The following is a 541,307-nucleotide window of genomic DNA, read 5'->3' on the forward strand; positions in this document are numbered from 1 at the left end:
TCTGACATCTCTCCATTTAATACATGTATAGGTCCTGTTTGTGCATGTGCGTATTTCAGGCCTGTGTGTATATGACAGAGTGAAAACAATTGAATTTCTCCTCAGGGATTGATAAAGTATGTCTTCTTCTAAATGTTTTTGTCTCTTTTCTGATTTTGGTCTCCACTTTTACAAAGTATTTGCCTGTATTTTATTGTGTTGTATTATTGTTGTGTATTACTACATCTCAGTAATCCTTCACCTCTTGTTTAATTTCTAAAAGCCTAATAACCAAGGACAGGGGCTGCAAATTAGCCACGGCTAGAGACTTGTATGCATTGCATCTACTTTGCATTTTATTTTGTATTTTATATAAGAATCAGTGTTTTATGCATTTGTCCCTGTCAAATAAACAACAAATAAATAAATAGATAAATAAATTTAATAATTAATTTAATAAACTTTTTTTGGAGGTGAATTAAATCAAATGTCAGAATCTAAGACTTTATAACATTTTCAGTCTTTAAAGAGAATCAGTTTTACATGATTAATGAATTAATGGATTAAGTCATTAAACTCAAATTGACAGCACATCTCATTAGCCTGTAATCGACATCATTGACTTTAATAATGTCATAATGAAAAAGACTGCATAGGATAAAGCTGTCTGTTAATATGCTGCAGACTGAAGTGCACATCATTCAGTGTGATTGTGCTTTTTATTGTATTGTATTGGCAGTGCATATATTGAAGGTACGTATAATGTGTTACTGAAAAGGCAGTAACACCGTGGTATTTAACTGTAAAGAAAAAAACAGTTTCTCTAAAGCAAATCTATTAGGAGAGACCAGGAAGTACTACAAATACACAAAGGAAGTGATGGAAAGACATGATTGGTCCAGACAGTCCGACCACTTCCGCCGCTTTGGGCTAGCGATACACTTATCTCCCCGTCCTGTGTCAAGTAAACCTGGACTGTGTGAACTCTGTCTCCCTCAGACCAGCGACCAGACCCGGTTCTGCCTAGAGACCCAAAGGCTGAGAGGTAGGCTGAGACAGAGACCCTGAACACCACACTGTGAGGACGCCCAGATAATGTGGACATGCTAACAGAGCCTCACAGAGCTGTGCATGAAAGCAGGTGTTGTGTCGATTTGTGCCGAGATTTACATGCAGCCCGCGGGAGCGCGCACAGCATGACACCAAAACTACCGGACATTATAATGATTTCTACGGCAAATGAATGTTTAAAATAATATAATCCTCTTTTGTTGTTTGTTTGGTTGTGATAAATAATCTGAAAGCTATAGTGTACAAACGTTTGGAATCATTAGTGTTTTATCAGACTCAGTAGAAGAAGCATTTCCTTGATTATTGGTCTGAAGTGTGCAATATTTCCTTGATTAATGTCTCGTATTTCTGAGGGTGAAATCTTTGGTGTTCATTTTCGGCACGTATTTAAGCATTTCAGACAGTTATACTATTAAACTAAACTGTTCAGCCAAAATGGACCCATACATGTGCTGACAGACGCATTTGATTCATAGATCTCCAGATATAAAGTTACAATGCACATTAATTATTCGGCAGATGTATTATTTATTACCTGCTGACATTTACATCCCCACCTTTCTCAGGTCAGGTGAGTGCTCTATGTAAATCACACTGTCTAGCCTAAACAGCCCAAGATATAGACAGTACAGGCAGTGTGGTTGCACTGGGGCCCATGAGGAGGGGGCCCCATAGAGAGAGTGGGCCCTCTGACAATGCATTGGATGGAGAATGGGCTTTAATGAGTGACTGCCACTTTGAAAATATGCCTGTGTTCGGGAAAGAGCTCTCATCAAATTGAAAACCATGTCATTTGCTATGTATTGTATGCCCGTGAAAAAGGCATTCCCATCTCTGTCATGTTTATTTTACAGATGACCAATGTCAAGAAGGGGCCAATGAAAAGGTCTATGGTTGACCCTTAAATGGGATCAAGTACAACAATTAACTTGCTGACAGTACAAGTATATATGTATATATATATATATATATATATATATATATGTATATGTATTTACATGATAAACAATTTCATAATTAAAACACATTTCAATGTGCCATCTGAGGGAAGTGAACTCCTGACCTTTTGATTGACACCTCACTTGAGCCAATAGAAACTTCCAGTGCTGTTGCTATGGCCTTGATAGCCAATACGAGGCACTTTTTTTTTTTTTTTTTTTTTAAAGCACCAGGACAAAACCTTGAAAATGTGTTAAATGTTTATTTTTCTGTGATATTATTATCTACTTTGAATTTGGACTAGGTGAGGCTTCGTGATATGGCCCCATTGTGTTTTCAAGGCAAATCTTCAGGCAAAGATTTAAAAAAAAAAAATCCCTACTATTTAAGCTACCTTAAACTTAAATAACTCAATGACAGAAGCACTTACAGTGATTCTGACTGTTGGGGGAAAAACCTCAGTGTTACCTGTCAGATGAGACCATGCATGTACATGTACTAAAAATGAAACAAGAACAGCTTATTATTTACTATGCATATACCCTTTATAGGTGTTTGAGGTGAATGTAGGTGACTCTTAAAGGACCACAAAGATATTTTAAAATAACTACATTGACCAAAATCTGAGGAACTATAAAAAGACATTGCTCCATAATTCCAGACAATGACTGATGCATTTGAGTTTGAGGAGTTTAGGACATCTCTGACTACAAACATACTGAAAATCAAACATTTTTATTGTATGTCTTGACAATAATTTTGTACACATTTCCAGGGAATGCAGCCAGTGGTGTTTGGTATATTTGGAAAACTTAAAAAATAAAGAAGTTCAGTTAAAGTACAGGTCTACCTGACTTTTTTTGTCTCCCTTTACAGCTCCAATGCCCAGTTGTGTCCCGGTCAGTCCCAGGACGTCTGTGGTAATGCACTATGTCTATGTTAAACAATTCAAAATTAGGTTTTGGACCAAGCTGCATACAGCGACTGGACCCTTTCTCAAATATGTCAAGTCTCTCTCTTTATGTTTCAGGGTGGAGATGGCTCATAGAGGTAAGCCTCAGAGTTGCTAATCTAGAAGCATCAGCCTGGTGTGTATGAGAAAGATGGTATGGCACGCAAAATCCACACTCCCCTCTTTTTTATTACTGACTTGCTCTTTATTTGTTTGTTGTCACTCAACAAGAGAGAACAGAGATTCGAACGGAGCAAAGGGAAACTTTGAAATCGTTTTTTAAGGAGGGAATGACACGTGTTGGTTCACCCTTAATACCAAGAGCCGCATCAGCTACTGGTTTGGAAACCTGTGTCATAGAGGTGAGGTTGACTCTCATGCTACATATCAAAGTTTCTTACATCATTTTGCTGATTATAAATTTGTTAAAATGCACTTTAATTGATGTAAAACCATTTAAATATTTTTGTTTTCTCTTCCAGAACTGGATTGGAAACTACAGAAGGTCCTTTAAAGCTCCTTCTGAGCCGCGGCCCTCAAAGCCGAAGCTTCACACACGAGAGCTGTCGCCATACAATCTTTTTTGTAGGGACCTCCTTAGAAACAAAGGTAATAGACAGAATTTAACAGATGCTTTTAAGTCTTATATTGAAAGGTTTGTTGTTGTACATACTGGCCCTGTTTACATTAGGGCTTACAGGAGTCTTGAGAAAGATTTTCAGGATATTGTTTTTCACTCCCATGCATTCTGCTCAGAGTAATGGCAGTCTCTGGCTCTTCCACCAACAGCACGGGGTCTCTCCCTCTCCTCTTGTGCTGTGTTTATTGATATATTATGTATTTATCTCATTTTTACAGTTATTTTGTATGTTTTTAGTTGAAATATATTTGTGTTAAAAAAAATCCACTGTAAAAAGTCCAATAAATGCATGGGGTTTTCCAAAGTCAATGAGTAATCCTGTAAAATAATGGTGATCCCTGTATTGATCAAAATAGTCATGATTATTAGTTTTACCATAATCGAGCAGCCCCAGTATGAATGTTCTCTAAAGTGTTAAGCTTTCTCTCTCTCCTCTCCTTTTTCCTCAGGCACATTAAACGATATTAAGGGCAGGTGGTCGACATTAGGGGAAGACGAGAAGCAGAAATACTATCGAGAAGCAGCAGCACTGAGGTCACAAGGCCTGGCAGAGGACCTCAGCCCCGAGATGAGGGAGCTCAAAATTAAAAAGCACCTGAAGCAGTTGAAGTTTGAGGTTTGGAAAGAAGCTTAATTTGTCATTATAGTATTAGATGTAAAGATGATTAAACTGTGATGTGAGCAGTGCACTGTGACAAACAAGTGTTTAAGTGTTTATATTTAGATTCTTTTATCATTTCAAATTATGTCATCCCAAACGTTTTTTAACACATAGGGTTTACTTAATTGTAGTCATCCGATGATCTGCATACTCAAAGCATGTAATCCACATGTATGTAATGAGCAATTACACATGAGAAGACAAGCATGAGAGGTGCATAATTTCAACATCAGCCCCACATGAAAAAAGTAGTTGGTTCAAGTTAGGGCTGGGCAATATATCGATATCGATATATCGATTGATATTGTGATATGAGATTAGATATCGTCAGTAAACACAGCTAAGGTTTAGTTAATATAATCTCCCTCAGCAACTGTTTCTCATAATATTTTCACCTGTGACATCACTGATTTCACAGAGACTACCTAGAACTGTTATGAGTTGTTTCTTCAGTGTGTGTGTTGAAAGTAAATGTTGTTTTTGTCTATTTTGTGTATAATCCCTTATTTACTGTTTTTGTGGTCATCTTGTTTGACTAAATATTGTGAAGGTGTCCAAACTTGAGGCTTTGGGTGTGGAAACGGCCATTTTGTCATTTGACCGCCATAAATCCAGCTTAGAGGTGTACCAGCTGAGCAGCAAAGGAGCAAAGGACACAGTCAACAACTTTGCACTCTACTTTAAAGGTGATTTTGGTTACATTAAAATCCACAAATAGACGTCTGTAGTAGTGCAAAGATACATAATACAGTTTTAGGAAATGAAATGTTGCCTGTTGTTTAATTTGCAGCCAGCTTCTCAGCCCCAACAGCTCCTCAGCCACAACGCCAACACCAAAGATCAAGCCGCAAAACCAAAGATCAAGTAGATGTGCTGGTTAAAAAAGTGCAGGATGTGTTCAACCAAAAATATAGTAAGCATGTTTTCTTTTTATAACAGTGTAAAGAAACTGCCTAGACTTATGTCTTGATAAGTTAATACGCCTCCATGAATCAGTGGCGTTACTGTCAAACTAATAAATGATTCATCTCATGTGTCCATCGACCATAAGATTATGACACTTTAACAAAATGACAGGTCTACGGCCTGTGCACTGGATATCAACAGGAGGGGAAAGTCAGTTCTTTACATGCATGTGTGTGCCCATGTTTTTCAGAGGAGGCTGGAGGTATTGGGAGGCTCCCCTATCAGTCCTTGATGAATCAAAGCTTGAACATAAAAGTTGCCGGACTGCCCAACGGCCTCACGCTCAAGAAGCCATCCTTTTATGGAAGGAACCAATTGGAAGCCATTTTGAAAGATGCTAAGCACATTTCATTCAAAATATGTAAGTGATATTAACAGTGTCTCATGTTTGTGTGTGTCTTTTGACTCGATGCACAGTGGGTTAAATCAGAAACTAAAAATCAATACAGGCATACACGTGAGACCTTGTATGCTGCTGGGCCACTGCAAACATTTAGAACAGCTTTATTGCATTTTGTCATAGAGTCTGTATGTGTCTTTAACACTTTGTTAGGGGTGTGACATTCAGTTGGACTTTTCATGATTATAGTGGAGCACATTTTCTAAAGTCAGGCTCAGTCTACAGGGGTTTTAAAATCCTAACTGATTTTGAAGTGACACAAGGAAAAACACAGATGTTCTCTCTAATCCCAAACATGCACTCACTACAAGATTTGGAAATAATGGCTCATCACACTGCAGGATATTATTAACATCATCCTTCCAGAGGGAGCATAAATGCACTGCCTCACATGATCTCATGAGGAAGCAGATGCAAACAAAATGGAGACTAACGTGGTGCGACAACTTGCTGTAATGTTAACAATGCTTTGCAGCGAGAAAAAACAAAAGCAGAAGGCTAAATGAGTCCAGATGACAAAAGGGTCAACACTGGTTGTTTATTCTTCAGCAAGATGGAGGTGAGATTTAGGAATGGATCTGTGTAAACCTATCATTTTATTAGATAATCTGGGCTGAACATCATTAATGACCAAGGTCCCAGACCAGATTTCTCCTCAGATTGTCAGGAGGGGCTAGGAGACCTCTTAAGACCATCCTATAATTGTTGAGTTGAATGTAACTGTAGTGACTAGGGGTGTAAGAAAATATTGATACACTCGAGTATTGCGATATTATGTTTTATAATACTTTGCTGATTCTACAAAACATTGCACTGATTTTTAAATCTTGCATTTTTTTTAAATTTCTTTAACTAAACAATCCTGCAAGCCCATATATTATTTTCATTTTTTACTGATATAGTCAAATGTTAATTTCTTTGCTCAGTTTGCACAAAAAATAGTGCTACGATGTTGAAGGTAAGTGACTGTGATAAATACAAAAGCAGATCCCACTGTTCTGACTGCATAAAAAAAGTAAACTTCTAATGCATACAATTTTATGTTATTTATGCAATGACAGTTTTCCTAAAATGAGATAAAATGATTACAATATAGTGCCTTGCTTTCAGTACCAGAATATATCGCAATGTATTTTATCTTAACTCCTGTATCATGATACTTATTGTATCACTAGGTTCTCGCAGATCACAGCCTCAGGAGTCACTGTGATGGCCTGTGGCAATGGCTTTCATTGATATGACTGTGTGATTATTTTTTCCCCAGCAATGCAGGAATAGACTCACAAGTCAGTCTTTAGACGCTTTGCTTAACTAAAGATCAGAAGATCTCTGATTGTCTGGTGGCGAGACTAATGCAGGAATAATACCAGTTATTTTTTATGCTCAACTATAACTGTTCCTTTTTTGCCTCAACATATGAACCAGATGCAACACGATGCCACTGCACTGACACAGCAGAGGAGCTTTCAGAGGACATGGACGCAGAAGGTGTGCTGAGTTGTTTTTATTTTATCTCTAAATAAATATTTAACATTACACATTATTCTTTTCTAGATATGTGGCTGTGGTAATTCGACCTTATTACACAACACATTTGACCACAGTACACATTATTGTATGATGCAAATAATGTGACCATATCGTCACCTCTGTGTCACAGTTTAATGTCTTCATATCAACAGACACAGCAGACGGCATCCAGACGAAGTCATTGGAGAAGATATTAAAGGCCATGTGTAGAAATGGTATTTCTTTTTGTAAATTTAACACATTTTGAATATCTGTCACTATTACGCAGTTTTTTGGTTTATTGCTTAAAGGAGCCATATGTAACATTCAGAGCATCATACAATTTTAAGTCTGAGCCAGGATTGTCTGCACACAGTTCTCAACATGATGTTGGCTGAGCCAGCAGCGAGCAGCTATGCTAACTCAATAAACAGTGCTAACAGAAACTGGAATCTCATTACCTGTTACTGAATGTTTCTTGTTTTTACTTTGAAGATCCTCTGAAAAAAATTAAGGCCAAGTCGAAGAGAAGAGAGAAGGGAGTTCAGTCGCCAAGGTCAAGGTGAGGCATCATGTACAGGCTATATTACAAAGAGGAACTAAATATATATTTAATATATACTTTTAATAGAAAATTTTAATCAGCATGTCAGACTCTTGGATAAAGTCATCTGTGGATCAAGGAAAATATGGAAACCAATGAAATTACTCAAGTGACATACAAATTTGAAATGGAAAACTCACTTTGAACGGGCGTGTGGAGCTTAAAAGAAGTGGGCAGTGCGGCCCTAATTACCAGCAATTCATTTTTAATGAAAAATATAGATTAGTTTAGCTTTAAATGTAAATCAGTTGGATATCAGTTATAGAGAGACAGGTTTGATTTGATGAAACTGACAGAAAACCAATATTGTTGAAGAATAAATAATTGGCTTTACTGGATTAACGTCTTACTCACACCTAGTGATGGAGTATGAGGTCACAGTTTTCCAGGAAGTGTATGTGAGCATTTATAAATGAATAAATTAACAAAAGCAAGATGATGTCACACCTGCGCTGAGATGACTCAGTTTGGGGAAAAAAAGCAAACATTAAGTTGTTTCAGTTTTTCCCAGTGAAGATGTCCCAACCTGCTCCGTGTGTCAGTGAACAGGCTCCGCCTTCAACCTGTTTTCATTCATCAACCCTTAAGTCCTCAATGTTTCCATTGACAGTCAGCAGTCAACATCGATGAAGAGAGACTCATTTATGAGGTTGAGAAGTGGCATGTCTATGATCTATGATCCACATTGCATAGATCACAAAATGAACCATTCTAGCAGAGAAAACAATAAAAACTTAATTTTATATTAGTTATGAATACGTAAGTTAGACACTTGTGCGTTTGCAGAGGGAGAAATTGCAATGGTGTCAAAAAAAAAATCTCACCCCCTCAAAGATTAAAGGGAAAATAATAAAAAAATAACCACCAATTATTTAATTTCATCTACTAAAATGAAGGACATCTGTGATCCAAGCCCCTGGGATGAGGAGAGGATGGCTTCCAGTGAAGCCACAAGGTCTGCTTTAACTTTTGACAAGACCCCTGTATCTGGTATTACTCCAAACAGTGCTGTTGATGCAACCAGAACAAAGAGCACCTGAAGTGTCCCTTATAACATTTTAGAAATATTGAACAATAGTTATAAAGAGATGGGGAGGACTATAACATATAAATTAGTGAGGCAGGATCTTGTCAACAACCCTGAGATAATCCATCAAGTCTTTCAAAAAGATGATTATGGGATAAAGATGTGAATGTAAATAGGATGGTAAATTTAGGCTAGAATAGCTTCAAATTAGAATATACATTTATCCAAATTAATTCGACCAGCCAGAGATAAAGGGATTTAGTATTGACCTTTTTGAGAATTTAGATTTCAGTAGGTTTATATGTCTGTCAGTACTTTATCGACTCTTGTCTTATTTAGTGCCCTCTCTGTAATTTCAGTTTTGAGGAGATGGAGGTCACCATTGAGGACGATGATGAATGCAACAGTGTGAAGAACAGACTGTAATTTTTTTCTTTATTATACGCGATATATGTTGTATCTTTATATGTGCTTCTTTGGCACATTCGATTCAAGTATCTTTTCTTTTCTAACAGATCTGACTTGGAGAGTGATATGGAAAACGCCACAGAAACAGCTGAGCTGAGTGCTCCAGGAGCTGATAACAACTGTGATGGAGACGTCTACGTACCAGTAATTCCTCAGAGGTACCTGTTTGTCTCTGATAAAGCCTCATTTTCAAGAATCATGATCTTTGAATTACTCCTGTTTACTGTGAATAAATTGAATATAACAAACCTCCTCTTCCTCTTCATCTTCATCTTTAGATGATATCTTTATATTGGAGTTATAAAGCTTTTATACTTTTATAAAGCTTTTATAGTTGGAAGCGATTTATGTTTCCAGTATTTCCTCCCATCTTTCATTTATTTTTGCGCAAACCTCATTGTATAGAAGAAAATTAGAGCAGCAGTACAGTGGAAACTTTACAGATACACCCCTTATAGTGGAGACACAGGTTAATTTGGGCTGCACTGTCCAGAGCAACCTGTCTAATTAGGCCACACCTACATTAATGTTTTCTCACTATTTGGTTCCCAACTAGTGGGTCGCGATCCAAAAGTAGGTTGCGGGTCCATTCTGAATAAACCACGCGTGACACAAATATGTCAAGTTTGCTGTAGTGTGGGTGACTAACGGACAGCCACTTAACAGAGACAGCATGGCCAAATGCAGGACGCTGAATATATAAACCTGTGTGGACCATGAACTAATGACTAAGGAGAAATCTGGACCCTGTGTCTTGACTAGTTGGGAACCACTGTTTTGAACAGAATTTGGTGGTCTAGTCGGTCTTTTGGGCAGAAACTTGAGCCATCCTTGTTGAAACCACAAAAATCACACATAATGTGCTGAACCTTATTCCTTCACCCTCCATTACTTGTCTTTAACGTACACATATACTTAAACTGATTGGAATAACTATGATGCAAAAATGCTGAAGGTTACAAAGAGTACAAATTGGATTTTGTATATTACATAAACCAGATGTGTCAGTCTGTTGTCTTCTGTTACAGTTACAAAACATCTGAACTTAAACTGGAGTGTGAAGAAGAGGAGCTGGAGCCATGGCAGAAACACACTTTACATGTTCGCTTGAAAGAAGAGCATGATGTTGGAGAGTTGAGTATGTCACACCAAATTACTAAGAGCATGCTTGCGTTGAGGTTTTTAAACATCCAAGGACTGTACTCCTCTGAGACGGCTCAGCTGAAACATGTCATTGTATACGCATTTCAAAAAAAACTGCAATTGTTGGTTGAATAGTGATAGTTTATCATAATATTGATATTTGAGTGATATTTAGTAATATAAGAGATATTTAATTGATGGATTGAGCAAGACTACTTGACTGTCTGCATGCTGTTACACATACTCTCACCCAAAATGTTCATTTGTAAAAACGAGCTCACATCCTGTTGAAATGTGTGATTTGTCATTTTTGTATGTTCTTACAGGTGATGACCAAACAGATTGTAAACCAGATCCTTCATCTCTTCAGAGCTGGGCAGCTGGTCAGCCCACTGTGACACCTGAAGCCTGTGGCGCTGTCCACACTTCTGAGGGACATCAAATCAGCAACAACCCCGTGTCCTTATCCACTGTCCAGAGTCCTGAAGTATATGCGACATCATCTGACAAACTGCAGTCAGACCAGTCCAACTCACAGACCCTCTCTGTACCTTTTCCTCCACCGTCCTTTACTGTAATTAAACTCGAACCAAATGGAACATGAAACAATACATAATAAACGTTAATATACCAAAAGCTGTAATGGGTAAGTTCACAACTTGTTATAAGATCACACAATTTGTTGTCAAACAGAATTGTCTAATATCCAATGCACAGACTCTGGTAGCTCCTTCCACATGACGACAGTCTGGGAAACCCTGGTCACAACACCTGTTACCTCATTTTCCAAGTCCAAATAAAAAACTCCATTAACTTAAATCTTTGGTAGCAGCCAGTCACTTCCATTCCACGTCAAATATACAGGTTTTATTGTAATATATTGTACAGTGAAATAAATTCTTTAATCAAAACCCACCTTCAAGTGCTTCATTGTTTCATTATTTAAGTGAATACTGTTGCTTCACAGTTTATCAATAATATATTAAGATGTGGTAGGATCAAGTGTTTAATCTGGTAAAAGGTTTCAGGTCTCACTGTGAAGCAGCACAGAATGTGTGTGTACTGAGGGTTAACCACACTGTTCTACAAACTATTGGCTTAAATAGTGGTTCCCAAATTTTCATTTCCCCCGGCCCAACATTGTGTAACCCAATAACAATTTTTATGAACCAGTAACAATACTCTAGGAGACTAGTAATAAAATGAGCCAGATTTAAAAAAAAAAAATAATAATAATAATAATAATAATCACACCCCAGCCACCCCCTCCTGTGATAATTTAAGAACAGTCCCTAATGTAATGATAGGAAAGTTCAGGCTGAAGTGCATGTACCACTCAGTGTCATTGTGCTGTATATAGTCTTCTCAATGCATATACTGAAGATAAATGAAATATGAAATCTGTTTCTTTGCAAATGAAAATAGATAATCTAGAGAAAACATGTGGGAGAGACCGGGAAGTACTAAAAGTACACAAAGGAAGTGATGGAGAGAAATGCTCCCTGGACTCTGATTGGTCCAGACAGTGTGAGCATTTCCGCTGCCTCGGGCTAGCTATGCACTCTTCCCCCCCGTCCTGTGTGAAGTAGACCCGCACTATCTGAACTCTATCGTGTCCAGACCACCGACTAGTGCTGAAGTTGGTATCTAAACACGGTTCTGCCCTTTGACCCAGAGGCTGCGTGTAAGAGAGGTAGGCTCCAACACAAACCCCGTGCGCCAAAGTCTGGTGCAGTCTTTGTCCCAGCATCCACCTCCCAGATAATGTGGACATGCTAACAGAGCCTAGCTAATGTTGTGGTGCGGTGATCGATAATCGATAACGATTGCAGTGTGCACTGTGATACATTGGTGGTAGAAATGCGTTGACATTTTACAAATTCGATTTTTTTACTTAACACTTTGACCATGTCGCAGGCTGCATCAGTCAGTAGCACTGGGAATCCTAAATGTTAGCTAGTTAGCATTAGCTTCCAGGCTGTTGAAAAGGACCGAGATGCTAACAGCATTATACATCGCAGGTAAACGTGAGCTAGCTAAGCTAACATAACATCTGCTAATGCTAGCTTGTTGTAAATAGCAACGTTTTTATTAAGTTTATTTCAATTTTAGTAAACGTAGAGATTTATTTGGAAGGCAAAAATGTCAGCACAAAACTAAAACATCTTTCACGTTGACGCTACATTCTCGAATCATTTCCCCAAATTTTTCTTCATTGCTAGAAAACGGTTCATGCTTAAGTTTATATCCTGTCACACATTTGCAAAAAAATACAAGTAAATAATCATAGCATATGCAATTTTAAAGTGTTTTACAATTGATCTTGTGTCCTCATTTTCTGGCTTTTTTAAATCCACCAAATCTGACGCCATCTTGGTAGGAAAAGCTTTTTTTCCCCAATAAATGGACCCAATTATTTCTGATCTAATTTACTCAGAATAACCACTATACATCTCCCAGCTCCCCTTCACCTTTCAGCACATTGTTTTGGTTTCGCACACCTTTACTGCTCTACTCTCAACATTTTTTTCAGTCGCCGCAGACAGCTGTTTTCAAGGAAAAAACACTGACTGTACACTACTTGCCCACCACCAAATGACAGACCGACAAAGTCAGTGATTAGCTGGTGGGCACAGTGGTGTATTTAGCAGCTAAAGAGCCGGATGTTTGCCTCAGAAATGGATTTTGGACTTGAAACAAGTGCCAGATTGACAGAAACATGACTCATATTGAATGGAAATAGTGCTCTGTGTCTGCTTTAGGTGTAAATAGGCAACTGTTTGCCCAAATTTTGGCTGTAACAGCTCTATAAGGTGGTGTTGTCATGTCAGTGTTATGTTTGTAGCTTGATGCATTGCTCCAAGGTGGCTAAAGAGTCAACTTTGACAGGTCGAAATGTCCACTTATATTTCTTTTATTGACATTGGAGATGAATGAGAACATGTGATGTGAAAGTTGTTGCTTGTCATGATAAAACCACAGAGATCACCCAACTGTGCAGTGTTCCTCAGCTCTTTGGAGCATTTTGTGTCTCTCAGCTCATTGTTTTGGGAGTTTCGTTCTCAAATACCAGCAATTGGTAGCTTTTTTCAGAAAGTGCTGACAAACTCACTACCTGGGGCCTGTATCACGAAGCAGGATTAATGTCTTAGCGAGGTAACTTCAGGGTAAACCCTGGGTTTTCGGTCTCACGAAGCCGGTTCAGCTCTTATCGGGGTAGATCACCATGGTAACTTACTCTGAACGGCTATCCTGCTCCGGAGCAGGGTAAGTTCAGGGTTGAATCTGATCCTATAAAAAGCACCACCCACTGGCCAATCAGCTGTTCGGAAAAAAATGACTCCGCTGACAGAAATGCAGCCCAGTCATGACGGGAAGTTTAATTCATTTGATTGAGTTTGATTTGAAAGTTTATTTTGAACATTAAAAAAGAAAAGAAAGCAACAACAACAGACAATGAAAAGATTGTTCAAAAAGGAGTGGAGAGAAGTTGAAATTTCATCCCACCCCTTCATAAGAAAGAAACTGATCATTTGCAGACACTTAATAGCACCATTAATTAGTGCCAACATTTCTTTTGTTGGAGGAAATGATCCCTGTTAAAGATAATGGACCTAATTGACAGCTTTGCTGCTGGAAGTGTGGAAAGTAGCCTATCATGTCTACACTTCATGGTGTTTGAGGGATTTTCCTTTTTGTTTTTTAAAGAGGGAGACTAGGTATATTTTTGTGCAGCTGTTAATTTCTAACACAACTCAATATCAGGATGATTTTATTCAGACTATCAATTTGGTGTTGATATGATTTAATTGTGGCGTCAGCTTTAAGCTTTATTGTAGCATATATAACGTTATGACAAAGAAGACCAATTTATCAGACGCAGTGATGTTAGACGATAATTGTAATACACGCAATTCATCTGTGCAGCATTGATTTCATGGGATTCAAGGGTGTGATCAGTGTCAGATGTACAGGTACAGGTACTGTAGCTACTTGAACCAGTGGTGAGCAATTTAACCTACACATAATTTTATTTGCTACCTTGTTTTGTCTTGATTTTTCCCTCTCTCCTCCTCTATTTCTTCTTTCCTCACCCGTTTTTTTTCTTCTCTATTATGTGATTCCATTGATGTTTTGACAGGGGAGTTTCTTTGGTAAGCTTTTAGTGGCTTCTAACCTCTCCGGCACTTTTCTTTTTTTAATCTTGTAAATTTTATACTGTCTGTTTTCAACATTATGTGCAAATAAACTAATCTAAACTAAAACTAAACATTATTCATCCCGTTATGTGTTGCCACGCATGTTTCCTCCTCCTGCAGCTGCCATGGTGTTGGCCTTTTCTCTAATGTTGCTTTCCTCCTCCTCATATTTTAGTAGAATTAATCTCTGATCCTCACATGAGAAATACTTTTTTTTCCCCTTACGTATGGCGCTCTGTGAGGACGCTCAGTGATGCTGCGCTTCTCTCATGATTGTGATTGGTCTGCTGCATGCACGTTCACGGCTCTTGATAAAGCAACCCTGGGTTGAGTTACCAAGTTGATATCCAGCGTCGTGATACCGATTATCCTGATTGCCACTGTTAGGGTTAGTCAACCCAGGATAGGTCTGGGTAACCCAGGAAAGGTTGATCTCACTTCGTGATACAGGACCCTGGTTAGCACCAGACAATGGAGAATTAAGATAAGTCTATGATATTCGTGTCTTGAGTTGTTCAGGACCAAAGCAGAGCTGGAATGGGATTGAAAAGAGGACTTACCTTTATCAGGTGGCCAGAAACAACACTATGGACGAATGCTGATATAACTGTGTTTTGTGGATGTGTCAGAATCATATTTTATTGGCCAAGTATATGTACGTCTACAGGGAATTAACTACAGTTTTTTGTTGCTCTCAGTGTGCTTACAGGGTTACACAAAACATACATGTTGTGTATCAGTACTGTGGGAAGTGAGCATTGAAACAGTTTCAAATATTCACAATAGATAGGTATCAATAAATCGATATTTTCAACACTCATTGATACCCCGTTACCAGCTGCTATTTCTTGCTCTCTCGTATTGTTAATGTTTAACATACATATATGTAAACACTGTGAATATACTGTGTATTTTGTAATATTTATATATCAAACTATTTCTGTCAGTTGAAAGCTAGAATAGAGCAAGGAGTGCTGGTGGAATAAAAATAGGATGTATACATGTCTATATACAATGCATACAGTGTGTTGTTGTTTTTTGACAGTGATGACATGTACATGTTTGCATTGAAACTTTAAAATATATAATGTGTCATTTTTAGGTACAATGAATTCTTTTTTTCTGGTAGTTTTGGTATAAATAGGCTGTTTTCTAACATGTTATCCAGAACAAAAATAAGAAATCAGATTGACCAATCCAAGATCCAAGATGCAGTCTTTTCCACAGCAGATACTATGACCTGTTGTAGTAAGAAAAGCACAGGTGTTTCTGATAACTTTGATTATGTGCCAGTGTGCCAGCATCCTGAAACCAACACAGCTATCTGTTGTGTCTCCTTGCCATGTGTAGTGCTTAGGCCTACAATGTTGAAGCTTAAAGTGTCGAGTAAGATGGTAAAAACATTGCGTTTTCTGATTGTAAATGTATAAAAAAAATTATATAAAACAAGATCATTGCTACTGTTTCATTATAGAGTCAGTTAAATAGACAGACCTACTTTTTTACCCTGCTTGAGATTTTTGGTTTAGTTTTTTTTTTTGCTGTATTAGTAAAAGATGCTGCATGAAGTAGCGCTCAGGTTGGCTGAATATTATGTTTTTCCGTTGCAGGTCCACGATGTCTGAACTTTTTATGGAGTGTGTCGAGGAGGAACTGGAGCCGTGGCAGAAACAAGCTCCTGAAGTTCATTTGATAGATGATGATGATGATGACGATGAACCCATCTTCGTAGGAGTGCTCTGTATGTCGAAGCACATTTTAAATATATTAATGTGAAGCTTGTCGACACTTAATTTTGTTGATGTCTTCGCTCCACGAGCAAAAGTCATTGTGTTATTATAATACGATGTATACGTAGTTCAGAATCACCCTCTGCTATTTAGAAATACATAATATAATATTGGCTCAGTATTAATAGTCTATAATCAAATTAACATTCGTTTGAATGAATATTTAATCTTTTTTTGTTTGCCTGTCCTCCAGCTTGTTGCACATTTTCTCTGTTAAGGCCCAGACACACCAAACCAACACCAAAGAACTAGGGTGGATGAAGGCCAACTGTTGCGTTCCCTTACGTTGCCTGTCTCTCAGCCAAAAAGTTGCACTTGAATACACTGCAAAGACTACATTCCAGCCTTTAATGGATAGGACAGACAAGCGTGAAGGGGGGAGAGAGAGGGGGAGTGACCTGTAGCAAAGGGCCACAGGCTGGAGTCGAACCCGGGCCGCTGCGGCAACAGCCTTGTACATGGGGCACCTGCTCTACCACTAAGCCAACGACACCCCACTTGACTTTAGTTTTGTTTGCTTTTCTCACTTCTATTTCTCCACTAGTGCACTGAGCTGAACTTCTTATCAGAGTGCTTTCTCTCACCAACGGGCTCCGCCGATTCAACATATTGAATCAGCTGACAAAAAGCTGACTAGGGCCCACTAGTACCAACAGTGTGGGACACACTCTCACCAACGTTCCGACATTGACCAATAGCTGACTGTTAGCTCGGTGTGTCAGGGCAGTTTGTTTTAGGTGTACTCACATATAAACACAAAATATCCTGTTAAAGTCCTTTTTGTCCCTTTTGTATTTCCTTACAGCTAATAACCAGAAAGATGCCAAGCCTAAACCTTCACCTCCTCAGAGTGCAGAGAAACAAGACATAAAGCGTCCTGCTCCCAAGTCTGCCATTGGTGCCTCACCAATAATGCTGCCCTTGAGTGTGGCTGGAAATGCAGTGAATACTGTGGTACCCAGTCTGACAACAGTGACCCCCCAGCCTGTTATTGTCAATAACCAGGTATTTATGGTGTTAAAATTATTTTTGCAAATAATGTGCAGTAAGAACAGATACCTGTTAAATGTGGATTTATTCCTTTTTTGCAGGGCTTCATAGTCACTTCTCCGCAATTGGCAAACAGCAGTGAGTTTATTGCCTCTCTTGGGAGCCAGTACCCTCCTGGGACTTCATTTACAATTGTACCAGGTAAACCTGCGTATAATATACCTCTGAGGAGTAAACCTTCTTTCCCCTCTCAGCGGTGCTTTAATTATGTAATAGAAAAGCATCTATCTGAAGAGTTTGTCTGTTCTGTCTTTCAGCTGGTCAGCAGCAGCTTTTTCAGCAGGTCTCCCCAGCCACGGTAATACCTGGTGTTGTCCACCGGCCTCAGGTGCAACAAATCAGCAACAACGTTGTGACGTTGTCTAACGTCCAAAGTCCTGCTGTGTATTCGGCACAGTCTCACCAACTGCAGCTCAACCGTTCCAATCCACAACCTCTTCAGACCTTCTCTGCGCCTGCAAAGGCCAATAACAATAACAAAGGTAATTATCTTTTCTGATGTAATATTTTAGGCTTACTTCACCACACAGATCAATCAGCTGGAAAAAAATTATCGTATTGTCTTGGATTTCATCCAGATCCAGTCCTAGTCAAACGAGGATTACCACCACAGCCAGTAGACAACGCAGCAAAAAGAGCCAAGCTTGATATAGGTACGTTTCTGTTACTAGAGTAAGTTAATGATGAAGTTTTGTAATCCCATTACTTTAAGCAAAGCGTCAACCTAATCTTAGTTCCTCTTGTGTTTTAATGGCTTGTCAGTCATAACATCCAATTGTTTTTTTGTAGTGCCAACAAAAGTAATTCTCCCTTTGGATAATGGGTATATGAAGAAAAAGTGCCCAAAGTGTCAAGAAGAATTCCTTACACAGGAGGCCCTGAAATTTCATGTTGTGGTGAGTAAAAATGCCTGGGGAATAATGTGTTAGAGGGGAAATTAACATTAAGATTTGAAAGATTAGTATCCACAAAAAAACACACAATGGCATATCACACTGTTTGATCATTAACACTGTCAAAATTATTTAGTCGTCAGGTTTGTTTGCTTTCCACAAGCCTGTAATGACATCAGATCTTCAGTTTAGTGCCAAGCACTCAGGCATCCGTTCTTTTTGCTGTGTTTGCCCCATATCAAACATTAACATGGCTTATTTATGTAATATATCTCTTAATTTCAGAGCTGCTGCGCAGTCGTGGAATGTACATCTCCATCAGCCCTGAACGCTGCAAACAAGCGCATCATGCTGGTCTCAGATTTCTACTACGGCCGGTTTATGGGAGATGGGATGAAGAAGGAACAGAAGACCAACACCACGTTCAAGTGCCAGAGCTGTTTAAAAGTTCTCAAGAACAATATCAGGTATGAATGATCATGTGTTTTCTTTCGTTTATTCATTTTTTCCGTAACCACTTATCCTGTTAGGGGTCGCAGTGGGGCTGGAGCCTATCCCAGCTGACATTGGGCGAGAGGCAGGGTACACCCTGGACAGGTCACCAGACTATCACAGGGCTGACACATAGAGACAGACAACCATTCACACTCACATTCACACCTATGGCCAAAATACAGTCAACAGTTAAACTGCATGTCCTTGGACTGTGGGAGGAAGCCGGAGTACCCGAAGAAAACCCACTTTTATTTGCTTGTTAGACACAGCACTGGACCGGTTTTCATAAAGTAGGTTGGAAAACGATAGACAACACTACAACTATATAGATTTTAAAAAATGGTGAAGTTTCACTTTGACAGCGCTTGGCACTCTGCTGCTCCATCTGTGCTCAGAGTACGCTCTGGCACAAGAGAGGGAGAGAGAAAACGCAGCTCCAAAAAAATCTAAATGTTGCAGCGAATGCTGATATTGGGGCAGTGCGCCATAAATAAATGTGTGGAAAACCGTGCTGTTGAGACCTCTTTGAGACCAAGCTTGTCTGAAACTACATACAGTCGTTAATATGCTCTCAAAACACAGACTGGGACTTGAAGGACTTGGTGAAGAGAGATCTGTCCAGTGCCAGTAAAGACAGCACGGACGTCTTCCTTGACCCTCAGTGCAGTTTTCCTCTCAGATGGATGACAGTATCGGACCGTTTTCCCTCATGGGCCTAAAGATGAAAAATGACTGCTAGTTTAGGTGGCGTAACAACTGCTCCTTTGATTAAATAACTTTGCCTCAGAACATTGCAAAAAAAAGCTTCTGTAAGCTGCTTTTAATGGGGAAACACATTTGTACTGCAGCCGCACTCTCACAGCGGAGGTCATAGTTCATCCACATAAAAATTTCTATTAGGGGAGCTGAGACAGCAGAATGTGCCGGCTGAAAAATGGGCTGTGCCTCGTCAGGGCAGCAATGGCAGGTAGCTGTGGAGGTGCTAGGTGCAGACGTGGAGCACTACATCATTAGGCAAAACAAAAATCTGTGTGTAATTGCTGATATTATAACGGCCATTATACATGCTTAGAAAGTGAGGTGCAAGGAGAATACTTCATTTATCTTTAAAACCTTTGGGACCTGGACCATAACCACTGCATGCACACATGAGTATTAATTTCTCCCCCACTGCTTGACATTGGTTTTGTTTTAATGCTTCTATTTTCTCTTTTAAAAATGGAAATATCCCTCAAATTACTGTAGCCTCCTGCATAAATAGATAATGCGCTCACCTTTGTTGTGTGTGTGTGTGTGTGTGTGTGTGTTCAAGGATAATGTTACAATCTGTTAATGAGGTTTTGTGATTTTAGACATGCAGTGTTTGTTCGCCGCTAATTTTCTCAATTAATTGGCAATTGTTTTGTCTATGAAATTTTTAAAAGAAGTGCTGACAAAATGGCCATTACAAGTCTAGACAGCCTAATGTGACCTCTTCATATTGCTTGCTTTGTCTGACAGTCCAAAACCCTAAGACATACAATTCTCGATCTTACATGATAAAGAAAAGCAGAAAATAATAAGATTTTAGTCACTGAAGCCAGCAAATGTTGTTGATTTTTACATTAAAAATGATTGAAATGAGTAATAAAACATCCACATTTTTGCAGATTAATTTTATGTTGATTGACTTGATCGTTTTTGCTTTATTTGAATTAATCCTGTTAATGACATCACTATTTAATATCTTCAATGTACAGGAACAGCTTTTTGGAAGGTGTTGGCACCGATTCCATGACAACTCAGATTAGAATTGAGCGATATATTGATTATAGTCAGTGTATCGCTTTCTGTTTCATGTGGGATGTATAGAATGACCATATAGTAAATGTCAAGTATAAATTGTCTTGTCACGTTTTTAAACTACTGGCATGAGACTGGATGTTTCAGTTCTCTCGCTGTCTCCTATGGCTCTCTCCTTCTCACCAGCACAAAAAGAAAACAAAAAGACTCTTAAACATGATGTGTCACACGCATTCCACAACCAGACAGACCACTCTTAGGTCTTAGGCAACAGTGTGTGAGCAGGCAGTATGTAGTTCAGAGGAGGTTTCAAAATCTTGAGATATATCACGTATCTCGACATGGTCTTCAAATATCACAACATTATTTGTAGGCCATATCATCTGTCCCTAACATTCAAATGAAAATCACTACAGTAACAAACAGGCTCAATCATGGGTTCCTTATTTAACATTTAAGTGACTTTTCTGTGCCCTGTGTGTGTCCGTGTGTTCTATCTTGCAGGTTCATGAATCATATGAAGCACCACCTGGAGCTTGAAAAGCAGAACAGCGAGAGCTGGGAAAGCCACACAACTTGCCAGCATTGCTACCGACAGTACCTGACTCCATTCCAGCTGCAGTGCCACATCGAGAGCGCCCACAGCCCAATCGAATCCTCAAGTATAACATAATTGTCTATACGGCTCAATGTCACATGACAGTTTCCTCAAACACTGAGTGGCCATTTGTAATTTTTTGTCTTTCCTTTTTAAGCCAACTGCAAGATATGTGAGCTGGCGTTTGAGTCAGAGCAAGTTCTTCTGGAACACATGAAGGACAATCATAAGCCCGGGGAAATGCCCTACGTCTGCCAGGTCTGTCACCTAAAGTTGAGCTGTGTTGTGGTTTTAATGTTGGAAAACATTCACTCACACTGACATTCTGTTTTAATGATTCCACAGGTCTGCAACTACCGGTCCTCCTTCTTCTCAGATGTGGAGACACATTTCCGAAGTGTCCATGAAAACACGAAAGACCTGCTCTGTCCCTTCTGTCTCAAAGTTCTCAGAAGTAGTCATATGTACATGCAACACTACATGAAACATCAGGTACAACACTGCATCTTATCAAGTCTATGTAAAGCTGTTACAGTGTCATTTAGAAAAAAACGTAGATGAGGAGTCATGGCTGACACAGAGCAATGTGTGTTTGACAGTTTACCGTAAATTCTTCTGATTGTAAGAAATGTCTTTGCAAGAGATTGAACTCACTATTAGTTTGCACCATTAGCTCTAACTCTAAGGTTGGATTGATTTGGTTGTCTGCCCTGCACCTCACTGTAATACATAAAAGGCTGACAATAAAACCAGCTTCTCTTCACCTGCCCTGAAGGAGCAATAAATACGGTGGAGTTAGAACCAAACAAAATTAATTGCTGCTCTATTAATAGTAATGAAAGTATTTTCTTTCACACCAGTTAAATTCTTTCAGTGATTTCAAATGAAACATTTCAGCAATTAGCCTCTGGTCGCATCACTTATTAATCACGTTTTTGTGTTTCTACACTGCAATGTTTTTTCTTTTTCAGAAAAAAGGGATCCATCGCTGTGGAAAATGCCGACTGAACTTTCTCACCTACAAGGAGAAACTGGAGCACAAGACTCACGTCCACAAGACTTTCAGAAAGCCTCAAGCCCTGGAAGGCCTTCCTCCAGGAACAAAGGTCTGACCTGGTCATAGCAAGATCTGGACGACATTTGTTTTAGACCTTTTTAATGATTCTTAGATTGATACAAGTTTAATTCAGTGCATATTGTGTTTTCTTGCCAGGTGACCATTCGAGCATCCCTCACGGGAAAGACACCCTCATTGCCGACCTCCCCTGATCGTCCGAGCTTTACTGTCACTCCAGAAAGTTTCAACCAGCAAACCAAACCTCCAGTCAGTGCGTCCAAGTCTAAGTCAAACTACTCTGCAGCAGGAAAAGCCAAGGCGACTCAGAGCAGCAAGAAGCAGAATTGCCGGACCAGCAAGCACAACCTGGCACTCAGGAATCTCAGGTTGTAATCTGAGCGTTTTCACACTGTCAAAGACTCTACAGCAATAACTTGATTGATTTTTATAAAACCACAGAATTATTTGCTAATAGACCGAATTACGGTGACGTTGTGCTGATAACAGATATGAAAAATTGGCACACTTGTTGTTGTCATTTTCAGCTGTACGTCTGCTCAGCGCTGTTTGATTTTGATGTACAGTATGTAACGCTAAGGCAAGGATTTTCTACCCGGAGGTTATTGTAAATAAACACTGTGACTCATTATACAGATGTTTAGTACGTATTAGTGTGTATAGGTTGGTAACTACTTTCTGTATGGTAAATGACCTCAAGTGATGTCACTTGAGTCAGCATTGGTTTGGTCTGAGGATTACAAATTTGAAGATGGAAAAAAAGTATGGAGAGCGTGGAGCTGGGAAGAAGTGAGCTTATCAGACCTCTGTATCCTGCTCCTCATGTTGAGACTTTATGAATGGAATGAAACAGAATAAGAGTAGAGCTGACATTCCCATTCAGATCAACATAGCAGGATTGTCAGAGCAGCAGCCATTTTTATATGTACTGTTGCCATTGCAATGGTTGTAGCGGGCTAACTTCTGTATAAACAAACCAACTTGCGGCAAGTCTTGAACTCCCTGAGGTGAGGTTTAGCAGCAAAAACTAAGCAATCCCTTATTTTCAAAAAATCACTGTAACTGTTATTTCCCTGTTTATTTTGTTGCAATTAATTGCATGTTTGTTAGAACGTGATGTTACTGTAGCTGCCTCCGAAGAATGAGTGCCACTGCTCAGAGGACAGCTCAGAGGCACAGATAGAAGTGATAAAAGGCGTGTAGATCAGCATGTTTTCACTTCTTCAAACTTAGTGAATTAAGGATTTGTTTTGACCAAACTGGGGTTGGTGATTTTGGGAACAGTGGACTAGCAAACTAGACGACAAACGAGACTAACTAAGACAGTGTTGGTGAGTTTTATCTCGTTTCTGTCGATGTTGAATGAATTGTTTTTCACGAGTTATCAATGCAATTGAGCTGAAGATAGCCTTCATCTGGTAAAGGAGAGAAACTTGTATTGGTGTACTTTTTTTTTTTTTTAAGATTTTTTTGGGGCATTTTTTTAAGCTTTTAATCGATAGGACAGACAAGTGTGAAAGGGGGAGAGAGAGGGAGTGACATGCAGCAAAGGGCCGCTGCGGCAACAGCCTTGTACATGGGGTGCCTGCTCTACCACTAAGCCACCGACGCCCCGTATTGGTGTACTCTATTGTATTCTTCTGTTTGATAAGGAAAACAGGTGAAAGAATAGGCCTTAACACAGCTCTCAAACTAGTGAATGTGACTTTACGGTCCCAGTAATGTGTGTTGTCACCATAACCACTAACAACAATCACAGTTTTCTTTTGTACTACTCAAACTACCTTTCTATTTATTCTGTTTCTATGTCTCAAAAAATTGTTTGAACTCTTGAACATGCATGTGGCTCAAAAAACTTGGATCTTCCCCCCTTCAAAAAATAAATAATCTATAATCTCTAGCCTGTCCAGCTTTGGGCCCCCTGAATCATTCAGGGCCCCATCCCACCCCACCACTAATGTTGAGCCCCACCCCCTGGGTATTTATGACAGGGTGGGATCAGATTAATAGACGTTATTAAAGCCTCGCAGGACACAAAGTAGCTAATTGCATTTTCAATTAATTTTCCAGACAGTCCTCATTAGGCTGGCTAAAAATAATATGGTGTAGAGTAGATAGAGAGGGATTTCTTTCTTTAACAAACTAATGAGTGTGATATTTGGTTAATTGGGCTCAGCAATCAAAAACAATATGCTGGAGTCAGTCACGTGATACGGGCCTTTAGGAAGATAATGCAGTGGTGTAGTGAGGAACCTGCTGGCCTCTCATTGCACAATTAAGAAAAGTAATTATATACAGTTAAAATAAATGACAACAAATTTCTAATAATTCTTTCTTTTCAATGTCTTAAAATCTGACTTGAGCCATGAAAAGAAATGATTTTCAATGTTTAAATATCTTTGTGTTTTGTGCTCTGTTTTATTTCCAAATATCAGAGTCAATGGAGGGCGGTACACGTGCATCGAGTGCAACGGACAAGTTGACGACTTCTTTTCTCATTTCCCAATGGCTTCAAATTGTGGTGCGTGCAGATATCGGACAAGTTGCAAAGTCTCCATTGGTAACCACATGATCAAGTGAGTACAAATTTGAATTGAATTAATATTTGTGGCACTTTATTTTAGGCCCACTGTATTTATCTAATTATTCTTTTGTTGGTCTTCGTTAGGTTTCATAGCACCATAACCAAAAACAGATTTTTGAAAATGGATTACAAGAGGAATTCATCTGCATTAAAGTAAGTGTGCTTCATAAAGTCTATCAAACATTCAGCCTTAAATACAAAGTGTTTCCTGTTTGAAATTGGACATGACAGACAATTTTGTTTTTCCCCAGATTGACGCTGGTCTGTCTCAACTGTGACCTCCTTGTGGATGCATCAGGCGGTGACCTGATGACCAAACACTTAACTGATAGGCCCCATCACATATGCAAAGTCATTCAGGAGAGAGGTATGTTTTTTCTTAGTACGACCACCTGATTAATAGCTGGTATTTAGTGTGACAAGTTTCTTGAAAAGGTTTGTCTCTTGTTTTTAATCCAGCAGATATCAAAGCCAAAGATCGATTGTGAGTAGAAACTACTTGTCCTGATTTATCAGACAATCTTTAATCTGTAGGAATCACTTGACAGTGTCAAAGACCACAGAACATTTACTGAATTAAAGTCCACCTGAAATTAAATTGCATGTTTTATTCTGCTTCAGCATACAAATCAGGTCTGTAAATCCAATTTCCTGTGTTCTCCTTTAAGAAAAAACTCTAAAAGAAAAGGGGTTGGTTTCACAGTGGCGCCCCCTGTCCATGCATTAACCAGTTGGGCCCCATCTACATCCTTACCTATGTAGGTGAAGAACTTGTTTTCATACAGCCAGTCAAACTGTTTCATTCTGACCATATATGCAGGGAGCGTTAATGTTGATGCTCTAGCAGTCGTCACATTGACAAACAGCCAGGCAGCGGTGTGCACAAATTTCTGCAACAACACAAAGTTTCAGTAACAAATGTCAAGGACTGCTGTTTAATATTGATAATAGCTTATTGCTAAAGGCTGCATGTAAATCTAAAGGATGTTTTTGTTTCATGCAGGAGTCTCCTGTCCAGGCAGCCAGCAAAAGTCATGTTTGTCTTGACACCACCGTCCGATCAAAAACCAAAGGAAATGGACTTAAAACCAGCTGAAAGCATCACATCTGAAAGCGTCATCTCTGAAAGCGCCACATCTGAAAGTGTTACTCCCGCCGCCGTTGAGCCACCAGAACCAGAGCCAATGTTGCCAGCAGATGATAAGGAAAAGGAAAAGGAATCCGCAGAGATGAGTGTCAGTGAAGGTACCTCTGAAGGAGAAAAGCAGGCGTCACTTCCCGCTTTGTCATCTTCCTGTACATCAGAGGACGTTTTAGACCCCTGTGAAGAGTCAGTGGGTAACTCAGAGAGCGCAGTTGTCAAAGAGGAGCTCCCTGAACCCGAGGCTGAGGAACAACAAACTAAAACAGAATGAACCTGTACATTGACTGAACAATGCATATGACACGAGAAGACTGCACAGTTATAGATTTAAGAACAACTGCTTCATCTGTCATACCTCAGCATTGTTTCTTTGTCTTTGTTTGGCGAGTCCATTTTAAAAACCATGAAAAATATTTTATCAGATTTTTTTTTTTTTACTCTTCTGTCGAACTTTATTGCCTGAATAGATTAAAAGTATCTTTGTATTTATGAACAAAAATACGTCACCTAAAGTCGTCATAGCTGCCCTATAACCTATATAGTGAAAGAATTTGCATAGTCATACTTTTAAACATCAGAAATTAAACTTAAATGACTGTGGCTCATTTTATATTTCTTAAAGATTTCACAAAGTGGTTGATGTTGGCTGTAAGGAAACTCCATCTGCCATAAAGAGGACAGTTTTTGGCTTCCTGATTGTCGATGTCAGCTCAGATCATGTTTGATTTGCTTAACTGAGAAAGATGAACCCGTTTTTGAATTTAAAAAATCAACACGGTGGCACAGCAAATAAATGCTCATGTTCTCTGGTGATTTATTGATGCAGTTTAAAAGGTAACTTCAGTGCTTTAACCTGGACCCTGTTTTATCAGATCTTTGTGTACAAGTGACTAATGGAGACAACAGCTTCATTAAACTGGTCCAGTATTTAGCGAGAGTGTTGCAGCCAGCAGCGCCAAAACAGGCTGCAGTGTAACCACTTGGGTCGCTTGGTACGGTCAATTTACATCCACTAAAGGTGGTTGTTTCTGCCACTTACATGCTGAGGTTATTATTTTAAATGTCTGATAATATCATGTAAAGAATCCTACAGAGATAGACATTTTTGTTAAAGAATAGGATCATTTTTGTAAATCCAGAAAAAGCCCCCAAATCCCTATCAGCAAACTCCCCAGACTCCATTTAAATAAACAGTAATTTAGTGTGTGTAGAGCCGGCATATTTTCACATCTAACTCAGTTAATTTGGGGTTTATTTAAACCAAACCAGAGCTGGTGATTGTTGGAATAGTGGAAAGTCAACCCAAGATGGTTTTTATGAATTTTATTTTGTTTTTGTCAACTTTGAATGAAGTGTGTTGTACAATGATAAAATGACTGTTTATGTAAATGGAGTCTGGTGGGTTCTGGTGATAGCGATATTGGGGCTGTTTCTAGTTAAAGAAAAAGGATGGAGCAAGGGCCCGTTGATGTTACATTGCAGCTTATTTTCAGCGGTCTAGCTCAATCCTGGACCTGTTTCATTGGAAAAGAGGGGTCCAGGTTGAAAGATGACGAAGTTACTGTTTAAATTCCCTTTGCAGTCCGCTTAAAAGTCAAAATACAAAAACACACTTCCTACTTCCATCAGATTAAATTCACACTGGTATCTTGATTTAAGATGTTTTTAAGTCATCATCAGGTCCTCGGTTTTTACCTTCCCTTAATCTGTGGTTTGCTGTCATTCTATAACCTTTAAATTATGTTTTATATGCTCTGTTATATTGGATTGAGGTTGCTATAGCAACAACATATATTATCACTGAGATGTTTACGTTGCTAGCAGAAAATTCCTGGTTTGTGGCAGAAATAATGATCCATAATTGATGTGGTGCAGGTACATTATATTGTTACCAGCTGCCTTTGAACATCCCAAAGTAACGTGTATCTCAACACTCAGAAAGTTCCTTTGAACTGTTAAATATATAGTGCATGTAAAGAAAATGCTAGCATAAAAAAGAGAAAAATTAAGCAGTGATGGGATATTAGGTGGAAAATAACCACAACTATTTGAGGAGTGAGCAGAATAATATACCGTTGTACTCAAATAGATTTTATTGTTTAAATTTTGTTGTACGTGCCAGCTTGTAAAAGAAATATATACGGTTCTGGTGGAGGTACTCAGCACGACATGATAAAATAACTTGATAAATCTGTCCACAGTTTTTTACATCCCAGCTGCAGGTTGATAAAGTTGCCTTTTATTTTGCATCTATGGTTTGAAAAAAAAAAAAAAAAAGGCTAATTCCCTGTAGCTCTGTGAATATTTTATACTGTATGATTTGTTTACTTTGTGTGACTTAATATCTCAAAAGTCATTCTTTTTTTAAAAAAAGGGTTTTCACTTGTATATACAGTATCTGTAGAGCAAGTCTGTAAATGCATCTATGTCTGTGATGGCACCATACATGTAACCCCGAGTCTGTTTTGAATACATTCCTCTTCAGATATTGTGCTCTCCTTCGGACACATTTTCCTCAGAGATCTATAAACTGGGTTTGGGTCAGTGTTTTCCTGTAGTTTGTTATGTAAATAAATCTTTAATACAAGAGGTTTGAGTCTTTGGGTGTTGTTTTTCTGAATGTTGCTTTAAACTGTAGGGTCCTGTCTGTCAATGTTTCCAGAGAGTGCAGATGTTTGGATGTTATTTTTATTTATACCTAAGACATGTGTGACCTGTATTGTAAGCCTTTTTACCATGCATGTGAATAAATGCATTGTAGTTCAGCAGAGCAGGGAGCTTATGTGTTATATAACAGATTTTTCTTTTTAGAATTTCTGGATTTCATTATTTCAAATTTTATGATACCATTACCATAGACTATAAAACATAAGCCACTGTATGAAAGACCAGTTCAACATTAACTACACTTGCAACTAAACAAGGAAAGGAGAAACTAAAAGGTATCTTTCAGAAGTCAGTTTCACAGCGCACTGCTATACAAGTAAGCCTCATTAAAGTTTAAATAATCAATAATGAAACATACATATAAAATTAATTTTTAAATAACGGTAAAATATACAACAACAGGTTTAAAAAGAAAACTAACATTTCAGATGCATTTGGGAATTTATTAATATATGTTTGTACATCAAAATGTCCTAAGGTTTAGCTTAATATTATCCTTATATTTAATTATTTTTTGTGTGAGTGTATTTGTTTGTTTTTTAAAATGTTTTTGTAGTTGTTTTTGCCTCTCATGTTATTGGATAAGTATATTTGTCCTTTTTATTTTACTTTCTTTTTAAAATAATATTTTCAAATGCACCAATGGGAAGCTGACAGTTTTGGAACTTCTGCACTGTAATTTGAGCATCTGTTTATAAAAACAAATATTTACAAAAAAAAAATTAAAAAATAGAAAGAAGAAAAGAAAACAAAATATATAAACTAAAACAAAGGGAAAAAAAGAGGAAAAGGCAGTTAACAACAATTTAGGTGCTGTGGTTAGTCCTACGGAAAACTTGAGTTGAAACGCTCTTATTATTTGTTTTTACTTGTATTTTTAATTTACAAATAGCCACAAAAACGGGCATAGATAGATAGATAGATAAACGCGTTTTGATTTTCCCGGACCTGACGTCAGTATCAACGCTCCTTTTTATTGGTTGAGCGTACGGAGACGCGGCGTTTCCAGGACAACATTGAGCCAAACAACCGAGGAGACCCAGCGACACTTTAGTTTACCAACGGCTCACTGATCTCTCATGACGCTAACACACCGAAACTCGTTTAAGGTTAAATAATTCAAACGCGTTTACGAATCAGAGAAACAAGAGGAGATAAGTTAAGAGGCAGGAATCGACAAAAAACGCCGCAAACATGGTAAATATGGTAAATCCTCGTTGCCAAACCGAGGTTAGAGTTAACATTAGCTTGACTGCTACAAACTGCTAAGTTACCACACTGCTAACACAGCACCTGTTACTGTTTTTCAGTGTTTTCTTATGTGTCTTATTTAACAACTTTTTCAGAGTCGTAACTGGGCGTCCAACCAGCAGCAGAGGTTAATGTTTCAGCGGCAGAAGCAGGAGCAGCACAGGCAGCAGGAGGCTCAGCGTGTATCCAGAGACAGGCAGCTGCAGGCCTGTCTGCAGGACGAGGAGAGCTTTGAGAGGAGGAGGTACCTGAGGCAGGTGCAGGAGGAGATCAGGGAGAGGCAAATGGAGAGCGCTATGCTTAAGGTATGGGATTATGTTGTGCATTTAATGTTTGACAAGTTGCCAGGGTTAAATGAACATGAACTTTATGGTCCAAGGATTGGCCTTGTTGTGATTATACAGGGCCGAATAGTGAATTTTAGTTGTAGGTTACTTCATGCTACACACATAGAAATTGTATGAATAAGACAAAAATAAATTAGATTATGATACAAAATAAGTACAATAACATGAGTTAACAAGTGTATATTTAAAAAAACACCCCAATAGTATTATTAAAGAAAAATATATACAGATATTTATGTTTAGAAACACACACATAATTTTGTACAATATGACTGAATAATTGTTGCACAGAGAAGTAGGGTAGTGGTTGAAATGGTGTCAGGTTTTCTTTGAATGTTCTACTGTGGTGTGATGACCAAATTAAAGGGGTCATACAAATATTATTTAAGAGGAAATTAAATTTAATTGTTAAAAAGACTTATGTGCACTTATATTTAAGGTTCGATCCTGGGATATTACTTTTTACTGAACTTTTTATTAGCGCGAATGTGTTTTGATTAGGGATGCACGATAATATCGCCATGTCATCGGTATCGGCCAGTATAATATCAGAACCATCACAGGAAGAGTATTTATGCATAATTTGATGTTAGTTACAGTACAGAGGAGACTTGATGATCAATAAAATTAAGTGGGGGAAAAGTGTCTATATCGGTATGGGTTATCGACCAAATTAGTTGTTACATATCGGATATCTGCAAAAAAATCCAATATTGTGCGTCCTTAATTTTGATTTGATTTGATTTGACTTTATAGCCAGAATAGAAATCCTAAATGTTTGTCTTGCATCCCAGGACAACAACTGTTTCACATAAATTCACATACATACAAAAACACAAAACAACATTTAACCATACAACAGAGGCTACAAATCACAACAGACATTATGAAAAGTGGATGCAGTGCAACATATTACTCATTACTTTTTACATTCAGCGTTTGACCCGGGCTACTTAGAAGCCACACTTTGATTTAATGTACTATGTAGAGATTAATCGTTTACTGGTGACATTGAATGATTCTTTCACATATACTAGAACTTTTGAATTCTGATAATCAGACTGAAATGGCCCTTCTTTTTTTTTTCATCGCTGGAAAAAATAAATAAACCACAAAATGAAATGTGAAATAAGGGGGAGATGTAAATTAATGTTTTTTCAGGAGGCTTATTTTGTGGGTAACAGGGAGGGATTGTGAGCAATAGTCTAGATTTACCAGTAGCTGGTTGATTTAAGTTTTATTGGTAACTGCCATTATTAAAACAGGTTTTTACCTGAAATCCAAACACGTTGCTTTATCATCATCAAGATATTAACTCTCATTTATCCAAACTCAGATGTAGATAATCATAATAAAATCTGACTTGCAGGCAGAGGAGGAGAGAACAAACAGAGAGAAGCAACTTGAACAAGAGGAGAGAATTGCTAAGGAGCTGGCACGCATCAACTATGAGACACAGAGAGAAGAGAAAATGAGACAGTACATTAAAGAAAACAGGTATGAACATTTAAGTCATTACCTTGACTTACTGTATATCTGGGCAGGGCCGTCGCAACCGGACAGGCAAACTAGGCAATTGCCTAGGGCTCTGAGCTGGAAGGGGGGCCCCCAGAGACGGCTGACATTGGTCCATATCAATAACAATATGAAGGAACCCCTATAGACACTGCAACAATGACAACACGGTGGAATCCCCCCTAATGGGGCCCCCTACTAGCTGCTGCTTGCAAGTGGCAGTGGAAGTAGGGTGACCAGACGTCCCGCATCGTGCGGGACTGCACAGCATTTCTGTCTCTTTTCACGTGTCACACAAATTGAGACCATGTCCCGCATGATTGGTTGCCACCCGCGCTAGCATTGTTGGAGTACTGTAGTACTACGGTACCTCACGGTACCACTACTATGGGATAAGTTCAAAGTCCAATTGCAAGAGGGTGAGTCTCCATGCACCGTCCAATAACGGCGCGCGCTGGCCACCTGGCACTCAATATGCTGCTACGGTGGTTTGTATCCAGTGACATTTCAGGTATTAGCTGAGCTATTGAGTATCTTTAAGCAGTGAAAGTTATTATTTATTTCTTTTTACTTGTAGGTGCCTCTTGCCTGGGGCCCCCAGAGTGTCTTGAAACAGCCCTGTATCTGGGTCAACATACAAATGCAACATTTTGCTTTTGTGTGCTTTTCTCTGCTTTGGTCTCTTCATACTGTTGATTTTTAAAGTTTTCAAATACTTTTCAGCATGGAGCTTCGAGAGCTGGAGTCAAAGCTGAAGTCTGCATATCTGAATAAGGAACGAGCTGCACAGATTGCTGAGCAGGAGGCTACAAGGCTTGGGACAATGGTGAGCACCAACCTCACTGAAGTGCTGGTTGCAAAAGATGGATTTTGTTTTTCAAAATATCTTCCTTTAAATAACTCCAGATGCTTTTCTTTGTGTAATAGCCACTGGGCAGTGATCCAGTGATATTAAATTCAGGAAATGTTGTTAAAGACTATTCATAATGTACAGTTGGACGTTATGCACCAAGGCTCATTATCAAAGTTCTTGGAAAAATAATTCAGGAGTGAAAAATGGTCGTATTCCTCCTGATAAGGAGCTTTTAACTTTATGAAACTTTGATTTCAAGTGGAAATTTGAAATACAGAATATTTTTTACACCGTGTATGTCTTCTCTCTGACATTAGCGTGAGGAGGCAGACTTTGCTCGCAGGATGAAGAGTGAACATGAGCAAGCGGCCGCTGAGAAGCAGAAGCTGGAGCAGAAGCGCCAAGAGGAGCTGGCGCAGTATCAGAGAGAGCTGGAGCAGCAGCTCGTGGAGAGGGAGCGCAAGAGACAAGAGGCGTACGAGGAGTTCCTCAAAGAGAAGCTCATGGTTGATGAGATTGTCAGGAAGATTTATGAGGAGGATCAGATGTAAGTACTTAATTGCCAAGTCTTACAGTCTGTATCATGAGTGCACAATGCAACAGTATTTATCTTGCTAAACACAGTAGTCAAGGGTAAGATATTTGTGTGAGAAGAAACTTGAATTCCATGGATTTAATTTGGACTTGCTTATACTGGTCTGTTGAATCCAAGAAAGTAGATATGTTAAGTCAAATCATATAATATCCAGCGCACAAGGGCCATTGCATTCAATTAAAACATAAAAACTTAAATTAAAGGTCCAGTGTGTAGGATTTAGGGGGATATATTGGCAGAAATGATATACAATATAGTGAATAACTATCCATGCAGATAAATACCATACATATTTTCTATTCATTGGTTCAGTATGAGTATACATTCCAAATTAAGTGTCCACTAGCATCTGTCTTCTTCCAGAGAAAATGTCAAGTTTTCCGTAGAATGATGGATTTTTAAAAAAAAAATTTCTTGAAGGGAGAGACAGCTGAAACTGGAGAAGGTCAGAGCCACTCAGCAGCACATTGAGGAATTCAAGAGACAGCAGGCCGAATGGAGACGCATGGAGCAAGAGAAAATGGAGGCTGAGAACAGACGCATCATGGAGCTTGCGAGCCAACAGCAGCAGATGGAAGAGAGCAGAATAGCTAAGATCAAAGAGAGAGAAGAAGCAAAGGAGCAGCTTCATAAAATGGTTGAGACATATTTTTTATTTAATGTTGACACTTTTATTCATTCATCAGTGACACCTGTGTTTGGCACCAAACATCACTCCTTTATTTCCTTCTCTAGCTGTCTGAGAAGATTGAAGAGGAGAGGCAGCAGCGTGAAGAGATGGAGCGAGTCCGTGAGGAACTTTATTTAGAAGAACAAGAGGAGGCTAACAGGCAGAGAGACATTGTAAGTATCACATTACTGTCTCACTTTATAAGCATCCATGCTCAACAGTTCATACTGTAATGAAGTTGACAGTTGAGACAAATTTATGACCAATATATTGGATACTAGGGATGCATGCAATGATTACAAGTAGTTGATTATTAATTAATGATTAATGTGTCAGTCTTTTTTTTATGAATTGTTTGGCTTATAAAGTATCTTTAAACAAGGAAAAATGGCCGCTATTAGATGAGAGACATGCACAGACTCCTGTGTGCGCCTGTGAATTATCTTAATGTTTTTTAAAACTTTCCTCCAACAGGAAGAGATGGAGAAGAAAATCAGACAGAGGCTGATGATGCAGCAGACCTGCCAGGAGCAGATGGCTTTCAAAGAGATGCGGAGGCAGGCGGAGAAAGAGGAGGAGGAGGCCTTCAAGAAAATGATGATGGCTAAGTTCGCAGAGGACGATCGGTTGGAGCAGATGAACGCTCAGAAACGACGCATGAAACAACTCGAGCACAAACGCGAAGTGGAAAAACTGATAGAGGACAGAAGACGGCAGCGTGAGGCCTACATGGTACGCACCAAGCTCTCTGTGTGCATGATCAAACCAAGAATAAGGTCTGATTCTTGATAGTAGTTTTGTTGTCAGAGGTTATGCTGCTAGCGTTAAACCCTGGAAGGAACAGTTAGCAGCAACCTCAATGATATTTGATATTGAGCACTTGCAAAGTCTTAAGATGTATTAAGCTGCAGCGTATCATCTTTGACTCTAATGTCAGTTTTAAATGACCTGCTGTGACACTGCAATTGATCTCTCCCTTAAAGGAACATGAGGCTAAAGAAAGAGCACTTGAGCAAGAGAGGGAGGCGCTGCGCAGACAGATCATTGAAGAAGAGAGGCAGCGACTTCTTAAACGTCACGCAACTAAACTCCTTGGATACCTACCAAAGGTATGATGCAGTGTATGAATCATAAATAAAATTACACAAGTTCATATCACTCATGTATGACCATGAGTTAAACATTTTCAGGGTTTGCTCCGTGAAGAAGACCTGGAGCACTTTGATGAAGACTTCAGAAGAAACTTTAGAACACGTCAGGCAGATATCTTCTCTGACGATGGCTGGGAAGACGACGAGTGAACTCTGTCCCTGTCATTGCATACTCAGCCACTAGATGGCAGTTTGAGGTTACAGTTAACTGAGTAGCACTTTATCAGTGACCACAAAAATTAATTTCTCAGTTTATATGATAGAACTTGTTTAGTATTCAGTAACAACAACATGATTTAGTGACATGTTTTTATTAGGTTTGTGCAGACAAGGTCAGACAAACCTCTGAATCTAAATTTCTTAAATCTCTTCTATATGTCTGAAGCTCTGAGTGTTTACGACTTCCCCCAGTCCAAAGCTTTCATGAACTCGTCCTCTGTGAATGACAGCAGCTTGGCAGCTTCAAAATGCATCTGTACAGAAAAACAAAACAAAAAGTTAGTCCGTGAACATTTTGATTGGATTATGAGCAGTGTGTGTATTAACAGGGTGAATGAGATAGAGACACGTACCTTTTGTCTTTTGAGAATGTCAATCAGCTTGAGCTGCTTCTTGAAACCCACGATGAGTTCTGCTTTCTGCTTCTTTAGCATTTTGTTTTCAGCAAGTAGATTTTCTTTACTCTGATGTTCCTCACTTATCTTGTCCTATTTAAAATAATTTGAAAGACTGAAGTTAGTAGAAGTTAAGCAGATTCAAACATGCACAACCTGAGGTTACAACTATTACAACATGTTGAAATTCAGTTATAGCTGCTGCTTTATGAAGCTCTAAAGAGTTAAATGAACTCTGTCCATCTTTAAATATCATATTCCATGTTGTCCACTGTGCAGCTTAATATTCAGCTACTATTCATGAAAGACTCCTGATTTCCCTGCATGCTTCAGTTTAATTCTTTGTTTATGCAGTTTTTCACTGTGTGAAGTTACAGAGCTCCCTGTTTTCAGTTTCATTTGTAGGGGATCTTTAATCTACTGAAATGATGCATTATCTTTTTGACCTTACTTCACTTTTTAAAACTACAACAATACTAAAACATTCAACAAATATATGAAATAAACCCTGTAACAGGACATTTTGCTGATATGCCCTCTACAAATGGAATACATTTTTAATATATTGAAATAAAGATTAAATTATTTGTGATTGTTATAAATATGCTCTTTTTTTAGTTTTAATGTTTCAATCATTCCATGTTTGACTGATGTTTTTATTTCTCTCTGTATCATTTCATACTATTTTAAAAGCACACAGGATTCTATATAAATTGCAGTTATTCCTGCAATAAAAGTCTGCTCATTAAATAGTACATTAAAAATTGTTAATGTCAAACGCAAAAGATAAAACCATGTTGAAAGGAAAATTCTGGTCCCATCTCTAAGTGAAGTCAAGCACCAAAGAATGAAATCTTAACCAAAAAATAAACAGTTTGTTTTTATCAGCACTGTAATTAGCCTACCTTGTTCATCTGTTTCATCTTGTTGAGTTGAGTCTTTAACCTCTCCACCTCCTCCAAGGCTCTGTTCAGACGAACCTCCACAGTGCTGTGGACTGCTGCTGCTTGTTTGTGGGATCTGTTCATATTTTCTATTTCCTGCAGAACCAGGACGTGATCACACATGAGTATTGGAAGGCAGTGTCATATTTTACAGGTTATTAAGAGTCCATATATTGTCAGTCTCTTACAGACCTTGTGTAAAGCAGACACTTGCAGCTGAAGACCATCACATTTTTTGTCGGACTCCTCTGCCAAAGCTCTGTGCTTCTCGATCTGCGTCTGCTGGATGTTTGTTGTTTTTTGCAGTCTGGCTCGATCCTCCTCCAGCTCTTTAATTTTTGCACTAAGTTCAGCGTTTTCATCATCCTGCAACAGCAGAAACTTAATTGTTATCTACAAACAATGTCAGTATTTGAGTTTCCATCATCCAATGGTTCAGAGCTGTTCAGGTGATGCTCTGCCCCCCTCTGCTGATTAGCAGGAGCAATAACAGCTCTTGTTGAATCAATGTTTATCAAAAAAATGTTATACCTTCTTATAATATTCACATGACAGCTGATCCAGTTCCTCTTGCATGATCCGCAGTTTTGCCTTCAGAACTCGTATCTGAGCATCTGAAACACCTTAAAACAAAACAGAACTCAATCACTTAGAAGCTCATAAAAATGGCTTTCACTCCCTCCCCCCACAAATACATAAAAAATGTATGAAAAGTATCACAGGCTCTGACAAACTTCAGGCTACTATTCAATGGTAAAGCTCCATTTTTATATTTATTTAAGATTCCTAAAGGTCCAGTGTGTAGGATTGAGAGGGATATTTTGGCAGAAATTTAATATAATAAGTATATCTACATAGAGAGCGGGTCCTCGTCAGTCTCTACAATAGCCCAGAACCTTAACGATCTTAATCAGAGACAAACGATGAGCACATATTCACAGGTGCTGGGCTAGTGGCCAACCTGCGACATGTCAAAAAGCTTCAGAGAAACATTGATTTGTAGCATGAAACTGCTTTATTCAGAATTTTTTACAGATTGTATTACCTGGTTCATGTGTTTTGGAAAGGAAGAGACCTCTGCAGATAATTTGGCTCCTGACTCCTGAACAATAAACACTAGAGGAATCCTGAAGTTTCAAGTGGTTGCAGTCCTCACAGCTAGATGCCATTAAATCCCCCTAAATCTTGCGCACTGTTTCTTTAAGTGGCAAGATTTTCTCATGGTAGGAAATTTCTCAGTAACTTTCAGATCCTTCATGGACCCCAAAACACAGGTAATCTTTGTTATAAATGTAAGAAATAATGTGAATGTATCATTTATTGTTGTAAAATAAAATTACAGCTCACATATAAGTATTTACAAAAAGAGGTAACACAGACTAAGACAAAGGAATAAAATGTCTTATGTGGAGTTTTTTGGTAATTCTCAGACAAATAAAAAAAAAAAAAATTAAATAAATATTTGCATACATAATTCATCACTATAAATAAATAAAACTGTGGTTTACATTTCACAAAGTGACATAAATACCTGATCCTAGATTTTCTCCAGCGTCAGCCCCATCATCCAAACCATTTTCATGAACCACAGTGTTGTTGTTCATCTTCTCCTCCATGCTACTTATCGTCTTCGCCAGAAAACAATCAGCTGAGTCTTCTACAGCTGCTAAATCATCCACCTGAGACACACTTGGGGTTCTGAAATAAAGCAAACAATGTGAAAACATTTCGTGGCCTTATGAGAAATGTTCAAGTATAATGTGTTTAACAAGATGTATGACATACTGTGATAAAAAATGTTGTAAATGGCTCTAAAGTTATTTACAATCAAACTCACGCTGTTTTACGATGAGGCCCTTTCCCTTGTTTTTCAGGACACATGTTGTGTGATGTTGATGTGGCTCTTTTTTTGGTCACCGCCTAAGAAAACAGATGGCGAAAACAGAAGCAGTGTAATGTTGTGTATGCCTACAGCGTTAATAAACTATACTTGTAGACTGTAAACTCGTGTCTGTTGAGGAAAGTGTCTGCAGGTTTCTGAAATACAGACACCTTACTATATAATCTGAACTCATACCTTCACACCAGGCTCCTGCACGGCAGCCTGTTGATGCTTCATTATCCTGTAGGTGAACAGATAGATATAAACAGAGACAGGTAGTAAGATACGTACACACACTTACATAAATAAAGAAACTGATGATTTTGCTGATCAAAGCTGGGGTAGGCTGTTTAATGTTGGTATCATAGGGCCAAAATCCCATAATACATTTTGACCATACTAATGTTCAAATGGTCTGAGCACCAGACTTCTGCACCTTCTCTTAGCTCTGTTTTCAGGCTTTAGAAAATCTGGGCCATGACGGATGACTTTGGACAATACCAGGGGCCTCATTTATAAAAGAGTGCTTAGGATTCATACTAAAAGTTGACGTGCGCCCAAAAGCTGAAAATGGCGTGCGCCAAAAAATAATCTGATTTATAAAACCGTGCGCACGCACACTTGCACGCAATGTTCTCTTTATAAATCACAGACCTCCTGGAGTTGTGCGCACCCAGATCCGCCTCATATTCCGCCCTCTACACGCCCTAGTTCAACCATAAATGGTCATGCAAATCACCTCATGAATGCGATCTGCATATAAATAAGCCGGCATGCGAGTGTTCTCTCGTTGTGTGAGTCACGGCGACAGGTGTGAGAAACGAACCAAAAAACGGAATTTCTCCGAGACTGAGCTAGAGACCCTTTAACGGGAGGTGGAGGACTGAAGAAAAATTTTATTTGGTGGCCACAGCAGCAGGATCACTAATACAAGAAAGCGAAATAAAGTGGCAGCACATCAGCGCTGCTGAAGCTGTCAGCTGTGTCTGTGGGACTGCACGGACAGTGCCATCTTGCGCAATTACGCACGAGGGTCACCGCAATTTATATGTTTATGGCAATTAGTCTGATCAGACTCCCGGCCTGAATTACAGCATGAACCAGTGGTATCCCTGTCCCAAAATACAACGTGTAATTTGAAATACAATTCAAAGATGAAAGTGTAATAAGCGAACATGTTTCTTAATGCCGGTTTTGTCATGAACAGCACATGTTTAAGTAGGGCTGATGAAGTGAGTGTAACGGTTGTGCTTAATGGCTGTATTTCGAGACATGATAAATGCACTGGAAATATTTAGCTAAATAAGTAAATATATTCCATGCAGTCGCGCCATCCTCTCCCCCTCCTGCGCTCACAGAGTGGACAATGAGACGTTAGAGGCAGTGCGGATTAAATAAGTATTTAGAAAGAATTTCAGTTCAGGATTTGAGTTGGATTTTACAACGTTTTTATGAAACAATTAAAACTCACTCCAAACGCAAAATTAGGCTGCTGGATTTAATTTCAATGATAACGTGGATCTAAGGTGGATATAGCGTGACATTAAATTTGTGTGAGACATCAATAAAAATCCGACTACACTTCTCCACCTCGCCGTGTGCGTCGCCACTTCCCAGTGTCTCCAAAATGTGCGCACGCATGACTCAGAGTTTGCTTACAGGTGCGCACATTCTCCCGCCAAGTTTATTTTTATAAATCACAACCTTTGCGTGGTAAGTGGCATACGCCACTTTCAAGCCCCGTTTTGTGCGTAAGCAAGCTTTATAAATGAGGCCCCTGGTCATTTCAGAGGGAGGGAGTTCCTATTGGCTGTTCTACAACTACAGTTCTACAACTACAGTTCACGTCCCCTCAGATGGTGACAGTCTGATTCAATGGCGAAGAATCCTGCAGAAAAGTTGTTATTCCAGGAAGTTTTATTTTCAAATTCTGCTGTTTTTTTGCTTTTCTATAATGTCTGCCTTCCAAAGCTTTAAGTTGTTTCTCTTACACTGTGGCTTTAATTAACTTGAATATTTGAATGGTCTGTGTGGAGGCTGGAGTGGTGCACTGAAATAAATGTAGACTTTTAGAGAAAATGAGCAACAAAAATATCAATGGTTATTCTTGTGGCATGAGCCTCAAATATTTATTACCTTGATTCGTCTTCATCCTCGATGTCCGTGAGCAGGAGGGTGGATAAGGGTTTTGACAGAACTTCACTCTGTTCTCTCTAAAATTCGATAAACACCAAGAGCCAGATTCACATTTTAATTTTACAGCAAGTCTTTACTCAACAATACAAAACAGAAAAGGAGCACAAATAATTGATGTGAACATGTTGATAACTTACCATAAGTTGTTCTGCCTGTCTTACTATATCTGCAGTTTTGGCTTCCAGCTCTGCATTTAAGAGTCTGAAGAAAATAAAATGGAGGATGATGACATCATATGGCTAATTTTATACAGTTTTGCAGGACTGTAAGAAATGCAATACAATAATGTAAACACAGCTTGGTGCCTTGTGGCGTCTGTGATGGAGAGAATTTTTTTTGTGTTCATTTTAGCATAATGACTCTCGTACTTGTGGTAGGCTACTTAGGTGATGACAGGCTTTTATTAAAAAGCTAATGTAAAGTCAGTCATGGTTATTAATGTACTTTAACACAAGAGGGATTTCTCTTCAGGTTTGATGAAGGAATGAAGTGAAGCTAAAGGAATCTTAAAGAGTCCAACCAGAGTGAAGAGGAATTGCCCCAAAAATGAACTAACCTTCTACATTAAAATAAATCAGAAGGGTCCACCTGAAGACGTTTTACATATTTCATTCAAACTGAATCAAAAACAAGCCAGCAGATATTGTAATGGGTAGTCTTACTTGTATTGTTCTTCCTTGAATAAAAGATCATCTGTGTGCTTCTTTGTTGGAGCAGAGGCAGATTTGGCCTGAGGTCTCACCTCAGCCCTCTTGGACTTCTCAGCGTTACTGCTGGAGGACGGACGTTTCTTGGGCTAGACAAGACAAAGCACTTAGACTTAGTAAAATTATCTCACAGAGGTAAAATTTCACATCATGAGATTGGATTATAATATAAATCAATTTACAACTTACCTTGTTTTTTATCTAAACCTGACTGATGAATTGGCAAACATGGCTGATAAGTAACAAGAAACTGCAGCACAGAAATGGCATGTAGTTTGTCCACAGGGAGCCCTGACAAGTTTCTTTTACAACCATGAAATGTCCTGCTCAGGACGAATATTGGTCACAATTCTTTAAAAATCAAATTTAAGGGATGTCTGTTTATGATACAAAAAATTATATCATAATCTGATTTTTTTTACTCTCAAATAATGTAATTCTTACTGGCTTTTAAGACCCAGAATCAGTCAGGCAGTACACACTTTTCAGGTAAGCAGTCAAACACGGAGTAGGGGTTTGAACAGATCTTTCTGATTGACTGAAAGGCTTATAAACCCTTTTATAGAGAATCCTTCAATAGAAGAATAGCACATTGTGACATGTTAGTACACTCAGGCTGAAGTGATCAGGTGACTGATGGTGTCTATTGATAAACTGAATAAAAATACTATATAATATCACCTGTCAGATTAGAGGATATGATTATGGTTTTGCACTTTCTATATAATAGGCAAAGCGTTTTAAATTTAAAGGTAAAATAAGCAAGGCAGTTTGTTTTTAGCATTGTGAAAACTGAATGAAAGCAATTTGTGACAGATGTTTGTGGACAAAATCACAACTGCATGGGATTAGTTTGGCGTTCCGCGTATTCTTCAACCACCCACACACTTTAGCACTGTTATACCTTATAATATAAATATTCATATGGGCTATTTTGTCATCCTCTGGCAGCATTAGTGTCCATTTATTTCGAAAGAGACAACACTAATGAGCCGTATATTAAGCGTCATGTCCACCATACGGTTACAGGAAGTAGTTAACGTTAGCTTGTGTTTGTTGACTTCACCTGTTGTAAACTAATTATAAGCTTATAACCCTTTATTGTTGGCCCACAAACTATTTTATTAAACCTTTGACGGGTAAACGTGAAAAAACTACGCTACAAACCTGAGAGACGACGGACCGAGACGGAGGAGGCTTTTTATCACAACTTCTTTCAGCCATTGTAACAGAGGGATTCGATGCAGTCCTGGTTGCATAGCAACTACAGGTTCAGTGAGCGCGCTGTACGGTAGCCCATTATGGACATTTAAAGATGAAATTTCAACAGCCTACACAAAAGTTGCATTTCAGCAGGTTGTGCTAACAGCTGAAACAAAAAGGTGAATGTATTTTCTTAAGGTTTTTAAAGCAAAATACTATTACTTAGTTACAAAAGTTAACAATAAAGTTCAACATAAAAACATATTTGTGTAGGCTAATTAAATGTTCACTTTTGCCCAATAAACTAATCAAAACGGTACTCCAGCAATTCGACTTTTAATTTAGTTAATTCAAAAGTATCTTCTATTAGCCCTTCCCCGCCTGATAAAACACACACGTCTTTCAAACTTCACACCTTCATTTTAAAAAATGGAATTCTCAAATCCGAGCTGTGGACAATATCAGGGCTATTTTTAAATATTATATTAGGATTTTATGTAGAAATAATCATACAGAAATCTGTGTGGGGAAGGTTACTTTTGAAATGATATAGGTCATAGATTAGAAATTACATTATTTTTATTACTAAATCAAAGTAATGTACCTTATTACATTTGATCACTTTTTACTTTTCTAACAATGTTTTAGACTGGGCAATAAAGCTGAAAGCAATCCAGATATAAACTATGATAAAAGAAGCTGTGCATTCCTGCATGGTTCAAGGATGTGGCTACACATTTTGACGAATAAAGGCCTGTCTCGATTAAACGCCTGGCCTGGTTGCCAAGCAGTTCCTTTTTTTCTTTATAGAAGTTCTTCAGATGTATAAAACTGGGTTTTGGCTATCTTAAAATTAAGTTTTCATTGCTTGATGACCCTTTAAGTTAGCCTACTCATATTCCTTAAGTCCGTAAGTGTCCTGAGATCAAAAGAATCGAAAGGGTTTTTCTTAAAAAAATAATCCAAGTTGGGAGTATTGTTTTAACACGATAAAGTGTTGTGTTGGTATGCCGGGTGCTGTAATCATCAAGTACCATTTCACATCTCTGATGTGCTGTCTGTGGGAGCCAGATCAAATGAATGATTCATGATTAATATATTATCTGAAGCCTAATTTTTAATATACATAATAGTTTAAATAAACTTTGCATTGTATTTCCCATCTTTGCTGAGCAACAGTTTTGTGTGAAAGGAATTAAAGGCCTGTCCCAAATATAGGCCTGCTGATTTAATTGATTTAAGCAATTAATAGCCTAGGCTACTAATTGAAGTTTTATGGTAAGTGTTGCATACTCCCAAATGAAGTTATATCTTAACAAACCACCCTCAAATTGTCAAGCCTACATTGTGCTGATGGTCATACAGCCAACTAATCATTAAAAATGCATATAATAATAATTATGATAATAATCTATGTTTGTTTTATTGCTGGGTCAAAGTTAACTAAATAAATTAATAGTATCCAAATTTACATTGATGGACATTCATAGTAACGTGCTCAGTAACGTCTTCAGCTTACATGTTGTTTTTAATTCTGGGGGTCTCAGTGCGCATGCGTCTGCCCAACAGCTACTACTCACCATGCACATGCAGAGAAATCCCATAACGTGAGAGGCACAGCACACCGGAGGGACCAGCTAGTTGTTTTGCAACTGTCCGTGTACTGTTTACACCCCGCCTGTATTTATATCGATGCACCAGGTCGCGTTGGACAGCGACGCGTAGTTTTGCTGCACGGCGTCTTTAATTCACCAAGTGTGGGGACTTGGAGCGAGCGATGTCGGAGGAGGACTGGGTGGCAACGACAACAACAACAGGGCGCGCTGCTGTCCCGTTAGCATCGCAACGTCCTTCGGTCCATGTTGTTTAACCCGAGTGCACCTGTCCACGCCTCCTGTCCAGTCCAGTCCAGTCCAGACTCGTCCCGACCGCCATGGCCGAGGAGGACCCCCAGCAGCAGGCGGACCGCGGGGCGAGGAGCCTGCCCGGCCTGCTCACCGGGCTGCAGGGTGCTGAGGCCAGTGCTCTGCAGCTCAGGATCAAGAACTCCATCTGGTGAGGAGGTGTTCACACACGGGGCACACTTTGATGCATGAAGGGAAAATAATCAAATATAAAACTCATACTGAGTCCCTTTTATTAGTTGTGGTCATGAAGTCAGTACTTCTACATATAAGTACTCCTGCATGCAAAATGTTACCTCAGTAAAAGTACACAAGTATTATCAGCAAAATGTACTACCATAACAACTAAACAGTACTCCCTGTGCAGCTTGAGAGTATACAATTATTATATATTATTTTACTGGATTACTGTTGCATTAACATGTAAGTTGCATACTGTTATAGTTTAGCTGTGTACCCTTATTAATCCACAACTGTGCATCATATTCTATGAGCTGTGTTATATGTAAAATATTAGGGCAGTATTTCCCTCTGAAATCAACTAATAAATTAAAAACTATCGGAAAATACTGAGTAAATGAGTCACATTACACCACTTAGTCTACTTAAGCAAAATTAGCAGTACCTAAGAGTAAAAACACGTCCTTCATATTAAATGTTAAATTACTCATGCAGGGCTTAATGGTTTATCATAGCTATAAGTGCATTATTATTACTCATCTAGCAGATTAGAACTTTTCTCGTGCTGTCAAATAGTTCTATCAGTAACAGTGTTATGTATTTTATTCACCAATGATATGTTTTTTTTTAATGTAAAATATGAATCTGTAAGTGTCTGTAGCTGTCAGAGAAGTGTAGTTGGGTAAAACGTACAATATTTTTCTCTGAAATGCAGTGAAGTATCAGCAGCATTAAACTGAACAACTCAAGTAAAGTTCAAAGGTGAGGTGTTTGGGCTGGTTGTTATTGCTGACAGACTAAACTATGAATATTGTCTTGGAATCAATAAGTACCCTTATTCATTAGGGTCAGGTGTTAACATGGACAGTGGTGGAATGTAACTAAGTGCATAAATGTACTCAGGTGCATTACACTGTTGAAGCACCTGTACTTAACTCCACTGCACCTCACCAGAAAATACTGTATTTTCTACTCCTCTGCATCTCTAATATAATAACTAAAAAACATATGGCCAGCTTATAAAACATGATGACACATTGCTATATATAAACTACCAGACAGTATAACATATAGTAGCTGAAATTAGCTCCACCTCAAACAGCTGCAACATTAAAATGTTGCATACACTTAAATGCACCTGTAATAATAATCTTATGTTGTAATACATGATAATATAAATCTGACAGGGTCACTCAATTTGTATAATTCTCTGTCATTTAACTTAATAAACATTTTGACTGCAGGACTTTGTAAAGTATTGACACATTTAATCTGGCTCTAGTTAACCCCTTCCTTCACTTCACTCCCGCCTCCTCATCTCTTGCCTGTATACTGATTTGTTAAAGGTGTTGTCACAGTAGTATCCATCGACAGTCTCTCAGTTCCCTCTGTTTCCATCATCACTGTCCTCACGTGCTGAAACCAACACCTCCAGTATGTAGTTCCTATTGCAGTGGGTGAATTGACTTAACATAACTCAGTTTCACATTATGCAGCACAAATATAACGGCATGTGTTTATTTCCAAGACCTGTTTTGGAAAGCTGCTCAAACACATACCAGACGTGGCCATGATATTATCCAAATTATTTTTACACCGGTTTATATAAAAGAGCTCTCCAAACTCAGACGTCTTTGCCTGGTTTAAGCTACAAATACAGTAACTGTTTCCCCTCCCAAAAAAACCTAAACCACACAGAATCACATGAGTATAAGTCATAGTGAAGTATTAAATTACCAGCTTTAAATAAAGAAAACTGACGCCTGTGTTTGTTCACATAACAAAATCAGAAACACCGAAGCAGAGCCTCATGTAAAGTAAAACGTTTTAACACAAAATCAGTTCAAGGTTTCAAGGAGCTGCCAATCAGTTTAAAGACTGTTGGAGACATAGTCTTGAATAAAACTGGGCTGGGCTGTGTTAGTGCAGTAGAAAGATGCTAATATGTTTTGAAATTGGTGCTACATGACTAGAGAAAATAGAGAAAAAAGAGCTGTGGCATTTTGCTTTCTCAAGAGGTGGAAAAACTACAACTACCAGAATGCACTGTGCCACACCAGACCAATAAACGCCCCCGCTGGTGGTGATGTAATGTGAGCTTTGAAATTTAGGGTGAGAAATTGGCAATACAGTTAAGGAATCTTGGTTTAAATTTGATCAGCTCTGCCTAGTTTTACCATTTGGTCTGAGTTTGAGACAGAAAGAGGGGCAAGGCTCTCTCTCAATCCACTTCTGCACTCTTTCTGTATCCGTTATGGCGAGCATACATAAACACAGAAGAACAATATGCAGTTTGAGCAACAGCCCTGCAGCAGATCCCTAGGAAGTGCACTGGGCTTTAAAGCCAATTTTCGTAGTGGCCAATCAGTAGAATTACAACTTCTGATTCTGTCATGTCTTACATTTTTTTAGCATCTCAGCCTTAGTAAAATGACTTGTTTTACCATCAGAAATTGATCAGTTTGGTCCAATAACATTTGGAAAGTCTAGAGGAGTTGCACAGTAGAGTTATTTTGTCCTCATTCCGTTAAGTGGAGTGCTAAACAGGAAGTAGCCAGCTCAGGCGGTGAATGTCTCTAGTGTGCCTGCTCTATGGGCACAATGACGCAGAGGTAGTGCCAATCATACAGGTAATTTAATGCGTGGCAGTTGAAATATGTTGGCTTCATGCGCTCCTTAGCAATGTTTATATGATCCAGCATCCAGTTCTCTTTATACATCCATACCCTAGAGCCAGGGAAAATCTGCTTTTGTGTCATCCTGAGGATTTGAGCTGACAGATGAGCAGGGAGATCTGGGCGCTGGTAAGATGGAGGGAGGTCTACCATAGTTCATTTACACACACTACTCATATTGTTATGAAACAAAGCTGGTGGAAAATCAGCAAAGTATCCTTTTAAAAACTGATGGTGTATACTGTCTGTGGTTGGTGTTATTTAAGGCCGTGTTCTGACTGGAACACCATTTTATTCCTGAATGTGAATGAACTAAAGTAGGCCTATTATCGTTTAAATGTCAAACAGCCATAAAATGTCAAAAGGCTGAACGACCATTAAGCACGACAGTTCAGAGGTGAAACGTCCACAGGAAAACCTCAACAGGAACATGTCACTGCTTACATATTGGGATATTGAATATTTGTCCTGCTCATTAAATCTTTAACCCTAAAATGAACTTAAGACCTGACCCTAAAAGGATTAGAGCATAAATATTGACGTTCACTTGAGCAGCTGAGTGGTTCATGGTAGAGTGAGACCATCTAAGTTGAGGTCAGCAAGTTCATTTACAACTATGCCATCACTCTGTCCTCATGTAGAGCGACAGTCCACAGTGAAGAGCTTCTGTCATTCACTCTAGCCACCTACCTGGATGTTATACACACCGTGATCCGAACAATCTCTTGCATCAGTTCAGTGTCTCAGGTGTCATTCAGCACGTCTGCCAAATCTGCCTAACAATCACCTCAACGACGGCTATTCAGCACAGAGAAATCCTCGGCTCCCTAGTAACAGTGAATTAAAGTGAACTGTTCTTGTCATGGCTTAGAGCGTCTCCTTATTCTGACCTGCCTGGTGATGCCGGGTCTTTAAGTGACACCTGCCTTCTGCCTCACAGTCAACAACAACCTGACCTGTCTCAGATTAAGCACTAGAACAGAAGAAGTTGTACACATGCATCTGGTTTGACTCTGAGCAGTGTTTCACTTGTGTAAATCTGTCTTCTAATGCTGGCTTTTGGCGTAGTAAGAGCTCTTGCATAAGGCCATGTAGTTTATTTTGTCAATTTTTGCTATTTCTTGCTCCCAAAAAAAGTAAATGGCAAAAGTTCATTTGCTCCACATCATTTGTCTGAGCGTTGTATGTGTACAGTATGGAGGTAGCTGGCCTCCATGTATTTAGAATATACAGTATATACAGTCTATGTACGATATCAGGAATCACAGTAAAACATTTGAGAACTCTCTTCGCTTTTCCCTGACATATGATTTAATATAATAGCCAAATATTTAAAGTCCCTCTCCACTCAAAATGTGTTTTTCTTATTATGTTTGTCACTACAGAGGTGTTTTCACAACCCTTTCCTGTCTGTGCACTACCCTAAAGTCTGAGATTCCTACGTATGCTAGACTCACAAGTCAGTCTTTAGACGCTTTGCTTAACTAAAGACTGATGTCTTTCTCCCTGATTTTGTGTTTAGATGGGCGGGTACAATTTCAGAGTTTAAAAAAACTCCCTACGTTGCAGAACCAATAGTAAATCCGCAGTCCGCAATCCTTGGTGGCTCGCTGAACTCTTGTGCTCGTAAACACAGTCCGACTAGAAACACGTGTAGTGGTACAAAATGGCTCAAGTCGCTGTAAGTCCTTCATTTCCACAATCTTGTGGACTGAGCACACGTTTGATAAAACGTAGTTAAATCTCTCGGCATCCATTTTCAAGCTCTCTGTGTGTTTGTTTCCTTGCGGATGAGAAAAGGGCGAGCACACATTTCCGGGAGGGCGTGTCCTTTTCAAAAATGCAAGAGGTTGCTTTGTTGCCGGCCGTTTTTGCCTGTGTGTTAAACACACTTTAGAAAGAAGTGTCTCCAGACTATCAGAAGGCAGAGATCTCTGATTGTCTGGTGGCGAGACAATACGTATGCTGGACCAGTTATATTTGGTACGTCACTAATACGGAAGACCTTTGCTGTCTAATACGAGGAACACATATCAACAGGGAACAGACTTTAATGCAACAACGGCAAAGAAACCTGAAATCTGCAGCACAGAGAGGACTTAAAGAAAGTGAGAGTTCGCATTAACATAGTGAAAGTTTTGACGGCAAACTTTGTAGAATGGGCAGTTTTTGGATGTAAACCAGATGCACATCACCTAGGAAAGGGAAGGCACGAGCGACCTTACTCTGCCTCAGAGTGGCTGACCCTGACATTCCTACCCTAACCATAACCAGTGTGACGACTCTTACTTGAGCCTAACCAATCCAACCAACGAAGTCAACGAGAACTAGCCAGTCAGAGGCAGAGTAGAGCAGATTGTGCCTTTTCAAATTGGCAAACCGAACCCCTCAGATTCCTTTCACCATCTACCAAACCTGTAGTAGCAGATATTATTGCATGTTTCACATATGCTAATGCAGTGTAAGCCACTGCCAGTTAGCCTACAAACAAACATAAATAAAAAATGCTAACTACACTTACCATCCTGACGTGTGCTGGTCACTGGTTTGGTGCACAACATACTCCTCTGAGGCTCAAGCATGTGTGGCTGAATCTGTCAGATGTATCATCTAATGCTGGCTATCTTGATGGGCGTTGATCTTTCACCAGTCAACCTAGCACAAGCAGCGCTGGAGAAGGGGGAAACAGGAGTGCGAAGAAACTTTTCTTAAGCAATCTTAAGTGCTATATTGTAGGCAACTGGACTTGCTTGAGTTTCTTGAAGACATTTCACCTTCCCTCCAAGAGGCTTTTTCAATAAGAAGTTTCTTGGATGAGAAGTGAAATGTCTTCAAGAAACTCAAGCAAATCCAGTTGCCTATGATATAGCACTTAAGATTACCATGACATGGATGACTGAGAATCTTCACAGATATCTTTTCATAAGCAAATTTCTTTATTAGGGAGAAAGACTAGATGTGCTGTCAGCCCCTTGTCAGAATTTACCATTAACCATTATGTGGGAAAACCATGTTAAACAATATATTAGTATCATTAAAAGTATTTTTTTTGTACATACTTTAAAATGTGTCTGGAGAGGACCTTTAAACTCATTATAGGGTGAAAGTCTTTATTTATATCAAATTCCTCCTTCAAGATTAAATCAAACAGGATAAAACAGACGTATAGTACATTTTGTCAGTGACTGAAAATGAATTACAGTGTATAAAAAGCTTTCTGTCAGAGACAATGTTACCACAAGTCTGTCTCTTTTTACATATGACAACATATGTTCCTGGTGGTGGGATACATGACCTGAGAGATGCTGAAGGGAGGGTCGTCTCATACCAATCATTCCTCTGCTTTATAAATAAATACACTTTAGACACAAGTGCTCATGTTACACAAGCTTCATACTAATTTATACTTTGTCTCTGTTTTGCAGCAAATCTGTTCAATCAAAAGTGGAAAACATCCTGGTGAGTATCTCTGACGTGTTTTTAACCTACAAATTACATTTTAAATTAAACCTCATTATTTAACTGTTAAAATATTCATTGTCACTCATTTGTGGTTTTAACACAGAGCTGAAACACTCTGGCTTCCTGATGGATTTATCGACCTCAGGCATAAATAAAACAAAAGAACAACAGCAGATCTGTCCGCAAAACGGGAAAATATTGGACAGAATATATTATTACAGACTAATTCTGTTCCTGGGGTCTTACTCTTCCTGAGTTGAAGGTGGCGCTAGTGCCAACAAGCAGGAAAAGTCCAGCTCTGGGAGGAAACACTGAGCTCTAGAGCTCCGACAAACAGTTGTCATTTCAGATTAACCTGCGGATTATTTTCTTGATTAATCGATTTATCCCTGTAGTCCATAAAACATCAAAGAGAAGTGAAAAACACCTTTATGACTCCGCAGGGCTCAAAGTGATGTCAATTTCTCATTTTATCCAACCAAATAAATGTACACTGGTTATCATATATGAGAAAACAACCAACAAATCATCACAATAGGAGAAGCTTTTGATCGACGACAGGGTGGTTGCAGGTCCTTAAAAAGTCTTAAAATGTCTCAAATACACACGAATTTACCAATAAGAGGCCTTAAAAAGTATTTAATTGTCTAAAATTCAGGTTGGACGAGTGTTAAATGTTCATAGTCATAGCACTGTGAGAATATCCACTGTAGGGGCTGCAGGAAACATAATTTAAACAAGAAGGAATCACTATTTGATGGGTTTACCCGTGCAGAGAAGTAAGCACAGAGTATCATCAGTGTCATTTGGTGTGCATTTTCATAGCAAGTTCGGTCTTTAATTCGATGTGAAGTGGTATTAAAAAGGTCTGAAAAAGTCCTTAAATTTAACTTGATTAAACCTGTAGACACTCTAGAGACTAATCAATTAAACAAATAAGCATCGCAGATTTACTGAGCTCTATCACTAGCTTGGCAATCAGCCTGTTACATTTTAACATTTCTGGTCGTGTACACATTGAAGCACACCAGAATCATTAGTAATCCTCTGGGGACCATGAATATCTGTAACTGAGAAACTATTATGGGAAATCTGGCAATCGTTGGTAAAAATCTGCCTCAAGCAGCCCTGCTGTTTGTGGAGCAAAAAATATATATTTCATGCTGAGCTGTCTGAGAAAAGGTCTGTTGTTAACACAGGCTTGAGAGACTTTCTCGCTTTTGTTCTCCAACATAAAATATGTAAGTAAATACCCCACTTGTGAACTTTGAAGCTTCTGTGTGTCCTAGAAAGGGCGGTTGCTAACAAGTGGTTGAATTAGACTGTAGAACGTTACGATGAGCCACGCCGAACACAGCTTTACAGTCTTGTTACGGTGACGTTAGGTCATGTAACTGCAGTCTAGTTTGTTTATAGCCTAACATTGGCTTTTTGCTTCTGGTGATTGCATTTAGGCTTCAATAATCATGAAAGTGGCATTTATCATGCTCAACCACACATGTCGGTACCATAAACGATTGTAGCCACAGAGGTTATTTTCAGCAATAATCCAAAGTCCAATGGAAAAATTTCATGGACTTTTTGATGAGGGAACCAGTGCGATGCTAACTTTAGTGTTGGCCTACAGGAAAACATCATCCCTGGAGCACTCTATTGTGCAGCTGTCAGTACATTTAACTTATAGAATATTCCAGAATCACATTCAGCTTTTAAAGGACCAATATACGAACATCTATGACTCAGAGTATGAGCGGGGATGGTCTGGATATGGCTCCTAACATGGAGGTGGCTGATCTAGCAGCTAGCAGCTAACAGCGCAAACAGCATGAACAGTGCTATAGACAGAATCAGTGGTAACAGAGCTAACGGTGTTAACTTGGGGGGAACTGGAGGGTGGGCGCTGCACTTCCATGATAGCACTGTCACAATATCAGCGGTAACTGCTGTATGAGCGTATTGTGGTGGCGATTAGCTAGGCAGCAGGACACTCACATCAGCACTCACATGCACGTGCGGCCAGACCAGCTACCACACACATTACCTCTGTGTGTCCCTGTCCGTTACTCCACTATATATTTGAAAGCAAATAGTTTTCTGCTGCTGTATTAATGCTCTGAATGTCGTATATTGCCCCTTCAATAAAAGAAACCCTCAATGCAAAGAATTCATTGTGAAGTCAAGGCTAGTAGAAGTTGGCTGGGACTTTGGTTGTCCTTATATAATCGCCTACTCTATATATACTGTGTGATGTCATGTAGCTGTTAATACAGATTGGTTCATCTACCCTCATCCCTGTCATGCCTTTCAAAAAAAGAAAGACAAAAATCTCTTTTAACCTTGTGTAACCCTGTGTTGTCACTCTCACTCTTCCTCCTGATCTCTCCTTGCTCTTGCGTTAGATGACAGACCCACAGCATCTTGTGTTGGGCATTTCTGATTTATCACGTACAAAGCTGCACAAAATAAGTGTGAACAGCGCAAATTAACTATCAACTCCTAAAATACACACTGCACATGTGTTTGTTCTTTGTTTCAAGTTAAAGGGAGAAAGGAGTTCACTGGGCAGATCTGATGACACAATAACATACAGACACTGACAGTCCAAGTCAGCAGAGCAGGAAGTGAGTCACACTTAAAAAGCCAAAGATGTCCTGATACACAAGGTTTTAGCAGGATTGCATCTGAAATGCAGCTCACAGATAAACTGCTCAGCGCTTATGCCTAGTTTAAAAATGACAGTGATTTTTTAAGAGGAATATGTGCATTTATTCCAAGTGGCTGCTCAGTGTTTTTTTTACCCTCAGCCATGGGAGAGCTGTGGTTCCCTAACTACTAAGAGGTTAATCAGAAGAGACAGAGGAGCCAGTTAGGGGGGTGAATGAGTGTGTTGGCAGTGTGTGGATGTGAGTCTGTACGCTCAACCACGCAGCGAGCTGTCCAGTCAAGGGTTAACAGCAGAGGATTCAAGTTCACCTTACAAGCTCCCCTGCTCTGCAGAAGCCAGTCTGTCTCTGTGTGTCTGTCTGCAGCCATTTAGACCGTCTGTGCGCACATGCCTGCGTGTCTCAACTGTGCAGCTGTACAACTGTAGCGTATTTATGCCGTGTGTCTCAACAATGCTGGGTTTAAAGTCAGAGTAAACTTCATGATTTGCAGTGTGTGACATACACCAAACATTGCATTTAGTCTGATGGACAAAAAAATGGTTTCATCAGAGGTTTCGTCCATCTGACCGACACTTGTATGCACTGTCTCTCCAATCTCAGCCTCCGAAGTTTTTTTTTGGGGGGGGGGGTTGGGAGGGCGGTGGGCATTTTATGCCATTATTTGATAGGGGTGAGAGACAGGAAAGACATGCAACAAATGGTATGGCCAACCAGGAATTGAGCCAGTGACCTGCGGCTCAGGGCATTTGCGCTCATGTGGTATGTGCCCTCACCTTTTGGCTATCGGGTCACCCAATCTCTGATACTTTGAACTCTCTCAAAGGTCTTTTGGTATCTTCCCTATAAACTGAATAATAATGGACATAGATACAATGATGTCACCCATTTGGACTGCCGTTTTAAAGCCTCGAGTTCAGCATTTTGGCTGTCGCCATCTTGATTTTTGGAACCAGAAGTTACTGTATTCAGGCAAGGGGTGGATCTGACTCACAGGCAGTGATGTCACTCCACAGACAGCCTGTCACTCAATTGTCCACACCCTTAGATATGCAAACCTTTGGGCCTTGATAAGATATAAATGGGTGAGTTACAACAGAAATTCACCCCCTGTACAGTTGTCACAAATGTTGAAATTAACTATAGAGACCAAAAACTTTTTGTTATGTTTATTTCTGCTGTAAAGTTGAGCATTTTAACATGGGTGTCTATGGGGATTTACTCTGTTTTGGAGCCAGCCTCAAGTGGCCATTCAAGGAACTGCAGTTTTTGGCACTTTGGCATTGGCTTCATTTTTCAGCCTCGCAGGTTGCAGCTTGGTTTTCAATTTCCCCTTTAACATTGTTAAACTCGAGATGGACATTAAAAAAAAAAATCAAAATCACACTCTCTTCTTCCTTCTCATAACCTGAGCCTACATTACCCACAGTGCAATGTGTCTGCCACACTTTAGTTAGAGATTTAGGTGTGTTAGGCTAGTATGGCAGCTAATGTAGCCTCTAGCAGTAAGAGCTCTTCATTCGACATCCACACTGCCAGATTTTTGTCACATGTCTTGTAGCTCCAACTGACGCTGACTCAGGTGACATCACTTGATGCAAATCATCTGATTTCACACTGCACTCTCTGGAGCCAAGAAAAGCTTTATACAACTTTATTCACACACAAAGTAGCACTTCTCATTCACCTTTAATTAAGTTGCTTGGTGTGTTCCTTGTCTTCATGATGAAGGTTTTGTCCATTGAAGTAGAATAAATAGAAGGGACATTGAACAGTTTGCTGCGATCAAAAGAAAAATGCTGATTGTTTTTAGTTGCTATGGTGTCAACACATGTCAGTGTAAAACCATAAAACTGAATAATCATAAGTGAATAATTTTTACAGTTGTTGAAATACTCCCACAGTTAGATAGAGTACCACTTGGTGTTCAACTCTGTTGTCCGCTGCCATTTAAACAGCAGAATCCAAACAGCGCCTTCTTCACTCTCTCATGTTTCATCCTCCCTTTGAAGAACGTAGTTAGAAGTGTTGAAGAGTGTTTGAAGCTGCGGGCTGTGCTGAGGAGGTTCAGTTAGCACACATCTTAGATTCCGAGGCTAACAGGACACCCAATATGCTTTCTTAAAGCTGATAATTAATTTTAGTTTGTAGAGGGAAGGCTGATCTGAAGAGCAGCATCCAAGACGCCAACAAAGGAAATGAAAATGGTTCCTCTGTGCTGCTGAAGGTCAACAAAACAAGATGTTGCCCACTTTATTCATAAATTATATTTACAGCAGAGTGCAGTATATTATAAAAGAGCCGGGCTTTGATTGATGATGATTGATATCCATCCCCCAAAGCACCTTGACGAAGGCAGTGGGCCGGAATATCGTGTGTGCATTAAAAGTTGATCCGTTGACTGTGCTCTTTTTAAATTAATTATTTGTCTGTATTTTAACAGCCTCTTTTTCTGTTGCTTCAAAGTTAAGTTCACTGTGTTGGATGAGCCTGTGTATTTGTTACTACTGTCATATTGGACATAGGGGCTAATGGGGGCACCCACTAGCTCACCTGGTAGAGCAGGCACCCTGTGCACAAAGGCTTTGTCCTTGCTGCAGGTTTGATTCTAAGCGACGGTCATTTGCTGCATGTCATCCACTCTCTCTGCTCCCCTCAATTAAAGGCAAAAAGCCCTAAAATATCTTTAAAAAAGAATAGACCAGGATAAAAGTTTATTCTTTTCGTGTCATAAAGGCAGGTGCACTGCTGAGCTGTATCACTATTAGAACAAATTATTAAACAAGACTAACAGTTCACAGCCTGTAAGCTAAATGCCAACATCAGCATGCTAACATGCTCGAAATGGCAACATTAACATGCAGAAATTTAGCAGGTTAAATGTTCACCATCTTAGTTTGACTAAACACAAAGTACAGCTGAGCTAAAACCACAGTTATTGCTGTTCATCTGGAGGGTATGATGAATGTGTATGCCAGGTCTCATGGTAATCTATCGAATAGCTGTTGAGACTTTTTGAGGTTTACTATGCAGGATTGTCGGCTACTGTTTGTGAAATGCTCACCAGCAAAAGTGAAAGTATAAAGCCACCAGAAATTATCTACAGAAAAATGCACCCCCACACACCTCCAGTGGGTCATAAGTGATGATTGAGTGGAATTACTTCTGTATGAGTCTATAACAATGTTTTTTGGGAGGATCCTGCATTGTATACTTTTTAAACCACAAATGTGAACCTGCTGGTGGAGCTATAGGGAGATTAATAGACCCACAAAAATCAGTAGGGTTCATCCTCTGGACATCATGAATATCTGTACAAACTCTCTTGGCAATCCATCAAATATTGGTTGACTTTTTAAAGTCTGGACTAAAGTGATGGACTGAACGAACTGTCTGCTCTGCAGGTGTAACAGGACTACCCATTAAAACTATTGTTTTGTCCCCTTTTTATTTCTACAGCAAGATGTGGAGAAGTTCTCAGACATCGAAAAACTCTACCTCTACCTTAAGTTGCCTTCTGGTCCAAGCAGCAGCACTGATAAAAGGTAAGAATACACCTGCTGTCTGACTGTATGTATGATAATAAAGGAAAGCCGATGAAGTATTTACGAGACAGGAGACAAGTAATCATTGAGAGTGGCTTTTCTGTTTATTATTCTCTTAAAAAGTTTTATTATGTGAATGATTCAGAATGGTAAAATAACAATGAACCTGGTGTCGCTCTTTTGCTTTGTCATTTGTGAATCAATCAATCAATCAATCATCCACATCTTTCTCAGTGACCAGAGCGCCCTGTCATCAAGCCGCACACAGCAGATGCATGCGTTCAACTGGATCCACCATCATTTAGAAGAATACCCAGAGACGTCTCTTCCCAAACAGGAGGTCTATGATGAATACAAGTAGGTACAAACAGACAGTGGAGCCTTAACATTAAACACTTAAGAATATAAGTCACTGACTCACTTATAACTCACTTTACTTCACTGTGTATTTGAACGTGTATCATTGGTGGTCACCTTTTGAATAGATAACAGCTACTAATGTTCGAGATTCTTTCTCCTCTAAATTACTGGCGGCTGAAGCGACAGTATAAATAGCCGCAGCAGGCATGGGAATCACAGAGAGCAGCATGTGTTGGTAATATTAGAATGGAAAGTCTGAGACAGCCATTGAAATGCTCTGGCAGTGTTATGTAACTGTCTTTTTAACTCTACTAGATCAGAAATACAGTGCCCTCCAGAAATATTGGCGCCTTTAGGATAGACAGGTGAAAAGGCTTTAAAGAGACACTATGTGCTCGTGTTGAAACGCAATAAAAGCATTTTGTTTTGTACAGTGAAACAACAAACAGCAACACACAGAAGTCTTTCTTAGGAGAAATGTTTCATTTGCATTCATTAGCTGATATGCACATATTTTCCCAGGCTCTTGATTAAATTAAAAACATCCAGCTTTTGGGTTTAAACAGCAAAGAAGACATTTAAAGGTGACGCTGTGAAGGATTTACTGGCATCTAGCAGTGAGGATTGCAGATTGCAACAACCTGAAACTTCTCCCATGTGCCAAGTGCAATTTCCCAGTTAGGATTCCTTCAGTGTTCATTGTTCAGGAGGTTTTAAGCGGGAGCCAAATTATCCACAGAGGTCTCTCCAAAACAAACAGACCAGGTTCCACTCATTGCAGAGGGGCTGCTAACTACGATGACAGACACAAAAACTTGAATGGCCCTATCTCTGAGCCAGTGTTGGATTTGTCTGTTCTGGGCTACTGTAAAAAAGAGGCAGTGCAACATTGCAGACGCTGTAAAAGAGGACCCGCTCCCTTTGTAGATATAAATGGCTCATTCTAAGGTTACAAAGACACGATGATTCTTATTTTCAGGTGATTATACACTTAAGAAATCATACTTATTATGCTACATTCAATTTCTGCCAATATATCCCCCTAAGTCCTACACACTGGACCTTTAAAGATTATCAGGACTTCAGTTAACTCTGCAGTCAATGGACTACATGTATGATACACACATACATGTATCGGTATGGTACTGTATAACTATATATAAGTAATAAGGGACCTTTATGTTAAATGGGAATGGGGGTAAAGCAGAATCAACCACAGTTCTGAGAATATCAGAACTGGACGTCACTTTGAGTTTAGTCTGCATGGTTCTCATTTTACTAATGTGGCTAACTGAGTCACTATTATAACTCTTCTGATGCAGCTCTACACACTTAACTTATGCAGTACTTTAAAACCTGGGAAACCAGGGAAACACACTTCCTTTGTGCCGTGAGTCCAGCCTGCTTTTTCCCATGAGATCAGATCGTACCCGGTGACAGACAGAATTGCTTAGTGAAAGTTAGGTTTAGGGAACCAACCATAAATGCTGATGGTGTCATTATACTCCAGCCATTACATTGTGCAATCAATCAAAATTTACTTTGTAATAATAAACTGGAGCAAAAAATGTGTCTATTTGCTCTTTAAGTTTTAAAATAGAAAAAGAGTTTTAACTTTTTAGACTTTAATCACCTCACATTCACAGGTATGTAAACATGAGAACAAGGCTCAGAAAATCATCTGCTGCGTCAACAGGATTGTAATTTATGATTCAAGGTCATGTTGTCGCAATATTGATTTATGGACACGTATTGATTCTGAACATCTGAAACAATCATTTTCCCCAGTATCAATACTATCGATACTGTCTCACTATCTCTTCTTTCCAACAGCAAGTTGACACAAACACACCGCTGCAGCACCCCGCCTCCTCTCATTCACTCACAGTGCTGACTTCTCATCATTCCTCTCATGCTGTCCAGTTATATAGCGGCGTTCGCAGCACAATTTTTTTTTTTTACTTGCACTTTATTGTATTTAAAATGTGTGACAGTCTCAGAGGCTTTTGGACTACTGCAAAAATATTGTTTTAATTAATGTAAAGAAGTGTTTGTTTTTAATGTTTACTACAGTCCAGTTGTTGTTGTCATGTTAGAGCCTTGTTATATATTTATCTTTTATTAAAAAATTTCACATTGCATGCCCTCAATGGCAATTTTTCGATGGTATCTATTATCAGTAATTTTTTAGGCATTGTACTGAGGTACAGGTGATGGTTTAGTTCAAAGCTGACATGGATTGTTTTGTGAATCATATTTTCTTAATTACATTTATTCCTGTCTTTTGTGTCTTCCAGGAGCTTCTGTGACAACCTAAACTACCACCCACTGAGTGCTGCCGACTTTGGAAAAATGATGAAAAATGTCTTCCCGAACATGAAGGCGCGTCGGCTTGGCATGAGAGGAAAATCAAAATATCCTTGACTGGAATGGATTGTAACAGTCTGGCCTCTGTCTCTGGTCACAGACCATCTGCTGTCGCAGTTCATAAGCTCTCTAAATATAGATGTGAAATAAAATAAAGTCCCCCTCTGCCTCGGAAGCAGAAGCATAATACAGAGCCCCTCGAGGGAGTTACCGTGATCTTGACCTTCATGACGCAATTGCGATTTTTTTCTGTTTTACAGATGACCTCAAATTGCAAAACTTGATTTATACTCATGACCTTCAGTCACTCAGGTTAATGGAATTAAGTATGTGTAAGGTGAGATCACAAGTCATTAATTTAATGGGTTTGGATGTGGAAAAACTTTTGGCTGATGAAGGGAGTTTGCTTTAAGCTCATGTTAGCGAACAGCTAGTGTCCAAGGATTTCTTTTTCGGTAATAATATGTTTCCACTATAAGCACCAATTAAAATAATCTGTAAAAGAACAGGCTCTAGATGAACACCGTTAAACACATTTTAAGAGTAGTAGTATCAGAGTAGTTTAAGTCAAAAAAGTGACATTAGTCTAAACCCTTGAAGTTCAAGTTTGTTTATTGTAATTTTCAGAAATATATTTTGTTAATCCAACAGGCCTCGCAAAGGAAATTAATTAATTTCTAAAATCTTAATCATACATTGATCTGACAAATGAAAATTACAGTTTTGAAAACTTGCATTTATTTTCCATAATAGATAGTTCACTGTATATTGCCAGTGTATTTTTACTCTCTGGAATCATGTGTTTTGGTCTTAACATCAGTGTACATACTGCTACAGTGGGCTGAGGAAGAGGCCCTTTGTTCACATGCCATCTTTACCCACTCTGGATCTCCATAAATCAGGGGATGGAGTAAGCACATTTACATTTTCCCTATGAATATTTCACAGTTTCTGTCACTGTCCTGTCATGCAGCGTGCCACACACATACATATATATAACCATATATCTATATATATATGTTGTGTGTAGCTCCAGTGTGATGTCCTGGAGTCACCGGGCCAGCTGAGCAGCATAAAGGAAGACGTGCGATTTGCAGCCTGTGATCTGGTGTGTGAGTGGGCCCAAAAGGTGCTGAAACGCCAGTTCGATACCGTGGAAGACCTGGCTCGCTTCCTAATCGACAGCCATTACATCAGCAACAAGTCTCTGGCAGCTCTCACCATAATGACCGGCACAACAACAGGTCAGACACAGTGAACTTCGGCTTTATGCCCCCTGTTGAAAAACTGGTCAACAGTGGCATCTGGTGGCAACTGCCTGTTATTGCCCCTCTACTCCAGTCTGCTTGGTTTTTATTTGTTTGTTTATTTTTTTATGAGGACAGCTGTATTTTTAAATTATATGACACTTTTACAGCTTTATTGAAGCAGTCTGGTCAAACACATACATATAAAACAGTGTTATTCCTGGAACCAGTCTTCATCTTTTAAAACCTCTAGTTAATGTTTAAAAAAGGCTTCAGTGTAAGAGAATCAACAAGTGCTCGCACATTTAAGAAACAAATGCATTTGCACCTAAATCAGATGTTGAGACTGAATTTTATTTACAGATATGAATGTTCCTGTTTGGTGTTACAGCCGGGCATATTCTTGTGATTATTAGTTCTCATCTAGGGTTCCTATGGATCCTTAAAAAGTCTTGAAAGGCATTAAATTCATGAATCTAAAAGTAAGGCTTGAATTGGCATTAAATTAGTCTTAAATCAATCTTCTGAAAGACAAAGGAAGTAGTATGTCCTGTTTTGTTTTCTGATGTTGCTTTGTAAAATCTCAAAATAACTGACAACATCCATTTTTCTTAAATAATTTACAGAATGCTTCTCGCATTAACGTCACAAAGATCAGTATGGTAGAACCAACACAACCAATGCTTGTTTGTCGCACCCTTTTTCTTTGTTTCTTATATGTGGTCATTTGAAATAACTATTGATATGACAAACAAGTGTGCATTGTCATTAATTTGATAGTGTTGTATCAGGATCAGCTGAGTTTTTAATCTTTTTTTTTTTTTTAATCTACTTTACTTTTGAACATTGTGTTCATTATTGTATAAATGTTTAACTTGGACATTTTTAAATGTGTGGACCCTCAGTTAAAGCCACTGCAGAAGCTAGGGAATCAAGTTAAAAAAAAAAAAAAAGTGAAGTGAAGGTGTTGTTTGATGAAGTATTATCTTAGTATTATTGTCTTATACATTTATATATTCATATAGTATGATGAGGTTATTATTTTATACTACTAACAGTAGCATGTAGGGTGTCTGCAGATCCTTAAAACGTCTTAAAATGTCTTAAATTCATTTTTTTTTAAATATCAAGCCTTAAAAGTCAGTCAAATTGAGTCAAGCTTGAGCATGAAATTCAAAATTTCTGTTGTTACAAATCTTTAAACATACCACTAAACCTAATACTTTACTTTATACTTATCTATTGCAGCAGCAAGTGTAGATTAACCTAACTCACCCCAGTAACCATATTTCTATATAAAAGCTACCAGTGCACGAGACCACAAATGTATACAACTTACTTTTGTACTTACCTGCAGTGCTTGAATAAGAAAAAGACAATAACCCCAAAAATCTGTCTTTAATTTGGTTAAAAAATGATCCTGGAAAAGGTCTTAAAAGGCATTAAATTTAAGTGTCTGATACCTGTAACCACACTGGTAGCATGTATCCAATTTCCCTTGTTTTCTTTTTATAGAGGTCAAGCCTCCACAGACGGTCTCAGCGTTCATCCCCACAACTGAGGCGCACTCCTTCCAGCCTCAGGTGACAACCCTGTCCTCTCCGTCTGTCGATGCAAAGCAGCAGCTCCAGAGGAAGATCCAGAGGAAGCAGCAGGAACAGAAGATGCACTCTCCTTCACCTGGAGAGGCACAAACCAAGAGGGCAGATGACAGTGTGCCTTGTGCCAGCCCCGCCCCTCCGTCACCTCAGCCAACCATAGGCATCATGGTCGCTGCTGTCCCGAGCCCCATCACGGTGAGAAAGCACAACTCAATGCACAGACGTATGGAAAAAATAAAATATAGAGTCATTGGAAATTTGTCTTAAAATGGTAAAATCTGGTGAACACAGTTTGTGTCCAAAATCCTCAGTTTTTTTAGTCTGCCTACACAGTGAATTAATTAATTAGTAAAGACGAGTGCTGTCTGACCGCACGGGATTCCTTCGATGTTAAATCAGAGAGTGCTCAGGCTGGGTCAGGATCAAATTGGGTTTTAAATATCTCACTAAAAGCTTAAAGATATTAATCCAGAAGGTGGAGAGATTCGGACATAACCAGAACATATGCATTAAGTCTGCTGACTGGCCTCTCCATCGAGGGCATAACGGCTCAACATTCACACAAATCTTTGCCAGTCAGCATGAGTAAAATGAGCTCTGTGTAACACCTTCAGTTGTATTAGCTATGTTTAGTGGACATGGACAACTACTTCGAGACCAGAGTCCAAGGCCATTTTTAAATTATCACAGCAGTGTGGCTTACTGCTTAGAAACTTTGATGTAGTTTAAATCTCAGATTTTTTCCAAGTTAGTTGCATCCTATATGTGTAGTACCTGTCATATGACGAGGATGATATTCCTAAGTAGCCATGCCTGTCTTGAAAATAATACATGGCCCGCCTCGCTGATGGCCTGTTGACAGTTTTATGAGCCTGACACTAAAAGGCTTTAGTTTCACAGTTTTATTTATGGCAACAAATCTGCGTAACAGCAAACAGTACGCTCCACGTAGGTAATGAGAGTTCAAGTTAGATGCAACTCTTGGGATTATCATCTAGACTTCAGTTGTTCCACTTTCTGACTGAGTTTTGCTCTCCGCAGGTTCAGAGAAGCCGGCAGCTGATGTCCCCCAGTCCAATGGGAACAGTAGAGAGCAAAATGCTGCCCATCAACTTCCAAATGTTGACCCAGCCAGTTCAGGCAGTGAAACAGAGCCCCAAGACCCCGCAAAATATCCTAGCCAGCCCTCTGGGGGAACGCACTGCTCGGCAGCGTTATGCGCAAATCCTGCCCAAGCCTGCGGCCACCACTTCTATCACTTTGCGCTCGCCCTCCACCATGATCATCGGCAACAGCCCTGTTAAGACCATGATGACTACATGTCACGTCAGCCCGGTCAGTTTGGTCAAGATGACAGCCATATCGCTTGCACCCAACAGCAGCAATACCACCACTTCCCTCTCAAACACCACTCTGCGGCCGGCATCTGCAGGCAATAGTAGCTCTGCAGGTGCAGAAGACATCAGCTCTTGTCAAAGCACGAGGAGTACCTCTGCAGTCCCCATTCTGGCCCCGGTGGTCAGACCCAGCGACACTACTAACACTCATACCATCGATGTTGAAATGGAAGTTGAAGCTATACATAAAAACAGCCAAATGCAAAATCCTGGTGGTCAAGTATTGACTCAAGAAGCAATGGCAAATAGGGCTGGAGGGGCTTCACAGAGGGCTGCCAGTGTGCCCATACCCCAGTCTAAAGGCTTCCTGGGTCTGGAGGACACATCCAGCACTGACTGCAACGAGAAGTCCTCCTTAAGCACTAACACTGTGGCAGCAGTCGACGGCAGCAATAATGGCGTTAATAACACCAGCACTTTGCACTTAACTCCCTCAACTCAGAATACCAGCGCTGCGTCTTTACTGAACACCAGCAGACCACCTTCGTTTGGGGAAAGCAGCAATGCAACATCAGCAAAAGAAGGTTTCTTATCCACTAAGGGCCTCAGGAAACGTTCAGGCCTCAGCCCTGACCTTTCTCCAGTCAAAAGGGTTTTTATGCCCCAGCAGCCAGAGCTAGAGGGCGCTGCTTGTCTTGGATATGGGATTAGAAATGTGACCGGTAACATCCTCAGGCCAGGACCTCCAACTAGGCCTGAGAGCGCACCTGCTACCAGAGAGGTAGAGACGAAAATGAACTCTGTCCCATCCAGTCAAGTACACGCACTCTGCACTTCCTCTTTCAGAGCCAGTGGCTTTTACTCTGTTGCCAAAACACAGAGCTCAATGCAGAGGAAAAACACTCCCACTGTTATGGAAACTAGCACCTCAGTCAGTCACGCATTAATACAGCAACAGTCGGGGCATACAGTGGCCAACGTGCATGCCATACCTAATAACCCTGGTCTCCAAACACAGTCAGGTGTGAGTGATGTTAACAGTTCAGCCACAGGGAGCATGGAAGGAGCTCAACAACACACTTACGCTCAGGCCAACCCTGCTGACTGTTTGCATCAAGGTTCATCGTCAAGCCAGCTTCCTATGCAGACAGATATGGACTACTTTCCCTTTGATGATGATGTGACTCAGGACAGCATTGTGGAGGAGCTGGTGCAGATGGAGGAGCAGATGAAACTTAACAACCTGCAGGAGTTTAGAGACTGTGTCACGCTGCAGGGCCAACAGGCTGTGATGCAGGACAACACAATGTCTACCAATCAAACCATGACTGCTTTCTATCATTCTGCTAACAGCCGCAGCAACCCCATCCAAACTCCAACACCCACACCCACACCCACGTCAGAAATGATGGGAGGAGCCCAAGGCCTCACCGGAGAAAGCCCCTTCTCCCGCATCGCCTCCACAACCCCAGTGGACAGCGCACTGGGAAGCAGCCGTCACACCCCAGTAGGTACTCCACACTCCAACTGCAGCAGCACTGTGCCTCCCAGCCCAGTGGAGTGCAGGAACCCGTTTGCATTCACACCCATCAACTCCAGCATCACTGGTTTCCATGAAGGCAGCACAGTCTCCAGCAGCCCTGTCAAGCCTATGCAGAGACCGATGGCCACCCACCCAGACAAGACCAGACTCGAGTGGATGAATAACAGTTACAACAGCAGCAGCGGGAGCTTAAACAAGTCAAACAGTGGAATGGGAATCCTCCCCAGCTACCAAGGCCTGATAGGTGACCAGTTTCAAAAACCTCATGCCTTCGCCGTCCCTCATGCACGGCACCATGACAGCCATTTCGGCCGCCTGACTCCCATCTCGCCGGTGCAGCAGCAGGTAGCCAACATGGCCAAGCAGGAGGGCTTTGCTGTGCCTGCCCCTCTGGACAACAAAGCCACCAGCTCACCTGCTACAACTTTTCGATGTCGCAGTGTGAGCCCAGCTGTGCATCAGAGGAACATGAGTGGAAACACAGGAAACCTTCCACATGTCCCTCGTTCAGTAGTATCCCCTTATAACTCTCCTGTGACGCCTGAGATGTTGAACATCTTTGCAAACAGCCAGACAAATCTTGGGGTGAGCAGCATGGCTCAGAGGAGCCATTCTGTGCCGCTTAACATCATGATGCAAACCGAGGTCCTGCCCACGCCGGGCCAACAATGCAACAGCAAAAACATCACCAATGTCCTTCTAAACAAGCTGGATGGAGACCATGACGATACAGTTCGGGGTCTGGGCATCAATAATTTACCCTCCAGCTACACTGCACGCATGAACCTCACTCAGCTCCTCGAGTCCGACCCCAACCTCACCTGCAGTGACAACCACCTCAGCCTGATGACCTCTGACTCCACCAGCACATGCAAGTTGCGGAGGCCCAATTACCTCATCGAAAATGCTATTAATGAACAAATGAGTCTCTCAGCAGGTGACAGCCGAGGAAAATCAGCCTCTGGAGAGCAGCGTCGACAACAGGCCCAGTCTATGTTGTTAACTTTGAGCTCACAGCAGCAGCAGCAGCAGCAGCATCAAGACGATCTACAGCAGCAGTTGGATTTCAGCAGCACTGTGAAAGACCTCCTGACAGACAGCAGCCTTACTGCTGGCAGTCAGCTCATGGAGCAGGTGTCAGAGCTAACTACAGGCACGGCAGATTTCCCTTGTGAAATCAGAATGACATCGGAGCTCTCCAGCAGCATCAATGACCTTAACTCATTGGACACGGACCTTCTGTTTGACCCCAACCAGCAGCAAGGGCAATATCAAAATGCTGCTGTGGAGGAGGAGTTGGTGAATGATGCGCTGTTTCAGCAAATCACCAGCGAGGCGACGCATTCAAGTGGACTTGACTGGCTCGAGAGCAAAGATCATCCCACTGTCGGGCTGATGGGTTGATGGGTTGAGCTTTAACATGTTGAACATGTTAACCTGTGTTCGCTGTTTGTTTTATTTATTTTTAGGCATTTACACTTTATGATGCAACACTGGACATGTTGAGGTTTGTCCAGTTTAAGTGCCAGGCTGAACTGCAACGATGCTGCAACACTCTGATTAAAATGCTGGTCATTTCTCTTTATTCAGAGGACATCGCCTCATGTTGTTTGATCAAGAGCATTTCCAACAAGTAAACAGAAGTTACTGTACAAAAAAAACTGTTTTTAATGATGTGTGTCATGTTTCACTGAACAGTCAGTGAAGAAATCATAACAGAATCATGCATTTCTTAGTGTAAAGGAAGTGGAAATGAATGAAACAAGATTAGCATTAACAAGCCTTTTCCAAGTATTTCTATATATCATGGTGTCTAAATCTATGAAGTGCAGGCATTATCTAACTAAAGCATAAGGTACAGGATGACTGAATATACTTACTGCTGAACTAATAACATGTCATAATTGAAGCCTATTTGTGTGATGAAATGAAAAAAAAATTTGAAGTATCTCAGACACCTTGCATTTTCTTTAGCTGAAAAAGATACTAACAAGATAACAAATGTGCACTCTGTTTATAGAAAAATAATTCAATGACAGAAACACAGAACCAAATTCATCCATCTAATATATTTTATGATCTGCTAGAATGGAGCATATAACAGGATGTGTATGAATTTAAGATAAGAAATGTACTTGCTAATCATATAATCATAAGCGCAGTAGTGTTAACTCCTTTACTAATGGTTGACTTGGATGGAATACATAAAGAATATCTGTTAATATTTAAGTCAGTGTTTCTGAAATGGGGGTACGTGTACACCTAGGGGTACTTTGGAGAACTGCAAGGGAATGTGAAATATTTAAAAAATGTTATGCTGCATTCATGTGCTCCTCAGATGGTCCCATTTCCAGAGTAAAGAAGTTGTTCTTCTGACTTTGGTGTGTTCATGAGCTTTAAGTCGTAATGTGGAAACAACATGAACACTACAAAGATGATGTGTTGTACTTCATTGCTCAGAGCCTTTAAAAAACATGTTGATAACAGTTTGAAGCTTTATATTACAAAGTGATGCTGTCCCTGACTGGTTGCTGCACCAGTTATACCAGTTATTATAATATTGCTTTACCTGACTAATGCTTATTAGTAACTTTTCTAACTAATTTAGGTCACTCTACGTGGACAGTTACTAACAGTTACAGCCTAATACCACATTACAAATTACATGTGACAAGTTACAAAATTGACACACAATATGTGAATTGACAAAAAGTCTAATCGTCAACCAAATATTTTATCTGTCTGCCATGTTTCTGGATATATGACATCAACTCAGCAACTCATATGCTAAAATCTTCACCAACTTTCTAAGTTGTTGTACTTGAGGGGGCGTACATGTGAATTTTCCCAGTCAAAAACTTTCCAATAATTCCCACATTACATGAACGCAGGGTTAATTTGAGCTGAGTCCATGCCACTGAGAATGACAAAGATCCTGACGCACAAGCCCGTGTCTCACAAAACTGAAAGTGCAAATTGATTTGCTATGAATTTAGTAGTAATGGATTCTTCACATTTTAAATGTAGTGTTTCAGTACTCTTCAGTTACAAGGTTGTAGTTTAGTAAATCAGACAATGATGTACCTCTTTATCTAGGCACGTCTTATACCAAAAATGTTTTGCACGGGTCAGAGGCTACTGAAAAAATTTTTTAAAGGGGCTACTCTACTGAAAAGAGTTGAGAACCACTGCTTTAAGTTTACCAAAACCATAAAAGAAGGTGATAAATGTCTACACTGTCAAATCATCTGGTTTTCATATTCACATTTTCAAGCTTTTATAAAAGGCCTTCCTGACAATCATCACAGACTTTGTGCCTCTCAGAATGAGCCAGTCAATTTAAAGATTTAAAGAGCCAAGTCAACCTCTCATCTCTCGATCATCACCAGAATCAAACATCTGCTCAATGTAGAGCTTTGAGAACTTGAAGATGATGATATCAGCACTAGATTGAGGCCTCTTTTGTACTTAATTTGTTTTTCAAGCCACATTTTAGGAAAGTTTAAAACAATTAATATTCTTGCTCCAGTAAAGCCTTTTAGTTTACATGCACAGTATTTATTTGTCCATTGTTAAACCCACAGATATATTAAGAAAACAAGCAGTGAAAGATAAGACTACAACTCCTAACCATGTGTAGGTAAAAAGGGAAATTATTTATAACAGTAACCATTTATGTAAGAATTAAATAACCCTCATGAATGTGGGTTTTTGCACTTTTAAAGTATGATTCTTGTATGAAAGAAAAATTATGGGACATAACGCCATTATCCTTAGCACTCAGAAAATGCATTATCTGCATAGTGTGCACATTACTTCGAAGGTGAAGGTTCTTGTCTGAAAATGACAAAATGGACTAAGTGGATGAAATCGAGCAGAAATTAACACTTTATTTCTAAAGAACTGGAACGAGTCCGGTGCCTAATGTAGCACTCGTCATACTGCACTGACAATCTCTTGTGCTTCTTTACGTAAATGCACTGTGTTTGGTTTGGATGATGGTTGAACACTGCATGGCCTGAGGATTTCAATCAAAAAGTCTAACCGCTAATCACTGATCAAACTGTGGAAGTTTTGTTTTGCACTGATTATGAGCTGCGTGCAAAGACGTCAAGCAACCACACATGAGATAAGATTCACAGGGCTCCCTGAGGGGTTTGGTTTCTGAGCCTTATGTCTGAACCAAAGAGTAACTTTTAAATATAACCTGCAATAACATGCACAGAGCTCATGGGTGATATACTGAGATAACAGCCATAACTGATATATTCTGTAATGAGAAGGGTAAAATGGGAAACATTTGCAGCACTGGAAAACATGTCTTTATAAAAAACAATCTGTACAATGTGCGGGATTTCTTTGTTTACTGTTGTTGATGCTTTTGTAAACCCAACAGGTAAACAATCTCTTTCTGGAGGCAAAAACCACTGTAATTTATTGTGTTTCTGTGTATTAGCAGTAGATCTGTGAGTGTGTTGGTACTGTTGGTCACACTGACTGTATTGTGGTACAGACAGGAGGTGTGCCCGTCGATCTGTGTGCTTTTGTTGTCACTATTTATTTAGAGTGTGATGTTTGTACAGAACCTTGCAAACCATATAATCTTGTGAACTCACAATAATATGACTTGCACCGTTATGATGTTTTGTAGCATATGTTTTTAACATAACATATTACCACCAGGTATCATATACAGTGTTTTGTTTGTTTTTGTTTTGTTTTTTTAGTCCACTGTGATGAATGATGAAAAAATTTACCAAAACTCTCAGATTCAAAACCTGTCAGAACTGGATTTGGGCAGAAAATTATCCCGTAAAATGTTTGCACACTTTTTAAAATGTGGAAATGAGGCTATCCATAATTATATGGTAAAATATTAACATCCTGATCGACTGCAAACGCAACACGTTGAATCTGTGTCAGTTGTTTTATACATGTTAGCAAATCTTTAATTTCTGTTAAAGATTACATCATTGTAATATATGATCTCATTTAAAGTCTAATTTGATTTTGAGCAAGTTAGACAGACTTTTCTTTTTTATGTTTTAGTTTCTCTTTACTGTGTCTGTGAAAACAAACAAAACATTTATTTGGTTAGCACTGATGTTTGTGTTTTAAGAAGACGTGACCCTTCCTCTTGTTCAAAGTGGTTCAGAGCTGTAGAACTGCCATCTACTGTTTCGTTGCTGTGGTCAGTGTACTGGGAATTTTCTTTTTTTTTTTGCAATTTAGCAAGAGCTTTTATAAGGGGAAGTGCTTGTTGATACTGGTTTATAAAGACTTTTTAGAACTAATAAACATTTTTAAGTACATCGGTACACTGGAGTGAGTGTTTCTTTAATGCAGTATCTGCAAAGGTGAGGTGGAAAAGAGACTGTGGAGCTGCCTGTAAAGGGAACCATAGGTGTAGATTTCATGTCCCCCTTAATATTTAGAGCATGCACATTTGGCCCCCCTCCAAAACAATATGCAAATAGTGGAGGACTTTTATTTTGACAAAATTAGAGATATTCATTAATTTATTTTCCATAACTGCTTATTCTGTTGGGTGTCACGGGGGGCTGGAGCCCATCCCAGCTGACACTGGCCGAGAGGCGGGGTACACCCTGGACAGGTCACCAGACTATGACAGGGCTGACACCATAGAGACAGACAACCATTCACACTCACATTCACACCTATGGGCAATTTAGAGTCATGAATTAACCTGCATTTCTTTGAACTGTTGGAGGAAGCCTGAGTACCTGGAGAAAACCCACGCAGACACAGGGAGAACATGCAAACTTTGCACAGCAGGGCTCTCACACCCTGGGTTAGAACACCCCACCCTGGGCTCTCTTGCTGTGAGGTGACAGTGCTAACCACTGCATCACCGTGCCACCGAGATATTTCTATATCAAATTGATGCAGAAAAGACAGAAGCTGATGCATAAAAATTTCCTAAAATGTAGGAGTATTTGGCCCTCAAAATATCCTGAGGGAGGACCCCAAACACCCTGTTTCATACGTGCCCCCCCCCCCAATGTTGAAACGTGACCTACGCCTCTGCAGGGAGCACATGCTTCACCTTTGAAATTTCACACAAAACGCCACCTCAGTGAGTAGAAGTCTTGTTTGCAATAGACTACAACATTTAATGAGGGGAAAAGCACACTTAATTTTGTATGCACTGATATTTCTGAGTGTTTGCCTTGTACTTTGTACAAAACCTCTTCCCTATTCATTCATTCACTTACACACTACACTTCTTCAAGAAGCTCTGTTATCCAGAAACGTTTACACTGTACAGCTGGTCCTTGTTTTAACCACCGCTCCTCTGGACTTATATTGTTGTCCTTTGAGCAAAGATGTCCGTAACTGAATTAAACTTTAAATTCCTGCTCAGTGAGCCACTTTCACTCCTCTCTGACCTTTATCATGCAGTTTGTTGGTTCATTCCTCCCTTCCCCCAGCTCACAGGCATGTCTAATTATCTCCTCTCACTCTCCACCTTATTCTTCTGTCAGGATTGGAAAGGGCTGTTCTGTCCTTTTTCTTTGCGATTTCAGTATATAATATAATGTAGATAGTGTGCTTCTTTCCGCTCAAATCTCAGTTTAATGCTTTGTAAACTCAATTTACTCCATAAAAAGTTTACTGTAGTAGTTTGTAGGGAATAGTGTAACAGAAATGGGGTGGATGCTGCATTTCTTTTCCCATGGTAGGATTTTTTATGGCATTATATTGAGCATAATTTTCCCACTGAGAATTTCGGCACTCAAGTTAAAATGTGTAAAATAAAAAATAATGCACTGAGTAACAAGCAATTTGGACATGGCATCAGTGTTCTGTTCTCTGCTCACAAATATATTTTAGACTAGTCTGTAGTGTTCGGTCCATCTTAATTATGCTCTTAAGTTAGTCTAATGTAAGGTAGCAGTGTCACAAAAATACAGACTGATTTATTAAAAGCCTAAAAAGTTAGCCACCCTGCCCTGAGGTGGAGAGCCACGTTTCCATGGCAACCATCAGTGGCACTCATTGTCCAGTGGTATCAACTGACAGAGAGAAATACAGCTTTTAGAGAAAGAGGGGAAAGAGTTTTTAGAGGACTTTTTTTCCTGTTTCTCTGAGAAAATTGTTTCTGAGCTTCACTGGCGAGTTCACAGACGTGCCAAGACCTGTCACATTAGGGAGCCACAGGGTCTCAGCAATGATAGCTACACGTCTGCACTAGCTGTGTTGAGATTTTTCGCAGCTGGACATTGTTGTCTCTCTGGAGTTTAGACAGGAAAATGAAAATAAAAACATTAAAGTAGCAGAGGGCTTTTATTGTGATAATTGTTTTAGACTTTTCCCCCAATAACTGATGCAGAAAAGGAACAAAATGGTGCATAGAAATTCACCAGAATGCAGAAAATTAACTGTTTGTCACACTGAATCTAAACCAGTGGTGTAATGGTAGTTGATGAGGTGGGTTTACAACTAGATGGGTAGGTTACCCAGGTGGAAGTGGGTATATGCTCCTATGTATACCTGCGTATACCCTCTACCACACCACTGTCCCCAGCCCCAAACCTGTGCCTTTGTCAGTCAACCATGTTTTTTGTTTTAAAAGAGGGTCTTCTTTATCCAGAAATCATAGTATCTTAGTGCAACTGCTCTAAACAGTGAAGACCTGGGCTGCTTTGAAATTACTCGTCTGTATTGTGTCTGACAAAAATAGTCAAAGTCTATATTTATGAAATTGGCCCCATGACTTGAGTAGTCGTGGGACTGATATCAAATTTTTCCTTACACAATCAATGACATGTAACTTTATCACTGATTACTATCAGTATGCTGAACTCCTTCACTCAATGACACCTCAGAAGCACGTGCTCAGATAATGGTGACTTACTCACTTCCTGGTTCATTTTCTTACTTCTGGTTCATGGAAAGGTGCCAGCATTCATTAACTCATGCCACTGTCCCCCTAATTATACCCATTTAAACAGATAAAACTAAGACAGATATTACTGCCTACACAGGTGTTTTCACAGACCATGCGTGATTGACTTATACTGACTTTTGCTTTGTTGCAGCTGTAAGAGCTAGATGACCTTTGTCACTCTTATTAGTTTATGAAGTCTGGTGACTGAACGTAATAAACTGTTTTCATATGTCATAGCAGGAAAAGACAGTGAGAAATAAATAACAGTAACTTTCCATTTAGGTGTACAACGTCCTTGTGTTTTGCGTGCTTGTTAACAGTCTTACTGAAACACTTTGATATAACAGAGCCATCATTGATGTTATCAGTTACACATGTGATTCTCCTGCTATGATATGACAAAATGTCTGCTGTGGAAAAAAGCTCTATTCCCAGCAGTGCTCCACTCAACTGCAACCTGTGCAGGAGTTTAATTAGCCGGAATAATTTAAAACACCTGCGTGGTTGTGTAAGATCTTTAGAGATCACATGCTATTTCAAAGAAGTGTCCATTCATGTTCATATCAAAAAGCAACATTTAAACTTGCTCTGCAAACCAGCTCCAGCGTCTATATGTGACACTTACAGTAACTGAAACTCTCTTGTTGTTCGTGCACCAGTACAAAACAGCAGCGCCCTGCTCTGGCTGAGCAAAACTGACTGTTTGACTGATGACAGCCCAAAGCGACTCTGCCTTCTCTCTAAGCATCCACTGTTTATATTCCTCCAGACCTCCTGTGTTTGAGCCAGAAGTATGGCTGCACATGATTAGTTACAGTAGCAGCTTGCCAGACATGGTGGGACCATTAGTGAGACTCATTTTTATTCCAAGATTTCCTAACTTTCAGGAAGCCATTGCTTGTAGTTTCACTTCAGTAAATCCAGTTACAGTGATGAATCAACTTTTTAGGAACAAGCATTTTAATATTTTATTAATTTGGAGTCAGTCACTGTATTGTATCCGTTAACTATGTTTCCAGGGAATCTAACCTGTGATACAAACACAGAAGCAGGGGAAAGTATAATCTATATTTGGTAGCTTCTTGGATCTTCCTGATATGTCATTTAAAGTCCTTTAAAAAAAAAAAAAAATTTGCTCCTAAAATTTGATGTTTGTATCAGCCTACAAAAATCCTGTCATTGAGCTATAGTTGTCATATGGCACATGCAATGTTTAACCTTCAGACTGAAATTTCACCTCAAAAATTAGTTCAAATTTAGAGCACACAATTGTATTTGATGACATGTATTGTTTATGATACAAAGAATCCTTGAATTCAAAACTAGATGATGTCACAACTCTTACACTATACTTAGCTGCAGTCTGATACAGTCAGTATCACTGGTGAAATTTAACTAACACATTTTCTTGTATTTAAGTACAATTTTGAGGTACTTTAAATGTGTATTTTAATTTTGTGCTACTTAATATTTCTACCTCGTTACATTTCAGAGGAAAGTCTTGTACTTTTTAATTGTATGACAGATATAGTTACCTTACAGGTTATTGTTTTCTGCTCATCGCAATCTGTATCATCATCTCATAGGCTGAACAACAGCATACAAACTAATAACTAATGATAATAAAATATAATGACATGTATCAATGTTACTGATGGGTACGGAAAATTCTTTAACTATTTGCCAATGGTGGAAGAAGTACTGAGATGTTTTTAAAAGTGCCAAATTCTTAAAATACAAGTATTGGCAGAAATAAATTCTTTGTTTTCATGAAAAATGGCACTCAGTCTCTAGGTGTGATAGCAGCTGATGTTTGTGGATGTTGGAACACTGGGCTAGGAGTTGTTTATCTGCTTTAGTCCATCTATGTCTTGGTCCAGTAGCCCATTTCTTATCAGGTCACCCTGGTCCCCTTAATACCTGACAACCTGTCTGGTATTTTAAGAATGAATTTGGGAATTAAATTTAAGGAAATTGCTGAACAACGTTGGTAAACTAAAAGGTCAGAACATAAACACGTATATCTGATAAATATTAATATCATATACTGAAAGAAGGTTCAGGTTCAATTACTAATCAAAGAGTTAGTGATAACGGGGCGTCGGTGGCTTAGTGGATAGAGCAGGCGCCCCATATACAAGGCTGTTGCGCAGTGGCCCGGGCTCGAGTCCAGTGCCCTTTGTGGCCCTCTGCTGCATGTCATCCCTCTCTCTCTCTCTCTCTCTCTCTCTCTCCCCCTTTCACAACTGGCTGTCCTATCCATTAAAGGCAAAATGCCCAAAAACATATCTTAAAAAAAAAGAAAAAAGTTAGTGATAACAAAGGGGTCACATCCAAATATATTCTTTTCAGTAAAAGTTTATACTTAGAATTAGGGCTGCTACAATTAGTAGACTAATCAATGACTAATCGACTATTAAAATAATCGGTGAGTATTTTAGTAGTCGACTAATCAATGACTAATCGACTATTAAAATAATCGGTGACTAATCTGTTTGAGTCATTTTTCATAGAAAAGTACTATAAAAGTACCGCAAAATACTCTTATTGCAACTTCTTAAATTCATATATTGGCAGCTTTACACACTCTCCCATGATGGTGAACAAAAACCCTTTGGCGTGAGTGCGAAACAAGACATTAGATGACATAATTTTGGGAGAGACAGACCAACATTTTTCAACATTTTAACACATTTTTCGATAAAATGATTAGTCGACTAATCAACAGATTAGTCGACAATGAAAATAATCATTAGTTGCAGCCCTACTTAGATTATTTATTCTGCCCATTTCATGACATTTTTCAACTTTATTGCCCAGTTTAAAACATCTGTTAGACAACTAATAAAAAAGTAATCAAATGTAAAAGTTATATTACTTTTAAGTAGATAAAATAGTTTCATTACTCATTATCTTTTTTCAAGGGTAACTAGAAATCTGTTATCTATTACATTTCCAGTGTAGCCTTTCCAACACTGAGTGTAAGGTACAAAATCTATAGAGTCAAGGAAAGCAAAGGTATCTCAAATATGTAGGCCTACTGAAGTACAGCATTTGAATTAACGTTAAATTCCACTGCCTTTTGTAGATCTTTTGTTATGTGACAAGTTTTAAATATACAACTTTCACTTGTAATTGAGTCTGTGTTTTAATTGTGGTACTTTTCCTCCAGCAAATGATCTGAATACTTCCCCCACTTCTCTGGGCATTTAGTGAGAGACTGATGATGCGTTCACGTGTCCTCTCGGATGTTTTCTCCTGGGTTTTCTCAAGCTGTGGCTGTGACAGGAAGAGGGAAACAAGAGGAGGAGGAAGGAAGGAGGAAGAAACAGAGTAGGAGGAGGAAAAGGAGGAGGAGGAGGATGGATACAGCGAGTGACGACGGTGTCACAGCTAGCCACTAGGTCAGGTTCACGATATCTACCAGCGTAAACACACAGAGGGCATAATAGAGGCGTAGAGTAGTAACTGAACACCACTTGAGTCTAACGCACTGTTGAGCGGGACCACTGTCTGCTTTTCTTCTGCTTGTCGTCGCTCTCTGGGAGGAAGAAGGGCAAGGATAGTATGGCTGCACTTTCTCCACAGATCCGAGGACTTCAGACAGATGAGGTAAACTAACGTTTGCCAGCCGTTAATGAGGCTATTCATGTGATCACGTCGTTAGCCAACTAGCTAACTAGTTAGTTAGCGCTAACTCAACACTGGGGTTTAATTAGCGAGCTAACTAAACTCACGAGCGGGTTAACTTGATAGATAAGGAGTTTTGTGTTCACCTAAATGTGTTACTTAGTGGTAGAAAAATCGATGTAATTGATCAGCTACACTTCCCAGCTAATGCTAATCAAATTAAAGCTGTAGCTGTTCACTTTTTCAGCCAGGAAACACAACAGGCTCCCCGGGCTGGTAACGCCTCTCTGCTGGCCCGCGGCTGCTTCCCGTCCTTAACGCACACGCACACGCACACACACACACACACCAAACTTACACCGACCAAACTCTGACTTATTTTGCCTTAAAACCTTTTTGTCAGAGCTCTAACTCCAGCTAACAATGTAAGGGCCCTATACTTGTGTCTTGAAGCCAGTGTGATTGATTGCGAAATCTGATGATGATTCACTAACTTGACAGTAACTGCATTATGAGGGTTGTGGTAGATTATGATGGGAAATGTGCAGCAGTGCCAAGTATTGTCAGGATGTTACATCATCTCACAGTGTAAACCCTGATTGTACTGGGGGGATGTGAGCTGCATGCATGTGATAGTGAGTTATATCAACATAAGTTGTGCGTACTGTTATCATGATCCAATACATTGCTATAGATTCATATTGTAAACTTGCCTGTATGTTGGATACACCTTGTCACACTAACACAAGACAATATACAGTAAATACTGGACCAGCATATGTACACAATGTTACCAGCCACTTATATTTAGTTGGAGTTAGAGTGGTCCCACTTTTTAGTTTCAGTTCGGCTTTGCGAAGGGAGTATTTCACACACGAAATGACCATTTGTACATGTGGTTGCTGCTTGTGAGTGGAATTTGTGTTTATAAAAGTGTTGGGGGGAAATCTTATGTGTCTTTTAAGTGTTTGGAGGTGCAAAGAATGTGTAAGAGAAAATGGTTGAATGTGTTTTACTCAGCAGGCCTTCTTATTCCTCATATTGGAGCTTATTTGAAGATATTTACACAAATTGAATTCATATCTTGCTTTAAATGTATCGATATATCGTACATAGTAGGTGTATCACCCAGCCGTAATTTCTTCTAACCTTGCCTTGATTTAGTGAAAAAAAACTCAAATACCTCCATGGAAAATGGCAAACAAATCGATTTGTTGATTGATTGGGTATCAAATTTAACTGCAAATTACATCAAAACATCAGTTTACAATCTCTCAAACAACTCATGCAGTATAATCCAAGTCTCATTTATACAGTTGTAGCAGTTCTTCCCAAACAAAGAAAAAAGTCCTTAGTATTGGAGTCTGACTTTAAAGAGAGCAAAGATATGTATATAAAATGCTTGTGAAGTACCGATAGGACTGGATGAATGAGACTTGGATAATGCTGCAACGAATTGTGTGAGTTTGTTAATGCATGTTTTGATATAGTTTTGCTGTTGTTAAACATGTTCCCCAATCAATCAAGAAATCAATATGTTAGCTGTTTTCTGTGGATGCATGCGAGTAAAACAAAGTTTTTATCACTAAATCAAGATAACACAGCATCACTATTTGATTTACAAATGGTCATTTTATAAGTGAAATATACCTTTAAGATACTAATTTATGTTTTTGATATTTTCTTATCTTCCTCTTTGAGTGTCCTTGCGTACCCCAAGTACTCTTAACATATTTATATATAGTAAACTCATTAGTATATCTTTTAATTTCAGGATGATTCCAGAATCCTAAAGGTGAAAGTCGTTGCTGGAATTGGCCTGGCCAAAAAAGATATACTTGGAGCAAGGTAAGCTGTAGACAGGTAACATTATATATGCTGATGGTTGCAATTAACGTTCTAGTGTTTGATTAATGATTAAACTGCCAGTTATTTTCTTGATTAGGCAATTCTGATATCATCAGATATCTATTTTTTTTTTACAGTCAGCAGTCCTAAAATCAAAGATAGTCTGTTTACTGTCACACAAGACATAAAAAGCAGCAAATTTTCACAATTGAGAAGCTAGAGCCATCAATGTATCACTAAATTACTAATTATTTTGGTCCTACATGAATTTAAAGTTATTTTTGAATTAATGGATAAATAGTTTTCTTTTGAAATTACCAGAGAATAGTGAAAAATATCTGTCAGAATTTCCCAGACCCCAAGATGACGTCTCATAATAGCTTCTTTTATTCAACCAACTTGTGTTTGATTTTCTGTAGAATCAAAGTCGTCATCTTCCTGTGTATCTGTATTGTCCATTTCCTGTCAGTGTCCCCAAATTATCATCAGTAAAGCTGGACATTCTGAGGAACTCGCTGAAATTGCATCCTCTAAACTGTTGTGTTGACTGACAGGAAGGTGATGACATTATGTTTTCCATGGACAAACTGTACGTCAGAGACATCTGTTAGTGAACCATGAATCATCTTGCATTTCATGATTCTGATTGAGTCTGCTATTCTCTCCAAAATCCTATTCAGACCCAAAGTAATGTGTTGTATATTTTTAGCAAGCAAGATTCAATTCAGCTTCAGGTTATGATAGTTTACTTATTTGGCAAAAGGGGTGGGGGGGGTGGGGGGGGTGTAAAGGCGAAGAATAACATTCTTGTTGTTTTCACATCTGATATTAAAAAAAGAGAGAAAATCCTTAATTTAGAAAAAAGAGTATTTAAAGCATTCAGATAAAAAAAAGTTGTCTTGTATTATCTGTGCAAAGAGCCCTGAGTTTTGCAATGCTGGTACTCTCTAATCATGTGCGTCATAACCAAAGTTGCTGTATTAACATCACTCTGATGTAAAACCAATTACTTGATACACTACTAATAACACAGAGTTGCTGCAGGCCTGAAGTTGCAGTCATAGATAATGTGATTAATGGATGTCACAGTGCCCTAAACCATCATAAAACAACAATTACAGCCAATTTTGCATCAAGCATGGAGAAGCTGGAACCATCATTTTAATGTTTTCTAAGATTGGATCAGACAATGCCAGAAAGTGTTTTCCTTTAGAAAGAAAGTAGAGACTCATGAGCCGCACAAAGCACTAACAGCAAAGGAGCAGAACGTAGATCATAACTGTTTAAATCTTTCTGGATGGATGTTTATATGAATCTGAATGTGTCTTCCTTTGTCCTGCAGCGATCCTTATACAAGACTGTCCCTCTACGACCCCGTCAATGGAGAGATCACAAGTCTTCAGACTAAAACAATAAAAAAGGTAAGTACGGTAGACGTTCACTGTTGCAGTTACACTTGTTTTGTTTGTCGACACCTATTTTATTTTGATTCTATATTTCCTTCCTATCTCGTGTTACATGAAGACACTGGACCCAAAATGGAACGAGGAATTCTTTTTCAGAGTAAGTTAAACTTAAGATAAATTAAATATTTAAAATGAAGCTCATGTGCTGCATTTTATGACAGGAAACTGGATTACTTTACTATGTATTTTATCATACAAGGCTAAAAGTCATGCTGTTGCTTTTGTCGACCAAGGCTGATTATTGAACCCAGACTTCACAGTCTATATTATGTTTCAGGTTAATCCCAGGAAGCATCGTCTGCTGTTAGAGGTGTTTGATGAGAACCGTCTGGTAAGTTTTTTTAAGCTGTGTTCAACATTTCTGTGGAAAACTTTGATTGTGCAAAACAAGTTACATCATGACTTGCTATGTTAGACACATTTTTCTTTTGAATTGCTCAGTTCTGGGTGGTTTTCTCTACAAAGTATATTTAATGATTTACTACACAAGAATTTCCTTTTAAAAAAAAATGCGTCAGCTCATACAGAAATAATCCCTCTCAGTTATCACTTATGACCCACTTGAAGTGTGTGGAGATGTGTTTATCTGCAGACACTCTGCTTTTTATTCTTCTTATTTTCTGTGTTTGGGACGTTTATGGGTGTCTACCCCCACAGTGCTCAAGTGAGGTCGGGCCTTTATAAAAAAAAGTAGCGACCAGATGCCAGACTATAAGCAACAGGCAACAAGAGACGCAACAGTGAAAAAATTGAAAATATAGCCAGGTGAAATGCTAAACGAGTGATTCAGGGATTGGTCTTTACCTTTACTTTTATAGGTGAGCGCGGTTACAATCAGTAACTGACAAATCTTGCATAGTATACCTTTAAGTACATCTCTATGTTCACTGAAAGAAAGATAAAGAAGTGTGGAAGGCTTGGATCACTAAAGGGCTGCAACTAATGCTAATTTTCCTTATGAATTAATCTGCTTACTATTTTTTTTTTTTTTTAATCACTAGTGGTGTGTCTCAAATCACATACTTCCGTAAGTATACTTCTATGTTCTATACTATGTGCACTATGTACTCATTGGCGTAGTGCGCAAATTTCAACAGGGTAGTGTTGTCTCAACCCAAACACGGCCGTTGTGCACTCACTGGAAATGACAACCGCAAATCAGCTCGTTAGCAAACTAGCATTAGCATTCGCGTTATCGTTCGCGGTACCAAATCATTACAGACTGCTAAATTAACCCAAGAAACATACTGCTGCCTTATATCCAACAACAGTATAGTGGTGCTTAGTGCAAAAAACACATGTATTTGTACAATGCAGCGACGTTCACGGTCGCACAGTCCTCAGCCACCATTTTCAGTTTGAAAAGCGGTCCTTCCCCTTCTGCTACGTAGCCAAGATGGCGACCATTGAGTGCGAGAAGTGTCCATAGTTCCACACTCAACTACTTGACTGTTTTGAGTGCACCATCCGGGTACTCATAGTGCCCTGCATTTTTCCATACTTCTCAGTGTGAACGCACTTATGCACTCAAAATATTAAGTGTAAGTACAGAAGTACGCGATTTGAGACACAGCATTGGTCTATAAAATGTCAAAAAAGAGAAAGAAAGAATGAATGAATGAATGCCTGTAAGCCCAAGAAAATGGCTTTAAATTGTTGGCATTGTGTAACCAATTGCATAAGACATAAAAACACTGCAGATCTTTACATTGGTGGATAAAAGTACAAGGGGATATTGTTTTAATCAACTACCAAAATAGTTGCCAATTAATTTTATGTATTGAGTAACTGTCGCAGCTCAAGTTCACCTACAAATAGTGTTCATGTCTGTTTCCTGATGTGACAAACAAAATATATGTTGTAACCTTCCGCCAAAGTTTACTCTTAATGCTCATCGCTTTTGTACTTTTAGCACAGAGTACACAGAAAAAAAGCCATGCTGTCCAACCTGCTGTACATGACAGGTGTCAGTTTGTTATGGGGCCAAGTGTTTTGTTAACTTCATTGTGTCTAAAAGCCGTGGGCAGGCTCTCCATTGAAAGGATGACTGGCTGTGTAAACTGACCTGAAAAAATCTTAGATAAATTTAAACCCGATAGCTTTGCAAAAGAGCTAGGGTTGGTTAGGGTTGTAAACAAATACTTCTCGTAACCAACTATGTGTATAAAGCGCTGTGAATGCCAAACACAACATTGTGTCATATTTCTGTGGATGAGGGTATCCTCCAGCAAGTGCAAGGTTAACTTTGGTGTGTTTGCCTGATACAGTCGCCCTTGTTTTGCCACGACACGTGAGATATTGTCAGACAACTTGCATCCCTTATTATTCAGTGATGTAAATATGGGTAAATCTGGCTGCCTTAAGGGCATCCTAACACCTGTCCCTTACAAGTGTGGATGGAGATTCAAAGAGTCGGATATCAGGTTGAGTGTTGATTATCACGTAGATGGTGAAGACATTATGTTTAGTGGTTCTTATGTGCAGCAGCAGCTTGGTAACATCTGAGGTTTGGGTTGTTGTGTGATTGAGTTTTGAGTTAGAATGCTGCAGTGAATGTACTGGATCACAGTGTCCAGTGTTCTTGTATTGATTACATGGTTAGTGCACAGCAATGTTAAAGCTTTTGGGAATTCCAGGTTGTAGCGTGATATGAGGCACTGTCCTTTCATGCTGGTCAGATGCACAGCAGGTAAATAACACACTGGAGTACAGGGTTCCTACACAGTATGGAAATGTATGGAATTTGATTTGATGTTAATACTACATACTATTGCCCCTATTCTGTTTTCTAAGTTATAAAATTCTGAATTTCTAAAAATTTATTGGTCGTACAATCCGACTGTTTTTCACGTTGTTTGGAGCAGGCAGCCAGCGCTACCAAATTGTTTACCACTGTATGAAAGACTGCAGGCCAGTGCGAGCTTGATGTCGTCGAAAGCAAGGCAACGTATGGTATGGCATGAGGACTGTTTAGGACAGTCCTAAACAGAATAAGCATAAAAGCTCTGCCCCAGGTGTCTTATAACTTTACCGAATCTGCTCATCTGCAACCAAATTAACAAATTTATTCACAATACCAGACAAAGAAAAAGTACATGTACAATTGATAAGAAATAATGGAGATGTGAAAGGGAAGCAAATTGTATTTACCAGATCAAATTAGTGTGAAAGAAAATGCAAATCTTTGAATTGTTTAGCATCACAAATAATCAAATATTAAGCTTATTTAAATGTTTATGAGTAATGCAGTGATGTAGTTATCAGAAAAGAAAACTGACTGTCTTTTCTGCATATGGAGAGCAAACGTTTGTGGCTGCGTTTATCTCATTTCCATGGACACAGTGAATGAACAAGGCTGCACAGACACCATGAAAATTAAATTATTTAACTATTTACAACTGATTGATTCTAGCGATTTGTACTCAGATGTTAAACATGGTCTGAAAAATCTACCAAGAAATTGCAGTCTGGAAATTTTGAAATGGAAAACGTGTAGGAACCCTTGGTGTCGTCTATCCTTACGCTCCACACTACAGAAACCCTTTTTTGGAGATTATAAAAACTACCTGACTTGCATTTTACCCCTACTCTAAGCTGTTTTTCACCGCTCTGTAGCAAACATTGAGAGTTATAGTGCTTAATTATATCTTGCAGTTTTCTTTCTTAGTTGCAGTTCTCATGAGTTTGGACATATCTCTACCTGCCCTGTCCTCCCCACTGCTTCATCAACTTGTCCAAACTGGTACAGTCTACTGTGTAGATTGACAGAAGAATCAAGTGTTTAAGAGGCTTTACAAATAGCTAACATTGCTGTGCTGTGAAAATGAAATCACGTGATTGTTTTTCTCCCACTTGACTCTCTTGTGGTGCTTTGTTTCCTTTCTTTGTGATTCTGTATCCTTGTTGGTTGTTTATAAAGGAGCCCATACAACATGGAACAGTGTTTGCAGTTTGATGTGTTGCACAAGATTTGGCTTAGATTAGTTTTTTTAATCTACAGCCCCTCAGCAGCTCACAATGAGCACACAGTCCACACATACTTCAACACATGCACATGCACATGAATGTTTCTACATAAACTCAGCTCCATTTTCACGCAGTTATTTTGTTTGGAGTTTGACTGAATGTTTCGAGAACGTGTCATTATGTCAAACAAACCTGGGCGTGACTCGTTGAAGGCTGCCTTGTCATGTTGCAGGTAGATCTAGAACAAATTTGGAGGGTGTGTCAGTGCTGTGAATATCTGTGTGTGTGTGTGTGTGTGTGCACTGCTGCTGCTCTGACACACAGAGGAACAGGCAAGAAATGTGGGAAACTTTTTCATTTTTGTCTTGCTAGCAGCAAATTCTGGGAATGAAACTGGGAGTGTTGGCCTGTCCCTTACAAAATATGAAATGTGGTGTTCATTGTGTAATACCTCAGTGATGGAGCCAAATAATTTTCGCGACCCACAGTTTGAACTCTCACCTAGTGACATTATTATTAGTCAGAAAACATATCACAGAAATCTAATGGGTAGATTGCCATTAGAGGCTGAAATAACACAACGTGACACTGGTAGTTCACACGGGAGTGTGATGAACATTGCAGCTTTGGATCAGTCATTTTGTAAATGCTAAAAGTCAAATTTGTACATTTCATTCATGCTGAGCTCAGCTCTTCTGCAGCCTGCTGAGCAGGTTAGGCAGTTTTGTGAAGGAGGAAAGTGACGGTGTGCTTCAGACCCCAACAGTGTAGTCCTTCATGGAGACACTCACACACTCACATATTCAACATATTCAGCATCAGACACGTACAAATCTAAATAGGATACGTCCTAATGTTTCGTTTCTGGCATCTCTTGCTGGCTTGGAGATGTCCGTGTTGCTGGCCTTGTCTCACTTCCAGAGACAGCATGAATAGAAGGTATGCACATGACAACACCGTATGCAGAAGTTGCCATGGTTACTTCCCTTTGAATGAATGGCCATCATGAATTCACATGGAAAACATTGATAAAATGGTAAAGAGCCATTGTGCAACCAACTGCACAAACAGATTCAGGAGGAAGTTTTTACAGACAGCTGAAGGCTAAAGAGAAGAGAAGAAACCATACGTTTCAAACACACTGTTTTCTGGAAGAAAAAAACTGGTCCAGACCTGTCCTGGTGCTGAGATCTGTCCACAGAAAACCAGAATATCCTCTGAAGTCCAGGTGATTTTAACTGTCAGGTCCTGCTTTAAGGCATCTACATGTCTGCAGGCTTTGTTCAGTGTAATTACACTTGGGGGTATTCATCTGCCCTCACTGTGTGCATAGTAGCAAGCTAAACACACTTAAAATAAAGGCTGAAGATTGCACTGAAATGCATTGGAAGTTTTTACTGGAAGAAAACTTATTTTTTATTTTATTAACGTGCACACAAGAATGAAAATGTGAAAAGCCTTTGGCGATTAGACCCCATCGAGATGGTATTATTTAAGGAGGGTGATGGATCCATTGTCGAATAGGTAACACAGCCCCCACCCCACCCCCCGCGGTCTTGATGCTGGTGGTAGTAGAGGTGGTGAAGATGAGATGAGAGGAAGGTGGAGAAGTGCTGATGATCTGGATGAGTAGAAGAATGAGCCTTTGTTAAACTTGTCCTGAACTCTGGATATGATGGCTGGACGAGAACGGGGTGGAGGAGGGAGCGACAATTCTGCCTAACGTGACGGCTGACAGCAGCAGAGGAGAGAGCAGATTTAAAATTTTGTAGTGGCAACCTGATTGGCTGATAGAGATCGTGGCGAAGTTTGATTGGATAACTAGAATTGTGAACAGCCGTAGTCAGCTGATTGGAGGAAGCAGTGGAAGGGAGAGAACTGTGAATGGATTACCAGAAAGAAAGTCTTCCTGACTGAACTTTCGCTGAGCTTCATAACAATAGCTGTGGTTACATGGACAATATTTCTTCAATCCAGTTGAAATCATTCTGATAAGACGCTCCAACTTTACTGTTGACACAGACGCTAAAGTGAGCTGTTAAGATGTGCGTTCACATGCCTCAGAGCATTCAGTCAGAACATAACTTTTCGACTTGTGCAGAGTGGTTCCACTTGCTGTAAACCATCTAATTTGATGGAAATATAATTTTTTTCCCAAGTTTATTGAGAAAATTCAATTCATTCAGTACACAGAGTATAAAAAGAGAAGCAGTTTGACCAGGTGATACAATTTAGTAGTAAATAACGCAGTGTAACCGAGGTTTATCTTTGTAGCTACAAATTACAGATGTGCCCTAAACACCTCACACAGCCTATCAGTAGACACTACAATTTACCCATATTTATCTCCTCATATGCAGATACTGCTACTGGTAGCGGTTAGGGGTGGGGGAAAAAATCGATACAGCATAGTATCGCAATATTTTTGTGTGGCTTTATCGTATTGTCACACACACACTGCCTAGTATTGATTTTTTTATTATACAAACTATTAATATTACTGCAAAAATATTTGCTGCAAAAAAATGAGATGATTAGACTGGAAACTTTATCTTATTAGAGAAAACAGATGTTGACAAAGTTTTCCTTTGGGGACATAATTTAAAGTTGAAAAAAGACAATACATTGCAATATATTATATTGCAATACTCAGCATATCACAACATTTTTAAAATCGCAATTATATTGTATCGTGATATAAGTATTCTGAAGCAACTCCACAATCGGCCTGTAGCAACAACGCTACATAAAGCTACTGTTTCAAAATTAAAGAATAGTGACATTTATTAACCAGAGCACACACATATGGATGTAGCAAAGCAAATAAAAAAAATATTTTTTGAATTTATGAATGACTCTGTGTCAAAATCAGTAGAGAGAAGTGTGAAGAAAAATAATATTGAAGAAAAAATATATTCATTCCAACCAGAGAGAGACAATCGTATCAAGTATTTACATGGTTAGTTGATGATATTTCCCTATTTAACAGGTTATCAAAGGTTTACACCACCTCTCTCAACCCATTTGAAAATTCCTTTCGATCGGGCTGGATTGGGCCAGTTTTTACTGATTAAGGTGGTTACAGGAGATATTTTTATTCTGGTTGAGTTATTTATATTAGGAATAAACGTGTAAAGAAAAAAACCACATATATTGTGGCTACGTACCGCACACAAGACTGGACTAAGAAAGAGGATCGAGAATTTAATACAGCAACGCTCTGTATTAGGCTTCATGTAAATCCACCTATTGTGCCTCATACTAAGAAGAAATTAAGTATTACCAGCAGATTACCATTACTTGTAAGCCCCCATAGGAAGCACAACACATAATTAATCCAGTGAACATACACATAGAGTAAACAAGTGAAAGTAAAAAGGACCAGATGGCTGTTTACTTTTTCAAGATGTTTTTTTGTTTTCCTCCAGACATCGTGAACCGCCCCACTCACAGCAGACAGAGCAGATTTGCCACTCAGTGGTGGTGAAGAAGGGTTGGAGAACGTGATGTTAACACACACAGTTTAACAACTCGTTAGCCTAACTCATTACAGCAGCACCTGCTGATTGACAGAACTCTTCCCTGTCTGTCATGTCCGGCCTCTACTGTAACCACACCCCACTGACACAGTGTGTGATGACACTCAGACACGTTCTCCAAAGAGTTTATTAAATATAGCCTGTCCTTCAGTGTTTCTTTGAGGCACAATGTCTTTATGGAGCCACGTTCACTTTGTGTGATACAGCTTTGCTTTATTATTGGTCTTTTACACCATACTGTATGACTTGGCAGAAATAGTGTAGTGGGTGTCGACAGTCTTATCTTATGGCCTACACACCGCTATCAATTAAATCTGTTTTTGGCTGGATGAGTGATTGATAGTCGATCACATGATTTCCTGGTAGTTTGTCACGTCGGTTAAAAAAAAAAAGACAGGCAGCTGCAGCAGTGAAGTGTCCTCTGATGAATCATGTCTTTATCCTGGCTGTGGCTCTTACTATTACACCTTATACTGAAACTGATTTGGATGCAGGGTAATGCTCTGAAATAGGTCAGCCTGGCTCACAATAGGCTGCCATTAATAAATAGTACTGTCAACAGCCATGGAGAGGAAATCAGACCAGCACTGACTGTTACATGAGGTGTCATATAACAGGTGTCGTGTCACAGTCGAAGCACATCCTTATCTTCCTGTGTTTTCCGTAGGCAGGCAGATAATATGTCACAGCTTACTTTATCTCTGCGTGTCTGTTAAAAACATTTTCTGTTGCTCCTCAAGCAAAAAACATGTTCTGAAATATATCTCTTCTTTAGTTTAACCTTTGTATGACATACATTTGATGGATTTGCAGTTTAAAATCACCTACCTACATATTCTCACAGGCTATGATGGTTTTATTGTGTGCTATGTGAATTTGTAACCCAGTCCTCAGTTTGATGCAGAATTATGTTGAAAGCCATTCCCTTTTGATTTCCTGTAATTCAATAGCAGTGGGTAAAAATATTTGTTGGGGCACAGAGCAGCAGAAACATTAGAAGCATAGCTGCAGCAGGAAGTAGAGTCTTGAGTGGGTGGCCTGAGGCAGTAAGACAGTTTACCAGAGCTTCAGTCTAAGATGCAACGTAGAGGGCTACCATGTTGTTGTTTTCTCCAGAGGGGTGAACAGGAGTGGGGCGACTGGAGCAGACATGGGGTGTTAGGTATTAATCTGGCTGGAACTCAGGAGGTGCAGTAAACTAGCAGCTAAGCTAAGCTAAGGTTATAAAGCAGGTCAGTGGCAGAAGCTCTGTCCTTTAAGTTTTAGTGTAACTTTGTTTTCTCTACAGAGTTTAATCCTCCTAAAGGGGCTAACCTCTGGGATTGCTCTTGTTTCAAAGGTCGTATGTTTGGGTCATGTCTCCAAACAGAACCACTGACCTCCTCTGACTAAAAGCTGAGATCAGCCTGGACAGGAATGTAGGTTGTCACCAGAGCTATTTTGGCAATGTACAGCCGCTAATGATTGTGATCACAGAGCAGAGCTTGGAGCAGTTGCTTTGCTTTCCTTTTTTCCTTCCAGCAAGTTTGATCATGCAGCTCTCACCGACGCAGCAGGGATTAGAGAGTTAAACGGATGGCACGTCGGCTGCGCTTGCATTTTGCGTCAAGGAGAAGCAACACGGACCCTCTGTCAGAAAGCCTCAGCAGCCATGGTGAGGAGAGTGGAGTCAGTGTGTCAGCTCGTAGCCCCGCAGAGAGTCTGGCGCACAGTTCTGTCCACTTGAAGGTGACTCCTCTGTCACCAGACTATGCTAATTTACAGCGGTACTCTTCAGTATTCATACCCAGGGTTAACACTGGAGGATTTAATAAGAAGAGCATTCTCCAGATCGCACTGCAGCCCTGTGGAAAGCTCAGTGGAGAGCTGGATGGCAGTATAGACGATGGAGACCCGGGGGCCAGTGAAGGAGGAGCAGGCAGTGGCTCTGACGGGGGCTCGTGCAGCAGCAGCATGGCCAGCGATGCCGGGTACTGTAGCAGCAACAGCATCTTTGAGCCAGAGGCTTCCGAAAAACACAGGACCACCCAGGAGAGGAGCCAACTCTGCTGCAAGTCCAAGGTCCCGCTGAGACGGTGCTCCTCCTTGGTTATATTCCCAAAGAGCCCCTGCAACACCCCACCTGCTTCTCCAGTCAGTCCAGTGGCTCTACCTGTTCTCCCACCAGCGCGGGGGTCTCATCAGTCATCTCTTCAGACGTCTTCCGGTGAATTCTCACAAGATGATGAGGAAGTGACTTGCAAAGGGTCCACCAACACGGCAGTAAGCGGCCATCGCCTCCTAAAAGGAAACTGTTCAGCCGAGTTGAGGGACACCAAACACATGGTGCAATTTAATATTCCTTTACAGGACGAACCAAAAAGCAAAATGGAGGACAGGAGTAAAATAAGGGAACTGTCATCAACTCTAGACAGATCGAATCGTCACTCGAGCAGCGTTTTGCTGCACTTTGCCCACCAGAGACCAATGATATCCGGGAAGGGAGCTACAACCACTGCTACTGTCAATTTGGAATATCCTGAGGCTCCTAACCCGGCCGCACACCCTGAGGGTGAACACAACCCTCACAAAAAACTGTATCGTAGTACCTCTGCTTGTTTATTCTCCTCAACTAAAGCGTCAGATAAAAACCATAAGGTCTGTTCCTCAGGAACAGGCCAGGAAAGGCCTGAGGAAAAACACTGTCACCGCGCCATACAAAGGAGCTTTTCCCTGGAGGTGCCCTACGCTAACACTGGGATTTCATGTCACGTTTCAAATCCAAAACTCAGTAGCCCTCACTGTCCGCATGTGCACATTCATTTGTCTCCTTTCTGCCCAGCTAAGATGCCTAGCTCTGATGTAAACACAAGCCACAAAGGGAATAATACACCAAAGAGCCCGGTTGAAAACACCAAGGTGAGTGTTACGTTTCTTCATTGGACCCAGCTGATGCCTGAAACTTAACAGTGACGTGTTGAGCAAACAGCTTCCAAAAAAGCATTTACATGACACATAAATGCCCTCTGGAGGGACAATGTGGAGTCGCCTATAATGTTGTTTAACTGGTTGAAGTAGATTCCATAGTGCTTTGCTTTGACTGCTCAGGTGACGCCACTTTGACGTCTGCTTTCATGGACAGAGTGAAATTAAAGTTGGACTGTCCTGAATACTGCAGATAACCAAATACATTAGCATGCTGGCTTTATGTTAAATCTTTGGCTTATGGTTGCTGAAGAAAAGTTTAAAGTTCAAGAGATCACTTTTCTGACACTAGATATTTTTCAATATGGAATATATATACTGTGATAATGGCGCTCTCCTTCGCCACTATCGCCATTCAAATCCTTAAAACTCTGTTTACTCAGGGTCAGCCATTAGGCTCACCACAAGCTAGGGCGACATTCAGTAACTGAGAAGATCGCTACAGCTAAGTCACGCAATTAACAAGCCCAATGTGGACAAACATTCAGAGGTATTCAGTTACATTACAGTAAATCCATTTTCATATTGGTTTCCAAGAAAAGTGTGAATAAGAAGGAAAAGTTGCCCATCTTTCATCTTGTGAGTCTGTCCGCCTGTTGGTGTGTGTGTGAGGACATTTTAGAATAGTTCTCCATTTTTACAATTCTGTTAGCGCTGTGAGTAATCGACTTAAGTATTTACCCGGGCTAATTTTAGTAGTGGGAAAAGCAGTGCCCCTTGCTGATATAAATAAAGTGCCTCTGAAATATTCCCCCTGACTCCAGATAGTCTGGTGGTCTGTAGCACTGCCCAGTCCCGTGGATTCAAATTTAACAGCATGATACTAGAGCAGCGCACAGTCATGCCAGCCATCTGTGGACATGGTGTGTGTGCGTGTGTGTGTGTGTGGTGGTGGTGGTGGGGGTAATGTAATGTAGGCAGGATGGGAGCGTGAGCCTTTCCCAGTAAAAGGTTGGTGCGTTCCCTTCCCTATGGGTCCCCCTGCCAGGCAGTGTTTGTGAAGTATCAGGTGTCACCCCCACCACCTCCTCACCCTTCTCCCCCTCTACCCCCTTGCATTTAGCAGGTTGTCAAGTACGAAGGTCTCCTCTTTACCTAATTAACCAGAGCATTTACTTTTAACGGTCTAAATTTGCCTTTGTAAATCCAGATTTTATTTTCTCACTTTAAAATACCTGCATCAAGTATCTTAATTTCACTTGAGCTTTGATATTCTTAGTCCTTCATGGATATTTAGTCACGTATGACACATCTCCTCCTTATAAGTCTGCGTCAAATACTGCACACCTTTTGTTTACAGTCTGACTGTGTGTGCCCACAATGTAGCTGCAACACTGTCATTCACACTCAGGAAGTATAGCATACAACAAGGAAGCACACGTAGAAATATTTAAACATAAATGTAATGATCCTGAAAGTTCCTGTAATTCCAGAATTATTTTTCAAAGTGGTTCTGTGATTTTCCTGACTGAATATGGCTAAATGAGCTTTGTACTCACAAAAGACCTCCTTTTACTGCAGCAGTAAAAAGGATCACCTCTTGCCTACAAACAGTCCAACAACAGTGTTCAAAGGAAAACTTCACCCACAAAAATACCATTTGTGTATCAGTCATGCCGTGTTACTTTGAATTTGTGAAGAAGTCTTTGTTTCTCTGGCATGCCTCGTTGAAAAACAGTGAACACACTGATTTATTTATTTATTGAGGACTGCAACAGCAACACTTTATCCAAATATCCATTTTAAAGCTCTCACACAACTCCTGCAGCATTACCCAAATCTCATTTATCCAGTTGTGTGATCAGTACTTCCCAAACACATGCATTTTCTCCATAACCTTATGGTGTAAAACTGAGCTGAAAGTGAAACTTATCTATGGTCTCTTCAAAACCTGATCCCAGTACTGAAGTTTCTTAGTGGTCCCCAACAGATCAATAAATCAATATGTTCACTATTTTCTGTGGAGGCATGCGAGAAAAATAAATATAAATTCAAGGTATTGCAGCATCAATAATTGATTTTGTGCATGAAGTATTCCTTTAATATATCTCAGGGTGTCTACAGGTCCTTAAAAGTCTTTAAATGTCTTAAATGCAATGTTAAAACAGTAAGGCCTTAAAAGTCATTAGATAGTCTTAAATTTGAATTTGTGAAGTCTTAACTACTACAAACATTTGATCTAATTAAATTTATCCATTTTTTATTTATTCTTGTGAAAATGAGCGTAGCCTTTCTACGTAAAAGTCCACAATTCTAATGTTAGAAATATTTTTTTAAAAATATAATACTATAATTTTACTTTATACTTGCACTTAACTGTTGGCAAATTGTCGATTGACTTAACTCTAATAACCATATTCCTACATAACACTTACCTCTGCATAAGTAAAACATGATTTGTCCAAAAATTTGTCCTAAATTTGGTTAAAAGTACCTATAGACACCCTGTATCTTTTACAAAAAAAAACAAGAGAAAACTAAATGGCTAGAATTTTTGCAATTTAATAATTCAGTATATTTGCCAATACAAAATATTACAAAACCGAACTCTATCAGTCCCCAGACCCACAGAGATAAAATGTGATATAATTAGTGACATAACTAGCCTGACCTAGTTTTAGTTGTTTTTTCAAATACTACTACAGAAACAAGGAAGGATTGCTAAATTATGTAGTTGATGTGTCAGTTGTGATGCAACTGGGTGTGGCTATAAAAAAATTCCACTATGGAAATTTTTTATGAAAATTCAGCTCTGCTGCTCTTATCTGCATTGCCCTCATAACCCTGTAATGCCTCATCTCATGAGTTAATGAACAACCAGTAGTGACCACATTACACAAGGAAGCTGATAAACATAAATCAGGAATCTCTCTGCTGTATTTTGATCAGCTTTAAGAACAAAGATGTCATACAAATGGCCTAAATTTACCTGTACTTTGATTTTCAGGGGTATCAAGTTTAACATTATCCACATGTCATTATTCACCGAGCAGATTTAAAAGTCTCAGCTTGTTTTGTGCAGCTGCCACAGTGTTTGTAGTGGGGGGTTCTTGGCATTCTTGGTTCAAGCTGGATCTCTTTTGGATTCCTTCAGAAGTGATAACATGTGGTTTAGATAAGTCACTCACCCATTAAGAAAAAATCCCAGCAACAACTTTTAGGCTTTGCACTGTTTAAAAACTGAAATATATATGACACAGCCAGGAGAAATGTGAACTTATTTATCCTTTAAGAGTTCAAATAAATAGTTTTTTGTTTTATTCTCCGTATCAACGTAAGACATGAACATGCAGGCCATCAGACTTGGTGTTGCTGCCTCCTGCTGTGACAGCAAATGGTTTCAGGTGTGGAGAACATGGGCTCATTTTACAGCATTTACTTAACTTTGTCGTGATGTTCTAAAGTAGTCTCTGCAGCTCAAAACGTCTCATGAGTCAGCCTTTCATTTCCTCCCATTGTCTTCAACACAATCTAACTTTTTACGACTTATTTTTTGGAATAGTTTCTCAGAATTATATCAGAGTTCCTGATCAGGATGGATCCTCGTGAGACACTTTGTTTGCAGGCTCCAATAGCTGCAGAAGTTTAGGTTTCACGAGCTGCCGTCCACCTGTTAAAAGTAGTTTGTCGTTGCGGAGCTAAGATGGATATCACTGAGCTTGCTCCACAGATGCCCAAACATGTGTCTGGAGCTGTTTGCCACAACCTCATACAGTACGTGGTCAGCACTGCTTAATGCCACATGCTAAACTGAGTTGCATTTCGTGTCACATGAACCTTCAGGGATGCTCTGAACAGACATTCATCTCCAGCTATCTTTTTATCTCAGGCAGTCTTGTCATGTGTCCAAAGCATACACTTCCTCTTTGTTGAGCTTGGCCTCACCTCACCCTTTATCCACAAAGCTTGATAGAAAACTCTGGTACTGATATAGAAGTGACCTACTTGACTTTTAAAACCAACAGGGACAGTCATTGCCATTAGCCTGCGATTGTTTATACATTTCTGTTTATGAATTACTGGCTTTTAAAAGTTTGACAGAGGGATCAGTTGTCCAATTAGTCTGTGTATGTAGTTTCTCATCGTCTAGGCAGACTGTTAACAGCTATGAAGGGCACAGAGTATTGATAAATATTGTTGTTAAGATTTCTTAGAGCTACATTAGTAGTGGGTGACTGTTACATGGGCTCTGAGGTTAAGTGTAGGATCAAATATACTGTGGTTTAAGTGAAAGTGGAGTTCAGATGACAGGGGATCTGCTGATCAGTGCCGACAACTGATGTGAATGTGACACTAAAATGTTATCATTCTAGATTCTCTACTCGATCTAATGACATAAATGAGATTTGGAACAATGCTATAACACGAGATTTACTCATACAGACATAGTGTGGCACAGGACACTGAAGTTTAGACATTTTTCAGTCAGTAAACATGAGGCTTTTTCATTTCCTTTTACATTTCAGAAACTCTTAATGTTCCTCTCTACTCACACTAACATAAACAGTGCATGACAATGTTCTATATGAAACTACACTATTGTGTTTCCTGTATACACTCATACTATTCCAGTAAATTTCCAGTACACTGGCTGTTCGTAAATATGAACAAGAAACAAAACACAAGACAATTTCTAACTTTATTAAAGGAGCAGTGTGTAGGATTTACTGGCTTTGCTGCAAGCCCAGCACTTGCTAATGTGTGCTCACCCTTTTTTCTCTGATAATTTAAGATCCAGACATTTAGGAGGTTTTTACCGGGAGCAGGATTATCCACAGAAGTGTCGTCTTCTTCTCCAAAACAAACTAACCCAGTGATTAAAACTGGTAAAAACACTGAAAAAAGCAGTTCATGTTTAAGAGTTGATGTTTTTGCAATGTTGCTTGTTGCAGAGGGGCGTCTATAACTATGGTGGCTGACATGAAAAAGAGAAAGGCTCTTTCTAGAGCCAGTGTCTGGTTTGTCTGTTCTGGGCAACTAGAAACCTGGTAGTGCAACATGGCGGGATCCTTGGATGAGGACCAGCTCCCTATAAAGACATAAACAGCTAATTTTAAAGAAATTCTTATTTTCAGGTGATTATACACTAAAAAAAACTTACTTATTATAGTATATTCCATTTATTTCAATATATCCTCTAAATCGTACACACTGGGCCTCTAATATCCTGTAGTGTGTCAATAAATATAAGCAAAATAAATGCCACAAATACTGAGACCTCCTCAATGCCAGTATTTTAGAAGACCTCATTGTTAAGGAAACTGTGCAAAGTGCTTTCTCAAAATGCACTGCTACCAAAAAAGAAGCTGCTTACTAAAAATGGAAAGCAGCTTGCAGAATAGTCATGATGACAAATGCAGTCGGCTTACCTGAGCATTTTTCAAGGATTTGCTGCCTTACTTGATGATAAACTGGATATTTTTTAGCTTATTTGTACTGTTGTTCAGACAAAATAAGAGATATAATTACATGACCAGATGTTTTTTCTAATTTTTCACTATTTTCTGGCACTGTATACATCAAATGATTAATTGATTAGTTAAGAAATAAATCTCCACATTAATCAATAAGGAAAAAAACTTGTGATTTCCATTTTAGCTGGCAGGTTATGTTACAGTAAATGCTGCTACTGAGTTCCTAGATCATCAAAATTGCAAGCAATCTGTAGTGAGACATCAGCATCTTTACTTGTTAACTTGTGTCTTTTCATGCGTTCATTTGAGCTATACTATGCAGGATTGTCAGTCACTGTGTGGAAACACGTTCACGAGCCATAGTGAAAGTAAAAACCAACCCCGTGTTTTGCATAGCTGTATTTGCATTTTTTCCGCTGTGTATCTTGTATTGTACTTATGGTCTGGCAACTGGTCGCTACCTTTTTATAGAGCCCCGACCTCACCTGAGGGCTCTGGGGATACACATCCATAACTGTTGCAAAAACAAAAAATAAGAGGAAAATAAGAAACTACAGGCAGAGTCTGTGTCGAAAAATGCACTGCCACACAATTCTAGTGGGTCATAAGTGAGGATTGAGAGGGACAACATTGCACATAATATAAAAGAGTTACCCAGAAAGTGCCAGAATCAGCAAATGTAGCATGTATCTTCTAACCTGGACTTAACTGCTCCTCTGGGCTGCACCATTACGTGCAACGGCAGGATGAAAGAGGCCTCCATCTATATTTGTTCACGTAAACACTCTATACTGCTGTCAGACAGTTTGACCCACAGCGGGTGTTAATTTGGTCTCAGAGCTGACTCCTTCACTGCAACGTGTGCTCGCCTTCAGCCCTCTGCCTCCGAGACTGTAGCGGCTGTGATGGAGGCATGCAGTAAATGTGTCAACGGAAAAGTTTATCTGACAAATGCTACATTATTTTGGTCCCGGTCTCGCCAGCAGTAACACAGAGCAGCCATTCATTGTGGACTGATAAACACATTCCTATCAAGGCTGCTTACTAAGAACACAGATCAGGTCAAATGACTGTTTAATCTTATGATTAAAGATAGTTAAGAGAGGAACTGATTTGTGGGGAAATAAATGTGGCAGAAAGGAAAAGGTTGATGAAGATATGATAGGAGATAGAATGCCACTAATAATGTATGTAAGTGACAGATGCACTGCATGATCTTACAGGGATATTACAGTGGTTCCCATTACTGCAAAGATGGCTGAGTAGCTCAACATGTCTAGGCCAGTCCTCTGTGTGTGTGTGTGTGTGTGTGTGTGTGTGTGTGTGTGTGTGTGTGTGTGGGGCTGGGTAATATTGTCGTGATCCTGACATCTGTGTGACTCCCTCTCTCTCTCTCCCTGTCAGACACGTGATGACTTTCTGGGACAGGTGGACGTCCCTTTAAATCAGATACCGGTGAGTCCTTGGTTGCAGGAAATCCTTCTTCTTTGTATACTGATATCTGTGACTTGTTTAAGTTCATGAAAGTTAGAATTTATGCTGTTTAACTGTGGCTTTAGTTGCACAAGCTCTCGACCTCAGTCTCACCCATGTCACCATGTAAATATAAACACGCGCACCCTCATTCTAGTGTCTGTTCCACATCGTTGTCCATAGTTTTGGAAACACAGTCCGTCATGTTTATGTTACGTTCCTGCTTTTGTTTCATTATAAATATAACACCCACAAATTAGCCCTCATGGTTCACTGTCACCATCGTCATTAATATCTTTAATTATACTGTGTTGCGTTTATTTACACGACTGTAAAAATGTTTTGAGAATTAAAGATTTCCTTTTTATTTTATTTTTTCTCAGACAGAAAATCCTAACACAGAAAGGCCATACACATTCAAGGATTTTCTGCTTCACCCAAGAAGGTTGGCATGATTTCATGGTTGTTTAATCCTTTGTCTTTTCTTGTTTTACATTCCATGTTTACACGTATTTATTGGCAGAAGAAATTACAGGCCTCACTTCATACTTTCTTTTGAAACATTCCTGATCGTGTTTATTTCTTCCTCGTTCAAAAAATGAATGTGTCTGTTTGTCATGCAGCCACAAGTCCAGAGTCAAAGGTCACCTGCGTCTCAAAATGACCTACCTGCCAAAGAATACAGGTTCGGAGGAGGAAACAGCAGAACAGACTGAGGACATGGATGTAAGTGTGCGTAGTGTTTATACAGGAAGAATATATCCCAGAATCTTCCAAAATATCACAGAGCCTCTTGTGTTTACTGTTTATTCTTCTTACCTGGTCATAACAAATCAGCTGCAGCTTCACATTAACTTCTTAGAGCATTGATTAAAATAGTTAAAATAGTAATAGTTCTTACAAGCCCAAAAAGTCCCCCAGATTCTTCCCAATATAAAATTGAAGGTGAATTTGTGTAAAAGCCACTTAAGCACATATTAATATTTTGAAAGAATTTGATGATGATGTTGATATGGCATATCATTTAGGTTCTGACGATATTTGAGTTTGCACAACAGTTTCTGTATATTTTGAAGAGTGTATGGTAGTGGGCTATCCTGAGGTTATGTTTATATTAGGCACAAGTTATTTCCGCCAGGTGGGGTGATGTAAGGCAGTCTACTGCACATGATACAAGGAACGTGTGGACAATGTCAACTGTGTTATGCAGTGTTAAAGCATAATAACGGGAATACGATGAGAATATATAGAAATCAGACATTGAGTCAGTAGTGGACCGTACAAGATGTAATTTTGGAAGGACTTAGCCTGTTTTGCTTAAATTGTATTCTCAATAGATCTTGTTAAACTTTTTTCCTGCCTCATGCGATTACTGTCGACCTCCAGAAAAGGAACAGAAACACAAGTCAAAACCGAGACACCTCACAAACTAAGTGGCCGAGAATTTGTGATGTGTTGAAACGGCCACTACAATCTGCGAAATCAGTTACAGCAGTTAAAATGATCATGTGTCATCACAGATGGAAATCAGTGTTACTGGACATTTAGATTTTAGTTTGATGTATGTGAAAATAAATTTTAAATATAAAAACACAGATAAAGACAATATATGAGGAAGAAAACAAAACAGAAAAACCCAGCAAACATATTCAGTAAACAACTTAAGTATTACATGTCAGAGATGGAGTAGGAAGAATAGTAGTCATAGGGTACAAGATATGTAGGTTGTTTTTATTGTGTTTGTTTGTTTGTTTGTTTGTATGTTTTAGTGACTCAACATTGAATATTACCACAAATCATAAAGAACAGAAATTAATCTTAACCTAATTCATTTTAAAAAGTGAAATCTTAAGGAGCTTTGTACAGAAGCATTTCTTTCATGCTTATTAAACTGTGACCTCTGGTTATTTGGATAACGAATGTCACACTGAAAAGCAAATATTATCTTAGTATTGTTTCCACCATAAACAGTTTAAACAAAGGTCATATAAGTAATAGGAATCCTCACGAACACTTCTCCTTAATGTAAGCCTTGTCTTTGAGTCCATCTTATATTTGTCCCACTGTGTGTCCATGGCCTTTGTAAAATATGCTGATTTCTTCAACTTTAAGCAAACATAGAGCTCCAGCCTTCATCCTAGCCACTGAATTTTCTCCTTGTAGCCAACTAGTCTTACTTGGCTTGTGGAGTTAATCAGATCGTTGGGGGGGGGGTTTGTCTCCTTCCTGCTTGTGCCGCCCTTTAAAACTTTCTGTTTATGTCGTGCAGCCAAGTTGGGAGTTTCTGGAGGCTCAGGACATGTCAGGACCCAGACAGAGCCAGCTGCTGCCTGCTCTGCCCCCTGGCTGGGAGGAGCGGCAGGACAACCTGGGAAGAACCTACTTTGTCAATCATGAGTGCAGAACCACACAGTGGCAACGACCCACACTCCAGTGAGGCTGCTTCCCTCTCCTCGACAGAGTTACATCACTTTCCTTGTTGGTGCAGTACTGACAGTGTGTGTGTGTGTGTGTGTGTGTGTGTGTGTGTGTCCTAAACAGGGACGGTGATGTGGAGATACAAAGACAGAACAATAACATGGACGCAGGGCATGCTTTTATTACACGCAGACAGATCTCAGACCCCGTTGAGAACACCACACGAGAGTCTCCTGAGGTAATTTTAACACCTTTTTTTTTAAATGCTTTTTAGGTGAATGGGGGAATTGTTTTCTGACAGCTATGCAGATGCCATGTTGAATCCAGGTGTTGCTGTGGTGGTGGTAGCGCTGTTGTTCTTGTTTGTCCCCTGAGGACTTTAAAATGAACACTTTCATAACTGTGAAAAAGGTTTAGTTTGGGGTTTAACGTAAAACAGAACTCTGAGTCTCTTCTGTCTCACCTTTTAGAGCTGGGAGATCATTACAGAGGACGAGTCCACCTTGTACCACAGCAACAACCAGGTCACATCACCTCCACCGCCACACTCAGCCACAGAGTTCCACCCTTTCCGCGACGAGCTGAGAAACACTGTTTCTGGGGCCACAGCTGGCGAGCTGCGCACCTCCCAGACGGTGAGCCATTTTCTGTGCAGCATACGGTTTTGGTTACCGGAAAGCCAGAGGAAGAGAAAGCCATAATGAGATTAATATGAACCACACTCTCTCAATGAGAGAGGGGGAGAGGTGGAGAGTATATAGCACATTAATGGCTGAGTGATTATTGTTATCTTTGACCTCCTTCCTCTGTCCTGCAGGATCATGCTAGTAATTCAAGCCATTCCAGTCTCAGAGGAAGTGCCCAGACCTCATCAGGGGAGGAACATCCTGTTAATCCTGTGGTGAGTATTTCACTCCCTGTCAAAATCGCTCCTTCCCACTTTTTACTCAACCAGTCATGCATCAGCATGCTGCCGTTTGAGTGGAGAGACGTCAGCACTAAGGATTCACAGGTGTTTTCTTTAATCCATCAGTTTTTTGTGGTGTGGAAGTTAGGAAATAGTCTCAGTGAGGTTATATGTTTCTTTGCTGCTATCATGTTACTCAATGAGCTTGAGGTTTTCAGTACTGATCAGTGTATTTAATTTTTCTGTAATTCAATAGCTGCTTCCAACCTCAGCTGGGCTTCCTGCAGGCTGGGAGGAGAAGCGAGACACTAAAGGAAGACGCTACTATGTCAACCACAACACTCGAACCACTTCATGGACACGACCCCTCGTTCAGGTACAAAGCAGGCTTTCATATCGATATTGATAGGGGAAAACATATCTACACTTTAAATTTCTTAAAATTGACAACAGAAGTTAGAGTATGCTTATCTTCTGTACTCGGACATATTTCTAAGTAATACTGAATATTTGAGCAGTTTAGAGATTTAAATCAAATTCTTCACATTTGATTGGACTGCTAAAGAGTAGGCATAGAGTTTAGCACAATATGAAGCTACAACCCTGCTAAGCAGTCTGATGGCTACACTCACACCTCCCTCTGTGTTATATTCAGAGGAGGACGAGGGAGAGATGAATGAATTAGACCTCAGTCACATTTTTTTTAAATGAAAACCAAGGTTTTGCCCACTGGTACCCAAGCACACATCTCTTCCTATCTCCCTCCATATTGCTCTGTCAGCTACTGCGACCCAAATATGGCAAAATACATTTTTTTATGACCTGTGTAGCTATCTAGTCGCCCAAAGTCTCATTTGATTGGATGAACTTTTGTCAAGTCAAGTCAACTTTCTTTATATAGCACTTTACACACAAACACAGTTGATCCAAAGTGCTCTGTAGCGCACATGGTGAAAAACAAAAACAAAAGGAAGAAAATGAACACAAACATTTGAGTGATAATAGCAGTAATAATCCTTAGTTTTGCACCTATAACAATAGCAAAATCTGTATCCTTGTTTTTATGATGTCACCACTTTGTGACAGTAACAGCAACAGTGACAATCACATTATGCTATACACAGTAACAACTAGTGAGAAGTGTGTTTTAAGATGACTCTTGAAAATCTGGGGAAGGATCGGATGGTGGGAGGAGGAGAATTCCAGAGTTTTTGGGCAGCAATAGAGAAGGCCCTGTCCCCATAACACTTAGTCCTGAATCTCAGGACAGACGTCAGAAGTCTGGTCAGATGGTCTCACTTCTCTCACAGTGTGATATTGGAGAGGAGTTCTGTGGTGTAAGAGGGGGCAAGGCCAGTTTAGTAAACGCTCCTGAGTGCAGCAAGAGTCATCAAACATTTGAAACTCTTGCCTGGATTTGCAAAAAGAGAAAAAAAACTCTGATAATGATTGTTTTTTTTTTGTTGTTTTTTTTTAAACATATATTTGGCATACAACGAGAGATAAATGATCAGTTAACACCAGTTAACACAGGGACACAGGATTAAAACTGGGACAATTTATTTTTAAATTCATAGATGCTGTCTGTACACTGGCACGTTTCTATTCAAGTGTTAAGAAACAAGATCAAAAACAAGTGAAATGTATTTATTATTATTTATTCATCTATGTGTTAACACCTATACCTCTTCGTATAATGTTTTTTGTTGGACAGAAAACCCCAGAGGCCTCAGCACCAGCGGCACCAGCACCTGCAGCACCTGCAGCACCTGCAGCAGCAGCATCACAAAGGGGTGCAGGTGTTCCCCAGAGCCTGACTCCACCCTTGCCAGCCATGTCCCCCGAGGAGTCTCCTCAGCACACCCCGAGCCCAGAGGCCACACATGACTCTGGGTTCCTGCCGGCTGGTTGGGAGGTTCGCTGTGCTCCCAGTGGAAGACCCTTTTTCATAGACCACAACACAAAGACTACTACCTGGGTGAGAAAGCAGCAGACTTCAGATATTCTTCACCTCTAATTATAAGTGGTGATGATTGGGCACTACTGGCTGGCTCCAAGAAAGCTTATAGAAGCAGAAATACCAGCAAGACAACAACAAGAAAGAGTGCTAAGTTAACTTTTTTCTAAATGTGTGTCAAGGGCACAACTTTGTGAATATTATCTCCTAACACAATTTCTTGTGTTTCCTGTTTGACTGAAACACATCCTGTTTGTTTTCCTCTGAACAGGAAGATCCCAGGCTCAAGATTCCTGTGCAAATGAGGAGGAGACCCTCACTAGACCCGTCTGATCTCGGCCCTCTGCCGGTAAGTTCATCACTTACAGATGATCAGTAACAAATTAGTTGAAAGACATTTATCAACAAGATCTCAGGCAAAATTCTATATGGTGCATTAACTGCTCTGTGTTATAATATTTAATCCGAGCTGATGCTGTAGTAAAGACTGTGATATTTTCTTAATCCTAGCCTGGCTGGGAAGAGAGGGTCCACACTGATGGGAGGATATTCTACATAGATCACAGTACGTATGACCTTTTATTCTAAAAATACATCGCGGACTGAATGACGAATAGGTTGATGAATGGCCTCTGATGTATTACATTTCACAGACACCAGGACCACACAATGGGATGACCCCAGACTACAGAACTCAGCCATAACTGGACCAGTGAGTATATATAGATTATATTTGAAAGATTATTCTTCAGTGACATCATACTAGGACACTGCAAACAGTTATCTATTTATAACTTACAGGTTTCCTGTAAGTATGTGTCACTGACCACTGTGCGTAGGTCACATAGTTAAGATAGATTCATAATCACTGAACACTGTTCTTTGTTTATTTTAGGCAGTGCCTTATTCCAGAGATTATAAACAGAAGTACGACTACTTCCGGAAGAAACTGAAGAAACCAGTGAGTGTCCTTACATTACGGCTGTGACCTCTACCTTGATAAAACTACGCTAAAAAAGACTGGTGTTGCATATACCTTTGTTATCAATTCTTCACAAATGGTGTATTTATTCACCCTGCACGTGATCATAAACATTCTTCTTAATGAGCTCATTACATTCTTCATAGGCTGACATCCCTAACCGTTTTGAGATGAAGATGAGAAGAAATGCGGTGCTGGAGGACTCATACCGTCGCATCCTATCAGTGAAGAGGGCAGACCTGCTGAAGGCACGACTGTGGGTGGAGTTTGAGGGAGAAAAAGGCCTGGACTACGGTGGCTTGGCCAGGGAGTGGTTCTTCCTCATGTCCAGGGAGATGTTCAACCCGTACTATGGACTGTTCGAGTACTCTGCCACGTGAGTCCAAACACTGTCTCTTTGTAAACCTTTTCTAATGGTTATATGCATCATTATGGTGTTTTAAAGGGTATCTAATGTGCTTTTTCATACTTTGTGTCTTATATATAGTGTTACAATGAAGGATGTTCATATTAAACATGGCAAAAATTTCAAACAATGATGTTAACGTATGTAGAACTAATCCCTTTGACCAAAAGCCTCAGGTTTTGCTGTACACTGTTTTTACTACTCTGGCTGCATTATGACATCATAGTGTGCCAGATTTCTGCTTCAGGCATACTACTGCAAGTGTTTACATGACATAACCTACACTGCTACATAAATCTACAAGCTCACATCAGGGAAAGCAGCTTTTATTGGTGATTTTTAAAAATAAATAAATATAAAGGCATCCCCCAAGGTGCAGTGACGTGTAGAGACACAGAGATATAAAAGACCTGTAAACACTGACCAATCAGAGCATACTGGGCTTTATCAGGTGCAGGCTTAAAGAGACAGGCACTGAAATGAAGGATCTCAGACAGCACACCGCACAGACAGTGAGGAAAATGAAGTTGTTGTTTTTTTTACTATTAAAATATGTAAATCTGTTCTAGTAGAAACCTTAAATATAAGTACGAACATGAAAATGAGCATAACAGGTCCTCTTAAGACGAGCACAGACATCCAGAACAGTCTCATCTTGCACAGCCTGTTTACATTTTGAGGGACATGGAATGACGTTCTGACTTATATGAAGGAACAGTAAATGAAAGACATCCATGACAGATGTTCTGCTTCTGGGTCTGAAAACTCTAAAGGAATACATGAAAATACGGACTCAAAGACATACAGGTAATGTCAGGGTCTTCAGCAGCAGCTCTACAACCCCTAGGGAGTCCTTAGAGTTGTTGCAGGGGGAGCAGCAAATTACCTCTTGGTTATTTGCGTTAAGCTTTAATTTAAATGTTTTTTTTTTTTTTCCTTTTTGAAATCACACATTAACATGGATCTAACATATAATTAGCAATGACAAACTGGCCTTTACATAAAATCTTTTTATTTTAGTTTACACAATATTAATGATAATCTAACTGTTAGCCATGAATTATTGTGCAATCATGTGAGCTAGCTGACGCTAAATCACCATTCAGCACCTTGTGACACCTTGTGAACGTTCTTGTGAGCCACAGTGAATCGTTCTGTAACTTTTTTAAGCAAGAGACTGACACACCGTCTATCTCAGAGACCACTGCCAAAAGTGCAGAGGTGGTGGCTAACACACCTAGCCATGCTCAAATTGCTGCTGACTTAGCAGCTACAGACAAGTCCAAACAAGAGAAGACCTGAAAATATTGAGAGAATTATCTCTAGTTCAACAGCAAAGGGGTGTTTGGCCTGACAAACATTAAGGACCTCTGACATAATGTATCACTGCTTATTTTATACAGTCATCAGCTCTATGTGTGTGGTTTTTGTTGTTGGGAAGATGCACTTTTGTTTGCACAGTGTCGAGCTACTACAAGATTGAAATTGCTCGTCTTGTGTCACTGTCAAAATCTACAAAATGTGGTCTGGAAAACTGAAATGGAAAAAGAGTTAGGGGCATGAAGCAGTTAGTTCTGTTTAGACAACTCAGGATGAGCATCAGTGAAAGTACAAACTTTCAAAATTCCCATACAGTCACAGGATTATATTTCTTATAATAGTGGCAACATAAAAATACACATACAGGAGCTGTAATTATCTGTGGGCAGGAACCAGGAGAGCTGATTCAGGAAAATATTTGACATTTAAAGTCCCCCTGCCATGTGTTTTTTCTTATGTTTATGTGCCCTAAAATGTCTGACCTTAGCTGTACTGACTTGTAACTGTGCAAAGTTTGTCACTGGAGAGGTGTTTTCACATTTGTATACTGAAGGGAGCAACGTCTGTGCACTTCCCTCAAATGTACACCTGCAAAAAAACCTGAAACCTCCAGTACAGAGCAGACTTGACAGTACAGAAAGTTTTGACAGCAAACATGGCAGAATGTGCTGTTTTTGGATGTAAACCCTGGAGCTTCCTTCTACTATCTACCAAAAACTTCATCATAGCAGATATTATTGTGTGATTCACAACCACTTAAAGCTGTGTCAGCCACTGCCAGTTAGCCTACAAGGTAACAAACTACATAAGAAAGATGCTATCACGCTTACTGTTCTGATATGCCCTCTAGTTGCTGATTTTGGTGCACAACAGACTCCTCATCTGAGTCTGGGTCTGACTAAGTCTCAAACATGTATGGCTGAATCTCGCCCATGTTTCCTCTAACACTATCACTACCTATTTTGATGTGCACTTCTCTTTCACTGGTCAACCTAAAGCAAGCAGCGCTGGAAGTGAAACTTACACCGCAAGCAAATTCCTCAATGAAGGAGAAAGAGTAGATGTGCTTCCAGCCCCTTTTTATGTAGAAAGACCAATTTGAATAAAAATTTAAATTATTTACTTTAGTAAAGTAAATTAGTTCCTATTTTGTGATTTGTGTTCCAGGGACAACTACACACTGCAGATTAACCCCAACTCAGGTTTATGTAATGAGGACCACCTGTCCTACTTCAAGTTCATCGGCCGTGTGGCAGGCATGGCTGTGTATCACGGCAAACTGCTCGATGGTGAGTCCTACCTGAGTGTCTCAAGGTTGTTTCAACATTATCAAAGGGCAGAGGGAATATCAAATTTAGTGATTTTCTTTTTAAGATCCTGACATTTTTGTTTGTTTCCTCCAAAGCTTTCTTCATTCGGCCCTTCTACAAGATGATGCTGCAGAAGCCGATCACTCTGCAGGACATGGAGTCTGTTGTGAGTGTCACATTTTCCATTGCACATTGTTAACTTAGCACCTTATTTCAGCACATCAGGATCTTCTAATTACAATCTGGAAGACTTTAATTTTGTTTGTTTTTGTTTCTAGGACAGTGAATATTTCAACTCCTTGATGTGGATTTTGGAGAACGACCCGACAGACTTGGATCTGAGGTTCACCATTGACGAGGAGCTGTTTGGACAGGTGTGTTCAAGCATGCCATCTTTTGTCTCTAAGACCCTGATCACACAGGTTGCAAAATGCTGTCTGTGTGATCAGGGTCTAAATCTTGCATATGTGATAAGATGTTTTTGTGTAATTTACATGATATGTCTCTTTCTTCCTCTTAAGACTCACCAGCATGAACTGAAGCCGGGTGGCTCAGACATTGTCATCACCAATGATAACAAGAAGGAATACATCCAGTAAGCGTAAAGCACTTTTCATCCTCTTTAAAGTGTTGAAACTTTGGTTTTATGTTAACCTGCTGTTTTGTGTTTGACAGTCTGGTGATGCAGTTTAGGTTTGTGAACAGGATACAGAAGCAGATGACTGCCTTCAAAGATGTAATGCTTTATTTTATACATATTATGTAACATAGTAAACATCATTCAACAGTATAAAGTACAATTAAAGTCATATTTTTGTGTTTCAGGGGTTCTTTGAGTTGATACCACAGGATCTGATCAAGATCTTTGATGAGAACGAGCTGGAGGTGAGTTTTCAGTCAGCCCGCTGTGCTGAAATGAACCAGATTTATTCCAGAAAGATGAATAACGGTGTGTGTACCTGCTTTCTTGTCCCCCACAGCTGCTCATGTGTGGTCTTGGAGACGTGGATGTGAATGACTGGAGAGAGAACACTAAGTACAAGAATAACTACTGTGCCAACCATGTCGTTATCCAGTGGTTTTGGAAAGTAAGACAACTTTCCATGCCTGGAGCCATCATGCAGAGCTGTGGACCTTTTTCTCCTTGTGCAAAGAGCTGTGTATAAGGCATTTATTTATGTATCTGTTTGTGTTGCTACAGACAGTGCTGCTGATGGATGCAGAAAAGCGAATCAGGCTCCTACAGTTTGTGACAGGAACATCGAGGGTCCCAATGAATGGCTTTGCTGAACTCTATGGTGAGAGATGAGTTTTTATTACTGCGTACTGCATTGTTGTTAGAAAGTGAGTCTTTTTTTAAGTATGGATTTAAATTAAATCCAGTTAAAATCAAGTTGTACATTGCCTGATGTTTGATGGTTTTATTTTCCAGGGTCTAACGGACCACAGCTGTTCACCATCGAGCAGTGGGGAACACGTGATAAACTCCCCCGAGCCCACACATGGTGAGCACTTCACTCAGATTTTTTCGTTAATAATTTTTCCGACATTTAAAAAGGCTGAAGCAAGCTGTGCCAAAAAAACAAAATTGCTTACATAGCTTTCTGCTTTCCTTGATAGTAATTTGTTGGTTATGTTTAGCAGTGATGTTTAGGGCAGAGTTCAGCTGTGAGGAACACTGACAAATAATCTCATTTTACTGGAATGTGACCAGACTGTCTCTGAATATGACAGTTTTCTATCTTCTGTGCACAAGATCCATTCTTGCAAGATCTAAAAAGATATTTTTGGGCTTTAGGGGCTCCACAAGGGTGTCCTATTGGGCTCAGAATGATAATATGGCATCATTACATTACAGTTGTACATAAGCCCTGATTGACACACGACAGTGTACATTATGATTTCTTCTTCGCATCTTACACTGAGCTTTTGTGCGGCTGTGATAATGAATAAATGAATGAATAAATAATAAAAAGAGACTATTACAAAATATGTAACAGGGCATGTAGTGGGTCAAAGCCCTCTAGTGGCTGGATACAGTCATAGCTCTCACTCTGCAGCTTGAAAACTGAATGCAGTCATGTGACTCAGTGAGACGCCTCAGAATGTGAAGGAACAGTTCACCACAAAATCAGAATTACATATTTTTTCCTTCTTACTTGTACTGCTATTTATCAGTGTAGATTATTTTGGTATCAGTTGCTGAGTGTTGGAGATATCAGCCATAGAGGTGTCAGCCTTCTCTCCAGTACAATAGAACTAGACGGCACTTGTCTTGTGGCGCTCAAGGAAGCGTGCATCTACTGCTAGCTCACCTAGCTCCACTGAGTTAGCTAACATTACAGCTCAGCCTAAGAGGACACCATTAATGTTTAGGTCTCAGGCTGTCACAAGCCTCTTGTCAGTGAATAGATGCATGCTTCCTTCTGCGTAGGGATATATTTGGCGGGTGTAGTTTGGTAAAAAGAAAATAGTTCCTACATGAAACTGCTCACAACAATGTCTTGAGTAATCGGGTCATGATTTCTATTTGAGAGAAGGCAGACATCTCTACAGCCAATATCTCCAACACTCAGCAACTCACACCAAAACAAGCTAAACTAATATATATATCATCAGGTAAGAGGAATTTTGTACCTTTGATTTTAAGGTGAACTGTCCCTTTAAGGGAGAACTCCACTGATGTTACCTGTCAAAGAAAATATTCTAGTCACAGAGAATGCAAACGTTGAGATTGAGTTGCATTGTAGGAAGTGTTGGATGCAGGGTTTTTGGAGCTTGGCTCATACCAGGGACTTAAAGTCAGGGTATTTCTGCCTCTGCTGCACCACATTTGACCATTCCCTTGTTAATCTGTGGAAAGTCCCTCAGATTTTATGGAGGTACTGAATCGCTTGTCTGTCCCTTAAGAATTACAAATGACCCAACAGCAGCTGAAATTGGTTCCTGCAAATGTTTATTTTTTATTTCCCCTCTTTGTCTTTTCCCTTTCGCCTCGTAAAGCTTCAATCGACTGGACCTGCCTCCGTATGAGTCTTTTGAGGAGCTGAGGGAGAAACTTCACATCGCCATCGAGAATGCACAAGGCTTCGACGGGGTGGATTAGAGCTTGTGCTGTAACTGAGCTGTACTGATTATTACTGCATGATGTGGTCAAGAAGTTGATGAGAGACACAAGCCGTGCGTCAGATTCGGGTGTTAACCTGCCAGCTGTGTGACAGATGAAGGACAGTCACACAGCCCTCACTTTGGTCCTCTGTTGAGGCACACATGGAGAAAGGACTTTAAATCTGGAGTGACGGAGGTATTTAATCACTCGACGTGTTCTAAAGTTTACAAAGCAAAAATGCAAAGCTGTATACTGTATAACAAAAACATCTAACCTTAAAAAAACATTAGTTTTATTTGGGCTGAATTGCCTCGGATAAACTTTATGCTCAGATTCTCACATCAGGTACTTGTGAGATTTTGTCTTCACATTGTTGTTGATGGGGAATTGGTTTAGTTGTGCTTTTGTTTTTTTCTTCAGCAATTGCTTAACTTGTCCCTTCATCACATGTTAGTGCTGGAAAGAGTGGACCATGGGTCAGAATACTCACTAGGCTATGTTATACACAAAGATAGCATCAACTCTTGACATTTAAATGAAAAAAGTACAGCTCACTCAACCATGTTTCCTGTCCCATACAATTCAACGTTTAAAGTAAAGTGAACATGAAATTCCTGTAAACATGACATTGGCCCAACTGGAACAATATTACAAAGAAAATGTTGTCCAAAAGATTTAGGCAGCAAAGTGCCAGAGGTTATCAACATCAAAACCTTAAATATAAATTGGCAGTTCAACCTAAATAGAACAGATGTGAAGATATTTTTTTCTATCATTTAAATTCTATACATTATAATTACACATTTTTCATTCCATCACACTAGAATCACTGATGCAAATCCCAAACACATGCACCTCAGAAGCATTGGTAGCAGAAAATGTACAAGTTATATTCAAGTCTGAGCGACTACACTTAGAAAAGTGTATCATTTAATCATTTTAGTAGCGATGTACCAATACCAGGACCAGTAACAGGCTAAACTAATTATACAGTAGTTTGTATCCGACTACATGCAGTGTTAGATTGTGCTGAAATACTATGCATAATTGTACATATTGCATTACATTAATATACTGTACATGTAAAATCAACTTCTACAACACGATGAACCATTTATTGTTTAAACTGTTCACTTAAAGTTGTGAAATTAGCAGATAATGGTCATTGGTGCACCTCTACATTAAAGGTCCAGTGTGTAAGATTTAGGGGGACATAGTGGCAGAGATGGACTATAGAATAATAAGTTTGTTTTCACTAGTTTAAAATCACCTGAAAAAAAGGTGAGCACATATGAGGTGCTAGGCTAGCAGCCATTTCTGATATGCCAAACAGTTTTGGAAAAACACTGATTTTTAATGTGAAACTGTTATTCAGTGTTTTTACCAGTTTAAATCACCCAGTCTGTTAATTTTAGGGAGGAAAAGACCTCTGGATATTTCAGCTCAATGTAAAAACCTCCCAAACAATGAACACTGAAGGAAGTTCAGACAGGAGTTCACACTCGGCACAAGGGAGACATTTCAGCAAGTTGCAATTTGCAATCATCACCACTAGATGCCACTAAATCCTACACACAGTTCCTTTAATACATGATTTTCTTTGATGATCAGTACCCGCTCATACTGAAGTTCAACACTGACAGTTTGTATAAGAGGAATAAACAAACGTGCACGCTAATATCTCCCGGGCCAGTAGCTTACAGAAACATTATCCAACAGACTGACCGTATCACACACTTTGCATAAAGTATGTTAGAAATCATGTTTTGTTGCCTTATGTCAATGAGTGATATCATTTTGTTTTCCTCAACTCATCATGGGTGTCTAATTGCAGCACGGTGCTCGATTTTTAAGAGTACAAATATAAAAAATTGTTTTCTTGGTTGTCAAAAATGTGTACAGTTTATTGTCTGTTTTCAAAATGAGTAATCACTTGTTTATACCTTTGTAGGAAAGTAACTGTACTTCAGCAGTAGATTTATCGTTTTCTGAATGGTAAAACATGTGTTTACACTACCTGCCATGTTTACAGGTCTATGATAAAAGAAGATATCATGGTCGGTTCTTGTCTCTGACAACACAATTTTATACTTTATGCTTTTATAAAGTGAAGCACTTTGTTAATATCGATGAGTCTTACTTCTGAACTGTCTTTGCCAATCTGTCACCTGCAGACTGCTTAAATCGCTCTTTAAGTAAATGATCCTATGCTTCAAGTGCACATGTGTTTAAATGTTTACATGTGAACATTGCTGAAAATAAGCACATTCTCTTCTTTCACTTATATTTAAAGTTCAATACAGAGGCCTTCGTTTGTAATGTATTGTAGAATCTGATTGTTTATTAATGTTTTAATCTCTAAATGGAAGTACTGTTATATATCTATTGTCTATTGAATAATAATGAATAGATCAATACTTAATTTCTTATATATCAAATGTTCTTATTATACAATTTGATTATAACACCTGTAAGTGCATTACAATTACATACATGCAACATATATACAGCAGTTTAAAGGGTGGAATGAACTGTAGCTGTTAATTCCCAATTTGATGACCTATAGCACACCAAATTAAATATAAATATATTTGAGAAATAAAGAAATATAAAAACAATTATCTGGTGTCTTTGTGTCTGACTTTACCACTTGTACTTTTTTAGTCTTACTGCAGTTTCTCTCCACTGATTTGACAAACTTCTGCCGACCGTATGCAGTGATATCAACTTAAAATGTGTTCACGTAACTTTTAATGAGTTCTGCTTCTTTTTGCACAGAATGTTTTAACTCTGTGTATTCATTATTTATAAGCTGCATACACATTTTAAATGCATACAGTGGTTCCCAACTGGTGGATTGCAGGCACATTCTGAATGGACCGTAAGTGACTTGTCAAGTTTGTAAGAAAAACACACTTTATTTTAAATACAGTAAATTTCAAGCAGAGCTTTTATCATGAAGTGTCAGTTTCTGCTGTAGAGTGACTGACTAACGGACAGCTACTTGACAGAGACAGAAAAACTAGCTCAAGGACATGGCCAAACGCAAGTATGACACTGACTGTATCAAACTGTGTGGACCTCCAAGTGTGCATTTTCTGTTATTATTGTGGGTCTAATAACCGTCTGTCAAGTTATTCTAAGACACTGGAAGACAACAAAGGCTCTGGAGTTGAAAGAATGGGTTAATGCAATGGTGGAAATAGCATCTTATGAGTGCATGTGCAGTAGGAAAAAAATGGTTGTCAAGAAAAAGGAGTATCTCCTTGGGACCAGTTATGAACTCATATCAAAATGGAAGATAAGTCTACATAATTATGAGCTTGCTCTGTGATTATGTGATCCTGTAGAGAGATGTATGAGGACATATGTATGTGTGACGTGTTTTCATTTGTCAGTTTGTTTTCTTCTCTTTCCTCCTAGAGTTATTTGTTAATTTTTTTATATGTATTGTAGTCTGCCTCCATATTATAAAAAATGCATGCCTTTTATTCTTGTATACCCAGAAAATAATATATGTATGCCATATACCGAAACTTTCAAACCAATATAAACTTGAATTATAAAAAACAAAACAAAAAACAACTGTGGAATGTCAAACTAATGACTTACCACTATCCACTGGTTTATAACATGCAATAATGTAGTTGTAACCAGGTATAAATGTTTATGTATTTATCAATAGTATAACTCCTCCTGTGGCACCCATAAGTGGAAGCTATTATAAACAGTTTTAATACAGCTATGCCTCAATATGTGATGTTTTAATTGTTGGCTAATACTGTGCATTAATAAACACTTAAAAATGTACTTATCCCTGGGTACAGCTAATGAAATTAATGAAATAACTGTTCATTAAATGTTGATGAATCCTTATACATGCTAAGTAGTGTTGCCTGGTTTACTTTTTCTTTACTTTTACTTTCTACTTTTCACACAACTATCACATAGAAAACCTGATCTACAGAACATTTAACTCAAGCACTCACAATTCATTTAAGTCATCCCACAATCTTACTTCTAACAGAAGACACCTCTTTCTGTTGTGTTCTCCAATTTAAAGCATGAGAATACTCCAACACATATATATAGCTTACTTTTTAGGCACCGGTATGTTGTATAAAGACTTTTGAGGACATCTCTTGGAGTGGGTATTTACTTTTTTCAAACTGAATTTAATTCTTTTACCCTTAAATCATTTAATTTTTATCCTTTAAGTTCTTAGTTTGAAGAAAGATCACACATCCAACTGTCTCAGATGCAGGCACATTGGAAAATATTACTTGAGTCTGAGACAGAAAATCCCACACACTGCTCTTGCTGAGCTTCACAATTTATTAGTAACACTGACATTTCCTTTTAACCCTTTAAATTCTTAAATTCAGTCCAGAGATGTTAGTTTGGGTGGAAATGTGTTGTACAGATGTAGGTGTTTGTAGTACTGATTTATTCCAGCTGGGGGTGATAAAGCACAATTTTATTCTCACTGAATGGCATCACCCAATTTCAAAACATTTAAACTTACATCCATCAAACAGAATTGGTTTCTTTAAAATCATATTGCAAAGGGTGACATTGAATTGTCTCTTTTTATTCTGCTTTATTATGTCCAACTGGTGTCTCCAACAGTATGGGGCTCTGATTCAGAGGCAGTGTTTAACAGGAGCATGTTTTAACTAGTTTATAATCACCTGAAAATAAGAATGGTTGTGATTTCATTAAGTCAGAATGAGCCGTTCATATCTACTTAGGGAGCAGGACCTCATGTACAGAGATTACCATTTGCTCTGCCATGTTTCTACAGCAGCTCAGAATGGACAAATAACTGGCTCTAGATAGGACCATTTGTGTTCTCCTGTCAGCCCTCTAAACCACTTGGAGGACAGTCTGACTGTTTATCCCAAGTTAATTTAGCTACAGTCAGATATGAGTGTGTGATCTTTCCTGTGTGCTTGTTGACCTACAGTACGGGGCACTGATTCAGAAGTGGCGTTTAACAGGAGCAGGGTCTGTGGAGAGGACTCATCGATATCTCTGTGGTCAGAGCCTTTTGTGTGACTCAGCTCAAAAGCCACAGTTCTATGTTTTCCACAACCCCCCTGTTGTGGCACTAAAAGTCCCCTCCCCTCCACAGGGGTCAGTGGAAAGGTCGCACACCATTCAAGCTGGCCTTTTGGACACTTCTGGGGGTCAGTGGGGATGGTCATGTGTGGCAGCAGGAAGACACAGGCCTCGGCCAATGGCAGCAGGCCCTGGGAAATCTGGCTCCCCTCTACCCACAGCCTCACCAACATTCATAAGCTGATAATGACTTTTTCGTCCATTGATCCGGCCACAGAGCTTGACCTGAGTTCACATGCAGGCTGGCCATCACTCCACCCACAAACTGTGCCGCATTGGCAGGTGCCGAAACTGAATTCTTGATTAATTAAACACCCTGGGGAGAGCATCGCTGACCATGGATGAGGCCAGGTTCTCACTTTCTCACGTTATGTAAGAGGAGCTCATGATCTGCACTGAGGCTGAGGACTGTTATTGGTTACATAACACAGTACAAGTGCTTTACAGAGAAATGTAATGAGCTAATAGATTATTAAGTGTGTGTAAGAAGTTACTGTGGCAGATATCATCTTAATGTGCTGGAAGAGGGCTTTTTTTATTAACTGGATAATATCTTGAAGCTATTCCTGGAATTAATGTGGATTTTTTTTTAACCTGTAACTATTAGATTTACATTTATATTAATATATTTTATACATATGAAAAAACATGGAGGACACTTGGAACAGATTTGTTTTTTTTAGCACTATTTATTTTAATTCAAATTTTACATATTTTCCTCACATACAAATTCACATACTTCATGTGTTAAATAAAATAAAATGCATTAAAATAAAACAAAAGACACCTCAAATAAGAAAAGCTATGCAAAACAAAACAGTAACATCATAGAAACACTCAGCAACACACAGCAATTTCAAAGTGACTGTGTCTGTCCCATTCTCCTGCCCTTCATCTGGTTACATAACTGTCCACAGTACAATACAAGATGCTTTCTTTTTTTTCTTTTTTTTTACTTTTTTTTTTTTAGATTTTTGTTATAAAGGAACATAAATCCAACAGACAGGTCACCATGGATAATACAATACAGTTCTTGTGTTATCAGTAGTCAAATATGTTAAGGGTTACTTTTCTCAGTAGTCCTGTAAAGATGGAAAGATGTACAAAGAAATCATGGACCCCGCATCAATTTGGTGGGGATTGAGTCCAAAACATCCCAATCTCAGTCATTGTTGGCATTCACAGAAATTTAAAATGTCCAATGTCTTGTCACCTTTTTCTTACAGATCTGCTTGCAACTCTAGTGTAAGCCCTTTGAGCAACTCAGTCCAGGGTACAACAAAAAAATAAATAAATATAAAATAAAATACAATTATATATTCACTGGGTATATAGCATATATAAAAACAATTTAAATATGGTAGTACAATTAGACCACGTGTAAAGACAAGGATGAAAATAGAGGCAATACCCTGTTACATGTATAATGACCATTTTGACCAATACCTACAGAATTTCTCTTTGTTAAGTCTTAAAGAAAAGGTTAGTTTCTCCATGTCATACATTCCCTGTACTACTGCTCTCCACTCTCCTATTGTTGGTGGGTCCTTATCTAGCCATTTCTTAGTCAATGCTTTTTTACTAGCTACAAGCAATATCTTAAGAAGATACTTGTCCTGAGCACTTAATTCGGGTGGTATATTACCTAAATATATAGTGCCAAAACTATGATCGATCTCAAGACCCAGTATTAATTTTATTTGTAATACTATCTCTAGCCAATAGGTTTGTATCGCTGGGCAATTCCAAAATATGTGGAAATGATCAGCCATTAAGTTGTTACATTGTCTCCAGCAAATCCCACATTCTGGTCTACCATTCTGTAAATATTTTATTCTTGGAGTAATAAAGAATCTAATAATGTTCTTCCAAGCAAACTCTCGCCATTGGCCAGAGCTGGAGGTGGAGGATTGTATTTTGCATATATTTAACCATTTTTCCTCTGTTAGAGTTATGTTTGATTCCTTCTCCCATTTGGTTTTAACATCTAAGGTTGAATGGTTCTTTGCGGATTGTAAACATGAATATATTCTTGATACCAGTCTTTTGTGAGTGTTACCCTTATAAGCATCTCTAAAGATGTTAATAATACTCGATGAAAATGATGCCTAAGCTGCAAATATCTGTAATAATCCCGTTTGGCCCAGTCGTAAGTGTCTTTAAAATATTGAAAACTTTCCAAGCCTCTGTTGTTTGAGATTACACAGTATGATGTTATGCCTTTCCAAACCCATTGCTTAAATTTTGAATCTAGCTTCGCTGGCATAAAATCTTTATCGTATGCCACCCATCTTAACAAACGAGTATTTCCCTCCAGTTTTAGATTTTTACATTCTTTAAACCAAATATTGAGGGGGACCATGGTCCGATAGCTTAACTTATCTGAATGTATGGATTTAGACATTTTATCTCCCAGTATGGATTGAAGGGGGGTATCCAACTGACTTAATTCTATGTCTTTCCATTTTGCATCATATTTATTATTACACCAGCAGACTAGGTATCTTAATTGTGCTGCTTTGAAGTAATCTTCTAAGCAGGGAAGAGACATTCCCCCTCTTCTTTTGCTAATACAAGATGCTTTCACCTTCACCTATACATGTAATGAAGGTAAAGCTGCTGTCAGTGGTGTAATGGTACTTCATGAAGTGGGTGTACTGCTACGTAGAATGGGAGGTTACCAAGGAGGAAGTGGGTACACTCTTCTTTATATTCCAGTAGCTTTTTGTTGATGGGTGGATATACTGTAAACACATCAAAAAAAAGGTGGGTATACCCCGTACACTTGCATATACCCCCTATTGCACCTCTGTCTGCTCTCATCCTCCTGCCTGCAGAAGTCTAAATTCAATTAACTATTCTGAGTTAACAGTAAAGTTATTTGGATAAATACCCAGTATATACATATCTTTGCTACTCCAACAATCTCAGATAACAGATCTGTTTTCAGGTAACTTGTCATCTAACTAAAGTTACACCTGAGTTAGTAGATCAATTTCTGCCTCTGTTTCAAATTCAGGAAAAAGCCTTCACGCCAGCTGAGAAGAAAGTGAAGAAATTGCAATGGTGGCAATGATTTCTTTCTCCCTTTCAATACTTTACCATTTAAAGAAGCACAGGAATACAACAAACATAATTTTATAAGCATTTGTTCAACTATGCACCCATACAAATATTATACTGATAGACACATATGGTAGTTCCCTCAATAAAGGATCATTAATCATCTCATGAGTTTACAAGTGCAATATATTTCCAGAATTGCTTGAATTGATCAACCCGTGGATTGAGTGAAAGAGTCTCCATACTTTAAACATTTATCACAATATCTATTCAGTCAGTCTTTGTTTGAAGTTCAGTCTGTAACCATTCTTGTGTTACAGCTGTCTTGCAATTTCTTCCCATTTTTATTTCCTGTTTACTGACTTTGTTTTGGGTAAACAAACACCTGACTATAATTTACTTCATTGCAGCAGTTCAACCCTTTAAACATGGGAGCCTTCATATTTTGAAATGTCTTTCCCCAGCACACAAAGAGCATTTTAATGTACTGTGAACATATATTGTAAAAGCCTTTGCAGCAGTGACCCATTTAATCAGCACCAGTAATATTTCTGTTGCATTTATGAGCATAAGTCGTCACTGAAGTGCAGTTTTCTGGACTGAATCAGCACTGAGTGTGTTTTTCTGACTGACCGTCATCACAGCTGGGCTGCGGTCCTGCTGCTGAATAAAGGTTCACAGAGGGAGGAGGGGAGGACCGTGGGAGGAAGGGGGTTTGATCTCTCTGCACAATAAGTGATGGACATTGGATCAATATCGACATTGACACAGCAGCTGTCCTGCCCCTATCAATGCTTCCTCTTAATTGCAGGGACCCAGTTTTAAAGGACAAACTCATTTCCATTAACATTTTTTTTTTCAGTCTGCAGAGACCATTTGGTGTGCAGTTGGTCTCTGATACTGAGCGATCTGCTCTCATCAATACCGCTTGTACTGATAAGGGGGAGGTGAAAAGGTGCTGGAGAAGCAAGTGAGACCACAATATCAGTGCAGAAGTCCCATTGTTACAAAATATACAAAATATTCATCATGAGTCAGTCTGTTTTTTTTGTCATGTCCACACTATGCAGAAAAACAGTGACCTGATCTTAAAGTTACTGATACAAAGCATGCAGTATTAATGTATTTTTCCTATGAATGAAAGAAGGCTCAAATCAATGCATTACATAAAATACATCATCAAAAAATCAACTTCAGTCAAAGGAGAATAATTGATTTAGGATGAGCTAACACATGTTCACATATACAAGAAAGCTATTTTACTACATCCTTGTATTTACGTGCACTTTCAAATACACACACAAATACACCCTGTACTTTTTTCATCCATCAGATGGCACCTGAGCTGCTGTTAGAGACCTCAGGACATGCAGCAGCTCTCATCTAACTGCCTAAACTGCTGTTAGTCATTTAGTAACTGGGTGACCCCTAAACGTGAGGGGAATCTTCTTCTAGCCGATTAAAGGGTAACTTCAGTGTTTTTTAGCCTGGACCCCATTTTCCCATGTTTTGGAGGGAGCTGCTGGTCTATTGCTGTGTCGATCAGTGTATTTGTTTTTGTTATCGTGTGATTTTGGTGTTTAAAATGGTTAGTTCAGATTCACCTAAGTCACACAATAACACAAACTGGCTAACAGATTGAGGTAGTGATAGTCCAGCAGCTCCCATGTTCAGCAAGCTAAAATTACCTTCTCTCAATGGAGTCTGGTGGCTTTGACGAGAGCATAGATGGGGAACTGAAGCTTTTAACAGCTTCTCTGTTGAAACAGGATGTCTGACAGAAAGGAAATGTGGTGAAAATGCTCTCAATATAGTGTACATTTAAACTGATATTAACTGTTTAGGGCTCTAAAATACATTTTGTTGCTGACTCCTCCACAGCATTACATTGCTTGGCTTCCATGTTGGACTCCAGCCTGCTTCTCCAAACTTGGGGCATGCCAGCTGACATCTACTCTAAGTGATGCACTGACTATGGAAAAAACCCTGCTTCAAAACATCTGAACTATCCCTTTATCTACATTTAATTAGATTATTTTGCAGTATTTGGGTCGAAGTTAACTACATCTAAATTTCAGTAGCTGTTCCAGCAGTTAACTACTTTGGGTAATGTAATTTATAGAATTAATCACAAACTATATATTTGAAGTATTCTCATGACATTCTTTGCCAGACAATATGACACAACACCACAACTCATTTAATGACAATCACCTGCTAACTGACTAAAACCACCCCAACATTTGCTCCCTACCCTCTCCTTGATACACACCCTCAGGCTGCCTTGGTGAGGACTGGCTTGCCCCGGCCCCTAAACCAAACACACCTACAGTTTACTCAGTGACAGTTCAGTTGTACCTCCAAGTAAACAATATGAGATTCCAGACTCAGATTGTGATCATTTCCTGTGATGTAGTTTGGATGTTGCTGAACTACTGTTTGAAACTAGATTTACTAAAGCTAAGCTAAAATGTTTTGACAGTTAAGATGTAGTTTATTTGCATTGTGAAGCAGCTGGTAGGATGGTAATCTACAGTTTGCAGATTCTCCAACACTGCAAACAGGTAACCCCATTACAGTTGAATCATGTGTGGCTGCAGAGGTGGATCCACAGAGTTTCAGAGGTCTGATGTGAACTGTGCCCTCTGTGACCTACACCTAACGCTAGGTGGCGCTGGACTAAAAGCTTCACTCAACACCCACAGACTTGATTAATTGACTGATGTCCATCCCAGAGGAGGGAAACTCCACTCCTGCAGCTCCCAGCGCGGGTCTTCCTCCTCAGTAGAAGCTCAGTTCATGTGGAGGAAACAACTATGAGAGAGGAGGTAGCATGCACAGACAATTAATGTAAATGGCGCCTGTCAAAGGGAAATTATATCAGCGGCTGCTGTTCTGTGTGGTTTTTCTTCCAATCTCAGGTAAGGAGCGTTTTCATTTATGTTCTGTGAGCGCGTTTAAACTTAAGGAGGCTGTGATGAAGTATTTAGTTACGGTGTGACTCTGTGAAGCAGGATCATCCGATTACAGAGCTGAAATGAGAGATCAGCAGTGTCAGTCCAACAGAGAACTATCTGCTTATACAAAATCAATCATCTCAAACTAAGAGCTGGTGTTGGTGATATATGGCGCAGCAAAGGCGCATACTGGAGCTATGCGTTATGAATGAATGTGATCTGAGAGATTCTGCAGGTTGTGTTATTGCTTTGAATGGGAGGTAAAGAACCCGTAATGAGGAACTATAACATTTAAGGAAAGGCTCAGTGTCTCTGTTTGGTCCACTAAGGTCACATAGATGAAACAGTACAGTAAGGTCATACTGAGAGTTCAGTAATGGGTTTCTGTGTAAACTAAAGGGACATATGGATCGACTGTCTCACCTTCAGCTGGTGACTTGGAGAGATACGATGTGATCACTGAACACAGGGGCGTAGGTTAAGTTTCAACATTGTGGGGACACATGTGAAAGGAGGTTTGGGGGTCCTCAGCCAGAGAATTTTGAGCATCTCACACGTAATTTCATGCATTCTGGTGATGTTTCTGCACCAAGGTGGGCTTTTTCGTGCCAATTTATGGTGTAAAGGTCTTTTATCTTGCCAAAATAAAAGTCCTCTGCTACTTTTATGTTTTTATAGGGAAGGACAAATGCACATGTCCTAAACCCAGCTGGCCACCAGTGTTATAGACCTTGATGTTTGGTTTAATTTGGTTTGTGATGACGGGTGACTAAATTCAAAGTCTAATGCCGATGTAAATTTGATGTAGAATACTGACGACAGATGATGTTTATATTTTGTTGGTTTTAAATTGTGTTGTTAAGTAACCAAAATCCAGCGTCTTCCAGTTGTCTCATGCCAACGTCATCCTGATGTAGAATAATGACATTTAGTCGTAAGATAATGGAGATCAAAACCCAACATCATAATGGTAACGTCTACGCAACCTCATCCATCATTCAGCATTTAAAATAACCCAATTTTCATTACAACCAAATTTTGACGTCTGTCCTAGATAAGAGTCCAACATCTTTCTGACATCATATTGATATCGGTGCTGGGAAATATTGAGGGGGACATGTCCCTAGTGTCCCCCCTCATAATCAAGACCTGTGCCTCCAAGCCTTTCAAACATGATATTTCATCTTGATAGGCATTTTAATAAGTGTCACACTTGTATCTATCTGAGAATATAATCAATGATACCCATCCAGAGGATACTGAGCAGCAGCCTCCAGTAATCATGGTTGCTGACTCCAGAGGCCAGTAGTTAGATCACAGTGTAAATGCTTTAAATGTTCTACTGGACGTCTGTTAGTGCTGAGGCCCCGTGTTGATCACCACCTTCACTCCTCACATGCTTTTCTTTTCTCTTCTCTTCTTGCAGGTGTTTTATGTTTTAGTGAGTTATTTTTCATCAAGGAGCCCCATGATGTCACTGTCATGCGGAAAGAAGCCGTTATTTTGGACTGTCAGGCGCATGGAGAGTCACCCATTGACGTCCGATGGCTCAAGAACGGAGTAAAAGTGGTGGAGAACGAGCGGGTGTACCTGCTCTCCAATGGATCCCTTTATATTTCAGAGGTGGAGAGCAGAAGAGGAGACAAATCAGATGAAGGGCTCTATCAGTGCCTTGCTCAGAACAAGTATGGCGCAATCCTGAGCCAGAAAGCCCGTCTTACAATCGCAAGTGAGTATCATGCTGCAGTCACATTAGAAACATGATGGTGTTGAGAACTTGAGATGGGATGTAGGTGATGGAAAACTCTTATCATGTTGTATTCTGGCTGTTTGCCAACAGCAGTCAGTGGTTGAGATTCAGATCTCCCTGCATGAATCATTCAAGAAGATTTGTTACCGTTTATTTTATTTATTTGTTTCTTTGCTGCTTGGTGTTGCATTCAAGGCAGCTTTGGTGGTAGAGGTGCAGGAAGAGGGACAAAGTCTTCAAAGTTAGAGCCCAAAAAAGATTCTGATTGGAAGGAAAATATGCCCCATTGGTGTGTTAATGAAGGAGCAGCAGATCTGAAAGGTTAGGAGCTATCCAGGATACCGGCTCTCCAATGCTAAAGAGCAGATGACCCCTATTCACAAGCTGTGGCTTTCATGTTATTGCACCCTGATTGCTTGAGGAATTGTTCTTTTGGAATGCTTTCTCCTCCAGCGCTGCACGAGTTGGCCTCGTATTTTAAGGGGGGAGTAGAGAAGCTTCAGGCAGAGTTGGTCTTTTGGGACCTTATATCCCCTCCTCCCACACCACAGGCCATGCATCTTGCTGACCACTTTTGCACAATGTGTGTTAACCCTTTTACCCCACCTGCAATGCGTTCCTATCTGTACTAAAATATGCATTTTTAACAATGCTGAAATTGTATTATTTTATTGACTTTAATGAGGGAGAAAAAAGATGTTCTGCATGTCCTGTCCTGGGATTGTTTCCATGTAATTCCATAATGGAAGATTGTTTTATATTGAAGTTTATTCGTCTTCCAATGTGATCCTGATTTGTAGAAAATCCAAGTAGTGTGGAAACATTATTGTTGAGTAGGCAAAGATTAACTTTGATGGTTTTCTTAAACAAATAAAAAAGTAATAGAAAAGTCTGTGGTCATGTAAAAAAAGGTTTCCTCCAGGATCATTTAGATCACCTCTGGATGGAAATTAATAGGAGCTTGATAACATTGCCACATTACCAGCACTTTTGGAATAATCGTTAAAGAGCTCTGGTTTAAAGGTCTAGTGTGTAGGATTTAGTGGCATCTAGCGGTGAAGTTGCAGATTGCAAGCAACTGAAATGTCTCTTGTGTGCCAATCGTATAGGAGAACTATAGTGGGTGAAGCAAAAATGTGAAAATGCAGATGGCTACAGCAAGTGTTTGGTTTGTCCGTTCTGGACTACTGTAGAAACATGGCGGTGCAACATAGCTGCCTCGGGTCCTGAGGAACACTGTTTAGCCTTGCTTTCAGTTTTTCCCAGTGGCCACTCGTGGTGTTGCAGTGGAAGATATCTCCTGCTGCCCAAAAAGCATTTTCCCAATATGCAAAACTGTTGACACCTCAAACTGCAAACAGGATGAATTATGACTCCTTCCATTATGCATTTTTTATCTATGAAGGTTTCACATTTGTTAAGCTTTCCTCAAGTTGGGTAAAGTGATTTAAAATCCATGACGTCATCACAATGTTAAGTCTATGAGCTGAGCGGGAACTTGCAGGTCAGGTCAGCAGGAGAAACACTACTGCGAATTGTGCACATACTGCGGAAGTTAAAAAAAATTCTGCTGTATGCACCAGTTGAGCAATTCCAAGAAACTATATATAGTTCATTAATTAATTGAGTGTTTTACCTGCTTTATAGTCTGAAGTTAAGAGGTGATAAAAGCTGCCTGTTAGCTTCACCAGTTTGTTTTAAACTGGGACTTAGACCTGCTCGAGGGTCTATCTGGAAGCTCATAAAATTTGCACATACCTGAGAAATGCTCAGTTGAAGGACAGAGAGGTAGCAGTGGGGGTTGTTGCGAGCGGTGTGCCCACACACATACACACACACACACAAATGTGAATTGCCGTTTCCCAGTACCACAGCCTTACCCTGAGTGTCTAAATGACCAAACTTTATTGCAGGTCTCACCAGGTCAGTGTGGGCTGGAGGCTTTGCTCACAATTGTTTTCTGCCTCACTACTCTGGTGAAAGAGTGAAAAGCTTTTCACTCTGACCGTTTTTGTCCACATTGCCCCCCTGCGCTCGCAAAAGAAAAAGGTTTCTCTGGGGGCCATTGTTTGTCCTGATATCAGTGGACAGAACAGCTGGACCTGTCCACCACTGAAAGGCTAATTACATTAATTGTAAAAGTTTAAACATCACAGATCGAGTTTGAGTTACATGTTGATTGAAAAGTCAGGGTGGCAGTTCTCATTAAACAGCATGGCTCTCTTCTATGACCTGCCTGTTGCATTAGACGTGTGCTCAGAGATTTTATGGTCATTTGTAAAATGACATGTGTATTATAAACATTTTGATCCAAGTGTCCTGAGGTCTTTTTACATGCTGAAAGATGGATAGTGTAACATGTGGGGAGCCTTCTCTCTCTCAGATATCTCTATGTATCAGTCATGCTACATTTCCTTTCCTATAACTCACATCCTCATAAGATGTGGTGAGACTGACAATGTTTTATGTGAAGGAATGACACCTCTGTTGATCTCTTTAATCCCACGCTCATATGTGGAAGCTGTGGACCTGCCAGTTGTTCTTGAAGGAATGTAATGATAATGGAGGGTAACTTTAAACACTGGGTTTGCTAAAGCACAAAGGTGAGGAGGGATTTGGGCTTGATGAAAAGGAATGTGACACATGAGCCTCACCATGTGACTTTTGTCAATAGACTTCAGATTGATGGGGATTTCAGAAGAGAGATTGCCTCCTGAGATAGCTCCTTTTTTGGCTTCTTGTGCCATGTGGTCGCAAGTAAATAAGGCATGAAAAAGAAAGGCTTCTCATCAACTGTTACAGGTCAAATTTTTCTGGATAGTTTCAGACATGTTGATAGTTTCGGAAATTATTTACCAGTCTGTAATGATCATTGATGCCAGCATATGACAGAGCCTAAGCATGACGATACAAACTGGGTAAAAACCAGGCCTGTTACCATGACTACCTATGGTGGATGATATATTGTCCCAGAAATAATTGCAAGAAACATAATATTGTCATTTTGAGACCATTTTATGCCACTGACATCATGATAACACCGCCACAATCACCCCTATTTCCCTACTCACTCTGCTATTTGATACATACTGACATTTACAAATATACAACCATACACACATAACAAAACAAAATCTTGCTGTTTCTTACAATGGTAGGCAAAACCCTGCTGTTTGTTCTGGCATCATTTTAAGGGCCATATCATACAGTATATACATGACCTTGGGGATTTTTGCTAACCCCCACTAGCTGATAACGTAATTATTGTGACAGGCCTGCACAAAACACCACTTCCAGGAATACTTGAAACTGAGCATGTCAGGTCAACCTTTGTTGGAGGAGAGCCTGCTGTTCGCTTTATTTACAGCCCAGCTGTTACATAACATGTGCTGCATTCCCACTGATGGAGTGTATTTATTTATGATTACTGTGCTGACCTTGCTGCATCCGTTGCAAACATGAAATAACGTTAAGCTGAAGGTGTGTGTTGTTGCTGGTTGATGAATGAAAGCAGTTCATAAACAGATACTGTGGAGGATTGTCGGTTACTGTGTGTTACTGTGTTCGTCAGAGAGAGTGAAAGTAAAAGCCAGCCCTGTCGTTTCACCACACTATATTTGCATTTTTTCAGAGCTGTGTCTCTTGGATGCCTGATGCTTATGCTCTGGCACCTGGTCTCTACCTTTTTAGAAAGCCCCGACTTCACCTGAGCACTGTGGGTTACATGCCCATAAACATGCCAAACACACAAAATAAGATGAAAATGCAGAAAAATACACTGCCACACACCTCTAGTTCGTCATAAGTGATGATTGAGAGGGATTACTTCTGTATGCGTGTTGTTTTTTAGGAAAATCCTGCAAAGTATGTCTTTAAGGTGCACATTATTGCTGCTTGATGAATGAAAAGTAATTAACTTAAGTGGTTGTTTTGTGGTGACCACTTAATGTACAACTGTTATCCAGCGCATCTGTTTCAGGGATGCACCGATCCAACCGTTTCTCTCAAGCAGAATAAGAGTCAGTGCATTGTAACGGCATCCAAGATTAAACTTTTGGTGTGATTGTAGGTCTGGTCGGGAGTTGTTCTTGTTTAAAGCTGAGATCTGAGTGAGTTTTATTTGAAGGAGCTGCTGCTGTTCATACACAAAGTTTATTTTAGCAGCCAGGCCAGGACCACAGCTTTACTTTAAGTTGCTAAGAAATACATCTGCGTGGCACTGGCTCGGTACAATTAGAAACTCCAATAAGACGAAAGCAAACCTTTCCCAGTGTGAGCTGCGCTGTGAATGAATGAAATGGCCTGAAGTGAGACAACTCAGATCCTGGAATCTTGTTTTTCTCCTCTGCTGGACACGAAAGGTTACCATGGTTCCCCTGAACGGCAGGCCCAGAGGTCAAAGGTTTCTTTAAATTGTTCAATAGACGGAGGGCAGTGAGACAGAGCACAGGACTTAAATCTTTCCTACAATAATGGGGGATGCTCATCTAGTTTTATCAGTTGCTGCAGGAGTCATCATCAGAGGGTCTGTGTTTGTTTTCTGCCTCCTCTCTGTCTTATTATAACTTTTATTTTGTGATCTGCCATCAACATATTTTTCTAATCCGCCATAAGAAAGGACAAACCTGTTGTTGTAAATAGAGTGTAGCTATATACAGACTGACTTCTTCAGCTCCATGTTATGATTCGGAGATTAAAGACAATGAAGCCTCTGTGTGTGGTGAGTGGAGGGTTGCTGTTGAGTGATTGGAAAACTTTGCAGCAGAGATAAGGGGTTGGAGGAGGGGATGAATGCTCCTTCCAACACTGCTCCCCCACCGTCCGCTCGGTGTTTTCAGAGGTCACACTGCTCATGGGAATAGGTCTTTGTTTAGCCAGGCCAGTGGTCACTTGACTGTCCTGCAGCCTGTGTGTAGCAGCGGCACATCTGCCAGCCTGCTAGTGATTGATTCGTGGGCTTTGCATTCTTCTCCTTCTTACTTATCAGCCCTCTTTTTTTTTCCGAGAGCCTTTTATTAAAGTTTAGTGGGGTCACTGAACATCGTAAAGGACTCATCACTCAGTTAACTAACTGTTTTTTTCAGTAGGAGTTGTTAAATGAATGTAGGATAAACTTATTTTGGTGTAACCATGTGGTGCACTCCAGTTCTCAGGAATAAGAAGAATAAATGTAAAACTTTTCAGGGTTGTTTCAGTGATTCAGTGACGGTTTTTCATGGGCCTCCTGATGCTGAAAGCCATTAATTTAATATGCAGCCGGTAGGATCACGAGAAGATGATCAATTTTAATGTCTCCCCTAAAAGATTGGACCCTGGGGGTTGGGATGGGGATGGTTGGAAGCCATCAAAGCCATCCACATCTGAACCCGCTGACCATAACTGAACCTAAACTGCTTCTGTCATCTGCAGTGTTAAAACCAGATTGAGGCGACTGTTGATGACAACTTTTCCATTTATTATAAAGTTGAAGAATGACTTTGGATGTGGCTGTTTTTTCAGTGGGAAATAATTTGGTTTGTTGCACAGTAATTTCTGCATTTGGATTTATCCAAACAGCACTCCCCTTGCTTGACAATTACATGATGACATCATGTCACTGCATTTGAAACAGAGTGTGTTCCCGTACCTGAAAGAGAATTATATGGATATAGAGAGTGCACTGTTTAATATGAGATGTGTAAAATGTGCTTTGGTGTTTATCACTGTGACAGTGCTGTCAGTGTTTGAAGATGGAGCTGATGTGTTTGTGTAGGATCACGGCCGAAAGAGATGTGTGTTTAAGTGTGTTGTTGGTGGCCCCCTTTGAGTTGGAAATGAATAAATGTGCATACATTTTGGTTAAGATGAAAAGCTAAACGGACTTTCAAGATTAATAAATAAATCTAAAAATATTACGCAGATAATTTGTCGAGTAGTCAATTAAACACTTCTACCCTCGCTGGTGAGCACCAGAGATATTAGTCAGTTTAACTTATTATTAAAATTGTTATTATATGCGATTGTTATCACCCATTAAAAAAATGCTGTTGTAATTATCAGGCGTGTTTCCTAAAGATTTATTTTCCTAAAGAATACTTTTTTTCAATAAATGCTATTTGTTAACTTTTATTTAGTGAGTCATTGTCATGTTTTGTCTGATAATGTGCCACACATGTCAATTTGGTAATTGAAAATGTGATTAACGATTAGATTGTGCTTAATTTTGATTGTTTTCTGACTTTTTTCTTCCTTTAAGATGAGTTGACCAGTCTAAGTTTAAACTTATGTTTAAACATCAGGGAAATTAGTCACTAGGAACGTCCCTAATTTATATCAAAAGCAGGAGATCACAGCTCACATGCAGGTCAACTATGCTATGCTCTGCCCTTGCTGAGAAACTGACCATAGTAACCAGAGGAGAGAGGGCTGAACTAATTCCTGGTATTTGTGAGGGAACCTTTGTTTGGGCCTGACCTGTCCACTGACCTTCAGTTTGTTGAGCTGCTGGCTTCAGCAGGCCCATCTGTTGCAGGCTGAAGTGAAGCAAATGCATCTTCAGGTTTGGACTGTAGGGAGAACGGACTGTAACACACAGTGAAGGCATGTTGTAAATCTTTTGCTTTGAATTTTTGAACTCTGGACGTTGCTGCCCCTTTACATCAAGTATGCAGAAAGTTTTGACATTATGATTCAACATGCAACAGCTGGACCTGCATGTATTATTTGTTGTTGAAGCTGCAACTAGCAGATGTCATCCATACAGCAGGAAAGGATATTATTACAAAACAGTGAGTGATTAGTAGGCAGTTTGCAGGGCAGCAGTAGTGTTGGTTTGGGTGGTCATGTTTGGCTCTGAGTTTGGTGCTACCCAGGATTTGTTGAGGTCAAAGGTGAGAGGTGGGATGGATGTGAAGTCAACTGTTTCTTCATGCTTTTGGGTAAAAGGCTGAGGAATTTACTCTGTCTTCTAATTAACTAAAATGTTACAACAAACAAGACCAAAGGTTTTATTTTAATTTTTTGAAATGGAATAAAGGAAATGATGCACACAAACTCACAGTAAAACTAAAACACTTTAGTCTTTAGTGACACACAAATAATAGATGGCTGAATGCACGTAGTTAATCACAAACAGCTTGACATGTTTGCTTTGATAATTTCATCTGCACATTAGACGCCCCTCGGCAAACATTGCTCAAACAGAAGGTCAGCCTCCTATTTTCAGACGAGAGTGCTCTGGCCAATGCTCGACAAACCCTAGCAGTTATAGATTTTCCTCCTTGTCTTAGTACTTTATCAATAATCAATGATCATCCCGCTGTTTGTCAATCCAGCATCATTTGACTGAATGGAAAGGCAAAGTAGTGAGGCAGAGGATCAGAGCAGCTCATCTCTCATGCCCTGCAGTCATACCACTTCAGCACATTAATGGTATTTTTGTAAGAGCCTGCGTTAACACTGGGGGGTGGGAGAGGGTGTGCGTGTGAAGGAAGGGGGGTTTGAATGCCTCTCCGTGCTTCTGTCCTCACATCAAACAACCGCAGTGGAGTTAAGAGGGGCAGCAGCTCAGGACTAATTTGATTAAATGTGTCCAAAGCGAAAGGATCTGATTGTGACGACAGTTTTCCTGTTGTCTGACAAGAGTGAAACCAGGCGTGTACTCCACATGTTCCCACACAGAACTGCATTCATTTAATAAACAGACTCATTCTGATTCTTATGTTTATCAAATATCAGGTGCGATGACGGCACTGTGACATCGGAAAAATAGACCCAGCAGCCATCATAAATACATCTCTGCAGCTAACTAATCATTAAATTAATGTAATGGTAATCTAGTAATCAGAAATACAAATTATTCTTCATAATTTTATCTCAGCAACCCAAACTATCACTCATCCTTTGGCCTAAACGAGGTGCTCTTTCCTCCACAAATGTCAGCGTGATTTAAAGGGAAGGCGCTGTCAGTTGTGTAAAAGTCATAACTCACTGAATGTTTTTTTTGGCAGTCAGAGCTCTCCTGCTGTTTAGCACCACAACACCTGGCAGCACCGCTTACACGCAGCCATCCATCATGGCCCTCATGGACACTACAGCGAGTTTATGGCAGTGGAGGGATTCCCTGTAGACTTTTCTCGAATGTACAGGTTACCTCGGCCATGTGCTGCATGTCTCTGTAGGGAAATATACTGATAAGAAAGACGTTGGATATCGAGCTCAATACAGAGAATTATTGCTGGTGATGAGTGAGTCAGACGTTTATGCATTTTCACTGTTTATGATGTTTTCCCCTTTGGTTTCAAGAGGTTTTTTAGGGGTGGTAATCATCAGAGGTCAGGGGTGAGGGATTAAACTTAAGGTAGCCTACTTGAATTATAAAATCAATTGCTTTCTCAGTTTACTAGTACATACATCTAAAATGGTTGAAGTGAGATGAACAGCCTGAAGACTTTATCTTATTAGATAGAAGATGTTGACAGAGTTTTCCTTCAGGGACATAATTTACAGTTGACAAAAGGTTATGAATCACAATATATCACAATATATTTTATTGCAATACTCAGCATATCACATGTTTAAAACCCCAGTAATATTGGATCGTGACTTAAGTATCGTGATAATATTGTACTATGCCTCCTACCAGAGGCACCATGATATGATATCATCCCAGCAGTTAAGTCATGATACAGTATCATTAGGATTTTAACATTATGTGATATACTGAGTATGCAAAAACACAAAACACATAATGTGATATTTTTGTGATTTGTTTTTTTGTTGATCTTTTTCAGCTGCAAAATGTCCCCAAAGGAAACCTTTGTCAACATCTGTTTTTAAAAAAATAAGTTTTCAGTCCATTCATCTCACTTCAGTCATTTTTATTGCAGTAAAACTTTTCTGGTCAATCAAGCAACTGATTTTATTATTTTCATAAGATACCAAAAGTTGAATTTGTATTTGCAATATTAATAATATCTAAAATGAAAAAAGATACTTGTCGATGTATTGATACAATATTGTGGTGCAAAATATCATGATGTGCTGTACTGATTTTTTCCCTCGCATAGTTTTCTTTAAATATTTCATTTAGTTACACCATTGTTGTGAAACAAAGTGTTTTGTTTGTTTCATGTTCAGTCACTAACCTAGGAAATATTTAACTAGCTTGACATTCATGCATATTAAGGTTATCCATATATTTGTATCAGGGCTGCACAATACATATTTTTTTTATCGTCATCGCAATGTCAAGTTGCACAATAGATACATTGTGAAACAAGTAGTAGTTGTAGTATCAACTGTTTGTAGGTGCTTTTCTGTCTGATATGTGCCATGCTGTTAACTCTCTGGCCAATCAGAGAGACCTTTAGTAGTGCTGCTGTACTAATCTAGGTGGTTAAGGGAGGAAAGCGTGAATGGTGCAGAGGAAAGCGTGAATGCCAGAGAAGAACTGGTGCCTAAAAAAATAGCACGTCAGCCATCTGGCAGTATTTTGGATCACATATCCTCATACAACGATTTGTATGACATTCAACAAATTAGTGCCCCACAGATGACTTTACCTACATACTGTGAAGTTACATTAGTTAAGTTTAGGAAAAGAAACACAATGACGACGTACCTTAAAATAATTCAAAGTTCACTTTGTTTCTCATGGGCCTGGACACTGTTCTCCTGGGGGAAAGTCCTGTGTGTGTTTGACTCATCCACCTCCCCCACCTGCCTCCTCACACAGACTTTTGGTCTTTATACTACTTCCTTCCTACATGGGTTATACGCAAATAACTGGCTTATGATTACATTTGTTATGTATGAATTGTGGTGCATTACTTTTCATAGGTTTACATACAAACAGTGCATGAGATCAGTCTGTTTGGATACAGAGCAGTCACTGTGGCACAAGCACAGGTACAGTGCAAGTCTGAGTCAAGAACTGAGAACACGTTAAAATCTGTGTATTTATCACAAGTAATATCTTTATTATGATATTCAACAACGATATTGCATGTCATAATTTCCTCGTATAGTTTCTGTGTGTATCTGTGGGTTCCATTTAGCATCTTCAAAAGGTTACAGCACAATAAAACCATGTTGTATATCTTTTTGGGTTGTTTTTGGCAGTGAATACCTGACAGGTGTGTTTTTCTATGCTCCCTGCTCCTCTCTGTTTCTTCTTTGCTGAGTGCTGATCGCTCACTGCAGCAGAAGAAGCTTTGGATGTGTGCACGGAGGCCACAGAGCACCACAGTGTGTTTGTTTATCTGTTACTTGAGAGGTGATAGTTTCATCCTGAATGCAGGCATCTTGAAACGGACCCTGTGATATTATGAATCATGTAATTTGGAGCTTTATTTTGGTCTGGTCTGTTGTAAAAATCTTTTACAGTCTACTGATTTGTCCGTCTCTAGTCTGTACCATAGATTATTTGATGTATATCTACATGCTCTCTATCACAAACAGCAGTGCAATTGATTCCTTTTAACAAATGATTGACCTCAGGCTTCTGCTGCTTTTCGAGCACAGAGGGGGGACGGTACAGCAGTGAGTGACCTTAATGGCTTTTAGGACTTTTATGGCCCAGGAGGATCTACTGTCAAAGAGAGCATTCATTAACAAAAAAGACTAAAACAACTTAAATCATTATATGTTGGCCGTTCGGTTCACCATAAAAGGCCTTATTGTAATTCGTGTTGGGCCTCATTTGCTCTCTGCTCAGCTGGTGGCTGACAACAGCTCAGTTTCAGGGAAACCCTATCCACGCAGGATGTAGCTGTTCCACTCCAGTCATCACCTTCCTGCAGCTCTCAGCAGCTCTGTAGCTTTAGGTAATGGGCATCTCTGTTTTCTGACGTCCACTGGATCTGACAGAGACATCTGAAATACAGCTATAAGTTTGGAAGGGGAAGAAAAAAATAATAAGATAATCATCCTTTGGACTGATCTGAACTTTGAAGGTGTATTAATAGTGATTTAACTTCCCCTTGTATCAAGTTTCCCCTCTGATTGGGGAGTTTATCTCTCACACTGTGTAGAGCCTTTGACTGATTTCATGTCTCGGCTTAGGCTTCTTATGTGCTTTAGTTTTATGTCAAAGCAAGGTTTGTGGCAATGCAAGGAGTGAAATACAACACCAGCTTTTACAACAAAGAAACACCTCAAGGGAAGGAGTTTCCTTTGACTTTTCCTAAAAAGACCACATGTAAGAGATAAAAACATGAATGCTCTCTTGGTTTCACTGTCCGAGATTACAGTGAGTTTAGTGTGTTAGTAGAAACTGTACATCTGGGCCACTTCTCTCCTTATTGCCTTTTGGCAAATGTTCAACCTCAATATGTGGCTCAAGAGAAGCTCATAAATGTAGCTGTGTTATATTACAGGAGATAGTGTAGAGATGCCCTGATACCCTTTTCCTAAACAGAGTCTGATACCTGAACTTGTGAATCGACTGATAAAGAGTACTGATTTGATCCATTAAGCAGTGAAATTCCGTGGTTTGTTTTTTAACTTTTAACTTAATTTTTATTTAGTTTTCATCAACAATACAGTGTATACATTTCCATTTTCAGCTGTATATAATACACATTATATTCGAGAATGACCTTAATGTAAAAAGAAAACAGCATAGACATCCACTCTGAAGCGTACATAGTCAAACCCATTGGTTAGAAAAAGCAAAAGCCTTTTTACTGGTGGGATTTTCCTGTGTTACGTATTGCCTCGTTGCTTACATTTTGTTGAAGGCTAACGTTTCACTATTTACTTGAAATTAATTCTCCCTGCTCACTCAAGAACAATAGTTGCTGGTGGCTGCACAGTGCAACTTGCTGTGGTGACGAAGAACTGATTTCCAGGAAACTGCTGTTTTATCTGGATGTGAAACTACTTTAAAGTTTCTGAATAAATTACGCAATACTGGATCAGTGCATAGACGTTTGTACTCACTGATACCTGATCCAACATTTCTAATACTGGTATTGGTATCAGAACAATTCAAAGATAGAGTATGTACCATCTCATTCTGACACACTATAAGATAAAGGGAAACAAACATTTAATCTGTCTCTTCTTGTGATTTGCCACAGGTATCTCTGCTTTTGCAATGCAGCCGACATCCATAGTGGTGACTGAGGGCTCAGTCGCCAGGTTTTCCTGCAAAATCACTGCACACCCTCCTCCCATCATCACTTGGGAGTTCAATCGGGTCACATTACCCCTTGCCACTGAAAGGTATGCACTGTTTTCAGTTCAACGTCATTGTCAGTTTTCACATATTTACTGGACATGAGATATTTTTGAAACAGGATATAAAATATAATCTGTGACCACTGTTGTCCATTATCAGTTATAAATATCCGATATGTAATTGTTCCATGTGCTTTAAGTGATAAATGCTGTGTCATACCTCTGTCATACAGAATCACAGTCCTGCCCAGTGGTGTTCTCCAGATCTACGGGGTGCAGCGGGCAGATGCTGGAAATTACCGCTGCATCGCCACCAACATTGCCAGCCGCCGCCGAAGCATAGAGGCCACCCTCACCGTCACCCCAGGTGTGTAAGCCAGATTTCTTTCAGCAAATGTACTGTGAAAAAGGCATCGATACACAGTTTACACAGCACAAACACATCACACACATTCTGTTACCCATCCAGACCAGTCTCTCCTGGGCCACAGTACTGTAATGTAACAGTACTAACAATATTAATTTAACTTTATTATAACAATACTTTATTCAATTTTATTATAACAGTACTTTATTTAACTTTATTATAACAATACTAAACAGTACTGTTATTTAACCTCATAACAATACTTTAATTAACTTTATAGCCGCACTTTATTTAACTTTATTAAAACGGTACTTTAACTTTATAACTGTACTTTATTTAATTTTATTATAACAGTGCTTTATTGAACTTTATTGTTTTAAGTTTATAACTTTAGTATGTTAGCAGTCTACAGTTGTTTAAAGAAGATCTCAAAATATTGAGATATAAATCGTGTGTCGCAATATAGCCTAAAAATATTGCAATATTATGTGAAGGTCATATCCCCCAGCCCTGTGTGATGGATGTTTATAATTTATTTTCATGAGAGAAACTGTGAAAAGTATTAACATATTAAAACCAATACTGCAGTATCACAGCAAGGTAACTGGTTTGTGTCTCTCAAACAGGTCTAAACTTGTCAATAGTTTGTGAAATGGCTTGTTCATTCACTAAAGTGACAAAGATAACACTTCCACTTGAATCTACATTGTCCATCACATCACACCACATGTACTAAAGCTGTCTTCATCCCTGCAGCTCCCAGGCCCCAGCTCCCCCAGAGGCCGCGCATCATCGCCGGGCCACAGAACATCTCAGTGTCGCTGCACCAGAATGCCATCCTTGAGTGCATGGCCACAGGCAACCCACGACCCATCATCTCCTGGAGCCGAGCAGACAGCAAGTCCATTGATGTTTACAACACCAAAGTGTTGGGAAACGGCAACCTCCTCATCACAGACATCAAGCCCCAGCATGGAGGAGTCTACATGTGCCGAGCCACCACCCCCGGCACGCGAAACTACACAGTCACTTCAGCCAACATCACGGTGTTAGGTACAGATATGCTGTAGTGTGGCTGAACATGTCTAGATTTTTTATTTATAAGTCACAATTCAAACTTTGTTTGTGCATTGATGTTCTTTTTTTTTAAAGCACCACCTTCCTTGGTGGAGTGGCCGGAGAGTCTGACCCGTCCACGTGCAGGCACCGCCCGCTTTGTGTGTCAAGCTGAAGGAGTTCCAACGCCTCAAATCACCTGGCTCAAAAATGGAGAGAAAGTTCACTCCAACGGTCGAATCAAGATGTACAACAGGTATGTTCCTCCGTCCATGTAAGGGATAATTCCTGAGATCCATAAATCCCTTTTCTGACCAGTCACATGTATTTGCATCTGTATGCACAGAGAAGACGAAAACAGGAACCCTAACTCCTTTAACTGAACCATGAAACACTCGTTTAACAGTCTTTGTTTGCCAATTTAAAACAAGCTAAATAAATAATTCACTGATGTCCCTACAGTCGAAAGGAAACTGAATAATTTACAGCATTGCAAATGGGGTTTTAGTTGGTTTCCCTATAATTTGCTCCCGCTTCTTACTCAAACGCCCTTGTTAAAGGTAATTATAGAATGATTACACGCTGCTAAACGAGTCTCAGGATGAAGCCGTCTGTGTGTGCACAATCTGACTCCATCTGTATGTGTCTGTGTCACATAGCAAACTGGTCATCAACCAGATCATCCCCGAGGACGATGCCATCTATCAGTGCCAGGCAGAAAACGAGCAGGGTTCGGTCCTCTCCATGGCAAGGCTCATCGTAGTGATGTCTGAGGATCGGCCGAGCGCTCCCAGGAATATCCGAGCTGACACCGTGTCGAGCTCCGCCATCCTTCTGGCTTGGGAGAGGCCTCAGTTCAACTCTGATAAAGTTATTGCTTACTCAGTGCACTACATGAAGGCTGAAGGTGAGTGGTGTGTAAACAAACAAGAGAGAACAGGGTTCAGATTTTCGGTATTGTCTCTAGTGGAAAGTTACTGTTAATATATTTGGATATTTCATGTTAATGGCCTTTATAAGTGAACTATAGCACTTGAGCACTGTACTCCTCACAGTGTTGGATGTATGATGGACAGCTTAAAACAACAGGGATCAAAACTGATACAGCAGAACCAGAGTTATCGTCTTTTTTATTCCATGTTGTCCATGATGCTGCTTTTCACTTACCTCGGATGTCAGAGGTCAGAGATAGGAATGACGTCACACGTAAAGATGCTGTTAGCAGTACCAGTTCTAGCCAGGTTAGCCGTTGTAAGCAATACCACTTGATAATAAATAAAAACACAACATGTCCACAGAAAGAAGTTGGTCAGTGTTGTGTGTACAACTATTTTAATGAGACACAAATAAGACAGAAGTGCTAATAAACTGTAAATGACTACAGCTTTGACTATTGCTAATATGCAGGGCAGCCATCTTGGATTTTAAAGTTGGTGTTTGTGAGGTTCTACTGACTATGCAAGTCGGAAATCCAACTTCAAAGGCTGTTCCCACTGGGAACTTGGAAATTCTGACTTTCTACTGCAAATAGAACGCACCATTATTACTCTTTAGCAAAACCCGGTGTCTACATTATCCACAATGCAACAAGACTACTCAGTCTGCTCAGAGATTCGGCTGTGTTTTGTTAGTAGCTGCAAATATAACTCCAAGCCGTTAGCCTCAAGCAGAGATGCAGATGCAGAGTGGGAAACAGTCTTCAGTTCTCTCTTCTCTTCTCCAGATGTTTTTTAAATTTTCAAACTTGTTGTCTTTAATCTGTCAGATTTCACACAGCTCCATCTGGAGCAACAAAAAGCTTCATACAACTCTTTTTCATATATGCAGTAGTATTCCCCTGTAAACAGACTTTGATGCATAAATTGGGTGGAGTACCCCCTTTACATCTTGTTTCCACATAGTTCTGTGTACGTTTGTGAGTCAACCAGAAGCATATGAGAACCTCCGTGATGTGTTTGCAGAACGCCTTCTGTTCTTTTTCAGAATTGAAAAATTGAACTTTTGTGGCAGATTTGAGACAACCCGAGTGCACTGTGCCACAGGAAGTGAGCATTAAAACGAATCAGCTACCAAATTATACATATTTTCTCAGAGAAAAGTTCAATGGCATGTTAAGTGAGGTACCATTGGCAGCGTGCTTGCTGCGTAACATTAGAGAACATGCATAGCGGATTATATGTCTTTTGATATAATATTTGACAAACTGTTTCAGACCTGACAGGTCGACCTCCTTACTTATTTTACCATGAATTGTTAGTCTTATTTTGTAGTGCTCATTGTGCATGTTCAACAAGACTGGATGGCAAAAAACTTTCAAATTTAACTTTTTTTGCCATTTATATGGAGGCATTTTTACTCATTTGTAGAGAGAGGCATTTCCTTGCCTTGGAAATGCCTAGGGGCATACTTTAAACACTATACGGAAATACCAGGCCTCCAGGAACTACGCCTAGCCTTGCTGACTATTTTTCCCAGTGGCCACTCGTGGTATTGCAGTAAAAAAAAATCCCCTGCGGCCCAAAAAGCGTTTTCCCCATAGACCACCATTATAAAAGAGACGTCTGTAACACTGTTGATGGGACATCTCGAACTGCAAACAAGGCCAATTATGACTCTTTCTATTATGAATATTTGACCCATGGAGGTTTTATGATTTTAAGACTTTTCTTGAGCTGAGAATCCGTGACGTCATCACTATGTAATGTCGAGGTGAGCAGGAACACTGCTGTGCATTTTAAGTGGGCTGCATATCATAAAAGTAAAGCCGCAAGCCAGAATATTTTTTTTTTTTTTTGGTGCATGCACTAGGCGAGCAACTCCATTTTAAAAAGGTGCCCTCTTAGGGTCTGGTGTCTAGGTATTATTATACATCAATGGGAAATACAGACACAAAATAAAACTGTGGAAATGAGACATTAAAGCTTCAGAAAATAGAAGTTTAGGAACTTAAATTTTGACGATGTGTTGTTAACGTCAAGTTGGTGGGCAGAGGTCAAGGGAAGAAGAAGAAATGCCTCTCCAAAATAAAGAACAACAGCTTTCCCATGACAAAAAGGAATAGTCTTCTAAAGACCTGTGGAATTTAAAGATGCAGGGTTCCTTCCTTTTGACTGATAAAATGCAGGATACACACCAAACCATTCACATGAAGCACAACGGCTGTAGTGTGGCAGCAGAAAAGCCTCAAAGCCTTTCAGCCTTCCTGGGAACTCTTGCTGTTGACAACAAGAGTCACATTCAGACAATGCAACATTCGAGAAAAAAATTCAGCTTGTTCATTCAAGCACTGCACTTAATCATAATGCCACTGACTTCCATTGTGGAGGTGAAATGTACAGAATTCAACCAGAGAGAAAGGAACACCTGCTGGATTTCATTTGGGATAAGGAGGTCAACATAAAAAGAACAAGTTGAACAAATTCTCTGTTTTGTTCTTGAATAACTGGCATCTGTCAGGGATTTTCTGCACTTGATTTAGATTTAGTGACACAATCTCCTCGGTCCCAGTCACAGAGAATGGCTGTTCTTGACATTGACAGAGTATCGGACAGTACGCACTGCACCTGAGGTTACAGAGAGGGAAGCTCGCCACTAAATGGAGCCTCTAATGAAAGGAGGAACTAATTAGCCTGTGTGATGGAGTGTCCGAAAGTGTGTACTCCGTGAGGGCGGGAGGGAGACTGTGAATTGGACAGGAAGGCAGACTTTGTTGCACATTTTTCAGAGGCTTACCGAGGTATTCAGACGACAGAGAAAGCTTTTTTTGTTTACTCCTCAAGTACCTTGTTTACCAAGTCAGAAATCAGACCAGGTATTTTTATTCTGCCAGGACACAAATATATTGTGTGTCTTTACTAATCTGCTCCATAAAATGACTGTTACACAATTGAGTGGTGCAGCGATTATGTTATTTGGAGGTCAACTTGGAAGTTAGCATCGGTATTTTTCCATTGGGTTTTGGATTATTGCAGTAAATAACTTCTGTGGCAAACAAAACTTTATACATTTTGTACGGTGGGATTATCTCCACAAATGAACACCACTCAAATGATTTTTGAAGCATAAATGTAATCACCAGAGGTACAAAGCTCATGCTATAAATAAGCTACACCACAGTCGCATGACTTAACTGTCGCCACCACTCATCAACTGAACTGCAACTGGAAAATATTATAAGGACTATAAGTATAAGTTGGAGAGTTTGAGTCAGGATAGTTTGCAAGAGTGTGAGTATGAATACCGCAAGGCTGTAAAGGCCATGGTAGAAGCAGACTACTGATGAGTTTCCATGTTTGGCATGATGTCGTTTAATGTCCCCAAAAACCTCTGGAGTCTCATTTAGCCACTTTTTAGCAACCAGCTTTTTTGAGACATGTAAAAGCTTCAAAATTCACAAGTGGGGTATCTACTAACATATTTTATGTGGTAAAACAAAATGGGAAAGTCTCTTAAGCTTGTGTTAACCACAGACCTTATTTCAAGCGTCTAACCAAAAACCCATTCAAAAAACCCACTAAGTTCCAGACGAGGTAAACCGGCGTGCAAACATGCTAACTCATTCCCAAGTTGTAGGACTCATTCCTGCAGCAATCCATAGGACATAAAAAAAACTAGTGTAAGTGACATTGAAATGAATGTTATAAAACCTGCTTCAGGAAGTGAAGAATATTTTGTAATGACATGATGCATGACAAAAGTTGGGACTCTCGGCAAAATTGTACTTGACCAGTGGTGGTTGTGTGGAGTTTTATCACAAAATACTAATGTCATATTTAGTTTTCCAGCTTGGTGAGAATGTCAGGTGATTAAACCATGCACATATTCAATTATGAAGACATACACACATAAGGTGTCATAAGGTTTTGTTCGATAGCAACAACATAGAATTTTACCATATTTTTATACCTTTATTGGACAGGATAATGGGTAGGATTTTGATTTCCTGTTTTGAATATATGCTATATCTTAAAATCTTAAGTATATTATCCAAACAAATCAACAAATGTGAGAACAGAAGTAGATAAAAGAATTTCTTTGTCACAAGACATGGCAGATATCTTCCAGAAAAATAAGAACTTCTTATGCAGATATTGATTTGGTTTATTGTGGTATAAAAATCTGTTTTGCGATGTTGTCATTTGTTCAGGATTAAACAACGAGGAATATCAAGTTGTCATTGGAAACGACACAACCCGCTACATTATTGATGACCTGGAGCCGGCTCGAAACTACACCTTCTACGTGGTGGCCTACATGCCCATGGGAGCCAGTCGAATGTCTGACAACGTGTTCCAGCACACGCTCGAGGACGGTGAGGCACACACTTAGTGAAGGTCACAAACAACATAATCCTTCCCACAGTTGATACAAAATCAGAAGTGAGTCATATGTAAGAGTGAGACGAGCAGATAAGGGACAGACTGCTCGGATTGATTTTTAAAGAGACTCTGATATTCAAGTAGGAGCTCAGAGGATGTTTGTTTACAGAATATTTTAACTGCAGTGAGCTTTGTTGCTGATGTCAGAGACAATCAATTTATTTGTACACACTGTGCATGTATGTGTGTCCCTCGTGAACACAAACTCATGTGTTTCTGTGTTTCTGTCCCATGCCCTGTGAGTATTTTTGAATTCTAGTCAAACCTTATTTGCTCATGGCCCGAGGGTCAGAGGCTGCTGTGTGTCTGTTCTGTATGACCGGAGTTATTAAATGATATTACACATAGCTTGCAGGGCAAGCTTGAGGTCATCTTAAATAGGTGCTCTGGTAAAGACAGTTTAAGCAACTTCTAGCTATACATAAATACAATGTCTTTTGATTAGTATTAAACACACAAGAGTTGTGTCAGAATTTCATCTGAAAATATTACTTAAAAGCAGAACATGTAGCTTTATCATGTACTGAGTTATTTCATCACAAACTGTAGCCACCATGATTTGCCTCCAATTTTAGGGTTAGTATATATCAGGGTGCTCAATATGGATAGAACACTATATTGTTGTATGTATTTAAGTCACTAATTATTGTCATATGGTCCATTTTTGGAAAAATGTTTTGGTAAAAAATAAAATTTTAACAGCCCTTGACTTGCAACATTGCCCACAGTGGCCTGATACAACTAGATAGTAACTGGATCACTACGATATAAATGGTAGACAACATTATGTTGTCCCAGGGTATATACAGTATCTTGTTATTGCCCAACACTAGTTTGTGACTAAACTCTTGTCCCCTGGACTGGTGCAAAAGGTTACCAATTTAAACGCAGGTGATATCTTTTATGTCAAGGCCCAGATTAATCAAAGAACTACTGGCGACAAAGGATGCTGTTGAGTCGCCTCACATTGTCTCTGTCTCGGACAAAAAGTTGCACATGAACACACCACAAAGACTACAGCCAACTGACAACTAGAATGTACGTTCTGCCCCTGCATGAGAGGAAATATCTCCTGATACCAGCAGGCAGCAGTAGCATAAATGTATGCTGTGTTTCATTTACCTCGGAAGTCGGAGGTCAGATGGCACAGTGGAGTTGACTGCATTCCAGTCTGAAAACCAAGATATTGTTAGCAATACCAGTTGATAACAACGGATTACGCTGTATTTTGCACATACAAACACCATAGCAGCATGTCCACAGATAGAAGTTGGACAGGACTGTTTGAGGTTGACAGGACTTTTGAGGTTGAGGTTGGTCAGGGTACCCCGACTTTCTGAGTCAGGAATCTGACTTCAGGGGGCGTTCCAGACGAAATTTCCCACTGGGAACTCAGAAATTCCAACTTTTTGGACTACATGAGAAAAAGAAGCCAACCACATTATGAAGGGTTCCCTTATTCCTTTTTAGGAAAGGCAAACCTTCAGAAGGAACAGCTATTCAAAGGTTAAGGGTTGACTCTTCTGTTTTTGGCTCTCAGGATTTCTTTTGGTCTTAACCTTCCTCTCTTGTTGGTCCACAGTTCCCCTCCGCGCCCCAGAGCTCAGCCTCACCAGCCGCAGCCCCATGGACATCCAGGTATCTTGGCAGCCCCTTCCAGATAAGCTGAGTCGTGGCAGAGTCTCCGCCTACCGTTTGTCCTATCGCACCAGTGCTGAGAATACAGTCTCACAGATAGAGCTACCTGGAGAGAAGACCCAGCATCTCCTGGAAAACCTGCAGCCTGACACCATCTACCTCCTGCGCATTGCTGCTGCCACCAGCATTGGGTGGGGGGAGCAGTCTGCCTGGACATCCCACCGCACACCGAAGGCATCCAGTGCTCAAGGTACAACATTTGGGCCAATTGTCCTTATAATTTATTATAGATGAATTAAAGATTTTGTAAACATGCAGTCACAAAATACTAACATCTCAACATAGAGGACCTAAAAAGTTGAATTATCACAGAACTCTTTTCTTCTTCTTAAACCATGGGAGTGGAGAGAGGAGCTTGCTCTTATAATCTTGTTAAGGCATTGCGTTTGTTACTCTGCGACCCTTGCCCTGCACTGTCAGTAACATTGGAGGGGTTTCAGTCATGGGTCATAAAGGCAGCGACTCAGGCCTCTGGGTGGGAAAGAGTATATGGCTGTTTAGAGCCACATCTGAAGCTTTGAGGTGGGGGAGGGGAGGATTTGTTTTTCCTGCCCATCTCTATTGCCCTCTGTCTCCAGTTTAAACTCAGGCAGGAGTCTTCTATCGCTAAACTTCATTCTCCTCATTCCTAAAATAAAAATGTGTGAAATGGCTCCCCTGGCTGCTCGCGTGGTTGCCTCTGGTCTGCATTGAGTGTGAAACAGCTGGTAAGGCATCAGATGGTAGTTTCACTTTTCAAAGAGCAGGCACCTCCTCTGTCCCTCACATAAACACTGGAAACAGCTTCCAGTTTTCCAAGAACAAATTCCTCTTTTCTGAAAAGTCATAGATACACACAGCAGGAGTATTTTGGTTACCACGAACCTGAAAAGACTGTTTATGAACACTTCCTTGTGTTAGTGTACGATTGTAATCCATCTGGGAATATCATCACCTACATATAAATGTTTTCCTGACTCCTCTCCCTGTAGTTCCTATGGCCCCCGAGATACATTTGGAGCCTTTGAACTGCACCACTATCTTGGCGCGCTGGCAGCTTGCACCCAGGAACTCAGCCGGTGTTCAAGGCTTCAGACTCTTCTACCACGAGGAGAGCCAGTCAGAGAGGGCCCCGGTTCAGCTGCGTGCCTCGGATTATAAGTACACCATCGGAGGCCTTGGTGAGTTTTGTTTCACATCATTTGCTGCCACTGTGTTACCCAATATGAAGGATGTCATGCGGTGTTTTCATGGTTCTCTCGTAAACAAGAACACTCAACAACATGACAGAGACTTCATTTTAGTATCTTAAGTTTATACATAAGATCTGATAAAATTTTAAAGCATCTTGCTGAAAAAAGTATTTTTCTTAAAACTTGTTTGGCTTGTTAGTGGTTTTAAAGGTTCAGGTTGTAATATGAAAAACAAAAGGTGTGTTTTTGTTATCTATTCACTAAATTAGCATAATTATTGGCCTTATTCATCACATTTAATATGTGTAAGTGATTATGGTGGGTCATTAATAGAACTGGGCACTCAATACCTTTGAGGTATTGACCAAAATAACTCAGTACCAAACAGTACTGGCACGTCTCCAGTCAAATGATACCTGTATTTGACCCTTTTTGCCCGGGATCTGATGCCAGACCATCTTGATCCCCTGCATGATCAGCAAACTTTCTGTTGCTGCCGTCACTGGACTCAGAGCTGCTCTCTTCCCTGTAAACAGTTCTAAAATCCAATACCAAGGCATGAAATGGTCCCAACTTGCTCACACCAACACCAAAATGACTTGACTTGTGAAACCTGTACTGTACTGTTAACCCTGTGATGCTAACGGTTAGCGCTGTCACTGTGTATGTGCGGGCGGACTCTTGCCAATTGTCCCCGGTGCAGAGCTCACACTCCTGCAGCAGCAGCTACGACCCACGCAGTCTGTGTTGTGGTGAAGTAGAGCGTAGTGCTCTGTTGGTACCTGTCACCTCAAGGGTACTGATGTCGTAATTTTTTTAAAGGATACCCAGCCCTAGTCATCAAGCAGCTCAAGTATGGTTGTTAACATATTAGAGTATATGAAGCCAAGCCAAAAAAGAAACATGGGCCTGCACCCACATATTTCTACAAATGGATGTAAGACTCTCCCATCGACTAAAATTAAAAAAAACTTGCATATCTTAACGGTTAATTGAAGGTCACAGAAGTTTTTGTGAAATAGTTTGTGGTGGTTCTAACCAGCAGCATCTATTGACAGCAAAGCTTATGAGTGATTAATTAGCTTAAGCCTCGTCACATGTCAAGCAGAGCCGTGAAACAGAACAGCGCCACATCCCACTTCCATGACCTCCCAACCTCTGTGCAGTGTGTGTGTCTTTGCAGCAGCTGCCGGATGGTGTTTGGGACATATCGCAGCTCTTCTGGCCTTTAGGTCAGATTCATTTTGGCCTTTTTTTGTTTGAGAGAGGAGAGGGGGCTCAGGCCACTGCAGTGGACAACTGACCATCTGTGGCCAGAGGGGGTCAACCAGGTGGCCAGCAGCTGACTTGTAAATCAGGAAGCTTGGTGCTTGGATGGGATAAGAAAGAAAGGATGATGAGGAGGCACTATAAATTACTATAGGTGTTAACTTCAACTGCTGCAGGCGTTGAGTTAGTTAGATATTTAGTTCAGTGGGTTAAACAGCATTTACCATTCATGCTACAATACATCCACTGTGAAACTAACAGCGACTGCTCCTGCCGGTGACGAAAATCAGTTTAATTTGTGTTTTATTAATTAAATGTCTTCCATATTACTTTATGTTTTTGTGCACATGTTATTGTGTAGTAATAGGCAGAGTATTTCCTGAGTGCTCTGTATATAGTATTAATGTTCTGCGAGGAAGAGGACGCTGTAGTCACATAAAGATTAAGTTTAAGCCAATCACAAAAAATTAGCAGCATCCAAAACAGAGCCACATCCGAATAAATAGAATCATCTTTTTGTTCCTCTTTGATAAAGGAGCTTTGCAGGGCTGTGTTTTGAAGAGAGGGAAGCTGTTGTGTGGAGGCTGATTTATTATGTGTTTTATGACTGCTTTGAGCAGCGTTGCTGGAAGAGCATTGACATCAAAGACTCTCATTGTGTTTGGCTTGGAGAGCCACAAAGATAGTTTATTAGCCAGGACTTTAAGGAAATGCAGCCTCTCACCAACTGAGCTGCAGGCCAAACAATGAGCGTGTCTTGTGAGCTCACTATCTTGCAATCCGGAGATTTCTTTCTCATGAAGGAGGGAGGTGTAAAATGCAGCATCTGACCTCCTGTGTGGCAAAACATCCTGCATCAGAGGGAACCCTGCTATGCTCAGAGGAATCTAACTAAATGACTTATTACTTATTAAAACTTCATTCTTCAAGACATTACTTTTAGCTATTATTTTAGCTGCACCATTAATTAAACACAACTGATCAGAGATGGGACTGAGACATTGTTTTGCAAGTCTTTGCACTTTAGTCTCAAGTCAGGTCCCAAGTCCTACATGTGCTCTTCAACAAATGTAATGCCATTTTAATAACAGCTTAATAGTAGATTAATTTTTTAAAACTGCTTCGTAAAAAGATTTGTTGTTGCGTGTCCGTCAGTAAATTTTAACCTGCATGTTTTGCATACTGCATTTTGTTTTTTGTTGGCCACCACATTGTTTTTGTACTCGAAGAAAAGTATTTGTAGTATGATTTTTTTCTAATTGGTGCTCACTTATGTAACGTTAGTTTGTCCTAGTTCTCTCCTGCAACTTGACTGGAAGCTGTCAGGTTGGTTCAAACAAACTGGATCATCTGGGGACTTAAGTGGCAACTCGCTGGGAATTTAGAGTTCTAAGATCAGTAGGTTCAGGACATAAAGGAAAATGAATTGATTCGTGGCACACTTTTTAAATTACATATTTTTTATTCTTCGGGCTCAGGGGGAGGTATCAAGAATTTTCAAGTCAAAAGACTCAAGTCCCAGTGAAGTCACGAGTCATTGGTATAAACATCAAAGTCGAGTCAAAAGCCTTTTATTATTTTTTCAAGTCGAGTCAAAAGTCATCAAATTTGTGACTCTAGTCTGACTCAAGTTGAAGTCATGTGTCTCGAGTCCACACCTCTGCTATTGATAGAGCATAACTCAAACAACAGCTTTGAAAGCAAACTTTAATAAACCTAACACAAGAAAATGTTAACAGGTGAAAACCTCTAAATGCTGAAATCTTGTTTGACAATAGCACGAATGAAGAAAAGTCAGTCATGTCAGATATAAAGCATCACAAACTGTGTCTAAAGTTTGCCAGTATTACCCACCATAAGCTGCTGGTCCTACCAGTCAAAGTCAGGCTGTGGAAGGAAAACCTCTGAGTGTAATGAACTGAACCAGACTTCATTTTATGGCTAATGAGTTTAACTTTTCATGTGCAAGAGAAAGAGTATGTTATTTTGTTACCTCTGTTATTTATTTATGTCATTAGTTGGGGTCACACATTAGATCCTGTGCTGCACAAGGGTTAAGCACTGTAATGATTCTGTATCCACACTGATAACACATGCGGGAATATTCATTTCAGGAGGTGTTAGATTGATTATTGGACCACTTAAATATGAATACCGTGACTCTGCTACATGTTACTTACAGTAAGCCGGTCACGTCAAATAAAGTATTGATCTCATGTTAATAATTCACTTCACATTCAAAGTAATCCAGCACCTCTTAAATGATTTCCATTTCTTTCTGTTCTCACGTTGTCTCCCTTTCCACCTCCCTCCACATTTATTTTGAGTGTGATTCAAGAGACCAAAAACACAATAAACAAAGCTAAAGCTGAATTTGATTGATAACATTATTCTTACTATTATTTAGAATTTTCTACAGCTATAGTGATAGCTATAGTGCTATTGGCCACGAAAATTGTGAAGTGAAAATCTGGTACCGTGTCAACCCCTGTTGATGTTTACTGACAACTCACCTGAATGGAGATAGAGCGGACATGAATGATCAGGAACTAGTTCATCATGCTATTATTAACGTGCATGTTATTGAAGTAGTCTCTAAAGGTTTAAGGCTACAGATGCTCCACATTTAGTGTCCTGGAGACTACTAAAGGCTGACTGTAGGGTTTCCTCAGCAGGTGATTTGTTTTGCAAATTAAATCTACTTGTACTGTAAATGGTATTTTCTATAATCCAGCAGCAGCCATCTCTCTCTCTTTTATGCCAATAAAATGGATTTTTGAACTGTCAGCTGTGGCAAAACTGGGTGCTGCTGATTCAGCTCTGTGTGTGGCTGCAGAAGGACATGCTCTGAGCTGACTGTTAAATTATCACTTATGACCGATCCAGATGATTGAAAGCGCACCCTGAGAGACAGGAATGTGTTTGAGAGGCTCCAGTTGGGTATAAATGACACGGTGATGTGACCTTTCCTCGCATGTGTATTCTCTGCTCGGCCCATGAGCAGAACATGTAGCTGTAGTCGAGGCTTAAATACCTCTCATACCTGTTGGCACCAGGCAGCGCTGTGTGCACAACTGTAGATTTATCTCATAGCTACGGGCCATCTATCTTCTCTGCTCCTTTTATTAAACACAAGGCAGAGTGTGCTTAGTGTGAAAACTGGGTTTGTGCTCTGACCATCATTTTAAAAGGTCATTTTGTGCTTAACTTGTGTGTGTGTGTCAGTATGTGTCCATGTGTTGATTTGTGAGAGTAAGGGCAAAAGAGAGCGGGGGAGGAGAGAGGGAGAGAGATGATAGATGCTGGTGTGAGGGTTCATGCGGGAGTTGACATTTATGGCCCCTGTTCAGGCCTGGCTTGCTGCGGCCTGGGGGGCCTTTCGCAGGGCAGAACAAAAACCTCGGGGGCCAACAGGATCTGCATTTTGGCTGTAAAAAAAGGAGGGGTGACCACAAATGGCTCAAATATGCCCTTTAATACAAACAGCATAATTTATGGGTGTAAGGCCATGTGAGATTTATCCCAGTGGGAAGGACAGGAACAAGCTCATGGAATGGCATCTCGAGCAGCACTCTAAGAATATAATGTGGAGTAATGCAGCCGTATTTGGAACTCTACTTCTGCATCCACTGGAAGTGCTGGAGCAATTTGTAGATTAATTGAAAATCATTGAAGAGTAAATGTTGATGGTGGCTTATTATTTCAGTTGTTGATTAAGCAAAAAAAACTGTTTTAAAATGTGACAATTTTCTGCTTCTCTGTGTTTCTTGTCACTGTAAACTTATTATCATTAGGTTTGGGACTGTTGGTTGGATAGCACAAGAATTTTTAAAACATTAGATTTGGCTCTGATACACACTTTTTAAACCAAACCAATTTAGGGGAGACACCCCAGGTATAGTGTGTAAAATTTTTAACCTATAGATACCAGGGGTGGGAATCATCAGAGGCTCCACGACATGATATCATCACGTTATATAAGTCACGATACAGTGTTACTGCGATTTTAAATATGTTGCAATATGCTCAGTATTGCTATAAAATATATTTTGATATATTGCAATTCATTATCTTTTTTCAATTGTAAATTGTGATTTCACAAGAAAACTTTGTCAACATCAGTTTTATCTAATGAGATAAAGTTTTCAGTCTGTTCATTTCACTGCATCCATTTTTGTTTTTGCAGCAAAATCTATGTAGTGGACTGAAAAGCAATTGATTTTATTATTCTAATAGGCTACCTAAAGTTTAACTTGTATTTGTAATATTAATAATTTATATGATAACAAAATCGATACTACTACTACACTACTGTGTGATGATTCGATATTGCCACACAAAAATATTGTGATACTGTCCTGTATCGATTCCCCACACCTCTAATCGATACCACCATGAAACTTCCCCATTGATTACTTAGATCAAGAGAGTTACTTTCTGTGTTACAGGTTTTCTGAAATTTTATGTTTAAATTTGCAAATATGGCATTATCTAGTTTAATATACGCCTTTTGCATAAACTTCCAGAACTGAAATCTGAACTAAAACAAACACTGACATGTGTATTTTGGACGTTTTCTTTCCTCTAGTCTGAAAGAAGACATGCAAAATAGCCCCAAATCTCAGGATTGACCAGTGCATGAAGAAACTGTGTTTTCACCTGAGGTGTCTCACCTTAACCAAAATGATATTCAACAGATTAATCAATAACAGCACTGAACATTAGTTGCAGGTTTAATATGAGCATCTTGTAGAAAAGCAGATGAATAGTGACAGCTATTTTGTTATCTGTGGCAGAGGGCAGATTTCTTGGGTTGGTGCATGGTTACATAATGAGCCTCAGGTGTCAGGTCCACTGTGAGTAAAGAACAAACCTGTCCTCTGAGTTGTCTCTTATCAGGATGCTGTGTCATCACCTATTAAGTGGCATTTTATTTTGACTCTTCCCTGTTTTTCCACTCACTTCCACTGCTTGACCCTCCCCCCTCAGAGAGAGCCCTATCACCCCTCCTTTTGCAGGATTTAGCCTGCCTAGATTCCATGTCAAAGGTCGTGGCCCAGATGTCACAGCTTCCCCCCTTGCAGAGCTGCTCTCTCGCATAATTACGGCAGGCCCATTGTATTGTGGGGCTGGGTGGAGGTGCAGATATGTGCCTGCTCCTCTTTAGTGGTGGACACTGAGGCAAAACAAACTGGGCAGAAACTCTTGACAACAAAGTGGACTTTGTGCAAAAAGTACAGGCCTGATGGTTATATTTACCTCGTGCAACAAGTAAAAGAAATATATCCAGAGAACTTATTTTCCTTCAGATCAGTCTTGGCATGAGAGACGTTTATCTTTCCTGTGCTGAGAGTTCATAAGTTCATATTGGTGATTTGTATGTTCCTACTTTTCTCTTACCCCTAATTGTCATGGCACATACCCATATAATTTCCTGCAAGGAGAATCTCCAAGCAGGAAAAAAAAACAGGCTCATCTCATATTCCACACCCGTGACCTCAGATTCTTTCAGAGTTTAATCTCGGCCTGACCTGCTGGCCCTGGTCTGGCTCCAGTGAAACTCCTCAGGGCTGCAGGGGGGTGCAAGAAGCTTGACTCCACCCCTCCTAAACTTCTCCAACCTCCATGGACACAAATTCATCTCCAGTGGTTTTGGCTATTTTCAAGAGCCCCTGAATGTCTCATACAGCATTAGAGGTTTGTTTTCTGCAGGACAGACGGGGACAGTAATAGAGTCAAAATTGTTTTAGTGTCAAGTTGAGCAAAATGTGCATGTTTGTTTTTTAGTTATACATTTCTTTATGTGCTTCTGTAACCAACCTGTCTGCAAGCATTTATTTTTATAGAGTGCCATCTATTTCAGCATACTTAACAGTCAATATTTAGTGACTAGTGAGTGCAAGCAGTTTAGAGGTAGCACTCATTGAAATGTGAATTTCTAATGAACAAAACATACCATGATGTGTCACAACATAACATTAAAAATAAATCACTGTGGTGCTACAGAGATGCCCCCTACCTACAAATCATAATCCAGATGTAAGGGGACGTGCTTGTTGGTACCGACCCCAGCAAAAACCACAGTCATCATTTTTACATACTTTTAAAGTAAACATTAAATGCAAAAATTACCATTCTCATTAAAATCACAATGGCAATATTTGTTACAATTGCAACAGGATTTTTTTTGCACATTGTGCAGCCCTACATCAACTTCAACTTCAATTTTATTTTTGGCAGGAGGCACGAGCGAACACCCAGGAATATACATACGTAACAATCGGGGGGAGGTGGGGGAGCCAAATACAGTGAGCTGAAACACAGTGGACAATGAATGATTAGCAGCAACTGAAGTGAATAAGGGTAAAGTGCAAAGTGACCCTGCAAGATTAAGATAGATTACAAGATCAACATCTCTCAGTCATGACACTGTTTCTAACATGAAACAATTTAGGTATCTATAGACATCTATAAAAACATAATTCTTATAACACGGTGTCAACATTGATATGTGGTCCCACTCCATTTAAAACTTCCTAACACACCTCAAAGATCTCAGATTAGAAAAAGCTTTGATCGTATTTTGTCAAGCGTAAATAGTATTATAGAAGTGATATTCATTTTCCCACCAAACCATGACCAAGCATTTCAGAAACATTAATGAAGGAAGAGTTGACGGATCCGACTCATAGTATCAATATTGTATGCAACATTCAAATTAGACCCTCATTGTTATTCTCTTTGGGGTAAAAGGGACATTTGGTCAGATGGCTTTTGTTCAGCGCAGGGTCTTCAGGGTCACTGAGGCCTGCAACTGATGTTGACCGGCAGCAATGTCCTTCCCAGGGGATTGTGTCCGTCGATTTAACCCCCAGATTCTGAACCTGAATAGGAGTGGCCACTGACCACTGACCAGCAGGCCTGACCCAGGCCGGAGAAAGGGCCGTCTTATTTTATCAAAAGACACAGGATGACAGGGTGATGGATAGTGGAGCTCCTCTGTCCTGCTGCACTGAGTGCTGCAGAAACTGACCAAGGGACTTACGGCATGTAGCATCTGTCGCTCTGCCTCACCTCTGGTTCCCACCACACCTCACTGACCCAACACCAACTGACCCCAACACCCACACACTCCTCGTCTCTTTTATGTTTCACCCCTGCTTCCTGCTGGCTGTAGGAATCATGTAGTCATCTGTCTTGGTGTTGTGGTGAATAATTGAGTGTTGAGGAGAATAAATCTGTGGATCTTAATCTGAGACTGCACACAGACCTTTGCAGTGAGAAATTTGGGTGTTTTGACATTTTGTTTCATTCTTTTTCCAGACCCAAGGAAGAAGTACCACGTTAAGCTTCTGGCTTATAATTTTATCGGAGATGGCTACCAAGCAGACCAGACTATCAGCACCCCTGGATGTGTCTGTAAGTCCCACAGTGTACTTGAAAAAATAGTTCAAGTGTGTCTGAAGCATGATGTGTCCCTTGTATTTGGGCATTAAACAACATTACTCTTAATGTGTCTCTCAGCTGTTAGAGATCGCCTGGTGCCTCCTCCACCTCCTCCACACAATGTGTACGCCAAGACCAACAGTTCAAACACCGTGTTTCTGCATTGGGGTCGACCAGCCTTCACCTCGAGCCATGCAGTCAACTACACTGTCCGCTGCAACCCAGTGGGCCTGCAGAACGCCTCCCTGGTGCTGTACCTGCAGACGTAAGAAACCATTATGATGCAGCTTTTCATTGACGGCAGTTTTAATCATTACATTTCTTGTCCCTCAACAAACTGCAACATTGATTAGTGCAGCTTTAATAAAGCTGTGGGGACTGTGCTATGATGCTTTCCAGTTTGGAGAGGCAGGTTTCATGGACTGTAAGCCAGATGTAAAACACGTCTTATGTCACAGTTCAGCTTTTGTCTTAGTACCATGTTATGTTACTGACAATAATTTGACATATCACAACCTCAGCTGCTACTTTACAAAACTCTACACTTAACAACATAAATAGTTTCCTCACACTTGTTGGGGAAAGTTTACTGGTCACCAGAAGGTCTCAGTTGTTCCCCCCAACTGCCAGCACAGCTCCATATCACCCTCTGCTGGGCAAGATTCTTTATTAAAGGAGCAGTTCTCAAACACAAAAACACTTGATAAAATATATGTGGATCAATATGGCCAACTGCATCACGTAAGAAACATAGCTGTTCAAGTTATTAAATGTTTTTTTTCATTCTGTGGCACACAAATATCATTTAATCAAGTCAACTAAAATCTCCAAACCTCAGCTATATACACTTGGTCAGATTTACCGAAGTGTTTTTTCTTAAGTTTGTTCTTAAGAAAACTCTACGTAAGATTCACAACATGTTCTTAAAGCACAGAATAGTTTGCATATATGTTCTTGTAACGGTGAATCCCATCAATCGTGTAAGTTGAAAGCGCATGTCAGTTGAGGCTAATTAGCATAGATAAACACCCCTCAAAACCCCACAAAAGGCACACGACTGCAGGGCCAGGTGCACACACAGAAACTGAAGAAGAAAAGGAAGAAAAGTTGAGAGAATTAAGTGAAGAATGTCTAAATGAAAGTCTAAAGAGGGGGGAGCACCGGACTCCAGACCTTTAAAAAAAGACTAAAGTAGTTCTGAAGTGGACATACTTCTGCAGGAAGTGAATGCCAGAGAAGCTTACATATGGAGTAGTGTTAGTAGTGGATATAAAATAACACAAAAAGATGAATGGGATGCCAAAAATATGCGTTAATAAGCCACTTGGCCCACATTAAAGCAGCACAATTATCAGGACTGAGGATAGAGACAACACAGTGCTCTCCTAGGTGAGAGTGTGTTTGTGTTTGCAAGACAGAGTGACAGAGAGGGGGACAGAGAAGATGGAAGGTGGACTATTTCACACAGTGTTTCTTTAAGTAATTAATAACTACATAACTCTGAACTCTATTTTGGCACAATTTGTGCCGCCCACCTGAACCACATGTGATATTTTCTAGCATGATCTATCAGTAATCATCAGACTGCATCATACCTATAAACATTACTGTTGTGAATTGAAGTGTAAGTGTAGTGTTTATTGTAAAAGACAATAATGCCTTTTGTAAACTAATGAAGATAGTTATGAAAAAAATATTCTACATAATAAATATATTATTGTAGTTTTAAATCCTATTTTATCAAACAGCTGTAGAATTAGAGAAAATGCAATGCAGGAAAATGAAAAAACGAAATAAAGGAGATGTGTTATGTTTTCAGTGAACTTGCCCTTTAAAAGACTGTCATGTCTGTGTTTTGTAGGAATGAACAGAGTCTCCTGGTGCGAGATCTTGAGCCCAACACTAAGTATGAATTTGCCATTCGCCTCCACATTGACCAGCTGTCCAGCCCCTGGAGCCCTGTGGTCTATCAGACCACTTTACCTGACGGTGAGTGCAAAATTATCAAACATTTTAATCTTATTAATTATATATATCAAGTGTACCAGAAGTTTGTTATTGCTGCTGCATGGCATTTTTATTTGACCTTTCTTTTTATCTGCCCCCATACAGCTCCCACTCTGCCCCCCTCCAGTGTGAAAGTGACTCTGATCGAAGAGGACACAGCACTGGTTTCATGGAAACCCCCAGATGAACCCAACGTAGCTGTGACACATTACACCATCCTGTACGCCTCCAGGAAAGCCTGGATCGCTGGGGAATGGCAAGTGCTGCAAAGAGAAGGTAAGAAGGAGTGTGGAAAGAGGTTATACAGGTGTGCAGGGAGGGAGAAACCACAATGACTTCCTCCTGTCCCACATAAATGGCCAATTGGAAATCAGTAACTAATTTAATCCTGTAATCTATGACTCTTCATTGTGATCCCTGAATGGTCCCAGGACAGGTTGAGCTCACTGCTTTGTTTTACTGATAACAGACCAGTTTGGAGGTTTAATGTGGTTATAACAAAGACTTTAATTTACCATCTTATTGACATTCTCACACAAAGGCTATTTTGAACCACTATAGACCATATCTGTCCCAGTGAGTCACAGTTTCCTATGAAGACGCATTGCAATGGCTCATAAACTATCTGGGACAGGCTGTTCACAAACATTTTTTATATGTACACCTACAAAAACTTATGCACCAGAATTCGTATACAACATATGTAATTGGGAAGGCTGCAATCACGTGACCAGTACACTGACAGGAGTGAAGAAGGAAGTAGTTTAAAGATTAAAACTCTGTGAACGGAGGTAGGTTGGGGTGGTGGATGGGTCAAACAAACACAGGACTTTCCCCAAAGGAGTGCGGTGTTTGTGTCCTGTGAGAAACTGTAAGGAAAATGCTCAACTTCAGCAAACACTGAAATGAAGAGACTCGGAGAACCACGGAGAAAAGTTACAGCCAGCGGGATCACTTTAATTGCAGAACTCAGTATACAAGTTGTAGGTACAACAGTACACCAGTAGAAACAGCAAAACAGCGAAACAGCCCTGAACAATCACCCTTCAAATGCTTTTATAATGGGCGTCTGCTTGTTCATGTGTGTGTGTGTGTGTGTGTGTGTGTGTGGGTATGTGTGTGTGAACACGCTTGGGTCGTATTCCTGGAAATCTAAAGTTCTCCTGGTTTCCTACTTATTCCTAGAGCTGGACTTATTGCGCCAATATTTCCTGTCTTCCTTGTCTCTCTGGCAAAAACAACCGTTCCTATTGCGAAACTTGGCACATCTGTTCCAATGGTCAGGTCACCCTAACCCAGAACGTTCTACTTCATTTGACCTCCCAAGGCTTGACTTACGCACAAACTACTCAAATGATCAAAACACCTCTTATGGGTCCTTTTTGCTACCAAATCTGATATTTGACCAGCTGCTTCCTAAACCTTGTGTAACTGGCCTTATTTTTCACCTTTGGTATAAAATGATACATTATCTGCCTCTACAAAACCAAGTGAACTTTGAGTTATTTTATGATATGTCGTCACCATGTTTCTTTTCCTAACCCTAACCTACGTAACTTTCCTTCCCTAACCCTAACCTACATAACTTTCCTTTCCTTAAACTAACCTACGTAACTTTCCTTTCCTTAAACTAACCTACGTAACTTTACTTTCTTTAACCTAACCGAAGTGAGTTTTCGTTAAGGCCATAACTTTATCTCTGGTACTTAATGTGAAAATGCCCAACCATGTGTCTTTTCTAAATTCTAAGCAACATAACTTTACTTTCCTAAATCTAACCAGGGTAACTTTATGTTCAGTAACGAGAGTTAACAAGACAACGCCTAATGTGGGGTGCTTATTAGTTAGCTATGTTACGAACCAATGTACATGCATTTTCGCAAGATATCATATAAACCGTGACACTGTATAAAGATATATTGTTTAAGAGCCACTGTTTCCTGAGACTTATACAGTTTGTGTTATCAGTGGGAACTGTGTCAAACACAAAGTGATTCTTAAGTGGACAGGCTCACAGAGATATAAATTTTAGAGAGGTATTATCTGTTCATAGAAAATTATTTATGTCCAGATTAAGATTAAGGCAGAAAAAAATAAAGTGAATGTGGCGCGTTTAGAAAATCAACACAAATACTAAATTATTCATACAATATTTTTGCCCCTCAAAGTGAGAAATCATTGCAAAGGAACAATTTCCACTCAGTCACAGTTATCATGTAGTTGTGTCTTGTTTGTGAGGCTGCGTAGGTGTTTTTCAGAGCAGATGACCTCAGGAAACGCACAAAAAGGACACACACAATTACCCTTTGGCCATGGTGAAAGGGTCAAAAGTGAAGCCATTTACAAAGCCCCTCCAGCTCAGCCCAGCCCCCCCCTCCATCACCTCAAACAGAACACCCACCCCCCTTCAGTCCTTGATGGGAGCCTGGTGGTGTGTAGACTGGGTGGTATTGGATAAGGGAATGTGTATGGTCCTGATCCCCTGACCCTCTGCTCTACTCTCACATAGCACCTCTTTATAGTGATAAGGATTGTTTGTATCTTTGTCTTTCACTGCATCACAAAGTCCTTTTCTTCAAGGGTCAGCTGACTGAAAAAGTCAGAGGTGTACATGCATCTCGACAGTGACAGATAATGCTCAAGTCATGAACATGTGTTTATTCAAGATGTGGACATTAAAGGAAGAATTGGACATGTTGAGAAATTCTAAACTTTTCTGCAGTTAAACAAACAAACAAACAAACAAACAAGTGTTATTTAATGTGCTTGAAGCTCCTTTCCCACTGCACAGAAAAACACTAACACTGGCTAACATCTGACTTTTGTATTTAATGAGAATCAACATTCACTCCTGGGAAAAATTACTCTGCATTTATCCCCTCTGATCGGTAGTAATGGAAATAAGACACCTGAGTGGACGTGCAAATATACGCCCCTTTTCTGGCGTCATACAGTGCTGCACTCTGCACAAAATACCATCACCATCTCTGTCCAAGCAGCGCTTAGACATTGTTCAAAATTAGTCAGCACAGAGTTTAAGAGAGACTGAATAAGTAAGAGAAATAAAAAGGAGCAACCATCGTAACATTTTCACTGGTCTCTATGCACTTTCTGGTGTTTATGAAACTGTTTTTTGCACTTCACTTCCTCAGAGTGGAGCCATGAAATATCTGAACATGAATAATCATTCAAAATATTTTTGGTTGTTACTGTTTGTAAACTTGTTCACCAGCGAAAGTGAAAGTAAAAGCCAACCACAGATTAACTGTTATTTGGTGTTCGGCCTTGCTATGTGTTGTTTTTGGTTGTTTTGGTGAGGTACAGCCCTGACCTCACCTGAGGGCTGTGGGGGTTCACGCCCATAAACTTCCTGAACACAAAAAAATGAGAAGAAAATAAGAAAATACAGGCAGAGAGCAGAATCTCTGTGAATAAATAAAATGCCAAACACCTCCAGTGGGTTATAAGTGATGACTGAAAGGGATTACTTCTGTATTTTTAGGGAAACCCTGCATAGTGTATCTTTTAACACCAGTGAATAAGGTTAAAAAGACTAAAACCCTTTTCAACAGTGTACTTGTGTACATATTTTCACAGTTAAACACTGAGTTAAATCTCATCAACAGGAACCATCACCATGGCACTGCTGGAGAACCTGAAGCCTGGCCAGGTCTACATAGTGAAAGTTTCTGCATCCAACAGCATGGGTGATGGGCCATTTTCTCATACAGTGGAGCTGACAGTCAGAGCAGATCCCTCCTCTGGTCATGACCCCAGGCTCTCTCATGGCTCCACACACTCCACAAGTCAGTAACGTCAACATCATCCTGACAAAATAACTTCATATTTCATGATTGGGGTCTGAAGCTTTTTTCAGACTGCACTGTGGTAAATGTTAAAAAATCTGATGTCGTCTTCACCCTTCACAGCCTTTTCTGATGGCTTCTACCACCTGGACCAGAAGTCAATGACGGGGATCACTGTGGGAGTCTGCATCGCTCTCATCTGCATCATCATCTGTGCTTTCATCATCGTCTGCAGGGGAAAAAACAGGTACTTCATATGTCTGAACACTTACAAACACATCCAGTACATAGATTCAACAAGAAAGCCCAGTTTCCTTCAGTATCCTCTGTTTGTAGTGACGTCATCATGTTTGTTCCCTACCAGGAAATTTTCAGCTGTGAAAGTGTACAGAGAAGGAGTGTCCACATCTGCATCGGCTGCAGGACATCTGAGCTCTGAGGGGCAGGTTGAGAACGCTGACGTGAGCATGCCAATGATGAGTCAAAACCATTTCATTGATGCCAAGGTACCCAGCACTTCGTTGTTTGCAGCTTTTAGCATGATCACTACAGTACAGGAAAAATGTAGGAATGAAAAATGTTTAGGACTTTTGTTGAATATCACTACGTTTTTGAAAAACATTAAATTGTATGTAAGGAAACTGTAGAGTGAGGACTCCACATAATTACTTTCAACCAGATTCTTTTTACAGTACAATATGAATATGGCTCTAACCTTTTAATAATTTAAAAATATAATATATATGTTTTTCTCCTGTAGGGTGGAACAAATCTCATGATCAACTGTCTTGGCCCTATTCAGCCCAGTACTGAGAAGAAAGAGAAATGGTTTTCCTTCAGCAGTAATGTGAAAAAGGACAGTAAAGCAGCACAGGTAAGATTAAGAAAGTCCTGCTTGTTAAACTGTCATCAACAGCTTATAAACAGACAGGTAAAAAATCCCAACAATTTATTGCGCTCTCTTGTCTTGAGTTGAGCCTCAGACTGCAGGTAAATCTAGCTTAACAAAACAAAACAGACATAAAAATTGCAGACCTAAACCTCAGCCTAAAAATTAAACAGACCTATCTGATTGGTGGTGTTTGTTGGAGGCATGGGTGGATCACTGAATGGTACGGAATGAAAAGAGCTGTATGTAAGCTCTTTGTCATTTGGATTCATTCAAAAGCAAAATAAAAACTGCTCCTGCAGGTTTGTTTTTGACAGGTTGCAGCTATCTGCAACTACACAGCCGAGTCAAAAACTAACTGAAGCAACATTTTCTCTGTGCTACAGAATATGAAACACAGCACCACCTCCTACGAGCCCTGCACCACAGTGTTGACCTATGAAGAAGAGCTATCTCCAGACCACCCCACCGCCCTGCAGGCTCTGCTCTGGCGTCCCGGTGACTCAGAGGGCTCCTCCAACAGCGAGGGCAGCCACGCGACCGGTGATTCGGGGCGTTATTCTCATGACGAGACAGAGATGACCAACCTGTCGTCTGGTAACAGCAGCCGCCCTCCGTCTCTGACAGCAGAGGACAGTGGAGGCTCGGAGGACAGCGGAGGCTCAGAGAACAGCGGACCCCCTGAAGAGTCAGGCGAGCTGATGGAGGAAAGTCAGACTGACCTGAAGTTAACAGAGTCTGTTGAGAACGGCTGCTGTAATCATGAAGCGCAGAGCAGTTCTCAGTCTGCACTTTCTCTCCAAGCGTGTGTGCCTGAGTGTGTGTGAGACTGAGTGTGTGTGTGTGCACGTGTGTGTGTTTGAAGGCAGTGGTACACTTGCAAAAAGTCAAACTGCAGTGAAGTAGGAAAACAGCCGAGTAGATCACATCATAGAAATGTCTGAGTAGTCACTGCAACTTCATCTTTGTTGTTAAATTACACTCACTTATTCATCTCCTGGTGCAGAGTGAGATAAGAAGATTGACCACTCTCAAATCAGTTTGTCAACTATGATGCTACAGCCCACAGCCGATTAGCTTAGCTTAGCACAAAGACTGGAAACAAGGGGACACAGCTAGCCTGACTCTGTATACAGTGAACAAAATCCACCTTCCAGCACCTCTAAATATCTAATTAACACTTTACATCTTGTTTGTTTAATCCGTACAAATCATAAGTGTAAAAAAAAATCAAGTTTTGGTTTAATGGGAGCTTGTGTGCTGGACTGTTTCTTGGATGGCACCAGTAACTTCCTGCAGTGCCTGCTGGTTACCTGCGGTCTCATTTATAAAACAATACTTAAGATCCATACTAAAAATGTACATATGGACAAAAGCCAAAAAATATTCAACAATTTCTACAATCAGGCTTCCACCTCACCATCTGTGTCACATGTTCATGTTCTTTTAACACCTCTGTTTTTGCAAAGATTAAACAAACAAGCTAGTAGTGAGCTTTAGAGGTGCTGGTAGATGGATTTTGTGAGCTTTGAGCTGGGCTAGCTGTTTCTACTGTTTGCAGTCTTTGTGCTAAGCTAAGCTAACTGGATGCAGGCTGTAACTTTAATTGCAACAGAGAAGGGGAAATATTTCTACCCTCAGACTCAATAACTGACTAAAATTCATCCACATAACCCTCCTGCAGTTATTTTCCATTGCAAGTGTACAGCAGGCCTGAATGTAAGTGTGAAAGAGAGGTGAAAAGAAACAAGGAGAGAGACCTTTTTTCAACCTTTATTCTCTTTTGGTCCAACACATAATGAACAGAAAGCCAACACATGCCTTTTACAGTACAACATGTTGGCAAGGAGGGGTCGTTTGGTTTCCTTTACTTATTTCTTTTTCATTCAATGAATGTCTTTTTTTTTACCTTATTATTTTTGTGTGTATATGTGTTCGAAAAAGAAAATCTCACCCACCATGAATGTTTAAAAAGACTGTCAAAAATGTGACAAAAGGGACATTTCTGACATTATTTAAGAGTTTATCACTGGAGCGAAAGGGAAGCGTGAGTCCTTTTCACTGATTATCTACCTCGGTTTACCTCCGGGTAAATCTCCACTGTATATTTAATAACTACTTATACCTATGTTATGTGATGGGCTGCTTCAGTTACATTACATTTGATACTTCCTGATGACCTTCCCTCTGATCGTCATCCCGTTTTGTCTTTTCCTCTTACTTTGTTCTAATTTTACTGGATGGTAAGGGCGCTGCAGCTCTTTCCTCTCGCTCCACCTGTCACGTGGACTGAAGGATGGAAAACACACATACAGTTTATTTATCTCCTCAGATGTTGCTGCGGCACTGAGCCAGTATTAATAGTATTTTTGTGTTTGTTTCATTTTGTCCATTATTGACTAATGGTATGAAAAGATAATGAATGTCTGCTGTTTTTTTTTATGTCAGTGTGCAGCTGCCCTTGCTATTCCTGTTTTATACTACCTCGATTAAGACTTTATTTTATACTGTTTTCCTAAACTCAGGGAACAAAGTTTAGTACATTTGAAAAGTCATGTAGTGTTACATGCTGAACTGACAGGGTATCTTCTCAGTACTAAACTGTTGTAGTGCATACTAATAGAATATGCTATGAATGTATCTCCGACATTGTGTGCCAGTAGCTCAGGTGTTTGTGCTGCCCTCCCCGCAGATGGAAACCCCCTCTGTAGTTTCTCCTCAGGTCCTGTGACGTCTGTTTTCTTTTACAACAGAACAGACTCTTTTGTTTATTGACTTCTTCCTTTTTATTAGTGTAAAGATTCACACCAGAAGTGCTTGCAGCGGCGTGTCGGTACAGAAAAGCTTTATAATTGGCCTTAACGTGGGGAAGCGTCCCTCAGATGCTGAAACCAAAGCCTAATCTCTCTGAGGGAGAAGCCCCACTTGAGGATGCAACACGTGAAGAATGATTGTAGTAAAAAGCAATGGAAGTGTCTAATCAGAGATGAAAGTGAAGAATTGAATGAACACCATGAAACTATATTTTTGTTAGAATATAATGTACTACTGAGTACACATTGTAGTTACTTTTGTTCCAGGTAGTTTTTTTGTTTTGCCATAGAGTAGATAAAGATTAGCACTTGTCTGCCAAGTAGTTTTGTATTATCGGCCAATGTGCAGCGGTGACTGTGACGCTATGACCCAAAGAGATGTTTGCTACCTGAGTTTATTTTAGTCTCTCAACTAATCTCTGGCAGAAGGTTACTGGGGAATGAGAAATAATCGTAACAGACCAAAGATTAAACGCGGCCTTGAGATCAGTTGAGCTCCTCAAACGAAGCCTTGCACATGAGTGGCCTTGACACGCGACAAAAAGAGTGAAGAGAGTTGCGGGTTAAAACTCTGAAGAGGTGCCAGCAGGATATGCAGGCACTCACAGATGATAGAGTGACAATTAATAATCAATTATATGCACACGAACCAAATTATCCTGTCGCAGAGGTTCTTGAAAACTGTTGCAAGCAGCTGTCTGTACATTGTAGGTGAAAATTATTAAATACAGTATATTATATTGAGTAGGGTGTGATGCAACAGTGCAGTCGTGTGTGAATATGCACCCACTGATTTGAAATTTTACAAAGTGATTTCAAAGTTTGTATTTGGGAGATTTTCTCATATAGGACATATATAAAGTACTTTGTAAAGGATTGTTTCACACCTAAATGACCATTTGTATATCAATAATTCACTCCATGTTATATTGATTTAGTGAAGAAAACGTTTTTCTTGCATGTCTCTGATGAACGAAGAATCCAAAAACAGCATATGTTGATGAATTGAAGTCATAGGGGACCATGTTTAACAGCAGCAAAACTACTTTGGATTCTTCGTACACTGGAGGCATGCCAAAAAAAAAGATTCTTGACGAATTCAATGTGACACAGGATGAGATATCGATAAACAAATGGTCAATTGGGAGGTGAAGTATTCCTTTAAGTACTCACATTTCATGCCTTTATATAGATAATTTAAAAATGTGACAAAGGTCAGTGGGTGCACAATTATTTTCACACGTCTGTATTTTTAATCAGAGGACTCTGCAGAGGATTCAATCATGGGAAACTTTTGGGATGAAAAGTGACACAATCAGTTTAACTTTATTTTGAAAAGCAAACAGAGTAAACCAAAGATTTTTTTTAAAGGTCACCGTTGCATATTGGCATATTGAGAGAAATCCGTTTAACAGCATCCTATCTTTGTGTGAAATGTTGTGATTTTATAACTGTATAATGTATTGTACTACGAGAGAGCAGGATGAAAACTGTCTTTCTGAATCATCATTTATTTCCACTAAATCAACTTCTCTTTTTTTAATGTTGTTTTTCAAGATAAAATGGAGTGGAGTCATGTTTATCCTGCTTTGCAAAGTAAAAGAAGGATGCACAGCTCCATTTGAACCATAATGTATACATATATCTTGTATTATGAGAGCTTCAAGGGCTCAATCCAGAATCTGAAAAAAGCACTCGAGCTAATTATCTGAACCCAAACTTTTCCAATTAAAGCTGTGATGTGAAGATACTGACCTTCTGCTTCACAACAAAACTGCAGCTATTAATGTTTTCAAGTCATGATAACTACACAAACACACAACTGCTGGAGTCATTCAGGTTCTGAATTAAGCCTTTAGTAGCTCATACAGATACACAAGTGCTACCTCAGGTTTTTATTTTTTCATATTCGTGTGAAAGGTGCAGATGCAATTGACTTGGGTCATTAGTTTTGGTAAGATTGAGGTCAAGATCATCAAGCAAACGATCCAAGATGTTGGTCTGTTGTCTTTCATGTAATGAATGGTATTAAGCTGGAATTATGTTCCTGTCCGAGCTTGTGAATTTAAAGGGATAAAACACTGAGTCTTGTTTTCCCCTTTTTGCAGTAATGTTGTGTTTTAATAATGTGAGGTGGAGCGCTGCGGGTCATTTACAGTCAAACTCAGGGGAACCCTCAGCTGCTCCACCTCAAAGAGAAAGCAGGTTTCAAATCTTAAAAATTGAATGTACCTTTTTGTAATTATGTTTCCTGATACTTTCTGTTAATATTTTTTGTTATATTTTGTCAGTTTGTCTTTGTCAGCAAAATCACTTGCAAGTTGGTGTTTGCCAAAAATGCCTAGTTAGGAGATTTTAGACAGCAATTAATTATGAAAAAGTCTGATTCTCAATTTAAATAAAATTATAAAAATTGCAAATTGTCTACAGTTGTTTTCACTGAGCATGCCGTTATATGTTTTTTTTTTTTTGCTTTGATTAATTAGGTGCAAAACCACTCCAGAGTCTCCTAATTCTTCCTGCTGGTCGTTTGTAGTCAAACAGGGATTTTGATTTCAGTTAAATTCAGTTTAATTTTTTAGAGTTTTATATATCCCAAAGGAAATTCTTGTGTCAGAGAATGCTTTAAATTACAGTAACCACAATTTAAAATTCACAGCCAGTAACAGCCAGCCCAACCAGTGGGATCCCTGGGTCAGGGTCACCCACTGGGCCCAGTTTTAGAAACAATAGAGTATTTAATATCTGGCAAAATATACAAATATATGAGATAAGAAGTGTTTTCAAGAAGCAAAAGCAAACCCAGTGCCTAATTGTGTAATAACAGGAGTAAGATAAGTACAAGAGTTACTAAAATTGATCTAAAATGGTGGAGAAAGCAGACTGTGCCTGATTTGCCTTTCTAACAAGCCTATGAGCAGCTCTCTAAGAAGGTTTTCTTGGTTGTCCAGACCTTAACTTGACCTTCACAGTTCCTGTTTACTGCCATTTCTAAATTACATAACACACTGAGGAAACAACTACCTAAAAACACTATCTAATTATAGTCTTTTCTTGCTTTGTGGGCATCAGTTATTTTTGTTTTCAGAGTGCTAGGCAGCTGTTCAGAGGAGCCCATGGTTGCTTATTGTTGGGACGAGGTTTCAGGGGTCAGAGTATTTATAAAGTTTTGAAATTTTGCATCACCTGGCCTTTACTAATGATTACTGTGAACAAGACATAGTCCTTACAAGCATTTTAAGGTCTGAGACCCTGGTAAAAGTTGTCTGAGAGCTCAAATGTCTTGGGGTGCCCAAACTTTTGCATGGTGCTTCTTTCCTTTTTTCACTCTAAAATTGCACAAAACAAAAACAATACTTTAATATTACTTAAAATGTTGAAAAGCATGTTTCATCTTTAACTTAATGGCTTTTGAAGATCACTTCATATTCTACTTACTTAACTATTCACAGTGAATGAAATTTTGACCAGGGGTGTCCAGACTTTTGCATGCCACTTTACACTGTTCGGTGTTTTATTTTGTTGACAAAGTACAATATTTATAAGCTCCTTATATGTTCTTGTATTTTGTATTTGTACTTGGGTATAAAACACTTAATGAAATCTACTTTGCTCCACCACTGTTTCTACTTTACCTTAAAGGGGAAATGTACTTTTTGCTCCTCTACATTTAAGGGGTTGTTCAGCACACTGTATACTTTAACTTTGCATTTTGCATTTTTGTGGTATATTTTTGTAATCTTAGATAATATTTATGATGCAGGACTTGCAATGGAGTAGGTATTTTAACTGTGTAATACTTCAACTTTTACTTAAAGAAAGACCATAATACTGCATTATACATTTACAACAGTCCTCTCAAAAATAAATCACACCTTAATTGGAACATATAATGGGAGATATGATACCTAGAAACTGAATACATTTTGAAATGGGACATTTAAAGTTTTGATTTATTTTATATTTATTTTGAACTTGTAAAAAAAACCATGAACATACAAACAGGCAGACAGACAGAAAAAAGTAATATTTACATTTAATGAAAAGCATAATGAAAAGCAATTGTCGGTCTATAGTTACTTTGATTTACACATTTGAAAAGGAACGTTTTAATTTACATCCACATTTGCATTTCTAAGTATGTTATATAGGCTACACATTTGCATGCTGATACAAGTAAGTCTTATTTTATCATTATCCACAACAGTAAGTCACACTGGTGCTGAAGATTTTGTTATATACAGTATTACACACAGTCTTCATCACTTCCCTGTGCGTTAATCGGTCTAAAATTAAATTTCCCTTATTGGTGCATGCATATAAGTTTAAACTCATTTTGCTTTTATGTAATATAATGACCAAAGTATGTACACAAAAGGACAAATAACACATTTTATCCTTGACAACAGTGACCTCTCCTGGTATGGTATTTAACAGCAGGTCAAAGGGTTGCTGATATCTTTCAGTAATTACACAACAAACAAAGACTACAATAAATAATTCTTCATGTATAATATAAAATTATTTATAATTTTATAGGGTTATTTCCATTGAGCTTGGAAGCTTCATTTTAACACAATGTTTGCACTTCTAGTGTGTGTGTGTGTGTGTGTGTGTGTGTGTGTGTGTGTGTTGTAATGTCAGTATTTCGCAGTGTTGGTTAATTCTTGCTTCAGACTTAAGGACATGTTATTACATGGGTGTTTTGGTGATAGGTGAGTCTCCACAGTCACAGTACAAGCAGTATTTATAGTGACTGAACACAACCTACCAGTCGCGCAACTTTTCATCAACAAAGTATTCTATTGGCTGGGAGCCAAGAGACACGCGCCACAGCCCATAACAACGGCGAGCACGTGCTCTCTGATGGACAGCAAAACTTTTTAGCATTAGCGAAATTAGTTTTAAAAACTTCCGCTAAAGCTTCAACACAGTTAAAATACATTCATGTCTTCGTTTCCTTGTCCTTTCGTCTTGATAATTTATATTGACAGACTGCTTTGTCACGCTTCCTTGTTGATGTTGTTTCGGAGCCGCAAGATTTGTTTCCACCCTCGTTGAGCTTGTTTGACCACCGCGTTGACCTATGGGAAATGTAGTTCTAAGGGTTTGGTGAAGCAGTTGCTCTGCGGTTTCAGCCATTCCAATTTAGAACTACATTTCCCGTCTCCAGTCGGCTTTGCAGTGTTGTTAACAGATAACCAGGGGCTGGGGCGCACTGCAATAACTCTGGAGCTCACTGTAAACAGCTGCCTCGTCGTTGGGCTCAAAACACCGGTGAGTTAAGTCGTTTTTTGTATTTTATTAAGAAGCTAGCGATATTAAAAGGCTGCTAACGCTAAGTTACGTTGTCGGTACGGCGCTAATTATATGTTACGACGATGCTCAGAGAGGTGACGTTAATAACTAGCCTATTAAGTTAGTTAACTAGCAGCGAGTCAACTATCAAACGTCATTTTTTGATGCTAGCAGGTGAAGCTAATGTTAGCTACAGTTAATGGCTGCAGTGTAAACCGCTGCTATCTCCGTTGTTGTGGGAAACATTGGCTGTTTTCATCGTCAGGCCGCAGGAGCTGGCATCATCTGTTAGCTGCTAGTGTGGTCTGTCGCCCACAGAGGCTGCTGTTTCGTCATAACATCTTATTCCATAACAATCAGATGTGATCCCTAGTCAATGTAAGTGAAGTGTCTCTATACATTGGTGGCACTTCAAAAACAAAACTAAGGTTGAATGGCTTTCTTTATTTCTGTACTCTTACCCGGAATACATTTATTCAAAGCAGACTGACTATTTGAGATTCTGCGGGAACAAAGATGCAAATCACTTTCATATATTTGTTGTTGTCTCTCTGAGGCTTCATTAGACTAAACTTTGTGACGTCCTGGAAACTGTCTTTTTAACCCAAATCATCTCTAGTCTTGAGCTGGAGCAACCTGTTGACTGGAGCAGCTTGAATGGAGGAAGAAAGATAAATATTTGTTGGGAATAGTAGTAATGGCCTGGAAGTAATCCCTATCCAAGTAATGGCGGGAAAAAGACATACCTCATGTTAATGAATGATAGACTTTGTACACACTATTTATGTAATGGAGAGAATGTCTTTTAATGTGAGAGGTAAAGCTGCAACAATTAATTGATTAGTTGTCAACCATTAAATGTATCGCCAACTAATTTGGTAACTTAATAGTCAGTATTTTTATATAAGATTATAGCTGTTATCAGATTAAAATTTATCTGATAACAGCTTACTAAATATGATCATTTTATGGTTTCTTTGCTCCTTTATGACATTAAACTTAATGTATTTGGGTTGTGGACAAAATAAAATATTTGAAGAAGTCATCTCAGGCTTTGGAAAATGCTGATTGACATTTTTGCACCATTTTCTGACATTTTAATAGACCAAACAACTAATCGATCAATACTGAAAATAAGTGACATTTTAATCAACAATGAAAATAGTTGTTAGATGCTGCCCTACTGAGAACCCAGCAGGATACATTCATTGAGAACTGGATCAAATGGATAGTGTGCGTCTCAAAACTTTGACCTTTTGTTTGTATTTTGATTCATTTTTTAATTTTATCCCCAATTTTAATCGTAAATGTTAATGTGGTGTCAGTTTTGTTTTTGTAGTATTTGTTCATTCTCTCTCTAAAAATCAATAAATAGAGATTTACAAGATGAAACCAAAAGTTATCTCCAGTGAAGGGTGTTTTCCAGTACTCCACATAATGAAAACGCTACAGGCTGTTTGGGATCAGGTGCTCTTGATAATTAGATAAGTCACCAACAGTCTGTTGGTGTACACCCAGGGTTTGAAATTAACTTTTTTGTCCACCTGCTGCTGTGGTAGGTGGATTCCTAAATCTAACAGCCACTCAACAGATTATCCTTGTGTATCCTTTTTTGGCTGTTGTGTAAAGACAGTCTGGGAGCTACTTGCATATTTTATCAGTATTTGGCTAGTGGCTGCTGCTAATGTCCATCCCTGTGATTCAGAATTAGGTGTTACTATCTTTATTTGTTGTTAGTGTGACACCACACCAACAGACAGGGTCGTCAACTTATTAATTTTTCATCAAATCAGTAAAGTAGCAGATGCTTTTATCAGGTTCCTGCTTTAAAATAGCTTAATAGCATTTAATTAACATTTTTGACACATCCCTATACAGGTTTATTTGTGAAACACACTTTGACATTTATTTTTGTATTTCATATCTTGATCATTAATAATAATAATCTAATTTATGACTGTTTAAACTGAAGATTCATGACACATTTTATTCAGCTCGTGACACACTGGCCTACCTTATCTTTTTCACTGTTACATGTTGTCTGCAGAGTTTAATGTCCTTATCCCCTCTAGATCCCTGTTTATTGCTGACCGCTGACAGAAATGTCAGAGACGTCAAGTGATGCAGAGTCGTCCTGTGGCTGGACCATTATCAGTAATGAGGTATAAATCCTTTTATTGTAGTTCTTAATGCCAGCTATTTTAATTTGTTGTATGGTTGCTGACATTTTAAGGTGGCAGCAAGGAGATACAGGTTTATTGACATTTAAAATGAAAAAAAAAAAAAAAATGTGAGTAATGTGTGTAAAGGAAAATTAATATGTGATTACCAGATCACAACATCTCAAATAGACGAGTTGATCACATGTTGGCAGTTTCTTCTCAACTTATCTAAGAAACTGTTGTGACAACATTTACAGAGCTTTATATGCTAAACTCTTCATTTGATTGTAATCAAATATGTTGAGACATAGTACACTAATGTGACAGCACAAATTGGAAATAAACATAGCCATATTAAGAAAAAATCCCGTAAAAGGGGAAAATTGGCAATTCCTCAGAATGACTTGCAGCAGCTTGTATGCAAAAATACTCTTTTTTTTTTTTTACTAAAATCTAAGCTGCAGGTTTAGTAATAAAAGAGTATTTTTGCACACAAAACAAGCAGAGGTTGTGAAATCAAGACTAATTTTGATTATAATTTGTTGTAGTTGCCATTTTTCCTTTTTATGGGATCTTTTTTAAAATACTTTTTTCTTCTTAACTTTTTTTTTAGCTACTGAGATTTCATTTCTTCAGCTGCACAGAGATTTGTGAAATTGCTACCAGGTGTGAGAACAGAGGATCTACCTTTTTTTTTGTTGCACTGATGAAACCTTTACACAGAAATTCCTGTAACATCATGATGGTCAACAGTTGTTTATTCTGTCACAGTTGTAAATATGTATTATTTGTAATAAAACCGTGCCTACTAATGCCACAAGTCATCTTGCATACATACTGTATGTCTGCATTGTGCCTGCACATATGCCTGTTCTCTTCATCAAATTATGTAACAGCTATGAATCTGAAAATGCAAACGTATTTTTTCCGTCATGCCCAGTTTTAATGTCTGATTATTGTGATTACAGGGTTCAGATATCGAGACGTTGGGATCGGAGGCTGCTGTGGAATATGGAGCCGAGTTGTTAGAGCGCCCTCCAGTGGAGGAACCAGAGCTGCGGGAACAACAGGCTTCTGCATCTAACGGTAAAAATCCTCATTTTATATAGCTTTTCCTATCTGAGTTTAACAATATCTAAGATATCAGTGATATTAACTATTAATTATTTAATCAATATGACATTATAACAAATGAGAAATAGCAAATCTCATTCAGCCGAATGCCAGATAGCAACGTTGACTTTGTAAAACATCTTTAGGTCACATAGTAACCTAATTCATCGTAACTAAAACTTTTTTTTTTTTAATCAACTAGCTTTTCCAATTGTTGTTTCCTTCTAATGAGATGCCCTCATTTTACATTTTGTGCCTTGTTTTATTGTGTTTGTTGAGCTGTGTATATCCTTTAAAAACGTGGTTTGAAAAGAAATGTAAATTATGATCAGAGTTGAAATGATTAGTCACTGGTTTTTAGGCTGTTGTTTGAACAAAAGAGGCAATTTGAATATGTCATCTTGGACTTAAGGATATTGTGATGGGCATTTTTAATTCTTTTTTTAATAGACCAACCAGTTATTCAAGAAAAGTACTTAATAGATTTATCAATAATAAAAAAATACTTGACTTGTAGTTCTAAATATATGTTATTGCTATAACATATATTTTTGCTGCATGATTTGCTGTGTTTTACTTTATAATCATAATCATTTTTCACACATTTATCTGAATGTGTATTTGTTATTATGATTTCAGCTCAGTGTGTTGAAGAAAAGGTTGCTGAGTCCCTTGATAAAACTGTGGAAGAGCAAACCATAGATGAGACACTGTGTGCCACAGAGGTGAGAAGACTGTAGAAATAAATAATCCAGATTTTGCCCTCTTTGTCCTCCATCTTTAATACATCGTTTCTTCTTCAGGCCGTAGATGACACCAGTGGGAAACAGCATGTGACTCTGCTGTCCTCCAGCGATCACTCGGACATTGTGACCCTTGGAGACTTGAAGGAGGATGAGCACGTTGAGGTGGAGGAGGAGGCGGCAGCCAGTGAGGAGTTCTACATGGGCACCTCCTGCAGCAGCCAGTACGCCTTCACTGCTGCAGAGACAGGTACGGCTGCAGCACCACACACACTGAACCACCTTCATGTTTTTCTTTTGCCAGCTGATTTAAAATCATAGCCATCACAGAGTCAACCAAGACAAATTAGACATATCAACACAAAAACTGTCTTCCTGTTTTTCTACGTAGCCAAAGCAGGTTTGAAGTTGAGTCACTGGAAACTTCCACAGAGTCTCATGAACTTAGGCTCCCATCTGAGAAGTCAGCTCACTGGAGGCCGCTCTTTACCAGGTGTCCTGATTGAAACTGGAGTGAATCTAGTGTGATGCTAAGCTTGCTCAGCAATGCACAGAACTAATCCTGATCAGATGCTGAGAAGAACACACGCTGGGCTTCTTTTAAAAAGCATGATCAAACACAACATGGCGTCCTTCACTGTTTCTCCACCTGTGTGCATGTGCTACCTTAGAATAGAAGTGTAATTAATATTATAATGGAGTGATAGTAAAAACAGGGTGAAACCCAGTCAGTCAGAGAATGATGTAGCCATACACTGTGACTTCTTTATTTAATGTATGTGTGCATACATACATTAAATACATAGCAGAATTAAGGTGTGAATTTCTTTGGTGATTTTTTGCATTTTGTCTTTTTGTTAAACCGAGATAACAAACAACACATTATGCAGAAATTAGGAGCGTTTCTGTTTTACATTAGTATCTATACATTTTGTTTTAGCTGTCCCCTGTTTAAAGGGATGGTCCTTTTGGGAAGTTCTTGCTTTTTCTTGCTGTGACTTAGACGAGAATATTGATGTCACTCTTCGACATAAAAGACAAGTGTTTTGAACTGAAAATGTTGAGCTGTTCCTTTAATCAGGGCTCCTGCAGATCCTAAAATTTCTTAAAAGGCATTGAACTCATTTATCAAAAAAATAGGCCTTAAGTGATACTAAAATGTTTAAAATCAGACTTTGAAAAGTCCTAAAAATGCTAAGTTGTGGGAAGTATGATTTTTTTTTTTTCTTTTCTTCTGAAATCTCAGTATAATCGGTAACATCTGTTATTTTAAATAATTTACTGAATGCCTCTCCTATTAATGTGATGTAGATTAGGATAGTGGAACCAACAACACTTGTATATATTTACCACATTCAATCAAATGACAAAAGAACAAAGCTTTTTTCAACGTAAACCAATTTTTTTTGTCATTGTTTGAAGAAGAACATTTGGGCACAATTGTGGTTACTGTAAAATTGGTCTTTAATTTCATTTCTAGTGGCATTAAAAAATCTTTTAAGTCTTAAAATGGCCTGAAGCTGTAGGAACCCTTAAATTATTCAAAAACATTTCTCAAACACAAAAATGGATCAAGAACTTTGAACAGTAGTGTTCAGCATTTTTGAATCAGTTGATCTTAATCTACTGTATTTCTTATCTGCATGATTAACCTCACACGCTTTGTGAGCCTGTTATTTTTGTATCTTTTTTTTCTTGCTAATTTTCCCATATAATCACTTCAGCCATTATTTTGTGTATTTTTACTGCAGTCTTTCCAGTGCAGCAGCCTGCAGTGACAAACTCAAGCAGCAGTGAGGATGAGGCAGGACGTAGCCCCAGCACTGTTGTCCGAAGACGAAGGTTGAGAAGGAATACCGCAAGCATCGTGACAGAGCCTGAGGAGGAGGAGGAGGTGCAGGAGTCTGGCCATAGTGATGACGAGGAGGATGAAGAGGCCAAAAAGCAGAGGCAGGAGCAGGAGGAGGCAGAAGTTAAAAGTCTGGACGTCCGAATGCAAGGCCAGGGCAGCAGCATCCTCAACAGGTGTATCCTGATTGCCCTCGTCATTGCCATCAGTATGGGCTTTGGCCACTTCTATGGTGAGAAGTTCACTGCACGGCGGGAAAATTTTACTGACGTTATTGAAAATGCAGAAGATACACTTTCCAGTTAGCTGTAATTAATGTACATATTTTATAACAGTACAGCACATTCATATGTAAAATATCACGTAATCTAGCTGGTTTTAAAAAAGATATAAGTCTGAGTTTTGTTTGTGGCCTCTCTGTCTTTCAGATGTGCTGATGTGCTTGCTCACTGTTAGAGATATTTGAAAGTGATTTGTTTAAGTATTGCACTAATTACCTCTTAATCAGTCTCACGCTGCGTCATTAGAAATGTACTTTGTGTCTGAGTTTTTTTTACACGGCTCCTTAGTTTGTTTGCAAGACTCAGTGCAAGAGAGCGGTCCTTATCTTGGGTTGAACTACAGTGTTTGTGAACTCTTAACTGTTTGTAGATTATATACCTGTCCTACTTTTTGTTCCTCACTTTAGACTGCTGCTTTATCATATGTACACTTGTCCCAACAATGCCTCTCTAGTGTTGCGTGTAATAAGTAAGTTTGTTTGTGTTACAGGTACCATCCAGATTCAGGAAAGACAGAAAACAGATAAAGTCAGAGTGAATGAACTGGATGTTGTGAGGGATCTGATTCAGCGACATGTTAGAGAACAACCTTTTGCTAAACAGGTCAGTGACAACACAGGTCACAACTTAAGAAACAACAAGCTTATTGAGCTCAAGCTCAAGAATGTACATAACAACACTCATTAACTCATTCTGTGCCATGCTTTTGTGACCTCTTTCATGCATAATACTTATTTTTGTATTTATTGTTAAATATGTGCATTCTAATGCAACAGTCCCATAATAAATTAATAATATTTTTATGTTTAATTTTTATTTGAAACTGTCATAGAAGTGATGGTTCAACTCTGGTCATTCTTGACACTGTAGTTTATAGTGTTGCATTGGATCATCTGTCTGTTTATGTTAGTAAAGTGGACAGAATACGTAGAATTAACTTTATATAGTGCAGTCACCACAAAGCCTTAAAATCTACCACTGCATTGAATCAACACATAAAGAACTAAAGCACAATTCTCAAGGTAAAGTAGTATTTTATGCAGGGCTCTTTTATTTCATTGCAGTGCACCTGACAGGAGTGTAATAGGTGTAATAAAGATTCTAATGAACCACATTTTGTTTCTTCCTTTTCTCTCTCAGGTCCAGAAGAGCGACTTTGCCTTGGGTGACCTGGATGAGCAAAAAGTTATTTCCCTGCTCACAGAGGTGATTGAGAAGATGAAGAAAGAGAACCAGGAGCTCAACATCAAACAGGCACACATTCAGGTAACTTGAGCCCCGTTTCCACTAAACCCTTTTGGTATGGTACCTTTGGAAACAAAAGTAACCCTTCTGACATTGCACTTAGTCCCTAGTGTTTCCACTGCAAACTGCAGTACTCTTAAATGTGGGCGGGGTTGTTGTCACTCACAACTCCATCCAGCACTCACTGTAATTCCTGGCTCTTCACCAGTGACACAGATGGAAGTCTGCACCTTGTTTATCATCCACAGAACGAGGCTACACGCTGAGATTTTCAGAACAAAATATAACAGGCTGCAGTAGGAGTCTCTCTCCATGGGATATTTAGAAACAGCAGGTTTGTGCATTGAGTCCTTCAAAGGGAGTTAGTTAGTGTTAGTGTTGTCTTAGCCCACAGGAGCGACGCTCCTCAATGCTTTTTTTTTCCAAGGGAGGATTAGAAGATATGCAGTTCACATAATCCCATAGAAATTAGTATATATTTTTAAACGCTTGAAGATCCACTAAAAGTCTGTCATCCAAGAGAGACAATAAAAACTAAATCAATGGTCAGAGTTGTCATACTTAAATTTAAGGTGTGCTGATGGACTCACGTGGTCAGCTCATACACTGAGTAACATTACAAGTTAACGTTTCACCTTAAAAGTCACCGGCAGTTGGCCCAGTGAATTAGGTTATTTTTTCCTCAAACTACAGCTGCTGTGAGAGGCAGCAAAACATCCTTTCATTTTATAGTTACAGTTTTTAAAAAAAAAACTGAAGAAAAGAAAATTAATTTCTCATCCTGTATTTTGTTTTACTGCTCAAATGCTGAAAAATCCTTCAATTCAATGATTACTTGTGTAAACACCATTTTAAAAGCAATAACTTTGCCTCTTTTGTTCTGTCTTTTCCATGAAGGCTCAGAGGGATGACCTGGAAACGTTGCTGAAACAGAAGGCTGAGGAGAGGACTAACATCATGTCTCAGCAGCAGAAGTTGACCACTGAGAACCAGCTGCTGAAAACCTCCCTACAACGTGAAGAGAAGTCCCTCTCCACCTTACAGGAGGAGCTGAGAAACCTGCGCTCTAAGATTAGAGATCGGGAGGCGATGGGAGTCGGTGCTGACTTGTTGCTATCAGAAAACCAGAGGCTGAAAGACCAGCTGGAGGAAGAGAAACAGCTGAGCCAAAGCTTCCACAGCCAGCAGGAAGACATGATGGCTGAAGCACAGACACTGAGGAAGAAGCTCAACAAGGAGAGAACGGTTACAGATGAGCTGAAGAGGCAGTTAAATGAGCTGAGAAGTCAAATCTCCAGAGCTGGAAAGGAGGCTGGTTCAGAGGCAGGAGAGCTCCAGTCACGTCTGGCGGAACTGGAGAAGAGACTGAGCTTTGAGCAGCAGCGCTCAGATCTGTGGGAGAGACTGTATGTGGAAACCAAAGAGGACAGAGCTAAAGGAGACACATCGTCCAAAGTGAAAAGACCAAAAGAGGGCATGGCAGGTAAAGTGAAAGAGACATTCGATGCTGTGAAGAACTCCACCAAAGAGTTTGTCCATCACCACAAAGAGCAGATAAAGAAAGCAAAGGAAGCTGTGAAGGAGAACCTGAGGAAGTTTTCAGATTCTGTCAAATTAACTTTCCGACACTTCAAGGATTCAGCTTCAACCTTCATCAACAAAGCCAGAGGCTTTTACGATAAGAGACGTGATGAGAAGAACACAAAAGAGTCGTGGCAGCACAGATCCCACAAGACTCATCACAGACACCAGCGCAAATTTGAAGAGTCCTTTCAGGGCAACCACAACACTCGAAAATCAGGAAATAAAGTTCACGACGATCGAGGTCAAGATGCCCACAAGGCTAACTTGAAAGGATGCTCTGGCGTTTTTGACTGCGCCTACCAGGAGTCCATGAGTCTCTTCAACAAAGCCATGGAGCCAATCAGAGCAGACGAATTTTACCAGCTGCTGCAGAGCTACCTGCATCAAGAAGTCGACCATTTCCACCACTGGAAAGAGCTGGAGAAGTTCATCAACAATTTCTTCCATAACGGAGTGTTTATCCATGACCAGATGCTGTTCACAGACTTTGTCAGCGGCGTGGAGAACTATCTGACTGACATGCGCGGCCTTGATGACGACGTGTTCAGAGATCTTGATGACTTCGTCTATCGGCACTTCTTTGGAGAGGCTTACAGAAAAAGCTACGGCCCAAAGTAAGTTATAAAGTAGGAGTCCATCTAAATGATGCTAAGAGTTTTTTTTACTGTGTAAAAAATTAAAGGCTTAAAGACTAGACTGCTGTGTTCACCTGGAATCAGGCCCATCTCCTGGGCAGTGGACGGCACGAGATAAACAAACGTTCTGATAGAATGAATGATGATATGTTGCGGTGATGATGGTGTATTGTTTACAACAAATAAAGCAAATTAAATTAAGTTGTTTTCATTATTTTGTTATGTTTCCAGCTATTTCCAAAAATTGTTGAGATCGCCCTCGTGTGAAGGAGCTACGTAACATTCGGTTAATTTCATCTCAGAGGACAAATAAAGTTAAAGTATTTTAACTCTGAGCAGCAGTACCATCTACTGCTAACATTGCCAGTATTATCTGGCAGTATCACCTCATTTTACCGTCCTGCTCCCCTCTAATAAAATGATACCCGGTTTGCAATCTGCTGTCTCCTTGATTCCATGTGAACACAGCATTAATCTGAGACTGAGAGAAAACAGACTGTGTTGAAAAGGTACACTTCAAATTTATAAACTCCAGTAATAGCTAAATTATGAGTGTTTTAGTCAGTGGTCAGCTGAACATGCAAAAATGCGACAGACAAACACTTCAGCATATAAAGAGAAAAAAAGTTCTCAATAATAAATAATAATACAGGTTTCTTTTATTGAAATTCATATTTTCCCTAACATTTCTCCTAATTAATGAGTTTCCCCATTAGATGCATCATGTTGAGCGAGTTTGCCGTCTCTGTTAAGTAGCTGTCCGTTAGTCACTCATACTACAGCAGGAAGTGACATGTTGGTTAGTCACTTGCGGTCCATTCAGAATGGACTTGTGACCCACTTTTGGACCCAGCAGTTGGGAACCACAGTTTTACTAGATAAGTTAGTATCATCTTTACTTCGTCCGTCAGGGATGTGAACGCTGTACAAACACTAAAACCCAAAGTTTTTTAAATAATTGTTGCTACTTCCTTCCAGAAAGACTTAATAGAAGGACAAGACCAAGAAATATGGGCATTGTCGATTCTTTTCTAACTTCTTGCCAACTTAGAAGATATTTTTAGTTACTTTTAGACTAAAAACTTTAAATTCATGCTGATATTTCCCTTATTTCATATGCTTCTCCTAACTTGGTCATTTAGTGGAAACTTAGTGGTTTTGTGAATACAGCCTCTGCTTTCTTCTATTACCTTGCTGCACCTTGTACATATTTATCAGTGCAAACTTATAGTCATGCCATGTGTTTTGTGTTTGACCCACACAGCGGGCCGTTTGAAAGACCCGACACAGACTCAAAGGAGTCGAGGGCGAAGCATCATCAGCGAAAGCAGCAGAGAGCCCGATCTCGTCAGCACAGTGAACGCAAGTGGAGCCGATCGGGGAGAAACGCAGACAGACACATGGCTGACGTCAAAATAGAACTGGGCCCGATGCCGTTTGATCCCAAATACTGAAATCATCTCAGCTGGTTTAATATCATAGTTGCCATTTCTGTTTTGGGTTTTATTCAGATGCAGAGTTTCCTCTTTTTTTTTTTTTTTTGTAAGTTTGCACAATGTTAACTTTTTCAATGCTACTGAAGGTCTTCGAGTTGTTTTGTGTTTAGTGAAGTAATCGTTCCGTTTGAGTGAAAGATGTGGCATATCTGGTGTAACATGAGATGTCTGAGTTAATTTCCAGTTCTACCTGAAACACCACTGATCTTCAACCACAGCACTTATGTTTAAAAATACACAATCAAAAATGTTTATTTAAACGAAAAGAAAAGACATGCCACATTTTTGGATGTTTCTGTGTAGAGCCATGTAGTTGTTTTAATTTGCTGCTACAAAGACAGGTTTGTGTGACGAGGTTGTAGTTTGCTTTTGGAGTTAAGATTTCTAACATTCCACCTCAAGCTTTACTGAACTGGACCTGGCAGATTTATTTGTTTTATTTACATGTTGTGGAAAAAAATGACTGGAAAAATACTGTCACACAATCTGAAAATAATTATAATAATTTGGTGTTACACATTTTACACGTCTGACAATTGATATTTCAAAATAACATTTGAGTTTAAAATATTTATTTCAGCAGCAACACCATGTGACACTCTCATTTAAGGTAAAAAAAAAAAGAAAAAAAGTTGCCATTGTTCCAGTGTTTGTCAGTGCCTTTCATAAATAAAGATGCTTCCTCCAACTCTTCCCTCGGGGACATGAGTGTGAAATATCTCTGCTGTCCTCACAAAGTTGTTCCCATCCAAAAACACGGAGATGTCCTACAACAACAAAACACACACACAAATATATCACGCGTATATTTTGTTAAAAAAATGGAGAAATATTATTTGTGAAAATATTACCTTCTCCAAAACGTCAAACAAAACCAGATGGGTCGGTAGAGAAGATTTGTATGGAAATGAAGTCCTGAGCCAGTGAAGAGGGTCATTGTAGAACCTGTCTGCCTCATCGACATAACCCTCCTCCCCAAGATCTGGGGGACACTCGAGAAACCTCATCTTCACTGGGCAGTGGACATGGCTACAAAGAGAGAGTACACTCAGAATATTTTGAAAATTCAAGACCAGAGCATCAAAATAAAAAAGACTGAATCAGAGTTGTTGATACCTGTAAAAAGGCGTTGAGTGGCAGGGCATGAGGAACAGGACATCTGGCGGTGGAGTGGTGGAGACGCTGCTGACGTTACACAGTGTCTGGAGGTGGCTCATGACGTCCAGAGTGCCACGCTGGTGGATCAGACCGGTGTACAGAGCTCCACCCAGGTTGCTCACTAACAGGAGGAATGCAGCAGTTCGCCGCCAAGCTTTCAAATTAGCCAAAGACGTCCCTGTAGTAGGATAAGTATTAAAACACACATCTGGCTGTTTGTGACACGGCACAGACACCTTAGATGACAAAGTGACAACTTACCACAAAAGATCATACAGAAAGGCAGCACAGGGTAGATGAATCTGAACTCCTTGTGAGGAAGTAAGCTGAAGGGAAGGATTTAAACATGTCAGTTTGTGTGTCGCGCACCGCACCACTAGATGCCACTGAATCTTACACACTGGACCTTTAATTATTATTAGTCTGTAAATCTTTTAATCTGGAAAACACTTTGTGGTAATATGAAAATAATTATTATTATTAATTTAATAAATCAATTATATCACCTATATATTATTTAATAAATTAAATTATAAATAAATTCGTATCATTATCATCATCATCATCATCATATACTGCTTTCTTCTAAGCAGTTATCTGCAGATTCATATTTGATATGATGTAAGACCATTTACCATCCATTATCTTATTCCTATTAGGATGTTTATTTCAGACATTTATTGCCACTGGAGATATTTTTTTTTTTAAATTTACACAATAAAAATCAACTAAAGAAACATAAATGCTTTGGCAGACCAACATCTCACTGAGAAAATGTGAGAATTTCTTTTGAAATAATGAAAAATGGCACCTGTGTGGTGAATCCTTTTCCTTTAAATTGATGTGATTAATCATGTGATCACTTGACAGTGGCTCTTAAATATTACTAATTACTAAATATTACAACACTGTACTGTAATAACAAGTGAGTAACTCTTCTTTGCAGTTTGATAAATAAGGGCACATGAATGTGAACGCAGACATTTTACCTGTACACCGCGATTGTCCAGACGACCGCTGCCAACAGAATTTTGTATCTTTTGAAGGCGAGGCTGCACCCATGAAGAAGGAGCGGAAGATGAGGGCCGATCACAACAGGAAACCCCTGAGTGAAGTACCAGTGCCAGGGGTGGGAGCCATAGAAATCGGCCACACTGTGGAGGACGTTAAACTTCAGGAAGTTGAATTGCACCATGGTCCACTGAGAAACAGAGACAGTGTGTGTTGCATTTGACTTCACAAGCAGCTCTTATTTTAATCTAATGATCACTTGGATTTTATGTTTTACCTTTTCATAAAACATACAGTCGATCACTGTCGAAATCACAACAGCCAAAGCTCTGCAAAAGAGGAGAACAAAAGATGACACAATAAAGACACGAGGATGAAACACTGATTCAGTTGACATGAGATAAGAGTACAAACCCTATGGGAATGACGTAATGAGTAATGAGCCTCAGTTTGTTATCTTCCTGCCAGAAATGGTACAGCAGCAGAGGAAACCAGACAATCAGGGCTGTCGGTCGAATAATGACAGCCAAGGCCACCAGGGTCAGATATATTTTGCTGTAAGAACATCAACAGTGTGTCGGTGAATAACGTAGTTTTAGAGACAGGATGAATTACATAAAAGAGAGATGTAAGAAGCCCAGACCTGCTGTGTGTTTTGGACCCAGGCAGGGGGAAGTAAAACAGAGCCAGGCAGGTGATGGTAGTCTCCATGCTGTTGGTCAGAGTCCTGGTGCAGCAGTACCACGAGAACCACGAGCACATGTGGCAGAAGAACTGGAGACCAAAACAGGAAGACAAGCCGTGTATGTTAGGTGACTAGAGAACTGAGACAGCTTGAAACCTTGGGGATATAAAGGCCTGTCTGGAGAATGAACTGGAAACTCCTTACAGTCCATTTTGCAACGTCACGACTTTCCAACGTTCGGATGAGGAAGAAGAATTTCACATCTGCAGCTGCAGCCAGGAGCGCTTGAGTTATACGTGGAAGCCATATCTGCAGAACCAACGAGACCAGGATTAGAGAAACAAAGTGACGATAGGAAATGTATGTGGTCAAAGTCGTGCCAATATGAAAGTTATCTGAATATAAAATACGTAAACTTGCCAGGAGATAGACTGAGTCGTAGTTTATGAAGTATAATATCTTGTATATGAATGCAAAGAAGAGCGGATAGGTGAATCCTCTTATTCCTGCCTTCCATTCCCAGGTCAGGTACCCATAGGTCTCACTGTTAAGGTTGGAACAGCACAGAATAATAGAGTAACAATTTTATGGCCACTGATTATTATTTATCAGAAATTTAGAATTACCGTAGAACTTTAATTTAAAGCCTAGCCCAAATTAAATGACCAGTCCCTTTTACCCACCAGGTGTGGCTGCACATTTTGATAAATAAACACCTGTTTCAATTAGAGGCCTGGTCAAGCATTTCATTTTTTTATAGAAATTCTTTGGATGTATAAAAGCCAGCTGGTGGCTACCTCAAATTATGTGTCCATTCCTAGATTAGATTATTAGATTAATCATATTCCTTTGGTCCGTAAGGGTCCTCAGATCAAAAGAATCAAAAGGGCTTTTCATAAAAATCAATTTTAGTTGTAAGTATTGTTTTAACAGGATAAAGTGGCGTTCTGTCCGTATGCCAGGTGCCGTAATCCTCGAGTGCTGTACCTCACTCTCTCTCTGATGCTCTGTCTGTCGGAGCTAGATTAAATGAATGATTCATATCTGAAATATCTGAAGCCTCATTTTTAAACAAGTAATATTCATACTGGTTTAAATGAAACAAGTTGATTGCATTTCCTATTTTGCTGAGCAACAGTTTTGTGTGTAAAGAATTAAAGGCCTGTCCCATATTGAAGCCTGTCCCAGATATAGTTCTGTTGATTTCAGTAATTTAATCAAATAATTGTCTGGGTTATTAATTGAAGTTTACGGTGGTTAGAATAAATTATTGAGAAAAAAAATCACATTAACCCACAATAAAGTTTCTCCTTATAGCAACCTTACCAAACTGTAACTGTCTGTTGCTGATTATGATAATAATAATAATAATAATAATAATAATAATAACAACAACAATAATAATACTACACTGTAGCTGAGTCACACAGTTGCAGATGATAATGTATGTCAAAGGATATTTGAAGACCATACGATGGGAGACCTCCAGAGACTGCCAGTACTCATCAGGGACAAAGCTGGTCTGAACCAGGAAGCAGTTAATCAGTCTGAACACCACAGCAAACACTGCAACTCTGGTCCTCAGCACACCTGGGAAATAAAAACCACTTCATATCAATTATGTTACTGATTTATTGTCATCATCGCAGTTGTTTGGTCCCCATTATTTTAAATCTCACACATAAGGACCTCACCGTCATTGAGAGGACTGTTATCTTCCTTTGAGTACAGTTGGGATCTTCGTTTCCTCAGTTTCACATCTTCGACTTTATTCCCAAATTTCAGACGTGGTCGGATGTTCTCCATCAGGACATGTTGTCTGTCTGCTGCCAGCACAGTACACCTGTTGGGATGTAACTGTGGTCTGATCAGTCTGAAGCTGATTCAACTCTTCAACACATCAACTTCAAATATACGAAATTAACGTGAGCTAAAGGTTTTGGGTCACGTGCTACAACCTGCACAATCTTTCCGTTCAAATAACCAGCACTGGTAAACTTTTAAATTTTAAACTAAATGACAGTTAATTTATTTTAATATCAGTTAGCACAGATTAAACTGTGCTCACTCGTTTTGACTGCACTTCCGCACTCATACCTACTTCCGGTGGAGTGTTGTTTACGATTTCAGAGTAAAAGCTCTACAACACGTATTAAGTATGTGGTTGATTTTCTGCCTATATTAGACATATAAGAAGGCCCATTTAACACAGTGAAAAATAAATTAATGATAAATTGATAAAGACAACAGGTCCTGGGCACAGACATGTAGTTGCTACGCATCTCTCTGTGATTTTTGCCTCTTTGTTGTCATTGTGTGTCTCTTTGTAGCTGCTTTCTGTCCCTTCGTTGTAATTGTCTGTCTCAGTGGTAATTTCATGTGTCTTTGTAGTTTGTTTGTCCCCTTTAATAGTTGTTATGAATCTCTTTGTGTCGCTGGTTTGTGTCTCTTTGGGTGATATTTTGCAGGTGGATGCCAGTGGGGCCCCTGATACTTTGGGCCCCTGAGCCTGTCCCAGTTAAGTCCATTCAGTAATCCATCCATGACTTAAATACATTTACTGTATTCCTGTTTACATTCAGTATATTCTTCTGCAATACCATCTCCACAAATTTATACTACCTTGTTTGTATTTCATCTTTATATTCTAGAACTACATTTAAAGGTAACTTGGACTATTTTATGTCTTAAATTCAGATTATTTTATTCTTTGAAAAGAAACTGAAATGAAAATAATTAAAAGAATACATAATTTTAACTTGATTGTACTGAATTCTTACCCATGCTGTGAGCAAGAACATTTTCTTGCAGCTCATTAATGAAAAAGTACCAACTGTTAAGGCCGACAGACAGCGCTTGTTGATTTAGTGCCTTACTTGTATATTACATTAAATAACAGACTAGTATTACAAAATTTGGGAACCCCTCCTGAAGTATGTAGAGCCTGGTGTCTTTACTGTCATGCTGTAGGGATTTTCTTGAATGATCATTTTGCACATTGGATGTTAGATTTCGGGGTGGTTAGTTTTGGTTAGTTTTTTCTATTGTTTTGTCTCTACCTTTCTCTACCTTTGGATTTCTTTATGTATCTATCTTCTACTTGTTTAAAAGTGAAAATGAATAAGTATATTGACAAAAGAACTGTAGATACAAAAAGTCACCACTTCATTCACTTTAAACCACCACTATTCATGAGACAGTATAAATTAATTATGGCTGTCTGGGTAAGAATTAAAGCATTCTGAGGTCAGAGTATTTGACTAAGTCACAATTGTGATACTGAATGAATATTGAGATAGTCGTCCATATTTTACAAAAGTTACAAAACGACTAAATAAAGGATTTAAAAAGGGCATTTCATAATGATGACTTTGTAAATGTAGTCATTTTATCTTACCACTGGTATTTTAGTTTATATCTTTCATCCGTAGTCAATTACCCAAGTCTTTCTAATGTCGTTCAGGTAAATGTGCTCATTGCAGGTTACCACACACTCCGCTAGGTGGCGGACTGAAGCTTTTTCCTGTTTGTCCGGATTTTAGAGTAGAAGAAGAATGCTTGGCAGCTTCTGCACTGCACATTACACCACCATGTCCTTGTAGTTGTATCCTGTGTTTACACGTCTGTGTCTTTCTGCCTGTCTGTGTTTGGTGTTTGAAGACACATCGAATAAACCGCTTCATCGGTGAGTTATTAATGTTCCAGAGAATCTTCTCAAAACCAGCTAATATGTCATGGTTGAGTTGTGTTTAGCTAACGGCTAGGAAACCGTCAAGCTAGCAGACACTGTGTCCGATATCCGCCCGGTCTGGGTTTTTCAAAATAAGACTCGTTAAAATGTCTTGAAAATTTTCAGTGCCAATAGTTTTAATGTCACGGAAAATATCACTTTTGTATTGCGCAGTAGTTTAAATTACCATAAAACACAATGCTTTGGCAGTCTAATTGCTCTATCGAGTAAATTCTGATTAAACTATCTGAATCTCTGAGGATGATGTTACATGAAAATCAACCTCCACTCACACAATGTATACAGAAATACCAAGTGGTGGCTCTGAATATGTTATTAGGGCACTAACATTGGCCCAGCACACCCAGCAACACAGCAGTTAGCTTGCACTGTACACACTGGGTAGCAAACAACATCCACGCTGGAAGTTATGCTTAAAATTTTGCAAGAACATGTAACATTCAACAGAGCTGATAAAAAAAGGGGAGATAATTCAAAATGTCCAGACAAAGAGTCTTGAGATGACACCACTTTGCTCTTCTTCCAGAATCATCTTGTGTCTTAACAACAGTAGGATTCCTTATTACAAGAAGTCATGTTTCGAAGAAGACTTCCCTTCACACAGATTGCCTTTGCAACACTGCTCGGAGTCGTTGGTGGTATTTATATCTACAGACCTGTTTTTGAGCCTCAGCTGAACACGTCTGAACAAAACCAGGATGTGCCAAAGAAACAGAATGAAACAGACTAACATAGTTCATCACTCCCAGGAAACACGTCACAGATGGAAGCCAGGAGAACTACGACAGAGGCTGCTGGACTGTCACAGCTGGGGGCTGATGTAAAGACAAGACCAGCATGGATACATTCAGGCCTTTTGTGTTCTTTGTGTGATTGTTAATGTACAAAATAAAGTATTTAACAGTTTGACCTCCTGAATAATCATCTGTTTCTAAATGATGTGTGTCAAAGTTTCATTATACATCTGTTTTAATTTCCAAAGCTTACAAAGGGAAGAAATTGCTCAAGTCTTTTTGCCTTACAGCTACCCTTAATGCTGTATGTTGAATGTACTTTATTAAATAAATGAAGTAATTCATTTTGCTGCATATTGGCTTTGTGAATCAAACAAGCATAATCAGAATAGCTTCAAGCCCAAATGTATCATCAAACATGACTAAAAGTGCTGTCAAATTAATCAGAAAGGTTACACTCCGCATTCATTTCAGGTCAAATGACTCTGCAGTAGTCACAGGTATTAATTGGATCCAGCACTGATCACCATTGATTGAAACACAACACCTGGGTGAATGCGCTAACTTAAGCCCAAATACCTGTGAGCTGCAATAACATGCCACCACAGAATACAGTCTGTCTTTTTTAAAAGAGCCTAAATAATTAAAAGATATATAAAATAAGTAACCCCTGTAACATTTTTACTGGTCTCTATGCTGCTTTCTATTGTTTACTAACCTATTTTCCAACCAGCTGTGATGTGAAACGTGACAAAAAGGAAAAACAAAAACAGAAAGGTGTACTCATTTGCTGCAGGACCATGTACACAGCCACTTCTACAAAATTATAGAAGGCCAGGGACCAGACGCAGCAGCCCTGCACTGGTCAGGTGTGCACTGGGGTGTTTCTAGGAACTGAGGACACTTGGGCATACACCAAATCTCTGTTGGGGAGTCCGGGGGATGCTCATCTAACACTTTTTCTGACTAACAAGCTCTATTTTTATGCTGTTTTATTGACTCTGGCACTGTATACATATTAAACATTAAAAAAAATCCCAGGGTGAATCAATTTATTTTCATCGTCAAATAGAAAATGGTTGGGGGAGTTCAAGATTGGGCCAGTAACCATACAGGGTAATTTCCATCAATCCCTGAAAAGCAGCATCTAGATATCCTGTTTCCAAAACCTCCATGTCTCAAAGGCATATCATCTGTTATGTATTTGAAACTCGCATCTTTACAAACAACTCTTGATGCATTGAGAGAGGTGTGGCAGAGTGATCTGAATTTACAATTTACAGATGCTGAATGGTCAGATATGTTCTCTAGAATCTCAAAGATGTACCCCACAGTTAATGATTCTTGTAGTAGATGAATACATTCACCTGCAACAATACATTTTTATCTTGCTCAGGTCTCTTGGGTTACTGGTTCTCCATTTTTGAAGGCCTTTCAAAACTACTTGGAAGAATAATTCATCCAAATTCTCTTACAGCCATTTTTGGTATTCAGTGTGAAGACAATAATCTCCCTAAGGTACAGTCAAATTGGATTGCATATGTCACCCTTATAGCCAGAACTCTAAAATTACATGGATTGGTGTGTTGTGCTCTTACTTTCACTAGATGGCACAAAAAGTGTCCACGAACGAGGACAACAAGTCTAATAAAGTAAAGTATAAAGTGCAGTAAACCCAAAATGTGCTGTCCTCATATGAGGACACAGGGTTTCAGGAGGATATAGAAAAAAGAAAATGGTTGGGGGGCCACCCAGCACTCTATCAGGAGCCAGATTTGGCCAGTGGGCCATAAGTTGAGTATTGCTGGTCTATAGCTTTGAGTGGGACTAATTTTGGAGGAAAAGGGGTATAAGAAAAGGGGTACTCGGGAACTACTGATCACTTTCTACACAGCCATAATCTAGTCCGTTCTCTGCACATCCATCACCGTCTGGTTTGGATCTGCCACCAAACTGGACAGGAACAGACTGAAACGGACAATCAGGTGTGCAGAGAGGATTATTGGGACTGATCTTCCCTCCAGCCAGGACCTGTACCAGTCAAGGGTCAGGAAACGGGCAGGAAACATCACTGTAGACCCCAGACACAAACTGTTTAAACTCCTCCCCTCCGGTAGGCGCTACAGAACACTTTTCACCAAAACTACCCATCACAAAGACAGTTTCTTCCCCCAGGACCGCTCTGACCACTCCTAACTGTATGTTCAAACCAGAAGCTTCCAAAGAGGCAAAGTCTCTTGCGGACGCCCAAGAAGCATGACTGTCAAAAATATTTGTGGCAGCTTTGGTGCTCTAGTTGCTCATCACATGAATCATTGGAGTGTTCGATCGTGCTTGTCAATTTAAAGGAGCCGCAAAGCAAACTACTGGCTTGAAAGCAGCGTAGTTGCTGCTTGCTGTTGTCCAGTCAAAAAGCCCATAGTTGGGATACAAAAAGTTATGTTTGGTCAATGAAAACAGATAGCGTCATCCCAGTCAAACCAAGCAAGGAAGACTTGCATGCTATGTCACAACATTAGCCTGCAATTCTCTCCTCCATTACTAACATTACACACTTTAAAACTCACCAGACCAACCAAGTACCTCCGCGACATGGTCCCAAGCCTCATTCTCTTTATTTTGGTCTCTGTAACCGAGCAGCGACACATTATAAAGGACTGAGTGGGCGCGAACGCAAGTAATAAACTTCTTGATATCCATTGTCAGAACAAGTGTGCTGTAGGAACCAAAGTTACATGGCTTGTTCTCTGGGACCCGCTTCATCAAAGCATGTCAGCATTCTGATTGGTTGTCGCCAAACCGCATCAGAGCTTATTACCATAAAGTTAAACAAGTTTTAACTCCCCTCCGGACTGGTACAGTTGCTTTGGACGCCCAAGATGCGCGGCTGATGACAAGGTCGCCCAATTCACCAGGCTCTCATTGAAAATGAATGACTTCCGCCATTTTGGAAGCTCTGGTCAGTGTTGGTGTGAATGTACAGTAACAGTCACAGAGTGGCAGGACAAACAACACTTGCATCCTTGTATATTTGTATATTTTTTGTATTTTGTATATTTCTGTATATTCCACATCTTGACTAAATTTTGAGTACTTATGTCAATTCTGGTACACTGAGAGCAAGTCTACCGGAGTCAAATTCCTTGTATGTACACATGTACTTGGCAAATAAAGCTGATTCTGAAAAGAAAAAACCCACAAAGAGACACAAAACCACCAAAAGATGCATAACAACTAAAAGAGGCATGAAACCACCACATTTACTCTGTGTGTGTGTGTGTGTGTGTGTGTCCTCTGTAAGAGAGGTGGTGGAGCCCTTTACATATCTGTGCCCAGGGACTCACTGTCTCTAAATTCGCCCATGCTGGTGATAACGAGCTGTCGAGTAAATGTAGTATATATTTCCATTTAAAATCTCGTATTGGAGTAGAGGTATGCAGCATGAAGTGGAAAAAAGTGAGTATAGTCAGTCTACCCTGAGCAGCCTCCGTGTTCCGCCTCCGGGGGTGTAACGTTAACGGCTGGTGTTTCCTCTTCAGTTAGCTAACTGTTAGCTGTGAATCATGAAACGGCCGCTGGTTCCGTGAGGAGGAGCTGTTTCTCTACAACCACGGAGACTACAGGAGGTGTTCACTGTTAATGAAGCTCATGTCAACTAATGGCCCACAGAAAGTAACGTTATCCTTTATTCACCTCTCGGTAAAGTCTTCACCGGTGACTTTTAAACACTTTCACTAACACCAGGACTCAGTGCGCAGCAGCAACGCCCCGGGGCTGGTGAGTATGTGAACATTTGAGGGTTTTCAGGAAATGTCAGTCGAACAAATCCGTCTGTAGCATCTGTCAGCAGTTAGCGAGGGGCTGGAAAGTTTTATTTTAACTTTGATTCACTCGGTTATCTGCGTTAGTTACAGGCTTTCTGCCTGCTGAGGAACTTGTTAAATGTACCTCCACACAAGAGAGAGCTGGCTTTGGGACACATTTTGACACCTGCCTCCTCTCACAGTTGTTAGCTTCTTCAACACTTGCTCAATAACCATACATGCAAGAAAACATGTCCTCCAAAAAGGTCGTGTTATTAATATTTATCACAGTGTTTAGACAAGTTTGGATCCATATGTTGGCTGACAGAGGACGCTGGAAAGTTGGCATCCTATTTAGTCTCCTAAGTAAAACAAAAGGGGTTATATTTGCCCAACAGGCCTCCTGACCACCACTGACGGCCACATGAGGACCAGCTGAGGGTCATTATATTGTTGTATTTGTGTCGGTTAATCGATTTGATAAAGTTTTATGTGCCTCACACTGCCTGCTGCAGATAACTCCCCACAAGCTATTTTAATGACCAGATAGTCCCCAGCTCTGGCAGCCAGGAGTCTTAAAGAAACATGGTGTCTATATCTAATCATTTGATTTTATTCTGAGCTGTACATCACAATAGTGCTGCACCCTTTCAAGTTTATGGTATGTGCATATCCGGATTTTCCTAAGGAGCTGGCCTGTGTGTTGGACAGCTGCCCAGGGTGGGTCTTCCACTTCTCTCTGACAAATGATTAAAGCAGCATTTTGTTTGCTGGTATGCATGGGTGGTAGTATTTGGTCTGACAAACACAGCTACTGGGTTAACTCCCAGTGCAGGAGAAAATTCCAGCAGATACTGATGTAGATAAAAGTTTATTTAAACTTTATCTAAATAGGAAGGCGTTCATTGAGATTAAGAAGCTCTTTAAAGAGAGTCCTGGCCTAAGAATGTAAAAATAACAACACAAGACAGAAGACAAACATGCCGCAAAATCAGAATTTAACAGTAATGCAATTATTAAATCATAAAGAGTTTCTAAAACAATCATGTAACAGATCTAATCAACTTAAATAGTGACTTAAGTCCTGTCAAAATGTCTGAAAATAAATTAGACCAGTCCTGTTATTGTGATTAAGACAATACAACACTGTGTAGTCCTACGTCCCCATAAAAAGACAATTTTTTGAAGACAACACGGCATCCAGTATTTTCTCACACTTGTATCAGACCCAGATTTTATTCATGAAGTAGTGCATATGCAGGTGCAACACAGGTTAACGTTTTCAGACATCCACATACTAAAGTAATTAAGATGCTTGAAAAAACAAGACCATTTTACTTTTATTCAGTTTGTAATAGTGATGCACTCAGGGCCAGATCAAGCCACAATGGTGCCTCAGGGCAAAAATGCAATGTGGGTACCTTTTGATCCAGTTTTTCCCACTTTTAACACACTGTAAATGCATTAGTTGGTAATTAGTTTGTGGTAAAATAAGGAGGCACACATTTTTAAAATAAAATGGACCATGTAACCACATTATATACTGAAATAATAAAGGTCTTGTAACTAGATTTTAACTAAGGGCCCCTCTACAACAGGGGGGCTCAACATTGTGTAATAGTGCAGCTGTTTAAGGCTCCTACTGTAACAGTTTATCTTAAATGGCACATACAGTAGCGGCAAACAGTTATTTTTGGTAAAGGGACTTGTACTTGTGTAGCACCTTTTTAGTCTTGCAACCACTGAAAGTGCTTTTACACCACAGTCACATACACTCATTCACACACACATTCACACACCAGTGGTTGAAGCTACCATACGAGGCGCCACCTGCAAAACAGTTTTTAACCTAGACACCTGCAGATGCATGCAGTCACACAGCGATGGCACAGCTATAAAGAGCAATTTGGGGTTCAGTGTCTTGCCCAATGATACTTCAACGAGCAGACTGGAGGAGCCAGGTATCAAACCACCAATCTTCTGATCAGGAGTCGACCCGCTCACATCCTGAGCCACAGCAGCCCACAATAATTTAATTGCCTGATCTGATTGCCATTTGGTGAGTGTGAAGCTTTTTCCCGGTCGTATGGCAGTTGACTGCTTTGATCGGTTACAGCCTTGGATGCACTAATCTGATACACGGATTGATCATCGGCACTGATACTGACCTTAATAAGTGGATCTGGTATCAGTCAGACGTGACCAACCCACATTAAATACAGTTTCTTTTTCAATATTATCGTCAAATTCACGTGCTTCCACCAGTTACATTAACTCAATCACTGTGCGCTGTCAAATAAATTCTGAGGATACTACTGCCGTCATAGATAGTTTCTCTGTCAGCTAACAGACTGTGTTTGTCAAATGATTCCCATTAATGAGAAAACTCAAAAAATATTGGTTCCACCAAGGGCACTAAAAAAATACAAGATACTGATTTTTCTTAGTAAAGCTGATAAAGTGTGATGGGGGAATGAGTCCTAAAATGCAGAAATGAGTGGGCATTTTTGTACTCCAAGTCAATGGGTTATTTGAATGGTTTTTGGTTAGATGCCTGAAATAAGGTCTGTGGTTAACACATGTTTAAGAGAGTTCGTCATAAAATACCCCACTAATTAAATTTGAAGCTTTTACATGTCTTAAAAAAGGCGGACACTAACAAGTGGCTACATGAGACTACAGGACGACATCGCACCTTTACAGCCTTGTTGTGTTGGCGATGTTGAAGTCATGCGACTGTAGTGTGGTTCGTTTATATTCTAACATTAGCTTTTCACCTCTGGCGATTGCATTTAAGCTTCAAAAATCATAAAAGTGTTGTTCATTTGTGAAGATTATCTTGGTGAGCAAAATGTGTGCACCATAAATTTTTGTTGTAGAGCTTATTTTCTGCAGTCATCCCAAAATTTTATTGGCTTCTTATTAAGGGAACCAGTGCAGTGCTAACTTCCAGGCCAGCCTACAAAAAAACATCATCCCTGCAGAACTCTATTGACTGATAGACTCAATATGCCCATATATTGGTGTATCTCTTATCAATTAAGAATGATAAACACATCTCCAATCCATCCTCCCAGAGCATATGTCAGAATAATTGATAACCCATCACCACTAAATTTGGTTAAGTTAAGCGTCACACTCAGTGTAAGACTGCCATTTATCTGCTGCTTGTGAGGCCCTCTCTTATTAAGGGGGTAATGTATTACGAGATGTCGTAATGTGGTAGTACAACAGGGCCTTGTTTGTTTGCTGTTAAAAGGTTTTGGGAAACATGACACTGACTGTCCACTGTTATTTCCTCTTAACCCGAATTAGCTTAACTTAGATTACTTCTAAGGCATAAAAGATAGTTACAGAAAGCTGATGCATTAAGATGGTAATTGGGAGACCACTCAACCACAGGCAGCGATGGAATCTTAGAAAGGTCTTCTTCTTCTTGCTTTCTTAATGTCAGCCCTTTGATGTCAAACCAGCGTCATTATGTTTCATTAGGAGACATCCAGTAGAAGACGCCTGTTAGGGACATGGTTGTTTCAGAAAGGTTTATGTAAGGCGGCAATTAAGATAAGACTTCTTGTTCTTTCTATTTGTTTACTGCACTCGCTGTTTTCTTGCCTGACACAACGGAAGATCGTACTCTGCCATCTGAGCTCACTTCCTTTTCATGGTTTTGATAGGACTGGCAAACATGGCTGGGGAATGGCCTTAAACGTTTCGTTTTTTGCACAGCTTTGTGCACTAGACATAATATGCATGAACATTTGCTTTCTTTACATTATAACAGTCGCTTGTCAACGTGAGATTATACCATTTCGTGTTTGCATTTGGGGCTCAGTGAGAAGTCATCTGATGAGCCTGATAATAGTCTGCAGAAATTTGCTGACATAATCTGTAGGCCATCTCTAGCAGTGTGGTTTTGCTTGTCATGCTGTGACCTGTTTTCATTGAAACAGAAATCCAATACTGACTCAAGTTTTGTGAAGGGTATTCAATAATAATGTCAGTGAGTTGAGTAGTAAAAGAAATTACAAGCAGTCAGAATAATTGTTTCCACAGCAGACGCTTTGACTTTCTATGACATGACAGATGTTACTAGTAACATAAATGATGAATCAGTTCCATTAATGAGTTGCCATTCCTTTGATGCATGCATAATACCAGGACCCTCACCTAAACCTGTGATGATTATAGCTAGTTGTACCTAACAACCAGATGTAAGTGCATCAGTGGGCCTTCTGAGTGCACGATAAGAGGAAGGTGGTGTCATGAAAGATAAGATGCCTTAGGAAGTTGTAAGTTTTTAGCGAATTAACCATCTGGCTCATTTGAAAATGTAAAGGTGGGAATGTTGTGATCTGAAAAACCTGATTTTTACAGACCAAAATGAAGCAAGTTACAGTTCTCTGTGGGTTTCACCACTCAATAATAGCTACATCTTATTTATTTTTATTGATAACAGAGTGGTGTAGGAATCTGAACTGCGTGTGTTTGATGGTTGCCTTGCCTTGTAGAGGGAGATAAAAATAGATATGTAAAGCATTTTTGAAAACTGTTATAAAGTGCTTTACAACAGAGTAAACCATACGATGAAGACTCACCAGTAAAGACTAAACTAAAACCTAATTTATAACTTTTAACCTACCTGAGTAAATACAGGCCCACATGCAGGAATGTACACTTCAGAGTTCAGGGGCTCGGCGGTGTTTGCTCACCATTTATAGCCCCATCAGTGCTCGTGGTTACCATCTCCACAGTGCATTCATCATGGATCCTGACTTTGCACGAGACCTTAAGCTGCTTATGGCTCCAGATGAAGGGTTCAGCGGGGGTTACAGTGAAAGAATGTAAAACTCGTCTGAAGACTTTTGTACGAGCTGGTCATATGATACATCCTTGCTTTCTTTTAAATGTTTGGACTGGAATTAGTCGACCGTGTCAAGTGAAAATGTTTCATCCAGCAGATATTATGGTGCGCTTCTATTTCTCATTGTGTAGGAAAATATGTACCGCTATAGTCTTAGTCGAGGGATACTCAGCTTTTACAAAGAGACAGGGATGAGTTATTAAACAAATATTAGTAATATTTATCAGGATGGAAAATAAATGAATTGCCTGTTTTCAACCTTTTGGCGTGTATTGTTCTCACACATCTTTGCCAAGAGGCAAATCAAGGCATAGCAGCCTTGTGCAGGTCAGGTATGCGCAGGGGCGTTTAGGATTTGAGGACATCCGGAGCTTAGGCCGCACCTCTGTGGGAGGGTGTGGGGGATCTCCCTTGGCACTTTTTTCTGATAAACAAGCTCTATTTTATGCTGTCTTTGTGCACATAAGCATATTATTTACACTTGAAGTCCAAAAAAAAAAAAAACAATCTCAGGGAGAATCATTTTATTTTCCTTCACCTCAGGGTGCATTCATGAGATCAAGCACATGACTTTACATCACTTTACTGACCATACAACTTATATGTATGTACATGGTAAAAAAAATGTTTTGTTATTTTTAAAGCACATTTTAAATTTGTCATCTGAAACCCCACCCGCTGCAGTTATTGCGAAAGTTACATGTGCAGAACACACAAGTGCTGCTAATGTAAAGATATAAAACAAACTGCAGCGTGACTAACTTAGGAACGCCTCACCAAAAATCAGGGGCTCAAAAAAGAATGACGACAATCAAAGCTGAACGTTGCAAAGATGAGGAGCCAGGCAGGCTCAGTTTTAAAGCTACATTGAAGATATTAGTATCATATAAAATGAGACGACTTAAGTTATCCATTGGTACCAACGCCCCAGATTAAAAGGGAAAAAGTGCATTGCCATTTTTCAAAATGGTGTGAGCAATTTCCAGTTTTTGTAGTGTTGTGGTTACATAAAATATTAGGAAATGGTGTTCTTGTGCAACTGTACATCAGAAAACTAGCAGACAGATGTGTTTTAGCAATGGTTTTTTGGCTGTTAGCAGGAACTAGAGTGGCGACAGAATTCATGTAGAGGTGATAGTAGCCGTAGTAGTAGTCTCATTCAATTTAATTTGCATCCTGTTGAATTAACCAGTTGGACTGGAAAGACGACAGACAAAACCCCCGTGCGGGGTTGACATAATGGCATAAGCAGACTGAGGGAATAAGTCCCTCCGATGTGCATCACCTTCACTCTGTGGAAGAACTCAAAATTATATTGTTTATCGAACATAGTATTAGATGTTTTGCCTAAATGATCTCTACCAACTTGAGAGACAGATCTTAAAGCCCTGACGCTATCATCCACCCACACAGATGTTTCCACACCTGATTAGACCTCCTCTCAGGATGGTGTGGTTACATACTGTACAAACTGGACTTGCACGACATCGTCTTGCCTCTCCTGTTAGTTTTGTTGCACCTGTTAGGGCAGGACGACTCAGCCTGCTATCACTCTCATTGGTTAGTTGAGTTTTGAGACATGACATTATGTCATATAGTGCTTTCAAAAGTTCCTCGATGTACGTCATTGCTCTTTAGAAAACGTTTATGTAACACACTGATATTTTTTTTACTCTTACCTAGACAAAAGGATGAGTCTGGTGTTTTTTATTGTCAACAAATCCCATGAAAATACTAAAACCAACATTTTTTAGACTTTCCAACTTCCCATCTCTGTCTGAAGGCTTAAAAATTGGCCAAAAAAATATAATTTAACTGTCAAAAAAGGCTCACTAATTTTCTTAAACAGCTGGGGTTTGGGTTTTTTAGCAAATGTTGCTCAAACAAGAGTAAATAGTGCATTTGTTGGGGACTATTTTTAGTGGTGGATGAATACACATTTGGCATGCTAGTGAGTGTGTACAGCAGCAAAAACGTGTATGGAGGATTGAGTTAAAATAAACTACAGTGCCTGTGTACTTTGTGATGAGGGATTTTGTCACCCCATATGACAGTGTGGCTCAATTATGTGTTTTGAAGTGCTTTGGGCATTTTAAGCATCCTTGATGTTTGTATGATTTGGGTGAAGTAGACTAGTGTGTGAGTTTTTGTCACCATGGACGTGATCCTTCTGTCATAGCTTCACAATGTCGCCGTCTTCACTGTGTCATTGAGGGGGCAAAAACAAATACCACTTTAATTTTGTCATTTATGTCTTTGCCAAATAGTGTGATTGTTGTCTGACTGAGTTGTTTTGCATGTTTCAGAAATTAGGCACTCACTATGTCTGATGGGGACTATGATTACCTCATCAAATTCCTAGCCCTCGGTGACTCCGGCGTGGGAAAAACGAGCTTCCTCTACCAATACACAGACTGCAAGTTTAACTCCAAGTTCATCACTACAGTTGGGATAGACTTCAGAGAAAAAAGAGTGGTAAGTTCAGTCGACTTTGAACGAAGGCCTGCACCAGAATTGTATGGATTTCTTTCATTCAGTAAAAAGACACGTGGATTTTACGCTCTGCACCTCTAACTTAACATTTCCTTGTGTCCATGTGTGCTGCATGTATTTCTAGCTACCTAATTAGGGGTTTAAGTGCATTCCCACACCATTAAGTAACTCTCTTGTAACAAAGGCTTCTTATGAATGTCGCAACAGAAATCCGAGTAATGACTAATGTTGGTGAACGGCAGGCAGCACCCTCCTCAAGAATAAACACTTCATACCATTGGCAAACAGCTGAGCAGTGTTCATATTTACTCAATGTTTAATGCTACTGACCTAAAGCTCCAGGGATATAATCTGATAACAGTTTTATCACAGCTACACTGGAGGTTTAGTCAGTCCAGGATGATTTATATTAAGTCACTGAATATCACCATTGACAGTCTTTTATTAGAAGTATTTCCACCATCTCTGATAAAAGATAAATATACAGCAAGTGAATATTCTCAGAAAACATTTAAAATGTTTGACAGCTGTGATTTAAAAAGTTGCACTTACAGAAAAGCTTTTGTAAATATCCTAATTAGCTGTCAACAGCACAACAAGTAGTTATAGTGCGTCCTCAGACAACCCAGAGCTGTGCTTCCTGCCTCTGACTGTAGAAATCCATTTAGTGTAAAAATTAATCACCAGTCAGTCGCTGTTTCCTGGTCCATGAAATGACCATGACGTTATATTAAATGTATAATGAGATGGATACACCACTAACACTGCGGCTGCCTGTCCAGTGGTCACAGTCACACATCTGCTAGCAACAGCATGCACCAAGACTCAATGCTACGCTAAACACCACTTTTAATCTATAATGGGTTTCAGTTGCTTCCTGTGCTGGTGAAGTGTTTACTGCAACCACCAGAAGTAATGCACTGTTGAATAGATCAGAGAAAAGATGTGGATAATATTTCAATTAATTAATATCTGCAGTTTAGTCTGTGTGACCTCAAGTTACTTCCTAGACTGTCAGATGAAAATCCTATAACACAGATGTGTCTTAATTTCTACAAGCAGCTGCCATCCATCTTACCATGAAACACCACATTGATGCTGCTAATCTTTTATGATTAATTCAAATCAGTGGAAACTCTTTCATGTATGGATTAGAAATGTTTTTAAAATGAGATCAAACAAAGTTGTTTAACAGGAAGGAGCTCATCAGTTATGCTGCGACTGAAGCTCAAAATTAAATAACAAGCTGCCTAGTTAAATCTTTTAAACCACTGATGTAATGTGAGATTATCAACAGAATACAATTCAAGTTTTGATTCGGATGTTTTGATGTCAGCTTTGTCAGATGCTGGCATACAAATAGACAATACGCTATGAAAGCTGTCATTTTCAGTGACTATGTTTCAGTATGTGATCACAGAACGTGACTCAAAATTAAAGGTCCCATATTGTAAAAGTCACATTTCAATGTCTTTTTAGCATAAAGCAGGTATAGATGATATATAAATACTAAAAGAGTATCAAAATGCTCAATCCATAGAGAAATGTTCACAGTCTGTATTCAGAAATGGCCTTTAAATGAGCCATTGATGTCACAACTTTGCTATACATATCGTCTCAAACTTGAAAACATAAACACTCTAAATGAATCTCTTTGTATTTGCTATTTGAATGTTTTGTTTGGTATGTGAAGGACATGAGCTGACAGGAAGTAAACAGGGACTTGAGCTGTTGCCTGGCAATGCAGTTCCAGTGAAACAGTCTATTCACACCAGGACAGTCTGGGGGACTCGGTTCGATTGGGCGGGGAATGCCGAGAAATTTCACACCTTCATTTGGTTCGGTTCACTTTCACACTGCACTTTTTAAAGTGGACCAAACCATCTGGACAACATCACGCAGTTACAACAGCTGCTCGTTTGCGGGCAGTATTGCCCGAAACGACCACTGACCAGAAAAAAAAAAAAAACATGAGGAAGAAGAAAACCTGGCTCATCGATTGGCCAGGACTGAAAAAATCCCCTTCAGCCAGCTTGATAACTGCAATTTATAGTCCTCTGACCATATATCAGTAAGCGCCTGCACCTCCTCACTACTCCACATCTGCCCACGAGACATTTTCCAACCTCTGATTCTCCCTATTCGCACTGTTGGCTTTGTTTTGTTTCACTGGATAGTCCGTTTGCATTTCCCACTGTAAGCGAACTGCACCAGGGTTCACTTGCAAGTGAGCCGAGACCTCCAGTTTTCAAGCGGACCAGGGTTCGCTTGTTTGGTCCGCACCAGAGTTCGAATGAGCGTTCACACCACTCCAAACGAACCGAACTATCCATGGAAGCAGACCAGGGTTTTCTTAAAGCAGACCAAATAGCGCCAGTATGAATGCGTCCTACAAGGATAGAAAGAGCCATTACAATCATTCCCCCTGCTGTGATGACGGTGCAGAGGCACAGACAGTGCAGATGCCAATGACCCAGACACACCGACAGAGGGTGAATACAGGTATATTCAGGCTGACAGTTTGAGAAAAACATGTTTACATTCAAGCATGTAAACAGTGCTCCCCATTTCTCTAGATGGCTCAGGGAACTAGTCTCTGGGATTATTTGGGGCCCAATAGTTGGGCACCTTAATTCACCATCTATTAGCTGATGTCCACACTGCACCATGTTTTGTTATTCTTGGCCATTTTTCCTGTCTGTTTATGTAATAGGCTTAATTTTGTATTTATTTCAGTCAAGTCTGGCTTTTATGTATGTTTGTTAGTCTGTTTGTAAAGTAAACATGTTGTAGGAGAAACCCAAAACATGACTATGGACCTAAAAATGAGCATATAATATGGGACCTTTAAATATAAAAACCCACACTGACAGTGGCTGTACATTTAAAGTTTATTGCTCTTTTATTAAGTCAAGTCAGCCTTAAATCCATTTTTATTTTGTGTTTATTTTGTCATTGTTTTATGGCATATATTTCTCTTTACCACAACGGCACCTCTAAAGTGAACTAAGCAAATACACTATCAGTACAAGCTACTGTAAAAAGCCAGAGCGCAAAAACATTCTTCCTCTTAAGATAGCTTATTTAGTTAGTTAACACGAGCAGCTGGATGGATGTTGCCAAGTATGCCTCGTCTTTCCTGTTTTATTTTTTGTTTATTTATGTGCAGCCCTGCTAAACGACACTCAGTCAGTAACCACAAGCCTTTTTCCCACAACACAACCGACTTTGTTTTATAGCTGTTTAAGATAATATTTAAAAGCAGGTATATTTAGTGTAGAGAATATTCAGCTAGTTTGACCTCACCTGTCTCTGTTTCACTCAGGTGTACAAATCAACAGGTCCAGATGGATCTTCAGGTAGAGCACAGAAGATCCACATGCAGCTGTGGGACACTGCAGGACAGGAGAGGTACATGAAGGACTTCTACCAGTGCTTTCTTACCTAACTCCAGCCCGCTCTTGTTTCAAATGTACCTTTTCACTATTTATAATATTTCTCATGTCTGAATGGTGCCAGGTTTCGGAGTTTGACGACTGCCTTCTTCAGAGATGCAATGGGTTTCCTCCTCCTGTTCGACCTCACAAATGAACAAAGTTTCCTCAATGTCAGAAACTGGATGAGTATGTCTTCTGATACATCACTCTGAACGTACACTTTTATCCTATTAAATTATTTTACCTAAGACAAATTCAAGTGCACAGCAGACTTGACAGTAATAAATTCCTTTTTGAACATACTTTCAGTCGATGATGACCCAAAATATTGTGTGATTAAACTCATAATCTTCTAGTTATGAATAAGTCTCTCTCTCTGTGTTATTGTGAGCTGAACTACTGCTGCTACTCCGCTCAACTTTCCTATTTCATGTGAATATAATACATTAAAGATGGCTTTATATCTTTCTCAAAAGCAAACTTATCACACATTAAAACAGGACTTTATGCTTTTAAAATTTCTGAATGTGTCTTCCAGGTCAGTTACAGATTCATGCATACTGCGAGAGTCCAGATGTCGTTTTGTGTGGCAACAAATGTGACCTGTCAGACCAGAGAGCAGTGAGTGAAGAGGAGGCCCGTGAGCTGGCAGAGAAATATGGGTATGTCTCAGTTTTGATCCATCTGCACATGGACCTCTCCCTCAGTTATTTGTCAAGAAGGCAGTGCCTGCATTGTTTGCCAAAGTCTGTGCAGGAGAATGTCAGACTAAATTGGTCCTCCTGGAAAAGCAAATATTTGTGCACACGTGTGAAATATCCTGCTCTGACCCTGGTAGACACACCTTTACTAAAAACACATACATTATAGTGGAAATGCCCTGTGTGAAGTCTTTTACATACCTTAGGGAGAGGAATAAACCTCATAGATAGTCTTACTACAAAAACGAGCCATACATAATGTCACTTTGATCGCACTAATGCACTGTATTTAAATTCCTAAAACACGATTTTGTATATTATCAATCAATCAATCAATCAATTTTATTTATAAAGCCCAATATCACAAATCACAATTTGCCTCACAGGGCTTTACAGCATACAACAACCCTCTGTCCTTATGACCCTCGCAGCGGATAAGGAAAAACTCCCCAAAAAAAAACCCTTTACCGGGGAAAAAAAAACGGTAGAAACCTCAGGAAGAGCAACTGAGGAGGGATCCCTCTTCCAGGACGGACAGACGTGCAATAGATGTCGTACAGAACAGATCAGCATAATAAATTAACAGTAATCCGCATGACACAATGAGACAGAGAGAGAGACAGAGAGAGAGATGCAGGTAATGACAGTAGCTTACAACAACATTATTGAAAGTAATAATATTATAGTTCTGGCTACTGTGGTACAATATGTTGAAAGTATGTATTAATATCTGGCAGTATACATGTGTGACAATAGTCATGTGTATAATAACAGTAGAAGTATGACTAATGACTAATGATGGCAGCAGCAGCAGGAGGCATCTGGCAGGACCACGGGGCAGCAGCACAACCACACACGTCACACTGTCCAGGCACCGCTGCGATATGAGTTAATCTGAGAGACAGTGGAGCACAAAGGCTCCGGAGAAGAAGCCAAGTTAGTGACATCCAGAATGGCCGAGTTAGCAAGATGCAGTAATAGAATACGAGAGAGAAGGAGAGAAGGTGCCCGGTGTATTATAGGGGGGTCCTCCGGCAGACTAGGCCTAAGTCAGCCTAACTAGGGGCTGGTACAGGGCAAGCCTGAGCCAGCCCTAACTATAAGCTTTATCAAAGAGGAAAGTCTTAAGTCTAGTCTTAAATGTGGAGACGGTGTCTGCCTCCCGGACCGTTATAATTATATTATGAAATAATGCAAATAGGTTTTCAGAAGAATGGTCCAGAAAGGTATTTTTGAGAATGACAAGTCTGAATGATTTATTTTTATTTTATTCTTGGGGGGTAGCTGAAATTGATATGACTGTAGGACAGGCATATATAAGCTTTTGCTTCTGCCTGAGCCTTTTCAGTCACTACTTAATATATAGGTTGTTGATTTTGTTTATACTTAAAGTATTATGTGTGATGACTCAATAAAAACACTACTACTAGTAACATATCACCCCGAGCTGATTCTGCTGCACATTACACATTGTCTCTGATTATCTTGAAATGTTCAGCCATTAGCCTGTATGATGACGTCTCCACAAATATATTTGGTTTTGGCTGATTTTGTGAAAACATACAAATTTATAAAATAAACTTTCACCTGTATTTCAGTGCTTTGATACTTATGGGAGCACCATGTTGTATGATCTATGTGTTTGAAGTTTTAAAAATAAGACTGACGATGTTCTATATTTTTATGACTCTGCGCCAGTGACAGCACTGGCCAGAAACATTATGTTTCGGGCTTGTCCGTCAGTCTGACTGTCCTATTCTTGTGAACGCCAAATTTTAGGAGCGCCTTTCGGGAATTCATTACACTAAGCACAAATGTCCACTTGGACTCAAGGATTAACTGGTTAGATTTTGGTGGTCGAAGGTCAAGGGGACTGTGACCTCACAAAACATGTTTTTGGCCACAACTCAAGAACTCAAACGCTAATTAAGACAAAAAATTCACACAGTATATGACAGCATTTGTATTTTAGTAAAAAGCTGAGCCTTAAAAGAAATAAGAAAGAAACCATATATTTGGTGACGTGTTTTTATAGATTTACATCCTCAGTAGGAATAAATGAGTTTGACAGCGACACAGAAGGCAGAGGAAGTTGAAAGTATTGAGAAATTGACTTAAGTTCATTGCATTTTTTGTCTTTTTATAGGACTAAAGATGAAAACATAGAATAACTCCAGCCTTGGTTTGTGCCACGTTGTAACCGGTAGCAGTACTCTTTTATCCTGTGTTTAATGTCACCAATATTTCCTTCCATGCAGAATCCCATACTTTGAGACAAGTGCTGCAAATGGGCAGAACGTCAACCAGGCTGTGGACGTCCTGCTGGATCTTATCATGAAGAGGATGGAACGATGTGTCGACAAGTCCTGGATCCCTGACGGGACCGTTCGAGTTAATGGACCCACCAACCCCGACATCTCAGAGGGCTCTGAGAGGAGCAAATGTGCATGTTAGAATCAATGATGATGGTTACGTATCTGTGCCCATAATACTGCAGGAAAATAGGAAGACGTCCAAGTTTAACAGTGGGAGTATATACAGTATATATACACATATATATTGTGTTAGGTGAAACTTGACATATTTGCGTCCATTGCCCCTAAAGCAGTGCAGCATTACTGATATACTGTCATTGACGTGCTGTATTATTTGTCAGTGGAGAGATAAGTGCCTTTTGAATGTGGGCATTTCATTTGAATTCATACGATGGGTCTTTTGAATAATTGATTCATATTGGAGTGTGGGATATTTATTTCTTATGACGCCTGGCTGAAATGTCCAACTTTATTGATCAGTCAGACCTGCTGATCATAGTTTCAGGTGTCCTGCCAGATGTGCTATAAATACACTGTTAATACTCTTTACTTTCTGTAAGATTAGCGTAGATTCACACTGCAGTTAACTCAAAGGAAGAAGTGCCTTCTGTTTCTCTTTGTACAGTCAGATAAATGTTGACTGTCACACCTGCAGTCACGGTTTATTTGGGGAGAGAAATTTGCTATGGATGTACTTTTAATTGTATACTACTGATGCTTTTCTGAATGTCCAGCTGAATACTGCTGTCCCACAGTGCCACTGCCAGAAAACATTGCTTGCATTGACCATCTAACATTAGCCAGATGGACAATTAACACTCATGTATTTCCTTCTCTAAATCAATCTGTGCTTGTTTGTTGCCATAGCATGAATTATAGAATACAGTTTGACCAAGTCAACAACACTTCATAATGTACAGTGACAGGTTTGGACAATTATTGAGTGAGCTCAGTGGTTTGATAAGAGGAATAAATATGTCAAAGTAAAAACTGAGCAGTAACTCAGGAAGGCAGGTGATTCAAGTCGATCATCCTACTGTTTAAGAAGACCCGTGCAAAAGTAAATAATATACTTTCAAATTCTCTTATTATATTTTAAAGAAAGAGGTTTTGTGAACATGCCAGTTAAAGTACAGCTGATCTTCAGTCTTCTTTATTGCTCATTTTTATCATTATTCACCTGTAACAATGCCGACAGTTTTAAATCAGGCGAGATCCTGGATACTCAAACCTTTGACCTAGGCCCCAGGATGATAACATATGAATATTAGTCATATTTATATCATTAGAACAATGACTATTGCTGCTGGCATTATAAAAAAATAAATTAATTTGTATCAAATAAAACATCCGACTTCAGGGAAAATAAGTAATGGTGCTATTTTACATAGCAAATGCCATGTTTTTCGTGAGTGTGGCTGTTGTTTGGGCCGTCAGCCACTAATTAAATGTATCGTGACAAGATGCATCAGGATCTGAGTGGCTTATGGCCTCAGCTAAACCCATTTTCTATAAAAACCCTGGATGTAACAAATAATTTCCCCCCGGGGATCAATAAAGTATTTCTGATTCTGATGCCATGAAAAGAGCTGCCCCGTTACATGATTGGATGGAGATTGTTTTGTTTCAGGTGTTAATGTGACCATGCTAACATGTAGGCTGTTGAATTTGTTAATTTTGAGAAAAATGCCAAGCCCAGACTTTTTTTTATTGGCAATATTTATATAGTAAGACAGTGAAACCAGTTTATAATACCACTGATGTTTTATAAAATGAAGAGTATTTAGGTTTAATAAAACACATATATTTTTGTGAGAACATTTATCCCTACTGTATTTGATAGTTTCACACACATTCATTGTATTACACTGTCAGGCTTTGCTGTATCAAAGGGTGAATGTGATGTTTTAGTTTAGACAAATGAGTATGTTTTTTCCAATAACTTGTTCAACCACAGATCTGAAAATGCCACTAAAATTTATTGAAATTTGATTATATTAATAAGACTATGCTGAAATATTTCATATTTTCAATTGTGCCATACATTCTCATATGCAAAATATGTAAATTATGTCCAGAAATAAACATTTTTATTTATGTATTCCTTGAAGCAGTGTCTCATTTTATATAGTCAACCATGACAATGTTGACTGAGAGCTGTGTACAAGTACAACTGATACCAGCTCCTATTTATAGATAGTATTATTCTGTTGTGTGTGCCATTAATAAGACAACACAGAATATCATCATCACCATATTGTATTAAATATTCAACACCCTCATGTTTGTTTTTTATGTTACTGCAGCCTAAATTTGAAGTGCATAGATTGGTTTGCTCTCCTTCTTTTTACAGTAAATTTACAACTTAAAACAGTGACACGCATTTCTTCAGGTCATCTTGAAATTGTCTACAGTTTGTCTGGAGACCTTTTGCTGCCAGTTTAAAGACTGGATGTAATTTGTAATGTGCTGTAGATAAAGGCACATGGAAGTCTCTCATGATAACATGTTATAATTGTTGACAAAACTTTATGAATCCATTCTGTATTCAGACTACATCCTCATCACATCATCAGCTGTGGAAAAGTTTTCTGAGAGCAAAGTTTCACCTCTTTGAATATGGGTCAACAGCCTGGCTGTAACTGTCTTTACCTCCTGCAGGGGGCAGCACCTCCCCTGTACGTCATATGCACGGCTCAAACAACAACAGAAGAAGAAGAAGCACCACCAACGACAGGCTGATCGTTGCGGGAGTGTTTAGAGGTACCTGACATACTTTTAAATTGTTTTTGAACTTTATAATCATAAAGTGCAAACATGTATTTTATTCAGGCGCCAGTTTTACCAAAAGCCAAAACCAGGAAGTGGCCACAAGACGATACTTCCGCTAAAACTCACCATTCAAATTTTTATTTTGCATTAGTTTCGTTTCTGTATTAGCTAGCTACCGTCGAGCTGTTGAGTCATTGGATTGTTTCCTGTCAACATTCAAGCTCAGATAACTTAATGTAGAAAACACACACGACCTTTAGCTCAAATTGATTTCTTTAAGTGCAGAGTTGCGACTCTTTTATCCATCATATTGCCACTGAAGTGCTAATGGTAACGTTACCTGACTAAACTAACGTTAGTTAGCTAATTCGTTTTTTAGTTCAGGAACTGTTAACCGTTTTTGACTGAAATAAAAAAAAAAACATTTCTTCACATTTAGTGTAGTTAAATTAGTTGGATTTGGATGTGTTTATGAGAAGCCAAGTCTTGCCTTGTTCTGATATTGGTAAACCATTATCAGAACATTTATCTCTATGGCAACGGACATCATGTCTCTGCGTGACTGAGGAATAAACAGCTGTCGATACACAGAGTAACTCTTGGGCCTATGTAATCAAGTCCAGTTAGTATTCAATGCTAATGACTGTTCATAAGTCACATTTGTCTTGGTTGTGATAGTTAAATTCACACAGAGACTGTAATCATCCATGTTGACCAGTCTGGGTAAGACATCTACTCTGGATGATATGGTTTTAGGTGATTTATCCAGTTGTTGTCTGACAAAGCATCAGGCACTGTACAATAATAGCTTGTATGTGTGTGTATTTGTGTGGTTCATCTACAAGCATGCACACACACACACACAGAATACTTACACTTGAGGTGGTGAGAACAGTTTAATGATAATGTGTGTGTGTTTACTCTTGCAGAATGCCTTTCCATTTCTGCCCTCAGTGTGGGACAAAGTTGAAGCCTGATTTCAAATTTTGTCCATCATGTGGGGAGAAGCTTCCCTGTCTTGTCGATGAATCTGGACCTGTGAGCTCGACAGCGTCTCTAAGTCTCTCTCCACCCAGAAGGGAGGAAACAGCAGTATCATTAGTTAAATCAAGTCTTGCTTCAAGCACAAGCTACGAACCCACAGGAAGCACGGGTAAATATCTTGACAATATTTTACTTAGAGTTACTTAGTGCTAAATATAGACTTTAGACTTTGGAACCTTTGGAAATGTAAACTCTCTTGCATGTAACACCTCAACTCCAGTTACACCTCGTCCTGCGCTGAAAAAGACCAGAAACTCCCTCCGTCTTGACAGGGAAGTTGAAATCAACATTAAAGATGCCACTTCACCCATGGTGCCCTACTCCACTAGTCCTGTCAAAGATGACAGGATCAAAGGTAATACAGTAAAATGGTCTGGAAGCAGCTGCTCTGCTTTGCTGTTCTGGAAGATAAGTTTTTATTTACGTTGCTGTAGTATAACCCATCAGTGCGACATGTAGTTTTAACCTTCAGGAAACACTTACTGGTGGTACAGGTGCAAGTAGAATAACAGCTGATGGCTTTCTTTGTAACAAAAAGTCTATGATTTGTGTTAACAGATAATGGTGTTGGATTCGGTGGAACTCCACAGAAGCAGCCCACAGTCACTTTTAAACTCAACACAGGGAAAGAGCCAGCTCTAAAGTCTTCTCCTGTCCAGAAATCCCCTCGCACTGGTGAGCTGGAACACAATACAATCCTCATGAAAAATGCAGTGTCTCTCTCTTCTTTTCTGTCTTTTTTTTTTCCTTCTCTAATTTATATTTATCGTGGCTGGATCCATATACAGTGAGGGGAAAAGCAAAACTCTCCAGCCCTGCCAAGCAGATAGAGGAGAGACAGAGGCTGACTGATAAAACATGTGGGAAAGCAGAGGAGTCAAAGGTAGACAGCTCTCATGTGGTCATCCCTTCCCCTCATTCCTCACCAAACTCCAAGTCCCCTTCAAAAGGTGAGCAAATGTTTCTGACTGCAACACCATCTTTCTCCTTTCTCCCTATGTTTTCTGTCTCTCTATGCTGACTGCTGTGAGAAGAAAACACCTGAATGCCATAAAAAGGCATCTTAAAATGAGCCCAAAATCAACTGTGTCTGTGACATGAGGATGTCAAATTAAGTTCAGAGAGACAAACCGTACAGTTGTGCAACAGTTTTCTCTTGTGAGTGTAGAAAATAAATTTGTCTCTCGTCATACAAACAACGTAATTGGTTGTGTTTGTTTGCATGAACAGCGTTAGGAAAGGGCAGAGCCAAGAAGGCAAAGCATGCGCCCGCTGTGGAGCCGCTACAAGAGGGTGAAGAGGTGACTGACACGACAGGCAAGAAGTGGAAGCTGGGAACACTGCTCAGTCAGAGCACGTCAGAGCTCATCTATGAAGGTGAGATGGTGCACATGACATCAGAGGAAAGACTGGAAAGTGTACAAAGTACAATTAAACAGTCTGTTACTCTGGGAGAGATGAATTGCATATTAGTGTTGATAAAATCAGAGTCACATTCATTGTATATGTTCACAAATGTGGCCGTTAAAGCTGATTCTGATTCTAATGATAATATCATTTTTACTGTTAAATACCTTAAAGCAGATACAAAGCCAAAGATTAAAACACAACAGATTACAGCAAACCACAAATAAAGATATGTAACCTACTAGTGAACTTGTCATGTTTCATTTGTCATTTACAAAATAGCTGGTGTACCAAAACCTTAAAAAAAACACCAAGGCAAATTGTTTTGTTTTAGTGGTATTTTTATGAAACTCTGTTTTTGTTTTCAGTATTTTGACTGAGTCATGAGTTAAATTGTATCCAACAGTCTCTTGTTTCCAGTTAAGTTCATTAAAGCAGCATCAGTCATACACAAAGAGACAGCTGACCTTGCTTAGTGGACAGAGCTGCAGTCGTCTCCAGCAGGATATCACAATTGACTCTTACAAAAAATAAAAATGAATGGAAGAACCTTCATTATCACAATTAAATGATATTGTCTCATCTTTTTTTCAGTTTTGCAAACAACTTCACGATCCAGTGCCATGGAATCAAATCACATCCTCAAACTGGTAAGACACACTTCAACACTTACAGTAGATTTTTTGTAGTAGTCTTCTGTGCACTCCGTCCAGAAAGTGATAAATTCACTGTGTGTGACTGAGGTGCCATAATATAAGGAATAATAGATTTCTCTGCTTATGCATTCATCAACAAGTTGTTTTTATTTGTTCTCCATTCTCCGTAGACTTCCCTGAGTGGGATCAATAAAGTTTATCTTGCCTGTCTTCGTTTTAGGGAGCCAAAGATGGAAGAATCTTCAATGAGCAGAACTTTCTGCAGAGAGCTGCAAAACCTGCGTCTGGTGAGGATTTAGTGTGTTTCACCTCCAAAACAACACTTATTTTACTTCCAAAAAAACTGGTGTAATGTCCCTGATGAAAGAGTGATGGTTTTCTGGCTGCAGTCGTACCATGACTGTAATTGTTCTGATCATAACTTTATGGTTCTGTGTGTAGGATATAGTGGCATCTAGCAGTGAGGTTGCAAAACAGAAACTTCTTCCATGTGCCAAGCGTGTAGGAGAACAAAGGTGGCCGACGCAAAAACGCTAATGGCTCTATCAACAGCCAGAGTTTGATTTGTCTGGTCTACTGTAAAAACAATATGACGGAGTTTGTGGAAGAGGATCCGCTTTGTATGTAGATATAAAAGGCTCATTCTAAGATAACAAAACCTTAAGGACTGTTATTGTCAAGTTATTGTACACCACTGAAAACATAGTGAATATTATATATAATTTCTGCCAATATATGTCCCTAAATCCTCCACACGAGACCTTTAAGAGAAGTACATTTTGTTAAAACAAAGATAGTAGCAGCATTTTGTCTCACTCATTCACTTCAGTGTTTATGTTGGCTGTTTAAACAGGTGATGAACAGAAACCAGTCAGAGGCAGAACAAGTAGACAGTGAGAAGTGTTCTGGCAGTTTGTCATGTGATCTAATTTCACAATATCACATAAAATATCTTTCATAATCCGTTCAGAGGAAAGCAGAAGTGGACAACATTGTATTCAACAGAAGTATTGACATGCACTCTGGGAGTAAATTAAAGGTGGAGTTAGCAGTTTTAGAGTTTTTTTAATCTTTAAACTCAGCACCCAAACAAATACACCCCTCCTATCAGTGTTCCTTCAGAAGCTCTGTTTGACATTCATGGTCTTTCCCCTGTCCTGTGTACGACCACCAACACCTCCCATCGCTGATTGGCTGGAAAAGTTTTGTGAAGCTCAGTCCGAGCCACTTTAAATGTGTCTCATTTACAGAGGCAGGGCTGTGTGATTAGAATCGCTGACTGCACCTTTAAACTTATAATCCTTCCTAGATGCAACCCTGGTTTATCAGGAGTGTAACGTTACACATGTACCACATACGATAATTGAATCATATTGTGTCTTTCTAGTGGAAAAGTGGATCAAACAAAACAAGATGGATTTTCTTGGGATTCCGTCCTGTGTTGGCTTCGGTCTCCATGCAGAGTCCTACAGGTGTGAATATTTACATGGTATATGAAAGACATTAACATTAACTTTGGGTTCTTCTTTAAGGTTTTTTTTTTTTTTTTTGGTAGATTTCTGATTTTCCCCAACATGGGCCAGTCTCTTCAGTCCATCATGGAGGAAGAAAATGAGCTTCTGTCGGAGAAAGCTGTCCTTCAGCTCGCCTGTAGAATAGTGAGTGTAAACTCATAGATGTTTTTTCAGACAATATTTTTAATTTTAATCAGGATCCAGAACTCTTAAAGAGCTGCGATTCCCCCTCAGTTCATAAATGGCAACATTCCTTCTCCTTGCAGTTGGATGTGCTGCAGTATATCCATTCAAACGAGTATGTTCATGCTGATATTAATGCAGAAAACATTTACATCCAACCAGGACAGAAATCTCAGGTGAGCAATATTAATATTAATAAGTTCAGACTAATCTGTCGGTGTCCATGATTCAGATGTGTTTTACATTCACAGCTCTTTGCTTGTGTGTGTGTCTGTGTGGGTAGGTATACCTAGTAGGATACTGCCATGCCTTCAGGTACTGTCCTGGGGGACAACATGTAGAGTACCGTGAAGCCAGCAGAACACCACACGAGGGCACCGTGGAGTTCATCAGCCTGGATGCACATAAGGGAGCAGGTGAGTCACTCCTGTGGTTCACTGATTCCTTTTTCCCACTAACGTCAGCAAATCAGACGCCATTTCGCTCTATAAGCTCTCATAAACCAAACAGTACCACATTTATTTTTGTCTTTCCATGAGGAGCACCTGCACTCCTCCCACACTCCATCTGTCTGCACATACAGGCTTTACATAACAACACTGATCGGGTTTTTTTTATTGATTGTGACATCTTTAGTGTAAAAAGTGTGGATTGTCTTGTGGTGTTGATGTATCAGGGTAAAAGTAGGAGAGAGAACAGATGTTGTCATCACTCTGTGTGTTCTCCTCTCAGCTCCGTCTCGACGCAGTGACCTGCAGTCGCTGGGTTACTGCATGCTGCGTTGGCACACGGGGATGCTACCATGGTCTCCTCTCACTCAACCAGACCAGGTGGCCAAGGAGAAACAGAGGTGAGAAAAAGGTTATCATCAGTGGGATACTGAATCACCACAGGAAGAGTGAATTGTGTCGACATGCCTGCATGACATAAACCTGTATGATTAAAGCAGCTACAAAGAATTTTTAACTCGTCATGAAACACTTTCAATTTATTACTGATGCCTCTGTATGACATGACATCTGGGTCTGATTCTTTGCAAAATCAGACAAAACACTTTATGGCACGCAGACAGGAAGAGCGTATGTTTATATTTTTTGGGCAAAGTTTTGCAGTGAGTAGTATGTTAGCCAGTTAAAAGGGAGCAGGAGGAGATTTTTCCTCGGAGAATTGAATTTTTAACATTATATTTGAGGTTATTGGTGAGACTTGGGCAGAATCAGGAGAGATAAAAAGAGTACAGGTGGTCGGTCATTAAACAGATGGAGAGAATTGTGTGATTTTAAAGGATTCAGCACCGATCCTGAATTTGCCCTTTTCTTCAGAGACAGAAAAATGTCTCTTTATGAATTCCATTGCGAGATGGGATTTTACATCAATAAATGAATTATGTTGGTGGCTAAAACAAACTTTACTCTGTTTCACCATCGTCATATTATAGATATTAATCTCCAGCGTGATCTTGTCTGATGCAGGGGGGCGGATAGATCATGATGCAGAAGGGTCGGCTCTAAGGGTGGTTAGGTTTGGGCAGCAAAACTACTTGGTCAGGTTTAGGAAAACATTGTGATTGATGTTAGTCACGTCAGTCGACTTGTGATTAACAACTGACGTGTGACAAAACAACTAAACGTTGACTTTTAGTCTCACACAGGACATGAACACTGATCTCCTGGGTTGAAGTCCTGTGCTTGTTGGAGCCCGAATAAGTTGCATCCTTCTTTTACCCGCCGCCAAAACAAACACGTGTTAGCCTGATCAAGATCTTTACGACAAGAGGCAGTGGTGCTCATGCAAACGCTTTTCTCCACAGGGGCTGCAAAAGTCAACACACAATGAAACCTTGTTGTGGTTGCTTTAAATCAGTAGTACAATACCAAGAAAATGCAAATTACTCAGTGAAGTTCTCATTGTAGATACATGGAGGACGTCCCTGCACTGTTGAGTCACTGCTTTGGGAAGAGGAGAGTCTCCAGTGAGTTAAAATGTTCGTTGCATAACACATTAACAAGTGTGTGATTATGAGCCCTCTGCTGATATAAGTCTGTGTGTGTAATGGTGCAGGTGCCTTTCAAACGTACCTGACTGAAGTGATGACTCTGCAGTACTCTGAGCAGCCGGACTACTCAGCGCTGAAGGCCAGACTCAGTGCTGCTCTACTGAAGCTGGGGGCGTCACTGGAGCAGCCGCTAAGTTTTTAGGTGAGGACAGGACTTTGCAAAGTGAGGGATAAATATGCCTCTGATCTCCAGTGAAAGTGACCTGAACCTAAACATCAGACTGGGTTTATTGTTAGTTACATTGAAACCTTGTGTTTTCTGTGTGATAATAATATTCAGATACTCTGTTTTTTTTCTAGAGAAATGGAAGTAAAAGACAAAACTCTGGAAGATTTTTAACTTGTTTTTATCATTGCTGTGTTTTATGTGATGTTTTAATGCACTGACAGCAAATGTCTTCACTGTGTTCAAATGACACTCGTTCCGTTAATGGATCTTGATGGGGAGCATTATTTTAACAATTTGTGGTGCTGTTGTAGTTTCTCACATTGACTGCACGGTGTTTTTAGTGTTACAAGGGCAACATTTCCTAAACACATACATACTTATTTGTAAGCATAGTTTATTTTCTTGGATAAAAAGCATTATTTCTTTTTTTTAAATGCTGCCTTAGTGTCCTTTAACTGTCAGACAAAACACCCCATCATTAATTTATGCTCATAAGAATCAATCTTCAGTTTAAGAGGTGTATATAAATAAATCTTTTTGAGGAAATGGTTTTTGCAGTCTTGTTGTTGTGATGTTTTCTGTGCTTAAGTCTTTACAGTCCTAATTACACAGGATGTCTGCAGGTCCTTAAAAAGACTTAAATTCAATTTTAATAAATTTTAGGCCTTAAAAGTCACTAAATTATGCTATCAATCTTTAAACATACCTTAACCTAATTCTGTCTTTTTATCTTATACCTGTCACCTGTTGCTAAAATGTAGATTAACCCAACTCACTATTACTTACCTTTATACATACCTGTTGTGCTTGAATAGGAAAAAGATTTATCTAAAAATCAGTCTTAAATTTAATTAAAAATTATCTCAAAAAAGCAAATTAAAGTGTCTGCCACCCTGATACAGGTCACAAATGCTGATTCATTCAATCCAACAAAAGCCGTGTTCATTTTAAAGAAACCTTTATAAAGTTTAAACATTTCTGAACATAAACATTTTAACATTTCAAGACATATACAATTCTTTATATGAAACAGTAAATATCTCTTATTGTGCACACTCTTAAAGTAATTCAGAAAATAAACACTGTTATCTTTTGCCTGATCTCTCCTGTCGTGGCATTTTAAAACCTTACATCTCTGTCACTTGAGGCACTTTCTGAATGACGAGGCTTTTGTAGAACAACATAAAGCATGACGCTGAGAGACTATAGCGCCCCTGTGAGGCGGCTTTTGTACACAGCTACAGACCCGATGGCTTCCTTGCACTGAAGCCTAGCTTACACACTTAAAAACTGATCAGTTGAGCTTTTTATACAGACATGCTGGCAGTGTGAGGCAGCTACACATGCAGGTTTAAATATAGTTTTACACTGCAGATTGTTTTCATGTCGGACCAAAATGAGCTTTGAGGAGACATTCGAGACTCCTAAAGTGTTTGCTCAGTCCTAATAATACTAATGTTCCTGGTGTTGAGTTGTAACTTCTGCACTCCATGTGTATTTCTGAGTAATTAACTGTCTCTAATGCCTAAAATGAAAAGATCCTGTTGGTTTTCAGGGTACATTCCTGGTTTGGGAATGACTCCATATCCACAGCACGTCGATGAAAATCTTCAGACAAACATCACATGCTCAGTCTTTTTTCCTCTCTCACGGACAAAGAAAAGAGCTCTGGGCTGTACACTGATTTAACACTGAAAAACATAACCTTGATAGTTTTTTTTATATATATATCCACAAATACTGGTAGTTTTGAGAACTCAGTTAGTGATTGTATGCTTCTCTGTAGACTGAAGAAATCCATCAACTCAAACTTATAAAACCATTTAAAAATTATTAGATTACTTAAAAAAAATGCACTGTAATAAAGCCAAAACAAGGCCGCTTTTAGCTGTTCCTGAAATGTTTTGGACACTGAGTTTTCACATGACCGGAACAGTTTATGAGAGTGTAAACTAAGTGGTGACCCACTTAAACCCAGGCAACGTGATGGTGGAGTGTGTGTTGAAAGAATGAGGGAAGGGGGGCTTTCAGTCACGACTGAGGTGCGGAAACCTCGAGGTTTATCGTTCTTGGTCAGAACAAGGCAAATATGTGCACAAACTCTGCCGTTAATGGGAGAGCTTGTTTGTCTGAGCAGTAAGTGGAACATCCTCAAGGCCTCCGATGCCGCGGTGTACGAGGGGGATGGCATGAGTGGATGGCAGAGTGGGAGAAATGGTTTTAAGTACGGTGCCCCTGGTCTCATTAGAAGACAGCAGTGGCCAAGTGGGTGGGAGTAGAGGGACGCTCCTCCTGAGCTTGTGATGTGTCCTCTCCTGAAAGATCAAAAACAGGGATAATTAGCGTCAAATCTCATCACGCCTGCAGTTCTGTGGTCACATGAATGAAAACTCCTCTCACCTTGTGGTTCGTCTCCCTTTTCCTCGCTGTGCTCCTCCTTCTCATCGGCCAGCTCCATCTGACACACATCCTGCCCGTCCTCCACGCTGGACTCCTTTTGAAAATATTTTTAATTTATATTAACACCAATTTAGGCAACATAATAAAACTTATTTAATCAGGTAAGTCCCACTGAGATTGAGATCTCATTTTCAAAACAGACCTGAGTACATAAATAAAAGACATAAATGTACAATATCAACTGTAGTAAATACAATAATACAAAATATTTTAAAAAACAATCCATCAATTAAAAGTAATACAACACAATAATAAGTCTATTAAAATAAGTTAAAAGTCAGTTAAAATCAGTCTGGAGCTTGGAGGTACAATGCAGTTTGTTCCAAGTGTACAGTGCAAAGAATCTAAAAGTCTGTCCCAAATCAGTGTTAGCTCTAGGAATCTGCAGCACTAACCAGTCCTGTGTGCGTTTGTTATGTGTTCCACCTCTCCAGCGAATCAGTGACGTCAAATACAAGAGCAACTTTTGAAGAAGTCCTTTATAATTCAAAACAAGTGCTGGGGGCTGTACCACAGAGACAGTTCCCTTCTTCTGAGCTGGCTCGACAAACCCTAACGCCTCAGTCAGACATAACGGGTACCACGAAGGTGGTTATTGACTGTCTCTGTTAACCCAGGTTTTCTGCTTCAGACTCTGTGCGTGCTCACATAAAACACGTCAAGTGATGTGTCCAGTGCATCATCTGACACTTAAAATTGACTGATGGCATGCAGCCCACTTTTGCCCTTGAAGAAAATTGAAAGGTATCACAGTAAAAAGCAACACTGTTGCTTCAATTGAGGCGAGAGGGGAGTGCTTGTGTAGTGGGGGCTGGAGCCTATCCCAGCTGACACTAGGCGAGAGGCAGGGTACACCCTGGACAGGTCACCAGACTATCACAGGGCCGACACATAGAGACAGCCAATTTAAAGTAATCGATTAAGCTGCATGTCTTTGGACTGTAGGAGGAAGCTGGAGAACCTGGAGAAAACCCACGCTGACACGGGGAGATCATGCAAACTCCATACAGAAGGTCTCCTCCTACCCTGGGTTCGAAACCAGGAACCCTCTTGCTGTGAGGCAACAATGCTAATCACTGCACCACCGTGCGGCCAATAGACTAATCAGCTGTCTATCAGTGTCCTATCAGCTGTAATATACCAGCAGTGTAAAACAGACTTCAGCACGATGATTCAAGGGCTTTAGACAGACAAGACCGTTTTGAGACAGGACAGTTGTCGTTTAGGTCATCTATGGAAAGGTAGAACATTAGCCGACTTCCATACTTCAGGAGAATACACACACTCACATAACTGCTGCCTTAAAAAATACAACAACAAAAAAAAACAATCGGATACTTTGATTACCTGAGATTCAGAGAATCTATCTTCATCTGAGTTTCTGAAACCTTCCGGGGCCTCCATAAGGATCTGTAGACCGTCTGCCTCCTCATCATCACTGCAGAGTGTCACAAAAAGTAGAGCAACAGTTACATACATGGTGCGTCAGATGTAAACACTTAAGCTAAAACCTCTTAACATCCATCCATACATACATGCAGAACATACATACATAGGTATACTGGGTTAAATATTTACTCCCAAGACTCCATGTTTATAAGGAAACATTCAGATGATTTGAACATCATTTTGATATGTTTGGAAGTTTTGCAATCACATTCTTGTTGTCCCTGATAAACAAATGATTGAGGTTAAGTTGGTCATTCATTTATGAAAATAACTTAAATGCTGAAACTGCTTCTATATTCTGAAAGCAGTACATGAGACAGTCTGTGAGAAAATCCATGCCCTCATCCCGTCCTACTGCTTCTAATGGCATTTGCTAGAATCTACCGTAGCACACCAAATACAACCAATCAGAGCTCAATCATGTCAATCACTGCTTGTGAACTGCCATCAAACTGTCGAACTAGGCAGCACTGATCAAATATGAATCAAGATTATTCTGGAGCATTGCCTATTTCTTACCTTAAATGTTTTCAGAAACGTATTTTAGTGTACTGTTTAGTTGTAACATGAGAGTTTTTCCAGCTGATGGGCAGTGCTTGGTACTGTTTAACTGTTTTCAAATTGGCCCCCTGGTCACAAATGTTCTCATTTTACAGCTAAACAGTACACTTAAATATGTTCCCGAGAACATTTGAGGCGAGAAACAGGCAGTGCAGTTACAAAATCTTGATTTATATTTGATTAGCGCTGCCTACTTAGAGTGTGACCGCAGTTCACAGGCAGTAATTGACAGCTACATTTGAGTCTCCTTGCCTTGGATTTGTTGTATTCGTTCATGTGTGACAAAGCCATGAGAAGTGCTACAAGGCAGTAGAGTAGGCAGAGGAGTATGATTTTTTCCCCAAAGATTATCTGTCTCATTTCACCAAATATGACAGAAGTTATTTTTTATAAGTTACCAACTACAGCTTTAAGTCGTGTAAGAAACCATGAGACTTGTTTATGTGATCTATTGCAGCGTCAACATCATGTCATTCAGATTGTTAATACGAACAGCCAAGCTATGTTATCTCCCAGAGACCACGAAGCCTCCATCACTAGCAGTCACATCTAAATAAAAATACATTTTAGCACTAATATAGTTGACACTGCTAATTTTGAAAGAGCTGGTACGGTTTCATGTGTCAGCGACTCACTACAATAAGGCTTTTCAGTGGTGTGACTGCAGCGTGGAGCGCACAGTAATGTGTGAAAATGACCAAATCAGAATAATGGGAGGTTTTCCTGTTTGTACAGAAAGTTTTGTTAAGTTAATCCGTCATGTGAGTGGAAATAACAAAACATTTGTTCATATGAAGCACAAAAGGCACTGACGACCATTCAAAGCTCAACAATGACCAGTAATACTGACCTTCCTCCAGAGTAAAAGTTCTCTTCATCCTTTTCTTCTTCCTCCACCTTCTCCTCCTCCACTTTCTCTTCCACCACTTTCTCTTCCACCACTTTCTCCTCCGCCACTGTCTCTTCCGCCACTGTCTCTTCCGCCACTGTCTCTTCCTCCTCTTTGTTTTGGTTCTCTTCATGTTGCCCATCATCATCCTCCTCCTCCTCCTTCTTCTTTACTTCATCTTCCTGTTGTTCCTGTTGTTCCTCTTCCTCCTCATCTTCATCAAGGTCAGAGCAGTTGAGAAAGTCAAAACTTTCAAGTGCTGTCTCGACCTCCAAAGTGAAACTAGAAGAAGTGGGAAAAGGGGCCTGTGTAGAAGACAAATGCAGATGTATAAATATGAACGTCAACATATTAGACTTTACACAGACAGAGAAGTGAGTGAAGCTCACCGTCAGAGTGTCCTGCGGTTGTTTTGACTCCTGGATGGACTGAAGTGGTTGACTGTGTTTCTCTGTGGCTTCTACCTGGTGTCCCTCTGCTGCTTCAGTGGTGCTGTCCTCTATTTCTACTTCAGTCTGTCCAGCCTGTACTGACGAGTCCTCAGACGCTTCCTCTTTTACCTCCTCCGCTGAAATACACACCTGTGGGACGCCACTTTCAGATATGTCCTGTGTCTCTGTCAGCGATACAGGAGGCACAGAGGAAACATCGGGGCATGAGCAGCTCAGGTCTCCTGAGGTTTCGGAGAGCTCGGCTGATTTGACAGACGCTCTGCCAGTCACAGTACAGTCTGGTGTATGAGAGCAGGAAGTCTGCAGATGGCCGTTGGGCACGGCGTCCGACTGAGAGAAAACCTCCCCGGCTTCTGTCTCATCCTCCTCCTGGTTGGATGAGAGTGACGGCGTTGATGCGCTGGACTTGTGCTGCGAGAGCGACAGCTGATTGGTGAGAGTGGTTTGCAGCATGTTGGAGGCCGTCAGCCTCTGAGCATGGTGAGCCAAGGCCGGACTGGAGGAGTCGTCGGAGGACTCGGAGGAGTTGGACCACACGGTCCCGTTCTCCATTTCTCCTTGACGCTTCAGCAGAGACTAGATGGGGAACAAGACACAGAGAGACAACAGGTGAGACACAGAGAACATTAACGAGACTATATTATCACTGTTAAGTCTACAGACAGACAGATTACAGGTTCTGTGTACATGTGGGTCATCAAATCAAAAAATAATAAGCACATGATAAAAACAACTGAGAAATAGGGTGATTATTTTCAGTGGTGAGTAATCTGTTGATTATTTTCTCGAATTAATTAATCAGTTGTTTGGTATGTTAGAAAATGCTGAAAATATGTTGCTCAGCCAAAGATGATGTCCTCAAGTGTAGTTTGTCCACAACTCATAGATATTCAGTTTATTGTCATTTACTTCTGAACACTGCAGTTATTTTGTTTTAATTCACATGTACTGTACATATTCTTTGATAGTATTTTTTTTATAATTTTAAGTTCACTTTATTCTATATTTATATTTCCTAATTTTTGCAACACTTGCTCTTATTTTTTATTTTATTTTCCTTAATTATGTTTATGTTATGCACCAATACACCAAAGCAATTTCACTGTATGTGAGAACCTACTGGGCAGTAATGCTGTGTTCACCTGTATTTGGGGAGACGGTAGACACAAAATGGACAACACCTCTGGACGGCACCAGAAAAACAATCAGTCCGACTGGCAGAACAGTGAAACTAAACATGCATGACGACATGTTGCAATGATGACGCTGAATTATTTAAAAAAAATCAATCAATCAAATGTTAAAAAAAATTAAAAAGTATTCTATTAATGTCCAGTAATTGACCAGATTGCCCATAGTTCCGCCTTGTGTACAGGAGCTTTGTAACATCCAGTTGTGAATTCCATTGTGGAGGACTGCAAAAAGTTAAAATATTTAACTTCAGTGGCAATGACGTCTACCATTACCGTTGCTGGCATTCTCTGCTGACTGTTACTAATGTTACCAACCTGCTTTCATCCACTAAAATGGTACCTGGTTTGCCATCTACTGTTTCCCTGATTCCATGTGAACGCAGCATAAACCGCAGTTTGATTCTGAATTTTAAGGAAGCGTAAAGACACCAGCAAATATTCACATGTGAGAAGCTTGAATCAGACATTTTTTTACTTTTCATTTCCTACAGAATGACTAAAACAGATTAACAGATTATCAGATTAACTGGTGATTAATTTAATGGTTGACTACTAGTCGACTGATTGTTGCAGCTCTGCTGACAAACCGAGGGGAAACCAAGACTAAAATATGGGTGGAACTAAAGTTAAATGATTCAGTGTCACGTGGGGCCAAATAAGACCAGGGGGATATGAAACTTTTTTTCCCTCCAAAAGGGGAAAGAGAAAAATAAGTCAGTATTTTTATTTTTTATCATTTCTCAACAATCACTGGCTACTTGAAGCTTTGCACGGACGGATTTAGCTGTTTCTTGCCTCATAATATAAACAGACTTTTTTTATTTTATTAATTATTTTAGCTTCTGTACAAATTACAATTAGGCAATGTTAATTTATCCCTTTGGGTAACTTGTGATTATTTGTAATATTTTACACACTGAATGATTATCAGTTTTTGTTATTTTCTTGTCATTTTCTTGATTTATATATTTAAATAATAAAATAATAAATTAAATTAAATGATTAAAATAAATAAAATAAGAAACATAATAATAATAATAATTAAAAAAAAGTGTTTTAAATCTTAAAAAGTACCATATATACAGTATTATCTAAACCAGGAAAGAAATGTGTAAAGGTTGTTGTTTTAGAATCAACAATCAAAAATAAAATAAACAGGTTGCAGCTGACAAAATGCCTCTGATCGTGTTCCTTTAGTTTAAATTCAAATTAAAGTGATCAGGTTTTTTCTATTGTTCTACTGTTATCTCTCTACTGTTTGGTCACTACAACCAAACTACATCTACGACTACGTCCCAACACACCGACTGTACAGAGGTGAATCTGGGTGTTGTACGGCTGACTTCACAACGTAAGGACACCGTCCTGTCCGCCATGACATCGTGGAGCACCTCCACCAGCGAGCGGCTCTGTCTGGGCCCGACTCGAGGCACGCTCTTCAGCGAGGTGAGGAAGAGGAGGGACATATTGGAGCTCTACTCAACCACTATTAAACAGCTACAAGGACCACAGCTCCGCTCATACATGCTGCTGCTGCTGTCACACGTCCCGCTACTGCTATCATTCATCCTCCTCGCATTAGGCACCGCACTCCCACAACCACATGTCCTAACACACAGTACTCTGTTAATATCCTCACACACATCAGTGCTACCACTACACACAAAGCAGTTGGGGAGCAGCTGAAATAGAACAAGCCAATGAAATGACAGTAATAGCAGCCATCAGTAAAATAAATTAGCAGTGTGTGTATGTGTAGTAATGACAAAGAGTTTACAAACCCTTAATACAGATTATAAACTAGTGGTGTAACAGAGCAGGTGTGATGGATTGTTGTTAAGTGACTCACATAAAACACCTGCTCCCGCATAGAGGGCGTGTCAGGAGGGCTCTGATTGGACAGCAGCCGTTTGGAAACTGTACTGGTGGACGATGTCTGGTCATCCTTATCAAATGGACTGAAAAACAGCAGGACAAAGAGTGAGAAACAGAGCCAAACACTCTTAAATAAACATGTGAAAAGTGTAAAATAACAAAAACAAAAGAGGCCACGAGAGGTTAAAGTACCTCCAGGTGACCTCCAAGTTCAGCTTCACTGTCCCGAGGTCGTTGATATCCACAGCAAGCGTCTGGGGAAGCGGGCAGAACAGGTCGAGCATTTCACAGGACACGCTGCCCACCACTACATGATTAGCCAGGCTTTTCAGCTCCGTCACCTTGACAACCAAAACAAGCAGAGAGAGGTGAGGACAGGCAGACATCATGGGAACTTAAAGGTCTAGTGTGTAGGCTTTAGAGGGATATACTGGCAGAAATTGAATATAATATAATAAGTATGTTTTCTTCAGTGTATAATCATCTGAAAATAATCATTCGTAACCTTAGAACGAGCCATTTATATCTACAGAGGGAGCAGGTCCTTGTCTACGGGGATCACCATGGTTAGTTTTTAATTTTTGGAGAGGAAGAGACCTCCATGGATAATTCGATTCCCAGTAAAAACCTCCTAAACGAAGACTACTGAAGGAAATCTAAGCTGGAGAAGTTTTAGTTGGTTGCAATCTGCAATCCTCACCGCTAGATGCCACTAAATCCCCTTATATCTCCCTAAATCTTACACATTGTTCCTTTAACACAGTTGACAATTAGCTGAAGCTGGCATTTTTGTGAGAATACATGTAATAAGTTCAAGCAGTGGTTCCCAGCTGGTCCAGCCTCAGGGCCCAGATTTCTCCTTAGTCATTAGTTCAAGGTCCAGACAATTTAATACAGTCAGCATCATACTTGCATTTGGTCATGTCATCAAACTACTTTGCTGTCTCTGTGAAGTAGCTGGAATTCACCATACTTAAATATAAAGTGTTTTTTTTTTTTTTCTCCCAAATTTGACACATTTGCGAGTCACTTGCGGTCCATACAGAATGGACCCGAGACCCACTTTTGGACCACGACCCACCGGTTGGGGACCACTGAGTTAAAGGATCAGGCTGCTGATAAAATATATTGTGCTGTAGCTTATATTGACTCAGTCCCACACACAACATCACTGCGGCTCAATAAACAAACAACTATATATTAATGTACAGCTGAAATCATGTGGACTGTTTACTGCCGTTTAAATTATGATTGCTGAAAACATCCCAACTGTTTTAGGTAAATGTTTAGCCTTTTTAATAATGATGTGTGACCTGTTTAAAGCTTGACGTCTTGAGTAGGAACCAGTGGGCACAGACAGGTTAGGAAAGTAACACATACTTGGCTTTTGATCTTTTCATGGGATTTGTTTATCATAAGTAACACTGGCTTTGGCCTTTAAAAGCTGATTTCATTACCTTGATTGACAGCAGCTCTGTGACAAGTGGCAGAAAGATGTACTCTTCACTGTCCCATATCTGCTTGTTGCTGACTTCCACGCGGCCTCGTAGCCTCCAGCGTTGCCGCCCATACCGCATTAGGACCTGATGGGGCCAAAAACAGCGGATGTGATTCATCGGCTGCACAGACTCCGTCACAATCTGTGTCTACATGCTTGTGTTTGTGTTTCTTACCTCGTACTGATCACCAGCACAGAGCCGTGCAAAGCCAGCGAGGCCTGAAACATCCAAAATGGACAAGAAAAATGAGAACTGGGCTAATGCAGATCAGAGGAAATAGGAAGTGGTAAAAAAAATGACTCACCCTTCATCTTGACATGAAATTCTCCCATCTGGCTTTCTAATTCACTCTCAAGTGAGCACATGTGCTGCAGAGACAGATGGAGGGAAGGATGTGAATGATGTAGCAGAGATTTGTTAGAACATTTACAGTACACAGTCTGATATCTATTTTCAACAGAAGTAAAATCCAGCCCAGAGAGCCCGGTGTACATGCTGAAACATTCAAACACACTGACCTCAGGTCGGTCACATACCTCTGTGCACTCTTTGTAGCCCTTGTTGGCTTCACTTAGGCTCTCTCTGGCCTCCTTGCTGCCAGTGGCGGAGTTAAAGGCCGCCACCATCTTACTTGCTCCATCACGCAGTCGCCGCTGTATACAATACGCATCGTACAGCTCCTCAACCTGGAAGAGCAGATATAACACAGGTTTCAACAAATGGATGTGATGTTAGAGTCTCACCTGAGGAGAATATGAAAGTGAAAATGATTATGCAGTTATTTTTATTTCATGGCTTGGAGGGCTGCAGCAGTACATCAGTTTCACTGTACACTGTGGTGTGAAAACGCGAGGTTAACATGCCATGTAAATATATTTATTTACAGTACTGGAAAAAAAAACAAAAAACAAGCTGAGAATCTCACCTTTATTTTATTTTACCTCCCATTTAAGAAAATGGCCTCAAGTTTGACTTAAAATAAAGAACATGTTCAACCAAAACAACCTTTCTGTTGTCATTTCTTTAAGGGTCATTGTAACTGATAATAATGATAATAATACACTGTGATATTTTCTTAGATAGCTGTTCTACTGTGAAAATCTTCTACCATTGTGACCCTCGTAACTACAATTTCTATGTACTAATTAAAGCACTCTGGAGCATTGCAACAAGCTGTTAACACAACGTTGACACAATGTTGCCTTGTGACATTAATATGGAAACATTAGCATTCGTTTGGAGTCCTGTTTGTGCTCATCTAACATATTTAAGTCCAATACTGTCCCTCCTATTAGCTTTGATTTGGTCTCCACCAACTCCTGAGAGAAATATCTGACAGGTGATGATTCTCTGTGGGTTTCTCACTATGAATAACACATTTTCACATTACACAAGGTGCTTTGATCTAGCGTTTTAATTCAAATTTTGCTTAGTGCAACTTTAAATTAAAAAAAAAATCAGCTCTTCACATAAATACACACCTTACTGAGATGGAATTCCAGACGACGCATAAACCTCTCTATGGCTTTCACTTGCTGCAAAAATAAAAAAAGTGAAACTTGACAAACTCATTCAGAAAGTCTCTTCCACCTTCTACAGTTTCAATGTGCTGCACTCATGTCTGTATACAACAGGTGTGAATGAAACTCACCTTATCTAACTCATACAGAGACCCCTGCAAAGAAAACAACAAGATTAAAACGTTTAGCATCACAATGTCAAATTCACATCCTGACTGAGTACCGGAGACGACAGCATCCGGCCTGGTGCTGAATGATTGTCTGTACTGGTATGACTGGTTTGACTACATGGGCTCTCACCAGGCGACCGTTCCTCTTGTTCTCTCTGGTCTGCTGACCCAGACTGTCCAGCTCCAGCTGGTGGACCTGCAGGTACGACCTGACAACAAAAACCCCATCCCTGTTACGTCTTCGCTTCGTTCTCAGACTCAAAAGCAGTTGTATCTTTCAGTGATTCCTCCACCTGGCAGCCATCCACTGGAATCAATGCAAACAGAGCCTGAAATGTGTTTACTCACTGTAAGCCTCTGCGTAAGGCAGCGTACACTTCATCCAGCCGCTCAGGCTGCGGGGTTTTAGTAGGTGGCAGTTTGGTGGAGCCTGTGAACATCCTGCTTCCTTACAAGGCACGTTTCTCTTGGATCAAACAGTGCTGAGGGAGGGAGAGGAACATGGGCTCGTTTCTGATAAGGCCTTTGTGATTATTTCAGTTAAAACACATTAAAATGGGAAAAACCGGCTGGACAGACAGGGAGACAGGAAGAGGTCTGCTCACCTGCTGAGTAGAGAGAGATTGTCACTACTGTAGCATGCTTGGAGAGTTGAGTGTAGCACTGTGGCTTTAACAAACCGAAGGACATGTCCTGTAATTACACAAAAAGGAGACATTAGAGACAAAAAAGTCCCTCGTCAATTCATACCTTGCTGTACCTGACAGGATTTTTGCTCCTACTCTGTGATTATCAAGGATTCTGATAATTACAGAGGTCACTGGAAGAAAAAATGGTGGGGCAAAAACAGGAGGACAGAAACCACTCTTTCACTTCCCCGGTTTGGCCACATTGTTTTGCTGAAAGTCAGAGACAGAGAACGACATGCATGCAGCAACCGCTGTGGCCACCACTGACTGACAACAGCAAGGAGTACAGTCTGCTTTTGCTTCTCTTCCCCTTCCTTCCCTACTTCTCCACCCCCCTCCACATCCAACACCAGAGCACAGGAAGTCTCATGGCTGACTCTACACAGGAAATTCTACACAGAAGTTTGGCCCGAGAATATAAAAACCATCCCTCCGCTGTGTGCCAGGGTGTAAAAATTGACCCTTTTTCGTCTCCAAGATAAGCCATTAAACGTGACGCCACGGTCGGGGGAAACCATAGCAAGAGAGGGTCGTGCATGAGCTAATCTAGTCACAAAAGAGATTACAGACTTAAACCAAAGTAAAGCTGTCAAGCAGGAGCCAAACCCATATTAACACATGGTATCTGAGAATGAGCCAGCAGCACAGGACAACGCTCCTGGTGACATCTGCTCTCCACTGTCTTACACTACACTCAAAACCAGCGGAGAAATGCGTCTATTACGGGATCAAATGTTCCACCTGTTGGAAAAACAAATAGATTATAGTTTAATATGATCAGAGCCTTGTTAGGGGACAACACTGCTGATGTGAGAATAAGCTGTTTGCACCCTGCTGTCTTTCTGTGTTCTCCTACCACACAGCAAGGACGTGGGCTCGGGGTACACCAGGCCGGGGGTCCAGTTAAACTGCTAATCTTAGCTGCACTGGGAGGATTAACTGGGGTTGGTCAGGGGTTAGAACAAAGGTGTCATACCAAAGAACACCCCACCACCAACCACCTTCTGCCAAACATGCCACAGAACATGTGCACGACGGGGATCTGCCCCCTGAGGTGTGCACAGCTATGAAAGTGCAAAGTCATCATGATGAAACACACATCTTACACACTCCCACCCACCCATAAATAGCTCAGTATTATTGATAATTGTGAGTGCCGATTGGTCAGTTTCCTCTCTGTCAGATGTGCTTTTATCCCCGGCCTTACATTAGAGATCATTAACTGGATTAATGCTCTCCTTGGAGCAGAGTGAACAAAGAGGACACTGTTTTCAATCACCTCACAAGACTGGAGTTTTGTTTAAAAAAAGCCTTTGGTGCACTGGCTGCGTTCACACGCGCATGCAGCCCTGTTCGGCTAGTAGCTGGGGCCTACAACAATCTCACAATCATGTTTATTCATCGGCTATTTTGACACATTCATTAATCATTCATGTAAAGTGAACGGGGCTGTGACTACTTTTATTACAAGCTGGTTGTTTTGTCATTCAACTTATTGTTAAGTCACAAAATAGTAAAAAATATCCATCTCATTGGCTGATTAGACAAGAGAAAGATATTCCACATATAATTGTGTAAGGATAAAAGCAGCAAATCATTTCATCTTAGTGAATCCTTGGCATTCCTCTCTGGTAAATGGCCAAACCATTAGTCAATTATCAAAACAGAATTAATTTTCTGATGAATAAATGTGTCATCACAATGTGCCACAACCAAACTGCTGTCTGACCAAATGCCAAAAACCCCGTGTTCAATATGTTATAATACAAAATGGGGAACACACAGTCATGTGTGTGACGTTTAGATGTTAGTCATGTTCATTACTGGAAGTGATCAATGTGCTCTTGATCAGATGATTCACTAATCGACTAATCACTGGGTTCAGGGAGCATTAGAGCCGATATAAACAACTACGTAAGCTCGCAGCCCTCAGACCGGCGTCCATCCATACTTTGTGGGTCTGTTTGAGGAGGAAGAGGAGGAGGATGAGGGGTAATGGTGTTACAATAAAATGCAACCACCTCTTCTCCAGATTACTGGATTAGCCTAACCGGGCGGCAGCAGGCCACTGAGTCGGATCAACACGCTCACACATCACTCTTAACTTGGAGGAAAAACAGTAAAAGGATGGAGCTCAGATACCAAATTTAAAGGAAACGCTGTCGTGCCAGATTTTGTATTCCGCACATATCCCACCCCAGCCCCCGGAGCTCATCACAGGCCACAAAAAAAGTCCACTCCCGACCACACCAGGACCCCCAACACCCTGTTCCCCGAGAGTGTCCGTCCACCAACTCACAATAAACACCGAAAACAGCAGGGAAAAACGGGGACAAGGCCAATCACAGCCAGCTGGCGGATATAATGTCGATAACATCACAGGAAAGCAACTTCACGTCGGACGGACTCATGCCCATGTAGAGAAAAATTTAACAGGCTTCTTGTTGTGACCTTGCCGATAAAAGCAGAGGGTCCTCCTACCTCTGTTTTAACGTCCGACAACCCGGAGAATATGTCAGCAGTCTCATTTCCAACGCGATGCTCCACACAGTTTGCAGAGGTTTACAGTTATTCTGGGCGCTGTCCCTCTCCTTGATTTCGCAGTTTTTTGTGTCCACAGTCAAGCTAGCAGCCGTTACTGCAAACGACTTCCGGTGACAGGTTTTCACTATAAAAGCTCCCCACGTGAACAGAAATTTGCAACTGATTTGAAAGCACATAATGCGCAAAAATGAACGGTGTTACGTATTTTAATGTATATTTTAATGCGCGCGCGCACACACACACACATATATATGTATATTTGCACCAGCAGGACAATGTGTCATGCCACGCCGCAAAAACTGCTCAGAAATGGCCCAAGGAACATGACAAAGAGCTTAAGGCCTTGACTTGGCCTCCAAATTTCCCAGATCCAAATCTGACCGAGCATCCTTGGGACATGCTGGTATGTTTTCTCGCAACCCACAGGACTCACAGGATCCGCCATGAAGCTCCTAGTGCCAGACACCACGGGGCATCCCCAGACTTCCTATGTCCATACTTTGACATGTCAGAGCTATGTCCAATCCATAGAGGCCCCACCGTGGATGGGCAGTATGTCTGGGGTACTGGCACATCCCACAGATGCTCGGTCGTATGGGGAACTGGGAAATTTGGAGGCCAGGTCAATGCCTTAAGATCTTTGTCATGTTCCTTGGGCCATTCCTGAGTAGTTTTTGCGGTGTGGTATAGCGCATTGTCCTACTGGGGACAGCAGTCATAATAAATAATAGATAGACATTTGTTATAGATAGACATTTGTTATATTAAGTATTATAACTACACTAAATTTGTGTCAGTTGTTAATACCTGACACGCTTAGGCCTCCATTGTCAGTAGTCAACAGGCACTTTGAACTGCTGCCATCAAGCAAACGCTACCACAGTGTCAAATCTAGGACCAGTAGACTGCTTAACAGCCTCCTTCCAGAGGTTGTTGGGATGTTACACAGCTAAACTGGACTCTCTATTCCATGCACCTTATAAATACTGCACAGCACTGCACATGGTCACTTTAAATGCCAAGTGTCACTTTTTCTGAAAAAGGTCACTGCTGATGTGTGATGTGTGAGTGTCACACTGGAATTTTAGATAGTCAGGGTTTTATTGTATTTTATTGCTGTCTACTTTATGGTATTAATTTAGTGTTGGAACGACCCTCTGCAAGCACTGTTTCGTTTTAGCTGCATTACTGTTGTATGTTTGGTGAGATGACAATTATAGCCTGATTTGATTTGATTTGGAACGTTTGATACTCAGTTTCTGCACCCCTACGTTCACCTTTGGGGTTGACATGACAAGCCATGCCATATGTACAACACTGATGATAGACGACATAGGCTGTTGGGAGTCCTTTGACATTTTGCAATGGATACCAGACATCAAAACTCAGGAAAGCTTTGCCTAATATACCCAAAACAGTCTCGCTGGGACAGGCTCACTTGGCTTACTGAACCTTAGAAACATACAGCCAAGCTACTTTATATGCTAGAAGCCAGCAATGTTGCAGAATATGTACATGAAAACATAGTTTGGGCCATTACTTTCATGGAAAATCACCCTAAGGAGTAACAAGGAAAAAAAAAAAAAAGCATTTATTTTATTTTGAAATGTCGCTCGCCCAACCGGAAATCATGTTTCGGCTAGTTGCTGTGGCAACAGGGATGGATGTCCCTCGGTCTGTCACTGTTTTCCCCGTTGCTGCTTGTGCTTCGCTGGCGACGCCACGGTGAATCCAACGGAAAAAAACAGACACAAGGAGTTTCCGAAAAAGAGGAAGGAGAAAAAGTGTCAGCGTCTCCCACAGCCTCAGCCGTCACCCATGGGTGGCCCAGTACAACGTGTAGGTTCAGTTTTAGCAGTGAAATCTATCAGGTGCGGCGGTGTCTGGCCGTTGGTGTAAAGTTTGACCGAGCCGGGGAGGGGGCGGCGATGAAGGACAGCATGTGGCGCTTTTTCCTCCAGATTTCCTCCAAAACAGGACGTAGCAGCTGGCACAACCGAGAGTGCTGCTATTAATCTGCCACATTAACTAGTTTAATAACTCCCACTGTCGTTTAAAACTTAACTGCGCGTTTAATAGTATTTACACAGAGGGAGGGTCGAGCTAAGTGGACGATAGAAAAGCTGGAAAGAGTTAAGTTAAATACCGCTACTAACGGGTAAAAGTTTTAACAATTTAATGCAACTAAAAATCTCCTACCACTATCACTAGCAAACTAAACTAACTAGTTAAACTAAGCTAATTAGTTTTATTAACGTCACTGAACGTCAACAAGTTCCTAATCAGTCCATTGTTATTTTTAATAGCATTACAGCTAGCTACAACAACACCACTTAGCTTTAGCTAATTAGCTAAAGTTACAGCAACTTGCACAGCTATTGCATGACTAGGAGGTTCCCAAACCACAAAACCACCAAGACTCAAAATGTCTGTGTCGTCAGGATCGACAGAAAACATGGAGCTAAGTAGTTCAGAGTATCAGGTTAAATACTGTATCCACAACTCATGCTAAATGCATCTTTTACAAAATGGTTAGCACAGAAGTTTAACTATAATACTGTGTTTCTCCATGTTTGTTATAGTAGCACTGATACCATGTAAACAGAATCATCTGGAGCCAGTAACTGGGGCTCGATGCAAGTGTGAAGCTGCTCTTTGTGCTCTCTAGCAGCTAATACAATGGGAATTAGGATTTTGAGAATAAAGATGTCCTTTATTCAAGTATGATTTTAGGCACATTACCATCTACCGTCTTTCCACTGAAGCACACTGCAGCCATTTACAGATTTTGTTGGTATAAATAACAGCACTAGAGTAATAGAAAACCTGAGGAATATGGAAAAATATAATGGAATACCAGTGAAGGCATTTTAATTTGCCCCAACAGGCTCTTCCCACATGACCTCATGTGACATGTCACATGCAGAGAAGTTGGGTCATTGTTTTTGCATCACATTTTTGTCTATTGGTTTCAGTCAAATTTGAGACAGTATGCATCAATGCCAAAGCAGACAATTTTTGTATGAAACTGTGACTGACGATCCTATTAATGATAGACACCCGTTTTATTGGTGGGTAATATTTGTCAAAATTGAGTTGAGATAAAAAGTGTAAAGATGGAAGAAGTATGGTCTTGTTTGTAAGAGAGCTGCAAAACTCTTGGTTGACCCTACAGTGAATAAAAGCCACCACAGCCCATGGTCATGTAGACAAGATGCATCCTGTGACTGCAGAAGCTGAACCTCAAGTCACAATTCCCAAGTTTAAAAAAAAAAAAAAAAAAGTGATTTGAGTCAAATCCCAGTTTAAGCAGAATGAGAATAAATGGCTTAAATTAAAAAGTCATCAAATTTCGACGTATCTGAAGAATACCAGTGTGAAGAACAATAGTTGAGACAAATCCACTGGTGTCACGTCAGTTCATATGTTCTTTAGACAAACAAATGAGTGAAGATCTTTGTATCAAGTTGTCCATTTAATAAAATAGATTTGCAAGCAAAATACACTGACATTTCTGTATTAGCACTCAGTTGTTTCTCAGCTTATTTCCATTAACAATGCTTCCACCCTTAGTTTTTTTTGGGGGCTGTAACTGTACAACTAACACGTTAACTTCTCCAAAACCAGACTGATTTTAAATATCCATGATTTAGATTATTACAGCTGCAGAAACTTAAAACATCAGTCTCAATGTCTACTTTTTTTTTTTAATTGGTTGTACAGTCATACATCTGTTCCTGTCCTCAGTTATTAAAATGTCATTCAAGCTGCTATGTTGCATTGCCAATGGTACAAAAGAAAAAACATCAACCCAAAGTGGAATGGCTACAAAAGGGAGCGAAACAACATTCTTTCCTTGCACCTATCAAGTGACAATGTTTAGTACATAAAAGTCATCTAGGGGTGTTACAGTAGCAAGAAAGGAGCATAAGATAAGCAGTCTATTAAGCTCTTAAAAACTAAAATTGGCTTTAAAAAAGTAATTAATAACCACAGAAAAAGAAACCAAAAAAAGAAATATTTTCTCTTACAGTGGCTGTGATTAACAGCAGTATCATGTTTCTCTTCTGATGATATTTGATTCAGTGACTTTAAACTGCGGCCTAATTGTACTTTTCTTATGCTGCTCAAAAATGTCAAACCCAAACAGCAAATTTTCATCTCCAAATCTGACTGGAGAGCAGTTTTCTGCCCAAACTGAGAGGTACACTATATGGAGGTCTTCAGTGAGGAAATTAAACACTGACTGGATTTATGGTCCACATTATGGTTGTACAACTATCTACTTACGACCTCAACTTAACGGCACACAGATGCATAACAAGTAAATCAAAAAACAGAAGGACTTAGGAAGAACAGAAATTAAAATGATTACCCAGATGTTTTGTAGAATTACACGCACACAGTCTAGATTCAGGGAAGAGTCTCTCTACTATGTTAAAACAATGTATTCAGAAGAGATTTTGTAATGTATCTAATGTAGCATACCACATGACAGAGCTAGATACTGCTGTCAATTACAGCCACCCCAAACTCTAATGTACTGACATGATTTTTTTTGGTAGGTAAGTCCTTATTAAAAATTTTTCACTCATCCAGCTCTTTATCAATACATGATTTTAAAAAGCAAATCTTAAATTACGAACAGTGATGTTTTTTTCTGTGCAGGATGCAAGTGTTTTTAATCCTAAATGCCAAGAATTTAAAAAAATGAAGACGTGATCAGGGGTCTGTGTGTGTTTACAGGTTTGACCCTCACATCCATCACCGGTCCATCATGCTGAGGATCATCTCAGGGGTCAGGTCTCCATTGGGTGGGGTCTCGGACAGCTGCACCCCTGGTGCTGTCCCCTCTTCCTGGGGCAACTCCTCCAACTGGATGGTAGACTTCCCTCCACCGACCACGACCTCCTCTACGGTCTCATCGTTGATGTCCTCTGTGTCATCATGGTCGGCTCCAACCTCCCTCTTCACAATTATGTCATCCACCTCTCCAGTGGCCTCGTCCTCCACACGGATGATAGCAGCCGCTGTTAAGAAAGTTACAGGTCAGATTCTGGTATTAAAAGATATGTTTTTTCACAATGTTAAAAATATTTATAAAAAGGAAACAGTGATGCTTTACATTTTAGCTATGATCACACTCCATTAGCATTCTTTAAGTGTTACGGTGTGTGGCTCAGAAACACTGCCAAAACATGCCCAAAAGTATGGTAGCCTCATACTTACCATCTGGTTTGCTCTTTGGGGGTCGTCCACGTTTCCTCTTGACTGGTGGTTCCACAGGGGCTGGGATAGGGACGACTGGTGGGGCCTGATCCACCTCAATCTCACTTAGCTCCTCCTCCTCTATGTCATCTAGTTCACCCTCTACAGGTGAATGAGTGAGGACATCGAGAAGAAATAAATTACATTTTGACACAAGCACATTTCCTGACAATTTTAGGGCCCTGACACACCAAGCCGACAGTTGGCCGTTGATCAATGTCAGGCTGTTATGTGTATGTGTTCGTTGACTGTTGACTGTGGTCACTGTGATGTGCTCAGATGCAACAGTTGGCCTTCATTGCCACTAGTCAGTTTGGTGTGTCTAGGCCTTAACTCAGTTGTACCATCACTACAATACATGCTGAACTGCATCCTGGTTGGGTTTTATGTGCCAACTTAAAGCAACAAATTTGCCTGATCCTGTCCAAACTTCAGTAACCAAATGTGTAACCAACATGTTATCAAGACCGATGAGTCCCTTGGCCAAAACAATATACTAATGAGTATTTTCAGCAGACTTGAAGATTAAAATTTACAAAATGCCCAGGGCAGCTTTTCACAGCCAGGAAATGGTAATGAGCTCCTTTACTTATTTTGAACAAATTTCATTGCATACTCTGATGTCAAATGAGGGACTGAGATTTGCTACGTATATAATACCTGTGTTGTCGTCGTCATCGTCACCTTCCCTCCTGCTCTGCATCTTCCTCTTCCTGCCACGACGACCCTTTTTCGGTGTGGGAGTTCCATTTTCTTCTTCAACTTCACCTGTGCAGTTCTCACTGTGACGCAGCATTGTGTTCTGTGGAGCACGCACACATAACCATTACAACTTAGTGACATACTTTAAAATAAGTGGATGTATGTGCTAAAACACGAAGCTCAGCCCTACCCTGCGGGTGAACGTCTTGCTACACTTGACGCAGACGAAGGCAGTGGGGACAAAGTTGGGATCATGGTAGCGCTTGAAGTGCATGTCCAGAAGCTGCTTCTGCCTAAATGTTTTCTCACACTGGCTGCAGGCAAATGGCTTCTCCCCCGTGTGTGTACGCTTGTGCATTACCATGTGGCGTTCCTATGAAGAAATGGGTCAGAGATAAATTGTCATCAGGCATGAAAAGAAATTAACTTGGAATAAGAGCTTCATATTCCTCATGACACACACCTGTCTGCAGCAGTAGTCACACTGTTCACACTTGAAGCGTTTCTCATTCTTGTGGGTCTTCTGGTGTTGGATGAGAGCATATCGCTCATGGAACACAGCATCACAGTAACGACATTTCTTTCCCTTCTCAATAAATGAATGCTGCTTCCGCAAGTGAACCCCTGAAATAGAAACAGAATAGAAACGTTCACATCAAAGCTCCAGTGACCGAACCGGCGAGTTTAAGACATTATTTCAATTATAAAATGTGCATGATGTGAAGTAACATGATTTCTCTCACAACCCTGGTTTACATGGACATACTTCATGATCTCAGAATCTAAAGACCCTCAAATACCAGCCTTACCAGTACTTCCCTGCTATTTTTTTCTGCAGCTGATCACATTTAGTTTTAAGCAAAAATGACAACACATTACTAACCAAGGTCACTCTTGCGTGCGATGACAGTATCACAGTGTGGGCAGTGGAACTTGGCCACGTTCTCCGTGTGTTTCTGCAGAATATGCATCTTCATGGTGCCGCTTTGTGTGAAACGGGCATGGCAGATGTAGCACTCGTACGGCTTTTCACCTGCACAAAAGAGGAGAGAATTTAGTATGTGAGGTTCTCTTCTTAAACCTGTAGTAAGACTTCCCTCTGCAAATAGATGATGCAAGAATGTTACCTGAATGTGTTCTCATGTGTCTCTTCAGCTTGTAAGTGTCCCTACTAGCATAGCTGCACAGACTGCACTGGAAGGGTCGCTCTCCTGTATGGGAGCGGATGTGCCTTTTCAACTTACTAACCTAAAAAAAGAGAGATAAAGATTAAAATACAAGACTTACCGTGGGTGTTAACTACAGACGAGAGAGGGACCTAACACAGATCAACATTTGATTACTTGCCTCCACGCTGCAGTAGTCACACATGGAGCACTTGAAGGGCTTCTCGTGTGTGTGTTTGTAGCGGCGATGACGCACCAGTTCACCACTGGTCACAAATGCCATGTCACAATCTGTGCATTTATGTGGCCGAGTGCCTAAAAAAGTTGAACGAAATGAGAATGAAGGAACACTGCCAAGGTTTGTTAATGGAAAAGATCTATTTCTTCTTTGTCTAATGGTAACATGAAGCAAGAACAGTTGAAGCATGGCTGAAAAGTTAAGAAACTCGACCGTGTAGTGTTAACGTAACGGGAGAAATAACAAAATTCCTAGTAAATCATCCAGTTAGTTCCAGTTTAATTCTTACAAATTTATCTGAATTATTACAGAATGTAGCATTTTTTTAGTTAACAAGTACAAGTACTGTTCTTTGATTTACCTGTGTGTGTATTGAGGTGGTTTCTCAGCAGTGTAACAGTTCGAAAAGCCCTTCCACACAAGTGACATTTATGTGGTCTCTCATCTGTGTGGCTCTTCATGTGTCTGTCCAAGTTGGAGCGCCTTGGACAGGTGTAGCTACACAGCTCACACTGGAAAGTCTTCTTTACACCTGAGTACATTTTAGGATTATAAAGAGGAACATCACATAAACAAATCATAATCTAAAATGTGTCTTCTCACAGTCATCTTCAGATACTAAAGAAACGTTGATGTCTAACCTTTTTTCTTGATCTTTGTGGGCTTTGGTGGTTTCATGTTGCCCACAACCTTCTCAGCATTGACCTCAGACAGCAGCCCCTCCTGCTGCTCTTCCTCAAAATCGTACACAGAAACATCCATGTCACGATCGCCGTCTCCATAGCGCAGGCGGCTCTTCTTTCCTTTCTTCCCTTTACTACGGATACTGGTGATGGGCTGGTAGTCTGGGTCCTTAGACCATTCTGGGTCTTCTTGCTGAGGCACAGTGGCTTCTACTTCTGCTGCCTCTACCCCCTCCTCTGCCCTAACTGCTTGAAACTCCTCATGGGTTGCCTGGAGCTCCTCATGCTCTACAGTCTCTACTTCACCATTGGCACCCACTTTTACCACCTAAAAGAAAAGATTACATCTGTGTCTCATTGTGACCAGACTATTTTTCAACACAAGAGTTTGCTGAGAATGCAAAGTTGAGGACATAACTAACCTGGAAGCCCTCAGGCAAAGGGAGGGTGTGACAGATAACCGGCTCTGCATCCTTGTTGACTGCTGAGGCATCAACATAGGTGGCCTGGAGCCCCTCTACAGTTGCTGTTGTGACAGGTACCTGCACCAGCTGAAGCTGGCCAAGACCTAATGCAGCTCCTGCCTGCTCCTCCATGTTTACCACCTACATAGAAGAAAAACCCTTTCAACTTGACCACACTACATAAAACATTTTACAAGACCAGTTACCAATAATCCAACATTAGTTAAATGGTATCGCTTAACTGATGTTCTATACCAACCTGCAGCGTGATGATCTGTCCTTCATCTCCACCCGTAACAGTCACTGTGCCACCACCCTCCAACACCTCCGTCTTCATTTGCAGCAAAGTTGGATCGAGAGCATCCATCACCATCATCTCCATGTTCTCAGCCACTTCCCCCTGTTGAGCCATGGCTGATCCTTGTATCAAAGCCTCTCCGCCCTCTGGCAGGACCTTTCCTTCAGGAGCCAGGACCGCAGCCTGAGTGGTCTCCATGGAAACAACCTCACCCTCCATGGCAAGGGGGTAACTAACACCCTTAAAAGGAGAAGAAATTTATCAGAAAGTGAGAATGACTTATAATTTTGATAACAAAAAACAGGAGCTGAAAATATGTTTGTACATGTGGAGCCGGTTTCTACACATCAGTACACTGCCAACAGTCTTCTGTGAGGAGGTTTCCCTCAGTAATTGGAACTTCTTGTTGTTTGGTTTTTACAAATGCCATGAGCTTAACAAATGACTGCATGTCCTTTTGCCTCTAAAAGGAAGTGGTAGTACCAGCTGTGGATACTTAAACTCCACTGGGAGCCAGTGTGTTGTTTTATTTTGATAACCTGACCCTTCAACAGATCAGAGGGGAAACCGATTTTCTAGCATTGAATGACCTAATCAGAGAATACTTTATACATTGCTAGCAATCGACGTGTTTCACTTCATACATATACAGAGTCAACACTCAAACTACAAGTCTTTGTGATATGGATTATCGAGTCTTAGTCAATCTATCCACGTGTGGGAGCAGGGTTGGAAATACTTTTTGACCACCTGCCACTGTGGCTGGTGGAGTCCTAAATCTGCCAACCACTCAACAGATTGGCATTGGTTTTGGCATATTTTACTAGCATTTGGTGCTAACTTCCAACCCAGTGTGGGATCCTATACTCCAAGCAAGTGACTGCTAGTTAACGTGCCGGAAATAGATTAAATTTAAGTGTAATTTAGATGTTATGTAGTGCAGTGGGTTACTAAAAACGTGCCAAATAGAGACAGTCCCTCGACTATATCCAGCATTCATCTCACCATTAATACCCCGAAGTATATGCAACGTTAATGAAGGACACCCTGGTATACTCTGATTTCTAGACCGAGTTTTATATAAAGATAATCCACTGCACATCTGGCCGACTGTGGAGAGTATGGGTCAGATAAAGTAGTACATGGAGCCTAGACTTAAATTAAGTGAACAAACCGTGTTAATTCATCATCTGCAATCCTACTATAGCATTGTACGACAGTGAGGTTATGTTAAAGTTTGAGAAAAGTGACCGTTTACGTCTTCCTGTGCTGATTAGACATTGATATCTGTCGATCAATCAATCGATACTTCGGAGTCACTCGTTCGCCTGTTTTAAAAACGCTTACTTTATGGCATCCTGTTATCAAGTCACAGTTTATTAGTCAAAACAAACGATATATTGTTTAGACGGTACAAACTACTTAGACATCAACTCGTGTTAACTCGGGAGGCGCGAGTACGTCTGAAAACAGGAAACAAAGGGCACGATAAGATGGACGTCAGGCCTGAACAAACTTAAAACAGAAATATTGATAAACACAGCCATCCCTGTGCCATTACCCCAAAATATCAGCCGGAAAGCACCAAAACACTCAACCGAGACGGGGAGTTACAGTTTATAGACAGATTTAGTGTATTTTGGATAACGATAGAGGGAGACAAACACCCCCCGCCAGCCGCCTGGTCGGTAAGCCCTACCGTGACACCTAGAGGCCGGCGACGGCTCCTACAAAAACGTTTCCGTGTTTGGAGGCAAAGTAACGGCTTCACTTACTCCCGACTGCTTCTGTTCCCCGTTATATTCAGCTGGATGCTCGGTGCATGTGGTTGTTCCTCCAAGTCCCGGTGTGAACGTCCGTACGTGCTGCGCGCCGGACTAAAAATTTTCTCCCGCTTAGGAAGAGTGGGCCTAACACAAAATGGCGGCCCTTATGAGCTACCGCGCCTGCGCAAACACAGCACCCGAGGGAGTAAAGGGGAGTGGTCGAGCTGTGAGCTGAGGGTGATGGGCGCCAGATTTGAATTCAGGCGTGGGCGTGGTGGTGGGAAGAAGAGCAACAATGACCGAGAGAACAGAGAGTACTGATTAGTTTTCTCACGAGAAATGCAGATCGGTTTTACCAGAGCATGACTAATAGGCCTTCAACACCTCTTATCCTATGTTAAATCGAGGTTACAAGTGATTTTGTGAATAAAAGTAATTCTTAAAAACAGTCACTAGAGGGCAGTGTGAATATTGTAGGTGAAGGGCGGGCCCCCCTACACAGAAAGTCGTGATTATACACTATCCTCGAGGTCTTTATGTGTAACTGTGTCACAGAATGGATTGAAGGTGACATTTACATATCCAAATAAACACATGTATTAGTTATAGTGGGTTGCAGGTTTTTATTTGGGTGTGAAAATGTCACCTTCAATCTAATATGTGACACAGTTACATACAAAAACATTAATTTCCACATCTTGTCCCCCACACAGTGTTGTCTCTGTCATGTCTTTCATTTGGTATGGTCTAAAATCCTGATACCATGGTGTGGGAGGGACAAATGAGCTGCTGGGGTTTTACTATTACTGTTTATTACACTCTCTGCACTGTTTACAGTTTATTTAAGTACATCTTGTCCTCAGTGGAAGTTAGGGATATGGAATATTTAAGAGCAAAACTGAAACCATGGGGTCTCTGGTGGTTTAGGAGTTAAATGATACTGGCCATCAGTTTCAATGTCCCTGGTTCAGTCTGGCTGGGCACTTTTGTTGCACATCATTCTCCTGTTCCCCTGCCGATATCTGGACAGTGACTTTACATTTTACTGAATCTTTTGCCAGCTAACTGTTCTACATAAACATTCTTTTATATATTTATATATGGCTGTATGATCATATTTACATGACAGACACATCCAGCTTCTGCAGTTAAAATAACTCAATTCAGAATTTGTAACACTTCGATATAAAAGTATAATTTAGACACTGATTTATGACTGTAATAGTTACCTAGCTGACCAGAGTGAAGTTTTATCCTGAAATTAATGTTTTAAGTTTTCGTGGTTTAAAATATTAATACACATGTTAATACACAACTTGCCTCTCAGTTAAAATAACCTTGGTGTATTACATCTGCACCCTGGCACTAAAAATAGCTGATGTTATTACTCCACATGGAAAATGTGACATGGGTTCATGAGTGGAAAACAAGTTACTGTATTTCTAGGTTGTTGAGTTGGGTTTAGAGTTAAGCGCTAAGAAAGGAAACAGTCCTTTCCAGGGGCATGGGTTTCATTTCATCATTGGAACAGGGGGTTGGGGGTGTCAAACACTTAATTTTCTGCATTTTAGTGATTTTTTTATGCACCAGTTTGTGCCTTCTCTGCGTCAATTTATGGTGTAAATGTCTTTAATTTTGATCCAAAGAAGTCCTCTAACTATTGGGGGTTCTAAATATTGAGGTGGGTGTTTCCCTTGTGTCCCCCCTGCTATCTACGCCTATGGTTCTTTGAATATTTTTCGAGAGAAAATAGAAATTGTGTGGATTAGGTCAGTTAATTAAACAATTACAGTCATAAATCAGCATTGAATGATATGAATAATTCCCTTATCTGCCACTAAAACCAGTGTAAATGATAGATTTATATCAAAGTGTTTCAAACTGGGAATTGAGTTGCTGGGTTTGAATATCAAATATTCAAAAACAGTTCCCATGAAACTCCCTACACACGCCTTCAGGGGTATTAGTAGTATAATTAAGATACATAGAGATTGGTGCTTGTGGGTGTGTGCCTGTGTTTATTTTATGGTTTCTGAGCAAGTCTTACAGCTCATTATCAAGATATCTAACAATCCTCTCAGGACTATTTAGTACAGTTTCCTCTAGTATTGGTGAGACATCTCATTTTGAATTACAGAATTTCAGAGCATCTTTTCCGCATATAAAATAAATTATTAATTTGTTACATAACCAATAGAACATTTTGTTCATTTCAGCTGTTTCCTTTGCAGTCTACTCTTATGCATATACTTGTCATAGGCTTGGATGCAGGGATGAAACAGATGTTAGTGTGGTCACTTTATTCCTCCCTCTCTCTTCCCCTTCTTATTTTATCACCATCTTTTTCTCATGGTTTTCCTCTTGGAGGGGAGGGGGCAGAGAAAGGCAAGGTTCTGTTGTCAGATCTGTCAGTCTAGCCAGCCTGGCCCCTCCCACCTCAGTGGAGGCATTACATACTGCTGCTGCTCATGCTCTTAGCAACGGTGCCTCAGCAACAGAGCCACGGCAACAGAGCTCCACGGCAACAGCGTGCCGTGTCTCCCCAATGGAGCTGCCATTGGGCGGACCAGCGCTCAGGCACTACACCCAGAGCAGACCGAGACCTCACCGACAAAAACTGAACTATCGTCCCAGCAGACCGCAGGTACTGTGAAGAAGGATCAGAGAGGTTTTTGTAAAAATGGAGTGTGAGGGAAAGGTGGTGTGTCTGAGGAGAGAAAATGGAAGGGGGGGAGAGAGGAGAGATGTAATAGGGTACAGAGGGGAGAGGCAGGGGGAAGGGAAGGATGGAGGGGGAGTGCTGTAAAAGATGCCTGGTCCCTGCTTGAATAAGGCAGTCCCATTGTACCGGTCACCGGCTGTTTGATGAACCCACACTTGGTATTTTCTGTGTGTAAGAGCATGATGAGTATGTATGAGAGCGAGTGGTAGTTTGGTCTGAATGTCTTCTCTTTCTCTCACTGAAAAAATCTCCTGCTGTTTGTATTTTTTCAGGGAATTATATCAAAATGTGTGTGATCATCTCCATTTTCCACTGAGCTGATCATGTTGTCACAGAGCTATTAGGCTGTAGACATAGAGTCACTCCCTTGGAGCCAATGGCCAGGGAGACCAAATTCAAGCAATTCCTCTGACAGGATATCATGTATCGGTGACTTCTGCTAAATTTGTGTTCTGCAGTCAACCTCCTGGTTTTTATTGCTACTTGTGTCTACAGATGTTAATATGATCAGGATGATGCAACACTGTATGGTTGCAATTTTGATATCACATTACCTACATTGGCAAAATGAGTTATGTTGCTCTCATTCTGCATGTAAAACCAGTGACGCCCCCCCATTGTACGTTACTGAGCAACTGACTCCCAGGAGGCTGGTTTGTAGCATGACTGGATGAGAGATTCAAACCAAAATACACCTATAGAGGCAGGAGAAACACTAGTGCCAGAGTGTGTGGGTTTTTCAGAGGTGAGGGTTATGTAATGTAAAGTTACATATGATACAAGTTGCTCTTCAACATCAGTTTGTTTGATCTTTGGTGTGAAATGTTTTTCTGTGTATGTGTGTGGAAATCAGGAGACAATAATTGAGAGTGACAATGAAGTCCTTGAGCTCATGGGGAGAGTGGATGAAGGAGTTGAAGAGTTCTTTACTAAGAGAGTACTTCCTACTGATACACTGTGAGTATCAACAGCTGCCTAATTAGCCTCTTTATAGTTCCTTGATACTTAGCTAATCTAGTTCCTAATAATACTTTAATACAAGTAAGCTGGTTGTACACATTATTGGCTTGATATACAGACTATGATCCTTTATGTAGGAAAAAGCAAGATGAGGAATCTGTCACAGTGCACGAAGTGGCTCCTGCCAGCTCTGTCCCTTGTCCACCCCCGACAAAAACACTCAGGAGGAAGCTTGGTGACTTCTTTACACTCAAAAAGAGACGAGGTCTGAAATCAGAAACAAGCCACGAGGGGCGACCCAAAAAGGCCTCCATCGCTGATCTCATTCGTCCGCTCAGGGAGGTCGCCAGAGCGGAGAAAGAAAAAGATAAGGACCGAGTCAAGGAGCACGACAAGGAAAATGAAAAGGAGAAAGCGAAAGAACATCCCGGTGCTGTTACTGGAGAGTCAGCTGTTCAGGAGACACCTGGCGCTCCACTGAGGGGTGAAGCAGTGCCTCCCCGCCGAGCTCTCAGAGAGGGGAAGTCCCAGTCTCTCATTTTGCTGTCAGGATCAGCAGCAGCGGGGACTACCAATGCCCGAAACACTTCAAAGGTGAGTGTTAGTAGAATAAAGTCATATATACAATTATATCAGCAGATAAGTTTTGAAAAGCACTCACTACTTTGTGTTGCTTATTTCAGAAACAATTCGAAGGCCAACATAGCTTTGAACAGAAACTCCATCTCATGCTTCAACGTATTGGAGTTTCTAAAGCCCAGCCTGGAGAGACACAGGTGTGTGAATGTGTATGTCTGAATTAATATATGTGTAGTGTGAGCTTGGGTGCTATCTATGTTTTCTTACCTTCACACTTTCCTGACATTTCATTGGGGTATATGGTAATGTTTGTATTTTTAAAAAAAAAAAAAAAAAAAAGCTGAGCTACTGGTCATAGAAGTCATTGTAGCATGTATGTCATTGTCTAGCCCACAATGCTATGTTTCAAATATGCTATCAGCCTACTTTGACAAGTCTTGCTGGGTTTAAATACTTATGGTCCACACAAGATAGGAAATAAGCGCCCTTCTTGCTGGAGGAGCTGATGACACCTATTGCCACAGCGGATTCGACACATCAGTGGGCTGAACGGGGATGATGTGTTGAAAAAAATCATGTGGCTAATAAACTGCTTTTGTAGTTATGTCAAGATAAAGTTATATGTGGCAATACTCCCAAAAAGGGGCAGAGACATTTTTCTTTTTTACTCATTCTGTTATTGTTATCCCTAGTCTGACTCACCAGATGTAGACTGTGGCTATAAGCCTGCTATTGGGCTGCTGATTTCAGCCACCATTCCCTTCCTGCCGCTATCTGCATCTTACTGTTTCCAAATCCCCTTTGCTACGGTAAGCAACAACAACCTCCAAGCTAACAATATATATACTGGAAATGGCATGTTTTGATCAAGCAGCAACCTCCAGGGCTGAAAAATAAAGCCAACATGGAAGTGCTAAAAACTGCAGTTCCTTGAATGGCCACTGGAGGCTGGCTCCAGAAGTGAGTCAATCTCTATTGACACTAATGTTAATATGCCCATCTTTACTTGCTTAGCTTATTTTCAGCATTCATGACAACTTTATGGTTGGTAAATTTTTATAAAACTCACCTGTTAACATGTTATTAAGGCTTAAAGTTACACATCATTAAAGCCGGGCCACTTTGAGTGAAAGGCTGTTTGCCGATAGTGTCCTCTTCTTCTCAGTCAGATCCACCCCTTGCTCCTTAACATCGCCAGCCTCTCACCCATGTGGTCACTTCTGGCTTCAAAAACCAAGATGGTGACGGCAGAGGTGGCAAACTCAAAGCTTCAAAATGGGAGTCCACAAACCAATAGGTGATATCACAGTTGCTGCATCCATTATTTTTACAGTCCTGTGAATTGTTGTTAAGATCTACAACAAATTTAACAACTCATTAACGCACCTCAGAAAAGCCCAGACTTGATCTTGGAGGACTTCTCTGTCTGCTAGTGATCCATTTTCTGACACGACCACTCGGAGTTGATTAGCCACATCTTTTAACTCTGGTTGCGACAGGCACAAGTGACTGAGTCAAGTTGACTTCACTAATGTAAGGATCCATTCTACTTCACATGCGCTTCTGTAATATTGTCGTAATAATGTTCTGCTAGAGCCACATACAGCCAGCAAATTGTCAGAGGTTTTAACAGATCCAGTGAGTTTTTCCAGAGCTAAAGTACAGTCATGCTTCACCTAGGGTACTGGTTATTGAATTATCTTTGTCTATAAAGATAATTCAATAATTATCGCTGTATCCACCCAGTGCTAAGTGTCGCCTAAGACAATCTTGATTGGTTTTAAGAAACATAAACAAGCCAGAGTGTTTTTTTCCCCCATAGCAGAAAACGAATCTGTGAGTAAAGACCTTTCTCTAGCACTGACACAGTGCTGTGGAGGTAGGTGTGGCTATGTGGTACTACCTTATCCCCACCACTTGCAGTCGGCATCTTTCTCATCTCAGCTGTCTGTTCCACCCGTAGAGACACTCTGGTGGTGTGTGCTGTGTATTACATCAACTCAATACAGCATCTCCCTATCAGTTTAATAGAAAGAGGAGCGTCTGTATTTTTTATGGCATTGAAAATCATATCTTTGGGATTTCTACATACCTGGGTATACTCTAATACCTTGATACCGCCCAAGCCTGGTATACTGTAGGAGTCTTCAGAAGTGTTTAATTGCCTCTTTCATTCTTGTAGAATCCGGAGGGAGAGATGAAAAAAGCAGAATCTGAAGGTAGGTTCCTTTATCTATTTGATGTGTAATATGATTAAACTCCTCTCTGCTCCAGCTTAGCGTTAATGAAGCAGAATTAATCTTTGAAGTTGAGGGGTTTGTATCAAAGGGAGAGACTTTCTAACATGGATCACTACTCCATTACAAAGATGTAATATCTCTTCAGACTGATAAGGCTGCTCTCATCCATTATAGTGACATAATAGTGAATTAATTCCTCTGGTTAATGATCTTTGTGTCTCAGGTACTATCATTGACAGTAAACCTGAGCCACCGCCTACTTTCACAAAACCTCGAACGATGTCTGCATCATCAGGTAAAACACAAACACTGATTCAATCGCTCATATAGTACGTGTATGATAGTAAAATAATTTGCACATTCATTTTTTTCTATAGACACAAGGCATCAAATCCGCCCAAGTGTGTCAGCACACGAGTCAGCTGGGAAACCCGCTTTGCTTCCAAAGCCCGTTCTCAAGCCAGGTCCACCCCCCACAACATCTGGCCGCAACACACCTGAGAACGAGCTAGCCCAAATACAAGAAGGGGAGACAAACACGCCCACTAAACTGAGTCCAACCGCAGCTCCACCTACTCCTGCACTCACTACAACCACCGCTCCTACTGTACCGACAATCTCAAACTCAGTCCCTGACTCAGCTGATTTTACAAGTACTGTACCTCCCTCTGACACAGATATATGCACTGACTCTGTTAACCCCACTGCAGCAGCTACAACACCCACGAATGTTACAGAGCCCGACAGCAAACCGTCTATCTCTGAAGCTAATGTTACTACCACTGAACCACCCACCTCAACCTTAACATCAAGCACCACTACACCCACAGAGCCCCCCACCTCTGTCTTAGTTACTTCCACTTTCTCTGAGTCCATCACTCCAAGCCTCTCTGTCACGTCAAACTCAACAACAATAATCACGCCTTCCATTACCACCTCTGAAACAGTTTCTGCTCCCAGCAATGAAAGCTCTGTTTCCACAACATCAACAAACCTGTCAACTAAATTGACTCTCTCAGAGCCAAATGGTGTTCTCTCAGTCGATGCTGCTCCTGCTGCTGGTGGTGATGCAGCTATTTCTGTCATCACCACCGCTTCTTCACCCTCCACCAGCATATCAGATATGCCGCCAGGCTCATCTGCTGCCACCACTTCAGTTGCTGAAGCTTGTGATGATTCCACTTCAGTCACCTCCACTAGCTCTGCAACTGTAGTTTCATCAGTCACTCAAACAACATCTCCACCTTCTAACACAAGTGATATCGTTACAACTGCAGTTTCACCTGTTGCCTCCATCACTACTGCCTCCACCCTGATCTCTTCTACCCTCCCTCCCACCATCTCCACCTCTCCCACCACCACTACAAGCCCAGCATCCACTGACTGCATGAACTCTATCTCCACTTCCACCATTACTCACCCAGCCACCCCTGGCCCTGCCGATATATCTGTTCCCTCCACCTCCTCCAGTGAAACAAACCCCACAGACACCCCTTCCACCGCCACCAGTTTAAACCGTGCAGATACCACGTCCACCGCCAGTTCAGCTACCACAGCTGCAATTTGCTCGCCACTCATGACTGACTCAGACCCACCTTACACTAACAACGTCAGCACTACCCTCACATCAACTATTGATAACTCAAGTGCTACTTCTCACCATTTGACCAGTCCGGCCCCCTCTAATGATAGTTCAGGCCAAGATAATGATGTGCAGGCATCTCCTGAAGAAAGACCCAGTGTAGAGCCTACAGAAAGGGGCACTGGTAAGTCATGAGATCTGTGAGTATATAATGTATGCTTGTATGTAATTGTCTACTTTAACATGTACACAGATGTATGCTGAATGCCGTGTTTTGTGGATTTCCCCTCTCAACAGCAGATGACGAGCTTGAGATGGTTCATAAGAGCAAGCAAATTGAGGTGGATGAGAGCAAGAAAGTCGTCGACGGTGGGAAGGAGAGCGAGAGTGAAAATGAGAAACCGGCTCTCACTTCTAACAGCGAAGTGATAATGACAGAAGTGAAACCCGAAGAAGACACAATGAAAGCAGAGGTGGGAATGCCTGAACCTGCATCAGGGAAAGATGGTGATCTGCAAAGCAACAAGGAGATGTCAGAGGGTCAAAAACAAGAAGAAACAAAGTCAAAGGGTGAGAAGTAATTCAAAAATAGATAAATGTCTAAAACACGGGACCAACTACTGTGACGGGGGCAGGAGAGACCACAGTAAAGAGTAAAAGAGGGGGGGAGACGATCCATGGCACTTCCTACAGGGACCACCACATTACAGCAGCACACCACAAAGGGTGGGCCACTGGACCAAAGAACTGAGATCCCCTTGGTGTGATGTAATCAACAAATCCAGCAGTGTCTTTGTCCTTTTTTAACTTATGTTTGAATTTTTGCATTGCACGTATGATTATGTACCATAAGACAACTACTGTGGTAAAATACACCATGTTTACAATAGATGGATAAGAGACATAGTTATGACTATTAAATGGAATATTGAATTGACTGAGTCACTCCCTCTGCTTTTTTAATGTGTGATACATAATTTCTAACAATAATTCACGTTATCGGACAAGAAAACTTTAAGTCAAGGTGCACTTGCTTTTTCTGGGGCCCATGGTCTTCCTCAGTTGCCATGGAGATAGCTCAGTTGTTGTCAAAGGTGGTTATATCGTTGTCCCTGATCAAAGTTCATCTGCTGAGGAGGACTATGAAATGCTGTTAAAAGCTCTGGAAAAAGCTAGTAAGCAAGCCTTGAGTTAAGGCGTTTAGCCAAACTACTGTCTCAAAGGTCAATAGTTCAGTTTTATCCTGAAATTAATGTTTGTTTGAAGCTTTCTGGTGTTGAAATGTTAATCCACATCTTGCTTCTCAGCTAAAATAACCTAGATCTACTACATTTGCACCCTGGCACTGAGAATAGCTGATGTCATTACTCCACATGGAAAAGCTGACATGGGTTCATGAGTGGAAAGGAAGTTACTGTATTCCTGGTTTTAGTTGGGTTTAGAGTTACCCGCTCAGAGAGGAAACAGACCTTTAAGTACTTTTTGAGAGAAAAGAAATATGATCGTCATAGAGAAACTGTGTGGATCTGGCCAGTTAATCAAACTATTACAGTAATAAATCAACGTTGAATGATATAAATAATGTTCTATTAGGGAATAAAATCTGATTTATAACTTGATATTGGTAGACTAAAAGTATTTCAAACCTGTCATAAAATAATTTAAAATCACAGGCCATACAGTTGGGAAAGTATAACCCTGGGTGCTAAATGGTATTTCTTCATTTTATTTCTGTTCTTGTAATACAAATGTAAGGTAATTTTCAAATTGGTGCATATGACAAGGTCATATTTTGTTTTACATTACAGCACTGCAGTTTTATCAAAGACACATAAGAGATGTTACACATTAGGCCGTATTACCTCTCGTTATGAAAGCCTTTAGTGCTCCATCACCCTCCCAGGGTTAGATTGCACAGCACAATAAAATTCAAATGCTGAAATTGGGGTAATTAAAGACAATTAACATTTTCACAGCTTGAGTACAGTGGCATTTTAATCAGGCCAAAATGTTCTTTACTTTATAATTTGCAGTTCAAATCAACAACTTAGATACTAATAAGGAGTTACTGTGCATTCCTGTGACAAAGGCTGTAGTACAGAATGTAATGAAGGGGATCATCCTGTCACACAACAGCTGGGGGAGTAAAAGAGTATCCTGGGCTTCATTCACAAAGTGTTTCTTGAATTTGATTTAATTTAATCAGAGAAAAAAAGTGGAAACCATAAAAATGCACTAGCTGATGTTCATCATCCAGACCAGCAGGTGCCGCTGTCGGGGATATCGCCCAGGAAAACGCACGTCACCCGGAAGAGGAGACCGAGGGAAACGTCGGGAGCGAAATTGTTGTGGACTGTCTGCAGAAGTGTTGAGCGTTTATTCTGCTATTGAGATAATCCAGCTACTTACAAACCAACTACCACCCCAGGTACATTTGCAGGAGGGTTTAGCCTCGTCGTGCTCACCTTAGAGATGTCGGTCGTGCCTCCCAGTCGCTCGGCCGCCGGCTGGCCGCGCGGTGGTGCCGTTCAGTTTGGGAACAAATACATCAGCGGGCCTGCGAAACCGCTCACACTGGAGAGGACCATCAACCTGTGAGTTCATGTGCAGCACAAATAATACTTCTATCAAAAATGTGCCCGATAGTTACCGGACACCGACGACTGATAATTAAACCAATGTAACTAGCTCAATTAGCTAACTGTGCAACAATAACTGGGCGCCACACTACAGACAGGCGATACTGGTAACACAACAATGTGTTTCACACAATACATCAGTGCCCATGATGTGGACATACTTTAGACTTAAATGTGGTTACTCCCCAAAATATAAGTCTAAAGTATTACACGGAAATATGATGTTAAAAAACCCCATAAGGGGTGATTATATAATGGGCAAGCATGTAGTTAGACGCTTCCATTGTTAGTTTCATTCAGGGGTCACTTTGTTTGAGGAAATTATCATTTCATTTTTAATTAGGGCTGCAACTAAAAAATAAAAATGCTAGAGCTGAAATAATTGTTGATTAATCAAATAGTCGATTGACAGAAAATTAATTGAACACCTTTTGGCTAGGGATTAATCGTTTAAAGTATTTTTTTTTCTTCAAATTAAATATGCAAAAAATAAGTAAGTAAATAAAATAAACACAGGTTTTAGGTTTTCAAGTGAAAATATCTGCTGTTTTGTTTTTCTAGAATTTTAAGATTAATTTTTTTTGGCTTCATTCAGCAAAAGAAGCCATTTAAATATGCCAAATTTGGCTTTAGGAATTTGTGATACACATTTTAAAAAAATATTTACATTACATTTAATGTACCCAAGGAGTAATAGAGAAAATAATCATCAGATTAATTGTCAGTCTTTTTTAAAAATTTATTTATTTATTTATTTAATTTTATTTATTTGCATATTTGATTCATAAAAAACATAAATATTTCCACATTAGAAGCTGGATCCAAAACCATGGATCAGATTTTAACAAATTGTCACTGATGTTGCTGATCACGGTCACAATGCAGCATGTAAAATCATAAAAAGTTTAATTTAAGACTTAATTATATTAACTATGGCAAAATACTCAATTAAATGTAGTCTCTTATTTAGAGCTGAAACAATTAGTTGTATAGAAAATTGATCTGTAATAATTTAGATAAATCATACATTAAAATTCATCATAGAGCCAAGTATTTGAGTTTTTCTGCCTTTGAAATTTGAGCGTTTGCTTGTTTTATATAAATAGAAATGAATCATCACTGGTTTTTGGACTGTTGGACTTATAAAAGAAGCCATTTAAAGACTCTTGGGCCCTGGGAAATCCACTATTTCCTGACAAAATTGTATTATTACAGTGTTTATCACATCACATATTTACTTTATATAGCGTAAAGGTACAAATCACAGTATAATGATCTCTGGTGATGCTTAATCACTGTTCATGTGTGTGTTTTTGTTTTTCAGATACCCTCTAACCAACTACACATTCGGCACCAAGGAGCCTCTGTATGAGAAGGACAGCTCAGTGGCTGCTCGGTTCCAACGGATGCGGGAAGAGTTTGATAAAATGGGTATGCGGAGGACGGTGGAGGGTGTTCTCATTGTCCATGAACACAGGCTGCCTCACGTCTTACTGCTGCAGCTGGGCACCACTTTCTTCAAACTGTGAGTAGCTGACATTCAGAGGCTCCTGTATGAAGCAGCAGAAATCATTTTTTTACCAAACAGTCGTCTGACGGTGTGCGTCTGTCCTGCAGGCCCGGGGGAGAGCTGAGTCCTGGAGAAGATGAAGTGGAGGGTCTGAAACGCCTGATGACTGAGGTAGCTACAGTACATCACAGCACAGTCTGAGCTTCATGTTGCTGTGATGATTGTGGAGTTGACGTATGTTAACTATTGTTTGGATGTTAGATCCTCGGACGGCAAGACGGCGTGAAGCAGGACTGGGTGATTGATGACTGTATCGGCAACTGGTGGCGCCCCAACTTTGAGCCTCCGCAGGTTATTACACCCCTATGACAATGATGAGTTTTGAGGATTGAATTAACTGAAGGAACACTTAAAATAGATATTGTTATTTCAGATATTTTTAATTCAAAGCAGAGCAGCAGTGTTGAAATGTTTTAGCAGCATATGGTCAGCATCTGTTGTCCCTGCATGTGCAAGTCACTTTGTCCACAAACTCCTGTATAGTTCATTTTCTTCACTTTCTTTAGGTTTTAATGTCCAAAATACATAGCTTTTTAAGAATACTCAGTAATTGAGGACTGGTTGTAATCATACTTATTTTGTATTTCATGCTAACCCAACATTAACATGGGTTTTAAATTCTCAAAGAGAGTAAAAAAAAATGTGGCTGTTGTGTCAGACAAGCAGTGAGTGATTTCATTTCATGCCCACATGCTCCTCGGTGTAGAGTTACTGCACAGTAGAAATAAGTGCGGCACATCAGTTACTGACTTACAACGTACTGCAGATGGCTGCCATTTCCTGCCTCATAAATCCAAAATGAAACATGACAATGCACTCTGAATCCCAGGCTGAAGTCTCTGTGGTCAATCAGTGATGATGTAGTTTGTATCTCTGCGTACTAATGTGAACTGATCTGAAATTGTTTGTCTCGCAGTATCCGTATATTCCAGCTCACATCACCAAACCTAAGGAGCATAAGAAGCTATTCCTGGTTCAATTGCAGGAGAAAGGTCAGTATATCACAATGTAACTTGTGAAATGATTGTATTTTACCAATGCAGTTTAGTAGAAAATAAATGGTAGACGGATGTATAAATAATAGAAGGGAAGACACATGAAAACAAGCACCATAATTATGATTCATGTTTCTACAGCGCTGTTTGCCGTCCCCAAGAACTATAAACTGGTGGCAGCACCGTTGTTTGAACTATATGACAACGCTCCTGGATATGGACCAATCATTTCCAGTCTACCGCAGCTATTGAGCAGGTATTCATTATGTCATATGTAAACAGCCTAAATTGACCTGAAATGCTGTATCGTTCTGTTGATTGTCACTGTGGTGTAATTAAAAACTGAAGGGCTGGAATCAAATATCAAATGAATTGTCTGTCTCAAGAATAAGGTATGTTCAAATTACTCACAAAACCTGTAACTTTTCTAATTTATTAAATTAGTATGTTTTGTTCATGATTGGATAATTATCAATAAATAAAAATTGTATCAACACCAGTCAATACACCGAGAGCACAATGAGTATAAAGACTACTGAAGAGTCTCGGCCTAGTATCCATCCCTCTGAAATGTCTGACGACAGCACTGAAGACTGCACCACAGCTTCTTCTTTATACAGGCTGGGAAGCAAAATGAGATGTGAACTCACAGTTTTTGCAGGTTAAGACTGTACTTACAAAAATAAAATATCCGAGTTGAAGTTGTACAGCCCTTTGATGCACAGATTCAGGTGTGCAGAGATTTTTTTGTTTGATTGTTTTTTTGTTTGTTTTTTTAGTCTTTTGACTTCAGCTTTGCTCAAGATGGGTTTTATTGCAAAGACATGCATTATTATGGCAAGAAAATTATCTAATTGTGCTGAGGTAATCCCTCAGAGCAGGAAATGACACCAGCGGACTCCTTAAACACACAGGGTTTTACCCAGGTTGACATGGTTTTGCAGGACCTAGCAGTGCACGCTTCAGCGAGCTCCGTGAGCTGCAGGAAGACATTTGCCCAGAGGGCTTTCTTCCGGTGAGAGATTTCTCAGGAGAAAAGTCGTGGTTGGGGTTAAAATGGATGGCCCACTAGGCAAACTTCCTCTGTGTCCTCCGTTATTGTCTCAGCCTCGCTCAGCCTTTGCTCTAAGTGCACATTCATGAGTTTTCCACAATGGACTCTGAGTTTAGTAAGTTTTGTGCAAATAATGAGCCCCTCTGGGCGTCTGTTGATGCAAGACACAACACTGATATCAGAATACAGGCTCCCCCCATCTGAGTAATTTTTCGTTGGGCATAATTTAGTTAATCTAAATGTCAGTATATTTTAGCAATTTAGTCGTACATATTTTCCAGTATAACATTATCATGGTCAATTTGAGAATTCATCAGCAGTCAGGTAGAGGTCAATTGAAAATCTGCAGGGAAGTCTAGTCACGTTTGCAGCTGTACCAGCAGAACCAGAGCGAAATAAGTGTATCTTCATAAATCTACGATTACAAGAAGGGTATAGTTCCCTCAGGGTCTTCTGAGGGTGTAATGTCAGGGTTAAGGTAAAGATTAGATCAATAAACAGCTCTTTAGGTTACAGTTATGCAAGTTTGCCCAGCAAGTTGCATTGAAGACCCAGTGTGAGCTGACGAGAACGTGCATCAGGCACACAAGACTCTGTGACGCAGAATGTAAGGCACCGCCTCCTGATAAAACCCCGTGTTTTTAGGGAGTCCCACTCCTGCATGTAGTCTGAAATTTAAGGGTGCCCTGTGGAGCTTTCTTGTGTGTATATGTAACCGTTATTCACCACAACTCATTGTGTGTATCTGTAAAAAATAAATGTGTTAAATGCATTTAATTCCTCATAAAGCATTTGCAAAGCTGGTTTCTTCTTTGAGTATTTTAAATTTCATATTGTCTACATCCATGGTTACTTGCTAACAATGTTCTTGCCTGCCTTTGGTGGCACATTGTTACGACCCACTCATAGAAAAACAGCACTAAAACTCCACAGGTTTCCTTTAACAGAGAAGAGACATTTAAAACATTTAAATGGAAAAGAAAAAAATGCATTGCAGTTATTGAGAAAATCATCTCCTAACACAACAATAACTTATTTAATAATTATCTTTTTTAGGTTCAACTTCATTTACAACTAACTTGAGTGAGCAGAAGTACGTCTGGCTGTCTCTGTGAGTGCAGTCCTGTGTGAGTGAAGATGAGAGACAATATGGAGAAAAAAATACTTCTCACCTTTGGCTCAGCTTTCACAAAAGAAAAGCTTGTCATGTCAGGTATATTGACAGTTCACAGGGGTGTTTGTACAATTACAAGATAACGAAAATGTCATGTGTCTGTTTTTTTTTTTTATCTTGAGAAACTCTGGTTTTGTAGTAAGCAAGTCTGTATTCCAGTGTATTAAGAGTCTAATTTTATGTCCTCTCAGAGGAGGCCAATGTTTGATTAAACAAACAACATCATTGCGTTTCCTGTTGTTTTAACCTGTAACAATGCTGTGTATTTTCTTTTTCTTTTTAATAAAGCGGTCCTTTGAGTATGTTTTTATAAAGTACAAAGAGCAAGTGAGTGGCTGACTGACACCTAAGTTTCAAAGTAAATACAAAGCTCTAATTTTTCTTCAGTTTATCCCAAAATTCAAAACGGAGATGAAGGCACTGGTACATTTTTGAACACAAGAGAAACTAATGAACTAAAGGACACATCACTCTCCATGTGAATCATGGTGTTATGTACTATTGCTCTGTGCGTAGACAGTATCAGAAATATTTCTGATGGAAAAACAAATGCTGATGTTTTATTAGACCTGCCTCACAGATCTTAAGTGTGCACAGCCTTCAAGTGTTGGACAGAAGAATTGATCCAGTGGTTAACTGACTGACTTTGCCTTGACGTTTACCTCACATGCAGCTGAGTGCTGCCACAATAAACTCCGCCAGCCACTTGTTATTGTCTGGGGTTAAAGTTAGATACATGCTGTGTTGCAATCACATACTAAGTACTGACTCTAAGATGGTTTAAGTACATTCACACTGGAAGAATGACAAAATAATACTGGCAGTGTGTTGTGTAGATGGACACTGTGGTCTTGCTGCAACACAGAATTTATATTTTGTAATAATAATAATAGAATTGACTGCCCATATTTGAATGCAGCCTGCATGATTTAATATCCATTAATTCTCTAAACTGCTTAACCTGTTCAGGGTTGCAGGGGTCATCCCAGCACACACTGCAACATTATTACATGCTATATATTGTTAAAGTCAAATCTGATAAAAACAAATTATCATAACCATGCCTTTATAGAACATTAGACCACATACTGGGCTTGTTACAATGCACATGCCTGTAGGAGGGCTATTCACACTGCAGTACAGACCTGAGTGGACTGATTGTCTAAAGCAAGGTGAAATAACTGATACTGAACTCAACATAACATTAAACATATAGTTAAATGATACTGTGGTGCAAGTATATCATACATCCATGAGCTTTAAGTCTGAATTTCATTCTTCAATGCTACCAAACAAGATTGCACTCAATTTGTACCATTGGCACATTTGAAGTTGGCAAAAATAATTTATTTTTGATCTATTCAACACCATATTCTCCAAAATTAACATTTTATAAGATAAAAGAGAACTTCTTGTGCCAGAGATTACTCAGAAATTATATAAGAATAGAAACAGCTGAGTAACAAGCAAACATAAGTACATAATAGGAGAACTGGAATCAGAAATGTTTTACTGCCAAGTAACTTTGTATTTACAAGGAATTTGACTTGGTGATTTGGTGCATAACAATAAACAGGGCACAAAAAAAATTCAGTACAGTACTGCAGTACAGTACAAAATATATATACAAGAGGGATTGATATTAATGATGGTAGGATGTGTATTTAACATAATGTCATAGTGTGTCAGGATAAGAGTCAACAACAGTAAGATACATATAGTAAAATAAACCAACTCAAATAGAATAGAAAAGTAAATATTGGCACTGATATTGAAAGTTACTTTTGCTGTTGTAAAAGGTGCAAACATCTAAGGACGTAAAGAATTAAACCAGTTCAGGTGGCACCAGAAATATTTAACTAAAAAGATCTAAGATCTGTGGTTTACAATATCTGTATTACAGAAATTATATTTTTGATATTTTTTCTGACCTGGTTGCTTGGAAAATCAAGGAAATATATGTATGTATAATTCATAACTCTCCTAAAGTTGCCATTATGAACGAGATTTACTCTTCAAACGAATTTCTAAGGCTTAAATTTCCTCGACAGCATTTTCTGTCAGTTTGCCAACCCTGCCTGTCAGTCTGAACTCCGGGGAAAGAGCACATTCACCAACGTCATTTTCCAGCGACGCACGAGTCGTGTTTCATACTCTCGCACGTCAGTAGTGTGGAAGTTGTCATAGCTGTTTATAGCCCACATGTCTGTCAGGTTTCACACCGGATAGTTTATGTAATGGCGTCTAAACGCCGACCGGGTGAGAGCGTGAAGACAGAGCAGAAGAAGAAGAAGACGAAGAGCTGTGAGGAGACAGCTGAACTTTGTCCGGTGCTGGGAGACGAGCAGGTGAAGAGGACCGTGAAGGAGGCGTGGAGACAGAGGACTGACTGCTCCCACGGTCAGTGAAGGGGCAGTGAATGCAACACCTTTAATAAAGTAACGGGAAACTTTAATTTACTGAAATGACAGTCAGTCAGAAGTGAGCCTGTCAACCACGCACTTTGTGTCCTGTTTGTTAGCAGCGCGTGCTGCTCTTTTGACACACTGTAAAGTTGTGACATCATTAACATAACGACGTATACGAGAGACCAAGGCCGTAGCTATGGAGCCAACATAGAGGGGGACCATATCTGCCCCCCACCCCACCTCAAAAAAATGTTTTGCTCAGAATTTGAAAACTCAAACTTATTTCCTGCTACATTATATTATTAATCCTAAGTACAACTACACAGTATACTGTACAGATATGTAATAAATGAAAGCCACAACTGTATATATAAATAACACATTTAGTACAATATAAATTAAAAGTAATGGACATAGCTACCATGATGTTACACATTGGTTTGTGGTCTATTGTTTTGAAGCCTTGAATTCAGCACTGTGTTGGCTTTTTAGAGCCAGAACACCGCCATACACTCACTAGCCACTTTATTAGGTACAACTGCTCATTAATGCAAATTGCTAATCAGCCACTCATGTGGCAGCAACTCAATGCATTTAGGCATGTAGACATGGTCAAGACGATGTGCTGAAGTTCAAACCGAGCATCAGAATGGGACAGAAAGGTGATTAAAGTGACTTTAAATGTGGCATGGTTGTTGGTACCAGACATTCTGGTCTGAGTATTTCAGAAACTGCTGATCTACTGGGATTTACACACACAACCATCTCCAGGGTTTACAGAGGATGGTCTGAAAAAGAGAAAATATCCAGTGAGCGGCAGTTCTCTGGGCGAACATGCCTTGTTGATGCTAAAGGTCAGAGGAGAATGGCCAGACTGGTTCAAGATGATAGAAAGGGAACAGTGACGCAAAGAGCCACTGGTTACAACCAAGGTCTGCAGAGGACCATCTCTGAACGAACAACACGTCAAACCTTGAAGCAGATGGGCTACAGCAGCAGAAGACCACACTGGGTGCCACTCCTGTCAGCTGAGAACAGGAAACTGAAGCTACAGTTCACACAGGCTCACCAAATTGGAAAAACGTTGCCTGGTCTGATGAGTCTGGATTTCTGCTGCCACATTCAGATGGTAGGGTCAGAATTTGGTGTAAACAACATGAAAGCATGGATCCATCCTGCCATGTATCAACGGTTCAGGCTGCTGCTGGTGGTGTAATGGAGGATATTTTCTTGGCACACTTTGGGCCCCTTAGTACCAACTGAGCATGGTTTAAACACCACAGCCTACCCCAGTGTCTTTATCTGACCGTGTCCATCCCTTTCTAGAATGGAATAGAAATTTATTGTCATTGCTCCAGAAGAAAACAATGAAAAACAGTTTGGCAACTCCAGAATTGCAGCAGCAAACATCATATATACATTCATTCATAAATAAAATAACAGTAAAAAGAGATTAAAAGTGCAACTCGTGCAGACAGTTCAGTGCAATTCAGTTCAGTCATTGGATATCAGGGGTGATGGCAGTAACAGCTTGTGGGTAGAAGTTACTGCCATCACATTTCATTAAATGTATGTTTAATGAAGGTTCATGTTTATTTCTGCTGTAAAGTTGGGCATTATAACATACAGCACATGGCTATGGGAATATACTATGTTTTGGAGCCAGTCTCAAGTGGTCATTTGATGAACTGCGACAGATGAAAGTGGCAGGTCGCCTTTGTTTACGTGGTCCAAATAATGTTTCACTTTAAATGTGTGTTTCTTATTAGTCCAGTCAAGTTTATGTTTTGTGGCTGAAGCTTTACTAAGATGTTCAGCAGAGCCTTTGCAAATGCAATTGTTATTTGTCAAGATGTCAAGTCTACACATTATCTTTTGTTATTTATGTGCAGGGGATCTGGAGTTGGACTTCCACCCCTTCCCTCACTGCATCATCAGGAACTTCCTCAGCAGCGAGACCTTTGTGGAGAACCTGCAGAAGGAACTGCTGGAGCTCAACTTCCACGAGAAGTCAAACGATCTGTACAAATTCAAACAGGTGACTATCAAACACATTGATTTATTCCTGTGGGTTTGTGTTGTTGTCTTATTAGCTTCACTTTATTGTTGCTCCCACACAGTCGGATGACCTGAAGAAGAGAACAGAGCCACATATCACAGGACTGAGGTAAAAACTAACTTGTATTCTTGTGTGTGTGTTGTATATGGAGTTATGGAGTAAAATAGGATAGATGTAGAGAAAGGTGAAGTGTGGGTAATAGTTGATGTCAGCCATAAACTGTATGTAAGATCTCGGCATGATCTGTAAGTGGAAGGAAATTCTCTTAAGAGAGGAAGCTCATTATAACAGGTGCAAAACAAGCTAACAAACTTGTTTTGTGCAGATTTTTACTACAGATTGCTCTGATTCAGTCGATTTTCACGCACATCTACACACTCAATGGGAGTTGTATTGGTCAAGAGTCGGTATTAAACCACTTACCCAACAATTAACAGCCAATTAACCTCTCCCCCCAATCTGCAGCTGTATTTAAATCACATTTTACCCACTGGTAACTGGTAACTGGTATCTGCTGTAATCAGTAGGCTTGACTCTTGGTGCTTTCACAAAATATTTACACAATGAGATTTTTCATAAATAATCATCAGTAATGTGAATATAATGAAATGACTGAGTGGGTAAAGGTTAGTGTTTTAATACTCATTTCTTGCCATATTGATACATCAACACCAGCTATGCTGCTTTCTCTCTTACTGTTAATGTTTACCACAGTCATTCTGCTTTTCTTTGCTACTAACCAAATAAAGTCATCGTCGTCATGTTACAGCCTTATTATATTTAGATTTTAATGAAAAAAATAAAATTGTATGCCCTTAATTTATATTTGTATTTTTTCCCTGTTGTATCAAAAATGGTATCAAATATTGATATTTCTCAAGGTAGTGTATCGAAGTTAGAAATTCCAGTATCATGACAACACTAGGCAGCTAATAGAACAGTTGTAACAGTCTTGCCAGAATTTTCAGCTTGAGCTCAGTGGAGTCAGCAGATTCAGAGGTCTGGACCCAGACGAAGACCAGTCTGATTATATCAGAAAATTAAATCACTTTACTGCAATTCAGCCTTTAAAACCAGGAAAGACAACTCTCATGATATTATAGTATCAAAAATCCCAGACAATATCTTGTCTCCTATCACACTGTTGATATACTGTCCAGCCCTGCTGATATAATGTGCAACAGATGAGGTCTAAACATAGTTTAAGCCTCTTAAACTTTTTTTTGCTTTGCGTGTTGCTTTCATTCCCACAAACAGTCAAGAAAGAGACGCTTAATATTCATTCATTCAAACCTTTATTTAAGACTCGGGAAATCAATAGAGGGAGACCCTCATTTTCAGTGACGCTGAGCATGACTTAAGACATTAAAACAATCAATATGCAAACAAAGAACCATCATGTGTACCTAAAATTAAATCATACAAACAACAATAGCAATATATGATGGCTAAAAGTAGAAATGCAGGATGATAAACATTAGGATAGCATGTAAATGTATAGAACTAGATCAGAAAAAGGCATTTAAACAGCCATAAGGGTGACAGTGTCCAAGTTTAAGGTCTTTTGCAGATTATTCCATGTATAAGGTGCACTGTAAGAGAGTGACAGTCTTCCTAGTTCAGTTCTGATTAAGGGAGTGTGAAGCAAAAACCTTTTCCGTGAATGAGTACCAAGATTATGTGAGGTCAGAGTTAAAAGGGATGAAATATATGGTGGAAGCATCTGCATCAAAGCTTTATAAATGAACAAATACCAATGCTGTTCCCGCCTCACAACCAATGATTGGAATTACATTTTATATCTAAAAGTCAACAGGGCAAATTTAATATTATTTATCAATGTCTGCATTGTTAAGTAGGTTTAAAGTAAGCTGAAGTTGGCCCAATGGTGATGAGACATGTTGGGGGTTATTTATCAGCTCCAGCAGGTGGAGCCAGAGATCACATCTGCCTCCTATTCATTACATTGTCTGAATTTAGTGCTGTCTACTCTGCTAGCATTAACATTTAGCATGGTGGAACAGTGTAGTCTTTAATAAGAATGGATTCAGCTGCAGTTGTTCACAGGTGATCCTTGTTGAAGCAGAAGGACTGTTTCTTTTTCAGTCTGGTTACAGTGCTGAGCTTTGCAGTGAACACAAAGGCAGCACACTGTAAGTTATCATTTGATTTAACCTTTATTTAAACATGTAATCTCATAGACACAGGGGGTATCACTCACAGGAGAGAGCTGGTATTACAGCAGTGCAAATGTTGGACCTATCATAGTTAAATTATTGAGCAGTAAAAGCTGCCAAGAGGTTCAGTGTTTGAACCAAGTCCAAGAAAAACTAAGATCTCAGTGTATAAATCAAGTCGGATACGATTGGGGTGTCGAGTCTGAGTCCAAGACATCACCTCTGAGACTCGCACTTTACCCAGATAGCAAAATAATGTTCAAACTTTTACTTTATTTAGAAATGATATGCAGTTCTTTCATCATATTTATGACAAGCTGTGTTTACAGTGAGAGACTGCAACATGTAATTTCTTCTAAAGACGTGTTTGTGATTATGTATACGGTGAAGAAATACAGCCCTGGGGAATGAATACCATAATTAAATACACAATAACGGCCTCCTCTTGCGTGGTCATCTATTATTTATGTCACAACAAAATGTCACTGTGGGCTTGAGCAGTCAAACAATCTGTCTGTGTGGGGAGGCTTTCTCATTTTATACGAGGTTAAAGGTTAAGCCGTACTGTCACCGTCAATACAAAACAGGGTTGCACCATAAAATGTAAATGTATACTCATTTTTCTGTTTTCAGGGCAGCACTGTTCGGGCATTTCGGCTCCTGGCTCGGGGATGTGTTGGGGGTTGAACTGGAGCCCACAGTGGATATTTCTTGTGCCAAATATGAGTACACAGGTGAGCTTTGTTTCAAAGGATTGTAGGAATGACTGATTTAGTTTTTGGCTTTGTGGATCAGATTTTGGACTAATCTCGTGAATTTCCCCTTTTTCTTATATGTAACGTTCTCTCGTCTGTCTAGATGTTCTTTTGTGTCATGATGATGAATTGGAGGGGAGGCGCGTTGCTTTCATTCTGTATCTCGTGCCTCCGTGGCAGAGCAGCGATGGAGGAACCCTCGATCTCTACACAACAGACAGTGAGTGTCCTGCTGTGTGTGTGTTGTTCTGTGCATTTAGACAACACAAGTCTTGTATAATTTACGTCTTTGTCACAGGTAATTTCCAACCGCAGAGCATAGTGAAGTCGCTCGTTCCTTCTTTGAACACACTCGTTCTCTTTGAAGTGTCTCCGGTCTCCTTTCACCAGGTAAGAATAACCTCTGCTGCCTTTCTTCACCACTGTTGCACCAAAGAAGCAGCTGTGATTCCAGATTGTTATGTTTGTCCAGGTGTCAGAGGTTTTGACGCAGGACAAGTGTCGTCTGTCTCTGAGCGGCTGGTTTCACGGGCCATCTTTGGAGCGTCCTCCTCGCCACATAGAGGCCCCCGTCCCACGGAGCCCACACTTACCCAGAGATGTGAGTGTGGTCAAAGACATGTACAGTTTTTATTTAACTGTCTTTTTGTAAATAGTCTGAAATATGGGGAGATACAGTTGGTTTCTTGTTGAGAGTGAGATAAGAAGATTGATGGCACTCCTGTGTTTGTGAGGCAAATATGAAGCTACAGTGAGCAGCTGTTTAGCTTAGCTCAGCCTAATGAATGAACACAAGGGAAAACAGCTAGCCTGGCTCTCTACGAATTATTAACACATTATAGCTGCAGCCTGTTTTGCTTCGGAAGGTTCCCAAGTGAGTGAAATGACCTGGATGTGTCTAAGTTGCAACCATGATAAGAGCTGGTCAAATTCTCTAAATCAGGCCCGCAAGAAGTGCACCAGGCTTTGAAGCCAATTTTCAGAGTGGACAAACAGTGTAATTACATCATAGTGTGATGCCCTGTGGCCAAAAAAAACCTTTTCCCTGTCTTTCACATGGTGAAAGAGATGTATGATAATTAGTGGATAAATTTTTTTGAATGCCGCAACCCCTGTGAAATGATTTGTTTCACTATCAGGATTTAATCCACTCAGTCTGATAACATCATAGACTATATATATTAATGGACAGAGCTACTGTGATGTCACTCACTGGTTTGTAGACTGCCATTTTGAAGCCTCCGGTTCGGCTATTTGGCCATCACCATCTTGGTTTTTGAAGCCAAAAGATATTTGGACAAGAGGGTAGAGCTGTGGAGGAGCGAGGGTTGGATCTGACTCAGAGTTCAGCGATGCCTCACAGACCGCCTGTCACTCAAGCGGCTCCACCCTTAAATATGCATAACTTTGGGCCTAATAAAATGTAAACGGGTGAGTTACAAAAGTATTCACCCTCTGTACAGTTGTCATGAATGGGGAAATTAGCTATATAGACCAAACCTGTTCTTTGTACCAGGCTGTAAACATGTTTATTCCCACTGTGTAGTTGGGCATTTTAACACAAGGGTCTTTGAGGATTTCCATCATGGAGCCTTCATTGATAAACCACAGTGTTTGACACTTCAAGTTGGCTTCATTTTTCAGCCTTGGAGTTTGCCGCTTGGGTAGTCTCGCTCACCAGACCTTACTCAAGAAAAGAAAGGTCTGGCTGGGCCGACTCTCACTTGGAGATTGGAGAAAAAAACGCCCCGACTGCTTGTACTTCTTTCAACCAATCACAATCAAACGGTATGCAGCCCATTGAATATGTGGAGTTGTGTTTTCCAACTGGCCCTGTCATGAGTTCCGGCTCGGCTCATAGATTTTACATTATGATAACATCACAGATTTCTAAAGTGTTTTTCTTGGCTCAAATTTTACAAATTTAACATCTCAATGGATTAAAAAACTCATAATATAAAGAGATATAATTTACCTTATATGTAATTTGAAGTGTCCTATGAACAGTTTTACAGACATCTCTTCTACACTGGTGGCCAGTAATACTTTTAGGGCAACATTCAAAGTGTCACACTGTTCAGCTGTTTATGAAAACAAAGAGCCAATCTTCCATAAATTTAGCAGTTATTTTCATACAGTCATACTAATTGAGATTCATGTTAAAAAATATGAGTGGACAGCAGGGTTTTGTTTTACTTTTGTGACTCGTAGCCCATATTTCTTCTTTATTTCAATTTCAACCTTGGTAATGAGGTAACTTCCCGATAGAAGCAAAGTTACTCATCCCCTGACTCAGACTTCATATTTACCAGACAGATTCAGCTCTCAGCAAGAAAGTGAATAGGTTTCCCAAAATGTCAGACTATTCCTTTAGCAGACAGCCTGCTGTATGTTTCTGCTGACATGTGTTTGTTGTGTTTATTACAGGAAACGTTGCTGCTGGAGTGGGTCAATCCAGTGTACCTGGACATATCCTACCAAGAGCAGATTCAGGAGGAGTTTGAGGAGAGCTCTGAAATTCAGCTCAAAGATTTTCTCAAGGTAACTATTTTTTTCCTGCCTCGCACATGTCCACTCGCTCCTGTCGGCTGATTATGTGTCTGTCCTCAGGAGGAGAAGTTCAGGGAGGTGAGTGAAGCACTGAGACTCACTCAGATTGAGTGGACGAAGAGAGGTCCGCCTAATAAAAGGTGGGACATGTTTCAGAGATCATTTGACTTGTTAACATTTTTTATGTCTTCTGTGTTAAAGAGCATATTCTAAAGACCTTTGCACACCAAGTCCATATTTTTTGTCCAAAATTGTCGAACATTTAAAGAAGAATACAACCTTGGGTTAATCACGGTTACACACTGACTCAGCATCATTTGTCCGTCATTAAAGTTTTTGGAACAGGTTTAATTTTCTGTGTTTTTTCGCACATCTGCAACAAGAGAGAGGAACGGGGCGCACAGTATCATTTCATAACTCAGACAGCTTACTTTTAACAAATCCGATAGTAATATTCAGGTGGATTATGATGAAAAGGAGGAGGATGTAATGGAGGATGAGGACTGCACACAGACAGACAGAGAGAGTGACAGTGTGGAGACAGAGAGGGAGGACAGTTCAGCCCCTACAGGAAGCTGCGGTGCCAAATGTAAGACACAGGAAGAGAGTGGCGACAACCAGGGAGGTACTGCCAGTGCAGAGATGTAAGTGAGAAAATGTGTATTTACATTTTGTCTGTTAATTTTTACAAGTAATAGAACGGTAAAACGCATCAGACCATGTGCAAGGTTTCTGTGCGTAACGTTTGTCATCAGATGGCGGTTTTAAAAAAAACACAGACTTGGTGTGCGAAGGCTTTTGGACTGTGTTTACAGGTGCTGTATCTGTGTGCATTTAGATGCTATGAAGTGGCCTCTCTGGAAACCTTCCCAGAGTGTGTGAGTGCATGTTGGGAGCTGCTTCGATCAGAGGCGTTCTTCCTCCTTCTGTCCAACTTCACCGGCCTTCGATTGCATTTCCTGTGTCCTGCTGATGACGACGACGATGAGAATAAAGATGAAGAGAAAGACAATGTACAGGAGGGAGAAGCCACTGGGTCTTCGACTGAATCCCCATCAGCAAACACGAGCAGAGAGAAAGGTGTGTGTGTGTTTCAGTGTGAATGGGTTTCTTCAGCCCCGAGTCTTCACAGCTGTGTGTGTGTGGTTTGACCTTTGTTTGTTCTTTAGAACTGAGCACGCCCGTGTGTTGTGGTGAACTGCGCCGATGGTCTCATGGCGGCTACACTCTGTTGCATGATGCAGAAGCAGCGCAGGCGGACTACGCTCTGGACCTCATTTTACCTTTTTGTGGTGCAGGTGAGTCTTCACACACACACACACACACACACACACACACACACATTCTAAGAACAAATCAATCAATGTTGTGACTGTTACAAAACTTCCTTTCACAGACTGGCAGTCAGAGTTTGGGGGCTTCACGTGTTATGTTGCCAATGAAGAGGATGAGGAGGTGAGTTTTGACTTCAGTATAAAATGTAGTCGTAAATGTGTGGGCAATAAGTTATCATCATCACTCCTCTTGTTTTCTCTTCATCACAGCTCCTGACAGTGTATCCAGAAGATAATTCCCTCGCCCTCGTCTACAGAGACAAAGAAACCCTCAAATTTGTCAAACATGTCAACCACAAAAGCTCCTCTGGTTCTGCTGACAACTCTACCTGCAGAGCATTTCATGACTTCTCTTTTGTGTATTATGAATAAATAAATATGTATATATCTATCTTGTGGGTTTCTTGACATCTTTGTTTCATCTTGAAGGTGTTGTCAGTGGTGGAAATGAATAAAGTGACTTGAGTATTACCTTTTCATGCAGTTTAGTAGATGTCTTATGGCATGTGGTATGGTGATACCAAAAGAAAATTTCCACATTGTTCCACATCATTTTTATAAATGATACATTATTGAGTAACTACTTAACAGTATATAAACTAGTTAAAATTGCAAATGTCTGCAAGCTACAACATTAAAATGCTGCTAACATAAATACATCAGGAATAATCTGAAAATGTTACAGTAATATAATACTCATAGGAGCCACTGTGCTGCTTACTGAGTATTTGTACTTTTAATATTTAAAGCACATTTTGTTGCTAATACTTCTCTTATTTAAGTGGAAGTTTGAATGCAGGATTAGTACCTGTAATAGAGCATCTTAACAGTGTGATATTGCTGCCTTAATTAAAAGATCTGAACACTTCCTTCACCACTGGGGGTTCGCAGATGTTTCCCCACTCCTTGGGGAAAACCCTAGACTTGTTTTGCTCAAGGAAAACAAACCCTTTCATTACCAGAGCAGCACCGGTTAAGTTTAGTTCAGTTAGGGTTTGATAGATACTGTTCAGGCATAGCCATTTGCAAATTCTCCTAAAAGTCTGCTGAAGTTTTTCAGACAGGTTAGATGATGCCTTTTTGTGTGTCTTCATTTCATGAAAATTATTTATTGAAGATTTTGGTTGAATTGGCACTGTTATTGTAGTTGCAGCTGGAATCAGCCCAAGAGTGAGAAGACAAGTGGGTGTAGCTGGGATGAGAGAGCTCTGAACCTAGCTCTTGTCTTAAATTAAAGTAGATTATTAAACATTACAGTTTGTCTGATATCAACACAGTCAGTGCTAAAAAGTGTAGTCAGATAACCATCATGGCAAACAAGGAAGAAACTTTTTTTTTGATTACTCCTTTTGGTCCTGTTTTTAATGAGAATATGTGGTACACTTAAGTAACTGTGGCTAAAAATATTTTGTATATGCTCATCATCTTTAACTGTCGCATCACTGGGTATTAGATGGAAAATAATTTTTACATCAGGGAATGACACTGATATCTTTTGATGTAGTGGTGAAGCCATTATCACTGACAGATATACGACATATATGTCACATGGCATTTTCTTTAAACTTCTCTTAGTATTTATTAAAAGTAAAAATAATGGTTTCCATGAGCGATTAATTGCTCGATTATAGGAAGAAAAAAAAAGTAAAAGAAATGTCTTCAGAATGCTTGTTTTATCTCACCAACAATTAAAACTCTAAAATGTTTATTAGTATAATGATATAACACAGAGGAAAAACCAGAAGTCCTCACACCACACATGCTGGAACTTAATTTGATTTTCTAAAAAGTTGCTGATCAATTTTCTGTCTATAATCAATTAATTGACTACTCAATTTGGCACCAGTGGCTAAAATTTCCAAGTAACAAAGGTTCCCTCTTGTAATTTAATGCTGTCACACTTACCTGCTCTTTGAATGCCATACCTGCTTTGCATGTTTATTGGTTTTTCTAGCAGCTTTTTTTTTTTTTTTTTTTTTTTTACAGCTGTAAACACATAAAAACAGCAAATATTTTCATAATAACAAGCAGTAGTGACAGAAGTAATCAGACCTTTACTTAAGCAAAAGCAGTAATACTACAGTGTTAATACTGTGTTACAAGTAAAAGTCGAGCATTCAAAATCTTACTTGAGTAAAATGACAAAAGTATTGGCATCAAAATACATAACATAAAGTACCAAAAGTAAAAGTCCTCAGTTTGCAGAACCTTTCATTTCAGAATAATATATATTACATATCATTTAACTATATTCATTGGTGCATTCATGTGTTCATCACTTTAAAAAGGAAAAAGGTGGGCCTTACTTGTTACTATATGCACCGCTGGGTAACATGTCTTATCTTTACCCATAGTAATACACCATATTCAGTGTAGGGAAGGTTACTTTTGAAATAGAGAAGGGTACAGATTACAAGTTGCCCTATTAAAATGTAATATGTAATGTAGCTATTCTAATTACTTCATTAGCGTAATGTACTTAGTACATTTGATTTTGGCAAATGTTTCAATGGTGAAAAATGTCTGGAAATGGTCTATACCAAAAGAGGACATTTCTGCACGGTGAATTTATGTAAAGCAACAGAGTGAATGTTTTATTTTACTGATACCAAAAATAATATTCTGGATGTAACCCCTTTGTTATCATTAACATTTTGATTAGTAACTGTAATTTAATTACATTTTTTCCCCTCTGTAACTGATTACAGTTACATTTATTTTTTAATTTAATCATGTTATGGTTACAAGTAAGTAGTTACTACCCAACACTATGGCTATATTTTGTTTTAAGACTGTGAATGCACAAAATAACTAGTAATTAAAGGTATCAGATAAATACTGTGTGGTAAAAAGTACAGTATTTCCCCGAGATGTAGCCCACTTTGTTACTTTCCAAGTAGTACATTACAAAAACACAAGGCCAAACATGGGATATTGGTAAAGGTTGTTAAAACTGACAGCATAGAGTTGCTATGAAGTACCACTGATTTGTTCACTGACCAAACAGTCTGTCTCACTCCGCCACTTCCTTGTTGTCCTATTTTACTTATTATTTAAACCCTCATCAGTTTCCTAGGCTACCTACACTGATGGTTATAATTCATTAGAAAGGAACAATAACAGGGAAGGGTTCATGTTAAATAACCGAGATGTTTTGCCCTACATATGGATCCGTACTTAAAAAAAAAATCACTTCCTTCCTGTCATGGTTTTTTTTTCCTAGACGGCATGTTGATTTCCACCAATCAGAGCGTTCTTTGAGTCCTGCTCAGCCAATGGGAGGCCAGGAAGCTATTACTGTGTCAGTGGGTGTGATCCCGCAGGCGGAAGCGTCATCGAACAATATACAAAGTTTCAAGGTAAGTTTGTACCGACTTTAACGAAGAGTTATTGTACAGTGAATGTAAGGAATGGTGCGTTTGAAACTCTGTCTGTGTGGTCCCGTGTAGTTTAGCTGTAAAGTTAACACTTAAGCAGTTTGGTTTTGGTCGCACCGTGACCGACGTTTTACTGCTGTAAGTGAGGTTTACGTTACTAACACGGATTGTGCTCTCACACTACCCCCCCGGACTACTTTTATGTTTTTATATTTATAACACAACTGTTGAGAATATTAAACGGAGGGTTCATAACAATGTTTGAGCAAATCAACCTGTGATGCTGCTGTAAAGTTTACTAATAAAAGTTTCACACTTGTGGCAGGACACTAGCTAACTTTACGTCCCCTTACAGAAAATCACGTGTACCTGTCCGTCTGGGTCGCTTAGCAACCACACCTGACATTATAGTACAACCTGTATTTTACTGTAACAATATTATCTCTAATGTACTGTACTGTAAAAGCAATAATAATGTTGATTTTGGACACTGAACACACTAATTTAATGCTTTACAAAGCATGAAACCAGAGAAGTAAGTCTAAAACTTGTGATGTCATAGGGGTTAAAGTGTGGAGCTGCTCCATAGACACACAGAATGTTTGATTTCTTTTTTTATACCCAAATCAGCTTTATTCTATGGTAGTTTTCTCAGTCTGGAAACAGAAAATGTACCCATATACTGAGAACATACCCCCAAGTGCTCTCAGTATCATCTAGAATATATTTCACATTCATTGTCTATGGTACAGCTCCAGACTTTTTACCCTATGACAACACAAAATTGTGTTTTAGCACTCTAGTTTTGGATATGGGAGAGAGTTGTCCATGTTTACTTATATTTTTGGACTGCTGTAGACCATAGGAATAACATGTATGGCTTTTGAAAATGTGCGTATTTCCCCTTTAAGTCTCAAAACAATAGCCTATACTTACACGCCTATGTGACCTATATCGAAAGCATCATTAGTCGCTGTAATTGTTCCTCTTGTCAGTACTGGCTGTGAAGAGATCCCCTCCTTACATGTAACTATAAGGCTGCACAATGTCTCTTTTTAAAACATTTTTTATTGTCATCGTGTTGTCATCTTGTGCGAACATTCAGAGAGTGGGATTGCACTCTGATTTTTTTGAGTTGGTTGAATGAAGAAAAGTAGAAAGATGCATTTTAAAATGAAATTGTCATTTTTTTTATGGCTTTTGTGTTCAGTTAAATGAACGCAATATTGTCTTTTATTAAATAAAAGAATGTCGAAAATAATTTGCTTTAATTGTTAATACAGCAAGCAATGTGTTGTATTTTAGCAGTATACTGGAAGCAGCAAATAAAAAAACAGAACTGAGTACACCTCAATATCTGTTTATTTATCGCACATAACACCATTATCCTGATATTCAACAACATTGCATATTTTCCACCAATCATGCAGCCCTACATGTATCTAGGGGGAGATAAAGAAATCAATAGTCCTTGTTCCGTACATAAATCTATGCAACAGTTCAGCTGACATCAATATGATGCAGTTCAGGTAAGGAAACATCTCTGTAAAAAAAAAAAAAAATCATGATTGATCATTTTTGTGTTGAACAGTTAATTAAGTAAATATTTCAGCACTCTGTTCACCTATACAAGTAATACAGGTTCCTTGTTGTAATTTATTGTTGTCACTTACCTTGTCTGTCAATTTGCTATTTACTAAATGGACAATTCCTATGTTATGTTGGTCAAATCACACTGCGATGCCTAGAATTGCTTTTAAGAAAGCATAACTTACACACGTGTTTTTGTGTATTCTGCCTCATTAGACCTCTCCTCAGGACTGTGGTCATGTTTCCTTTACTCTGCTGCTGCTGATACCGCCGTCCAACTCTAACCTAATTCCTATGCTAATAACTTGCAAGTTTTTACATTACAGGACAACCCAGAACATTCATATATTTGTTGGATTTGTGAGGGTTACAAATACTGTGCATTGACAACATAACACTATATTCATTAAATTTAGTGTTTATTTGCCTTGAGTGATGAACTCTGGCTGACATGAGGCATCCATGTTTGATATTCTTACAGTAAGTGTCTGTGTTGGTGTGCAGGGCCTTTATGTGTATTTTTATATTTAGTACGCATACAATCCCACAGGCGGTGTGTTAATTAGAAAATTACACATTTTAACTGTGTTGCTTCACAACTGGGGTTTTCAGAGGTTTACAGTAAAGTGGTACTTCATGTTAACTTTTTTTTGTTTTTATGTTTTCTTGTCTCTGAACTGCAGGGAGATCATTAGATTATAGGGTAAAGCACACTTTTTTATTAGCCCTGAAAGTCTATTATAAGTCAATATTCATCTATAAGTGGACTCATTGATTAGTGGTTCATTAGTCGACCTAATAATGTAGGTCAATTATTATCAAAAGATTTGTTGGCTTTGCTTTTCAGATGTGAGGATTTTTTAGCATTTCTCTGTTTCATAGCATGACAAAACAAGCATGTTGGGAATTGGGAATTATGACAGGCATTTTTCCAGTGACTAAATGATTCAATAAAAGATAATCAACAGAGCTAATGGGTCCGTTAAGTTTACATCTGAAGCTATAAAACACTTAAGACAGCAACACAAAACAGAGAGAAACAAGCACCATCTCGCGTCATCACTAAAAAGGCAAAATTGCCAATCTGCAGCAGTACATCTTTGTGTGAATCAAATATTTATTCCACCTAAATGTCAGTCGAGCTGTCCAGGGAATACTAGAGGTTGCCTTTTGGCAGCAGAAGCTAAATGATATATTTTAAGCTCCTGATGATCACTTAATCCTCATACAGCTGTTGAACAAATCTCACAGTATACTTCCACAGCACCGGTAGATAGCATAGCATATAATTACATACTGGCTAAGTTGTGAGGATTCCTGTAGACCCCAAGCATACTGTGTATTAGTGAAATATGAGGACATGCATATAATCCAGCTCAGAGGATGCTCTTTCCACGCAGAGAGATCCACATCCCGTGCACGGAGACAACACCAAGAGTGAGCTAACGGGCCTGGGTGGTTCATTCAGAGTACAGGAGTTAGGGGCTGGACTGGGGGAGGGGAGGGCTGAGATTAAACATGTTTTTATGTAATGAGGGTTTCAAAAGGAGGCTGGGGTGAAAAAGGGTAGAGTGGAGTGAGGCCACAACAACCAGGGACCACTAGGTCTGAAGTGGGTTTAGCTCCAGGAGGAGACATATTTCTGTCTGTCACAGGCAGTTATATTTAGAAAGGTTATATGATTTCTTGTCCTCTTTGCTTTGATTGGAAATCGTATCATCTGCCTCAGATGAAAGGGAAAAGTAAATTGAATGTTTCATCATGTCTGAAGTTCAGAATCTGATGAACAGTTCAAGGTAATGGTTGTGAACCTGAGACAGTCTCAACTGATTTTGTCATTACATATTTGTTTCATTTCATAATTTGGTCCATAACATGTCAGAAAATGGTGATAAATGCCTGTCACAATATAACAGAGCCAAAAGTGATGAAATAGATGACCACATTTAAGAAGCCACACCGCTGGATGTTTGGCAACTTCAGTGACTTTAAGGATTACACTCTAACATGTTGTGTGACCCATAGAAACCACTCAACCACATCCCCTCAAAACTCCACTTAAAGATCAGCTGCTGTTAAATTGCATATTAAAATTGTCTTCTTATTTTTATTCTACTGAAAATGAATTAAGTTGTCACGTGACAATGAAATATTGAATTTAATCGATTAATATTGTGAATTGCTTCAACCCTAATCCTTTGTCAGTGTTGACCTTTGTGGGTTTTAATGTTATTCAGGTCTCATGATGTCATCATATGAAAAGGTTGCAGTATTATGTAATAATAGCCCTTCTCAAAAATCCTTAAAGGTATACTGTTGCTGCAACAATTTATCAATTATTTGACAACTAGTAAATTAATTACCATTCAATTTCATGATTGATTCATTAATTTGAGTAATTTTCTAAGGAAAAAAATTAAAATTCTCTCATACCAACTTCTTAAATATAAATATTTTTGATTTCTTACCTCCTCTATGACAGTAAAATGAACATCTTTGGGTTGTGAACAAAACAAGACATTTGAAGACGTCATTTTGCACTTGAAGAAACACTGATAGACATTTTTCATCATTTTCTGCCAGTTGAGGAAATGATCAACAGTGAAAATAATTGTTAGTTGCAGCACTGTATTCTGTGCTTGGTTTGTTGATAAAGTTTGTTAACAGTATGAAAGCCAAACTCAACCCATTCAAAAACTTGCAGTTCAATAAAGTTTTGCTCAAAAGTCTTTATGAAAAATGCAGGGAGGAAGGGTCGAAATTTTGTATTAAACAGCCAAATCTGATTTGATTAAAAAAAAAAATTGAGTCGCTTACAGCTCTAAAATACACAAAGAGAAGAATCTAACGAGACAACATTGCTGGAGGAAATGGAGCATAATCTAGGCATTTCATTGGGATGGAAAACATCCTGATTTCTCTTTTAAGTAAATGAAACATCCTCCTGATGATCTAGAAGATGGTAACCTCTTGACCTTTGAACTCAGTGTTACATCGGGCTGTTTGATAACTTTACTTTTAAACTCCTCAGGGTCTTTACTTTGAACTTCTTTGAAGTTATGCAGTTTTTTCCTCTCGGGGGTTATATGATTCTTCATAGAGTTAACACAGATGTTTGGGAGAGCTATGGACACATGACCTAAGTAAACAGTCAGTGTTGTTTTGTTTGATATTATGAAGAGGAGGTCTTCCAAAACAAAGTTAAAGATAATAATTATTCCCACAGGATATTTTACAGCAACTCACCACACAGACCCCTCTTTGGCTTTAACTCATCACTCTAAGCTTTTAGTGTCTTTGTAGACTTGTGTTGTCTTCATCCGCACATTTGATGTTGTCTGCTCACCACTGAAACCACGTACTTTGTGTCTCAACATGTGTTCAGAGGATGGCAGACAAGAATGTGGATCATGGACCGTGGACAGGATGTGCCGTCATATTTCTGCAGTCACTCTGTCCTGGTGTCAACCTGCTCTCTCTCTTCAAAGACAGAGAACAGGGAAAGTTCATCGTTTTCAAAGTCATCAAGCTGACACTTATAGGTGAGCACTCCAGTTAAGATCCATTAGGGAATCCTAGTATACTTACTAAGATAAGAGAAGCGTTTATCACAGATCTGTTTTCTTCTATGTCACATTTTTCTTGGTCAGATTCTGCAGGAGGTCTGGCTGGTTATCAGATACTTAAAGTCCACGATGCCGACCCCTTTCTGGGGGTGGAGGTGAAGTTTGAGGATGTGGCAGCATGTCAGCAGTTCCTTGAGAGCTACAGCTCTGGAGCAGTGCGTCAGTCCCTCTCTCAACACGCCTGCCGGCTCCTTGCTCTTCCCCAGGAGTTCACAGTGGAAACTCAGCTCAAGGCAGGCACACACATTTTGGATCTCTATCTGGACGAGCTGGAGCTTTGCCTACAGCACATCCACCTGTCACAGGTATACTGGGTGTACTTAGCTGTGTTAACAGACTAACTTGCCATTTTATTTGTCTTCATTCATTCATATTGTGCTCATGTCAGCTGATTTCTTCATTTTGTTTAGCTTTGGCCTAACCTGTCACTTGCAAGTGACATATCCTGCATGCCCCAGGCTGCAGTTACCTTTTTCCAAATGGATCAAAGAAAAAAGTCACTCAATAGCCTCCATGAGTTCGGGAGCAAGAGGCCATATGCTACATCTCACAGATGCAAAAAAAGAAGTGTAACAAAATTAATTAAACAGATCCAGAAAGATCTTGAATAACAGCATCAAAAGAAAATCTTTGGAAAATCACTTTGCATTCTCTTTCTGAAGTTTAATTGAAATCTGAAGCCATATGCCATGTATTATTTCCTCTTGGTATAGAATATTTGGAGTTTCTACTTGCATCAGGGTGAGAGGTCACACCACAGCTATTTGGCTACACCCACCCACCCCTACAATGTATTATTATGGATCCCAGTGCGCAATGTGATTGGCTAGCACTCATCACATCAATGCTTCAAGGTCAAAGGTGATTAGGGTTAGGGCAAAGAGGTCACGGTTAGGGTTAGCACTAGCCAATCTTTGATATTCTCTGAGATTTAAGTGGAATAAAAAAGAAAATCACAAATGTACAGCCAGAGAGAAAGGTGGCGCAGAATAAAGAAGAGTGACACAGTCTGAATGGGTTAAACACAGGACTGTCAAACAGGAGACTGAAGTTCAAGCTCTGTATGAGTCAACACTGGGTTAGACTTAAGGATTTTAGGATGTATAAAGCTGCTGAATGCACACTGTGTACATAAATCTTAGCAGAATAGCTGAATAGACCTGTTAGTGTTAACGTTGTATTTTGATGTTGCTAGGACGCCCAGGCAGATATATACACCTGGGTGTAAATAGCTACATTGGCCTTTTTGATTAAGGTAAAATGTGTCACACCATACTGATATAAAGTAGTCTGATAGTCTGTAATATAAAGATAGAGTCAGTGTTACTGGTGTTTTGACAGGCCAGATGCACAAAGCTCAGGTAGAGAACAACAGACGAGAGCAGAGAAGTAAAACCATACAAAACGTGACTGTGAGTCCTGTGGGTGGCAGGTTGTATACTCAAAAATGAAAAAATTAAAAGGGATCTTTGTCATTCTTTGTCAGCCGGAGCGTCTGCGCGATGAAGAGATTGATCATCTGGAGGAGCAGCTGCAGAATCAGGCCCTCGGCCCTGCACCACAACCTCCTCCCCTCGCACAGGAGGAGTCTCCCATCCCCAGCAACTGCTTCAAGTTTCAGAATAAAGTGTTTGGTAAGTTGAGTCGACCGTTTCTACTTTTGAGTCTTGTTTAGTGTGTCCTTCACAGACTTTGGGCCCAAAGAGGTCACAGTAGAGATTTAAAAACTTTTTTATATCAGTTAAAGAAACGTTTTTTTCTCCATTTTTAGGTACTTTGTGTCTTTTATTATCAGATTCACCAGAAGCACACAGGTCAGTTACAAATGGTGAAGAAACCATGCTGTAACCTTTAAATGATCATACAATTATTTCTGTGTGTTGTAGAATTCTACTACAAAGTTTGTACACACCACATTACTTCCAGTCATTTTCCAAAGCATGCCATAAGATTTGTGAATTGATTTCCTTTCCTCAAGACAGCCGCTTGTTTCAGTTCATCCAAGAACATGTTAAAGTGTAGTTGAAATTAGAAACTTATCTGTATTATATGATCTGTGAGACTGAGCATCAGCTGTTATTTATTTTTACATCATTTTTGCGTCATTGCCACATGGTTGTTGGGGCTGCACAATATCCATCCATCCATCCATATTCAACCGCTTATCAGAAGCCGGGTCACGGGGGCAGGAGGCTAAGCAAAAGCATTCCAGACGTCCCTCTCGCCAGTAACGCTTTCCAGCTCCTCCTGGGGGACTCTGAGGCGTTCTCAGGCCAGACGAAATATATAATCCCTCCAGTGTGTCCTGGGTTTGCCCCGGGGCCTCCTGTCAATGGGACGTGCCTAGAGCATCTCCAGCGGGAGGCACCCAGGAGGCATCCTGATCAGATGCCTGAACAACCTCAACTCACCCCTTTCGATGCGAAGGAGCAGCCGCTCTACTCTGAGCTCCTCACCCTATCTCTAAGGCTGAGCCCAGCCACCCCACGGAGGAAACTCATTTCAGCCACACGTATCCGCGATCTCATTCTTTCAGTCTCTACCCAGAGCTCATAACCATAGTTGAGAGTTGGGACATAGATGAACCAGTAAATCGAAAGCTTTGCCTTCCAGCTTGGTTCCCTCTTCACCAAGACGGATTGTCACTGCAGACGCTGCGCCAGTCCGCCGATCCATCTCACGCTCCATTCTACGCTCACTTGTGAACAAGACCCCGGGATACTTGAACTTGGAGGGGGCAATCCACTGTTTTCCGGCAGAGAACTATGGCCTCAGATTTTCTGGGCACATGGCTGCACAGTATGCAAAAAAACCCACAAAACTTTACCGTTATCAAAAATATTGCAATTTGGATATCACACTTGGCCATATTATGATTTCAATACTAATTCAACTACATATGCAGCCCTAATAGTCGTATAATCTGAAGGAGGTGTCCGTTTGAAACCTCTTTAATGTCGGTGTGTTCATGTCCTCATCAGAAGCCTCAGCATCTGAGATTTGTTGGTCTGCCATTAAAAAGGTTTAAATGTGAGAAGCCACCAAATTCATGTCATCTTTTTCACACCATACAACTTGCAGATGGATTGTCTTGTGTTAGATTTTCTGACAGTATATGAATTTAATGCTGTTTGACAGCTGACTCTCTAATCCAATCTTATATTAACTGATGGTCAGTCTTTACAAAGAGATTAGGGCCAGCAGATAATACATCTGAAATGCATTGATTTGAATAGGACTGTATCAAGTTTCTTTTTTTACATTTGAAGTTTCTATTGAAGTTTTGAATGAGGCTTTGAATGTCTTATTTTATGACATCATCACCCTAAAAAAAAAACATCAAACTAAAGTGATTTATCGGATTAAATAAGGGAGTCTGTTTTTGTTAAATCAACTTTCTTTAATGAGTAAATGTAATTTATGGTGCTGTTAGATTGCTGCTGGACCGCCCTGTTAATACAGGTGCGTGTCTTCCTTTGTGTGCAGCAGCAGGAGAGCAAACAGATTTTTGACAGCAGTATAAATGTTTTTGAAAGGCTTCATGCAAACAAATAAGGATCGAAGCAGGTAATGATTGATTACATCTGTCTTTTTTTACTAATGTTTGACTTGGACAATGTTCTGGAGTTATTGGAAATGTTTGGATCACACGGCTTTGAAGCAATCCTACGCAGCCACCACTGGATCCTAATTCTACAAACAGTGGAAAAACTAATAATATTACAGTAGTCTAATCTTTACCTGCAGCTATGCAGAAATACCAGGTTTAAACAGAAGGAATAGGCATACAAAAGAAAAGACAGAAAGAAAAAGCTGTGCACCGTTCTAATGTTGATTTAGAATTCAGCTGTCAGTGTATGAATAAAGCTGTGAACTATCCGGCCTTGATTTGAATTTGTCGACCTCTTATTGAAGTGTTAAATTAACATTAACTAAAGAGGCGCCATGATGTCTTGAAAGTTAATTTGATTTCCTAATTTAGTTAATTAAAGATTTGATTTCAGTTCATGTAAATGTAGATTCAGCCTCCTCATCAGGGACTTATGTTCCCTGAGTGGCTCCAGCAGCCTCGGCTGACCTGGTTTCAGGTTGAGTGATAAAAACTGATTTCATCGTGGTTAAACCATATTTTAAATAAGAATGGAAACATATTGATTAATTCATTGATTCAGATTTATGCACCTCTAGATTTCACTAATTTCTTTTAACATCAGTCAGTTGCTGGGTGACCACATGTGTAAACTCTGTGTAGTCTAGCCACTGCCACATGAAAGCAGCAATGACTAAAATGTGTTGGCTTTTTCTTAAAGTAATTGCTTCAGGCATCAATCTATGAAACTCATCAAACTCCCTAGTAGTGTGAGAGAAATTAGGAATATGGTCCACTTCAGAGGGACAAAAATAAAACAGCAGCTCACATTAACTCCTTCTCCAGGGATTTGTAAATTGATGTTGGTGCTTTTGATGGGACAAGGCCAAGTAGAGAAGTGTGCCACCAGAGATATTTACAAAAATTTCTAAGCTGGTTTTCAAACAGCAAAGAGCAGGCAGAGACAGTCTGTCCTCATTAAAAATATCTGATTCTTATGTAGTCATTCACACACATTTACAGCCACAAAGCTGCTCTGATCAATATTTTTGTGTCGACAATGGAATAAATGACTATGGGTAACAGGATCTTCAGCTCCATTCAGCTCTAAGGAGCATGTCCATTTTTCAGCTCGTTTCGGTTTTATGACCTGCAACTTTACTGTTTTAGCTATTTTTCACTGCTCTTGTCAGCGTTGTTTTCAGATGAAGACCTCTGATACCCACTGTAAACTACATGCTCCACGCCAGACAGCAGACAGACACAGTTTGGGAGTATCTGGTGAACACAGTGGAGCATTTGGCAGCTAGCCACATATTTCCCTCAAACAATTAAATTTCTACTCCAGGCATTGATTAAACCTGTTAAATGTTCACCTCTGTTTATCCAAACCAGATATTTAGTTTTTTTCTATGAAAAAAATCCCTGCCTTAAAATTGCTTAGATATAACTGCACCTCTGCCTTATTTAGCATACATGGATCTATGAATATGCAATTTGTCCCTGACCCTCGGTTGCTCACCTGCCGCTCGAGCGTACGTACTCACCTTCACTTGGCACATCAACACACAAACCCCACTTGTTAACAGTAATAGATAACATGAGCCTCAGCCCAACATCTAATGATGTGTTGCTAATGTTAGATAAACCTTGTTCCTGATTGCCAGCTCTGACAAGTTAAAGGTTCTGTATGCAACATTCAAAGCATTGATATAAAAGCAAACCACTATTTGCTATCTAAAGGTATAGTGGAGTAATGGCGTCCTGAGCAGAAAAAGAAATCACACACTGTCTGTGTGTGTTGTAATCCCAGCTTCTCTATTCATTTTTGTGGTTGCTGCCCCTGTCTTTGTGCAGACAACCTCGGCTCAGAGTCTGAATCATAGATCTGCTCTGAATGTCACATACAGCTCCTCTAACTATGATACATATCTACACCTGGCTTCTCCTCGATTCTCTATGGTGTTATTGAATGCCCCACACAACAATTTGACAGGATTGGCTCCTTAGATTTGTGACATCAGAAACCCTGGAAGTCTGAATCCCTGTTCTTTAGACTGTCATTGGCACCACAGCTGCAATGATTAATCAATAAGTTGTCAACTATTAAATAAAGTGCCAACTAATCTGGGATTAAATTAACTGCTTTGAGTATTTTTTAAGACAAAAAAGGTCACAATTCTCTCGTTCCACCTTAATATTTTGGGGTTTCTTGACTTCTTTATTATAGTAAACTGAATATCTTTGGGTTGTGGGCAAACCAAGTCATCTGAGGACTTAATCTTGGGATTTGGGAAACACTGATCAACATTTTTACCATTTTCCGATATTTTATATATGAAACAACTAATCGAGTAATCAAGAAAACGATTGACTGATTCAACGACAATTTAAGCAATTGTTAGTTGCAGCCATAATTGGTATACTACAGTTGGAAGTGGGAAATGCTCAGCCATGGCGTTAACTGGTTATTTTTCTCATGATATTTCTTGTAGCGTATAAAAAACACCATGTGAACATGTCAGCAAGGTTAAAAACTTTCAGTGGAGGCGGTGTTTAATGCTGTTTTAATGAGTCAGGGAAAGATACTGTCTGTTCCTCTGGACAAAGGATAATGTATATAAACGTCCTGTGGATGTGCCGATGAGGTTAAGGTGCAAGTCTGTAAGTTATTCTTGGAAATGTTTACTGTCTACATATGCTCATAAACCATAGTTTATGTAACCCCAGTTAAGTACAGTTTGCATTAATGTCTTTTCCTTCATCCTTTACCCTTTGGCCTGTCAGAGGACCGAACGCTGACAGCGGCAGATGTTCAGAGCTTTTCCAACGGAGTGGGCCGTCAGTGGAAGCATGTAGGGAGGGCCCTGGGGAAGAGCTGCCGTGCTCTGAAGGGTCCGGCTATAGACAACCTGGCCTACGAGTATGAGAGAGAAGGGCTGTATGAGCAAGCCTATCAGCTGCTCAACCGCTTCATCCAGGCGGAGGGGAGAGCGGCGAAGCTGAGCCGGCTGGTCAAAGCACTGGAGGACTGCAAACTCACCAGCCTGGCTGAAAATATTCTGGACTTACAGCCATGAGAGTAACTCTGTGTGCTTTTGTTCTGCGTGTACGAGTCGTGAAAACTGAGGGGTGACAGGTCCTCTCTGCATGGGGAGCGGTGGACTTTGTCCTGCCTACTGTTAATATACAGTATGTTTGTTCTTGATTGACTGTCATGCAAAATCATTCCTGAGTGTGTGTGTGCATGTGCATGTGTGCATGTGTGTGTGTATGTTTCAATACATCTGTGTGAATTGAGTCTTGATTTGCTTTTCAATTATTATTGTTTTCATTTAGATGAAATGATCTGTCATCACTGTTTTAAAAGATATACTGTCTTGAGTTTAATGCACTGTTCAAACTTCTTTTATTTCAGCTTTATAAGTCAATTTACAGATAAAACCTGCCACAATTAAAGGTTATTGATTTTTTTTTTCTACAAAATGGGTGCAAACAAATTAAATGGTTGTAAAAAAACAACAACAAAGTCTTCATGTTTGTGTTTGATGCATTAGTGTAATTAAAACTGAAAACATAATTTTGTCAAAATTCCCTCAGGTATAATTTAGTGTTAATCCTCGCTCCTTCCCCACCATCACTCCCTGTCACTCATACACACACGTGCACATGCTCATATGATTAAACTGTGCTGATTACTGATGTTGCTGCTGAATGTGTGTGTGTGCCTGCATGTGTCACGTTGTGGAAGCTTCAGGGCAGAGAGGTGGAGGTTGCAGCTGAGTGTGTGTGTGTGTGTGTGTGTGTGTGTGTTTGTGTGTGTCTGTGTGTGTTGTGTTGGAGGTTTTATCTCAGCTTGGCTGTCAAAGAGGAAATTCACTGATGGATGGAGTCTCTTCAGGTTGAGCTCCTCTGCTGGTTTCCATTCAAGGTCCACTGTGAAAGCCCAACCCCCCTTTTTACTCCACTTGACCATCCATCCAGATGTGATGTGTGGATTAGAAGCTTTTATCACACACACAAACACTTATTACTGCTATATGGTACACACACAACCCCCAACATGGACATATACGGTTTTATAAGTTAAGATAAATATATCCATCTCTCTCTTTACGTCTGCTGTAACCAGGAAACTGTGGTTACATCCTCTGTAATATTTCTGGGAATTTTCTGGGGTTATGACATAATGGAGGAGCCTACATTACAGACTGTAACAAATATTGCACATGTTGGGTTTTTAAAGCTGATTCTGGGATTACTTAAGACTAAATATTTTTACATTTAATTTTTAAAAATAATTGGCACCCAGCAATGTAGAAAAGGCAGCTTAGAAACAATATTTAGACCGCAATGAAGGGCAATAAAATTAACTCAATCATTTTAAAATATAGCATTTTTTTCTTTTTGTATTTGGTTAGTGGCTAGCCTATAATGTCTTAGATGTGTTGGGTGTTGCTGGTCAGATTTGGTGTGACCTTTGAGTATTACCTGTGTCCCTGGCTTTAACAATACTAACACACACACCAGACAAACTGTCCTTTATTAAATATATTTACTTATGATCTGTAGTAAAGTCAGATACTTTATTTCCATTTTCTGCTATTTAATACTTCTGCTGCACTACTAGATTAAACAAATTGCACATTATGCTCCTTTACATTTATCTGACATCTATAGTTATTAGTTTCTTTGTAGATTATATGATTTTATATGCACATTTTCATTGTGTGCAGTTTTACTTTTGATACTCAGCCCTCAAGAACATTTTGCTGATAAGCTACTTGTGTAGTTTTATATGCGATTTTGAATGCAGGACTTTTATTTGTAATGGGATGTTTGTACTAATAATGAGTAATTATCCACTCATGTACTGTACTGTAGTGCAGTGGTTCCCAACTGATCCAGCCACAGGGTCCAGATTTCTCCTGAGTCATTAGTTCATGGTCCTCACAGTTTAATATATTCAGCATCATTCAATTTCAATTCAATTCAATTTTATTCATAAAGCCCAATATCACAAATCACATTTTGCCTCAAAGGGCTTTACAGCAGACAACATCCCTCTGTCCTTTGGACCCTCTCAACGGATAAGGAAAAACTCCCCCAAAGAAAAACCCTTAAATGGGGGGAAAAATGGTAGAAACCTCAGGAAGAGCAACTGAGGAGGGATCCCTCTTCCAGGACGGACAGATGTGCAATAGATGTCGTACAGAAGAAATCAACATAATAAATGTATAGTAATCCATATGACAAAATAAGACATAAGGAAAGACAGAGAGAGAAATTGAGACAGAGAGAGATGTAGGGAAGACGGTAATGAAAATAGCTAACGACATTAATTTTAGTAATAATATAATAATAATAACCGTAACCGTGGTACCATATGTTGTAAGTATATATTAATATATGATAGTATATGTATGTGACAATAATAACCATGTAAAATAATAGTAGAAGTATGACTAATATCAACAGCATCATACTTAAATTTGGCCATGTTGTTGAGCTAGTTTGCCGTCTCTGTTAAATAAGTGTCTGTTATTAACTTATTCCACAGCAGATAAACATCTTGCCACATTCACATTCGAGAGTCACTTGTGGTACATTCAGAATGGACCTGTGACCCACTTTTGGAGCGCAACCCACCTGTTGGGAACCATTGCATTAGTGGACCTTACATTTATTATTTCACAGTCACAGTATTTATTTCCATTATATTGTACTTTATCCTTTTACTCCACTGCACTCATTTAATATTTGTAAGTATTTATTACTTTGCAGATCAAGTAAATATATACAAAACCATGATGAGCTTATAAAATACAAAGGTTGCTGGTCCGCCAACAACGAAATCCCCTCCCACCCCACCCCACACACATGAACACACAAGTTAACACCATTAGCTCTGTCAGCACTGTTTGCGCTGTTAGCACTGTTAGCTACTAGCCACTGGATCAGCCACCTCCATGTTGAGAGCTGTGTGCAGACAACCTCAGCTCAGACTCTAAGTCATAGATCTGCTCTGAATGTCACATACAGCTCCTTTAACTACGATACATATATTCATCTGGCTTCTCCTAGAATCCCCATGGTGTTATTGAATGCCCCACACCACAATTTGACGGGATTGGCTCCTTAGATTTCTGACATCACAAACCCTGAAAATTGGAATGCCTGTTCTTGAGACTGTCATTGGCACCAAAGCTGCTATAATTAATTAATTAGCTTCAGCTATTAAATTAATTGCCAGCTAGTGTGACAATTGATTAACTGCTGTAATTATTTTTAAGAAAAAAAGTCAAAATTCTCTCATACCACCTTCTTAAACGTGAATATTTTCTGGTTTCTTGACTTCTCTGTGAGAGTAAACTGAATATCTTTGGGTTGTGGGCAAAACAAGACATTTTACCACTTTTTGATATTTCACAGACCAAACAACTATTTGATTAATCAAGAAAATAATGGATACATTAAATGACAATGAAAATAATTGTTAGTTGCAACCCACATTTGTCACATACATATTCAATATAATAGGCCCTACTTTGAGTTGGCCATGTCCTTGAGCTAATTTGCTGTCTCTGTTAATTAACTGTCTGTTATTAACTCACTTTACAGCATCATTAAAATAATAGCTCTGTGTCGAAAATTCAAACTTCAAATTAAAGTGTTTTTTTTTTTTTTTTTTACAAATACAAAGCAATGCCATGTTAATATAGCTACTCAACAGTATATAGCCTAAATAATTGTACTTTTGATAGCCTACTTTAAGTACATTTTACTGCTAATATTTAAAGCTGGATAATATCCATACAGGGTTTTAGTTTTTTGTAAAGCTGCTCTTTCAAATGTGATATCCGAATTATAGCCTAAATGACAAACAAACAAAAAAGAAAAAGAAATAGAGTTTATCTTGTGCTCCTTGAACACAACACTGCATGTGTTTTCGGCCTGTCTGTGTTGTTTAATGTCCGTGCAGTTGGAGAATATCGGTGTTGGAGCGTTTTAATTTCACCGACAGCACATTTCCCACTAATACCAGGAGACAAGAGGGCAACAGTTGCCATTTAAACAGCTCTTTCATTTGAATAATCTTTCATAGGACGTGATTAAAGCTCGGCTGCTGTGACGTAAGAGAGATTGTCCGCGTTAGGTGAGTCTCGCGCAGCCAGCCCTACTGCTTCCCTCCTCTTCCTCTCGCGCCCCTCCTGCCTGAGCTTCGTGAAAAGATACGATGAAATCGCTCGCGCTCGCTGTCATCATCATCAGCGCCGCCCTGTAGAGAGAGAGGGAGCGCGAGGCCCCCCCTCCCCTCCCCACCTAACAACAACCCCAACCCCGCAGGCTCGAGCACAACGACCCCACCCCCCAACCCCCTGTGAGAGAGGAGACGGAGCCAGAGAGGCGCATACAGAGACACGGAGAAAAGACGGTTTCGGGATCCCGGCTCTGTTTTGCCCTCAATCCGGGCCTAATGCTGTAGCAGACAGCGCAGGAGGAGAGCTCGAGCGAGAGACAACGCACTGATTGAGAGTCGGTGAGGGACAGGGCGGACCGGAGAGACGACGGGATTGCTCATTCGCCTGGAAACATGGGATGTACACTGAGCGCCGAGGAGCGCGCTGCTCTGGACCGGAGCAAGGCCATCGAGAAGAACCTGAAGGAGGACGGGATGGTCGCCGCCAAGGACGTCAAACTGCTTCTGCTCGGTAAGACACGAGCCTCCCCGGCCGCGGGGCTGCTGCGCCTCGGCGCGGCACGGCTCGGTGTGGTTGTGGTGGGACTGCATGGGGCGGAGGTGCTCTCCGTGGTACTGATTTCACTGCCGGCTCTCACTCTGCTCCTCCGTTCTTTACAGGCGGCGGAGAGTCCGGTAAAAGCACCATCGTCAAACAGATGAAGTAAGTGTCTCTTTTTTTGCCTGTTTTAACCCTCTCGGACTCAGCCGGAGTAAAAGGCCCGAGATTGCGCCTCCCATATCTGTGCTAAGGCAGGTTGAGCCGCCATGTTTCGAGAGGCCGTATAGCCCCGGAGGAGTGCCGGTGACTCGAGCACCTCCTGCAGACCGACAGTGAGGCTGCGGAGGCCGCACCGGTGCGTCCCAGGGTGCTGTTCACTGCCTGGGTGCTGAAATGTAGTTAACGAGGTTTTTACTTGACTACAGGGAGTGTGCGACTGGGGATATGTGGGTGTTGTTCCTCTGTGTGTGCGCGCGTGCGTGCATGTGTGTGTTGAATTACATCGAGGTCACTACAGCTCCATTAGTGAATACCTCTGCTTTTAATCTTAATGGCTTTAAGTGCCCGATATCGCCGGGAGTACTTTGCCTATAAAGCGGATTTACGCAGAAATATGGCTTCTAAAACCGCATCTAAACCTTCCCCTGTCTAAGCTAAATCACTCTTTGATGTTTTAAATCACTGTTGTTGTGTTTTCTAAACCTCTTAGTTAAGTTTCTAGATGTTTCAGTGCGGAAAAAGGCACGGTTCATTGTAGCCTGTGCTCTGTCATGTGAAACATCTCCCCCGGTGCTTGTGGGTTTCTCTCTGCCTCCGTCCTGCTCAGCGCATCCCGGCCTGCAGTGCACCGACTGCGCCCTCCCTCCCTCCTGCTTCCTCTTCTTCCCTTCACCTCATTACCCTCTCTGAGGTCTCTGCTCGTCCACAACTCACTGCTGTGCCCTGAACGCAACACACTGAGCCCAAATAGTGTTTACAAAGACTTTTCAGGGGTTTGTTTTAGCCTAAGCGGGCAGCAGATGGATGGGTCACAGAGTTTAGGTATTGGAGGGTAAGTTCAGCATGTTCTGCAGTGATATGTGCACTCAGCTTCAACAACATGATGTGCAGGTTTCTGTGACGGTTGGTAGTTTCATATTGTGTGATGCAGGCCTGGCTGTGGTAGTTTTATGACTGCAATGAGAGTCAGACTACACCTGATGTAGTTTCACTTCCATTGCAGCCGCAGCGTGTGTGAGAATCTGAAAGGCCAAGACATTTTGAGCCTTAGAAAACCTGAAAGTGGTCAGGAAATGTAACTTACAGTATAATTTATATTAGCTCCTATAGTTGGAAAGATGTACACAATGAAACAGGTTTGGTGTTTGGATTATATGAATGAAACAAGGAGCAGCTTCACTCAGGGTGATGCACTGCTGCTGAAATGTCATGGTGGCTATTTTTACACATTTCCAGCCACTGATTGATCAGTTAAGTTTTCAACAGTCTTCCTTCCTCTAGCCTTTATAGAGCTGAAACAATTAGTCCATCAAATTAAAAATTAATCAGCAACTATTTTGATAACCTCTCAGTCATTGAAGTCATTTTAGATTAAAAAAAATCACTCTGTTTGACTTTAATAAATGTGAATATTTACTGGTTTCCTGACATCTTGTGATATTAAATTGAATATATTTGAGTTTTGCACTGCTGGTTGGACAAAATGACAGATTTAAAGATGTCACCCTGGACTCTGGGAGACTGTGATGAGCATTTTTAACTGCTTTTCTAAATTCTTTATAGACTGAGAAAATAGATTTATCAATAAGGAATTGTTGGTTTCAGCTTTTACTGTTTGTCTTGACCTCCTTTGTGATCAGTGATTGACGTTTGATGAGAAAACCAAATAGGGGATGATGGTTTTCACCCAATATAATCTCATTAGCGCCTGAGATGTTTTATAGCAGAGGTCGACTACCCAGCCTCCTCTACTAACATCATAAAAATGAACAGTTTTATGAAATAAAACATTAACCTTCAGGGGAAAGGAGCAGAGGTGCAGTATTAAATAACGTAGGGTGGCGACTAACGATTAATTTTTATTAAAAATTAATGTGCCGATTAATTGCTTTGCCTATGAAATATCAGAAAATGGTGACAAATGCACATTTTAGTTTCCCACAGGCAAAGGAAACATCTTCAAGTGTCTTATTTTGTCTGACCAACAGACAACAAACATATCTTTTCTCCTTTTTTTGTTAGTGTGTTTTACGCCTCTTGACATGTTTCTTGACACGTTTCTTTTTTAATGCGGTTTCATGTGTGTACAAATAAAGAATAAATGAGAAACAGTCCAAAACTCATAGGTTTTCGATGTACTATCATCTAAGACAAAGAAAAACATCAAGTCCTTACATTTAAAAAGCAGGGATAAGCACATATTTGGGATTTTTGTTCAACAGAAACGCCTAAAGCGATTAATAAAAATAGTTGCAGTTTAATCTTTCTGTTAATAAACTAATTGATTAATCAACTTTCAGCTCTTAAATAGTTGTGACTACTGTTTAGGTGTTAGATGTGCCAGGATCTTGAGTGGAAACCCTTAAAGAGCCATTTTATTTTATATTTTGCACGTTCGGTGTGTGCAAAACGCTTGTAGGCCTCACATGCCAAAGACTAGTTTAAATGTGTCAGGGACTTTTGACCGATATATTTCGTAAATTAAGTGTATATGAGGTCAGGGTGAGGCTGTGCTGATGGATAATTTAATGATGACCAGATTATCATGAGTTTAACTGTGTCAGACTAGATGTAACAGCACAGCCCTGCATGGTGTGATTGATTAGTGCTCTGACTGATTCCACTCCATTGCCCGGCATAAATTATAAATGGCTTAAATATCGCATTACTGTCCAATTACAGATCACAGACTGACAATGTGATCAATTCCCCTCCCATTATACACTGACACACTTAAGGGTGCATCTTATGTGGAGATGGTAGGAAGAAGGGGGAGAGGGCTGTAAGATGTGTTGATGCCAAGAATCATCTGGCACACACACACACACACACACACACACACAAAGAAAAGGCTCTGCCCAGAACATGTGGACATCTTATTGTGTATCTAGGTCTGCAGGAACATATGGATATGTGTGACTTATTCTCTTTAGTCCACGCCTGTGTCTTTGTGCTAATATCTGTGTGCGCCTGCAGGATTATCCATGAAGATGGCTTTTCTGGGGATGATGTGAAGCAGTATAAGCCAGTGGTCTACAGCAACACCATCCAGAGCTTGGCGGCCATCCTCCGAGCCATGGACTCACTGGGCATCGAGTTTGGAGACAAGGATAGAAAAGTTAGTCTCACAATTAGCCTCCAGCTGAGACTGCAGAGAGACTGGGATTTTATTCATGTTTAGGGGTTGAAATGTGATACTGCCAAACAGGGGTGGGTTCTTTGGACAGAGGAACTTGACAAATGATGCTGATATAAATCACAATATCTGTTTTTTTTTTTAAAACCAGTGGTGTAGTGGAGGTTATAAGCAGTGAAATGAGGTATACCCACCTCTTTTTCTGGCTGTTTACAGTATGCCTACCTATCAGCCATAAAGCCATTGGAATATATAGGAAAGAATACCCTCTTCCTCCTCAGTAACCTAATTGGTAATCACCCACCTCTTCAACTACCACTACACCACTGGTTAAGATGCCAAGTTGATAACCCGTATGGACTACATGCTATTCTATTTCTTAAGAAATCAGAAATCTGAGAAATACATTCGCAGATATAACTTTGTTCTTCTTCCCTGTTTTTATGAAATCTATTCGTGCAGGCTGATGCTAAGCTGGTGTGCGATGTGGTCAGTCGTATGGAGGACACAGAGCCGTACTCTGCAGAGCTTCTTACTGCTATGAAGCGTGTATGGGCCGATGCTGGGACTCAGGAGTGTTTCAGCCGTGCCCGGGAATATCAGCTCAACGACTCGGCTCAATAGTGAGTGAAGCTAAATACCTACAAGAAATAAAAACTCCACTTGTCTCATCTACATTCCTCCTGATATTTATCCCTCTCGTTATCAGCTACCTGGACAGTCTAGACCGGATCGGGGCAGCAGACTACCAGCCCACAGAGCAGGATATCCTGAGAACCCGAGTGAAGACCACTGGTATCGTCGAAACCCACTTTACCTTCAAAAACCTCCATTTCAGGTAGCGTACGTGCCGCTCGCCACAACTTGGCCTTTCTTGTTGGCATTTTGTGTGAGGGATTACAGCTCTGTGTCTGGATTGACTTCTTGCACTTTTCCCAGGCTGTTTGACGTGGGGGGTCAGAGGTCAGAGAGGAAGAAGTGGATCCACTGCTTTGAAGATGTGACGGCCATTATCTTCTGCGTTGCGCTGAGTGGATACGACCAGGTGCTCCATGAAGATGAAACGACTGTAAGTGTGACTCAGTTAATTCAGTCTGAATCCCTCTGGTGCACAATTCGCAGTGGAGCTTTGGCTGATGTTAAATGTGTCCTGGTTGCTTCAGTGGTTAAGATACATGTGATATAAGCGCAACATCACCAGCTTAATTCTGGATTGGGACTTCTGATGCCCTGATATCCTCACTTTGAACCAATCTTCTCTCTCTCCATTTCCAATTAAAGGCAAAAATTACCCCAAAAATATATCTTAAAGGTCGATAGTTTCAGATAAACAGAGCCAGTACATTTTTTGTGTCTTTGTGTCTTCACTAAGCTTCATAGAGTTCAAAGATTGAAGATTTCAGTGTTTCTCTCTCCACTCAAGTCAATTCAAACATCGTTATAGAGCATAAGATTTTATTTATAGTCCCAAATTGTCTTAGAGAGCTTCTGTACGACAAACTCTATCTGCAGACTCTTGATCTGAATAAATAAAAATGTCTTGGGGTTGTACTGAGAGCAACAAAAGACACTCTTTCAGGATAGACAGAGAAGCTACCACTACTACTACTACAGCACAATAAACTATAATATAATTATTTTTTTATATATAGATTTAGATTAATACAAAATATAGATCAACCGATAAGTTCTAATATATTATTATAGATTAAGCCATGGATGGATTACTTAATGGGCCTACCGGGCACAGGCCCAGGGGCCCAAAGTGTCAAAGACATTCCTAGCCTTCACCTGCAAAATGTCACTCATATTAACACATACTAACCAGGAAGAGACTCAGAAAGATCACAAAGAGACACAAAACAACCACAAAGAGATGCAATAAAACTCAAAACAGATTTAGAATGACTACAAAGAGACACAGAGCAACTACAAATAGACTCAAAATGACTACAAAGAGAAATAAAGCAATTATAAAGAGAGTCAAAATGATGACAAAGAGACAAATGACAACAAAGAAATGGGAAAAAAAACTACAAAAAGGGGCAAAACGACAAACACAAAATGACCATAAGAGACACAGTGCAACTACAGACTCAAAATGACTACAAAGAGACTCAAAACGACTACAGTCACAAATGACTTCAAAGAGACGGGGAGGAAAAATAGCTACAGAGAGACCAAAAATGACAAAAAAAGGGGGCAAAACAAACACAGGCAGAAAACAACTACAAAGAGACACAAAACAACTACAAATAGATGCACAGAATCTTCAAAGAGACTCATGATGGCTACAAAGACACACAAAATGACCACAAGACACAAAGCAACTACAAATAGACCCAAAATGACTACAAAGAGAAATAAAGCGACTTCAAAGAGAGTCAAAATGGCCGCAAGGAGACACAAATGACAACAAAGAGAAATAAAGCGACTTCAAAGAGTCAAAATGGCTGCAAGGAGACACAAATGACAACAAAGAGAAATAAAGCGACTTCAAAGAGTCAAAATGGCCGCAAGGAGACACAAATGACAACAAAGAAATTGAAGTAAACTACTACAGAGAGACTCAAAACAAGTCCAAAAAGGGGCGAAACAATCACAGACACAAAATTACAGACATAAAGCAACCATAAAGAGACTCAGTGACAACAAAGAGACTTAAAGTGACTATAAAGAGACGTAAAACAACTACAAAGAGAGTCAAATGACAAAAAAGAAATGGAAAGAAACCACAAAGAGACTCAAAACAACCACAGACACAAAATGAGCACAAAGAGACACAGAGCAACTACAGATGACTAAAACACGATGTAAAGCAACTACAAAGAGACTCAAATTGACTATAAAGAGACACAAATGACTTCAAAGAGATGGTAAAAAGCTACAAAGACCCAAAATGACAAAAAAGGTGGCAAAACAACCACAGGCACAAAGAATCCACAAAGAGGCAAAACCACAGAGATATGTAACACTTACCAAGAGATGCAAAACAAACAGCTGTAAAACCTGCGTGTCTTGGTCATATGCAGGAGAGGTGGTGGGGCCTTTGGCACGTCTGTGCCCAGGAGCCCATTTTCTTATGATCCACCCATGGGTGCAGCTACCCAGCAGTGTATAAAGTAGCCCCACCTTTTCAGGATCAAAGTGATGGACACATCACTTATTATGATCCAGCAATATAATATATATTATTCTGATATGGGCCATTCTGCAGAACGAGTGCTTTTACTTTTGGTATTTAAATATATTTTGACACTGATAGTTTTGTACTTTTACTTGAGTATGATTTTAGATGTGGCAGTTGTACTACATTGATCATTTTGGTATTATCAGTTACACATTAACAATCAACTGTTGCTGGTGTAAGTATATATAGTTAACACTGGTGTTCTACTGTACTCCAGGTCCTCTAATAACTGTAACACCAACCACAAATTTATTCTTCCTGCAGAACCGCATGCATGAGTCTCTCATGCTCTTTGACTCCATCTGTAACAACAAGTTCTTCATCGACACCTCCATCATCCTCTTCCTCAACAAGAAGGATCTGTTCGGTGAGAAGATTAAGAAGTCACCGCTGACGATCTGTTTTCCAGAATACACAGGTGAGTTTCATTTTCAAGCCACGCTGCTTCATGAGTGAATCGATGACAAACGTTGGTCCCTCATGCTGTCTGCTCTTCTCTCTCTGTGTTTCCTCCTCCTGTCTCCAGGTGCTAATACTTACGACGATGCTACTGCATATATTCAGGTTCAGTTTGAGAGTAAGAACCGCTCTCCCAATAAGGAGATCTACTGTCACCTGACCTGTGCCACAGACACAGGAAACATCCAGGTAGTGTTTGATGCCGTCACTGACATCATTATTGCAAACAACCTTAGAGGGTGTGGCTTATACTGAGGCCTGGCCAAGCACAGAGGTTGTCATGGAGAGTATGAGGTGTTAATAATGATAATTTTGATGATACTTAAACACATAAATATGTAATTCTACACGTCCAAATGGACCCAAAGAGCTGCCGTCAGACACCACACTGGATTATTGCCATGATTTGTTCCCTTCCTCTCATTTTGATTTCAGTATACAACCCCAGTTTTGTCTTTTAAAAAAATGTGTTTTTGAGCTGAATGTTTCACGTTTTTTTTTTTGTTGTTGTTGATGACCTTGTCAACAACTGGGAGGGTCAGAAGAGGCAGCACCAGGGTTGTGTTCAGCTGGAGCCTTGTTTTGCAAAACACAGAAATGCAATGCGAGGAGTGTGCAATGTCATTTTTAACCACAGCGTGGACTATAGTCCCATTCTTTATGTGACGTTTTTATGTGCAAGTCTCGAGGCATTTATATCTGTACTGAATATAGCCTGTTGTGCTCCGTTTGAAGAGCTGCTGTGTGTGTGAAGGTGGAGATGATGATGATGATGATGTTGGGGAGGTGCTGTACTCGTGGCTGAGGGTCATGGTTGGGAGGGAGGCTATTTTAACTTTCGGAAGGGACAAAGCTCCACTCTCCTTCAGACCCACACATGACTGAGAGCCTGCAGGTCTTTTCCACTCTCCGTTTTCTCTTTTAATTTAAACCATGATGAAAGAGAGGATTCTTCTGTTCAGAGTGGCTGCCCGTATCCATTGGCCTCCTGTAGCGTGAGGAAATGCCTATCAGCCAATGATATATCAAAATAAAATCATATCGGTGCCAACCATCTGAGAAGGACAGATTAGGATCAGAAATCATAGATCATGCTCATACTATCAAACGTATATTATTTAAGTAACAGATTATTATCATCGAATGATTTATTTATTTAAGCCTCATGCCCTACATGTCTCCTCCTACCTCCTGAAATCCCGTGCCACATATTTATTTCCTGACATGAAAAACTGGGGTACACCGACACCTGTCTGCAGTTCAGAGGGTAGAAAGCAGCCCTCCAATGACATCTTGTTCTCTGTGTGGTGCTTTACCCTTCGATGTGAATCTGTGTAGAAGTAGAAGACTGCACGAGGAGAACAATATCATTTGAGGCAACATCTGTCTGGGGAGCCGTGGGTTTTCTCCAACCCTCTTCTCCCCTGATCAGTAAACAGGGAACCATTATCCCCCCCTCCGTCTGTCACGTTTCTCTTCTCACAGAGAAAAAGTACAGCTCTCCATTTTCACCTGTGCACCCAGAAATTCATCTTCCCATCCCTGTATACTCTTATCTATCACATATCAGTCCCCATATCCTATCTCCATTTTCACCTTAAAAGCACCGTACTGTATATATATATTATGATTATACCAGATTTTTTTTTTACTGTGAATGTTTTTGTGCTGCACCCCATCCTGTTTGGTAGTTTATTGGTTGCTCTCATGTGGAATGTTTGTGCTGAGCCAATCGAATGTTGTGTTTACATTAAAGCCACACTTTTCCTAACTACTCCTGCTGTTTGTGGTCTGATTGCACCGGCAAAGGGAAGAGGGTTGATGACAAACTGTGCACTCGCAGCACTGTCCTCTCAGCAGAAGTTTAAATACACACTGACCTGCTTTAATCTGCGCAGAGAATTAAGGTTAGACCAGGAAATTAGGCTGAACATTATGAGAATGGACCACTTTTAATGCTTCATTGCCTGGTGAACACAGCTTTGTATTTAGTGTCAGAAATATGTATAAAAGATTGGGAACAGGTCTTGCATGGCAATAGGGCAGCACTTCGTGGAATGTGGCGGATGGCAGGGATCAGAGGCGTTGCACAGCGGCTCTCAATTTATTAGGTTAAAAGTGTTCCATCATCACAGACAAGGAGCTATTCATATATTGAATGACTAGGCTGGATCAGCTGTCTGACCTGCTTCTGTCAGTTTAATGGGTATGATGTTCATTACTGCTCTGTTTCACTGACAGCCGCAGAGCTCCGCTCCTCAGTCCCAGTACGTCCTTGTTTCTCGGAGCCAGCTACAGGTTAAAAGGTTGGAACTCCCGGTGTGACACAATTACACTTTTTAATTACACGTTTAAGAGAATATTATTTCATATTTTACACATCATTCAAATCAAATCCTTCACCTGTCGGCCACATTACCCACAAACCATGCCCCTGAGCTGTAACTCTGATACAGGCTGACATGAGCCGGGTGTGGAGCAGAAGGCAGAGTCTAAAACAACCAGACTGAAATCTCCAGGATGAGTGTTTTATGTTTCAGACAAAAAGAAATCCCCGGCCATTGCCCGTGCCCTGCCCACATCCATTTACAGAAACATGGATTAAACCTGGATTGTGCAGAGCTCTTTAGGGGAAAGCATCACAAGGTGGGTACTGCACGGCAATCCGCGATAACCAGCAGAGTGAGTTACAATCGCAGCCTCTTGATATCTTCGCTTCTGAAGTCAATGCGCAGCGCTAGAACCTGACGCACCTCCGCAGGGGTCAGTCGCCACGTCAGGGGGCCTGAGTTTGGGCCCCAATAATCCAAGATCTCAGTAACCTGCAGTATAAATAGGCACATGTGAGTGAATCAGAAAGAAGTGTCCACATCCTTAAGTAAAAGTTGAAATAACATACTGTGGAAAGTACAAAACAAAATGTCTTCTGTATCTTCAACAAAATGTGTCCTTAAACATTAAAAGTAGAAGTACTCATAATGCAGAAAATTGCTCCTGTGAGTAGCGATGTGCGCGATAAGTCAACTAGTTGATTATACATTTCTATCCTCGCATAAACGGCACCGTAAATACTAGTAGGCTAAATGTATTATTTTAATTATTATTTTATGCAATTGCTGTTTTAATAATCAGGCATTTTTTCCTCAAGATTTCCTGTCCTAAAGAATATTGTTTGCAATGAATGTTATTTGTTAACTTTTATTTAATGAGTTGTTTTGAGAGATAATATATGCAAAGTGCCACACATTTCAGCTGCTTTTCAAATATGGTTTGTTAATTAAAAATGTGATCAACAATTTCAAATTGCTCCTATATTATGCACATTTTTTTTGAACAATGTTTAACCTGACAGATTAAATTGTGCTGCTCTTTGACTGTTTTCTGAGTGTCTTCTTGTCATTTTTTAAACGTCAGGGACTTAGCTGTTACAAACATCCCTACCTGTGAGTGTTACAGCATTATATATTATTTTACTGGATGATTATTATTGATACATGAATGTGTGATTGGCATTTCACTGTAGTATTTTAGTTATATTTTTGGATTTTGCAACAAAAGGTCCCAGGCCTGATTTAAACGGGGGAAACTCAGCTTCATGGTCAGCACCCGAGACTCCGAGGTCACGCGGATGCTTCATTTTACTCTCGTAGTTTGTGGAGGTGGAGCTGATTTAACTGCTTTATATCTTGTAGGTAGTTATTTTATACGAATGTATCATATTTTATAAAATGGTGACATGTTTGCTAAATAAAATATTAATCTTTAAACTAAAGCTGTCAGACACACGTGGGAAGTAAAGGTGCCATATTTCCAATTGAAATCTCGTGCATTAAAAGTATAAATTGGAAATACTCAAGTGAAGCACAAATACATCAAAACCTTACTTGAGTAAATGTACTTACTGGTGTAAACTGTCATAAACATGAACATAACATTAATTCATTATTCTGTGTATGTGTGTGTAAAATGATCCAAGTTACCCGCTCCAGGTTGAGGATGGTGGCCATTTGTGTGAGACGAGCAAACTTGTCCCTGATGGTCCAGGTGGTCACGGTGGTGAGGTACGCCACAAGAGACCGAAGCTCTTTATCGAACTGCAGCCCTCCGAGCTGCAACAGAAGGATCAGAAACAGTGGATGGATTTTAAGTGGCGTAAACGTGTCAACATTTATCTAGAGGCTTCCTGTAAACACCCTGTGGTTAAAAACAGGAAGATGCTGTCGTGACAAAAGGAAGCAGGCCTTTCTGGACTCATTAATAAATCATTGCTCGAGGCTCCTCATCACATGTGTATCAGTGATGTGATGCAATGTGATGCGGACGGGTGCTCGGTGCCACCTTGTGGCTGAGCCTGGCTGCTCACCCTGCTGAATGAGCATTTGAGGACAGTCTTCTCCATCTCGATAGATATTAAGCTTGTCATCAGGCTGGTCAGCGTGTCGTAGATGACAGGAGACAGGGCGGTCTGATGAGGACACACAGAGAAGTTTAAAAATAAGAAGAAAGGATACATATATATCTTGGAGTTGTATCTGAAATGCAGCTCAGACAAGATACCTTGAACTCCGCCATGAGCTGCTCCAAGTTAACGATGAGCTGCTGCACCCAGGGATCATTAGCTTCATAATCATTAAACTCCTCCTGCGTGGAACAACAGCTGTTACAGCGACACGTTTGACGACTTCAGGTTTATTTTTATTCATTATACTGAGACTGTTACCTCTTCTATGTTGTGTGAGATGGACAGGAAGCTGCTGATCCAGGGTTTGACTTGAGGCTTTATGGCTGTTGTGTTTAATTCAGTGAGCCCCTCCTGTGAAATGAAATCACATCAGAGTGTGAAACTTTTAGCACTCACTGGACACTCAGAGACAAAGAGACTTATGCTGCCACGCAAAGGCAAAAAAACTTAACTTCTTTTGGTCAAAAATGACTTTGTCATCCTGTAACTTCACCTAAGGTGTTTCATTAAGCTTAGACTGCTTTGATTACCCACAGTAAGGTTAATCTCAAAGTGTGGTGACTCAGTATTCTATGTCAGACACAAAAGCATTCAACATGCAAACGCCATTTGTATGCAGGCTGAATAAAGAGCAAACATGTTGTTAGTCTAACCTCGCCATTTATCAGAATGGGCCACTACTCCCGAGGGAAACTGTCCGTGGAAATGGCTTTGAAACACTGATACCCAGACACAGTTAAGAGACTGCTGAAAACAGATTAGCAGATTATGGTAGAAAGTAATAGCTGGTGCGAGCGAATGTAACCTAATGCAAGCTAAGTGAGGGAACTGGAACACTACTCCCATATGCAATCAAAACTGAGTTCACAGCAACCAGGACAAACAACCAGTTGGCTAGCCAGCTAACAGTGTTTGTAAATCATACAAAATGAAATCAACGTTGTGCCTGTCATTCTGTCCATGCAAGTGCAACTCAGGCTTCGACTGACAGCTGAAAAACTACCTATAGCTGACTGTACGCTGGCCCGACAAGACACCTTGTGGGTGATGATACACGCACGCGCACAAATTGATTGGTTAATTCATGTTCATATTATATTAAGTGCATAGTTTTATGATATATCACTAGAGTCTGTCTAGGTCATAGTAATTATCACACAGTATATTGCTTATTATAATCAACACAGTCTGAGATCAAATGGAAGTTAATGTCTTCTGCCTTAATGACCTGTTGTTATGTTGCAGACAATGTAAACGTTGACCTCCTTAATTTCCCTACAAGGGTCAAAGGTTGAGTTTGAGCTCATGATTTTTATGTACATGTATAACTTCAAAGACAAACAACAAAAAAAAGGATTGCCACATTTCCAATATTATGCCTACAATTAATTTGGCTGGAAACTAAAACAGCTTTAAAGTCATTTCTCAGCTCTGGTGAGATGAGGTCTTTTGCTTTTGTAGAGCAGCACAGACCCACAGGTTTACAGAAATCTCTAGTGTAAGACCTCAAACATGTGTCTTGTATTGCTTTGCTAGACAAAATTGAAACTGCGACAGGAGGTTTTCGGTCTTAATCTTTGACACCAGTGGTTTGAGTAGCTATCTCCAAAAAATACATTTATTTAGAAAAAATATTACAGTAATTTTTAAATAAATATATATGACATATTCCTCCCTCTGCTGTAGACACTCATCTGTCAAACTAAACATTTAAAAAGACACAGGTAGAACTTTTCCCTGTTGCATAGCAGCTACTGTAAATAAGTAAATAACTCTCCGCTGATGAGCACTGATCAATGATTGTGTGTGTGTGTGTGTGTGTGTGTGTGTGTGTGTGTGTGTGTCTCCAACCTGTAAGAGATCCTTGAACTTGGCGGATGTGTTGACAAGGTCGGACAAACAACTTTCGATCTTGGCTTGGTCTCCAGAGCCGGCGCCTTGACTAAACAACTTGGAGCAGTCGTTCTGCAAGTAAAAATAAAAAGTAAATCTTAAAGCAACTATAACCACAAATGACACAGTGATCAGAGGAGATACATAGTGCTGCACAGGTGTGAAACTTACCTCAAGGTTCCTCTTTAAAGTTGTGATATTCTCGCTACACACCTCAACGTTATTCAGAGTCACCTGATGTAGACAGAAAAAGGTGGTTCAGTATGATTTAGTGCAGAATTATTTCTAAGGTCTAACTGGTATCTATGAATCTTTAAGTGTTTCTTGATTCTAATTTACCCTTTGACGAATGCGTTAAAAGGTTTTTGAAATAATGCTTCCTCCAGCTAAGTGCCATTTTAAAAATCAAAGCACTACTTACCTCACTTAAATTAGGAGGAGCTTATTTATGCATCTGATTTCTCACCTAAATTACTGCTCCTCTTGTTGTGTTAATCCAGCAAACAATTTCTAAGATGCTGCCTGAGAGCGAGGTGAGGATGTGTGTGTGTGTAATTATCTCACCAGAAATGCAGCCTTGGCGTTTTCAGTGCTCTCGATGCCCATTGTGTTGAACTTCCCCTGCTGTAAGCTGCTCTGCATCAGACTGACCGCGCTGCTGACGCCACGCTGGATGTCCTGAAGCGTCGTAGCCGGGAAGCCCTGCCGCAGCTTATTATACAACACCTCCCTGACAGGTGCAGAGAGCCGGGGCAGGAAAGAGGAAAAATACATACAGGAGATGTGAAGAGGTGTAAAAATTACAGAGAAAAGTAGTGAATATGCCAACTGTGACGTGAAAGCACCTGAAGTCAGACTCCAGTACAGAGTTGGCGTGGTTGATCATGGCACAGAGGCAGTCGATGCTGGAGCTGGATAAAGCTCTACTGATGCACTTCTTCACGATGTAGAAACAGTCATCCACCATGCTGGAGGTCAGCTGACCCTTTTCATAGGTATCCATGGTAACAGCCTGAGGAGGAAGATTACTTATATTTAATAATTTCTAATGAGTAAAAATTATGTTAAATGCGTGAAATACAAAAGTTCAACACATAAATTACTTTAACGGCACTGAGAACAATTTCATAACATGTTTTCAATCATATATTCAAATATGCACTTAAAAGGTGAAACACATTTATTTCTTTGTAAAGGCGAGGCAGAGATGTCATCTTTTTGCATTCTACACATTACTTCTCATCATCAAAATCTGGTGCATACATCAATATCCACATTTCTAACTTCCTGCAGGTGGTTAGAGAGGTGTGTGATGATAGTAGTGGCGAGTGAAGCCTTGAGCTTGTAGCCTCATACAGAGATGAGGAGTGGGCTACAGATGTACAGCAAGCTCACTTCTTTCCAACTCCATACACACTCAGATTTTTATCATTTTCAAACAGTCGTCTTTCCTTTTCCCTTTAAGATTTTTTTCTCAAATAGACAAATATTAGGGCTGGCAACACATTGATATTATATTGGTATTTTGATATGAGATTATATATCATCTTAGATTTCGGATATCCTATTTTGGATTCTAGTTTTTGTCCTTTTCTGGTTTTAAAGAAGGAGGTTAAAAAAGAAGAGAAGTCATATTGCATCATATGATTGGGTTACAACACGTGTGCCATGAACAGTGGTCTGCAGTTGCCAAAAGGCTCAATAGCTGGTGCACCATCACAGAACATGGAGATGATTGACATGTTTCACTAGAATATTGTGATATTTGATGTTCTCACTATCGCCCAGTCCCAACAAATACTACATAAAACTGAGTAATGTACCTTGTTGACAGACTCTCTCATGTAATACTCCTCCATTGGAATATAGTAGCCAATCAGCTCCTGCATCGTCGTGCTCAGCAAGCAGTATTTCAGTAGCTTCTCCACATTCTGCTGATGCTCTGGGGGTTCAGAAAAGTTCAAAAGGGGAAAAAAGTATTTTAGATTTGCAGGCTGAAAGATTTTTAGCTCCATATCTCAAAAAGTGCATGCATTAAGACATGTTAGTGTAAATATACCCTGTGTGGCGCCGCTCTGAGAATCCCCAACTTCAAAGTCAGCGAGCATGCGACGGCGTAAAAAGCGCAGGTAGAGCTCTGCTCTTGCATTCATCAGGGTTACTTCAGTCAGTACAGGGTCCAGCTCCCTGTTGATGTGAGACAGATGCTTAAACAGAAACATCATAGAGACAAACATAAAGGGGAGTGCTGTGAGATGTTGTGGAGACAAACATACCTGGGCTCGATCCTTTCTCCCGGCATGCTCTTTATCATGCTGCTCTGAACGACCTGAAACTACAGGAGGGATACAAGTTCACAGGGCGTAGAGGTATGCAGTAAAAATGTCATGTCATGCAGTTCAGATGTCGTGCACACCTTGTTGTGATATCCTCTCTGCTGGATGAACTTGTCGACTATTTTCTGGGCCTGTTGGTCACATTCCTGCTGCAGGTGAGTGATGAGTGTGTACAGATGACCTGGGCCATAATACGTCTCTACTATGGGCTGATGGGTCTCAACGACACGAGCGATCCCTGTAAACACACACCAACACATCAGAGGAGTCAATGCCGAGCAAAAAAAAGGAAACCGTTCACAAACACAGAGCATCAGGCCTGTTTTCTCACCTTCCAGCAGCAGCGTCAGAGTGTCTGCAAATACCAGCGGTGCTCTCTTCTCGCCCAGGTCTCCTCCTGTGGCCAAGACCAGGTTCTCCTCAGCTTTGGAGGCAAGCTGTGAGAATATGTGTGAAAAAGACACAAACTGTGACTATTTCTGTCCAAAAAACAAAGATGGCTTGTGAGATTTATATTCAGTCTCATCAGATGAAACAATGACTGTTTCTTACTGTAGGAGCTAAGCCTATTACTTGCAGCTACATGGATGTTTCACCTGGCTAATAGAATTTTTAAAGTTACATCTGGATCCATAGTCTCCATCTGATCTTCATTAAAACACACATTGTGATCCAAGGAACGCATGTATCAAAACTCTTGTATTCAAGTGCAGCACAGAAGATAACAAAAATGTTAAATATGTAAAGTAATCCTATTAAAACAATACCTGAATCTCTGCACCATAAACATACCGAATGTTCATTGGTCCATTCATAGCCTATATTTCCCCCTTCCTTAATTCAAGTTTTCGACACATACTCAGCCACACAGCACACAAACAGGACCGAAAACACAGCTTACCTGTGTGCAGAGATACTGGCCGAACCGTGCAAGGCCCTGCTGGTGGAGGCCCAACAGAGGGAAGATCTTGAAAAACCTTTCCACTTGTGCAAGGTCGACTGCTGCCACAGCTTCATCCAACTTCTCAGCAACGATGACCTTCAGTTTCTGCTCTGCCTCCTGCAGCATCACCAGACTGGCATCCACAGCACTGCCTGTACAGACATGATACATCAGCGGCATTACAGTGCAAGCCTAGATTCATTGCATCAGTTTTACAGCTGATTTAAATTGCTACTACAGTAAGAAAAGTTTTTCGATCAACTGCAGTCCTATTCTGACATATTTAACCTCAAGATCGTATAAAAACACAAAAAAAATCAACTAAGATTACAGTACTTCTTCCCTGCAGTGTAAGAATGCATACTGAGTGATACACTATGACAGAGAACTAGAGGCCTCGTACTTTCTTCTCCCTGTCGGCTCAGCTCAATAACCGACTGGTCCAGCGAGAGGTATCGGTGGATGTGAGCAGCAGCCTGCTCATAGTCTTCATTACGTAGAGCTGTCTGCACGCCGTCTGTGCAGAACTTCAGATCCAGGATATCGTCAGCACGCTGGATGACGTTATACAGCCGTGTCTACAAAAATAAAATAACACATACACTAAGAGATCAGTGTGTGTGAGAATCAGGACAGCAGTCTTGTCATTTATACAACTTGTATCTGGATCTTTTTTTGAAACAATGTTTACTGTTGTTCTGATCTGCTGGTTTGGGAATGAGCGTTTGTATTTACCTTTGCCAGGTCTAGCTGTCTGACTTTGCGGCTGACGTTTTCAGCCAGGCTGCAAGTAAATGTGATCATGCCTGACAGCTGGCTGGCGTCTCCTCCAATCAACTGTAGGTTGGGCCTGTAGAGCAAAGAGACAGCATGTTGCTCAACAGATTCTTGTTAAACACTAACTGTGTTGTTTGGAGCTCAAATTAATGATGACCATCAGGTGCTTTTGAAACTACAGTAATCTGTATAAACTGTACCCCATCCTCTGCAGTGCAAGCATCTTTGTGTGAATGGTTCCCTCCTGCCCCACCAGTCTGTCCAGCTCAGCATCCACTTCTTTCTGTATTAGACAAAAAGACAAAACATGAAATGAGCAACAAGAATATTATTTTTATTTGAGCATCTTATACACATTGCACATATACCGTGTAGCGTGCTACTACTGTAATAGATTTTAACGTTTTTATTAACGTGTGTCCAACTGCCTTCATATCCTCCTGAGACCCCTCATATGAGGACATCACATTTTGGGTTTACTTGACCTTGTACTTAATTGCACTTAACTTAAACCCGTTGTTCTCATTTGTGGACACTTTTTTGTGCCATCTAGTGGTAGTAAGATCACAATACACTAATCCATGTAAAAACAAGATGGCAACCATCTCTGCCAAGTCAGTCTGCAGTCGATCCCGACACAAAAGTGGACAAGGTCCAAAACCTGATCACATTTTATGATTGAGACATGTTTATTTATGATTAATAATGTTTGTAGTTTGACGTGGCAACAAATTTGACCAATTTTAGCAGCAGAAAAAAGCTGAGACACTGTTAATTAGGTGGTATTTGTTTGAAGACAGTGGGACTTAATTATCATTGACAATGTTTAGTTTGTGACACTTCTTGGGTCGTACTGATCCCAAATAGCTAGGAGAAATTAAAAATTTATACCCAAAGAAAGTGTGGATCACAGGAAACATACATCAAATTATGTAAAGAAACTACATACATTTAGCAATTACGTATATATGTAGATGTATATTAAGAAGGGTAAAGTGTGTCAATTATTAGTAGTTAGTTGACAAGTGTGTAGGGTTTACAAGGCCGTTATAGAGCCCCACATCTTTGTAAATTCAGGCTTTTGGAGCCTAGTGCATGCTATTTGCTAGTATGCTTTTCAGGATTTCTTTTGTGGTTGTTGTTATGCTTAATGACGCAAAGCATGGATAAAAATCCATCATTGTGGACACGCCATTACAGTTTACTGTGCACAAATGACCCATGAATTAGCACTTTCTTCTAAGTGACTGTACTTGTGATACAGAGAGTGAGGTGATCTCCTTAGATATACTTGTCAATCAGCAGGTCATATCTTCTAAAAGTTTCAACACAGATTGTGACAACTGGTGCACTGAGAGCTAAAAGACAGGTTGTAAAGATCTAGGGTGGGAGCACTCATGTCAGTCAGTGTAAATGAAAAATACATTTAAATATTTCTAAGTGACAGTTCTAGGTGGTGCTGGGGTGTTTTCCTGGCACATCAAATTATATAGAGAGAAGTGATATCCAAACATGAGATACGTAGCCTACTTGGAAACAGCAGGGTTTATATTTTCAGGTTGGTGGGACAAATAGTTTGATGTTATGAAGCGTTTTGTAGCCTCTTAACTCAGCAGCTGACCCTGCCCCCTGCCTTCTCTAGAAAATAGCAAACAGTAGCTCTAGTCTGACCTGCAAAGACAAGTCCTTCGCTGAACTGTAAAATGTTAATTTAGTAATAATTCAGCAGAATGGAGTTTTTGTTTTGAGCCTGCAGCGACCCGGAAGTTAACGCGGATGACGACAGTGAGTGTACACGTCAAACAAACTGCCGTTAACGGTTGTTTAAACGAACCTCCTCCGCGCAGAGCTGCCGGTAGACTCTCTCCAGGTCCTCCAGCTCCGTCAGCGCGGAGATAGTCTCCATACTGACGGAGGACAGTGAGCCAGAGTCGCATCTTTTCGCTGCCAAGGCTCCACTGTCAGCCATCTTCCGCCACCGATACAGGACCTCAGCGTACACGTCACACGTAGTTAAGTACTCCCTGGGTTTAGCCTGTCAGGCAGCGCCTTTTAGCAGGGTGATGTGGTTACGGAGAAGATACGCTGCCTCCTCGTCTAAAAATAGTAAATAGTAAATATAATGACTGTAACATTGTCGTTAATTATCTATGATATAAATCCACTGTTCACCATTTGACCGTGGTGGTGCTCTCCGTAGTGGCACATAAGCGCTTCCTGAGAAAACAAATTCTGGGTGTAAACTGCGTAACTGCGCATGCGTTGTTTTTCCTAGGATTCTAAGAGGCCATTTATAAGTGGGATCATTTTAAAGTGTGAATTCACCCAAATTACAAAATTAACAAATAAATAATAACCGATCTCAGCTAATATTGCATGTAGGCATATTTATTTTTGCCTAGAGCCACTAAAGTCAACCAGTGATCTTTTGCTAAAACAGTACTCTACCTCAAGTTTCCTGAGTCAATTCATAAAATAATTTAAGAAAATGCATCATGTAAGGATCATAGAAACATAAATAATAAAAGAGTTAACAGCAGAAACTAGAACTAGACCCCTCTCATGTCAATTCATATTGTTTTTGGGTGGGTCTGCTGCCCAATTTACCTGCTTGGTGATGAAGCTTTGCTCCTTGGTTTTTATTTGCTGAGGTTTTAAAGCAGGGGTGTCAAACTCATTTTAGTTCATGGGCCACATTCAGTCCAATCTGATCTCATGTGGGCCGGACCAGTAAAATAATTGCATAATAACCTGTAAATAACAAAGCCTTCAAATGTTCCCCTCTCTTTTAGTGTAACGATATAACGTTTCAGGTAGTTTACATTCTGAACTCAATTGATGAACAGTCCATTTACAAAACAAATGATAAATATCCTGAGATGAAGGCTGAAGGATGACAGAAAAATAAGTGCAATTTCAGCAATATGTCTGACTTTCAGCAAAGTCCCCCACAGTGTAGCTTTGGTGCTGATGCTATTTTGTTAGCATAAGGTAGCTAGCTTTCTCTCGGCTAAACCTAAAACCAGACATATAATTCCTCAAACCTGCCAACAATTCATTTATCCTCACTGTCCTTGCACTGTCCTTGTAAGTTGTTGTATTTTTCGACATGATGAGTTTGATACTGGTGCTAAATATAATATACCTTGAGCACTGACAGGTGCTGTGAGCATACCAAGCACACTGGCTTCACCTTTACCTCAGTGAACAAATAAGAACTGGTTCACTTGGACAAATAGGAGTAGTAGTATGTTTAATTGAAAAGTTTGAGCTAATGACTGCTCTGCAATTTTCACACTTAGCAAAGTTATTGATTGGCAGTGGTAGTGATCTGGCCCGCAGGCCGTGTGTCTGACACCTCTGTTTTAAAGTATCTGCTTCAGAAACTTCCCAGGAACAATATCCCAGTTACTCAGGATCACATCTGAACTAAATACCACCTTGTAATCATTTTCCAACTTCAGAAGAAAATGTGTCCCAATAAAAACTAATCTGCTATAAATTATGGTAAGCATATATTGATCCCCAGAGGGGAAAAAAATCAAGTACTGCAGAAATAAGTACACATAATATAGAAAATATAGTAATATATAGTACACATAAATAAAGAAAAAAATATAAAAATAGAAAATTAGAATAAAGAGGTACATACAAGTATAAAAAAAGTAAAAATATTTATAGCAAAAACATGAACTTAAATGTCCCCAATTAGGGTCCTACAGAACTGAAATGTTAGTGATGTATCAATTCAGTAAAGAGTTGACAGAAACCTAATAATAAACAGTATGTTTTGCCAAACAAAAATTTTGAGAATAATCTAAAAGCAAGAAGTTGCATATTTGAGTGTTAACACAAACTCAGGATCTAGCAGCTAGTCTGATCCTGTCCTGTGAAGTTGCAGAGCGAGAGGCAACACATACAGTTCTATGGCCAGTCTCTGCCTACTGTATCATTTGAAAATTGCTTGTTGCAGCCATTAGTGAATGCAGGGTGAGGTGGGGAAGAGACCTGGATCAAATTTCTATTCATCTGAAGCCAGAGCGATGTCAGGTCATCATACAATGAGACAGGACCAGAGTGGGCAGAGAAGGAAGGAAGAAGCAGTGCAACACAGCTGTGATGAAACCAAAAACAACAGTCTTTGATTGTTTGTAAAAGTATTTTACTAAAAGGGGAGTTGAGATTTTTACCGAGATCACCATGTGTTTAAATTGGTCCCAAAGCATTTATAGAAAATTTGAAAATAGTGATGACAGCAACATGAAGGTTACTTGTAACAGAGTCAGGAGGTTTACTGTCCTTCAGAAAACAAGACGAGTTTTTCTCTTTCCTGCTGAAGCTCTTCCCATTTCTTCTGCAGCTCTGCCTTTTCCTTCTGCACCTCTTCTCTCTGTCTAATCAAATCTTCGGCTTCCTCCAGCTGTGCTTTCCTCAGCGACTCAATCTGCTCCCTCTCTGCAGCCGCCTCCCTGGCATTCACTGCACGCAGCCTCTCAAGCAGCTCCCTCTGATGCTCCAGAGCCCGAGCCTCCTCCCTCTGCGCACCCCTAAGAGCTACTATCAGCTCCCGCTCCCTCCTAAGCACACGCTTTTCTCCTTCAGATGCCTTTGACGCTTTCAACGCAGCTGTAAGAAAAGGGAAAGAGAAGGCCGCGTGTTTAGTCTCGTTACAATCTTGCATACAGTAGAACCACAAAATGAAAAATCTTTTTTGGTAACTTGATATTAATTTACATTAAAGACATAACAGTGAGCTATAAAACCTTACCAGAAAATGGTCTCTGCTTCTCTGTCGCCCTAACAGTCTCTGGTGGTGTTGATGTGACACCGTTAGCATTGACGTCCTGTGATGTACGGGGTGGTGGTGGGTGCTGCCCGCCTGCCATTAGCTGAGAAAAGATCTCAGGGTGTCTCTTTGACATGTGCCGATGCAGGTTGCTGGTGCTGCCACCTTCAAAGCACTTTAACTTCTTCTTGCAAATGCGGCAACGAGCAGCAGCCAAACTGTCCAAGTGCTCGTAGTGCCTCCAAATCAAGCTGCGTTTAGTCCATCTGCGTGTTACAGGGCGGTCATCACTCGCCTCTTCATGTGTTATTTCTTCTGCTGGACTCCCTTGTGTAGCTTCCAGGATGCCATTAATAGCAGAGTTGATACCAGCTTCATTCTCTATGGTGAAGGTGTCACCGTCACCGTCTCCGTCCTCCAGAGTCACTTCCACTAAATAAGAAGAATACAAAAAGTTATAACTTGGGCTGCAACTAACAATTCATTTTGGATTTTTTATATTGCGCTTTTTTTACTGAATAACTGAATAATTGTTCAGTGTATAAAATATCAGAAAAATTGTAAAAATACCCATCAAAAGTTCCCGGAGCCCAATGTGACACCGTCATAGAATTTATTATGATGTAAAAAGAGAGGGAAGCATTTAAGAAGTAAATAATCTTGTTTTATTATTCTTTGATCAGACAGTTCCTGATTGAAATCAAAATTCAGCAGATTCTTTATGTATTTTAGCTTGTATTTTATCTAGGTTTGTCTTTAGAGAACATTTACCAGTTACATGTCTTTGAAAAAGTCAGAGTTATTTACATACATAAAGAGCAGTGAGCTATAAAACCTTACCAGAAAATTGTCTCTGTTTCTCTGTCGCCCTAACAGTCTCTGGTGGTGTCGATGTGTCACCATTAGCATTGAGGTCCTGTGATGTATGGGGTGGTGGTGGGTGCTGCCCGCCTGCCATTAGCTGAGAAAAGATCTCAGGGTGTCTCTTTGACATGTGCCGATGCAGGTTGCTGGTGCTGCCGCCTTCGAAGCACTTTAACTTCTTCATGCAAATGCGGCAACGTGCCGCAGCCAAACTGTCCAAGTGCTCGTAGTGCCTCCAAATCAAGCTGCGTTTAGTCCATCTACGTGCTACAGGGCGGTCATCACTCGCCTCTTCATGTGTTATTTCTTCTGCTGGACTCCCTTGTGCAGCTTCCAGGATGCCATTAATAGCAGAGTTCACACCAGCTTCATTCTCTATGGTGAAGGTGTCACCATCACCGTCTCCGTCCTCCAGAGCCACTTCCACTAAATAAGAGGAATACAAAAAGTTATAACTAGGGCTGCAACTAACAATTCATTTTGGATTTTTTATATTGCGCTTTTTTACTGAATAACTGAATAATTGTTCAGTGTATAAAATATCAGAAAAATTGTAAAAATACCCATCAAAAGTTCCCGGAGCCCAATGTGACACCGTCATAGAATTTATTATGATGTAAAAAGAGAGGAAAGCATTTAAGAAGTAAATATTTGGCTTGATTGTTTGGTAAATGCTGTAAACAATGAATCTATAATCATAATTGTTGGCTGATCTTCTGAGTGTTGATGAACAACAGGTCTTTTTCACAGAGGACATTTTAGTAAGTCATGTTTCAGTAGAAAAAGCACTGGTAGAAGTTAGATAAAACATTAATGATGGCTGGGTTGTTTTAACGTTCTGTATGCAACATTCAGAGAATTAAAGGTCCAGTGTGTAGGATTTAGGAATTGGTATACAATTACAATACATACAATATATACAATATATATATTGTATATAAATATACCAATATACAAGAATTGGTATACAATTGTTCATAACTACGTTTTCACTGATTTAAACTAACCTGAAAATAAGAATTGTTGTGTCATCATTACTCTAGAATGAGCAGTTTACAACTACATACGGAGCAAGTCCTCTTCCACAGTCTGCAATGTTGTTCTACAGTAGCTCAGAGTGGACACATCAAACACTAACCCCTTTTACACTGCCTGTTCAAGGTGGGAATGTCACGTTGTTAGTCTGCCTCGCTGTTCTTTATGAGGTACAAACTTGGAATGCAGGGACAGATTTGTCTCACCTTTAAACCAGCAGTGGAGTTAGTAACAGTGCCAGTCAACATCGGTGTAAAAGGGACAGTCGGCAGGACAGGACCATACACAGGACAGGTGTAATGTTTTAACAACGTGTTATGTGTGCAACCCACTGCCAGAAGAGTTAAAAAGCAGCTGGAAACAGTTAGCAGCTAACTCAAAGTTGAAGAACAATAGCCAAAGATGTCCGCAAATAGGGAAAACAATGAGATCCGGGAGCTCCTCACCCTCACAGCAGAGGATGAGATCAGCCACTACATAACAGGAACAGTAAATGATTGTTATGGCCATGTTACGGCAGTGTTGTTGTTTATACAGCGCTGCCCACATGTATGTTATATGTTACACTAGAGGTGGACACTGTTATGTTACACATCAAGCCTGTCACACCTCTTTTGTTTCTGGGATGCTGGCATGCCATTTTAAATCACACACTGGGGGGAATTATGCCACCGGTGTTTGGTCCTGTGTGAAAAAGGAAAGGCAGCATGAAGACGGGACCTTGTAGCAGTTTTATAGCACAATCTCTGAGTAAAAGCAGCTACACAGGGTCACTTGCTACAGCACACACCTGCTGAAAGGCTCGCTCTCAACTCCACCCTGGCTGACTGTGGGCACCTAGTTCGGCAGCATTGCGCTCACCCTCCAGTCTACCCCCAGGTCAGTACCATTAGCTCTGTTAGCACTGTTGATATTGACTAATGCTGATTCTGGAATTAGCATCGTTAGCTTCTAGCTGTCGCTTTAGCTACCTCCATGTTGAGAACCGTGTACAGACAACTCATACGCTCTGGATTTCACATAAACTCCTTGAAGTCACCATACCCGAGCAGATCTGATCACCCTCTGTCTCCATGTCGCCATGACCGTCGATGGAGGCAGTTTCCTTTAGCAAACCCGTCCTCCTCTTGACGACCTCGGTGGGATGTTTGACACGCAGGTGTCTCAGCAGGTTGGTGGTGGTGCCCTGACCCGGTCTGATCAGAAAGTCCCCGCAGAGCAGACACTGCACCGACTCTGAGTCGATGGTTTTAAAAAAGCCCCAGACAACACTTCTTTTGCGGACCATGTTTACTGTCGACTCAACAACCAAGTGGATGTTTCTTCTTCTCGAGTTTTAATGGCAGCCTGCAAACCAGCCTTTAGGCGCATTACCGCCACCTAGCGGACTGGAGTGTGGAGCAGGAGTTGGCAGGAAAACAAACGAACACACAAACTAAACTCTCTTTCTAATATTACTTTATTTTTAAGTAATCAGTTAAAGGATGGCCTGCTTGTCTTTCTCAGCAAATTACCCGATGTAATATTACGTTTTCATCAATTGGTCCTGATATTAAGTTCCGTCTTTCTGTGTCACACCTGTTTCCCCTCCAAAACCTTTACTTCTTACAATAACACATCTCACATGCTAAAGAGCGTTTACAAGTACAAAACATGCACAAAAGGAACACCTAATAAAGGAAGGAAAAAGTAGAAACAAAAAATACATTTTAGTACTTAAGTTTAACACTAGGAGGGGATAAAGACCTATATGAAAATTCTGAACACAAGCTTTTAGAGTTTATAACTGGAATAACAAATGTTACCTATGGAGGTGAATGTTGGAGATAATAAAGGTAGTTCTTAGACATTAACCCTTGGTGGAGATTTAAACAACATGCAGTCTCCAGGTGACTCCAGACTTTATTGCACCAAATATCGCTGCATAATCCCCAGTTACATATATATCATCATCATCATCCTCAAGCAAAAAATATACATGAAACCCTGTAGTGTACAGTAACAAGACATGAAAATCAGATCAAGACAGTTACTGGTTTATTACAGTTTGTGCATAGTTCTTTGACCTAATTCAGGGTGCTTGCCTATTCTATGGAGTGTTTGATTTAATGCTGCACATCCTATTTCCATACAGGTGATGGCCACCTGTTCCCTTGGGCTCCTGCTCTGTGTTCCACCAACACCTACATGTTTCTGAGTACTGTTAAGATGACTTCCTGTGTCACTTTGGTCCCAATATTCCCACCTGGTTTTGCCCATATGAGGTGGAAAAAGCAAAGTTGAACTTTTCTATAGGCCTATTGCACCACAACAAGAGGCTTTGTGAATACAAATCCAATTAAAACTAGTCTAACTTTGTGTTTGATAAATTCCAAATGAACCGACAAGACAATATTCTAGATTTGTGCTACTTTTCTTTCTTTCTTTCTTTCTTTCTTTCTTTCTTTCTTCTTCTGTAGGCTATCTGTATGTACAACACAGACTAGAAGGTCAAAGTAAACATCACATCATTTTTTCCCAGGTTGTTCTAATCACACTGATGTATGTCCAAGAGTTCGTTTTTCTTTAAAGTTTGGTTTTATTTAGTTATTCAATGCTATTTGAAAAAGGGGCAAAGGGGCATGTAACGTCATGATTAACAGCTGTGTGTGTCAGGTGTGCTCCAAAATGGGTAGGACAGCTCCACATTACGATCGCTACTGCGCAGACTCTGGCACTAAATGACATCACCAGCGCAATATGGCCGCCTCCATATCAGGAATATTTTGGCTTCATTTTTTAATACATTGTTATTATTTTATACTTATGGGTGGGATGAAGGGAAGACTTTTTTATTGCTATTCTGTTGTTAAGGCAGCTGTTTACTTCCTGCCAGTCACTGCATGAACAAAGATGTTTTTTTTTAATTATTGAGTTATTTATCAAGTATGAAACACTTACTGTAATATCAAACTTTCAATACAGGGGAGTGTCAAATTATTAAAGACAACCATTATAATCTGAATGAAAGCTGAAAAAGAAAATAAGACAACATCAGTGATTATTGGAATCTTTCAAAATATGTAAAATCAAGCAGCTTATTTTATCTTATGCATTATTTTCCCAACTTGAATGGTGTTTTCTTTTTATTTTATTTTCTGGGGGTCATGTAGTAAGGGGGTACAAAAAAAGGAGTATCACATAAATGCAAAATAGGCTAATACTCTGTCTGAAATCCTTTAACCTGGATTTGAGTGTGTCACTTATCAAATAAAAATAGAAAAATAAACTGCTGAATTTTACATACATTTTGGCTTGGCACTCTCAAAAGGATAAAACAAAATATCTCATAATTCCCAGCTCCTGTCTCTATTGACAATACTACATTTGGTATGATCTTGAAAAACAAAAATAATTAACTCTGTTGTACTTTGTTGTACTCTCTGTTGTAAACTGATGAATGGAATAAAAGCACAAAAGTTAAATAATATTCAAAAACATTTTCCCAATGTATCAGATAACTGAGATAAATACATATTTCCCCTGTATGCTGTATATATTATCATTAATATTATTACTTTTCCTCCTCTGTTGTTTAATATCACATTTCCATTCAAAACCTACAGTTAAATGCACTGCCCTTGTAATCCTGTTTTGTAAGATGTTTCCATGTTTTGTAGTTCCTTGTACTTGTATAAATGTGCCATACATGTGAATGTATAAATGTGACTGTTGACATACTTGTGCTGTACATTTTCAATAAGATTAATTAAAAATATATGTACATTTCAGAGCAATATCTGAAGGAAATGCAGCAGTAGGCCTATCACACTCAAAGAACAAAACCATCCTGTCTTTTATGCTATGTAGGCTAAGCACTTTGTTTAAAGCATTAAAAATAGATAATGGGCATTAACAAACATTTCAAAGAGAAATACAAAGGGACCTATTTAACGTGGAGAACTTATAAACAGGTCTGTGATCACAGTGTGTGTCTCCTGCCTGTGTCTGTGTCTCCTCCCACTCTGTGGACGGTCAGACGTTAACACCCTCACAGCCACCGATCACTCGCCGTCAGCCATGTTGTTGGTGTGACACACTGAGCTGTCAGCAACAGGTTCTCTCAGTAACAACGCAGCTAAACTTTCACATTTTCCCATCAAAATACAGCTCTCAGTGGATAATAAACCTTCACAGTGTGTGTGGGAGACCGTCCAGGAGTGGTGGATGAAAACTTCAGGACCCTCGGAAGATCGGAAGTTGGTGTTTTTTGGTGGTGAGAGAGGTACGTTGGCGAAACTGCTTAACTAAGCATTAGCGTAACTTTAATATTGTTATGTGCCTGCTTCTATAGGTGACTTTTTAGTTTCACATGGGTATGTACAGCTTCGCCTGTTAATGTTTGTTCAGTTTATCTCATTTTATTCGGGAAAATAAAAGAATAATGTATCTTTGAAGGGGTGATGCTGCTCTGCTGCTGGGATGGGAGTTAACTTGAGGTTAGCTAAGTTAGCTAAGTTATGATTTCATTACATGTTAGGTTTCATCTCCACCTAGTCACAGGGTGGTTATTGTTTCTGATGTGAGGCGGTGTAAAGTTTGTAAAGGCAGATTTGCAGGTCAGTCTCCTAAATTCCTCCCTGTTGAAACGAGTTGAGCAGGTTGCAGGCAGGTGATCAGGGAATGTTACTCTATCAGTTTATCATGCAGACACACAGAGGGAGGCTCAACTCAGTGTGAGGTTGTTCATACACACAATCTGTGGGCCACATTAGAGCAGCAGTGCTCATATAGCTCTTTATTATGAATCTTTGGCCTATTTTTGGTGTCCCATAGTTGGTTTCTTGTTGTGACAGTTGTCTAAGATAACATAATAAGAGCAAACAGTAAGTAAGCATCACTTCCAACATCATTAAAGTGCAGGCCTGCTTCGTAATTAGCAACTTATAGGGTTATACTAATATGTTTATTGATACATCTTATTGCAATGCCACTAGTGGAGTTTACACATCATAAAAATGGAGATTTAGTAGCACCTGGCCTTATTTTCGTTAATTTTTATCAAGTGTACATTTCTGTATTTATCAATGAAGAAGTCTTGTCTTCTTGAAAGTGTTTTAACTTTTAACATGAGTACATGGTAAGGGCACGCAGGGTCTAAGAGCAAACACAGACTGTCCAGAATTGCAATCATGGCGACCAAAATTATTGTAAAAGAGCAAAGACAGCTGCGATGCATGTTAAACATGCAGGTGAAACTACAAGATCCCCTTTTCCCTATCCCCTTTTTAAAGAATTCATAAAATTGCCCTCGGGAGGATGCTATAGAGCTGCTGCAGCAAAAAGTCTTTCACAGCGAATGCAATAACTGTGCTAAATTCATAAACACCATTTGGACTCTAACCATGTCTGTCATTGTTGTCTGTACTGTGCATGTTGTGTTGTTTGTTTGTATGTATGGTGATTACACTGTGATGGGTTTTAGTCAGCTGGTGAAGCTGAAGGCACATTTGCATTTGTGGACAATAACAATTATTATGCAATATTTAGTTTTGCATTAAATCTTAAATACCATGTTGTTTTACTGCACAGGAGACTAATGCTTAAAAATCTATTCTGCAATCTGCATCATCAACATTAGTCAGTGTAATGTTGATGCCCATTCAGTTTTATGGTGAAATTAGGCAGTCATTGCTTGACACTGATGGGGCAACTGAAATAGTGATACAGTAAAGCTTAGGGCCATAGAGCTTTTTCAATATTTTCATAACCATGAAGCAGTTGTATAAAAGTATTTCCTTGCAAAATAAAGCAGGGTGTGAGGTACAGAGAGAATGGGTGGCAGTGGGTAGGGTGATATTTGAGTTTGAAGTGCCTGATGTGATGTTACATGTTGAAGAGTCTATCACAGGATGGCAAGTATCAGCTGTTCAGAAGATTATTCTAGTATAGAAGCCAGCAAACATCCAGTGGTAGTGGTAGTATGTTTGTGTTTGCATGTGCCGTCAGTTTTTAAAGCACTGTGGTTGTGTATCATTGCTTCGACACACACCGTGATACATTCACTGCATGCACATAGCTTGCAACAGAGATTTAAAGCTTGGCAAGCTGCTCTTATACAGTGTCTCTGTCACTGTCCATAATGTAACTGAGTCTTCAGTCACGCCAGCAACAGCAACCTTTACTTCTTCGTAATTGTAACGCTGAGCATGGGTAGTAGTAAAAAATAGTAGTGAAAACAAACTGATCAACCTGGTTTTTAAGTCCATGTTCACAAACTTCTCTTAGGTTGAAGCATCTTCAAGGCAAGACAAATAATGCCTGCCAGCTGAGCTTAACGTCAAACCTTCCCCCCTCAGATGTCAGCGAGGAAACACATGCATAAATACACACAGCACTACAAGAAATATCCTGTTGTAACTCTAGTTCACACTGTAAAGTAACAATTTATCAGAGTACTTTCTCCAGTCCTGTCGTATCTCCTGATATATCATATATACCTGACAAATCAGGGTGAGTCTACAAGAGGGAGAGGCATGCCTTGCCTCTTAAGAAAACAAAACACAGCATTGCAAACATTGTAAATCAAACCCAATCTGAGACACTCCAAAGGGCCCTTGCAGCAGTTTTTGAATGTGTGGATGGTGGCGCTGAAATATCACTTAAACAAACTGAAGAGTTAGCTCTACAGCGGGAAGCTGTCAGAAAGACAGAACAAACAAGGTGGATGAGTGGTAAAGGAGATGGATAGCCAAAGGAGTGAGGATAGTTTTACTGTAAATAGAAACAAACGCACACAAAGGGAGAGAAAGAGTCATCAGGATGGAGTTGATGTCATTGGTGTGAGGTCACTGAGCGAGGCGGCTGAAAATCAATCATTGATTTCATAGAACAACAGACAGTGCTTGTTTCGGGACAGAGTAGTGATGAGGACGGGCCAGGGTCGCACAATTGGTAGGGCACAGATTTCGAGGCGGAGAGGGACAGACACAGACATGCAATGATACATGAAGAGACAGAGAGACAAGGAAAAAGTTCATGTCAGGGAATGAGGAAGAAGATGAGAAAAGATTCATTGTAAAACATCCTTTCCTCAGTCTCATCCATCTCTGTCTGGTTCTTTGTTGTGTTATAATTTCCTCCTGTCAGTGTTAAGAGTCTTCATGGCAGCAAGGTGCTGTATGAAAAGTGCACACTTAACAGAGCATAAGGGACAAACAGACCCAGACTGATACTCCCAGAGTGAGAGAAAGAGAGTCTGACACTCAGGGCTCAAAGCTGCTACTGAAGCAGCTAAGGTCAGTGACAGCCTGGCTATTTATCCAACAGTTTTCAATGTTATGTATATACTACAGAGAGACCTAAATGTCCCAGTCTCTTAGCAGGAACCAAAGCAGAACTGAAGCAGGTGAGGTTTAACCAATATAGCCACGCCATAAATAAAAAGAAACACCACACTCTGAGGAAGTGGGGTGTTTCTTTTACCACTACACTCCAGTCAGGCATGAATTCAGCCCTCAGTGGTTTAATCTGACCTTGAAGAATAGTTAAATGTAATGGTTGTTTAGTCCAAAGAAAATGTGCAAGCTGAAAGAAGTTTGCAAATTTCCATTGGTTTTAATAACAGCCCTGCACTCCAAAGGGACTGCACAGTCTTGCTATGGATCAACAGGCCTTCGACAGAAGACACTTTGACTTGACATAGCAGGAAAACCGCAGGGGTAATTAATAATATAATGGAGCCTGCATTCCATTTAGCTTTACTAGTTTCAGAGCCATGTAACTGTGTATTCTGGCTATGGATGTATAAAGAGAGGTGGGGCCCTGTTCATTCCTGTGAAAGCTGCTCAGTAGCACATGAAGCCAAAACAGCTTGATTTCTGCAGTATGAAATTACCCGGATGTTCTGCATTGTGTTGCCCATAGAGCAAGTGCCCTGGAGACCTAAGGCAGCTGAGTGGCTAACTTCTGGTTTAGCCCTCCGCTAACTTTAATGGGGATAAAATGCAGCTCTTCTAGACTTTTGAAAAGTTATCAGTTCAAATGGATAATTTCCATATAGCGAAACAAGTCATTTCATGGGGGTTGTGACGCTAAAAAAAATGTACCCACTGATCTACAGATGTGTCTTTAACAATGTAAATCTATGGGGAAAAGTCTTTTCGGGTCCAATGGCTTCACTTGGCGACCTGGACATTGTTTTTTCACGTTTTTCCACTATGTATAATTGGCTTCAAAGCCCGGCGCTGTTCCTGGGGTTTCAATTTTGTCTCACTGACAAGTCTTATTGATATACTTTAAGGAAACAGAATCATAATTAACTCCTTTCCTTTCCTGCTATGTCCTGTATTTGCTAGTGTAGGCCTTGACTTTTCTTGTTTGAATCCACAGCAGGAAATTGGCCAGCTGTAAATGTTCCTGTCATGGATGACTGTCTGACATGTACAGTTAAGTTATGCTGCAGTGATCTGCTGCAGTGTGAATGCAACCCCTATACAATATTACAAAACTGGCAAAAAGTTGCGTAAGAAATCTTCCTTTCTTTGTGACTAATAGTTTGTGGGCCATCTGTCTGTGCAGTATCTCCTACAGCTGGTCATGTAGTCTTTTCACCTGTTATGTGCACCTCGACATTTAGGCCCCATTCACGCCTGGTGTTATAATTTGATCCATGTCTGGATACGATGTTTAGATAACAACATCCGATCTGAAATTAATAAGCAGTCTCATTATCTTAATTCTGCCTGTTTGTGATTGGATTCCTAATATGCAGATTAGCCAGGCAGAGCTGGCGCACACTTGTCAACAAACATACCGCGTCTCAGGTCAAGGAAGCGAAGCCATGGACAAGAGTCACATTCATTATTAATGTTCTTTTTGCAAGGGAAGACTTCCTGCTACGACTTGTAGCTTTTCGATAGGCTCTCTTGAGCTTGCAGGAAGAGGCAGAGTTTGGTGACCTTTCAACTTGCTGGGTGGATGTGTTTTTCTTAAGAATGTGGTCAGATTGCATTTACACCTACAGTGCCCTCCAAAAGTATTGGAACAGTGAGTCCAATTCGTTTACTTTTGTTGTAGACTGAAAACATTTGGGTTTGACATCAAAAGATGAATATGAGACAAGAGATCAACATTTCAGCTTTTATTTCCAGGTATTTACATCTGGATCTGATACACAACTTAGAAGATAGCATTATTTGTAATGGAACACAAAATTTTTAGGTGAGCAAAAGTATTGGAACATATAAACTTAAAATAGATTAAAGTGAATGAGACTTAATATTTAGTTGCAAATCCTTTGCTTTCAATGACTGCATCAAGCCTGTGACCCATTGACATCACCAAACTTTTGCATTCTTCTTTTGTGATGCTTTTCCAGGCTTTCACCGCAGCCTCTTTCAGTTGTTGTTTGTTTTGGGGGGTTACTCCCTTGAGTCTCCTCTTCAGCAGGTAAAATGCATGCTCTATTGGGTTTAAGTCTGGAGACTGACTTGGCCAGTCTAAAACCTTCCACTTCTTGCCCCTGATGAACTCCTTTGTTGTTTTGGCAGTGTGTTTTGGGTCGTTATCTTGCTGCATGATGAAGGATCTCCCAATCAGTTTGGTTGCATCTTTCTTTAAATTAGCAGACAAAATGTTTCTGTAGACTTCTGAGTTCATTTTGCTACTGCCATCATGTGTTACATCATCAATGAAGATGAAAGAGCCCGTCCCAGAAGAAGCCATGCCAAGCCCAAGCCATGACATTACCTCCACCATGTTTCACAGATGAGCTTGTATGTTTGGGATCATGAGCAGATCCTTTCTTTCTCCAAACTTTCGCCTTTCCATCACTTTGGAAAAAGTTAATCTTTGTCTCATCAGTCCATAAAACTTTTCCCAGAATTTTTGAGGCTCATCTCTGTACCTTTTGGCAAATTCCAGCCTGGCCTTCCTATTCTTCTTGCTAATGAGTGGTTTGCATCATCTGGTGTAGCCTCTGTACTTTTGTTCATGAAGTCTTCTGCGAACAGTAGATTGTGATACCTTCACTCCTGCCCTCTGGAGGTTGTTGCTGATGTTACTAACAGTTGTTTTAGGGTCTTTCTTTACAGCTCTCACAATGTTTCTGTCATCAACTGCTGATGTTTTCCTTGGTCTACCTGTTCGACGTCTGTTGCTTAGTACACCAGTGTTTTTTTTCTTCTTCAGGACATTCCAAATGGTTGTACTAGCTATGGCCAATGTTTGTGCAATGGCTCTGATTGACTGTCCATCTTCTCTCAGATTCACAATTGCTTCTTTTTCACCCATAGACAGCTCTCTGGTTTTCATGTTGGTTCCACCTCTAAATGCAGTCTGCACAGGCAAAACCTATCGTACCCAATCTGAAACTGAGCTCAGACATCCAGTGCTATTTATTGTTTGAATAATCAATGTAATTGGGAGACACCTGGGCAACAAAACACACCTGTCAGTCACATGTTCCAATACTTTTGCTCTCATGAAAAATGGGTGGGTTCAAACAAAAGGTGCTATCTTCTAAGTTGTGTATCAGATCCAGATGTAAATACCTGGAAATGAAAGCAGAAATGTTCATCTCTTGTCCCATATTCATCTTTTGATGTCAAACCCAAATATTTTCAGTCTACAACAAAAATAAAGGAATTGGCCTCACTGTTCCAATACTTTTGGAGGGCACTGTAGCTGATGTTGAAGACGTGACTGTGGAAGACTTGTTTCATAAACTACAGGTTAGGACCCAATATGAGTCATATGTCTATTTATATATTCAACCATGACAACTGTAAATGGGACTACTGTGTGGGTGTGAACACCAGGATGGGCTTACACAAGCTTAGCATTGGGCCAGACCTTGAAAAGTACTGTAAATTAAATGCAGCATCATGCAAAGGTGTAGCTAGAGCTGGGAGGAAATCAAAGTCTTGCTTCAGTTGCCAGTCTCTAGCCATTACAAGGATGTAGTGTCCACACTATACAGTGTGTTTTGAAAAGCTATTTCTGAGCTTATGAAAATTGCTCAGACTGTTTGACGATCAGGCAAACCCTTATGTAAAAAATGAAAACTTTGTGTAATCTGTAAAGGTATTACTTATGTCCCCTTCTCTATGGTGCCCATTGTAACGCTACCAAAACATAGCATCAGGCCTTCATACATAGACGCCTTCCTGTAGCCTGGAGTCTGTTCTCAAACCTTGTTTTTAGTGGTTTTTAATAGGTCTTGCATTGCAGGTGAAGTACAGCTGAAGTTATTTACTAGGGTAGGTGGAGCCCTCAGGAAGGATTTGCATGAGGAGTGGTCAGTCGTTCAGTCGGTCAGTTGGTCAGGCAGGCATCCAGGCAGGAAAAGTCAGACTCCACTGTCACTCTGGAAAAATTAAACCCTAAAGCTGACAGTTCAATGCTATCTTTCATTTATTCATTATAATTCCTACAGCGTTATATTACCAGAGGTTACACTCCACGACTAGACCTGGAAAAGTCATAGAGTTCACAATCTTGCTTTCCAGGCTTAAAAAAGTCGAAGGAAAATCCTTGAAACTTTTGGAAAAGTCATGGAATCTTGTTGTGTGTAATGGAATTGTTAGAGTAATTTTTGGTGGATAACCTGCCGCATAATGTAAACAAATTTATTTTATGTAGGTGTACGATATAGCTCAAGCATGTGTCAATGTGTGAGTCGTGACGTTTTGTTTACCATCACGTATGATTCTCAATTTTCTCCCCGCAGTCCGTCTTCTCCTCCATGTGTGCCAGCTAGTCGGTACTTTGTTTGAATAGAGTTTTAATCTAATATGTTTGAATAATGTAGGGCAAGGTTGGCAAGAAAAATAATTTTTCAACAGTGTGATTTACCATGTAGGGTCATGAATTGAAAAGTTTCCATACCTATGCACCATTAATACTTTTAAATTGTACCACGCCTTGGGTGCTCATTTGTGTCTCAGAGCACTAATGCCTGTTTTGATAAGCTCTACTACTCCGCGTCCGCAGACTGCCTAATATATTTGAAGTAAAATACACTGTATACTTCCGTTCGTGTTATACATTGCTAATGGCCATGGAAATTCTATTATGGGCCCTTGAAACAGTCGTGGAAAAGTTTTGAAACGTTGTCCACGTTTGGTCTGTGATGACCAGACGTGATGGATGCTTGTGACAAACCACTCAGTTGGTGTTGGTCAGGCTCTATATTTCATGTGATAATGGTTAATGTGGTGCAGAAAATTGGGCCAATATAATGTGCTTAAGTTCAAGACATTTTTTCTGACTAGTTATATAATCCATACTTTACTAAGTGGTGTTATTTCTACTGCAAAAAAATGCAGTCTGACTGTGTCTGTGTAAGGACTGATGCAAACATAACTTCCTGCTGAAAACGGTCACCATATTTCACACTCATATTTCAATATTTGATAAAGTCTGCATATGAAGAACAAGGGCAGAATTAAAGAACATAAGGCAAAAAAACTGAAAGCATGAGGATGACCTACAGGAGCACCTGACGTAGGAGGAGTGAAGGAGAAGGAGAGCGACAGATGGCAGGCAGTAGATTAGCCGTCCCTTGCTGTTCTCTGCCCGTGAGAGCATCGATTAGACCGCATTCACAAAAACCCACACTCTCATTGTTTTTCTCCCCCTCTCATAATCTCTCTCTTCATCTTATTCATGTTCTCTTTCATGTGCTCGTATCAGCGAACAGGTTAGCGATTAGTCATTTAGCTTCCTAAAAAAATCACTCGTCAATCTGTAATTCTTGTACAGCCCAGTCCCAACCCTCGCTTTGACTCCAGCTCATATTTTCTGGGACATCAAAGCTGTCCTTCTGCCAAAATCCATGATCACTTCCTGTCAACTGACGTTGGACAAGGAAATGCTTGTGTCTGTGGGTTACCGGGCAGGAAGTGTTGAGCAGAAAGATTGGAATTTCTCTCCTCCTTTTCCTCCTCCGACTACATCATGTGAGCCTGACTGGCTGATGGCAGAGGGAGATATGGTGGAAGCAGGTGTTCAGCATGCCAGTAATGAAGTGAACGTGAAAGAAGAAACATGATCGTCTGATTCACAGTGTCCCCATTTAAGATGCAGTGAGATAAGTTCACCTACCTATAAATATGCTGGCAAGCCCAGCATGCAGGTTGTAAAATTAACTTTTTTAGTCCACCAGTGAAATGGCTGAGAATGTTCAACATGTTACCAGCCGCTCAGTAGATTACCATTGTTTTTCTTGGCTGATGGGTGAAGCAAATCTACCAGCCACTTTTACCAGTATATGACCAGTGGATGATGCTAATTTTGTACCCTGCTACCATGATAGAAGTTACTAGTCTTTTGTCAACAAGGAACCAATGCATGGTACATTTAGTCTGTCGACATGTACTCTAGTACATATAACATGTTGTTACCTACCACAGGGCTCCTGCCAACAATCCCAGAGAATTGGAGTGGGAATCACCAGAGGCCCCTAGATATGACACACAATACCTGGTGTCCATGTATTGATACAATACATGCAAAATATGGCCATATAATTCTGTGCCAAGCCCTCCCTAGGTCTAATTATTCAAAAATACAAAAATGTAAAGGACAATAACTCTGCAAAGCTCTCTAGCCAGCTCGTAAAATCTTTATTGTAGTAAACTAAAACAAATGGAGACACAGACCACTTCACCCTTGCACTAAATACACATGTAACAGCAGCTGCATTCCCACGCTTGCTTTGCATGTGCTTGACTTAACAAGAGTGGGTGTCAAGCATGATGTAATAGACTCTATGAAGGGTGTAGTCATGGGTGACAGGAAGGCAGGTTGGAAATCATTTAGACGTGTGCTGCTTCGGTGGCATTGTTGGTCAGTCGGTCTGACCACCGCTTAAGTTCAGACTCAGATATCACAGTAACTACTAGGTAGATTGCCATAAAATGTTGTAAGGACATTTTCAGTACCCAGAGGATGAATCTCACGGACTTAAATGATTATCCAACTTTTCATCTAATGCCAACAACTGGCCAAATTTTTCACTTATCTTGTAAAATGTTTAAACATCTACTGGATTGATTGGCACAAAATATTGTGCAGGCATTCATGGTTTCCAGGGGATAAGTTTTAATTCCTTTGGTGATCCTCTGACTTTTCACCTGTTGCCAACATCACGACAAAATGTTTATTTCACAAATATTTTAATTTACGAGTAAATAACTGCAAAACTAAGGGCATTTGAACCAGTCTGAGCTGTGCCATGTGTTTTTTTGGTAATTAGCATGCTAACACACTGAAATGTAATGGTGAATATGGTAAACATTAACATCAACATTTATTAACATCAGCATGTTAGCATTTCCATTGTGAGCCATATTAGCATGCTGACATTAGCATTTAGCTGCATTGAGCTAAAGGATGAACATGAATCAAACCTGGGCAGTAGCATGAAGAACTGATGTTTTCTTAACACCAAGATGTCACAGGTCACTGACACAACCTCAGTCAGCTGCCACCAGAACCTAAATCTGGGCCAACATAGTACTGAACAGGGATTCATATTTTCCAAGACAGTGAGTGTAAATGTTTTCTTCATGAAGGTTTATCAGTCTAGCTTGTGTAGTATTAGTGTTTGGCCACTACGGTGATAAGCGTGGATAGTATTGGAGCATGTCCCAGTAGTTTAAAAGCGTTGGGACGTGGCCAGAGTGCTCCTGACTGAAGAGAACAGGAGGAGCCCTGTTTGACTCTGCTGACTGACCAGAATCTCTCTCTCTCGCTGCCTTTTTTCTCTCCCTCCTCTCTATGACACCACTATCCCATTTTAGTTGCAGTATTGACTGATGACTGGGCTGTGACTGTGTGTTTTGCAGATGGCTGCGAGCAGTAGCTGAGGACGCCGTCGGGAGTTCCCCCTCTCTGCCTCTGCCACCTGCAAATATGAATGGTAAGACCACTGCAGTTTGTGTGTGTGAGCGGGTGGAGGAGGGGGGAGGACCAGAAATGGATGGGAGTGTGCTGTGTGTGTTTTTTTTTTTTTTTTTTTTTTTGGCTCTGCAGATCTGCTGAGGCCAACACAGTGCTGGTTCTAGTAATAATTCCCAGTCCGATGCGTGTGTGTCTCTGCGTATACATTAATCTGAACACACACTGTTGTTATCATTTGTCGTTTACTGTTCGTGTGAGACAGGTTTTAATCGTAATATCTCCACTTGCCCTCTCTCTACCAGTTTACAATATTTAAGTCCTGCCTTTAGTACATTTGTCATGCTCTATGGTCATGAAACTATTTCTTTCCATACTTTCATACCAGCTTTATTCAGGGTGCCAGTCACAGGACTACTGTGTATGTTTTGTTATGATGCAGTGAACTGTCCATTCACTATATCTGCTGACTGACTGTAGAGGAAAAACTGACATGTAGTCAGCCTCAGTGAAAGTGTTGTTCTGTCCTCCTGTCTAAACAAAGTGACACAATAACAGTGTGCTTCATTATCACTTTGTCAATATCAGAGCATTCCCAAATCCTGACAACCACATGGGCTGGTAAATATAAGTAAATATAACTGTAGAAGGGATCAGTGCTCACCAGGCTGACCTATCTAGAAGATAATGGCTAGGTCTTGTGCTTCACACTTCTTCTCTTTCTCTGTAGGTGGTCTAAGTGTTTGGGCGGTCACTCCAGAGGAGAGGGTCAAACATGATCAGAAGTTTGACACCCTCTCCCCATCAATGGGCTATGTCTCAGGTACACACACTGACACAATCATCACCACAGAGATTTTTGGTGCATCATGAACACAGTGATTTCCCTGTCAGTACATTTCACAATGCCATTTCACCAGTACACGTCCTTCTGCCATTAGCTTTACATGTATTAAGCAAGGTGATTTCCTAATACCACATAAATACACAGGCACATGTAAATATAAGTAGTTATGAAGTGCTAACAAATGTTGTTGCCATGCTCAGGTGATTAGACTAATATACACACACACATGTAGGCACGAAAATACAGTAGATAGTGGTGTTTGTATGCAGACACATTTTGAGTTTTGCATGCATTAGAATCTCAATTTTCTTGTGTTTCTTGCCTTTTTCCTCTCTGTCTCTTTCTGTAGGGGAACAGGCGAGGAAGTTTTTCCTCCAGTCAGGGCTGCCTCCTTCAGTTTTGGCTGAGATATGGTGAGAAACACTCTCACTTTCACACTCACATACACTCGGATCTTTTGAGAAGGGCTGAACAATATAACCAATAAGATAATCTAACTGCGACCCAGTATGCGATTTTATTAAGTTCCTCTGTGTTCTTCACTATACACAGGCAATAAATCATTCTATAATCTGACCAACCCAACATTGGATACATTCAACTTATGCTGCTCAAGTTATGATGAAATGAGATTCATTTAATGCATGAATTGATATGAAAAGCATATCTTAATTGAACTATTGAATTGTAAAAACTTTCAACCGCTGTAGAACATAATAACATGTAACGTCAAGCCTTGTGTACAAGTAGTATAAACATCATGACATGAAATATGGAAAAAGAAGGACAAAGCACTGCAAAGCAACAGGCCTGGTGTGAACATTATACATGAAAAATAAATTTGAGTCTAACTGAACTCCAGTCAGTAAGTTGCAGTTTTGTAACTGAAGTGCTTGCTGACCGTGGCTCTGACACTCACCTCGTTGTAAACATGTTTTTTTCCAACTGCAGCTTTTGCAATTTGAAATTTGCATTCTATTACACCACATTGTCATTTTGAACAGGATTAAGCGTTCAGCCCAATTTTTGATTGATTTGTTCTCTAGGAGTTTTCACTGTAATCTATACTTGAAGCACAAGATCTTTACACTCTTTGATGTGTTTGTCTGTCTGTTATCTGTTTGTTTCTGTCTGCCTCTCAGGGCTCTGGCTGACATGAATAAAGATGGGAAGATGGACAGGTTGGAGTTTTCCATCGCTATGAAGCTCATAAAACTGAAACTCCAGGGTACACAGCTTCCCTCAGCACTGCCAATCATCATGAAGCAGCCTCCAGTGCCTGCTCCCAACCTCAGTAATCTCAGTAACCCAGCCTATGGTACAGTATTATTATATACTGTATGTGGATTTTAGAACTGAAATGTGTCTTTTGCTTCAGCTGTCACAGCCTTAAACACAGAAAGAATGTGTAGATTAAAAGATGTAAATGCAATACAGAAGAATTAACAACTATTGCCAAGCTAATGTAAAATATGTCTGACTGATGTTTGTGCATATGCATTTTGACTGCTGTATCATCTAACTGTTACACCTATTGTGTGTGTGTGTGTGTGTGTGTGTGTATCCTAGGTATATCTTCTGTACCTACAATGTCGATGATGCCTGGGACAAACCTTGCCATGTTGACCCCTATGTCCATCTCCATGGCAAACCCTGGACTTGCAACTATGACACCAATGACAGGCCTCACTCCTTTGGTTCCTACAGCAACAGGCATGAGCCCTTTAATGGCCTCCACCTCCTCCAGGCCCCTGATGCCCACCATGGGAAACACCACCCTGCCAAATGGCTCCATTCTCCAACCAATGCCAGCTGGAACTTTGGCCCCTGGTACTCATTTTCATTTTTGTTTTTACTCCTCTGTAGTATCGTGTATCTGTCGCTGTGTCATCAGGAGGGTCTCTTGTATGATTTAAGAAGTATTTCACTTCTGGAAAGATGATCTTTGCAGTAGAGAGACACAAATACCAGATATAATATAGAACAAAGAAACATAGGAAAAGGATTGTGGCATTTACTTAAGAAGTAGAAAACCTACAACTACCAGAATGCACTGCACTGCGCCGCACCGGACCAGTAAACACTCCTGCTGGTGAGTGCCTGTTCAAAAACAATATGGCAGGCAGCTGGTCACAAACAATCTCATGTTACAGTCAAACACTACGCTAAAATATGTTTCTGAAAACATTTAAAGTGAGAAATAAGCAACATAGCAACAGAATTGTGCTTAATATTTGATCAGCACTGCCTAGTTTTACTGTTTCATCGGAGTTTGAGAGAGAGGGGGGGTGATTACAATCTTTAGTTCAAGCAACAGCCCTAGAGCCAGCAAAAATATGCAGCATGACGCCAAATGCATCACTTGCAAATAAGCAGGGAGATCTGGGCGCTGATAAGATGGAGGGCAGGTTAACATAGGTTTTTTACACATACTACCCACAATGTTATGATACAAAGCTAACTGAGAGTTGGCAAAGTAGCCCTTTAAATACACGAATCTGTCCTTTGATTATCACTTTCTCACAGTGTCATGCTCTGAGAGTAAAAATTGTCTATGTTTGCAGCAGAGCACAGATTATAAAATATTTCTGAGGGGAAAAAGAGGGTTCTGCAGAGTCAGATCTCTTTGTCTCATCTCCATACAAACACCTACCCTGTCGTTGGCAAGCTGGGCTGGATGACAGTGTATCACTGACCCACTGTAGGACTCCTAACAAAAGTCTGTGTGTTAGGGTGAACGGCATCAAGATTTTATGGTTAAGGTTGATGGCTACAACATTATCATAGTGATGCAGATAATTATATGGAAGTATTTGATGGATATGTGTGCTGTGTGTTTTCAGGCCTACCTCTCTCTGCATCCCCCTACTCCTCTCCGTTTGGACGCCCCGCTTCTCCTGCTAGTATGAACAAAGCCTCATCACTGCTGGACTTGGGATCTATCAGGTAACAAACGCAAAAAAAAACCACACACACAGAAATTTGGAAGCACTAAGCAGCTTCCCTTTTTGCACAATCAGTGCCTCATTAATCTTGTCCGTCTCTTTGAAGTGTATCAAAAACACATTGGACCTCCTGAAGTTTGGTGCATTCAGCTCGTAGTTTTGTCTTTCAGCTCCGCTTCCTCGTCCCCCTCTGTGATGTCCCCCATGGCTGCTGTTCCCAGCGACTGGGCTGTGCCACATGCCTCCAGACTCAAGTACAGACAGCAGTTCAACGGCTTGGATAAACAAATGACAGGATACCTCACTGGTACGAAGTGTATGTGTGAGTGTGTGTGTGTGTGTGTACTGTATGTGAACAGCGTAGTGGTCATCCAAAACCAAACTGTGCCTGGAATGCAGGCGTGGATGTTCATGTTGAACAACAGTCATTGATGATTTCACAACAGTTGCCTCCCTTTTTTTTCTGTGTGTCAAGCCTTAACTACCTCTAAGGAAGTAAAGGCTGTGTCTGCGGCAGCTGTGGGTGTGTTCAGTCACAGCAGCAGCAGTTTCTCAACACCAACACACACACACACACACACACACGCACTCTCAGCCAAGTATGTATCTGCCTTTTTCGTTCTGTTTCTGCAGGCCTTGCTGGACCTGTTCTTATGAAATGGCCATGATGGGTGCACACACATATACTTACTCACTTCAGCCACACTTGCAGATGATTACCTCACAGTATGACTTTGCACATTATGTACGGTTCAACAGAGGTCTAGGAGATATGGAGAAAAATGAAATATCACAATAGTTTTAACCAAATATCTTTATCGATATTGCAACAATATTTTAGGGTTGAGTATAGGTGCTTTCGCAAAATATTTACACAATGAAATTTTTGATAACTAATCATCACTAATGTGGATATAATGACTGAGTGTGTAAAGGCAAATAATAGAGCAGCTAGAACAGTTTGATAAGTTTAGAAAATTACATCACTTACTGTAATGCAGCCTTTAAAACAAGGAGAGGGCAACACCTACAATATTACGATATCTAAAATCGAAGATAGTATTAATATGAAGTGGATATATTGCTCAGCCCTAGTCCAAGACGTTCAATAAATTATATTCTATACATCTTTTAGCTCTTGGCTCAATCTCTTTGTGGATTGTAGCATATGGACAAGCACTGTTTGTAAAAGAAATCTTCACCTGTTAAGCTGTTGTTCACACTGTCACAGTCCTTTGATAATCATCTCTTATATCTAAGTGAATGAATGAGGATTAAAAAGGTTCTAGTTTCCTATTTCAGTATCAGTTTTTTTTTCACTTTTAATGTAACATCAAGAGAACATGGATGCAGTCTTGGAAACCAGCTGTGATGATGCACGGGACTCTTTGTTCACCTGCTACATTTTAATTTAATGAGTAAATTGCCATGTACTGTACAGATCCTTACATACATACACACACACACACACACACACACACACACACACACAGACACACACACACCCTTGACCTTTTCATTCCTCCACCACGCCTGCACATCTATGCCATACAGGTGCTTTAATGTTTGTCACTCTCGTTGCCAGGTCAGCAGGTGAGAGGTGCCATGGCGACCACGATGCTGACTCAGACACAGCTGGCTTCCATCTGGTAAGAATGTGTCTGTACATGTCTTATGATTGCTACAGTGTTGTGTTCAAGAGCCAAAAGTCGGGTTTGGTAGCCAGACTAAAGAAACTTCATTCCACTGTAGCTGGTATGACAGTAGGCCATTGCTGGTTAAGCAATACTGTTTATAAGTCAAGGCTGCTCTGAGTATCAATTATCAATAAATACAAGGAAATAACTTTGGTTATTGTAAATCATAATAGTGTAACTCTGCTGTGATTTTTTTTTTTTTTTTTTTGGTTTTAACTCCTGAGTTAAAAATTGCTGATGATCCCTATAACTGGTCCCAGATGTTTAAGGATACATAGTTAAACACAGTTGTCCGACCTATCTGATGTTTCTGCTGTGCTTATTTTATTAACTGTATTGCTTTGCTAGTGTTTATGATAAACTCTGGATGGAGCGGCAGCGTTTTAGCCAATGTCTTTCCCAATTTGCTGCCCATGAAGTAGCTCCAGACTTTGTACTGTATAACATCAAAAATTTGAGTTTAGGCACTCTAGTTTTTGGATTTGGGAAAGAGGTGTTCATGTTAACTAATATTTTTACGACTGTCTTAGACCATAGGAGTTTTATGAATTTTGAAAAAGAGTGTATTTCCCCTTTAACTACCAAGCTCAGCCTAAATTAAATGTGACAACAGAAGGATGTAACCATATTGAATACCTTCTGTGTGGTGCAAAATATTTCCTAGTTGTCTTTAAGTATCCTCCTTTCCTGTAATTAATTCTATCGCAGTGTCAGTATGAAGTCATGTATAAACCTTGCCCCTTTAATTTGCGGCCCTCACACAGGACTTTAGCTGATGTGGATAAGGACGGCAAGCTAAAAGCTGAGGAGTTTATTCTGGCAATGCATCTTGTGGACATGGCAAAGATGGGGCAACCACTGCCGCTAACACTGCCAACTGAACTGGTACCACCCTCACAAAGGTATGTGCACACATACGGCACAGTTTAAGAAAAACATGGCAAACACCCTGAACAGTAGATATAAGTGTTTCCAACATCTAGGTACATGAATCATGGACTACATAGATGTTTATTTCATATTGTAAATGTAATATTTTTATTGTGTGCAGTCCAACAAGTTGTTTTAATTCTGTGTTCCAGGAGTGCAGTGAATGGATCCAGCTCTTCTCTCTATGCAGCGCTGCCTGAAGACTTTGACGTAGAGCCTCCACAGAAAAACAAACCCAACAGTCAGTACTCACACTACCAGACCTAACACACACAGTGTAGCCTTGTTTAACTGCTGCATTATGTTCAGTCTCCTTCTCTATGTTCTTCATAATTAAAATAATGTAAGGCTGCAAAAATACTTAGCAACCAGATAAGATCGAAGTCTACAGTCAAACTTGCTGTTTATTTTTGTACTCACACTGACAAGTCATAATTTAATAGCATAAACATACATACAATATCTCACATAAGTGAGTACACCCCTCCCATTTTTGCAAATATTTCATTATATCTTTTCATGGGACAACACTATAGAAGTGACACTTTGATATAACTTAAAGTAGTCAGTGTACAGCTTGTATAGTAGTATAGATTTACCTTCCTCTGAAAATTACTCAAAACACAGCTATCAACATCTAAACAGCTGGCAACATAAGTGAGTACACCCCACAGTGAACATGTCCAAATTGTGCCTAAAGTGTCAATATTTTGTGTGCCAACCATTATTATCTAGCACTGCCTTAACGCTTTTGGGCATGGAATTCACCAGAGCTCACAGGTTGCTTCAGGAATCCTCTCCCACTCCTCCATGATGACATCATGGAGCAGATGGATGTGAAGACACCTTGCGCTCCTCCACCTTCAGCTTGAGGGTGCCCCACAGGTGCACAGGTGAGTTTAGGGCTGGATACATACTTGGCCAGTCCATCACCTTCACCTTCAGCTTCCTCAGCAAGGCGGTTGTCATCTTCTAGGTGTGTTTTGGGTCATTATCATGTTGGAAAACTGCATTGCGGCTCAGTTTCTGAAGAGGGACGATCATGCTCTGCTTGGAATTCATGTTTCCCTAAATGAACCGAGCTCCCCAGAGCCACCAGCACTCATGCAGCCCCAAACCATGATGCTGCCACCACTATACTTGACTGTAGGCAAGGGACAGTTGTCTTGATGCTCTCTCAGCATGTGTGGCACCTTGGTGAAGAGCACCAAGACAACTGTCCCTTGCCTACAGTCAAGTATAGTGGTGGCAGCATCATGGTTTGGGGCTGCATGAGTGCTGGTGGCTCTGGGGAGCTCGGTTCATTTAGGGAAACATGAATTCCAAGCAGAGCATGATCGTCCCTCTTCAGAAACTGAGCCGCAATGCAGTTTTCCAACATGATAATGACCCAAAACACACCTAGAAGATGACAACCGCCTTGCTGAGGAAGCTGAAGGTGAAGGTGATGGACTGGCCAAGTATGTATCCAGCCCTAAACTCACCTGTGCACCTGTGGGCCATCCTCAAGCTGAAGGTGGAGGAGCGCAAGGTGTCTTCACATCCATCTGCTCCATGATGTCATCATGGAGGAGTGGGAGAGGATTTCTGAAGCAACCTGTGAGCTCTGGTGAATTCCATGCCCAAAAGTGTTAAGGCAGTGCTAGATAATACTGGTTGGCACACAAAATATTGACACTTTAGGCACAATTTGGACATGTTCACTGTGGGGTGTACTCACTTATGTTGCCAGCTGTTTAGATGTTGATGGCTGTGTTTTGAGTAATTTTCAGAGGAAGGTAAATCTATACTACTATACAAGCTGTACACTGACTACTTTAAGTTATATCAAAGTGTCATTTCTATAGTGTTGTCCCATGAAAAGATATAATGAAATATTTTCAAAAATGGAAGGGGTGTACTCACTTATGTGAGTTACTGTATATTGTTGAAACATACAGAATGGCCACTTGCAGTGGCCTAAACTGCAGCCAAATGTCTCAGAGTGTAGGGCAGCACAGTTTTATGTTGGGTTTGTACACACCATCATCTTACGCAGACGCAAGTTGTAGCAGCTTGTATTAAGAGTTATATCAAGAGTTTTTAAATTTTAGGTTCACAGAGAAAAGCTATTTCAAAATCCCTAAATCTCCAAAACACTAATCTCACTGTAACTGGTCAGTGGCAGTTTTGCTGAAATACAGTTTAATATTTATATATGTTTCTGTTTTAACTGTCCATCAACCTCCTTTTTAAGCACACAGGTTCAAATAATCAATCAATAATTAGTCAAATAAATCATTAAAAAAAAGGCAAAGTCTGTGTAACCACTGCAGCGTCCAATAGGCACATCAGCAATTTTGATACTAAAAAGAGAGTTCATACCTAAAACATTTACTGCTTAAACCTTATTAAGATTAAAATAAGTTCCATAAGTTGATATTCGGTCTGGTATGTGAGCTTAAACCGGTTTGACTTTACATAAACCAGTTGAACTGGCATTTGTCATTATGACACGTTCTGACAAATTAAAAAGTACATGACATCAGTAACCTGTGCTGGTGACGTCACTGTGCTAAATCCAATTTGTATTGCGTTAATAATAATATGACAACATGTTGGATGTTGACAGCTGTCTGGAGGGAGATCACCAGGGTGCTGAAAGTTTCTGGTTAATGACCATCACTAAAACAACCTACCTGCAGTTGGCTATATTGTATGTCATTTCCAGGAAATCTCACAATATAAAACTTGTGCTTTCTGTTTAAAATCGTATGTAGGAATTTAGAAAGATGGCAAGTTGGCAACTCACCGATCTTTTTATTGGTTATGTCTCGTTTCTGATCTCAAGTGCACAGCTGTTATTTATGTGGTTTGTTCACATGATGTAACAGAAGTTGATATTTAATGGATTCAGGTTGACAGAGAGCTCTGATGTTATGACACAATAGTTGGATGCTCACTTGCTGTTGGGACAGGGTGACATAATAGTCCACTTGGGAGAGGCTGCTGAGTCAAGTGTGACCCTTGGTGGTAACATTCGGTACACCAGTCTGGTCCAGTGTGTGTCTCAATATCAAGCTGGTTTGAAAATGTTTACATCCGCCCAACCCTGACTCCCAGTCATCATTATAAATACAACAACTTAATCAAAACTCTTTATTTGTCTTATTAAGTGACGTTTGAGGATAAATTCAAAGCCAACCTGGAGCGTGGGAATGCAGAACTGGAAAGAAGACGACTTGCGCTGCAGGAGGCGGAGAGGAAAGAGCGGGAGCGTCAAGCTCAGAAGGAGAGAGAGGAGCGAGAGAGGAGAGAGAGGGAGGCTCGGGAGGCTGAGGAGAGGAGGAGGAAAGAGGAGGAGAGGAGGCTGGAGCGGCAGAGGGAGCTGGAAAGGCAGAAAGAGGAGGAGCGACAGAGAGAGATCGAGAGGAAAGAGGTGAGGGACTTTTTAGAAATATAAATGGTCCCTCCTTTATAGTCACAGCAAAGAGTTTTTTTTACGCTTCATTGTCCTGTATGGGTTCATTCCAGGCTGCACAGCGGGAGCTCGAGCGTCAGAGGAAGGAGGAGTGGGAGAGGAGGCGGCGAGGAGAGCTCCAGATAAAAAAGGAGCAGGAGCAGGATGAGATCATCCAATTGAAAGCCAAGAAGAGGAGTCTTGAGATGGAGCTGGAGGCTGTGGTGAGTGGTGGAGAGACGTATAGGTTTATTTAGGTGCAACATATCACACGTAGACGTACTATAGCCTCACCATGGGTGCTTCTCTTTATCCAGCTGTCTTCTCACCTTCATGAACACATTAAGTGGAGTTGATAAAGTTTTGTTCATCCTCTCTCTCTCCGTTTCTCACTACCTCAGGGTAACAAGCATCGTCAGATCTCAGACCGGCTGCGTGACTTCCAGAACAAGAAGAAGCATCAGAAGACGGAGCTGGATTTGACCAATCAAAGAAAAGAGACACGCCAGCAGGACATTAACAACCTGCAGAAACAGCTAGAGGTGTGTGTGTGTGTGTGTGTGTGTGTGTGTCCTATGTGTCTGAGTTGTTCATGACATTTATTAATGGTTCTAACAGTTTTGTTTTAGCTGTGATTTATGTGCTCATTTCTTTCTTGAGAGACAATGTCATAGAGTGCTGTGGAAATGAGTCCTAAAACCCAGAAATTAGTCAGCATGTTTGCACTTCTGTCTTCCTTGCCTAGAAGAAGAATTGGGTTTGTTGAATGGGATATTGGTTAAATTTCTGAAATAAGGTCTGTGGTCAGCACAAGAAATGCAAGAAACGTTCACGTTCTGTTTATTTATTTATTTTAACTGGGACAGTGCACAGCTACTTAGTTGCACCAGAGTTAGCTGTAAGCTAATTTTCATCTCTAGTCACTGGACAGGAAACAGAGAATAATTTATCTGCTAAAAGACACTATTGTATGAAATTACACAATTACAAAATAGAACATATTCATGACCAAGTGGCTTCAGCAATAATAACGACAATACAACTACAACATTAAGAGATAACAAGATTTCATAGTGTTAGATCAAGTGTTTGAGTTAATGTGTGATGGGTACATGATTGGGTTGATTTCTATGACATATTATGTCAATAAATATGCTCTTATATGTATTTAAAAACGTCATTGCTAACATGAGTCTAAATGGGAGTACAGAACATCATCATAGCAAACATGGCTTTACAGCTTTATTGTGATTGCAACGATGACGTGATGCAACTGCAGTGTAGTTTGTTTATAGCTGTATGTTAGCTTTTCACTTCTGCCTATATAATTTATGCCTCAAAAATTGTAAAAGAGGTGTTCATTTGTGAAGATGTCTTGCTGAACAAAACGTGTAAGTATCAAACAGCCTATTTTCTACAATAATCGCAATTTTCCAGTGGAAAATACCATAGATTTTTTTGACGAAGAAACAAGGGGGATGTTGACGTTTGGGTGGCTTTACAAAAAAAAAAAAAAAAAGTCATCACTGCAGCACTACATGTATATAATCTTTTCCCAAATATTTTCCTTCCATAACACAATTTGTGTTGTTTCTGCTGCATTTCCTCTTGTTTAGGAGTTCCAGAGGAAGTTGTCCCAGCTGACTCCGGAGCAGAAGAGACTGACGGAGAAACTCAGAAACATGTCACTGAATAACATGCCTGGTTAGTATTGATGGATGAAATGACAGAGTTTTAGAACCACATTTTCCAGCAGCACTGTTCAATGAATGTTTGATAAGAGAACACAATAATGGGCAAAATGGGTAGTTATAGCACAGTTAATTCAGAATATATATTAATAAAGAATATGGAATAATATCTTGTAATGCAACAAAGAAATGAAAACCATATGAATAAGGATGCAGTTCTAGAAATTTTCACTTTGTAAATCATTTTTTTCTGGGGGAAAAAAGCACTTTTATTTTACTTGAAAGAATTGTAGATTATTTAACTGTATTTTGTGTATTTTTAGTGTCAACCATGTCGACGATGAAGGTAGCTGCCACGGAGAAAAAAGCGACATGTGTGAAACTGCGAGAGCAGCTGGAAGCTCTGGAAAAAGAGACTGCTGCCAAACTGTCTGAGATGGACCAGTACAACAGTGATATGCAAGTAAGAATTTAATGCATAGTTAACATGAATTATGAGTTTTAACATGGTGTCAATTAAAATGACAGTTCACATAGAATATTCATAATGAGTCTCTCAGAATGTCTCAAATAATATGACATTATATCTTAATCATATCTAAACGTCTAGCCCAGTTTGGAGGTTACACCTATGCACTTGTTTCCTAAATCATCGCCACATCGATCAGTCAGACTCATTCTTATTAAATAAACGTCAATAATAAAAATGGAAAAAATAACTGGATTGAAAGTTTGATGCAGGACAGAAAATGGACTTCTACCCAGTGCCATGGTAGTACATTATATGAACAGAAGTGTGTTTGTTAAATTGACGAAATGTGATGCTCTAATACAGAACTGGAATATTTTCCTGTTGTTTCCCTTACAAACTCAACTCATTACATCTTTATGTCTTGTTTGCCTAATTTAAGCACTTGTGTGTGTAATAGATTTAGGGTTTTTTTGTATTTAAAGAGCAGATGAAAAAATATTTTTAAAAAATGTTCCACATTTTTGGAGTGTGCAATGCCTGTTTCCAAGCTCTACTGATTTCGTACTAACTACAGCAGCTTGGCCCTTGATGCCTCTTCTCTCCTTCTCCTCCTCCAGTCATTCCTTTCCATCGTAACCTTCTTTCTAACCTTCTGATACTGACTTCACCCCTTTGTTATCTGTAACTTTGATTTAGCTCTTATGCACTTCTCTTTCTTCTTTTCCTCTGCTGGATGACTTTCCTCCATTTCCCCTCTTTCCCCTCTCACCCATCTCTTATCCCTTGTCCCTAACTTTACAGTATGTGGGTGATGAGGACACTATGCTTCAGGCTGTCTTCTGTCTGCTGACCTGCCTCCGTAGCCTCTTCTACCTACTAAAGGTTTTCGCTTTAGGTCTCTTTGTTGTCTTTTTCCTCCTTTTTTCCTGATCTTTCATCGCTCGGCTCATATGTCTCCATCACTCCGACATCTTGTGCCTTTGATGTTTTAGCTCTGTTGACATATCTCTCTTTTTATTTTCACATCACCCTTCTTCAACTTGTTTAGGCACCTTTTTGCATGCTCCGTGTGTATGTGCATGCCATGTGTGTTCATTCCTTCCCCATCATATCTGTCTAGTCAGTTCATTCTTTGATTCAGTCATATATCTTTCGTTCTGCCAGTAAGGTGTGTTTTTTGTGTGTTTGTGCATCAGGAACTGAGGGAGAGCCAGAGAAAACAGCAGGCAGCTCTTGAAAAACTACAGAGCATCAAGGAGGACAAGCGGCGTGAGCTGAGTCGAAAGAAAAAGGAGGAGGAGGAGAGGAAGAGGAGAGAAGCGGAAAGGAAACGGCAGGAGGAGGAGAGAAGGCGGAGGGAGGAGGAGGAAGCTCAGAGGTATTTTGCTTTCACACAGATTTATTATTAAATGTGTTAAAGCAAAAAATATGATTTCTCCAGCTACTCTAAAATGTCCATTCCTTCACCTCGACATACAAACTTTAAAACAATGTTTATGTCTCACTCACAGGCGTATTAAGATGGAAAAAGAACGCCAATGGCAGGAGAAGCTGAAGAGGGACGAAGAGGAGCGTCTGAGGAGACTTCAGGAGGAGAAAGAGGCCAAACAAAGGGAGGAGGAGGAGAGGGAGAGACTGGCCCTCATCCAGGCTGCCAAGGAGGAGGCTGAACGAGAACTCAGAGCAAAGGAGGAGGCAGAGCGGAAGAGAAGAGAGGCAGAGGAGAGGAAGAGAAGAGAGGAAGAGGAGCGGCAGAAGCAAGCAGAGAGACGAAGGCAGGAGGAGGAGAGGAGGCAGCTGGAGGAGGAGAGGAGGCAGCTAGAGGAAGAAAGGAGGAAACTGGAGGAAGAGAGAAGGAAAGAGGAGAAGAGACGGAAAGAAGAGGAGGACCGGCGCAGGAGGGAGGAGGAGAAGAAGAGGTTAGAGGAGGAGCGGAGAGAGTTGGAGCGTCAAAGAGAGAAAGAGGAGGAGGAGAAGAGGAGACAGAGGGCAGCCATGGCCGCTGTCCGAGATGCGGAGGAGAGAAGAAAGCGAGAGGAGGAGGAGAGAAAGAAGAGAGAGGAGGAGGAGAGGAGAAGGAGGGATGAAGAAAGGAGGAGGGTCCAGCAGCAGCAGGACGAGGAGAGGAGGCAGCGTGAGGAGGAAAAAAAGAGGGTGGAGGAGGAGAGGAAGAGAAAAGAGGAGGAAGAGGAAAGGAGGAAAGCCGAGGAGGCGAGAAAGAGGAAGGTGGAGGCACCTCGTCAGCAGCAGCAGCAGCCAGGTGGAGGAGGGAAGGTTGATATTCAGGAGAAACTGACGGCTCTTCTGAAAGGACTGGAGGAGAGGAAGGGTGAGACACAAACATGTTTTAGTATTTATATCCTTTGCTTCTCCGTCATCTCTCTTCCTGTCTTCAGTTTGTATTAAAAACACTATTGAAACTCAGCTCAGATCATGACCCTGATGTTCTCCTGTAGGTGGGCAACCCAGGGCCAGACAACACAGGAAGTCAGCAGCACTCACATCCTTCAAAGCTCTCTACCCGTTCACTGCCCGAAACAATGAAGAGCTTGACTTTGAAGCAGATGATATCATCGAGGTGAGACTGAATATGATGTCTCATGAGGGCTTGACGAAAGATCTCACTGAGAAGAATACCTTTCTCCATATAGGCATATAATTCTGTTCCTCTTTGTCTTTCTCAAACTCTCCTGTTTCCTCCTGCCAGGTTGATGAGACGACAGAGCGGGAGGAGGGTTGGTTGTACGGCAGCAGACAGGGGAAGATGGGCTGGATCCCAGAGAGCTACGTCGAGAGATTGGCTCCATCAGACACGGCTAATAACACTCCTGCTGCTGCTGCTGCTGCTGCTGCTGTTGCTCCTAAAATGGCGCTTCAGTCACAGCTCTCCAATGCTCTCGAGGCTGTCAAGGCATCAGGAACAAAGTCAGCCTTTACGCCAACGCACTCTCCACACCCTGCACCCTCTGAGACACACGGACAGGTGAGTGGTTTCAACCTATATAACAAGTCCTTTTACTGCTGCGCCAAGTGGAGGATTATTGTCTGGACATGTGGAAACACTCTGTACTGTCTTTCTCTCTGACAGAAGGTGGTGGGTAATCTGTTAGCCCAGGCCCTGTGCTCGTGGACGGCAAAGACAGATAACCATCTGAACTTCAACAAGGATGATGTCATTCAGGTGTTGGAGCAGCAGGAAAACTGGTGGCTGGGAGAGCTGAACAATGAACGGGGCTGGTTCCCCAAAACATACGTGACACTGCTGGGAGAAGAAGAGAGTTCAGAGTGAGTCTTTACTATCACATCCTTGGTCTCCATAATTAAACTAGTCGGGGGGGAAAGTATTTTTGTCTCTTTTTTAAAACAAACAAACAAAAAAAACAGCAACTTTACAACATTTTCAAATTTTAAATTCCTCTTGGAGCCCTTTCTAGAGACCTCACTAGTTATGTCAAATTCACACAAGCCATGATGGCAAATTATTGGTTTAGCTGGCAAATACCACCACTGACTTTTGACTGAACCACACACTGATGCAGTCATAGGTTGATGACTAAACATTAAAGACATTCTTCACCAACAAAATGACCATTTGTATATTAATTACTTATTGTGTGTTACCTTGGATACGTGAAGAAAATTTTGTTAGCATACGTCTCCTGAATAAAGAATCCAAAAAGGTGAAAATTCCTCATGAATTGAAATAATCAGGGACCATGTTCAAAACTATATCAGAACGTCTGTTTACGAACTCTCACACAACTCATGCAGTATCATCCAAGTCTCTTTATCCAGTCGTTTGCACAGTACTTTCCAAACATATGCATTTTTACTAAAACTTGACAATTTAAAACACGTCAGTACAAACAGGGTCATGCACCACCAAGTGGTGAACTCTTCAAGCGGACATCATATGCTCACATGTGCTCAGGCACTCTCAGGGCGTGCTGCTTGCCGGCAGAAGTGTTTTAATTAGCTTGCAAAGAATGTTAGCCTTTTTTGGATTCTATGTTCAGCGTAAGGTCATGCGAGAAAAATGCTTTCTTTGTGAATTGAAGGTAACACAGGGTGAGTAACTGATTAAAAAATAGGTCGTTTTGTGGGTAGAGTCTTTAAAGTGTCTCACATTTTGAAAATGTGGGCGTTAGTGACTATACAAAAGAGAAAATGAGGCGTGCGTGTGTGTGTGTGTGTGTGTGTGTGTGTGTGTGTGTGTGTGTCTGTAGCATGTTGCCTCACTTCTCCCTGCTCAGAGACTACTTTGCCAGGAGGAGAGCAGATGCCAGCTCTTGAGGCAGACCTTCAGTGAGATACTGTAGCAACTCAAATTCAGTCAGCACAAGCCCCCCCACCAGGGGCCTTCATCTCAACTAGCAATCATATTTATTTACATTAATGCTAACGTTAGCGCTACCTTGTGTCGGGTCTGCTCCATGGACTGGGTGCTTGCTGCTGAGATGCTGAAGAGCTGAAATCGTGCTGTTGTGTTGGGCTAGTTCGGTTTTACAAAAGCCACAATGTATACTGTTTTTTTGTTTCAACTTGAAATGATCCCAAACTTTAGTTCAACGGTAATCTCTTGCGCTTCAGCCCTTCCGCCATTGGAGGTCAATGCTTCTCAGAACAGGACAATATAGATCAAAATAACCCCATGGAGGAATCCACAAGAAAAGCACTGGAGCACTCAGATCACTTGTGATGAATTTATTAATGACTAACGTTTCAACGCCAACTGCATCTTCATCAGAGTCAAAACGGTTCATTATGTCTTCAGTTTCTTTTCTTTTTTTCCAAGATATTTTTTGGGGCATTTTAGCCTTTAATTGACAGGACAGCCAAGTGTGAAGGGGAGAGAGAGGGGGGGGGGGGGTGAATGCAGCAAAGGGCCATAGGCTGGAGTCGAACCCGGGCCGCTGCAGCAACAGCCTTGTACATGGGGCGCCTGCTGTAGCCACTAAGCCACCAACACCCCTCTGTCTTCAGTTTCTGATAATCACTTTAGTTGTTCTTTAATCTCAGACATGTATTAAGGTGTTACATACCTTTTTAGGCTTCTTGACATGTTTTGGCGGAAACTTCCGCCTTCCTCAGAAGTGTCACTTGGTGATGGTTGTGATAAAGATGCATCACTACCACCAAACTTTGTCCACTTTACTTACCAACATATTTTATGGCTGTTAGGTTGCATTTTTATCTTCGGGTAAATCAGTGAAAATATGCATCAGCCACATGATAATGTCTACAGTAAGTGTCAGTGAGTGTACCCAAGTCTAAAGGTGAGGTAACTACTCAGGTATGTCAGGTATTTACAAGTGAAATGACTTCTTAGCCCATTTGTCATGAAGAATCAGTTGCACACACTTAAAATAGCAGCAGTATTAAATATAAACAGTAAGATTCCATCTGGCTTTTTACCAGACTGCTGTGGTGAAGAGGAAGCTGAGACTCAAGGTAAAGCACCTGACTTACCTGTCTGTCCAGTCAAGTACATGCTCCGACACTCAGCTCTGATCATGAGGTTTGGCTATGAACCTAAAGAATGCAGGTTGAGGAGCCCAGAGAAGAACTTCTGCTCTTTTGTATTGAGAGGAGTCAGTTACAGTTTTGGATAGTATGACACCTGGTATTCCACCTCATAGACCCCAGGGCAGACTCAGACCATGCAGCAGAGATCGATACCCCCATTTTGCTTTAGAATGCCCTGCACCCTCCAGGACGAGCTGGAGGACGCAGTGGGGGAAAATGCTTTGATACTTCTGTGATCTAGAAGAGTGTTGGAGGATGGTTGGATGCATGAATAAGTATGGTAATCTAGTCTTTCTTTGTAAACAGCATGAAGAGCTCTCCTTCTGATGCTTCGGAGTCTAGCGACAGCCTGCAGCTTGAAGGTACAGTAAAACATCACTCATATTTTAACATTTTATGATGTTGCTCAGGTAACAGAGATGACATTTACTCTTAGTATTATCTTAAACTATGTGTTGTGTCTAAGGTTTGCAATGAAATCTGAATCCCCTTCAAAATGGCCTTGTATGGGCTGAAGCCTTAGCTAAACTGCTGTTCATCTAAGTTCATATGTTCTTTTCCTTCCAGAGTATACAGCGCTGTACACCTATGAGTCTCCTGAGCCTGGTGATCTGACCTTTCAAGAGGGAGACGTGATTTTGGTGAGCAAGAGAGAAGGAGAGTGGTGGCACGGCTCTATAGGCAACAGCACGGGCGTCTTCCCCAGCAACTACGTCAAACCTAAAGAGGCAGATGTAAGGACACTCAACTCACACCAATAAACGAGGGAGACCTGTATCCTCGTATTTTTGTTGTAATGATGATGTAATTCTATTTTTTCAGACATCAAGTATCGCTGGAAAGAAGAAGCCAGGTAAGCTCACTGTCTTATTTTTTAATCTGATATCTGACTCACATAAAAACACAATAGCTGGTGTTGCATTTTGCAAAGTTGCATTTGTGTCTCATGTTCGCAGAGATCGCCCAGGTGATTAGGCCCCACCCCTCTACTGGCCCTGAACAGCTGAATCTGGAAAATGGTCAGCTCATCCTCATCCTTGGCAAGAACGCCTCTGGCTGGTGGCTCGGAGAACTGCAGGTCAGTTATCACCTGCTCTTCACAGTGGTTTTCTGAGGGTCCTTATTATACAGTAGATAACCACAGAAGGTCTCAGGAGTTTTTGACATTTTATGCTAGATCAGTGGTTCCCAACCTTTTTGGCTTGCACTGAAGTTTCATGTTCAAAGATTTGGAGATAATTGTTCACCAGCAGCATCCCTGTAGTCTGACTTTAAACCTCATACACCATGTTTGTTTGTGTTGTCTGACTCCAGGCCCGTGGTAAAAAGCGTCAGAAGGGCTGGTTTCCTGCCTCTAACGTCAAAATATTAGGATCCAACAGTGGCAAGTCCACGCCAGCTCCCCAACCAGGTAACATACACACACTCCCCCAAGTCAGGTGAAAGCCAGAGATGAAGAGTACAAAATTGCACTGTGTAACTAAAATAATGGTGCCATAAACTCTTCTTCTCTCTCAGTCTGTCAAGTGATAGCGATATACGACTACACAGCCGCCAACGGGGACGAGATGAGCTTCTCCAAAGGTCAGCTGATCAACGTTTTGGACAAGAACGACCCTGATTGGTGGAAAGGAGAGGTCAACGGGGTCACTGGTCTCTTCCCCACCAACTACGTTAAGATGACCACAGCCGATTGTGACCCCAGCCAGCAGTGTAAGTAAATCCCTTAAGCATGATGTCATGACCATACATGAAGGTAAATGCATGTTTAAAATGAGATGCTCTCCTTCTGCTTCAAGCCACTGTGACTAATACTTATCCTTTGTTCATCTATGAAACCTCCATTTACCATCACTGATATTTCTTCATCCACCCATCTCTTCATCCTGTCCTCTCACTGACTGTTTCACCTTTTCCCCTGTTTTTCCCCATTTCCTCCCTCCCTCCCCAATCTGTCTCTCCTCTCCTCCCTCTGTTCCTCGGCTTCTGTCTCTTTTTCCTTCTAGGGTGGTAGAAAGTCCTCTTCCTCCTCCTCCACCTCCTCTTCCTCCTTCCTCCTCCTGACTTCAGAGAGACCCACTATTACACACTGCTCTGAAGGGGCGGAGTGTCTGGACTCCCTGTCTACTAACTCCTCCCACTGTTTGTGTGTGTGTGTGTGTGTGTGTGTGTGTGTGTGTGTGTGTGTGTGTGTGCAAAACAGAGAGAAAATTCCCATGTTACTTGTGAATGAATCAGGACCTGAAATGACTTTCTTATTGCCTGATATTAGACAGGATTGTCAACCTGTTACACTCCATTGGTGAGAGTGATTTGATTTTCCCCAACCAATAGTTTTGCTGTTGTTAAGTTCGGACCCCTTTTACTTTAATTCATCAAGCATTTTCTCAGCATTTGGATTCTTAGTTCACTGAGGGCATGCGAGAAAAACACAAGTTTTCTTCATGAATTCGATGTAACATGAGGTGATTAATTGATACACAAAAGGTCATCTGGGGGTTGAAGTAGTCCTTTAACCGAGAAACTGCTGTTTGATGTCATGATGCCAGACGAATCATTCAACTCGTTGGAGTAGACGAACTCAAAGGTCTGGTCCCAGGCTTATGACTCTCAATGCTGATTCAGTGAGTTGTTAAAGAGTTGGTGTCTTTCGTGTTTTCCTCGCTCCTTGTTTTGATTTGTGAACTGACGATGATAAAATGCTGAAGCAGAGGGATAGTGGGTCTCTCTGTGGCTTGTCTCTCCTCTTTCCTTTTGTTTCTTTTCACAAGACACTTATTTCCCCCCTTTGTTCGTACTCTGTCACCCTCTCTCTCTTCATCTCTTTTCCTGTCCCTTATCTTTCTTTTTTCCTTTCCCTCACATACAGCTTTTTCCATTCTTGCTCTCCAAATTTGAGAGTTCAGCTCACACAGAGCCCACTATTTGTCTCTGTCTCTCCTCAGAGATGTGTCTACACTCAGACACGATGTGCCAGCTTTACTGTCACTTTATACTAACAATGAATATCGCACTAATCCTCAAGCCTTCGGTGCTTTGGGAAATAATGAATGGTTCAGATTCCGCCACAGCGCTCCTGCAGTTGCCTTTTAAATGCTTGAAACAAGGCATGAAGTCGCAATTTGACTTGGTAAATTAATCAGAGAAATACGCTCAGAGAGGAATAAAGCAACAGAGTGCTGCAGTTATGACTCCCAAAAGTGATTTCTGCCCCTCTGGTTCCCTCGTTTTGAAGTCAGTGAGTTCTTTGAATGGGTTAGATGCCTGAAATTAGGGTTTTGGTTAGAGACTTTCATGTCTTGTTCTACGACATTAATCACGTCAGTAAATACCCCACTCTTGAATTTTGAAGCTTTTATGTGTCTTAAAAAAGGGGGTTGCTAATAAGTGGCTGAATGAGACTACAGAAGTCATTATTGCCGAACACGGCTTTATGGCTTTGCTGTGGTAGGGATGTTACATCATGCGACCGTAGTGTAGTTCATTTACAGCCTTACATTAGCTTTTTACTTCTGGTGATTGTGTTTGGGCTTCAGTAACTATGAAAGTGGTGTTAAAATGATCTTGCTGAACAAAACATGTAAGTATCATAAACTTTTATTTGCCACAGAGCTTATTTTCTGCAATAATCCAAAATCCAATAGAAAAATCCCTAAAGCTTTTTGACAGGGGACCTGGTTGATGCTAATTTCCACGTCGGCCAGCAAAAAAAGGTCCAACCTGCAGCACTCTTCAGATATGTTCAACAACAATCTTGAGTGGAGAGTATGCTATAAAACAATGTAACATTGCAGTTTTGCTTGCAGCTGTGACCATCTTGCAGTGCGCTTTTGATTTTGTGCCTCTGAAAACCTTCTGTTGAGCTCAATTTGGGCAGAGAATGGTACGAGCAGAAGCGTACAGTTTGCCCTCTGCATTTAAAAGCCATAACTGGGTCAGCTGTCATCACCGACAGAAGGAACATAAGTAATTTTGAAGTGAGATGAAGCGTCTCTTCACCATATGCCAAACTGTTTCAAAGCCATCAACAGATGTAAACTTCGCCTTTCAGAGATGTATCACGAACTGCTACTGCACCTTATATTAACTGAATGCTGTTTTGCTGCTGCTTTGAATATTTCTGTCTGTGCGGAAAGTGAGTGCACATCCGCTTGTAGCGTTCACCAAAATAAAATAGTGGTCATTATGGTCAGGTTACATTTCCTTCAGGGCAAAAAGTGAAAAAAAAAAAAAACTATGCAAGCTTTTCATGAGTGACTGTGACCCCTGAGCCCGGTCTGATGCACACAGGGAATTGCGTTAAAGATGCTGCAGTTCAGATGTCAAAGTGCACCACCATCTGTAATGATGATGGCAAATGCAAAGAAAATAAACTGCTGCTAAACCGCTAGCTGTCTTTTTTTCCATTCAGAGTTTACTCGACACAGTTTACAAAGTTGTGAAATGCTGCAGTGAAACTGGGTGGACCACACTGATGGTGAGGCGCTGCACCTAGAGCTTATAACAGCTGTTAGCACAACCGATCTGATGGCATATACAGGACATTTGTGGTACAAGAGATGGTGTAACTATTTTTGAAGATGTGTCTAATATATTTTCTGATTCTGAAATAAAACCTATAAAATAAAGGTTGGTTTGAAATGATAGTAAAGTGTTTTATTGTTAAATTGAATATCAGTCTTCCCTTCTGCGGGGTGTGTGTGTGTGAATGTGTTGGATGCAGTGTTTATAGTGTCAACACAGTACATATGATTAAGATGGGTAGATACACAGCATGTGAACAACCCTTTTCCGCTGTTTTTGTGTCCCGTAGTCAGCAGGATGCAGTGTCAAACATCCATGTGACTTTCTTTTTGGGATTATAATATTAGGCTTCTGATGTGGACATTATGGTAGAAAATATTCCAAAATTTTCTGGCTTACCTCAGTGGCAAAAGTAGCTTAGAACAAGAAGAAAAAAACTAAGCTTTTTCCACTCTGAACATGCGTCACGGGGTGAGAAAGAAAGAAAGAATACCTCTTCCTGTTTTGGTACAAACAGATTTGGTTTTAGTCTGATACCAGCAACGAGAAGATAACCGCACAGAAGGAGAAAGAGACCAACAGGAGAGTACAGTCAGGCAAATGCAACAGAAGACAACTAACTAAAATACTTAAAGACACATAATCAGAGTCAGAGAAATGACTCTACAGAACAGCTTTCACTTTCTAAACCTTTGGGATGAGGCGGACGATGAGGGAGAAGAAAGAGAAAGGTCAGTGAGCGAGCATCAGTCAGCTAGTGAGGGACCCTCACAGTGGGCTAATGGGCTCCGTGTATCAGGTAAGTGTGTGTGTGTGTGCTGATATAAACTATAGTCTTTCCCATTTCCTTTTCCATCCCTCTTCCTCTTTGTCGTCCCTCTCCTATTTTCTGAAAGCTTCGGTCATGTGCAAATAGACTTGAGAGAGGCAAGTAGAGAGAGTCTAAAGCAGGATTATGGGCTTTTCTGTTTTTTGCTTTTTTTGGGTCTGAACGTCCAGCAGGTGGCACTGTTTGTTTTCAGTCATACAACCCTCTCTTGTGTGTTCCTCCTCTCCTGCAGGGTGTGCAGACCTGAACAGTCTGGACTCGATGAGCTCCCAGGAGAAGAAGAGACAGGGTTACATCCATGAGCTGATCCAGACAGAGGAGAGATACACAGAAGACTTGCAGATAGTGCTGGAGGTAATGGACACATGTCCTGCTCAATAACTTGCATAAAAACCAGGGTGTCTGCAGGTCCTTAAAAAGTGGTAAAATGTCTTAAATTCATTTTTATACATATTAGGCCTTAAAAGTTATTAAATAGTCTTAAATTTGAGTTTATGAGGTCATTATTGCCACAAAAAATTTATCTTATCCATCTTATGATTTATATTTTGATGAGTCAGTCAAGCTCTTCTGTGTGAAAGTCAACATTTCTGTCGTTACAAATCTTTAAACCCCCTGAACTTAATGCTTTTTTTAACCTTATACTTGCACCTACCTGTTGGGAAAGAGTAGATTTACCTGACTCTCTATAATGACCATGTTTCTACATAAAACTTACATAAACTCGGCAAGGGATCACATATACTACTTACCTTTATACTTATCCTTAATACATGAATAAGAAAAAGATGATTTGTCTTAAATTTGGTTAAAGATGATCTTGCAAAGCTCTTAAAAAGCCTTAAATTTAAGTGTCTGATACCTTTTAACACCCTGTAAACTGAGAAAGTTACAATCAATCCATCTAGTGTTTCATGAGAACGAGATGTGTCAGGGTGTCTGCACCATCTCCTGGTCACATACCTCACAGCGTGTGTAAATCTGTCATTTTCTTTCTGTCCAACGTCTTTACTCCTGGCTTTGTGTGTGTGTGTGTGTGTGTGTGTGTGTGTGTCTCTGTGTAGGTTTTCCATAAGCCTATGTCAGAGTCGGGCCGGCTGAGTGATGCAGAGATGACCATGATCTTCGTCAACTGGAAAGAACTGCTGGCCTGCAACTCTAAACTTCTCAAGTAAGTTTCACATAGTCATGAGATCTAGAAGAGACAGTCTGTCTGATGAAGCTGTGTTAATGTAGTGTTTATGTAGATTGTGTCTGTACAGCGATACAGAGCCGCTTGTGTTTATATGTGTACATGTATGTGTTTGCAGGGCGCTCCGTGTGCGTAAGAAGATGGGCGGGGAGAACATGCCAGTGCAGATGATTGGAGATATCCTGTCTGCGGAGCTGTCGCACATGCAACCCTACATCCGGTTCTGTTCCTGTCAGATCAACGGAGCAACAATGCTCCAGACTCGCATCGACAGCGAGCCGAACTTCAAAGATTTCCTCAAGGTAGGAAGAAAAGGAAAGTGAGGGAGGAGTAAGCAAAGAAAGGAAGAAGTGTAGGAGTGACAGAGGAATCGTAGAGATGTGTTGAAGGGCAAAGTATTTAAGAAACAAGCTACTTTGCAGTTACATCCATGAAGGTGGAAACAAGGCTCTTAGTGTACTTACTGTCTTTTCTTCCCATCAGAAAATTGCCACAGACTACAGGTGTAAAGGCATGCCGCTGTCCAGCTTCCTGCTGAAACCCATGCAGAGGATCACACGCTACCCACTGCACATCAAAAACGTACGACATCATGTTCATGAGCGTGGCTGTGTTTGAACTCCTCATTAGGGGTTCAAACACTGACCTTACCGTGTGTAATTAGAAAAAACAACAGTGTTTTGCCTTTTCGTCTCTCATTTGTGGGTGTAATTAACTTCTCTGCTTTTTATGTGTGTGTGTGTTTAGATCCTGGAGTGCACTCCAGAGGGTCACGCTGACCGCGGCCCTCTGAAAGAGGCTCTGGAGAGAGCGGAGGAACTCTGTCAACAGGTTCATTTCTTCACCGATTATCTCATTTGTGCCCTCACTCGTTACTCAAATTAATCTGTTTTTTTACTGCGTTCTGTGTGAAAAAGATCTGAATGTTTCAGTGCTGAATTATTTTGTTAATCAGGTGAACGAGGGTGTGAGAGAAAAGGAGAACTCTGACAGACTGGAATGGATTCAGAACCACGTACAGTGTGATGGTGCTGCAGAGGTATTGAGCTTACTTATTAAAGGTGTAGTCTGCAGTTCTTGAGATTGGTTGTTGTTTGAACTCAACACCCAAACAAATACACCTCTTCCGTTAGTGCTCTTTCAGAAGTGTCCCTCTTGCAACTATCTTGTTATACATCCATGACCTTTCTCCTAAACATCTCCTGTTGCTGATTAGCTGGAGTAGTGTTGACTTGTGTAGCTTGGTCTGAGCCAGGGCTGAGTATGATAACAAAGTTGCACCTGACTCTGATTATGTCAATTGAATTGGATTTGGCTGTTCAGTAGAAATATTCGGCTATTTGTTCCTTTTTTTCCCAACAGAGTTTAAACCAGGTTCATGAGAAAGTACAGGGTGACAGTGACATTAACGTAATATAATAAACAAGTCAAGTTATCCCTCAGAGCTAATGTGTGCTAACTACGCTAACAACTGATGGGAATGTGCAGCAACATTTTTTGCCGACACTAGATATCAAACAAAAGCCAGACGCTGTATCATATTAAGTCACTGTGAGCTGTCAATTCACCACTTGTAAGCAGAGGGCAGAAGATCATGTTATCTTGAAGCCTGACCTGACAAAGCCCTTCTTCCTGCGGCCAGCTGCCCCTGTCTCACTCAGACTCACCCTGGGTTTGGTAGCGGAGAGCAGATTGAAAGTGAGGAGCACTCTTTGTGCAGCTACATCTGGGGACCAAATCATCCCCACCTACTGACCAACAAAAAACCCCCAAACACAAATAAAAAACAACTGTTCGACTTGAAGATTCTCAGTCAGCTGAGGGGTCTTGGACTGATAATTGAAATCTCTGACTTTCACGGGCAGCCCTAATGAACCCAGGATTTTTTTTTTTTGTGCACGCACTGAAAATGGACAGCTAGCGGACCGTGAGGAGATATTTGCTGAATTTGACAAAAAGTGTATGGATTAGCAATGTTGACTGCACCTTTAGGTCACTATTTAGTAGGAATCAAGTCAGTTATTTATTTATGAGTTCAATTTGTATTAGTTTAATTACCTTATAAATTAGTATCAGAAGAGAATCTTGCAGAATACCTAATTATAAAGTTCTTTAAAATTTTAAAATTATAAAGAGCATGTGAAAGATATGGCTAACATTTCTCTCTTTCAACAGAACATGGTCTTTAACTCTCTTACAAACTGTTTGGGACCCAGGAAACTGCTCCACAGCGGCAAGGTGAGTAAAACTGCAGTGCTTCTGAAACTGTGGTAACCAGAGTCAATGAACCACTCCGGTGGGGCTCCAAATTCTAGATAACATTAACATTTTTCATTTCACTGAATGAATATTTTAAATGTTGAAGAGACCAGAGAGACTGGGGAGTACAGGGAGAGAAAATGAAAACATTACTGGGTCAGACTGCGGGCTGTCGTGGTCACATGTTACAAGCCTCACACCACGGAGTAAAACTTTCACAGTGGAGATCAGCGACCTGGTTCATCTGAGCAGAAACCCAACAGAAGGATCTCAGGCGGTGATGATACGGCAGCACCATGAATAATACTGTTATATAAACGTAGACATTTGCTTTTTGGATTGAGAATTAATTTAAAACCTGATGCTGAACAGTTGACTATAGTACCACCATCATCACTTTTCCACAGCTTTTAATTTATCAGATTTTATGGTGCTGTCACTTCAAACTTGTCTGCACTTTTATCTGTCTTGTTTTATACTTCTATTATTTCTAAATAATTTTTTTATTTTTCCTCTCTTTCACCTGTAAAGCACTTTGAATAACCTTTGTGTACAATAAGATGCTTTATAAATAAACTTTCCTGACCTTAATTATTGTTGATGGGATCATAAAAATAACATGATATGTATGTATGACTTTTTTTTCAGATGCACAAGGCAAAAAGCAACAAGGAGCTCTGGGCTTTCCTCTTCAACGACTTTTTGCTTTTGACTCACACGGCTAAACAGTTCACCTCATCGGGGATAGATAAACTGTTCAGCAACAAGAACAATGTGCAGCTCAAGATGTACAAGCCGGTAAGACAAAAACACACACAAACACACACACACAGTTAGGGTTCAATGTCTTTTTTATTGTGTGTTTGACAGTGCATAATTTTTTATTTCCTGCAGCCTGTGTTGCTTAACGAAGTTCTGGTGAAGCTGCCAGATCCCTCTAGCGATGAGCCCACCTTCCACATCTCACACATCGACAGAGTGTATACACTGAGGACTGACAACATCAATGAACGGTAGCTGCACACACAGACAGATGTGGTGTGTGTGTTTTTTGTTATTTTTTGTGGCCTGTGTGATGATTACTGTGTGTGTTTGTGTTTTCAGGACGGCCTGGGTTCAGAAGATCAAGGCTGCGTCTGAAGAATTTATTGAGACGGAAAAGAAAAAAAGGGAAAAGGCCTATCAAGGTTTGTCTCTACACTCACACAGCTGTACTGATGGCAGCCAAACTCTGGATTAATCAACCTGTATGTGTGTGTTTGCAGCACGATCTGTGAAAACCAGTGGAATCGGCAGACTTCTTGTCACCATCTTGGAGGCCACTGAACTCAAGGCAGCCAAACCCAATGGTGAGCATGGATACACTCGTGTTAGTCCACATCTTGCTACATGCACTGCTGCATGGACGCCTAATGAAGCCAAGATAAAGCCATATTCAGTTATGATGCTCTGTCAACCCTTTCTTCATCAGTTCACTTTCAGTCAGAGGCCTCTCTGTGTGCTTAAATGTTCTTTCTTCTTTTTCTTGTCTCTCCTTTTCCCCTTACCCCTTTTATTGAGTTGCTCCTTCATCATCTTTTGTTCCTCCGCTCTTCTCTCTCTTCCCCTGTCCTCTCCCTGCTATTACACCCTCGTGCCTTCCCTCTTTCCCGTCCCTCCTCTCACCTGTCTTCATGTCCTCCACCAGGTAAAAGTAACCCCTACTGTGAAGTGACAATGGGAGCTCAGATATTCACATCCAGAACGCTCAACGACACTCTGAACCCCAAGTGGAACTTCAACTGTCAGTTCCACATCAAAGACCTTTACCAGGACGTCCTCTGTATCACCATCTTTGAAAGAGACCAGTTTTCACCTGATGGTCAGTCACCTGCTGATGTCTTCTCTTTTTTTCTTCTTCTTCTCCGCCCTCACTCCTTCATTAACCCTCACTGATTTCTCTGTAAAGCTGCAAAATTAAAGCCTGGTATTGTCAGACTAATTCACCTCAGTTCATTTTTGATTTCCAAGGAGTGTTATCAACGGGTACAGACCAAAATGTCTCTGGACGAAACTGAATAAAACAAACGTGACGTAGTGCTGAACAGCACATGCAGGTTGGAGCAGTGGTTGGTCTGATTTCAAGCAAAAAAAAAAAAATGGCGACCTGGTCACAAACGGTCTCATGTGTCTCAGTACACTAAAATGTGTTTCTTAAAACATTTGAAACAGGAAATAGGCAATGCAATATCAGAATCTTAATTCATATTTGATCAGCTCAGATTGACAGTTCGATGTAAGTTTCATGAGCCTGATGCTTTGCGCTGGATGATGCAGACTGATGCATTACAATCATCCAGTCTGCTCTATCACATGTGATCGTCTGAAGCCTGTCCCGTACCCCGTATTAGATTAACGGTTGTGATTGACCCAAAGTGGGCCAGGCCACCTGGAAATCTGTCTGACAGGGAGGCTGACCAGACACATCTGCCAGAGCAAATGAAACATGAGCTCATAGATTTGTCTGGTTCTCAGGCTAGCCAGAGAAATCAAACTGACAAATTAAGTACAGCCTGGGAACCAGACACATCTGTGAGCTCGTGTATTATTTGCTCTGTAATATGTGTCTGGTCCCCTTCACCTGAAGACAGATTTCCAGCCAACCTAGCCAGCTTTTGGCCAGTCACAACCGTTAATCTAATAGGAGGCGGGTTTCAAATGATGACTGACAACTTGCAGAGCCTTTGCACAGCAAGCATAATCCTACAGAGGAGCAGTGTTGAGGCATTTTCAGAAACAACCAAAACGTCTGCAGCTGATATGGAACTTTCTGTTGAAGTAGCCTACTATTTTTAAATACCGATGGCAAAAAGGGCAACACTCACACACCATCACAGCTCATCTCCGTATGCTGTATTCTATTTATATTTATGTTGCCATGCCACATATTTCGTTGCTCTGATTGATTGTATGTTTATCCAATTGAATCCAGAGACATTTTGCTCTACAGCTGTTGATAACACCCTGGGCTAATTGAAAAAGAACTTAGAGGTTCCAGACTAACTCAGTTCAATTCAATAGTTTATTGTCATTGTTATAGAAAAACAACGAGACAATGTTGGAGCAATTCAAATTGAATTGAATTGTATTGAATAACTGGCATGTGCAACCTGGTCTGGTGATGCCAGGCTAACAGTGACCTTCTCCGATTTCCTTGTTGCCAGAGGCTGCAATTATTTTATTCGATTAACTTTTAGATGTGTTCTAGAGCTTAAACCTAAATAACAGATTGTCATACAAAAGTCAGAAAAGTCCTAATGTTGAAGAAAATACCACGAGTTCCTGACTCTTACCTTTGTGTCACTGGAGCCTCACACACACTCAGCCGTCACATTTTTTCCAAGCTCTGTTTTTCCAATTAAAATGTCCCTTTCTATTTCTTCTCATTCAACAGACTTTCTGGGTCGGACAGAGGTTCCTGTGGCAACCATCAAGAAAGAGCTGGAAAACAAGGGACCGGTAACACGTCGTCTCCTGCTGCACGAGGTTCCCACAGGGGAAGTGTGGGTCCGCCTTGACCTGCAGCTCTATGGCAACAAATAGACAAATAGGATGAACTGAAATAACGATGGAGTCTTGTACAGAGACCTCCACACAAGGATGTTTTCCTCCTGCAGCGTAACCAAATAAGACAGGATGCTTTTTGTCACCTAAACAAACCCGGATGCCCCCTCCCTCACACATGCCTAATAGACACTCCTGAACTGAACACACGTCACGCCTTAATATTCAATATTAACCAGCACTAATAATACCTCTATGATGTCATCTGAATCTTCCAGTAGGGGATTAGGGTCTGAGTGACATCATCTGAAGCCACCAATAGGAATCAGAGCTCCCCTTGTTTTTTCTGGCTCATGATCTGAGATAGGAAGGTTAGCATGATGGTTGCAGCTGTTTGCACCTGCACAAGATGTACTGTACTCTGTGACGAAGGTAAAAGGAAGAACTACAGTGTGACACAAAGCTGAATCTGCTGTAATAATTTATAATCTTCAGAGGGACAAGAACTGGACAAAAACAGTCTACAAACAAATAATCCTAATATTAATAAATCAATAAAACTACATGTAAAGGGGTCTTAGATATTACCTAGACTCCAGCCGTTCTGTATCTCACTTACAACTGTCGGATCTTAAGTGTTCAGTCATTGAGACGCACTTTGCCAAGTCTGCTCAACCAAGGCCATCTAGTAAGTTTATGTTTAGTGTTTTCCTCAACTTACAGGATATGTATATGTGGACTTTTTGGGATGAGGTCATGACTGATGGTTTTCAAGAGACACTGCTTCCTTACGGTTTCTCACAGTGACATTAAGTGCAGCATAAACAGTAGACGGCAGATGATGGACAGCAGCACGGACAGTCAGACAACTCGGACAGCTCTGGTCTGGAGTCAGTTTACTACTGTAGATAGAGGATCTCAGGATATGTCGTTCTGAGTTGAATCTGTGTCACTGTAAAAATGTGTGTGTGTGTGTGTGTGTGTGTGTGTGTGTGTGTGTGTGTCGTTGGAGTGTACAAGTGTAAACATTTAGTTGAGATATTAGTAACATACAAATATCTTAGGGCTCTCGATGCTGCAACTTTTTGGAGTTAACTCGTAACTTGTGGCCTTAATGCAAGTCATCTTTTTTGTCTTTTAAAATCTGCCAGTTTCTGAAACCATTAGAGTTTTTTGGGATGACGTTCATGGTCTTAGGAGGAATTTATTAGCCTTTTCTTTTGTGTGCAAAACCAGCCAAGGTCAAGTAGTTTCAGTGCAACATAATACAGGTGATAAAAGGACGCAGGTATGAAAAGCTGTACTAACAAACACCTTGAGCTCTTTCTCCAGCTGAGTCAGCTCTTCTCGCCTTTTTTCAGTGTGGAGGATTTTGAGGATGTCAATGTTTTGAGGCAACACAGATCGGCAGCGTTAATAAAAAGCAGTATTTTTACACTTTCACCCTGCCACCTTTCACCCTCAGTGTCATTCTCTGGTCTTTTACCTCACTGACAGCAATATTTTCCGTCTCTGTTGCCTCAAGAAGTTGCCATTGTAAACATCCGCCATGAAAACTTTACATGGATGTATTGTGTAAAAGGTTTTTATTTATGTCGTCGGTTGATTTTTTGGTGTCTTCTGCCTCGTTTTTACTCTTTTGTCCTTTGCATCCAGTTTCTAACTTTGAGCGCCTGCTGGTGCTCCGGATATTAACAAAAAGTGTTGTATTTATTTCTTAATTTATGCGTGTGTGACTATCCAAAGGTTTGGAGCGGCTTTGCTTGCTGTGTCTTCTTGGATAATCAGTTGGTATCCACTGGGTTTGTTTTGTGTGATGTCAGATATTAAAATGTGTTCAGCGGACACTTGTCAACACTGTTTTGAAAGGCGATGTAACATCTTAGAGGATTCTCTGCGATTGAGTTTTACTGTAAGTAGACTAGATCACTAGTCATTTTGTTAGGCCTGCTATTTTGTATTCTTTTAATTTGTCTTATTCAGTCCACAAAAGTCTGTTTTTAAGTCCTGTATTAACTTTGATGTTTCTTTGAATTTATGGAAAATGTGCAAATAGACTGGACTCCCTTCCTCGTCTGTGTAGGGGTGTTTAAGTTTGTTTTACTTTGTGTTTTCTGCAGCCTTCTGCATTGACTGCTGCTGTGCTAACTGAGTTTAGTGACTGTCTGATCAGCCTGGGGTCTGTAACCTGCTGTTTGTACTCACTTTGGCCTCCATGTGGCACTCTCTGAATCAGGGTTTCTTAAGTCAAATTAAAGACATTAAAAGTAAACAAACTGTCAAATTATTGGCTGGCTAAACAAAAGGGACATTAACACTGTAAACTATCAGCAGCAGTGCATAAGGGGTGAGTTGCCTCTGGACTTTAGACAAAATAGTTATGTAATAAAGATTTATTCAGTGCTGTATGTTAATGAGTGAGGTTCTTCTGGAGTTTGACAGCTGATAATCCAACATGCAACACTAACTAACAAAAACCATTTATCTCAGGTTACTCTGCTCGAAACACGCTGCTTCAGCCTTTGTACATAATTACCACACCACCCCGTTATTACAACTGAAGACAGGCTTTTGCTGTTATTTTGAGTGTGGAGTTCATACATGGTAATCACAATGAAATTATTGTTTTAAGATGTCTACGATGAGGAGAAACTACATGTTTGAGACAGGGCTGTACTGAATGTAATTTTATTATTATTTTTTTTTACATTCAAAGCTTCTATTGAGGTTTTTAGATTAAGCTTTGAATGTCTGATGTCATATTGATGATGTCATCGCCCTAAAACAAACAGACAAAAAAAATCATTGACCAAAATTCCAAATTAATATGCTGTCTTTTTAATGCTGATATCTTTCTGCAGTCCTTGTTGGTATGAAAGTGATGACATCATGATGGAGCACAGAGTGAATGCAGATAAATAATATCTCTTTTTTTTTAGTAACAACACCAGTCATTTACTATAATTCAGTCAGAACAACTTTAGTCAAAGAAAATGTTTTTTCTTGTGCAGTATTATATTTGGCAGTATGACTCTGCTCTGGGGCCTCTCTGACTTTCTTAGGCCTGTGCAGAAAGCCTGAGGCAGAGAGCGCAAACCTCCCTGCCCTTCCATGCGCCTACATGGAAAGCCTAAAGCAGGGAGAGCAGCAGCAAAGACCCCCTGGACACACAACAGAGCAGCATCAATGACAAACAGAAATGACATTGATAAGTCAGACACAGCATGAAAAGGAGGAGCTGGGGTGGAGGCGGGTTGCAAAGCAGCTGCAGAGGAAGCAGCAACAGTAGGCAGGCCAGAGCAGTTTAAACAGGACACCCTGAATGAGATATGCCAATTGGTTGCATAGAAAGGAATCATGTGATCCATCAGCTGACTTCCATCAATCAGCTGCTCCATCAGTTGATTGGCTGTTTGAGATCAGCTGATTTAGCTGGGATGTGAGCTGAGTTTGACATTGTGTCCTGTCTGAACTAACGCTATGCTCAATTATTGTTAAAGCTGAATTAGATTTTTTATTGCTGTGGCGCCCTAAATGTGATTTATGGTTCTGTTAGATTGCTGCTAGATACATTAATACAGGGGCGTGCCTTCATTTGTGTGGCAGAGCAAATATATATTTCTTTAGATAAAACGTGCTGTGAGTTTTGGAAATGATTACATCTCACACTTTTATACTTTTACAACACTCACTGGTTATGGAAATGTTTGGATCACATGAGTCAGAAACAATCCCACACAGCCACCACTGGAATCTACAAATAGTACAATACTACTAAAATTAGTGTAGCCTAATCTTTATCTGCAATTGAGCAGAAATACCAATTTTAAACAGAATGAATAGACATGCAATAAAAAAAAGTTGCACAAGTCACAAGTCATTAACATTAAAGCTTCAAAGCTTCGGTGCAGCCCAGATTTAGAGCTAACATTGGATGTAGGGAGGACAAAGGGTTAATTTCACTACATTACAAGCAAAAGCTGTTTTGTTTTTTCAATATTGTTATATTTTTGTAAAATTTAGTCAATATTTTGTTGAATATGTCATAAAACACTCTGACCCACTTTCAATGGAATCTAACATTTGAAATGAAGACAACATTTTTAAGGAGTTCATTTTATTTCCCTGGTTTTGTTGGTGTCCAGCCTCAGAGTCAGTGAAGTTCAGTGTGGAGTTGTCAGTGCGCACCAATAGACCTCATTAAGTCCTTCTTCACCCTCCACTGGCTCCGGGTCCATAGGAGCAACAGTCATTATGTAACCACATGAGTGGCTCTGTGAGGGGCTGACAGCAACACACACACAGCTGCGAAACTGAGTCGACAAAGTCAGCTGAGCTCAACCTTCTGTAGCAGAGTGTTACAGTGGGAGTAATGGATGTAATGCAGCAGGACTGCGCTGGTTTTAAATGGTGCTACTGGTAACTAATTATTCTATGGTTGATTAGAAACTAATGTGTCACAGACGAACATTAACCACTTAATCCAACCCAACATTTCATCTGATCATGATCGACAGATGACTTGAGAGTTTTTAATTTTACACAACTTGAAATTATGGCTCCAAATTATAATCTTTAATAATACTGCACAAATCAGAGATAAAAAAATGTAATGTAAAAACAACAACAACAACAACATATCTATAGATCTATCTATATATATATCTATATCTATATCTATCTATATATATATATATATATATATATATATATATATATATATATATATATATATATATATATATATATATAAGTTTGATTCAATTGAAATAAGAGGTTGTGTGTTTGTGCATTGATTTAATTTGATTTAGTCTATTAAGTGGAAAGCTAAAATTGGACATGTGTAAATGAATATGGGCAGACAGCGTAAAAATAAAGTTGCCTGCCATGTTGTCTGCATGTTGTCAGTATAAAGGTCATCTACTGTATGTCTGTAAGTATATAATGTCTGTGCAGCAGGCAGATAGTGTCAGTGTGGCTTCCCTCAGGACACAATAAACAAGTTTGGAGCATGAGAAACAAACTTATGATGAGCATCAACGCTACAACAGTTACATTAAATGGTAACTTCAGCATTTTTCAACCTTTGTCATACTCCAGCAAAACAAATTATTCCTGGTACTATTCTCTCCATAACAACGACAAAGGTATGTTAGAGTTAAGTCTTATTTATACTTCCTTTACCATGAAAATAGATATGTCTGTTTCAAACGTTGTAAATGTCATTGCCTTCATACATACGTATTTATAGAGGGCAGATTCCAAAGTTTCATCCAGCAACTAACAAAGTGGTGGTGGAGGTCATAATGTTGTACCTTTAAACTGAGGCAGCATTGTAGACAGCAGTGGTCTGTGCAGCCATACATACATCCCAACATGCGGACTGAGAATTCTTTTCACCACACTTCACTGCCTCCACAATCTCTGGTGGTACTGCTCTGTTTCGTCTGTATCTGTAAGCTTTCAGAAAACATGCACAGATATGAATGGAATAAACGCAGTATGGACTCTCTCCACCTCTGTCTTCATATTTAACGTTGAGCATAAATGAGCCCTGAGATACACTTTCCAACAGACTGGATCAAGTGAAATGTAAAGACACACTTAAGAAAATTATAATAATCTGAGCCTGCCTGTGGCAAAAATAACCACTTTTAATGGACGACAGCGATGGTGAACAGTTGCCCCATCTGGTTACATTGCAGGCGTTGTGCAGCTGCCAGCTGCAGCCCTCTCTCTCAGTACTGGACCAATTTCAAAAACTATTGTTCACATCTGTCACATAGACACAACAACATGGGAAAATATGGGTTGAAAAATGAAAGTTACCCTTTGAGTAAAGTGAACTTTGTTTTAAATTAACCTACTAAAAAGCTTTTAACATTCAAAAGCTCTCGAAACCAAATATTCTCCTGCAATCCATTAATAATAATAATGATAAACTTTATTTATATAGCACCTTTCATACAACAAATGCAGCACAAAATGTGTTACAATAAGGGAATTGTGACATAATGAACATAAAACAGACAAACAATTCAATATAAAAGGACACCGACTCACCGATAGACATGATTAACCAACTGAATGACAGAAAAACATGTTATTTCAGATTTTAAAGTGTAAATAGAAAATGTTTTTGCCTTAACTTATCATCCTGAAGTAAATGTTTTTGCACAATCTAATGGCAAAAGAATAATGACACCATAAATGTGTAGATTGGTTCCCTATGAGCCTCACTTTCACTAAGCAATTCTGTCTGCCACCGTGTATGATATCCTGGAAAATTATGCTTGATTTATGGCACAAAGAAAGTGTTTAGACCATCATGCATTCAAAACAGGAAGAGGATAACACTTTTGTTTTCTCTGATAGCTATCCCCCATTACCAAAGTGTATCAGTGTAAGTTCTTTGCAGTTCCTATCTCCAGAAGAAACAACCAAAGAAACTGCGGAAACTGGTAGCTGCAAGGAAAACAGATAGCAATCTTTGTCTTTGTGACAGCAGCACCAACACTGATGCCACTTGGAAGTGGTAGCTGAACAGTTGTCCATTACCACTATAACTTCCCTGATTTGAGAAGAACCTGTTACAGCCAACCCCCCGAAATCCACACCTGTGCAGCAGAGGGCTGCTCTGAACGCACTGTACATGCACTGAACCGCAGACAGACACATTTAGCAGCTACAATGCCAATTTCCACGTTTCCACATCCATGTTCCTGACCCATATCCTTAATATTAATTATCCCAGCTGCTAAATGTAGAAACCTTGGTGCATTTTACTTTATTTTTTCCTGTGACAAAAGAAAGAGACCTGGACGACCCTGTCTGTGAGTTTGCTTTGACATAGACTCTCTCTCTTACTCTCTGTCTCTCTGTTGCTACAGGCCACCTTTGCTCAGCGCAGGTTTTGGCCAGAACACACAGACCCCTCATTATTTTTGAGTTCTCTCTCTCTCAGTATGTGTGTGTCTGTGTGTGTGTTACATAAGACAGCTGTTCATGTGGTGATAATCAAATCATTCCCATGACTGAGTCAAGTGGAACTGAGGGCCTCTCAGACTCATCCTCCCTGCACATGTCACTCTCTCTCCCTCCATACTCCTCTTTCTCTGTCTCTACATGTGTTTATTCCTCTCTGTCTGTTTTTTTCTCCTGCTGCCTCTAAACTGCTCTCTTCTTCTGCTTTAGTGCACTTTTCTTTTATACTTTATCTCACACGAGCTCTCTCTCTACCTGTCACCCCCCTTTGCCCCATCCTTTTGCTATTTCTGTCTCCTGACTGCATCTACACTCACTGTACCTTTATTTATCAGGGAATGTTCTATAGGATGATGAATTAGGAATAAAGATTTATTTTTACATGAAAGCTATAAAAATACATGATAAAATATTAAAAGAGAAGAGCAAAATCTAACTCAAATCTTTTGGCAGTAAAATATAAATTAGCTTTAGTTGGTTGCTGGGCCAAAGCCACTTTTCTCCCATATCAACTGGGTGATTTTAGAAAAAAAACAACATACTGTTTCATCAGACTTAGCTGTCTACAAATTAGCTGTGCAAGACTTCAAACCTGCCTTAAATATCTTAAAAATAATGGCCATTTGAGGCTCAAAAAAACAAGATGTAAACACACTTGCATCACCTTTTATGTTAACGTTGCGAACTTGTTAGCAAACTGTTGCTTGATTATTTATCCAGCAGATGTGGAGCAACATTATCATTCATTTAGAATTATATTTACAGTGAGGTCCATAATTATTTGGACAATGATACAGTTGTCATCATTTTGGCTCTGTACACCACCACAATGGGTTTTAAATGAAACAATGAATACCTGCTTAAAGTGCAGACTCTCAGCTTTCATTTAAGGCTTTTTTCAAAAATGTAGTATGAACCGTGTAGGAATGACAACCATTTCTTCACACAGTCCCCCGACTTTAAGGGCTCATAAGTATTTGGACAAACTAACATAATCATCAATTAAACAGTCAGTTTTAATACTCGGTTGCAAATCCTTTACAGTCAATGACTGCCTGAAGTGTTGGACACATAGGCATCATCAGATGCTGGGTTTCTTCCCTGGTGATGCTCTGCCAGCCCTTTACTGTAGCTGTCTGCACTTCCTGCTTGTGTTTTGGGTGTTTTGCCCTCAGTTTTGGCTTCAGCAAGAGAAACGCATGCTCAATTGGATTCAGGTCAGATGATATGACTTGGCCATTGCAGAACATTCCACTTCTTTGCCTTAAAAATGTCTTTGGTTGCTTTTGCAGTATGCTTCAGGTCATTGTCCATCTGCACTGTGAAGCATCGTCTAATGAGTTTTGAAGCATTTAGTTGAATCTGAGCAGATAATGTAGCCCCAAACACTTAAGCTTTCATCCTGCTGCTCTTGTCAGCAGTCACATCATCAATAAATACAAGAGAACCAGTTCCACTGGCAGCCATACATGGCCATGACATAACAGTACCTCCACCATGCTTCACTGATGAGGTGGTGTGCTTTGGATCATGAGCAGTTCCTTCCCTTCTTCCTTCTCTTGTCTTCCCATCATTCTGGTAGTTGATCTTTGTTTTATCTGTCCATAGTATGCTGTTCCACAACTGTACAGGCTTTTTAGATGGTTTCTGACAAACTCTAATCTGGCCTTCCATTTTTAAGGCTAACCAATGGTTTGCATCTTGTGATAAACCCTCTGTATTTATTCTAGTGAAGTCTTCTCTTGCTGACGAGCAGCAGGATGAAAGCTTAAGTGTTTGGGGCTACATTATCTGCTCAGATTCAACTAAATGCTTCAAAACTCATTGGACGATGCTTCACAGTGCAGTTGGACATTGACCTGAAGCATATTGCAAACGCAACCAAAGACATTTTTAAGGCAAAGAAGTGGAATGTTCTGCAATGGCCAAGTCATATCATCTGACCTGAATCCAACTGAGCATGCGTTTCTCTTGCTGAAGCCAAAACTGAGGGCAAAACACCCAAAACACAAGCAGGAAATGCAGACAGCTACAGTAAAGGGCTGGTAGAGCATCACCAGGGAAGAAACCCAGCATCTGATGATGCCTATGTGTCCAACACTTCAGGCAGTCATTGACTGTAAAGGATTTGCAACCGAGTATTAAAACTGACTGTTTAATTGATGATTATGTTAGTTTGTCCAAATACTTATGAGCCCTTAAAGTCGGGGGACTGTGTGAAGAAATGGTTGTCATTCCTACACGGTTCATACTACATTTTTGAAAAAAGCTTTAAATGAAAGCTGAGAGTCTGCACTTTAAGCAGGTATTCATTGTTTCATTTAAAACCCATTGTGGTGGTGTACAGAGCCAAAATGATGACAACTGTATCATTGTCCAAATAATTATGGACCTGACTGTATGTCCACCTGATAAAACTAAGTCCAATTTTCTCTTTCTTTTAGCTCTGTTTTTAGTCTCCACCAACTCCAGAGAGATATGTGTGTCACTTTACCTGTTGAATGCTCCACTGTGTTCATCAGCTCGTCTCTAACTGCGTCTGTCTGTAGTTTGGTGATAAGCAGGTATGAACAGTAGATTTTTAGAGCTTTAACTCCAAAAACATTGGACAACATCAGCTGATGGAGCAGCTGATTGATGGGGGTCAGCTGATAGATCACACGATTTCTTTCTTCACAGTCAGTGAATCTCATTCAGGGCGCCCTATTTAAACTACTCTGAGCTGCCTACTGTTGCTGCTTCCTCTGCAAGCCGCTTTGCAACCCACCTCCACCCCAGCTCCTCCTTTTCATGTTGTGTCTGATTTATCAATGTCATTTCTGTTTGTCATTGATGCTGCTCTGTTCTGTTCCCGTAGGGTCTTTGCTGCTGCTCTCTCTGCCTTAGGCTTTCCATGTAGGCGCATGGAAGGGCAGTGAGGTGTGCTCTCTCTGCCTCAGGCTTTCCACATATGCGTGTGGAAGGGCAGAGAAATGGACTCCCTCCACCTTAAGCTTTCTACATAGGCCTGCAGAAGGGCGAAGAGAGCGGTGAGAGATTAACCAAAACAGTAACGTTGCAATCAGACAGCTACATGATTTCCCAAAACTCTATGAAGCTCGGTAAAGCCTGAGGAGAGCTGCAGATGCAGCTGGTAATTCTCTGTGGGTTCATCACTAATGACGATTTCTTTTTCATTGTCACATTTTTTTTATATTGTCTTTTGACAGGCTGTTGTGTCGTGTTATCATAGAAATATAGGTAGGTATTAGCTGCCTTTAAGATTGGTGTCTGCACATGTCCAAGTCCGAAAGTATTGAGAAATAGACATGGTGGACATCATGAAAGAGGACCCGCTCTGTATGTCGATATAAACGGCTCATTCTAAGGTAATGAAAACACAACAATTTTCAGGTAATTATAAACTAAACTAATTTTGAATATTATATACTTTTTCTGCAAAAAGATGACCCTAAATCCTACACGCTGGACCTTTAAGTTACATGTCATCACCACTGAATTTAGGTGAAGCTGATGTTGCGTTTTCTGTCTGATGGACTTGAACTGAGCCCACACTTACCTGAAGCTTCACCCCTTGGTCATGAATAATGAAATGAAATACCAGTGGAGCACCGCTGCGCAGTCCAGTGTTCCCACCCAGCATGTGAAACTCACAACTCCTGTCCCTTGCTATTTCAGAGATGACGGACAACAATTCCTCACAGAACACACTGCACGAAGTTATGAGTGTTAATATTTCATCACAGTGAGCAGGAGGTGCAGAAATGGATGCATTATGGATGGTAAGTGGTGCTTGTGTTGTGCAGTCTGTATGTAGAACAAGGTTTAGATCTGTGTTTATTTAACAGTAAGGATAGTGATGATGTGTTAAAGGGATACTTCAGCCACAAAATGACCATCTGTATATCAGCTAGCCATGATGTGTAACCTTAAATTCCTTAAGAAAACGTTGTTTCTCTCACATGACTCCGCAGAAAACGGCATTTGTTTACAAACTCTCACACAACTCCTGCAGTAATCCAAATCTCATTTATCCAGTCAGTGCAACCCTAAACACATGTATTGTCAATATAACCTTAGTATTGAGATCTGGCTTTGAAGAGACCATAGATAAGTTTCACTTTCACGTCAGTTCTAAATATTAGAGTCTTTTAAACTGGACAAATGCTACAAGAGGTTTCCACTGTATCTGTGAAACATTAACACGTTAGCATTTTCACTGTGAAGATGTTAGCTGCGTTAGCATTTATCTCAAAGCACCACTGAACAGCCTCACAGAGCCACTAGTTCTCAACAGGCTGAAAAAATTAGAACCCGAACCGACCCATGTGAGTTGAAGCCCAAACCCAGCCAGTCCGAGATTATCACATAAAATACTGATCCCGAGCCTGACCAAGTCTGTCCCCCCCAAAAAGCTCTTGTTGGCCTCAAACGCCCAGGACACACCAGCTGTGTGGCGTCTCCAGTGGAAAATGGACCAGCTTGGTGGATTACCGAGCCCGACTGTCCCCTCTCCTTCTCTCCCTGCCCACAGGGCAAAAGGAAGAGGGAGCTGCTCGCAGAGTGCACTTTTTTTTTTTATTTAGTTAAAAAAAAAAATATCCCTACCCAACCCAGCCAGTCAGCACACATTTTCGGCCCAGACTCGGTCCAGCCTGTCAGGCTTTTCGGGACCCGTTGGTCTTAGGTTGAGATTGAGAACTCCACTTGTGTGACTGCAGCCTCGTGTTTTTTTAAAATATTTTTTTGGCTTTTTGAAAGAGAGGGGATGACATGCAGCAAAGGGCCACAAGTTGGAACTGAGCTTGTGGCTGCTGCAGCATGGATATTGCCTTTGTACATGGGACGCCTGCTCTATCCACTAAGCTACTGGGCGCCACACAGCCTCTTGTTTAGACTGGAAAAAAGATCTTCCATCTTCCAGTCTGAGTCCCACCCAGCTGCTCACAAAACTCCACCTCTACAGTACCAAGGTGGGCATTTCAAATATACTCAGGGTGCTTTCAGACCTAGAGTTGTTTCTTTGGTCTGAATCAGGAACTAATTTTGTTACACAGTTGCATAATTGCCTAGAGTTGGTTCGTGTTCTTACGGCAGCATTTACAAGAGGACCAGATAAAATGCCTTGTGTGAGAAAACTGCTCTTGATTGGTTAGAATTTCCATGCGGTAAAAATCCAGGAAGTAAACAAGACGTTGAAGTGCCTACACTTGCAAGATAAATGCAACACTTTCTAATGTCACAATGGAGGGACAATTACGCAGGTTGATTTTAGCGCTGATCATCGTGGACTATATTGCTGTCATTGTTCATTTGAGTCAAACCATACAGTTTGAAAACAAGGCAACAATATTTTGATGCATTGAATGTGCTGAATGTTCATATTAAGGCAGTACAGGAGGAGGCGCACATTAATAATCCTCCAGAAAGACAGACAGTGTGATAGAGACAGAGGGTGGAGCTGGGGCAGATGATGAAGGTAAAAAGAGATCGGGAGGATGAGGAGAGGACTGAGGAAGAAGAGCGACAATATTGATTCTGTAGACTATTTGCAGACGATCTTTGACTATTTCTCATGAATTTCTCCATTATTTTGTTCCACAGTACAATAACCCTCTCACAGTGTGGAGGCGAGACAATAAAGATGTTTGTTTTCTTCCTCAGTCTTCTGCCCATGTGGGGCATAATTAAGATCTTAACAACCATAAAGGAATTACTGTAATGTCTTTTAATGTTCTCTTGCCAGTAATTATGCAATCTGTTGAGAGAAATCAGCTAAAATGTGCTGAGATTCCAGATTGACAAAAGCACATGCAGTAATGCTTTTGAGTGAAATTAAATATTGTATAAACAGTTAATGACTGACTTCTCTAATAACTTCTACAAAAGCAAGTCAAAACCCAGGTTGCTCCTCCAGCTGTGCTCTTTGTATCCAGAGCTGACAGGGATAAAAGCAGTAACACATACTCTACCTAAAAGCAAAGTTTTTTGTTTTTTTTTCCCCTTCATATACCTGTTAAGAGCTGTTGCCCTGGATAACTCAGTCAGCCTCCGACCAGCAGCAGGAGGGTTTCTCAGGCGTTTCCTGTTACGTAACATCAGCACGAAAATAACCTGCCAACATGACAGGTTGGCTGATAAAAATTTCATAAACGGTATCTGATATAAAGTTATTTTTAGAAAATTGTTGATTTAGCTCTGAAGCATCATTCCCGTATTTCCGTGAAATTCAGTCAAGTGCATACACACTCAAAGATATGCAAACACACACACACATTTATGAGGTCTGAACACAGACAACAACACAGCTGAATTAATCCCCATAACAATACTCTCTTTTTCTCTGACTGATTACTTTTCATTGTCCCCTCTGCACATATTACATTTGTTTCACCAGTGTCTGTAATGTTGATTTTATTCCTGTATCTTTGTTTTTAATATTTGTTGAGTGTGAAGCACTTTGTATAAATGATATTTATTACTACGACTACATGTTTGACACCATTTCACATGTGATAAATTAACATTATTTTCAGGTATCTGACATGTGGTTTTTCAGCATTACACATGACATATATTTTCATCTTCAGACTTCAAAATCTGAATTTGACATGCTATTTTTTTGTAAGGCATTATGTCACTCTGTTCCTCCCTCTCTCCTCCTGCTGTTGAGCATTCTGCATGAACGAAAGAGAGAGAAACCAGGAAGGCAGAGGCTGCGACTCTGCATTTACAACTAAGTGCATGAGAGTGACTGTGTGTGTGTGTTCCTGTTAAAGTGTGTGTGTGAGGGAGAGGGAGAGGGAGAGAGGGATGCAGATGTTTGGCAGAGAGAGAAGAAGAGAGGGATTTGGCCGACCTGTCGGGTCTTTCATGTCACATTTCTGCCCTGAGGACCTGACCTCTGTCTCTCTGTCTGGAAAATAACCTGGAAAAACTAAAATGGAATATCGGAAAACTCCACTCTGCAAAACAATTGGAGCAACATCCCCCCTGCTGCCTCTGCCTCAGAGGAAGAGCTGAAGGAAAGAATGACTGAAAATTTTAATTTGTATCAGCGTAAGAAAGTGAAGAGGAGAGGAGGGCTTGTGTACGTGGGCCTGTCTGACAACTGGGGGAGGAGGATGCAGGCGATTTATTCATATAATTATACTGTTTTTTTTCTTCTTCTTTGAGGGAAAAGTGGAGAGCGGACAGGAGATAGTAGGAGAGGGGAGGAGAGAGTAGAGGAGTACAGAGCAGAGAGAGGAGAAGACCAGAGCAGAGAGGAGGAGGAAGGAGAGGAGGAGGAAGGGGAGGAAAGGAAGAGGAGAGGAGAGGAGGGGAGAGGTGTAAACACACTCCAGATGGGATCCTGGCATTAATGAAATGTAAGTATAAACAGTGTGTTTGCATGTGCATGAGGCGAGAGCTGCACATGTTGATGCTGCTGCTGATACTTTCTGTCTCTTTTGATGATCACAGTCATGTTGATGATGTCAAGTGTAGTACGCTGTAGGGAGCCTCTGGATCACCTCTACACATTACTCTGTCTCCGTCTCGACTATCTCTACTCTCTCCTGCTCTTATTCTCTCTGTCTGTCTTATTTTATCTTTTCCAATTCTGCGTACATACTGTATCTCTCTGCCTGCTCTCTCTGCAGGTCATGTTAGATAGTAACTGTGCAGCAGCACAGGGAAAGGCCAGTGTCACATTGCATTAGTATTACACATGCACACAGAGGGAGAAATACGCTTAAAGTGTGATGAGCGCACGTGGACGGTGTGTGTGAAGTGTGTATGTGTATCTCCTGTGTGTGTATGAGCTCGGCTGAAGCAGGCATAAGAACCATATAGTCATCTTAACCACATGGAGAGAAACAAAGAGCTATTGTGCCACATGAGAATTAGGGCAGGCTGCACAGACACACAGGAAAAGTAAGAGGAAGATCAGTGAAGGAGGAAGGAAAAGTATCTTTGTACTGTTGGCATGTTGGATCTAGACGTTGGTCATGAAGCAATATAAACACATTGGATGATTTAATAGGCACCAAGAAAGCTGCTCTCATGTCATTATCTGCGGAACCTTTTTTTAATTATCTGAACTGACCTGTTGCAATAGACCTGATGCATTCAGTGCTTCCTGTAGATTGAACCATGTTTAAAAGAATAGTCCCTTATTTTGGAAAGTGTAATCGTAACCCTTACTGCAGGGAATTCATGGTAGCAGGTAGCTTAGCTTAGCATAAAGACTGGAAACATGGAAACAACTAGCCTGGATCTGTTCATAGATAACACCTACTAACTCCTCTAAAGCTCACTAATTATCATCTTATCCACACAGTTACTTAGGTACCGACATCTAAAACTATGCAGTCTAATACAACAGTGCATAAAATACAGCCTCCAAATGACGGGAGTGTATGTTCCCAGGGTCCAGTGTTCCCCAGAGTAATATCCTCTTAATGTGACACATTAACGACGCCTTTCAGAAGGTTTTATGTTCTCACCAAATTTATGTTTCTCTGGGTCAGATGTTGAAAATCACTCGTCTACTGTACAGATTGTACCCTGCTGATGTCATACTACTTGCAATCTTGGAGCGCATCAGCGATCAGAGTCACGACGATAAAGCCTCTGGGTGCAAGGGCTGATATTTCGGGCTGATCTAGGCTGCGTTCAGCACCGATAAAATGTAGCAAAATGTTTATTCAAACAGAAACACTGGTGCGTTGAATACCCTGTTCTGTTACGCAGGCGCACTGCCTTTTAATACGGCAGGGTTTAATTTAGTTCAATTCAAAGGCGCTTTATTGGCACAGAAAACATTTACACTGGCAAAGTAAGAAAGAAATACAAACACAAATTGTAAGTATAATCAATAAAGATCTACTAAAGATTTATTTGCATACAGGTCACTGCTGATTGGGTAACACCCCTGACGCACCCACCACATTAGAGATCCTGTACCTTAAAGCCTGTTTTACACCGTCTTGAGGAACACACGTCGTCCAACCCAGACACTGTAGCAAAACGGTGCACACCACTTTAAAGTCAATGTGCCCCTGTTGTAGCTAGCGGATATCCAAGCCACTTCCTGCTCTGTGTGCCAATCAATACTGCTAATCTCTATAGTTAAATGTATGCAGATAAATTTTAAAAAGCTAATGTGGGGTGACAGTAGCTCAGTCCATAGGGACTTGGGTTGGGAACCCGAGGGTCGCGTGTTCGAGTCCCCGTCTGGACCAAAATATGGAGCGTGGACTGGTGGCTGGAGAGGTGCCAGTTCACCTCCTGGGTGCCGAGGTGCCCTTGAGCAAGGCACTGAACCCCCCAACCGCTCGGGGCGCCTGACCAAAGGGCAGCCCCCTCACTGAGATCTCTCCACTTTGTTCATGTATAGGTCCTGTTTGTGCATGTGTGTGTCTTTCAGACCTGTATGTAATTGACAAGCAAGAGTGAAAACATTGAATTTCCCCTCAGGGGATTAATAAAAGTAAATAAACTTAAACTTAATAAAACTAACTCGTCATCAGATGAGAGCAGATGGGTTCTGAGACCACATCATATTTCACCTCTCCACACAGAATGTCTACCTGCTGTTCAAACATGATTGGTCAATACTGCTTGAACTACAATCAGACTACAAACAGAAACCAGAACACTTCAGATACCAAAATCTTGTAACGTTGCCTACACATTCTGCTTACGTATGCAGGAAATGTTTGAAGAGATTATGTTCCTTCAAATTTGCTGTCCAGAGAGTTATCTTATTTTCTTCAGACATTAATATCTCCACAGTGGCTGAATGGATTTTTGCCATTTAAATTGCAATGGAAACATTAATATTCCTTCATTTTTTTGGAGATTGAAATGTAAAAATATCCCTTACCATTAAAACATTAGTTTAAGAACACAGGACCCAGGGAACATAGGTATGTCCCCCAAATGCATATATAGAAAAATCAACATCTCTCTAAAGCAGTTTAAACAAACAACAGGTCATGGCTGGGCTATAGACCGAATCACCATGACCTTACACTATCAAATGTGAAATCAGCAAACTTGTTTATTTTTTGTTGTCATTGTTTTGTTGTTGTCAGCCGTTACTGTAAGGTAAACATGCTGGTCCAACCTATCTGACATTTCTGCCATGCTTATTTTATGTATTGTTTGCTTTGCTAGCGTCTTTCATAAACCAAATCTTCTGGCACAGATGCTGAAAAAATGTACTGCTGTGGACGGAGCCTGCAGCAAAACGTCTTTCAACCACATACAAAAAAACATAAAATAAATCAATATCAGTGTAAGTGGTAAAAATATTGAAAATATAGTGTAAAAATTAAACTGATAATGATTAGGTAGCTAAAAACAGACCAATTAGGGCAGTGTTTGCTCAGCGCTGTTTCATTTCATGTAGGCCTACATGACCCAAGCGTTTTTTTCCTGGGAGTTATTGCAAACAAACACTGTAATTTGGTCTGTGTCTTGACAATGACCTGTTGCCAGGTTACCAGCTGAGACATCAGGAAGCTGCTGGTCCACCTGGCCAAGACATCGTTCATAATGTAACCCTCCTAAACAGGCAAATTGTTGTTTTTACACTTAAGCTCTTATACAGATTAAACAAATTAGATATAACATGTTTGTTATGTTATCTTTGGACAGAGCCAGGCTAACGGTTTCCTCTGTTTCCAGTCTTTATGCTAAGCTAAGCTAACTGGCTGCTGTTGGTAGCTTCATATTTACCATACAGACATGAAAGTGGTATCCATTTTCTCATCATACTTTTAACTCTCATCTAATAAAAAACAGATTTATTTTCTTAAATATCTTTTGAGTCACATAAATGAATAGAGTGAGTGAGATAAACTGAGAGAAATCCACTTATGTGTTGTCTGATCGTCAGTGTAAACAGCTCCTGTTGTCTAGACTGTTGCACATCAGAGTGGCTGTGGCTGCAGGCCAAGACTCTTATACTAATGTCTTTACATAACTGATGCTCAGCTGCCTGATAGTAAATTATGGCGTGAGCTGTCTCTACACTTACCTGTTGAGACACTGATATTGTTCTTTCTCTGCTTGTACTTGTTCATAAATGTTGCATAGATGCAATTATGAAGCACAGCAGTCTTTAATTTTTGAGTCAAGAAATCCTAAATAAAAAAAAGTGTGCCTGTAATACACTAAACTATGAATTACTTGTGATGGCATGGTGACATGCTTTTTGCTGTTACAAACAGTAACCCAAAATGACAAATCCAACAGTCAGAAAGAGAGAGTAAGAGCAAGAACAGGAGAGAGAAGGGCAGTCACGTCCTGCAGCATTTACACACAACATCACAAAATGACCCTGACAGTCGGTGGATTTAGAACTGCTCCGAGGTTGTGTTGTGTTCGCTTGTGTTATGTTTCACTGCAATGTCATGCGATCTGTTGTCGTGTTGTTTCCTCCTGCACTTGCTGCGTCGCCTTTTGACTGTTTTGTTAGTTTTGCAACATAATTACAGGCCTGAGGTATGTTTTTATGGTAATGATGAGACATAAATGCATTTTACTGGGCACATGTTTTCACAGATGTGACAGGGGACATGCAGATTTGTTCCTCAGTGTGATCCCAGTGTTCACTAAAGGGTCAAGAGTGCTGCGCCTTGTGTTTCAGAGCTTTTACAGCAGAAAACATCTGCAAAAATTAGGCCAGTTTGATAGTCTCTGAGAGCATCATCCATTTTTTATTTGTTCAAGTTTAAACTTCTGCCGTGCCTTTACAGCCTCATGGCATGACAGTATCACACGCAGGTTTGGCCTCTTCTTCTTCAGTCTTCACTGTTCGTTTTTAAAGATCTTCTTTTCATGGCACGATACATTTACAGTTGTTTGTCGTGAGGTCTGGTCTATCTTCATGAAGTGATTAGGCCTGTTTGTGATCATTAATAAAAGGTTTAGCAGGGAAAAAATCTCATAAACACCCAATGAAAACACATCAACATGTAATGAGATGTGTTTAAAGCTGTCAGCAGGGGAAATCATAACAGGCTCATGAAATTAAAAAAGCTCTACAAAAGGAGAAAATCAATGTCTGTGTCCTTTTAACCCCGCTGCACTCTGGGTTTGTATTTCCATAACCGGATTAACACGCTCATCTGTAGAGCTTCATTTTATTTGGAAGAAGATATGCAAAAGTTTTGGACGAGAACCTTATGAGATGTTAGTGAAGAATGTTAGTGTAGCCGAGGGGCTTCGCACATTTTTGGAGTAATTATATGCTTCAAGCACAGTTCACAGATTTAAAGTGTCACTTATATGTGCAGATATTGCTTAACTCAAGTGTTACAACTTCTCAGATAAGGAGAATAAAAGTTATTTAAGACACAGACTCTCATTTATCTTTGAAAATGCTTAGAGGGGGTTGTAAATGTTTGCAGGATTTGAGTGTTGGTGAACTCAGTGAGTGATGATAATATAAACACTGTTATCTGAGACTGTGACACAAGACTAACTACACTGAGTGATAGCTGCTTATTTGCATTAGCGCTGTTAAGCAAAATCATCTTGTCCAGCTTTTAATTGCTGGACAAGATGATGTTGACGGGTTTGTTTCTGGAGCAGTAAAATTCAGTCAAACCACAGAATGCAAAGTCAAAATCAGATAGTTTAATCTGGAAACTACCTAGTAGGAAGTGTTAGGGAGTAACTACATGTAATGAACTCATAGTTTAACTACATTTTGCAGTAGCTTGCTGGTAGTTCAGCTACAGTCATATCTGCACACTGATTCCAGTAGTTAATTTACTTTTTTGCCATTTTTGTGTAGTTAACTACAAAAACTACAAACAATTTTGTGCCATAAAAGGAAAGGACAGATTTTTTAAATTTCCATTTTACCATTGCTCTTCTCTACCCCTTTTGACCACAGTTAGTTACTACTATTGAAGATTGCTATTCATTCATGCATTTACTGTAGCTGCTGGAGCCTATCCCAGCTGACATTGGGCGAAAGGCAGGGTACACCCTGGACAGGTCACCAGACTATCACAGGGCTGACACATAAAGACAGACAACCATTCACACTCACATTCACACCTACGTGAAGTACTACGCTGGAGTACCTGGAAAAAAAAACATGAGGACACGAGGAGAACATGCAAATTCCGCGGTTGGAACCCCCCCACCCTGGGTTCGAACCAGGGTCACTGCACCACCATGCCACCATGATGACTGCTATTCATTAACAAATATTGAGAGAAGCGGTTGCAAGCTATTTCATAAGTTACCTGGCTAACTGAGGGATCCTGCTTAGTGCAAACCCTCCATTCATTCTAGTTCCTGGAGGCAGGTGTCTGACTGATGGACACTGTATACCAAACCAAAACTGACACTGTACTTTACCATGAAACCATGAATACAATAAACTCAACTAAGTGCATTTTTTGCTGACATATTACTCCTTTTTATTATGTACTCTTAAAATGTTGGATCACATGTACATTGTCAGTTTGATTGTTTTTTACTTTGAACAACTCTTTCTAAGTAGCTTTAGGCTTATCGATTTCTCTCTAGGGTAGCTTTACTGTTGTTCATTTTCTACCAGTGTACCATTTTGTTTCTTTGGAGATAGAAGTGACAAAATTTCATGAGAGGCTGGTGCTGTGAAGGAGTGAGGGGTGGATCTGACTTAGGAGCTGAGGACACTGTAGGCAGACAGAAAAAAAAACTGTAAATGGGAAAATTATTTCAAAATTCGCCCATTTACAGTTTTCAAGAATGTTGAAATTAGCTATAGAGACCAAAAGTTTTTTGTACCAGGCTGTAAACATGTTTATATCTGTTGAAATGTTGAGCATTTTAACATGAAATCTCAAACCACTCCCATTAAAGAGAGTGGCAGCCCCTACACATGTCACATATGTCAGTTTGTAAAATAAATAAATGAAGTTTTCTTTTAAAAGTTATGACAGGATGTCACAGACACACGACGTGATTCAACATCAATATATTCACAAATGAGCCAGCAATTGAAATCACATCCTTGAAATGTACATATTTAAGGATATAGGTCACTGATGATGATGCTAAGGTCTTTTCCACAAACTACCAGCTGTGAAAGCTGTGAGGGGATTTTCAGAGACATGTCAATATATTCATCATTGAGCAAGTATTGAAATTACAATCTTTTAAATGTGCACATTTAAGCAATAGGTCAGTGCTAAGGGATTTATTAAGAGCAGTCTCACAGTCTCATGTCACAACAGCTGTGAATATATTGCCACTGCACAGCACTTAACTTGACTTGACGATTCATTTACTGTGCTGTTTACAAACCATTTCAGTGTCTGGTTCAGTGTGGTAGCTGTATATTTGTTTTCACTTGAGCTGAGGACTTCAAGTATTTTTGTATTTATATCTGATGTTGTTCTTTGTGTATTTTTTGTGTCTTGGTGCCTGCTGTAGGTCAAATTTCCTTTAGAATAATAATAGAATTTAAGTTAAGCGTTCCATAAGCTAAAAACACAATCAGACCTTTTTCATTAAAGTCTCTCAGACTGTGGAGCCATAAGCTTACAGCAGATCAGGTTAAAGAGGAAGTTGAGAAAGAAATGCAGACACAGTGGAGTCTCCTCTCTTTCCTCACTCATCTTGTTTCCCTCCCGGTCCTCCTCTCCATGCTGAGAAGGAAGGATCCTCCTGGATCCTCTCCAGGACTTCAGCTCTGTTACTCCTTATACCCACTTCCCCTCTGACGTCTCTCCTGATCTCTGTCTGCCACCACACAGTCTGGGCCTAAGGAATTAAAGATACTCTATATTTAGTATCTGAGCCATCAATAAGTAACACACACACACACACACACACACACAATGTAATTCTGAGTGTGTATGGGGGAGTTCCAGTCTGGGTGTGAGGCCGCATGTCTAGACACAATACAGTATTTGTTTTCTATCGCTACGCTACATTGCCAAACTACTGTGAGCAAGGTATGTCACATTGGTTGATATACTCTATACTTATCCCGTAAACAAACTCATAACACGTTCAGGCTCATGGCAAATGTATATTACATCCATATATCATTTTTGGCTCAACACAGCTGAATGAGAGCTGAACGAGACAGCTGAAATATGCTTGATTTTAAGTCCACACTTTCACCTCATAGACTATTCAATGAAGTCAACGTGCTGGAGTCTACAGAAACTGATTCATAGTCAATGCCTTTTTGTGATTTTATGGATTTTATAGTTACTAAAGAGGGTAAAAACTACAGCGCAAAACTCTAAAACCCTTAAACAGTGTGGTAAAGGGTTAATCTGGTAAAATATTTGTTTTCACTCAAGACTTCGCTCAGTTTGTGACACCAGCTGGTCTATGACAGTAACATCACATCTATGATGTGCCAGTGTGAGCGTGTCTGTGTCCACCAGCAAGGTCAGCTACTGTACATGATGATCTGACTGATTCTATATTTACAACCTACAGAGAGGAAGTGGGCTGATGGCTGTATGTCGCCCCCTAGTGGTTCACTCCAGAGACAGACTGGTGACCAACTACTCTGCCTTGACTTGAGTTACATCTGCCTGTTATTATTGTTACCTAAAACTAAACTAAAGTCCTGAAAGGTGATTTTTTTTTATGTTGTGCAAACAAATGAATCATCTCCTGTGCAGAAGTTGTGATTTTGTTTGCACAAGATATATCTGATTGGAACACGGTAATGGCCCAAATTGTGCACAAAAGATTGCATTGTTACAAACTGAGATATGCGAGGCTGTCAGTGGTTGAGATACTAAGCGCTATATCGTAGGCCGCTGGGCTTGCTTGAGTTTCTCGAAGATGTTTCACCTCTAATCTAAGAGTTCGATCTAACAGTTCAAACTGAAGAAACCCAAGGAGGTCCAGTTGCCTACGATATAGCACTTTAGATTACCATGACCTGGATGACTGAGAATCTTCACCACCATGTCACTGTTTGTAATTCTTTTCAGCTGTTTTGCATTTCAGAAAAGAGATACCGATCTGGGGCAGTGGGTCCACAGTCAGTTTCAATATCTAAAATATGACATTAAAAAAAGACCTCCTGTGATTCAGGTCTGCTGATGCCTGAGAGCATCTGTCACACATGGCAGACAGGTAGATCATCTAGGTTTGCTCAAAGGGATCTGAGGAAGTACTTTGTAGGGTACGGGTAAGTCTCACACAGGAGGAGAGGAGAACGAAGTTTAACTCCTGAATGCCTGATGCGTCAGTTACTGTCCGATGTTTGTGGGAGTGAGTAGGTATTAGGAGCAGACTATAGCCCTTTTTACACAGAGATAGTGCTATAGGGCTGCTACAAAGTCCCTTATTTATGCCACCTTTGCATTTTTACATAGAACCAAACAATAGCGGCATCATCCCGCTCTAGTGTTTGATTATACGCTGCATCGCAGCTTTGCTGAATCAAAAAAGGCCTGATGGGTGTTACATGTAACACAACAGTGTCAGCCTCTTGCGTGACATATAACATATGTGTCATCAGCACTTTATAAACAATAACAATCAGTCACTGTCTCTGTTACATGGCTGCTTATTTCATCCTCAGCTCGGACGGTAAGGACCACATGGACTTCATTGTTTTTCCACTTTGCTGACATTTACGCCCACTCTTCTCCTTCTTTGAGTTAGCTGCTAATTGCTAACAGCTACTTTTTATGTCTCCTGCAGTGGGTTGCACTCTTGACAAATAGGCAAAACGTCACACCCGTGCCACCCATGACCCTATCTTGCAGGCTGTCCTGTTTATACAGACACCATTTTGGTGCTGTTACTATCTCCTGTGGTGGCTTAAAGGCGAGACCACTCTGACCCTCATTACACGATCGTACCTTCATACAGCATGGCGAGGTGGCATAGTGGTGTGATATTCCCACCTTGAACAGGCAGTGTAAAAGGGACTGGTGTGTCACTGATTGGGTAGGGCCTCTTATAATCCTTTATATTGTTCAAGATGAATAACCATACACAACAATATAAAAGTTGGATTTGAGTGTAAATGTTAACATCTCACAGTGCAAGAAAAAGTGTATACAGTCTGTCTCTGAAATGCACAGTGTGTGCGTGTGTGTGCAGTTCAGATGGGGTATCAAGCCATGATAGATATACCAATAAAGAATAACTACTCTCCTTGTGTATCAGACATCAGTCTTTATCTCAGTTCTGCCTCTTTCTTTATTTTTGTGTAATGTACTTCACAGCTCATTTTGCAATCTTGTTTTGTCTATTTTCATTTCCCTCTTCTTCCAGACACCCTCCTCAACTTGATGTATTTAACTCTGTGTAATTTTCCTCTGCACAGAATGCTGTGTTTGTGTCTGTTTACTGTTGTATTTGTTCTGTCATGCATGAGTGCAGTAAAGTATGTGTGCAATCTTAAATCTAAATATTGGCATGTGACTGCAGGGGAAAGCCCCTTAGTTTGATTCCTTTGTTGCCTTTTCTCTTAAACCCTGCAGGCAAACAGCTCAGGCTTGTTTATAGCTAGGGGAAAGGTATGAGAAGACATATAGATTAGGGTGTAAGGCATCCAAGTTTCCAAAGTATTATAATTATACAATTACCTCATCTCTTCGTATGAGACAAGTTTCAGTTCTGGATAAATAGAAATGATTGGTGATACCTTTTTTTACAAGAGCATATTTTTTTAAACTCACTTTGATATTTCAACACAGTCTGAATTCGAATCATTTTAATGAGCACGGTCAGATCACATAATAACACCGACTGTGAGTCCTGAATCACAGGGCTTCAAAAACCTCTGCAGAATAACAGGATCACTATCATTTCATTGAAAAAGGTCAATTTACATATCAAACAAGGTAAAGAATGTAGAAATAAACAGTTACTATGGCAGGTCATACACAGTAACAGGGTGAACTGCCATAACTCACTGTTAATGCAAATCAGTTTTATTGGTTTATTTTAAAGCTTTGGATGGAGATCTACAGGTAGAAGAGGAGTGAGATTCATGCTTTTAGATTATCTGCATTAATCTATATATTATTAATTGAACTTAAAGGTCCCATTTTGTAATAAATCAAATTTGCATGTCTTTTTTTTAATTTCAAAGTAGGGAGCCCACTGTTTGTTTTGTGAAACCAAAAGTCGAGCCATTTTAAAAACCATGATTGTTTTTTCAAAACCTAACCACAGACTTTTGTTGCTTAAACCTAACTATGTGTTTTACCTATGTTGTAAGTTTATTTTGAAAAGAGACTGTATGTATCTAATGAGCAGAAGCTGTACACTTCCTGTGAAAACAGAAGTGTATTTTGAAAAGACACAATGCATGTGACAAGCGTTAATTGGCAGGGTATTCCTGAACGTCCAAACTGACACAGGAGGCTAATTAGCATGCCATATTTTGATGTGTAGTTCGCCTGACAAAGTGACAGTATTTGAGGAGCTGGGATGAAAACATGTTGACAGAGAAATGCGCTGTCTGTCTTCAGACACTGTGCCTTTAAATGACTTCTGTGAAGTTGTGATGTCACACTATACTATGTGAAAGTAGAAAGTGCTGTTACAGTGCCATTACAGTCATTCTCTGACTGCAATAACAAATTAGACATGCAAAGAGTGCAGATGTGGAAGACCTGGAAACACTGACCAATCAGAGTGGACTGGGCTATTTCGGCATGGGGGGCTTAACGAGACAGGTGCTAAAACTGAGTGTTTTCAGACAGAAGGAGAATACAGGTACATTCAGACAGATATGTTGTTTTTTTAAATGAAGGCAGGTAAACATGATCTAGATGAATCCCCAAATACAAGTATGAACCTGAAAATGAGCACAATATGATCCTTTAAAGATATGATGATTTGTAGAAAAAAAACTGTCCCTCATGCTTCTCCCTTGTGCTCCCTCTCACCCTCCTTCCTCTTTCTCCTTGTTTTTAACCCCTATCATTTTTTACTTCTGACCTCTTGCCCCCCTCCTAACAATCCAGGGGAGCCATGAAGTATGAACTCCACTGACATCTGCAGGACGATAGAATAAGCTCAACTAGCTGCGCAATCATGAGCACTCCCCCGACAGGAACTCCAACTATGGAGGTGAAGGTGGTCTCCCAGGAGATGGCATTACTTAGCAACATACTGGCAGCTTACACCTTCATTGCAGGTAGGTCCAATCAGCAAAACTGCCATTTGTGACAATGTGTGATCACACTGTCGTCATCATTATGCTCTTGTTGTGTTATAAGATCAATGAAATGAGGGAGTAGCAGCCCTCGTCATTCTGGGGACCCCATGGATTTCCTAAAGGACCCCTGTGGGGCCATGGACCACAGTTTATGGACAAGATATTTCCTTGACTAGCACATGGACCCCTGTTAAATACATTTCTTGTTTTAGCTAACACTTGTTCTCAGATAAGAGGACAATGATTTAATCAGATCTGATATATTGAAACTTACATTACATTTACATATGCATGTTTCCACAGATACGTTATATTTCTCAACAAGACTATGGTGAATGTGTGGTTACATTTAGGGCAAAAACAACTTAGTTATGATTAGGAAAAGATAATTGTTTGGCTTAAAACACCCATGTTTGATGGCACAAAAGTCGCTGGAAAAGCAGGGACAGGTCAGTGGAAAACACCCACGGTGGCTTGAGTGCTGCTGAGAAATGCTTCCAAAGGTCAGGAAACTTAAACTAACTGTAGAGTGTGTGTATTTTGGAGAAACGGCACTTCCGAGCAATGGGCGTTTGGGATAATGAGCTGTTGGAGAAATGGGCTTTCGGTTCAGTGGGACATTTTCTGGACAAATGGGGTTTGGGAATTTTAAGCCGTCGAAACAATGGCATGGCATCTCAAAACTTTCGCTATGCTAATGCTAACTCTGCTCTCTGTACTGACAAGTGCGCACTGTAATGGAGGTTTCAGGTTTCTTTGCTGGTGTTGTGTTGAAGTCTGCTCTTCTGTCGATGTGTGTTTCCTGTAACAGACAGCAATTGGCTTTTGAATTAGTGAGCACCTAATCTAGCTGTCCACTTTACGTTTGAATCTCAGATTTTAAAGCAGTGCACAGCATTGCCCCCCTCAGTAGGGGAATGCGAAAACATCTCTCTAGTGACAAACTTTACACTGATACAAGTCAGTATAGTCAAGGTCAGACACTTTAGGAGACTTAAAAACACATTTTTGGGTGGAGAGGATCTGTGACTGTGTTCAACATTTTGATTAACTGAAAACTTTTCTGCATTTCTTTAATCCTCCTCTCTCTCATAGACCAACCTGAGAGGACTGCCTTGGTGTTTCTGGGCGGTGTCTGTGTCGGCCTCCTTGTCACACTCTGCGCCATCGTCTTCCAGATACACTGTCGAGCAGACTGTCACTATGGCAACAGTAAGCATCCTCACAGTCGCCACAGGAACAGGCATCATCACCGTCGCCATCACGGCTGTCCCCTCCATCAGGCCACTGACAGTAATCCAGACAACACTGCTGTTGTTGCCGCTGGAGGGACGGGGCCCACTGGGGACAGTGAATCAGAGGACTGGGATGATACGTCTGACCTGTCGGCACGGAGACGCAGACGCTTCGAGAGAGCTCTGCTGCATGCCAGCATGTTCACATCAGCCGAGGGTATCTCTAACAGACACACACATATGAAGAATCATGCGTCATATGAAGACCATTAAATCCAAACACTCAAACAGTCGTCAGTATATCATGTAGGTAGCACATGTGATAACTTAACCACATTACTGTAGTACAATTTTAAGGTACTTGTACTTGAGTATTTCAATTTTATGTTAGTTTACACTTCTACTATTACTACTCTACAAATATACAGGGGTGTCGTAGTCGGAGGAAAAGTGGGACTAATTACCCAGGGCCTGAATGGAAAGGCGGCCCCTCAAAATGCCTGGATTGAAAAGTTTGGTTTTGTTTGTAGTTTTTTATTAAAAAAATAATCAGTGCCGTAAATGAATTAAAATTGGCTGAACAAATTGGTTAAAAAACTAAATTCTGTAAAAAAAGAAATAGTCGAAGCTCTCTAAGGGCCCCTCCCACCTCTTGAAGGCACAAAATGGTTTAGTCCACCTTTGCACGGGGACTTGTTTCTAAACTTAAGCCCCTTTCCCACTGCACAAAAACCCACTAACACCTGTTTTTTTTTTTTTTTTAATGCAATGGTAAAGGTTTAAATCGACATTCACACCCAGGTCAAATGACTATTTGTCCCCTCCGGCTCTGATTAGCATTGATGGGAACACAACACAGGAGTGAACGCGCTAATTTTAGCTCCTTTACCGACGAGATGCAATGAGACACCACCCCAAATAATGTCCGTCTCCACCCAAGCAGCATTCACACATTGATCCAACTTAGTCAGCACCAAGTTTGAGAGATAAATAATAACAAGTAACCACTGTAACATTTTCATTGGCTTTCATAGGCAGAAAGGCATATTCATCTGCTGTAGAGCCATGTACACAGCGCTGATCCACTGGCAATGGGAAAGGAGTCTATAGGCTATTTTTAGTTTGAAAAACTTGAGCCGAGTGGGTGACTGCTTATGCTGCTTATGTCTTTCTGTCTTCCCCAAGAAAGGGAAATCAGGGTTCCAAAAAAGAAAAGACAGAAAGAAAGCAAAGGGAAAGGAAGCACACTGACTATAGCCTATAGCACTTACGATTACCATGACCTGGATGACTGAGAATCTTCACCGACAACTTATAGCACAATACTCTGACAGGGGCAATTCAGCTGCCTTATGATGTTAACATGTAATTTAGTATCTTTTATAGTATGGTTTCTTTACTTAAATAAAATATCTTAAAGGAGCAGTGGGTAGGATTTATTGGAGTATAGTGGTGAGGACTACCCTGGAAATCCAGAGTTCTTGCTAGAGCACAATTTGAATTTGCTCAGCGAGTCACTCTGGCAGTCAGTAATGATGCTCATTATCTATTCCCATGAAACCGAGCTGCACCAATCACATCAGTGTATCTGATATAGGCAGGCCAGAGGCGAGCTAAACAGATGACGCCAGTGCTGCGACGACAAAGTCCGGAACCAGTCAGTAAACATTGCAAGATGGCTACGGATTAACGTCAGTTGTTTGAAACGGCTTTGGCCGCTACAGTGAACGAGTTAGACTTGGCCTTTTCTCTAAAAGAGGAACAGAAGACGGCGCTTGAGTCTTTCCTTTGCAAGAAGGACGTTTTTGTTGTTTTGCCGACCGGATACGGCAAGAGTCTAAACTACCAGTTAGCTCTGCTGGTAGCTAAGCTCTGGATACGTCACCCCGTGTATTGTTCTGATTGGTCGTAGTGTTATCCAATTGAGTGCAGTGATATTTACAAATGCATGCTTGGTGCCGCCCTTCGAGTTGGGCCATTTTCATTACTCATGGCCAGACCCTAAATCTTTCTAGATTTGGGTCTGGATTTCCAGGCTAGGTGAGGACTGCAACCAGCTAAAACTTCTCATGGTTAGATTTCCTTCAGTATTTATTGTTTGGGAAGTTTTTACTAGGAGCCAAATTATCCACAGAGGTCTCTTCCTCTCCAAAACAAACTGAATCATTGATTTAAACCAGTAAAAAAACTTAATAAAGCAGTTTTGATTCTGATTCTTCCCACATCCTCCACACTGAGTACAAGCTTTTACCTTCATACAGACGATACAGGATGTCCAAATTTAAATTGAATCATATTAAAAATTCATTTGTGCCAACTTTAATCAGATTTTAAATAACGTTGCTTGATACTTAGGGGCTGTGTTGTGTTTTGCTTATGGTGCTCTGTTGTGTGCTGGTGTTATGTGCAATACATTAGTGGCTGATGTGCAGTACTGTATACTGTGTTTTTTTTATGGTGTATGCATTTCTTTTCTTCTGGACTATTATTGTAAGGCAGCAATACTTGTCCAGCTCCTGAGTCCAAGGCAAATTTCCCTATGGGGCCAATGAAGAACATTGTATCGTTTCATATCATATCGCATCGCATCGTATCGCATCACATTGTATCATACTGTATCATATTGCATTGTATCGTATCGTATCGTATCATATCGTATCGTATCGTATCGTATCGTAGACAAGCAAAGCAGAACAGTTAGAACTGTGATGTGAGTAAGAATAATTCAATTTTTAATCTTTGTGTAAAAAATTTTTATACAGGTATTTAAAAGTTGTAATAGACTCATTGAGAGATACAATGTGTTAATGCACCTTTATACATATTCACTCACAGACTGTTTATCACTAGACATACACACACATACTCATACTTTAAAATAGAAGTCAGTGATGTGAAATTTGATTGTTATGTGAATGGACAGTGTATGGGCGTGCTGTAACCCTTGTCTTTGTGCATGTGTGCGTGTTTTGTGTGTATCGTCAGAGCTGGACCGGGCCCAGCGGCTAGAAGAGCGGGAACGGATTCTCCGAGAGATCTGGATGAACGGACAACCAGACATCAGTACAGTCACTCAAAGTCTCAACAGATATTACTGACGCACAGTCAAACAGGCAGATAGTCAGGAGGACACGGAGCCTGACAGGCGGGCAGACGGATAAAGGAACATAAACAAAAGAAAAAACACTGGATGAAATGAACATAAACCATCAGATCAGGAGTACTGTCTTCACTGCACCAAAGAGACTCTTACAGATCAAACTACTAGTGACAGTACTGCCAAGAGCGGCTCCCTCCACTCTGTAAACAACAAGGGAAACATATGAGTTGTGATGGCTCACTCCTCCAAAACAACAAAATGACACTGAAGTGTTGGGAAGAAGAATGTCCTCATGCCCTGAAAAGCCAACAAGTAAAGACACAACGTACCTACAGAGCTCACAAAACTACACAAGGGATTTTATAACTTTAAATATTTTAACAGGTGCTTTTGAGAAATGTGGAGGTACATAAAAAGAATGGGAGGCATTAAGGAGGCTGCAGTGCTGCAGCTGTTCATGAGTGTATGTATTCAAATATCAGTGATATTTTGTTGTTGCACTTTTCTCAGCTCACCATTCTATTGGTGCATACTGGAATTAAAGACTGAAATGAGGAGGTACAGAAGCTCAATGCCAAGATACAATTACACATACTGGTGCTTTTACTGCTGTAACTCTACATCCCCAGATGGTGGTTGATAAAATATGTAGGATGTACGTCTGTTGGTTGCATCTGTTGGCTGCAGGCTGAGCAGCACAGGTGTTGTTGCACATGGACACAGGACAGCTGGTCATCATGTCTGCAGCCCAGTCGCCAGAGGAAAATCATTACATTGTTCTTTGCTGTAAACCATGAATACATTACATTTGCGTGTTTCATACGAATCACATCAGTGTTTCTGAAATGATGTCATATATCCTCCCGAGACCCTCTGTCCTCACATTTTGGGTTTACTTGACCCTATACTTCATTCTACTTAACTTAGACCTGTTGTCCTTGTTTGTGGACACATTTTTGTGCCATCTAGTGGTAATAAGAACACAGTATACTAATCCATGTAAAAACAAGATGGCAGCCATCTCTGCCAAGTCAGTCTGCAGCCGATCCCGACACAAAAGTGGACAAAGTCCAAAACCTGATCACATTTTACGGTTGAAACATGTTTATTTATGATTAATAGTGTTTGCAGTTTGATATGGCAACAAATTTGATCAATTTTAGCAACAGTAACAAAACAAGACGCTGTTAATTAGGAAGTACTGTTTTAGGACGTTGGGACTTAATTGTTGTTCATTTGAGGACATTTGGATTTAATTATCGTTGACAGTGTTTAGTTTTTTTTATACTTTTCGGGTATATTTATCCCATATTGATAGGAGAAATTAAAAATGCAAACAAAACAAAAGTTCAGGTCTCAGGAGGATATAAGCTGCCTTTGTTATCAGGAAGTAAAGGGGATGATGGATGGCATGTCACCTAGATGAGACGTCTGCAGCACTGCTAAAAACCTACAAACAACAACACCAACTGTTTTGGGGCAATCCTTCACGACGTTTTCACCGGTGTTTGTGAAACCAGACCTGAGTGTTTTTCACCAACACATTGTGATGCTTGATCCACGGAACCTAGGTGTTTTTTTACAGACTTGTCCTTGCTTTTCCAGAGGCTCTTGTGCAACTAAACATTTTTTTTTAAAGCCGAAACATGATGTTTTTGGAATCATGACCAAGTGGTTTTTGTGCCTAAACATAACCACATCTTAATCACTACAAAATAATGTACAAATGTAATGTATTCATGGTTTTCAAAAATTTACAATGCAAAAAAAAAAAACCTTCTGGTGACTGGGCTGATGTGTGCAAGGACCATGCTGCCTTTCTTTGTTTGGCTCATGTGGTAATGAGCTGAAAAAAACAACAACTTTAATTCCACTTTAATTGTTTATGAAAGCAGTTTTCTGTACATATTATTGAGTAAAGTCCCTTATTAAAATGAAAATACTGTGGCTCAGATTTCTTCAACAGTAGTTGCGTGTTCTTGGGTTTGTTGTCCATGTGTTGAATCTGCTGTAAGGAGAGATAATGAGCTGTGGTGAAAGCCCAGAGCAGATGGTAGAATATGATGTTGTTGACAGCATAATAAATGAATACTGAATTCCACCAATTATAACCTGGCAATAACATGGTATCTGTTGTCCAAGTCAGATGTGTTTAGGCCCTGTCAGAGGTAAAGGCAAAAATGCAACCTAAACCCAAGGAAAGGTCGATTGTGGGCAGGTAAGTGGTGCCAAAGAGAGGACCACCAGCACCAGGTGTCCAAGGTTACAGCCCTTAGGCCACAAAGGTCACAGGCAGGTCCCACAGCAGAGGGGCCAGAGAGCAGCGGGGCAGGGCGAATGTAAATAAGGCAAAACACAGTGCCAAAGTCAGTGCTGGCAACACGTCTAGTGCTGTGGACTGAGAGGACACACTCAGAGAGCCGCAGTACAGCCCTCAGTAAACAAGACAGTGTGGCAGAGGGCAGCTTCATTCTGTCACAAGTGTGTCATTCTCCACCCTCATTAAGCATGAACCTTGTTTTAAAGTCTGAGGGGTTAATTACAGCAAAACTTCATCAGAGCATAAGTTCTCAAACTTTATGTAATAATCCAAGTCTCATATATCCAAGCGTATGCTCAGTACTTCCCGAACAGACAATCCTTTCCAACAGGGAACTGAACTTAAAGTGAAACTTACCTATACTCTCTTCAGAGCCAGATTACACTGACAAAAACAGTCACTTTACCTCGCTGAACATCGGAGCTGCTGGTCTACCACTGCTTCCACAGTTAGTTTGTGTTACTGTGGTGAGCTGTGTTAAAGTCTGTAAACAGATGTTTTGGGTTTACTGTAGTTTAAGGTGGAGTCCTATGACTTCAATTCATCAACAGTCTTCTCCATTTTTGGATTCTTCATCCTTTCAGTGGCACCCCCAGAAGTTTTTCATCTTGGGATGATGCACCAAAACCAAAAGTCACAACTGAATTTCAGGAATTTACTCATGCTGTTGAATTATATCGGCTATTTTTTTCATATTCCATTTATAGATTTTCAGATTTTAATACAAAGGAAAAAAAAATAAATAAATAAATAAAAGGCTCTTATAGGCAGTATGACCAGCCAGAAGTTCAGCACCAGCTACTGAATGGATGTCTGCAATATGAGCTATACATATAGTAAGAGTACACACGTTGTTTGTCCAACCCATTATAAACAAGTATATATGCATATGTGCAAACACTGGCCATTCTTGATAAATAGGACATGAATGGTTGCCATATTTTATCAAAGATTACAGAGCTGAGGGAAACACAAATTATATAAACTAGTTGAGAACTATGTCAACATGCAGAGTGAAGGAATCGCACACTGGTTTCCTTATTTTACAGTTAATGTTACATTATATGGGCAGCACAGTGGTGCACTGTCACCGTACAGAAGAGAGGGATCCAGGTTTGAACCCGCCGGCCTCCACCTATGTGGAGTTTGCATATTCTCCCTGTGTCAGTTTTCTCGAGTGAGTTGTTCAGCAATCCTGTTTTGATGTGTTATGTATCTATACATGTAGGGCAATTCATTGCTCTTCTAATAGACAGGTTGTCCTTTTTCATAAAGAGATAGCTTTAATTTGAAGAAAAACATTGATTGTAATGAGCAAAACATTTACTGGGAACAATCCTTCTCATGTTTAGGGGAGACTGGTGGGCACCCATAGAACCCATTTTTATTCAGATAACTTGAGGTGGAAGTTCAAGAGACCCCTTTGACAATGGTCCTGCCAGTTGTTCCCTCACCACAATTTAACTTAACTTTGGAGCTTCATTTAGCCCCCTTTCCCACAAGCTATACCGACATAGTTGGTACCACTGGATGTCTTACGCCGGGTTCACACTAGCTGTCAGTAGTCGCCTGGCCTTTCACACTAGAAGCCATCTCTCCGCACCAGTCAGCAAGTGGTCTGGTCTCTGCCCCCTTGACCGAGACGCCACTGTGTTCACCATGGAGGCATGCGAGAAAAACAAATTATTCTTCAGGGTGAGTAACTGATATACAAACTTGTGTGGCTAAGTGTTCCTTTAGTGGAGAGCATTAGCACATACATAAACATATACAATACACCATAGGGCTGAAGGTTGGGTTGGACCTTGTTTGTTTAGGTGTTACATCAATAGGGACATGACTATCAAGCATCTCAGGGTTACACTGAGGAATTGTGCCAAAGGCTTTGCTCCAGATACGACCACAGGTACCTTGGTCCTTACCAACCAGTCACAACTACTGTTACACACCTTTCCCACACACAAACATGAACACTTTGGGTTAACTTTCTCATTTATAGTCTGTGAGAATGATCAATTATTAGAGTCTGACTCCCCCTGGTGTACATAATGTGCCCCTGCTCCCCGGGCCAGCCCTCCACTCTACAGACCACAACTCAGTTATACACAGCTTGAAAAGCCACATGGTGAATGGCAAATAGAAAAGAGCAAAGGCAAAAGGGAGAGAAGACAGCTTTCAATCAGATAATTACAATTAAAATAAATAGATGAATAAGTAAATGGAGGAATGTAAACCAAGCACAAAAAGTAAGGAAATTTGTGTTTGGTAGACTGTTTCTTTGTTGTAACAGTTCTTCTTGGCAATAAATTTTATACTGTTGGAAAGCCTGTTTATTTCCCTTTAAAATGGTGCCACATTTGTAAGGAAGGAAAATGCATTTGTGGGATATTTCCCTCAAAAATCAGTTTGGTCATGTTCATCATGTCCTCCAGTGTTTACAAAGTGGCATGACACATGTCCACCGGATAAAATGACTGAATGGAATGTTGGGATTGTTAGGAAAACTGAGTTAGATTCATAAAAAGTGGTGCAATGATACTTTAATGCAACATTTCAAACACTGGAGTTTTCTCCATGGTCCAATATTGAGTTTAAGTCAAGTCAATTTTATCTGTACAGCACATTTCATACACAGGTAAACACAATGTGCATTACAGTAAAACATAGAAAACAAACAATGAGATAGAAAACATAAAATACTCTACATAAATAAAATTACTCTGTTGTGCCATTTCATCAGTGGTAGATCTTCTAATTGGCCCAGAGGAGGGGTGCCAAAATTGCCCAGATAGTTTTTCTTTTTTTGTCATTCAAAATAAAATAAATAAAAATAAAATGAAATGACAAAATGAATTAAATAAAAAATAGATAGAACTACAATGAAATAAAAAAATAAGAATAAAAATAAAAATCAAACAAAAGAAAAATGGTGGACTGTATGTGGAGAGCATTAGAGAAAGAGAAACTGAAAGACAATTGGTTGTGCAGGGAATACAAGAGGATGAAAAATTTGGAGATTTGCAAGCAAATAAATAGCTATGAAACATGAATGTAATCAAAAATATATGGGTTTTGGGGGGAGGGGAGGTCTTGCCCAGGGTGCTGAATGTGTTAGGTCCGGCACTGCCTTTCATATTTGTGAGCATAATGTGAATAAAATATATCCTATATTACTTTAATTTAGTGAGTTAAGTCATATGGTGGCCCGTTTTGTGCTCTTTACCCTCCTCTTACATGCAATTACAAGACTTAGACTCTACATACAAACTCTGTATGACCTGAACACTGAGGTGTGAGTCATGAGTATGTTTAAGTATGACCAAGCTCAAAATGTTGAGTTAAGTTAAAATCAGACAGCCTGGGTCTAACATCTGTCAGGTGCCTAGATGCCACTCCACTACACCAGTGCTATCGCTTTAACGGGACGGGCGGTGACGTTGGGACGGGGATCCGGAGCAGACAGGAGGTTGCTGCAGCTGGACCGACTCCCGACCGGGACCAGAACAACACCGGCCTACAGACTAACATCTGATCTCACCGTGAATCTGACACTACAGGGTTTCAATCCACCATGAGAGACTACTCAGCGGCTCCGAGCAACGGAGGCGCCTGCATGCCGTGCTGCCAAGTTTGCGTCTTTGCCTTTACCGCATTTCTCATCGTTGCAGAGAGGACTGCGCGTGAGTCTTACCTGGGACACACACACGCGCGCGCACACACACACACATACGCTCTGCTTACAGATAATAAAACCGAGTGCAGCATCACTAAAGACGTGTCTGTGTATTGTAATGTAGTGGCATCTGCCCACGCTCATCCCTGTTGTGTGTTTTTTGACTTTATTTGCGTGCGCGTGCATGTGGGCGCGTGCCACATTGATGTACAGTGTGTGCGGGCTGCAGCGGCTGGAGGAAAGATGCTGACATGCTGTAGATGAGACATAGGGGGGTTTAAGATGATGTGTTGATCTGTTTAAGCATCGATAATAATCCAACATATAAAGTTGTACATGTGTTTCCACTTGAGCAGCTGTGCCCTGTGTTGTCATGAATAATAGAGCCAGAGTCTGCAGTCAGCACTAGTGCGCCTCTTTCCTATTTTTATACGCTGCATGTTATGAAATCCAGTATGCAGCAAAACTGCAGACTCATGCCTGAGTTTTCCAGAGGTGATCTATTTCCAATAGCTGTAACATTACAGCGGAAGAGGGCTCTTTTCTGGATAAAAACAAAGCGGAGCCATGTTGTCATATTTCAGCGCCCTTTTTTTTGGAGGTGTATGAATGGACGAGGGGATGGGCGTACCCCATGATGGGGCCTAGTCTGCCCGGGCAGCCCGCCTGTTTGGCAGCTGAAGGGGTTCAGATTACATGTGTGGGGAGATGGAGGGAGGGAGGCAGAGTGCAGAGCTGATGAGAGGAGTCTGTAAGTGAGGAGAGGAAGCTGCACTCTTGTTGTCAATAAACCATAGATACATGGGCGGATTATGAGACAATGGGCCCCTGGGTGCAGATATGTAAAGAGGCTCCACCATGTCTCCTACACAGGAGCAAGACACAGACTTTGTGGGGGTTTTACTTCTGTTTTGTGGTTGTTGTTTTGCATCTTTCTTTAGTTATTAGCCATTTTTTGTGGTTTTGTGTCTATTTTTTGTCGGTTTGTGTCTCGTTGTAGTCGTTTTGCATGTCTTGTGGTCTTTTAGTGTTTTCTTGTAGTACTTTTGAGTCTCCTCCTGTGACGACTGGTCAACCAGGTGAGAGTGGGCTCAAACACATAACTCTGGAGACAGTTTGGGTAAAATGACACAGTTTTTAATGGTCAAAAGGTAGGTTTGGTACACAGAAGGACTATCAGTGGAGGCAAATAAATCCAAGGGATGAGTCAGAGGCAGAGTCAATCAACAGGCTAAATCCAAAAATCCAAGAAAAGGACATAGGGAAACAGAAGGCTAGACACATAAGGAGCGAGACACAGGTGAAGTCATCAATAGGGAGGGAAAACACACAGACGCAGGAAGTGAAGTGATCTGAAACAAGAGGAGATGTGAGTTTCAAAGTAAAACATCAAACAACATGAATGAATGAAATAAAAAACCTAACCTAAGAAACCTGAGCTGTGACACTTCCTGATGTGTGACAATTTGCAGCTGAAGGCCAGGGGGCTCCTAACACTTTGGGCCCCTGGGTCTGTGCCCAGTAGGCCTACTCAGTAATCCATGCATGCTTAGGATAGAGGTCATATTAAACGGTGAAGACTCTTACAAATGCTGTTGCCCTGATGTAAACACGTATATTCTAAGCACTGCAACATAAGCAGTATCGTACAAAATACTGCTAGTCTGTTATTTACACACTGTTTCACACAGTTGGTGATAATAATGAGCTACGATATCAAGAGACAGCTATTATTTTAGAGATGCTACTGTGATATTGTGCATGTGATTTCTGAAGCTAATCTGTTTTATGGTCCTGCAACTGTGTATGCAGAGTGTGATTTACCTGTTTAATCTGTATGTTTTTATGATTCAGATCTTATAAAAAACTCTTTAGCATCATCATCAGCAGCACACTCAGCAACAGCTTGCGGAGTGTATCTGACTCATTATGATTCATTTCAACCATTAATGTGAGTGATGTAATGATTTTGTGTTGTAGCCGTCTCGTCTGGTCAGATAGATCTAAATGTTTCTTTGTGTGTCTCTCCCCTCTTTCCCCAGTGATCTATTGCTTTGTATACTACCTGTGGGTGGGTCACAACTACTGCTATGCCCATCTCGCTGGCTTCACTGCGCTGTTCCTGCTGCCAGGTGAGACAACAACAACAACAGCAACATATCAATCTATATTTACAGCATAAATATTTAAGTTGAGGTCCTCAAGAATAACAATAGAGACTGAATGACAATGGAGACTGAATGACAATGGATCGTTTTTTATGTTTGTTCTATTCTTTCACAGGCTGGGGTCCTCAGTGGCTCAGTTATCTGTGGTACCTGTCAGATGGACGCATCCGCAGGAAGTCTCTCACCTGGACACACATACTGCACCTGGGTATCTTCAAAAGGTGAGTCAGCCTTGTGCGTGTGCATCATTACGTCTATTTGTTTATATTTGATGATGATGATAATGATGTAGTGGCTTTTCCTTTTCTCCTCCTCTCCTTTGCCTCCCTTTCATCCATCTCTGACCTCCACAGGCTGTTGGAGTGCATGTGTCTGCCAGATGAGGATGTATACAGCGAGATCATGCAGCAGGCTGATGTATCAGCCTTACGTCTGTTTGAGGCGTTGGTGGTCACCCTCCCTGAGACGCTGCTGCAGACCTACGTGCTCATCTGCACTGATATAGGGATCAAATCTCCAGGTAAGGAGAGACTGAGCAGGAAATGTAGAAAGCGTTTGTGCCAAAGTGATAAGGTCTGAAATAGCATGTGTAATTATTTGTGTGTTGTGGTAAAAGCATGTAAAATAGCTGTAACAATATGACAATTTGAAAAGACTTGCTCGTAGTGAGGAACCCACAGAGAATTATCTCTGCAGCATCCCTCGGCTTTACAGAGCTTTGTAGAGAATTTCAGCTGCTCAGGCCACAACATTACTGTTTTGGTCCATTCTCACTTCCTGCACAGTGTCCCCTAGTGGTCTTCAATACTAACACATCTGTGTATTGTTGAAAAATGTAATATTGAAGCCCAGAGAGAGTCCTCTAATGGTCTGTACTGTCCCGCTGCGGAACAGACTTCAGGTTGATGGACTAAGAGTCTCATCCTACTCTCTAATGTGCTATGTGTGAGCTCAGTCCTGCGTGTTCTTTAATGAAGCAATAGGAGAAGATATTCGGTCTCAGTTAATGTAGTTTATTAAGCAGTAAAGGAATAAAATTACAGAGCTCTGGGTCTCAACTTCACGTCCCTGACGAACAACAAAGGTGTGTCAGTTCACAAAGTCTGACCTCCTGTCCTTTCCCTGACCCAGTATATTTGAGCGTAACAGAGTGTCATTGTGCACGCAAGGCGTTGTCCTCTTCTCATTGGCAGTTCCACTTCCTCCTTCACCACACCACGCCCCTGCCTCGTGTTAATCTGACTCCTTCCCGCTGGCGGCGGGGGCGTGGTTCCTGTTTTGAAAGACAAGAGAACAACACAACTCCCTACACGTGCTGTACCTTACTATCTGTATATCACTTTCTATTCTTTTTACCATATATGAAACTAATTATCTAAGCATTGCGGTATGTGCTCCTCAGACTTCATGTCTCTTCCTCTCCTGTACTTCTCCATTTCTGCAAAGCAAACACATTCAGATCAGCTGAAATCATCTCAGTATTCTCATTGTTCACACATCTAAAACTTATATAGTGAAACACAACTTATAGTAAAACACATAACATCATTCTATTCCCAACAAGGTCAACTGTGCAAATATGATTTACCGTGTCATTGATTTTTTGTTTGTAAGTTGTGCCTTCAGAATGGCAGATCAAATGTAAAAAATATAGTCTAACTCAAACAATGAGAATAAAATAACTGCTTAATGTGACAAAGCTGTAGTTCACCCAAGTTATAGTTAACAACTAGCTCATGAACATTGTGTCAAATATTTCCCTCGGGAGTTGGTAGAGACCAATACAGAGGTGAAAGAGAGTGAAAACTGCACTTAGACTTATTAGGTGACCAGAAACATGATTCTAAATGAATGCTGATGTTGCTTTATGTCTGTTGAATCAGGTAAACAGCTGTTTGCTAACATGTTTGCTACAATAACTTTATGATAACTTCACAATATAGATATATAAACATGTATGACCTGAACAATAACTGTTCTACTGCCCCCAAGTGGCCAAAAAAAAAAACCAAACAAAACAATTAGTGCAGCTTTAATCTGAAACAATTTCTCTGCCATTTCCAGTGTGCATGTGCAGGCAGCAGACTTGTATTTGATGCACAGTATGTACGTAGCATTGCAAGGTATCAGAGTATTTACATTTCTTCTCCTCTCTGTTTCATCCCTCTCCCCTCCAGCCTCGGTGTGTTTTGTGGTGTGTTTGTTATCTCTGGCCTGGGCCTTGGTCCTCTATGCCAGAGCCTGTTCACTCATCAGACCAGGACACCTACAAATGACCCCTGCTGCCATCCTCTGCCGACTTCTGTGGAGGGTGGGCATCTTTACACACCACCCAGTCGCCAGAATAATGTTGGCATTGCATGTTTCTGCAAAACACAGATATGTTACTTTGTACATTTCATACGTTGCAGATATGTTGAAACTTTACTTTTCTTTACATTTCAGTTTTAAATGTTATGTTGTGACAACGCTGTGGTTAACATGTGGTTAGGCTTGCCCAAAACAAAAAACAAAACACTTTGTTATGGTAAGGAAAACATCATGTTTTGGCTCAAACACACCTCATTTTGTTGCTACAAACATGGCTAGACATGTCCCAAACTGTTTAAAAAACACCACCTGGATATGTTCTGAACTGTCTTAAAAAATACACGATTTTGTCACAACAAACAAGACTGGACATGTCTCAAATGTCTCAACATTTGTTGGTCTTGAACAGTGGTCTACAGCTGTCTTCTGCTTGGCAGCTGTCTGGCTTAGGTGTTATGACATCCATCATCCCCTCTTCTTTCTGATGAGAAACTCCACTCATACACATGTAATCTGAACTATGTCATACGTATGAAACATATCAATGGTTTGCAGAAATGTACAATGCCAACATGTTATTCTGGCACCTGAGCAGTTACACAACCCTCCTGCAGTCAACATGCACAACACACACCCTCAGTATAGTAATCTCAATTTAATAAGCTGCATACGTATATGCCTGTGTTTGGCTTTTTGTGTGACAGCTATATTTTCTCTATCTGTAGGTCAGTATGTTGGGATCTCGATTTGCTGTTCTCATGCTCTTCACACGTATCTTCAAACAGTGGATCCTGGGAGTCCTTGGTAAGTCTGGATGCCAAGGCTTCATCCCCAAGCTCATGTTTTCTAACCTGACAGTCCATTTTCTACTGGATAAGGCAGAGAGTGGCTTGTTTTTGCTCGGCCAAGGACACTCTGTTATGGTTCATCACCTCTACTCAGGTTCTCTGAATTGGTATATGTATGCTTTAAAGGTTGAATATTTAATTGGTTGTGTGTGTGTCAGGTGTGCACTGGCTGGGTGCAACTTTCTGGATGGTGTCTCAGCAGACCGACATCATACGTTCAACTAGTCGATGGAGACTCTTCAACCTGGTGCTGGGAGCCATCCACATCTTTCTGTTCCTCAATGTGAAGTGGGGTCAATCCAGATACCGCATGGCTGGGTTCTACCTGGTATGTGCGTGTGTGTGTATTTGTGGTCCATTCATGCCTGTGTGCCAGACTTTTTGGGCAGGGCCATCAACAAAAAAAGAAATACCTGCAACATTTGAGACCCGATAAAGAGAAAAGAAAAACAAATTAAACAACTAATCATGAGGTAAAATATATACTGCCTAGCACAGTCACATTACAGACATGAGTTAAAAATGAGCCAATACAAGCACTAAAAACATGTGTATTGCTTAAAACTGTCCAGCAGATGGCATAGCTGACCTGAGATCCTGATAATGCACTCCTTGAATCAGTATAAACACTTAGACATACACTAAGCTGAATAAAGAGACAAATATGAGACAAATATGGATTTCAATCATGGAAAAGGGTAACCATCTTCCTCTGTTTCTGATCATTCTTCTTTAGGTCATGTTCTTAGAGAACGCTTTGCTTCTTCTGGCCTCCTCGTGGTTGTTCACCATGGTGTCCTGGGACACTGTGGGGATCCCAGCTGCAGTGTTCTGTAGTTTCCTTATCGGTGAGACACAGCAACACTGTATCACCAGACTAAGAGTCCGTAGACATGCTAGTGGCTTTATGAGGCTGCATTAAATGTTAATGTTGGCATGCTAACACTGATGATGGTAACAGGCTAATGCTAAGCAGGTGAAATCCTGTTCATCATGTTAGTTTAGCAAGCTAACCATTGCAGTTGGAAATTTTCATCTGATGGTAGCACCAGATGAAAAAATTAAGGGATCACCAAACTTATCACAGTTCATCCTGATGGGAGCATGGATATCTGTACAAAATTACCACTGGCATGACTAAAAAACTATAAATGCTGCTCTCCTGTATGTTCATTTCCATCTTTTCTGTTGAGATCTAAAAACTTTTACACACACCTGCACAACGCATTTTCAAGTCCTTCTGGTGTCTCATCTTTTTATCTGTTTCTTTCTCTCTCCAGGAGTGATAGCATTGGTGCTCTACTATCGTTTCCTCCACCCCAAGTCCTTTGAGATTTTCCAGAGTATTCGCCACAGGGGGATAGGTGGAGCCTGCGCTGAACGTGGATCTACACTGTCATTGGAGGAGAAAGTCACACCCACTTTCCATCGCCATGCAACACTGTCTGGTCTGTTAAATACCAACCAAAACCTACCTACCTACAACCTACCTCCCGACCGTACTTTCCTAACTACCCACCCTACCTAATAACACCTACCTACACAACTCTTGTCTGTTGTTTTTATTTATTTTAATTGTGATTTTAATTGTGTTTTTAATGCTCTGTAAGTTTCCTTGAGTGTTGAGAAAGGCGCTTTTAAATAAAATGTATTATTATTATTATTATAACCCTACCCAACCCTACCCTCCTACCCTTCCTTCCTACCTACCTACCTACTTACTTACGTACCTACCTTCCAACCAACCTGCCTACCGACTAACCTACCTAACCATCACCCTTCCTGCCCACTTACCTACTTACCTATTCACCTGCCTAACCACTTACCTCCCTTCCTACCTGCATACCAACCTACATACATACCTACCTAACTATTCACTTGCGTAACTACCTATCTTCCTTCCTACCTACCTACCTACCTACCTATCTACGTACTTACCCAACCTACCCAACCTACCTGCTTACCTCCCTACCCACTCTACCTACCTTAACACCCATCCTACCCTACTTACCTACCTACCCACTCTACTCTACCTACCAACCTACCTACCTATTATTATAGTGACAGTGGTTCTTAATTTAATCAGGAGGTGGGACCCTCATGGATCTCCCTATCCAATGGGAGGGCTGGAAACATCACCACTGGCTGTTGATTCGCTTGGCCATGAAGACAGGGGATGTCACTAAGATCTGGACATCGTATGGCGAGGGGGGACTGGCTGGACTGATGGGTCTGTCTGAGGAAGTTCACTCCCCTGATGAACATCATGTCCCTCGGGTTTGTTGGGTTCCTGTTGTTGAACGTTGCTTAGAAGAACTATTTCTTTTAGTAGTGAGACTTCCTGTAAATCGATCTTTTAAAAAAATATGAATTTCATTACTATTTTTTCAGTGGAAAGAATGTTCTTTGTGCTTCCTAAACCTGTCCCTCCTGGCATGCAGCCTACTACGTGATGTCTTTTACTATTATGTAAAACGGTTTCTTACTCTTATTTTGTGCTGTGATTTGTCAGATGCCAATTGTTCAGCCGCAGGTTCCTCAGATCTCACAACCAGCTCCTCAACCACCTCCACCACAGGTGACCCAGGCTCCACAGGCAAGTCCTGTGTATCATTTATCCCTCTTAAACCATAAAGTGGGACTACATGTATACTTGGAGCCACTATGTGTAGGATTTGACAGTGGAGATGAATGATTGTCGTTCATGAGTATAATAAACAACTAGCTCAGCCACCACATTGACTGCTACTACTCTGAGTTTGTCTGTCTGCACTCCGGAGCTCAGCTGTCTGTCTTGTCCGCAGGTGAGAGAGGTGGTCCAACCACCAAAGCCAGCTCCCTCCACTGTGGTAGCCAGGCCAGTGAGAAAAGCTCCACCCACAACAATCCACGATATAAGAAATTTTCCAGAGATCATCCCGGTACGGGAGGTCATTCCTGAAGAGAGTGCAGAAGACGAGTCCAGTGCTGCACCATCTGAAAAAGGTTGGAGGCTTGATGAACACTGAAGCCTGCTGGTGCACACACTCAGAAAGACACACTCAGTGACCACAGAAATGTTACTATGATAAAGATTTTGTCCACAGGTGCTGACTGCGGTATTGCAGACCATCAAACAGTAGATTTATTATGCCACCAACATCTTTTACTTTTATCCACTAAGGGAGAGAGGATGCAGTGAACATATTCATGAGGTGTTCTTCTTTTATTGTTGACCTTTGCCATGGATTTGTTTTAATACTTGGACAGCACAACAGTCTCTGTGATACTTTTCTGGTGTATTTGATCATGCTGCCTGTTAGCTAATACTTTAAACCTGAAATAAGCAATTTGTTTGGCCACTTTGAGGCTGTAAACAAGCTGTGGACAAAACACTGACATACCATCGCTTCAAAAAAGTGATATGGCACACTTGTAAAGTGAGACACCCCAGTTCAAAACATTGTTTTTTCATGCACTGGTCAGTTTTGAGAGGTCTTCTTTCAGACTGGTGGAGAGAAAATGTCCACATTTAGGTGTTTATTTTAGTTCAGCTTTCTGTTCTTAAGATTTATGTATAAAGTACTAGTGTTTTATTTGTGTCTTCTTTGTTAAACACGCTTTACCTTTCTACTCGATGTGATTTCATTTTCAAAGGTGATGAGGAGTTTCAGAGTGCTGCTTATGGCTCACCAACACCTTCATCCCCGCGGCAACCAAGCAGCCTTCGCCATGTTGACAGCAACGCTGCGTCCCTGACCGAAGCCTCGTCCTCCGTAGGTTCCCTGGACATCAAGACTCCCGGCTGGTCACCTGAGCGACGTTCCCCTCTCCTGATTGGCTCTCCAGAGAAAAGGCCATCACTGCCTGGAGAGTCCACCACTACGCTGTACTTCAGCGCGGATGCACAATCTCCCTCCAGTGGGAGCTATCTGGGCTGGGGCTCCGAGTTGTCGCCCATCTCCACCTACAGAAGTCCCTACCGGATCAGGGAGGCTCGTTTTATCACATCGACCCCACGCCTGGAGCCTCGATCTGAGAGTCCAGGTCCGTCTCCTGTTGTTATCATCCCGGCCACTCCAGGTACAACTCCGGGCCCCACCCCAGGTGGAAGCCCCGGTGCATCGACCCCTTCTGCATCATCAACACCTGCAGCTTCGACTCCTGCTCCTTCAACGCCCGTTGGTTCAACTCCTGGTACTCCAATCGTTCCACTCACTCCAGTCATCTCCCACGCTCGCAAACAGATGGTCCAGTTTGTGGACACTAGAGAGAGAATGGTGTAAGGAGGGTGGAGGGTCAAGGGGAAGAACAACTGGGTGGGCAGTGGTGTCTTTTTTAGTTTAGCAGTTTAGGATATACATGAATTCATGCATTAAGTAACCTGGGGAAGGCTTGGCAGGGAGTGAAGGGGTCTTTTCAGCTCAGTTCATTTGAGTCAGTCATGGAAGATATTCTATATAAATTCTTATTTATGTTTTTCTCCCTGACATGAAGATGCAAGGGTCAGACGTTTAGGATGCATAGATAGCGCACTTGCTGGAGGAGAGTGTGATAGTATGAACGCCCTCATATGCTATTTTGGAAAAGGTGAAAAGGAAGCATCTGGCAAATTCATGTGTAGGAGGCGGGGCTAGTGGTTGTCTGCTATCTACCGAGACCACTAGATGAGTTATCAGTGACAAACACGGACATACAAGGTAATCAGCCATTCAAACATGGGGGATGGGGGGATTCTTTCAGTTTTTTAAAACCATTTGCTGAAAAAAAATCACTATTCACTACTACAGGTCATTATTTACAGAAAACTACATCTGGGTTACTCCTCAAAACACAGATACAACTTCACAGGTGCTAATTCATGTGGGACATCACTTTTATTCATGTAGATAAACCCTCACACTTGGTCATTTTTTTGTGTTTTTAACTAAACACAAAAAAATCTAATGCAGTTAGGACTTATTCAGGCAGTGGAGTCATCTGGTTACCTAATTTTTAGAGAGCAAAGTAATTGTTAAAACAATCATAATTATTATGATGATATTTGAATCATGAGTTGTGATAAAATCTTAAGCTTAAACAATCACGTGAATCAAGATGAAGTAACTTAAATGGAAGAATTTTCAAAATGAACCATTTTATCAAACTAGTTTACAAACACCAAACATGCTGACTTTCATGTAACGCCACTTACCAATGCCAGTGTCTTTTTTTCTACATTGGTAAGTCTGATACAATCAAACCAATTATCTGTCATAATAAATAAATAAAGCAGACTTAATGCAAATCCAAGCATACCTACAAAAGGCTTTGACGTTATAATTCTTGCAAAAGCTTACATTTTTTTCACAAAAACCTTCAGATGATGTTAAACATCCCGTCCAGTTTCCAGGAAGTCCCTCATTCATCCGATCAGTCACCCACTGTGTGTACAGCTCCGTACATTACATCACACACATTACAAAGAAACAGAACTCCCTTTTACACTCTGTAAAATACTCAAATCTATTAATTGATGTCTTTATTTTCATGAAACTATCAGATAAGCAAAAGACTAAAAGCAAAGCTTTGAGGGATTTTTTATAGATTATATGCTCTGCTTTATGTTGCTAATTGTAACTGCAATAATTCCAGTCGGCACTTTATAGCAGAAAAGGTACAGCTCACGTAGCATGATGCTCTGTAGAATACACTATGATTATAACACGAGAACACGTCAAAGGGAAATTAAGCAATATAGAATATGAAAGCAGTGTCGCGTGATGCTTCTATTGTAATGCTGTTTGTTAATGCATTTCATTTTATACGTCTATTTTTTTTAAACTTGTTGATGGCTTGTTTTTTGTCTGTTTTAATGATTATGACCTGCAGAAATGCTTTCAGTCTTTCAAAAAAACAAGACAGACACTTTCCCCATTTGGCCCTTTGAAGAAATTGCAAATAATTGCAAACTGGTAATTTTAGTGACAAAGAAAAGATGAAGTACAAAAGAAGGAAATGTCCGCAGGACACAAATACTAAGTGTGGGTTCTTGTCTCTAACAAAGAAGAGGTAACTTTTATGAACACCTCTGACAATCACAGTTTGTTTCCTCTTTAACTGATGAAAGACAGGAAGTGTACGAATGATGATAAGATACAATCATAGCAGCAGTTCAGTCAGGAGAGACTCATTCTGAGTGACAGAATTTTTATTTACATGAGAATTGTGAATAGTCTTTGGCGAACAGACTCCATTTGTGATGTCATATATTTTACTTCCCCCATGGAGTCTAGATGCTGGTGGTGATGAGATGTAGAGGGTACTGAGGATTTAGATGTGATGAGCTCAAACTGGGCACTGGATGTGATGACTGGAGGTGAATGGCCTGAGATGACAGCAGCAGAGAGGAGAGCAGATATAAAGTTTGACAGCAGCAGCAGCTGTTAGAGACCATGGCAAAATTTAATTGGTTTAACTGGACGCCCACATGCCTATAATCAGCTGACAGGAAAAAGCAGGAGTAGTGAGATTGAGAGACAGAACTGTGAATGAATGAATGAAGCATAAAGAAAGTCTTCCTAACTGAACTTGCACTGAGCTTAATTCCTGGTCCTGTTAATGTGGGTTGCCATGGCAGTAAACGTATATGTGCTGGGATGGAAGTTTACTGGTAGTGTTTATAAACTTGTGACTAAAATTCTTATGGTTCCAAACTGATTTAAATATTTTAATTCTTAATTTGGCATTCTTTCTCCTCTGCCTACATATTGATTGGTAGAAGGCTTTGCTGCGTGCCGTGTCTGCTACTTTAATTATTAGCATTTAGCATATATTGTTATTGTTGCCGTCCATTTATTCACACTGGTTTTATTGGTTTTATTGAGGAGCACACAGCAAACAAGCTGTTCTCAGCTTAAAGGCACATGAAGAAACTGTGTACCTGCCTGATGAAGAAAGTTAAAGGAATACTTCATCCACAAAATTGTCAATTGTAATTCAGTTAGTCATGCTGTGTTATCTTGAATTCGGGAAGAAAAGTTTGTTTTTCTTACATGCCTCCATGGATTGATTTGTGTTAATCGGGGACCACATTTAACAACAGCAAAACTACATCAAAACATTAGTTGGCAAACATTCACACAAGCAGTATAACACAGTATAATCCAAGTTAGTTTATCCAGGTGTATGCTCAGTCAGTACTTCCCACATTTTTTGCAAACAAACAAAAACAAAAAAAAACCTTAGCACTCTGGATTTGAAGACAGTATAGAAAAGTTTCACTGTCAGTTTAGTAAGTAATAGTAAGGTCTTAGCAAAAATGGGTTTCAATCAGGAGAGACAGAAGAATGAAATAAAGATGAAGTTAAATGTGAAATGTCAGTGCTCAGTCTTTGGCACTTAGACACCAGAGGGAGATTATTTGTGATCGTGGGATGCCTGAGCGGCAGCAAGATAAATCCCCCCCATGCAGTCCAGACACTGGTAGTGGTGGTGGTAGCTGCTGACTTTGGCTGATGACTGCTGAGGCGATGACTGAACTTTCGCTTGAGCTTCATGTGTTTTTGGAAGTACTGAGCATATAACTGGATAAATGAGACTTGGATTACACTGCAACGAGTTGTGTGAGAGTTTGTAAATGGATGTTTTGCTGTTGTCAAACATCGTCCTTAATCAGTCAGTAAATCAGTATGTTCACCATTTTCCATTGAGGCGTAAAAATAAATCCTCATAATTTAAGGTAACACAGCATGATTTGTTGATCTACAAATGGTCATGTTGTGAGTGAGCATATGTAGAAACTGTGTACCTAGCTCGTGCAGAAAGTTAACCATGTACAATATCAAGGTCTATTTTACTTCCTGTAAAGAAAAAATGTAGCAGTTCAGTTTCGTTTTGGACAAGAAATCATTTCCTCAGATGCAGACAGTCCATCTCAGTAAACATAAAGGGGGAAATCTAATTCTGACAGAGTCTTAACTAAATATTTACAAATTTAAATGTCGTCAGTATTCCCTTGTAAAGCCCACTATACTCATAAATATACGCAGTCCATCCGCATATCTTTCAGTTAAACCTCCTACCTCAGTGAAACTGAATTTCCAAGTGACAAAAATGATTTTATCTTTTTATAATTTGTTTTGATGAGAATTACTCACTGTATGACTGACAACACCTTTAAATGCATAAAACATTTTTGATAATGTAGCTACTGGAAGGAAGGGAATAGATAAGGAGCAGAGGTTTAGAATAAAAATGTCCCTGGAACAATGTGCTGCTATGAATTTAAAGTTTGGTCAACACCAGTATTATGTAATGTTATGAATGTTATTTATTTGAATATGTTAAATCTGATTGTAACCATAGAATTAACAATATCAGTCTTCCATGTATACTTGTCTTCTATTTTTTCTGTTTTTCTTTTTTAACTGTGCTTTATTATTTTAACTTTCTAAACAAATATAATAGCTATAAAGTAAGTTCTGTATCTGTAATGAGCAGTTAAATGTTGTGATAAAACATGGGCAGAATATAAATCGGTGTTTATGGAACAAAGTGCAGAGAAAAACGCGCTGCATCAAAGCTGTGTCAAGCTGTTATCCACATACCTGCTGATAGATAAAGGAGTCACTGCATGTTACTAGTTCATCCAGAGAATTGTATCTATTCCTTTAGACAGAGAAAGCACTCACTGTAACTACACACACATTACAGTACTTAACTCACATGCTCGGATGTATGTGTACGCAACAGCAATAAGCTAATGAAATATATCTTAGTGCACTAATTAAAATGTATCTACACGCACATGCTTTAGACGATGCCTTGGCTTGATCATCATGACTCAGCGCTTTGCCTTGTAGACAGACAGCTTCAGCTGCCATGCTTGTCTTATGACGTGTGTATTGCTTTGTATTTGAACGATATGCTTTGCTTTGTGTACCTGACGTGTATGATAGTCTTCACTTGTGTTTCTAATTTGTCTCATTTTGTATTTTCTTAAAAATTTCCTTCTTTTATATTTGGTCACATTTACTGTTATGACACGCGTGGACAGCCACGGTGCATTATGTCAAGGTTTGTGCTGAAGTTTCACACGTGAAGTCGTTTAGAGGCAGTATCATATATTCATTGATGAACTGATATTAGTTTGCTGATTGAGTGTGACGTCACTTAGTCACGGGATGGCCTCCATGTATCAACATGCATCACCTCATCTCTACAAAGGTTTCCACAGGGCAACTGTTGCTGGTTGTGGTGAGTCAGTTACTGTGCTGTTGATGTGACAAAATAAAATCATCAGTCATGATCAAAGCTTTGAGTTTTGTCTTTTATTGATCATTCTTACATTTACTGTCAATTGAATATTTTCATGAGCTTTAGACATAGAGGTGGAGATGCATAACGACAGTGTGAATGATACAGTAATAAATACATTGTGGAGTCAGTATAGTCACTGGTATAATGGCTGGTGCAGCATTACAGTGAACATACTGTGTTGACATTATCACAGGGCTGGATTAACCTGCTGGGGGGGCCTGAAGCATGCACCACCGTTCCTCTCATTCCTCTGTACATTGTGTAAAGTGTTTCTGTGCTGGTGTGGCCCCAAGATGGCTATGCAGACCTTTTATTAAACAAAAACTATAGTAGAATTTTGTACCATATCTGCATAATAATTCAGTAAAAAGGGCTTCTCCTATGGTGCCCCTTCAACGTGAAACACACTACAGCAGCAAAGTGAAGCTGTCTATGATTCCCCCAAGGAGATTTGAAGCTACTTTTAATAAATCTGGAAAAAGCATCTCTGGGGGTCTTTTCTTGTACGAAATCTTTAAACTACAGCCTCAGCACTTTTACTTTACAGTTTGTGATGGTTTGTCTTTGCATAAATATCCTGTTTGAATGTAACTTTGTGTCACATTGCTGATGCAGGTCTCTCTTGAGATTGAAACCCAGTATCTCAACAAGAAAACCTGTAATGTTTCTGTAGTAAAGATTAGTTTTTACTGGGTGGGGCTGGTTGTCCACGCTAGCAAACACAACAAAAGCTTTTCCTTGGCTCACAATTATAGGGGAACCTATTTTGGTGCTTTATGGTCTCCATCTTTTAAAGGGACAATACAGTGCTTTTGTCAAATAGTGCTATGTAGAATCATTGAAGATGCCATGTAGCACCATATTGTTTTTAAATTTTGAGCCAGGGCCCTAGAGTTAAGCCAGATAACACCATTGACGAGTCAACATACCTGCAATACCACATTACTTAAAATACAACTTATTGTTAATCGTGTCTTACAAAAGGTGGCTTGCACGTGGAATACTGGAATACTTCTGTGCACATGGAGGCAAAAACATTGACTGACTCACTGCTTTAATGTGTTAACCTCTGGAAATACTCTGTTTGTAGACTATTATAATGTAGTGCTGTTCTTCTTTCCCAGTTAACTAAATTAAACTGAAGAACCAGTTTAGAACTTCTGAGGAGCAATACAGGGACTATACTGTCCTCGCAATGAGTCCTCATACAGAGCTAGACAGTTAGTCTTGTTCTCCAATAACCACAAGATGTGACTTTTCTTGAAAATTTAATGGAGACCAATTACTGTAAAACTGCAACAAAAATACAAAATGCAAACACAACTCAGATTCTGAATACTTATCACACTGACATGACTATATCTGAAATAAAATATACCGAGTAGCAGAGCAAAGCACGTTAGCCAGTTAGCAATGTTAGGCTACAGGTCATTTTAGCTGAATTTACAGCAAAACAAATGTACAGAAAACATATTGTGCATGTCATATCTATAAAATGTTAACCTCAAATACTCACAGACAAATAGTGTCCAAGGCAACAACGCTGAAGACAAAACTGCAGCAGGAGAAGCGGTCACCATATGCTCTTCACCATGTGCTCGTTGACTCTGAGGGAAATTCTCTGCTCTACAGCTACTGCTATTGAGTAACCAAAAGGGGCACTGCAGGCCACAAAACCTATTTAAATATTATATGCGCTCAAATGGAGGGCAGAACAGGGACATTAAAGGTTCTCTACAGGTTCCTCAGCTTAGTTGACTTTAGAGGAGAAAGAACCAGTATAGAGAACCTCTAAAGAACCACACAGGGCCCAAAATGTTCTGTGTGGCAGCGGTGCCAAAAAGCTGTGGTTCCCAACTGGTGCAGCCACAGGGTTCATGTTTCTCCTTAGTAAGTAATTCAAGGTCCACACAGTTTAAAAGCGTCCAGCGTCATACTTGCATTTGGTCATGTCACAGAGCGAGTTTGCTGTCTCTGTTGAGTAGCTGTCTGTTAGTCACTCAATCTACAGTGAAAAACACCACTTAAAATAAAAGCTCTGTGCCGGAAAATCATTGTACTTAAAAATAAATGTGATTTTTACAAACTGTGTTTGCGATTCACTTACAGTCCATTCAGAATGGACTCTTGACCCACTTTTGGACTGCAACCCACCAGTTGGGAACCGCTGCTATATATCACCTTAACCCAACTGAAAGCACTGCTGAAAAACCAACAGTTTTCTGTGTATATGCTCAACACTTCTCATTTCTCATCCAGGCCAGGGATCGGCTGTGGCGGAGTTTAGATAAAGATTAAACAAGCAAACAAACATTATTAAAATAATGAATGTCTTGAACCTTGAACCAACATTTGGTAATAAAGCAAAAATTACTTTAAGCCTCTTATTAGTGTAGTTATTACTGTGCTGTAATAAAATAATAAAAAAAAAAAAACAGCACAAGTCACATTAATTCAGTTCAATTCAACTTTATTTATCCCTGCAAGGAAATTGCAGTGGCTCACCACACAGGTCAACAAATACACCCACAATAAATACAAAGAAGAAACAAACAAACAAACAAACAAAAACATTGGTAATCACAAAGCTAAAATCAATAATAGACTTCAAGCTTTAAAACTATTTGTGCAATGGTAATATGTAAATCATAAATGAATAGAAATACACAAAAAAGTAATGACAAAGAGTAATGAAGTTTTACAAAAGCCTTGAAAAGGATTTATGAAGAATAGAGAAGACATGTATATTTTAATATTGCCAAGCAAAGCTGTAGTTACAAACCAATTCCCACACAGTTGACCAACTTCATTAAGTTAAATAATAGTTCAACTGAGTTTAAAGAAGAGTGTGATTTTGGTTTGACTTTAGTTCACCTGGTTAAATAGGACAGTGTTGTTGATCACTCATGCTTTGCTTTAAAAGGAGGATCAGCTGTTATGTAACTGTCTTGGTAAGACAATGATTAAAGCTGGTGTGCTGTGCTTACAGTATTTTCCCCATCTCATCATTTTGAAAGTCAGATGACAGACTCAGAGAAGGAAGAGAAAGCAGCTAGGTGATCAGCATTTTCCCTGTGGTCAGTGATCCACAGCATGATACAGCACTAAAACACTTGTCACCATCATTCACAGATCACAAGCTACTTCTCAGAAGAATACAATGAAAAATAGCCTAAAGGTCAGAGATAAACTAAAAATGGTCAGATGCCACCACGCATTGCTGTGCATGCATTATCAAAATATAGCCCTCAGCATTATTTATTTATTTTATTTTACCTTTTCTTTGCTAGGAAGTTCCATCGAGATCAAAAATCTTTGTTCAAAGTTCTCCCACAAAACACAACCAACAGACGTGCAGATTATAAGACAGTGGGCCCCTGGGCACAGACAAGCAGAAGGACCCTTCCCTTAGGAAGAAATTACATTTCATTTTTACAGTTTTGATCACAGCACTAACTTGAAAGTGACTGAGTTGCACAGGGGCAGTGCTGCCTTTCCTGATGATGATGGGAGTGAGAAGAAAGACATCAGAGCAATACAGACAGCAGACTTTGATTTGAATTATCTGGAATCACTTATCCTTGTCCGGTACATCCCTGACAGGCTGCTTAACTATCACAGGGCTGACACACAGAGACAGGCAACCATTCATGCTCACATTCACAGTCAACAGTTAACCTAACCTACTGTGAGGAAGCTGGAGAACATGCAAATTCCACACAGAGCACCCAGAACCGTCTTGCTGGAAGGTGAAAGCACTAACCACTTCACCACTGTTCCACCATGGGCGTATGAGACAATGGGCCCCTGGGCCCAGACATGCAGAAGGCCCCACCACCTCTCCTACACAGCAGCAAGACACACAGACTCTATAGATAGCCTCTGTTTTTGATAATGTTTTGTGCCACTGTGTAGTCCTTACATATCTCTCTGTGATTATGTGTCACTTTGTGGTCATTCTTTGTCCAATAGTTGTCCAATAGACCAATAGTTGCTTTGCAACTCTATGTAGCCATTCTAAGTTCCTTTATGATCATTTCTAATGTTTTTGTAGTTGCTTTGCATCTCTGTAGTCATTTTGTGTCTCTTTGTAATCATTTAATCATTTTGTGGTCCCTTGTAGATATTTGTCTCTTAAGCCCTATTCGGACGGGATTACCAGTAATAATTACCAGAGATTTTAGTCCCGTCCGAATGTGCCATGTCAGTAATCATTACCGCACAATGTCAGTAAAGATTACCGTGACTTTTACCTTCTGTAAAAGGGTCCCGGAAAATTACCTCAGGTACGAATCCCGTGCGAATAGACCAGCAGTAAATATGTGTGACTTAGGGCTGTCAAAAAAAAATTCAAAGTTCGAAATATATTCGAATATACAGTTAGGTCCATAATTATTTGGACAATGATACAGTTGTCGTCATTTTGGCTCTGTACACCACCACAATGGGTTTTAAATGAAACAATGAATACCTGCTTAAAGTGCAGACTCTCAGCTTTCATTTAAGGCTTTTTTCAAAAATGTAGTATGAACCGTGAAGGAATTACAACCATTTCTTCACACAGTCCCCCGACTTTAAGGGCTCATAAGTATTTGGACAAACTAACATAATCATCAATTAAACAGTCAGTTTTAATACTTGGTTGCAAATCCTTTACAGTCAATGACTGCCTGAAGTGTTGGACACATAGGCATCATCAGATGCTGGGTTTCTTCCCTGGTGATGCTCTGCCAGCCCTTTACTGCAGCCGTCTGCACTTCCTGCTTGTGTTTTGGGTGTTTTGCCCTCAGTTTTGGCTTCAGCAAGAGAAACGCATGCTCAATTGGATTCAGGTCAGATGATATGACTTGGCCATTGCAGAACATTCCACTTCTTTGCCTTAAAAATGTCTTTGGTTGCTTTTGCAGTATGCTTCAGGTCAATGTCCATCTGCACTGTGAAGCATCGTCCAATGAGTTTTGAAACATTTGGTTGAATCTGATAATGTAGCCCCAAACACTTAAGCTTTCATCCTGCTGCTCTTGTCAGCAGTCACATCATCAATAAATACAAGAGAACCAGTTCCACTGGCAGCCATACATGGCCATGACATAACAGTACCTCCACCATGCTTCACTGATGAGGTGGTGTGCTTTGGATCATGAGCAGTTCCTTCCCTTCTTCCTTCTCTTGTCTTCCCATCATTCTGGTAGTTGATCTTTGTTTTATCTGTCCATAGTATGCTGTTCCACAACTGTACAGGCTTTTTAGATGGTTTTTGACAAACTCTAATCTGGCCTTCCATTTTTAAGGCTAACCAATGGTTTGCATCTTGTGATAAACCCTCTGTATTTATTCTAGTGAAGTCTTGTCTTGCTGACAAGAGCAGCAGGATGAAAGCTTAAGTGTTTGGGGCTACATTATCTGCTCAGATTCAACCAAATGCTTCAAAACTCATTGGACGATGCTTCACAGTGCAGTTGGACAATGACCTGAAGCATACTGCAAAAGCAACCAAAGACATTTTTAAGGCAAAGAAGTGGAATGTTCTGCAATGGCCAAGTCATATCATCTGACCTGAATCCAACTGAGCATGCGTTTCTCTTGCTGAAGCCAAAACTGAGGGCAAAACACCCAAAACACAAGCAGGAAGTGCAGACGGCTGCAGTAAAGGGCTGGCAGAGCATCACCAGGGAAGAAACCCAGCATCTGATGATGTCTATGGGTCCAACACTTCAGGCAGTCATTGACTGTAAAGGATTTGCAACCAAGTATTAAAACTGACTGTTTAATTAATGATTATGTTAGTTTGTCCAAATACTTATGAGCCCTTAAAGTTGGGGGACTGTGTGAAGAAATGGTTGTAATTCCTACACGGTTCATACTACATTTTTGAAAAAAGCCTTAAATGAAAGCTGAGAGTCTGCACTTTAAGCAGGCATTCATTGTTTCATTTAAAACCCATTGTGGTGGTGTACAGAGCCAAAATGATGACAACTGTATCATTGTCCAAATAATTATGGACCTAACTGTATATATATTTTTATAAGTTTGAACCTAAATTTGATAATTCGAATATCATTAATAATTAATTAATACTATCAATAATGTTGTATATCATGGCGAATCCCGTTTGGGCAGAGATGGCTCGCGCACAAGCCGGGCCAGAGAGGGACGCAGCGATGGAGGGAGAGGCACCGACGGAGGAGCCCGCTGCGCCAACACCACCCACTGCACTGTCCGCGATGTGTGACCTGTTCGGGGAGACATACAGGGAGAGTGTTGCACCTGCTGCCTCCCTGCCTACCCTTTTTGAAGAAGAGATGAAACGTTACCAGAATGAGACACCACTACAAGCCGACCAGGATCCACTCTTGTGGTGGAAAACTACCACTGAAGTATCCAAACATTGCTCAGATAGCGAGGCAGAAGTTGGTCATACCTGGCACTATAGTGAGGTCAGAACGGGTGTTTTCATCCGAGTGTCACGTTCATATTGCGCCAGCAATAAGCATCTTATTTTTTGTGTTTTTTTATTTGTAAAAAATAAATAAATAAAAAATTAAAATAGCCTAATAATAATAATAATAATAAATTCTAATATTATTCGAACTCTACTAAATTAATTCGAAAATATTCGAACTCAATTTCATGGTGCTTTTGACAGTCCTGTCATACGCACATGACGGCAGGAGGGGACGGCGGTGCGTGAATGGATTTACCCCTCTCACTTGTGGTAGTTTTGCTGATATTTCTTATCCCGTGCGAATCGGCCATTAATATTAGGCTACTGACGTCCTGTGGTAAAGTGACATTACCCCACGTGCCCAGGTAAAACTAATCCCATCCGAATAGTGCTTTAGTTATTGTAAGTCTCGTTGTGGTCATTTTGTGTTTCTTTGTGGTCATTTTAGTCTCATTGTAGTAATTTTGTGTCTCATTGTAATCAATTTGTGTTCCTTTGCAGTCATTGTGAACCTTGTTGTAGTCATTTTGTGTGTCATTGTAGTCATTTTGAGTCTTGTTTTAGTCATTTTGTGTCCCTTTATGGTTATTTTAAATCTCTTTGTAGTTGCTTTTTGTCTTTGTAGTCATTTTGTGTCTCTTTGTAGTCCTGTGTCTCTTTGTAGTTCTTTTGTGTATATTTGTAGTCATTTTGTGTCTCTTTGTGGTCCTTTTGTGTATATTTGTAGTCCTTTTGTGTCTCTTTGTAGTCCTTTTGTGCATATTTCTAGTCATTTTGTGTCTCTTTGTGGTCATTTTGTGTATATTTGTAGTCATTTTGTGTCTCTTTGCAGTTACTTTGTGTCTCTTTGTAGTCGTTACATATCTGTCTGTAATTAAGAGTCATTTTTTGTCTACCGTAGTTGCTCTGCAACTCTTTGTAGCCATTCTATATTCCTTTGTGGTCATTTTGAATCTTGTCATAGTCGTGTTGCGTCTCTTTTTGATTGTTTTGCCCCTTTCTGTAATAGCTGAAGCTCTTTGTGTTCCTTGTCAGCTGTTTTGCATCTCTTTGTAGCTGTTTTATGTCTCTTTGTGTTGTATTTCCTGGTCAGTGCGTGTCTCCTCAAGTGAAATTTTGCAGGTGAAGACTGTGGAAGGGCCTTGAAACTTCAGGCCCCTTAGCCTGTGCCCAGTAGGCCTGTTCAGTAATCCATCCACGTGTGCTATCATTATATCAAAGGTCATTTTTGATGATAATCATAATATATAACTTAAAATGACAACAACAGTTACATCGCAATATTCTCATACAAAAATAAATACCCCAAACATTTTGTTCTGTACATTGAGGACAAAATGGTGATAGAGAGGGTGAGTTTAGCACCACCCAGTGTTCAGACTGAAGAGGTGGAGATCCACTACACCACACTCTGTCATTGTTAGTGTGTTTTTACTGGTTAAATCCAGATTCAGACGGCTGTCTGGCTTTAAAGACCACATTTATGATTGTATTAACCACCACACCCACAGACTGGACGCAAAAAGGAAGAGTTTGTGGTGACGGTTTGGTTTCGTTACAGATCACATGAGCTGCATTCATGTGACCAGCTCACGTGCTCTCACACATAAATATGAGCGCAGGACCGTCTCTCAATCACACTGTTGATTAGTACCGTGTAGAGACAGGAGGGGGAAACTGGAGCTGAAGATTTAAAGTTCACACCAACAGCTGACAAATAAGCCTCAGGTAAATGATTCATTTTTGTCGCTTTGTCCTCAGTTTATCAGTTTCCGGTTATCAGACGTGAGTTAGAGAGTGTTTACACGGTGAGTTAGCAGTTAACAGCTAGCCTAGCTAAATCTGGCACACTTAACTCAACGTTACACATAAACTAAAGGAAACACGTCAAACTGTGTGCTCAGTTAATGTTTTTGTACCGACTAATAATACAAAAAACAGTTTAAGTCATTTTTGTTTTTATAGCTCAAACGGTGGTTGTTGTTACTGACTGTGACCCATTTCAGGCTTCATGGTCAGAGGAGATAAGATAAACGTTGGAAAGCAGTTGGAGCTGATTTGATAAGGACACAGAAACTATATGTGAAACCAGGTGTAGGCAGCACCTCAGTTAAAGTTAGAAGATAACCTAAAACCTGAAGTTAAAGTGAATATGAAACATAATACTGAACAATGATACAACAGGGAAATGGAAAGTGAAACTATCTTTTTATGAGGGTGGGAGGCAGCCATTCTGTCCTTTGCTTTAACCAGACAAAGGAAAGGAGCTGGGACTTGTTTTATAGAGTTATAAACCTGTCTGTGATACTTCAGAGGGTCACAGCAGAGCTAAATGAGCTGTAACAGATTGGTGTAAAATCACTTTAGAGTCACTCCTACACAATTTCCAGTCCAGTTTATGCAAAAGAAAGACAGAAAATTAAGTACATTTGCAGTTATAGAGTAAATCAAGCATGGACTTCCTTCCTGTCAGCAGGTCTTGGGAATTGTGACAGGAATGAGGAAATGACTTGATTTACAGTAAGGTGTTGCAGATTGCAGACCGTGTGTGTCCTAGGTGATACATGTTTGCAGGCAAGATATAAAAGGTGTGTGTGTGTGTGTGTGTGTGTGTGTGTGTGTGTGAGTGTGAGATACTTTCATGTTCTAGAAAGTCAATACTTGTTCAGTATCTTGGCAGTTTCCTCCAGGTCTTTGTGCTGGATACACAGACATAGCTTGAGAAGGAACATTACAGAATATTGTTTGCCCCATCTGCAGTTAAGCACTTTATTAAAAACTGGATTCTTGTTGTTTGGCAAACAAGGCTTGAGTTCTGCATCTTTCTCTTCAAGTAAAGCTGACTTATATGCATACTGATAGGCGTTGTCCCGTTCAGTGTAGATGTGAAAACATTAAGTATCCGAAGAGGAGACAAAGTAGCTCAACAACAGTCTTTGAAGGTCTCCTCCAGTTGAACTCAACCCACTGTTATAGGACTAAGGTGAACATCATTTGCTCCACTTAAATAAGGAGGAGGTGATAGTGAAGTGGCTTTAAAGCTGACTCGTCTGTTTCCATCTTGATCTTAAATCTCCCACACAGGGGAACATATTACCAACCACTTAGCCTTCAAAAAAACGTTGGTTAGCACCAGCTAGGCACTGAGCTAAATGCAGGGCTGTTTTGACATTTTGAAGATGCAGGAGTTCTGCTGAAGAAAGGCCTGACAGCCCTCCCACGCTATGACTCAGCAAGATAATGTAACCTCTGCAAGTCTTGCTCTGTGGTAACTGTATTGAAAGTAATTGACATGAGACTGATTCCTTTCGGGCAGGTCAGCAGGCTGAAGTTTCACTTCCCCAAACCATGTTCATATGACGACATTGTGTCAGCTACAAGGCTGTGTGTGCTTGTGTTTGTGGGATTGGTTAAACCACTTCTCTAAAAACTGAATAAACATGTAATGATTTTTTTTTTCTTGCGGCCTAAATGTGCACTTGTTTGCCTTGTATTTTTTAATTTTTATATGTTGCACATAGTTTACAGCTTGTACATCATGTAGCTGGTTCACAGTTATAGAGCATGGTCTAGAATAGAAAGAAATACCTGCCAAAACAGTTTGTAAAGCACCCGTCCACATTTAAACTTCTATTATTATTGCAGACAGATAAACCAAGGACAATATGTAAACTGGGTGCTTTTTTGATGAAAGTTCTGCCCCTCTTTAAGTGACTCAAGTTTGTGCTAATGATCTATTCTGGTTGTTCACTTTTGTATTGATGTCTTGTTCTGTGTTTGTACCTCATACCACAATTTGTGATCCAGAGAAAACACATCTGAATATGAATCAGAAATCATATAAAGTTGTTTACAGCACATGCAGTAGAATAAAAGCTAACCCATTCACCCCCAACAGCTGGACAACCCATTCAACTCTTTTTACAACCAACCTGTAACCACAACCTAGTAGCTGAAAATACAGTAATGACCAGCCAAGGACATCACTGTTCACTTTTCTTACAATATACAGAATATGACAGAACAGTTCTTTTAAATTGTGTTATTAAAAAGTTGAGTGCTGGTTTAGATTTTTTTTTTTTATTAAAAGTGAGTGGAGTATGTTTAGTTTGATTTCATAAAACAGATGTCAGTGAATGAAGGGGAAATTTCTCCTCTTACTTCCCCTTGTGTACTTTTTGCTCATGACATTACCCTGGCCTCAGTCATGTGATATCAACCGATTTCAATGGAATTCATATTTTCTCCGCCCATCACTCCCTCTGACAGTTTTCATTGGGTTCTCTTCTGCTTTTCAGTCACAGAAACGGGACATGCCTTAACAGGTGTGCTGATTTCACAGGTGACTAACAAGACGGGCTCTTGTTCTCCAGAGCAGATTTGTTTGGCAATGAGCCACTGTACACAAGTCTAATGAGCTCCTACGCAGGCCTGTGTAAAATTGTGTTTGGCAACAGTAGTCTTTCTTGAAACGCATAAAAATAGTAACAGAATCTCTTGAATGTTTATAAAGAAAAAGTCCACATTTCCTGTGTCTTTTCGTCAAAAGGCTTTTGTTCTCCACTCCTGCTGTTCAGGTTTTAAGATTAGGTAACTTGTCGTCCTCTATGAGAGTTTGAAGCTGCATGCTGGTTCATCCTACAAATTTATGAAGAAGCACAGTGTCTGCACTTGTATTGATTTTACTGGACTTAGAGCGTCCTGCTTATCCTGAGCACAAGCCATGCCTCTATTTAATAGGCTACATTATGGTCTCTAATGGGTCCCTGTCTGTAGCTGATATCAACTCTCACCAGTACATTTCATCTCTGATATGGTGTTCTCGTGTACCATCTGAGAGCGTGGGAGCATTTGAGGCTTGCTTTTACCTAAAACTGCATATTCTGCATCATGAGGAACTATTAGGAAACATTATTTTGTAAGCTTTTTAAATGGGAACTGAAACCCAGTCCATCTTGGATCGAAAGTCCGAAGTCATATTCTAGATTAAATCTAAGGTACTGGCTGAAATCATAGTACCCTTTGTTGTAGGTATGTGCCTGTTGATACAGCGTGTTAAACCACTGGAAAGACCACTGGGCATGACTGAAGATAAGAGGTTTTCTCCACTTTGTGTATGCATGCTCCACTTGTAGTTGCAACCAGAGTGACGATGTCTAGTCAGCTATGAACATTTTCTTTTCAACACCTAGTTTCAGGACTCCAGTTTCAGAAGTGTAGGCAAGTTTTTTTTAAGCACATCTTTGCATTGCCTCAGGTTTGTATTGATTTATGAATGTGAAAGATGTAGCTTTCGTTGTGAGACATTGTTATCCAGTCAGTCTTCAGCACTTAAAGTTGAGGGAAATCAAAATACACATTTTGCCTGGAGTTGAAATAGTCGGTGTTTAATTTAGGGTTGCATAATCGTGCTTAGGTTTAGTGATTGAATCAGAATTTATGCAATGAAACTACCATGGCTCATGTTTCATTTTCTAATGTGAATAACAAATAAATTTCTCCTCTTCTTCATTTTGTATTTTTCAGTCAAAATGTGGCATGCAGCCCTCCTGTTATTGGCTGCCAGCTTGTCAGTGAGCCTGGCCAGACCCCACCTCAAACCACTGTCCGGTGACATGGTCAACTACATCAATAAGCTCAACACTACCTGGAGGGTGAGTTGTTGCTTTTGTCTTACAGTGGACTTTTGTGTGTGGTTCTATGTGACTAAATTTCTCTCCTTCCCTGCAGGCTGGTCACAACTTCAATAATGTCGACTACAGTTACGTCCAGAAACTCTGCGGCACGATGCTGAAGGGACCCAAACTGCCAGTCTTGTGAGTCTCACTCATGACACACCAGAAATGCACTTCAGATTAGTTTTCCATCATGCGTATAGAACAGTGAGAGTGAGTATATGCAGTGTTGCACATCCCCCTATTATACATGGACCGTATACATGTAGAAAAACATGCAGTGGTTTCAGTGTCCTGAATCAAGCCTTGTCAAGTCTAGGTAGTAATACTTGACTCTGTTTACTGCTCTAGGGTTCAGTATTCTGGAGACATGAAGCTGCCTAAAAACTTTGACTCAAGAGAGCAGTGGCCCAACTGTCCCACTCTGAAGGAGATCAGAGACCAGGGCTCCTGTGGATCCTGCTGGGTGAGAGAAAAACTCACTGCTCAAAAGATGTGACCACATTTCACTGGGCATTAATATTTTAAGAAACAAATGATCTAGGGACTTTTGTTAATGATTGTGAATTTGATTGTGGTTAGTAATGTGTCACACATTCCGGGACTCAAAATATCATGTGCATTTGCATGCTAAATTTGAGCTGTGCATGTAATTCTCAGCTCTACATCCACCGGTGCACATAACCACATAATGACCATGAGACTCTCACAATTTATACTTTTCAAACACTCACCACATTTTCTCACATAGTGAAAAACAAATTTATAACATTGTGGCTCAAAAATTGGATGCAGACAGACAAGACAGAGCAGCAATGCAACAGCAGCACAGTGTAAAACCTGATTTTTGATGCGTGTCAGTTTGTGCTGTTATTGGACCAGTAAGGATACCGTAACTTTATCCTTACCGTAACTGGGAAAGATGAAGAAACATTGCAGCAATGAGTATTATATGTCATATACAATTATAAGTATTGTTGAATATGTGATGTCCTCAAAGAAATCCTAGTATGATAAAAACATTTCCATAATAGCTATGCTGAGTGCATTAGATTTCTGCTCAAAATGTTCCAGACTGTGACTATATAACCTTAAAGTAATATTACCGTACAACATAAAATTCAGTGATATTGTAACACATTAAAAATGGCCACAATTTTAAATGCCCAAAAATTCAATGCGTTGCTGTTCAGAGGTTTACTTACATTTTTAATGTAGTCTTGTTCAGGTTCAGGTTCAGTCTCTTTCATGACCCTGATTATGGCCATGTAAAATTTGAAGTAATGTTACTGTACAGTTATTGAGAAAATTAAAAGGAAAGTCAGCTCAAATGACATTGTAACAATCTGACAAGTTCCTCATTTCCGACTTATCATTAAAAAGAAAATGTTGCAGCGGGTGATTTTTTTTTTTTTTTTTTGTGACAAAGGTGATGGCAAATAAATACACAAAAAATTGTTGTGGTGCAGGTAAAAAAAAATTGATGCATGTAAGTTTAAATGCAGCATGGCCCAGCACATAGACAGTACACAGAAAAAGGTTTTCGATTTGGAGCCCTGCACACACACAGACCCATGCTAAATATAGGTATTCACACTCACAACTGATGGTTTAGTTAATTTTATTTACACTGTGCACCGCCCTAAATTACAAACGTGTTTCAAAGGGCTTTGCAGTCTGTACAGTAAAGAACACCCTCTGTCCTTTTCACCCTCAGTTCAGATGAGGAAAAACTCACACTGAATTGTATTTATGTGTCTGAGGCATGTCTTGGTTGTTCTGCCCACAGGCGTTTGGTGCTGCAGAGGCCATCTCTGACCGTTTGTGTATCCACAGCAATGGCAAAGTCAGTGTGGAGATCTCCTCTGAGGATCTGCTGACCTGCTGCGACAGCTGTGGCATGGGGTGAGAGGCAGGAATGTGTGAAAATGTTGCTACTGTGTTGTGAACAAATTTCCCGAGTAGATGATTTCAGTGGACTATCAAGCAGAGCTCAGTAGTAAACTGCACGGCTTCAAGTTTGAATAACTGAGTATTTAATGTGAGGAGAAAATGAATTGGCTCCAAAACAAGCTCTCCAGTGAATGATCTGATAAGAACATAGACTGATAATTTACAGGAATGTACCGAACCAATACGGAGAATTAGCATCTGCGCCAAAGCTGAAATTATTAAGTAGATCAGGTATCAGCTGTGACATGACTGATCCACAGGAAATACAGTCGTCTCAATGTAACCTTACGTAAAGATGAGTGAGATCCACGCAGAGGTAAACTAATTTGAAAGTGCTAATGAATGAGTTCTTGATATCAGTTGATACAGCACTAAGAAGTGGGATTCAGAGTTGCTATTGGGAAAGGAAAAAGTTGGACCAGTGCCTCCCTGATGATGCACAGTGTGACCTTGTGGAGTTGAAGGCAGGGAGTGTGTAGTGGTTGTCTGTAAAAGTGGAAAACACATCAACTTTCCTTGTTTTCTGTCTGTCTTTTTAGATGTAACGGTGGCTACCCTTCAGCTGCCTGGGACTTCTGGACCAATGCGGGACTGGTCTCTGGTGGTCTCTATGACTCTCACATTGGTGAGTTTTGTGTGTGGCACTCTCACAGTGATTCGCACGTGTGGTATCTACAGTTCTGAGACCTCGTTTTTAAAACAGTGCATCAGAACCATACTAAAAGGGCATGTGCAGACAAAAGCCATGTACCCAATCACGACAATCAGTGGTATCCATACCCTGGGATGTTATTTGGAGATTAAAGTTTGATAGGTGAACACAAAAAAAGTTTTGTAGTGGCGATCTTGGCCTGCATTATGATTAGGACTCATATTGAGGATATGAGGATAAAGTGGATCTACAAGTAGCGTGATATTAAGTTAAATTAAATATGTGAAAGCCAGCCTTTATTTTTACAATCTGGCGTATACCACCTCACCCTCTGTGTCGCCATTTCCCCTGTCTCCAAAATGTTCATACACACGGGTCAGAGATCCCGTACGGGTGTGCACATTCTCCTATCAAGGTTGTTTTTATATACATCACATCTTTTACGTGGGAAGTGGTGTACGACTCTTAAAGGCCTCATTTTGTGGCATATTCTAATGAGACCCCTGACCTTTTTTTTACTCTTTGTGTCTCCAGGTTGTCGGCCCTACACCATACCTCCCTGTGAACATCATGTGAATGGCACCAGACCCCCCTGCACTGGGGAGGGTGGAGACACACCCCAATGCATCCTGCAGTGTGAACCTGGATACAAACCTAGCTACAAAGCAGACAAGCACTACGGTAAGACAGCGGGGGAAAAAACTACTTCCATAAATGAGCTCTGTAGGAGTTAGTGTAAGTCCAGACCTCACCTGCAGCTATGCCCGGGAACTTCCCAAACACAGCAAAATCCTGCAGAGAAAATATTTTAGTTTATTTAGAATTCCTGTCACTCAACCAGTTATAGTCTTAGGTTTTATTAAATCTAGAATCATACATAGTATTTGTTAGATCTTTGATAAAGTCTAATTGTTTCATCTATTTATCAAATCATGCTCCATTATAACTCTTCTATGTGCCATAAGAACAGTGTTTATGTCTCACATACACACAGCACAGGGTCCTAACACAAAGTGTGTTGCAGGTAAAACGTCCTACAGTGTGCTGTCAGACGAGGAGCAGATCCAGAGTGAGATATACAAGAACGGTCCAGTAGAGGGAGCCTTCACCGTCTATGAAGACTTCTTGCTGTACAAGACTGGTAAGCACTCGAGCACCATCAACAGACAAATGTAGCATAAACACGTGGAATACTGAGCACTTGTACACTCACAACCTGTTGAGCACAGGGTGAACTCTGACTGCACGTTTTGATCAGTGGTTCTGTAAAATGTTGTTTCTGACAGTCTCTTGAACTCAAACTCTTGCTGACCCTCCCCTCTATTGCGTGGTTTTATTTTTCTTGTCTCCAGGTGTGTATCAGCACATGACTGGGTCTGCTGTTGGTGGCCATGCCATCAAGGTCCTGGGCTGGGGCGAGGAGGGTGGTGTTCCCTACTGGCTCTGTGCCAACTCCTGGAACACTGACTGGGGTGATAACGGTGAGCAGAGGCACACATTTTACCACTTATGATCCTTTTAACTAACATTCAAACAACGATAAATGTTAGCTCTCCTATTTACATTTATTAAGGAAATGGAATATTAGAAACCCTTCAGTGTAAAACAGTCTAATACAACACTGAAGCCTCGAATGAACACGTTGTTCAGTCAACATCCTGATTATGTCACAAACTTTTCATATCTATTCAAAATCTGGATTCCCATGCACATTTTAGCTGAGACTATTTTTTTCATAGTGGTATTGTGGAGTTGAATGAGATTATATAACTACTTGTCAGCAACAAGTTAAATACCAGTAAATCAACTAGTCCATCATGCTTTGCTATGTAAAACTCCTTGTACTGTATATACTTGACAGCTGCTATGAATTTGAGACCCAAATGCACATGCCATATGTTCTCACACTTAAAGCTACAGTTGGTAACATTTATAACTGTCTCTGTATTTACACAGCACTAAATGAGACTGATAATATGTGAAAGAAAATTATACTCCTGCCTACTCTATTTCCTTGTACCATTTCTAATGGCCTTATTGCACATGATCGATACAACCAATCAAAGCCAAGGAGTTTAAAAAGCAGCTGTCACAGTTCGTGACCTGCTGTCAGACTGTCAAACTAGGCAGTGTTGATCAAATGTGAATCAAGATTGTGTTACTGCATTGTGTATTTCTCACCTCAGATGTTTTCCGAAACATATTTCAGTGTACTGTTTAGCTGAAAAATGAGAGTTTGTGACCTGGCCACAATGCTGAAACCAGTTGGTAACAGTTAAATGTATACTAGAATATGTTTTCGAAAACATTTTAGGAGAGAAATGGACAACGCAGTAACAAAATCTTGATGCATATTTAATCAGCGCTGCCTGTGTGACAACTTGATCACAGTTCAAGGAGTGATTGACATGACTCCGCAGCTGCATTAAGGTCTTGACTGCGACTGGTGCTGTAGTCTGATACTAGCGAATACCATTTTATAGTCAGTAGGAAGAACAGGAGGAACATGATTATTTTCACAGACTGTTTCATGGTCTTCTCTCAGAATGTAGTGACAGTATGGCACAAAGTTATTTTCATAAATGTTACCAACTGCATTTTTAAGATATGAAGATATTTTATACTTCCAAACAGACTGACTGGTGTTGGGTCAAAGCTATTCTCTTTCAGTTTGTTAAACTGCCCTCTGGTTTGTCTCTGGTCTTCAGGTTTCTTTAAGATCCTGCGTGGATCAGATCACTGTGGTATTGAGTCTGAGATCGTGGCGGGGATTCCCAAATAAGCTCCAAGGTAAGACAACAAAACAACTTGTAATGGCAATATAAATTATTGACATCAAATAAATCTGTGTTTACTGTGTCCCTGTAAAGTATAACACTGCTATTCTGTTGTAACCTTCCAAATGTAATGTCATAAACCAAACTAGAGTGCATATACTTGTATTTGTGGACAATCCACATGGCTTTGAATTAACTGTACGCTAAGTACCACCACAGTAGCTTCCATTTCAAGTCTAAGAAGCGGTTGTCTTTTTATTTTTTTTGTAAATCTTCAACAAAAGTTGGATTTAACATGAACTTTAACATGAAGTCTGTGATTCTGTTTCTTTTGCAGGTTTTGAGCTGCGGTGACAATTACATAATCACTAGAGGGCGACACACTCAACTTGCCTGCTCAAGAACTCATTTAACAGCTTTTAGTCATTTTTTGTTCCAGCCCACTGATCATGTTGCACACATAGTGTGTGGTTTTCTTTTGACAGCAGACAGAAAAAACTCCAGAGCACCCTTCACCTCATTTAGGTGGATTAGCAGATAGTGTGTCTGAGCACAAATCACCATGGTTGGTTGAAGGTGTTTTTTTTTTTTTTTGTTTTTGTTTTTGTTTTTTTTTGGTGAATGATCTGTTGCAAGGTCTCGTTCCTTCACCTCTTAAAGCGGGGTCAATCAAAAGGTTGCACAGGAGGAAAAAAAATGTTTTTAAGACACGCATGTGCATTTCATTTTATCTGAGGTGATGTGAAGCAAACTGTCACTGCTGAATTTCATTTGGTCCCCTGTCCTCACCTCCTTTTTCTGCACCGGTAGAAAGTGTGGGCCTTTTTTTTAGTAATACAGCCTATTACTGAAAGACATTGAAAGACTCTGCCCAGTGCAGCACAGGACAGTTTGTCTGAATGTGTCTAATTTTTAATGGTCACAGCTTTCATATTTGATGTTTTCATTATTGCTCAGTACCACTCTATGATGTCAGGATGTACTCATTGTGATTGTTGTCTGTTAGTGTTTTTCAATTTCGAGTGTCAGATTAGAAATGAATGTTTTTTTTTAAATTTGTTATGACTGCCTGTATTAATCAAAATACTGACTGCAGCTTTTATGTTCTGAATAAATAAAATAGTATTTGGTTCCCAACATGGTGTTGTTACTCTTGAATGGGCGTGCTAGCATTTTAAATAAATTTGCATTTTATCTGACTGGTATGTAAACCTGATGGGACTGACTCCCCAAGAAAATGTGGGTCAGTGTGATAAGTACATGGAAACGTAGATGTGAGTCACAGCTATTGTGATGAAAGTTGATAAAATTTGTTATAGGATTTTTCTGCATCTAAAATTTAAATCCAAAAGGAGTAATAAAAAGTAAGACTCCAACTTAAAAACTCCAACAAGCAGTTAGCTTTCCTACCCTTTTTATGTGTGCAAGACCAACTAGAAACCTTGGGTCTTATGCAAGACACTATATACAAACCCATTTTCTCTTACTTTTGTTAGTATCCACAATTTGCTCTTATTTTGTTAGTGCCCATTGATTTATGGGAGTCACTAATAATTTCTTATTTTTCTCTTCTCTTAGAGAGAGAGCACTCTTACTCATAAGAATCATAAGGTACTAAGATAAGACAAAAACATCTAATTTCCAGTCCAGAAATGTGAGGACAATTAAAAACATGCATGAATGTGATATAAGAAAATTCAGATTACTATGTCTGAGAGAAATTGGATTAATACATTTCAAGGATAAAGAAATACTACTATACTTGGTCCATTGATCGCAGCTACTATCAGTTACTGTGCGTCCCTCTGCTGACCTGTGATGCAACGTAACTAAGTCCATTTACTCAGAAAGTACTGAACTAAAATACAAGTGTAAGTATCTTAATCTCATATCACCTCCTCTGCCTCACCACATTTTAGAGGTAATTATTATACATTTTAATCCACTAAAAGTATTTGATAACTTTAGTTTCTAGCTACTTTACAAGTTAAGATTTTTGTACATAACCCAAAAATATAATAAAAAAGTGCAGCTGAAAAGATAAGTCGATTGATTGGATAATTCAATGGCAACCATTTTGAGTCATTTTTCATGCAAAACCATTTTATGGTTCCAGCTTCTCAAACATGAGGATGTGCTGCTTTTCCTTTTCAATAGTTAAATTGTTTTTAATTTATTAAATTTAAACTTATTTAAACTTATCTGTATGAGTACTTTTAATACTTAAATACATTTTCCTTACTTTTATTTAAGAAACATTTTCAGTCCAGGGCTTTTACTAGTAATAGAGTTTTGATAGTGTGGTATTAGTACTTTTAAAGTAAAGGATCAGACTATTTCCGCCACCACTGCTGCTGACATGGCACATGTTTTGCTATTGCTGAGTTTTTGATTTTGCTTTACTACTACCAGTACTGACACTGTGGAAAATCACATTAACTCTGTTTAAGTTTGTTTACAAGTCACCTCTGCTGAAGTTTTCCCTCTTACAGCCTTTTTTTTTTTTGGGTGACATCTCTTCAATGCTCGGGTATGTACCTGAGTATTTACACACAACACCACACTTGCCCCTATACACTGTTTAGGGGGCATTACCTATGCTAATATGAAACTCATGATCACGTGGGATTCTTCATTCAGCATATCTGGGTCAGAGTAGATTTGGATGGAGTTGACTTCTCTTATTTTTTTTCTCTTAACTAAAAATAAATAGAAGATAAAAGAGAAATTTAAGAGAATGTTTCTGCATGAGGCCCATTGTTTCTAGTTTCTGGACAAACTGCTGTGTTAATGATAAAAGTTTTTTGTCTTCACAGTTAAAATGTGTGCTCTTATTTTTGTCACTTCCGCGTTGTTGTCAGCAAAAACAAACACTCCCCCTTCGTAGTAGACTAAAGGTTGTTTGATTTGTATACAGGCGTCCACCTGTTATCCAACATGTACAGCGGTGCTTGGGTTTACATAAAACACTTCAAAGAAGCCTCCTTTACAAGAATATAAAGAAAGTGGTTGTCTTAAGAGGCTGAAACGCGGTTAAAGTGGTTATGTTTTGAATCAATAGCTGAATAAATACCGGAATATAGCTGAATAGAATCTAGGATTCTGCTTTCAGTTACCGTACATCCGGGACACTCCGGCTCCTAAAACAAACAGACATCCCAAAGCACGGCTTTTTACTGGTCGGGCGGAAAGTGCTTATTCATTACTGACAGAGGGAGCCACGGCAGCGAGGACGGCGAGAGATGGAGAGAGGAGGCAGGGCTTCGTGGATGAAATATGGGCCTGTTGTGTCCCTGCTCGTGGTTCTTTTGGCCGTGTGGTTCCGGTCACCCCAGGATGCAGTGCTGGACGACCGGCTGGACACCGTCTTGTCCTCTCTGCTCCGGGCGGAGAGCAAAGTCGGCATCAATGGCGTCGCCAGACCCAAAGTAGCCATCGGTAAGTGCAAGTGGTGTGAGCTAGCTAATTTTGCCTAGCTTAACCTACATTTAGGAGCGTTTCTGGGTTAATAAATGATTCAGTCTGAGATGATTTTCATCCGTAATAACTGGCATTGAATCTAGAAATATGCTCCAGATGGAAAAATGCATGAAGTGCTCCGACTCGCTAACAAACAGAAGACTGAAGTTAATTGCTAACTGGAATTGGCTTCATTCAGCTAAAACGTAATTAAGCGGACTTTTAAAAGGCACAGTGACAACTTTATTTCTGTGAACTGACAATAACCTCAGTCAACTTTGCTATACCTTCCCCTTTTTCACTGAATATCAGGAGATTTGTGAGTAAATGACTGACCAAGTAAAAGCAGTGCAGTGCAGTGAAGTGCAGTGGAGCATGAACTGAAAGAGGGAGGTCAATCAGGGGTGACTGTGAATGATTTGCACAGTCATCAGATCTCAGTCAGGAGTTAAGTTGTTAGCAGAGACCCTCCATCAACCAGCAGAGCACCACAGACAACCAGTGAAGGGCAAAGACTGCTGTAATGGAAGGGCAGGGAGGTGCTGATATTTGCACCATGAATATGGGTTAACTTTATTTAAGTAACTAATGTCTCCCTTATGTCACTTGCACAGATGGTAGCCTCAGTGTGACATATCTATTATAACATGTGGATTTTCGCCGATATCCAACATACTGATGTAGATATATCCCCTTTTATCCCTACCCAGTTTGACTCATCATCAAGTCTCTTCTGTAGTGGAATTAACATCATATTATGCATGCATACTCATATCATGATGGCCCTCCAGTAGATGAGGACATGAAATACAATGCTTTTCAGTGTATATAATATTCATTTATTGTGCAAAATAAGATTAAGCATGTTGGCCAGTTGTGAAAGATCATTTTAAAGCCAATACTGGCCAAAATTATCATGCATCCCTAATACAAAATAGACTGGATAAATGGTAAAAGCAGGTGTTGAATGTTAGGGATTCACTAAACACTGTTGCTTTAGTTTAAAAACAACCCTATAGGTTTCAGGTTGGGTTCAGTATGCTGACAGCAATTTAATAAAACCAGTGTGCCACAAGAGAAAAGCACAACTGGCAGTTTGTGGTCTCCGTCTTGCATTGAAACTGTGGGCACCAAGGGGATTAGCAGTACTACAGGGTGGAATTTCTTATCTGATAAACTGCGTCAGACAGGTTTCAGCAAACAACATAATTAGCATCACTGACAGGTGTTTTGGCCCTCATGATCTAATCCTAAAATCTTGTCCTTTGAGCCTTGTTAGAAGCAACGCAACAAAGGTAATCGCTCTATCTGTCCAACCTTTACCCAGTTAATCAACAGGCTCAGCCACGCAGTCAGACCTGTTGTATTGTTGTTGTTCAGCATCAGATATAATAAGATCACATGTCAGCCTTGTTATACAATATCATAATTTGATCTAATCCTTGTGTGTTAGGTGCTTCAGATGGTGAACTATAATTAAACACTACAATACAATGACAAACACTGCCCTGCTGACTCTCAGGCAAAAGCACCACTGCTGCTGATGATATGACCAAATATACACATTAATTTTTCTCTTCTTTACAGTAAATTGTCAGAAGAAAATTGTAGATGGCTGCCTGAGAGCTTTGAAAAACAAATTGCAAAAATAGCAGCTTGAAGTCAAGCTACTGTCAGACTAAGTTAAATATTCAAAACTAATTCAAATTTAAATTCAAATCTGCAACAAACATGCCTTTTGGCTTCCCTAACAGGTTGCCTACACAGGAAGGCCCTCAGGGCTTCTTGCAAAGCATGCTGACCTATGTTCAGACTTGAAGGAAAATGTTTGTAGATGAAAGCTATGCATTGATGATGTTTGGCCCTGCAGCTGAAACTCTATTGAGGTATCGGATCATTTGACCAGCCACGGTGGCAGATAGATTACACTGCATTTTTCACAGCAGCTGCATGTTGTGTGGATTTCACTGTGCTAAGTTTACGAAAGCTGCACACCAGCATTGCCTTTCTCTTTGCTGTGTTTGTACTGTAAAATTTGACTGTAGTGTCTTTTCCCCCGGTGGCCATCTCTTAATCTTCTCCTCCTTGCTGGCCACAGATTTTAAGTTGTATACCTGCCTCTGGGCATGATTGTTTTCACATATTTATCTCTTTCTTCTCTCTCTGCCCCTCTCCCTCATCCACAGGTTTTGGAGGATGTGTTGACCTGATAGTGGACGGGGTATCGTTGCTTAATAAGATTGGCCTCCCACCCACAGACCAGCCCCTACATCATGACTACATAGAAAATGAAGTGCAGCTGGCCCAGAGCTTTGCCTATTTCTTTGCACCGGGAGCTGCTGCAGAGTAAGTGTTACGTGTGTGTGTTCGTGTGAATAAGAGTTGACTATTAGATAGTTGTGTTCTAGTTAATACATCCTGAATTCACAGTGTGGTTTTATAAATACATGCGTGAGTGAAAGAGTGCACATGCAAATACTTTATTATGTTTGCCTTTTCTGTGCTGTGACTGGTTCGAGGAGTCTTTCTGTGTATATGCAAGGTGTGTCAAAGTCAGTATTTCTTTTTATATGCAGGGTGTGTTCAAGTATGTTTTTGTGATTGAATAAGAGGTGAGACATAAAGTAGATAGTGTGCAAGTCTTGAGACCAACCACGAGCAAATTTTTCCCAGTTGCGCACCTAAGGCTACTGTGATCCTGGCTCAGTCCATCCCCTTACACGCTCTTTCTCACACACACATGGATTCCACCACAAATGTGTCACAAAATAAACAACCTAAGTGAAAACTTAGGGTTTTTTTTAAAAAAAAAAAAACAAAACCTTGATTTGGTCAGTGCTTATCTGTATTTTTCTATTTCTGTTGCTGTTCATCAGTTACTAACTCGTCTTCCCTCTCTTTTCATTCACCGGCGGCTGCTCTTGTTCTGGCTCTGGCGCCTGGCTCTGAGCCCTTGTTCTTTGTCTGGAACTAACACCTAAAGGCAGCATGCTTACAAAATCACCATGGACAGAAAGGCTGAAAAAGAAAAGCAAATGTTATCTAAAACTCTTAATTAGACATAGAAACCAGGTCTTTTTCAGCTCAGCATTTAGATTTATTGCTCCTGCGTCTTTCTCGCCTGTTTTTTTTTGGGGGGAGGGGGGATTTGGGTTTGTAAAAGCCATAATTCGGATGCACTTCAGCCAAAAAAGATGAAAAGTTAACAGCAAAGTGATATGTGTGAAGAACAGAAGAAATTATTGGGTGTCTCTGCCAAAAGTAGCCCGGGTCAAACCATATATGTAATAAGTTTATTTTTCTCAGTGTGCTTTGCTTTCAATTTGGTTTCTCCTCCATTCCCGTCCAAGCTTATCCCATAAAATAGCATACCTTCCACAGGCCACGTGTACCGGGAGCCTTCCTGCGTAAAAGTCTGGCTTCTTTTTATCTTTTTATCTACGGCTTCACTTGTAGAAGTACCAGACATTTTAGAAGACATTAGGTTGTCTTTTTTGGCTTTCCAACACCTCTACTTACGTACATTTCTTTCTTCCTTTTCTTTAGTTTTGTTCTTGCCTCCCACTTCCTTTCTCTTAAATTTTGACACCCTTGATATGCTTGACAAGTGAATTTTTTTCAGCAAACTCAGAGAAGAGAAACGCTCTGTTTAACAGTACTTCCATCTAATATTTACAAAGAGACTGGCTGGACAAGTCTCTCAGGTTTAACTACAGTGGTTTATGCCTAGTTCAAACAACGCAACTTTAGCCCTGATTACCCTGCTTGCCGACAGTTTTTAGAGCTCCCTAAAATAAAAAGCCCCAGATCAAAGGCAAATCAGTGTTGGCTTGTTGGTCGCGAATCGGCGCTCAAGCGCGATGTGTAAACTGTTCAAAGACATGAGCCTGATGAATCACAGACGCTGCCAGGGCTTCATATCTGGACAGTGCATGTACAAACAGAACTGGATACAGCAATGGAAGCAGGGCCCTGTTCATTCCTATGAAAGTTGCTCAGTGGTGCGTGAAGCCCAAAAAGTTAAACTTCCTAGATATAAAGTTACCCAGATCTTCTGCATCATTGGGCACATAGAGCAAGTGCACTAGAGACCTAGCTAGTCGGTTTGTATCGTTTGTATGTATCCACTGACTTACAGCTGTCTCTTTCCCAATGTAAGTCTATGGGAAAAAGTGTTTTTGGAACCCATGGCATCATGTGACAGACCTGGAAGTTGTAGGAACATGGTTTGCCCACCATGTTTGTCCTGTTCAACACATACTCATCCTCCTTGTGAAAGATCTTCTTGTGTGTGACCCTTGTCATTGGTTGGTCACGTAATGAAGGGAAAAAAAGACAACTTCAAGACCAGTGTCAGAAATTAGCAAGGGCCACGGGCCATTTGGCCCGCAATTGATCCAAGAATGCCCCCAAAAGCCATGTTCCGGGGGCCAAAATTGCCCCCAAGTTTTCGAAACAACTATATGTATTTATATTTTTAACAGTATTACAATCTGACATTAGTAGTATAATTAGTATAAGAAGTATGATTTTATTTTTATTAAATTAATTTACCGTCACCTCTACAACTCATTTTCCAGACATAATCAACGAGATTGCACTGATTATGTGAGAGTAATCTGACAGAGAAGGGGAGGGGGCTTTGCTGTACCATAAGTATAAACTACACTGTGGCAGTATAAAGTATAAACTGCACTGTGGCAGTACAAACTACAACAATATGACAAGACAGAAAGAAGGCATGTTTAGAGGAAAATGAAAACTGAGTTTTAACATAGTTTCACTTTTTTTTTTTTCCTTTTTGTCTTACAGGCGTTTCATGTTGAATGATACTCTATTCAGTGAGCTGGTGGAAGCATCCCGTGACTTACCTGGAAACAGATGGGCAATAGGCGGCAACGCCCCTGCAATGGCTGGTCGCATGGCAACTGAAGGGTGTGATATATTGCTCGGGGGAAGTTTTAGCACTGATTATACAGATGTTCTGTCTGAGCACATTACAGGTACAAATACACACACAAGCACATACTGGTACATCCACCTCCAGCTCCTCTGCCTTCTATATATCTCCCCACCCCTGTCCTTGTCACCTCCATTCCCGTGTGCTAACCAATCTCTGTCTCTCCAGTGGCAGGTAACATAGTTGAAGAGCCAGACATTCATCTGATCCTGGAGTATCCAGCTGGGGCTAGCTGGGGTCAGTATACTGCTCGTAGAGCCAACAGGTAAGTGTTAATTGAGCATTTGGTAGATATTTTGAGAATCTTGACAGGGCAGTAAGGTTAACTGTCAATGTGTGTGTGCTAGAGCCAGAGAGAAATTTTCCCATCATGCACAGTCAGCTGGATTTAATGAATGTTGTGAGTGATTAGAAGCACTGTGTGTGTACATACATGTTGTCATGGTATTTGTATCTGACTGGCTGACTTGGCTTTGTAGGTATATCATCCACAGTGATGACCATAACCCCTACCTGGACTCCATGGAGCACTTTGCTGAGAAACTTGAAGACTTTAAACCAGATCTGCTGGTGGTGGGTGGACTGCAAATGATGGATAACTTCCCCTTCCAGTCAGGTAAGAGGACACTGGTGACAACCTTGTTAGTAGTCGCTGATTTGGAACCTCTAGCAGCAGTGTTTGCTGCATTGTGTCGCACAACTGAAATGTGATAATGCTGAACATTTGTCAGTTGTGTCTACATTTTGTCTGAATTTCCTCTCTTCTCTTTCCACCTCTTCCTTTCATCATTAAAGGGGAGCGAGATGCTCTCCTCTCCCGCCTGGCCGACCTGCTGTCCTTGTCGTCTCCACAAATTGGAGTCCATTTTGAGATGGCCAGCTTTGTAGAAGAGAGTATAATGGAGGACCTACTTCACTACGTCATTCCACATGTATGTATGACTTAACAGTTACATCAGTCAACAAATTTAATCAAATGCTAGGACAATTACACAAACACAGGAGTTAAAAAAACAAAATGTTCCTCCCAGAAAAATAGAGTGAAAAGGTACAAGATGTTTGACAAAGCATAGCAGTGAGATTGAAAGTAGATTTGTTTAGTTAAATGTGTTGAATGTAGTTCTGAACAAAACAGTGCGTGACTGTGTTTGCCTTCCACAGTTTGAATAGTTTCTTTTTGTCACATCTGTTTTGTATCTACATGTTAAAACATGGAAGCTTCACACACATCCTCAACCCAGCAGCACAGAAGATCAGTTCATTCAATCTGCTGAATTGCAGGCTATGACATACAATGCAATTGCTTCCCATACTGAGTGTGCAAGGAAGCTGCACAGGTTATTACTTCTACAGCTGTGAAGCACAACATAAAGGGTCATGCTTTTTAAATAACCTTAAGTTCTGTTGGCATTATATTGGGGTGTCTGTGTGTGTGTTTGCCAGCCGCTAGGTTGCTCACCTGGCAGCTACAACTCTTCCGCTAGTTTCTGCTTAGTCTTAGTTTTCTGCTCTTTACGCCATCGTGGTCAGAGCTGGAGGACACATCACACAGGCGAGGCTTCTGCTGCCACGACTCGACAAGGTTTTACTCGAAACATTTCTTTTAACATGTTTTGCCTCCATGGTGAGCTGCTATCCATCTGTTTGTTTTGGATTAGCGCTCATGCATCATTTCATGCTGCATTTCTGTTGGTTAGTTAGTTGATGCAGGTCTTGGCAGCAGTCACACTGTGAGATCATCACAAATTTTTGACACTGTCTGAATATTATCCCAGGCTGACTTTGATCGCAAAACTGTGACAATGGTCATCATTGAACCTTTATCTGTGAGACATAGGACCACCATTTTAGAGCCATGACCAAAGATATCATCACGTTTCATTCACGATGGTCATCTTTCGTCCGGGACAACCCAAAATCGCACAGTGTATACCAGGCTTTACACAGAGGTGTTTTAGAGATCAAACTGTAGCCTTTTTCAGAATAAACTACACTCGCCATATTGATCACAATGAAAGAATGTTACTCAATACAATTTTATTGCTTCTGTTTGTTTTTATGAAGATGCACAGCTCAGATAAAGGGATGTCCTTAGTTTAATTACTCTTCCTGATTCTTTTTTCTCAGGCGGACTCTTTAGGGATGAATGAACAGGAGCTTCCCAACCTGCTTAGTCTGCTCAAAGGCTCCAACATTAAAGTGCTGTCGGACCCAAACCCTCGTGTAGCCACTGTCCTCGACCAGATGAGGGAGGTCTATCGCATTTTAAACCAGCGCTACAGGGACACCACTGCAGAAGATGACACATACAGTGCTAAAGCTAAGCCGCTGACTCGACTCCACGTCCACACTCTGGCCTTTCAGGCCATGATTGTGACCCGTGGCTCCCAGTGGAAGAACACCATGTCAGCCACCGCCAAGGCCTCTCTCACAGCTAACCGCCACGTCTGTGGCTCCAATGACATTGACCTCAGCAAGGCACGGCTCATCATGGACGACTCCTTCTCTGTTAGCCGGCGGGAAGGCAGCCAGCGTATCCCTCTGCAGGAGACCCGGCCTGTCAGCTGCTGGGATGAGGACGACTACGAGATTTGCGTAGCACCAGTGCTGGTATGCACTGAGGTTTACCAAACTGCAGGTGGAGGGGATAATATCTCAGCTGCTGGCTTGGTGCTGCAGATCTAAAGAGGGACACTTAATGGTTTATCTGTGTCTAGTGCTCACTACATGTTCCTAAACAATGTGACTCTGGAAACACGATCTAGGTGTGATGCAATGTGCCTCGCTACCGATTGTATCAGGCTAATGTTGTCGCCCTGGCACTTCATGGACCAGGTGGACCATAAGGAAAACTGATCATCAATGGTAGGAGTCAGGTGATGGGGGGCAGCAGATTTTAAATATATGGGCTCAGACTTGATTTTTGAGGTAGATGCAGTAAAACACAGGTAAAGTCTATTGTAACCAGACTTCCTGCAGTTAATTCTCAGTTAGGTGTGTTACATTGGGTTGGAGGGCTGAATCACTGATTTCATGCCTCTTGCTTTAATGCTGGTACATATAATAATATGTATCTGTGCAATCTCGACCTGATTGCAAAGCTCTTTTGCATCAATTTTTTTTAAATTTCTAGAACCAGACCATTGAAAGAGACACTGCCCTGATCTGTACTACTGTGATTCAACACAGTCGACATCTTTACCAAATCATTGTCACCCATCATCTGACTCCTGTTCTCCTCTACTTCTCCAAGGCCTTACAAGACTTGGCCTTCAGTCAGGATTAGATAAAGAGGGATGAGGTCTGGATAAGGTCCATTTGTACCAAATTCTTTTAGGTTAGAAGCCGACAGAGCCGCACAACTTCAGCTGTATGATTAATTCTCTTTGTGTCTTTGTGACTCCACTATGCAGCAGCCTTATCCAGAGGTTTTTTTTTTTATTTTTTTGGAAGCATGTTTATCAGGTGCCACCTACTTAAATCTTAATTTTGAGTAACTATACAGGGCTAAGACCACCCCTGCCTTGCAGCAAATGCATATTCAACCTAAGGCTGAAAGGTAGTTAACATATCCGTTTTAAAAACATCTGAAGCCTTTTTTAATGCGACGGCTCTATCCTGCCTCTTCCCTCTCCTATCTCATTCTCAGAGGCAAAGACGGATTTTAAGTAGATAGCTAGTGAGATTATTGCCTCCATTCTTCCTAATGTGAAAAATGTGCATACTGGTTCAGGTGTGTTTGTTTTAAATTTGTCATTCCTCTGTGGGTCTGTTGCAGTGCAATAATGCAAAAACAATGTTAATGAGATCTCTGTTGGTAGCTGGATATGATGTCAAAAACTTCCTCTCTACCTCCATGCACTGTTTGTTTCTCCTCTTTTCCTCCTTTACTCGTCTCTGTTCCTTTGTCAAGCTTTATTATTATCTGTTGTATCTATTCTTGTGTTTTTATGGCTCTTTAAGGACCAAATAACCAGTGTGGACTGCCCATTGCTGCAAAGAAGTTACTGGCAGTCAGTTGTAATGTTCTCATGTGATATGGCTGCAAACAGTGGAACACAGTCTCATCACTAGTTTTAAGGGGAAGCTGTGGTGTTACTCACTATGAATCCCCTTCATCTGTGGGACACAAAGTACATATCATAGTTGAGTCTTGTTAGTGAAAATGGGGCCCTGCCTCTAATTGGCCATTACTCCCATTTTTCTCTTTTCAGGGTTTAAATCACTTTTGTTTGAAGCTTTATGGAAAATGTTTTTCTCACTATGTATGAAGCAAACATTCCACCCAAGAGCCAGCTTCAGTTATTTTTTCAATAGAACATACACATGTTTGACAAGTGCATTTTTTTTCTTGATTAGACATTTCAATTTCTTAAAACATGTTCTCCAAATCCCCTTTCCTCACAGGGACACAGGTATTCATGTTCATGAATCAACGTAACAAGTGTGAACTAAGGAAATCCCTTTAAGTCTTTCCTCTGTGTATCGAGACTGTACTGATATAATAATGTTTGATTATGCTGGAGGTAAATGAGCCTTATTCTGTTTTGTCTTTTAGTGTTTAGTGAAAAGGGAGTGTTTAATACAAACTTTTTTCTATTACTGTAGACTTATGTTTTATTCTCTGATGTCTTTGTCTTACACAGTGTTTGGAAGACAAGAGCAACGGGTCATGTTTATACTGTGAAGTGAACTTCAGCATGCATTAATGGTCGGATAGAGAACTGCTTGTGTTTGCTGCCATATCATGTACTTATCTAAGATTTAGATAAATCATGTCATCCACGTTCCAAAGCTGTGTTTACCTGTTCCATGCATGTTTACTATTCAATGCAGAATCACCTAAGATAAAATACTATGCTGATAAAGCAATCATTGCTTGGGGTCATTTATTGGTAAGGGTCACTGCTTTCATGGCTTCAAACTGCAGTTTTTAAGCTGATTCTTTGGACAAGTATGCGCTTTCTTGATTTAGTCCTCTGAACTCATTAATTCTTCAAGGTGAGTACTATGGCACACACATCATGGATTGTTTGTCACAGCAACATCATTCTGCCATGATGGATGTTGTTTCCTGCCTTCACACTCCCAACACATTTCATTTTTTATTTTCCCTTTTTGTCCGTTAGCTGCATGTACTGTCTTGTCTTGTAAATGAATAACCAAATTATGTCTCATTTTTGATTCCATCACTGGGCCCCGATATGATCAGCAAACGAGATGTATTCTCATTAGAGTTTCTCCGACGTCAGACGTCGGATTACTTTTAACTTTTCAGATTTTATATCGGCAAGCTTGTACTGCAGCTTAAGGAGGATTGGACTAATACTTTTAAATTACATTAGGAGCTTATTTTATTACTGCTGCATGTAGTCTGTACAGTATCTGCAGGAGTCCTTGACTGACTTAAATTATTCTTAGTGATTTTGTTAAGAAATCAGCCCTTTGAGAAGTCCTGTTTCACTTGCACAATAGTACCCTACAGTTTTGTGATGTTTTCATTGGTTCAAACGCAGTGTTGAAGTACTTGAGATCAGTCTTGGTCTCAAGATGAGCTTCAAGACCACTCTTTGAAACTCGCAGTTTTGTCGTGGACTTGACCACATTTTTACTCGGTCTTGTCACAGTCAAAGAAAGACCGTTACATTGATTCCACATTTTTTGTAAGTGTGTTGTGCAGTCTGGTTTTGGTCTCAACTTTGTCTTGTCCTGCCTTGGTCTTGGTCTTAACCCCTCAAAGTCTTGGTCTTGTCTCATTCATGATACACTCTGCCCTCAGTCAGGACTTGGTCTTGGTTTAGGTGGTCTTGACTACAACAGTGGTTCAACAGACAAAACTAAATTAAAGAAAATAATAGGTAAAGTAATTAGTAAGTAAACCTCTGAGTAGACATCAGAGAGGGATCATAAATATAGCTAACAGCCACATGACCCTGATCTGCTTGGGTTTCTAATCTCAAATCTTCCGTACACAGGATTAAAAATGAACATTTTCCATGTAAAACAAGCCTAAACTTCCTCATGCTGCTGCAAAGTTTATAAGGAGCCTGTGCTATTTGAGGACCCAGCACTAGGTCTCAGACTCTATTTTGTATCTAGGTTCTGGGGTTGTGTCAGCAGCAACCTCCCTTTCTTAAACACAAACAATTTTGCATGAGCAGTCACACCTGAGTAGATCAGTTGTGTGTAATGACCATGACAGTGATTTTTAACTTAATCTACATGTAGAAAGTAGACTGTATCATGTACTTTAAAACTGAATGTTTGTGGAAAACATGTCAGAACATCTCTGTAACATGTCAGACTTGGAAATATGGAAAGTGAGGTTAGGTACTACATGTAAATGGATGGGAGCATAAAACTACTGCATGCTTTACAAAAAATAATTAACGTCACCTGCCCTGACACATTTTCCCATGTCTGCCAGTTTGCTAATACAACTTTATCTGAACTGAAAGACAATTCTGGAAACACAGAGTCGGGATTGAGAAATGTACATTAATTTATTATACCATATCAGACCTACAGGCCCACAATAACACATGCAGACACAAACACAAACAAACACAGACTTGTGTGCTTCGAATATTTCTCAACAACGAACACTATGACACTGACTACATTTCAGGGTCAATGGTCAGCTGGCCAATTATGTCTTCGTAATAGATGAGGTTCTTCTCTTTGTCAGCAAATGCTGTCAGCATTTCCTCCATCTCCTCCTGAGTGAAGGGGTCACCTGATATAAGCACAACCATGAACAAACAAAACACAGCCATGTTTAAAATGTACGTTGTTTTGTCAAAGTATGGATGGGTCTGTTGATTGGTACTTGACACTTTTAAAGTATCGACCAAAATAACCCAGTACAAAGTAGAATGGAAACAACTCCAGTCAAATTATACATTTGATCCTATTTTGCGCCAGGTGTCTGATCAGCAAACTTTCTGTTGCTGCCTTCTCCAGAGCTGCTCTCCTCCCGGCGAATGGTTAGCTCAATGTCTGCCTGGTTAGCAGGAGCTACAACAGCAGCAGCCGTTTACATCCAACACCGAGTGGTTAAACAGTCCCAATTAACTCACACTGACATGGAAATGGCTTGACTGTTGTTAAACCCGTCTATAACTGTTAGGTAACGTCAGCCGTGTGATGCTAACAATTTGCCCTGACACTGTCAATTGCAGTATATTTGAAAGGGCAGTTCAGTGTGCTGAGATGCCACCAGAACGTTCAAAGGTTTGGCTATATTACACGCCACTCCATTCACATTATGTGTATGAAGTACTCTAATGGTGTCACTATCACTCTAAGGGCAGTAGTATAGAGTGCCCCAGGAATATGTCCTAAAACCCAGAAATGAGTTAGCATTTCTGCACTCCTGGTTCCCTCGTCTCGAAGTCAGAGGGTTTGGATGAATGGGAGAATAGATGGATGAGGTTTTTTGAATGGGATTTTGGTGAGATGCCTAAAATATGATGTGGAGTTTATTTTATTACTGCTGCATGAGTCTATTTTCTGCAATAATCCAAAATCCAATGGAATAATCCCATTTGGCTTTATGACAAAGGAGGCAGGGCGATGTTAACTTCTACGTCGGTCTACATAAAAACCCTAGAGCACTCTATTAATACTGGTATCGTAATCTTTTTAAACAATGCCCAGCCCTAAGCAAGAGAAATGATACACACACACAAACATATCTATGAGATTATCTACTTTTCACCACACAAATACATTTCTCTTCACATCACAAAGCAAAAACTGAAAGCTTCTGCTTTACCTTCCTGTGTCATGTACTTTGTCAGCTCCTCAGGCTCCAGGTATCCTTTCTTTCCTTTGTCCAGAACCTGGAAACAGTGTTATTGCCTTCATACTTTAACAAATATCAGTAAATAACACTGTGATATTAGTGTCACTCTGCTGACAGTATGATATATACAGAGGCTGAAACTCAGACTAAATTTAGATACTGTGCAGTTGCTGGTACGACTGCAATAATGGAGAATATGAGGAAACAGAAGCTGATCTCACCTCAAAGGCCTGAAGCAGAATGTCCTCAGGGATGGGAGGGAACCTAACACACACACACACACACACACACACACACACACCACTATTTGTGTCTGTTGCAAGTTTGGTAGAACCGCCCTGATAGCATTGACATGACATACCAAAATTCTGTGATCAAACATGGTATCATTATCATAGTTTCTATTAGTAATTTCCAGGCTCAGTTTACACCCCAGGCTGAACTATACTGTGCTCATTTTATCAAAGAGGATCCTAAGGTACTATAAAATCTGAAAACTCGTACCAGCAACAGGTGCTCCCTCAGTAACATCTAGTTGAAAGTCATACTGTATAATAAATTGTTTGCTTCAACAGGAGCACCCATTTGCATGATGACATGGCCTTCTCTTCTTCTCATCCTCTAAATTTAGCATTTTTATTCATTTAGTTAGACATAATAAAAAAAAGCACTGAGTCAATTGTACACATCGGAGATAACAGAGCCGTCTTACTTGTGCTCCAGCAGCACTTTGGACATGACTGGAAGGAACTTGTCCAAATGGATATATCCTGCATGGTCCTCTTCAACCTGTTTGAACGGGACAAGGCTGCTAAGTTCTGGTCTTTTAACAACAAGCTGAGAATTTTCAAACAAAACTCTTCATAATATCATCTTACAGTAAGTAGTAGCAATTTCTAGCTCGTAAAAAAACTAATACAAGGTGGAATATTTTAATAACATGATGAAATATCTCCACACGTGTAATAAAGATTGTTGCATGACTCATACATAAAAAGTGAACATCCCTATTTAAGACTGCACACCTGAGGAAAGCCTCAGATGATTAGTCTGACCGGTTGTTTACTTAATCCAAAATATAAGCAAAATATAAGTAAACACTGTCCTGACCTCAGCTATTAGGTCATGTAGGTCTGCCTGGGTGGGGAAGCAACCCAGGGAATACATGATGGTGCTCAGCTCCCTGCAAAAAAAACAAACAAACAATCATGATAAACCACACCACATGTGAAGACTGAGTATAATGGTGATGTTCTTCCTGAGAGATGTATTATGGCATGTTTTATTCACCTAGCTCAGGGGTCAGTAACCTTTACTATCAGAAGAGACATTTGTGGCCCCCAAAAAATTAAAAAATCTATCTGTCTCAAATCTGTAATCTAAATTAGCCTATACATTTTCCTAATAGGTCTAAATAAGCATTCATTTTACAGCAATGTAGCTGCTCTGCAATGGGCTATTTATGAGTATTTGGTACTTGAACTTTGCAGCATTAGTGGTGAAAGCAAACAAATCGGTCCACTCACTGTGAAATTCTCTATTTTCCTCCGAGACATTTTCTCTTTTTGGATTTGGAATCAATAGCTACCCTCACTAAGGAGATTCAGGACTAGCCATCACTACTGAGATTCACAAATTTTAGGTAAAGGCACCAGGCTGTAAACTTGATACACACTGTTGATGAGATGCTAAACATTTGGTTTTATTTACTGTATACACCTTTATACAAATGGAAAATGTAAGAATCACTTTAGATCTACAACAAAATGAAAATGAAAATGTTGAAAAGTAACTGTTATTCATTTCCATCTATTCTATTGTCAAAGTCACATGAAGCCACTGGAGAAGGACTAAAGAGCTGCATGTGGCTCCTGAGCAACAAGTTGCCTGATCCTGACCTGGCTCTACCAGAGCCCACCATCTCAAACACCCACCACAGTAAGAGGCAAAATAAGGTATTTCCTTAAAACAAAACAAAACAAACAAAAACTACAGGGCCAGGTGGGTGTTTCCCTCATAAACTATAATAAATTCTAAATAGGCATAAACACAAACTATCCTTGATGGTGTGAGATCATGAGGTTCAAACCCAGCACATAGGAAAGACTGTATAAGTTAACAGTAGAAACAATATGAACTATCATCACCCGAGTCTGTACCGCTGGAGCTCACCTGACATCCACTGTGTTGTTAGACTCCTGGTCAAACACTTCAAAAGCTGCTTTAATCTTCTTGTGGACATCTAACACCACAGCCTCTGATAACAGAGAGGAAAACCAGGTACAGAAACGAGAGCTTATTACTGGAGCAACAACTCAAACATTAACTCTTAACACATAACTTTAAACTCCTGAACGACAATTACAAAAGCAAGATTATCATGGCGCTTTTACTGTTGTCTGAACACGAGAATTCAAACTGTTAGACAGACGGTACAGTGGTTAACTGGCTAATTCACAAACCTGTAGTTTGCTTCATCTCCGCCATGCTGTCCCGGTTGTTAGTCTGTTGCCTAGCAACCCACTGGGCATGTGAAAGAGCAGCTAGCTAGCTAAGCTAGCTTGATGACCGGAAGTGTAGTCTCAGACTCAACCAACACCCACAGACATAATTTTAAAAAGGTAAGTGCATTTTAAAATACTGACACTATTTTTGTACTTAAAAACATATAGCATACCACATCTTTTTTACTGTAGTGTACAGAGCTTTTGGCAAAAGCTACTCATAATAGTTTAATACACTTTAACTTAAGAACATATAACCTACGTTTTTTTGTCATTCACTACATTGCCAACTTTAATATTTTAATGTCAAACTGAAATCTTCACAAGCTAAATTCTATCTATCTATCTATCTATCTATCTATCTATCTATCTATTTTATGAGCCAGCTGCCCTTTTTTAACAAATAATTACCAGTATTACATTTTTTAGCACATTTAAAATGGCCTTTTGGTGAGGAACACATTATGACTTGTTTAGGACTTGTGCTTAATGTTGAGGATTTTGGACTTGACACAGGACTTGTCAGTCTTTGACTTGATTTGGGACTTGCCTATCTTGACTTGGAATTTTAGTGCAAAGACTAGAGATTTACTTGTGACATGCAAAAAAAATACTTGGTCCCCTATCTGGACAAACTTCAGGGAACGTTCCCTAAAGGTTAAATAACCTCACTGTCTAGATCAATATTATGGAAACAGAAACAAGGCCTGAAGTGATGAGAAATAAGCAACTGACTTAAAGTTAGGTGAAAGACAAGTTTTATGTTTTAAGGATAACAGATCACTGAAACAATCCATATGTTGGCAAAAATATATAAATAGCCCACGCTGACTTAACAGAAAGGAAAAAAATTGTAAGCATTGGGGAGCATACCAGAAAGTTTATAGTGACACTGGGAGTCCAGTCATCATTTATCATTGATAAATTGAGACTATGATATGATGTCATGATATATTTTCTGCATCTTACTGTCGTCTTTTGAACTGTGTCAAACACTTGACACTCATATGGGCTCTATCTACCTGCTGAGGACAATATAAGGGTTACCACACGTTATAGAAATACATGATCAGTTTCTTCTGACAAATCAAAAAAAATCTTAGAAACAGAAGACAGAAATAAAGGCAGGGGGACAAAAAAAGGTTGCTTTATTTTCTCCAGCTGTGTAAATGCAGAAATGGTTAAAAAGGGTAAACAAACAAAAATAATAACACAAAGTAAACCCTTTCATACTGTAAACACATTCAAGTTTGCAGATAAAGACTGAATTAAATGATATATTAAATAACATGTTATTTCAATGGGGGCTTCCTGAGAATCCTCATCAAAATAAATGCATGGTGGATCTTATACAAGTGTATTGAAAGAAATAAAGACTTTTCTCTGAATAACCTCATTTTATTCAGTAAATGAATTAAGTCACTGAATAGTCTGAGGAAATAATAAAGGAAGACCAAATGTAATTTCATGGCTAAACCGACTCGTCTGTAAAAGAGACCAGTTAATTAAATAACAGTCCTGGCACATAACTGCTGGGTGCAAATCCTAAAACCTAGAGTGGGTCAGACACAATAAGGCCAATTATTGTGTACATGAAACAACAGTCTCTACATAGAATGACACAAATACATGAAAAATGTTGGGTTTTTTTTTTTTATAACAAAACGGTCTAAATAAATACAATTAAAGCAAATAAAATGTACATCTTACACTTTTAAAATCATGAGATGATCGACTGTTTCATTTGCTGGGAAAAGAAAGAAATATTCAAAAGTACTAATATTAAGGATGGCTTTGTTTTATCAATATGAGTAATATTGCATTTTGAATTCAGAACTTTTGTCCTCTTACAGCTCAAGAAAACGTTGCATTTGTAATTATAACCAAGTTACTGGTTGTAGAAAAAGTTTCAACATACAGTGACAGGAATACTTTCAATACATTCATCTTCTCACCAAATTAAATGGTAAAATCTCAATCAAGGGAAGGATCATTTGTGGGGATGAAGATTAAGAGGTCCTCTTAGTGGTATTTTTATCTCTATCATCAGTCTTTTGCTGACTCTAGAGAAATAATAATGTGAACCAGTATGTGTGTGTGTGCATTCACATCTCTGGTTGCCCCTGATGAACAGGGACATGGTGGTCCTGCACATGTTCCGCTGCTGGGGCTTCTGGGATATGTTGTCCATACTGTTCATCTATTTGATTTATGGCCTCCTCTTCCTCTGTCTTTACTTCGTGTTGAAGTTGCTCTGCATCTTGATGCTGCAGCTCTTCATGAACCTCCTCTCTCTCCTCTGCTGCTCCTACTTTCTCCTCGTCAGTGATGGGGTTTGACAGCTTCTCCTCTGCGGCCACCTCCTGCTCCTGGTGAGGTGCGTTGTTGTTGCTGGAGTCCTGTGGTGGGAAAAGTGACAACCATAAATGAAACTGAGAATAAAATTAGGTACAGCTCCTCTTTTTGGAACCACTGTGGCGTTGGTAAAGATTTTGCTTTCAGCCACGCTTGTTGTTGCTGTGGATAACACTATGATGTCATTAAGTCTAAATATCACAATTATCACAATAGGAATGTTTCATATCATATTAATAAAAATTATACTGGTATTATCATGAACAAGGTGATATGGCACACCCCTACTTAAAGGCAATAATTACTTTACATCAGAAACAAGTGTGTAAGTGTACAGTACCTGTGTGTGAGGTAATGCTGGAGACAGCAGCTCAGATGGGGCCAACAGGCCGTCCTGGTTCAGATCCTGAGTCTGGAGTAAAAAATCTACCATAGACACCACCTGGATTCAGAAAACACCAACACACACAGATAAACACATGTATTTTCAAGTCAGACAAACAGACCAAACAGTGTTGCAAAGTGTGGTGTATGTACAAGTAGACAGCCTCTCCTCCTCACCAGCTCATTGGCTTGTGTTCCAGGTGTATGATGGGAGTTGTAGTCTGAAAGCAACTTCATCATTTCCAAACCATCCAGGAGCCCACTGCGGTCGAAGTCATAGAGACGAAACAGGAAGAACACCTCTGACACAAAGCAGGAGAAGACTGACATGTTTAATACCAAACACATTTGATACACTGCTGGAGTATGACTGCAGATGATGTAAAATATAACACTCCTATACACACACACACACACACACACACACACACACACAGTAATATTAACAAATGATTGTTTGGGACACTTAAAGGAACCCCCCAGATATAAAGTAAAATTAGAATTACAGCCTCGCAGTTGTACATCTACGCGAACTGTCAAGTTGCAGTGGCAGTTTAAATCCATGTCTGTCCATGCTCATATGTAGCCATGACAGCAGACAATGCTTCAAATATGAATGTTGCTGTTAAGAAGCTATAACTTCGGGGTGTCGGTGGCTTAGTGGATAGAGCAGGCGCCTCATCCCACTGAGCAAGCAACATCTGTGGACGTGATATCAACTAGACTTGGATGTCCACAGACGTTGCTTGCTCAGTGGGATGTACAAGGCTGTCGCCGCAGCGGCCCGGGTTCGACTCCAGCCTGTGGCCCTTTGCTGCATGTCACTCCCTCTCTCTCGCCCCCTTCACACTTGTCTGTCCTATACATTAAAGGCTAAAAATGGCCAAAAAATATCTTTAAAAAAAGAAGCTACAACTTCACATACTTCACACACATCTTCAACCTGGCAGCGCAGCAGATCTATACAAACAGCGCAGTTTGAAGATTAACGTAACCAATTCAGTATCAGACCAAAACTCTCTTCTGAATGGGATTGACGGACAAAATGGTAATGGTAGCTGAAGGGACAGCCCTGTGTCAGAGTGTGAAGTCTACCTTGCTCCGAGGTACTGATTTCTGGTCCTTCTTGGCCATCCTTCAGACTGGATTGAATGAAACTCTGCCGCAATCTGTCGTATACATAACACAGACTGGATATCACATAATCAGTAAAACATTTAGAGCTAAGAATTTACGCTTAAGTGTCAGGTTTGTTCAGCCCTGTGACGACTTAGTTATGTTTTGCTATCTTACTGTATCAAAACGGACTTGCACTGTGGGTGTAGTCGAGAGTCTGTTTTATTTTCAGCCACAAGAGGGCAGACATTGTTGCCACTTAGAATAACTGACTCAGCTCCAGGAGGAGGTGCCACCTCATCAAAAAGCATTGTGCTTAGAGGAAGGTTATACCTGTATTTGCTGATTTTCCAGTTTGCCTCATTGTCTTGGAAAGCTTGAATCACATCTTACATAAAGTAGATAGAAAGATGACACACATGGGGCAACAGTGAAACTCACAGAGCCTGTGTAATAGTGTCTAAAATAGCAGGTTTCAGACCACTCTGTTGACCAAAGGTTATATCAGGAGCTTTCAGTCCTTTTCTGTCTTGTCTTTTAGAGTCTGTCTGTCTGTCTGTCTTGATCTTGAGGATGCATTTTTAATCCAATGCACAGACCTTACATTAGGTTGTGCTCACATCCCTGGCATCACGGTTGAAATACTGCAATACTCATTAAAAAGTTAACATTTCTAAACAAGAACGGCCTTAGTTACCATCCAGTCAGCTTCTCGGCCTCCTGTGAATCAGTGTGCATTGTTTGTGTAGGGAGGTGCACATACCATCAACTGCATAACATATTTGTGTTCATAGCTAACATGATAACAGAGTCGTGTACACATCTCTCCATCTTATCAGCCAGGGATAAGACGCTTGCAGCTACACTGTCACCAACAACATATTCTATTACAGTGCGTCCACAAATAAAAGTGGTTTTTTTCTCATTTTGTTCCCTGAAGAAATTAAACCTGTGATTCGAATTCACACGACTGTACAGTAACAGAGACATGAGTGAGGTGAGATACAAAGTGTGAGACACTGTATTTGCAGTATATTTGAGGATAGTCTATATTTTTTCTGTCTGTGTAAAGGAAAAATATCACTAATTGCAACATTTAGCAGTGTTATTGCACATGTAATCTTATCAGTTCATGGTGCAGGCAACATCATTAGCACAACACAGCAGTCAAAGTCCACAGAGTAACCAGACAGCAGCTGCTTAGTCAACTCAAACTGACTCTCTCAGACTGCAGGTTGACAGTAAATCAGCATAATCCATATTCTGTCATCCTCTGAGAAAAAGATTAGACTTTCAAGCTGCATTTAGAGAGCTATGTTTGAGCACACAGAGATGGGACTGCACCAGTCCTCCTCTTTTTGAGGAAGCAATAAAGAGCAAATTCAAAGTTTAAAATGAGCTGCATGCGTAACAACAGCACATCATCATCATCATGTGTCACTCACCTGCGGTCTTCCTCTCCAGAGCCAAAGGGATTGGCTAGCGCTGCTAAAGCGGGGCGGGCATCAACCGATTCCTCCCTGAGAGATAAACAAATAAGAATGCAAATGATGGAAATTTTTCAGTATTTACTTTTATTTATGTTCTTCCCCTTTTCCATTAAGCCAATACAACAGAGAACGCTTGATTCTTCTGCTGGCAATAACAGAGCTGTACCCTCCATACATGTGGCATACCTCATTTACTATGTTTTACAAGATCTGCATCAAATATCCAGTGTTATATGTAAATCTTGTCCATTCTGATATCACAGCCCTTAGTCACATGTTAATTGTCAAATTAATTTATGGCTATAAAAAAGTATTAATTATGCCCAAAAAATCTTGCAGTATATTTGGTTAATAATGGTATATCTTGGGGAACATGGGAGTAAGGAGGTAGAGTTACCTTTGTGACCCAGGTAGACCTGGTGCAGCCTGGCACAACTGTATAAACAGGTACAGGGACAGAACACAAGGGACCAACCTGCCCAGGTGAGACTCCATGAACACACCTACAAGCACACAGCCATGTTATAGCCTCATATCACATATGCACAAAATTATTTGATAGGATGACAGAATTTATCTGCCCAAATGTCGTAGATTTACAGAGGAATTATGACCAGCGTGTGTCTTTAAAAGGTTGTAAAATAATAAGTATACAAATGCTCTCTTTGGGACACAGGAGAGTTTCACAGGTGATGGTTTGTGGTTTTATACAAAGTGGAATATCCTCATGGCTACCGCCTCAGAGCATTTGCCTAAATACATTGAAAAGCTCATGTTCTGTCATGGATGGTTTACTGAACAGGCCTACCAGGTGCAAATCTGCATTTCCTAGGATGCCGAAGGCATGACTGGCCCTGCTCTCCCTCTGACTGGCTAGTCCTCATTGCTTTGTAGGTTGGATTGTTTAAGTTTAGGCAAGAGGAGTGAGATTGTTTAGGGTTAGGTAAAAAAAAGTCAGGGTAAGCCAATCAGAGACAAAATTAAGGCAGAGTTGGGTGGGTCATGTCTTCGCTATCCTAGGAAATGATACTTTGCCTACAAGGCACAGTGAAGGCCAGGGGCCCCCTGACACTTTGGGCCCCTGGCCTTCACTTGGAAAATGTCACTCAAATTAAGTATCCACCAGTTTGTCAAAATGAGCACAAAGAGATGGAAAGATCTGAAGAGACATGAAATAACTACAAAGCAACAAAAAACAACAACAAGGAGACATGAGATGATTACAGAGTGACACAAAACAGCAACAAAAAAGACACAAAATTACCTGAAAAAAGGCGCAAAATTAGCCCAGAGACATCTAAACTACTACATAGAGATACAAAACAGACACAAGAAATCATAAAATGACAACAAAGCAACAAAAACAACCACAAGGAGACACAAAATGATTACAGAGCAGCACAGAACAACCAAAAAAAGACAAGAAATAATCTCAAAGAGAAACAAAATTATCTTAATAAAGCACAAAATTAGCCCAGAGACACCCAAACTACCACACAAAGATACGAAACAACCACAAGACATAAAATGACTTCAAAGCGAGTCACAAGATGACTACGCAGTGACACAAAATGACCACATGAAACACAAAAGTACCTCAAAGAATAAAGCATAGAATTAGCCCAGAGACACCCAAACTACGACACATACAAACAACCACAAAACCACAAAAAGCTGCATAATGACTAAAAAGAGAAGCAAAAGCACCACATAAATCTGTGTGTCTTGCTCCTGTGTAAGAGAGGTGATGGGGCCCTTTGCATATCTGTGCCCAGGGGCCCATTATCACATAATTGGCCCATGAACCTGGCAGTCAATTGTAATATTATATTATCATATGGTCTATCTATGTGTAACACCTGCACCCTACAAACAAAAACAATCACTGTATAAATATAACTTTGCTGCAATCCTGCAGCCTTTGTAAGTTACACAGATGGTGGCCCTTATGGCCCATTTGGCAAAATCAATTAAAACCTTTATATCTATTTATAGCTCAGCACAGTCTGTCAGTGAAGATGTCCACGTGCCTCCACTGTTGGCTGTAAATGTTACGCACAGATTCAGCTACTGGCTTTGGGATAGATACAATATGCAGTACAGTGAATAAACTAGCTAACCTTGCTGCAGCTTCCCCATGTGGAGTAGCAGCGATGCTAACAGCGCAGCTCACAGAGCCAAACATGACCCACGACTCACACCAACTCACTGCAGCATTATGAGCACACACATTATAAACACTGGTGGTGTCTGATAAAGTCAAACTGTCTCCATGCTCTGACATTACAGTCCTGTATTCAAACTAAATTAAATGACAGGATGACTAGCTGTAGCCAGAACTACTTTAGCCTTCTGACTGCGCATTTATAAAGCTATAAATTAAATATGTATGTGAACGGAAGTAAGACACATAAACCCTGAGTGAGCTCTGGATAAATACATGCTGTCACCTCTAACTCTGTACTCACAGATGTAATTAACCTACCTGTCTGCATAGTTGACGTGTGGACAGTAAAAGGCTTTAATTCGGGCAGGTTAGCGTTTTAACTTTCACATTAGGAGAGCACCTCTGCCCCGCACCGCCCTGCTGCTCGCGCCTCCCGGTCTGCACTGCGCAACGGCGGCGGCACGCGCGCTTCCTCCCCGCCTGCCACGGAGACCGGAGTGTTTTGGTCAATGACAGGGTCCACGTGGAAGAGCAGAGCCGCCGTCGTGTCAGCGAGTTTGCGCAGGCAGCCTCTCTTTGTGCTCCTCGCTCCTGGTTTTCCGCCACGTCCGCACCAGCAGACGGATTCCGGTAGTGCGGGAGGAATCTGCTCTCATTTCATATTCAGGCTCAGCTTCAGACCAGCTGCACCACAGTGGACCAGTATGTGTAGGGATCTCTATATAGTGTTACATTATGTATTATTATTATTATTGTTGTTGTTATTGATATATGACAGTACAGTTACAGGGGTCATGATTTTAGTCACCATGGTACAGTGTGGTAATTGAAAGAAAAGATTTTGCACACTTACACCCATGCTCTGATGAAGGTCTATTAGACCAAAAGCTCAACAATAAAGTGAAACACTGCATAGATAAAAGCGTGCAGAAATCTTTTCCACAAATTTTGACTTACTAATGTTTCCATCACCTTGCCAACACCAAGCTGGGTGAAGCGGTGGGTGCTCTGCAGTCGTGGTACAGTGTAAAGTCCAACATTATGAGAAGCAGCTTCTGTCAGTCCCACCCAACACTCACACCCTTCAGTGTACATAGTGTTTTATGTTTTATCCTGGTTTTATCTAATCCAGCTGGTCACGGGTCTATTCTGAATGGACCAAAGTGACTCACAAACATGTCAAGCTTGTAAAAAACAAACTTTATTTTTAAGTACAGTGAATTTGCAGCACAGACTTTACATTTTGAGGTGCTGTTTCCTGCTGTAGAGCGAGTCACTAACAGACAGCTACTTGACAGAGATAGCAAACTAGCCTTCAGCAGTAATGCACCCTAAAGAACAACATGTAGTAATAAAAAGTATACAATCTGCAAATAAATGTACCAAATTGGAAAACCCAGTGTGTGAAGCAACGTATTTGCATCTGTCTTTTACAAACTAAAGCAGGACTCAGTAATGCCAGAGGTTTATACTGCACTCATTTGACCACAAGATGTCCCACTAACTCTTTACAGTAATTGACTTGCTTCTTTTTAGGCATTGTATAGTAAGTTGTGTCACACTTGCGTCTGCAGAACATTGATTAAGATGATAAAGAATGTTAATAATTAGATCACAACTGCATTAGAAAAAATGCCAGTGTGGTATCATTGTAATTTCAGGAGGAGACATTTGTGACATTTCAATAGTTTCATGGTCCATTTGTTTAGTTTCAACAGTTTAATTAAAGAAAAAAAAAAATAATGTTCAGAAATACTGCAAATACACACACACACACACACACACACACACAGGTCAAGGTAAGTTACCCAGTATATTATGTCATAGCCGTGCAGTGTAATCAATATGCTGATCTTCCACTGGCTCCCTGGGGTGTGTGATCTGTTTCCTGTGCATCACATGGCTTGATAAATGCTCAGTGGACAAAATTCAGATCTTTTCAGTGGCCACAAAGGGAACATTTTTTGTAAACACACTTGTGCTGCTGTCTTCAAAAACTGAAAAAGCAGAAAATTAAGGATCTCATAGAGAGAGGGAAAAAAAACAGTTTTATTACCATTTTTGTCATCTGGCAGTTGAGTTTTGATAGGTTAATTTTCTGTTCTCACCTTAAAAACAAAGATGTGTACCTCTGTAAGAAAATGTCATCATGGAGTTTCATGTAGGGATTCTATATAATGATAAAAAATGCCAGGGCTGTTATCTGACTGAAGTTTCTTGGCCTAAAATGGACAACATGTCATATACAAGAAGCATCCCTCAAAGTTCAGCAGAGTTCAGTGTGTCATCTGCAGACGTTGCTGTGCCTCTAAACAGCCACTAGGAGGCAGACAGACTACAGAAAGATCCACCAGTGAGTGACTGTTACTGAATCTGTGAGGATCTGAGCATTTAAGACTGAAGGCACATTGGATGGGAGACCATTAATAGTTGCACTGACTTTGGGACATCTCAGTATGCATACTGCATACTGCATACAGTTCAAAGTCAGAGCTCAAACAAAGTCAGAGCTTTTTGAGACTGTCAGTGAAGTCACTATAAATATGGCCTCTTCTACACTGATTACATTCTTGGTTCTCTGGATAAACTGAGGAACTTAAGATTCAACACCATCATCTACACATCTGCATGCTTCAAGATAAAAGTCCTAAACATTTTTGATGAATTGTTTCTTCTAGGTCTCAAACTCAGGATAACATAGCAACATTTTGAAGATAAAACAAAGTAATATATTATTTCCCCTGTTTTATTTGATAGATTTGTTTAAATTTTATTCTTCCATCCTTCTCTCTCCACCTCTCATCCACCCTTTACCCTCTCTAGTAATGCCAGGCCTTACACTCAAACTGCTAAAAATAGAAAAACTCTTTGGAGATGTCAGCGCAGCAGCATGGCAAACACACACGCACACATGCAGTACTTAAGTTTTTAGCCTCACTGCAGTTTTTCAGGATTGGACTGAATGAGTAAAGCAGTGCTGAGAGGGAGGGTAAGTAAACTGCATGGGATACATAAAATAAAGGTCTGAGAGATTGAAAGAAGGGAGGTGCACAGGGAGAAAGATGAAAGGTGAAGAAATAGAAATTGAGTCAGGACAGCAGAGAAAGACACTCTTTCCCATCCACACTGTCCAGTCTGTATGAGCTGAGTGTGACAGGAGGTCAGTTTAAACAGTGTACCACTGATGTCATCATTTTGGGATATTTGTTGATCCCAAAGGAGAAATCCATCTTTGTGAGATCTGGGCTGTGTGGTTGAAGGACAGGATCTCTACTAATGAACCTGCTGCCATGTCGCCTCAAATCAGTGTGATAAGACAGCTCAGTGGCCAGAGTTTTAATCAAGGCGGGTTTTACACTTTGGTTTCTGACGTCCATCTGAAATATTGTCCAAATCAAGGCCGTAATCACCTATTTAACATTTGGAGGGTGGACCAACCCTTGAGTGGGGTCTCGGGTGAATTCCTCCCAGCAGAAGAGCTAAACTGATCATTTCAGAGCAAAACCTTAGATCAGGGTTTCTCCAAGTTTTGATGACTGAGTTTTATTTTATGGAGCCAACATATATTTGAAGGCCATGCATGAAACGTGCACACGACTCCATGACCTTTTCATGAAAACACACAAATAAAAATGCACACTCATACATACAGAAGTTGTACACACATTTATAAGGGTCAGTGAGGGCAGTGTTTTGCGATCCACTGGAAACTTTGAGAGAGCCCAGTCAACACTTTATAACCACACATGAATTGGTTATAGTCATATAGACATACTTATGCATGACTCACTGAGTGACTTGGCACTGTATGGGCTCATTATTCCACAGTAGGTTGGTGCACGAACATCCTATAGGATGTATACTGCACTGTGCTGACACTCACTTACAGAGATTAACATGTAATTGGTAACATGAGTTGCTGCATAGTGTGTGTGTGTGTGTGTGTGTGTGTGTGTGTGTATGTCATGGCAATTTAATAAACACTTTATATACCCACAAGACACTGGAGTAACCAGCACTGATAGGCTAAGGGTGCTGTGGGATGATGTGGCTTCCAGTCACAGATTGTGGTGTGCTGTCAAAACTGTAACTCTGACCCTTTGAAATTACATTTGTATATTATGGAATTGCATTCATAACTATGTTGTGGTGACAAAGTAATGGCTGCCGTGATTATATTTAAAGAAAAAGTTTCAAATGAAACACTACATGTGTGTACTGTGCTGGACTTGCAGATAGGTTGTTTAGCAGTGGTGTAATGTAATGAAGTAATAATACTTTGTGATAGTAAATAAGTATTTTTTGAGACTTTCTGTACTTTCCTCAAGTTTTTATATTTCTGTCAACTCACTTTTACTCCACTACATTTCTATTTATTGGAGTAAAGTATTTTACTGCAGTTTTACTACAGTAGCCAATTCCATGTATGTGTACGTCCTAAGTGTTTTTGTTTCTTTGTTGCTACGAACTAAAGTCAGAAGGTTGGCGCATCAGTATAAGTTGGATCAAAGGTTTATCACGTGAGGGAAAGTGCAAACAATGTCAGATTAGATGCTACATACTAGCATTACATTCCTCTCGACTATGAGACCGACTTATGATGGAAGCAGAGAATGGCTAAATGGTTAAATGTTGAACGTTAATAAAAACAGTAATATTAAGAATATATATATATATGTATGTAATGCTGTAGTCACTACAGTGTATTGTGAGATTGATGAAATATGTTGTCAGCAAACATTTTGCTTAAACATTTGGTGTTCAAATTTTTGAAACTTGCTGGGTATGTTAATCAACAACAACCCCAACTTGTGTATATTAATTGTGAAATTACCAGAATACACATCGAAGAAGGGTGTCGTGCCTGAAACATCTGTGTGGCCATATCAGGATTAAGAATCCAGCACCCAGTCTTTCATCATGAGTGGAGTGCATTGTGTCTTATTTTTCACTCATATTTATTTTCATGAATACCTTAATAGCGTCACACTTTAAATGTTGCTGCACGAACTGTTGGACAACATTTTCTCCTTTCCTTTCATAAAGAATGGTCCAGTGTACCCCATGCTAAAGGAGATAAGAAAAGAAGCACCTCTCCTTTGCATTTAGAGAATTCAACCAGCTCTTATTGTGGCTGCAAGTTTGATACGACCAGGTCACGGCACTCAGTGGGGACTTTCTAAGTAAAAAAGATTATTCATCTATAGCCCAGGTATTTTTTTATGTTGGCTCAGTGTCACACTGTCGTGGCTTGTTAGGACACTTGAATAGAACAAAGCCATCATTAATGTTTTTAGTGACACCTGTGCTAAAAGGCCCGGTAACACCACCTGAGTGTTCTACTAATAATAACCCTCTTCTTTCTAATGTAACACTCGACTGACCTCCTCTGGACTCTCAGCTCTTGCTTCAAGTTAAATTAAAAAAAATTTGGATGAAGAAAAAGAAAAGATGGAGAGGGGAAAATAAGGGTGAAGAGTTGTAACCTATATCTGAGGTAAACAAACACAGCTGTAAGACCAAATTAAAATGTAGACCATAAAGGCATGTCAATAGCTTTGAATTTTCAGATACAGAACTGCCTCCTCACAATAATGTCTCAGGTTCCCTCCCAAAAGCAAATTTCTGTGTGGAAATGCAGGTGATTAAGACACTGAACTAAGCTGCGTTTGTGTTTTTAAGAGTTTTGACTTCAATTATTGTACAATGTTCCCATCAGGTCAGTCAGTAGTACTGTTAAATTATTAAACAAAGAGCCAAAATGCATCAACCCTCCAACTTTAGAGAGCAAGAGCAATGTTCCAAGATGCATCATCCCTCTAGGTGGAGAAGCTCATCTCTTAAATCCACATATTCTCAAGCATGGCAGACAATTATTAGATGTGGAGATACTGTACATTACAGATATTTAATTTGCCTGTACGCAGACCAGCAACATGTAAAATATTTTTGGGTGTATATTCTCTTTCTAAAATTTGACAAAACAACTTACTGTTTACTACAAACTGTGTTTTCCGATGGCTGTTCCTGCTTCCCAGCACCATGTCACGCAACTCCATGGCTCTGTTTGTCTTTAGCATAGCCCAAGTGCATTCACATGCATACTCACACACTACATACACTAGGGGAATCCCCAACCCCCAACCCCCAACCCCCAGCACACACACACACACACACACAGGTCCTATACTGAAGCCCTCAACTAAGTTATGTAACATGGATTAGGTTCCACTATTTCCTGGCCCCTACAATCAAAACTACGTGAGCTATTTTTACCCTGGACCCCAATATAATATCAACACACTCTTACCATAATAATGACAATACTAAAGGTCATAGCTGCTCATGTGGTCATGTCCTCCAAACATTGATATCCACTGCATGGGCCTCCTGTGACAACACCAACAGCCAGTGTCACTTCATCGACACATCTGAGGTCACAGCTCACAGCTTTGGGTCTGGGACTATTTTAAGGCCATCAGTGAGTCTGTTTTTACTTTTTGGAGACAATGCTTGTTGCTAAGACGTGTTAATCAATCAACTCTAGCATACTGAACTGTAGAGGGTGTTGAGCAGTAGTGGCATTAGTGCTACAGGTGCTCATTTTGCCTTAGCTTGCATTTTAAAGGTCCCACGTTATGTTGATATTCAGGTTCATGCTTGTGTTTTGGGTTTCTATTTGAACACGTTTATATGCTTTAATGTTCATAAAACACATTATTTTTTTAAAGATATTTTTTGGGTCATTTTTGCCTTTATAGATAGGACAGTTAAGCGTGAAGGGGGGGTGAGAGAGAGGGGTAAGACATGCAGCAAAGGGCCACAGGCTGGAGTCAAAACCCGGGCCGCTGCAGCAACAGCCTTGTACATGGGGCGCCTGCTCTATCCACTAAGCCACCGACGCCCCATAAAACACATTATTTTTTGCATACTGTCACCATAGATATACCTGTATTAACCCTCTGTCTAAAACTTTCCATTTTCGCACCTTTCTCTTTAAACCCCCCTCCTGAAAAAGCCCCATCTGCTCTGGTTGGTCAGTGTTTCAGGGTCTTCCACATCTGTGTTCTTGATGTCTCTGCACTGTCATTGCAGCTGTGGGAATGACTGTAATGGCACTGTAGCAGTACTGTCTGTCTTTAGAGACTGTTTCACTGGAATTGCATTGTAAGGCAACAATTTGGGTCCATGTTTACTTCCTGTCAGCTGGTTTCATTCACATACACTGCAAAATATTCCAACAAGAAATATATAGTGACCAAATCTGGGGTATTTTCATGTATCAAGTTTAAAACAGTGATGACTCATTTAAAGCAAGCAGAAACCTTTGGGGCTGAAAAATGAAGCCAACGCTGAAGTGCCAAAAACTGCAGTTCCTTGAATGGCCACTTGAGGCTGGCTCCAGAAGCCAGTAAAATGCCCAACTGTACAGCAGAAATAAATATAAATAAAATATATAATATAAAATAAAAATTATTTTGGTCTCTGTAGCCAATTTCCCTGTTCATGACAACTGTACAGGGGGGTGAATTTTATATGATATATTATATTTACATTTGATAAAGGCTTAAAGTTATGCGTGTTGGGCTGTCTGCAGATGGTGTCCTCAGCTTCTCATTCAGATACTGCCCTCGTTCCTCCACAGCTCCAATCTCTTGTCCAAATTTGGCCACTTCTTGCTCCAAAAAACTAAGATGGCATCAGCCAAAATACCAAACAATTCACCAAAATGGGTGACTTCATGGTCGCTACATTCTTAATTTTATACAATCTATTGTTTAAAGGCACTGTATCTGAATGTGCATTTCCCTGTGGACTGAGCATTTTGATACTTGTAGTGTATTTATAAATGGCACCTACACCTGCTTTATAATAAAAAGACGTGGAAATCTTACTATTTACAATATATGAACGTCATTTTGGGAAGTGAGAGCATTGTTGCGAGGTGACTTAAAGCAAAAATGGACATTAGATGGATGGACACTGACTGCTAATAACTGTTGCTTAAAACCTGTGCGAGAAGGAGAAAATATCTAAAAAATATTAAAACACTGTAGACTCAGATTGGGACAAAGTTTGCGGGTCCTAAGAGCCGAGGGTTTTGTGTGACCGACCTGCAACGTACGTACCCACACATACCCACAAACACACACACACACACACACACACACAGAGGACAGTCCCATGCTATGAGTTTGTTTGAAATAGTTGCTGTCACATTCCACAAGCTAATTCCTCTGGGGTACAGGTCATTACAACGGGAAAACCAGAGGAAGCACTAATTCTCTTACAGTGGTTTCACACACACACACACACACACACACACACACACACACACACATAGTGTTGAGTTTCTAGCCTAGTCAGACTCACACGAGGAGGATGTTTCTCTTGCACACTGGCAACACATACTGTACTTGCGCGCACACACACACACACACACACACACACACACACACACACACACACACAGAGGGCAGTTCCACTTCATGGGCATTTAATTGCAGGCTTGTGTCCAGCCAGGACACGATGTCCCAGGGTTATTTCTCCACAGGCATCTGAGGGGGCACCATCACATTGTCAGGACCAATCACCTGTAAGAGTAACTCTACTGCTCAGATACACCTGCATATTCTGCACACGTATGTGCACACACACATTTACTGTGCTGTGGAGTGCTCGCACACACTGTCACACTCACACACACACACACACACACACACACACACACACACACACACACAGACACACACACACACACACACACACACACACACACACACACACACACACACAACACATGTAGCCTACATTCAAAGTCACGTACAGATGCACTAACAAGGGATTCAGTAATGGTGGAAAATTCTAAGGAACTTTTTGCGGTAATTAAAATGGTCGTGTTGTCATGGTAATGTCAGAAAAGGTCAGGGGGTTCACAGTTTTCCACAACAGTTCAGGTTTTCCTCCCTGGGTCTTGAGTGTGTATCTTCTTAATTCAGGCCTCTGGGCAGCTTTTTACTTAATACTGTAATGGCACTTTTTTAATACCTCCCTCTAATTCCATTCACCAGTTTCTTTTTGCTTTTGCCTGCTTTGCATACACTCATCTTTTTTTAAAAGTAAGTAATACTGTAAAACACAATTTAAACATCTGAAAACTTGTTGTGAGCACAGAAGAGGAGCTCAATTGTCAAAGCTCTAAAAAGCCTGTCAGTCTATGAAAATGTTGTGAGTCATATTCACTTAATGAGTGGAAGGTGTAAGTCATTATTCCCCAATTAAGAGTGTTTTACTTTGGGTAAAGATAGACACTGTATGAACGAGACAATAATGATTGATAAATGAATATAAATACAGCTGCACACAATTAAAAATCACCACTGGTGCGTGACGACACAAGTCAGCTGTTGTTGTTTTCCTTCCTTTGATTCATAATTAAATGTCTACACGATACCCCAGGTTTCATGATCCCCAGAACTGTAAAACTAATATGCTGTTTCAAATCAGTGGAGCACACATTGTTATGAATTCTTATTGAAACAAGGTTTCATTCCATGGCACAGAAGCATTTGTGGGGGTTTTTCTACCCATCAGACAGACTGCTGCATAACACTGATAACAAATGATGGAAAATAAGCTGAAATGAGTCTTCTATATTTGGTCACTGCAGAGTAAATTGACTGTGACTAAGTATCAGCATCACTGATTATCATACACCAGACTGACTGCTATCATTAGGCAATCAGTTTCTAAATTAGCTGTTGTAACACCAGACACTAAGATATACAGACACACAGGCACGTAACACACAACTGAAATAATATTTCTGTCAAGTGTTAGTCATCACTATTTTTTTTGCTCAGAGGACCACCCCTGTGGGGAGCAGACAGATAACAATATGAAAATATGCTCATACTAGATTCATTTGAATTGGCATAAAGTGCTTAAATTTCAACTAAACAATGTCAGAATTCAGTCAGTGAGTTAACATGAGAGATTAGATTATCAGGACATGAGATCTTAAAGGGACAGTTCACCCCAAAATAAAAAATAACCTGTATTGCTATTTATCAGTCTAGATTGTTTTGGTGTCAGTTGCTAAGTGTTGGAAATATCGGTTGTAAAATTGTCTGCCTTCTCTCAAATATAATAGAACTAGATGAAACTTAGCTTGTGGTGCTCAAATCGCCAAAAAAGTACATTTGAACTCAACAGTGATGTCTCTTTACAGAAATCATGATGCGGTAACTCAAGATAATCCACAGACCTTGTTGTGAGCTGTTTCATGTAGGACAAAGTGTGCATCTACTTGACACTGTTAGCTCCTCTGAGCTAGCTAGCGTTATAGCTCAACTGAGGAGGACGCCATAAATGTTTACATCTTGTACTGTCATGAGCCTCTTGTCCATGAGTAGATGCACACGTCCCTCTGCACCTTTAATAAAGTTGGACGGTGTAGTTTGCTAGAAGGAAAATAGTTCCGACATAAAACTGTTCACAACAAGGTCTGTGGAGTATCTTGAGTAACCAAGTCATGATTTCTGAAAAGGGACATTTGAGTTTCTCAAATTTTTCGGCGCTTTGAGCACCACAAGCCGAGTGCCATCTAGTTCCATTATATTTGAGAGAAGACAGACATCTCTACGGTTGATTTCACCAACACTCAGCAACTGACACCAAAACAATCTAGTCTGATACATAGCACTACAGGTTAGAGGAAAAATATGTATTTTTGATTTGGGGGTGAACCGTTCCTTTAAATTACAAGCTGACTGTTATGACTATGCAATGAAAAACAAAGAGACACCAGATCGAGGAGATGCACACATCATTAACAACCTGGGCACAGAAAAATGTTGTTTCCTCAGCGCTTCTTTGGCGTGGGTAGAGGTGCTAAATAGCATCACTGGCAAACACAGAACTTTCTTTGTATGGTTCTTTACAGGTTCTCTACTGGTTCCTCATGATTAGTTTAGTTTAGTTTAGTTAACTGGGGAAAGAATAAAAACAGTATATTAAAATAGCCTACAAATATAGAGGATAATACATTGAAACAGTGGCTCTTAATGTTTTAGCACGTGCATGGAATTAGTACAGTTTTGAAGAGGTAATATATTGTGTTTCTCAGTGAGCATGCAGTACAAGATTCTGAATCTTTTAAGCAACATTTTGTAAGAAGTTAGTAATAATCATCATCATTTTTTTTAAAGTAAAGGTGTTATTTAGAAGCATATTTACTCATCCATGGTATTATCTGGCATCATTCAAGGAGCCCAGGCTAAAAAATTTAAAAACAATGTAGTGCTATATGTCACCTCTAATGGTTCTAGCACTGTATAGCACCTTTAAATATGGGTGACATGACTCAAACAGGTTTTCGAGTATTTTTAAATCTTAAACTGTAAAATGAACTCAACAATAGTCAGATAAAGGTAAAGTAATGTGTATAAATACCTTCTTTAATATGGCCTACTACAATATATCATCAAACATCAGGGCATCATTAAGTTTATGTTGAACTGAACAGCACGATCTGCACGCTGTAAGAGAGCCGGGACAAATCTGAGCTGTATGTCTGCCCACGCCAAGCAGTAGGTGTTTGGACAAATTTAGACAGGTGAGGCGAGACTCTCATTATGCACGCACACACACACACACACACACACACACACACACACAAACTGTATGTGCATGTTGTAAGCATGAAACTTGCACATAAATACACATCACAACCCACCCACACACACACTCAGTCAGACACAAACAGCCACACACACAGTGTCTATCTTTAGCTGCATAAATAGGCGTGTAATTAATGTTTAGATGTTGGAGTCATGAGGTGGAAACGTCAACATTTAAACTGCTATTAATTTCTCATCAGGGGCCGAGAGACATCGAGACGGAGCACGGATGGAAAGAGAAAGAAGGAGAGCGAAACCGGTGGAGCGCGAGAGATGAATGATACCAGATCAGTGTTCATAATGAAGGCGGCTACTCAGGAGGTGAAGTGGCCGTCAGCTCATCAGAGGGTTGGTGGTTGGATCCCTGGCCCCTGTACTCCACATGTCCAAGTGTCCTTGGGCAAGATACTGAACCCCAAACTGAGTGTGTGTGAAAGGGTGAATGCTGGCTTGTGTTGTACAGCGCCTTGAGTGGTTGCTTAATGCTGCAAGCAGCACAGCCATAGGCTACAGGTCATTTTCAATGGAAGCTGGTGACATGAGGCGGCAAACTGACCCCCGACACTTGTTGCTGCAGATGCGCATGATGCACCACAAATCAAAGTTGAGCTGGCACAACTTTTTCAGCGCTCCAATGACAAATGGAAGTGTCAGCCAATCATATGTTTTTGTTTCTGGCTGTGGTACTGTGTTATTCAGCTTAGTTAGCTGACTCTGCTCTGGCTTTATGTGCATTGCAGCACACACAGAGATGCAATGGGGGGTGGTGAGGATAAAAGGGGCTTAAAACATTGATCAAAAGCATACAGTAGATATTTCACTGACCTAATACAAACTTTATATGACATTCAGTAGGGGTGCTTTGTGGCAAATAGCAGGCACACACACACAGCCCTGATGACGTAACAACGTAGCAAAACTTCAGCGGTGACTCTGTGATATTGTAGCTGGTCACGTTGTGGTGTGAACACAGCATAACACAAGGAAAGTACTATATAAATTTAGTCTATTTACCATATTGATTGTCAGCTCATAAAAAGCAAGTTTGTTAGTAGTATTGAACACCGTGTAGACCACCCATTTTAATCCTGCCTCAACATCTCCAGGGCCTTCATTAGTCTAAACATCAGGCTGTGATTCATCCATTTGATTGTTCTGATCACCGGCACACACATTACTCCACAATCTTTAGCTCAACAAGTTGCCAACTTTGGTTTCAATCAAAGGGTGCACGCCAAACTTAAGACTGATTGCCTGTAGCTTCTCAAACAGCTGCCACTTTTCACTGCTAAATCTTACTTTAAGACAACATTTATAGTTTCCCTTTAGATTTACCTAACATGATGAGCATATTTCTGCATATTTGATCACCTCATTCAACCTGGTTCAATCCCTTCTTGCCTTCCTTCTTGTCTCCTCTGTAGAAACTACAACAGAAATAAGCACGTGTGTGACACTAATTAGCGTCCGAGCTGAGACGGCTGAACAGCTGAATGAGTGGTTGACTGATTGTTTTTCTTTCAATCATGTTGATGCCTATGTCAACTTCCCAAACACCCCCACACATGAAAGTGATTATTTTCCTCTGTCTTACAGTTTTAATTTCAAGGAGCTGATTGTAAGGAACAAAACATTTTCTGGTAACAGGCCTTCTCAAGTTTAGAGAAGATATGTTGGTACCCAGAGAACCCACTTTCATTCAGATATTTTGAGGTGAGGGGTCAATGGACCTTTTTGAAAATGGCCATGCCAGCTGTTCCCTCGCCAAAATTAACCTAAATCTGAGGTGTTATTCAGCCCACAACCTTACAGGCTATGCCAACACAGTTGATACTAATGTATTGGTAGTTTCACAAGATACTACTAAGTTTGCTGGCTTAAAGAAATAAAAGTGCCACAACCTCTCCTTTCACCTTTCAAAATAAGAAGCCTGGTTTGAAATCATGACCATGGTAATATAGGTCAACATCCTCGAGCAAATAAGATATGTTTGATTGTATTGGATAAGTGTGATAATAAACCAGCTTTGTGTTCACTCAGTGAGATTGACATTCAGAGAACATTTCTATTAATCAATGGCCGTGCTGCAACACACAAAATGGGCCCAAATGGGTTATTTTGTTTTCCAGGGAAGGCACAATTAAAAACAAAAAAACTGAACAGGGGTTCATAAAGTTCATAAATGACATATTTAGGAACAATAATCAGATCTGTGCAGATCATGTGGAACATCCAACAAACAAAAGAATATTTCTATTATTTTTAGACAGTGGTTCCAAACCTAGGAGTCGGGACCCCTCGAAAAGGTCACAAGATTGATATATGGGAATGCAACATGCAAATGGGACAGGAGGGAAGACAAAAAAGTTCTGCTATACACAAATATGTATTTTGTTTGTTTGTTTGTTTGTTTGTATGTTGTTGGGGTTTTTTTTTTTGCAAAAAGCTAGCTGGATAGTTTTACATCTTCTGGCCTCCACCAATTAAATGAAACAAGTTCTGAAAGTGAAATTATATTTTCACAATCAGAATCAGATTTTTTTGCCAAGTAGGTTTTCACATACATGGAATTTATATTGGTGAAAGAGAAAATATAAATTAAAAAAGAACTGCAAAATCAAAGAAAGATTTACATAAAAATGTGAAAAAAAATGTATATGAAAATATTAGGGGTGGGAATCATCAGAGGTGATTGATATCATGGAACTTAAGTCATGATACAATATAATTAAGTAGTTAAAGGACTGCGATATTATATTTCTATATAATGCGATTTATTACCTTTTTTCAACTGCAAATTATGTCCCAAAAGAAAGATTTGGCCAACAGCCATTTTAAGTCTGGTAATCACACTTCAATCATCTTTATTTCAGTAAAAAGTGGACTGAAAAAGCAATTGGTCTTATTATTCTAGTGGGCTACCAAAAGGGTAATTTGTATTTGCAAAACTCATAATTAATATAATGTATTGATACAATATGCCACAATATCGCGGTACTATGTCGAATTGATTCCCCCCATATCCCTAAAAATTATGTGCAATATTACTGCTTCAAAATGAAGATCTGTAGAGTTTTGTGAAAGAATCTGCATTTGGTGGTGAAGCTGTTTACACCTTCAGCAAAATGTGTCAGGTGACTCATTATAACTGTCTCAATCCAAAAAGGTTTAAGACTGAGAATACAGCAGAAGCACCTGGGCCTCTATAAAATACCGAGAGACCTGTATCACTGCCCTCCTCTATGCACTAGTAGTAGTAGTAGTAGCAGACTTATGGCCAAATGATCACTTACCTCTAGACATGCAATAATGTGTCAGTAGAAGTAGATGGGGACTTCTGAAACTCGGTAAACGTCCTCCCTCTCGGTGTGGGAAGCACCTCCCTGTGTCTTGCACCTCCACCCCTCCCTCCTCTCTCCACCCCTCTCGGTGTTATCCCACCGCTCCACCGGTGCGCTCAAAAGCGGGAGCGCAGACTGAGCAGAGTGGATGCGTGAGAGCTGACAGAGGAGCAGGAGACAGACCAGAGCAAGCTCTTTGCAGTGGCATGTGGATGCAATAAAAAGTAGCCTCCTAGTGCCCCATCAGTGTCCGATCAGAAGATACAAGTATAGAGGAGAGGAGCGGAAGGAAAACGGAGCTCCTGTTCGTCCCCCCGCTTCAGCACCGCAGGGAGGAGACACGCAGAGGAGGAAAGATTCCCCTAAACGCAGTGAGAGCGTCGGATGAGGAGAAGAGGAGAGCGGAGGGCATTGGATAGGTAACAACAAGGAGTGAGTACACACTTACACACAGAAGTTGCTCTCAAACTTATGGCGCAGTTTAAGATTCACCACAGCTGCTCACACTTCAACCTGACATCATTCTGTAAAAAATGTTTTCCATGTCACATTAAAAATACATAACTCAGTAAATATTACATGACATCTTGAAGCTCGTGCAATTTCAGGGCCGGCCCTAGACTTTTGGGGGGCTTTAGCAGGATTTGATTTGGGGTCCCCTCCTCAGTGAAATGTGTTCTCATGGCACTGAATCAGCTTGTGTATTGTAAATATTAGTTAACATGGTTAGTTGTAAATTACCGTAAAACTTCAGTTAAAAGCCTAGTCCAAATTAAATGCCTAGTCCCTTTTACTATACATTTTGACAAATAAACACCTGTCTCAATTAGACGCCTGCTCTGGTTGCCAAGCAGTTCATTTTTTTCTTTATAGAAGTTCTTCGGATGTGTAAAACTGGGTTGTTGGCTACCTCAAATTATGTGTCCATTCCTCGATTACCCTGTAAGTTATTCATATTCCTTTGGTCCATAAGAGTCCTCAGATCAAAAGGGTTTTTCATAAGAATTAATCCAAGTGTGAGTGTGTTTTAACAGGGTAAATTGGTGTTGTGTGTGTGTGTGTGTGTGTGTGTGTGTGTGTGTGCCAGGTGCTGTAATCCTCGAGTGCTGTAACTCAATCTCTCTGATGTGCTGTCTGTCGGAGCTAGATCAAATGAATGATTCATAATTGATATATTATCTGGAGCCTCATTTTGAAACAAGTAATATGCATACTGGTTTAGATAAACAATTTGATTGTAGTTCCTGATCTTTGCCGAGCAACTGTTTTGTGTGAGAGGAATTAAAGGCCTGTCCCATATACAGGTCTGTTGGTTTCAGTGATTTAAGCAAATAATAGCCCGGGCTATTAATTGAAGTTTTACGGTATGTGTGCTCAAAGGCTAAAGTGAGACCTATTAACATTTATACTATCATTAAATAGACTCCTCAGAGTGCTCGTTTTGTAAAGGGTGTAAATTATTTACTTAGCCTACCTAAATTGTCCATTTCGCCCACCTTTAAGCTTTTTGTTTTGTCACAATTTGTCGGCAAAAATGGCACGAAATAATGACGGGTTTCGTTTGGAAGTTCAGTTTTGATTTCGTCTCTTGTTCATTAAAAAAAGTCTGTATTAGAGCAACTGATTACGTTGCTTAATAGGTGCTGGCGGCTCTATGAAAGCTGCTCCACTTGACAACTGGTGAGAGCTGAAGGTGTGTGTGTGTGTTGCTGCATAGTGTGTGTGTGTGTGTGTGTGTGTGTGTGTGTGTGTGTGTTGCTGCATAGAGTGTGTACGTGAGTGTGTGTGTGATAGAGAGAGATTGTCTTTGACTCCAGCACCTCTGCTTTCTGCACAGCTGCACCGACTGCATGTTTGTTTCAATCCATTAAATATTTATGCAGCTAAAATATTTCAGCTCGTCACACAGCCAACATAAACAGTTCTTTACAACACCTAAACATCTGTTTCAGTTCTTACACTCACTTATTCTGATATTCTGGTATAAACTAGATCCATCTCAGCTCAGTTTCCTCTGAGATGTGTGTTGTTGTGAGTGAACACAAAAGGAGGTGGAGTGCTTCTATAAGGTGACCCTGATCAAAGATTATTTCATTTAGGTCACCAGCTCATACTCTGTATGTTTTGGTCAAACCCTCATGTGGAAGCTAATCAGCTTGAGTGCTTTCAACCTTTTTTCATTCTCATCTTAATAGCATTTTGTACGTCCAGTAGGCTATAAAGACTTAATCTTTTGAAGAAACAGACATACAGTAAATCAATGCTTGTTGTGGTTTATGTCAGTTTGTGAGTACAGTGTCACCTGTGACCTTGTCGTACAGCAACAGGAATATATTGTGGACTACAGAATTATTTGGAGGGCATATTATTTAGCATAATTTATTTTGATGAGGGGAAAAAAATCACAGTTTTACAATATAATTTGGTGGACCCCAGAAAGATTAGGGGTGCTTTAGGGCACAGATTCAAATTTTCATGTCTCTCCTCTGCTCTTCTGTCTGAGTGATCATGAACAGACTCCGCCTCCTGACCCTCCTCACCTCCTCTCTGCTGCTCCTTTCTCTCTCCCTCCTCACACACACATACACACAGGCACACTCATGCACACATAGAAACACACATCCATACTCTGGGCCACAAGGGTGTCCAGGGGTGCCAGTAATATGTGGCTGATTTCTTATCATTACATAATAAAAAAATCAAACAAACAAGTAGCCCACTTACTAATGTTGTTGGCAAAATTAAAATTTAATTTTTAATCAGTTATTAGCCCCTCTTGTGGAGCACCTGGCACAATCTACTGCAGTAGGGTGTAATATTACGCACACCCAAAGTTAGCAGCTACCTGCTGTCACCTTCACCTTACTGAGATGATTTTGCTGGAGCAATATGGACAAAATTATCTGCAGCAATCAAAGTTCTCTGCTCTGGGCTGTTTTAGTTTTGAAAACATAGTTATATGTAGACATTTATATGTTTATGGAAAATATTCATGCACATTTTTACCTGTCATGTAGCAGGAATATGGCTGTGTATGTTCATATACATGGACATACACATCTGTAAGGAGCACAGTATTTTTTGTTGATAATGTAGAGTTAATCCTCTGTTTACACCGTGGCTCAGAGAAGTGTCTGCTCAGTAATGAAAACGCACTGCAATCAATATACAATAATCATATTATCATTTCAATTTTTCAGGCTAATTTGGCAATCACATTCTCTGCACCTCAGCTCTCTTACGAGCACAGCTGGCCAGTAGCCCACAGCCAGGCCATGTTTCCATATACGACACACAGCCGTTTATGGGCTTAATGAATGATTGAATTAATTAATTATTAGAGTAATTTTTGGTATAGGTTTATTTAATAAATAGTTTAATTTAAAACCAATACAGAAGCTACATAAGATATGGAGTTAAAAACGTATTTGTCCTTAAAATAAGCTGGTTTATTTTCATAAGAGTGTCGTTGTGTTTCTAGTAAAACCATGTGATAAAAATCATTGTGGCATGTCTTAAGTAACCTTACAGTGAACATGTCATAAATGAATAAAAATAATATGCAGGGTCTTCTGATTCTTAATTAGTCTACAAAAGTTCTGCTCAGTCATGATCATGGTGATTAGCACTGCCCCTTCACAGCAAGAGGGGTCCTGGTTGGATCCCAGGAGGGAGCCCTTCTGTGCGGAGTTTGCATGTTCTCCCTGTGTCAGCATGGGTTTTCTCCAGGTACTCCAGCTTCCTCCCACAGTCCAAAGACATGCAGGTTAATTGGTGACTCTAAATTGCCCACAGGTGTGAATGTGAGTAAAAAAATAAAAAAAAAAAGGTGTGAATGTGAGTGTGAATGGTTGTCTGTCTCTATGTGTCAGCCCTGTGATAGTCTGGCGACCTGTCCAGGCTGGGATAGGCTCCAGCCTGTGATTTATTTATAAGGACTTCTAAAATTAACAGCTGAAAGTGTTTGACTGGAGTAAGATCGCAGAGACAGGGAGGGGGAACGTCGTGGAGAAGAAACCTCTCAATGCCATTTTCTCGTTTTTCTCTCACAGTGGCAGCTCCAGACTTATTGGACCCTAAATCCGCCACTCACAACACCAAGCCCCGCCTCTCCTTCTCCACAAAGCCAATCACACTGACTCCCCGGGAGGAGAGTGAGGTGAGAGAGAAAAGAGCCAAGTCCAGATTTTAAAAGTAACTCTTTAAATCTATTTTTCCACAAGCTGGTTTTTCCACAGTGGTTGTTTCAGGAGACCTCCTGTATGTATGTGGGTTGATTGCTCAGTTGTAGTGTTTACGTAGGTGGTTGCCACAGTGATGAAATGGAAGACGGTGTCAGCCATCTTTCTTTTGGTGGTTCTGTACCTGGTGATTGGAGCAGCAGTCTTCAGATCCCTGGAGCAGCCTCATGAGAGGTAGGCAGGTTAAATTAATCACTTCCTGTCTGTCTGCCTCACGACCATGAAAGCCATCTATCCATCATCTATTTATCCAGTCATCCATTTATCAGTCCCTCCTCTGTTTCCTCTGAGACATTTCTTCATTGCCCCTGTAACCAGCATGTTTTTAGCTCAGTGTGAGGCAATGTGGACGATTTATTATTATATCATTATTGACCACTTTTAAATCTTTATTTTATTGTGAAAATATTGAGAATCTTGTCTTTATTTAGGTTTTTAAGTGTAAATTGATTTGATTTTTAATTGCAATTTTTCACTTCTAAATCTAAAAACCCTTTGACAAAGGTACACAGTTACTAAATGACAATGATTTGTCTAAATACTTTATAAGGAAAAATATTAGTCCACGTGCTGCTGGATTGTGGAGTCAAAAGTATTATAGCCTTCTCTGAATGTATAAAAATGTTTAATGTAAAAATATATTCAAATGTGTGAATGTAAAAATGTTTTCATCAATTAAAATGTTTAAATGTGTAAAAAATATGTGAACAAATAGATTTAATCTTTGAATCCATGAGGCCCTGTGTCCACACAGCGTTTTTCTTTAGCAGAAAAGTGCTGGCAGGGCGCTGGGGAGCACTTCATCCCAGCATGTCATTAAAAAAGTGCTAGTAGCACTTTTTTAATGACATGCTGCGCGTGGGTTTTGTTTCTAAGACAATATCTTGAGGCTAACATTAGCCAGGTAGCTAATGCTATATTAACAGAGGGTTGACCACACAGTCAACTTCAAACTTACAAACCGAACAGTGATAACCAAACACATGCAGTTTAACTAAAACAGCTCAAACTAAAATGAAACTTAAAGGATAACTTTGGTATTTTTCAACCTGGGCTCTATTTCCCCATGTGTATGTGTACGTGTGATTCATAGGTACAACTCGTTCTAAAACTGGTTCAGTATTGAGGGAGGCGGATGCAACCGGGAGTCGCGAAACGAGCCAAAACGGTAACAGGGGCAAATGCGTCTCGTATAAGTTTGCGCATTAAAAGTGCTTTTTTTGGCCACTGACCGGTTCAGATCGCCAGTGCTATCTCTGTAAATAGCATACTAAGTGTTTCCCTTACCTCTGGGCTGTGTGACGTCATCTCGTGAGAGCTTTGCTCCGCTGTGTCTGTAGCTCTCTCTACTCGTGGGACAGCCGTTTTCTCGAAGAAGAGGTGTTTTGGGATTGGATGTCTTCTCTTCTTCGGCTGGCAGTAGTCATCTTGGGAGAAGTGAGCACTGCAGACCTGATGGTCTGCAAGGCGCAGTGTCTTGACAGGAGTGTTAGCATCCATTTGTAGCACAACTAGCCACAGCTTTAGCGTCTCGCTGTCCGACAAAGGCAGCCTATGAAAGCTGTACGGGGTGTTGTGCGACATCCTGTTCTTGCAATTCGGAAAAGTAAAAAACAATTTTTTTTTCAATGGATGCAGTAAAACTCTCAACTGTACTCCAGGACAACCAGCGCCACTCTGAGCGGCGCTCAGCATGGCACCTCTGTTCCTCTGCTCTCGTGAGATGACATCACAGCCCAGAGGTAGTATGCTATCTACAGAGATAGCACTGGTGATCTGAATCGGTCAGTGGTGAAAAAAAGCACTTTTAATGCGCAAACTTAAACGGGATGCATTTGCCCCCGTTACCCTTTTAGCTCGTTTCGCGGCTCAATACTGAACCAATTTTAGAACGAGTTGTACCTATGAATCATACGCACACATACACATGGGGAAATAGAGCCCAGGTTGAAAAATACCGAAGTTATCCTTTAACTATCTCTTTAAAACCAGACCAATATTAAGGTTCTCTTTTGAAAGTGCTTATGTTTGGGAAGTACTGAGCATTCCACTGGATAAATGATACTTGGATTTTACTGCACAGGATTTGTCAGAGTTTATGAATACGTAAATATGTTTTCCGTGGAGGCATGTGAGAAAAACAATGTTTTCTTGAAGAACTGTAGATAACACAAAATAATTTATTGATTCACAAATGGCCCTTTTTGGGGGGAAGTATTCATTTAAGTAATACCACTGTAGTAGAAAAAACAAACATTGAACTCCACTGCAGTATAGACGTGAACCTGCTAGTTTGCTTTCACTGAATGTCTTAAAGCCAAAATTTAAACTTTCACACGTCTAGTACTTTTCACACAATTTAAACAAAATCAGCACTTTTTAGTGAAGGAGAATTTTCTGTACAGCCATCAATTATTGACACTAACAGTTTTGAAATATGAGCTTTGAGAAGGGCGGACTGTATCACAGTTAAGCCTCACATACTTCATCTCCTTTCTCTCTCCTAGCGCCCAGCGTTTGGCCATCCTGTCCCAGAAGCTGGAGTTCCTGTCCAGACACTCCTGTGTCAACCAGACCCAGCTGGAGGAGCTGGTTAAGGTGAGCCTTACTTCATATCCATGGGTGGATTATGAGACAATGGGCCCCTGGGCACAGACATGCAAAGGGCCCCACCACCTCTCATACACAGGAGGAAGATACTCAGACTCGGTGGTAGTTTTGCATCTCTTTGTCATCATTTTGTGTCTCCTTGTGGTTGTTTTGTGTTTTTTGACGTCATTTATGTCTCTTTTGAGTGGTTTTGTGTCTTAGTGCAGTGGTTCCCAACTGTTGGCTCAGTCCAAAAGTGGGTCACGGGTTCATTCTGAATGCAAGTGACTCACAAACATGTCAAGTTTTTAAAAAACACACTTTATTTTTAAGTACAGTGAATTTCCAGCACAGAGCTTTTATTCTGAAGTGCCACGTCCTCCTGTAGAGTGAGTGAATAATGGACAGCTACTTGACAGAGACAGAAAACTAGCTTGACAATATGGCCAAATGCAAGTATGACACTGAATGTATTAAACTGCATGGACTTTGAACTAATGACCAAGAAGAAATCTGGACCCTTTGGCTGGACCAGCTGGGAACCACTATATTAGTGGTTGTGTTGCCCATTTTTGTGGTTATTTTTTGTGTCTTTTTGTGGTTCCTTTGCATCGCTTTGTGGTTATTTTGACATTTTGAATCAGCACACTAAGCACAAACTACACACTGAGAGTATAAATGAAACACACTTGCTTTTTCTCTTACAGGGCACAGCAGTTTGCCATATGGTTTTGTCATACATGTAGTAAACACTTATACACACAGGTATCCAAATGTGTAAAGTATAGATGTTTATTCCAACATAACACACTATCAATACAAATAATGTAAGTAAACTCTATCTAAAAGAGTTTTTCACATGTTATCAGTATGAAAAGGTAATTAGCAAAATGGCGTAGCAATGTAGAGATCAATGCTCACAGTTTTGCTAGAAGTTTGTTATCAAACTGCAAACTGAGTGTGAAGCAGAGAACGTGCATTCTGTGCAGCACGCTTGGTACGTGCGTTGGCTGCAAATGTTATGTAATGGATTCAGAGACAGTGCTTTAATAATTACTGTAAGTGTATAAGCACTCAGGAAAAACTTTGATGTGTGTAGTGTACTCAGTTGTAATCGAGCTCAGTGACAGTGCTTTCAGCACCATGGACAGCTCATGCTGCTTCACAGAAGTAGAAGGAAGAAATGTGGCTGTCTTGGTTTTTGTTAGTCCGGTCCTGCTCCCATTCCTGAACTATAAAACCCTTCAGGGACTCCTGCATTCACCTTAATGCACTCTCTTTGACAGCACCCGATTTTCACCTCGCACACAGTCATCTTAAGTTTTAAATATTTTCATCTTTAATTCATGAGACAGGCAGGCACACAAACACACATTCCTGCCTGCACCGCCAGAAGAAACACAAGGCTCCAAAGCACCTGCTTAAATGTTTCATAATAATGTTATTTACTGCAGCAAGAAAGTTACAATGTGTGTGTTTTAACCAGAATTTGAGAGTGTCTGCTGGCTTTGATAACTGTTAATCTGAGCACAAATCTCTCTTCCCCCCTCCAGCAAGTTGTGTCTGCTATCCGCTCAGGAGTGAACCCTGCAGGGACACTGACCAACCACAGCAGCCTGTGGGACCTGAGCTCTGCCTTCTTCTTCGCTGGGACTGTCATCACCACCATCGGTAGGACACACACACACTAAAAGTTTGCAGCTTTAACATTGCACTTGATAAGAGCGTGGATGTGAATGACATACCACATTTGGCTGTCATAGTAAGATCCTGTGATTTGACTCTGAAGGAGGTGCTCTGCTGCCTACAACCAATGCTCAAACATAGACGTCGAGGATATAGCCAAAGTTTTTATGAAGCAATTTGAGGAGCATTTGAGGATTGACATTATATCGATATGGCACACTGATTAACAAGAACATCAAAAAATGTCACTTCATATCAAAAGGGTGCCGACCCCTGATTTAGACCATCATAAGTACAGGCAAATTAGATTTTCTGGTGTGAATGTTTATTTGTCTGATGTGTCATCCTCCTAATTATGTTTAATGACATAAATTCAAATAATTTCAAGTCATTTCAGGTTAGTAAATGTTTATGTATGCACACACTCCTCAGAATAAACCTGTAATGGCCACTTATGTAACCTGCTGCTGTGAGAAGTGGAGCGGTCACTGACTCTGTGTCTCCTTCCTGGATATAATCAAACTAGTACTCAGTTATGTTTCCATTCATTTACAGTGTGTGCATGATTTGATTATAAAAGTTATGTAACACATATAAACACAAGCAGACAAACAGTGTTTCATCTCACCTGTTGCTTTGTTATATTCGAGTATGTGATCACATGGCTTACTCTGCTGTGGACACTGAATTATTAATCGGTAGTTTCATTAACTACGATGAGTGTTTTCACTGTTGTGCGGGTATAAAATGATGATATATATGTTCTCAGTCTCATACGTGTAGATTTTGGGGGTGAGAGTTGGACACGTCCCTCTCAATATTTAGAATATATGCTTTGTCCCCCAATATAAGAGCATGAAAGTAGCAGCACCATAAGTTGATGTGACAAAAGGAGCAAATTGGTGCATAAAGCTGGAAATTAAGTGTTTAATGCTCAACTTTTTCTGGCAGAGGACCCCCAACCCTGTTTCATATGCCTCCTCTCTGTCACTGAAACAAAATCTACACCCTTGCTCAGTCTGCTCTTTCTTTCTGTCCTCTCTGCAGGTTTTGGGAACATCTCTCCCCACACAGAATGTGGAAGGATCTTCTGTATCATCTATGCGTTGCTGGGGATACCTCTGTTCGGCTTCCTGTTGGCTGGTGTAGGAGATCAGTTCGGCACCATATTCGGCAAGGGTATCGCCAGAGTGGAGAAAATGTTTGTGGTGAGTCTGGAGTAACATACAAACACGTAGGGTGAACAGACGCACAGATACTTCACCTCACAGGAGAAGTCATATAAGTTTATAGTCTGCAGGCGGAGAGTCTGTATAAGCTCCCCTGAATAATTTACATCAAAGCACTCTGGACAGTTTCCTCACCCACGCTAGCTTTTAGCTTTTAGCTTTTATATTTACAAAAGGCAGACATCTGATTTAACTACCAGGTTATGTACTGATCCTGCTCAATTTTCTGGTGGGAAATCAATTGAGTTCAGTTGTTTATTAGATAAATCAATTCAGTTCAAGCCATGAAAAAAACACCTGCTACAAAACGCAAAAAAACCCATTGTAACCCACCTGTTTTCACTTGCTTTTAATTCAGTCTAAGGCTGCTCTGTGGCTTTTGTAACGTCTCCCCTTAAATAATTTCTAATGTCCTCTCACTGTTTTTTAAAAATCTGTTGTCGTCTTTAAAGCTGGTTGTAAAGCCACACAACAGTAGGCTGGTCTTTAACCAGCTGACGTCAGGACTCAAACAGAGCGTATAAAGTCTCTCAGTCTTGGGTCCAAACTCGATGATGCTGTTGTTGAACGATGCATTTTCAGGTTGATTTATTTATTTGTCAAACTGTCTGAATCTTTCGTTAAAGACAGTATTACGAAGATGAGATGGATCAGGCTAAAAGTGAGGCCCCAGTATTAACGCGTTGTAACGAGCCTCCAGATCCTAATAAGAGAGACAAAGTTTGTTTTTAAGTTCTTAAAGCTGAAGCTGCTGTGATTACTTTGCTTACTAGTCTTACTAATCATTCAGAATGATTTGCTCCTCGAGCCGCTCTCAGGGCACCCGAGGGACTCTGTAATGAATATTATGATTATGGCTGAGGACAGAGGACAAAAGTTCATTGTGTAAGTGTGTGTTTGTGTGCATGTTTGTCAAAGCCTTATTGCTGTGTGCTCAGACCATGTGGCATGGCAGAATTATCCTCACTGAATACTGTAAATGTGTTTTCTTTTCTACTGCACCCAGGGGACCAATTTGTGGAATAATGCTATTACTGCCTGCAGCATCTGTCTGTTTTACCATTTCGCTTCAAAAACAGTTGTCGGTCGTTCTTCCACTTTGGGCCAGACTGAAATATCTCAATGACTATTGGATGGATTGCTTTAGAATTTGTGCAAACGTTCATGCTCCTGAGAGGATTAATACTACTGATTTTGGTGATACTCTGATGTTTTCTTTATGTTTTGAGTTAAATGTGTGAACAATTATTGAATGAAAATTTGGCACAAGTCCATCTTAGGATGAACTTGATTATAATCACTTTGGTGAGCCTCTTGACTTTTCATTTAGCGCCCTTTAGCGCAGTGATTTGATTATCAGATCAAATAGCAAAACTCGTGACATTCACATCTTCCAGCTGTACTTTGTCTTTAATGCTAAATAGCAAATGTTAGCATGCTAACACGCTAAAGCAGGATGGTGAAAATGTTAAACATTATACCTGCTAAACATAAGTATGTTAGCATTGTAAGTTAGTATTCTGATATTAGCAATCCTCACAGAGCCGCTAGCATGACTGTAAACTCTTGGACCCACACACGCCACATCTCTTACCATCTGGAAAATGTGGGTGCTGCTCTTGTGCCAGGTTGAGGGAGTTCCAGGGGTCCTCAGAAACATGAGGAATAGTTTATTTCCACAATTCAATTCATTATAGAAGTGAGCCTGATGTGAGTAAGAGTTGTAAGAGTGACTATTCTGATCAAAGGTTTCACTTCCTCCACAGTCATCTCCTAAATTATAGTTGACAATGACAATTTATCATATCTAACAACCAAAATCTTTTCAGGTGGATGTGCCTGAAGCAAAATTTTATCAAGTGGAGTCAAATGGATCTAATGTGCATCAATTTAGGGGTTCTTGACATGAAAAAGGTTGAGTACCATAGGAATGACCCCGGCAAGGGACGTATTTTGGCATAAAAATATATATTGGATCTGGTTTCTCTATGCCAAAGAGGCAAATAATTAGGCTTTACAGTACAGCTTTGTCCCACTCACATCCTAAGATCTTTAACAAATGATAAACACTGAGGACAAAAGCTTCATGTACGTTTGCAATGATGGCAAACAGACCAAACAGATCAGATCTCTATAGAAGTTGTAAATGTGCCTGTTGCATCATATTACTCATTTCATCTTCCCCTCTCTGTCTCCTGCAGCACTGGAACATCACTCAGACAAAGATCCGGGTCATCTCCACCCTTCTGTTTGTGCTGTTCGGCTGCCTGCTGTTTGTGGCGCTCCCAGCAGCCATCTTTAAACACATCGAGGGCTGGTCTGCGCTGGAGTCCCTGTACTTTGTGGTCATCACCCTGACCACCATAGGATTTGGAGACTTTGTGGCAGGTACAAACACAAAGCCGGTGATTGAATGTGAGCACAGACGGACATGTTAAACTTGTTTGTCTCTCTGCGTCATGCCTGTACGTCTCACCCAGTCACTGTCTCTGTCTCCGTGTGTATAGGTGGCTCAGAAATAGAGTACTTGGATTACTATAAACCAGTTGTATGGTTCTGGATTCTGGTGGGACTTGCCTACTTTGCTGCCATCCTCAGCATGATAGGAGACTGGTTCAGAGTCATCTCCAAGAGGACGAAAGAAGAGGTATGAGACTCCTTCATTCATCGCCTCCTTCATATTTTCTTTTGCAACTTCCTTTTGTCACTTGTTGCTTTTTCTCCCGACCTGTTAATCTATCAGTGCAAACGTTTCCACCCTCTCTGTCTCTTTAAGTACAGTGACACACAGGTTATTCCTCCTACCCAGTTACAGTGCCATGCCTCTGCCTCAACTTTTGCCCTCAGCTTAACTTCATTTCAATGATAAGACTGTTTTCTAATCCAATCCACCGTCTGCCGCCCAAACACATAAACACTTAAGTCTTATGCCATTACCATGAGCATCTCCAGAGGGAGCGTGAGAAAGAGGTCCTTTGGATGATGTGTGATGATGTCCCTATCAGAAAATCTATCTAGGAGTGTGTGTGCTCTGAATATAGCACAGGTTATGCAAATACACTGTTTCCAGGGGGGAACATCTGTGAGTTTTCACAGGGACTCTTAATTGAAACTCTGGCAGAATAATACAGGTGATACTTTCCTTGTAAGTAGAGTTCACAGGTGTTTGTGTTTTAGTGAGAGGTGAGTGTGAATAAAGATTCAGTCACAGTTCTTAACTAAGAAACACTTTCTCATAGAAGAGCTTCAGGGAACAAGGTTTGACAAGAACAGGCTGACATGACATGGTGTGCCCATTAGTTAAACATAATTAGCTGAGTGATATTGGTTTGCAACTGCTCAGTGATGGTGTATGATGCATTGTATGTGTGTGTGTGTGTGTGTGTGTGTGTGTTCATCAGTGCTCCCCATGCGTTCTCATGCTGAAGTCCTGCTGTGATACCTCATCATCTTACTGGCCTGTAAAAGTGTGTGTGTGTGTGTGTGTGTGTGTGTCGTTATCATGAGGCAGAACTAGAGGCAATATTTGAAGTGTGTTTTCATCACACCGAGTCCTTTGTTGCCCTGAGGTGAGACCTGAATGGCTGCTGTCCCATTTTAATGAGATGTAGACCTAAAACTGAAGCATGTGTCCCATTAAGTAATTTAATTATCCTGGTCAACAGGTTTCTTGCTTCAGCTCTTCCTTTCTGTGTGTCCGTCTGCCTTTTTCTTTTTTGTCCCCGTGCTCATCTGCTAGTGGTTTGTCAGCCTGCTGTTATTGTGGTTTTTAGAGGAAGACGTGGATTTACTTGCTGTTTCATTAAGAATTAAATCAGAAGCAATACCGGGAAACCTGACTGTATTCATTAGTAGTAACTGGTCTGTCATCGTGCCTTTAGGTGTCTTTATACTGTTTTTAACATTTGTAGAAAAGGTACAAACCATACTGTACAGTTCGCCTTCAGCTGTTCTCTCCTGTTACCTGTACTTAAAATGTCAGGGGTAAAAACATTTAGTGATAACACAGATCGTTTTTATTGAGGCGTTTCATAGCCTTGCGTCACAGTTGTTAAACTGAGTAAAAAACAATGCAATGTAGGGAGTAAAACTGTTTTCACTGAGTGAGGTGTTTCATTCATTTAGATTCAGTGTGACAGCACACTCAGTTCCTGGAGAATATAGAGTTGTCTACCTAAGGTCATTTTTAATAATCAAATATTTCAGTTTTCAGATGATTAATAAGCATCAGTGAGCTCTCTTCAACATAATGAACATCTCTGCTGTACATACTAATGCTATTTTGTTTTTGTTTTAAGGTGTACTCAGTTGTGTGTGAGTGTGAGTGTGTGTCACATTTTCCATGGCTGATTAATACTCTGTGCAGTCCTGTCTAGTTGCAGATACATTGTTTCAATGTAATTGAGTTGACTTCCTGGTCAGTGATGTCCTCACTCCCCGTTTCTCTCTCGCTCGATATTTTCTCTTTCAAACAAAAAAATGTCACAAACTGGCTCACTGAATGTGACAAGCAGGGAGTCCACACAAAATATTAACTTGAAACAACCATAGTTTATCAAACTATGACTAACTCAAGTGAACAATGGAGAGTGTAGATCAGTAAAGTCAGTAATGAAAGCATGGATCATGCATGGATGTGTCAGGTGTGCTGAGGAGGTGTTAAATGTTCAAAACCAAAAAGGCAGTGATGCAGGGTACATGTCTGCTGCAGCAAAGGAGAGCAAGTTAACACATGGGGCAGCTTTCATAGCTGGCAAGGCCTCTGTGAGCTTAATCAAGCCAATGATCCCCCCATGTTAGCAGCACCATGATGCAAACACACAAGGCCCCTCAGCAGCTAACCCAGAGTACTTATCATCTTTCATAGTGAGGATACTCATCATTTTACACGCACAACGATCACTTTAGATCACTGGACACAGATCACTGTGCTGAGTAACTGTTGGAGCTTTTTAAACATGACAAACTATAAAGTGTCGCAACTGCTGTTAAGCTGTCAGGAGCACACCAGGTCTCCCTTACCTGATGCTGAAGTTGTCGGGGCACACGGTGGTCTATCTTTAATCTGATGTTAACAGTACTGTGGTCTTTGCCTTATATAGCCCATTCTTCCTGTTGATCACTGTCTTTACAATCCCTGTTTTATTTCATTTCATGTTACTGACAGTGTCATGAAAACAGGAATTATTTGCTCAGCAGTGTGTAAGACAGATTCAAGAATCCAACCTGCCATCCATGTGTATCCTCTGTGCTCTCTACTTACTTCACTCTCTGTGCCTGTCATTGCAGGTAGGAGAGATCCGAGCTCATGCTGCAGAGTGGACGGCCAACGTCTCAGCAGAGTTCAAAGAAACACGGCGACGTGTTAGTGTTGAGATCTACGATAAGTTCCAGCGTGCCACCTCGATTAAACGCAAATTGTCCTCTGACTTGGGATCCAGTCCTGGCCCTGAGCTCACTCTGCCGAAGAGGACCGTGTTGGTCAATTTCAACGATGAACGAGACAGAAATGAGAGGGAGGCTGGGCAGCAGGGCCTTGTGACACCTCCGGCTAGAAATGGCGGTTTGCTCATCAACGGTTTGGACCCAGAGAGAGGAGACAACTCAGTCACTGAACACCTCAAGTAGAAAGAAGACAATCAACACCTCTCAAGATCTTTCCAGTCATCATCATAGGAGGCATCAGTGCTGAGAATTAAGTTTTTTATTCACAAAGGAAATAATAATGAGAACATGGTACTTTGTGACCCCAGCAGGGACACCATCACCCTGCAGGGATGTAAGCCTTGTTAAAAAATACCTTGGATTTTTGACAACGGGACACTTGTCACCACCCTCACCCCACCAGTGAAACAAAGAGCAAGAAGAAGAACATCCAGAATATGAACTGTTCTTGTTGAAAAAATGTATTTACTGGGTGTCTGTCAACTAAACCTCACTCAGATCTTGGAGTAAAGCAAAGTCATCCATAGATGAAGATTCAGGATCGGATAAACCTGTAATGAAGGTCAAAGGAAATTGACATTTCCACACACTGCATACATAAAATTACAACTTTTGGTGACCTAATATGCTCATAGTGCCTGTCTGTGTTTGCAGCACCCCTGTATTTTACATTTTAGACAATTTATGATACATTTTATGACACAGCTTTACAACTTATGAACAGTTTTCTTTTAATTTAATTTTCTTTCTTGATTAGACAGTTGATAGTATAGAGGCAGACAAGAGCCATGGGGGGCTGTAGAGAAAGAGGGGGGTATGGCATGTAAGAGAGGTCCTCGGCTGTGATCAAACCTTGGACAGTGCAGTTATATGGTGTGTGGCTTTACCCCTCAGCCGTGTTTTTAAGAAAGACATCACTGTCTGCCTTTTGAATGCAGAATGACACTGACAATCACAGAAGACTGTTAACTGAAACAATAAATGACATGTAAGAGATGATACCTGTATGGTTTACAGATCCTCGTACTCAATGGTTCCATCAAATTAGCACCCACGGATGTTGTAACGTACTTAATGTTAAGTTACATAGGTAGGTTTTGGAAAGTAGTTACATAGGTAATGGTTAGGAAAAGAAACATGGTGATGGCTGAGCCTAATTTAAAACAATTTTGACTTGGTTTCACTTGGGACACAAACACTGCTCTCCTGGGGGAAAGTCCTGTGTTGTTTGACCACATCCACCATCCCAACCTGCATCCTTACACAGAATTTTTGTCTTTAAATGACTTCCTTCTTTACTCCCGTGAGCACATTAGTCACGTCATTGCAGCATTGACGATTACGTTGGTTTAAAAGATGATTTTTTTTCGGCTTTTTGCCTTTATTAGATAAGACAGTCTAGGTGCGAAGGGGGAGAGAGGGGAGATGGCATGCAGCAGGGGGACGCAGGCTGGAATCGAGCCTGCATGTGTGCCGCTGTAGCAAGGACATTGCCTTCGTATATGGGACACCTACTCTACCCACTAAGCACCCCGATTATATGGGTTTTAGATGAATTACTGGCTTGTGATTACGTGGGTTATATACAAATTGTGGCGCAGTACTTTTCGTAGGAATACATACAAAGAGTGCATGACAACAGCCTGACATGGAGGGATGTGATATCAGATTTGTAAAAATTACAGAAGATGATGAACTTCAAGATGGAGGCCTTTGAAGCAGAGAGGTGGATTTTATGCTACATGACTGTTAAGAATGTAAAGACGTTGAGATGGTGAGATATGATTGTTGTTTGAACTACATGAGATGAAGCAGTGTGCTACTGAACTACAAAGATGGAGGACTGTGATGTGCATCAATATGCAAACTCTGAACAAAGTGAATCTCTACATTGAGCTCATATTCAAGACATATTTATCTGATTTCCAACCTGGGAGAAGTTGATAACTCACTAGAGAGAAATTTCACTCATAATCAACTGAATGTATTCTGGAATCTAGAGGGTTTCTTTCTGGTTTCGTGATGCCCATTTTAGAGAGTAACTTAAAGATAGACTATGCAGGACTTTCCTAAAAAAGTGTATGAACTCACACAGAAGCGATCCCTCTCAGTCATCACTCATGACCCACTACAGGAGTGTGGCGGTGTGTTTTTATGCCCACTGCCTGTACTTTCCTTATTTTCTTCTTACCTTCTGTGTTAGGAAAACTTATGGCCGTGTTCTCCCATAGCACTCGGGTGCAGCTGGGGCTTTGTAAACAGGTAACAACCAGGCATACAGGGCACAGCCCCCCTCAATATCAACAACATGTGCATTGGTAACATGAAATTAGCAGGATGCACCAGGATGCTGGAAATTTAGTGTTTGATGTATCATATGTCTCTACCTTGTCTTTAAACAGGAGGATGTGTAGCTTCTGATCAGAGCCAATGATTTAAAGAGTTTGACCAATGTAGTTTCCAGTCATGTTGGTCCTACAGTCCTGTTTTTGGACTGTAGTTAAGTCTTTACTCTAAGTTTCTTTAGATTTTTTTATTATGTCTTCATCACATCATTTTGGTTTCGAATGCCACCAACTTTTCTTATTTTTACAGAAGAGGAATGAGTGTGTCAGTCTGACTCTGGATGTACAAAGAAATTGTGCTGAATGTCATTTTATGAGGAGATGTGTCAAACCATTGCTGTGCCTTAAACTCTTTACTCTGCCAAGCACAACACACTGTGAGGTGGACAACTGATGTAACAAGTGTTCATGCTTATTCATGTGTTATCAGTGACAATGTTGTTTACTTACACTGCTGAAAACTCAGTGTGCTGGTGTTTATCCTGTTCAACAAACTTAAGTTAGCTGTCCCACTGGCCTGGCTGTATTTTCTATAGTAATATAATTTATATGGCTCAGTGGATTAAATAAGAAAACTTGATTCTAGGTTCGACTGTTTTATCTGTTTTAGTGGCTGAGGGCTCATGTTCACATATTCTGTTTCCATTTACTCTCTGCTGACAAACCTGAAGCTGCTATTCTCTAGTAGCACAATGAGGTGTGACGTATATTCGTTTTACAGATTTCATGTCTATTTACTTCCTGTCAGCTCTACAGTAATGTAACATTTGCCTCCGACCTTAGTGAACATGGTGCTTCTTCCTCCCTAAATTAGTTATTTCACTTTTCTTAGTTAGCTTGTACATATTGTACATGTTGATCACATTTACCGTTTTGTTTGTATATATTGTTATTGGTTATTTTGATAATAATGTTTTTAAATAAAGCGGTTACCCAGTTAGCAAGGTTAACTGGCTACTAAAATGAAGAGAGCATCATTAAGTTTATTAGGTGGGCAGTCAACTCTGTAGAGCTTTGGTGCTCGCTTTTGCGAAACAGAGTACGTCCATAAATTTAAATTGTGCAGAGTGTAAAAAAGAGCCATAGCAGCCTAATGTTAGCTTAACTCCAAAAATCGGGCTAGGTTTGTTACTCTGAATGACTGACGTAACGGTTACCTTCTCAGACACTGAGATGATTATCAAGATGATCAAAATCACTTTACAAAAACAAACAGTAAATATGTTATTGAAATACTAATTGACTGACATACAACGTCTTGCAAAAGCCAGCAGTAAACTCCATAAAGCTGACCGCCCAGCGTTTAGGCAATGGTTTTATTTTACACACGGTGCTTTAAAGAGCTGAAAAAAAAAAAAAGATTGACTGACGTACACTGTCTTGAGAGAGCGAACAGTAAAGCTCCACAGGACAGAGTTTATCTAAGTTAAGGATGAAATAGAACAGTGATCACTAAGGTTAGAGGTGAAGATAACTTTACTGTAGAGTTGACAAGAAGTAAACAGACATTATGTTCGTAAAAGGTATACATCACACCATATTGTGCAAGTAGAGAATAATGTAACGCAATGAATTCCTTCTCTGTGTGATGCTGGCAAATGAAATGTATCTCAACTCTATGGATGGATAACGCCATCCCAGCCTTAGGTGTCACCGTGGATGCATAATGCCCACCCTCCAGTTCCCCCCAAGGTTAACGCCATTAGCTCAGTCAGCACTGTTGCCGTTGTTTGCACTGTTTGTGCTGTTACCAGCGTCAGCTGCTAGTCGCTGGCTCAGCCACATCCATGTTGAAAGCCATGTGCAAACAATCGTGGACTCGGAATCATAGATATAATCTGAATGTCATTTACAGCTCCTTTAAGAGTACGAGTGGAAACATCATTCCTTTGTGTTTACATCGTTGATGGTTTGAGTTACAGATGTGAATTTGCACATTGACATGTCAGTATATTGATTTTACACAATATAAATTCAGTTTGACTGCACAGCTTTCACTCCCTCTCTCGGTCTGTCTCTCACATAATCACACAATGAGGGTTATCTTCCATTTGCGTACGCCTGCCGTTGAAAATGCACTTTGATTTAAAAGCCTTTGAACAAAACAACATGCCATCCACTCCATCCAATCTTAAGGCGTTGATTTAGTTGTTGGTATGGCATCAACAACAACTACACGGTTTAACACACAAACCTTTCTCTCTAATGATCTAAGCAAGAGAATTTAACCCTCAGAGTGTTACCCATATACACAAGGACTATGTATCATGTTATATCTGATGGCTAGACCAGGTCGACAACTTAACGAAATGAGTCATGATGAGAATTTACAAAGAGGGTTTTGAAGCAATGTAGTGGATATAATGACAAAGAAAACTAGAAATATGTCTGTGGTGCAGCTTGTAGTTTGGTACCAACAATACACTGAGAACAGCAGGTAAAAATCACAATGAATCAGAAAACTTGCTGTAAGAATTCAGTACAGATTCAATTATTTGATCTTTTTCCAGAGAGAAATTGCGCTTTACTCCTACTGAACACTCTGATGGGTCTTTAAGGACCCCACTGGATGTTAAAAAGGGTGATGGTGCAGCAGGAGAGTCCTGTAGATGTTTTTGACTTGTACCATGGCAGACTATAGCAGTCTGTATGAGTCAGTACTAACACTGAATGGAAACAGTAGTGGCGTTACACTGTGTAGTAGCTCATTGGTCTTTGCCTTCTTCCTGTTAGCAAACATATGACATTGTTACACAATCATCCTTTTTTAGCTGTGCTAAAATGAAACTAACTTTTTTTCTGTTAGTGTGCTGAATATGTTGATGCTTTTTATGATGATGAAAACTGTATTTTTCTAAACTGTATGTTTGTGCTTACAGATGTGAGTCTGGCAGAACACACTGTATTAATAATAATATTGTCTGTAGAGCTAATCCAAACACAATGTAACAAAGACTTTTGTATGATATCTGACTTTAAAATATACAAGATTTTAATTATTTCTCTGTTTGCTGTGTTATTCAAAGTGTTCGACCTCTGCTGTTGGTTCTGTATATCCAGATGAAGAATACACGTCTTATGATCAGTCAGTAACTGCTGCTGTCCTCACAGAAATTCCCAAACAAAATATTACAGAAGCTCTTCCATCTCCATTACAAAAATGTTTAAACTTAATAGTTGTTGTACTACATCATGTTTCAGCCATGATAGAAAATTTTCTAAATTACTCATATAGTACAGCATGTACATCACTTAATGCATCAATGCTGCAGAATTACTGCTAACATGTGCAACACCTGCAGGGGAACACTACCTAAATAAAGAATTCCAATATGTTATTGTTGTGGCAGAGGAATGTTCAATTAATATTTGTGAACATGAGCTATTCTCTCACTCTATCTAGCCAGAAACCAGAGAAGTAAGTCTCAAACTTATGATGTCATAGGGTATAAAATCTGGAGCTGCTCCACGGACAGTGAATGGGAAACTGATTTTGTGTACACACAGAATGTTTGTTTTCTTTTTTTATATTATTTTTCCCTATGACATCACAAAATTTTAGCAGCAGTTTTGGGATTTGTGAGAGTTGTTCATGTTTACTAACATTTTTGGACAGTCTTAGACCATAGGAATAACGTGTATGAATTTTGAAAATGAGCATAGTTCCCCATTTAATTCATTAACACCAGATTAAAAGCAATGTTTGATTACTGGTTTAAAGTTTCAATTCTGTTGTAACTCTAAGCCCACCCAGCATTACTGATGGGTTGTACATGTATAACCTACCCAACGGTGATGTCACAGTGTACAGAAACACCCTGGAGTACACTTCTACATCACTGAAGCAAAGGGAGTAGTTGAAAGAAAATCAGATTGTTCAGTTGACTGTTCAATTGCTCTAAGAGACATGAATGAATTACTGAATGGCGCTACCAGACACAGGCCCAGGGTGTCAGAGGGCCACGTGGCCTTCACTTGCAAAATGTCACTCAAATTAACAAATACAGACCAAGTAGAGTCAAAATGACCACAAAGAGATGCAAAGGAACTGCAAAGATGCACAAAATAACTACAAAAACAGGCAAAACAACCACAAAGGGACACAAAATTACCTCAAAGACAGCAGCTATAAAGAGATTCAAAACTACCACAGAGTCTGTGTCTTGCTCCTATGTAGGAGAGATGTTGGGGCCCTTTGCATCTCTGTGCCCAGGGGCCCATAGTCTTATAATCCGCCCATGCTTAGAGATGTAAGGCAGAGATACTGCATGCAGTGAGAGGGACAGGTGCATGCTGATGTTCTGAAAAAAACTGGAAGTTCATTACTGTAGTCTCTGGCCTGATTCAGTGTGGTCAACAGTTAGAGCTGCAGCAGAGGCTGTGACACACACCCAACATAGGCAATTTAGATTTTAAATCTTTTGAGCAGCTATTTGCTGCAATTTGTGTAAAACTGGCACTACTTATCTTGATGCCCATTCTTAATAAACTCCCATAAATCCACCTAGAAATCATAGAAAAAAAGTTGCTCCTTGTAACTCCAGAATTGACCTGTTTTGAAGTTTTCTTCAGCATCAAAGTGATGTAGTGATAGCTGCCTGTACCTCCATGGGCAGCTAGCTAATTAGGCTTGCTTTAAACGGGCCTTCACAAGAAAGATGTCTGTATTTCTTTATCTCTGTGCTGGAAAAAGGTGATGCAATGCATCTTTGTGCAGAAATCGGGAGGTATTAACATAAAAATTTGAAGGGTCGTTTGGTCATTGTTATTCAAATCTTAGCAAACCACACCCAATTGAATAATAACTAACACCATTTTGTCCTTTAACCTTGCATGTTTCTTATTTAGTCATGAATATTTAGAGTTAAATGATAAGGAAAAAATTCCAGGGGCTTAAATATTTCTTTCAGACATGTAATGACAAACTTATTCTCACCACTGCCATCATAACTCTGTTTTATTAGATATTTGGAAGCACATTAATCAGCATCCTCTCTCACACAGTTCACTCTGGTGAACCACTGAGTAATTATGAGTGTGGCTGGCCAGTGCAGCAGGTCTTATGATGCGTGAGGTGAAGTTATCAAAGCAGGAAGTACATACCAGAATCAACAGCACACAGTCACACAGATACAGTATGCTGGCTCATTTCACCATGACATTTTCTCCATTGTAAGAGCCCAGCTCGACAGCCAAGGTCGGCTCACCTAAAACTATCCACAGTTAAATAAGCCTCAGTAGCCGAGATGTTAAAATCTGGGTGAATTGGCCCCGTAAGAAGTATGACCCCTGTGGAACAACCTCACTGACCCCTCGTCCATCCTGCCACACCAAGATATGCTTCAAACCTTCATGGAGCAGAGAGCACTGGTGTTTATCTTCTTTTGCCTCTTTGCCACAGCTCTATATTTGCACCACAAGTCTTTGAAAGTAATTTCCCTGAGGGTAGTTAATGTTTGAAAACATTGTTACTACAGATGAACTGAAGCGTCCAGTGGCTTTTATGTTGGTCTCATTCTGGTTTCTATTTTTAGTTCGGTGCATGTTGAGGCCATTCTTTGCTAGAATGGTGCTGTGAAAAATACCTGGGGACATCAGTTATTAAAAATAGCCCCTTCTGTGTGTGTGTGTGTGTGTGTGTAATTGAACATTATATCTCCATCCAAGAGGAGACGATGAGTGCAGGGAGGCAATCCTGTGAGAGTTAGACATGCTTTAGCTTCAGTGTGAAGTCAATCCAACATGCTCCTTTATTTCCCTCTAAAAAAAAAGCATTTGCAAGAATTAATTTCCAGTTTACTCACTTATTAGTTTTTTTTTCCATCTGAGATCCTTTTTCGTCTTCTCTTCCTCTCTCTGGCCTTACTGTCTCTTCTCACAGACAACTCAGACATGGCAAGTTGCCCTGACAGCAGACAGACAGCACAAACTGATTCACACAGACTTTGTTTCCTATAACTCCAAAAGGACATGTGCTTCATTTAACCTGCCACAGATGCCATGCTGTAACTTCACTTTACAGGCCCCCAAGATGGTACCTAGAATGAGACATGGGAGAGGTATGCACCAGATTGAATAAGAAGAGATGGGGGAGAAGGGAAGAGAGGATGAAGGAATGTTGGTAGGGATGAGGTAGGGAGGATGATGGATGAAGGGAAGGGAAAGGGAGGGTGGGTCTAGAAATCTGAGACAAACAGAGCAGAATGGGTTGACCAGGTATAAGTAGGCTTTGCAGGTGATCAGAGGTGTGGTTGAGGCGTGGCCTTGCTCCCGAACCTAAGTTAACAAGTTAACTTCATCATGCCAACCCATCACATAGACCAGATATTAAGACCATAAAGACTACAGTGGTGGTTTGCCATGTTTCTTTTTGGATTTTGTTGGGCTTTATGTGAAGACTTGGTTCACTTTAAAGGGCCACTCCACCAATTTTTTATCTACTTGTCACAAAGAACCTGTGAAATCAACTGTTTGTCAAGTCTGAGAAAATGACCCAGGTGATTTTCCTTTGAGAAATCTCAGTCTGGACTGGGAGGTGACAGTTTTTAAGGGAAAGTCTGTGATACAAACAGGTTGCATCGGGTTTGAAAGAGTTTATCAGGTGGGGAGGATGGAACAAAAGGTTGCAGGTTGCATTATTAACTTGGAACTTGAGTCATACTAGGGAGCAAAAGTCTGTCTCTTGTCTCCCATTTTGAAGCTTTGAGTTTTGTATCGTAGCCATCACCGTCTTGGGTTTTTTCGATCTGCTTGCTCTTGACTTAAGCGGTTTGTTTACTTTCTCCTCTTGTGCACTGAGTTGAACTGCCAAACAAAGTAATTTCACTCACCAACGGGCTTAACCATGGTTAATACACCATGCCGAATGGCCCTAGAAAAGCCGACAAGGGCTGACCAAGTTTATCTTGGGTGCATCATTGTTCATTTGTATATGTTCTGCCATCATACATTTGTGTTTGAGGATGTTGTGAATAGTACAATACTCAATGGACAGGTCATTGTAATTTAGTGTCAGGCCTCTGCTCCTCACAGTTGATCTCATCTAATTAGTGGTGTCAGCTGACTGTTCATCACACCTGGTCGTAATCTGTCTGTGTCTATATCTGTTCTGTTCCGCTCACTGACAGCCTGACATTGACTAGTCTTTTTTCAGTGTCAGCTCTTTTTCTCGCTGCCTTATTCAGAGTTTGTTGTGATAAGTCACCTTTTTATTGAGAATTTATAGAGGTTTACTTGTGCCTTTATTAACTGTAAATAAATATTTTACTAATGCTTTAAATATCAGTGAAGACCTGTCAAATAAACATTGCTTTTGCTGGTTAAACACTCTGTCTGATAGCTAAAAAGCTGACAGGGTTTTTTGCAAACCTGGCAACCCAGGTTTCCTATTGCTAGATAATAATGGTCTATAAAGCCTTAGTAAAATATTCATTAACCATTTGTAAAGCCAATGTTTACAACTTTTAAGCCCTCCATAACGTGTGACTTGAAAGTGGTATCCATGTGCTACATTGCTGCGTACATTTACGCCTCAGTCCCTCTAAAAAAAAAAAGCTACCTGTGTTTTATATTTTAACACTGTAGATTACATCACTTAGTTACTAAAGTAACTTATATGCACTACATGAGTTAAACTCGTCTTTTTGTCTCTTCCCCTCCGTCCTGTTCATACAAACTGGTCGACACTTCCTGTCGGTGACTCTCCTCTGGCCCTGAGAACTGCTGCTTACACAGTGTTGCCGGGTGAAGAATGGGACAAATCATGCATACAGCAGGGGGATCGACGGTCAGTCAGTCTGTCAAGTTTAAAGACAGACACACACACACACACACACACGCACACACACGCACACATGCATACACAAACACACTCTCTCCAGTCTGAGTGCCAGTGATAACACAGCTCAGCGCACCCATCTCCTCATTTCCCGTGTCCTCGTCCAGAGTTGGTTCTGGCACTGCAGCTTCCGCTAACAGCTCCAGCCAGAGACATCAGAGCAGGACGGTATCCGCTCTGAGGTGTGTGACTGTGCCGTCTCCTCTCTGTTCCCATAACCCAGCATGCCCTGCTGCCCCTTCACCCACTGCCAGGCAGTGAAGACAGGAAATACACAAGTGAATGAGCAAACCAGGTGAATGTGAAACCTCAGTGACGCTCCAGCAGGAATCCGATAAACATCTATTGTATCCCATCTTAATGTGTCCTTGCATGTCCTCAGGAAAACAAGAGGTCAAAAGGTCGGCACACATCAATACATCTAATGCTAACATCAGAGGAGGAGATCAATGTTATTGATCCAAAGCAGTGCTCCTTAGATGTGTCGTAAAGGTTCACCCATAGAGGTGCCACTCATCATTTCTGACACAGTTCCCATGTGTTTGTATTGTCACAGTCAGTCAGCATGAAGGACACTTAATGGTTTAAGTTGGGGGACGCTGACATGCAATAAGCTGCTGTTAATTAAAAGGTGAATATCTGAAGTAAAGCCCAAAATTTAGAAAAGGGAGTTAAGTCAAGAACACGTGGTGTTGACTTCAGCTGTTTTTCTCTTCAGTTGTTTAAATGCTTTTTGTTTTTACTGTTTCAACAGCTGTTCTTACATTTCAGTTGTTTTAATGTGTCTGTAAAGTTGCAAAGTTGTACTGTAAAACTCAATCTAAATACAGTGGCTGTGGCTGATGCAGCAGTCCTGAGACCAGCCCGTCACTTATCATTTTAATATCACAGACGACCTCATAAAGCCAAACAGAATTACCGTATGATTACCAAACTCCATCACAGGGAAATTTGCTTCCTAATCATCTTTTGTAATATTACACAAATACACTTCCTTGTGTCCTTCATGAGCAAATGCTAATTTGGTGTGCTTTAAAATTGGTGTGTGAATGAGGAGGTGCATTATTGAAAAGGCCGAGAACAGCTGGTGTATCCTGATCAACATGTGGACTTTAACCAGATCTGGAGGGAGCCCTCTGTGGCCTAGACTCACAAGTCAGTCTTTAGACGCTTTGTTTAACTAAAGGCGGAGATCTCTGATTGTCTGGTGGCGAGACTATCTGTGGCCCGACATCCTGCAGGGTGTGAAGTAAGGAAAGGTGCACTGGAAAATGATATGTTGACTCTAAAATTCAAAATGAAGATCTGATTGCGTAAACAACACATCCATCAGTGTACAGCACAACACTTCCCTGAATGTAACGGTTTTTAAAACATTATCTTGAAAAGTTCTTGACCAAATTTAAACCAGATTTTTGGATAAATCATCTTTTTCTTATTAAAGCACTGCAGGTAAGTGTAAAGGTATGTAGTATATGTGTGGTCCTGTGCAGAGGTAGTTTTCATGTGGGAACTTGGTTATTAGAGTCAGGTAGGTTAATCTGCATTTTGCCAATAGGTTAAGTGCAAGTAAAAAGTAAGAAGACAGTGTTAGGTTTAAAAATGTGTAACATCGAAAATGTGGACTTCACACAGACGATAGAATTCCCACTGTCATGGAAAATCTAGACGTCTAAATTGGCATCGTACACTATTATCATCATCTTTGGAGCAAAAATAACCAAAACATTTCTTTCACACATTACATGCACAGTTGCTTGAGCTGAATTTATGCTTCACTGGTTTCTGTCCTTAAGAAATTCTTATAAGATTCTTTTCCTGCACTTGGCGGATCAAGATGTGTCCTGCACTGACTGCCACACTCACAAATCACACTGCTCTACATTCAAACAGCTTCTCTCCACATGGCTCAGGTTCTCCACCCTGTGGTGGCAGAGTGTACCTGTATTACAGCTGCATGTTCACGTGTTAATACTCTCATGTGCTTCCCGTGACTTCCTGTATGTTTTCAAGTTATCAAATTATAGCAACAAAGTTAAGACACCCGTGTATTTGTAACAAAGAGACCACACAAGCAGTTATGAAGCAGTTAAGGTTTAGTATTAAAAAAGGGGGAAATGAGCTATGAGGCATCATTAACTATTTACAATGATCAGTAACTACATAAAAAACAAACGTATAAAATGCAGATCTGGTTTGAATATTTGCTGCAAAAATTAAAAAGAAAAAAGTTTAACAAAACTTTTCTTGACTTTATCTATAAAAAAAATCTAGAGTATAAAAGACAGAGCAGAAAAATCTATAAAAACTGAGTTAGCTGCCATTAGCGATCAGGCGATATATTACAGGAGTGACAGATGGATGATGCATAGCTGTTATATATCATCTACTATGTACAAAGTTCAGGACATTTCTCACACATGTGAAGAACAAGAACAGAACAAAAGAAAATATAGTACAACCTGTGGAAAAGACAAAGTGTGACAAAGTGAAGACATGACGATGGAGGAACAAACAAACCAGCCGGGTTTACATTCAGAGGAATCACAAAACAATCGTAGTTTCATTCGTTCTAAAACACTCAGAAAAATAATGCATCTGACACAGTTACATTAAAATCACCAAAGATAGCACGATAAAAGGTAGTGGTAGAGTTTCCTCTTTAACCTGCCTCTTCATCTTTCTTTGGGTAGTGGTTTATTTCTCATGAGTTTAACTTTTAAACCAACATAAAATGAAGAGAATGACAGGTGGACTGCAGCTGTGTCTTTTGCAGTCCAGGAAGAAAGTGATATGGGAAACAAAACCAAGTCACACATCCACACACACGTCCAGCTAACTTCCCACCCCCAGGTAGACAGAAGGTGCATCTTAAGTGACTAACTTAACTTTAAAGGGGAACACCACTGAAAAGAAGAATTCCAATGTTATATAACTGTCTAGTTTGCTCCCTTTTAAATACATGTATTTACTTTAAAGTTCACTGTATAAAAAGTGAAGTGTGATTTGTGTATCTATAAGTGTGCACGTGTACATTTCTACAAATAAATCACAAGTACATGACTGTATGTGTGTGTGCATGTGTGTACATCAATCTACTGGACATGACAGTTGTCTGCTTGTTCTTTCTCCCCGCCACTTGGGGAGAGACATTTCCTGTTGGAGCTGTCTGCAGAGGGACTCTGGAGGGGTATGGGCCCCAAAGCCTGTGGAGGAAGAGCAAGATGAAACAGACGAGAATATTAAGAGAGTGAGAGTAAAACCACAACCAGATTGGAGGTGACCTTCTGGATTAAACACATGCAAAGGGACACAGTCATCAGTGTGGGTCAGTCCTCTTGAGTTTTGATCAGAAACCTCTACATTCTCTACAACTAAATCACCTGTGTTTCACTTCATCGCACTACTCTTCCACTCCTCAAACTGTGAAAGCAGCAGTGGTGGGCGAGGTGCGAGGACAGATCCAGTATTTTTACATATTTAAACATGTCTGGAGGGAAGCTTTTATATTTCAGTTTGGTCTCTGGGTCATCTGATATTTTCCTCAATATGGAGGGCAATGTCAGTTTAAACACACAAACAAGAAGAAACAGCGATACTAACATTATTGCAGGCACAGTGTTGAAGGAAAACAACTTAATGAAGTTGATTCACTGCATTTAAGAGCTCACCATTTCTGTTGACTAGTGAGTGTATGTTCATTTTGTGTTGCTGACTGCTGGGGATAGACGGCACAGGTGGAATATTTTACTGTGTGTGTGTGTGTGTGTGTGTGTGTGTGTGTGTGTGTGTGTGTGTGTGTGATAGAAAGAGATGGTTGCTGCTGCTCACCTTGCCGTCAGGTGCAGTCTGTCTGGCAGCCAGTCGAGGACTGCAGCGCTTTACTGTGGTTCTCCTCATGATGAACGGACTGGCCTCGCCCACAGGAATATCAGCAAAACCTGAGAGTACAATAGATGAGTTCAAACAAACTGGCACCAACACTGAAATGGCTCGACTCTGTTGTTAAACCTGTTAGGTAAGCTTAGCTATATGATGCTAACAGTTAGCAAAAGCTACAACCCATACAGTCTGTGGTGTGGTGAAGTCAACAGTGTATTTGATGGAGCTGGAAGTTTAGCGTGCTATAACATCTGAAAGTATGGCTGTATTACACACACCACTCCATTCACATTATGGGTATCAAATGAAGTACTCTCTTTTAAACATTACCCCTGCCTAAGAGTCATACAGTATTTCAAACCAATAGAAATTAAGGCAGAGCATTTTAACAGTGCAAGTTCCCTGTAAACATAACATTTTCCTAACTATTCAAGTTAGAGGCTAATCAAACTCTATCTCACTAACATGAGAGGGCACACTACTAAAACTAGGACTCACACTGGAACTCACTGGCACAGAAAACTACAGGTGCCTTTTTTTCCAGTGTTGGTAACTTGTGACACAGTTGTAGCTACATTACATTAACAGCCAACACGTACCTCTCTGCACCAGCTCAGGAAGTCCCTCTGGTCTGAACTCCTCGTCTTCCTGTTCAGTTCTTGGCTTGGGTGTTGTCACTGTGTTGGCTTTGATCTTCTTTGTCAGGTTGTGCAGGGCCTCCTGGGCACTGTCCTTATCACTGATGTCACCATGACCCCGTTTCCCTGACGATGACCCCTGAGGAGACCTCTGAGGTGTTGAAGGAGCCATGTTCTCAGTGTTGTCATCCAGTTTCTCTTCCAGATGTTTAGAGGTAGACTTCCTTCCTGAGCGCCGGGGGCGAGTACTGTCAGTGCTGCTGGAGTGGATGTTAGCTTCTTTAGGACGCTGGTTAGCAGTGAGCTGCGTCAGCTGTGTCGTCAGTGCATCATTGGTCTCTTCCAGCTTGTGGACTTTAACCATCAGGCTGCAGTATTTATCCATGCTCTCGTCTGCCTCCGTACTTTTCTCCTCCAGGAGTTTGTTTAGTTCATCCAGCTCACTCTTCATCTCCTCCAGCTCTCCGTTTCTCTCTTCTAACTCCTTCTTCCTTCCCTCGAGAGCAGCCTCAAGTTCTTCCACCTCTTTAGTTTTTTCTTCTGCCTCCACCTTCTTCTGCTGCAGGGCAGTCTTCAGGTCTTCCACTTCCTTCTCTTTCTTCTCGGCCTCCATCTTCAGCTGGTTCACGTCAGACTGCACCTCCTCGCTGCTCTTTCCGTCAGCTGTAAAACAAATGTGACCCATGTTTACGAAATTATTCAGCTGTACCTTCTAAAGAGTCAGTCTTTATGTTTTCAGGCAGTGAAGGTCGGAGCATTTAAGTCTGTCATCCTTCGTCAGATATTTTTAATTTTAAGACAATCAACCCTCATCTTTCAAATCATAATTAGCATCATATAATAAAACATAATTATTCCATCATCTATATTTTTCATATTATTGGCCTTTGTCTGGAATTTATTTTGTAAACCGAGAATGGACCAAAAGATCTAATTAATTCAAAGCTTTTTAAATGACACAAAACAATTTTTTAGATGTGTTGTCACACCTGGGCTGTTTAACATCTCTTGCTTCTCCTGCTCCAGCTGTTTGCAGGTCTTCATCCAAAGACTCATCTTGCTCAGGGCGGAGTCTCTTTCTTTAGACAGACGAGCAGCCTGAGATGTTAGCTCGGACACCTGAAATGGGTGGACATAAAGTATAAAGATTTAGTCATGTGGAAAATAAATACATACATAAATAAAACAAGATGTCATTCTCACTTATATCTTGTGTGTAGGGTCATTTCACTAATTTTTTGATACATGCCGAGTGGTTGGACAGTCACAGAGGCCATACAATTTCTTAAAAGACACCAGTGTAGTTTATTTTACTTTTCCCACTGAAGCCTGTGAATGCATCACCTCACTCGTGTCTCATTCAAGGCTGTTTTAAGGATGATTTAAGAGGAGCTGGTGGAAACTGCTGCTCTGACATTATGAACCTGTTGTTTTGAACAGTGCATGTACTTAAGCGACCCATTCTGATAGTGTTAGATTCAAATTTTTTTTACAGGATTGAAGGTGACACAAACAGGTAAAAGTAAACTAGTGATTATGCTTTAAATCGACGTGGTGAATGGATTATTTGTGTGTGTACCTGCTTGTTGAGCTGTGCCGCAGACAGCTTGCATGTTTCTAACTCCTTCTCCAGAGAGGACACTGTAGACTGAAGAGTCTCTTTCTCTTCTCTGAGTTTCTCTTTCTCTTCTTCTGCTCTTTGCTTCTCTTGTTCCAGTGAAGAAAGAGCTACAGAGAGGTTATTTTTCTCCACTTCAATCACAGAAAGGGATGACTGCCATTCCTGTTTTTCAGCTTCTAACTTCTGGTTCTTCTCCTCTATATTTTCCTTCTCTTCCTTTAGTGAAGACAGAGTTTGTTGCATGTCACTCTTCTCCTTTTCTACCAAGGAGAGGCTTGACTGAAGCTTCTCTGTCTGATCAGCTAACGCCTCCCTGTCTTGCTCTAGTCGTCCTTTCTTTTCTTCTACAGATGCAAGAGTGCACTGCAGATTATCTCTCTCTTGTTCCACTGAAAACAGGGTTGAGTGCAGTTTCTCTTTTTCCTCTGCCAGCCGTCTATTTTCTTCTTCTATCTGTTCTTTCTCAGCCATAACAGACGAGATGGATTTTTCTGAGGCATGTCTCTGCTCTGCCTCCTTCTGTAGCAGTTCCCTCTCTTCCTCTTTTACTTTTATGAGTGTTTTAAACTCCTTAATTTCTTCCTCCAAGGCCTCAATATTGTTCCTCAGATTATTTCTCTCTTTCTCCCACTCTGCTCCCTGAGAACGGAGCCCCTCTCCTTCCATCTGCCAAGCCTCCAGAGAGGACTGCAGACACGTTTTCTCTCTCTCCATCTCCACCAGCAGAGACTGCATTCTCTCTTTCTCCCCTTCAGCTTCTGCACTTTTTTGTTCAAGGCTGATCTCTCTCTGCCTCGAGGCTTCCAGCTGTGCCTGGAGGTCATCCATTTGTCTCGTTTGCCTCTCCGCTTCCTCTCTCATTCCTTTCTCCAGCTCTTCTACCCTGAATTTCTGTCTTTCCTCTTCTTCTCTTCTGTCCACCTCTGCCTTCTCCAACCCTCTCTCCAGCTCCTCCTTAGCGATCTTCAGTTCTTCTATCTCTCTGTTTTTTGCCTCCAGCTCTCTCTCCATGCGTTCTTTCTCAGATCTCAGGTTGTCCAGCGTGGCTGAGAGCTTGGATAGTTCTTCACTGAGCTCGCTCTTCTCCTCCTCCACCTGAGGGTCAGGAGATGGTGAGGGTTGAGGACAGAGCAGCAGAAAGTTTGTAAAAGGAAACACACCAAGGGTGGAGGAGAAAATCAGGATGGAAAGGAAAAGAGCAGCATGAGAGAAGGGAAGATTAAACCTGATTAATACATTGCTTAGTTTATGACAGTCATGTTTATTATGATTAGAACATTAAGAAAACCATCACAGACACACAGCAAAGGGCATCAGATAATATGAATATGAATGTACCTTTCTCCTTTCCTCCTCCAGATCAGCTTTGTCTGTTTCGGCCTGTGTAAGAGAATAAAATATCTATCTTTAATACTAAGTGAGCAAATGTTGAGCCTTTATTTAACCCCCACATGTGAATTTTATCCAGGCAGATGTAGTGGTTGTTTCTTTTGACAAAGCCATGTTTACAACAGAATACCTGTAGCACAGCGTCCTCTAGACTTTGCTCTACATCTTCCTTCTCACGCTCTAGGGCATCAATGCGATCCTGCAGGGAGTCAGACTTCCTCTGGGCAGCTAGAGAGGTAGAGAGTCACATTTAGATCAACACCTCACAAAAGCCAAGATTATGTGCAACTTCATATCATAGTAAGAGTCACCTTTGAGCAGCTCTCCCATCTTCTTTTTCTTCCTCTCGTCCGACTCAATGCGGACCTGGAGCTTTTCAATGCCAGTCTTCATCTGCCGGACCTCATCTTGTGTGGAGTTCAGACGAGAGGCAATCTCTCCTTTTTCCAGTAGAGAGGACTCCAGAGACTGTGAAAGACGGCACACTTCTCCCTTTAGAGCCTTGAGGAAAAACAGGACAGCAATAAAGAGGATGAGAAATTGAACCGCATCTGAACTTTCTGAGGGTTTATTAGTCCACGCACTCCGTACTAAAGGCTTGCCAATGCTCTGTAAAACACAAAACGTTTTATATTGACTTTAACTGACCAGATAGAGAGCAAGCTTTGAGAAAACATGTTCTCTCATTAAATTTTAACACCCTCACCTCTATAGTGCCGACCATGGACTCAGTGCTGTGATTGGCTGAGGTGTGGTTTTCTTTGATCTTGTCAAGCTGCCTGATAAGTTCCTCTCTCTCTCCACTCTGTTGGGATATTGCCTGCTCCAGTGTCTTAATCTGCTCCAACAGCTGTAATGAAAGAAGTTAATGGAATGAAACATCAAAAATCAGCAACAGAAGAAACCAGGTATTTTAACTGACACAAAGGATTGTGCGCTGGTCCCAAACTCTTTAATGTTTCATGTACATACCTGTTGCCTCTCTGTCTTCAGTTTCTCCATGCTGCTTTGCAGGGCTTCATACTCCTTCCTCCCTGCTCTGATGTCATCCTCTAGGATGGAAATTAGGTTTCTGGTGTCACAGTTAGTCTTCTCCAGACTGTGAACTTTTTCTCTCCATTGGCTCAAAGACTGGTTCAGATCATCTCGCTCCTCGGTGCAGGACACAAGTTCAGACCTCAGCTGGGTTGTCTGAATGAACAGAAAGATTTAAAAGATTGATCAGTAAGCTTAAAAAAAACACACACCATGTTCAATCATGTCTTGCTTTAATTGATAGTTTTCCCATACATGCACATAAACTTAGCCCTTATACATAGTAGTTTGATGTTTTAGCATGTAAGCTTTTGGTGCTCACCTCTGTCATGAGTGTCTCTATCTGCTGCTCCATGTCAGAACAAGTCCTCCTCTGTGTCTCCAACTCAGCCCCCAGTTTGGTCCTTTCCCCCTGGAAGGTCTCCAGCTCAGACTCCATGCCCAGGATGTGCTGCTCCAGGTTGGCTTTCTCTGAGCGAACCCTCTTCAGCTCACTCTCCTGCTGAAGGAATTTCTCATCCCATCCACCTACAGAAACAAGAAAATATCAAATCAATACAAATGTCCAATAACACAATACAGACGACAAAGACTGCATGTTCCTTTATTAAACATGTTGTTCAATTTAGGCTCCAAAATTATAACTCACCAAATGTGAATAAAAATACACAGTGGTGAATAAGACAAATGAGGTCAACCACTATTGAAGGGTTGCTGAAATAAAACTACTTCACTACAACTGACCACGTTTGTTTTTGCATCAGCACTGAACTCTGAAGGTGGCATGCAACGTATGACTAATATTTATATCACAATGCTTTGACTGATCCTTGATGTCCACTGTCGCATGGTTAAACTGCGTTTGCTTTATGTAGCTCGCTACTCAGCTTGATTACCATTGGTGCTGTTTGGGTACCACAGAGGAGAATTTTTGCGAACCATAAAGGGTCTGCAAGTATGTGTTGGCACATTGCTGGAGTAGATCAGCACGGTCAAGTACAGTCAAAAGTAATTTTACTGAGAAGTGGTGCTTCACAGATGAGGGGGTGACACACAGCCAACACAACAAGCTGCAGTTTTTGACACAGATAGGGCAGGAAGGGGATGATAAACTGTAATCTGAAAAGGAGGAAAATATAGGAAAATATTTACCTTTGGTCATCTCCAGTCCCTCCAACATCTCCATAACATCAGCCAGCTGGAATTTAGCTGTTTGCAGCTGCAGAGTTAATGTCTCCTTCTCTTCTGACAGCTGGGCCAGCTAAAAAATGAGCACACAGCATCAGTCGGTGTAAAATTATATTTATTACCGATATGTAAGTGGTATTGGGCTTTCTGCAAGTTATTCCTCCTACCTGTTTAGCAACGTCTTTCTTTTCCTCCAAAGCGATGTTCAGCTTATGTGCCGCACCCTGTGCCTGCTCCTCTGCTGCGTGAACTTTCTCCTCTAAGTTCTGAACCTGGACTTCCAGTTCGGAGGTCAGCTCCATTCTGAGTGCAAGGTCAGACCTCAGCAGGTCAAACTCTGAGCGCAGGGTCAGGAGCTCTTGTTTTGGGATCATTTCCGTGAAGTGGTCTTGTGCCTGGAATGCCTCTGTATCTGACAGACATCATTACTCAAATTTTGAGCAAATATTTCATAGTGTGTATCAGACTGCATCTTGATCAGTGTTCACTGTCAAGCCTAAGTCCCTGGAAGTTTAAAATGGGTTGTAACATTTATCTTGGCCTGAGCAAGAGCCCAAAGCTTTACTTTTTTAAGTTTCAAAAATTTGGATCCCCTTCACAAGTTGAATTACCACCATTTTTGCAGAAAATGCTGAAATCATGAGTCTAAAGTGGCAGTGTGAAACAAAGTCAATAACCCAAGAAAACACCCAATTATTGAAACTGCAGTCATAAGCACCATTTAATTACTCACCAGAGGATTCTGACTCTCTTGTCTCAACAACGGAGGACGATGGCAGAGAAAGCTCAGTGATTTCAGGTTTACTTCCAAGGAAATCTCTGGCAGTACCGCTGTCTTCAGGAAGCTGCAAGAGAGAAGACAAAATTAAAACTCTATGCACAACATTCCTTTCTAATAGAGAAATCAGTAGCAACTATCTGATTACATTTATGATAAAGCAAATATTTCCAATCTTAACCCCATGCCAGCGTCAGGGCTAAAGGACATGAAGTATTACCTGCTCTGAGGACTGCTGCTCCTTGTTACTAGTGGTTTCCTCCCGCTCCTCGTGCAGTTGTTCCTGGATCATCTCTTGCTCACTGATGTCCTCCTTCAACACCAGCTTTGCCTCACTAGCAGGGTCAAGGGAAGTCAGATTAATACATCATGTAATAAAGCACATACATTGTGCTTTTTCTCATCATACAGCTCATTGTACCTGAAGGCTTCGTCAGACTGGAAGGAAAGTTCACCCAGTTCAGACATCATGGTGCTCAGCTGTTCCTTTACTGGAATGGACTCAGAGTTGGTGCTTGTATCAAGTGTTGGCTCAACATCAGTCTGTCCTGATGCCTCAGCTGGGGAAACGTTACAGATCATTTAATAGAAATGTATGTATTCAAATTGAAGCAGCAGCTGTGGTTCATGAAAACCTTTAATCTAGTTTTGGTTTATGCTCACCAACAGTTTCTGTCTCCTCAGACTCCATGTAGCCGATTGCATCTCCCAGCTTCTGGGTTCCCTGCAACTCTGAGAGCTGCTGTATGAGGCCCTGTTGTTGGCCCACCTGTTCCAGCAGTGAGTCGTACTGCTGCTTGAACACAGTCAGCTCCGTCTGTAAGGCCGCCAACTTCTGGTGAAGTTCTGCCTGCTCCGCCTCAAACTGTTGGCTCCTGTAATACAACATGAAACTGATGCTATTATTACTCCAGCTAAAGTTAGTAGAAAACAAAACATTTAATTAGGCACAAAAACATACATACATACATACATACAGACAATTTTAACTCTAGTGACTTCTAAACTAAAGATACACGTACCTTTCTCTGTTCTCCTCCTCGGTCTTCTTGTCCCTCATTTCAAGCTGCTGTTTAAGTGAAGCCACTTCAGCTTCATGCTTCTCTATGCTATCCTGTAACTGCAGCTTCTCCTCAGATAATTGGTTCATACTAGACTGTAGTTTGATATTCTCTTCGGTCAGTTGATTGTAGTTCACTTCCAGCTGAAGCTTTTCCTCAACTACTCGATTCAAGTTAGCGACAGAGTTGTCTTTCTCGGAGGTTAGCTCACTTAGTTTAGCCTCCAGTTGGGCTTTCTCCTCGTTCATCAGATTAAGTGCAACATCTAGTTGGGCTTTCTCCTCGATGACCTGTTTAAGGGTCAATTCAGCTTCTTGTTTCTGCACAATCATTGCATCGATGTTCTGCTTTTCCTCTGTTAATTTCTGAATGCTGGTCTGCAGTTGTTTGTTCTCCTCAGACAGCTTGCATAAGCTGGCTTCCAGCTGTTTCTTTGCTGCATTTACTTGAATCATTTCAGTTTCCACTTGCTCTTTGTCCTCTGTTACCTGCTTCAGCGTAGTCTCAAGGTTGTTTTTCTCTTGTTGTAACTGGTTAAGATCATTGTCTTTGCCCTCAGTTATCTGCCTGAGAGTTTTCTCTAACTTGACATTTTCCTCTGTGGTCTGGCTGAGTTTAGACTCTAAAGCAGCAACGCTCTCCTCCAGCTGTTTTTGATTGACAGCCTCCTCTTCCAGACGCGTTATTTCACAGCTCCTCTCCATCAGCTCCTCCCTGGCTGTGACAAACTGTGTCTCCAGCACTGAGTTCTGGGACTGGACCTCCTCTAACCGGGTTTCCAAGACAGAGACCTGAAAAAATTAGAGTTTAAATCCAATTAGGGATGAGACACATTTAAATTAAGTGATTTTGATAAGACTTTTCTGTAAGATGGTGACTCTACCTGGGCTTTGCTGTCCTCCAGTCTGGCCTCCATGTCAGACATCTGGGTTTGGTTGTGAGCCAGCTGAGCCTCCAGTGATTCTATGGTTCCCTTCAGCTCCTCCACCTTACTGTCAAAAGAGGTCATGGCAGTCTCGTTGTCCTCCAGGTCCATTTGCAGCATCTCCAGCTGCACCTTTATGACATAAAAAAAAGCAACAAGATTTCCAACACATTCATTTACCAACACCACGTTATCAGCATTTATTGCCACATATAGAGTTTTATTTTTGGAGCTGGACTGTTCATCAGGAGCTCTGTTGGAATAAACACCTTTTAGTTATACATACAAAAGAGCGTACTCTGGATACAGAGAGAACAGCAGAATGCCAGGTGGAGTGAAAGTACAGCAGCACTCTCATTTTTGTCCAACTTTTTTCAACCGACTTCACTCCCATTTTTTTGGGAAGATGACCTCTTCTGATTTATCCATTTGTTACAATACTCCAGGCAAAACTAACATAATATATCACTGTCTCCTCTCTATGTATAAAGATTGTGGACACATAACATAACCAATCAGTAACCAACCTTGATTTTGTTCATGGCAACCACCTTCTCCTTCAGAAGATTTGAAGTTTTGGTCTGCTCTGCCTCTGCTTCATTGAGCTTCTCCTTCAGACTCTTTATCGTGCCGTCTCTCTCTTCTATGCCGCGCGAAGCAGCCTTCAGAGTCGTCTTCATGGTCCTGATCTCCTCCCGTCGAGAACTGGCTTCTGTTTTAGCAGCAGCTGCTGATTTCTTAGCGGCTTCGAGCTTCTCTTTGAGGATCTTTTCTTTGTTGAGGAAGCTTTCAACCTCCAAGGCGTGACTCTCAGACTCTTTGCTCATCTTCTCTGTGAGCTCTTTGACTTCTCTCTCCAAAGTACAGATCAGATTGATTTTCTCTGTAAGGGTGTTCTCCAAGTTAGACTTGATTTGAAGAGTGGAGGAGTGACTCGTCTCGAGAGCTTCTAGACTCTTCTTAAGGTCAGCGAGGGACTGGTTAGCCACATCCAGTTCATTCTTCAAGACTGGAACCTTCTCTGCTGCATCTTTGCTTGCAGTCAGCTCTTCTTCTAAGGAAGATATCTGCTCCAGAAGGTTGTTGATCTTCTCAGTAAGAGCCTGCTGGAGGTTCTTCAGAAGAAATAGATTTAAGTTTATTATTCGTAAGCACAGAACATTGTATATATGTAAAAATCTACTACTAAACATAATACATTTTTTAAATAGTACAATAATTTACCTCCGCCTCTTTCTTGGTCTCTTGAATTACATTTTCCAGCTCAGCCTTTTCCGTCTCTAGAGACAAAATCTGAGCTTCCGCCTCTCTGAGCTGCCTCTCCTTCTCTTCTGTGTCGCTCTGCAGATCCTTCAGCTCCTCCTCTAACTGCTTGAGCTCTTCTGTTTTCTTCTCATACATCTGTTTGTGTTCCTCATCACTGTCTGACAGTGTCTTAATTTGTCTCTGCAGCTCAGCTCCCAGCTGCTCCTGGACCTTCAGGAGCTGATCTGTCGAGCTCACCTGAAACATGAAGAGAAGATTTAACTATATGGCTTTTCATGGGTAAGACAAAAGAAAGGAAGAAGTACCCAACATAATGCAAAAGCACAGAGCATTGTAAGGTCAGCAAAATAGCTTAAATCTGCTAATGAAATTAGAAACACTCAGTCATAATACTCCTCTTCTTCTTCTTGCAAGTGCAAGACATAATGTTGGGTAATGCAAAGATACTTTGATCATAAAGTACTTATTGGTCTTGAGATCATTTTGTACCTGACAATATACTGCAAACCATTAAAACATAATAAATAAATACACCAAAAAAGCCCATGAAAGTGAATCAACTCAAAAAAAAAAAAAAAAAAAAAAAGTCAAAAAGAAAACACTGCCGAATGTATAAAAAGGATGAATAACTGGTAATCTGTTTAAAATAATTTCTGTTGCATTCCACTTCAAGCACACCTGATTTTTGGTGAGCAGCATCTCTTGCTGAGTCTCCTCCAGCTGCAGCTTGAGCTGCTCAGCCTCTTCAGCCTTTGCTGAAACACTCTCCTCACACTGTTTCAGCAGGGCAGCCTTCTCCTCTGCCAACCTGAAGTTAGACACCAAAAACAGAGATGATGCATGTTAAAAGCAAGATATAGTTAAAGTTTCCCCAAAGTATTCAATGGAGGTACAGTTTTTATATCATACTTGTATGATAAGACACTAATTCACTCCTAAGTATTTATTTGTGGCTGTATTATACTTTGAAATCCTGCTATCTTATGTTGCACAGTGACACAGGGCAGCAATAATTCCTCTTAGACGTAGTCTCAGCAAAAACTAAACTTTAGAAAGTTTGTAATGGTAGGATGTTGTATTGGAAAAAGAGTTAATTAAAATTATTAACTAAACAACAACAACAACAACAAATGAATCTCCCACCTGGCAGTTTGCTCCTCTTGCTGTGCAGTGGCCTGAACCAGGCTCTCTCTCAGCTGGCTGATCTCTGCTTGTCCCAACTCGACCAGCTGGTCTTTGGAGCGAAGCAGGTCGCAGGCTGTCTGGTGCTCTTCCTGCAGCTCTGTATTGGTCCTCTCAGCCTGCTCTGCTCGAGTTATTTCCTTCTGCAACCACAACTCCAGACTTTTGACCTGCACAGGGGAAAAAGTAAACACCAGATTAAACTACTCAACAACTATCAGTTCTATTGTTTGAGGTCCGGTCAAATTTTTTTAATATATTGGGTATCCTGTGCTGCTACCAAGACCAAAATCTCAATAACACTACAGTGTAATTCAGTGACGCAGAAAAGTAGTTTATTGTCTAATTCCATTACAAAACAAGGAGGAGGAATTCCATGTTTTTCAATTAACACATTCAACATTTCACATGTACAATTAATACAAATAAAATACAAATAAACCAAATACAATGAATCACCTGTGCTTCAAGCTGAGCCACTTGCACTGCGACATTCTCCAGGTCTTTGGTGTGCTTCTGTCCAGCCTCAGAGAATTTAGACTGGAGCTCGTTGTAGTGATGCTCTCTCTCCTCCAATTCTGTGCTCTTGTTGAGGAGTTCTCCCTTCAATGAATCGAGGTGAGCAGACAGACTGGCCTTTTCTCCCTCTGCACTCAAGAGCTGCTTCTACAATAGTGACCAGAAATGTATTCAGCCCACAGAATCTCCAAAGCAAGCGGTAATTAATGGCAATAATACAACACATCCGAAATGCAGTGGGCAACACGGGTTAAAGATTTTTTTTTAAACAAATGGACTTAAAGGAACAAATTGTCATCTTTAATTATGATTTTCTGTGCAACTGGAATCATTCAAGGTTTTGTAAACCCAACATTTAACAGATTTTGGGGTGGGCAGCTAAACAAACAGGTTATTTCACTATGTGTCTGTGTGCAAAAAATGACAACCTATGTTCAGTACACAGGCTTAGCAATTTGGATAAACTGTGTGATTTATCTTTCCTGATAACTTAAGTGAATATATTAGGAACCATAGCACCTTACCTTAACTTCATCATTAGCTTCATTCAGCGAGACAAGACTTTTCTCCAAGTTGCCAATTTTGTCAGTGAGGTCTTTTTGCACAGCCTCAGTTTCATTAATCAAGGTCTCCTTTTCTTTCTTCCACTCCAGCAGAGCTTCATGTTCTTGTTTCAGTTCCTTAGTCTCACTCTGACTTGCAGTGAGATTGGATTTCAGCTCTTGGCACTCCTTCTCCATTACTGTCAGCCTGTTGGTCAGCCTCTCTGTCTCTTGCTTCTGTTTCTGCAGTTCATTCTGGGATCTACAGTGAGATAAATACATTTATGATGATTGAGGAGCAAGTTACATGTAGCACAGTTTGCTTTTTACTCTTTCACAAAGCGTGACTCAGCATTGTTCTTTTCTACCGTAAAACTATGCTTACTTGTCATTTTTGGTCTCTGCATCAGAAAGTGTCTTCTTAATGTTTTCCAGCTCTCTGGATGAAGCCTGAGTCAGCTGCTCCAGTTTGGACTGAAGTCTCTTCAGCTCGTCCGCCTGTCCTTCGGATTTTGCTAAAGAGCAAAAACAAACAAATTAAAAACTGAGATTCTCTGAAATAACTGCTACCATTGCAATTCCTACAAGGAATATACCTTTGAGGTCATCTAGTAATCCCTGGGTACGTTTGAAGCTCTGGTCTGCGCTCTTCTTCTCTTCCTCCAGCTGACTCAAGCGCCTGCTGCTCTGATCCAACTGAACAGTCACACTGTTCTTTTCTCTCTGCAGCTCCTGAAGGGAGGAAGACATGTAGAGAAAACATGAGTGGTAGCAAAGAATGACTGAATGATTGAATTTCCCCTCAGGGGGATTAATAAAGTATATTTAAAAAAAAAAGAAAAAAGATGCTGACAGATAGTGGGGATGACTGTGTGAGAAAAAAGGTGGAAGGAGACGTAAAGAAAAAACTGAGAAAAATAATGTTAAATAGGTAAGACCTAATTGTAGTGTTAAAATGAACACGTACTGAAACCTTTAAATTTTAACATTAGGTGAATATGCTACTGAAAGCAACCCACCTCCATTTTCTTGCGGAGGTCCTGCTCTTTGGTCTGGCTGGCCTGGAGGCTCTGCTCTGACCTCAGCAGTCTCTGTTTATGCTCCTCCACTTCCTTCTCCATCTGGCTTTTCTGGAAGCACATCTATAAAGGGGCAAGAGCAGAGAAGACTTACGATGAGAAGGCAGACGTACATCCAGGGGCAGAAAGTCTGAGAAGTGTGACACAAATGCCAGGTACAAATGCCCTTAACCCTTCAATAGACAGAAGTTGATGTAAACAGCTGAGACTACAACTGAATTTCCTTTTTTTAAGCATTCAAACATTTCAGAAAATGTGATCTGAAAAGGTTAAAGTCAGCGTTCTCTACATTGCCTGCAGTTTGCAGACCTTGCATACAAACATAAATACTTAATACTGCATCAGACAGGCTCTCAGAGGTGAAGCACAGGACACAAGTGGAGCAACAGAAAACACAGTAAATGCATCTAACACTACCACACCCTAAACTGTATTCCACTCCGCCTAAACTGAGTCTCATACTCAGCCATTCTTGTAGCCAACATCAAAATAAATTTGGACATTAGCAGCATCATTGAGGCAGCCAATCATATTAGCTACACATCACAAGACTAGAAGCTTATATACAACCCTCAGAGAGGGTTCAGTGACTTCCAGCTTATCCAAGTTGTTGGCTGTGTGAAGAAAGAGTGAATCAGAGTAGATGAAGGAAGAGCAGACTGGATACGTGCCAAATTACCTTCTCCATGTCAGCCTGCAGTACATTGTGGTCTTTTTTGGACTGTTGGATCTCTTGTGTTAGCTTGGTTCTGGTCTGGTCCAGCTGCTGTTCCAAAGCCTTGCGAGACGTCTGCAGCTGGGCTAGCTCCTATACGAAATATAACAGAGACAGATTCAAATTTTAAGATACATTTTTATTTATGATATTTAGTAAAACCTACAAGCATTAAAGGTCTGATACTGATGTTCTGACTCCAGGTTGTTGCACCTTTTGACTGTCTTTCTCTTGGTCCTTGAGTTTCTGCTCCAGGGCTCGTTTGCAGCTCTCAGCGTTGTGCCTCTGACAGCTCATCTCCTCTGAGACTTGCTTCAGCTTCTGCTCAACTGATGAACACTAAGAACAATAAGCAGAATCTCTGTCAGTCATTTGCATGTTTTCTTGTCTTTATCTGTCTTAGCACCTATAAACTTAGTTATCAAGCAGAAATAGGACACAAACAATAAGTATCCCGTGTTAATAAAGTGTCAATGTACTCATCATCGAAGCCTACCTTGGCTACAACCTGCTGGTGTCTGTCTGTGGCCTGAGTCAGCTCATGGCTGGTCTTAGCCAGGTCTCTTTCCCGTTCAGTGAGGTCTTTGCGGGCCTGGTTCAGTTGGGTTTGTAGCTCCTGCAGTTTGGAGGCCTGGTTACGAATTTCCTTCTCCTGAGTGGACAGATTCCTCTCCAGCTCTGACACACGGCCACGCAGCTCTGATGAAAAAAGAGTAAAAATTTAAGTCCTGTTGCTGGACATGATCAGGGTATTTAACTCCAAACAAACCAGCTACATTCTTCAGTGGTAGTAGATGTGCAAAATAATAGGCTCCCCAATATTTCATGTAAAACACACTATAAAAGATGTTATACCAAAACAAATTATAAATAGTCCACCTTGGTTGATGCTCTTCAGCTGCTCCATCTGCTGGGAGGATCCACCCGGACTCTGCACTGCTCTGGTAGAGCTCATCCTCTGGCTGGTTTTGATAGGCGTCTCCTCGTGGGCATCCCACAGGGATGTTCCCCGCCTCTTCAGAGGTGTTTCCATTTCCATTCCGTGAGACTGGCGGCTCTGGCCCTGATCCTGCGGTTGCCATGGGAATATGGACGATCCAGTTTGGCGGGCAGCAATATCCTTGTGGCTCACACTGACTGAGGACTGACTTAACAGCTAGAAGAGAAGAGACGAGTCAACATCATGAACTCCAAAACACAAACAAACATGATAAATATATTTAAACAATGTACTCACTTTGACCTGCAGGACTTTGAGTTCAGTCTCCAGCCTTTTTCTTTCTTCCACCTCTTGGCTGTATTTCTCCTGAAGCTCTTCTAGTCTGTTATCTAAGGAACGCAAATACAAACATCATGTTAGGGCAAAATGACAAACTCATCCTGAGTCACTCAGACACGAGTCATTGGCCCATAAACAAAAACCCCAAGAATGATTTACGAAATACATATAGCAGGAACTTTAGACAGGATAAATACAAACTGAAATACCCTGCTTTCCGTAGGCTGGGACAGGAGCTGGGGTAGCAAAAGTTTTCTGTGGAGTATTGTAGGGTTGAAGGTCAGAGGAGGAGGATGACAAAGAGGAAGAGCCAGCAGGCTGCGAACGATCCAGTTCATTTTTGTACCTGAGCAGATGGAAAGACAACAAAACAAGCATTAACAGTCATTCAGGAGTCATAATTTCAGTGCTGTCCAACAAGTCAAATAGTTCATAATCCATTCATATTAAGCATGACTAACTCAGGACTTGACGAAGCAACATGTCACAGGAGCTACATTATAAAGTCTCCCTCTCTTCTTACATAAAAATGCATATCAACAGACACTGAACTCACTTCTTGAGCTCCTGCTCCAGTCGCTCTATGGTCTTCCTGCAGGAATTCAGCTGACCATCCAGGTAGTTCACCTGGGTTCAGAAACAGGAATTAGATATGTTTTTTTCTTCCAATACATCTGATTTTATAAATACATCATTTGTTGGCTTCAAGAGTATCTATAGAATTTGAATACTGGCTGTTGATTATCAGTGATCTAATTACTGAATAGCAATAAACTGCAGCAGATATTTCTTTCTTTCTCTCATACGTAACTGACCTGCTGCTCTTTGACTCCGAGGTCATGGACAGCCTTTTGACGAGCTTTCTCCAGAGAATCACAGGACTCTACTAAAGACTGGTTCTCTCTTTTCAAAGCAGAGGTCTCATTACGTTCACTGTCCGCCTGGAGAGGGAGAAACAAGGAGGATTAAAAAATTGTTTGTCAAAAACAGAGAGGAAGACTTATTGCTCAAAAAAGGCATTCACTTCCATGAGCACTGTTGGTTTGAGGGATACCCCCCCCCCCCCAAATCTTTTGTGTGTCTGTATTTTTTTCAGGTACAATTTCCACTACTGTTAGGACATGTTAATTGTGCAATATCTAGACATCCATCAGTCAATAGTGTCAAATCAGCCATTCAGTCTGTCTCTGTATTACATTCTGCTTCTTTTTGATGCTTACATATTATATTGCTTTGTGTTGTACAGTTTACTTATTTTACATACTTATATATTGTTTTGTACTTTTTTTCTACTGATGCTTCCTGTTTGCACTATCCCTCTGCTGTTGTAATGTGCACATTTCTGCTGTGGGGCAAATAAAGGATTATCTTATCTTACTCTGCAACAGTAATTTCCCCAAGGCATTAAATGCTGTTTGAATCATCTGCACAATTAACCTATGTTCAGTCCACTCATCTGTTCCTCTTGAACACTGACCTTCTGTTTCTGTTTCTGCAGGGCAGCCTCCAGGGAATCCAGCTGAAACTGTTTCTGGTTCCTGTCCTTCTTCAGTTTGTCCAGCTGGCTTTCCATCTCCTGGATCTTCTGCAGGGCTTTCCCTGGAAGTCCATCCTTCCACTCCTCCACCGCCCAGCTCATGGTCTATAACCTGACTACACACACATCAGTTTATTTGAAGGGGGAAACACAATATTGCTCTGCACAGTGCCTGAGCAGCTTGTTAATGACACCTATATGACCAATGAGTAACGTTAGTGTGATAACATGAAGTATAAAACATATGATGACAACCAATGTTTTTGTCCTAACAAGAGTACAACAATGGCCTGAGAGAATTCAGAGGTAAATCACATTTTCTATAGTTTTAATGCCAAAAAACCTTGGTTATTAGACACAGGTGAATTTGTAATTGATTAACGTTACTAGAAATAACAAAAACACTGTTTGGCTTCCTAAGCCTGGTGTTGATGCATAACACCGACACTTTATTTGTAAAAACATACATAACAGTAACGTTAACGTTTACTTTGAGACTAAGTATGCTAACGTTAGCCACCGTCATTGGTTAACGTTATATCAAAGCGTTATCTTTAACCAACGATACAAACCAACCATTGTGAATTTAGCATAACGAACTCAATTTAGCGTCAATTTGAAACGCTACGTTAACAACAACAACTGTTTCTGTTGAACTAACGTTATTCCTAATATCCTAATATTAGCGTTAACGTTAACGTCACGGGGCTCATCGTGGTTTTGACAAACAGTAAATTTTACGCAAAGTTCGACCAGTTAACGGTTGGAGATGATAAATGTGTTGTGAACTGACACATGTGTTAACTTTAGTTTTCTCTCAAATTAATAATACAAAAGTTAAAATTAAAGAGAGCTGTACTTACTTTGGGCGCGAGGTGTCTTTATCGTTCTCGGACTGTTTGGGTTGTTCTCGTTGGAAAATTCAAACTCCACGCAGCTGCATGCCCATTGGCTAGTGTGTGACGTCAGTCAAGTTCCTCTTTTTCTTCTGTGGGTGCTATGGCGGATTGCAATACCAGCTTTTAGGTGCATACCGCCACCCAGCGTATTGGAGTATACAAAACACGATCTGGTTTAGCAAATAAAATAAAATAAAATAAAATAAAATAAAATAAAAAAATAATGTTTGTTTTTTTATTTCCATACATTTCCACTGCTGTGTAGTAATGATGGCATCACCACACCAAACTACAGTGGAATATATAAAGGAAGCATCTTAACTTACACTGTGCTTTACAAATCATTTACAAATCTATAGCTTTGGCAGTGCCTTAACAATAGGGTTCCACCATAGTCTTAATATATAAGTCTGATACAGATTTTTTTTTGTGCTGAAGCTGCTGAATGTCAATATATTTGCACAATGTGCAATTTCTATAAATATGACCACACTAAGTAGCTGATGTATTGTTTTTTTAGAGAACTGTATTCTAGTCAGGGTGGAAAAGCCTCTAAACTGACATTTTAAATGAAGTAGGCTCATCACTGTTTAGCTTGTCTCTGAAACCTGGCACCTCTTATCCTTTACAAGTGAATCAATATTAGATGTGTAAAGTCATCCAGTGGGCTGGACTAGACCCTTTGGTGGACTGCCAGTGGGCTGTAGTTTGACACCCCTAGGTTAGGAAGATGTCATCCACAGAGAGACATAATTTGAAATGCCAACTCTTACTCACCTACTCGTTACTTCCTGCATTATAGGATGTGGTCAGAGTTTAAACAAACTTTACGTTGGGACGACAAGTTCATGAGACGTGAGACTGCATTTCATATTGGAGCTAAAATATTCAAGAGCCTCACCTTGAAGATACATAAAATTTGCACGGCTGACTAATGAAAAGGGTTATCCTTTTAATTACCTCACAAAATGGTCTGCCTGGTACGATGACACAGTACTTACAGTGTAGCAGTACAGCTACCTGGTGACAGTAACAGTTCCCTGGAGTTAAATCATTTTACAGATGCTTTGTAATCGAATCAACTGATTGTAGAGAGGCAGGAGGTTATGATGTCTACTAAACTGACTGTAGTCTATTCACCTATACAACTGCTGTTTCTAGGTTTAGACCTAGAGCACACCTTTGACTGGGTTGACTCAAAGAAGCGTACCACAAACAACAATGGAATATCTCTGAAACAGAAACAGTGGTGAGGCTTTAAGGGTCAAATATGTACCCATGACAATAGCACCGAGAAGCTTGTGATATCCACCTTACACTGCCATTTTGTTCAAACCTCTCTTGTAAAGGGTAAAATGTATCTCAAGAGACTTACTGATTGAATAAGGGATTCGATAAAAAAAAATAAAATGAGTATATTTATCAAAGCAAGTGCCATACTGCCATTTATTGAGTTCCACTGACATGGTGCAGAATGAATCAGAGGCTCAGATTTTAGTTATGCATTCCAGTAGAATAACATTCATGCCTGGTAAAGTAACAGCTCAATACAGAAACAGCAGAAAACATCTGGGTGGCCTTTCATCTGGTTTTATACGTGCAGCATGAGTATGGGTTTTACTGTTTTAAAGCTCGTGTCAGGTTTTTTTTTTTATCATGACATCACAAAGAAAGGAAAACAAATCATATGCATGTTCTGAGAGTCCAGCCAGAGATAAAATGATGTCCTCAAATCTGGCAAACAGAGGGTTTGGGTGGCTTGTGCTAAACAGCCTGAAAACCCTCTTTTCAATGTCCATCCTTTGTAAAAAAGAAAAAAAGGTGGAACAAAGTTGTTGAAATGGTGCTTTTGGATTACCTATGCAGGACTGTAAGGCAGGCACCTTCTAGATGCATCTTTGCAGGTAACAGAAAGAGTCTCCACTGCAGGAGTTGCTACAAATACGACCACAGGCAACTCATAACAATGCTATTTCTAACCCTCAGTAACCCACATTCATGTGGAGCATGAATGTGCATCCGTAGTAAACAAGGAGAAGCTACAGGTGTTAAAAAGAATAAAGGAATTAGATCTGTGACTGTAGCTCCTCTGGCGGTGCACGGCATTAAGACTGCAGGCAGGCCAACTGTCCACTAACAGAAACTGATACAAAGGAAATAATATGTGCTTACAGGTTTGCCTTTTTGACATCATTTTGTCACAAAAATTGTACAAAATTCAAGTGCAACAAGAACCCTTAAATAAGGCCCAGGTGATACTCTTGGCATTGCCTCATCTTTTTAAAGCCTCCTTCACACACGGCATGCTAAGTCTTATTTTTATATAATGATTCAGTCTACAGCAGAGAAAACTACACTTTTAGGACCTGCAACTGTTCCTTCTCATAATTTTAGGGTCAGGGTCATTTAAAACCATCACACACAGGCAACACTTGTTGTCAACTCAATTTCTGACATAGATTTTATGAGATTTGTGTAGTCAAGGTAATACTGCCTTGAAAAGTTGCCATATTGGTACAGTTTATGTGTTGTGGTTTAAATCGTCTCCGTCTCTTTAGCTTATAGAGTGCAAAATGAACACTGCACTAAAGCAGAGATTAAAGGGAGATGCAATTCCCTTTTTAAAAAAATATTTCAGTCACTCTTTTTGATTATAAAATTAAAGGTCCCGTGTGTAGCATTTAGGGGCATCTATTGGCAGAAATATTGAGAACTATGTTTTCATTACTTTACAATCACCTGAAAATAAGAATCATTGTGTTTTGTTACCTTAGAATGAGTCATTTATATCTACATATGGAGTAAGTCCTCCGCCATGTTCTACAGTAGCCCAGAACAGAAAAATCAAACACTGGCTCTAGATGGGGCCATTTGCGTTTTCATGTCAGCCACCATAGTTCTCCTGTACACAGGAGAAGTTTCAGCTCTGCATCTGCTGGATGCCACTAATCCAAATCCTACACACTGAAACTGTACAAGTGAACGGTGAGGATGATATTCCTCCTTCATCACGTGCATGTAAAATGTATATTCTACAAAGTTATAATGCATGCTAATATTCTGCCCACTGCTGCTAAAGTGATTTCATTTCCCAGGCAATGACAATCCGGATTCACAAAGCTTTTGAGAAAACACTAAAAAAGGTAAAATAATGCATCTCTTGACAAAAGGCAACAAAAGCTACAGAGTTGCGCCTTTTTTCCTGAGAGCAACGAGGGCTCCGATCCAGGGTCATTGGTCAGGTCATAGAACCAATGTCTCTACTGTGACATAAAAAGCAACCTGACCTCAGATCACCGCCCCTCTTTAGATATACACTGTGAATAGAGAATTGAAGCTGGTTCCTTGTCAATTAAACCTGTGGCCGCTTTGGTCAACAAGCCTCGTATGAAAAAAACAACAACACACAACATAAACAATAAAACATGCAACACTTTTCTGGTTCTTTAAAACGAGCACAACATACTGTAAGACAAGCCAAACCACTGGGTATTCATTCAGGAATAGATCTTTGCATCTCCTCTCCTTTGCTACAGAGTACCTGATGCATGGTCAGTCATTATTTTTTCACAGTTTAAACAAAAAACACTGAAGCCCAAAACTCTGATAGAATAAAATACATTGGCTGGGAATAAGTAGTAATGCCCTTCATAACAACTACGAACTAGTTTGTACAGAAGTCCTAATCCTTAAACAACTCTTGTAGAGCACAACTGTGTGACTAAAACTGCTGTCAAAGACGTAAATGGTGCTGAAACTGTCTGCTGATGGATCTACAGAACACAGTGAGTGATTTCAGACTCACAAAGACAGAAAAACTGGACATTTCACATCAGAAAATGGAGTTCTATAGCCGCTATATGAAAGCTTTGTTTCCCCTGAAAGACAGCTTTAAAGGCAGTCTTACAGTTTGTCCACTGAGTGATCCTTCGTGTGTTACAGTATGGGTGTTGGATGTGTGTAATGAGCTTCAGCACACAGTATTTCAGTCACTTTTTTCATTCAAAACATTTTAACCCTAATTCGTCTGTTTTAAACTCCAGGTCTGACGGGCAGTAGAGAGCTGCAGGTACAAAACATGGTCATCCTCAGCCAGAATATGTTGACAGTAAAAAAGAAACCCCGCCTACAAAAAGGCATGAAAAACAAGAGAGTGGGCGACGAGGAAAGGAGAGGTATAAGATGCACGGCATGCAGTTGTGATGTGTGTTTGCTGCTTTCAGAGAGGATCCTCCTTGTTTACTTCTGCTCCTGGATTTCTCGTTTGACTTCCGCTACATAATGGTGATCCTTCCCATGAGCCACCTCCATGATGGCAACCGCCTGGAGAAAGACAAAAAAACATTTTAAAATAACTCAAGGACACAGCATCCACTCACTTTGCCACTTATTAATATGTAAACATGCCTTCTTCAGAGCTCTGACTCCTTGTTTCTTTTTCTCCAGCCCCAAATAGAGACGTCCCAGTTTCAGATACATAGACGCCACATTCAGAGAATAGGCCGGGTAGTGAACACTGCAGAGAGAATATAATTTATACATCAAGCTGAGCAGTGAATACAAGAGGAAACAAGATACCGTCTATAATTAATGTTACAATGGGTTTTGTTGTAGTGCTACAAAAGTTTAAAACATATAAAGCCGAGAGAGAACAACAATAAAAGATAAAAGATGTGGTAGATATGTGTGTTGTTAACCACAGAGGGAAAATATGCTGAGTGTGAACAAAAGGAACACAATATAACATGTGTTGTTGTGCATATATTGTGGGTGGGACAAAGAACATTTCATGGGAAAGTAAATTATAAGTCAATAAAACATTAATGGGATGATTCTGAGCTGCAAAGCACAGATAAAAAGCAAATGATTAAAAGACTAAAAGAGGGATTGAAATCCTCATTCTTACAAGAACTTTGTCTTGACAAACTCAGAGGTCTGGAGAAAATCTCATTACACAACTGGGGTGACTTTTTCTACAGGGCTTTATTATCTGCATGTGGACTGAGACTGACAGCAGTGCTGCTGGTACAACTGACTGACTTCACTGCATTACTGCCTCCCTGCAGAGGCCTCACAGATCAGTTTACCTGTATGGCTGAATGATCTTCTCTCCGTAGCTCATAGCTCCGTCCCAGTCCTGCATGTAGAGACAGACACCCATGGCCTGATACATCATGTGCAGCATGTAGACGTTTGTGTCTGCAAATATAGCTCCCATCTTCTCCAGGCTGAGCTCACACATCTCCAGCAGCTCACTGGGGGGTGCCAGAGAGTCAAGGAATGATGAAACACACAATGTGGAGAGGGATGACAAGGCTGGCAAGTGAAAGACTGTGCTCGATAAAGACAGAAGATAAACTGACATGCTGAGAGGGAAAAGACTTCAGAGAGAAAAACAAACAGGAGAGTGAAAAAAAATGTGGGAAAGAGAAATACAGCTATAAACAGAGGAAAGGATATTCTTGTAGTGTTTTGCTCTCCTGAACTCCTCGATGACATTCTTGGCATAACGGACCATGGACTGGATTTCCTCTGGTTCTGGTGGAGAACTCAGCTTCCTGATCTCCATTTTTGCTTTGTCCTAGAAAGAGATGCAGAGAAATTATGTTCCCGTGTTCGGCAGATGTGGACAGTAGAGCTAAATTATATTTCATTCTCAAACTCATCCAAATCACCAGGGTGACACATTTCAGTCCTTGGCTGGGACTGAATTAAAAGCATCAACCTTCCATAGCCTTTGGTAAATATGAAGTGCATATGATGTACATAATAGTATGTCGTATAGAACTGGGATGCAGCATCTCACTTTTCTTCACAGTGTATAATACAAATTCAAAGACAGGCAGACTCTTTTACAAGACCAGTGAGGACATGAACAAGGCATGAACCTGCTCTCTCTCCAGCAGACAGCAGAAACTGAGGCACGTGAGACACTTTCTAGGAAATTCCTCTGGTCAACAATGCAAAAATGTTCTGCATTCTGTATATTAAGTCAGAATTTTTGTGAGGATGGGGACTTCAGGACATGCTGATTTGGCTTGGACAATAATGAATTAAATGATGCCAGTCAAAAAATCGGTTCTGACAGGATACTTTAATCACCAGTGCAGGGAAATTACAACAGTGAATGTATGTGGTTTTGAAAATTAACAAAAGAAAAATATATTTAATTTTCCAAATGTATGAATTTACTAGGCCCGGACAGTACCAAGATATAAGGGTGTAACGGGTTATTAAGAAATTCCGAACAGAAGCTCTTCTTTCTATTAAATTGATACAGAGATGCTGTATTGAGGAGATGTAGTACAAAGTACATGCCACCAGAGGTCAGTCTCTATTGTGGAACAGGAAACTGAAGAAATGAGTGGTGGGGTTTAATCCAGAAATGCATCTGCCTCTGCTTTGGAGTATTGCCACATACAACTTTATCCTAAGATAACTTCTTCCAACTACAAAACAGTTTATTACCCACATAATCCCTATTCAGCCCACTGATGTTTCGGTATCCGCTGCGGCAACAAGTGTCATCAGGTCTTCCAGCAAAAAGGATGCTTATTTCCTATCTATTTATTTATTCTTTGGGTCACAGGTATTTAAAGACAGAAAAACATGTCTAAGTAAGCTAATTGCATATTAGAAACACAGCTTTGTAGACTAGACAATGACATACAATACAGGCCAAAAGTTTGGACACACCTTCTCATTCAATGCGTTTTCTTTATTTTCATGACTATTTACATTGTAGATTCTCACTGAAGGCATCAAAACTATGAATGAACACATGTGGAGTTATGTACTTAACAAAAAAAAGGTGAAATAACTGAAAACATGTTTTATATTCTAGTTTCTTCAAAATAGCCACCCTTTGCTCTGATTACTGCTTTGCACACTCTTGGCATTCTCTCCATGAGCTTCAAGAGGTAGTCACCTGAAATGGTTTTCCAACAGTCTTGAAGGAGTTCCCAGAGGTGTTTAGCACTTGTTGGCCCCTTTGCCTTCACTCTGCGGTCCAGCTCACCCCAAACCATCTCGATTGGGTTCAGGTCCGGTGACTGTGGAGGCCAGGTCATCTGCCGCAGCACTCCATCACTCTCCTTCTTGGTCAAATAGCCCTTACACAGCCTGGAGGTGTGTTTGGGGTCATTGTCCTGTTGAAAAATAAATGATCGTCCAACTAAACGCAAACCGGATGGGATGGCATGTCGCTGCAGGATGCTGTGGTAGCCATGCTGGTTCAGTGTGCCTTCAATTTTGAATAAATCCCCAACAGTGTCACCAGCAAAACACCCCCACACCATCACACCTCCTCCTCCATGCTTCACAGTGGGAACCAGGCATGTGGAATCCATCCGTTCACCTTTTCTGCGTCTCACAAAGACACGGCAGTTGGAACCAAAGATCTCAAATTTGGACTCATCAGACCAAAGCACAGATTTCCACTGGTCTAATGTCCATTCCTTGTGTTTCTTGGCCCAAACAAATCTCTTCTGCTTGTTGCCTCTCCTTAGCAGTGGTTTCCTAGCAGCTATTTGACCATGAAGGCCTGATTGGCGCAGTCTCCTCTTAACAGTTGTTCTAGAGATGGGTCTGCTGCTAGAACTCTGTGTGGCATTTATCTGGTCTCTGATCTGAGCTGCTGTTAACTTGCGATTTCTGAGGCTGGTGACTCGGATGAACTTATCCTCAGAAGCAGAGGTGACTCTTGGTCTTCCTTTCCTGGGTCGGTCCTCATGTGTGCCAGTTTCGTTGTAGCGCTTGATGGTTTTTGCGACTCCACTTGGGGACACATTTAAAGTTTTTGCAATTTTCCGGACTGACTGACCTTCATTTCTTAAAGTAATGATGGCCACTCGTTTTTCTTTAGTTAGCTGATTGGTTCTTGCCATAATATGAATTTTAACAGTTGTCCAATAGGGCTGTCGGCTGTGTATTAACCTGACTTCTGCACAACACAACTGATGGTCCCAACCCCATTGATAAAGCAAGAAATTCCACTAATTAACCCTGATAAGGCACACCTGTGAAGTGGAAACCATTTCAGGTGACTACCTCTTGAAGCTCATGGAGAGAATGCCAAGAGTGTGCAAAGCAGTAATCAGAGCAAAGGGTGGCTATTTTGAAGAAACTAGAATATAAAACATGTTTTCAGTTATTTCACCTTTTTTTGTTAAGTACATAACTCCACATGTGTTCATTCATAGTTTTGATGCCTTCAGTGAGAATCTACAATGTAAATAGTCATGAAAATAAAGAAAACGCATTGAATGAGAAGGTGTGTCCAAACTTTTGGCCTGTACTGTACATGCTACAATGACTTCTATCACCAGTACCTCAGCTTATGATTTTTTTTTTTTTTTTTTTACACAAATATCTTCATGTACTTTAAACCCCAGTGAAATATAGGAAAGATATAAAGGTAAGAAAAATAGTTTGCCCAAGCCAAAAATTTACAATCATAAATTTTGGCTAGCCTATCTCTTGACTCAGCAATCATTTTATGAACTCAAACTGGAAAAAAAACCTGCACTTGAATAGTGCCTTTCTAGACTTTCAACCACTCAAAGCGCTTTCACACTATGAGTCACATTCACCCATTCACACACACATTCATACTGAGGCTACTATACAAAGTGCCATCTGCTACTCAGCATTTAACACACTGACACCGATGAAACAGCCACCAGGAGCAAATTGGGGCTCAGTAACTTGCTCAAGGATACTTCGGTATGCAGGCTAGAGGAGCCGGGGATCAAACAGCTGAACTTCCAATTAGTGGAACCGCTCTACCTCTGAGACACTGTCAAGTATGCATGTTAACATAAAATAAACTTGCTGAGCTGATTTTCACTTTACTCACTCATGCACACAAATCCTGAGGGAGACGTTAAAAGGGGTTAATGGTCTCTGCAGAGCTTAACTGAACTGTCTGTCACTGTTCTGAGGCTGCTGCTGGAAATGTGTGTCTCGACGTTCACACCAGTCATCAGTGAGCGTGCAAAAGGGCTTTTGTACAAATATGAAAAACTTAATAAAGTAATGGTACCTTGGACTTGGTGGTGCACTCAGTACACTGGCATGCGAAGAAGTAGGAATCTAACAACCTCTCTTTCCTGTCCTCTGTTGGATAGAGCAGGTCTATGTAGCTGTTAAAGACCTACAAAGGGAGAGAGGAAGAGATGAAAACAAAATCCTGAGTCAGTCAAAACAAAGACTGTAATAAGAGTCTGTATTTCTTCATGATTGCCTGTGGTCTTTAACAGCTGCTGTCACTAAGAACTATGGGGGTTTGCTAGATGAGTGCAGTGTTTACTCACCTCGTCTCCAGGGTTTATCTCTTGAACAGCTCTGACCTCAGCCACTGTGCCTTTATAGGTCACTATGACATTAGGACTACAGCTATGATTCATCAGTGCTACACTACAAGGACAAAAAGGAGGAGAGGCATAGAGGTTAAAAAATGATTATGAAATCAGAGAGTTGTGATCAAATTATCACATTTAACAGCTTCATGATGTTGGGATTACATTGTGGTATATGTATATATGTATGCCTCCACCAACTAGTCAAGTTGCAGTTTACATCTGTCTGTTCAGACGTAAATAATGTATGTAGTGAAGACTTTAACAGAATTAAATAAACTGTATTAAGAGTATATTTGATGAAATGAGACTCATCACTACATTGACATCTAGTGATTAATTTCCAGTGAGAAACATGCTGTCTTCCCTCAGAGACTATTTTTACAGAGGACTGATATAGAGCTTCGTCACATGGCGCAACGACAATCACGTGAACACGAGTGACCTCATGGTGAACTAACAGAGGAACGGGAGAGAACAGAAAATTGGAACTATGACAGTAGAAAATGCTTCAAATATGGATGTTGTTGCAAAGAAGCTCAAGGTGATCTTGAGGTATCGCATTCAAAAGAATGTGATGTACATATGGACAACCCAAAAACATATTGTCTCTGGCTGATGCCGGCGCAAAGGCATAAAAACTAATATAACTGAGTGAATCAGGAGCAGCTGAGACATACACAGATTGAAACTGCACAACAATGAGAGAGTAGGAAAGGAAGGGCACTGAGGTGGAGACTGAGTTCACATGTAAGGAGACGGAGTGCAGAAAGAAGCAGGAAAAGATCATTTGACTTCATTTGTAACATGCTGACAAACACTGTCCTTTCCAACTTAAGTGGTAGAGTGAAATACACTGACAAATGGATGGATTGTTAAATGATGATGAAGTATTGACACAGCCTGCTTACTCAGGAAAAACAGCTGATCCCAAATGGGAGAGCTCCTCGTCCTCTATGGTGAAACCATTACAGTTAACCTAGAGACACAAAGACAGAAAAGAAAGATGTGAAGACACCAACAAACAGGTGGAGACAGAGAACAGCAGGGTGAGTAGAATGATAAAACAACTTGCATCACCCTCGACTCACATGTGCTGTAACACCCCCTCCACTGAGGAGGAGGAAACCCAGTAGTAGAGATTAAATGTAGCTGTGAAATAAGAGGCCAAAGAGGCTGTCTGTGTAGCTTGGAGTAAGAAGGAGACAGCAGCACTGACAGACGGATCAAATTAAAGCTAACCGCTGTCGAGTTTAACAGACAGGACCTGTGTCTATGTATGATACAAATCCTGGTTTCACCTCAACATGTGCTTCAGTGTGTATTCGCTAACAAGAAAAGGACAATGTGAGGGGAGGAAGATATAAAAGGTGTGTGAGCACAAGGATTAAGCATGTATGAGTACAAGTAGAGCGCACATGTAAACACACTATATTTGCACGTGTCTTAATCTTTTGTGTATGTTGGTATTCAGCAGCGAGAAAGGTTAACAGCTGCCTATGTGTCAGCAAAAACATGTGATGCTCTCCTAACAAATCACACGACAGTAATAAAACACACCCAACCCAAATCCTGGATCATTTCAGGAACTCAAGGTTCTTTTAAAGGCCGACTCCATCTGTGCTCTTTTATGAGTTTTTCAAATGGCAACACCCAACGCCAGAAGAAATAGGCAGAAAAACATTGAGATTTGATATAATAATGTATTTATAATGTATATTAGTGTTGTCTAAAATATTGATTTGTCAATACATATCAATTCTGAATATTTAAAATGGTTCTGATACTTATTTTCTGCAGTGTGAAACACTGGTACCAGCTGTTCCTTCTGGCTCTCTCTTATTGTTAGTGTTAAGTCATTCTTATATTCTCTGCTACTAACCAAGGAAATAAAAGTCTTCATTGTCATATTCATCTTTTACAGAAACATTCAATTTTATGCCCTCAATGTCAATTTTTCCACACGATATTAAAATATTGAATACATATTATAGATATTATTATATCAAAGTTAGAAATTATGACAACAATAATGTAAATATCAGCTAATGTGCTAATCCAGCATTTACACTGTTGTGATCAAAATCATCATAATTTTTATCTGTACATTTTTCGGTTGCTAACTACTGCATTCTTTCACCAGCTCTTCAAGGACATTTCTGCTTAGACTAAACATTTTTCTACTTCTTTTACTTTTTAATATTAATTAATTAATATTCAGCTTTCAACCAAACAAATGTGGTGCTACAGCAGTACATTGCTCAGCTTCTGTTTCATTACTTCTGTCTGCTTTTCCAAACTGGGAGATCAATAATACATAATTCTCAAAGAAGGCTTGGCTCAGTATCGAAGACGCACATTAAGTGGCCCAGGGGGGTTATTAGAGTTGTTTCGAAAAAATGGAACCACCCTTTAAATCAGTGTATTTCTTGTTGGGGTGGATTAAGTGTTATCTAATTTTACCTGTGCAAATAGCTCAGTGAGGGCCTGTTTGTCTGGAAAGTCACTGATGTGTCTGGAGTAGAAGTGGTGCAGCGCTGCTATGTCTGTCTGGTTCATCTCGTCCTTCTCACTGTCCATCTTATCTAAATCTGGAAAAGGCACAAAACACAGACAGAAAAAGATCAAGAGAGACAATAAAGATAGACAGGATGAAAATAAGAACAAAGACAAAAAGGGACAGAGAGAGAACAAAAGAGTTCAGCTGGTTGTGTTGAACACTGGAGCCTAATTGGGCCACTAGCTAGACTTAAGATTTGCAATGTTCTTAAAGGGACAGTTCACCCCAAAATCAAATGCATGTTTTCCCTCTTACCTGTAGTGCTTCAATCTGGATTGTTTTTGTGCGCACTGATTGATTTAACGTAAACTGGTACTCTGTAGTAACGACATAATTTAGTTGGTGCCCTTAAAAATTACAGAGTTCGGTACCCAAACCTACTTTCTATACCTGCCAATCGTATCACCACACACAAGGAAGTGTACATCTACTCATGGACGAGAAGCTCGTGTTTGTGACAGCCTAACGTACAGTACAGGCCAAAAGTTTGGACACACCTTCTCATTCAATGCGTTTTCTTTATTTTCATGACTATTTACATTGTAGATTCTCACTGAAGGCATCAAAACTATGAATGAACACATGTGGAGTTATGTACTTAACAAAAAAAGGTGAAATAACTGAAAACATGTTTTATATTCTAGTTTCTTCAAAATAGCCACCCTTTGCTCTGATTACTGCTTTGCACACTCTTGGCATTCTCTCCATGAGCTTCAAGAGGTAGTCACCTGAAATGGTTTTCCAACAGTCTTGAAGGAGTTCCCAGAGGTGTTTAGCACTTGTTGGCCCCTTTGCCTTCACTCTGCGGTCCAGCTCACCCCAAACCATCTCGATTGGGTTCAGGTCCGGTGACTGTGGAGGCCAGGTCATCTGCCGCAGCACTCCATCACTCTCCTTCTTGGTCAAATAGCCCTTACACAGCCTGGAGGTGTGTTTGGGGTCATTGTCCTGTTGAAAAATAAATGATCGTCCAACTAAACGCAAACCGGATGGGATGGCATGTTGCTGCAGGATGCTGTGGTAGCCATGCTGGTTCAGTGTGCCTTCAATTTTGAATAAATCCCCAACAGTGTTACCAGCAAAACACCCCCACACCATCACACCTCCTCCTCCATGCTTCACAGTGGGAACCAGGCATGTGGAATCCATCCGTTCACCTTTTCTGCGTCTCACAAAGACACGGCGGTTGGAACCAAAGATCTCAAATTTGGACTCATCAGACCAAAGCACAGATTTCCACTGGTCTAATGTCCATTCCTTGTGTTTCTTGGCCCAAACAAATCTCTTCTGCTTGTTGCCTCTCCTTAGCAGTGGTTTCCTAGCAGCTATTTGACCATGAAGGCCTGATTCGCGCAGTCTCCTCTTAACAGTTGTTCTTTCTTCAAAATAGCCACCCTTTGCTCTGATTACTGCTTTGCACACTCTTGGCATTCTCTCCATGAGCTTCAAGAGGTAGTCACCTGAAATGGTTTCCACTTCACAGGTGTGCCTTATCAGGGTTAATTAGTGGAATTTCTTGCTTTATCAATGGGGTTGGGACCATCAGTTGTGTTGTGCAGAAGTCAGGTTAATACACAGCCGACAGCCCTATTGGACAACTGTTAAAATTCATATTATGGCAAGAACCAATCAGCTAACTAAAGAAAAACCAGTGGCCATCATTACTTTAAGAAATGAAGGTCAGTCAGTCCGGAAAATTGCAAAAACTTTAAATGTGTCCCCAAGTGGAGTCGCAAAAACCATCAAGCGCTACAACGAAACTGGCACACATGAGGACCGACCCAGGAAAGGAAGACCAAGAGTCACCTCTGCTTCTGAGGATAAGTTCATCCGAGTCACCAGCCTCAGAAATGGCAAGTTAACAGCAGCTCAGATCAGAGACCAGATGAATGCCACACAGAGTTCTAGCAGCAGACCCATCTCTAGAACAACTGTTAAGAGGAGACTGCGCGAATCAGGCCTTCATGGTCAAATAGCTGCTAGGAAACCACTGCTAAGGAGAGGCAACAAGCAGAAGAGATTTGTTTGGGCCAAGAAACACAAGGAATGGACATTAGACCAGTGGAAATCTGTGCTTTGGTCTGATGAGTCCAAATTTGAGATCTTTGGTTCCAACCGCCGTGTCTTTGTGAGACGCAGAAAAGGTGAACGGATGGATTCCACATGCCTGGTTCCCACTGTGAAGCATGGAGGAGGAGGTGTGATGGTGTGGGGGTGTTTTGCTGGTGACACTGTTGGGGATTTATTCAAAATTGAAGGCACACTGAACCAGCATGGCTACCACAGCATCCTGCAGCGACATGCCATCCCATCCGGTTTGCGTTTAGTTGGACGATCATTTATTTTTCAACAGGACAATGACCCCAAACACACCTCCAGGCTGTGTAAGGGCTATTTGACCAAGAAGGAGAGTGATGGAGTGCTGCGGCAGATGACCTGGCCTCCACAGTCACCGGACCTGAACCCAATCGAGATGGTTTGGGGTGAGCTGGACTGCAGAGTGAAGGCAAAGGGGCCAACAAGTGCTAAACACCTCTGGGAACTCCTTCAAGACTGTTGGAAAACCATTTCAGGTGACTACCTCTTGAAGCTCATGGAGAGAATGCCAAGAGTGTGCAAAGCAGTAATCAGAGCAAAGGGTGGCTGTTTTGAAGAAACTAGAATATAAAACATGTTTTCAGTTATTTCACCTTTTTTGTTAAGTACATAACTCCACATGTGTTCATTCATAGTTTTGATGCCTTCAGTGAGAATCTACAATGTAAATAGTCATGAAAATAAAGAAAACGCATTGAATGAGAAGGTGTGTCCAAACTTTTGGCCTGTACTGTATACAGTAATGGCATCCTCCTTGACTGAGCTGTAATGTTACTGTGCTGTGACATTAGCTAGCTCAGTTGTGCTAGGTGAGCTAGCAGTAGATGCATGCACCTTCTGCGTGGTGATACAGTTAGCAGGTGTAGTTTAGTAGAAAGATAAGTTCCAACGTGACACTGCTCACAACAAGGTCTTTAGAGCATTTTGAGTAATGGTCATGATTTCTGGAGAGAGACATTGCTGTTGAATTTTTCAAATGTATTTTTTTTTCTTTGAGCAATACAGATTTCCAACACTCTGCAACTCACAACCACAACAATCTAAATTGATAAATAGCTCTACAGGTAAGAGGATAAATATGTATTTTTGATTTTGGGTTGAACTGTCCCTTTAAGTGTTTGAGGAAGTGCTTTCATTTGAAAGAAGACGGATTACTAAACAGGAAAATGAAGACCACGCTGGTATGAAAAAACAAAACAAACAAAAAAAACCCACACACATAATAAAGGCGAGACATAAAAAATAAAGTGTACTATTCATTCAGAATTTTATCAGTATGTGTTTTGTGGTTGTTGCTCCACATAGGAATCACTCAGTGTTACAAGGTGTAGAATGTCCCACTGCTGTAGGCCATGTGTCATTGTCAGTCACACCCACACAGACACCCACCCACACCCACACTCACACACACACACAGACAGACAGACAGGTGGCAGCAGGCAGCAGCTGGCCACTGATTTGCTTTGTGTACATGAGAGACAGGTGTGAAGGTTAATTCTGTGACAATCCTCTGATGACACATCTGAGCCTGCAACAACCGCTCAGACTAAATGATAATACCAGGTGGAGCAGAGAAGACAGTTTGTGAGCACTTACATGCAACAAAGTCTCGTCTTGAGTGTCTAACAAATACGCTCTTTTATCAAGTTACAGTGTTTGATGATGCCACAAAGCTCAGCTTCCTTTGTTGTATTTAAGTAAGGGCTGACATAACGGAGCACATATGTTAACATGTTAGAGCTTCTCAGCCACAGTCTACCAGAGAAGAGGGTTGAGTACCTTGCTCAAGGGCACAGTGGCAATAGTTTTTAAAGGAGGGGAGAGAACATGAAATTACAGCACCCAGAATCTTGGGATTTAAATCCCCGAGCTCTGCAGACTTAAAGTGAATAAAAAGAGACAGAACCAGGACTGGAGGCTACAGCAGAGGATATTAATAGACACACTGCTACAACTGCAGAGACACAGAAAAAAAAAAAAAAAAAAAAAAAAAAATCACACAATGTGTAACTAAAAGTGCACACAAATGTAACTAAACATACACGCTCATGTATTCACACACACACACACACACACACACACACACACACACACACACACACACACTTACTTACGGGCTTCAAATTCACTGAGCAGTAGCAGCCTTTCTGAAGGGGTGCGCTCTGTTGTGACTTTCTGCAACATGTAAATTATTTTTGGTCAAAAATGGGCAAAATCATGACAATAAAACACAAAATAATCTATTTTTCTTTCCTCAGTGTTTATGTTTTATTATAGCTAATGGCTTTGCTAGAGACTTTCAGGCCAATTAAGAAGACATTAAAACACAATAAAACGCCAGCTGAGCACAAATGGCTTCAGGAACTGTGGTGTTCAGTGGCATCAACACAGAGGTAACATTACAACGCAGCAAGGCTATGTTCACATGGTAAGAGTACAGTTTGCTTTGATGTGACTCACAGTGTGTTTAATGTGATCAAAGCTGATGTCACCTTTCTGAACTGCAGTACTTGAATAGCAAAGCCTGACAGTGGTGATGCTTCTGTGACATGACTCATGCAAAAGTATACAAATGAAACTGATGAGTTAAGTCATTGCATTGCTGCTCCAGCGGCTCACGGCTGGTTTATTGCATTAAATATGTTCTAGCTCATAACATTTACTTATTATCAGGCCAGCCACTGCATATTATTTGACTCTTTATCTTCTTTTAATGTATTTTAAACTAAGGTTTTAAATTGTGTTGACTTTCAGTCACAACCTCACACAAATCCTTTAGCCATCAGCTCTCAAATACTGGCTGGTCCTTTTGAGTTTTCTTTGCACTTCAGTCAACAGGAAAATCACACGTAACTAATAACATTACTGATGCTTCATTCCCTTCAGAAGTGCTGGTGAGTCAGACACAGTAGTACAAAGCACGCACTATACCCAAATAAGCTGCAGCCATTATCTATTGCTGCGTCTTTTACCGCCTGGAAAGCACGAGGTGGGGCCCTGGGTGCTACTTTTACACCAACTTTCAAGATGGGGGCAATATCAATTAGCCAGTCAGCGCCACGGGCAAGACTAATGCCATTGCCAAGCTGTTATCAAACAGTGCACTGGAACCAATGAGGGGAAAAAACAAAGATAGATGCTGCTATTTAGGCTGCTCTAAATCAAACTGTCTTCACATTGTAGTTTGTTTTTACTTCGCTCCATCCACTTTTAAAACTCTGGCAAAACCAGACCATGTGAGCATGGCTACCCATCAGTGTGGACTTAAAATGACATTTTATTCAGGTGGATTTGTTTGGCTCTAATGATCAGTTAGGGAAAATCGATTCCCCCTTCCTGAGGTTAGAGCGAACACAATGTCTGACTGAAGACAGAAATGAGGGGTAACAATTCCACGCCTGACGTTGCTAAGTGACCACAACCTTCTCACCAAAAATCCCAACTTAGTGCGCCGCACTTTGAAGCCAATTTTCGTAGTAGCCAAACAGTGAAATAACAACTTCTGAGACTTTTTCCCATAGACTTACATTGTGAAAAAGATGTCTGTAAATTCAGTGGAGAGATTTTTTTGAGCATCAAAACACCCGTAAATTGACTCGTTAGGGATTTGGTCCGACAACATTTTGAAATTCTAGAAGAGCTGCACAATTACATCATTTTATTCCCATTCAAGTTAGCAGAGGGCTAAACCGGAAGTTGGCTGCTTGGCAGATAGAAGTCTGTAGTGTGTTTGTTCTATCGGCTAAACGTGATGCAGAAAATCCCGGTCATTTTAAACCTAGGAAATCTAACTTTCTTGACTTCATGCACCACTTAGCAACTTTAATAGGAATGAACAGGGCCCCGCCTCCAACACTGTATCCAGTTCTCTTTGTATATCTATGGGTGCTGCATTCCAAAGTTGAACTTTGCTTATCTCATGGTGCAGCTGAAAAACATGCGCTTGGGAACGCCTTTTAAGGCCGCCTTTTAAGTTCTAGTTATTTTTACAGTTTTAAATTAACATTTAGTTTTTGCTTTCATTTTTGTTCTAGTTTTGTTTTCAGTGTCATAGGCATTAATATCCAATGACTGAAATTTCAAAATGTGTTTTCACACATTTCTGTCTGTCAGCTCTTCACAGTATTGATTATAAACTGAGGAGGATCATGTATAATTTCACATAGATCTATCCTTTCTCCCTTTGCTTGCAGTTATGTTTAACATTCCCTGGGGAAAAATCCATGTTGCCCTAAATATAAAAGTCATCTCTGAATGTTAAATGTTCCTGCTCCACATTTTATTACTTTACCTGTTTCATGATGATTCGAGCCACCAGTCTGACAGTCTCTGATGGACACCAGTTTTCCCCATAGGCACACATAGCTACACACTCCGGCTTATGCATGGACCAATCGCCTCTCTGCATAAACACACACACAGAAAAAGACAGAAATAGCAACAGTTAGTGACCCCTCATTATTACAGTGAGTAATCCCACTCAACAGGACACCACATGTGAGACAAAAGGCAGAAATGTGAGAGAAAAAGAGAGAATTAAATTAACACAATGGATGATTTTATTATCACAAAGCAAATCATCCATCTATCGATCTCTCCTCTCTCTCACAAACGAAAACTCCCCAGTTTTACTGCAGTGCACAGTGTGTGTTTTGTGCCATGAAACTATAAGTAGACAGAGGCAGAGGGAGGACAGACCGAATCGTCATAGCAACAGCAGCGTGACCGTGTGCTCTCTCCATCTCTTGCTGCCTGCTTGGAGCTGTGCTGGAGCTGCTCTCACTGTGCAGTCCAAGGTCTCAGGGTGAATCACAAAAATAATAAAAGAAGTTCTTTCAAATTTACTCTACGTCATTGGTGCCAGTGAAGCAAAATGCTCATCCTTTGGTAACATGTGAATGCGCACAAAGGGATTGAAAAAAAAGTCACCTGCTCGATTGGTACATTTCTGACAACAATAAATGGCTTGGTCTCTGCCTTTTCTCGTTCTCTTTGTCTTTCTATTTGAAAATGAAGACTAAAACGGGTATTTGTAGTTAGTACCACAAAAATTACTGTGTTCGGCGTAAAATGTAGTCACGATCAGTTCCTGTAGTTAACTGTGGAAACTGGGACACATCAATCGCACACAGAAACAAGAGGCCCTCCTTGTAAATGCAAAAAAGGAAAAGAGAACATTCTTACCTGACAGTCAATGTTGCAGTAGTAGGCCTGCTTACATTTGCCACACTTAAAAAGGTCTTCTCTCCTGTAATGACATAAAGACACAACACGTTACTCCACTACAGCTGTAAAATAACACACCTCATCTGGGACACATGATGCTTCTAATTGTAATGCAGTGTAAAAAGACTTTTCACTAATATAGTTTTTACCCCATGACGTTTAAATACTTGGTATATTCACTGTTGAAGGTAGATAATGCAGGAATTTTCAGTTGCTGTTAAACATGCTCGTCAGTGACAGTGAAAGCTAACCCCAGAATCACTCTCATTTTGGAATGAGCTTTGTCGGCTTGGCTGTTTCGCCTCACTGTATTTGCAATTTTTCAGCGCTGTGCCCATGATTTTTTTGAGGTCACGCACCTGGTTGCAACCCTTTCATAAAAGCTGACCTCACCTGTGCCCAGGAACTTCCCAAACACAGCAAAATAAAAATAAAATATGAATATATAGGCAGAGTCTCTGCAGATAAACACACTGCAACACACTTTTAGTGGGTCATAAGTGATGATTGAGAGGGATTACTTTTGTATGAGCCTATTAGGGCTGAATATTATCTAAAAAATTTTACCAGTACCAATACCAGTGCCCTTAAAGTGATACCAATACCAATAGTGTTTTTTTAATATATTTTTTTGTCTACTTCATTTGATACCCATCATATGAATGGAAACATTCAGTTGCATGAAAGGCCACCTAGGCATGTAGTATAGCCATTCTTGTGGATGTTTTGGTGGCATCTTGGCACGTTGAAGCCAACTCTGTCTACTGGCCACGACTTCACCACACTACAGACTATATAGGTTGTAACTGCTGTAGTAGTGGACTAATCACATGTTGCATTCAATTAAAGATTGTCTGCGAGCAATACCATACAAATACTAATTTTTTCTAGATCTGGATACAAAAAGGGTCAAATGCAGGTTTCGTTTGACTGGGGAAGTTTCGTTACTGCTATGTAGTGGGTTATTTCTGTCACTACTTTTGAGGTGTTGAGTACCAATACCCAGCCCGAGAGTCTATACATTGGATTTAATAAAAATCCTTTATAGCATACCTTTAAACTAGCGGTGAGTGAGACAATCTTGCAGGTTTGTTGTAGCACTGTAACAAAACGTGGGATGCCCAGATGCTCAACACATAAGCTCAAATACCAAGAGAATTAGTTGCATAAACTTCAGTGTTATTCATAAAATTTCCAATTACATTCATAGCCATTTCTACAGACATTTCCAGCTTATGTTCATGCAAAAATAAGTCATTTTGTAAAACAACAGGTATCAAAGATCACTATTACAGCAAGACACATACTCATTCAGAGTGTTTCTGACTGTATAGGAGCAAATACACACACACACACACACACACACACACACGCACCCCTGGCCTTCTCATTCATTGCTTGGCTCCTCCTCTCTGGGGACACATGGACAACTATATTTAGCACCCTAACCTTTTACTGCTCTATAAACCTTGATGGCAGCCTGGGTAGGACGCATGTGTGAATGAAAGGGTGAGGGTGAGGGTGAGAGTTCATTTAACTCTTAGAAGTTTCATAAAGAGTGCCATCAGATCTCAAACAGGACAAGTAGGCAAGATAAAGGGCTGAACTTTGAAGGTGCAGTGCACTGCAGTTTAACCTGATTTGATGTTTTTGACACAGTATGCCTACACACACCCACACATGTCAATACTCTGTGCATGTTGTAGGCTGCACTTTCCAGCCACTCCACAGCCTACACTGTTACTGGAGCAGGAGACTACAATAAATGACTGAAATTCATGTTCAGCTGATGAGTGAGTGAAACTTTGAAGCTAAGAATAACAAAGGCAGACTCTGATATCATGAAGACTGCAGGTCGTCTTGCTACGGCTTGGCTTTTAGGTGCATATAGGCATGTGTGGGATTTGTAGTTTAATAGAGGCTGCTGTTTAAGGAGCAACGATGAGTCTTGTGTGTAAAAGTGAACACTGTGACACAAAGGACAGGTTGAAAAGTAGTGAAATGCTCCTTAAAGTGAGCCGACTACCTGTGATTATCTTATTTAGGATTATATGCTAGCATATAAATAGACCCAATGAGAGTACAGGAAAGCAGACACACTAAATTCTGTCTTTAAAACTACCAGTAATGTTGTTGTACGTGAATGTTAGTGTCTATTTCAGATTCTCCTGACTCTGCAGTGCTACAAACAAATGCTGCAGTGTCAGTCAGGTGAGCTGCCTCACCGCACTGACCCATTTAAGTCTGCACCAGCTCGGTAGGTGTCCAGAGGTTCACAAGCTAACCTAGCTTAGTAAAGATGTTAGCCAGCGTTCAACTGGACACAGCACGCGCTGTGTTTCTGTTTCAAGCTAGGCTAAAAATAAACACCAGCCTGGAGGTAACTGTCGCTGAGGTGTTTTATCAGCTGTTTTCCAGAGGTAAGATGTTACCTGGTGAAGCAGTGCTCACAGTGCGCTCCCCTCTCATTCACTGTCAGCACGTACGAGTAGGCAGGGCAGGCGAACACCAGCTCCCCCACCGCGAAGTGCCTCACCGCCCGCAGGCCTCTGCCGCGGTCCGGGCTCAGGAACCTCTCCGTCCCCTCTATACCTTCGTTCTTCATGGTTTCTTCTGTTTACGGTTCTCCTGTCAGATCCTACCGACCACCACTTGTGTGTGCTGACTGCTGGCTCTAATCAGCTTCTGCCAGAGACCCGTCTTCTTCCCCGGTCCCCTGTGTGTGTCCCGTGTGACTCTCATCGCCCCCTGCTGGAGAGGCGACGGCACAGGCCGGCAACTAGTGTCCACCTAGGTTATTAAAATTAAATATAACTAAACTAAAAAGCAAAACTAGACGTGAAAAAACATTTTAAAAAATAAATACAATAAATAAATAAAAATATAATTAAATATTAAAAATTAGACTGAACCAACGGAAACTATATGGATATTATTAAAACTAGGTAAAATAAAAAATAAAATAAATATTTATATTAGTAGTTAGACCCTGCAGGTATACAAGACATATCTCTAATTTTAGTCTGTTAATTTGTCATTGGTGCATATCTTTATTAAGACTGGGATGTCTACATGGCTGTTGCCTGCTCAGGGTATTGTGTTTCTATAGTAATACCTATGCTGATTTCTTATTTCTTAAATCTTGCCCCTGCCCCATATTATAATAAAAAAAAAAATAAACAAAACTGATACTAAAATTCACAAAAGAGTAATAATCAGTCGATACACTAATCCACGAGGCTGTAAAAAATGTGTATCTACCCAAGCATTATTATTGTTATTAGCCTATATTATTTTCAGTTATTTTATTATTTTACTATACTGTTGTACCTACATGTCAATGTCAAAAAAATATTTAAAATTTAAAAGATTTAAGTGAAAAAAAACCCTCAACACTAAACTAAAAATAAACATTTTTAAACAATGAAAATAGACTGAAATGAGAAACCCAACTAACTGAAACTAAACTAAATTGAAAACAAATATTTAAAATGAAATAAAAATAAAAAACAAATGAAAAATACATAACTACAATAACTTTGGTGTGCAGTATACAGTATGTGTAAATTTCAGTAATAAACAACATGAACTGAAGGCAGTGATGGAAAGTACCATGTGCAATTTTGCAGTCCTTGTACATTACCACAGTATTTCTATGTTACGCTACTCGTCTACATTTTAGATGCAAATAATTTACTTTTCACTCCACTACATTTATTAACAGCTGTAGTTACTCTGCAAATTTAAATTCAGAAAATATAATCAACAGATAAATTATTATATGTTATGATGGATTAAGCAACCCAGCAGTTTATACACTAGTTAAAATCAACCCACATTTAACTGCTGCAACACCAAATAGATGTACACTAATGCATCAGTTAGTAGCAAACAATTATGATTCTAAGATGGACCATTTTACATAATGAGTACTTTTATTTTTGGTACTTTCCTTAAATTTTGTTGTATGATAGTATTCCAGCACTTTTGGATTACTGCATTTACCTAAGCAATAGATCTGAATACTACTTTCATCACTGACTGATGGACTCTGTGGTGAACAGATGCGCTGTAGCTGTCTGCTCTGATAATCATTCTTAATTTCAGTCATTAATTATATACTTGCTTGTCTGCTCTCATTTGTTCAGCTTTTTGTCTTTGTTTGTGAGATCATGTCCCCTCTGGTTTGACCTATTCTGTTTTCTGTAATGTTACATGATGTCATGTTATCACTGCCTGCACTGACAGTCTGCTTAACATTGAACATGTCCTATACTTTACATGATGCTTGCCTTACTCCTCCTCACAGTATCATCCAACATCAGTGTCCAACCTCAGTGCACCTGCGACTGAATGCGTGCAAATCTCTGCAGCCGCGTTTCAAAGTTTTTTGGAAAACCTTTCTACAATCACATGTAGTGGTGTTCACACACTTTTCTTTTTCATGTTGAGGAATCTCAGAAGAAAAAAATGACTCCGTTCAGAACCACAACTGTGTTCTCCAGTTCTTATAAAATATAATTTAGGATGTCTTCTTGTCCCAAATGCCTCAAGTGTGTATCCATATCACGCACATTGCATTATAAATGTGTCACCACATCAACCTTATTACTTTTGGCCCAGTAACCTGCCTCTGCCGGAGGGATTATTACCCATCTGCATTGTTCTGAAATTTGAGGCTTAGCAGACATGTAGACTTTAAAAAGGAATCCACTGGTTAAACTTGAGAAAATTAAGGTAAAAAATTGCATGCGTCATTTTAAGTAGTTCCAATCCAAATAAATAAGTAAATCCCGTGAGTTTTTTACAATCAGACAAATCCAATTAACTTAGTTCAACCAACATGATTTGGTTTGACCCCAAAAATCTTTATCAAATGGAATCAATTCGATATTTATCCAAAAGTTGTGGTGATAGTTGGTGGTCAACTATCTTATTTAAGATATTCTAACTCATTTATTTCAGTTCAAAGAACACCTGCTGTGACTGGCTGTGAGCAAAACCATATACCATAGATATGTTCATTTTTTAGATTTGGACACAAAAAGGATGGAATGCAGGTACCCAGTCCTGGAGTCTATACATTGGTTTTTATACATAAAAAAAGAAAGATATTCTAACTAACTTATTTCAATTCCATACTACTCAAGAGTGTCAAATGTGTTTTAGATTTTGATCAGCTTATTAAAACAAGTTGTCAGTTGACTTAAACTAGTTAATGAAACAAACATTATTTTATGCTGAAAAAGTTCTTCGTTTTAAGCGTATCCACTAACCCCACGATTCACTTTTTAGTGTAGATTAGTTTTACAGGACATTTGTGCCACATATTGTGTGATTATTGGGACTACAACATGTAATTAATCCAATAAATGTGCAGTATTTGACTGTTTCAATTTAAAAACTGTACAAATGCAAGACTGACTTGAAGGCCTCTACATTATTGTGCAATAATAACTCAACTGTACAATACATTCTTTTTGCAGTTCTTACCTATTCTACTTTTGCATTTATATTGAGTACACTCATAGTAGGATGCACATATTGGTACATATTTTATATATTTCTATTTCTTACACAATATATCCTCCTTCCTTATATACATATTTATATATTGTAGTACACTGCCCTTTTCAGTTTTTTTCTTGCACACTTCTTATGTCTACTTCTATTTTCTTATAATTTCTCTAGTATAAGACCATCTGCAATGTCTCCCAACTTCCCCTCAGGGATCAACAAAGTATTCTGAATCTCAGAAAGGTCTACAAGGACTTTTATTGTAATTATTCTGCCCAAAAATGCTGCCTTATTGCACAGCAGATGGATGGTTTCACTCAATATAAGACCCAAACCAGAGTGGTAACATTCAACTGATGAATGGAAAAAGCTCCTTCTTTAAATATTTAAGTGTCAGAACACATATAAAAACAATGTCCATCCTCGAACAGTGAAGGTTCCTGTAGATAGGTCCAGTCCCACAGCTGCATCAATGTGGAGACTGCAATAGAAAGGTCAGTATACTCTGACTGTTTGTGTTGGTGCTAACTGTATCTGTTGTGAGCTCTTAACATCGACCCCTGAAGCGGACCAAAATATTCGACACCGTTTAGTTTATATATATAAATGCATTTATTTAAGTTAATCATTTCTCCTCATTCAAAGTTGAATTTCTGCAGTATCTATAAAACAGGGGACAGTTAGAAGCGCTGTACAGTCTGACAACAAAACTAGGAACCGCGGCTGAGTACACTGTGTATATATGTACATACTGTACACACACTGATGTAGGTATATACAAAAATATACACTTTTACATGTGTGACCCCTTCGCGCCATGTCACCCACCACTTTCATTCAATAAAGCCACACTCCTATTAGAAAGCACGTCATCATCCCAAATAGTTCATTGATTACCAGTTCACCTTTTATCTCTCATTTCTGGCTGATGAGAAATTTGTCTTATGTGCGCGTTAAACCCCTCTGATGCCCTGACTCACACACACACACACACACTGTGACTGTCACTCGTAGCGAAAGATGGAGGAGCTTAAGCAGTCCTGAGCTGGATGTCTCAGCAGGGCTTTTCACATATAAGAGAGGGCTCTTCTTCGGTTAATCCTAAGAGGGGATTTGAGGTGGGCTGAAGGGGGAAGACATCCCTCTTGTTAGGACAAATCACGGCATAACTCTGCTCCCTGTTTGAGGGAAAAGCTGAGAGAACACAAAGCTTGACCTTTTGCACCTCCCCTCTTGTTAAACGCCATCAGATAAAGCTGTTGATTGTTTCCCTTCAAAACACAGTGAGTATGAATAAAGTCCTACTGGCTCAGTGGGGAAGACGGTCTTGTGCGGTGACTGGTGTTCAGTTATATGCCCCCCTTTTAATGCTAATAAAGATGCCTGCAAGATTGACAATATTCATCTCTTTGAGGAGATGTTTTGCAGACAATTTTAAGACATCAAATAAGGAAACTGTCAACTTTGTACCCCATGTTTGTCACAAGACTGACACCAGATCAGCAGCTAAGAGGCGTCCTCCCCCCAGCGTGCCCTGCAGGTTTAACTAAGACTGGGAAGAAGAATCAGATACACAACATATACTATATGCAAATGTGCAATGATTTCTCTGTTGCGACTCATTCTGCATTTCCAAAGACTTTTACCCCTTCTCATTCTTCCTCACACAGAGAAAACAGGAAGGAAAACTTTGGCACATTGTGCTAAAGATGTAAACATTTAATCATCCAATCAAAATGAGGCGCTGGACTACTTAATTATTACAGTCATTTTCCTCTGTGTATAACATAAAAATAATAAAAAATAAAATAGCAATCTTCTCATCTTCACAAGAATAAGACTGGTTTTAAAAGAAAAGGCTTTGAAGAACATATCTGAACCGGTGTAGCAGACAGCATTGCCATGGTCACTCAGGTGTGTGCAGTGTGGTGCTCATGTCTTTTCACTTTGTACTGCCTGGTCGAATCAGCAGTTTATTAACAACAGAAAGAACCAAAGGTAAAAGAAAATGTCTGACCGTGCATCAGAAGTTTACGACCTAGAGTCCTTCTTTCCTGTTCTGGTTCTGTACTTGTTGCCCACAAGAAGTGTAACAATAGAGGGCGCTATACACCACTGAAAACATCATCATGTCATCCTCACTCACACATGGACAAGGGCCAAATGCTTTGAAAATGATGACCTCTTAATTTGACAAACAACATGTAAGCATTGAGACACGTTTATATGTGAGGACTGCCACACACATTTTGATGACAGAAAAAAAAAGGCTACAACATTTGTGGATCCACTCCATCACCAGATCAAGACCTCACACACTCTTATCAAACTTATGAAGATGTTAAGTAACCATTAAAAATAATTACCTAAAATGATAGTACCTGCACCCAGTTTATCTGAAGACTTGTGACTTCTCATCAACTTTAAACCCGTCAGGCTCAAAGTTTGATCTACAACTCAACGTGAGGAGAGATGTGTCACGTGCTGTACTCCACCAAAGCCTCTGATGTGACTGCAGATACTGTTTGGGTTCACAATTACAGGAAAATTAACAACTTAAATTCCAATCAGGTATTCAGTTTTACAATTATTGATCTGCAACATTCTTAAGAAATTAAGACACAGCTGAGAATGGTCAAAAATCAAATCACATTTCCAGTACTTAACCGTACATCAACCTGCTGCTTAACATTGAAATCCAACAGAAACCTCAAAGGAATATTTCTCCCACAAAATGACCATTTGAATATCAGTTAGTCATGCTGCGTTACCTTGAATGCATGAAGAAATGTTTGTTTTTCTCATGTCTCTGCAGAAAATGGTGAACATATTGATTTGGTAGTTGTTTCCAGACTAGGTTTGACAGAATACAAACTCTCACACACAACTTAAGCAGTGTAAGTCTCATTTATCCAGTCATGTGCTAAGTACTTCTCAAGCACATGCAGTTTCCCTAAAAAACTATTGTAAAAAACAGTATTGGTGTCTGGCTTTGAAGAGAGCATACATATGTTTCACTTTACACTTTAAATATTAAGGTTGTGGCAAAAATGGATGTGTTTGGGAAGTACTGAGCATAGGGCTAGATAAATGAGACTTGGATTTTACTGCATAATTTGTGTGAGAGTTTGTAAACGAATGTTTTGGTATAGTTTTTCTGTTGTTAAATGTGGTCCCCAATCAATCAACAACTCAATATATTTGCCGCTTTCCGTGGAGGCATGCAAGAAAAAAGTTTTCTTTACGAATTCAAGGTAACACGGCATGACTAACTGATATATGTGGTCGCTTGTGGGTGAAGTGTTCCTTTGAATCAGATTTGGGCCCTTGAGTCTAGTCACCATGGCAACAGATAACTTTCCTCACATCTAGGCTCACCCTTGGGGTCTGGCCTCATACCCGCAGGTCCTGTGCATGGCAGCACAATGCAGCGACCTATCAAGTCAAAGGATAGGCTTTTCAGCCAGCTGCAGTTTCAGCTGACCTTCTCAGCTCCTCTCACTCTGCTTACAGTCGCGTGGATGTATAAGACGAAGGCAAACGTCAGGTACAAGGAACAAAATGGCAGAAAACAAAGTGGTGGGAGAGAGGATGGAAAAGCATCAGACAACACAGCAATCGTGACCAGCTGTCTTTGTCAGATTTGGTAACACAGTACAAGAAAAACAAAACGCAAAAATCAACATTGACAAGTAATGATGTGAATGTGAGTGAGAAAGAGCAATATAAAGAAAGATTTGACACACTTCAGGCTGCGACTTCGCTCTAAAATAAACTAGGAGATGAGATGTGATTTTTATAGGCCATTTCTGTTTTACAGTATATCTGTTCAAAGATGTTTAATGCTGTTGCCTTGAAGCTGCCAGGGGATGAGACGCTCCAAATTTAATCAAAACCAATTTCCCCAAACTGTAACATCATTACTCATCAGTGACTAACAGCACAGAGGATCATAGCAGTTAGGATGAACCCACACTGCACCCAGGAAAGACTCGTGTTGCAGAGATGCACAGCAGGCATCAGGTAATGGACTAGCAAACAGATACATGTACTGTCAATGGCATCAGTAACACTATCAGGTAACAAAAAAAAATGCTGTTAGGTGACACTGAAATCTTGTTCTATAGAATAAAGTAGC

General features: G+C 40.3%; 31 protein-coding genes across 44 annotated transcripts; 21 read left to right on the forward strand and 10 right to left on the reverse strand.

Moving 5' to 3' along the window:
* The first annotated feature begins 884 nt into the window (after window positions 1–884).
* On the forward strand, window positions 885–11,271 carry LOC117254614 (uncharacterized). Its single transcript, XM_033622977.2, has 16 exons — window positions 885–1,024; window positions 2,866–2,909; window positions 3,020–3,039; window positions 3,173–3,303; window positions 3,424–3,550; window positions 4,031–4,197; window positions 4,793–4,928; window positions 5,033–5,155; window positions 5,399–5,569; window positions 7,034–7,096; window positions 7,291–7,353; window positions 7,613–7,679; window positions 9,108–9,170; window positions 9,264–9,374; window positions 10,245–10,354; window positions 10,686–11,271. The coding sequence occupies exons 3-16, from the start codon at window positions 3,027–3,029 to the stop codon at window positions 10,961–10,963; spliced, it is 1,623 nt and encodes a 540-aa protein (XP_033478868.1). The 5' UTR covers window positions 885–1,024; window positions 2,866–2,909; window positions 3,020–3,026; the 3' UTR covers window positions 10,964–11,271.
* Window positions 11,272–11,901: 630 nt separating this feature from the next.
* Window positions 11,902–26,386, forward strand: znf280d (zinc finger protein 280D). 5 transcript variants are annotated; one of them, XM_033627426.2, is made up of 19 exons: window positions 11,902–12,052; window positions 16,169–16,299; window positions 17,154–17,353; window positions 17,440–17,539; window positions 17,656–17,880; window positions 17,977–18,051; window positions 18,188–18,294; window positions 18,577–18,758; window positions 21,073–21,230; window positions 21,324–21,424; window positions 21,512–21,658; window positions 22,138–22,272; window positions 22,380–22,609; window positions 24,677–24,817; window positions 24,910–24,978; window positions 25,077–25,192; window positions 25,285–25,309; window positions 25,494–25,583; window positions 25,829–26,386. In XM_033627426.2, exons 2-19 carry the CDS (start codon window positions 16,176–16,178, stop codon window positions 26,238–26,240), a joined length of 2,637 nt encoding a protein of 878 aa, XP_033483317.1. In that variant the 5' UTR covers window positions 11,902–12,052; window positions 16,169–16,175; the 3' UTR covers window positions 26,241–26,386. The 5 variants fall into 5 exon arrangements, with proteins under 5 accessions (XP_033483317.1, XP_033483327.1, XP_033483338.1 ...); XM_033627436.2 differs by having other exon boundaries at window positions 25,288–25,309; XM_033627447.2 differs by lacking the exon at window positions 25,494–25,583.
* A 3,279-nt stretch (window positions 26,387–29,665) lies between these two features.
* Window positions 29,666–35,332, forward strand: mns1 (meiosis-specific nuclear structural 1). The gene is made up of 10 exons (XM_033623087.2): window positions 29,666–29,833; window positions 29,983–30,192; window positions 31,604–31,731; window positions 32,473–32,575; window positions 32,920–33,149; window positions 33,618–33,834; window positions 33,933–34,040; window positions 34,342–34,599; window positions 34,851–34,976; window positions 35,058–35,332. The coding sequence occupies exons 1-10, from the start codon at window positions 29,831–29,833 to the stop codon at window positions 35,166–35,168; spliced, it is 1,494 nt and encodes a 497-aa protein (XP_033478978.2). The 5' UTR covers window positions 29,666–29,830; the 3' UTR covers window positions 35,169–35,332.
* A 29-nt stretch (window positions 35,333–35,361) lies between these two features.
* On the reverse strand, window positions 35,362–44,284 carry tex9 (testis expressed 9). 2 transcript variants are annotated; one of them, XM_078175807.1, is made up of 12 exons: window positions 44,145–44,284; window positions 41,317–41,450; window positions 40,792–40,855; window positions 40,595–40,671; window positions 38,654–38,699; window positions 38,414–38,496; window positions 38,108–38,274; window positions 37,108–37,199; window positions 36,769–36,942; window positions 36,538–36,672; window positions 35,591–35,725; window positions 35,362–35,491 (listed from the first exon to the last, which is right to left on the reverse strand). In XM_078175807.1, exons 1-12 carry the CDS (start codon window positions 44,166–44,168, stop codon window positions 35,414–35,416), a joined length of 1,209 nt encoding a protein of 402 aa, XP_078031933.1. In that variant the 5' UTR covers window positions 44,169–44,284; the 3' UTR covers window positions 35,362–35,413. The 2 variants fall into 2 exon arrangements, with proteins under 2 accessions (XP_078031933.1, XP_033479006.2); XM_033623115.2 differs by lacking the exon at window positions 44,145–44,284 and adding an exon at window positions 42,529–42,612.
* A 197-nt stretch (window positions 44,285–44,481) lies between these two features.
* Window positions 44,482–70,882, forward strand: LOC117254693 (DNA-binding protein RFX7-like). Its single transcript, XM_033623074.2, has 9 exons — window positions 44,482–44,619; window positions 50,749–50,782; window positions 56,908–56,993; window positions 57,228–57,350; window positions 59,651–59,767; window positions 60,546–60,630; window positions 60,751–60,964; window positions 62,483–62,763; window positions 63,610–70,882. Exons 1-9 carry the CDS (start codon window positions 44,498–44,500, stop codon window positions 66,850–66,852), a joined length of 4,305 nt encoding a protein of 1,434 aa, XP_033478965.2. The 5' UTR covers window positions 44,482–44,497; the 3' UTR covers window positions 66,853–70,882.
* Window positions 70,883–76,696: 5,814 nt separating this feature from the next.
* Window positions 76,697–112,687, forward strand: nedd4a (NEDD4 E3 ubiquitin protein ligase a). Of its 3 annotated transcripts, XM_078175902.1 has the most exons (31): window positions 76,697–76,972; window positions 78,765–78,838; window positions 80,181–80,259; window positions 80,363–80,401; window positions 80,582–80,639; window positions 85,848–85,850; window positions 89,614–90,707; window positions 97,592–97,642; window positions 98,044–98,105; window positions 98,284–98,386; window positions 99,930–100,093; window positions 100,202–100,316; window positions 100,549–100,713; window positions 100,896–100,979; window positions 101,242–101,361; window positions 102,700–102,963; window positions 103,214–103,291; window positions 103,453–103,507; window positions 103,596–103,654; window positions 103,838–103,903; window positions 104,071–104,300; window positions 106,818–106,939; window positions 107,056–107,126; window positions 107,239–107,334; window positions 107,482–107,555; window positions 107,636–107,696; window positions 107,786–107,845; window positions 107,941–108,048; window positions 108,162–108,258; window positions 108,393–108,465; window positions 109,964–112,687. In XM_078175902.1, exons 1-31 carry the CDS (start codon window positions 76,928–76,930, stop codon window positions 110,064–110,066), a joined length of 3,873 nt encoding a protein of 1,290 aa, XP_078032028.1. In that variant the 5' UTR covers window positions 76,697–76,927; the 3' UTR covers window positions 110,067–112,687. The 3 variants fall into 3 exon arrangements, with proteins under 3 accessions (XP_078032028.1, XP_033465697.1, XP_033465612.1); XM_033609806.2 differs by lacking the exons at window positions 85,848–85,850; window positions 89,614–90,707 and having other exon boundaries at window positions 76,706–76,972; window positions 80,582–80,635; XM_033609721.2 differs by lacking the exons at window positions 76,697–76,972; window positions 78,765–78,838; window positions 80,181–80,259; ... (1 more) ...; window positions 80,582–80,639; window positions 85,848–85,850 and having other exon boundaries at window positions 88,877–90,707.
* Window positions 112,688–121,043: 8,356 nt separating this feature from the next.
* prtga (protogenin homolog a (Gallus gallus)) lies at window positions 121,044–165,443 on the forward strand. The gene is made up of 19 exons (XM_033609920.2): window positions 121,044–121,174; window positions 122,637–122,939; window positions 135,023–135,167; window positions 135,356–135,489; window positions 136,246–136,542; window positions 136,642–136,801; window positions 137,205–137,452; window positions 141,692–141,856; window positions 143,506–143,811; window positions 144,593–144,781; window positions 153,386–153,481; window positions 153,587–153,773; window positions 155,370–155,497; window positions 155,621–155,791; window positions 159,142–159,321; window positions 159,445–159,568; window positions 159,686–159,827; window positions 160,082–160,195; window positions 160,597–165,443. Exons 1-19 carry the CDS (start codon window positions 121,108–121,110, stop codon window positions 161,035–161,037), a joined length of 3,597 nt encoding a protein of 1,198 aa, XP_033465811.2. The 5' UTR covers window positions 121,044–121,107; the 3' UTR covers window positions 161,038–165,443.
* Window positions 165,444–168,159: 2,716 nt separating this feature from the next.
* ccpg1 (cell cycle progression 1) lies at window positions 168,160–180,117 on the forward strand. 2 transcript variants are annotated; one of them, XM_033610047.2, is made up of 11 exons: window positions 168,160–168,300; window positions 170,394–170,483; window positions 171,452–171,569; window positions 172,236–172,321; window positions 172,400–172,589; window positions 172,731–172,832; window positions 174,091–174,420; window positions 174,960–175,072; window positions 175,610–175,735; window positions 176,612–177,912; window positions 179,198–180,117. In XM_033610047.2, exons 2-11 carry the CDS (start codon window positions 170,424–170,426, stop codon window positions 179,385–179,387), a joined length of 2,616 nt encoding a protein of 871 aa, XP_033465938.1. In that variant the 5' UTR covers window positions 168,160–168,300; window positions 170,394–170,423; the 3' UTR covers window positions 179,388–180,117. The 2 variants fall into 2 exon arrangements, with proteins under 2 accessions (XP_033465938.1, XP_033466020.1); XM_033610129.2 differs by lacking the exon at window positions 172,731–172,832.
* pigb (phosphatidylinositol glycan anchor biosynthesis, class B) lies at window positions 179,659–184,377 on the reverse strand. Its single transcript, XM_033610451.2, has 12 exons — window positions 183,978–184,377; window positions 183,744–183,873; window positions 182,704–182,821; window positions 182,488–182,592; window positions 182,242–182,372; window positions 182,013–182,153; window positions 181,876–181,927; window positions 181,577–181,788; window positions 180,849–180,913; window positions 180,546–180,765; window positions 180,281–180,458; window positions 179,659–180,196 (listed from the first exon to the last, which is right to left on the reverse strand). Exons 1-12 carry the CDS (start codon window positions 184,087–184,089, stop codon window positions 180,083–180,085), a joined length of 1,578 nt encoding a protein of 525 aa, XP_033466342.2. The 5' UTR covers window positions 184,090–184,377; the 3' UTR covers window positions 179,659–180,082.
* A 1,432-nt stretch (window positions 184,378–185,809) lies between these two features.
* pigbos1 (PIGB opposite strand 1) lies at window positions 185,810–187,113 on the forward strand. Its single transcript, XM_033610628.2, has 2 exons — window positions 185,810–185,968; window positions 186,561–187,113. The coding sequence occupies exon 2, from the start codon at window positions 186,609–186,611 to the stop codon at window positions 186,762–186,764; it is 156 nt and encodes a 51-aa protein (XP_033466519.1). The 5' UTR covers window positions 185,810–185,968; window positions 186,561–186,608; the 3' UTR covers window positions 186,765–187,113.
* Window positions 187,114–190,291: 3,178 nt separating this feature from the next.
* On the forward strand, window positions 190,292–206,482 carry rab27a (RAB27A, member RAS oncogene family). Its single transcript, XM_033610503.2, has 6 exons — window positions 190,292–190,545; window positions 197,742–197,910; window positions 201,254–201,339; window positions 201,448–201,551; window positions 201,904–202,027; window positions 204,325–206,482. The coding sequence occupies exons 2-6, from the start codon at window positions 197,758–197,760 to the stop codon at window positions 204,518–204,520; spliced, it is 663 nt and encodes a 220-aa protein (XP_033466394.1). The 5' UTR covers window positions 190,292–190,545; window positions 197,742–197,757; the 3' UTR covers window positions 204,521–206,482.
* Window positions 206,483–207,074: 592 nt separating this feature from the next.
* On the forward strand, window positions 207,075–214,728 carry vrk3 (VRK serine/threonine kinase 3). Of its 2 annotated transcripts, XM_033610330.2 has the most exons (16): window positions 207,075–207,144; window positions 208,083–208,306; window positions 208,418–208,552; window positions 208,756–208,872; window positions 208,986–209,147; window positions 209,428–209,574; window positions 210,199–210,254; window positions 210,481–210,547; window positions 211,648–211,732; window positions 211,816–211,918; window positions 212,041–212,133; window positions 212,241–212,373; window positions 212,690–212,807; window positions 213,871–213,929; window positions 214,019–214,155; window positions 214,314–214,451. In XM_033610330.2, exons 2-15 carry the CDS (start codon window positions 208,084–208,086, stop codon window positions 214,153–214,155), a joined length of 1,635 nt encoding a protein of 544 aa, XP_033466221.1. In that variant the 5' UTR covers window positions 207,075–207,144; window position 208,083; the 3' UTR covers window positions 214,314–214,451. The 2 variants fall into 2 exon arrangements, with proteins under 2 accessions (XP_033466221.1, XP_078032047.1); XM_078175921.1 differs by having other exon boundaries at window positions 214,019–214,728.
* Window positions 214,729–215,123: 395 nt separating this feature from the next.
* On the reverse strand, window positions 215,124–229,559 carry LOC117246341 (rho family-interacting cell polarization regulator 2-like). The gene is made up of 17 exons (XM_033610229.2): window positions 229,421–229,559; window positions 226,856–226,943; window positions 226,599–226,732; window positions 226,381–226,459; window positions 226,212–226,235; window positions 226,042–226,095; window positions 225,097–225,246; window positions 224,865–224,928; window positions 224,735–224,778; window positions 224,519–224,644; window positions 223,254–223,402; window positions 223,036–223,144; window positions 219,931–220,569; window positions 219,503–219,846; window positions 217,990–218,080; window positions 216,583–216,676; window positions 215,124–216,497 (listed from the first exon to the last, which is right to left on the reverse strand). The coding sequence occupies exons 3-17, from the start codon at window positions 226,688–226,690 to the stop codon at window positions 216,427–216,429; spliced, it is 2,130 nt and encodes a 709-aa protein (XP_033466120.1). The 5' UTR covers window positions 226,691–226,732; window positions 226,856–226,943; window positions 229,421–229,559; the 3' UTR covers window positions 215,124–216,426.
* Window positions 229,560–232,939: 3,380 nt separating this feature from the next.
* LOC117257361 (transcriptional repressor CTCF-like) lies at window positions 232,940–240,219 on the reverse strand. 2 transcript variants are annotated; one of them, XM_033627519.2, is made up of 13 exons: window positions 240,078–240,219; window positions 238,264–238,542; window positions 237,963–238,145; window positions 237,499–237,868; window positions 237,219–237,389; window positions 236,801–236,934; window positions 236,581–236,701; window positions 236,337–236,486; window positions 235,917–236,077; window positions 235,644–235,826; window positions 235,412–235,553; window positions 234,713–234,853; window positions 232,940–234,513 (listed from the first exon to the last, which is right to left on the reverse strand). In XM_033627519.2, exons 2-13 carry the CDS (start codon window positions 238,519–238,521, stop codon window positions 234,248–234,250), a joined length of 2,280 nt encoding a protein of 759 aa, XP_033483410.1. In that variant the 5' UTR covers window positions 238,522–238,542; window positions 240,078–240,219; the 3' UTR covers window positions 232,940–234,247. The 2 variants fall into 2 exon arrangements, with proteins under 2 accessions (XP_033483410.1, XP_078032081.1); XM_078175955.1 differs by lacking the exon at window positions 240,078–240,219 and adding an exon at window positions 239,864–239,973.
* Window positions 240,220–242,529: 2,310 nt separating this feature from the next.
* LOC117257735 (uncharacterized) lies at window positions 242,530–249,088 on the forward strand. Its single transcript, XM_033628060.2, has 8 exons — window positions 242,530–242,712; window positions 243,644–243,747; window positions 243,888–244,344; window positions 244,434–244,526; window positions 246,512–246,548; window positions 246,793–246,864; window positions 246,947–248,335; window positions 248,449–249,088. Exons 1-8 carry the CDS (start codon window positions 242,614–242,616, stop codon window positions 248,730–248,732), a joined length of 2,535 nt encoding a protein of 844 aa, XP_033483951.1. The 5' UTR covers window positions 242,530–242,613; the 3' UTR covers window positions 248,733–249,088.
* A 1,370-nt stretch (window positions 249,089–250,458) lies between these two features.
* Window positions 250,459–255,899, forward strand: nudt21 (nudix hydrolase 21). The gene is made up of 7 exons (XM_033648897.2): window positions 250,459–250,745; window positions 252,115–252,315; window positions 252,408–252,471; window positions 252,562–252,651; window positions 253,277–253,352; window positions 253,497–253,611; window positions 255,466–255,899. Exons 1-7 carry the CDS (start codon window positions 250,624–250,626, stop codon window positions 255,485–255,487), a joined length of 690 nt encoding a protein of 229 aa, XP_033504788.1. The 5' UTR covers window positions 250,459–250,623; the 3' UTR covers window positions 255,488–255,899.
* Window positions 255,900–257,717: 1,818 nt separating this feature from the next.
* ogfod1 (2-oxoglutarate and iron-dependent oxygenase domain containing 1) lies at window positions 257,718–267,257 on the forward strand. The gene is made up of 13 exons (XM_033613964.2): window positions 257,718–257,983; window positions 259,884–260,029; window positions 260,112–260,158; window positions 262,861–262,961; window positions 263,086–263,202; window positions 263,281–263,372; window positions 263,455–263,583; window positions 265,410–265,523; window positions 265,593–265,672; window positions 266,371–266,612; window positions 266,702–266,830; window positions 266,929–266,987; window positions 267,077–267,257. The coding sequence occupies exons 1-13, from the start codon at window positions 257,821–257,823 to the stop codon at window positions 267,236–267,238; spliced, it is 1,581 nt and encodes a 526-aa protein (XP_033469855.1). The 5' UTR covers window positions 257,718–257,820; the 3' UTR covers window positions 267,239–267,257.
* A 2,916-nt stretch (window positions 267,258–270,173) lies between these two features.
* tradd (tnfrsf1a-associated via death domain) lies at window positions 270,174–282,746 on the forward strand. Its single transcript, XM_033642346.2, has 5 exons — window positions 270,174–270,225; window positions 275,219–275,375; window positions 275,484–275,764; window positions 276,946–277,093; window positions 281,836–282,746. The coding sequence occupies exons 2-5, from the start codon at window positions 275,222–275,224 to the stop codon at window positions 282,126–282,128; spliced, it is 876 nt and encodes a 291-aa protein (XP_033498237.1). The 5' UTR covers window positions 270,174–270,225; window positions 275,219–275,221; the 3' UTR covers window positions 282,129–282,746.
* Window positions 282,747–286,356: 3,610 nt separating this feature from the next.
* On the forward strand, window positions 286,357–295,568 carry gnao1b (guanine nucleotide binding protein (G protein), alpha activating activity polypeptide O, b). Its single transcript, XM_033619897.2, has 8 exons — window positions 286,357–286,760; window positions 286,910–286,952; window positions 289,986–290,127; window positions 290,608–290,768; window positions 290,855–290,983; window positions 291,085–291,214; window positions 293,600–293,753; window positions 293,862–295,568. The coding sequence occupies exons 1-8, from the start codon at window positions 286,643–286,645 to the stop codon at window positions 294,047–294,049; spliced, it is 1,065 nt and encodes a 354-aa protein (XP_033475788.1). The 5' UTR covers window positions 286,357–286,642; the 3' UTR covers window positions 294,050–295,568.
* Window positions 295,569–296,304: 736 nt separating this feature from the next.
* On the reverse strand, window positions 296,305–306,234 carry cog4 (component of oligomeric golgi complex 4). The gene is made up of 19 exons (XM_033619884.2): window positions 306,040–306,234; window positions 304,406–304,488; window positions 304,164–304,278; window positions 303,832–304,006; window positions 303,387–303,580; window positions 302,817–302,922; window positions 302,566–302,723; window positions 302,426–302,484; window positions 302,209–302,336; window positions 301,973–302,091; window positions 300,995–301,161; window positions 300,714–300,879; window positions 300,321–300,383; window positions 300,108–300,221; window positions 298,515–298,607; window positions 298,352–298,435; window positions 298,158–298,259; window positions 297,775–297,903; window positions 296,305–296,616 (listed from the first exon to the last, which is right to left on the reverse strand). Exons 1-19 carry the CDS (start codon window positions 306,172–306,174, stop codon window positions 296,482–296,484), a joined length of 2,325 nt encoding a protein of 774 aa, XP_033475775.1. The 5' UTR covers window positions 306,175–306,234; the 3' UTR covers window positions 296,305–296,481.
* A 2,116-nt stretch (window positions 306,235–308,350) lies between these two features.
* On the reverse strand, window positions 308,351–312,216 carry LOC117264474 (uncharacterized). Its single transcript, XM_033638478.2, has 4 exons — window positions 311,935–312,216; window positions 309,832–310,281; window positions 308,974–309,423; window positions 308,351–308,831 (listed from the first exon to the last, which is right to left on the reverse strand). Exons 1-4 carry the CDS (start codon window positions 312,176–312,178, stop codon window positions 308,497–308,499), a joined length of 1,479 nt encoding a protein of 492 aa, XP_033494369.1. The 5' UTR covers window positions 312,179–312,216; the 3' UTR covers window positions 308,351–308,496.
* A 2,730-nt stretch (window positions 312,217–314,946) lies between these two features.
* Window positions 314,947–355,853, forward strand: itsn2b (intersectin 2b). Of its 2 annotated transcripts, XM_078175995.1 has the most exons (41): window positions 314,947–315,154; window positions 325,722–325,795; window positions 326,504–326,596; window positions 326,970–327,033; window positions 327,763–327,938; window positions 328,190–328,450; window positions 329,464–329,566; window positions 329,736–329,872; window positions 331,151–331,214; window positions 332,027–332,164; window positions 332,345–332,433; window positions 335,348–335,610; window positions 335,706–335,855; window positions 336,033–336,173; window positions 337,248–337,335; window positions 337,646–337,785; window positions 338,596–338,676; window positions 338,991–339,172; window positions 339,306–340,123; window positions 340,251–340,372; window positions 340,502–340,777; window positions 340,883–341,079; window positions 343,627–343,682; window positions 343,888–344,054; window positions 344,143–344,173; window positions 344,277–344,398; window positions 344,635–344,731; window positions 344,839–345,033; window positions 348,906–349,027; window positions 349,738–349,844; window positions 349,984–350,167; window positions 350,349–350,447; window positions 350,613–350,696; window positions 350,821–350,904; window positions 352,041–352,103; window positions 352,773–352,922; window positions 353,019–353,137; window positions 353,229–353,311; window positions 353,390–353,473; window positions 353,812–353,985; window positions 355,558–355,853. In XM_078175995.1, the coding sequence occupies exons 2-41, from the start codon at window positions 325,789–325,791 to the stop codon at window positions 355,704–355,706; spliced, it is 5,760 nt and encodes a 1,919-aa protein (XP_078032121.1). In that variant the 5' UTR covers window positions 314,947–315,154; window positions 325,722–325,788; the 3' UTR covers window positions 355,707–355,853. The 2 variants fall into 2 exon arrangements, with proteins under 2 accessions (XP_078032121.1, XP_078032126.1); XM_078176000.1 differs by lacking the exon at window positions 338,596–338,676.
* A 13,474-nt stretch (window positions 355,854–369,327) lies between these two features.
* On the forward strand, window positions 369,328–388,181 carry eva1ab (eva-1 homolog A, regulator of programmed cell death b). Its single transcript, XM_033619195.2, has 4 exons — window positions 369,328–370,021; window positions 381,611–381,783; window positions 382,900–383,256; window positions 386,025–388,181. The coding sequence occupies exons 2-4, from the start codon at window positions 381,681–381,683 to the stop codon at window positions 386,135–386,137; spliced, it is 573 nt and encodes a 190-aa protein (XP_033475086.1). The 5' UTR covers window positions 369,328–370,021; window positions 381,611–381,680; the 3' UTR covers window positions 386,138–388,181.
* A 3,705-nt stretch (window positions 388,182–391,886) lies between these two features.
* On the forward strand, window positions 391,887–402,209 carry xkr5b (XK related 5b). 2 transcript variants are annotated; one of them, XM_033634566.2, is made up of 13 exons: window positions 391,887–392,139; window positions 394,175–394,264; window positions 394,416–394,521; window positions 394,654–394,820; window positions 396,478–396,611; window positions 397,336–397,414; window positions 397,617–397,786; window positions 398,195–398,306; window positions 398,739–398,906; window positions 399,545–399,735; window positions 399,971–400,054; window positions 400,263–400,443; window positions 401,095–402,209. In XM_033634566.2, exons 1-13 carry the CDS (start codon window positions 392,031–392,033, stop codon window positions 401,721–401,723), a joined length of 2,220 nt encoding a protein of 739 aa, XP_033490457.1. In that variant the 5' UTR covers window positions 391,887–392,030; the 3' UTR covers window positions 401,724–402,209. The 2 variants fall into 2 exon arrangements, with proteins under 2 accessions (XP_033490457.1, XP_033491289.1); XM_033635398.2 differs by having other exon boundaries at window positions 399,971–400,036.
* Window positions 402,210–414,730: 12,521 nt separating this feature from the next.
* On the forward strand, window positions 414,731–425,376 carry ctsba (cathepsin Ba). Its single transcript, XM_033631675.2, has 11 exons — window positions 414,731–414,910; window positions 418,709–418,836; window positions 418,913–418,998; window positions 419,209–419,323; window positions 420,647–420,762; window positions 421,350–421,435; window positions 421,997–422,143; window positions 422,487–422,603; window positions 422,815–422,943; window positions 424,171–424,252; window positions 424,577–425,376. The coding sequence occupies exons 2-10, from the start codon at window positions 418,714–418,716 to the stop codon at window positions 424,242–424,244; spliced, it is 993 nt and encodes a 330-aa protein (XP_033487566.2). The 5' UTR covers window positions 414,731–414,910; window positions 418,709–418,713; the 3' UTR covers window positions 424,245–424,252; window positions 424,577–425,376.
* A 2,057-nt stretch (window positions 425,377–427,433) lies between these two features.
* adpgk2 (ADP-dependent glucokinase 2) lies at window positions 427,434–437,530 on the forward strand. Its single transcript, XM_033632616.2, has 7 exons — window positions 427,434–427,677; window positions 429,885–430,044; window positions 432,511–432,701; window positions 432,827–432,923; window positions 433,138–433,274; window positions 433,454–433,590; window positions 434,786–437,530. Exons 1-7 carry the CDS (start codon window positions 427,482–427,484, stop codon window positions 435,341–435,343), a joined length of 1,476 nt encoding a protein of 491 aa, XP_033488507.1. The 5' UTR covers window positions 427,434–427,481; the 3' UTR covers window positions 435,344–437,530.
* A 1,606-nt stretch (window positions 437,531–439,136) lies between these two features.
* On the reverse strand, window positions 439,137–443,058 carry drc8 (dynein regulatory complex subunit 8). Its single transcript, XM_033631278.2, has 7 exons — window positions 442,928–443,058; window positions 442,638–442,722; window positions 441,576–441,648; window positions 441,178–441,254; window positions 440,687–440,729; window positions 440,436–440,502; window positions 439,137–439,394 (listed from the first exon to the last, which is right to left on the reverse strand). Exons 1-7 carry the CDS (start codon window positions 442,950–442,952, stop codon window positions 439,276–439,278), a joined length of 489 nt encoding a protein of 162 aa, XP_033487169.1. The 5' UTR covers window positions 442,953–443,058; the 3' UTR covers window positions 439,137–439,275.
* A 1,030-nt stretch (window positions 443,059–444,088) lies between these two features.
* Window positions 444,089–450,942, reverse strand: cgref1 (cell growth regulator with EF-hand domain 1). Its single transcript, XM_033618055.2, has 7 exons — window positions 450,800–450,942; window positions 448,712–448,817; window positions 448,270–448,344; window positions 446,804–446,877; window positions 445,886–446,010; window positions 445,665–445,766; window positions 444,089–445,368 (listed from the first exon to the last, which is right to left on the reverse strand). The coding sequence occupies exons 1-7, from the start codon at window positions 450,807–450,809 to the stop codon at window positions 445,075–445,077; spliced, it is 786 nt and encodes a 261-aa protein (XP_033473946.1). The 5' UTR covers window positions 450,810–450,942; the 3' UTR covers window positions 444,089–445,074.
* Window positions 450,943–468,527: 17,585 nt separating this feature from the next.
* On the forward strand, window positions 468,528–481,343 carry LOC117260159 (potassium channel subfamily K member 2-like). The gene is made up of 9 exons (XM_078162809.1): window positions 468,528–468,535; window positions 469,482–469,662; window positions 469,806–469,918; window positions 472,252–472,342; window positions 473,887–474,004; window positions 475,067–475,227; window positions 477,450–477,636; window positions 477,756–477,895; window positions 480,538–481,343. Exons 1-9 carry the CDS (start codon window positions 468,528–468,530, stop codon window positions 480,874–480,876), a joined length of 1,338 nt encoding a protein of 445 aa, XP_078018935.1. The 3' UTR covers window positions 480,877–481,343.
* An 11,610-nt stretch (window positions 481,344–492,953) lies between these two features.
* cenpf (centromere protein F) lies at window positions 492,954–512,434 on the reverse strand. Of its 2 annotated transcripts, none has more exons than XM_033626731.2 (38): window positions 512,375–512,434; window positions 511,452–511,627; window positions 510,790–510,915; window positions 510,531–510,601; window positions 510,184–510,320; window positions 509,933–510,024; window positions 509,575–509,851; window positions 509,192–509,394; window positions 508,909–509,034; window positions 508,660–508,788; window positions 507,921–508,043; window positions 507,498–507,633; window positions 507,287–507,416; window positions 506,884–507,163; window positions 506,300–506,506; window positions 505,802–506,010; window positions 505,337–505,466; window positions 504,617–504,895; window positions 503,920–504,507; window positions 503,351–503,524; window positions 502,429–503,258; window positions 502,070–502,281; window positions 501,828–501,966; window positions 501,627–501,741; window positions 501,362–501,473; window positions 500,796–501,034; window positions 500,593–500,701; window positions 499,763–499,968; window positions 499,378–499,596; window positions 499,112–499,255; window positions 498,717–498,906; window positions 498,536–498,633; window positions 498,355–498,396; window positions 496,975–498,111; window positions 496,385–496,514; window positions 495,357–496,058; window positions 494,707–494,816; window positions 492,954–494,081 (listed from the first exon to the last, which is right to left on the reverse strand). In XM_033626731.2, exons 2-38 carry the CDS (start codon window positions 511,611–511,613, stop codon window positions 493,971–493,973), a joined length of 8,424 nt encoding a protein of 2,807 aa, XP_033482622.2. In that variant the 5' UTR covers window positions 511,614–511,627; window positions 512,375–512,434; the 3' UTR covers window positions 492,954–493,970. The 2 variants fall into 2 exon arrangements, with proteins under 2 accessions (XP_033482622.2, XP_033482609.2); XM_033626718.2 differs by having other exon boundaries at window positions 500,796–501,040.
* A 1,394-nt stretch (window positions 512,435–513,828) lies between these two features.
* smyd2a (SET and MYND domain containing 2a) lies at window positions 513,829–534,378 on the reverse strand. The gene is made up of 12 exons (XM_033629393.2): window positions 534,085–534,378; window positions 531,611–531,674; window positions 530,718–530,828; window positions 528,541–528,601; window positions 524,233–524,360; window positions 522,681–522,748; window positions 521,725–521,827; window positions 521,454–521,564; window positions 517,871–517,991; window positions 517,498–517,672; window positions 516,818–516,926; window positions 513,829–516,733 (listed from the first exon to the last, which is right to left on the reverse strand). Exons 1-12 carry the CDS (start codon window positions 534,255–534,257, stop codon window positions 516,650–516,652), a joined length of 1,308 nt encoding a protein of 435 aa, XP_033485284.2. The 5' UTR covers window positions 534,258–534,378; the 3' UTR covers window positions 513,829–516,649.
* Window positions 534,379–541,307: the final 6,929 nt, after the last annotated feature.

Source organism: Epinephelus lanceolatus, chromosome 2 (assembly GCF_041903045.1).
Source record: "Epinephelus lanceolatus isolate andai-2023 chromosome 2, ASM4190304v1, whole genome shotgun sequence".
Taxonomy (NCBI): domain Eukaryota; kingdom Metazoa; phylum Chordata; class Actinopteri; order Perciformes; family Serranidae; genus Epinephelus; species Epinephelus lanceolatus.

Excerpts from the sequence above, each read along its gene's own strand:
- LOC117254614 (XM_033622977.2), top strand. Across the intron at positions 5,570-7,033 it reads GCACATTTCATTCAAAATAT|ATGCAACACGATGCCACTGC; the intron begins GTAAGTGATATT and ends CATATGAACCAG. Across the intron at positions 10,355-10,685 it reads GCATGATGTTGGAGAGTTGA|GTGATGACCAAACAGATTGT; the intron begins GTATGTCACACC and ends ATGTTCTTACAG.
- znf280d (XM_033627426.2), top strand. The coding sequence starts at position 16,176 with ATGTCTGAACTTTTTATGGAGTGTGTCGAGGAGGAACTGGAGCCGTGG. Across the intron at positions 18,759-21,072 it reads GTTCTCAAGAACAATATCAG|GTTCATGAATCATATGAAGC; the intron begins GTATGAATGATC and ends TCTATCTTGCAG. Across the intron at positions 25,310-25,493 it reads ATCAAAGCCAAAGATCGATT|AAAAAACTCTAAAAGAAAAG; the intron begins GTGAGTAGAAAC and ends TTCTCCTTTAAG.
- mns1 (XM_033623087.2), top strand. Across the intron at positions 32,576-32,919 it reads CTACAAGGCTTGGGACAATG|CGTGAGGAGGCAGACTTTGC; the intron begins GTGAGCACCAAC and ends CTCTGACATTAG. Across the intron at positions 34,600-34,850 it reads GGCAGCGTGAGGCCTACATG|GAACATGAGGCTAAAGAAAG; the intron begins GTACGCACCAAG and ends TCTCCCTTAAAG.
- tex9 (XM_033623115.2), bottom strand. The coding sequence starts at position 42,585 with ATGGCTGAAAGAAGTTGTGATAAAAAGCCTCCTCCGTCTCGGTCCGTC. Across the intron at positions 40,856-41,316 it reads TTCAAGGAAGAACAATACAA|ACTCTTAAATGCAGAGCTGG; the intron begins GTAAGACTACCC and ends TATTTTCTTCAG. Across the intron at positions 35,492-35,590 it reads ACATTCTCAAAAGACAAAAG|ATGCATTTTGAAGCTGCCAA; the intron begins GTACGTGTCTCT and ends TTTTCTGTACAG.
- LOC117254693 (XM_033623074.2), top strand. The coding sequence starts at position 44,498 with ATGGCCGAGGAGGACCCCCAGCAGCAGGCGGACCGCGGGGCGAGGAGC. Across the intron at positions 57,351-59,650 it reads GAGGTCTATGATGAATACAA|GAGCTTCTGTGACAACCTAA; the intron begins GTAGGTACAAAC and ends TGTGTCTTCCAG. Across the intron at positions 60,631-60,750 it reads TCCATAAATCAGGGGATGGA|CTCCAGTGTGATGTCCTGGA; the intron begins GTAAGCACATTT and ends TGTTGTGTGTAG.
- nedd4a (XM_078175902.1), top strand. The coding sequence starts at position 76,928 with ATGGCTGCACTTTCTCCACAGATCCGAGGACTTCAGACAGATGAG. Across the intron at positions 106,940-107,055 it reads TCACGGCAAACTGCTCGATG|CTTTCTTCATTCGGCCCTTC; the intron begins GTGAGTCCTACC and ends TTTCCTCCAAAG. Across the intron at positions 107,556-107,635 it reads AACAAGAAGGAATACATCCA|TCTGGTGATGCAGTTTAGGT; the intron begins GTAAGCGTAAAG and ends TGTGTTTGACAG.
- prtga (XM_033609920.2), top strand. The coding sequence starts at position 121,108 with ATGGCGCCTGTCAAAGGGAAATTATATCAGCGGCTGCTGTTCTGTGTG. Across the intron at positions 143,812-144,592 it reads GAAGGCATCCAGTGCTCAAG|TTCCTATGGCCCCCGAGATA; the intron begins GTACAACATTTG and ends CTCTCCCTGTAG. Across the intron at positions 159,322-159,444 it reads TGGCTCCACACACTCCACAA|CCTTTTCTGATGGCTTCTAC; the intron begins GTCAGTAACGTC and ends CACCCTTCACAG.
- ccpg1 (XM_033610047.2), top strand. The coding sequence starts at position 170,424 with ATGTCAGAGACGTCAAGTGATGCAGAGTCGTCCTGTGGCTGGACCATT. Across the intron at positions 174,421-174,959 it reads GGGCTTTGGCCACTTCTATG|GTACCATCCAGATTCAGGAA; the intron begins GTGAGAAGTTCA and ends TTTGTGTTACAG. Across the intron at positions 177,913-179,197 it reads AGAAAAAGCTACGGCCCAAA|CGGGCCGTTTGAAAGACCCG; the intron begins GTAAGTTATAAA and ends TGACCCACACAG.
- pigb (XM_033610451.2), bottom strand. The coding sequence starts at position 184,089 with ATGGAGAACATCCGACCACGTCTGAAATTTGGGAATAAAGTCGAAGAT. Across the intron at positions 182,822-183,743 it reads TCCCATCGTATGGTCTTCAA|CTATGGGTACCTGACCTGGG; the intron begins ATATCCTTTGAC and ends TAACAGTGAGAC. Across the intron at positions 181,928-182,012 it reads CATTACGTCATTCCCATAGG|AGCTTTGGCTGTTGTGATTT; the intron begins GTTTGTACTCTT and ends CCTCTTTTGCAG.
- pigbos1 (XM_033610628.2), top strand. The coding sequence starts at position 186,609 with ATGTTTCGAAGAAGACTTCCCTTCACACAGATTGCCTTTGCAACACTG.
- rab27a (XM_033610503.2), top strand. The coding sequence starts at position 197,758 with ATGTCTGATGGGGACTATGATTACCTCATCAAATTCCTAGCCCTCGGT. Across the intron at positions 201,552-201,903 it reads CAATGTCAGAAACTGGATGA|GTCAGTTACAGATTCATGCA; the intron begins GTATGTCTTCTG and ends TGTGTCTTCCAG. Across the intron at positions 202,028-204,324 it reads GAGCTGGCAGAGAAATATGG|AATCCCATACTTTGAGACAA; the intron begins GTATGTCTCAGT and ends CCTTCCATGCAG.
- vrk3 (XM_078175921.1), top strand. The coding sequence starts at position 208,084 with ATGCCTTTCCATTTCTGCCCTCAGTGTGGGACAAAGTTGAAGCCTGAT. Across the intron at positions 208,307-208,417 it reads CGAACCCACAGGAAGCACGG|TTACACCTCGTCCTGCGCTG; the intron begins GTAAATATCTTG and ends CCTCAACTCCAG. Across the intron at positions 210,548-211,647 it reads AGCTGCAAAACCTGCGTCTG|TGGAAAAGTGGATCAAACAA; the intron begins GTGAGGATTTAG and ends GTGTCTTTCTAG.
- LOC117246341 (XM_033610229.2), bottom strand. The coding sequence starts at position 226,690 with ATGTTCACAGGCTCCACCAAACTGCCACCTACTAAAACCCCGCAGCCT. Across the intron at positions 226,460-226,598 it reads GCCTTACGCAGAGGCTTACA|GTCGTACCTGCAGGTCCACC; the intron begins GTGAGTAAACAC and ends TTTTGTTGTCAG. Across the intron at positions 226,096-226,211 it reads CTCTGTATGAGTTAGATAAG|CAAGTGAAAGCCATAGAGAG; the intron begins GTGAGTTTCATT and ends TTATTTTTGCAG.
- LOC117257361 (XM_033627519.2), bottom strand. The coding sequence starts at position 238,521 with ATGGAGGGTGAGGTTGTTTCCATGGAGACCACTCAGGCTGCGGTCCTG. Across the intron at positions 236,702-236,800 it reads GTGACTACTGCAGCGTGGAG|GTTAGTAAGTTGAAAAGGCA; the intron begins GCAAGTAATCAA and ends CTCTTTTTTTAG. Across the intron at positions 234,514-234,712 it reads CCCAAAGAGCAAACCAGATG|CGGCTGCTATCATCCGTGTG; the intron begins GTAAGTATGAGG and ends CTTTCTTAACAG.
- LOC117257735 (XM_033628060.2), top strand. The coding sequence starts at position 242,614 with ATGGAGCTGCCATTGGGCGGACCAGCGCTCAGGCACTACACCCAGAGC. Across the intron at positions 244,527-246,511 it reads CCCAGCCTGGAGAGACACAG|AATCCGGAGGGAGAGATGAA; the intron begins GTGTGTGAATGT and ends TCATTCTTGTAG. Across the intron at positions 248,336-248,448 it reads GCCTACAGAAAGGGGCACTG|CAGATGACGAGCTTGAGATG; the intron begins GTAAGTCATGAG and ends CCCTCTCAACAG.
- nudt21 (XM_033648897.2), top strand. The coding sequence starts at position 250,624 with ATGTCGGTCGTGCCTCCCAGTCGCTCGGCCGCCGGCTGGCCGCGCGGT. Across the intron at positions 250,746-252,114 it reads CTGGAGAGGACCATCAACCT|ATACCCTCTAACCAACTACA; the intron begins GTGAGTTCATGT and ends TTTGTTTTTCAG. Across the intron at positions 253,353-253,496 it reads GGTTCAATTGCAGGAGAAAG|CGCTGTTTGCCGTCCCCAAG; the intron begins GTCAGTATATCA and ends ATGTTTCTACAG.
- ogfod1 (XM_033613964.2), top strand. The coding sequence starts at position 257,821 with ATGGCGTCTAAACGCCGACCGGGTGAGAGCGTGAAGACAGAGCAGAAG. Across the intron at positions 257,984-259,883 it reads GAGGACTGACTGCTCCCACG|GGGATCTGGAGTTGGACTTC; the intron begins GTCAGTGAAGGG and ends ATTTATGTGCAG. Across the intron at positions 266,613-266,701 it reads AAACACGAGCAGAGAGAAAG|AACTGAGCACGCCCGTGTGT; the intron begins GTGTGTGTGTGT and ends TTTGTTCTTTAG.
- tradd (XM_033642346.2), top strand. The coding sequence starts at position 275,222 with ATGGCAGACAAGAATGTGGATCATGGACCGTGGACAGGATGTGCCGTC. Across the intron at positions 275,376-275,483 it reads CATCAAGCTGACACTTATAG|ATTCTGCAGGAGGTCTGGCT; the intron begins GTGAGCACTCCA and ends TTTCTTGGTCAG. Across the intron at positions 275,765-276,945 it reads AGCACATCCACCTGTCACAG|CCGGAGCGTCTGCGCGATGA; the intron begins GTATACTGGGTG and ends ATTCTTTGTCAG.
- gnao1b (XM_033619897.2), top strand. The coding sequence starts at position 286,643 with ATGGGATGTACACTGAGCGCCGAGGAGCGCGCTGCTCTGGACCGGAGC. Across the intron at positions 290,128-290,607 it reads TTGGAGACAAGGATAGAAAA|GCTGATGCTAAGCTGGTGTG; the intron begins GTTAGTCTCACA and ends CTATTCGTGCAG. Across the intron at positions 291,215-293,599 it reads TCCATGAAGATGAAACGACT|AACCGCATGCATGAGTCTCT; the intron begins GTAAGTGTGACT and ends TTCTTCCTGCAG.
- cog4 (XM_033619884.2), bottom strand. The coding sequence starts at position 306,174 with ATGGCTGACAGTGGAGCCTTGGCAGCGAAAAGATGCGACTCTGGCTCA. Across the intron at positions 302,724-302,816 it reads TCTGACGCTGCTGCTGGAAG|GGATCGCTCGTGTCGTTGAG; the intron begins GTGAGAAAACAG and ends GTGTGTTTACAG. Across the intron at positions 301,162-301,972 it reads TGAGAGAGTCTGTCAACAAG|GCTGTTACCATGGATACCTA; the intron begins GTACATTACTCA and ends CTTCCTCCTCAG.
- LOC117264474 (XM_033638478.2), bottom strand. The coding sequence starts at position 312,178 with ATGGTCCGCAAAAGAAGTGTTGTCTGGGGCTTTTTTAAAACCATCGAC. Across the intron at positions 310,282-311,934 it reads GGGTGATCAGATCTGCTCGG|TGGAAGTGGCTCTGGAGGAC; the intron begins GTATGGTGACTT and ends CCTCTTATTTAG. Across the intron at positions 308,832-308,973 it reads GAAGCAGAGACCATTTTCTG|CTGCGTTGAAAGCGTCAAAG; the intron begins GTAAGGTTTTAT and ends CTTTTCTTACAG.
- itsn2b (XM_078175995.1), top strand. Across the intron at positions 329,567-329,735 it reads CTGGACTTGGGATCTATCAG|CTCCGCTTCCTCGTCCCCCT; the intron begins GTAACAAACGCA and ends TTTGTCTTTCAG. Across the intron at positions 350,697-350,820 it reads CGGAGGAACTCTGTCAACAG|GTGAACGAGGGTGTGAGAGA; the intron begins GTTCATTTCTTC and ends TTTGTTAATCAG.
- eva1ab (XM_033619195.2), top strand. The coding sequence starts at position 381,681 with ATGAGCACTCCCCCGACAGGAACTCCAACTATGGAGGTGAAGGTGGTC. Across the intron at positions 381,784-382,899 it reads AGCTTACACCTTCATTGCAG|ACCAACCTGAGAGGACTGCC; the intron begins GTAGGTCCAATC and ends TCTCTCTCATAG. Across the intron at positions 383,257-386,024 it reads CATGTTCACATCAGCCGAGG|AGCTGGACCGGGCCCAGCGG; the intron begins GTATCTCTAACA and ends GTGTATCGTCAG.
- xkr5b (XM_033634566.2), top strand. The coding sequence starts at position 392,031 with ATGAGAGACTACTCAGCGGCTCCGAGCAACGGAGGCGCCTGCATGCCG. Across the intron at positions 394,265-394,415 it reads TGCGCTGTTCCTGCTGCCAG|GCTGGGGTCCTCAGTGGCTC; the intron begins GTGAGACAACAA and ends ATTCTTTCACAG. Across the intron at positions 397,787-398,194 it reads GCATGGCTGGGTTCTACCTG|GTCATGTTCTTAGAGAACGC; the intron begins GTATGTGCGTGT and ends ATTCTTCTTTAG.
- ctsba (XM_033631675.2), top strand. The coding sequence starts at position 418,714 with ATGTGGCATGCAGCCCTCCTGTTATTGGCTGCCAGCTTGTCAGTGAGC. Across the intron at positions 418,999-419,208 it reads GGACCCAAACTGCCAGTCTT|GGTTCAGTATTCTGGAGACA; the intron begins GTGAGTCTCACT and ends TTACTGCTCTAG. Across the intron at positions 422,144-422,486 it reads CAAAGCAGACAAGCACTACG|GTAAAACGTCCTACAGTGTG; the intron begins GTAAGACAGCGG and ends AGTGTGTTGCAG.
- adpgk2 (XM_033632616.2), top strand. The coding sequence starts at position 427,482 with ATGGAGAGAGGAGGCAGGGCTTCGTGGATGAAATATGGGCCTGTTGTG. Across the intron at positions 432,702-432,826 it reads TCTGTCTGAGCACATTACAG|TGGCAGGTAACATAGTTGAA; the intron begins GTACAAATACAC and ends CTGTCTCTCCAG. Across the intron at positions 433,591-434,785 it reads TTCACTACGTCATTCCACAT|GCGGACTCTTTAGGGATGAA; the intron begins GTATGTATGACT and ends CTTTTTTCTCAG.
- drc8 (XM_033631278.2), bottom strand. The coding sequence starts at position 442,952 with ATGGCGGAGATGAAGCAAACTACAG. Across the intron at positions 442,723-442,927 it reads GGAGATGAAGCAAACTACAG|AGGCTGTGGTGTTAGATGTC; the intron begins GTTTGTGAATTA and ends CTCTGTTATCAG. Across the intron at positions 439,395-440,435 it reads AAAGTACATGACACAGGAAG|GTGACCCCTTCACTCAGGAG; the intron begins GTAAAGCAGAAG and ends TGCTTATATCAG.
- cgref1 (XM_033618055.2), bottom strand. Across the intron at positions 448,345-448,711 it reads GGTCTACCTGGGTCACAAAG|GGAGGAATCGGTTGATGCCC; the intron begins GTAACTCTACCT and ends TTTATCTCTCAG. Across the intron at positions 445,369-445,664 it reads CAGCATTACCTCACACACAG|GACTCCAGCAACAACAACGC; the intron begins GTACTGTACACT and ends TTCCCACCACAG.
- LOC117260159 (XM_078162809.1), top strand. Across the intron at positions 469,663-469,805 it reads CTCCCCGGGAGGAGAGTGAG|GTGGTTGCCACAGTGATGAA; the intron begins GTGAGAGAGAAA and ends GTGTTTACGTAG. Across the intron at positions 472,343-473,886 it reads AGCTGGAGGAGCTGGTTAAG|CAAGTTGTGTCTGCTATCCG; the intron begins GTGAGCCTTACT and ends TCCCCCCTCCAG.
- cenpf (XM_033626718.2), bottom strand. The coding sequence starts at position 511,613 with ATGAGCTGGGCGGTGGAGGAGTGGAAGGATGGACTTCCAGGGAAAGCC. Across the intron at positions 509,852-509,932 it reads TCAAAGTCCTGCAGGTCAAA|CTGTTAAGTCAGTCCTCAGT; the intron begins GTGAGTACATTG and ends CTTCTCTTCTAG. Across the intron at positions 505,467-505,801 it reads CAAGAGGAGCAAACTGCCAG|GTTGGCAGAGGAGAAGGCTG; the intron begins GTGGGAGATTCA and ends GTCTAACTTCAG.
- smyd2a (XM_033629393.2), bottom strand. The coding sequence starts at position 534,257 with ATGAAGAACGAAGGTATAGAGGGGACGGAGAGGTTCCTGAGCCCGGAC. Across the intron at positions 528,602-530,717 it reads CTCGAATCATCATGAAACAG|AAAGTCACAACAGAGCGCAC; the intron begins GTAAAGTAATAA and ends TACATGTTGCAG. Across the intron at positions 522,749-524,232 it reads TCACTGAGCTATTTGCACAG|GTTAACTGTAATGGTTTCAC; the intron begins GTAAAATTAGAT and ends TTGTGTCTCTAG.